This window comes from Bos javanicus, chromosome 11 (assembly GCF_032452875.1).
Source record: "Bos javanicus breed banteng chromosome 11, ARS-OSU_banteng_1.0, whole genome shotgun sequence".
In the NCBI taxonomy this organism is placed as follows: domain Eukaryota; kingdom Metazoa; phylum Chordata; class Mammalia; order Artiodactyla; family Bovidae; genus Bos; species Bos javanicus.
Genome location: NC_083878.1, coordinates 24,902,053 through 25,478,768, shown reverse-complemented (window position 1 = coordinate 25,478,768; position 576,716 = coordinate 24,902,053). Strand labels below are relative to the sequence as shown.

General features: G+C 44.7%; 4 protein-coding genes, 3 long non-coding RNA genes and 2 other non-coding genes across 19 annotated transcripts; 4 read left to right on the top strand and 5 right to left on the bottom strand.

Annotated features, from left to right (window-relative positions):
• Positions 1–40,994: 40,994 nt before the first annotated feature.
• Positions 40,995–46,807, bottom strand: LOC133256937 (uncharacterized). The gene is made up of 2 exons (XR_009739344.1): positions 45,670–46,807; positions 40,995–41,758 (listed from the first exon to the last, which is right to left on the bottom strand). It is a non-coding gene; the product is annotated as an uncharacterized LOC133256937 (long non-coding RNA).
• Positions 46,808–108,551: 61,744 nt separating this feature from the next.
• On the bottom strand, positions 108,552–133,650 carry LOC133256936 (uncharacterized). 2 transcript variants are annotated; one of them, XR_009739343.1, is made up of 3 exons: positions 132,663–133,650; positions 116,328–119,427; positions 108,552–108,732 (listed from the first exon to the last, which is right to left on the bottom strand). It is a non-coding gene; the product is annotated as an uncharacterized LOC133256936 (long non-coding RNA). The 2 variants fall into 2 exon arrangements; XR_009739342.1 differs by lacking the exon at positions 132,663–133,650 and adding an exon at positions 132,507–132,644.
• Positions 133,651–209,343: 75,693 nt separating this feature from the next.
• On the bottom strand, positions 209,344–209,436 carry TRNAI-UAU (transfer RNA isoleucine (anticodon UAU)). The gene is given in 2 exon segments: positions 209,344–209,379; positions 209,399–209,436. It is a non-coding gene; the product is annotated as a tRNA-Ile (tRNA).
• Positions 209,437–224,344: 14,908 nt separating this feature from the next.
• Positions 224,345–239,808, top strand: HAAO (3-hydroxyanthranilate 3,4-dioxygenase). 3 transcript variants are annotated; one of them, XM_061432198.1, is made up of 11 exons: positions 224,345–224,636; positions 225,405–225,566; positions 227,930–228,008; positions 233,099–233,182; positions 233,464–233,570; positions 236,226–236,315; positions 236,674–236,717; positions 237,002–237,147; positions 238,933–239,001; positions 239,191–239,273; positions 239,371–239,808. In XM_061432198.1, exons 1-11 carry the CDS (start codon positions 224,350–224,352, stop codon positions 239,447–239,449), a joined length of 1,230 nt encoding a protein of 409 aa, XP_061288182.1. In that variant the 5' UTR covers positions 224,345–224,349; the 3' UTR covers positions 239,450–239,808. The 3 variants fall into 3 exon arrangements, with proteins under 3 accessions (XP_061288182.1, XP_061288184.1, XP_061288183.1); XM_061432200.1 differs by having other exon boundaries at positions 224,520–224,594; positions 225,389–225,566; XM_061432199.1 differs by having other exon boundaries at positions 224,558–224,636; positions 225,389–225,566.
• A 90-nt stretch (positions 239,809–239,898) lies between these two features.
• Positions 239,899–243,934, top strand: OXER1 (oxoeicosanoid receptor 1). Its single transcript, XM_061432201.1, has one exon. The coding sequence runs from the start codon at positions 242,169–242,171 to the stop codon at positions 243,303–243,305; it is 1,137 nt and encodes a 378-aa protein (XP_061288185.1). The 5' UTR covers positions 239,899–242,168; the 3' UTR covers positions 243,306–243,934.
• Positions 243,935–250,301: 6,367 nt separating this feature from the next.
• MTA3 (metastasis associated 1 family member 3) lies at positions 250,302–463,041 on the bottom strand. 8 transcript variants are annotated; one of them, XR_009739340.1, is made up of 18 exons: positions 462,831–463,041; positions 411,184–411,251; positions 404,294–404,387; positions 363,705–363,831; positions 337,042–337,105; positions 334,710–334,827; positions 318,594–318,696; positions 315,314–315,413; positions 301,473–301,661; positions 289,228–289,302; positions 287,319–287,377; positions 282,556–282,680; positions 279,695–279,846; positions 278,434–278,656; positions 270,682–270,768; positions 267,731–267,877; positions 254,557–254,630; positions 250,302–253,807 (listed from the first exon to the last, which is right to left on the bottom strand). XR_009739340.1 is itself a non-coding variant. In XM_061432189.1 (17 exons), exons 1-17 carry the CDS (start codon positions 462,943–462,945, stop codon positions 253,782–253,784), a joined length of 1,872 nt encoding a protein of 623 aa, XP_061288173.1. In that variant the 5' UTR covers positions 462,946–463,041; the 3' UTR covers positions 250,302–253,781. The 8 variants fall into 8 exon arrangements, 7 of the variants coding, with proteins under 7 accessions (XP_061288173.1, XP_061288174.1, XP_061288175.1 ...); XM_061432189.1 differs by lacking the exon at positions 254,557–254,630; XM_061432190.1 differs by lacking the exon at positions 254,557–254,630 and having other exon boundaries at positions 282,556–282,677.
• On the bottom strand, positions 385,464–385,570 carry LOC133257923 (U6 spliceosomal RNA). The gene has a single exon (XR_009739771.1). It is a non-coding gene; the product is annotated as a U6 spliceosomal RNA (small nuclear RNA).
• A 1,364-nt stretch (positions 463,042–464,405) lies between the features above and the next one.
• On the top strand, positions 464,406–517,237 carry KCNG3 (potassium voltage-gated channel modifier subfamily G member 3). Its single transcript, XM_061432197.1, has 2 exons — positions 464,406–465,037; positions 516,364–517,237. The coding sequence occupies exons 1-2, from the start codon at positions 464,406–464,408 to the stop codon at positions 517,007–517,009; spliced, it is 1,278 nt and encodes a 425-aa protein (XP_061288181.1). The 3' UTR covers positions 517,010–517,237.
• Positions 517,238–523,740: 6,503 nt separating this feature from the next.
• Positions 523,741–531,484, top strand: LOC133256933 (uncharacterized). The gene is made up of 2 exons (XR_009739341.1): positions 523,741–529,179; positions 530,621–531,484. It is a non-coding gene; the product is annotated as an uncharacterized LOC133256933 (long non-coding RNA).
• Positions 531,485–576,716: the final 45,232 nt, after the last annotated feature.

Below are 576,716 nucleotides of genomic sequence, written 5' to 3'. Positions count from 1 at the left end.
TGCAGTGACCTGGGGAGTAGGAAAATTTCTTTGAAATTCCTTTGGAGGGGGGAGCCCTTGCCCTAGCCTTAGGAGCAGGGAGCAGCCTGCGTATTGGAGCTTGCGGGGCCTAAAGCTCTCCTGAAAGGTGATCACGTAACCTCCAGCAACTCTCCATCAAGTGCTCCCTGGTGCCTTCCATTCCACCATCGCACCTGGAAGAATGACCCACCTTTTAGTGTGGGGAAGCCCATTTTGATGATGTGAACTTGCGAAAACAGAACTGGAAAACTGTCCACCTTCCTTCCTACCTGCAGGGGAGCCAGATTGCTGGGAGGATTGCGAGCCTGCACCAAACCAGACCGAGAGGGTCTGGGCACAGGGAAGGCATTAGCACCCCCGCAGGGAGGACAGCACGGGCTCTGCCGTATGTGAGGGGCTGGACAGGAAACAGACCGGGCCAGACTGCAGGGAGAGACAGCAGTCCAGCTGCAGAGGGAGCTGAGTGAGTATCTTGCCCATCTGGGGCCACCTGACTCTCAGGGGGCGTTGCTGAGAGTGCCATTTCTAGGGGGGTTTAGGAGCATTGAGTAGGGATGATGTGCAAAGTGGAAGGAGACCTGTGTCTGAATCGGCACTCTGCCCCTGATGTGGGGACCACATCAGGCAAATGTCCTAATCTCTAGGAGTCCCATTTATAAAACAAGGATAGCATTGCACTGTGCACACGCATGTACACACACACACACACACTACCGTCACCAAGAACAACAACAAGTTTCCAGAAGAAAGACTTTTTTTGCTCAGGAAGTTCTTTGAAATGTGCTCTGTGAATCATTGGGAAAGACTCTGTTGATGGGAAAGATTGAGGGCAAGAGGAGAACGAGGCGACAAAGAATGAGATGGTTGGATGTCATCATCGACTCAATGGACATGAGTTGAAGCAAACTCTTGGAGGCAGTGAAGGGCAGGGAAGCCTGTCATGCTGCAGTCCATGGGACCGCAAAGAGTTGGACATGACTGAGCGACTGAGTGACTGAAGAACGACAACCTGTGAATCACCAAAAGGAGCTAGAAGTAGAAGCCATTTCCCAAATCTCATTGGTCTCAGAGCCCTTTCTGGAAAGATAAGCCTCTCTTGGAGTGAATGATCAGGGCATTCACTAGCTGGCTGGTGGCACAGCAGAATAACCTTAAGCCTAAACGTAAATGAATAAGTGAAACGTGACCTTACTCCAGAATTATGCAAACCTGGTGCGGCCCAGAGATTGCATTGCTTTAAAGCTCAGGTGATTCTTAGGAACACACAGGATTGAAGGATTGAGGTTCATGGAATCGGACTTGGTGGAGGACCCCTCATGGCTACCTCTCCCAGCCCCTACAGGCAGGCTGTTGTTAGAGAGAGGGCTCCCTCCCCCAGTCACATGTCTAGATGCCACCAGCTCCAGGCAGGGCTCCGTGGATGTTATGGCCTTGAATGGAGGCTCAGGCTCGTTGCCTCCCAGGAGCCCTCATGTCCCTCAGCCTCTGCTGCCTTTGGGGCACATCCAAGGCCATGGTAGCTGGGCTGCCGTCACATGCTCCCTGGCCCTGACTTTAGCAGCCCCACCAGTCTGGCAGAGCCGGGATTCCCCCTCGCAGGTCTGCCGTGCAGCTGGCTCAAGGCCCAGAATCTGTGGGCCTTCAGCTTCATTAAGATGCTGCCCCAACTCTGCCCTAGTTCAGATTTCAAAGCCCATGGCGTGCACCCCGAGGTTTCCCTGCTCCCTCTCTCACTCTGGAAACAGGTCTCAGTTTCTGGGGGCCCAAGAAGCATGGTGGGCTTGTCCCCTAGTGCTGACGGGTTGAGGTGGGAAAGAGCCTGGCAAGTCATGCAGCCATGGGGAGGGCCCGGGCTGGCCCTGCAGAAGAGGCCTTCTCTGAAGTTCACTGACATTCACTGGGGGTGTTTTCGAAATTTGTCTCTCTTCTTGAGGGTGCCTTTCTAGTACACATAGAGAGGTTGCCAGGGTACACGGTGGCCTGGTCTGGCTGCTGTTTTCTGGCAGCTCGTAGGGTTCAGCCCTAGGATTCTGACCCAGCCCCACACCACGGTGAAGGGAGGAAGTGCCTCCTCCTCCTGACTCCAGCCCAGCACCCCTGCTGAGGCCAGGAGGAGAAGCCAGGGTGCATGGCTGTACAGAACCTGTCTTGAGTTCTCCAGGCATTTCCTGAGCCCCGAGTCCCTGTCAGACCCACCTGGCCAGTGACGTGTCTGTGGGTACCACCAGGTGATGACAATGATTACACTTGGCTTCCTTGCCTTTGAGACTCCATGACACTTGTGGGTCTTCTCTCCCCAAACACCCACTTGTGCATGTGCCACAGCCAGCAGGAGATTCCTGGGGCAGGCACAGGTCTCTGACCCCCAGCGAGGGGCTCCTGCCCCAGAAGTAAGGGCCTGGCTCTGCTGCTCTTCTGTCACCTGTTCCTGGGGCCCCCGTGCTCCTCTGGACACAGGGCCTTTGCACCCCCGAGGCAGTGCTGCGGAGGATTAGCTGAGGGGAGCCTACAGGCTGGCGTGTTGCTGGCTGCCTGGGGGCTCCCCACCTGGAGTGAGATGAGTGTGGCTCACACAGGTCCCTTTACCGGCTGCTGTAAGACTTGGCAGCTAAGGTTCACTGCACCTGCTTCTCTGCGACATTTTCTTGGCTGCCATCTCCCAGGAACCCACCCACCAGTTCCCCACCTACAGCCAACCACTGACCCAGGGCATCATGGGCTGGGCCAGCGTAGTGCTATGTCATCTCTGGGGCTCCACAGGATCAAGCTGGAGCTGGAGGCCACATCTTTGCTTTACTGATCCCTGCCCCAGCCTGCTTCCCTCACAGCCCTGTCCCCAGGAGTGCTCTCCCAGTTAACTATTTTCACAGGGATTGTCATTTCAGGCTTTGCTTCTAGGACCCTAAGCTGAGGCTCAGGTGTGTCTATAGAACTCTGAGGACTCCTATCTCCAGATGCGTATGGGTTTGGGGCAAGGATGAAGCTGTCCTCAGCTGCGGGACTAAGAGCAGACAGAGGATGGAGGGGAAATGGGAGCCTGAGCTGGGGGCTCTAGTCGAAGCAGAGGAGCAAGGCCAGGATGAGGGCTGCTCAGCCTGTCTCTTCCCTTCCCTCGGCCTCCACCCTGAGCCTGGCCTATTATTAGTCCTGTCTTCTTGATGTGGTGACTGAGAACAGATAGTTCTTCTCTAGGCTTCAGTGTCCCAGGGAACCGAGGGCCTCTGCCAGACTAGCTCCCAGTCTCCTGCAGACACCCAGTCCCTTCTGCCTGGTGCGGGTGGTGGCGAGGGGCGTTGGCAGAAGCCCGACACTCCTCAGGAAAGAACCAGGGGAAATTGAGTACTGGCTCTTCCTGTGGCGGGGAGAGAGGGCTTAACAGGGTTGGAATGGCTGAAACAGCTGGCCTGGCCCACACAGCTGGCAGCTGAATTATGAGTTTGGGGAAGCAGTCTTCCTGTCAGCTTCCTTCCCCTTTCCCCCAGGAGGAAGAGGTCTCCTAACTTCCCTCTGTCCTGCTGACTCGGCGGCTCCCTCGTGAATGGGCAGGTGGACAGCTTCAGACACAAAGGCAGAAGGACAAGGCGGGCCTTTCAGGCACTGTCTGTCACTGGGGACTTCTCAGGGCTCGTCACGTCATGTCAGGTAGACTGGCCCTGATCTCAAAGAGGACAGGCCTTTGACGCTCAGGTCATTCTGAGCTCCTCCCCCACGCCCCTGCATGCAGCTGCCCGCCTGAACATCAGGGCATCCTTTAGGGATTGGGGAAGGGAAATCTGTAAGAGGTTCAGAGAGAGACCAATGCCCAGAGGAAGGGCTGAGGAGGAGGAAGCGCTCGAGGTTTCGCTCACCCGCTGATGTTCTCATGTCGGGGGGCCTGCATCAGCACTCCTGAGCCAGTGCAGCTGGCCCCACTGTGCTGCCGCCATGCTTCCTGTGCTCGGCCTGGGGGAGGTTAGCGAACACTCTGGCCATAGCAGGTGGAAAAAGAGTGGTGGCCCCGGGGCCCCAGCACCCGGCCCTGAGGGCTGTGACCATTGTGCTTTCGGCATGTTTATCCTAAACCTTCCTTCCTTTCACCGTCAGGAGCCAGAAAAGCCTTGGCATTGTGGGCTTTGGGGATGGGGCTGGGCACGTTCAAACAGGGAGGAACTGTGGGGTTTGTGAAAGCCTCTCAGCCAAGGGCACACACGATCAGTGCAAAGGGGAGAGGATGCACCCTCTCTGGGGACAGCTTAGCATGTGGGTCTTCAGCCCCAAAAGATGTACATACCTTCTGACTCAGAAATTCATTTCTAGGAGTCGATCCTAAGGAAATAATTATAAGTTCACACAAGGTGTATGTATCAGGACGCTTATCTCTGCCTGGTTTAGAGTTGATACGGGGCCATGAGGTTGGTACGTGCACATGGTGGAGAACTTGGCAGCCAGTTACACTGATGGATTATCAATAAAGCTGCCATGGGCACTCTGGTTCATGTCTTTTGGCAAGCATAAGCCTGCCTTTCATTGGGTATGTACCCAAGATGGAATTTCTGGGTCAGAGGATAGATGTGTGTGCAACTTGATGGTGCTAACCAGTAACTGTTCCAACCAACCCAGCCACCACTAGCGGCCCCCGTCTTCACCAGCACCCAGCATCATCAGCCTGTCTCACGTTGGCTTTTCTAGGAATATGTAAAGGTGTTGCTTTGTGGTTTTCATCTGCATTTCTAAATATATGTCAGCAGAAAAAGGCATAAACATACTGTGGTATACTTATAAGCTGAGAATTGGCACAGCGATGAATAAGAATAAACTACAGATTCATGTAACCACATGGATGAATCTCAAAAAAGAGGATGTTGAAAAACACAGAAGAGTATATATACTGTGTGAACCCATTTAGATGCAAATCCCAAACAGGCAAAACTATCTACAGTGATAGAGATCAGAAGCGTTGCCTATGGGGACAGAGAGGTATTGACCAGGAAAGAGATGAGGAAACCTTCTGGGCTGTTGGAAATATTCCTTATCTTGATCTCGGTTGTGGTTAAATGAATGATATATATGTAAAATATTTTATCAAATCAAATAACTTTGCATTTTCAATCTTTTTTTTTATTTTTGGCCGTGCTGTGTGGCATGTGGGATCTTCGCTCCCCAAATAAGGATCAAACCTGCATCCCCTGCAGGGGAAATGTGGAGTCTTAACCACTGGACTGCCAGGGAGGTCCCTATCTTTGCATTTTGTTGTATCTAACATTTACTTATATTGAAATTTAGAACAGTGTTTAAGCAAAAGAAGAGAAAAGAATGTTGATTAATCTGGAATTATGTTTAAGATATATTAAATACATAAAGCAGGTTGCAAAATTCTGTGGACGTTTGGGGGCGTTACTCATAAACTCTTCTTTGGTGGAAGTCTAGGGCATCTCATTTTAAATTAACATTAGATGTGGAGAAACTGAATAATGGTTTTTGGAAAGGATCCAAAATGCATAGGAAGTTAAAAAATTGGGAATAGAACTGCTATACGACCCAGTAATCCCACTGCTGGGCATATACTCTGAGGAAACCAGAATTGAAAGAGACACATGTACCTCAATGTTCATTGCAGCATTTTTTACAATAGCTAGGACATGGAAGCAACCTTGGATAAAGAAGTTGTGGTACATATACACAATGGAATATTACTCAATTATAAAAAGGAACGCATTTGAGTCAGTTCTAATGAGATGGATGAACCTGGAACCTATTGTACAGAGTGAAATAATTCAGAAAGAGAAAGACAAATCCTGTATGTTAACACATATATATGGAACTTAAAAAGATGGTACCAACGATTCTACATGCAGACAGCAAAAGGGACACAGACATAAAGAGCAGACTTTTGGACTCAATGGGAGAAGGTGAGCGTGTGATGATTTGAGAGAATAGCATTAAAACATAAATATTACCATATGTAAAATAGATGACCAAAGCAAGTTCCATGCATGAAGCAGGGCACTCAAAGCTGGTGCTCTGGGCCAACCTAGAGGGTTAGGGTGGGGAGGGAAATGGGAGAGGGTTCAGGAAGGGCGGGTGGGGACACATGAATGGGGGGGCCTATTCATGTTGATGAATGGCAAAAACCATCACAATATTGTAAAGTAATTATCCTCCAATTAAAATAAATAAAGTAAAATAAAAAAGAAAACAAACTACATAGAAAGCATTGTATAGGCATAAGAAATAACAATTAAAAAATTGAATGAGGCATGAAATTTCTGAGAATATAAAGAAATACTATGCTGTTAAAAAAGCAAGAAATTAACATGTATCACATGTTAATTATGATAATTATGTGATACATAATTAACATGTGTTTATGATTAAGTAAAGTACAGATTTCTTTCAAATTTCACATGTGTCCATTATTTGTTTTCATACCTTATTCAAGATTCCACATTGTATTTAGTTGCATTGAGCAACTTCAGCTGCAAACAACAAATTCTGATAAATTCTCCTTTCATTTTTATTCTGTTACAAATATTTTTTAGTTTTCCTGGTTATGGCTTCTTAGATACACTCTCCATTTTAAAGTGGACATTTAATTTTCACATACGGGGTTTTTAAAGTATCTTTGAAATTAATGTTTCATTTCAATGCAATGATCTCTGCAGTCACCTTCTGTGTTTTTTCAGACTTCTAACTTTCTTGAGGTTTTCAACACCTAAGTCAAAGATCGTGCTTGGTAAATGTCACAATGCACCTGAAAATATGTGGGTTATTTTCAAATATCTTTTAATATGATTTCTAACATATCAGGTTTCTAACATATTTCCACAGTGATAGGAGAACAGACTGTGTGATTTCAATACCTTTAGACCATGAAATTTTTGCCTTGTTTTATGTCCCTGGCTATGTTCCAGTGTCTCCTAGTTTATAGTCTATGGGAACTTGAATAGAATCTGTATCCTGCTGTTGTGTGAAAACTGTATAATCTTAATTATAACTCTTAACGTTGAACTGGTTCATGGTACTTTTTAGGTCTACTATATCCTTCTACCTTTCTGTATATTCATTCTATTAATTTTTGGGAGTTTGATGTTGAAATTCCAACTAAAAATCTTAATGTATTCTCTTAAAGAATAATTGTGGAATAATATATAATAGTGGAATAATATAGTGGAACTATATGTAACTTTGTTATGTATTTTCTGTAAATATGTTGTAATGCTTTCATAATTTAAAAAAATTAAAAAAAAATAATTTTACGTTGATGAGGAAACCCGAATTTTATAGCAGTCAGTACCACATTTTGAAGGACTGAAAACATATCCTGTGTCTGGTGGGCACAGCAGGAATATCTATAAATTATATAAAATGGAAGCAGATAAAGAGATTTGGAGTGTTTTTTTCCTTTCCTTTCTTATCTCTCCTCCTTCCTCCTCCTTCTTTCCTTCCTCATCTTCCACCAGTTCTGCCAGGAAGACTCCTGGTTCTCTCTTCTGTGCGTGCAAATCGTGGCAGCAGGAAGACACGTGTGACTTGAAATTCAGGTTGGGGCCTAGTCCTGATTCTGCCACTTCCAGGAAGGGCGACCTTGGGATGATCACTTGTCCTTCTGAGTCTCAGTTTCATCACCTGTAAAATGGGGAAAATAATGCCCGTCATGCTAGGTGGCTGGCAGGAGCAAGGGAGCAAATGACTGCAGACACTGATAAATCGCCGAAGAACTCTGACACCTCTAATGCAGAATTGTCATCGCCGGGGTGAAGGAAGCACAGAACAGACTGTCAGGTGAGGTGGTCCTGGGCTCCAGCACCTGACTTACCGTGTGGCCTCAGGCGTGGGGGTTAACGTTGACGCACCTTGATGAGTTTGTTTTTAAAGCATTGATGAAGACAGTGTCTCTAACACAGGGTTGCTCTAATGATCAGAGGTCATGTTCATAAAGTAAGTAGTGTAGTGAGAGCCTAGGTGGAAAAAACACACAGAAAACAAAACAACAGCAGACAGACAGCCACAGGCTGCTCCTGGGACATTGTTATTCTATTATCATTTCCCACACTGAAGCATCGGGCCCCTCAGGTTAGAAACATGGACTCTCCCTGAGGGTGGGAGCTCACAGCTCCCTGGGGCGTGGGAATGGTGGCCACCCTGTCACTTGGCTGGCCCCACCCTGGTCCTGCCTCTGCAATGATTCCACCTGTGTGGCTGAGCCTTGTTCGAATATGGCCGGGTCCCAAGAGAGAGGACAGTGCCCGTCAAGTGTTTCACTGAGGCCAAGGCTCCTGTAAGAACGTCCCCCAATGGCTCAGCTGGTAAAGAACCTAACTGCCAAAGCGGGAGACGCAAGAGACACAAGTTTGATCCCTGGTTCAGGAAGATGCCCTGGAGAAGGAAATGGCAACCCACTTCAGTATTTTTGCCTGAAAAATTCCGTGAACAGACTGTAGCCTGGTGGGCCAGTCCATGTAGTCCATGAGGTCTCAAAGAGCCAGACACGACAGAGTGCACATGCACACACACACACACACACACACAAGCCTCTTTTAGAGTCGAGAATGCCAGGAGTGTCTCTGAAACCTAAGCACAGAGCCTGAACCACACTCAGGGCCCTGGGAAGCCTGGTCCAGGAAAGGGGATCCACCATGGTCTCACCAACCCTGACTTGTCCATGAGGGTGGGGAAGGCTTGCCTCAGGAAACAGCCTCTTAGCCCAGTGGAGGGAGCACCTGGCCTCTCCTTTCTCTAGGAAGATTTCAAAGGGCAACCTCTGAAATGCTCCATATTCCCACATTTGATAGAGGGTCCCCTTTAAAGCTTCCACTCCCTCACTGTCCCCTTGTCTCACCCTGCCCCATCCCCATTTAACAAAATTTCCAAGCTGAAAGGACAGTGGAGCTGCTCTTTGTTCAGAAACCAGGGAGCTGAAAAGTCAAGGAACTCAGCCAAGGTCGCCCAGCTGGTCCTGGCTGAGGCTGGGGACCTAGAGCCCCTGGGTCCCCATCCAACATTTTTCCACCATGTGCGTCATGGGGCTGTTGTTGAGGCTGACCAGGGTGAGCTCTGGGCTGTGGGCTGTGGGGTCTAGAGAAGATACAGACAGTCCTTAAAGCCCTGGGTCTGAGCTGGGCTGGAATCAATAGGATCTGGGGTTTTCACCCTGGTAAGGGCAGAGTTTTTCCTGTTCTGCCTTTGGTTACTGCGTTTTCTTCCTTCATTGTTGGAAATCATTTCAGCCTCTCCCAGTGTTGGTTCTGCCCAAACTCCTGGTGGAGGTGGCCATTTCGTGTATGGATTGTACTTGGGTTGGGGTATCTGTGTGGGTGTGTGATGAGCACCCACGATGGCACATCTGTCTGTCAGGGTCAGTATCTGTCTGTCTGGGTGTGATATGATTCAAATGTTGAGGTTCACACTCCCTTAGCCTCTCCCACCCTCCCCCATAACCCCGCTGCTCTCAAAGCAGCTGTATCCCGCCCCCAGGGAAAGAATGTCCCTGGCAGCCTCAGTGCCCACCCCAGGCTGGAACGGCAGCACAGGTGGGGATGCTGTGTCCAGCTGGCCCCATCACAGGGCCTCCCGGGAGGAGAAGCCACCCCTCCAGTGTCCCCATCCGTGCTGCCTGCCACAGCTGTTGCCCTAAGAGACCGACTGCCCTGAAAGGAAGTGTCTGGAAGCTGGGCAGCCAGTCCACGGGAGCCCTCCTGTGTTCAGCCTGGGGCCTAGTCCAGGGAGTGGGTTTTCCCGGGAGCCCCTGGAGAGCAAGGGTTCCCCATGGTGCCCCACCAGCATCTAAAGTGTTCTGGGGTCTGGGGCCTGGCCAGGGAGCTTTCAGTGAGGATGAGCAGAAGTTCCCATGCTGGTCCTGGTTGTCTGGTTGTGGCCTCAGGAGGGACAGGCTGCCCCCTGGAGAGGAACTCTGTAGTTATCACGAGTCCCAGGCCCACTGCACTGAGGGGCTGGAACCCAGACAACATTCACTCACTCTCATGGCAACAGTGAGCAACCTGACCAGGGTTGTGAGAAAAGCCCAGAAACGCAGTTTTGGTGATTTTGAGCAAGGCACATGTGTCCTTTGGGAAAGGCAGGGTGACTCCTGTGACAGGTATTAAAGGGTGGGTGGGAACCCGGGGAAGGTGGGAAGGGCAGAGGAATGGCCATCAGTTAGGGCACTTCTGATTCCTTGGAGGGATCATACCTGGTGCCCAGATAAAAGTTGGTAGGTGTCAGTGTATGGACAAATGTCTGTTGTGAGGTGTGGCAATTCTGGGGAGAAACACTAGGCGAGCCTGGGTGGGTCAAGAAGGCCTCAGGGAGGAGAGAAGAGCACTTCAGGGGAACGACATCCATGAACCCTAGAAGGCCCTCTACTTCCCACCTGGACCTTGCAGGCCAGAGGCCCGGGGATGCAGGGCCAAGGGCACTGTATCTGAGAGAGCAGCGACACTCAGCTTCTACCAGCGAGGGGTGGACAGGGCTTAGATCAAGGAAACAGGGGCTCAGTGCATCCAGGGAGACCCAGCCTGGCCTCACCTCCCTCCGGCCCATCTCCTTCAGCCCCTGGGAAGGGCCCTGCCCCTCCGCCAGCCATACTTGTGGAGCACAGAGCTGAGCAGATTGAATGGTGCTGTGCGACCTCACATGAGTCACTCTGCCTCTTTGGGCCTCATTTTCCTCACCCATAAATCAAAGGGGTTGGAATCCGTGGCATCTCAAACGATTCCCAGGTAACCTGCCAGCCCTGACTAACCGGTAAGGCTTAGTGGAGGACTGTGCCACCAAGTCCAGGCTGGGAGGAACAGATGCTGTGATCCATTAGTGATGTCTGATGTGGCCTCCTGATTGGGGGTGGGGGGCGTGGTACCCATGCCTTCTACCTCCAGTCTTCATACATTCTAAAAGCAGGCAGGGGGTGAGGGGGTGGACCAACCTTCTGTGAAAAGAGGTGCTCCTGTCCTTGTGACAAATCTGTGTATTCTCCAGGGCCAAACATCTAGATGGGGAGCAGGTGTTGCCAAGCATCCATCTCTTGGCCTGGTATAAACACAGGAAGAGCCACAGTTTCATGAGGAAGAAGAGGGAGGGTAAACACCCCCACATCTGAGTTCTTGGTCCATTTGTTTTTTTGGCATTTTGAAAAATGTATGTCCAGCTGCATTTATTTATAGCTAATAAGAAGGAAAGTTTTGTTGTTGCTTTGTTGCTGAAACAGAAAAAAAAAATCCATAAAAATTGTAAAGAAAGAAAAGGAGAGTCCAAAAGAAGTTGATGAGTTACATAAATGAGTTTCATTGGATCTTGAGAACTTTAATTAGAAGACAGAATGTTTGTGAGATGCATGGGTATCTGTGGGTGTGTATATATGTATGAGTTGGTGAATGTTGTGCGTGTTTGTGAATGTATTGGATGTGTATAACGCATGTTGATGCACAGGGCATATTTGTGTAGCCTAAGTGTGGCGTGATCATGTGTGTGTACTTAGTGTGTGCTCTGCAGCAGGTATGCCTGTAGAGCATGGACATGGCTTGTGTTCCGAGTCAGCGGTGTGTGGGGTATGTACAGCATGCCTGTTGTATATAGTGGACAGCAGACTAAGTAGGTATAGTGTGTACTCGTGCAGGATATGTGTGCACCGTGTACGTTTGCATGACCTGTGACGTGTGCATTCTGGGTAGGCACATGGTGTCCTTGTTCAGAGTGGTGAAGCTTATATGTCCCATGATGCTCTGGCCTTTGAGCAGGTCCTGGCGATGACGTGAAGTATCATCAGAGCTTGAGAACAAAAAGCCCTGAGTCTTTTTTTAGGGTTGGCTCTTCCAAGAAGAAATCAGGAATTTCTGAGCTCTTCTTTCCACATCCTGTGAAGTCCAGACAGGCAGAAAAAGACTGGATCCAGTGGGCACCCAGCTGCCAGCTGGTGAAGGCTGATTAAAACCTTGCAGCTTGCTGTTTCCAAGAAACATTGCTCATCAAACTTTTCAGACCTTCCCACCACTTGACAAAGGTAGGAAATGTTCCCAGTGACTTTTTACTAGAAAGCTTAGCAATTTCTACGATGAATTTGGGGTATACCTTTTTTTGAAAAGTAGCTCCATGTTAAGGGAGAAGGTTGCCAGTGAGCTGGAGCTCCTAATCCAAGTGTTCACAGTAAGAATCATTCTCCTCCCCACCAGTCCACTGGAAGCCACAGAATGGGGGCAAATCTACGTCTTTTATCTGCCCTCAGGCAAGAGGTTGAGAGGATTTCCTTCTCCCAAGCCAGGGGGCAGCAGGGGGAGTGAAGGCTGCTTTGTGGCGTGCCTTTATAGAACTCTCGGCACCTTGTTGAAGCTCTGATTTGTCAGGAAGCGTTGTCCAGAGACTTCCCTGGTGGTCCAGTGGTTAAGAATCTGCCTTCCTATTCAGGGGACATGGGTTTGATCCTTGGTCCAGGAACTAAGATCCCACATGCTGCAGGGCAACGGTGATGGCCTGCTGCGACTACGGAGCCTGCACTCTTGAGCCTGAGCGACACAACTAGAGAGTCCGTGCACCATGACACCACGAAGGTCCCACAGAGCGCGTCACAACCAAGACAAATAAATAAATAAAATATAAAAAAGAATTGCAAGGCACTGAGCAAATGAGATTTGTTATTTAAAAAAAAAAAAAGAAGAAGGAAAAGCGTTTTCCATCACAGCCCTCCCTGCTACACAGGACTGTTGTGTGGGCCCAGAAGCCACAGTCGTGAATATTTTTGCCTGGTGGAAGGGACAGTCCCGAGGGGCAAGGTTGTTCCTGGCACGGGGCCTACCACCTAGTAGGTGTCCAGTAAATAGCCGTTGAATGAGTGAGAAGCCGGGAGGAACCATCCAAGAGAAACAGCCTGGTTTCCACCCACCGCCAAGCAGAGCTTCCAGGGCAAGGCTGGGGCGGACGTGCCTGCCTGTCCCGGTTGCTGGGTTTCCCCTTCGCTTTTCCTGTCCCTCTCCCCATAACTTCGGCTGGTTCCCACGCCCTTGCCCAGGGCCTTCGCTGTCATTGTTCCACTGTTATCAGGGCTCAGGTCCCTACCAGCCTTGCCCCTTTATTGGGCCAGGAAAAAGAGTGGGAGGAAGATTATGGAGAGGGGCAGCTTTAGGGATGGATGAAGAAAGGAATCAAATGCAGCTGATCAGTGCAGCCGCAGGGGAGGAAGCCACAGTTTAGGGAGGGATGGGGACATTCCCAAGGTTAGATGGAAAGGTAGAAGACTAGTCATGATCATTGTAACTATGGTAATAGTAGCGACTACTATCGATCCCTGGGTTGGGAAGATCCCCTGGAGAAGGGAATGGCTACCCACTCCAGTATTCTGGCCTGGAGAATTCCATGGACTGTATAGTCTGTCCATGGGGTCGCAAAGAGTCGGACACGACAGTGACTTTCACTTCACTTTCGCTATATAAAATAGTATACATACTGGGATGATACTTTTGAAAATTCGCAGGGGGCAGGGAGGGATTGGGCGATTGGGATTGACTCATACGCACTATCGATACTATGTCTAAACTAGACAGGGTTTCCCAGGTGGTGCTACTGGTAAAGAATCTGCCTGCCAATGCAGGAGACTCGGGTTTGATCCCTGGGTCGGAAAGATCCCCTGGAGGAAGAAATGGCATCCCACTCCAATAGTCTTGCCGGGAGAATCCTATGGACAGAGGAGGCTGGCGGGCTACAGTCCATGAGGTCACAAAGAGTCAGACACGACGGAGCATCTGATCAGACAGAACAGATAAAATAGATAACTAATGAGAACATATTGTATAGCACAGGGAACTCTACTTAATGCACTGTGGTGACCTGAATGGAAAGGAAACCCAAAAAAGAGGGGATGTATGTATATGTATGATTCGTTTTGCTGTGCAGTAGAAACTAACACAGTGTAAAGCAATGTCAAGCAACTGTGTGAGGCTGCGTGCTGTGAAGTTGGACAACTTCAGTCATGTCCAACTCTGTGGACACGACCAGGGACTGAACCCCTATCTCTCACATCTCCTGCATTGGCAGGCGGGTTCTTTACCACTAGTGCCAATGTACTCCAGTACAAATTAATTTTTAAAAAAAGATCACAAAAAATAATAAAATACTTGAGACTTCCCTGGCCATCCAATGGCTTTGATCCCTAGTCGGGGAGCTAAGATCCCACATGCCGCAGAGATGTGGCCAAAAGAAAAAGAAAAGAAAATATTAGTCTTTTCCCCCAATGTTTTCTTGCACCCGATAGCTTTGCCCGCTTTCTGTAGCTAGTTTGCTTTAAGGTCCACAGAGAGCATGTGTGTTCACATGGCACTTGGGATGATTGAAGGAGACCTAGAGAGGCTGCTGGGGGCTGGAATTGTCAGCCACGGGATACTTGGTGGGAAGCGGGATCTTGACCATTCCAGCACTTGTTGGCTCAGAGAATAGTCTAGGATTCGTGGGTTTTGAGTTTCAAAAGCCAGAATGTAGAACTTCTAAAATAAAAAGCATAATCACTGAAATTGCAGTGACTTTCTTGGTGGTCCAGTGGCTAAGACTCCAACCTCCCAATGCAGGGGTCCTGGGTTCGATCTCTAGTCAGGGGACTAGATCCTACATGTTCCAGTTAAGAGTTCACATGTTACAACTAAATATCCTGTAGGCTGCAATGAAGACACAGCACAGTCAAATAAATAAGTAAAAATAAATATGAAAAAAAGAAAGAAAGAAATTTCAAACTCAGTGGGAGAAACAGAGCTGGAGAAGGAAATCTCAGAATTCACCCAAAAATGCAGCACAAAGAAGTAAATAAGTAGAAAATAGGGAAGAACCAAACGTGTGGGGAATAGAATGAGATGGTCCGATCTGTGTCACACAGAATTTCACAAAGACAGATTGGAAAGAATGAAAGGCCATCTTCAGAGAGACAATGGCTGAGAAACCTCTAGGACTGAAGACAGATGTGAGTCTTCACACAGCAGAATCACACCAGGTTCTGGGCCATCATAATATAACTCCAGATCTCAAGGACAAGGCTTTTGGATCCCCTTGTTCCTGAAATCCCTCTCTTCTGACCTCCTCAACTCTAACCATTGGGCCTTGGCTTCTGCCTTGAACCTTAGACTGCTTCCATTCACCATTCTTTGGTGAGCAAATTTCTCCTCCTCCGTGAAACGGGGAGCTTCCTGAGGGTAGAGGTCCTTCTCTTAACCCCTGGTACTGAGGAAAGATGGCAAGAAACCTGGTCAGAGATCTGATCAGAGTCCTGGACAGATAACTCAACTCCTCCTGTCCCACTTTCTCTACTTCAGAAGTGGAATTAGAAATACTTGGTCAGAGAACTGTGAGGTTATACACTAGATGATTTCCTCAGACACTCTGCTCCTGTTCCGTTTAATCTATTGCTTTTTAAATTTCACTATTTTTATTTCCAGATTGCCTCCCTCCTTGCCCAGAGCATCTCTGCCTATGTCTTTCTCTTTCTTCACATACACATGTAGAATCATAAAACAATTGCTTTCAAACTTAGTTTTAGCTGCAGAACCCTTCTGCCCAATAAAATTGTATTGTTGGAAAACCGATTCAAGCAGAATATAGGACCTGCTGGTGAAACTGGGTTGGGATGGAGAACCAGCATCCAGCTGGCTCATTTCCCCCTTTGCCTTAGATCACCCCTGGGACACCTTGGCTGGAACAAAGTTAGAAAACCACCCCCCTGAAAAGCTTTATTAGAGCTTTCCCCAGAATGTGTTTCTGGGAACTCTTCTTTATAGTGTTTCATGAAAAAAAAAAAAAAGGTTTCCATGGTCAAATAAGCTGAAGAAACAGTGAATTAACTGAAGTTAATTGGGTGTCTTCAAGATTTTTTTTTGAGACTTTATTTTTTTTTAATTAAAAAATATTTATTTATTTATCTGGCTGCATTGCATCTTAGTTATGGCTCCAGTTGAGGTGTACAGCCTCAAGTAGCCCCGCACAGCATGTGGGATCTTAGTTCCTTGGCCAGGGATCAAACCCGTGTCCCTCGCACTGGAAGGCAGATTCTTAGCCACTGGACCACCAGGGAAGTCCCTTTTTGAGACTTTAACATTCACATTGTGCACTAGGAGTCTTTAAGAGGGTAGCTGATGTGCCAGGGTCTGTAAACCTATTTTACCAAGGATTACGCTTGTAGGCAGAACACACTAGAGAAATGTGTGAGAATAACAACCATAACAATAGGAATTTTTCCTACGTCTTCCCAAGAAGATCTAGTACAGGGTTAGACCCTGAAACAGGAGGAGAGGCAATAACCAGTCTGGGTTGAATTTATGCTTTAGTCTCCCCCATTCCCAGAATCTGAAAAGGCCTGTGGGAAGCCCAGTGATTTCCAGGCTTTCTTTTTCCTGCCTCAGCTCTGCAGCCACAAACGTGGCCCGGTGGGCGTGGACCCGGCCAGGTGCGATTCCATTGGTCAGTTCTTCTGACACCTCTGGCTGGGGCCCAGACTCTGTCTCAGGGCTCAGACTCTGTCTCAGGGCTGATTGGCCTTTGGCCCAGGCAAGAGGCCCCATTGCTCCAGCCTGGCCCGTGAGACCTCTGGGAGCCCTGGTTCTCACTTGCCTGTCCCTTTCCCGGCAGCCCAAGAGGCTCTCTAGGCTTCTCTTTCCTCTTCTTACTGGAGGGAAGAATTTCTGGAAATGCGGCTGGGTCAGTGACAATATAGCAGGATGCCCCCCCTCCCGCCCTGACCATGCCAACCTTGCCAGCAGACCTAGTGCCTCTCTGGGCTGGGGCCCACTGAGGTAACCTTCTCTGGCCTGTCAGCCTCTACAGAGGTAGGGGACAGCCAGCTGAGCCCAGCCCCTCCCTGGCTGCCCTTCCCCAAAAAAGAGGGGCAGAGAGGTGCCCTGGAGCCTCTCCCAGGGGGCCACACCCCATGGTGGTGGGTTTGTCGGATCTCCTCCTGCCCACCGTCTTTCCCTCTTTCTTTCTTACCTTGAATAGACAGTGAGGAGTGTGGCTGCCCCTGTCCCAGTAGCTGCCACGTAATAGTGATCAAGGCTGGGGGCTCCAGAGTGGGGTGTGGTGGTCCAAAAGGCAACTCAAGCATGTTAATACAATGTTTTAGGGCTTTGACAGACATTCATGCTGTAGAGCATTTAGTCCAGGCCTGATAAGGACCGTCTTCTGGGACTGGGGAGTGGGGTGGGGCGGGGGACACAGTTCATGAGCAGCTTCCCCAGCTTCAAGGCTAAGGATACACAAACTGAGTGAGACCCAGCCCTTGCTTTCAAGGAATTTCCTCTCTGGGTCACTCTGCCTCTCCCTGTCTTTCCTTCTTTTTTTTTTTCTGGTTCCTTTGGCTGGCTCTATCCCACCTTTCTCTCTGTTTCCGACTCCACATCTTCCTGATTCCCTGCCATGCCCTGTAAACCTGTTATGTTATTCCCAGGAAAGGTGAATGAATACTAGAAACTCAGCAGACCCCTTTCCACAGCTCCCTGGTGTGGCATCCCATCCGGGGCCTGGGGGTCTCAGGAAATCTTGGCCATTGACGCACACCTTGGGTCTGCGAGCTTACTTTGTTTATCTTCTCGGCGACTCTGTTACTATGGCTATAGCTACATCATCCAGCCATCCTTCCTGGGGGGAAGTTGGGCAGAAATTTTTGTATCTAAAAAAGTTGTTTTTGTCCCAGGGGAAGCAGCCACGGGGGGGAAAAAAAAAAAAAGAGGGGTTTTGTCTGCAGGCTGGACCTGGCTTTTCGTCACAAACTAATGGGGTTTCCGAAGAAGGGATTCAAAGAGGTACTTAATCCAGAGGAGGGAGCAAGGTCCTAGGGTATCTGTCCCTCCCTTAGACTGGTGGCTTAAAGATGCTGGGTTCCTTGAGGGCAGGAGCCCTGCCTCTGCCATCTGACTGGAGTGTAACAATACAGAGGCCCTGCCCCACACCACCCTCCTCCAGGTTTGAGTGGGCCCTGGATGTTGCCAAGACCAATGTTCCTTGGGCTCACTCGTCAGTTAACATTCATCTCTTCCCAGACTCATCTCTTCAACCATCACTGGACTACTCTGTCCCCTCTGCTCCTGGGCCCCAGAGTCTCTCAGGCCTTGGCTTTGGACTGCTGCTGCTGCTAAGTCGCTTCAGTCGTATCCAACTCCATGCGACCCCATAGACGGCAGCCCACCAGGCTTCCCCGTTCCTGGGATTCTCCAGGCAAGAACACTGGAGTGGGTTGCTATTTCCTTCTCCAATGCATCAAAGTGAAAAGTAAAAGGGAAGTTGCTCAGTCGTGTCTGACTCTTAGCGACCCCATGGACTGAAGCCTGCCAGGCTCCTTCATTCATGGGATTTTCCAGGCAAAAGAGTACTGGAGTGGGGTGCCTTTGACTTCTCCATGTGGACATCCACTGTAAATTTCTCAGCCTGGCCCTAGCCCTCCTGTCTCATCAACCCAGACTCCCTTGCCTGGAACCCCTTCAGCCTGGGTGCTCTCCAGCTCCCTTCCTATCCTCTATACAGACTGGACTGCTTCCCACCTCTGAGCCTTTGCTCAGGTCGTTCCCTGGACCTAGAGCTCCCTTCCCATCTCCCCACTGCCCGGTTTCACCATCTTTTGGGGCCCAGGACTGGTCCCACCTCCCAGCAGCCTGCCCGGAGTGCCCCACCCAATGCTGGCCTCTCCTCCCTTGCTGCAGTCCCTCCATGGCCAGATACTGGTCATTTTATGGAGACCGACACCTCGACGCTCAGCCAACGCCCCCTACCCTGATAGACACACACACACACACCCCCCCCAGCTGAGGGAGGAGGCCCAGGGCTGGCTGCACGATGATGGATGAGGCTGCAGTCACTCCCTTCTTTGCTGAGGCTGTGGTTAGATCTCCCCTTGAAGAAGCCTGATATTTTCCAGGAATTTCCTGAGGGGAGGGGCCCAAGCATTCTGGAATGAGAGCCAGCTGTGGGGTTGAGGCCTGGGGATGGAGAGGGGGTGCTCTGGGCTTCCTGGCTGAGTCAGCGACCATCCCCAGGTAATTTATGGGCTGAGTCAGGGCCTGGGGGAAGCAGGGGTGGATGTGGGGGTAGGGATGGGGAGGGTGGGGTGCCTTCTAGGAAGTCTGTTAAGGGGAGGGCAGTCTGACTGCTGAAAGTGAGGTTGGCCAGTCCAACTCAGACCTCCCCCCGCTCCCAGGTCCTGCTCTCCTGCCTGGAGCTGGCAGAGGCAGCAGCCAAGAAGGGGAGGGAACTGCAAGAGGATGGCCGGAGGCAGCAGAATGGGGAAGGCTCTGGCAGGCCCTGGGGACCCAAGAAAGCAGACAGGCCTCGGCTGGCAGGGAGCGGACGTGGGAAGGCCTCAGGGCTGAGATGGGGGTGAGGAGAGCTGCTGATTCTGGCACCCCAGTCTGAGAGCTGCTTATACTTCCTCCCTTCACTGCCTGACACTGACCCTGACCCCAACCCCATTCCCAGCAGGCTGGGCCAGCACTGACAAGCGGATCTGTCTTTTGACCCCCTTCTGCCGTGGACCTGCTGGGCCACAAGGGCTTGGCGGCATCCTCCTCTCTGAGCCTCAAGTTCTCACTTGGGCAGGATGGCCTGGCTCCTCTGAGCCCTGATGTGGAGCTGCTCAGCTACAGTCAGGGAGTCCAGTCCAATGGCGGTGGCCTGGAAAGCAAGACTAAGCTGGGCTTTGAAGGGAGGTGCGGCCTTGAAGGGTAGGAGGGCCAGCAGAGAGAGGCTGAGCCTGATTACCATCACCTCCAGGTTGGAGGAGTTGCGGGCAATGCGGGGCAGGTGCGTCCCCACACTCAGGAACACCCATACATCACAGTGTCCCAGGAAAAACCTGTTTCTGCCCACATCACCCAGCAAGGAGCTTGACTCAAGATGAGTCCTGATTTAAGCTCCTAGGAGGAGCTCCCTCCTGCTGACGAGGGTGGTGGAAGCATCCCCCAGGGCAAAGGGGCCCAGCTTTCCCATGTCATTCATGCACAGCTGTTGCATCATTGCACCTGCTGCAAAACCATCACAGTGGTTTCCCAGCAAGGGCATTGCTCTGCCGGGGCTCCACCATCCCCGGTCACATCATCTCAGAGAGGCCCCTGCACTGCTGACTTTGTTGCTTTGAGTGAGGCTTGGAATCCTCATGCCGGAGAGGAGTTCCTGTGAGGATGGTGGGTTTCATAAACCCTGGATTAGGATGGAAGATTTGAAGAATTTGGGAGATAGTGATATCCTGTAAAGATGTAGAAAGAATCTCATTTGTACATGACTGAATGAACTGTTTTTCTCAGTAAGACTGGCTAAGATGCGATCAAATCTGGACAGGAGTGTCCTGAACGCACATGAGGGTCAGTGGCAGAGCCTCCATCCCCATCCAGCTCTGTCCCCTGGCTGTTCTGTAGAGCGGGAACACTGGGTGGAAGTCTGTTGAAATTATTTGGGCAAGAGATAGATGCTAGAGCAGAACTAGTGAAAGGTGGCTGGGGTCTGGACTATGTTAGAATGCAGCTGACAGGACTCTTGAGGGACTGAACCCATGTTCTGAGAGAAGAGATTCAAGGTCAATTCCAAGGTTTTGACCTGAGCAACTGAGAGCATGGAGTTAACCATTAACTGAGAGAGAGAATGAGTTTTGTCGAACATTTAAACTGCTTCAGCTGTCGAAAATCAGGAATGGCTGGAAATGAGCAGGACGTCTATGGGGTCCCCCACCACCCACAGGGACCTCTGGCTCATCGCTCCACCCACTGCAGCCCTAGGTGGTCCCAAGAGCCCCTGTGGAGAAAGAAGGAGGCTCACCGTCTTGCCTCAGGGTGGGGGAAAGGCAGCAGCCAGAAGAGGTTTGCTCCCTGCCACCACCCCCCTCCACCCCCCCAGTCCTCCAGGCTGGCACAGGAGACCTGGGGCCCAGGTAGGGGGTGGCATTGGAACAGGAAGGGTGATGTGTGGGCCTCTGTCTGCAGACACCAACCTCTGGCCCACAGAGGCCCTTCCGCCTCAAACTGCTGCTTCCAGAGCCTCTGGAGGAAGTGTCCGCAGGAGTCTGGGGACGGTGCTTTGATTCTCCGGCCACAAACCCTGTAGGCCTGGCTGACAGAGGAGAGCCTGTGCACCCGGTCAGGCCAGCGCCTGGGGACGCACAGCCAGAGAGGCTGTGAGGGTGGCTTTGTGCGGCTCTCAGTTTGTCCCTGGCCAAGTCTCCCTGCCAGGAGAGGCCCATTTGGCTGCCAAAGCTCCTGAACTCAGGTTACCTGAGGAAGCAGCCGTGCAGCCCATCTGTTTGTCATTGCTTTCCCTGCCTTGGGCCTGCTTGACTCAGGGGCCAAATGCCCTGTCCCCCCACCATATCAACAGAGATGAGGGACAAGAAGCCAGCTCTGTGCAAAGAACCAGGAAGACCACCCTTTGTGCAAAAATGGGTTCCAGGGAATCTCTCCAGACCCACAAAGCCTGTTTTTCTGGGGGAGAGGCCCTGGACCCCACGTATTTACAGAGCTCCCCTGGTGTTCTGACAGGGTCAGGAACCCCATGCTCCCCATATTACGTGGAGAGACACCAAACTTGAAGAGAGTCAGAGATGTGACACGGGACAGGCAACAAGTAAGGGAACGTGACCTGATTGTCTGAACACAAGAGAATCCTGGATATTTGTGGGGTCTCATGGGGCCATTGGCAGAGTTTGAGCCTAAAACAAGGATAAAGCCCTAGAGAGGGGATGGCTGCACATGCTCAGACAGAGGCCGGAGCAGGATTCCAGAAGCCAGCACCAGAGAGGCCTCATGGAGGTGCCCCACACCCAGGAATGGGGATTCGGGAGATTCTGCTTCTCACGATGAATGCTTTGGGCACATGGCTCACAACCCAGCTCTGCCTCCGAAGAGTGGAATCCTCACTGCCAGCTCAGCTACATCAGTGATGTTTCCTGAGCCCCAGGTAGGGAGGCAGGATGTGGGAGGATGGAACTAGGGACGGGATGTTCTGGGGGTGAAGGAAAATGGGGCCCCCTCTGGCCTTCATGGGACGAGCCCTGGAGTTGGTCGCTCAGCACTCCATGGGTTGCTCCTCCTCCTGTGAACTCTTAACCTGGGTCTGGAGAAAGGTGATCTCTGACAGTGGAGGCTGGCCTGCCCAGAAATACATTAAATAAATGTGCTCTGCCCAGATTTTATCTCATCAGGATTCCAGAGCATAAGACAGATGGCCTCATGTCTGGCTTGGAGGTATAATTCACTCTCTCAGGTGAGCCCACAGCCTGGGGGTGTGTTTGGGAGAAGAGAGGAGGATGGCTTGAAGCTTGTGGAGTTTGCAGACTTGGGGGCTGGGTGGGCCCCAGAACTTGGCGCCAGACTGAGTGCACAGACTTCTAGAAACACCCAGCCTTCCCTGGGGCCTGCTCAGTGATGAAAACAAAACCTAGAGCCTTTAATTCAGGGAGTTTATTCCTGAGACTTTATTCTAGGGGCATACATATCATATGTGTGAAGACAGCTATAGGGTTGTTCTTCACTGTTATTTATAAGCTTGAAAAACTGGAGACAGCCTAAACAGCCAATGAGAGGGGATTGGTTAGATAAATTATGAACCATCCAAAAAGTAAAATGCCTTTGAAAGATGGTGCTGAGACTCCGCTGTTGGTCCAGTGGTTAAGACCATGGTTCCAATGCAGGGGCATGGGTTCAATCCCTGGTTGGGGAACTAAGATCTCACATGCTGGGTGGCCAATAAATAAATAAAATAAAAGTTGATGCCACAGAAGAACAGTTAATAACTCAGAGATAAATTTAAAGCATAGTAAGCAGAAAAACAAAAGGCTGATGAGTATAAAAATCAATCTGATTTAGAAACTATGTCAATTCATTCAAAATACTGGAAGGATACACACCAAAACAGTCTTTGGCTTCTTTTAGCAGAGCACAGCTAAGAAACCTGGGACAAGTTATACTAGAGTTAGTAAACCCTATAGGGGGACAACAGGAACAGAAACGCAGCACCTAGAGGACTATGAAGCCAACCAGGGGACGTCCTTCGTGGTCCAGTGGTTTCGACTTTGCACCTGCAGTGCAGGGCGCACACTGGGGAATTTAGATTCCACATGCTGTGGGGGGCTGCCAAAACCCACCCTCCCCCCAAAATCACCCAGGCTTCCTTGAGCAATGGTGTCAGGCTCCCCCCAGAGACTCCCAGGTCCTGCCCACCCTCTGAAGAGCCATGAGGGACAGAGGCCGTGAATCTCTGCAAAGTTTTTGGTGTCTCCCGTCAATGCATACTCATTAAATTGTATTAATGGGAACAAAAGTAACAGGGAACAGCAGAGCAGGGCTTTACCATATTTGCTGCACTTTCTGAGACCTATAGAAATTTCCGGGCTTTCGGGTGTACCCGCTCCACCCACCTAGTGTGACTGTGGCTGGAGGCTGAAGCTAGTGCTCCCTGGCTGGGTCTGGCTCCTTCTTCTGCCACACAGCTGCTCCTCTCAGCTTCTCAGAAGCATCCTGGAGCCCAGGGGGAACTGTGATCAGCTGAGCAAAGGGAGGCTGGGAGGGGTAGTTGTCCTGGGCTTGGTGGGCATTGCACTGCCTGTTCAGAGCCCCCTGGGGGCTCCCAGCACCTGGCATGGGGCACCACGCCCTCTTGTAAGTTCCTTCACAGAGAATTTCCTTCCAGTCCATCCTTGTGGCCTCTTGGGGAAGATACAGAATAGGGATTATGCTTTCCTTCTTCACACAGGGCATCCTAGTCTCAGAAGGGCAGAGAGGGCTTGTTTGAGGCTGGCAAGGTGTGAGAGGCAGGACAGGATCCAGAACTCCAAGACACAGCTTGAGTTCTCTCTCCACCATCCAGTGTTGCTAAAGCACAGGCCTATACAGGACACTTGACATCTGTTGTCATGAACCTTTGAGGTTAAGGGACTCTGCTGTGACAGCCTTCTCTGGGCTGGAAGACAAGGGAATGGAAGAGGGGCAGGGGCAGGGTTCTATCTCCCGGCCAGACTATGGGTAAGGAGCGTGTTCTAGAGTTCCATCTGTCCCATTGTTTTAGGTGCTGAGGGTCCAAGGTTGACCAAGCTATGACTCTTCTTCTAAGGGTTTCACAGTCCCTTGGGGCCAACAGATGGGCAGAGTTAACAAGCATATGGCAAGGAAATCCTGTCATTTGGGACAACTTGGGTCAACCTGGAGGGCATTATGCTAAGTGAAATCAAGCAGACCCAGAAAGACAAATACCGCATGATCTCACTCATATGTGAAAGTTTAAAAAGTCCAACTCACGGAAGCAGAGAGTAGAATGGAGGTTACCAGGGGCTGGGAGGTGGGAGAAATGGGGAGATGTTGATCAAAGGGTTCAAAGTTTCAGACACACAGTATGAATAAGTTCTGGAGATCTAATGTATAGTACTAGACTAGAGTTAATATCCCCTGGAGAAGGAAATGGCAACTCAACCCAGTATTCCTTCCTGGGAAATCCTACTGACAGAGGAGCCTGGGGGGGCTACAGTCCATGGGGTCGCAAAAGAATCAGACATGGCTTAGGGACTAAACCACCACTGCCATAGTTAGCATTATATTATATTAGAAACTTGAAATTTGCTAAAGGAGTAGCTCTTAATTGTTTTCACAAAGGAAAAAAAGGTACTACGTGAAGTAATATGTGTTGAGTGTCTTGGTTGTGGTAATCATTTCACAATGGACATGTATAGCAGAACATCGTGGGGCTTCCCCAGTAGTCCAGTGGTTGAGAATCCATCTTCCAATGCAGGAGACACAGGTTGGATCCCTGGTCAGAGAACTAAGATCCCACACACTCAGGGGAGCTAAGCCTGCATACTGACTGAAGTCCATGGGCTTTAGAGCCTGCGCAGTGCAACTAGAGAGAAGCAAAAAAATCACATTGTACACCTTTAAATATATGAAATTCTTACTTGTCAATTATATGTCAGTAAACCTGGATGAAAGGAAAGACGGGACAGAGGAAGGAAGGAATTAAAGAAAGAAAAATAAAATGCCTCTCTACTACACAGGTTTGTTGAGTGAAATGAATAAGACAATGTCAATAAAAGCTGGTCACACAATAGCCTATGAAAAATAAGTGCTCCTCAGGAACTTTCTGTTTAATTTTGCTGTGAACCCTAAAACTACTCTAAAAAAAAATAAAGATAAAAAAAAAACTTACTTAAGATAAGCATGTGGCATGGCAGACAGAGAAGACATCCTGGAGGAAGTGACATTTGAATAAACTGGTGAGCCAGTTTATTCAATTATAAACTGGACCTTGAATAAACTGGTGAGCCAGATTTCAACAGGTAGGGAAGGTGGAAAATGCTTTCGGATAGAGATAGTGGTTTGCTGAGGAGGGAGCAGGAAGACCACTATTACCAGCTGGCTACTGGGGTGTGGAGCACATGGCCTTGATTTTGGGATCATCACTGGAATGTGACACTCCGAGAAAGTAGAAAGTGAGCAGAAAGGCAGGTTGAGAAGAGAACCCTGGGACACACAGCCGTGTTGGAGGTGGGATAGAAGAGCACTAGGAAGGGCTGAGGAAGAGGACCCGAGAGGCAGAAGGACCACCAGGGGAGTGGGCTGATGCAAGATTTAAGAAAGAGCAAAGTGGAAAATATCAAACATCGCTAAGAGGGCCAGGGACAGCAGTGCTAAGAAGGGCCCAAGTGTTGGCAAGAGTTCGGTCCCAGGTGGGGACTGGGTGGTGGGGTGGACGGGGAAGAGGTCAGGAGGTGTACGTCTTTCTGTTTCTTAAAAAAGGTACTTATTTATTTAGCTGTCCTGGGTCTTATTACAGCGTAGGGGGTCTTTTTTAGTTGCAGCATGTGGGGTCTAGTTCCCTGACCAGGTTGAACCTAGGGCATCTATGCCTCAGGAGCACTTAGTCTTAGCCACTGGACCACCAGAGGGAAGCCTCAGCGTAGGACTTTCTGATTGCTATGTAACAAATCACTGCAAACTGAATGGCTGAAACAGTAAAGCTTCATCCTCTTACATTTCTAGAAGTCCAAAGCCCCAAATCAGTCTCACAGACTAAAGTCAAGTTGTCAGAGGGCTGGTTCCTCCCTGAGGCTCCAGGGAAGAACCCATCTCCTCGCCTTCTTCAGCCTCTAGTGGCCACCTGTATTCCTTGGTTTGTAGTCCCTTCCTCCATCTTCAAAGGGCATCACTCTAATCTCTGCTTCTGTCATCTCCTCACCTTCTACTCTTTGATCTGCCTCTCTCTTAAAGGACCCTTGTGATTACATTAGACCGATCAGAATAACCCATGATAATCTTCCCATCTCAAGATCCTTCATTTAATCACGCATGCACAGACCTATATGAGGGCAGATTCCAGGGACTGGGACACAAACACACTGTGGAATTGAAAGGCGTTATCCAGCTTCCCATTGTTCAGGTAGCAGGGGCTTAAGGTGGAGGAAGAAGAGGGAAGGGAGAAGGTAGGTGGAGACAATTCACTGGAAAACAAGTGAAAAAGGAAGGAGGGATGGGACAGAGTCATTCAGCGGAAGACCCAGCCTGGTTGGAGAGAAGTGGCTTTTAGGATTTTTCTTCCTGATCCTGTTGCGTCTCCTCTCCCTCCTTCCCAAAGCCTAACGGGAAAATTAGAAACATGACCCACGCTGTTGATTCCATAAGACACTGCTTCCGCTCATTCATTGTACCTACCCACCCAGGGGTCTTCCAAGCTACATGAGTTGAAATCTGCATTTTCTAAAGATTTACATTGTATTTCCAATAGCAGATTCTCCTTAATTAAAAAAAAGAAAAGCTGATTATATTATTAAATCTTCCAAGTTCAGATATTAATGTCCAGCTTAGAAATGTGACAATTTAATTCACTTTCCTCAATCTCCACATGCACTGAAAAATCCCCTCTGAAAAAGTTTTCTTGCTGTGCAACTGATTTTCCTTCTTCAGCTGACTTTACATGTAGCTTAATTTTTTCCCCAGCTTTTCTGAGATATAATTGACAAGGGATCTACATTTTTAAACCACAAGGAAAAAGAAACCCAGAGCTACCAAGAATAATATTTTATTGACTTGGAACACATTTTGGAATCTGTATTTTTAACCAACTAGGTGATTTTGATGATCAGACAGTTTTAGGTATGTGGGTTGTTTTTTTTTTTTCCCCTCCGCTTTCCTCTTTCTCTTCCCTTCAGTAAACTGTTTTTCAACTTTGTTTTTCAGTGAAAACCATTTCCTCCTCACCGTGGACTTGATCCAGAGGCTGCGCCCATCTCGCCCACGTCAACAGTCCTGTGTCCTTGGCGGAGGACAGTGCTCTCATTCTGGGCCTTTCCCTTCTTCCTCAGCCAAAGCCCAGTCCCTGCACCTCTGCGCAGCTAACAAACAGGCTGAGTTCCCCGCAGCAGGGAAGGCCCCCGTCGGCTGTCGTTCTCAGGGGTGAGGGGAACCCGACACTTTCTCTACATTTTCCCCAGCGCAGCCAGCTCTGTCCCAGGCCTTGGGGGTTCCAGGGTTGAGGCAGAATCCAGCCACCCCTAACCTACAGAGCCAAAACAGTCCTGAGTGAACCTGCAGAAATGTGAAAGCTGGGCATTTCTGGGCATTCCCAAGAACAGTCTTCCTGTGAGAGGGCATGAGTTGATTTGGGACAGAAGGCACTCGGTGGCCCAGGAAGGCCGCATTGGGCAGGGTTTGGGGGGAGCCTCGTGCTGAGTGGAAGTGGGTGGGTATATTTCCTTGGCTCACAGAGCCTCTCTGGTTGGGTGGGATCAGCTGCTCCAGCCAGGAGCCACCTGGCCCAGCTTTGGGAGATGTGGAGAATGGATTTCACAGTGGTTTAGATGGGGCCATGGCACTGAAACAGCTGCAGGAGGGGGCACAGCTGGCGCGGCCCCTACCCCTTCCTGCAGAGCTGCTCTGGAGGAAGGCCCCCTCCCCAGAGGGAGTGAGAGGGTCCCACTTGCTGTGGTTCCAGGGGCCATGAGATGGTACCGCTAAGCTAAACCCCTGATTTTGAGTGCACCAGTTGGCCTTTATTAAAATAAAACCCCATTGTCACTTATTCCAGTGGCTCCCAAACCTGGATAAACATCAGGATCACCCAGGATGTTTATTAGAAATTAAAAGATTGATAAAAATAATGAGTTTGGGAACCCATTCAAGACCTATCAAATCAGAAGCTCTTCAAGGAAGGCTGAGGCAGGAATTGGTATGAATCAGCTTAATCAGATTGCTTTAAAAAAAAACTTATTGCACTATAGTTGTTCTATGAAACTATAAATGATAAACTATAATGATGCTATGTTAGTTTCTGCTGTACAGCAAAATGAATCAATAGTATGCTTACATGTAGCCTTTCTTTTTTGGATTTCCTTCCCATTTACCTCACTACAGAGCACTGGGTAGAGTTCCCTGTGCTACACACAGGGTAGTTTCTCATTAATTATCTATTTTATACATAACATAGTATATATGTTAGCCCCTACCTCCCAATTCATCCCACCACCCCCTTGGTATCATGCTTTTTTGATTCCAGAAGTTTGAGCCCCTAGAATGAGACTGTGAAGAGGGAATGGTCAGGGTTCCGGATGAGACAGACTATTTAGAGGCACCATTTAGAGGCATATCTATGTGCCAGAGAATTGCAGACTTCAGTTAAATAGAACATGATCTTATGTAGTTGTCAAAACAAAGGTATGCCAGTGATCATCCCCATTTTGCTGACGACGACATGGGAGCTCAAAAAGGTCCCACGGCTCGGAAGAGGCAGAGTCAGAACTCAGTTCCTGATCTCGCTCTCAGCATCTCGGCCACAAAAAGGATAATGTGAAACCTGAGCACCAGCTTGGGACTTAGGGCAGCATTTGACCAAACTGTGGCATCGCCACTGAGGCTGGTTTTGGACTTCTGACTTCTGGAACTGTAACAGACTAGAGTTGCTTTGAGTCACTTGGCTCCTGGTGACATCCACTTGCCTAGAGTGGTCGAGCCTCTTCTGGGCCAGCAGGCTCACCTCAGTGGAATCCCCATCCCACTCTGGTTGGGGCTGGGCTGGGTGGTCAGGTGGGGCTTCCCTGGTGGTTCATATGGTAAAGAACCTGACTGCCAATGCAAGAGACACGGGTTCAGTCCCTCGGTTGGGAAGATCCTCTGGAGGAGGGCACGGCAACCCACTCCAGTATTCTTGCCTGAGAAATCCCATAGACAGAGGAGCCTGGCAGGCTACAGTCCATGGGGCCACAGAAGAGTCAGACGTGACTTAGAGACTAAAACAACAATAAGGAGTGCAGTTGAGGCCCTGAAGGGACCCAGACAGCATGGTTGGTGAGGTCCAGATCTCTGGGTGGTATGTGCACCCGCCTGTGTGTTAGAGAAGAGGGAAAGCACACCTTAGTGCACCAGGAATTTCTGGGCAGACGATCCACCTAAGCCATGTCAACATTTTTCTCTCCAGGAAAAAATAACTTAATCCCTATCAGAAAAGTCACAGTGTCACACGAACACACACGAACAAATTTGTGGGTCCTTGGGAGAAGCAAAATCCCCCTTCTGCTCCAGGCATCTTTAATTTTCACAGGGCTGGGAGCAACAGTTCAGAGGCTGGGGGAGCCATCAGCAGAGGACTATGGACACATTGTAACATCTGGATTTCCCCAAAGTTCTGGGGTCCTGTGGCCACCCCCATACTCGCCCCCACAGAGCTTCCCACTTTCACAAAATCTCTGGGAAATTTTGACACTTTTTTTTTTTTTTAAGCAGCAGAGAGCACTTGGAATTTCCAGCTTAATTCCAGTAGTGCTGACCCTGCTGGGGAGTTGGGCCTTACCAAGCACCCAGGAGGCCCGCCATCCCAGGGGACCCCCCCAGCACTGGCCTATGCCATGGTGCGTGTCCCCCTTCCTCTACTCCCAGTCATGCGGTTGGGCTTTTCTGTGGGGAGCTGGAGAGAGCCCATGTGCGGTGGTTTTCTCATGTGTGGAGAGGGCAGGGTAGTGGGTGGGCCTGACCTGGTGGGCTGGAGCCCAAAGCACCTCGTGGGCAGGGAGTGGGGGCTGTGACGGGAAAGGAACGAAGTAGTGAGAAGCGCCCTGGGAGTGTGGACGGGGCCAGAGGCTGGATCCAGAGCTGCGAGGGGAAGGGTAGGCGAGAGGGGGATTCAGGGAACCCAGGGGTCAGTCTGAACAGAGATCATAGCTGGTGCCTGGCCAGGAGCTGCTGGGAGAGCAGGCAGAAAGGTAAGGCCCTGTACCAGCCAGCACACCCTGGTTCTTGGTGCTCAGTCAAGATGTCAGGACAATATGGCTCCTCGGCAGGAGTGAGGGTCCCACTCAGTGCTTCAGCATAACCTCAGGAGGATTAAGAATGTCCGCCCCGGGAAATCCCTGGTGACTCAGTGGTTAGGACTCGGCCCTTTGACTGTCAGAGCCTGGGTTCAATCCCTGGTTGGGGAACTAAGGTCCCGTAAGCCATGGATGCACCCTCTCCCAAAAAATGTCACCCCCTTTCACCAGCATGTCTGTGATTGTCCTGGTTAGCAGACAGAATAATGCCTCCCCACCAAGGTGTCCACATTTAATGCCCAGAACCTGTAAATATGTTAGCTCACAGGCAAAGGACTTAGCAGACGTGATCAGGTTAAGGATCTTGAAATGAGGAAATTGTCCTAGATTATCTGGGAGGGTCCAGTGTGATCACAAGGGTCCTCCCAGAAGGTCAAAGTAATAGAAAAAGGCAGTGTGACGGGGCCACAAGGCAATGCATGCAGGTGGCTTCTAGAATCTGGAAAAGGCAAGGAGATGGTTTCCCTGGAAGCCTCGAGAAGGCACACAGCATTGCTAATACCTGGACTTGAGCCTGGTGAGGCTGATTTTGGACTCCAACCTCCAGTAACGCAAAAGAAATTTGTGTTGTTTTAAACTGCTAAGTTTGTGGTGATCTGTTACAGCGGCAATAGAAAACACTGTGTGGTAGGCGTCACACTCTGCCCCATTCCCTTCCACCAGTGCCTTTTCAACGTGACCCTGGGTGAGGGAAGGATCCCACCTGTCTCCCCCATGGCCCTGGCTGGGCACCGGCACAGACCACCATGAGGAAGCCAGGAGGGGCTGCTGCCCACCAGCCAGGGCCTCCAGCTGGTAGGACCCCAGACTCCTAGGCCAAGACCTTGGTCCCCCGGCCACTGCCTTCCTCACCTGTGGATGAAGCATCCAGGGCCCTGTTGTTTTCTCTGACCCTCTACCTTCCCCCAACTCTCTGGGGCACTGCTCCCCACTCCCAACAAGGAGAACAACATTTTCAAGCTGCAAAAGAGGGAGCCAGAAAAGACACACAGACACACACACACACACACACACACACACACACAGAGTTCTGGAAAACTTGTTTCCTGGGAAGTAGATGTCAGCTGCACCTGCTGTAAACAGGATTTTAACAAACAAACTCAGGAACTGCGCTGAGCGAGGGCAGGAGGCGGCCCGGCTGGGTCAGCGCCCTTGCCCCTAGAAAGCCGAGATTCCACTGCATACCTTCTCACTATTTTTTCCTCTCTCCTCACAAAACCCAGCATAGATCATTGTTGTTGTTCAGTCACTCAGTCACGTCCGACTCTGCGACCCAAGGACAGTAGCACGCCATGCTTCCCTGTCCATCACTATCTCCCAGAGCTTGCTCAAATTCATGTCCAGTGAGTCAGTGATGCCATCCAACCATCACATCCCCTGTCACCCCCTTCTCCTCCTGCCTTCAATCTTTTCCATCATCAGGGTCTTTTCCAATGAGTCAGCTCTTCGCATCAGGTGGCCAAAACTTTGGAGCTTTAGCTTCAGCATCAGTCCTTCCAATGAATATTCAAGAGTTGATTTCCTTTAGGATTAACTGGCTTGATCTCCTTGCTAATCCAAGAGACTCTCAAGAGTCTTCGCCAGCATCACAGTTTGAAAGCATCAATTCTTTGGCACTCAGCCTTCCTTATGGTCCAGCTGTCACATCCATACGTGACTACTGGAGAAACCATAGCTTTGACTAGACAGACTTGTGTCAGCCAAGTGATGTCTCTGCTTTTTAATACGCTGTCTAGGTGTGTCATAGCTTTTCTTGGAGCAAGCGTCTTTTAATTACATAGATACTTAGGCACAAATCACAAGGCACCCACATGTACACAAACATACACAGGGACACAAGTAGTACCGGTGCATACAAGAAGGAAACAGGCAAATACACATGTACCAACACACAAACAGGCCGTGTGCCCGAGTCCCGACAGACGTGGACAGGCCCACACATACAGATCCTGTACACACTGCACAGACCCACACGGGGGGCACACACACATAGACATACACCTGTGACAAGTAAAGACCCCCCGTGCAGATGGACACCTAGACACCTGTGGGCGGGGAGGACCATCCAGTATTTCACACACTCCCTGCAGGGAGGGAGGCGGGGCGTCCTGCTCTGGAGGACTCTGCTCTGGAGCCCTCTGCTGGCGATGCTAGGAGTAGGCTGCCAGGCCCTCTTTGGCCCTGGAACTGAAGGAGGCCTGGACTAGGGGTTCCGAGGGCAGGGCGATGAGGTGAGAAAGGGGATCAACTAGAGCCAACTCCTGAGCCCTCAGCATCCTGTCTCCACTTGGTCCAAAGGACTTTCTGCAGCCTTGACTCGAGGGCTGAAGGAGAGATTTCTCCTGCAAAATTTCCTCTTGGACCCCAGCCTCTTTTTGTTAGACTCCAGGCCTGCCTCGTCCTTTCAGTGGGCATAACAAGGTGGCCATGTGCAGAGGAAGAGATCCTGGCCTGGCAGTATACATATTCCCCTCTCTCCAGGACAAGTCGTCTTCCCCTCCGACACTCCAGGAGCCCAAGCTGGCTCCACCCTACTCCTTCCACCCAACTTGAGCCATCTTGCAGAGGCGGATCCCTGACTCTCCTCGTTGCAGCTGCCTGTTCAGCGGTAAAGAATTCACCTGCAAGGCAGGAGACGCAGGAGACACAGGAGACTCAGGTTCGGTCCCTGGGTCAGGAAGATCCCCTGGAGGAGGACATGGCACCCCTCTCTAGTACTTTTGCCTGGAGAATCCCATGGACAGAAGAGAATCCCATGCGGGCTACAGTCCACAGGGTCACAAAGAGTCAGACATCACTGAAGCAACTTAGCACGCACGCACTTTCAAACCTCTACTTCCTGTACCTCCTCAGAGGAATCACCCCCCTGCTCTCATCACCTTTCTCTTTCCATTTTCTCCTGGGGCCGAGGGGGAGGAAATGAAGAAGATTTGGGCTTTGGAATGAGACGGACGAAGCTGAATTCAGATCTCATCTCAAAGGTGGGATTCACTCACCAGCTATGGGCCTCTTGGGCAGCTAACATAATTGCCCTCAGCCTGGGTTTCACCAGGTAGAATGGAGATCATGTTACTTATACGGCAGGGTGAGAACATTCTCAGTGCCAGCACCAGAGCTGGTGTAGGGGGCAAGCCAGTCAGGCAGCTGCTTGGGCACCATCTTTACAAGGTGCTCAGGCATCACTGGAAATTTGAGGAGATGAAGAAAATCATGGAACACTTTTAAGAGTCAGTTGGATGTTCTGCTTTAATAAGCTACTAGCAGTGGGGTTGTTGTTTAGTCGCTCAGTCTGTTTGACTATTTGCGACCCCATAGACTGCAGCACGCCAGGCTTCCCTGTCCCCCACTATCTCCCAGAGCTTGCTCAAACTCAGGTCCATGGAGTCGATGATAGCATCCAACCATCTCATCCTCTGTCGCCCCCTTCTCCTCCTGCCTCCAGTCTTTCCCAGCATCAGCAGTGGGGTGGGGGAAACCAAAAGAACAGGCCAGAATAATAGTTGATCTCTAAGCTGTTTCATGGAGAAGGAAATGGCAACCCACTCCAGTGCTCTTGCCTGGAGAATCCCAGGGATGGGGGAGCCTGGCGGGCTGCCGTCTATGGGGTCGCACGGAGTCGGACACAACTGAAGCGACTTACTAGTAGTAGTAGTAGTAAGCTGTTTCATAAGGAGCGTGGGGCAAGGTCTCAAGTTTTTGTGTGTCTAATTGCAGCAGGTGAGTTCACAGTCAGAGCTGAACTGCTCAGAGGAGATGGAGTGTTGCCAGCACGGATCCTCTCCTCTGTCTGCTCTCTCCTTTCTCCAAGCAAAGATTAGTTCCACTACAGTAAAGCTGAACTCATAGTAAAAGAATGCCAGTTTGATGGGGCACAAAATGATTAGGCTCTGTTGGGAATCCACATGCTTCCCCACTGGGCCCTTCCTGACACATGGACGGTGCTTAATAGATGTTAGTTGGGTCTGTCTCTCCAGTGCATGGCCCTAACCCTTCTCCCCAGACCCCTCCACTCAGCCCAGCCCTTCCTGCATCCTCTCTGCCCGGTCTTCGGGTCTACAGCATCACTTGGTTCTTCACCATACCTTCTCCTCCACCAGCCTTAGCACACTGGCCCCGCCCATCCTGCAAGCCTCAAGAGTTCTAGCAGATTTCTATTTCTTGGGAAATCAGACAGTTCTTTATCCTTTTTGAAACAACAAAAAGCCTTCACCATCTTGCCCGGGAAAGTATCTCTTTATCTTAAATGTCTAGGCAGGCAGTCCATCCCTGCTTACCAGTGAGCAATATTTCAAAACTTGGTTTCTGGGAAGTGGGTTAGGGCTCCAGACAATGAGCCAAGAGAAAAAACCGAGGGCTCAGCATTATGAATGGGGCTCAGGTTTCCAGGTTGAGCCATAAATGCTCATTTAACGCATCTCAAAGCTGAGTGTCACACGCCCACACGGGGGAAGAAAGAAAAACCCTACTGTTGCAAGACCTGGAAGTAGAAATGGAAAATGTGCATCCAGAAAAGTCTGTTTACTTTTTTCTTGAAAGCGGGTGCTTGAGGGAAAGGAGGTTTCCTAATAGAAGTATGAGGTGATGGGTGGGGCGCTCTGAAGGAAACTTCCAGGTGCATTTCAAGGGCTTTGAAGGCTGAAAGCTTTTGTTCTTCTTCATTCTGATAGATCTTTCTAGAATCCAGTCTGCCTTTCTTTTGATGCAGGAGAAGTCCTGGCTCGATCCTGACAAGCAGTCAGCCAGGATTGTTTGAGCTGAAAGAATAAACTCGGGAAAGGAACTCCTGAGGTAACTGGGGTTGGGCTGTTAGAAAGGAGATGAAGGAAGAGGATTCAAGGGTGTGAAATCTGAGTTTTAAAGATGCCCTGAGGGGAATCCCTGGCAGTCCAGTGGTTAGGATTCCGTACTGTCGTTGCTGAGGGCCCAGGTTTAATCCCTGGTTGGGGAACTAAGATCCTGCAAGCTGTGTGGTGTGTCCAAAAAAAAAAAGTCCTGAGGAAGAATGACGTGAACTGAACTGAGTGTGGAAGAAGAGACGAAGAACAAAAATAGAGAGAAGATACTTCTCTAGTGGGCCGGTGGCTAAGACTCTGCACTCCCAATGAAGGGGGCCTGGGCTTGATCCCTGGTCAAAGAACTAGATCTCATGCAAACTAAGAGTTTGCATGCTGCAATGAAGACCTGATGCAGCCTAATAAAGTAATGAATACTGGAAAAAAAAAAAAAACACAGAAAAAAGGCAGATTATGGTACATATGTGACCCTCCCTTCAACTGCAAAAGAAACAAAAGCAGGTGGGAAATGGACAGTTCCATAGCTGGCCATCAGGGGACACCACAGGCCCAGGACAGCTTGGTTGCAATCCAGGGGGCTCCGGAGGCCCCAAGGGACGAGGGGAGTCACAGGTTTGGAAGTACAGGGAGTTCTCAGATTCTATCTCGTTCTGACTGAGTTGGAGAGAGATATGCATGCACATTGCCTTCCTTCTCCAGCCCCCACCCCATCTCCTCTGAGGGCTTTATGCTGATATAGGAGGCCTGGGAGCTAGGTGAAGTGGTGATGGATGGTGCCCAGAGGGAGGGGAGCCAGGGGCTGAGGGTGAGTGAAGAGAAGAGGAAGAGGGGGCTCAGGAATGCCTTGGACAGAACCCTGATAGCATGAGGGGACAGAAAACAATGAGTGTTTGTTAAAAGTCCGCCCCCACTCACAGGTCCTGACATAGGCAAGCCCAGAGGGGAATCAAGCCGCCCCACCTATGGGGCTGCCCACAGATGCAGGTGATTCAGAGTTTAGGTTCGGCTGATAACAGCCCTGGATAAGCTGAAAATGCGCCCTTTGTGAGGGTGGCCCCTCCTTGGGCCCCCCTTCTCACTGCTGGACTGGCTATACCAGGAGAGCTGCCTTGCAGGAAACAGAACTGACTGGAAAAAAATGCAAAGAAATGGAAGATTTCTGTGCAGTGAGATGCCGAGTGAGAGCTTCACGCGGCCTCAGACCAAATGTGCAGGAGACTCGGTTCTCGTCCTTTTGGCTAAGATCAAGTGAAATGTGCAGGAGGAAGCTGCCCTTGTCTGGAGCCTGTGTTCTTTTCCTCCAGGTCTGCAGTCTCAGCTGGGTCCCACCCTGTCACCCCCACCCAAAGCCCCCCGAACTCCCCCAGGAGAAAGCATCACTTTCAGTACTAAGTCAGGACTCTGGGCTCCAAATGGCCAAAACTGAGCTTGAATCGGCTTGGTGAAAAGGGACCACTGACTTAACTGGTTCAATCAGGGCAAGGGTGGAGCTCACCCCGCTGGGACTGGTGGCACCCCATCTTCTGCAGACAGGCTTTGCCCTGCTTTGGCAGGAAAAATGACCATGGTCAGTTCAGGGTTACCGTCTCACAGTTTTACGATCAGAAAGGAAATTGTACCATCGGCTACTTGGTTAGGGAAAAGTCCTGAGGAAGTGTTCTCATTGGCTTACCTTGAGTCACGCACTCAGTTCTGGACCAATGGCCGTGAGCAGAGGGGTGCATCACTGTGGTTTTCCGGACTGAGTCACTTGCCCAACCCTGTAGGAATGAGGTGCAGGCCAGACACATACAATACAAGAACCTCCTTGCTGTGCACTTGGGGTCTCATGATCCAGAGCTGCTACTTGCCCCACAAGAACAATTTCCCCTTTTCTCTAACAGAACAAAAGGTGCTTACTGGATGCATGGCTGCTGAGAATAAAAACTACATTCCCCAGTTTCCCTTGCTCACATCAATGGGATGAACTTCTGGATGGGAAGCAGCCCCTCTGGATCCTCTTTCCCCTACTCTGTGCAGTCTGGAAGTCTATGTGATGATGATCTTTGGATCCTATGGATGAGAACAGGACCATAGAGATGGCACGATAGCAAGTCAGTTAGAAAAGCCTGAATCCCTGTTGTCATTTTGGCCCCAGTTTAGACACCTCTCTTGTTAGGGTGTGTTAGTCACTCAGTCATGCCCAACTCTTTGCATCCCCATGGGCTGTAGTCTTTGTCCACGGGATTCTCCAGGCAAGAATACTGGAGTGGGTAACCATTCCTTCTTCCCGACCCAGGGATAGAACCCTGGTCTCCCGCATTGCAGGCAGGTTCTTTACCATCTGAGCCACCGGAGTTTAAGCTAGTCCTATTTGGGGCTTCTGCTGATGGCGCTAGTGGTAAAGAATCCGCCTGACAAGGCAGGAGATGCAAGAGATGCAGGTTCAATCCCTGGTTCAGGAAGATCCCCTGGAGAAGGAAATGGCAACTCACTCTAGTATTCTTGTCTGGAAAATCTCATGGACAGAGGAGCCTGGCAGGCTATAGTCCAAAGATCACAAAGAGTTGACCACGACTGAGTGACTGAGCACAATACTACATCTTAAATAATAAATCTTGGGGCCTTCTATTGGTTCCCACTGCTGTGAGCTGAAAATGCCATCTCTTGCATCTGGGCCAAATTTGTTCTCTGACTATGTACGCTGCTGCTGCTGCTGCTAAGTCGCTTCAGTCGTGTCCGACTCTGTGCGACCCCAGAGATGGCAGCCCACCAGGCTCCCCCGTCCCTGGGATTCTCCAGGCAAGAGCACTGGAGTGGGTTGCTATTTCCTTCTCCAATGCATGAAAGTGAAAAACGAAAGTGAAGTCGCTCAGTTGTGTCTGACTCCTAGCGACCCCATGGACTGCAGCCCACCAGGCCCCTCTGTCCATGGGATTTTCCAGGCAAGAGTATTGGAGTGGGGCGCCATCGCCTTCTCCCTGACTATGTATACTTTCATCCAAATCCAGAAAAGTCTTCCCTATAACCAACCCTTCATTCGCCGAGAATATGACCGGACACGACTGAAGTGACTTAGCAGCAGCAGCAGCAACCTAAAAGATGATTTTCGTGTCTCCCCTACACCCTGACTCCATCTCACTGGGCATGTTCCAAAGTGTTTCATATGTGGGTTAGACCAGACTCTGTCCAGGGCTCCTCTAGAGTGGAGACCATGCTCCCTTATCAGACTAGGATTCCTGGATGCTGGAGCAGTGGAGAAGTATAAAGCCCCAGGCCCCTTCGCGCCCCACCCCAGGGTACTAGCTAAAGCCCTCTCTTTAGGGTAAGGGCAGCACACAGATGGCCCATCTGCCCCTGAGGCAGAGACTGGGGGCACTGAGTTACTGAACTGGGCAGTGGGGCACTCAGAAGAAACTGCTAGTTCTTGCCTCTTCTGCTGCCACCTTGGGGTGTTCCAACCCCAGGCTCCTACCCAGATCCTGTGGTCCATGGCCCTCAGGGAGGGAAGAGAAAGCACCAGCAGGGTAGGGCCTGGCTTCCTGGGATGGAGGAGAGGCCGTGGCTGGGTCCTGTGTGAGGTCAGTGTAGGAGAGGGGGCACAAACAATAATCCAAGGACTTTGTGTCTAATAATCCCAGACTCTTGCTCCAAGCTTTCATAGTTGAAGAGGAATAACTGAGTTAAACCCAGGTGAGAAATTCAGAAGGAAACCTTGCCTAAGACCGTAGAAATACAGTCTGGGCTGGGCTGGACTCTTCCTTTCTGTCCTGATGTTGTTGAAAAACAATGGCTGGCAGGCTGCATCTTTTTTAGCACCATCCTTGGCTCAGTGGAAACAGTGTCAGACTTTATTTTTGGGGGCTCCAAAATCATTGCAGATGGTGATTGCGCCATGAAATTAAAAGACACTTACTCCTTGGAAGGAAAGTTATGACCAACCTAGATAGCATATTCAAAAGCAGAGATATTACTTTGCCAACAAAGGTCCATCTAGTCAAGGCTATGGTTTTTCCAGTGGTCATGTATGGATGTGAGAGTTGGACTGTGAAGAAAGCTAAGCACCGAAGAATTGATGCTTTTGAACTGTGGTGTTGGAGAAGACTCTTGAGAGTCCCCTGGCCTGCAAGGAGATCCAACCAGTCCATTCTGAAGGAGATCAGTCCTGGGTGTTCATTGGAAGGACTGATGCTGAAGCTGAAACTCCAGTACTTTGGCCACCTCATGCAAAGAGTTGACTCATTGGAAAAGACTCTGATGCTGGGAGGGATTGGGGGCAGGAGGAGAAGGGGGCGACAGAGGATGAGATGGCTGGATGGCATCACTGACTTGATGGACATGAGTTTGAGTGAACTCTGGGAGTTGGTGATGGACAGGGAGGCCTGGCATGCTGCGATTCATGGGGTCTCAGAGTTGGACACAACTGAGCAACTGAACTGAACTTGGCTGCCAAGAGGCTGGCTTCACTTCATCTTCTTTCCCTCCAAACTCATCCCTTAGAGGGGCCTCCCTAAGAGCCAAGAGGTTGTCTCTAATCTCAGACTGGAGTCAGAAGACTTCTCATAGAGCAAGTTGGACGAACCCCAGGCACTGGGAGCTGGTAGGCCCCACCTGAACAGACAGGAAGGTGACACTGGGTGTCCAGGATCTCTGGGCCTCCTCTAACCAAGGCAGTTCTCTGCACTGGCTTCCCCTGACTCTCTGGCTCCCCTTCACATGAGGTTCATCAGCCCCGAGGGACACACAGGGCTGGTGACACAGCGGCGTGGGAGCGAGATGCTGAGCGATGACCCTTGCACATGTTTGCCACGGCCAGGAGCAGGCAGCGCTCCTAGCCGATGAGAGACGGCCAAGGCTGGCCATCCATCCACGAGGTCCAGGGCCACCTGCCCTCCCACGCCTGCTTGGCTTCCTCGCCTGCCTCGCTGAGCCCCGAGATGCAGGCCTGCTTCCCCACCATCAGCCCTTCTCCTGCTCTCACGATACACCGCAGGCAGTGCTCTCTGCTACACCTTCAGCCTCTTCTCAGAGTGTGTCCTACTCCTGGGCCTGAGCTACCACCTCCCTGCCACCCTTGGGAGTGGAGGCTGTTGAGTCTCACATTCTCTGCACCTCAGAGCTGAAAGGCGCAGCTTGTCCTTATTACTCCTCAGGATCATTTCCAGCCGTTCCTCCCAGCCTTCTATAAAGCCCTGACTCAGACACTGCTGCTTCTGGCTCTGCCATCCTCCTCCCTTGTTCCGGGCACCTCCCAGCCTCTCAGGCCTGCTCCCTCCCCCACTGAAGACCCCCATTCGAACCGCCTCATCTTCTCCTCTGTCCCCCTCCTGCCACCATCCTAGACAAATAGAATGGCCCGTATCCACACTCTGACCTCTTGCTTCTGTCACCTACATCTCCAATTATCCCCACCTTAGCTATCATTGCCTCATTTGTCCTTGAAGATCTTACAGCCGCCAAAGCCTCATCACTTCTGAAGTCGGAAATTCTCATCCCCTCACTCTTCATCCATCCGTCACCTCCAAGCCTTCCTGCTCCCCAATCCAGGTGCCCCTGCCACAGCTCTCCGGCCTCACAGAACACTCTGGTCCACTGATTCCTTCTCTTTCTCTCTATCCATCAGCCCCTTCCTTTCTTCACTTCTTTCCCTTCTCAGCTTAGAGCCCATGGTTTATAAACTGTGAGATATTCTCATAATGGACCATCATTCGCTGTTTTTGTTGCTCAGTTGCTGTCGCATCTGACTCTTTGCGACCCCATGGACTGCAGCACGCCAGGCTCTTCTGCCTTCCACTGTCTCTGGGAATTTGCTTAAATCCATGTCCATTGAGTCGGTGGTGCTATGGACTATCATAGAGCAGGTTAAATAAATGAGCCACAGCAAAGTAAAATAACATGAATAAATCTTAGCAATATACAATTAGATAAAAAATGTACATCCTCGAAGATTGTGGGGGAAAATGGTATTCTTTTAATTAGGTTATAAACAATTAATATAAAATACATAAATTTTGGAAATATACATAGGTACCATAAAACTACACGAAAAGGATGCCAAGGGCATGTGGTACATAGACTTGAAGATGGTAGTTACTGCGGATGAGGGAGGCAGGGGATGCGATAGGAGGAGGAATCATAGGGAAAGATGTGGGTCATTGTCAAGGCTCCGGTTTGGCTGGTGGTTTTGCAGGTGCCTATCACATCACTACAAACAACTAATTAAATAAAAATAAAGAATTCATCGATCAACGATGAGTGAATCAGGGAACAAATGATATGCGGAGGAGTCCAACAAATACAAAATTTCATGGGTTATAACAGCATCACTCCCTTGCAACTATATTGAGTCTCCCTCATCTTCCCACCACTAAATTCACAAATATTCCTATGTTTGCATTATCACAATGGAAGACAGATCCAAGTTTATTCAGAGAAAGGAAGATTCTATCTCTTGTTTCCTGAATCCCATTCCTTCTCATCTTCTCAAGGACCTTGTTCCTTCGGTTATCTGCCCACTCTTTCCTCATCAATCCCTCCCTCTTTAATGGGTTATTTTCATGAGCACACAACATGCTCTAGTCTCTCTCAACTTAAAAACAGATAAACTGGGGATTCCCTGGCGGTCCAGTGGTTAGGATCCGTTCTTTCACTGCTGTGGCCCGGGTTCAATCTCTGGTCAGGGAACTGAGATCCTGCAAGTCATGAGGCATAGCTGGGAAAAAAAAAAGGAAAAACAGATAAACTCTCTGATTAGTTAGGATAACGCTAGGCTGCTGTAACACAGAAACCCCAAGAGTAGAAATCAAAAGTAGAAGTTTGACTCTTGCCTGTAAAGCCTGGGAAGGCAATTTAGGAGTAATATGGTAGCTTCTTCCATCTGCTGGTTTGCCATCTTTCACTTGCAGCTTCTCTCTGAGATTTATGCCCCAGCCCTTGCCAGCACTTCATTCTCCCAGCCAGATAAAAAGGGGAAAAGAGGAAGAAGGTATGCCTACTTCCTTTGAAGGGCACTGCCTGCCAGCTGCATACATTGTAACTACTCACATGATGTTGCTCTCAGGGGTGGTCAAAACACACACCTAGTTGCAAAGGAACTTAGGAAATACATTCTTTGCTTGGGCAGCAAAGTGTCAGATTCCATCCCTATTGAAGAAGAGGAGAATGGCTGTCCAGGGAAGGCTAGTGATCTCTGCCATAGTCTGTACCTCTGACGACCTAAATAAACGCACATTCTTCTCATACTTGCAACATACTCATCCCCTTCTCAAGCCTAAACACACAAGGTTTCATCCATCAGTGCAAGCAGCTCCAAGCCCAGGTGTTCCTGACAATTGTCAGACCTTTATATGAAGTTCACATATAGGTCTGGGGACATAAAAACTGAAAAATAAGTTATTTGCCCCCTAATCTTTACCAACCAGCAACACATACACATATACAATAGGAATGGGATGTGTTGTGCTGTACTTAGTCGCTCAGTCGCGTCAGACTCTTTGCGACCCCATGGTCTGTAGCCCGCCAGGCTCCTCTGTCCATGGGGATTCTCCAGGCAAGAATACTGGCGTGGGTTGCTGTGCCCTCCTCCAGGGAATCTTCTCCAGGTCTCCCGCATGCCAGGCGGATTCTTTATTGTTTGAGCCATCAGGGAGGCCCATGAATACTAGAGTGGGTAGCCTATCCCTTCTCCAGGGGATCTTCCCAACCCAGTAATCGAACTGGGTCTCCTGCATTGCAGGCAGACTCTTTACCAGCTGAGCTACTGGGGAAGCCCAGGAATGGGATATACACAGTTAAATTTGCCATTTGAATGAGAGAAACACAGAAAACGCAGAGCAGGACTATAGCAGTTAGCAGATGCAGATCTAACTGGGCAAGAATTCCAAAGGTTCCCTTCCTCAGAGAGGAGAATGTTCTAAAAACCTCAGACTCTTGGCTCCACCCTCTGGGCCATCTTTCTTTGTCTACAAGGCTCCTCCGGGGCCATATCTGAAGAGGGCATTGGAGGATATAACCTTTTGGGTTTTTCACAGCCTGTTACCCACTGCTGCAGGTTTGGGAACTCACAGCTTGCTTTACAAGTTGAGCCATCCTAGAGTTTGTACTGGCCAGCCCTGTAGGCTTTTGCCAATTAATTTCCCTCAGAAACTTAGCATAATGTACAAAAATTAAATATAAAAAATAATCCAATTGCAATCATATAGAAAAGGATTAAATAGGAATAAATCCAACAACAGAAGTTCCCGGGTTGTACATTGAAAACTATAAAACATCATTAAAAAAAATTAAAGAATAACTAAATAAGTGGAAATCATCCCATGTCTGTGGATTGGAATATTTAATATTGTTCAGATGGTAATACTCTCCCAAATGGCCTTACAGATTCAATGAAATCCCTGTTAAAATTTCAACTGCTTTTTTCTTTTTTTGCAGAAATGGAAAATGTATTTTAAGACGCATACAAAATTGCAAGGGACCCAGAGTAGCCAAGACAGCCTTGAAAAAGAAGAACAAAGTTGGAAAACTCATACCACCTTATTTCACAACTTACTGCAAAACTATAGTAATTAACACAGTATGGTACTGGGATAGGGACTGACATAAACCAGTGGAACAGAATCAAGACTCTGGACTAGGAGACTTTTACAGATGGTGAAAAAGGAGGTTCTTTTGGAGGTAATGAAAGTGTTCTAGGATGAGGTTGTGGTGACAGTTGTACAACTCCATGAATACACTAAAAACCACAGAATTGTCTACTTTTAAAGGGTGAGTTTTATCATATATGAATTATACCTCATAAAACTATTTTAAAAAAAACCAGCATAATTAGAGTCTATTTATTTCTAATCTGTCTCATAAGCAAGTAGCCCAGTGAAAAAAGCTGTGTAGACATAATTCTTAAGCCGGAAGACACACGTGTGCATATTTATTTCCCAGCCTCTATCCTCTGTCTGTTTCACCCTCTCTTATTTGTTTATTTTTGGCTGTGTTGGCTCTTTGTTGCCCACGGGCTTTCTCTACTTGTGATGTGTGGGTTTCTCGTTGCAGTGGCTTCCCTTGTTACGGAGCAGGGGCTCTAGGGTGAACGGGTTTCGGTAGCTGTGGTACAATGACGGTACGTGGGACCCTCCTGAACCAGGGACTGAGCCCATCTTCCCTATATTGGTGGGAAGCCTTCAAACCACTGGACCACCAGGGAAGTCCTTCCTACCTTCTCTTAACTTCACAATATTTCATGCGGTTACTTAACCTGGCAGGTCTGGGTGGAAAGGCAACACCCTTAATCTGCTCTGGGCTGTTGAACTGACTCCCACTGTCTGGCAGGCTGTTCTTAATGGGAACTGATTGGGAATGGCTTGGGCCACAGTCTTATCTCCTGGGAAAGCTGCCTCTTCAGGGCCCCTTCACATCACTTCCTCAGTTTGGGGTACACAAGCAGTTGACTTTCTCAGCATGCGGAGGTTCCAAACACTAGATTATTCTTAGTCAACTTATGATACTGGCCCCAGACACGAAGAATCTCCATAAACAGGGCTCTGTTTATTTTCACCTCTGCTTGCAAACTGCTGTCTCTGCTGAGTTTCTCTCTCTTCCAGGACCTTGCTTAATGTGGGGAGAACACTATACCCACCAACATTTGCACCTTTTCTAACCACTTCCTCCAGAACTAGAGGCTCAGTAGGCATGTGAACTGTCTTCCAAGATATCAGAGGAGATACTGTTACCAACTGTTTTGCATAGCACGGGTCACCAGCCTTCCAACCTGATATACCTGCTCACTGTCTGACAATGGCACAATGCCTCATATTTAAATTTTTGCCACATCTAACATTCTGCTTCTGGATATCAAATTCTATGTTAATCAGAGTATGGTTTAGACTGCTGTAACAAAGACCTCAAACTACATTAGCTTAAACAAAATAGAAGGTCGGTTTTTCTTTTTTTTTTTGCTTGTTTTTCTATCACATACCTTGATGGTTCAGGGCCGATACTGGGGTTTAGTGGTTTTCGAGAACTCAAGTTTCTTGTACCTTTTTACTTCACTATTTGCAACATGCTGCTTCCAGAACACAGTCTAAGACAGCTTCTGTCAGGGGTTGGATTACTCGGGAAACGAGCTCTGAGATAGATGTGCAGCCAGATGTCCTATTGGGGAGTGGACTCTCATTGTGGGTGGCGGCAGAGGGGTGGTGGTGATGCAGGTAAAACAGGGCAAAGGGCAGAGCCGAACTATGATGCAGTCATAACAGAGGACTCAGCCAGTCCCGGAGGAGCCCGGGAGCTGGGGTGACCTTCAAAGTTATCTCAATTAAGGCGAGGAGCTGGGCTTGTTACTTCACTAGTTATTGGATATAGGCCCCCTTTAACACCCCCCAGGAAGGAAACATAAAAAGCCGTTTCTGGGGGCAGATTCAGTTGAACTGTGAGTGAACAATACTCTCGGCAGATGGTGGAAGGGAGCTTCGGTTTTACATGGGGCATCAGGCAGTGTCTACTGGAGTCCAGGGCTACCACGTCCATGAGAGCTACTCCTGCAGTTCTCACCATCCAGTGGGAAATGGAAAGCCCCCACAGGACCTCCACCCACACCCCTTTAACCTGATCTAGTCCCACAGTCGCACCTACCTGGAGGGTAGAAACTTGAGAAAGAAAGCAAAGGTGAATGTTGGAGTCCCGTGTCCTTTGATTCCGTCACGTCCATCTCTAGCCAAGGTCTCATTTGTCTGTCCCTCCTCAGAACCTGACTTCCTCCACGCCTGCATGTCTTTGTTCCAGAAGGCCCACCTGACACCTCTAGGATGTGGTGTTAGCTTTATTGGATTGTCTCTTTCAGTCACATGGAGAAGTATTCAAACTAGCTCCTAGGGGGAAAAAGATTTTCTGAGGTCAGGTATTGGATCAAAGAGAGGATCTAGCTTCAGGTAGGGATGGACCCAGAGGTTCAAATGGTGTTGCCAGAGCTTAGTCTGTCTCCATTTCCTGATCAGAGTTTCCTCTGTGTGGGTTTTATTCTCTGGCTGAACAATGCCACTGGCAGCACTAGCTGTACCTTTCCTTATAGCTTGCAAACTCAGAGAAGAGCGCAGTCCTCCCTTCCTCAGTGTCCCCCACGTGTGCTTGCCCCAACAACCATCTCCGTGTCCAGGGTGAGTGCTCTGATTGGGCAGCCCGAACCACGCCCTTCTGTGTCTCTGTATGCTTGTGGAAGTGAGGCTGTGAATGTGACAACTCAACCAGAAACACTTGCTGGAGTAGGGGGATAGGCAGGAGGCTTTCACTGCAGCAAAGGCGGGTAGGGATGCCAATGCTGTCATCTCCTGGGCATCTCAAGCTTAACATGCCTACAGCTGAACTCTTGGTTCCCCTCCCAGCCCCAAATATGTGCTATCCCACTTTTCCCATATTGTAAATGGCATCTCTGTCAATCTAGCAGCTTGAGCTAGAGAACTAGGAGCCATGCTTATACCTTCTTCCCATGTCACCCTGCATCCGAGCCCCCAACAGACCGATTCTACCGCCCTGATGCTCTTGAATTGGTCCTTCCCTCCATTTTTTCCATCGCCAGCATGATACCAGGCCTTCATCACCTCTTCCTGTGTTATTCTGATGGGCTCCCCTGTCTCTGCGTGCTCACTTTCTCTTATTGTTGGTTGTTAATGGCAAACAGAGCCATCCTCTCAAAACCTGCAAACGAAACTTAATACGACGTGGTGACGAGGGGTCTACTGGAAACAAATGGTCCCAGTGCAAAGAAACCAGTTCTTCTTTTGCACTGGGGAAGTCCCAGATGAGACCTCACTGTCACTCATCACAGCACTTGCCACCTGGAGACTTGTTCGGTATCCATTTTTCTCTCCCGAACAGGAAGTTTGGGGAGGGCCAGGGTCTTTTCAGTCCCATAGTGCACTGTGTCCCAGGCACTGTTCCAAGCTCACAGCCCAGGGGGGAGGGGGTGCCTGGTGAGCCAGGATGGTGTTTTTGGGGTGAGTGGGAGGGGTCCTTAGAGTTAACTGCTCCCCCCACCACATCTTAGAGCTTTCGGAGAGGTCAGAGTCTTGGGAACAGCTGAGTTGCCCTCCAAGCTCCTTCTGTGGCAGAAGACCCAGACAGAAGGAAGAAAATGGAAAGAGAGGCTGGCCCTATGGAGGGGGAGAGCCCAAGAAAGAAGGCAGGATAAAGCTGAAGATAACAAGGGCAAGCAGAATGAGAGAGGTGGAGGAGTGCAGAGAAAGGGAGACTAAGAACAGCACGCAGTAGGCTGGAGGTGAGGGGATGCACAGGAAAGAGAAAACATTCTTTGTGACTGGACTGGAGTAGGGGGGTCCCCCAGCACACTGATTCTGAGGTGTGGGAAGCTGAGACCGCCTGCCTTGTGCTGTGGTTTTCCTAGTCAGTCCAAGACCCCTGGGAGAAGAGTGGAGGACACCCAGCCAGAGGCTCCCCAGACAGGAGAGCCACGGTACATGGTGACAATCCCCAGAACTCTCACTGGGGTACAATGTACAGCAGTGGCCCAAGCCCAGCAATGCTCTATCAGGACATGCAATTACAGGGCTTGGGTTACACCCCCAACGCTGGCAAGCGCTCCGCGGCAGGAGATAAGAAGGTGGCATCCGGAAGGGCTGTGTGTGTGCTGAATTGCAGGCTCACAGCACACCCCCAAGGCCGGCTCACAAGGCCTCCATTGTTGGGGGCTGGCTCTCAGCCCATCGCCAGCCAGATAGGAGCTGCTGTTCTAACAAGGCAAGAAAAGCACACCCCAAGTTTGTCCAGATGCCGTTACCCCATCCTTATCAGGTGGAGGGAAGGGAGTTAGCAAAGCTAATGTTGATTCAGAGAGAAAAAGGAAGGGCCATATTAACAATCATGGCACAAGTGAATTCTGGCAGCAGGGGCAAGGATCATGAGTGCTAGTCTGGGGGGTTTATAATGAGCAGCTGGAGGCAGGGGTGGGAGTGTCCAGTGGGCAGGGGAGGAAGTCCTGCAGTGTGCCCAGCCCTGTGCTGGGGACAGAAGCTAAGCAGGTATGTTCTGTTGCTTAGGACTTGATGTCTAGTTAGGAAAACAGGGTTCATTTCTTCACCCAAGATAATCAAGGGTTCAGCATGTGCACGTTCTGTTTGTAGGTGCTGTGGGTTCCCAGGCTGGTGTTCTAGAGGAATGTACCCAAAAATAAAGTGGCCTGAGGACTCGCGCTTAGGGGAGCATGGGGAGCATGTGAGCAGGTCAGACAGAGGGAAAGGGGCTCTGAGTCGGCAGCTCAGGAAAGGGACCGAGGGCTGGGCCTGGGCTGGGGGCTGAGGGAGCAGAGGAGATTGTTGCCAGGAGGCCTGGTGTGAACCCCACTTCCTTCCTCTGCTGCCTGATTCTAGGCAGGGAAACTTGTCTCAGTGAATCAGTTTCTTCTTCTGTAAAATGGGGACAAGAGAAACTACCCAAAGGAATTAATACTGAGATTGGAAAGAGAACACAGGTAAGCACAGTGGTAAATCACGGCAGGCTCTTGGTCATTCAGATTCATAAAGGTGAGAGAGACACGGCCACCAACTGCAGGGGGCTGACCGTCAAAAAGGGAGGTGAGACGGGGGAAGAGGGGGTGGACCCAGGCCAGCGTGCTGGGCTAGAACTGGGTTAGCTGGTGAGGAGTGGGCAAGGGAGGCTGAGGACAGGAAAAGCAGGAGTGAAGAAATGACATCCCAAGGGAGCCCAGCCCTTTGGGGTGGGGGGCATTCACATACCATCTTCCCCTCCGTTTCCCGACCCCTCAGGAACACAGAGTGAGCGCTCCAAAGACGGCCACTCAATGGCGTCACCATTTAAAAACTGCTGTGCCCTTTGGGTACTCTTTAAAATACAGATTTGGAGGGGAAGAAAGCACTTCAAAGATGAAAAGTGGCTAGAAAATGCCAGTTTATAGAATCTGCTGCCTTTAGCATAGTGAGCAAAGAAGTCCATTCAATGCTTCAGAGGCCAAACTCTGGTCTTGGTTGCTTGAGGGACTTTGGGTAATTTATTTAACCTCTCTATGCTTTTGGTTCCTCATCAGTAAAATGAGTATCATTATAATAATACATTCTTCATACTACTCTTGTGAAAATTAGATGCATAAATAAAACCAAAGCTAAAAAAAAAAAAAAAAAAAAAGCCCGTTCGATGAAGACTGAACCTGATTAAGAGGAAAGGGAATGGGCTGCGTGGAAAGTTGGTTTCTGGGGGAAACCCGCTGATTAGAAGTGGAGAGGGGCACTCATGTCACGTGCTGGCAGGAGTTTGAGACAAAGCCGCTGTGGGTAGATAAGGCATGGGAGGCACAGAGAGGCTTATTTGTCCACTCGGGCTGCCATAACAAAGCACTGGAGGTGGGTGTTTTCAACAACAGATATTCATTTCTCATAGTTTTGGAGGCTGAAAGTTCAAGGTGAAGGTGCCAGCTGATTTGCCGCCTAGGGAGAGCTCTCCTCGTGGCTTGTAAGATGGCTGCCTTCTCTCCGCGTCTTTCCCCTGTGGCCAGGGCGTCAGTATATGAATGGGGGGATGGTGGTAACACAAACATTTAGTCCACAATAGAGATCTTCTTTAGTGTTCAAAGCAGAGGCAAGAGAAAGTGAGTGTGAGTCAGTCTCTCAGTCGTGTCTGACTCTTTGGGACCCCGTGGACTGCAGCCCGCCAGGCTCTTCAGTCCATGGAATTTCTGGGTTGCCATTCCCTTCTCCAAAGAGAAGGTTCAGTCCTGACCCAGGGATCAAACCTGGGTCTCCAGCATGGCAGGCTGATTCTTTACCATCTGAGCCACCAGGGAAGCCCAGAAAACAAGGTTTTCCCTGGGATTAGCAGAACAGATGACAGATTTAGGCCTCTGCTTGGGGCAGTCAGTGATGACAGCACCAGAAGAGCTACAGATGGCCCATTACTCCCTGGGAGTACTGAGAACACATCCCAGAGAAATTCCTAAATTGGAATAAGGAAAACAGTTTCTGCAGTCATTTGTGACCAGCAGAAATTTAATGATGAAAATACCTGACTGTCCCCAGATATGGGTCGTTCTTTAAATCTTAACCACTGGTGAATAACAAGTCCTGATGATTCTTAGTTTACAAAAGTTTGTAAACACAGGAAATCTCACTGGGATATTGAAAGAGTGTGATGTTCCATCTCTTAATTATGAATACGTTAGAAAATCTTAACAGGTTGATTCACATTAGATAAATGCCTCTGCTCTTATTATTCATGTGTGAATAGCAGGTGTGGTGCTTGGAGGAAAAGAAAAATAAACCTCTACAGAGTCAATTATGTGCCTGCTATTTTGCTTGCATCATCTCATTTAATCCTCCTAACGATTCTGCAAGTTTAGCATTATCCCCATTAATTTGTTGGCTTGCTTGTTTTAAGGTAAAATTAGGTGGAGTTTCCCCCATTCTACAAAGAGGGAAACTTAGGCTCAGAGAGATTAAGTAACTCAGTGGAGATTAACCAGTGAGTAAGTGACAGATTGGGCTTCCCAAATGGCTTAGTTTTAAGGAATCTATCTGCCATGCAGGAGACGCGGGTTCAATATCTGGGTCAAGAAGATCCCCTGAGGAAGGAAATGGCACTCCAGTATTCTTGCCTGAGAAATCCCTTGGACAGAGGAGCCTGGTGGGCAAGAGTCCATGGGGTTGCAAAAGAGTCAGACATGCTTTGTGACTAAACAACAAAAGGACAGGGTCAGAATTCGAACTTGAGTGTTTCTAAAACTCATGCTTGTGTTTTTCACATTCTTTGCTGCCCTAGTCCTGCAAACTGAAACCAACGAAACAGTAACAGATGTCCTGCGCTCAGGCACCCAGCCACTTCACCCAGCTGTACGTGCTCACACGCATGCACATTCAGGTCTGTGTCTGGTCATAAACCTCCCCCCTCACATCCAACCATGGGTCGGCTACCAAGTCAACTGGGGAGTCGTACAGTGGAAGGGAGGGTGTCGTGGTGGTTCACAAGGTCAATGTGACACCTGCCATTTCCTCTTCTGAGTGCCGAGCACTCAAACTGCTTTTATAGAAGGCGGAGGCGATGCACACAGTTTGAGTTTCCTCCGTCTCTGTCTGCCCAGTCTTGTATGCCAGCCTTGACTAGTGCTCCTCCAGATGCCTGCAGTCCTGTCCCAGTTGATTCCACCCAGGAGAGGGGGCCCCCAACTGTGGGGCCTCCTGTACCAATGCTCAGAATCGCACCCCGTCTTTCCTGTCCCCGTGCTCACTGGAGCTTCCTCATCCTTGAGTTTTTAAGACTCCCTGTGGACTGAATGTCTGTGTGCCACCAAAGTTCGTATGTCAAAATCCTAACCGCAACATGATGGTATTAGGAGGTGAGGCCTTTGGAGGAGATTAAGCCATAAGGGTAGAACCCTGGTGAATGAGATTGGTGCCCTTATAAAAGAGACCCCAGAGAGCTCCCTCACCCTTCCCATCATGTAAGCACACAGCAGAAAGACGGCCATTTGGAAGCAGGTGGAAGCAGGCTCTCACCGGGCATCAAACCTGCTGGTGCACTGACCTTGGACTTCCCACCTCCAGAACTGTGAGAAGTGAATTTCTGTTGTTTATAAGTCACCCAGTCTGTGGTGTACTGTTATGGCAGCCTGAACAGACTAAGCAAGTCTTAGTGAAGTGCCCCTCCTCCCAGAAGCCTTCCCTGCCCTCCCAAGACCACCAGTGTTGCTGCAAACAGGATGTAGAAGAGAATTAATTGCATAGCAATGAATGCTATAATTAAAAATAGTTGCAATATAACTATAATATATAACTAATATGTTAATATATAACTAATGCAGGCAGATTCTTTACCGACTGAGCTATGGAGGAAGCCCAATGTATATAAAATATAACTAGGGCTTCCCTGGTGGCTCAGATGGTAAAGAATCCACCTGCAATGTGGGAGACCTGGGTTCAATCCCTGGGTTGGGAAGATTCCCTGGAGGAAGGCATGGCAACCCACTCTAGTATTCTTGCCTGGAGAATCCCCAAGGACAGAGGACCCTGGCGGGCTACAGTCCATGAGGTCACAAAGAGTCGGGCACAACTGAGCCCAGCACAGTAACGTAACTGACATAGTGATATATAATTTCTTTTCTGTTAGTATGGACTTTCTTTCCTGGGTCACCCATGGCACCCTGAAATTCCCCTGTAAGAGCCCCAGTCCTCCTTGTGGTAGGGCTGTGTGTGCTTGTCAACCTCCCCTGCTACACTGAATCTCCCCTGCTACACTGGGTCTTTCTTCACTGTATCTTCCAAACACAGCTCTTGGTAGGTGCTCAGCTAGGTCCTCACTAACTTGCTAATTTTATTTGCAAATAAAAATTCAGAACACCCAGTTAGATTTAAATAAGCAACGAATAACAATAATAATGAATAAAAATACCGCATGATTGTGTCTGGTAACCCTGTGCTCAATAAGTGTTTATTGTATTCCTCACTGTGTGAATGAGCAAAAAGCACAGAGAAAGAAAAAGGCATTGTATTCGGAAGAAAGCAAGAAACTTCAGTTTTGGGACTTCCCTGGTGGTTCAATGGCTGGGACTCTGAGCTCCCAATGCAGGGGGCCCACGTTCAATCCCTGGTCAGGGGGCTAGATCCTGCATGCCACAACTAAAGATCCCACATGACGCAACTAAGATCTGGTGCAGCCATATAAATACATATTTTTTAAAAAATAAAATACAACCAAACAAGAAACTTCAGTTTGCCTGGAACCTAGCACTGGTGCAAGTCTGTCACAGAGTGAAATGAGAGGAGCCCAGCACACCCGTGCTTAGAGCCGCGCTTGCACCTAGAGAGCACTCCCAGGCACAGGGCCAGACTGAATGTACACCTCGGGGTGGGGTGGGGTGGGGTTGCATGCTGGAAAAAGTAATGAAGATGTCAGATCAGAAATGGAGAGCGTGATGATGGCAGTGGCTATGGTCATGGAGGCATGTCAAGGAGTGAAGCGACCAGCAGGCTGCAGCCCCCAGACCCTCACAATTCAGAGTCACAGAGCGACCATGTCCCCATTTGATGAGGAATCGAAACTCTCCTCCCAGACATTTTAGGGAATCTGTGCCCACCTTGAGCAGGACAAGAGCAAAGCCCAATTCTCCTCTCCCTGCCCAAAGAGTAGAAGAGGTCCCCGGTTCCCCTGAGGTTACTGAAGCAGGAGTTACATCTCCCCCTGCTTAGCCTGGGGTTCCCCACGAGCTCCTCATGTGGAACCTGGTCTCTTGGGGAGTCTCCCTAACCCTCTGCAACCGGTGGCTGGGCTCCCAGGCCCCAGGCTAATGGGGGAGGGGTTGTGGGGAGAGGGAGGAAATAGGCCCCTTTTGTCCCCCCGGGCCTGGCAGCACAATGGGAGCCTGTGTCATGCCAGCTGCTCTAGGCGGCTCTGACTCTGATGGACACCAGCCTTGGGGGAGCACACAGCCTGGGGGACCCCGTCTGTTTCATGTCCCTCCGAGTGGGACCTGTGGACAGGCTGCCTGTGCCCGAAGGATGACCCGTGTCTGGGGGTGCTGGCTGTCCCTAGGGATGCACATACATGTATTCATGCCGGAAGTTCTGACGGAGGGCAGGTAAGTGTGTGTGCTTGTGTGTCTGCCTATGACACACATGTGCCTGGGGCTGTCTGGGCGAGTCTGCAAGTACATACGCACATGGGTCTGTGATTGTGTGTTGAGGACAGGCAATGCTGCTGAGCACATTGGGGCACACTTGCCTAGGTCTTCCCCATTGTCAAAATAGGGAGCCTCCCCCATGCACCAGGCCAAGAAGGGCAGAACTGGCTGTGAAGCATCTCTGGGAAAGAAGTACTGAAAGATGGGGGCTGAGACTGCCCAACTGAAAGTCGTGTTCTGCACACACATTCCCTGGGGCTCTAGGCTTGGCTGTCTCCTTCCCTTGGCCCCTCCCTGCCCCGGGCCTCTTCCTCCTGCGGCTTCCCTGCACCCTGGACCAACAGGGACCCTCATCTGGGATGGTGACCTTCAGCCAAGTAGCAGCTGGAAGGAAGCTCTTTGGGGTTCAGGATGTTCCTCCAAGGGCTGAGCTGCCTAGTTTGGCCTCGCCTCCCTCCCACTCCACCCCCCCAACAAATCAGAAAGCCCAGCCCACCCAGCTTGACCTTCCAACCTGGCTGGAATCAGGAAATGAGATTTCAACTCCATTCAACTAAATCCAGCAAATATTTACAGAGGAACCTCTAAGCACAAGGCTCTGTAAAGCTGGGAGCAGTAGGGAGAGGCTCTTTGCCCAGGGCCTGCCTCCCAGATGACTCCAGATTTAGGTCCCATCTTAAGGCTTTGCTCCCTACAAACACACACAGCTTCATCCTGCAGCCCAGGGGCCTGGTCCTCCCAATTGGTCATTGATGAAGGCTCTGCCTGGTGAGGGTGCACCCAGAGGCTCCCTGAGAAAATGCTCACAGTACTGATGGCCCCTTCCCACCTCTGGTGGGCGGGGGGCGGTGGGGGGGTGTGCTTCTCCCCACCCTCCAGGATCAAAGGCAACCAGGGGAATAGGCAGTAGAAGAGAGGTGGTCCCCTGCCCCTTTAGGAGATGGAACCAGGGACTGAGGAATGTGGGAACCTGGACTTTCCTTTTGATTAGAAGGAAAAGCTATTCCTCCCTACAGGGGGGCTTCCAGCCTACAGAGTCCAACACTCTCAGGAGATGCCCTGGAAATCTCTCCCTGTATCTTGGTGTCCAAAGTGAAATGTGCAGTACGATCCTTTGGGTGAAGCAAAAAATATTGAGTCAGGTTTTTTTAATCTAGAAACTTTAGACTTACCAAATATTTAATAAGTGGGTTGACACCTCCCTTCCTCAGTCCCAGTTTCATATTATTCTGAGTCCCGGAAGTTTCTCTGGGACTTCTGGGGGTGAGGGCTGTGTGGGGTGTTTGGGGGCACCCTCCCACTTTGGCTCCGTCAGTACGTGGCTTCATTGGATCCTAAACACTCCAGAATGTCACCAGTGCGGCTGGTTCTATAAAAACGAGGCCTTAGACAGAATATTTTCATACTTTGTCAAAAAGAGAGGTATAACACGAAACTCTTTCTGAACTTGCAGGTGTTCTAGGAATCAAACTGAAGGACAATTTGTGCATGTTTTAATTTTTACAGAAAAACAAGAGTATTCTAATCTCTAACCTTTTCTATGACGAGTGCTCATTGATAGTGTGTGACCTCAACCAATATTTCAGACAAAAACGAGTCCTTCCTGTCAACCTATAGGAAACATTTTAACAATGAGAGAGGAACATCTTTTCAAGTATGCTAAGGAGAGAGCATTTTGAAAATGGTCATTTGGAAGTGTTTCCATCGTAAGGTGATGTTATTCCTGAAAACTATGTAAATATGTCAACTATTAAAAATTCTATCTACACAGTTAAAGAAATAAGCTTGGACAATTTTCCAAACAAAGAGTGTAAGAAAATTTTGAATCAGTTTGCTAAAAATGTAAAAACAAAGCTTTCCAAGTATTTTGCAAATATAATAACCAGGAAAAGTGGAAATTTACTAGCTAAATGTCAAAGTAAATTGCACAATGGATGGATGGGAGTGAAGTACAAATACCATGATTTAATGGGTCCAGAATGATACATACCTTTTATTAGAGAACTATCTCTTATATCATAGCTGAAGGATATCAGCTATGGCCATTATGAATACCAAGACTAAAAATGTATAAACATTCACTTAGCAAATGATTCAGCAATCCTACTTTTACGTATTTCCTCAAGAGAAATGAAAAACATGTGCACACAAATACCAGAATGCCAATGTTTATTTGCTTTATTCACAAATTTTCTTTGTTCACAATTTATTCACAACAGTTTTATTCACAATTGCCCCAACTGGAAACAACCCACATGTCCATCAACTGTTAACTGGATAAGCAAATTGCGGTACGTCCACACAATGGAATACTCCTTAGCAATAAAAGGAACAAATGACTCATATACACAGCGTGGATGAAACTCAAAAGCAATATGCTAAGTGAAAGAAGCCAGACACAAAAGATCACATACTCTGATTCCAATTACATGACATGCTGGGGGAAAAGGCAAAAATACAGGGAAAGAAATCAGACTAGTGATTCCTAGGGGTTGGAAGAGGGGAGTGACTGAAAAAGTACATAAAAGAACCTTCAGGTGATGAAAATATTATACATCTTGACTGTGATGGTAGTTACAAGCTTCTATATACATGTCAAAACTCATCAAAACATACACTTGAAAAGTGAATTTTATCATACATAAATCATATTTTGATAAACCCAATGTTGAAAAAAGTGTTTAGCATATGTGCTCAGTCACTTCAGTTGTGTCCGACCCTGCTTAGCATATAATGCTACATAAACATTGAATAGAACAAATATTTTAAAGCATATATAGAAATATACAACCAAAGGGAATTGCCTGAGTCTCCATGGTTAGGACTCAGCATTTTCACTGCTGGGGCCCAGGTTCAGTTCCTGGTTGGGGAACTAAGATCCCACAAGTCATGTGGCCAAAAATAAATTAAATAAAAAATAAAATGAGGACTTAAAAAATAGAAGTATTACAACCAAAATATTATCAGGGATAATCTCTAAGTGGTAAATTATTGTGATCTTTACTTTTTAATTTTGTTTTCTGTTTATAAAAGTAAGCAGAAGTTTGAAAAATTGACTCTAACATTCAGATGGAAGTGCCAGGACCTAGAATCACCCAAACAACTTTCGAAAAATGAAGCTGGAAAACACTACCCGATTTCAAAACTTATTATAAGGTTACGGTAAATCAAGACAGTTTGATATTACTGGCATAAAGATAGACATCAATGGAACAGAATCAAGAGACCAGAAATAAACCTTTATACTTAAAAAAAACCCCAGCTTTATTGAGGTAAAATTGATCTATAAGTATTATCCTCTACTTACGTGGACAAGTGATTTTCAACAAAGGTACAAAGGCAAAGCAATGCAAAAAAGACGGTGTTTTCAAAAAATTCTGCTGATGCCCATGAGCAAAAAAGTAACCCTCTATCTACACTTTGCACCAGACACAAAATATAACTCAAAATGGCCATAGACTTAAGTGTAAAATTTAAAACAGTAAAACATCTAGAATAAAACCTTTACGACCATGGAGTAGGCAAAAATTTCTTAGCTATAGCACCAAAAGCATGACCCATAGAAGAGTAAATTGATCCGTTGGACTTTATCCAAATTTATCCAAACAGACACTATTAAGAGAATGAAGAGAGGGACCATAGGCTTGGAGAAAGTATTTGCAAATCATGTATCTGATAAAAGACTTGGATCCAGAATATATAAAGAACTCTCAGAAAGGAATAGTAAGAAAACAACCTAATCAATAACAGATAAAGCACTTGAGATACCACTAAAAACCTATTGGAAAGGCTAAAATAGATTGACCCTCTCAAGTTTTCGCATGGATATAGATTGGCCCTATCGAGTTTTGGCATGGATATGGAGGAACTGGAACTTGACACATATCTGGTGAAAATGTAAAATGGTACAACCACCAACCACATTGGAAAACTTCTTGGCAGTTTCTTAAAAAGTTAAACATACACATCTCATGATCCAGCCATTCTACTCCTAGATTTACCCAGAGAAATGAAAGCATATTTTTCTACAAAGACTTATTCATGAATGCACATAGTAGCTTTATTTGTAATAACCAAATACTGGAAACAGCGAAGGTCCATCTTCAGGTGGTTGGATACACAAACCGTGGTATATCTGTACAATGGAATATTACTCGGTATTAAAAAAAAAACCAACTATTTATATGTTATGTAACATAGATGTGTCTCAAAAATAATTACGCTGAGAGAAAGAAGTCAGACTACAAAGAGTTCACATGGACTTTCCAGGTGGTCCAGTGGATAAAAATCCAGCCGCCAAAGCAGGCCACACAGATTCAATCCCTGGTCCGTGAAGATTTCACATGCTGAGGGGCAACTGAACCCATGAGCCACAACTACAGAGCCCGTGCCCTGGAGCCCATGCTCTGGAATGAGAGAAGCCGCCGCAATAAGAAGCCTGCACACCGCAACTGGAGAGTAGCCCCTGCTCGCCACAACCAGAGAAAGCCTGCACAGCAACAAAGACCCAGTACAGCCAAAAAAAAAAATTTAAAAAAAAGAGTACATCTGGCATGATAACATTTATATAAAATTCTAGAACATTAAACAAAAAGCAAATTGGTGATTGCCTGGGAATGGGTAGATGAGGGAGGGGTGGAAGAATTACACAGGAGGAAACTTTTAGGGTGATGGAAATGTTCATTTTCTTGATGGTGGTGATGACTTCAAGAGTGTCTAAAAATGTCAAAACTTACCACATTGTACACTTAAAGTATGTGTGCTTCACTATAGGTCAATTATATTTCAATAAGGCTATTAAAAATAAACAGATTACTTTTCTAACACAATAAAATTCTTAAAGGACAGCAATAAGAGACTCAAGTCATTGTATTATATTATACACATCTTTTTGTGGTTAGTTACTGTGTGGCCCTGCTTAATTATTCATATACTGTTTAGAAATTTTGTAATGTAGAGATTATGGGTATACCATTATGACTCCTGGGGTTTGGGTTTTGTGGTCAGTTCTATAAAAATCTGTATATCAGGCCCATGGCCAGGAACATAATCCTCTTTAATAACATTGTTTCTGTGGGAAAATTGAAATTGACTTGCAATACATTTTCATAGTTCCTTCCCTTTGCCCCCAGGCTCTCTCTTCTCAAATCCACCTTACACACAGTTGCCAGACTTATTTTTTAAAAAAAATAGATCATGTTACTTCCCTGTTAAACCCCTCAGTTTAGGTCAGTCATTCAGTCATGTCCTACTCTTTGCAACCCCATGAACTGCAGCATGCCAGACCTCCCTGTCCATGACCAACTCTCAGAGCTTGCTCAAACTCATGTCCACTGAGTCCGTGATGCCATCCAACCATCTCATCCTCTGTCATCCCCTTCTTCTCCTACCTTCAATCTTTCCCAGCATCAGGGTGTTTCCCAATGAGTCAATTCTTCACATCTGGTGGCCACAATATTGGAGCTTCAGCATCAGTCCTTCCAATGAATATTCAGGACTGATTTCCTTTAGGATTGACTGGTTTGATCTCCTTGAAGTCTAAGGGACCCTCAAGAGTCTTCTCCAACACCACAGTTCAAAAGCATCAGTTCTTTGGCTCTCAGCTTTCTTTATGGTCCAACTCTCACATCCATACATGACCACTGGAAAAACCATAGCTCTGACTAGACGGACCTTCGTTGGCAAAGTAATGTCTCTGCTTTTTAATATGCAGTCTAGGTTTGTCATAGTTTAAACCCCTCAGTGGTTCCAAACGGTAAACTCTCAGCTCCACAGCATGTCATTCAAGGTCCTTCCTAACTGGCTCCATCTATGTCACCAGTCCCATCTCTCAGAACTGCCTCTGTGTTTATGCATCTGGACCAGGCGCTTTCACCATTTTGAGCCTGGCCTCATGCTGTCCAGCTGTCAGTATGGGCTTCCCTTTCACTTCACTTGTGCATCTAGAAAGCTCTCTCATCATTTAAGATGCATTTCACATATCACCCCCTCCTGGGAGCCTTCCCAGATTTCCCTAGAACAAAATTTATCTTTCATTTCACTCTCCTTAGCACCTTACACATACATCTGCTAGAACATTTATTCTATTGTATTGCAGTAATTAAGGTTCATCTGTATTACTTAGGTTAGCAGCTAAGATGCTATAACAAAAACAAAACCCCCAAATGCCGGTGGTTTGAGCAAGTTCCTTTCTGTCTCACTTATAAGTCCCACCAGCATGCTGGCTCAGCTCCACAACATTGAGAACACTGGCTCCTTCTATCTTGTTGCTCCACCATCCTTAGCGTTTTGCATTCATATGCATAGACCAACATACATGACTCTCCGATACATCTACCTTCTGGCCAACAGGACAGAGAAAGGGGATGGAGAGACTGTCTCCTGCCTTTCTTTGAAATGATCCACAACTCATACCATCACTGTATTCACATCCTTCTGGCCACATAAGGCTGCGGAGGGATCAAGGAAATGCAGTTTTATTCACTTGCTTCACTACACATCAGGTGTTATATTATTAGACAGGCAAGGGCAAATGGATCTTGGAGCAAATTGGCACTTGGCCACAGTCCACACCTTTAGCCATCTTACTGTCTGTGATCGCTCTTTACACACGTAACACTGTCTTCCAAGACAAGGAACTTCAAACGCCAGGCCATCTTGCACCCAACACCTCTGTCAGATCTGGAGATGGTTACCTGTGGTCTGGAGACCAACACACTTGAAAGACACATCTGCCCCCCACCCTCCTCCAACAGACAGTGATGGAACAAGAACCGCACACCGCATTTTTAAAACAATTCTTAGGCGGAAAATAAAACAATGGGAACTACACAGATGGCCCCAGTCCACAGCAATTACCAAGCCATGCTAGTCAGATGTTATAAAGACTCCTTGTCCTTCTGTTTTCTAGAAGTAACTCTTTTGTCCACTGTCCTCTTTGGCTCCTGGCTTTGCCCTCTGGGAGACTCTGGTCACCACCCTCCACAACCACATCTGAAGTGGGCATCGAAGAATATGCCTCTTTCAGGCTCCTGGACTTATTTGCTTCCAGTCAGTTCCGTGGGCAGGTAACTCAGCCAAAGGTCTTGTCCTGACAGAGTTTGTCAGGCTGAAAACTGGTTGTATTTTTTTAGTGGCTTCCGTGCTCTGCCCAGACCCCTCTCTCAGCTTCATGGCTGCTATCTTCAGGCCATCTGAGACAATAGACCAGGGTGGAAAGGGAACACCCTTAATCTGATCTTGGCTGCTCAGCTGGCTCCCGTAGTCTGGCAGAGACTTCTCACCTGGGAAAGCTTGAGAAAGACTCAGTCTTAACTCCTACCAAGGCTGTGCAGAGCCAACTTTGGTCACGCCTTCTATCTGGGGTACAGAAGCACTTAGTGTTGACAACTCTTCGACATTCCAAGTTTCCAGACTCTCAGTCAACTTAGATGCAGGCAGCAGGCACGGTGCCCCCTCAGCAGAACCGCGTTCCCTTCTGTCTCTGCTTGCAAACTGGCTGAGTCTAATCTGAGCTCATCTCCCCTTTCTAGGAATCTGCTGAATGCAGCAAGAAGCAGTCAGGACCCCCAGTTCTCAAGTTCTCCTAGTGTTGAAGGCTCAGAGAGCATGGGATCTTCCTGTCAAGGTACTGACCACAGATAACAGTTTACTAAATTTTCTGCCAGAGCCTAACAAGGGTCACCAACTTTCCAGTCTGCATATCTGTGTCCATCCCACCTGACTGTGTAGCGAGTGCCACACATGTGAGTAATTTTTATGACAGTCCTCTACTGCCAGGTAGTCTTAAATCACACACGGCAAAGATTTTGGTGACTGTAACTGGGAAACCAAATATGATAGCAGCTTCAACAAGATGGAAGTTGCTTTCTCTCTCATGAGAGAATCCAAGCTGGTCTGATGGTTCTGCTCTGTGACATGAGGACTCTGGATTTCTTTTGCCTTGCTGCATCCCTGTCCCAGGAGGATGTTGCCATCCCTGTGGTCCCGCAGAGTTCACTCCCAATTTTCCACTCCAGGGAATAGGAAAGGGGAAAGGGGCTGGGGAATGTGCATTTCAGAATTTGAACACACCGCTCTTGTTCACCTCCCTTTGGCCGTATGGCTATACTTAGTTGCAAGGAAGACCATGAAAGGCACTCTTTACTCTGGATGGCCATGTACCCAGATGAAAACTCGGGTGTTCTATCACAGAGAGAAGGGGAGGGAGTGATGTAGTGCAGGGGTCCCCAACTTCTGGGATCTAATACCTGATGATCTGAGGTGAAGAGCTGATGTAATAATAATAGAAATAAAGTACACAATAAGTGTAATACACCTGAATCACCCTACACCATCGTCTCACCCCTGGGCCATGGAAAAATTTTCTTCCACGAAACTAGCTCTGGTGCCAAAAAGCTTGGGAACCACTGATGTAGGGAACATTAGTCATGTCCATCACAGCCTGTCTCCTCTTGAGAGAACTCTTTGAAGGGCAGAGACCTGTCTCACCAACATCATCCTAGGCACAGCCAAGGGCCCAGCACAGGGTCAGTGACTACACATATTCAACATCAATTTCCCAGACCATAACCCGATCCCATGATGGCAGACCTCTGGGACATGATCATGATTAAAAGGCATCTTTGCTGATGTGTATACAGTCTTGAATTAGGATTCAGAATAAATATTTTGCCCTCTACCAAAGAAGAGGCATCTTCACCGGTGTAACCTGGATGCCCCTAAGCTGCATGTTTTCGAGTTCTCCAGCCCTGTGGAGTCACATCCCGTGCCCAGAGGGCTTCCTGAGGTGGGTGGTTTGTTTCTCCCACTGCAGCGTGCCCCTCCAAGGGCATTGCTCCTCATCGAGGTCCTTAGCTCTGTGCCAGGAGTCCCCATTCAGAACCGCCTCTTTCTAAGCTGGTGCCAGTCTCCTCCTTCCTCCTTCCCAACCTACCAGGAACCCAAGGCTCAAGGGTGTAGCAGATGTTTAAACATATTTAGGAATAATGGACAGTGATTTTAGCATCATGTGGAAAGCACTTCAAATTCAAGGTCACATACTACTCTTTCAGGACGTGTCGATCTTTCCCTGCCCCAGGGAACTTCCCCTTGGCAGAATTCCTCTGTTGGGCCCCACTCTGCCCTACAGCACATTTTTCAAGCCTTCTCTCAACATCCAACATCTCTCTGTTCTCACTTGTTTCGGGGTTCCTTGAGTGCTCCCAGGAACAGCCCTCACAGAGTCAAAACTTCCCCCCCTTGCTTCAGCTCAGCCACACCCACTCCACGCTGTGCTCACTGGTACTCTGTTTTCTTTTTCTTTTTTTTTCTGTTTTCTAAATAAAGGTCCATCTCTGTTTCTCCAGGTAAAAGGACCATCAACCCAGAGGTGAATCATGGCCTTCTCTAGTAGAAGACAGAGGAGGCCACAATCCATCGGAACTTTAGTCATTTTATTTCCTCCACGCTCTACATACAAGATCTCATTCAACCCTCGAAACCCCTCTGCGAGGAGAGGTGAGACACTCGAGGTCCAGAGGTGTTAAGCCACAGTCCAAGGCCACACAGCAGGTGATAGAGGCAGGGTGGGCCCACACACTGGGCTCCAATGGCCCAGCCTGGGAAGCAGCCGGCATCGCCGTCTCGGGTCACCCTGTGCGCTCTGTGACACGAGTCACATCTCTGCCATGGACGGCTCCCAGGGGACAGTGCTTACTCTTTCTCGCAGATGCCTAGCCAGGCTGGGGCCACGGCAGCCTCGTGCAGGCCCGCCTGTCCTGCCACCAGAATGGGATGGTCACTGTGAGGAAAGCCACTGTGCACAGGGCAGACTGCCTGGGATACTCTCGCAGGAGGTGCCCCACGCAACAGTCCCCTAAACACACCCATTCATTCTCCAGTCAGGCTCCCTGATGCCCCGTCCCCGCCCACTGGCAGGGACAGGTCAGTTCCCACTGGGTGGGGGAGTGGGGGCAACAGGTGGGAGGAGGAGGGCAGGGGAGGAGTGGGGGTGGGGGCTGAATTGAATAGCTGCTTTCTTCTCAGAGGTTCCCCCCACCCCCAGTGGTCACTGATTAACCCTCCAGACCAGATAACCCCTGTATAGGAGGAAAAAAAATGTGTGTTTATCTTGGGTCATAAAACATCAATATTGACTTCTCACAGGTGAAGCCAAAGGGGAAGAGGAGGTGGGGTTGAGGAGGGGGTGAGACTTGTCACCCCTCCCTCTCGAGGCCTGAGACACACTTGCCTGACACCCAGGGGCCAGCCTACCTGATCTCCTTCCCTGAGGAGAAAATTGGGTATTAAGGCTGCAGCAGCTAAAGAAGCTGGATCCCACCCCCTTCCACCTCAGAGTCATCCCTGCCTTTGCACAACCGCCCCCAATTATTCTCCACTCTGCTGCTCAGGAGGCCTTTTCCCCTGCCTGTCCCCCTCCCCCATCCCGACCCAAGCAGATAAGAGAGCGATCCAGGTCGTGGGTTGGATCTGCTGTTTCCCAACTCTGCGACGTGGACAGGGGATCGCCTTGAGGCCCGGTTTCCTCAGCTGTCACATGGGGTAGTCACAGCACCCGGCTCACAGGGTTCCTTAGGGTGACTGACCAAGGTCACCTCTAAGAAGCACTTGGAGCTGGTGCTGCTGTGAACAGCATCACTTCCCCACCTTGTTCTCTCTTTGCTCTCCTCTCCCCTCCCTCCTGTAGCTTGAAGTAACCAACACCACAGACCTTCCTCCTTGCCCTCGGCTGAGGCCTCCCTGACATGGCTATGGGGTGGACAGTGCCGGACTCACTCAGGACCAGAGACCACGGATGGTCTGACCAAGGCTGTGGGTCTGTAACCCTCTTCCCTCTGGCCCAGAAGGAGTCAACGTAAACATTCTCTCTGGCTGGGCATTTTTCATCAAAGGGCCTGAGGAAGGGGCCTGTGGCCACACGATGTTTGGGAGGGGGCTGCCAGCTCTAAGAGTGTGGCTCTGTCCTCCTCACGGAACCCTACACCTGCATCCCGGGTCTTCTCTCCAGCCTTCATCCCCTTTCTGAAAGGTGCTCCTCCTGCCTCTCTTGATCCTTCCAGCCTGGTCTGGGCCCTTTCTGCCCCTCACTTCATTCTGGGCTCCGGAAGCAGTGCGGGAGGCATCGGGCTTCTTTGATCCTCACCCAAGGCCAGGATTCTCTCCTCCCTGGCCCCAGGTGAGTCTCACCTGATGATGTGGGAGGCCAAGGCCCCAGCCCCGAGTGCCCTTCATCCAGGTGGCCGGAGGGGCCCTGTCCCTGGGCACCTGGTCAATTATTAACACTAAGCAAACGCAGGCCGGTGGGCCCCTCGGCAGGGTCAGGACCAGACAAAGGCCCTGCTGTCTCCCTGAGCTGCCATCTTGGTGGGGGGTTGCTGGCTGGCCAGTCACCCCACAGTGGCAACACCCTGCCTCCAGCAGGGCGCTGGAGTGGCTGCCTCTCTGCAAGGAATTGGGTGGAGATAGGCCCTGGAAGAAGAGGAGGAGGGGGTGGGGTTTGGCCACAAGCCTGTTTTTAAGCCTCGGCTCCATATTTGTGGGTAAGACTAGGATGGGGGCTGGGGAAGCAAGGGCCTGCCTCGGGGCTCCCCAGGTAGGCTGCTTCTGCAGCATGTGCCACGGGGCTGCTCTCTGCCCCCTCCTCTCCCCCTTCATCCCCTCATCTTCCTTCATTTGGAAATGTGCCGAGTGTCTTCTATGTGTCAGAAGTGTCCCCCATCTCTCCCCATCCCCCCAAATTTCTGCTCCTTCCCAATGCCTTTGCTTGTACTCTTCCATAATCTGGGAAACCCTTCTTCTTTCTCCCTCTGAATCTCTTCCTCCCCCAAGAAGTCCTCCTTGCTCACCTAATCCCATTGCCCTGGCTCCCTCACACTGAAGCTCTCATCTCACTGGGCCTGGGGCCCCTCTCCAGCTGTACCGTAAGGTCCTTAGGGGCTAGGAGCCAAGACTCCCCTTCCCCCACCACAGGCAATGAGCACATTAGCAGCTTTAACAGCAATGCCTCCCTCAGCCACAAATCAAGCAACAAGTTACTTTCTTGCAGAAGAGCTACTCGGGAGACAACTTTTACATCTGTCAGAAGATTCCAGATGCACAGCAGGTTCCAGAGTCAGCCTTGCCAGCCCAGACCCTTCAGCTGACTCCCTTTGGTCTTTCTGCCACGGGCATCCTAGCTCCCGGGTCCCATTGCCCTCTGGGCGCCACCCCCCCAATTCCATGCATCTCCAGCACCAGTTGATATCCATTCTGCCACAAAGGAGCTGCCCCACCCCAGGGAAGGAAGAAGTAGGGAGAGACGGAGGGGTTCTTCAGGTTTCCCTTCTTGGCTAAAGACCTAGAGAATAGGAGGTATAGGACTGGTCATCAGCGGGAGGTTCCCCATACTGAAAGCTGACGTAATGTATTTTGTCCTTCATTCATTCAGAGCAAATGCTCTCTCTACCCCGCCTCTCCTGCCGCTATTAAATGTTCCTGGTAACTCCCTCCCTTAGTTAGGGGTACTGAGCACCTCCTGAGGACATAAGATGTGACCAGCCCTAGGGGGAGCCACTCAGGGAAGACCCCATGGTGACATTCCCATTGGCAGATGTCTCTCCCCTGGCTGGGTCTAGAGTTCCCATATCCTGTGATGACGCCTCCAAGTGAACCAGCTCACAAACAGTGACCCTAGCTGAAGGCAGAAATGGAGGGGAGAGGGACAGAGGGGAGGGGCAGGAAGAGGCTGGGAATGAAACCCAGACAATGGGGAGGAGTGAGTGGAGAAGGTAGGCGCAAGGAGAGTAGCAGGCCCTCTGGGAGGGAGACAGGACTGGGGTGCGCCCCTCGACCCCTCTCCAGCAACCCCCGAGTGGCTCCTGGCCCCTCCCACTCCCAAGCAGGGATTGCTGGCCACTCCTTAGGCCCCTCGGTCACCAATTCCAGCACGATGGCGCCATCTGCTGTGAGGAGTGAGCAGCACAGCTTACTCCATTAAGGAGTTTGAGAATTTGGGGTGAGGGTAACTCCTATCTCAGGCTTTCCAGGTGGCTCAGTGGTAAGGAATCCATCTGCCAGTGCAGAAGCCACAGGAGATGGGAGTTCGATCCCTGGGTGGGAAAGATTTCCTGGAGGAAGAAATGGCAACCCACTCCAGGGTTCTTGCCTGGAGAATTTCATGGACAAAGGAGCCTGGCAGGCTACAGTCCATAGGGTCACAAAGAGTCAGACACGACTAGGCGACTAAGCATGCAACTCCCATCTCATGAATCTCAGGGATCGCAGCCTCTGTTCTGGGATCTGGGAAATAGCCTTCAGTGTGGGGTTATCTCCCATGACCCCCAGACACCTCTCAGACGGCCAGATTCTTTCTCCTCGCTTTCCAGGTCCCCACAGATAGGGCTGGAACCCTGCCACACCTCTCCCCTTTGGCTTGACCTCTCCTGACTCTCTGACCCCAGTAGAGTGTCTCCTTTCCTCTGGCTGTCCTGTGGTTACAGCTCCCAAGTGGCTTCCCCACCCCAACTTTTCCCAACTCACAGTTCCTCACCACCTTTCAGCTAAAGTCTGGGTTGGATCAAACTGAGCATGCCCTCTGCCCCCAGAGAGGAAGGCAGCGGGCTGGGGGGCAGGGGGGTTGGCTGGGTCAGTGTCAGGGCTGGGCCCAACCCTGGAGATCTTCGCTGGCCTTAATGCACTACTCCGAGATGAGCTGAGACAGCTCAGTCTGTGGTCCTGGCTGTTGCTCAATCTATAGGCAGGGCTGGGGGCTCTTCAGCCTTCTAAAGGCCTCTTGGGCTCCTTCTCTCCTTCCCTCCCCCTGCTTCTTCTCCCGCACCCATAGCCTCCTGGACTCTCCCTCTCCAGATCCTCATCCTTACTGCCAGGACAATCTTTTCAAACTTCCAAGTGATCCCTTCATGTTGTTCAGTCGCTCAGTCGTGTCCTATTCTCTGCGACTCCATGGACTGCAGCACGCCAGGATCCCTTCATGCCTCTGCTTAAATTCCTTCTTAATCTCCCTGTTGTCTTCTGGAAGAAACCCAAACCGCCCCACCAGGCAGGCAGGGCCACACGCCCTCTGGCCCCTCCAGCTTCATCTCTCCACAGCCTTCCATTCGTCCTGCCATGGCCCTGCCAGGGGCGCCTTGTGGTCTGCCGCACCTGGGCCTGTGAGCGCTTCCCTAGCCTAGAACACCTTCCCTTTGCTTGGCTCACTCCTCCCCTTCATGAAGCAGCTCAGACCTCACCTCCCGTGAGAAGCCTTTCCTGACAGTTCCCCAACCCCCCCTAAGAAGGTGAGCTCCTCATATATTACACAAACAACCCTCAACCTCACCTAGGACGGGGACCTGGTCTTTGTAGCAGGTAGATATGCAGGAATGAATGGATGGATGAACAAATGAACACACCTATGGCCAGGGGTGACAGCCAGGAAAATGGCATGCTGACCACCGGAGGACCATGTGACCCTCTGGGTTTTCTGCCCTCCCCCACCCGCTGAGCCCTGTCCCTCACTTGACAATCCCCTTCCTTGTGTCACTTCTAAGCCCTTCAGGGTCCCTACCCGACCTCACCCCCAGAAACCCCCTGGCAGCCTCTCTCTAGTCTCAGAGTGCCCTCCTCCACATACTCTTGGTTGTCCAGTAAGCAAGAATCAGCCCCGCACTCAGCCAGGCCTCTGCAGTACCAGGCCTCCTTCCACAGGGAGTAGTTACTGGGATCAGGACCAGGAGGCAGGGTGTCTCTGCCGTTCCCAGGAAGCCTCCTGCTGCCTGACTGGGCAGCTCACTTGATCCTCGGAAAGCCCACATCACTTCCCTTGGACCTCAGACATCATGTTTTGCGAAAGGGAAATTTCATCTATTCTGCGATGCCATACCATTTTTGAGAGCAAGGACCACATGGGAAAGTGAGACTTCTAAGGCAAGGTTGTCATAAAAAGACATTGTTCTTTCAGATGACTTACTCTGGAGGAAGCCACCATCATGTCATGAGGACATCCAAGCAGCCCTAGAAAGGGATCCATGAGGTGAAGAACTGAGAGCCTCTGCCAACAGCCAGCACCAGCTCGTCAGGTGGATCTTAGAATCACGTCCTCCAGCCCCAGTCAAGCCTTCAGATGACCACAGCCTAGGCCAACATCCCGACTGTAACTTCATGAGAGATCCTGAGCCAGAAACCCCCTGCTAAACTGCTTCCAAGTTTCTAATCCCCAGGTTGCATGAATCTCAGCTAAATTTTGGACTAATTTATTATAGAGTGATAGATAATTAATAGAGATTTGACAATTTTATGATTCTCAACTCCTGGCCACAAGGAAACACACAGTGAGCTTCAAGGAAAGGGCTGATGACTAGAACTGAAAGTCCACAGCTGCCCCAGCACACGTGTACAGACATGATTACTGCAGAGCTGAGTCACACGTACCTACCCAGATGGGTCAAACCAGAATCATTCTTCATTTTTCTCGTACTCTTTTCATCTTGATCTGATCATTCCTACTATTGACAAGCAGGGGGGAAAAGAAAAGAAGAAGCAAAAAAAAAAGAGAAAACCTTTAAATTGCTCCTTAGACATATCTCCATTTCCATACATTTAGCTTGGTCTCTTTTGTATAAAATTGCTGAGTTTCCCAAGATTTTCTCATCCCTTCCCCTTCTCCTAGCCAAGATAATTTCCTGGTGCAGGGAGATGTTTATGGACCTCATGGTGGTGGGAAGAGGGAGTTGAAGTTCTAAGTGGAGTCCTCTGCATTTTTATACACACACACAGGTGGGACAGGACTGGAGCCTCCTGGTCCCTGGGGCTCACTGGTAGGGGTGAGGCTGGAGAGGAGTGATGCTGAAGCATGTGGTCCCTGCTCTGGGCTGGTGGTACAGATCTTGCCTCTGTGGTCCCCGGGACTTAGGACCACCTGGGCTCATTCTTCCTACCCACTCCAGAACAAGCAGTGTGCCATGAAGCTGTCTCCCAGACGACTTTCCCCAGCCATTTCAAACCACCTCCTGGGTGGCATACTATTGCTTTGGTGGCATCTAGAATCACTGCTTTGCACAGGGAGTGTCACTAAAGTTTCCTCCCCTGCTGCAATCTGAGTCAAGCCCTACCCACCCCTCGAAGCAGGATTTTCCCTCAGACCTAACGGGTTTCTCCCACACAAGCCTCTGAGGTTGAAGGATGGTGCTGCTTTTTTTGGATTCCCCTTTCCTGGTCCCATTGCTGTTAGCAGCAGCTTCTCTGCAGCCTGTCTGCGTCAACCTTGCTTGAAGCCTTGTTTCGAAGCCCCCTCCACTGGGCAATAAGCTTCATCAGGGAGGGCTACAGGGAAACAGGAATCATGAGAAAATGAAAACACATCACTTTACATATCTGCATGCAGGGATCCATAGACACCAATACCAAGATGTCCATCTACTCAGGGCGCTATGGCAGACACCCTGGGGTGAGTGGGACCAGTTCAGGGACTTCTCAGTGTTACCCCAGGAGCCCCACCCCACCCTGATCCTTTGTCTTCCCTCTCAAGACTGTTTTTTTTTCTCCCCATCTCTCAAAGGCCTTGGGAGGGAGGCAAAGAGGAGGGAACTATAGATCTTCCTAAGGATAAAAACTTGGAGGTGCCCATCTAGCTGGTGGATTTCCATGGCTTAAATGCCTCCTGCCCCTTGAGGCCTCTGGACGCAGTCCCCTCCACTGGGCTCCAGACCCCTCCATCGGCTGCTCCGAGACTCCACTCTCTGATCTCTCAGCGGCTCTTCCAACTCAGCCTGTCCCAAACTGACTCGTCCTCTTCCTTAAGCTACCTGCTCCTCTTTCCCCAAACCCACACGCGTCTGGTCCTCTCTGCTCCCTAAACAGCTCCCCTCTTTCCCTCTCTCTCCCACTGCACTGAGTCAGCCCTCAAGTTCCGCTTCCCATCTGGGTCTCCTCTCTCCACCTCCCTCCCAGCCCTTCATGGTGACTGCAGGACTATTCTTAGGGCAAGTTGGGTCTTAAGCCCTCAAGCTTAAACTCTTTCCCGAACTTCCCAGTGATCACAGGACAGGGTTTGGCAGGGCGGCACGCTGCGCCCTAATCCAGCCTACCCTGACCCTTCTGCTCTGATGTTTATGAGCAGCTTCACAGGTACCCAGACAGGCCTGGCTCTCTCTTTGACTTGCCTGTCACACGTGTTGTTGGAATGCTCACTCCCTTGAGTGCCTGCTGAACTGCTCATTTTTCAAGATCCTGCTTGAGTCACATCCCCTGGGAAGGCATCTTGAGTCAGAGTTAATCACGCCCTTCTTCTGTTACCATGGAACGTTATTCACGTTTCCCCTTGGGTGCCCCTCCCATCCTCCACCATGCAGCCTGGCCACAGCACAACCACCTCCCACCTGGACTGACTGTTCCAAGTGTCTCCTGACTCAGCCCCCTGCCCTTGCCCTCGCCTCTTCCAGGCTACTGTGGACACAACAGTCCAAGTGGTCCTCTGGAAAAACCAGTCAATAAACATCTCCCGGCTCAAAACTCTCCAGTGCCTCCCATCTCACTCACCATAAAAGCTAAAACCCTAGAGTGGCCTCTGAGATCTCCTGGCCTGGTCTTCCTTAACTTTGGACCTCCATCCCTGCTCCCCTTTCCCTCCCCGCCCCAGAAACACTGGCTTTCTTGTTGCTCCTGAACACTTGAGGCCCTCTCCTGCCCCTGGGCCTTTGCACATCCCCCAGAAACCCACTCTCATCTCCCCTATCAGATCAAGTCTTGGTTCCGGTCTCACCTTCTCAGGGAAGCCCACCCTCCCAGGCCTGTGAACACGGCAACCAGCCTCTGGCTCCCAATCCCCCCTTATCTGCTCCATTTTCCTTTTTTACAGCACGTTGAAGAACTGATGCTTCCGAACTGTGGTGCTGGAGAAGACTCTTGAGGGTCCCTTGGACTGCAAGGAGATCAAACCAGTCAATCCTAAAGGAAATCAACCCTGAATACTCATTGGAAGGACTGATGCTGAAGCTGAAGCTTCAGTACTTTGGCCACCTGATGCGAAGAGCCACCCCTTTGGAACAGACCCTGAGGTTGGAGAAGATTGAAAGCAGGAAGAGAAGGGGACGACAGAGGACAAGACGGTTGAATGGCAGCATCGACTTAATGAACATGAGTTTGAGCAAATTCTGGGAGATAGTGAAGGACAGGGAAGCCTGGAGTGCTGCAGTCCATGGGGTCACAAAGAGTCACACATGACTTAGCGAATGAACAACAATGATAGCACTTTTCACCTTCTAAACTTATTAGTTAACTTATTTTTTAAAAAGTTTTATAGCCTGTCTCCCCTTCCAAAACTATCTGGTTTGTTTACTCATAGATCCAATGAACCTAGAGTATTGCTGAAACATGGTATACACTCAATAATAAATGCATGAATCAGTTAACCAAAGCTATTTATTGGTGGGCTTCCTCAGTAGGCAGTGAGGCCCTAGAGATGGAATCCATGCTCAGCCACCTCTGGACCCTCAGGGCTTAGCCCACTGCCCTGGCCACAGTGGTTGGACAAGAACCACTTATTGAATAAATGGATAGCTGTTTGGAGGGATGAATAAACTAGGCCCTGCCCTTTTGGCTGAGGGAGAAAAGCAGGGACCTGAGCCCTCCACACAAACGCCCAGTTTTTCCTGGGCTCCTCCTGTACCCTGATCTCCCGCATCTTCCCAGAGGGTCCTGCCTCAGCCCTTTCCCCTCAGGCCCAGGCCTCACTGGCTGTTTGTTTAGAAGGAGTTGATAAGTTTACCTCCACCCAGGTAAGGCTGTCTGAATACTGTCTAAGATTGGGTGCTTTCCTAGAAAGGTGATACATTGCAACCAGAGACAATCCCTTAAGCCAGAGGATTGGAGCAAAGCGGTCAAACACCAGGTGTTTCAGGCTGTAAAAGGCTTCCGGGGCCTGGGCCGTGGCTCAAACTGGGGCAGCGGGGTGGAGGCCGCTGTGGCCTCTGTACAGGGTGCCTTGACCTTCCTGGGTGTCCTCCTGAGGACCGGACTTGTGCAGGGCTCAGCCCTGAGCTGAGGAGCAAGAAGGCCGCTGCCGAGGCCCCCCTCCGCACTCCCCGCCCCTCCAGTCTCACGCTCCTCCTACTATCTCAGGGGTACCGAGGAGGTAAGGGGTGGGGGTAAGACTTGGCGCCCCACCCCCCAGGCCTGGGATGGACCCCCGACGATGTGGGCCTTGGGGGTTTCCGGCTGTTTTTGTAGCCACAATCACGTGTTCCTTCGTGTAACCTGAGCCTCCAACACGGCATGAGCCTGCACCCCAGCTCCCGACCCACATCTGCTTCTCATTTCCGCCCCAGGAAAATGGCCCAATTTCCATGAGTCGCTGGCCCAAGCCCAGGCTGGAGCCTCTCAGCGGCCAGCCCCACCCAGCTGGGTTCCATTACTGGGGAGCGGGGTAGAGGCTGAGAGAACATTAGAGGCAGTGGGTGTGTCATGGAGCTGGCGGGAGTCGGGGGCAGGAGGCCAGAGTGCTTGGGGTGGTTCTGTCAAGACTTCGCAGTGTGTCCTTGGGGGAGTCCCCAGCCTCTCTGAGCCTGTTTTCTCATGAATAACACATGTGTTACTCTACTGATGGACATCTTATGGGGACTTGGGGGACCAGGGTGATTCTTTAGGATGGAAATAATGGAATTTTCCCCAAAGCCAAACTGAGAATAGATTGGCCTGGAAACAGAACCAATGGAGCTGGTGCATGTCAGGAAGCTGCTGAGGACCCAGAGCCACTTCCCTACCTGCTTGGGCCCCACCCTGGGCAGTTTGATGGGGTTTGGGCCTGAGTCCTCGTCCAGGCTAATCCCAGCTCTCAGTTCTTGGTCTACCAGCATTTATTAAGCACCTAGGATGTGTCAGGCCCTGGGTGGGCAGGGGTCGGGAGACCAAAGTGATGAATACAACTTAAGCTTTTTGTCAAGGAACTTAGAAGTAAATAAATACAGTCCAACACAGCAGAGTGCGGGGGATATGAATGGAATGAGGCCAGAGGCTGGAAGTAACACGTTCTATTTTAGTTGTGCAGTGGAGATCCTTGACTTTTAAGATGTTCTTGATTTTTTTTTCTAATAAAATCTACAGCAAACTCCATCCTCCCTCCAACAAAGACCAGGACCTTAGAAAGTGCCCTCCAGACACCTCCCACCCTTCACATTCTGTGAAGAGAATCCCAAATCGGTTCTCTCTGTGGGAGCTTGTCAGGGACTCCACAAAGGGAGGTCCCACCTCCCACACCACCTCCCCTCCAGGCCTCTGGTGTCAGCTTGCTACCCTCACCCTGCACGGGCCATGCCCCACCATACCCCCTGCTTCCTGGTCAGGGGGCAGAGCCTGAGCTGGAAGCCGCAGAGGGCTGGTGGAGGCAGAGAAGGGTGATAGCACGAGACCCTTGGCTTTGCCCCACGTGCCTAGCCACTAGCAGCAGGACAAGAGTACCTCGTGCAACTTCGGGGGACATTGTGGGGTCCTCACCCCACCCATGGGCTTCCCTGGTAGCTCAGACAGTAAAGAACCTTCTTGCAATTCAGAAGACCAGGGTTCAGTCCCTGGGTTGGGAAAACCCCCTGGAGAAGGGAATGGCTACCCACTCCAGTGTTTTTGCCTGGAGAATTCCATGGACAGAGGAGGCTGGTGGGCTACAGTCCCTGGGGTCACACAGTTAGACACGACTGAGCAACTTTCATCTCACCCACAGGCCCCTGAACTAAACCACCATCTTGGAGCCCATTTTGTAGATGAGGACTCTGAGGAATAGAGAGGCTCAGTAACTTGCTCAAGAACAAATTGGTTGGTCTGGAACCTCATCTCTCTGACCCCAGGGTCTGTGATCTTTGCGCCAGCTTGGCACTACTCTGAACTGAGAAACCCAGTTCTGTCACTCACCAGGAATGTGACCTTGGGCAAGTCTTCAAAGTCTCGCTTTTCAAAATATGCTTTTTAAAAAAAAAAAAATCAGCTTTATTGAGGGATAATTTACACACAATAAACACACAGATTAAGTGTGTTTGACTCACCTGAGCTTGATGACTCTGGATGGATGTACACATGCCTGTCACAAACCACACAATCAAGATACAGAACATTTCCCTCCCTGCAGGAAGCCCCTCCTTCTGTAAAAGGGGCAAATGAGAGTACCTGTCTCCTGGCATGTCAGGAAAGGCAAATGAGGTGATACTGGCAAGATACTCAGCAAGGCTCCAGGCGTGAAGTAAGTACTCCGTCAACATGCATCACTTTTACGACTGCGTCTTGCCTCCACGGTGCCCCCTTGAGGCTGGGGCAGGGATGGAGGCAGGTGCAGCAATGGTGTCTCTGAAGCCTTCTCCTCCCCATTGTGAAGGCATCAGCCCATCTAACAGAAGACTTGGGATAGACTCAAAACCTCTGTCTTCCTCCAGGAGCCCCGAGGGGCTGAGTGCAGAGAAATGGGCCAGCTCCTGCCCTCAGGTTGGCCCAGAACATAGGTCCTCTGTTCTGAGACCTTCCCACGTCTGTCTCCAGCATTGGAGGCAGGGCCAGCTCCATGAGTTGGCAAGCCATCAGTCACTCAGGACTCCATGCTCAGAAACCCTGTACTTGGTTTAATGTTCTGATGTCACCTTCTTGCAATCTTCAATAATTCTGAACAAGGGACCTTGAGTATTTATTTTACACTGGGCCCTGCAAATTAAGTAGCAGGTGATGATGGTGGTGAAGGTAGGGTGAGCTGGCTGGTTTCCTCCCTAGAGAAGCTGGTGCCATCCCTCTCTATGCATGCACACACACACACACACACACAGTCATCACATGCAGTCACATATACTCATTCAGCACTTTCTCCATCCCTTCTCTGTCACTCCCCACAGATGGGCAACAGGAAGGCCTGGGTCACACTGAGCCCTCAGCCACCAGGAGGCACCCACGCAATCTGGCAGCCTGCTCGGCCTGGAAACCCCCTTGGGGACAGCTCCTGCTCATAGGGCCTGCTGGCCAGGCCACCCGAATTCCCATCCTCTGACGGTCCTCTCCAGCCGCCTCCTCCCAACTCTGCAGCCCAAGTGTGAAACCACAGCTGGGCGCCTGCCAAGGGGGCTTGGGTTTCATCACACTCGACTTCCCACACCTCGGCCAGAGGCCAAGGTCTGATGGGGCTGCTGGCCTGAGGCCTGGCCTTGAAGGCAGAGTAGGGGTAGGGGATGGCCCCCAGTGCCCCCCCGGCTTCCTGTGTATCCTAGAGGACCCCCTCTCTCAGTCCAGAGTTTCCCCTCCATGCAGTGGGACGAGATTTGGTAGGAATGGAGCACTTGCCAAGGGTGAGGGGAAGGCAGAAATTAGAGACGAAGGCATTGAGAGAGAGTCTAGAACGTCACTGTCCAGTACAGTGGCCACCACGAGCTCATGTGGCTATTCGAATTTAAATTAATCTACGTGAAAGCCAATTTAAATTTCATTTCCTCAGCCACCCTAGCCACATTTCAAGCACTCAACAGCGATGTGTGGCTTGCGGCTGCCATCTTGGACAGCTCAGACACAGGACATTTTCATCGACACAGTGAGACACATCTGCCAGTGGGGGAAAATCAAGGTGCAGGGGATGCTGGGAGCTTACTGACCCTGGGGGTGGGAGGGCCAAGGGCCATGAGGGGGACACTTTTGAGAAATGCTCTCGGTGACTTCAAGAGTGAGGAGATGGACATGCCATAGAGGGGAGTCAGGAATCAACCTCCAAGGGGCACAGAAACTCTGAAGGCAGCTTCAGCTCGTCACCCTGACTGAGTGACCAGAGGCCCCAAAGAAGAAGGTGGCGGCCAGAGCAGGTGTCCTTCCTAGCAAAGGGCTCCCAGAGCCATCTCCTAGTGAGAAATGTCATCACTCCCTCCTGCCTCACCTCTAGACTCAGGGCACACCTTTGCACGCTCTAGAATAAAGTTCTCAAACTTTAGCCTGCCTCGGAATCACCTGGAAGCTTGCTAAACCACAGCTAACTAAGTGAAAACTCGAAACACATATACTTTTACTTCGTTTAGGAGTCAACGTTGAAATACAGATATTTGGGTTGTGTTCGTCTGAGGGTTCACTCGCATTTGGCTGTCTGGGTAAATCATTGAGAGGTATTGGACTGGCTTAATCTGGGCACATTTTATAAGCTATAAATGGATCAGCAGAGGGTGATGTGGCGATTTCAGAAGAGACTGGAGGGGGCAGGAAAGAAAGGGAAGGGAAAGGGAGGAAGGAGGGAGTGGGGGCTGGGGGGAGTACTCTTTGTGTTCCCCTACTGAAGTCGCTACCTCATCTCCTCACAATGCCCTAAGAAGTTGGCTCTGAGAGGTTACACAAGGCCCCCCACCCCACCCCCAGCAGACACAGGGTCACTCAGGAATCAGGCTGTACTTCGCGTCTTCCTCCCCTCTCTCCAGCTCTGACTCTTTTCGAATGAAATAAGCCTGGGAAGCAGGGAAGGCTCAGGGCTGTGAATACATTTTCTTGTTTTCTGGGCTTATTCGACTTTGACAGGAAGCTTGGCTGAGTGCAGGCATCAGAGCCCTTGCTCTCAATGGTGCTTTTAAGGCATGTCTCACCCAGAATGTAAAGAGTCGCCATCAAAAATACCAGCAGGCCTTGATGGCCCACTCAGTCCCTGAGGCCCAAGCCCACCTGCCCTCCTCCACCGCCCACCCCTAGCCTGAATCCCCCTCCACACGTCTGGGGAGGGTAGAGAACAACAGATCCTGGGTTGGGAAACCAAGGCTGAGGTTCCCAGCCCAAAAGCTGGCCTCTCATTTCAGGAGGACTATTTTCAGCATTGGGGAAACTATACTCGTAGAACCAGCTTTGAAGACTCTAGAATGACCCTCATTCACAGGTGAGGGCATAGAGGCCCCTCTGGAAAACTTTTGAACGTCTTCTTCCCCGGACCCTTCCCTCTCCAAGTGGTAAAGTCTCACCTCCTCCTTTGCGATCACCCATTCCACCCACAGTATGTCCCCACAGCATAACCACCCTTTGGATGGCTGCTCTTATATTTGGGTAAAACCTCAGACTGTCTCTTCCACTCTCTCCACAACTGCCCAGTGAGGAGGGCAGGGTCCCATTTTATAGATGGCCGAAGGGGTAAAGCAACCACATGGCTGATCACCTGGAGGACTGCCCGTGCCTCCTCCTGATCACAGGGGCAGGCTTTGGCAGCCCGCCACCTCCACTCCCTTCCAAAACACCTCCTGTCTCCTCACCAAGGCCCAGGAGCACCGTTGATTTAGCATTTCCTGCCCTTCTGACAATCAGTGTGCACAAAACAGGCTTTATTTAAACCACTTTTGGAGGGCATCTCTTCTACCCCTTCCTCTGGCTTCAATAAGCCGCTAATCTGAAGCAGGATAAATCATTGGCATTTAACAACCTGATTACAAACATGTTCCTGGTTCCTGTCCCTGCCCTGATGGGAAGCTCATTTCTCAAAGGGTTAATTAACAGCCTTCACACAGGCCGCATTTAGCAACGAGTACAAAGCCACACACATAAATAACGTCTCGAGCGGAAGACGAGGGTGCAGATGGCTTGTGACTTTGCCGTCCAGAGTTTTTAAACCGGTGTGAACCAGGTCCTGTCGGGACCCGGGGCCGTGAGTCAGGGTCAGGCTTCGAGGTGGGCCAGGCCAGAGACACTGGTGGCCAACTCTGTGCTCTGTTGAAAGAAAGTCTTAAAGCAAAACAGAGCACTGAGCCAAGATGTGGTGGGGGGGGGGGGGCGGGGAGAGAGGGCGGGCCTGGGGTGGGGAATGGGCCTGCTGACTGACCCGGATGGACAGCAGCCAGGGAGGAACCAAACCAGAGACCCAGAGTCCTTCACGGGGCGCTGGGTTTACCAAGGGGGCCTCCACCCAGAGAGTATACCCTGAGGCACAGAGCCCCTTGCAGACCCTGCAGCCGGGGATGCCAAGAGTGCCCAGGCTAGGTCAGAGGAACTGTATGGGGCTGGGAAGAAGGCAGAGAGAAGGACAGCCCTAAGGAAGCCGGGAAAGTTCTGGAAGTGGTACAGAGGCATCAGCAGTTTTCTGCCCCCTTCATGGGTAAGCTCTGTTCCTCTGCAAAGCCTTCAACTCCCAAGAGGAGGTACGCAGGACTCACCCGCCCACCATGACGGGGACACATCTCAGATTTTATCAGGGACAACTTTACAGAAACACTGTTGCAAGCAACCTGAAGCCAAAACAGAAGGACACAAATGCCAAGAAACAGAAGGAACGATGTAAATATACGCTGGACATCAATGGAAATGAGAAACCAGAAAAGGCAGAGAAAAGAGGAGATCAGAATGCAAGCCTTCCACATTCTGTCTCTTCCCGTTTTCTGTGTTTCCCTGGTTCCTTATGTTCATCTTCTCAGCCTTTAAATAGATCCCATCCCTCAGCTTTCAGAGTCCCCCCACCATCCTCACCAAACACTCTCCTCCTGGGAGCAGGAGGTGCCATCTGGGGAGGCAGATAGGGAGCACCCAAAGGCGGTCCGTTGGAGGTAAGGGCGCCCCCTGAGTGGCAGAGAAGAGCCCCATCTCAGTGGCAACCTGGCTGCCAGTCCTGACCCAGGGCTGAACCTGCCAGGCTCAGGCCAGGGGCTGCCTTCCCGTGCCAGGCTTAGCGCCCTGAGGGTGAGGGAGCAGAGAAAGAGATGGGGGCCAGGTCACACTGGCCGAACAGAGGGGCTCTGTGTCCAGGAGAGGCTGCCTCTCCCTGAGTAATTTTCCAGGGTTTGCCCTTCCCTCACAGAGCTCACACGGGGGCTGCCATCCTCCAGAGGGTTATTCTAGGCCAGTCACCTGTTCGGTGACCCTACCTGCTTTGATTTCGAATCCCCCTCACTCATCCGGCTTTGCTTCTCAAAGTCCCCACACCCATCTCCAGGATATGATACCCCTGAACCCCAAGACACCCAACCCACCCGCTCCAGGCCCAGCTCTCGGGTCGTTCTGAGAAGTCCCAAAGGCGCCATTGTTGCTGGGCTGAGGCCAGCATTTCTGTTTTCTCAGAAGGATCAAAGCCGCGTCCCAACCCTGCCAGGAGGAAGCAGTTGTGACTCGTGCAAATATCTGCAGTCCATTTGGGATTTTACTGTGGTGAGAAATAAATACACAGCCATCTGCAGATGATGGAAATATGACTTAAGTAACTTTTTGGTCGAGGCTATTGGGCCAGAGCCCAGATGGAAATAAGACCTTGTATCTCAGTCTCCACTGCACACTTGAAAAAAAAAGGAAAAAGCAGAGGGGAAGGGGGAAAAAAAAAGTTGATGAAAGCTGAAGCTCAAAATGGAGTGTGCTCTATTACTTGGCCTGAGAAGGGAAAAATAAACACCAAACAGCTCCTCCATTCAAGTGTGTGTTATCTGGCTCATCCTCGCTGAGAATTCCCTCTCCTCCCTCCTTTGCCCAGGAATTACCGCGCCTACAAACAGCCCCCACGCCCACCCCTAACCCAGGGCAGGCAGACAATGGGCCAGAAAACCAGGCTGGACCAAGACCTCTCCCTGCAGCCCCCAGAGGCCGTAAGATTGAGAAACACAAGGCTATTTTTAAAGTCCTATTTGTCTACCCACGTCGGCTCTGCGAGCCTGAGAAATGGTATCATTTGTGGGAGGTGGCACTGATTTCTTTTTTAACTTGCTCAAAGGCACGTTTTTGCAAATTTGAGAAAAGCCAAAAAGGTAACAGTTTGCAAGGGTGACCTCTCCCCTGGCTTGCCCTCCTGCCCTGCAGAAAGGACTCAGGTGTATGTGGGAACGCAGCCCCCTGCGGCTGTGCCCTGGTCTGCGGCAGGCACAGGCCCCCAGATCCAGGCCCAAGGAAGTGGAGTGAAAGATCTGGACATACAGGAGAGCTGGCGAAAGAGGAAGGAGCAAGGGAGCAAGAGAGAGGTGGGACCCGAGCGCGGTGGGGCACTCCGTCTGTGGCACAGCTCTGCTCTGGGAGGCCCCATTTGATGGAGGGGATAAACAACCACCTGCCCTGGAGAGAGAAAAGGGTAACAGGTCACACACAGAGGAAACGGCTTCTCAATACCATCCAGCCCCCTAAGTCTGTGCACAGATGCTTCAAGCAGCTGGTGTGTCTGGGGGCCAAGAGGGTGCTTCCAGGTGGGTCTACCAGGCTGAGGCGGACCTTGGACTCTGGGCTGCAAAGATCCAATGGCAATAATGAGAGCCTCTCTGTTCTTGAGATCTCTAAAGGTTTTTTTCCTGTGAGGACACAACCCCACCAAGGCTTCAGAGGCCTCCCCACTACCCACTGCCAGGACCAAGAGATGGAGAAAGATGGATGGATGACGAGAAAGAAAGAGATTTCTCCGTCTGCAGTGAGACGGAGAAGAAGAGGAAGCAGAAGCATAAAGATGCAGAGATGGGAAGATATAAATTGAGGAAGACTGAGGAGATTTGTCTCTGTCGATCCCCTACCCCAGCTCATATCGCTGATGCTGGATGGAAGGGGGACTGTTCACGAGGACCACAACAGAGGGACATGCTCTGTGGACCATTTCCTTTCTCCAACGGGTCCATGGCCCATAGCCTTGAGATATGGTAAGCACGAAGTCTCCAGCTGCTGCCTGAACACCATGAGAAGCTGCTGTCCCCGCTCCTTCCCCGCCCGGGGACACAGCTCAGTCCACGCTCACTCAGATTTCTCCTGTGTGCACTGGCTGCACAGCCTTGAACGGTTCTCTGGTTCTCTTCGTTTCTCAGTCCTCTCACACACAAAAAGGAGATAGTACCTTCCTCCCTGGGGCGTTTCGAGTATTACTTGACATAGCATGTACGTGCGTGTGTGTAAATGCTTCACACAGACTTGGCACACACTGAGGGCCTGATACATGGCAGCCTTAATGCATGTAGCCTGTGGTCCATAAATGGTGGGTATTGTTGCTGGTGTTCCCAGGAGACGGGCGGGGCTGGGAGAGTGCTGGAGGCAGGATGGGGAGGCAGAGGAGTCTAGGGAGAGGGGGCCAGAGGAAGGTGATGCAGAATGCGCGGAACCATATGTTCCAAAGCTGGATGTACCCAGAGATCACCCTGACCCATCTGTGGCACCCCTAGTGCTGACCCTAACATGGACCCCATGCAGGGTCCGAGACTAGGAGAGCCGGGCTCCCCTGCTGCATGTCCCTGGTTCCACGGCTGCCTAGGCTGGGACCACTGGTCAGCCTCCCATCAAACCCTAAGCCCCCCCACCCCCACCCTGGGGATGTCTTCCCTTTGGTGGTTTGGAACACGCAGCGCCAAGAGGAGCAGAACAGCAGCCAGATGGGCCAGCAGGCGACTCGAGGCCTACCCCGGCCCTCAGTGCATCAGGGAAGAGCAAGAAACCAAGCAGAGTCGGTCATCCTGGCTGAACCGTCTCATGTGAAAAGGCTCCCAGCACCCCTGCATCACTGGATGGAGTCTGAGCCTTCTGTCCCAGGAAGGGACAGAGTCTGATCCTTCAAGAAGCCCAGTTCTGGGGAGGGGACAGAACATCATCCCTCATTACAGCCTTCAAGAAGCACCCCCATTCCCCACCTAAGCTGACCCAGAGCCTGCTCTGCCTCCCCAGCTGCCGTGTGGGGACACAGGCACAGCCCCCACCTCCCTCCCAGAGAGGGACCCCAGCAGCAACACTTTCCCCATCTCAGAAGGGAAGTAGAGGATGGGGAATCAGACTGTGCAGGCTGCCGGGAGGAAGTCCTGAGACCTGAGTTGTCATCCTGGCTCGATCCCTTTGCAAAAGTCACTCATCCTCTCAGAGCTTCATGTTCCTCCTCCAGAAAATGGGAATAATAATCTTTACATGTTGGGGAGACAATAGCACATATCTAAGCACTTACATAACACTCCAACCCGTTCCTTTCGTGGGTGGGGAATTAGAGCAATTGGGTGTGTGTTCGTTGGCAACCTAAAGACTTCGGCTTTCAGCAGGGCTGGATGTTTGCATTGAAACTTCTCACTGGGAGGCAGATAAAATCAAGAGGCTGGTCCTTCCAGAACCTTGAGGGTGCGTGGCGGATGAAAGCGCTACTTCTGGAACAAGATGGCATGTCCCCTGACTAGGTTAACTCTCTATACCTCAATTTGCTCATCTGTAAACGGGGATGATAAGAGCTCCCCAGGCATTTGGTTAGAGGTAATGCTAAAGCTGAAACTCCAGTACTTTGGCCACCTCATGCGAAGATTTGACTCATTGGAAAAGACTCTGATGCTGGGAGGGATTGGGGGCAGGAGGAGAAGGGGACGATGGAGGATGAGATGGCTGGATGGCATCACTGACTCGATGGACATGAGTCTGAGTGAACTCCGGGAGTTGGTGATGGACAGGGAGGCCTGGCGTGCTGCGATTCATGGGGTCGCAAAGAGTCAGACACGACTGAGCGACTGAACTGAACTGAACTGAACTGAGGATTACATAAAGCAGTCCACCTGGATCCTTCAGCACAGCACCTGTCAGCAGCAAATACTCAGGGCAGGTGGTCAGTTATGGTAAAGGCACACAACAGAGACACCACCTAGGAACTGATGGGGAGAGACCGCCAAGATGCATGTTGAGTAGAAAGCATGGCGTGTAAGATGCTACCATCTGGGCAGGGAGTGAGGAAATCAGACCACGTGCCCGATTTGCTTGGATTTACGGAAGGGTATCCTAGCCTAAGGATCTTCCCTAGTGGCCAGACTATAAAGAATCCGCCTGTAATGCAGGAGACCTAGGTTCAATCCCTGGGTCAGGAAGATCCCCTGGATAAGGAAATGGTTAACCACCCCCCACCCCCACCCCATCCAGTATCCTTGCCTGGAGAATCCCATGGACAGAGGAGCCTGGCGGGCTACAGTCCATAGGGTTGCAAGAGTCGAACATGACTTGGCGAATAAACCACTACCACCATCCTGGAAGGATACCTAAGAAACTAATCAACGGGGTTACTTGTGTTGGGAGAATGAAAGGGGATGGAGTGGGGCAGCAGGCCTTTGGACTATACACATCTTCATGCGATTCTGATCCATCACCCATGTGAGCGAATTACCTATTACAAAATACTTTCAGTTAACGTAAACGCGTGAGCTACTTATACTATTATTCTGTCTGAGCTTCAGTTTCTTCCCTAAATGAGGAAGGTGCTCTGTGCCTCATCCGCCTGACTAGGGTTTCATAGGGATTCAAAGAGAAAGTGAATTCACAAGTGCCCTGAGAAAGACTGGGATGAGGAGGAGGAAGGGGAGGAAGTGGAAGAAGGAGGGCAGGGATGGGACGCGCCCAGTGGGAGAATCACTGAGCCGTTGTCCCAGGAGCTGAGCCACGCCAGCTGGACACATTTTGCTCTGGCCTCAGCCTTTGGCCTCGTTCCTCAAACACCCATGGTTTAAATGGGGCCCCTCGTCCTGCCAAACATTTCAGGGGAGGTGGATGCAGGTGGGTGGGGGCCAAGGGTAGGACTCATGGGCACCTGCATATGACCCTTGACCACTGGCCAGAGTGTTGGGAGCAGGAAGGGGCGCTGGGAGTGGAGTTGTGAGATGGATGAGACATTGCAAAAGGAAACGCAAGATTCTGCCCAGCAATGGCTCAGAGAGACCTGACCTTGCCAAGGGTGTGGCTTGTGTGAAAGGAGATGGAGAGAGTCATCTCATTTATCATCACCCCCAACAGTTCTGTCATGGATTCGATTACCATCCAGATGAGGAAACTGAGGCTCAGAATTTCGGGTGTGTTTATAGTCACAGCCACGAAGTAGCTCAGATCCAGACGCAGGCAGCGCCCCTCCATTTCAGTACCGCTCCACCCTAGCTGGTAACCCAGACACGCTGGCCACTTTCTAGGTGACCCCATTATAGCAACAGAACAAAAATCACTAGAGCTTAGCTCAGAAATGGCAGCAGCAGCATTGTCGGTGGCTGAAGTGTCCCCGCTCCAGGAGGTTTCCACACCCATTAGATACCCAGAGCCTGCAGGTAGAGCCTGGGAAGGGCCAGACTTGGGAATCCCTCAGGACCCCATGCCCCTGAAATTTCAGGGGCACGAGGCTGGGAGAATGAAAGTGCTTTTCATGGAATCCCAACAGGAAACCCACGAGAACATTCCTGCCCTGAGGATTCCAACAGGAAAACCACGAGAACATTCCTGCTCGTGGGATTCCAACAGGAAAACCAAAAGAACATTTCTCCTTGTGGGGTTCCAGTTGGGAGTCAGAGTCCATGTTCCCTGCTTAACAGGCTGGCCAGTGGGTGGAGGGGTGGAGGGGAAGACTTGCCTGCCCTCACCAGAGGTCCCCAGCCCCTCAGACACACTCAAAGATTCCTCTGGCCTCTCTGGGATGGAGTGGGCCATTTGAGAACTGGCCTGCCTGGCTCCCAGTCCTCCTGTCTTTGCTCCAAGTGGCTGACCTATTACCCAGGTTCCATGCAGAACATATGGGCCTGTGTTCCTCCAAGGGTCTTTGTAATTAGGGTGAGGGCTTGTGAGCATGTAGAAAACTTATCTTAAATTTAACTGCCTCTTGAGGTGCCTCAGTCAACAGTGGGGTGCACTTGAAGAAATCTGGGACACAGCTGATTCTGCCCACCATCCTCCAAATAGCTATTGTGTCCCACCATCAGGACCCGCCTAAAACTACATGCTGAGAGGGGTCCTGAGGACAGGTTCTTGGCCCCAAGAAATTCCTATTGTAGTGGAGAAGCTGGGAGGCAATCCAACAGGAAGTGCTTCTAGAGTGCTGAAAGAGAAATGACCGCTAACCCCAGGCGTTATCAAAGCAAACCCTGTTCGTGGAGTACCTATCATGTGTCAGGCACTGTCTTGGGCTTCAAGGCAGAGTGACAAAGCTCCTCCTCCCAAAAAACCATTGCCTGATGGGAGAGATCAACAAATAAATGACTGCCTCACAGTGGGAGGAGAGTTAAAATCAAGGTTTGCTCAGGATGCAGAGAAGAAGGGAAGGCTTCCTGGAGGAAGTGATACTCTAGCACGCTGAGGAGTTCAGCTGGAAGTGCAGTGGGACTTTAGGGGTGGGACTGGGAGGTGGTGGGGTTTGACATAAACCTCAGTAACCATGGTTAGGATTTGGGTTATAGAACAGTGATAAGACCTTAATAAAGGCAGGGACGGGGCACGGAAGAGTAGGTTTTGGACATAGGACAGCAGATGCAGACATCAGTGGGGTGGATCTGAAGGGGAGAGCTGGGAAGGACGGAGGTCCCAGAGAGCTGGAAGAGCTGTGGGTCAAGATGGGACATGTTCCTTCACTCAGTGAAGGAGAGAGTCAGTGAATGTGGGCAGAGGAGAGGGTTGCCCTCAGGAAGATGGGAGGGAATCCAGACTTTGAAGGGGCTGCAGAGCACTGGGAGGGAAGAGTGTGACATTTGGAAAATGAAAGAAATCCTGAGTGAGATCCCAGGGCCTTTTCATCTGCAACCATCCAGACACCCCAGCCCCACGTCATGGAGTGGAACATTATGTTCCATACGAAGCCTCAGGGCTGATCCAAGCAGGCTGGCAGTGACGCGGAGCAGCTGAGGCCAAGGCAGAAGGGAATGGGTCCCTCAAGCCATCCAGCCAGCCACCAGGAGAAGTGGTGGCTGGAGAATCAGAGGCAACGGCAGGGATACACATGGCAGTGTCAAATTGTGGGGCCAAGAGCTGAAACCCACAACCAGGGTCAGGGTGGGGGAAGGACAGATCTGCCTCCAGAAGGAAGGAGGAGCCTGTGGGCCTGAACTAAGTGGAAGAGGGTCAGGGGGGCAGGAGGGAGGGGCCATGGTGGGCAACATCTAAAGCAGTGGTGTGCCAGAGCAGACTTCACGGGCTTCAAGAGCGGATCGTTAAATGCCAGTAAACTCGCAAAAAATTTGTTTCAATGTTGGCAAAATCAGCCACAAAGCAGGTGTACCATGGAAATGGGAAAATGCTATTACCAACCCGGGCACCATTTTTTCCTTTCTCAGAGAGATGGCTGAGACCTGGGCCCGCGAGCCCAGGGTCTGGCCTTTCTCCACCATGCAGTTTTGTGCTGCTGTGGCCTCACTTGCAAATGACAGTTCTCAGCCCTGCCGGGGCAGGAGTGGGGGTGGTCATCTAAACAAGCACAGCTGGATGATGCTCTTTAGGCAAAAGCATTACAGAGAGCATCACAAATGGCTTTCCTAGCCTCTCCCTGCATGTCTGATCTAAATTTAGGTCCTTTTAGTCTATGCTGAATCCCAGCCACAGCCTTTCCTTCCTTCCTGCAGGCTCTTTGGAGATGGCCATAAGGAAGGCCCTGCTGGAAGGCGGCTGACCTTTGTTGTTTCACCTGCGAGTTTGGATGTGGCTTTTGGGCCAAAGTCCCCCCAAACCTCCCCTGTGCCTCCTCCAACTACCCCTTCCCTCATGCTCAGAAACTTGCAGTGGCTCCCTAATCCTCTCCTGATGTTCCAGACGCCCCACCCCTGCCTAAGGCCATCCCCTTTTGGATCCACGATGATGACACCACTCTTTGCTCGATGTCCTTCCACATCAGGACACCTCAGGCATGTCCCTACCCTCTCCAGGGCTTATCTGTGCTCTAAGGATGATGTCTATAATAGACCCTGTGTGATTTTTCTGTAGGTAATAGAAACTGACCAACAGGGACATCAACCATAACAGAGTTTCCTACCAAGAAGTCTAGAGGTGGGTAGTTATCTAGCTGGTTTGGAAACTTCAAGATGCCAGTGCTCTGGATCAGGGTCCAAATGGTCTCCCTCATGGTTGCAAAATGGCTGCCACAGCTCCATATATCACATCTTCAGACTTCCTCCAATGTCTGGATGTAGGGTGATAGTAAAAGTGGAAAGAGCTGTCTTGTGTGCTTTCCTTATTTGATCAGGGATGAAAAATCTTTCTCAGAAGCTTTTCTATCACGATTCCCCACAACTCCCAGCAATTTTTTCCTAGATCTTGTTAGCCAGAACTGAGAATGTCCTTTAGATGGCCAACAAACATGGTGTTTAGAGAGTATCTGAAGATCAGACACAATGGCCATGAATGTATTACCTGTTGTTAGGAGAGCGCACCACCTCCCAGACTCCTGCTCTGTCTCCTGACTGGTCACCCTGAGGCTGTAGAGGCATCCTCTTCCCTAGGGGTTACTCTTCACCCTGAAACAACAGTGCGTGAATAGGCTTGAGTCCAATTAAGTGCAATTGCATTGATGATTCCAAGAGCAGAAAGAAGGTCTGAGTCTTGTCACAGACAATCTGCAAATCTGTATTGGCCTCCCTGTATGTCCAGCCCAGGGGAGGCCAGAGCCTGTCCCTTGTACACTAATCATCTGGGTAATCTTGCCTGAAAATGAGAGTTACATGGAAAAACTTTTTAAAGTCTCCTTGCTCAAAAAAACTCAAAACCCCAGTCTAATCATGAGAGAAGCTAACAGACAAGTTTGATATCCCTGACAAGTTTTCCTGTCAAGGTTCTCAGAAGCAAGGACAGGCAGAGAAAATGCCATGTCCCTGAGTGGACATGATAACGCAATGTAATATGGTATCCTGGATGGGCTCCTGGGATGGAAAAAGAACATTAGATTAACTAAAGGGGGCCTTGAATATAGCATGGACTTCAGTTAGTAATAATCTTAATCTATCAACACTTGTTCATTAATTTTAACAAGGTACCACACTAATGCATGATGCTAGCACTAGAGAAACTATGCAGGGTATATACAGGATATATAGGAACTCTTTTTACCATATGTTCAGTTTTGATATAAATCTAAATTGGTCTAAAAAATAAAGTGTAATATATATATATATATATATATATATATATATATATATATATATATCTCCAGGCCTGCACTGCAGACCAATGACATCAAACCACGGATAGGGGAGCTTCAGGGCCGCCCCGTTCAGGTTTCAGCTCCCTCATTTTCTTAGCATCTCTTGGATTCCCTGCCAGTGACTGTCTTCCCTTCCACTCCTTCCCAGCAAATGGCACAGCAACCTGATCTCCAGGCTTTTCCCTCCCTGGCACAACTCTGGGACTAACCCTGGGCTCCTACCTGGCTCTTCCCCCAGAGAGTCTCCAGCAGGAATCAAGTTCCCAGGTAGGAATCACAGTGAGGGGCAGAGACTCATGTTAGGCATGCTGGCTGCTTCTGGAGGCAGGTCCCCTGTTTTTGCCCAAACTTCATTCGATGAGAATGAAGAGGAATATGGTTACACAGGAAGTGTCTGAAAGCTGAGGGAGAAAGCTGCATCTCTTGGAGATCTAAAGTCAGAGTTTATACAGAATAGAGTTAGGAGAACTGCAAATTTTGCATAAGATTCTTCCCGAAGAATGTTGACAATTTAGAGGAATAAGCTATGAACACAGGTTTTGGGGCCAGACACATTTCAAATTCGAGTTCTGCTGCTTATTAGCTGAGTGATGTTTACATCAATCAGGATAGGCTGTTATGCTACAAGAACAAATAACCCCAAAATGGCAGTGGTTTAAAGCAACAAAGTTCTGCTCAGGGACACAAAGCCTGTTGCACGTCTGGGTGGCTCTGTGCAGCTGCTCTCCATGTGAAGACCCTGTGGTGTGCCTCCAGACTGACACAGCCTTCCCCACTCACCACGGAGCAGGCAGAGAAATGGGGGTCAGGCACCAGTGATTCACTGCTGCCACGGAAAGGGACCCATATCATTCTATTCATATGAAAGTCAAATTACCTCATCTAACTTCAAGAGGACCAGGAAGCACCATCCTCCCATGTTCCGGGAAGGAGAAGGGAACTCAGTGCTGGTGAGTAATAATAATGTTTTCCACAACTTCGCGCTAGTGGTAAAGAACCCTCTGGCCAATGCAGGAGACACAAGAGATGTGGGTTCAATCCCTGGGTCAAGAAGATCCCCTGAAGGAGGGCATGGCAACCAACTCCAGTATTCTTGCCTGGAGAATCCCATGGACTGAGGAGACTGGCAGGCTACATAGTCCATAGGGTCACAAAGAGCTGGACACGACTGAAGCGACTTAGCAGGCAGGCAGGACACAATTTCAAGTACTTTAACCTGTTTCCACATCAATCTGCTCACCTGTAAAATGGAGACAATGATATTTTCCATAGAAGGTTGTTGTGGGGATTGAATAAGGTCTTCAGGCTAGCCCTTCCAAGTATGCAGTCCTCATGAAAAACTGATTGGCTCGGGATGGACACACCTCAGTGACGCCAATCAGAAGTTTCTTTTGTAATTAAAACATTTTTATATTACTTTGAATTTATTTATTTAAATATTGGTTTTTGTTGCACTGTACAGTATGTGGGATCTTAGTTCCCTGACCAGGGATTGAACCCATGCTCCTTGCAGTAGAATTGTGGAGTCTTAACCACTGGACCTCCAAGGAAGTCCCCAGAGTTTTGCTTAAGATTTCTTTATGGAAGCTGGAGAGACTTTATCTTCCTCTGAGATACTGAGTGATGAGATCAAGACGGTTTGTAGCTCTCATACATAATGAGCAATTGGTTTTTGTCTTGATAGAAAATAAATTACAGAAACTATGAGAGTCCCTGAACTCCATTTAACCTAAGACTAAGTGGCAACCCACTCCAGTACTCTTGGCCTGGAAGATCCCATGGACAGGGGAGCCTGGTGGGCTGCAGTCCATGGGGTCTCTGGGAGTCGGACACGACTGAGCGACTTCACTTTCACTTTTCACTTTCATGCATTGGAGAAGGAAATGGCAACCCACTCCAGTGTTCTTGCCTGGAGAATCCCAGGGACGGGGGAGCCTGGTGGGCTGCCGTCCATGGGGTCGCACAGAGTCGGACACGACTGAGCGACTTAGCAGCAGCAGCAGCAAGTAGCACCTAAGGAGGCTTCCTAGAGCAACTCCCACATTGACTAAAAAATACCATTTATTCCCACAGAATTGATGAGATTCAGTTCAATGGATTCATGGAACCCAGTGATTTCCCTGCATAATTTGTAACAATTTATAATTAAATACATGGAGATCCATTTAAGGTAAAAGAAACATTGCTTTTTTAATTTCCCCAAATAAATTACATCTAGCTAAAATCTGCCTTTGTCATGATGATAGGCAGTGGATAAAGAAAGTTGTATTGAATAGAAGGACCCCAGGCTAAGCCTGGCGCATGAAGATGGACGGCAGAGGCTTAATCGTCAATGCATGGTTGTCCCTATTGTTACCCACATGGTCCATGCACAGGGGGTAACTTGACTCTGAGGAAGACCTGGCCTGGGGACCTTTCTCAAGGTTTCTGAGCCTCAGCACCTGGGGTTCAGTTTCCCAAGGCACAGAACAGCCCCTCCTCTGCCCAGGGCCACACCTCAGCAATTCTTGGGGGCTGATCTCTGGGCTTCATGCCCCATAGAACCCCCAACACTTCTCCTCTGCAGTCCAAGAAGGCCCACACTTCCTACAGGCCATGCACCTCCTGGCCCTCTGGACATCCGCCCTGTTTAACCACCTGATGGGCACAGGCCCTCCAAATCACAGGGCAGCCCACCCCAGCCTGACAACTTCTCCATTTGGCCGGAAACACAGACCAAAGACTGTTATTTCCCTCCTGCTGATAAGGAAAGCTCAAACCTCAAGAACTCAAAAGCCGGGCTTTCCAGAAGGGTAAAGGAAAAGGCACACACTCCTTCTTTTATCCTGATAAGCCAGCAATCTGAAAAGTAGAAAAATTAGACCCCATTTCTTGACAGTTTGTTCTGTTGCTTTATATTGGCATCAGGCCCAACTGCCAAATATATTCATATTAGGTTGGTACAAAAGTAACTGCAGGTTTTGCATTGTTGAAATTTGCCATTTGGTATTAGAACACATTCTTAAATAAATGTGGTTATGCTATACAGCTTTTTAACGTGCACTTCTGGCTTTATGTATTTTTGTTAATGACTTATTAGTGCTATTTATTTTAGACTATGGAAATGATGTTAGACAAAAAGCAAATTCAAGTGATTTTCTTATTTGAGTTCAAAATGGATCATAAAGCAGCAGAGACAACTCATAACATCAACAATGCATTTGGCCTGGGAACTGCTAACGAACATACAGTGCGGTGGTGGTTAAAGAAATTTTGCAAAGGAGACAAGAGCTTTGAGGATGAGGAGTGTAGTGGCTGGACATGGGAAGTCGACTACAACCAACTGAGGGCAATCATCAAAGATGATCCTCTTACAGCTACTGGAGAAGCTGCCAAAGAACTCGGTGTTGACCATTCTACAGTCTTTCAGCATTTGAAGCAAACTGGAAAGTTGAAAAAGCTTGATAAGTGGGAGCTTCCTGAGCTAACCAAAAAAAACCCAAAAAATCATCACTTTCAAGTATTGTCTTCTCTTATTCTATGAAACAACAATGAACCATTTCAGAATCGGATTGTGACATGTAAAGAAAAGTGGATTGTATACAACAACCAGTGATGACCAACTCAATGGTTAGACCAAGGAGAAGCTTCAAAGCACCTCTCAAAGCCGAACTCGCATCAGAAAAAGGTCATGGTCACTGTTTGGCGGTCTGCTGCCGGTCTGATCCACTGGAGCTTTCTGAATCCTGGTGACACCATTACATCTGAGAAGTGTGCTCAGCGAGTCGATGAGACGCACTGAAAACCGCAAGACCCGCAGCAGGTCAACAGAAAGGGCCCAGTTCTTCTTGCTCCATGACAAGCCCGACAGCACACTCCACAACCAATGCTTCACACGTCGGACAAATCTGGCTGGAAAGTTTCGCCTCATCTGCCATATTCACCTGAACACTCACCAACTATCACTCATTTCTTCAAGCATCTCGACAACTTTTTTGCAGGGAAAACACTTCCACAACTAGCCAGAGGCAGAAAATGCTTGCCAAGAATTCACTGAGTCCCGAAGCACAGGTTTTTATGCTACAGGAATAAGCAAACGTATTTCTCATTGGCAAAAATGTGTTGATTGTAATGATTCCTATTTTGATTAATAAAGGTGTGGTGGAGCCTAGTCATAATGACTTAAAATTCATGGTCCAAAACCATAATTATGTTTGCACCTACCTAGTAATATATGGGGACAGGAGGTCCTAACAACTCACGTCTAATCTGCTCACAATTTATCCCAGTTTCTGGCTCACAACATAAGCTGTAGGTCTCAATATGTATTGGCTCAATAATTACTTATTAATCACAACTCTTTGAGTGCTAAGGAATAGAAATTCAAACGTCATCAACTTTTTTTAGAAAAAAAGTCATTGGCTCTTGTAACTGGGAAAACTGCAAGCAGGCCTGGCTTCTGGGAAGATTGGAAGGATGTAGAACTGGATCTTCTCTCCAGCCCCCTGGCCTCCTTTCCTCAATGTGCTGGTTTCATTTTGCCAACAGCTTCTTCCTTGTGTCCTTGGGCAATGGCTCCAGTAGCTTCAGGCCCGCATCATTCAGTATCTCTTCATAACAGGATCCCAGTGGAGGAGAGACTCTTTTTCCAGCATGCAAAGCCCAAATCTTAAGTGAGACTCTGATCGCACTATATATCTACCCCTGAACCAATCACGTGGCCAAAAGGATGGTATACCCGATGCCCACTCTGGATGGTGGTGAAGAGGCTCCGTAAGAAACAGCTTCACCAAGAAGAGGAGTAGCTCCTCTAATGAAAATGGGAGCTAGGACCTAGAAAAGAGAGGAGGGTGCTGCACAGGCAGGCAGAAACAGCAGGCATCCCCATGCATAGTGTTGGGAACTAAAGCAGGTCGGACATGTATTCAGTTAGGTTCAGTCATGACAAGTGTTATCACTTAGGGTGAGTTAGCTGCTGTAACAACCTCCAAATCTCAACGGCTTAACATATCAGACTCACTCGTGTTACAGTCCAAAGCAGGGTGTTGGGGCGCTCTTCACGCAGTCATCTGAGGACCCTTGTTTTACTGCCTTTCTTATTCTCCAGGGCTCTGGAGTCCTGTGCTCCCAGATGCACAGATGGGAAAAAGAGGAGTACACAGAAGGTCATACAGGAAGTTTTCAGGGATTATGGCCAGAATTAGTGCATATCACTGGTCCAATTTCCATTGGCCAGAACTTGGTAACCACATATAGTAATAGCAAGGTTGGCTGGAAAATGTTCTCAGGAAAAAAAGATACACAGCAGTTGATGAGTTCATAGTCTCTGCTAAGTTGAGAGAGGGCCCCTCACAGGCCGAGCTGGCGTTTGGGAAGACGTGGGGGCAGCAAGGAAGGTGGGATAGGCTTGGAACTGAAGGCTGCCAGCCTCTGCCCTCCAGACTTTTTAAACTTGGGAAGGTCACTCTCCCTCTCTGAGTCGCAGTCTCCCCACCCCACCCCCACTATCTGTCAAGTATAGCCCGCTTTATAACACTTCCCATGCAAATACTCTTTTGCTTCTATGATTCACCCCCTACCTAAAGCCTCCATACCATTTCCAAGCTCCAGGTTTCTATGGTCTATAACTTCTGATCTCCCCTTCATAAGACCCCCCCATCTAAGCTCTTCTTTGCCCCTTTTTTGCTTTATTTTTGTCTATAGCACCTATTATCACTCGATATACCAAATGTTTTGCTCATCCATTCATTCTCTCCCTGCACAAGAATATAAGCTCCAAGAGGGCACAGCTTTTGTATTCAGTTCATTGCTGTATCCCAGATATCTAGAAAGTGCTTGGCATTCGTAAGAACTCAGTAAATATGTGTTGAATGAATGAATGAATGAAATGTAAAACCTTTCTCAGAAGAGAAATTGCCTAAAATTCCTAGCAGAGTAACACTGCCATCTGGTGCCAGACATTTGAATTGCAGGCACAAAACCAGATGGGTGAGGGGTGGGGTGGACAGAATCCAGAGACAATCCTTGTTAAATCAACCCTACTTCGTTGCTTTAACATTATGGTCTGACTTTGGTGTTCAGATGACTCAACAGACCTGTAGGGTCTGATTTTCTGTCCCGTGTGTGCTTCCCTGCTGATCACTGCATGTGACCTCATTAACCATGCATAACGTGTTCAGATGTACGAGGCGCTCAATGCTTGCTCTGACACTGCTAAACTCTATAAACCTATGCGCAATGCTAACTCTCCAGAAGATGAAATGTCAGAAAAAGACCCCAGTCCTGAGAGAGGATGAGAGAATATACATGGCGAGAAGAGTAGGAAGGACCAAAGCAAGAAGGAAAACCCATTGGGAAGAGCCAGAACACTAGACCCTACCACAAACCTGACCTTGAATTCACTTTGGTTTCTCATTTGTGAGGTGATGGTGATGCACTAGATGGGCTCTAGCCCAGCCCTAAAGTCCTTGAGAAGGAACAGAGGGTCATGGGTGCCTCCAATTTCTGGAGTTACCATCTAGAAAGAGAGCTTAGTGGTTTATCCACTGGTCAGAAGCTAATGGCCTCAGCTGGGGGTCTCCTCGTTACTAGGCTCTTGTCCCAGCAAATCTTAGCGCCTAGAGTCAGGGGAGGAACATTGATCAGTGAGAACCCTCCCCCCATTCCTCCCCCACAGAGTGTCATTGAGATGTAAGCCTAGCCACCTTATGACACTGGAGCATCTAGATGCTCGGGACAATTCAGGGACCCCCAAGAGACCCTTTCTTCTCCTCCCTCCATCCTCCTCCTCCTCTGCTTCACCTACCATCACCAAAGACTCTTCCCCTCTTGGCTGGTCGAGGGTCCCTGCTCTACTTACCGCTTTCTCTCTGTGTCTGTGCTCTGCTTCTGCTGCCCCTTCCACTTGGAAACGCCTCCTATCCTAGGAGCGCCCAGCTAATGGAATAATGGACAGACATTCATTGTCAGTTCAGCATCACCACCATCCCACCTTATGGCACTGAGAGGCTAAGAACTACAATGCCCAGGATTCCCTTGATTGTATGGTTCCATCTTGGAAATGCTAAGGAGACTCTCTGGTCAAATATTTGTCATATTTATAAGAACATCGGAAGCCATGATTAAATCTACATACAGATCAAGAGTTTTTATGAAACTTTAGCAGCCAAACTCACGTCCTATAAATGTAAAATACACACTATATTTTGAAGACTTTGTACCCTTAAAATGTAAAGTATCTCATTAGTAATGTTTATATTGTGTCTATGTATTTTTGATGTATTGAGTTAAATAAAACACTAATTTTGCCTGTTTCTTTGTTCATGTCATTACCGAAAAATTTTAAATTACATATACAGTTAATATTATACTTCTATTTGGAAGAACTAGTTTAAACTGTGTGGAAAATGGATGGGAAACAAGCACACAAAACACTCCGTAGATGCATGAGACAATGAACCACAGCACGGTGCTGAATGTGGGTTAGTGCCACACAGGAGATGCAGACGTCGAGAGTAAAGACCTCAGAGAAGAAAAAGAGGTCCCTGAGGGCCCCACGATAGGGAAGGGAGGTGCTGAAGGCAGGACTGAACCACAGCCTGAAGTATAGGGAGGATGTGAACAGGGTGAGTGTGTCGAGGTCATTCCAGGCAGTGGAATCAACCTGCTAGGGTAGGTATAACTCAGGGGCGGCAAAATGCAAAGGCCTTGGGGGGTCTCAAGCAAATGTGAAGGAAGGGTCATTGTTTCGACCTGTTTTCAGTCACCCTTCCATTCATTCCACCCTGTAGCTAGAGTGCTGGGGAGGGAGAGAGGCATGCAGGAAGGTCCTAAGTAGGACAGGATGCCATTGCCTAGGCACCTAAAGGGCTTTTGAACACCAGGTCACAGTGCAAACTCAAACCCAGATCCAAACACCTCCTCTGGCTTTGTCTAGAGTGGGCTCCCCAAGGGACCACGTTTTCCGGGGGTGGTGGGGGCAGGGGTGGGGTGCTCTACCCTGGCCCTAACCGCAGGGGCTCTCTGCCTCTCTTCTCCAGCCCCATCCCAAGCAGGCTCCTGGGGTGGGTCAGAGGGGAAACACACGCTCCAGTCTGAGATGAACGCGATCCACCTAGGCAGCATGGAGTTTGGTAGAATGAGGCCGTGGGGACAGGAAACGTGAAGCCCATGGCTTAAAGATGCTTGCACTTGCATTTTGTAGAATTTCTGGCACAGCTGTCTCTGGTCAGCAGTAGGATCTTTCTCAGAAAAGCTGGGACCTCTGTGGTCCAGGCCTGGTCCTGTGGGACTGGCCACCGGGAGCTGGGGGCTGGCCTGGAACTGAGTCCAAGTTGGATGTTGAGTCATTTCAGGAAGGGCCGGCTGTCATGTCCAGCCCAGACCAGAAGGCAGGCCCAGACACTGGACCCAGGGGAGCGTCAAGGCCAGCCAGACCAGAGTGGGCTCCAGAGCGCCCACTGCAGGACAGCCAAAAGCAGGTGGCACAGGGGCCTCAGAAAGCCCCTGATCCCCAAACCAGAAAGCGCACTGCCTTGGAGAGGCCTCCTGGTCAGGAGATCTTTGAAAACAGGAGGACTTTTCCACCACTGCTTCAAGGGACCTTCATGCTTGATTCCTGAAAGAGGAAACCCTAGCAGCTTGATAAATCCTTCCTATGCACCTACTACCCAACAATGAATCAGGCCCCATGGGGGAAACGAGAGGAAAAGTAGAGAAACTTTAGATCTCAGGGCAGAAAGAGCCTTAAGAGGTCACTTTAAAATGGCTTTACGGGGATTTCCTTGGTGTTCCAGTGCGTAAGACTCTACGCTCCCAATGCAGGGGACCCGGGTCTGATCCCTGGTCTGGGAACCAGATCCCGCATGTCCCCACAAAGATCGAAGATCCAGATTGCCTCAAATAAAACCTGGCATAGTCAAATAAATACAAAGTTTTGTAATGCCTTCCCAAAGTAGAAATTCCTACAACAGTATCCAGGGAAGTTCCATGTAGCTTTGGTGCTCTGAGAGCAAACCATTTTAACAAAATTCAAACAGAAGTTCTCCAGCCCCAAAATATCTGCTGCCTAAAATCTCACTATGAAATTATCATTTAGGATTGGTGGGGTTGGGGGACTACGTTTTTCATTCTTAATTTTCATCCTTCAAGATGAACATTTCCTTGCTGAGATAATGTGAGGTTCCTAACAGGACATAAGACGGTGACAATCAAGTAACAGGCAGATAAGAATGGGATAAAGACAAACTCTACTATTGTCTTGCCGTCAGTTAGCCAGTTCTGGCGACCAGTTATGTCCACAAAAATGCTATGGCCCTTTGTGTTTGTGGCTCAACAAGTGTTAAGGATCCAGGCCACCCTCGATATTCGGCTGTACCCCATTATCCAATGTGTCATTCAGCTCCAGCCGGCTCTTCCCCTTCTTCATCCTCATTATCATCTTCCTCACCACACTTTCAGAATATACAGCGTGTGCCAGAAACCACCCTAATCACTCTTCAAATATCAATTCATGGAACCCTCACAATAAACTCATTACCACAATATTACGTTTACTCCTGTTTTGAAAAGTGAAAGTCGCTCAGTCGTGTCCAACTCTTTGCGACCCCATGGGTATAGTCCATGGAATTCTCCAGGCCAGAATACTGGAGTGGGTGGCCTTTCCCTTCTCCAGGGGATCTTCCCAACCCAGGGATCAAACCTAGGTCTCCCAAACTGCAGGTGGATTCTTTACCACTGCAACATAAACTGTGGCACAAAAAGGTTTAAATAACTTGCCCAAGGTCACATGGGTTGAGGTGGCAGGGCTAGGGTTTCGATTCAGTTTGGTTCCAGAGTCCAGTTACTAGGAAGGTGCTAAGAAGGGGATTTCCTGCCCTTCAATGACATTTTGGCCAGATCTTAAGTCACATGGCTCTGTTCAACTGCAAGGGAGGCTGGGAAATGTAGCCTTTATTCAGAGCAGCAAAAACTGGGAGTTCTTTTACTAAGAAGGCTTCCCTGGTGGCTCAAATGGTAACGAGTCTGCCTGGAATGTGGGAAGCTGGGGTTCAATCCCTGGGTCGGGAAGACACCCTGGAGAAGGGAATGGCTACCCACTCTAGTATTCCTGCCTGGAGAACTCCATGGCCAGAGGAGGTCTCAAAGAGCCAGACGAGACTAGCACTTCCGCTTTCTTTTGACTAAGAAAGACAGGGGAACATAAACTGGGGACCAATTTGCCATTGGTAGTATGGATCCCTGTAAATTCATCCCCTCTCTCATAGTGGAGCAGCCCCAGCAATAATCCTGCATAACATGACCTCTCCCCCTGCCCTTCTCCAAGAGAGGCTGGTTGATCTCCTGAACGGAGAGCAAGAGAGACTCCATCTTTCTGTATTGGACAGCCCTTCCAGGGTGGTGGGCAGCAGATTTCAGCAAGGTTTTCAAGGCTACAGTCTACAAAGAATATGCTTAAGTGAATGTTTGCACAGAGCATGTTGCCCAAATTATATTTCTGGCTGCCACTGCCAGGGCCCAAGGTGCCGCAGCAGCTCTTGGGTGCTATAAGAGCTACCATATGCCTGTGATGGCAATTCCTTTGTTTGCTCCAGTGGATTTCTGACAATTGCCATCAAAGAATTCTCACTCCACAGGCAGGCAAGTGTGGCGACTGCCAACAGCAGTGTCAACACAAATGCTATGGAAGTATGAAGATTTGGCCCTGCAGGATCAGACGAGGCTTCATAATCTAGGTTATTACTGCTGACACATAGAGTGTGGACCACGTGCCATACACTCTTCCATGTTACACTTAGTCTCACTTAATCTTCAAATATCCAATGGGGCAGGTATTACTATTACTACCCTCATTTACAGATGAGTAACCAAGGCACAGAGGATTAAGTAACCAAAAGGCCAAATAATAAAAGTAGTAGAACTGGATTTTGCACCTGGTCAGCCTGACTCCACCTTCTCTGTTCTACCATTTAAGTTTGGGTGCTTGATGCCTAGGTTAGGTTTTGGCTTTTTTTTTTTTTTTTTAATATTCACTTATTTGGCTGCAGCAGGTCTTATCTGTGGCATGGGGGATCTAGTTCCCCAACCAGGGATTGAACCCAGGCCCCCTGCACTGGGAGCTCGGAGTCACTGCCACTGGATCACCACGGAAATCCTCTAGGCCGGGTCTTAAACAAAGGGTAGGATTGTGATGGGCAGAGGCAGGCCTGTTCATGCCAAGCAGAAGGCACCTAGAGCCACATTATGGAGTCAGCAAGAGTAAGCTGATTTGGGGAGCCTGGAGCAGTTGGGACACACGGGTTCTACCAAGCAAGAGTGAGGAACCAGGCTAGGAAGCAGGGTTGGGAGTCCATTCAAGATGGGTGGGATTGTGAACCTATGCTAATGATTTTTGAGGGTGTTCTGGAAGTACTGGGGAGCCATCTAGAGTGTTGATGGTGGACGTAGGACACTCCACGCCCGGCTTGGGGATGACTGCTCAGGAGCTCTGTGACTGGAAGTGAGGAAGATTCAGGAGGTTCTCGAAAAAAAAAAAAAAAAAGATTCAGTCCATGGGATTTCAAGAAGGATGAAGAAGGGAAGATGGAGATGTGACCTCTAGGGTCTAGAAACAGGACTTGCAGCCGCCTGGGAGAAAAGGGAGATGGAAGTGCCAAAGGCAGTTCCAGAGAGATTCTGGGCCTGTTGGGCTGGGCTTTGATGGGGACAAGGGGAGGATGAATTCAGGCTTCATGAATTCAAATGCATGAATTTGAGGTGCCTATGGCAGCAGTCCCCAACTTTTCTGACACCAGGGGATTGTTTTATGGGAGACAATTTTTCAAGATGATTCAAGATCATTACATTTATTGTGCTCTTTATTTCTATTATTATTACATCAGCTTCATGTTAGATCATCAGGCATTAAATCCCAGAGGCTGGGGACTCCTGGCCTGAGGGCCACTCTCATGGATAATCTTACAGGCAGACCTGGAGAGAACTTAGGAATGGGGACATAGCTTTGAAGTCATACACGGAGCACGATTCTTTAAGCTGTGGGCACCCGCAGGAGGGAGACCCTTGACTAGGACCTGGAGGGAGGCAATTGAATAAGGAATCAAAAGGAGCTAGAAGCAGCAGGTCGATGGTCTGAGGACAGGAAAGCATGTGCCCTCCAAGCTTTGAACAGGCTCTCCAGGAGGAAGGCAGGACCCTCAGTGCCCAGTGCGGTGGGGTAGGAGGGCGGGAGGTGGCCCAGAGCCAAGGCCCCCGCTGGGGGCCCGGCTCCAGCTCCCTGCAGGCCCGGCCCTGTCAGAGCTCCTGCCAGCCTTCCTGTTGCCCTGGAAATGGCTCCAGCACTGGGGCTCTACTGAGTCCAATCATTCAGATTTATGATGGAAAATGGCCCCGGGGACTGGGGCAATTCACTGTTCACAAACGAATTCCAACTTGTCCATGAAAGTGCCTCATTCCAGTCCCAACACCCAGGCATGTTCACACCTCTGGTGAGGAGGCCGGCCTGCCGGGATGGTTAGCGTGTGGGCTGGGCTCTGTGCAGAGCAGCGCTGCCTCTGAAGAAGGCTGGGACAGCCTTCACAGCCCGGCCTCTTCCCCCAAAGCATGACGAGGGGCGGGGGTCGAGGAGGGCGGGGTTGGAGGACAGGAACCACTGAGCCGTCTGCCCTCTTCTTACACCTGTATCCTTCCCGGAGGAAGAGTGCTCCGTCTGTTGTTCCTCCTCGCCCCAGCCTCCATTCTCATTTGGAATGTCTCCAGGAAATGGCGGAAAGCAGCAAGAGCCCAGCTCCAGGGGAAAGCACCCGCTTACAGTCGAACCTCTAAACTGACCAGGCTGGGGTGCAGGCCGAGCCAACAGGCTCTGGAGGGCCTGAGGCAAGAGGGCAGGGTGCCCCCATCTCCTTGAGCCTCTTGTGGGCAAATGGGCAGCCGAGGGTCTCCTCCTCAGATTTACATTCTGTTTCGTTGTCTCTTCTCTCCTCTCTCATTATAACCCATTTCCCCAGCCATGTCATCTTTACCGTCTATACAAATATGGAAGCAATTGACCAATTTTGAAACAAAGCAGAATTTTTCACGTTCTTGCCTGATTTTCACCTCTCTGGACTGCTGACTTCCTCTACCCTCGGCTCAGTCCCAGGCAGGCTTATTTTCTCTGTTGTGCTTTTTTTTTTTTTTGGAAGATTGGGATTGGCGCCAGGACGAAGAAATAGACTGGGGATTTGACTGTTTCCATCGAAATTCCTGCCTTCCACCCCTTCGCTGGAATCCACACTGGGCGAGAAGGCACTTCTCATAGGGGCACGTCACCCTCCTGCCTGCCAGCCCTCCACCTTTGTACCCATCCCCCAGGTGTGTGTGTGTGGGTGGAGGGGGGGCGGGCGGGGGGTACTGTGAGAGGGAGCTGCAGGAGGGGGCTTCATCCCGAGGTAGTTGCCAAGTCAGATAAAAGAAGGATCAGATGTGTCTCGCTTGTCCTCACACCCCCTCATGCCCTGGAACAAAGGTCCTTCACCCCTGGGGTGAATGCTAAAATCCCTCATCAGTCCCAACCCGGACCCCAGGTGGGTCCCAGGAACAGAGGGGTTGGTGACAGGGGCTTATAATGGGCAGGAGACCCAGCTCCTGCCCCAAGAAGATTTTTCAACATGCAGCTAAAGAGATGAGATTGACAAATGTGAACCATTTAGAAACAGAGTAAGATGTAGGATTTTAAAAGCTGAGGTTCTAGGGACAAGTCCTACCATTGTTTGCAAGGACGTGGTGGGCTCCAGATAGGGCCCCAGAGGGTTTGAGAATGGGGTAGGCCTACACTGCTGCCGTAGAGAGGAGTGGATGAGCAAGGGCATCTTGAGGAGGAAGGCAATCAGGTATGGCCACCCCCACAGAGCTCCCAAGCACCCAGTCATGAGACCGTGTCTTGAAACAGTGGCCAATCATGACCTGCTATCGCTGAGGTGGGCCAGCTCCTTTCAGAGCCACTCGGAGAGGCTGAGGTTTGGGTTTTGTTTGGGGAGAAGCTTAAACCTCAAGGAGGTTTCTAACCAGACACTTTGACTTACCTACCCATGAGCCCCTCATTGTGGTAGAGGCCCAGGAATGCCCAGGGGGTGGGGACTAAAGGAAGACTGGGTGGTACCAGCACCAAGGGCCCTCTGGTGTGCTGGAGTGGGGACAGGTGACATGAGCTTTCTTGGCTGGAGGAGGACAAGGAGTTAAGTGGAGTCAGTGATCTCTGGGGAGCGGAAGACAGCCCAGCAAATCCTGAGTCTCGGACAATTGCAGGAAAAATCCCAACCTCACTTCAAGGGATCCCAGAGGCCCTAGCATCCCTGATTAAAGAACTCGAGTCTTCTTCTAGCACCCCACTGCCATCCCATCAGCAGCACAAAGGGCAACCAAGAAGGCTTGCTCCTGATGCTCTGATCTCTCCCGAGCTGAGGCCAGAGCCCCTAGAACCACTCCCAGCTGCACCCCGTCCAGCCCCACTCCACAAGCCTGCAAGGGTAGGGGAGGAAACCGAGAGCGTGCCACCCAAGATAAAGCTTTCCGTCCAATTTTGTGGTTCAGCCGAAGTCATGTTCTTAATTGTCCAAATAAACAGTTTTCAGCCTGGAGGCCAGAACACACCAAAACATGCCACTTCCATTTCTAGCACCAACTGGGTGCTACGGGCACAAAACCATTTTCTAAGTCACAGCCAGCACTAAACAGTGCCCAGTGGGCCATGGTCGCCAGCAGGGAGGGCTGGTTACCAGCTGTGTGACCCTAGGCTTAAGGACTGACGCAAGGCAGTTCTGGGCAGAAGGTCTGCTGAGAGGGAGGTTAGAACCCTGCCCTCCCAGCTGCACCATCACTTCCCGCTGACCTGGCTGAAGATGCTTCGTCCCTAACATCTGTAAAACGGGAGAGGAGGGCTAGCATCACGGTTCTCAAAGAGTGTCCCCTTTCGCACCATCACCCCTTGAGAACTTGTTAGCAATACAAATCCTCAAAACCGCCCCCTACCGAATCAGAATCTCTCCGCAGGACCCAGAATCTCTCCGCAGGACCCAGAAACAAGCCTTGCAGGTGATTCGGATGCCAGCTAAATTGTTGTTGTTTAGTTGCTCAGTTGTGTCCAACTCTTTGAGATCCCATGAACTGTCAAGCTCCTCTGTCAATGGGATTTCCCAGGCAAGAATATTGGAGTGAGTTGTCTTTTCCTTCTCCGGGGGATCTTCCTGACCCAGGGATCAAACCCATGTTTCCTACATTGGCAGGTGGATTTTTTACCACTGAGTCACCAGGGAAGCCCAGCTAAAGTCAGGAGAGCTACATATTTCTGTCCAGCTCTAGTATCTAATCAAATGTGTTTCTTTTACCCAAAAGACCTACTTACTCCCCAGGTTATGTTATACCCTTGAAAGAAGGACCAGCTCTTCCCTTGAGAGAGACTGAGTGCTCAGTCTTGTCCCCATTTCCAGCCTGGTATGAAGTTGGCCTCACCAGAGCTCTGAGCTCTGCCTAAACTCAGATCTTGTACCTACTGTGCTCTGGGATCTGGCCTGGGCTCAGGACTCTGGATTCTGGATGTGGCCTGAGATATAATGGGCCAGAAGAGCCAAGTTCAGGGAACCCCAGTGGCTGTCACAAAATCTCATTTCCAAACAAACTTCCAGGTCAGCTCCACCAGAAGATTTGGAGAAGGCAAAGAGCTAAATGGAAGACTATGCTAGCTCTAGGGATCATAGGCATTATAATGAGAAACAAATTTTATTTCATTGTCCCCAGCCTTTACTCAGAACTCCAAGGAGCGTCTCCCAATCCCTCTGCAAGGGATTTCTAAATGCAAACAAGACCTCTAGGTCATGCAGGGTATGAAGAGGCATCCCTCCTGGCTTAGATCCAAGCCCTAGATCTGTCCACAGGAACACTGTCAGATGTCTGACTGTCCCAGCAGGGTGGCCTCAGCTGAGTGGTCTTTAGGAGCTGGTTTCCTGGGAAACACCAGCTCTGGAACTGGCGTTGGCCAGCTCCCCACCTTACTGAAACTGCAGGGCAAGCCCAAGTCCAGGAGGGCCAGGGGCCCAGCCTAGCCTAGAATGTAGGGGGATCCTGGAAGCTGGACCCGGAAACAGAGGGTGCAGTGAATGGGGACAGGAATCTGAGACAGGTGCTGGACAGACCACAGACTATCAAGGCCCAGTAGGCCCCCTCAATCCCTCTAGTCCAGGGGGAGTTCTGGGGGAGGGGCTGCTCTCTGGTGAAGATGAGGAGAGGTTGGCAAAGCCAGACACTTGGTCTAATTGGTAATACCTTCCTCCTTAGGCCCTGGGCCACTGAACCATAGGGCCCATTTTTACAGAAACAAACACGATGAGTTCTTAGCACTCAGGGAAGAGGCAAAGCTGGGAGAGGGAGGCGGTGGGCCCGACTGACACATCTGTCACTAATCACAGGGAAAGGCTCAGACCAAAACTCATTTTGGACCCAGAGCCTCTGGGCCTGTTTTGGGAAAGTTGACTAATCCCATAATCCTGCCCATCAGGCAATTTTTCTGCCTGGCTTCCAAGCAGGGAGTGGGAGAGAGCCCTGGGGGCAACTGGCCCTCTGAGGAGTGTATTCTCTTAAAGGGGAAACCCTCCTGAGTGAGGTTTTGTTTGCTCCACAGGGGACTCTGGTGCAGGTGTGTCTGTAGTTGGGCCTGATGGCAGTGCCAGTCCTGGGGGAGGTCAGCCCTTGATGCAAGGGACAAGGAAAGGGCACAGGGGGCCCTGCAGGACCACGCTGCTTCTCTGGGTCTGCTACTCAGACGTGGGCCGGGACAGGCAGCTCAGCCAGGCCAGGAAACTGTTACAAAGGCCGATTCTCAGCCCCCCTGAACCTGCAGCCCTGGTCCTGGAGTGGACACTGTCCTCCCTGGGCCAGGCCACGTGGCGGGTGGAAATGGCCCAGCCCCTCCTCCAAGAACTGCTGTCTCCTCAGCCCTGACAACTCAGCTTGTGTACAGCCCCAGTGCTGGGGAGACCCTGTTCAGGACAGAGACACTCAAGGCAGCGATCTGGCACCAACGCAGGCTCTGCTGACTTGCGTGTACACACATGCACACACACTACTCCACCCCATAGTGAACCCAGCAACCAACCCAGCAGTACACAAATGATACTATTCTAGACCAGAGCCTCCTCAAGTCACAAAAGAACGAAGCTGCAGGTTGTGTGCAAACTAGATTTGTCCTTTTAATCCTATTTTCTCTTCATCTGACATGATCACTTCAGAGATATATTCACTTGGCAATGGGAGGGGTGGTGGAGGCGGGGTGGGGGGGGGTGGCGGCGTGCAGAGATGAAAATATAGATTTTTAAAATCACACTTGAAAGGGAAGGAACCCTTTCCAGATCATACACACAAAAGAAAATAGTAGTCTCACGGTCAAACCTCACAAGTACCGCTCAGGATGACCTCTGCTACAGCAAAACCCCAAACTATTTTCTACCTGGTCTGTGTCCTCCAGAAAGGTGTGGGAAAGGAGAGGCCTCTCCTAGGATACTTTTCTGATAAACTGCTCATACTCCAGTGTTCTTGCCTGGAGAATCCCATGAACAGAGGAGCCTGATGGGCTATACAGTCCATGGGGTCGCAAGAGTCGGACATGACTGAGTGCCTAAGCACAGCACAGCTTTGCTCATAGTCAACTCCTTCCGGCGAGTGTCCCAGAGTGACCCCACAACACCCCCAGCCCATCACATGTGGGTCTCTCACAGAGTGAGCAGGAATGAGCGCCCAGCTGGCAATAAGCATGCACTGTCTCTTTAAGAGCACAGCCTGAGAGTTTATTTACCAGGAGGTTTGTTTGGGTCTCAGTGGGAGGAAAGGAAAAAGATAAAAGTGGGTTGGGATACTAGAAAGACAAAAGACAGAAAAAAAAAAAAAAAGCCAGAATGCAGAGAGATCAAGATTATAAAAACTAGGTCTAGAGGGAAAATTTATTTTTGCAACAAAGATTCCAGTCCCCCAGGGACTGTTTCCACTGAACAACTTAATCACCAAATGTGTTGGCTAGTCAAACAAAATCCATTGAGTGAGGCTGACCTGGTCACTCAGGTCCACCTACCCAACTCAGGCTTTAGGCCCAGGCCCCGGCACTGCAGCTTCCTGGGGTGGGTTAGACTGGGGTTGGTAGGAGGGCACGGTAGGGGTAGTCTGGAGACAAACCCAGCAGATGGGCCTGTGGGAAAGAAAAGCTCCCAACCTGGGCTCTGGGTATGGGTTCTGGGGCACCCAGGAGCTCTGTAACTGTTCCCATCTTTGTGTGCTGGACATGTGCACTCCTGGGAACCCACAACTTTTACAGCATCTCACGGGCTCCCTTGATGTTTGGGAGCAGCAGGAGGAGACCAGTTGGGGCTGAACCAAGTCCCCTGTGATGTGAGGTAGGCCACTGGGAGCCCCTGTTTTAAGCTGTGCCAGTGAATCTGTTTCCCTAGGAGTTGCGGAGCCACTGTGGGTGATCAGGTGGAAAAGTGGTAAAATGAGACCTGTCGCTCCAGGTAAAAAAGAGGGAAACGCTGAGTTGACTTAAGGCTTTCCTGGTGGCTCAGGTGGTAAAGAATGCACCTGTAATGCAGGAGACCTGCGTTCAATCTCTGGGTCGGGAAGATCCCCTGGAGAAGGGCATGGCAACCCGCTTCAGTACTCTTGCCTGGGGAATTCCACGGACAGAGGATCTTGGTGGGCTACAGTCCATGGGGTCAAAAAGAGTCGGACACAACTGAGCGACTAACACTTTGCCAGAGTCCAGAGTCCAACGACAGTTGACACTGAGTGAGCTTGTGGGACAGGGAGAACCCTGTATGTTTGGCCCCAGTCTTTGATGAGACCTTCTGGGTATGAAGTAAGCCTATCCACAAACAGGCTGGACACACAGCACACGGAGTACTCTTCCTCGCCCAGCCCTCCTGGACAGCAGGCTCCCTGCAGAAACAGATCTGCCCATGCTGGCTCTTTGAGGCCATGCCTCTGCAGAGAAGACAGCTGAGAGCTGCCGGTCATGCTGAGGACACTGTCTAGCCCCGCTTGGACAGGAAGAGGCCACCAGGTCCTTCTCAGGGGACAGCTGGGGTCGGATGTTCCTGGAGCAGGTTCCCAGGATTTTTCTTCATGTCATATTCCATGGACTGGGGAACAGCCTCTAAATGGGATTATCCCATCAAGGCTGCTTTAAACTCTAGCTGTGCCAGCTCCAGAGCACACCCTGTCTCCTGGCAGTGGGGATAAGAAGGGGGGCAGTATGGGGCAGAGACTGTGTCACCCCTAGGTCATGGGGCTGGGCAGTCAACACCTCCGCCCCTTCACACCCTTCACACCCCCCAAAGACCGTGCATCCCTCGAGTCCTGGCCCTGGAATGTCAGGGTACCTCTCTCCCCACTGCCATGTATCCCAGGAAAAACTCCCTAGTTAGGGAAAAGTTTGCAATTCCCATTCACCAGGAGACTAGGTAATATACTTGCCTCAAAAACTCAAAGTGTTTGATTTCTCCTGGGGAAACCAAGGGGCGTTTGCTTAAAGGTTATGAGACTGTGCTTCTTGGGAGAAGGGGCTGTACCACCTCTCCCCCTCCACCACAGTGCCCTTCACCGCTGATGCCAAGTACACGGGCCACTTACTACATGCATGTTGGTTAAAAGGATGAGAAGATGGACAGATGGACAGGCTATATCCAGCCTTCCATTTTGAGCTCCCCATGCTAGCCAGTTCAGAGCGAAGAGGCCAAAAGGGAGTGGAGCTGTCAGAGGGAGGCAGGGGGCCCTCAGGTGGGTGCCCCGGTGGAGAGAAAGAACAAAAGTAAAGGTTTGATTGGTCAGATCAAAAAAGCCCTGCAGGGCCTGGGAGGAACTGGGCTGAAGCGTCCTCTCACTTGGAACCTGCCGCAGGCTCCCATTCTCCGGCCCAGCGTTCACCGTGCCCCTGTCAAGCTGCCTCTTGTTAAATAAACCTGCCTTTGTGTGTGTGTGTCCTGGAGGAGAGAGAACTGACTGGGGGAGGGGAGGAGGTTCTGTCTGTGAAAATAGACCTCCTGAATGCTTTTAAGGGCCTGCAGTTTGGATGAGTAAATATTTTCCCTTTCAGATGAAAGGTGCAATCATCGCTGTTTTTTAATTACTTTAATTAGAAAAGATTGCCTTAATCTTTTACTTATCTGTACTATTGTGGGAACTGCCAGAAAATGAAGTGCAGGGAAAACAGGTGGAGTCTGACCTTTGCTCTGAGCATCTTGAATTTCTTCTAGGCTGGTAATTAAGAAGAATCAGGGGAAGTTCCTTGCAGAATCTAGGAAACGCAAACACACACACAATCGTGGATACAGGGGAATGTTGGCTCGCTCTCTCACTCACACACACACACAGGCACACTCTCACACACGTGTGTGTACACGAGTGGAAGGGAAAACGAACCCCAACGGGGCAGACCAGAAAGTTCCGACTTTGAGAGCAGCGTTCCAGCTCCAAGCCTTGGCTTAATGAGTTTCCCAGGGTGGCCTAAAATGATTAATTAAGCAGACAGCTTCTCGCCCCTTCCTCAGACAACGGAAACCCAGTAACGGTCTGTGTGGGGAGGGAGTGGCAGGGGCCCCCTGACTCCAGGGGTGGTTGGGGACGTGGTGTAAGAGCCAGGAGCCCCAGATAAGGGACGATATCAACGTCCTGTAACTGCCACCAAGGCTCCCTCTGCCCAAGCCCCAGTTCAGGGGCTTCCCTCTGCTCCTGGCCCCTGGCCTCCTGTCCTGTGTCCAGGCATGGCCCAGGCCCAGGGGGACCCTTGGCAAGATGGCAGATTGGAAGCAGTTGTCTCTGGCCTCCCTCCCTCGCTCTGCCTATTTCTATCATGCGGTATTACTGGGCTCCCAGCTGAACACTGAGGAGGGATTCTGGAGTCTACCTGGGTGTCTTGACCCACAGGCGTGGAGCATGAGGGGAATAGAAAGAGGAGAAGAGGGTGGGAGGGCTCCACGGGGGCTTCCCTCTCAGATCACCCATGTAGGGAGATCCTACTCTGTCCTTCAGAGTTGTCAGGGGCTCCCAGAGCTCAGCATTAGCCATTCATTGCCTCGGCGAACACGCACTGAGCTCGCCCAGTGTCAGGATACAGGGGTAAGCAGTGGGATGAAATGCAGACTCCCAGGCCCCAGCCACTGGGATCCAGATTTCACTGCCTGAAGGGGGTCCTGGGATGCAGGTGATGCTTGCCTGTAAGCAGAGCTCAGCATTCAGGTGTCCAGCGCCACCTCTGTCCTCTGAATCTATAACCTGGACGGGCTGCCTCCAAAACACTACAGGTATTTCTCTTGGAAGGTGCCCCAAGGATTCAGCTGTGGAGCTGTCCTCTTTCCACAGACAAGGGCATGGCCTTCCTTCCCAGACAGTCACACCCCCTGGGGACTGGGACAAGACCAGGACAAAGGCTTCGCTGGCATAAGGAACACCCAGCTGGGCCTTTGCAGTCTGCCCTTGTAAACAGACCACGAGAGGGGACAGGGGCTCGAAGCAGGCCCAGACCCAGCCAGCCTGCAGGGTGGGAGGAGACGGAGGTGGAGGTGTGCCTCGTGAGAGCCAGGAACAATGTTTTCCTTTTGAAAACGCTCGGGGTGCTTGGGCTGGATTTCCAGCCTTGTGTTTACAGCATCTGCAGCCGCGTCCATGACCGCGTCTGTCTGTACCTGTGCCTTGCTCGCCAGGTGTGTGTGTCTGTGCGTTTGCGTGTTCTATCTGAGTGTCTAATCACACCTGTGGGCGTCGGTCCTTCTGTGTCTGGAGGAGGCTTTCTGAGAACAAATGGCTCTGGTTTCCACTTGTGTGAGCTCTTCCACCTCAAAACATGGCAAAAATAAACCTCGCTGAAAAAGCTTTAACAACATTTTTTTTTCCTTGTCCCTGGCACAGCCAATAGCACCAGCGGGTCTCCACGGTCAATTTAGGAAGCTTGGGAAAACACTGCTTGTAATTAAAAGTCTAAAAGGGCCTCAATTAGGGCAGTGTTTGCCCTGCCAGACCCGTTCCCAAACCCCACTCAGCAGCATTCCTCTCCTGGCTGGAAAAAGCCTTTGATTCGCACCAAATGTTCAGTGGCCACACGGGACCGGGCCTTGGCACTGCCTCCCCTGCCAGCTGCTTAGGGTGCAGGCAGGCCTCCACCCCAAGGCTGCGAACTGAGATCCTCGCTCTTCCCACCCTCTGACTCCCCAGCCCCTCCGTCATCCTGAGCTCCTGAGGTCTGGAGGTGCAGACCTCCTGGAGATGGGGAAACCCAGGCCACACCAGCACCCACGCCCCATCTGGGGTGTCAGTGCTTGCTTGAAGAATTCAAAGCCGACAGTCAGGGCTATCTGAGGAGGAGGCAGCTGCGGTCAACGTGGAGAGTGGTGGTGTTGGGGTCCAAGGAACACCCCAGTGCCTCTTCTTACTTGGCAGAAACCCCCTCCATCTGAGCAGAAGGCAGCCTTGAGCTACAGTCACCTCAGGAAACACAGCCAGAGGGCTCCCAAAGATTCTTCCAGAACCAGAGAACACAGGGCCTGGCTAGGAGGGTCAGGAAGTAGCACAAGCCTCTGACCTCTAGAGTCCCTAAGGATTAAAGATAAGGCTCTCCTTTTGGGGGTGGGGCAGCCAAAGGCAAAAACCTGGCAGCCTAGGGTGTTGCCTCCTCCCTGGGGAAGGGTCAGTCGCTCAGCTGGGTGGGTGGGAAACAGAAGCGCTGAGTCAGCTCAGGAGCAAGCCTCCTTCCCCGCCAGGACACACACACACACACACACTCAGGCCACAAGTGTGCCCTCAACGTCCCAGATCACAGACACCTACACAAACTCACATTCCTGCACAGGCTCCTACTGACACCCACTCAGAGTCACAGACACAGCGAAAGTCGGACACACAGACAGTGGAAAAACGGCCAGAAGGCCCCAGGCAAAACCAAGCTGCCTCCGGAGGTTCCCGAGTCCTTGACAGCCCCCTAGGCAGCTCTTTCGAGAGCAAAGAATCACTGTGTAGGAGACGGTCTGTGATGCAATGCCAAGGTGGGGTCCTCAACCCCACTGGCCACGCCCTAGGGGGTGGGGTAGGAGCATTTGGGGTAACCTTGAAGAGGGCAGCCTGGGCGTCCACCTCAGCTCTGCTCATGCCCCAGAGGGCAGGCCTGGACCCAGAGACGGGGAATGGCAGGGGAAGGGTTACAGGCTAACCAGAAAAAACAATTACTAACGGGAAAGGCAGCACATTCCAGCCCTGCTTAGCGGGCCGCCAGGGCCGTGGGTGGTTCTTGGATTATGCATTTCCTTGAAAACAAAAAGGAAAGTTCAGGGCAGTTCAGCTGTGCCCTGAATCTCACTCTGGGGCCTTTGTCTCCAGTCCCCACATAGCCTGCGTGCCCGCACACACGCACACCATCCCAGCAGCCCAGCCAAAAGTCCACTGGGAAAGTGGGAACATTAATACCACTGAAAGCTTGCAAGAAAAGTAGGGAAAGATTGGAACTGAACCAAGAAAGGGGGAAAGGGTAGGGAGTGGGAGCCCTAGAGAATTCTTGTCACCCAGAAGTCTCCATTCTGTGGGTCTGAGGTCATGGGGAACGTTTGTTGATTCACTCAGCAAACCTATCTGGAGCCCCTGCCTTGATCCAAACACGATGCCGGGCACTGGGTTCGTTCTTGAGGGTTCTTGGTCTTCTATTCTCCCCACGGTGGTCTCTTGCCCTTGTTTCTGTGCTAGGTCCCAGCACTCTCATCTATGAAATCTGGTCTCCTGATAGCTTCTGATGATGGAATTCAGACTGAGAAGTGGGCAGCTGAGAAGGCTGAGAGGAGACTCTCCAAAGGCGGTTTAAAAGGAGGATAAAGACGGTGGTGCCTCCCTGTGGAAGAACAGAGGGGCAGCCATCTTGCCACAAACATCGGAACAGATTCAAATGGCTGCTGAGTCTGACTGGACATGTCTTTCTTCCCATTCCTCACCAAGCCTGTGAGCAGGCAGCTTCCCCACCACAAAAGGGGAAACTGAGGTGTGAAGAGGGATGAAGGCCCTCACTCAAGTCACTGCAAAGGCTGCCTCCCCTGGGGTCTTTCTTTCCTCGGTTCTCTGAGCGGCATCTTTGAGGTCGCAGCTTAAAAGCTGTCCCTCAGAGACGGCCTGTCTGAGCGCTGAAAAGGTCTGCACTGTATTGTCTCTCCGTTCCCTTCCCTTCGTGCACATGATTTCATGTGTGTTTATCTGAGGTCTGTCTTTCTGGTCAGACTCTCACCTCCCAGAGGGAAGGGCTTGAGACTGTTTCGTTCACCATGTATATCCCAGCTCCTGGGATAGTGCTGAGCACACCGTAGATGCTTGGTAAATGTTTGTGGAATGAATAAAGAAATGAGCAGCGACATAGCTTGGGTAGATGGAACCAGTCAACTTCCCAGCCTCCTGTCAGATTTGTGTTGCTCTCCTTCATGGAGAAGACTCAAGAGAAGATTCTTTTAAGAGTTCCTTGGACTACAAGATCAAACCAGTCAGTCCTAAAGAAAATCAACCCTGAATATTCATTGGACGGACTGATGCTGAAGCTCCAAAAGTTTGGCCACCTGATGCGAACAGCTGATTCATTGGAAAAGACCCTGATGCTGGGAAAGATTGAGAGCAGGAGGAGAAGGGGAAAACAGAGGGTGAGATGGTTGGATGGCATCACTGACTCAATGGACATGAGTTTGAGCAAGCTCCAGGAGATGGTGAAGGACAGGAAGGCCTGGTGTACTGCAGTCCATGAGGTCGCAAAGAGTCAGACTTGACTGAGTGACTGAACAACGACGACCTCCATGGAACTCCCTCCAGAATGACATGGTGAGCAGGAAGCCAAGAGCCTCTCCATTCCAGCCCTGGGCTAGATGTAAAACAGCCCAAACTTAAAAAAATTAAATCATACTCTGTAGCTGGGCTGCTTATTACTTCTGCAAGGCCCAGATGCCTGGTATACAGAGTGTCTTGGGGGCCTGTACAGTTGGGACCTGGCCTAGAAAGAGGGCAGGGGGCGCTGGCCTATGTGTTCCACCCAGACATATTCATTCACTCCTCTGCTCCATGGGCACTGACCAGGCGCTGAGCTGGGGTCTCACATGGTGCCTGCCCTCATGCTACACCCAGGCTTTCCAGAAAGATGATCAAAGAAAAATTGTGGTGAATCGTGCTCAGTGGCCACAGCTCTACTGGAGATATCAGGAACAATATTTCAAGGTGGTCAGGCGTGGGCTGAGAGATGGGCTGACCAGCATGGATGTGCCAGAGATGGGGAACCACATGTGCCAAGGCACAGAGGGAAAGGAGCACCTCCGTGGGCCTGGGTCAGGCCAGGAGTTCACTGGGCCTGGCTCAGAAAGTTCAGGGAGGAGAGTTGCTGGAGGAAGGATGCGCTGGGTCACTGGGGGCAAGGTCCGCTGACCAGAGGGGGCCAGGGCTTTTTAAAAGGGAAAAGACACAGGCAGCTTTGCATTTTAGAAAACTCACGCTACCAGAAATTTGCAAAAGCCTTGATGGGACATAAGAGTGGACATTTGGGAGTCTGTGCCTGCACCCCAGTGAGCACTGATGGCTGGGACCTGGGGCTGCGGGGTTAGATGTGAGAGAGCCATGTGATGAACAGACATGAGGGGGCGAAGGCAGGGTGCTGCCGAGGGTAACCTCAGGGTTCTGGTCTGCTCAGCTGAATGAAGGGGGCAGGCAGGAAATCAGGGGGAGAGGACGCTGGGTTAGCCCTAGCCATGTATCTGGAGGCTGTTAGGGATGTGAGTCTGGAGGGGAAGGAAGGCGCTGGCCTGGAGCTCTGGAGTTGTCCGAACCCAGCCAGACGGTGTGTTGCCTGGGAAGAGAACAAAGCAGTAAGGTAGAGCTGACTGAGAGAAGAGGGCTAAAGGCAGAGCTGCCCCTGCCTCTCAGCCAAACCAAATCCTCACATCTGAGAGCCACTTCCTATTTGCCCATGCCACCCTATGTGTGAGAGAGAGCACGCAGCAAAGATGGGAGGGAGAAAGAGAGCTTGCACCCAGCCTGAGGTGAAGGCCTGAGATGGGGAGAAAAAGTGCAGAGGTAGAAGGGGCCACGTCCCAGAACTGTAGGGGTCCCCCAGACCAAGGCCAAGACTCAGTGGCCCACTGAGGTCCTGGGAGCCAGAGGCTTAGAATGACCTCCCTCTATTGGGGGTTGGGGGTAGGGAACAGACCCCAGCCCACTCAGATGCAGTGGCCAGATGCTACGGGGGCAGCCCTTTTTCAGGGGGCTGTTAGCCCAGGGACTGCTTGGTCCAACCTGGGGAACTGGATCTGGATCTCTTCTTTCTTTCCACATGGAATCTCCAGAGGCCAGGCACAGAGGGACAGGAAGTACCTGTCCGGAAACAAGAACCTTGAGTTGGGAAGCGTTTTCCACTCCCTGTCCTTTCGTGGTGTCAAAGAGAAGATTTTCTCTCTTTGCATTTAATAGGCAGCAGGCTGGTTTGTCCTAAGCAAGGAGGCCAAGGACCTCAGGGTCCCATCATCAGCCCTCAGATCTCTCCCTGAGTCACTGCATAGATGTCAGGCGAGGCCTACCACCCCAGCTTGCCTCCCACCCCTCCCCCTCCTCCCAGATGCCAATGCAGTCCCACCCTTTACCTGGTCTCCCCTGTTTGGCCAGGCACTGCTGGAAGAAGGTCCAGAGGACAGGGTTATAAGGAACCATGGGTAGCTGAATGGCCAGCTGACCGCCCTTAGCTCTCCTAATGATGGCAATGTGGCTAGCTGCTAGGGGTCCACCCTGTCCCACAAGCCTGTGCCCAGCCAGCCTCAGATGCCAGTGGATGGCCAATCTCTTTGGTACCCTTGACCAACCCAGTCCATCTCTCCCTCATTTCCGTTTCTGATATTCCACCCTGCTCCCCACTCCTCAGCCTGTGTGTGTGTGTGTGTGTGTGTGTGTGTGTGTGTGTGTGTGTATGGGGTGCAGGGAGTGCCCCAAGCCTCTATTCTGGCCAATGAGATCTGCCCATCGAGGTGGAAATCATTGCAATAATTAACAAGCCTCCTTGGTGGCGCTGGTTGGGGTGGAGAGGCGAGGAGACAACTAGAGCCTGCTTAATGGGCCCACCAGCCCCCACCCCAACCCCGACAAAGGCCAATGCTCCCCAAGCCATTCTTGGGGCCAGGACAGAGAACTAGCCCCTGTCCTGTGGAGGTGTCACAGGCCTGGGATCCGGCACGTTCCCTAGGGCAAGAGAAATGGAGGCGTAAGGGGCCCAGTGCGGAGGGCCAACTCCCAGCCCAGAAATGAGTCTAGCTAGGGAGGTGGGTGCCCCACAAAGGCCCCCGGGGCCTCCCGAGTCACTTCCATCCCTATCAAAGCACTGGTCTCTCACCCAAGACTCTCCCCTGGACAACTGGGTGGGAGGACCTTGAAGGAAGGAGCTGGAGATGGGAAACCAGCTGACCCCCTTCCTGTTTCCTCTGGAGCCACTCTGTCCGCATCTCAGGGCTCCAGGTGTGGCCTGTTTCCTCCTTTTTAAGGCTCCAGCAGCAGATTTCAAAAGCATGAGCTCCCCACTCCCACCCCAACTGCCTCCTTCCAGAGGTGGAATTAAGCACCGGAGAGGCATCTTCAAAACCTTGTCGTTACCATGAGACTGGCACCAAGGTGTTGTGGGCTCTGCCATCTACCACCCCAAGCAGGACTTTGGGCTGCATCAGAAGAAAGGGGAGGGGGCAGTAAATATTTAATGCTTTGGACTGAGGTAAGCTAAAGTGAGGTTTTTCCCAGTGGTTCGGTGGTAAAGAATCCACCTGCAATGCAGTAGCCACAAGAGATGTGGGTTCAATCCCTGAGTCAGGAAGATCCCCTGGAGCAGGGCATGGCAACGCACTCCAGTATTCTTACCTGGAGAATCCCATGGACAGAGGAGCCTGGTGAGCTACAGTCCATGGGGTCTCAAAGAGTTGGACACGACTGAAGCGACTTAGCACACACGCACACACACACAGCTAAAGCAATGTGTGCAACAGTGTTCCTCTGGCTCTGCTGGTGTGCTGCCTCAGTTTCCTTGTCTGCAAAACAAGGATTGAGGATGAGATTTGTGGGTTTCAAACTCTGCTGTCAGAGCTCAAGCATTCTACAGGAAAGAATCAGGGCCTTAGTAACTCCTGTTTTATCAGTTACACAACTGGGCTTTATCCCTAAGATTTCATTTGCAGAACTAGCTCACAGCTGAGAAATGTTTTATCACTTCTGGGCCAAGCGATGCTTGTGTCGATCTCAGCTTAAAGCTTCCAGGGACAGGCAGCACCTCATCCACTGCAGGAAGATGCCTGGAGAGAGACGATGGACCCCAGAAGGATGAACCAAAGGGATTTACTCCGCAAACCTTAGGTTGGGAACAACACTGGACACACAAATACATATATATGGCCAGGACACAGAAAGATGGGACTGGCCATGGGAAGTAGGCTCAGGAGAGTCTGGGCAGACCCAGAGGGAGAATATGTACCCAGGCTCACTCATATATGTTGCTTATGTGCACACACACACACCACACACACACACACACGCACCACACAGTTGACCTTTGGAGCCCTGCCTCCATGGCAAGGCGCCACCTGCAGAAATATCCTTCTGTCTCCCTCTGAACCCCGCCCCACTCCCACTTACCTCCTTTTGGACTCCAAGCTGACCTCGCTGAGCTCTGTCTGGAGAAGAGGAAAATGTCTCTATCTGTTTTTCAAATATTTGGGGCTTGCTAAAGACCAACACATTTTTTTTTCAAGTCTGTATAATTTGAGGGCAATTTGATCCATATGTTTCTGATTCCTTTGCACTTAAATCATCAAAATATTGATTTTTAAGAGCCATTTGATGTCTAAGGAACCTTTTTAATGAGCTTTTAAAGCTCTTTAAACCCAGAGACTGGAGCCGGTGCCAGGGTCCAGGCTGGCTGCTGGATGGCCAAGGCCCCTCCCCGGGGTCAGGATCACTTGGAGCTGAGACTCACTCCCCCACTGCAGGCCTCACCTCTGCCTGGCCTCACTGCCTCCACTAGCACTGGCGGGGGGTCCCAACCCAGCTTCTTGCTATTCCTGACAGGGGGCCTCTTGTCACAGATCACAGTCCCCTTTCCTCAATGCTCGCTTAAGGCACAAACTAAGAGCAGCGAACGGGATCCTTAATTGTTAAAGCCTGCGTCATATTTTGCTGTAGAACTATGCTACAATTTATGTAACCACTCCCCACTGGAGAACATGCAGGTCATTTCCAATCGTGCACCTTAGTGCACATTTCTGATTATTAACTTCGGCTGTGTTTCTAGAAATGAAAACACTGAGTCAAAGAGACAGCACACCCTCAATGCTCTCTCCACACGTGCTGCCACGCCATTTTTCCAAAAGATGACACCAATTTTTACACATCCACACATCTCCCCTCCTGCACTCTTGAGAGGAACATTCATTTCTATTCAAACAATGCTGTCGCATTTGAGCAAAGAGAAGCCCTCTTACACAGCACAGACAGGAGGAGGTTCTAAAGCCAGAGGCCTGCACTGGAATTCCACTTCTGCTATTTACTAATTGGAAGGGTGACTTACTCTGTCTGCGCCTGTTTTCCCATCTATAATTTGGGGATAATAATGGCACCACCACATGTTTATCATGGGGACTAAATGACATCACATACATACACATAAATGACTTAGTGGCTGATGCACAGTTGGTGGTCAATTAATGATGCCTAATATTATTACTATCCTTTAGCTAGTCCAGTCGGACACGAATGAAGCGACTTAGCAGCAGCTAGTCCTTCAACCCAGCATGCCCTTCTCTTTCTCACCTTTTTGATGCCCTTTCCCCCTGCAACCCACCTTTTTGATGCACCCACTACCCAGGGCCTTACTTATCTCTACACTTAGCTAAGTTCCATTTCATTTCAAATCAGTTCAATTCCATCCCCCAAATTCTGGCATTTGTGCAAGCCAGTGTCCAGGGAGCTGGGCAGACACATAAAATAGATCATCTCTAAGGTCCAGGCCAGGATGTGTTCTTTGAGAACTAGAGTGGCGCCCACCCCAGCACACACCACATGCCTTTGTGTCCATAAGGTTATTATGGAAGAAACTACATAGGGTTCTCCATCACAAATTACTTGTGTGTGCATGTGCATGCATGTTCTTATGCACACATGCGTTTTCATGTGTGTGTTGCTGTGGGCATGTGTGTAGTGTTTGTGTGTGTGTGCATGTATGCTCAAAGTTTAAGTTCCTGAGGTGCAAAGACAATACAGTGAGCTGCCTCTGACACATCCACAGATCTTATACAAGGCAAGTTACAAACCTCGGACAATTATAGCTTATACAATTCAAGGAACACATGAATGAATGAATGAACAAAGGAATGGACAGAAAACCCTAAACTTCCACTTAGGCTGAGGATCTGGGAAGAGGGTTTGACTAGGGTCAGAAGTTCTGCACTTGAAACGCAATAGGCCCTGTGTGACACGGCGGGCCCTGCCCCTGCCGTTCCTCAGTGTTCATCCCCCAGAGTGAAGGGATTGGATTAGATGACCTCTGAGGTTCTTTCCAGCTCCAAGGACATGCTGAAGCCCCTCTTCCCCAACAGGGCCCTGTTCCCAATAGCCCACCCGCCTCAGTCCCTCCAGACGCAGACCTCATCAGATCCATGAAGGCCCCAGTCCCATTTGGGGTGGGCCTCGCTTGGGGAGGGCCTTTTGCTCCCCTGCCTCATGGGGCTCAAGGCTATTTTGTCTAAATTCTCCAGGAACAGAGGAAAAGCACAGAGGCTTTTGCTAAAGCCCGGTGGGCAGGTCTCTTTGAGGACAGGGATTAAGTTTGTGTCTGTTGATCTCCCCTCCGGTCGACTCCGCTGTCTGCAAACCAGCTTCGGATTCTCTGGGCTTTATCCTCCGTCATATGGTTCCACTCCCCTCACATTACCCTGGTGGTGCCATTTCCAGCCATCCCTTCAGAGCGCCTCTGCAAAAAAGAATAGATCCCCAAAGAACCAAGCAAATTTTGGTCCATGCTGGTTCTAAATGAAGGCCTTCTTCCTTCAACAATTGCAATTTGGAAAAGAAACAAGACCCTCCTGTCTCCCCAGCCTGGGGCAACTCTGTCAGACCTCACACCAGACCTAAAAGACTATCTCCACTGGCGATGGGAGGTCAGCCTCAAGGGGCCCCGGCTTGCCTTCATCCCAGCCCAGGACATTTTAGGCTCTAATGGAGCTGCTGGTGATGGGCTGGTGGGCTGACCCCTACCGGATTATCTGAATTTGGAAGGGTCACTCAGGGGTCAGCAAGTCTGGGAGAGCCGATCCTAACTTCACAATGAAGAGGTAGCCACAAGGGTCTCTGTCTCTGAGTGACCCCTTCTGTCTCAGAATTGCCTGTCTGCTCAGGGAAAGGGGCCTGATGCCTCTTAAGGGTCTTACTCCCCACAACTCTCAACCCTAGATATCAGTGTGGGGCTATAACGTGCTATTTCTAACACGGCAACAGGGATATGAGCTTTATGTAAATAGTAGAGGATGTTTTTGAATAATTTATGTGATATTTTTAATTCAAGTTTTAAAAATCCTAATGTTCCCAAAACAGAGGAAACACTGATGCTGCAATATTCAAACTGAACAATCTTTTGCTTTTAAAGATAAAGACTTAGAGTTCTTAACCAATTGCAGTAATCTCAGGAAACTCATTTAAAAACACGACTGAGCTGTGTGGCTTTCAGGATCTCAGTTCCCTGACCAGGGATTAAACCAGGCCCATACGAGTGAAAGCATGGAGTCCCAACCACTGGAGCGCCAGGCAATTCCCAGAAAACCTGTTTTTAATGATCTTGATTCTGACTCATTTTATTTAAAATACATGATTTGTATGCCCCTCTTTTGTACGTAATCACACTCACAAACAGCAAACACACTTGCTCTGTGATTCTGGGACAGGTTCTGCAGTATCTCTGGGCCTCAGTTTTCTTTGGTCTCAGTTTACTAATTTATAAAATAAATACAATTTACAAAATAAAAAACTAGATAACTATGTCCCAGGTCCCTTCCAACTCTTGAATTCTATGATAGCAAGAAAATTCTGAGCATATGAACTAACTGGAGCAGCTTTATAGCAAGGAGACTATTTCGCCCTGGATAATCTTCAGAGCATTCCCCTAGCCATGGGCCATGGATAGGGCAGAGCTGGCTGAACTAATGAAGGAATACTGCTCATGTTTTCAAGAAACACCTCTGTGAGCTAACCAAGGGTAACACCACCTCTGCCTTGCTCACTGCTGTGCTCCTGTCACCTAGCACAGGGTTCTGTACATAATAGCTGTCCCGAATGGTTGTTCAATAAACAAAGGAATTAATTAACTAATTCATTAAGGCATGCATGCTGGGCCTCTCCCTGGATTTGTATAGCTCTTTTCCTCAAAAAATTCAAAAGTTTTTCGTCAGAAGAACATCTAAAACATGACTTTTTTTCCAGAGGATTCTAGACCAGATATTAAATGTGTAAGATAATAAAACAAATCCAACGCAATTCCTATGAAAAGCCTTCTATCCCAAATATAACCTGAGATGACACAAGCAAACTGAGTCTTATTGACCCACTGCACTGAGGTAGAATGTGTAGACAGACTCCTGAAACAATGTCTTCTTAGAAGTGAGGCCATGGTTTTCATTGTGGGTATCAGAAGTGGAACCACTATTTGGACTGATTATTTTCTTAAGGCAAAGGTCGTCTCAAGTAAGGCAAGGTGATGAGTGAAGAACAAAGTGCTACGGAAATCCAGACAGGCCATGGTGATAACTGCATAATTGATGGGAGAAGGGTACTGGTTCTTATCCTGCAGACCCTTCGCTTTATGGCCATTCTCTGTCCAAACCAAAAGGTCAGCCACAAAAGCAGCCTCTACATCACTGTCAGGATGCCAGGTGACGTTATCATCACAGAAGTAACAGCTGGGAGTGGGATGAATCTGGCCTCCCTGTTCCACTCGCCAGGTGATGAGCTGTTGAAACATATGATGTGATTTTATTTGTACACCTACAGTCAAGATTCCAGAGAGTCTACCCTTGGCAACCACCATGGACATGAAGACGAAAAGGGTGTTTAGGCTTTGTGGAATCCTACGTTACTGAAACCAGGTTAAAAATCACGTCCTAGAATCCATTTGAGTTTATCAGAAACGTGGCCATCTCCTTCAGTTTCAAATAGGTTGTTATATCTAGTCAAGTAATATTTATCCAGGTGTAACCCAAAATGTTGACAATGGTACTGATAACTCCCTGGTTAGCTAACAGAAAATATAAGATCATTTGTCCATTTCCATTGGGCCAAAGAATTTCAAAATTTGGTGCTGAAGAAGACTCAGACAGTCCCTTGGACAGCAAGGAGATCAAACCATTCAGTCCTAAAGGAAACCCGGAATATTCATTTGAAGGACTGATGCTGAAGCTCCAATACTTTGGCCACCTGATGCAAACAACCGACTCCTTGGAAAAGACCCTGATGCTGGGAAAGACTGAAGGCGGGAGAAGGGGACAACAGAGGATGAGATGGTTGGATGGCATCACTGACTAAATAGACATGAGTTTGAGCAAACTCTGGGAGACAGTGAGGGACAGGGAAGCCTGGTGTGCTGCAGTCCATGGGGTGACAAAGAGTCAAACACGACTGAGTAACTGCACAACAACAAAAAAATAATACATTTCTGTCTTCCACTGATATATCCCTCATTATAGAAATCACCGTTTGGATGGTGCACAGAAAAAGTGAATCAATATTTCCTCCAGGTAATTTTCTAGAATTACCTGGTGTGTCTTACCATTTTGTAAGTTATGTGACTTCATTTTGTTAGTTCCCTGAGGCATGCTTCAGTGAGACAAATTCCATAGAGGGTGTTGGGGTCTTAAAGATCCCAACAAATGTTTAGATACCTAAACATTTCTAAGAAGTTAAGGCCGGATTTGTACACACACACACACACACACACACACACACAAGTTGTCCTCTACTGGGGCACAGACTCTATTGAGGGTGTAGATGTCTAATGATAAAGTTGGATAATCTCTTGATATCTCTATGGATAGCACCAAAATAAGAATAACAGCAACAGTAAACATGATAGTGACCACAGACATTTTCTCAATATAACTTAGGCAATGGAGAAACAGTCATACTATCAGCAAACTTGTTGCCACAAAAGAGGAAAGTAAAAAGAAATAGGCAAAAGTGAAAAAGGCAGAGTGTTAGACAAAGGAGAGTGTGTTAATTTGTGACTCTAGGCATCTGTGCAATATTATTCTGAAGATGTGGAAGCACGTCCATCTCATGCTTTCATCTGCTTAATATGAAGGTCTGAGGATAGTCTTTCCCGATTTTCAGAAATTCTTAATAGAGTCTCCTTTGGAAGATATGCTTTGGAGGGAGTCTTAAGCATCCTCACTGGGAAATTACTGTTTGAGATGGCCCTCCAGTTGCCAAGGATGATCTGTTTCTTTAATTGGGAAGCATCCATCCAAAAATCAAATCCCTGGAATTCTACTGTTCTTGTAGGTTGTTAGCAGTAACTGCTAATGTCTTTTTTCATCAGTGTCCAAGGGCTACATTTCTATAATGTTTCTTCCAAAAACCAAGTTTTTATTTGTGTGGGCATGGAGTAGGAGGATGTTAATAGTAAAACTGGCCTATGATATGGAGCCCTTGCAGTATTTGGCTATTGAAGCTCCTAACAGGGTACTGTGAAAAATTCTGAAAGAGATGGGAATACCAGACCACCTGACCTGCCTCTTGAGAAACCTATATGCAGGTCAGGAAGCAACAGGTAGAACTGGACATGGAACAACAGACTGGTTCCAAATAGGAAAAGGAGTACGTCAAGGCTGTATATTGTCACCCTGCTTATTTAACTTATATACAGAGTACATCATGAGAAATGCTGGACTGGAAGAAACACAAACTGGAATCAAGATTGCCGGGAGAAATATCAATAACCTCACATATGCAAATGACACCACCCTTATGGCAGAAAGTGAAGAGGAACTAAAAAGCCTCTTGATGAAAATGAAAGAGGAGAGTGAAAAAGTTGGCTTAAAGCTCAACATTCAGAAAACGAAGATCATGGCATCTGGTCCCATCACTTCATGGGAAATAGATGGAGAAACAGTGGAAACAGTGTCAGACTTTATTTTTGGGGGCTCCAAAATCACTGCAGATGGTGATTGCAGCCATGAAATCAAAAGATGCTTAGTCCTTGGAAGGAAAGTTATGACCAACCTAGATAGCATACTGAAAAGCAGAGACATTATTTTGCCAACAAAGGTCCGTCTAGTCAAGGCTATGGTTTTTCCAGTGGTCATGTATGGATGTGAGAGTTGGACTGTGAAGAAAGCTGAGTGCCGAAGAATTGATGCTTTTGAACTGTGGTGTTGGAGAAGACTCTTGAGAGTCCCCTGGACTGCAAGGAGATCCAACCAGTCCATTCTAAAGGAGATCAGCCCTGGGTGTTCTTTGGAAGGAATGATGCTAAAGCTGAAACTCCAGTACTTTGGCCACCTCATGTGAAGAGTTGACTCATTGGAAAAGACTCTGATGCTGGGAGGGATTGGGGGCAGGAGGAAAAGGGGACGACAGAGGATGAGATGGCTGGATGGCATCACTGACTTGATGGACATGAGTTTGAGTGAACTCCGGGAGTTAGTGATGGACAGGGAGGCCTGGCGTGCTGCAATTCATGGGGTCGCAAAGAGTCGGACATGACTGAACAACTGAACTGAACTGAACAGGGTAGTGTCTAAGATTGCAGGTAATAATTGGAGGTAATATTCCTAGACATTACCAGCTCATGAGGAGGCCTGTTACCAGCTCATGAGGAGACAGTTGATGTACTCTCAAAGGAGCTGACCAGTCTTAGGATCAGTGATTAGGACTCTGCCCAGTGGTTAGTTTTGCTGGTCAGGGCCTGAGTTCGATCCTACAAGCTGTCCAGTGTGGCCAAAAAAAAAAAAAAAAATTCCTAATTCAAAGAAGTTGAAAGGCCAAGGTCAGGACTTTGAACCAGGGAAATTCAGCTGTTTCTGAAAGCTGGGCTAAGTTTAATTTGAAAATTCCATTCACCCTTTCTACTTTGCCTGAAGTTTGGGGGTGGTGAGGAATTTGGGGTAAGCAGTAATGTCTTCTTATAGAACTCTTTGATGATCATCTCAGGAATACAGGGTAGGGGGGAGGTCCTCATCACTAGAGCATCAGATGGGGACCCCTCTAGTAGGAAACACAAAATTGAATGGTTCATTCTGATGCTCTTCAACAAGGAAAGGTTTCAACAAATCTGGAAACAAACATGCTCCCAAAGCCAAAAACAAACAAAAACAGCAGAACATATTCATACTCCATTAAAAGGGATAATTGTATTACATTCATTGGGAGGTTTTCAAATGGGCCTTGAGGTCTTGATTCCCAGGCATGCCCCACCTTTACTGTTTTGCCAAGATTATGTTGTTGGCAGCTGAGGTATGCACTAGAGCAGGGTTCAATAAACTATAGCCCGCAGGCCAATTCTAGCCCATGGATTTTTTTTTTTTTTTTTGTAAATAAGTTTTTGCTGGAACACAATCATGCCTATTTGTTTATGTACCGTCTATCACTGCTTTTGCACCCCAACGGCAGAGCTGAAGAGTTGCCACAGACTCTGTGTCCCACAGAGCCTAAAACATTGACTGTTCGGCCCCATACAGAAAAAGTTTATTGATTGCTGGTCTAAGGTACCATTATGATGGGCCGTTTGGGTCATATTGTAAGTTCCCCAACCTGGCCACTTTAATTCCAGGCTGTTCTTGGAGAGGTTGTGCCATTTTGTAAAATATGTACAAGAACCTGGGTTAAAATGAAAATCCTACAAAGAGTGGGCCTTCAGCCTTGTGGAGAAGTAACTTGGACTGAGATGACCCCACGTAAGTTAGTAACAGTTGGCCAAGAGTCACTTCTACACCTCCCATCTTGGGCTCCCAACCAGAGTGTAACTATCTTCAGCTGCATTCTTCAGCAGAAGGGGTTTTGGAGATTTTGTCTCCCAAATCTACCCTCTGGGACACAAAGTCAGGATGGAGGAAAATGGAGACTGTAGCATTCTGAGATGGGCAGCCAAGCTATAGTTCATCCTCTTAAAGGTCACCAACCAAGCAAAGCCTTAAACTTGTTCACCCGTGGGACTAGTTTTGGCTGTGGACTCATTGGGACTCATCTGCTGACAATTCTATGGCCATTCTCTCCCCTTACAGACAAATAAAGTTTATGACAAAGCAGTACAAGACAGGGGTGAGATTAGAGGGCTTTCTAAATTGTTAGATGTTATCAACGGAAAACCACTGCTCAATTAGAAAAAGTTGTGATAAAGTAAAACTGACTTTCATTGATCTAGAGCAGCAATACTACACTGACAGTTCTTAAATAACATTTTGTTAGGAGAAATGAATGCATTTTATTTTACTCCTCTTTGCGGGGTTGCAGAAGTTCTTACAGCAGGATATCAGACTAGGACATGCTTAGATTGGCTAGTTTCCTAAGGCAAGGATCAGTATATAAAAGGCAAAGTTCTAATTTAAAAAAGGAAGCCTTGTACTAGTCACCAGGCTTTCTGCTGTTGTTACTGCACAACCGATGGGCACTTCTGGTTCTCACTCCCAGTCATTCTGTGGTGATGATGGCCATCACTTATTGAACCAGACAATGTAGATGATTTATCCTTGTGTACCCTGTACCAGGGGCTTCCCTGGTGGCTCAGATAGTAAGGAATCTGCCTGCAATGCGGGAGACTTGGGTTCAATCCCTGGGTTGGGAAGATCCCCTGGAGGAGAGCATGGCAACCCACTCCAGTATTCTTGCCTGGAGAATCCCCACCGACAGAGGAGCCTGGCGGGCTATAGTCCATGGGGTCGCAAAGAGTCAGACACAACTGAGCATGCACAGATTCTAAATGCATATTATGCTTAAAACTAAGAGCTTAAAAAAGATGAAGGTGACTTCTCTGGGTTCCAGTGATTAAGACTCCACACCTCCACTGTAGGGGGCATGGATTCGATCCCTGATTAGGGAATTAAGATTCCATAAGCCACACAGCATGACTAAACAAACAACAACAACAAAAAAAAAACAAACAAACCCCAAAAAATGATGAAGGTGTATAGCATCTTCTTTCTGTCCCACTCCATCCATCGCCACCCAATAAAGTCTATTTTCAAGGGGAAGGAGTTACGAATCCAGAGGGCCTGTGTCTGAAATGCCATACTGCTGCTGCTGCTGCTGCTGCTGCGCCGCTTCAGTCGTGTCCGACTCTGTGCGACCCCATAGACGGCAGCCAACCAGGCTTCCCTCCCTGGGATTCTCCAGGCAAGAACACTGGAGTGGGTTGCCATTTCCTTCTCCAATGCATGAAAGTGAAAAGTGAAAGTGAAGTCGCTCAGTCGTGTCCGACCCTTAGCGACCCCATGAACTGCAGCCTACCAGGCTTCTCCATCCATGGGATTTTCTAGGCCAAAGTACTGGAGTGGGGTGCCATTGCCATACTACTGGTCCCTAAGACAGAGGTTCCCAGGTTCTGAATACCCCACCCAGCCTTGCACATACTGCAATGCACACTTTGGTCTTGCATCATGAAAGTAACAGACTGGAAATAAAGAGGTTTTAGAACCAGATAGACCCCAGCACTGCTACTTAATGACTGTGGGGCATTGGGCAAGTCCCTTCATCTCTCCAAGCTCCTATTCCCTTATCTTCAAACAGAAAAGTAGCACATGCTGTTTGTTGTCTACCCCTAAAATCATTCCTTCCTGCCTCTTTCTTCCCATTACCACTGAGTGACTTCTTAGCCTCTCAAGTTGCTAGATTGTGTGTGGCCCTTCAAAATGGGAGGACACTTGTGTTCGTGGCTGGCACACTGTTGTCCTGACTCCGGACAACTGGAAGGAGAAAGAGGCCCTGGGTGGTCTCTCCTGAGGGGCTTGAGAGGTTCAACTCTTTCCATTAGGACTGAGAGATGAGAGAGCTTTTTCCAGGCTGCAGGGCAAGTCCCAAAGGGGGTCAGGCCTATTGGATCCAACTGCTGGTTGTTCATTAGTGCCTTCCCATATCATTTTCAATAAATATTCATTCAATGCCTACGAATGCCAGGGACACCACTGTGTGCTGGGGACGCAGTGGTAAACAAGACAGACAGGATCCTTGCCTATCAAATGGCCACAGCGGTTCAAATGACCACAGACTTTCCAGCTTCCCAACTTCCTAAATCACTGTGAGCATAATTGTGAGCATATTTCCACCTCTGCATTTTGAAATCCATCCATAACCCAAGGACTCTCCCAGGGCCCCGGGCTTGAGGTTGCTCAAGATGAACTGTTTTGCAGGAAAGTGAATATTTATTGAGCATCTTCCACGTGTAAGACTTGGGTCTATAAACATGAGGCCTGTTTTCACCTCAGGGAGCTTAATTCTGGGGTGGTTGCTGCTGCTAAGTCGCTTCAGTCGTGTCCGACTCTGTGCAACCCCATAGATGGCAGCCCACCAGGCTCCCCCGTCCCTGGGATTCTCCAGGCAAGAACACTGGAGTGGTTGCCATTTCCTTCTCCAGTGCATGAAAGTGAAAAGTAAAAGTGAAGTTGCTCAGTCATGTCTGACTCTTCGCGACCCATGGACTGAAGCCTACCAGGCTCCTCCGCCCATGGGATTCTCCAGGCAAGAGTACTGGAGTGGGGTGCCATTGTTGGTATAGGACAAATATTTGATCTGAGTAACACAAGTTATCATGCCTGAAGGAACCATAGGGAAAGTCCAGAGCAGCTGAGTCAGTTTTGGGGATGAGGTGACCCTAAAGGTGGTAGGATTCGATCAGGCAGAAAAGGATAGGAGATGGCCCACGAGAATAACTTAAGGGGCAATGTCCAAATGGGGGAAAGGCAAGCTGAGGATGGGGACGGGAAATGAATTGGCCCAAAGACCTGGTTTGCAGCCTGAGAGAAGACCTTAAATACGAAGCCGAAGAATTTGGACTGCATCCTATGGGCAAAGGGACATTTCAGGTCAGGAAGGTGCGCTGCGAAACGATTACTTTGACATCTGTGAGGGAGATGATTAAGAGGGTGGAGACCCTGGAAGCAGCAAATTGAGGCCTGAGCAGCTTTGGACCTTTCAGAGAGGGGCTCACACCCTCTGGGTTTTATTTCTGGCTCAGTCATTCTGCTAGGATTGTGCAAATCCTGCTGTGGAAGACTACTGGTTGCCTCCCAATATCCACTTCCCTCTCTCACCTTTCTAACAAAATCTTGAGTTTGTCTGGGGCAGCAAAATCTCTTGTTAAAAATGTTCAGCTCCTCCAAATCTAGCTAAACATGTCCATACTCCTGGCCAATGAGGCATAGAAAGAATTTACAGTGAGGCTTCTGGAAAGGTTTTGTTTTCTTGATAAAAAGACATTGATCTGGCCAGTACAAATTTTTTCTTTACCCACTTCTTCCAGCCTGGAACTCAGTTATGATGTCTGGAAGTGGTAGAGTCATTAATGACCATGAGGATAAAAGCTCTAAATGAAGGATGGCAGAGAAGGAAGATAGCAGGAGTCTTGACTCTTAATGACTCTCTTGAATAGCTGTATCACTCTGAATTGCCTATCTCCAGATTTCCTATTACATAAGAAAAATAACTGTTTAATTTGTTGAAGGTTTATTTTAAGCAGCCAAACTTATTTCCTAACTGGTATACGTGGCTAACCCTGAATGCCTCACTTTCTCCTTTTCAGTCTCACAGCCTGGCGCAGAAATGGATTACCCGTCTGCCATGTGCTTTTCAGGAGCTGCCCACAACTGAAGAGGCCCTCGGTCTATGTTGCCCCCTTGGTCCCAACTCTCTCAGCCATGCAGGGCCTCCCTAGCTTGCCCAGATCCTTCAGAGACCAGAAGGCAAGGCCAGCTGGGACAACCCCAGGAGACCAGATCTCCAGCTGGGAATCCAAACCAAGAGCCCTAGACCGAAAGTCAGAAGTCCTCGGATGCTGGACCACCTCTACGACTAATCAGGACATGACCGTGACCCCATCACTGCCAATTCCCTTGGGCCTCAGTCACTTTGTCTTTGGAATGTGGGGGCTGAGTTAGGTCAAAGTTTTCGAAGTACACATCATTAATTTGCATTTAACTGTAAATAATAGAGAGCTTCCCAGGCAGGGCTACTGGTAAAGAACCTGCCTCCAATGCAGGAGACACGTTTCGATCCCTGGGTCAGGAAGATCCCCTGGTGGAGGTCGTGGCAACCCACTCCAGTATTCTTGCCAGGAGAATCCCATGGACAGAGGAGCCTGATGTGCTACAGTCCATACGGTCACAAAGACTCAGACACAACAGAAGCAATTTAGCACATACACAAAAACTTATAAAAGCAAGCAAAGAAACAACAAAAATCAAAAACCAAAAGGTAGTGCATTCCATCAGGCTTAAACAATAAAGTTATCATCTGATAAAGTCCAAAGACAGGACCACTTATGTTTGGTATGGTCAGCTGCCCACCAATGTCATCAGGCTCCCTGCAGTTCTCTGTGGATTAGCTCTGTCCTTGAATTGGCTTCCTTCAGGGCCACCGGATGGCTACCGCAGTACCAGACATCACGACCAGGCACTCCCCTAGCCAAGAATGAAGAGGAATGTATTTCTTGTGTTTGATTTTTAGGAGCAAGAAGCTTTTCCCACAGGGCCCTATCAGACCTCATGGGTCAAAAGTGTCTCTTTCCAACCAGTCACTGAAAAGGAAAGGGGCATGGCCATCTGATCTGAATGTATTCTGGAGAGCAACCATGACCAGGACAGAAAGGAAGCCCTCTTTTCTGAAAAAAAAAAAAAAAAAGACATGACCCCGTGACACAGAGCAGATAAAAGTTGAGTCCCTTGGACTGAAGTTAGCGGTGGGGAGAAGGCTGGCTCCCCTTGCTACTGTCCTCAGACTCCCAGTCCTGGAGCTGAAGCTCCTAACACCAGTTTGAAAGCCACTGGGCTTGATCTCATAGGGAGCTTTCCATTCCAACACCCTATGTGTGTTTGCTTCTAAAATTAATGGCTCTGGCAGAATGAGGTCAATATGAGAGGGAAAACTACCCATATCCCCTGAGGTCACCCTGAGGACGGACAGTCAAAGAGCCTGGGGGGCTTCTAGCCTGGTTACAGCTAGGAAAACTGTACACATTTTTCTATACATTCACCATAGCGACCCATGTTCATACAATCTGTTCCTCTTTGAGGGCACACACAGTCTTACCCAGTCTGAGAAGCTGTCCAGTAAGTAGTGTAAGGCCCAGATGGCTCCACACTAGAATCACAGGTGGGGAAACCGAGGCACCAGACAAGGAGGTCTTGGCTCCCAAAGCCAGGGTCTGGAAGAGCCTAGCTAGAACCATATACTGCCAATTCGGCCTAAGGATGAGTAACGTTCCTGGGAAACTGGGAATACCAGGAAAAAGACACAGGTCTGATGGCTCCTGATCACAGGCTTGCTGGCAGGGTGCCTTAGGTCCCTCAATCTCTCTGCTCCCCACTCCCCTCATCTATAGAATGCACCACTTCAGGGTCACTGGGAGGACTTGGGGGAGTCCTGTGAAGGGTTGTTTAAAAGAGCTGTGGGGTCTTCCGGCCTGAGACTGCAGACAGCTAGGGGAGGACCTGCTCTGTTTCCCTCCTCCAGACTGTACGTGAAGGAAGACTGGTCCCGAACCCCAGACTGCCGCCCCGCGCCTGGCCACCGCCTCCTCCCGGAGGCCCTGGCAGTCTCTGGTCCAGCCCCTCCCCCACTCCCTAGGGGCAGGCGGCTGCTAATGGCCCTCCCCACAAGCTGCTTCATTAAGGATTTGTTCTGTGAGCTGCAATCAAAATAAACAGACCAGCCTGAAAGCCAGGGAACTAAAAACCAATTAAGAGGGAATGGAGATGGAAGGGAGGGGGGGTGGGCAGGAGGGGAAAAGAGGCCGGGGCTTTCCAAAGACTCAGTTCCCATGGCAGCCAGCTTCCAAAATAGTCTGGGAATGAAAAATAATGAAAACCACAGTGGAGAGAAAAGCGATCCTGGCAGGAGAGTCCTGACCTCGGGATTGGCTAAATCCCCTTTCTCCTGGCTCCCAGAGGGCGGCTTGGTGGGTCAGAACACCGGTGACCCTTCCTTCCCCCACCCACCCTCAAGGTTGTGAGTGGTGCAAACCCTCTGCGGGGCTTGCCGCCAAGGCCCCAGCGTGAAGGAGCCCATGCCCTGCTTTCCGCATGGGGAAACCATGATGGAGAAATGGGGCAGGGTAGGAACAAGACTGAAAAGGGAAGTTCAGAGCACCATGAAGTCCGCCAGCCTGGTTTCAGAGGGCTTCCTGGAGGAAGTGACATTCAGACTGAGATCTGAAGTAAGAGCTGGCCATGAAATGAAGAGCCGGAAGAGCACCTCCGGAAGAGAGAAGGGGAATCCCAAAGGCTTGGGAGTGGAGGAGCAGGAGGAAGACCAGAAGTCTGGTGGGGCTGATAAATATTGAGTTAGGTGTGCTGTGTGCCAAGCTGAGTGCTGTTTTATGCCCTGAAACCTGAGAGGCAAGAACCCCGGCAGGCTAGGACTCCCAGGTGTTATGGAAAGGCAGTGGAGCCAGGACCCCACCCACATCTGCAGATGTTACACATACCTGCTTGCCCTCTGCCTGAGCCGGGCCTCCCAGGGAGCCCCCCCCAGCCCCCGCCATGACCTGCCCCCCACCCCAACCTGGGTGACAGGGGAGCCCAGCCTGGCGTTTCTAGCATCATCTCCTAATGATATCTCCAAGGAGGCCCCACAGCCCACCAGGACGCATCACCAGAGGCATCGCCGTTTAACCATCTCCAGACCCCCTTGTGGTCTGGTTTCTGTTTCACTGGTGAGGCAACAGGAAAGCTGAGATCCTATTAAGCTAACTTGCAGATGCCAAAAAGGAATAACGGCCAAAATTAAATTAACCCTTTCACTCTCCCTCGTCCACCCTCGCTTCCTGAGCCACAGAAATAAGAGCCCTGAACGTATTACCATCAAGGGATGCAACACCTCAGCCTCAGGGGGCGGGTTTCCAGATCCAGAGGGGACACCTGGCCTCCCCAGCAGCTCTGACGGGTCGGGAGCCTGTTCTGCAGGGGCCTAAGCAGCATGGTGATGACCGGCAGTGCCCTGCCCACCAGCACTTACTCACTGGAAGGCCTCCTAGTCGGGAAGCAGGACAGGAAGAGGTGAGGTGAAGGCTGCGGGGTCCAGTGGCAGCTTGTAGGCTCTGACTTCTCAGTCTCTTTCGAAGAAGCCAAGCCGGCGCCAAGTGGGAGCCCAGTGCAAACGGGATGCATCTGAGAAGGTGAAGCACAGCCACCCGCTCCCAACTCAGAGTCCTCTGAAGTCTCTAAGCAGAACAAGGGGAACATGGGCCAAAGAACTGAATGTCCGGAAAGCTAGCCTTGAGCAGGGTCCCTGTCCTGTCCTCATGATGAATGAAGCAGAGATTTTGTAATCAGAGCCCCCCAGGTATCAACCCTAGTCCCATCATCTGGTAGCTGTGCGATCCCGGGCAAATTACTCCTCTCTGAGCCTCAGTCTCCTCAACAGTAAATGGGGACAATAACACTGACCCCAGAGGGAGGGCCTCTGGAAGGGTGACAAAGGTCCCAGAGTGCCCAGTGCAAGCCGGGCAGGAGTAAGAATTCACTAGTATTCTTTCCCCCTCCCAGGCTTCAGCAGCATCAGTTGTATTAATAAAATGGGGTTCCAGCTCTCCCGGGTTAAGTGTGCAAAACACTTGGAAAACTGCAAAGGCCTATGGATTCGTGCAAAGGACGTCTGTTTGAAGAAGATGCTGAGTTACTCCTTTCCAGCCTCCACTACCCTCAGCATTTCTCTCATCTGACACCTGCCGTAAGGCCTTCCCTACCCTGCACGGACTCTTCCTGGGTGGGCTTGCGGAGTCTCTGTCAAATTAACAGAGTTAAATGGACATTTATGGGGCAAATCTGAGAAACTCACAGCAAGTATAAAAAACTGGAATTATGATGCACCCCCGCTCCCTGGGTCCCCCACTTACTGTTCTTCTTAAATTGGGTTATGGTTGCTTTCCAACGTTGTGTTAGTTTCTCCAGTACAAAAAAGTGATTCAGCTATATGTGTACATACATCCCCTCCCTCTTGGCCTCCTTCTCACCCCCCACCCTATCCATCTAGGTCACCACAGAGCACTGAGCTGAGCTCCCCGAGCTATATACAGTAGGTTCCCCCTAGATATCTATTTTATAGTTGAAGGAAATGAGGCCCAGGCACAGAAGGTGACCTTCTTGAAGTCAGGGATGGTAAGTGCCTGGGTTTGGAACCCCAGGGCTGTCCCACTCCGAGGCCAGTGCTCCTGCCAAACCCATAGCCCTGGTTCATCAGCCTAAGGGGCTGAACAGGGTCAGCATGAAGAGCCTCCTGAGACCTGGGGTAGGTCCCTCCTCCTGTGGGTGCTGAGAGTGGTCACCCCTCCACACCGGGAGACAAAAGGAGCCCACATGTGATGGGAAGAGCAGCCTGCCCAGGAGGCGGTGACACTCAGACCCGGGTTGGAATCTGTGCTCAGCTGTGCAAACTTGCACAGCCCTCCACTTCCCTGGACATCTCAGCAGCACATCCGTAAATCCAGGAAGAATGCTCGCCCCATCTCACGGGCTGTCAGGAGATTAGAATGAGATGACTGACAGGTGTTGAAAACCAGCAAACCCTGTTGTCATTCGTAATTAGCACACTCGGTATTTGTTTGTGTTTCTAAGCAGCAGATTCGCTAAGTAGGTTAAACAGTGTCTCACTCCCCAGTCCTTGGGCCTCCCCATCCTGTTCACACTATCCTGCTTTGTGCACCAACAGGGAGAAGGTGAACCCATGTCGGCGTCAGAATATCTTCGGTGAAGAGTTACTGAGCATCGGAAGTTCATCTCACATGCTGTCTGTGCTAGCCCTGAGACAGACAAGAGAAGCAAGGGTGGCAGGTATTTCCTCCTTTTGACTCTCATAAGTGAATAAGCAGACATATTAGATCAATGCCCACCTGACACGTTTGTGGGGCACTTACACGTGTGTCAGGCACGGCACTCACCTTTACAGACAGAATCGTAGGAGCACCGCATCACAGCTCTTGAGATGGCGCAGTGACTGACTTATTTCTTCCCTTCTTTCCTCCTTTCCTTCCTTCTGGCCCTCGGATTTCTGCCTTTGATTCCCAAAGCCATATTTCCAGGCAGTCCCAGGGCCGTCAGAGGAGGAGCACTGCTGGCCTCAGGGTCTCTGTCGTGGGCAGGCAGTAAGGGCCCAGCCAACTGAGGGGACTGAGGGGACACGGCCCAGTCAGAGCAGCAAAGAGAACAGAGCAAGGGCAGAGATCTTGGGCTCAGAGAAGGCATTTGCTTGGAGATTTGGGGCATCAGCTAGAGCAGGGAAGCCCTTCTGCCGGGATGTCCAAGAGGGAATGTTTCCCAACCAGCCCCCCAGGTTGACACCTCGAAAGCTAACGCCCGAGGCTCCCACAGCAAGACCCAGGGCATCACAGGCGCACAGTCAAGGAACATCAAATCAAACTAACCAGGCAGTCAGATGAAATGCACCTTCCTCCCACATCTAAGGAAAGCAGGGAAGCCCCCAGACAGGTAGGCAGGGTCTTGAGGAAGAAGCAGGGAGTGAGAGAGCCCAGAGCAGCTGAGAGGGGATCTCTGGCCCTGGGAAGCTAGATTCAGGGACTGGGGAGAAGTCCCTCATCCTGGGCTCTAGGTGGCTGCACTCCCGTGTCCCTGGGGGCCACAGAGAGATACGCCCAGCCACTAGGCTCAAAGTCCTGTGCTTTTCATGGATCATCCATTCAGCCCTCACAGCCAAGTCCATGAGGTAGGAATCATCATACCCAGTTTAAATTAAAGAACCTGCGGCTTAGAGAGGTTGAATAACTCACTCTGAGTCACAGCATCCTAGTCAGGGTCATCTGGCCACAAAGAACCTACGCACTTACTGTTTGACAGGATACAATTATTAATCAGTGATTGCTTCAGGCCTCCCAACCAGCGCTGTCCTGCTAAGGGGGCCCCGGCTGGCCCACTTCTTGGACTCTCTTTCCCACCTTTGAAGACATCTTTGCCAAGAAAGGTGGTTCTCTGGGCCTTTGACAAGCAGAATTAGAAGTAAAAGGACAAGGGAGAGAAATATCCAAGAGGCACTGATAGCTCTAAGGTGGAGGTCTGGGGAGAGGAGAAAGCTATGCCCTGGGGAGGCACAGAAGCAGACAGAGAAACAGACAAGTGGGCTCAGGAGTATCGACTTTCGTGACTGAGAAATCTAAGGATGGAACTGAAGTTCTAATGACATCATATTTGGCTTCTCTGTTCTCTTGAACCAGCACCACTGAGACTGGATCCCATGAATCACAGATGTGGGAGCGATTCAGTTGTAAGGAGACAGGAGAAAAGAGAACTGAGATGGAGGCAAGGTGGAGCCCAGCTTCCCCTCCCAGCATCTCTGTTTTCCTCTGTGTGGTGGTCTTCTCTGTGAACGCACTCGTTTACTATCGTTCACTTTTAGTTTCTGCTCCGATTCGACTCTGGTGAGCACACAGCCCACCGTGGGCCGCCTGCCTCATCTCCTCATTCCTTCTCTAGAATGATGCCAGTTCTGTTTGAGTTCCCACTGTGAACAGTCTCATAATACTCATGTTTCCTGGTTCAAAAGCCATTTTCCCACAATTAGGTCTCTTTTTGGAGGTTTCGTTTATCTTTAAAAAGCTTAACCTTAAGCCATTCCTGCTCAAAGCTAGGGCCTGTGAATCGCTAGAACTGTATGTTGACACTTCAAGAATTCACAAATAAAAATGATTTATTGAAGAGTCTCAACTTAGTAGGAAATAAGCACAAAAACAGTTCTATATGTTTTTTCTTCCCCTATCTATACTATGACAAGTTCCTTTGCTCATTGGTTAAAGGTTCCTGTAACTGTAACTTGCTGCTAAGTCGCTTCAGTTGTGTCCGACTCTGTGCAACCCCATAGACGGCAGTCCACCAGGCTCCCCAATCCCTGGGATTCTCCAGGCAAGAACACTGGAGTGGGCTGCCATTTCCTTCTCCAATGACTATAACTTAGTCCAACCCATTCATTTCAGTCTCCTTGAGTTCCCAGGACGTGCTGGTTCTGTTCATCAAGACCCACTTCTGTCACTGGTCTGCTTCTTCTCTTCCCTTTCCCAGGAGAGGCCAGAGCTGTAGCCACAGTTACTTGTGATGGAAAAGGGATGTGAACTGGTCTCCAAACACTTTCCCCCACCTCCTCCTAGGTTGAGGTCATCGGGTGTTTGGGACAAAAAGGAAGGAGAGGGGACATAACTTCTAAGTCAGGCTGAAATCCTCTCCAGGTTGGTTGTCTCTGCTAATTATTTAGTGAAGCTGAATGACCTCCGTGCCCCCGATGCGGCAGGCATCCTCGCGCTGGCCCTCTCATGGGATGCACATCTGGGCTCTTCAGAAGGCCCTGCAAGAAGCAAAGGGCCATTTGTTGCTGGTACTTCTCACTCAACAGACAAGCTGCTGGTGGGGTGGGGAGGGTAGGAAGGAGGGGTTGGGGAAGGGGGAGGAAGTAGAAGGAAGGGAGAAAGGGGAAGGCAGGAGTGGGTAACAGGAAAGAACTCAAGTCCAGGTGTCTTATCTGGCATCCACTAAACCCACCGGAAACTCAGGACCCCAAAAGCGGGAGAGCGGCTGCTCCTTCTCCACTCTACCAGCTCTCTCATATCCTCCTCTCTCCTATTCATGGCACACAGGAGCACACCAGAAAGTCCCTTCTCTCATTTCGTGAGCCCCTTCAAAATATAAAAAGGCTTTTACAAGGAAAAATTAATATAACATTGTAAATCAACTATACTTCAGTTGAAAAAAAAGAACGGATCTCTTGGTATCTACCTTCTTTGGCTTTAAGGGAGAAAGGACTCCTTTTCCCTCTCCAACAAAAAGGAAAGAATAGCCTCTCTTTCTCTCTCTTTTTTTATATTTATTTATTTATTTGGAAAAGGAAATGGCAACCCACTCCAGTATTCTTTCCTGGAGAATTCCATGGACAGAGGAGCCCAGCAGGCTACAATCCATGGACTCAAAAGAGTCAGACACGACTTAGTGACCAAACCACCACCACCACGATTTATTTGGCTGTGTTGTGTCTTAGTTGTGGCACGTGGGCTTGTGCCCTGAGGCATGTGGGATCTTAATTCCCTTACCAGGGATCGAACACGAGTTCAAACATGCCTGCACTGCAAGACAGATTCTTAACCACTGGACCACCGCGGAAGTCCCAAGAATAACCTCTCTTAGGACAGCTGCGTACTCCCCCACAGGATACCAACATCCAGCTTTCTCCCAGTCTTCTTCTATCGATCAAGGGGGTGGGACTTCCATCCAGGGGCCCAGGCAACTGCAGGCAGTTCCATTTGTACAAGGCGAACGTGCCTGCATCCAGGAAGTGGCACATGAGACGAGACTGCCAACCAAGTGTGCAGAGCAGATGGCTCTACCCAAGGAGGTATGTGCTGAATCCCGTTGGCATTGTAAACTGGCAGGCCAATTATTTGTTTCTGTCTGGACAGAATGTGCCTTCGTGAGGGGCTGTGGATAACTGTGATCACATGAAACTGTCAGACAAGCTCATCTGGACAACCTAGGGGCAGGTCAGAGTGAATTATCGTGGTTCCCAGTACTTTTGAAGAAAGGCAGCTTTACGTCTTTTAAGTACAGTAATGGAAACCAGGTGTGACCAGGAGCGGTCCTTGGGGAACTGCTTCAAGAACCAGCTAAGAATGAGTTGTAGCTAGCAAAGTGGTCTTTAAACGTGAATGATGTGATTTCAAATGTCTTGTTTGAATGTCTCTCCTAATATGGTTTTCTCACTGTCTTATAGTACTTCCATGAAGAAAGGTTGGCTAAGCAAAGGTTAACTACTTCCAAGCAACATCCAAATTATTCCAAATCTCAGATGACCACCTTCCCACAAAGATGTTTGCCTGAGTTGGCAGCTCAGGGGGAAGCTTGTGTTTCACAGCAGGAAGAGGAGTTTAGCCAAAATTTCCACATGAGACAACCAAGAGCCCAGCCCTAACCCATTTCAGAGTAAGTACCTCCAGACTTAGGTGCTCAGTAATATGGGGTGAACTTAGCTGAGTTGAAATATCAAGGGGAGAGAGAGGGAAAGCTGAAAGCTCCTCTATAGGACCAGACCTGTACCACATTTTAAAAAAAGGCATTGAAATGATGAATCATTCAATTCAGTGAATACAGTGTATCTGATTCCTTTGGGGCAGGGTGGGGGGATGCTCTGATAAACAAGCCATGGTCCATGTCCTCCAGGAAAATTGAGTCTTGTAGTTGAGAAGGGACATTCAGACTAACAATGGCACAAGGCAAAGTAAAGGAAATGCAACAGGTCAAAAATAAACAGCATGCCACAGTGGGGCAGGAGAACCTCAAGAGGCCCTAGGAAGCAACCTTTTGAGGTCAACTTTAAGCTAAATTAAATATATTTATCAGATCAGATCAGTCACTCAGTTGTGTCCGACTCTTTTGACCCCATGAATCGCAGCACGCCAGGCCTCCCTGTTCATCACCAACTCCCGGAGTTCACTCAGACTCATGTCCATCGAGTTAGTGATGCCATCCAGCCATCTCATCCTCTGTCGTCCCCTTCTCCTCCTGCCCCCAATCCCTCCTAGCATCAGGGTCTTTTCCAATGAGTCAACTCTTCGCATATATACACACACTAATAATATACACATAAATGAGCACAATTATTTGAAGACTAGTTTGGCAATGTATCCTGTGGTTGAGAATATGCATTCCATCACCCAGCAATTACACATCTAGATGGATATGGTAGAAAATTCTCCCCCATGAACTAGAGGTAACACAGACACTCTATGCCACGTTCTATGTCGTATCAAAAACCTAGAAATGACCTAAATGTCCACTATTGGATAAAAAGATAAATAAATGAAGGTACCTTCACATAATGGAATACTATACAGAGGTTGAAGTAAATGCTCCAGAGATTCATGTGCCAACATGGAACAATCTAGAAAATTTTGTTCAAAGCATTTAAGGGTATCTCTGGCCAATCATTAGTTAGTCACTGGCTGATCCAGCAGAGACTTCAATGGCTACACATATAGGAAATACGGCTTTTACAGAGTTAGTCCAGCAGAGTCACTAAGCAAGCCAAAAGCAACAGCAAACCCTTCAAGGAGAGGAGAATCTGATTTCCAGACTTGCCGTATTAGATCATCTATGCCTATATACATCATAGCCAAATTGACAAAAGACAAGAAGAGAATCTTGAACACAGCAAGAGAAAAAACAAACTCATCGTATACAAGAGACTGTCAATCAAGAATTCTCTATCCAGCAGGACTATCCTTCAGAAATGAAGGAGAAATTAAGATACTCCCAGATAAACAAAACAGCAGAAGTCACAAAAAAATGTACATGAGCCAACCTAGCCAGAGATTAAGTTGGATGTTTTTAATCTAGCTATCTGCTATTTACAAGAGACACACTAAAATATATGGACCCAGAAAGTGTGAAGTAAATGGATAATTCAAAATATACCAGAAACAATAATTACTAAAAGAAAGCTGGTATAGCAATATCAATATCAAATAAAATAGATTTTAAGGGAAAAGCATCATTAGGAATAAAGAGGATCAGTGCATAATAATGAAAGGAAATTTACTAGGAAGATATAAAATTTTTTAATGTGTAGGCACCTAATAACATGACTTCAAAATATGTGAAGTTTAACAGAACTACCAAAAGAAATCAACATTTCCACAATCATAGCAGATGTCTCTATAACTGCAAGGGCAGAGACACTATTAGCAGTGGTTTAAATTAACACTCTTAGTCTAATGGACAAATATAGAACAGTTCACTCAGTCATTATATTATTCATTTTTTTATGGATCATTTAGAAAGACTGAAAATTTCTAGAAATTAGAAATTGATAGCAAGAAATAATTTTTAAGACATTATTCTATAAACTGATATATTCCTAAATAGCTCATGTTAAAAAAGAAATTATAATGGAAATGACCCTAACAATAATTAAAATAACATTTCTACATTTCTTGATACAATTACAGGGATGTTAGAGAGATTATGGCTTAGGTAAGAGAAGTAAAGCCTACAACTTCGAGTTAATTGTCCAGCTCAAGTTAGGGAGGAGGGATACAATAAAGTAAACCCAAATAATGTAGAAGGAAAGAAATATTAAAGATGAGGACAGAGATTAATGAAATAGAAAATGGGCATAAGCAAGCATCAATAAAACCAAAAACCTGCTTCTCTGAAAAGACTGATAAAGCAGACAAATCTCTGGCAAAGCTGATCTGTGTAAAAATAGTGACAAAAATAGGTACATATGAGCACTCTGGTGCAGCCAAGTGGCCACACCAACCATGAGACCCCATCTCCAGGACGTTACGTATTTCCTATTAAAATAGCTTCCTATCTTGTTTAAGTCATTGTCACTTTGAGTATCTGTTCCTTGCAATCAAACCTACTCCTAACCAACACAGAGGGCTGGTTCAGCCCTGAGCTGGCTCTGGGTATATCAACAAGGCTAGGCGGGAAGGAGGATGGTGAGATAGTGAGTTGGACCAGTACCATGGGTGATTAGGCAAAGCAGAGGTGGCAGGTGAGGCTGTAGCTAAGTTGGATTAAGGTGGTAGCTGTGACAGTGGCTGACAGGTGGTAACCACAGTATGTGGCAGACTGCCATGACTGCTTCCAGCAGCCCCCTGGCTTCCCAGGTGGGCTTATCCCAGGGTTGACTCTTCAGGCCCAGACCCAATGGACAGGTCTGGTCCCTCTGGGACAGGGGCCATGTACCATACTTTTATTTGCAAGTCCCAGGAAGTAGGACTCAAACTGGCTTGAACAATAAAGACAATGTGTTCATTCATTTGCCTGCATGCTCAGTCACTTCAGTCGTGTCCAACTGTTTGCTACCCTATGGACTGTATCTCACCAGGCTCCTCTCTCCATGTGATTCTCCAGGAAAGAATACTAGAGTGGGTTACCACACCCTCCTCCAAGGAATCTTCCCGACCTAGGGAGAGAACCCACCTCTCTTACCTCTCCTGCATTGGCAGGTGGCTTCTTTACCACTAGCACCACCTGGAAGGCTCACTCACTCATTTAGCTTAGTTTAATTCAATAGCTCAAACTACAGTTTCAAAGATCTACCATGTTGGCGCCACATGGCCCCATGCTATCCACTGTCCAACAATTCCAGATTCTTCATGGGTGAGAGAAAAATAGCTTCAGCAGTTCCAGACATCCAGTCCATACCCCATACTATCCAGGGAGAAAGAGCTCCTTTTCCAGAAACTCCCTTAAAGACTAGTGATTAGTGCTCTCTCATTGGACAAAATTAGGTCACGTGCTGTTTCTGAACCAATCAACTTGCTGCTTGACTTCAGCCTATCACGATCTACCACTGGAGCTGCTACTGAGTTAAATTGTGTGACTTGGACAATTTACTGAGCCTTGTTCTCCTCATGTATAATACAGGATGTTAATAATACCTAGTGTTTTGAGACAGTATAAACAAAATCAAAATTTAGCACAGTGCCTGACATTCTCTGCATTTGATCAATGATAGCCACCAATAGCTATTAGCACTAATTCTAAAAACTAGGGCTCCATTCTCAAACCTGGAGTATGAAAGCTGGACTGGGGCTTTCAGTTTGAAACTAATATCAGTCTGGGGCCTGTTCCTGAGAAGAGGGAGTGATACCAACATTAAACTGGACCCCCAGCCCTAGGAGGTAAACTGAGGCAGTATGCCCATGGTTCAGCTGAAAGCACAGGGGTCCAGAGAGATCCACGCTCCCCCTAACCCTCAGCAATCCCAAGAATAAAGAGACAGAGGTGATTCTGCCCAAACATGACTTTCCTCTCATTCTGTGACCTCCCCAGGGATCATTCGGGCCCCTGGGGCAGGGCTGTCCATTAAATGGCCACATTCGATGTAAGAGGAGCAGAAAGGCTGCAGAGCGCCACTCTGGCTCAGCTCACGGTGGGCGATGGGGTCATATGCCCTGACAGGCCTTTACCCAGGGAGAAAAATCTTTCTAATAGCCCAGAAGAATGCCCTAATCTGACATCTCGTTTAGCAGATTATTGGGCCCGGCTTTGATCTCTACTGGGCATAATGAGTGCGCCTCTGGGGCCAATCAGCAGTCATTAATTAGCAGAGCGGCCTGCAGCTGGGCCTGCCCAGGAATGGGGTCCTCAGCCTGCGAATTGGGAGTTGAGGGTGATGTTTGTGAGCAAGTCAGGCCCAGACTGAAGCTACGGGATAGATCAGGGTCACCGGGATCAGCCCCCGAGGTCTCTCTGGGAAAGTGCTCTAATCTGGGCCTTCCCATGACACATGTGGCACACCAGGGACCAGGCATGGCTCCCATTTGGCAGGACATCACCCGACAGTGCGAGCAGAGAACCGACTGGGCACACGGCTCACGGGGTGTGACATCGCGACACAGCGCACCACAGTGTGCAAGGCACGTAGCAGAAACCACCCGGCTCTTCATCTAGCCCTCTCGTGGAAGGGCAGACTCTGCCTCTATGACTGATTGACTCTTGACCACCATTTCTGTCTCTTCTTGGGTCCCTAGCAACCACCTATTTGGGCTTTTGGGACCCTGGGAGATGATGGTCAAAAGATAGTTTTTGAGTCCTATGGTTTCATCATCTCTAAGAGCCGTGGTACTCAGCCTTGCAGTCCTGTATTAGGGTTGGGGTTGCAGCAAAGCTGTGACCAGCAACACAGATGAGGAGGGCCTGGGGGAGTGCAGAGTGGGTACACATGATGTAGACTTAGCATAGCAAGAGCTGGATTCATATGCCATTCTCTGCCATTCACTAAACAGCCATGTGACCTTCCGCTAAGTACTCTTAGCTCCTCTGAATTTCATCCTTCGTGTCAGGACAAGGTTATCTTTCCACACCGTGATTGCACTTAGCTTTTATATAACACCAAAACACAGAATTACTTAATATATGTATTTTAAGGGTTCAGAATTATTAATAAATTTTAAAATCAAACTAAACATTAAACTCAATCTCAAAAATTAATAAACAGAGGACTTCCCTGGTGGTCCAGTGGTTGGGTGTCCACCTGTCAATTCAGGGGACATTCAATCCCTGGTCCAGGAAGATCCCACATATTGTGGGGCAACTAAGCCCATGCACCACAACTCTAGAACTACTCAACATTCTACAGCCCGTGCTCCACAACGAGAGAATCCCCCATAATAAGAAACCTGAGCCCTGAAACTAGCATGGTCCCCACCCACCACAACTAGAGAAAGCCTGCCCACAGCAACATAGACCCAGCACAGCCAAAAATAAAGTTTAAAAAATTTTAAATTAATTAAACAGATAAAACATTAAGCAAAACATTCATTTATAGACATACAAACATTAAGTGAGTGTGAAAGTCTCTCAGTCGCATCCAACTCTTTGCGACCCCATGGACTGCAGCCTGCCAGGCCCCTCTGTCCATGGAATTCTCCAGGCAAACACTAAACTTGATATTAATTCAGAACAAATCATTAGGAGACAAACATTTTAAAATAATTATTCAAGTAGTTATTCATGTGAATTACTATTCAAAGGATAACAAGAAATGTAATTAACTCTGAAATTAAATACTATCTGATCTTTTTAATACAATCTGGAGAAAAATTAAGGTGTCATTGTTAAGTCAAGTGCATTTGTGTGCAAATTTTTCTCATTGCTGTGAAAGCTATTTCTGACTCTATACCATTCAGGGGAACAAATGCGGAGAGAGTTATAAACTAACACCAAATTCTTTTGATACCATCATGGTGGGGAGAAAAAAAATCTCTTAATATATTTTTAATTTATTAATAGCTTTTTAAGCTTTTTTCTGGCAGAAGTGGGCAGAGACTGAGACCTTTCTATTGATAGTAAGCATTCCTTTCTGTTTAACAAAAGCCTCCTTTACTCTCATTGGGTATAGACGGTGATCCCACACCATCCGTGGGTTGTATCTACTTCTACTTCTTGTAGAACTAGAGCTTCAGAAGAAGCTTGCTGTGTTGATGAGTGTTTTCTCTCTCCTCTTGAGAATTTTGGAAATGTAAAAAAGAAAAAAGCTTTCTAAATGAGTGTCCCTTTGTTCTAGTTGGAATTTTAATGTAGTATAGAACTCTCTGGGTGGTTTCAAGACAAATCACTCTGATTTTAGATTTTTTAAAAAAATATAAACTAATAGTATTGCACTAAAAAATGGGGGACTTCCCAGGTGGTCCCTAAGACTCTGCAGTCCTAATGCAGTAGCCTGGGGTTCAATCCCTGGTCAGGGAACTAGATCCCACATGCCACAGCTAAGACCCAGTGCAGTCAGTTTTTTTTTAATTGGTATGTGATGCATTAAAAACCTAGAGAGAGGCTAATAGAAACTGACTTTGAAATGGCTTGTTCCAAATAGGTCGTTTCCAAATCTTTTCTGTCAGGATGCTGTATTGAGGGACTTAAGTATGGAAAACTAACAAAAGCAGAGTCCTTGAACCAAGTGAACACTAGGGCTGAGAGTCCTCCTTTCTTCCCTCGCACGCCCTCTACACACACTTACACATTAGCATGGCCGTGGGGGTGACAAGCCAAGATGCCCCAGTGGACAGTAGCCCAACATTTTTAGTGGTCTCTAGACCTTTAGGCGCTTTCCCACCCTTGAACCTCGGTGGGGCTGGCATGGCTTGTCTCACCCACTCCAGGCACATGACTGCTGCCATCTTTTCAATGTCTCACAGCCCTTCCTGGTTTCTGGGGTTTGGGTTCAGGTTGACGAGAATTGCTAGTTTTCTCATCATCCTCATCACCTAATCCCTTCCTCCTCCCTCTGTCATTGTCATCCCATCCATCACCCCTCACCCACCGCCCACAGCCTTCCAGTTCCTCAGTGGCACAGACAGCCCTAAGAGGACACATCTGTGGACATGCACACACAGAGACATCCCGTCTACAAGTCTGCTAAGGGCCTCCTGGAACTCATGACTTAGAGAAAAGACAAGGACCTGGCAGCCCTGCCTGGCTCCCTCCATCTGCCCTCCTATATATATTTACTTATTCAACTCATTCTTTTGATGAAAGTTTATGAAGCAGCCGTCTGTACCAGTTGCTGTGCTGGGTTCTGGGATTACAGTGGTGAGAGACACAAACAAGGGTCCTGTCCTCACAGAGCTTACAGTCTACACAGGGAGATGAACATTAAAGAAACAATCATTCAATAGAAATACTTGGCTACAATGGTGTAGGAATGTCTTCCACCCTCTGGTCCTCCTGCACTGTCTGCAGATGCACACAGAGAGATCTAAGGATCTTTAGAGTCCCAGCTCACTCAGCTCCTACATTCAGGAGGTTTTGCCAGTCTGAGGGGTCTTGCAAAGAAGCCCAGCTGTCCCAGCAGGTCCTCCTGGGCCACAGGGAAGATGTGAGCAGTGGCCAAGTCCACTAGGTTCCCTCCGCAGCCCTGGCTCCTGACTCGGGGCATCCTTGGGGGTGGGGCAGGGAGCAGGGGTTCTCAAGGCAACTTCCTGTCCCTCAGCCCATCCCCACAGGCATGTCAGCAGCACCAAAATGGATTCAAGTTTTGTGGGGCCTGAAACTTACACAACTTAAAGGGCCATTTTTAAGAAACCAAACACAAAATACAAAAGTTGGTTAAAAAGTGAATATTTCTTTAAAATACTTCTCATTCTTTTCTAGAAGCCTCATTACTCATTCATTTTTTAAAAAGCTGACAAAGGGACTTCCCTGACGGTCCAGAGGTTAAGACTCTGTACTTCTAATGCAGGGAGCACAGGTTTGATCCCTGGTTGGGGAACTAAGGTTGGTCATAGCTTTTCTTCCAAGGAGCAAATCTTTTAAAGCTATGACCAACCTAGACAGCATATTAAAAAGCAGAGACATTACTTTGCCCACAAAGGTCTGTTTAGTCAAAGTGGTGGTTTTTCCAGTAGTCATGTATGGATGTAAGAGGTGGACTATAAAGAAAGCTGAGTGCTGAAGAATTGATGCTTTGAACTGCGGTGTTGGAGAAGACTCTTGGGAGTTCCTTGGACTGCAAGGATATCAAACCAGTCAATCCTAAAGGAAATCGACCCTGAATATTCATTGGAAGGACTGATGCTGAAGCTGAAATGCCAATACTTCGGCCACTTGATGCGAAGAGTTGACTCAATTGAAAAGACCCTGATGCTGGGAAAGATTGAAGGCGGGAGGAAAAGGGGATGACAGAGGATGAGAGGGTTGGATTGCATCACCAACTTGATGGACATGAGTTTGAGCAAGCTCTAGGAGCTGCTGATGGACAGGGAAGCCTGGCGTGCTGCAGTCCATGGGGGTTGCAGAGGGTTGGACACGACTGAGCTACTGAACTGAACTGAGGAACTAAGACCCCACATGCTGCACGGTGCAGCCAAAAAAACAACAACTAAATACAGGTTGACAAATACACACACACAAAATAAAAATAATATTTTAATAAATTTGCTCACGGATGTACCCTTGTCATCCTGTACATTTTGGGCTGCATCTTCTCTTTGAGTGCCTCATCATATGGCAATGATATCATAATATCATTTTTAAAAAAACATAAACATTTTTAATATTTATTTGTATTTATTCATTTGGCTGCACCAGTACTTAGTTGAGGCACGTGGAATCTTTTAGTTGCAGCATGCAGGATCTAGCTCCCTGACCAGAGATCAAACCCAAGCCCCCTGCATTGGGAGCTCACAGTCGTAGCCACGGGTCCACCAGGGAACTCCCTATAACATCATTTTCCTTGGAGAGCATTGAAGAGTCTTTCCACTAACATCATTGATCAAACTACATACTTTGTTACTCAGAAGTTAGAAATCTTTATTTCAGCTTCTTGACCAACCTCATGTGAATTTTTAGAACTGTTGTCTGTTGGGTAAATCCTTGACAAGTTTCCCATGTAAGCTGTAAGATGAAAAGAACTTTCCACAGGCTAGCTTCTGGCTCCTTACGCTTCAAATCTTGTTTGTCTAGTGCTTCCCACAGCCTCCCACACTGCAAGCCATAGGACACATTCTCACTGCCTCATACCAGGTGAGTCAACAGCATGGGAAGTAGGTGAATTCCTGGAAACCATCCCCCCCCAGTAACTGTAAGGAGACATGGAAGTAGCGGGAGCCACACTCATGAAACACCATGTATGTATCCTGCATCCCATACAAGCACTTGCCCGTTCACCCACACTAAATGCATCGCCAACACAAGCTTCCCTCGTGTGGATCCCAAAAACGCCTACAATGACTCCAATACCACCTGACAGGAGGGGAAATGTGACACAGGGCAAGTCAGGGGGAAGAGAAACAGCAGCCTTCAATGATTGTGGTCCAAGTAACGTACTTTTGCAAGTTTTTACAAAAACACGAGCCCTTGTGAAAGCATCACCAGGAACCACAAGTGAGGGGCCCAGGAAGACTCTGCAAAGGGGGGGTGGTGGGGGCAGACCTTGGAGATGAAAGAGGTGAGAATGAGGGTAATTACCGAGGCGGGGCCTAGGCTGCGGCTGCTGGCACGATTATCTTAACAAGTTAAATTAGCCCCAGATAAACCTGTACCAAATAAACCTGGGCTGCTTGTGCCTGGAGCCTCCAGGAAGAAGGAGGACTTCAAAGTCCCAAGGCCAGGTCATCAGAGGTGGCTGTGTCCCCCAGGCCCCCAGGGCCTGTTCATGGGCTGCAGGCCAAAACACCGCCTGACTCTCACACTCACATGCCCAGCGCCCAGCTCACACAGGGGCCCCACACAGGCTCCTGAACCCAGGTACATACACCACTGCCGCCCCTTCCCCAAAACCTCAGCTGACGGAACACACACATTGCTGAGAGCCATTCCCAAATCCAGGACTAGGGTCCCCTCAGGCATCCCTCTGGGGGTGGGATGGGGCAGGTGAGAGAAGGGAGAAGGTCCTTTCTTCTCATTCTCCACTCACAGGGTAGGAATCAGTAGTGAGCACTAGCTGCTACCTTTTTTTTTAAACTTCATTGAGGAACAACTGACACATAATTGTATTTATTTAAAGTGCACAATGTGATGATTTAATATACATATACATGTGGCATGATTATTAAGGTCAAGATAATTAACATATCCACCGCCTCACATTTAACACAGTTAACTCGTGTGTGTGTGTATGGTAAGAATGTTTAAGATCTACTCTCTGAAACGTTCATGTCTTTAATACCATATTATTAACTATAGCCACCAGGCTGTATGTTAGATCCTTAGAACTTACTCTTCTTACAACTGAAAGTTTGTTCTCTTTGACCTACATCACCCCATTTTCCCCTCTCCCCAACAGAATGGCAGCCACCATTCTCCTCTTACTTCTATAAAATCTGCCTTTCTTCTTTAACACCTATTTCAGCACCAGGGTCCAAGGTTCTGTAGACTTGGAATGCTCTCCTGCCCTCTCTCTCTTCAGTCCACATATCTCTTCAATCCAAGGGGCAGGGACCAGACGGTGGACAAGATGCTGATTCTGTGGTTCAGAGCAGAGTTACGTACTGAGCCCCAGATCAAGCCAACCACACGTGATTCAGGCTGGAGAGAAGGGTGATGTCACACACTGGCCTCAGCCTCCACCCCAGGACAAGTGGGAAATGATGGGGGTGACAGGTATGGAGCCTCCTGGGGCTGAAGGGTTGGCCAAAGTCCTGGCTTGCTTCCCTCTATGGCCCAGAGATCTGCCCCATAGCCCTGGTTTAAGGGCTCCAGGGCACCACAAAGCCCCAGGTTCTGCCAAGGAGTTTGGCTGATCAGCAAAGGGTCTTCAAAGAATACCAAATTGGGTCAAGATTCCTAGGTTCAAATTCCAGGTCTCAGGAGTTTGGGGAGAGTGAGGGGGTTGATAATAGCCACAAAGTTCCTTGGATGGTTGGGTGAGGGGATTCCTCATGCTGAGTAACAAGAGCCATGAGCAGGCAGATCGGTCAGAATTAGCTGGGAGTGGGCCAGGTCTTTGAGGCTCTTCCGCTCAGGAAAACCCTGTTCTCCATCCTCAGCCAAAGGGGGAAGGAAAACAGGAAACACATGTTCTGTAGGGGAGGCTGAGCACCCAGCCCCGAGACGCCCACAGGCAGGACTGCCCCCTGGATGAGAGTTTCCCAGCCCCACCTGAGGACCCAGTCCTGACCAGCCTTCAGGGAGAAACACACCCTTCAAGCGTATACAAAGAGCCTAGAGCCACTAGGCCAACATCTGTGTTCTCACTCACAAACTCCTGTGCAGCCTTGGCCCAGGAACTCAGCTGCTCCGGTCCTTTCCTTTTTTCCCTTATCCAATAGAAGTGATTGTCCTGCCTGCCTTTCTGCCTTGCCTGCCTAGCTGGCTTTTGCAATGACAAAGCACCACACACATGGGAATACTGTTGGGAATCCCAGAGGGCTTCTTCCCTACCTATGCGTCAAGCCTCAGCCTCCAGGAAGCCTTCCCTGATTGCCCCAAAGGGAAGACCTGACCTGCTCACCTGATCGATCCCCTCCAGCCTTCACCGTTTTCCCCTCTTTGAGGGCCCTGACACATACTCTGCATCAGATGAAAGTACTGATATCTGATCATCCTATGCTTAAAATCATGAGCAACTTGAAGCCCAGCCAGCCCTGTTATCCTTCGTGTCCTCCCCAGGAGCCAGCAGGCATGTAAGACGCCCTGACTGGAGACACCAGGCCTAGGTGAGATAATAAGTCATCCCCGCCCTCCATCCCATCCATACCTCTCCCCCTTGATCCGGTCTTGACCACCAGGGACTTGGGGTTTTACCAGCACAGTAATCAGTGCATCCAGGGAGAGCAGCCCTGAAAACCCCGGGGGATCGCTGTGAGCCCTCTCCCATCTTCCTTTGTCCAGGACAGGAGGCGCCTCAGAAAACATCTGCCCAGACCCTCCTCAGACCCATGCTGCAGGCCTGGTCATGGCACTCCGTGTCTCTAAAGGCCAGAGCCTGGTGCCGTTCGCAGGACTTTGAGAGGAGGAGGCTGCCTGAGAGTGAGGCCACAGTGTGAGCATGCAGTGTCTCTTCCTGGGTCATTCCCTAGCCAGTGTCCATGTGCGTTCCCTCTGCTCCTTTTCAGGAGCCCCCTCAGAAACTGGCCTGGCCATAGTGACCGGCAGATGGCTTGGGGAAGAGTAGGGGGCCAGGAGGTCAGGTAGCTGAGTGAGCCCCATGCCCCCCCAGACAGAGGGAGCCGGCAGAGATGCTGCTGCAAACCGAGCTCTCCCTCACACCATTCAGTCCCTCATCTCCCAGCCTCTCTTGCATCCTGGGGGCTCCCATGGCTGGTTCTCATCGCAAGGTGAGGTGGTTAAAAAAACTGCCTTCTCTACTTCTTCCCTTTCTGCCTGCTCAATGCAGAGAACCCCACAGTCATAAGGGAGTGGGGAGCCATTGATGCCAAGAGCATGGATCCTTGAATCACCTCATAGAAGGCCTCCTGCTTGGCCAGGAACACCCCTGTTCAATGGTTATGAGGCAGAATTAAAGTCTGTCATGCTCAGCTATTGACATTCGGGGATTCCCTTGTGGCTCAGCTGGTAAAGAATCTGCCTACAATGCAGGAGACCTGGGTTTGATCCCTGGGTTGGGAAGATCCCTGGAGAAGGGAACGGCTACCCACTCCCATATTCTGGCCTGGAGAATTCCATGGACTCTACAATCTATAGGGTTGCAAAGAGTCAGACGTGACTGAGTGACTTTCACTTTTCATCAACAAACATTATCCTAATTCAGTTGCCTTAGAGGAGCAAAATTGCAAGGAAAAAATGAGCTTGACACCCCAGATATGTCTACCTCGACCCCATTTAGGAGTAGGAATGTGACTTGAGCCCATCTCGTTAGTCACGTCCATCAGTTTGGCTCCAGTGGAAGGAGATGCTTTGAGCTCAAACAACTAAGGGCAGAACTTCCCAGTACTCATTCATCTCCTGGCTCCCTGTCATCAATCCGGCCTCTCTCCACCCCTGCCAGTCCCAGGCCCTCCAATCTGGCATCCTGACTGGACCCTCCCTGGATTCCGGCCTCTGGTGTTGTGTCCTGGCTCCTACGAGGTCCACACACTCACCTTGGAGTCTCTCCAAGATCACAGTTTCTACACTTACTTGGTGCCCCTTCCTTCTTCGGAGGCTGCTGGGCAAGTCCAGAGGCTGGGTCAGGCCCAGAGGCTATAGCAGGCTCCTGATATAGCAAACGCCTCTTCCCTAAGGGCTTTCTGTTCCTTGTCCTAACCAGTCTTCACAAAAAGCCTGTGAGGTAGCTAGACCCCAAGCCCACCATCCTGATTCTGCACTAGGGTGTTATTATTCCCATTTTACATATGAGAAAACCAAGGCATGACATGGTAAGTCACTCATTCAAGAGCACACGGAAACAGTAGAACTAGGGTTAGAATCCAGGTCATCTCGACTCTGGAACCCACATTCTGACTTCACCAAAGGCCAAACCCAGCCCCTTGGGTTGGTGGTGTGAGGTGGCCCTGGGACATCCTGCAGAATCTTCCTGGAGAAGGTGGCATTTGGGGACAAGTTACACAAGCTCACTGAGCCTGGTTTTCCTTTCAAGGTTCTGCCAGTTGTTCAGGTGTGTGTGGGTGTGTGTGTGTGTGTGTGTGTGTGTGTGTGTGTGTGAAACCTACATAGGCTTGGACATGGAGTTACAACAAGGAAGCGCTTTAGAGTAGTGCTGGCCGATAGAAATAGACTTGTGTGACACAAGTCACAGGTGCAGGCCACAGATATCATTTCAAAATCTCTAGTTGCTACGTTAGAAAAGGAACAAGAAACAAGAAATTAACTTTAATAAATTACTTTATCTGCTGTAGAAGTAATGTTGTCTCTTCAATATGTAATTGATGTGGAAAATAATGAACGAGCACTCTTCCGTGCCAAGCCTTCCAAGTCCAGTGTGTATCTCCATGATTAACACCCCTCCGCTCAGTCTAGCTGCATCTCAAGCAGTCTAGGGCTGCAGGTGGTTGGTGGCCGCCATCATGGACAGAACAGCTCTGAAGAAGGGCTGGGCTTGGGACGTCGAGCGACCCTGGGAATGAGGCTCTAGAATATGGTGGGCCTCCCAGACCCTGAAGGGCACACGTGCTTAGGCCTGGCTTAGCAGAGAGCAGCAAGAAGCCACAAGGCAGTAACTCCTGCATAAACACAAACCGCTGCGTGTTAGGATTCAGGGAAAGCAGTGGATGGTTTTCATTTGCTGCAAAGTCGGCATGTGTTTGTACTTTCCTATTTACAGTAGGCCCTCTACGGAGGCTTGTAAACAACTCCAGGAGCCCAGCGCTCCATGCAGCAGTTCTGTGTTCTCTGATGACCCCCAGCCCCCAGGTTACAAGCAAACGCAGATTAAATCCCGAGTGTTTTCATGATCGAGGAGCCCGGTCTATGAAATGTGACGAGGCAGAAATCTGAGCAAAAAGCCAGGTCAGGAAATCGTTGCCAGCTGTGGTACGTGTGATCCTGGGAGGGGACCCCAAAAGGAAGCCCTGAGTCCTGCCCTGTGTCATCTGGGGTCCGTGTCTAGCCCTGGAGGTATAGCCCAAGAGAGAAATTTTTCAAAACTTGAGTCCACAGAATGAGCGTGAAATTATCTGCCAGAATCAGAGGCAACCAGGCCTGTGTGCTCATAAGTTTCCCTCACTGACAAGGGCCCATGCCCAGAAGGGCCTCACACTTGGTTTAATGCTCTGCTGTCGCCATCTTGAAATTTTTATTAGTTTTGGAACCAGGGTATTTTCATTTTGCACTGGGCCCACAAATTGTGGAGCTGGTCCTGAATGGAGGCCACTGCAGGAAACAAGGAGCCCCTTCTGCCGAGGTCCCCTGCTGGGGAGGGGCTCAGCATTCTCGTGACCTTTCCAGGAACCAGTCCCCTGGTCCAGCCCCTTCAACTGTGCATGGGGAGACCATCTGGAGGAAGCGCAGAGCCGGCCTGACAAGGGCTGCCTGAGACCGCCCTGGAGAACAGCACCAGGATGTTGTGTATTTTCCAAAGTTCGATTCACAATGGTCTCTTTTCATTTAAAGAAAATACCGCAACCATTTCCTAGCAAAGGTTAAGTCTTTACACTTAAAAAAAAAAAAATGTTTTTTAACCTGCCAAGGAATGTGCTTTTTTAAGCTTGTTTCCTGCTCTTCCTGAAGTTAAGGTTCCCTCCCCCTGCTCACAGGGAGAGCTCTGGGGTCCTATGAGAGTGGTGAGCGACTGGATGGTGACTGCCCCCTAAAGCAGGTCAGGGACGTGGCAGAGGTGTGTGGAGCCGGTGCTGGGTGGCCATCCCCTGATCTACCAGAGCCAATCAGGACAGGAGCCCTGATGCCTCAAATCCATCAAAGCCTCTTGTTGTAGAATCTGTATAATCTGTATTAAAGTCTCCTTTCTCACTGTGGATATCAATTAGTTTCTCTCTCTCTCTCATTAATTTGACCAGAAGTTTTGCTAATTTTACTGGCCTTTTCAGAAGATTGACTTTGTGGGTTCTTTCTACTTTTTGCTTGTTTTAAATTTCATTAGTTTACGCTCACACCTTCATTATTTCTGTCATCCTACTTTCTTTGGATTCAATTTGTCTTGGGCTTAGTTTTTCTAACTTCTTGAGCTAGATATTTAAACAGTTGATTTTCCACCTTTCTTTTCTAATATAAGCATGTGAAGCTATGACTCTCCTCCTAAGTCTGGCTTTAATTGCACCCTACGTTTTGCAGTGTAGTCTGTTTATTGCCATTCAGTTCAAAATTCTTTCTAATTTTTATTGTGATTTCTTCTTTCTGGACCATCAGTTACATGGAAAAATATTGTTTAATTTGCAAACATGATTTTCTAATTGTTTTTTCTGTTGCTAGTTTTAAGCTTAATTACAACGTAGTCAGTGACTATATTCATTTCAGTTCTTGGAAGCTTGTTGAGATCTGTGTTATGGCCTCACATAGGGTCAATATCACATGGGGCACTTTTGTAAATGTCCCGTCTGCACTTGTAAAGACTGTATATTTGAAGTTGTTGGAACCTGTGTTCTATGTACATCAATTAATTCAGGTTTGTTAATGATATTATTCAAATCTCCTGTATCCATACTGGGCTGGATTTATACACCTCTCACTAAAGGAGTCTTTCACATATATGATTGTGGATTTTCTATTTCTCCTTTTAGTTCCATCATTTTTGCTTTCTTTGCTTTGAGGTAATATTATTAGATTCATACACTTTACAATTGTTTTAGCTTCCTGGTTAATTGAACCTTGTATTATTATAAGTGTCACTAACTCTAGCATTTTTTTTTTTTAATTTGCTTAAAATCTATTTCATTTGATGGGGCATCCCTGGTGGCTCAGTGGTAAAGAATCTGCCTGCCAATGCAGGAGACGTGGGGTTCAATCCCTGGGTCAGGAAGATCCCCTGGAGAAGGAAATGGCAGCCCATTCCAGTATTCTTGCCTGGGAAACAACAACACCCCAACTTTCTTTGTATATTTTATCATTTTTCTTCCAATCTTTCTGTATACTTGTATTTGAAACCTTCCCCTTATAAGCAGGATATAGTTGTGCTTCTTTTGTTACTTGCTCTGACAATTACACATGTTAAATGGAGTACTGTCATATTGGGTTTATCTACCACCTTGTTTGCTTCATACTCCTGCTTTATACTCATCCTGCCTGTCCTGTGGTCCTTTCTTTTGGATTGATTCAGTGTTTTTATAGTGCCATTTTGACTCACTCTTTTGACAATAATACACTTTGCAGTGTTGGCCTTTTTTTTTTTTCATGTGCTGTGGTTGCAACATCTATCTGTGACTAATCAAATTCTGATACCAATAAGTATTCCTACCACTTCCTGGACAATGCAGTGACCTCAGAGTGCTTTAACTCTACCGTCATCCTCCAGCAGATGCTATTACTATATGTTATTTCAGACGTTTTAATTCCCTACACATTTAAAACCCCACAAGTTATCACTGTTGTTGTAAATATAGTCAATATTCATTTACATTCACACACGTATTTACATTTTTCTATTGTTCTTCCTTCTTGCATCTCTCAGATTACATTTATTTTCCATCTGCCTGAAGAACACCCTTTAGTATTTCCTTTGGTGCAGGTCAGTTGGTGATGAGATTTAGCAAGTGTTGCTTTCTAAAAATATATACATGTATATAATACAACATTTATTTATTTGGGTCCCAGTTGTGGCATACGGGTTTCTCTAGTTGTGGCACTCAGGCTCAGTAGTCATGGCACATGGGCTTAGCTGCCCTGCGGCATGGGGGATCTTAGTTCCCCGACCAGGGATTGAACCTGTGTCTCTAGCACTGGAAGGTGGATTTCTAGCCACTGGATCACCAGGGAAGTCCCTAAAAGCTTATTTTTTCCTCTTTATTTTGGAAGGATATCTGTGCTTCATAGACTTCTGCTTGGTAGTTATTCTCTTTCAGGGCTTTGAAGATATTTTTTTGTCTTTGGCTTCCATTGTTTCGTTTGAGAAGCCAGTCATCAGTCTTCTGTGTCTTTTTCTCTCTGCCTGCTTTTAAGATCGTATCTTTGTTGTTTTGCCCTTCAGCATACAGTCAAGGTCCCTGGAAGGGGTGAGAAGAAATCTGGGAGGTGGGTTGGGAGGCCTGCTTCTCTGACCTTGGACCCTTCATACAAGCCAAAGGAAGCCCTAAGAGATTCACCATGTACCTGCCGGCCCTAGGATGGTGGTCCCCAGAACTTGGGTCTTCCCCGAGGAGGGTCTTGGGTTTGCTCACTTAAAAGCAGGCTAACTCCAGGGTTGTATAGAAGAAGATGGAGAAAAGGAGAGGGTAGGGGAAGGGCAGATGCCACCTGAGTCATTTAAAACCAACCACCATGATGAGATTAGGATCTTGACACCTAAACCCCAAAGCCAATGCGCTAGAAATTCAGCCTGAGGGCAGTGATTTTTGCCCCTCAAACAAAATCCCCTTACTACATGATCAGCCTTCCTGGATTCTCACTGGAAATCCTATACCCAGCCTTTATAACACACATTAGGAGACAAGCCTGTAGCATCTAATTTCACCACATGCTGGGCTTTGGGGTGAGTATGTTGCAGTAAGACATGTGGGTATGTATACACACAGATGATAGTGAATAGCCATATGGTAATGAGTTGAGAAAATATTTTTGTTGTAAAGGAGAGGAAAAGCCCGTGATATCATCAGAAACTGTGCCTTTGCCATCCTTTCAAAACCCAAGGCTGACAGTAGAATGACACCAACCACAGCAGCGGCAGGAAGAAGGCTCCTGGTACAGCTGGATTCTTTAGCAAACGCACACTCGCTGAGGGTCCCATCCACCACTTTCGGTCTCCAGACAAGCCTCTGCTACAGCAAACAGCAAAGAAATACAGCTATGAAACCATGCCTCCCAGATGGTGCATGCTAGGTCTATCCCTGGGAAATCAGAGAAACTAGGAGTCCCTAGGCTCCCGAAGAGGAAAGGGATCAGCTTGCCTGCAGCACGTGGAACCGAAAATGATCTGACACAAAAGGAGCAGAAGAAAGATACTGCCTGAAACCTGGGCCAGAACATGGACTGCAACACTCCTTTCTCAACCCCTCCTTGAGGAGGGATTGGAAACTAATGTCAGACACATACCTTACATTGTCTGCAATTGCTGTGGGTATGGCAACCTGTTTAGAAAACCATATACGTTCCATCCACACTATAGCTTAAGTTTTCTCAACAAACCTCTTTTGCTGCCATTACGAAATTGTAAGTAAAGTCCCCTTTTCCCCAGACATGGTTTAGGAGACACAGGTGGGCCCACCTAACCATCTAAGGTGAAGATCCTGGGTCTGCAATGGGAAGCCATGTTGGCAGCCACCACCTCAGGGCAGAGGGCCTGGCCCTGGCCTATACTCATCTGGGGTTGCCCAGCTGTGCCACATATATGTGGGCTACAGGTTCTGTTTCTCCTCTTAAACCAGGCTTTCCTTGTTTCTAGAAAAAGATAAACACACCCTGAAAACTCAACTGCCGATCATTAAAGGGGGAAAAAGCCCCACAGGATTCTGAACTCCATTTTGCAAATGGCCAGAAAGATGTCGGTTGAAATGAACAATTATTTCTGGTTTAGAGGGCAGGCCACATTTGTCTGGCTTGTACAGGCCATTCCAGTGCTCACAGGACGTGATAGCCAGGCCTGGAAGAGCTGGGCTCCTCTCCTCCCTGCTCCGTCTCTCGAGGAAGTTCAGGGTCCCCCACCTCAGAGCGCTACCTGCACCAGCCTCTGAACACAAGACAAATGCCTTCCAGTCCTATCCCCGGGGCTCTTGCAGGGCAGCGAGGACTCTAAAAGGCCCCCAACCGAGCCCAGACCTCCAGCAACTTCCTCTCCTCTTGGCCCCAAAGAGCAGGAGAGCAGCCCAGGGGAAGCAGAAATGAACTGTTGGTTTTTCTGCAACTGCTTTGATTTTTTTTGTTTTTCCAAGAAGAAAACATTCAGCCCCGATCCCGGGGGAGGCAGAGAGGACAGAAACTGAAGGCTATTTCTGATCCTCTGCCTTCCCCAAAGGAAGGGTGTGAACAGCATAGAAAGAGTCCAGCCCCGGCTTCCTGGAATGGAGCCCTTGGGCAGCCTCTGCAGTCTGCAACGAGGCTTCAATCACTTTATGTCATTTGGGAGCCTCACAGTAACCCCCCTGGGAGAGTAGAAAAGGGTTGTTATTCCCACTTGATGAGTGAGGAAACCGAGGCTCTGGGGAGGTAACTAACCTTCAAGAAAGAGATGAAGTTTGGGTCCTGAGACGGGAACTCTGCAACCCTCCGGCCTTGTCCACCACCTGCAGCTCTCTGGACTTACCCCTTCTGGAGCCCTGTGCCCTGCAGGCTAGCATCCCAGAAAAGGCCTCACTTAGAGGGAAAGGAATGACTAATTCCCTGTCGCAGCTCTGCCACCATCTGACTGTGTAGCTCTAGATATGTCCCTGAGCCCTCTGGGCCCTAATCTCTGTCTTCATCTGCAAAAACGATGTTAATAATCCTCTCTTTGTCTGCCTCAATCACGTGATGGGAGGATCGAATAAGGCACCCTATGTGAAATGGCTTTGCAAACTCTAGCATATTATACCAATAGCTGGGCTGACGAATATTACCTTCATGATAGGAGTGAGCAGAAAGGTTCCTGGCCTCAAATTATCTCCCTCTCCTCCATGGATGGGCAGTCCAGCTTCTGGTGAGTCTTTTTCCTCTTTTATCCACCTAGGAAGGCACACACACCTCTAACCATTATCGATCATGAGTTACTTGGAGTAAGCAAGTTTATCAGCCGCTCAGGGAAAGTCTACAACAGAGGGCGTCCAGCGCCTGCCTTGATGAAAACCACAGGATGCATCACACAGAAAATGGTCAACATGGTGTCTCCAGGCCTGGGGAGCTCCTTTTTTGGTTTTGCACTTGGAGGGTTCCGAGAGAGGGGTGAACTGAGAACAGGAAAGAGCTCTTCTCCTCAACAACCACCCCCTCACCCCCAATTCACACACCCCACACAGGCCTCAGCCTGGGCAGGCAGTGTTCCTGGGATCAGGGCCTCCTCCCTGAGCACCCAACCCCCAATAAGGTCACTCTAGGGGTGCAGGGCAGTTTTTTTTTTCCTGGGGGCCCAGTTGGGAGCAAGGAGACCTAGCCCATCCCCCAGGTGCTCCCATTCCTGGCCTCCATCTGCCTGGGGACAGAAGCCAGTCACACTCATCCTTGCGCCCATTCTGGACTGCACCCTTTTCTCCTGCAACTGTCGGGGGTGGCCCAGGCCCACTACAGACAAGAGCAGCGGATGGTGGGGCTGGTCTCCCACTTGAGTCACTATGCCCTCATTTCTCTGTGCCCCTGTCCCTCCTCCAGGAACCTGCCCTTACTTCCCAAAGTCCCCAGTGCCTTCCTGCAGCCCTGGAGGTGCTAGTGGTCACAAGGGACTCATTATACTGAGCTCTTTTCTGCTTAATGTGGGGGGACCTTCCCCAAATCAATGCTCAGCCCAAAGGTATAGGGTTCTACCAGTGGGAGGTCAGGCACCTTCAAAGCAGGGTGAGGGTGAAGTGGTGGAAGGAGGCCTTCGCACTCCCCTCACATCAGCTGAGTGTGGCCAGCTGCACCTGCTGTAACGTCATCCCAGCCCGGTGACCCCAGCACCTGAGAACTGAACATTCTGCAGCCTGTAAATTAATAACACAGGGCTGAGGGAGAATGTGCCAGAAGGGTTGGGGGAGGGGTGTCCCCACTCCTTTAGACTAGGATGGATGCATGCCACACCTTGTCAGATGACCCCTCCCTAATTCACAGCTCATTCACCCAGAATCATCCACCAGGACCCCGCCAAGCCCCACCCACCTGAAAGAGGAAGAAATAAAAGAAGGCAAGGGTGAGGAAACCATTTTATAGCTCTTTAATAACTGTTTTGCTAGGTTCTGTTTATTCTGTTCAAAGTAGGTTATAAAGATATTCTGTAATTAAGGAAAGAAAAAAACAGCAACAACAGGAAAGTCCTTTTAGAAACAGGTTTGAGGTAAAGAACAGGTTGATCCTAACAGCTTGGGGGTGGGTAGGGTAGGGGGGATATCTCCCGCAGTGAGAGACATCTGTGAATGTGTGTGTGCTCACCAGAGGCAGAGAATGGCAAGGCCGAGAGGATACAGAGCCCCGGGCCTGAGGGCAGCTCTCTGTCCTGCACCTTCAGCGCTGTAGCATGAAGACAAAGAGTTACTCACACCAAGGTCAACCAATGGCACACAGCTTTTCTCTCCAGGGATCTGGTCTCCACAAATTCTTCACCCCACAGCTTGTCCAGCCCTGCAAAACGGAGCCCAGATCTGTGACCCCAGCTGTTCTCTCAGCCTCTGCAGGAAAACTCCCAAGTCTTTCAGTTTCCATCGCTCTCCCCAAGACACCAAGGCGAGGCGAAAGGACTGTGGGATCGCTGCTGATAGGAACGCATGTTGATGGAAAAGCAACCTAGTCCTGTGGTAGAGTCTATTCTTATCCTCAACTCCTCTCTCTCCCTTCCTAAAAGAGGATGATACACCCATACTCAGGCAGCAACTTCCATGGAAGGACCATCCTTCCCCACACCACTGATAATGGCCACCATGTGACTCACCTTGACCAGGGGCACATGAGGGAAGATGACCTGTGCCATGCCCAAGCAGATGCGTTAAGAGCCAAAGTTGGATAAAAAAAGAAAAGAAGATATGTGGGGCAGAGACCAGCCAACCGCAACCACTAACAAGTAATATGAATACAAAGTAAATTGCTGTGTTTTAAGACATGGAGATGTGAGGCTGTTTGTTACTGAGGCCTCACACAGCTGACTGATACAAGCCTTGTCCTCCTTTAAATCCTCCAATTGAAATACCTCTGGCCCCCTTGGCTGAAGTCCATGGCCAGAAAATCCTACTCTGCTTTCTTTGTCTTGGGTAGAGTCCTCACCTCACCCATGATTCCCCTAAGGTCTAACTATGACTCTCATCCAATGCCCAGCACAGGCGCTCAGCTATAGGACACTCTATTCTTGTTGCCACAACCCCTCTTGTAATCCTCCCAATCACACTCTCAGCTAATTTCCAACCTTCTTTGGGCTCACAAGGATATTCCAGAGCCCATCCACCCAGCACAGATGCCAGGGCAGCTGGAGAAAGTTGCCCTCAGGCTCTCCCTCTGCCTAACCACACTGGGCCTCCACATTTAATCTGATGTGGCCACCCACAGCTTGGTGCAGGAGGCAGACCTCCTCTAACCCCTCAGGAGGCAGAGTAATGCCCCTCTACCCTGAGCATCCCCTCAGCCAGACCAAAGTTCGGCCAGAGTAGAAGAAATCAGAGCACACCTCTCACCCGCTGCTTCACTCTTGCAAAACTTCCTCCATAATCCCTGGGCTTGGAAGGAGTGGCCCTCAACTTCCTCTTTGTCCTCACCTGAGCCTTCCCCACCTGGGGAGAGATAAACTCTGTTATCTGATCCATCAAGCCCAACCTGAATATGCTAAAGGAGGATCTGTTAGCCATCCTTCTATTTCCACAAAGCCTGGATTTCCACACCATTGTCTCAATAATGAGGTCAAGAAAGCCAGTTTGGGCCCCAAAGATGACCTTCTCTATGGCAGTGTCTGATGGTTCATATTCTGAGGTGAAAGCTGCAGGAAAATATGACTGAAAGAGTAATATTTAAAAGAAACCCATTTTTGTACTGTGTGTTTTTACCAAAAAAAAAAAAATTTTTTTAAGAAATCAGTTCAAACTCAATATATTTTGCCAATTACTTTTCCCCTTTACATCACCTAGACCCATTTGCAGAGGAGATAAGAAGTAAGGTCCATATATCTAAATTCCATTTCTCTTAAATGTTGCTCCTGTTTTCTCCTTCTTTGAGATTCTTCAAGCTATTACTGTCCACATTCTTCTGGGAAGGGCACCGACACTTCACCACCCCCTGTCCTGCAGGGTTAGTGGTTAAGAGTGGCCCTAGCCAAATCACATGACTCTCTGGTCCCAACAAAATCCCCGAGAGTTTCCTTGCCACAGACACACAAAACTCAAGAGACCTGACATTTACACTAACATGCTTTGTGTCGTTCAGGCATTGGGTTGGCTGCATAGAACAGAAAACCCAAATTAACAGTGGCTTAAACAAAACAGGACTCATTTTTCTCTCAGATAATGAGAAGATCAAAGACTGGAAATTCAGGACAGTCTAGCACCCCCACTGTGGTGTCCAGGTCGCAGGCTCTTTCCAGCTTTCTCTGTGACTAGAATATGACTTCTATATTCCTGATCACAAAGTGGCTGCTGGAGTCACCACCATTACCCCTACCCTGCAGGCAAGAGGGAGGGTTAAGAACTCTTTAAGGAGCCCCTTTCCCCTTTAACTATATGTTGCTTCTATCTCATTGTTCAACACTGCTTATGTGGCTACCCCTAGCGTCAAAAGAGGCTGGAAAATGTAGTATTTTAGCTGGGCTAATTGCCAACTCCCCAAAGAGTCCAGATGCTATATAATAAGGAAGAAAAGAAAAGGGTAGAGTTGGTCAGGAACTGGCAGCCTGTCACTCATTTCTAATGCCAATGTTCCATTGAGAGGTTCTGAGGCTAGCGTATCATTTGTGTCTCCTTCCTGCCCCCTCAGATGATAAACCTCTTTGCAAACAGAGACAAATGTTTTTCTTTTTTAGGACTGTCTCTTCCCCAACTCCAACTTTGCAGTCCTATTGTCCAGCTCAATAAATGCAAATTAAAAAAAAAAAAGATTCACTATTAACCCTATGTGCCTTGCAGCATTTCCCATTACTCACTTGAGTCACCATTCTTTTGTCATTTCACATTTCCTAGGTGTATGGAGTAACCCCTGAACTCAGTTGTAGACTCCTAAGAGTCTGGAAGTGCCCAGTCCATAGACCTTCATGCTAAGAGTGCTTTCAAGAACTGTGAAACTACGGGACCTGGGTTTTAGTGGTTATCTGTAACCACAGCAATTGTAATTTGATCTCTTTGCGATGCGTTAGAGTTTACACAAGCTCCTTCAGCCTCATCATTGCATAGGTCTTTTAAGTGAGTTGGATTGTTATAATTATGCTTTCTTTACAGATGATGAAACGGAGGCTAAGTGAAGGTACACGACATGCCCAAGGGCATGCAGTGGGTATTTAGTCTAGAACTTAAGTGGAGGGCTTTTGACTTCAAGTCTGGAACTTTTCCATCAAACTTTAGGCCTTAATTCCCTCATTTTCAAAATGAAGAAATTAATTTTGGTGATTCCTCATGTACTGCTGTCCAACAGAAATAAAATATGAACCACGTATGTAATTTTACACTTTCTAGTATCTTTTAAAAGTAAAAAGAAATGAGGGAATTAATTTTAACAATTAAATTTTTATTTAATCCAAAATATTATAATTTCATTATGAAATCATGACAAAGATTATTAACTAGGTATTTAACATTCCTTTTTTTTTTTGGTACCTTCACTTTTTTAGTCTTTGAAATTCAATGTGTTTATTACACTATCAGCACATCTGAGTTCAGACTAACATTTCAGGTGCTCAAAAGTCACACATGTTATTCAACAGTTCAACTCTAATGTTTGAAGGGTAAATTTAAATTTAAGCTCTGAAATTTCATATCTCATTACCAGTAATTTTAGAAATTATCTAAAAATAATTATTTTCTATGCATTCTTGCAATAAAGAACTGTGTCTCCAGCAACCTTGTTAGGGGCTGGTGGGGAGAAGGCGCTGCTTAAATTCATTACAAAGCACTACTGCCATCTGGTGTCAGTTTACTGAATCGCAAGCAAATTCCTAAATGCTTTTCAAAGCATGGTCTACATACCGAATCTGATTTACCATGGAAGCCTCTTAAAAATGCACTTCGCTGGACCCCACTGACTCAGAATCTCCAGGACAGATCCCAAACGCCACATGCACACTGAAACTTGAGGATCATTGATCTAAAGAACATGCCTACTTAATGCAACCACAGAAAATTCAGTGGCAACAAAAGTCAGAGGAGAGACTTGTTTTTCCATGCTGCCGCCCTTATATTTTGAAGACCACTGCTTTCTCTTTGTAGTCTGCTGGATTCTAAGGAGTTGAGTTGTTTCTAAATAGAAAAACAACACCCCACTCACCCAACACACACATAAAGTTAATAAGAATCCATAATCTAATCACTTTAAAAAGACTTAAAGAAAGAAGTTTATACGACACCCCCCCTCTTTCATGCAACCCAGATATATATTCACAGCTCAAGGCTGCAGCACACGAGCTAGCCCCTGCCGTTCCTCTTACCCGTGCTCCCCTCACATCCTGTGATCCAGCTCAAGATCCTCTCCTCCTTCAGACTTTGCAAACGCTGTTCCCTCATCTGGAACAGCAGTTCCCATCCCCCCCCCCCCCCACCACTGCCCCCATCTCAATGACAACTCAGCCCTCCGATTCAGCCTGGGTGGACATCACCTACTGAGGAGCCCCCTGGGCTAGATAACCCCCACTTTTCCTCCTAGAGTTTCCTGCACAGTTATTGTCTGCTATGTCTGACTTCCCCACAGGACTGTTAGTTGTTAGAGGATGAGGATGTGTCTCTTTTCTCTGTTTCTCCACAACTAGGAAAAAAAATCTGCCACAAAGCAACATCTAAAACGATTTGCTGAGTAAATAAATGTTTTCTAAGGCAACAAGTAATTAGTCTGATGTTTAAAACGATAACCGTGGTGCTAATGGGGCTTCCCAGGCGGCGCCAGTGTAAAGAACCCATCTGCCAATGCAGGAGATGTCAGAGAAGACCCCCTGGAGAGGGCACGGCAGCCCATTCCTTGCCTGCAGAATCCCATGGACAGAGGAGCCTGGCAGGCTATAGTCCATAGGGTTGCAAAGAGTCAGACACGACTGAAGCAACTTGGTACACACAAAATGTGTCAGAAGAGACTAACGAGGTGGGCCTCCCTCAGTAAATGTATTTCACAGGTGCCTTCTGAAAGCATTGTGTGATCAGCAATCATGGTGGGACTTGGGGCCTACAACTAACCGAGCAGGAGCCTAGGAGGGGGCATGGACACCCAGGAGTCAGTGAGGCAGGGAGGGGCATGGGGGGAGGCAGGAACAGAGCAACCTGGGAATGTCCTCACCGCCTCCCAGGAAGGGAGCCATTTCCCCAGAGGACAGGCCTGTCACATCTCGCCCAGCTAATCTGACAGAAGCCAGCTGCAGCACTGGCTGGGCCTGCCCCCGGGAAGGCGTGCTCGGGCTGGGAACCACATGCCGTTGTTCTGCCCCCAGGGACAGGGGCACCGAAGGAGGGTAATTGACTTGTCTCCCAAATTTATTTATTAATTCCTAGCTGCACCATTTGATGTGGTTTCCAAGAGGCACGCCGTTGCAATCTGCCCCTCCCTCCGCCTCCCCCCGCTCCCCCCACCTCCCCTTGAGCCTTAACTACATATCGTCCCCCAGGGAGGCGGGTGGGGCTCAAAGCCAGCCCCACAGGGAAGACTGCATGCAGGAAGGGGCTGGAAAGGGTGCTCACCATGGAGGGGGCTCACAGCCCCCAGCTCAGGCTTCTGAGTCAGTTCAAGAAGCCAGCGGGACAGCATGCTCAGGAGGCCTGGGTGGGATGAGCCAGGGTACACATGGGGACAAGTCTCACTTTTCTGCTTCAAATTCCCAGCTACAAAAAGAAGGAAACAGTGACTGCTGATGGCCCTTCACAAAGCTGTGTGACAAAATCGAATGTGACAAAAACAGGAAAGTGCTCTTGCAAGTGAAGGGCACCCAGAACCAGCAGAAACTCAGACATGGTGGTGTTCACGCGGGCAGAGGTGTGGTTCTCCAAGACCCGGGTCTACACCACTGAGGTGTCCTGCTTTATGCTTTCTCCATTTCCCATGTTTCCTACAATTAGCATATGAGTTCTATAATCAGGGAAACACCAGAATAAACAAGAGCTGGTGAGCTTATGGACCAGAGAGGTCACACGTGCCTAAACTTGCCTCCTGCAGGAGGTAGGCCCTTGTGGCTAAGCCCAACAAGGAGGGTGGTTACAGTGTGGAAGGAGAAAGGGGGTCCTCCCCCCACCTCTGCTGAGCCAGGAAGGAGCTCCCACGTGGAGGGGGAGGGTGGAGACTTCAGGGTAAGGTTGCTTTCTTTGGTGAATGTAGCCACAGACCCCAGCCAGAGGGCATGGGAGTCAGGCCCCCACAATTCCCCACTACTGACCCACCTTCAGCCTTTGTAGTATCATCACAGGCGACCTCTATGTAGCTAGTGTCCTGGGGGCTGGGTGGCTCTCAGTTCCCTGACCCTCTCCAAGGAGAGACTCCATCCCCTTCCAAGATGGAGAAGGGACTAACAGCCCAAGACGAGGGAGCTGACTGCAGAGGTCAGGCACCCTTGACGCTCTTCACAGCCCTAGGACCCTGGCATTGTGTGTGTGTGTGTGTGTGTGTGTGTGTGAGTATGTGCAGCCCAAGTAGGGTTATGGCTGAGGATGCAGGCTGGGTCCAGCATACCCTTGTCCCAAGGAGGCAGGAATGGCTTCTCCAGAGCACACATTCCCATCCGAGGCCCCAGGCCAGCTGCCCTGGCCCTCCACCACAGCCTGTGACTCCTCCGCTCACTCTCGTCGACCCTCTGGAAAAGGAGAAATGTTCAGAGGTCTCAAATCGGGCAGCAAGCCAGGGGCCTGGCAGTCCTCAAACTGACAAGACATAGATGCGCATGCCAAGGTGCCTGCCCTTGGTAATTCCAGGAGAACAGGCCCAAACCCTGTCATTCACACTTGCCCTACCCTGCTTCACCTCTCAGCACTGGCTTCTGCTGAACAGTTCAGAGTGCAAAGAGCATCCTGCCCCACATTCTCAGCCCCACCACTTCTACATGGACAGGCTCAAACCCTGGAATCCACCCCTTTCCTTCACTCCCCTGCCAAAAACCCACTTGCACAAGGCAAGTGTGTGTGGAGCAAACCCCACTGAAGGTGGGGTGATGGAGGGCTTAATGATCCCCTGTGGCTCTGTAAACGCCTCCCTGCTTTTTACATTTCCCAGTCTTATCCCCTCAAACCTGCCTGCCTTTATAGAAATGAATTCTTTTCACTTTGTTTCACAGATGATTTTTTCCCCCTCCATCCTAACTCTGCTCCCTGCTAATCTTTCCACTACAAAAGACCCACCGTCCTGCTCAGTGAAACCCTGGGCTGGGTCCCCTCCCTGAGGCCCTGCTCCTCAGCACCATGGAAACATTAGCAGAAACTCTGAATCTGTTATCTTTCTCTCCCTTCGTCCCTCACCTCTTCACATACATCCAGACTTCACAAGCTACTCCTGGAAAGGAAGAGGTCAACTTTCAAACCTAGTACATTCCAGGGCCCAGACCACGGAATCCTGTCTCCTTGCCTCCACCTCAGGTGCCAGATTTTAGGGACACCAAAATACTCAGTAGGCAAGTCAACTCATATTTTAATGCAATACTTTTTATTTATTTATTTGGCTGAACTGGGTCTTAGTTGCGGCATGTGGGATCTAGCTCCCTGACCAGGGATCAAACACAGGCCCCGGATTGGGAACTCAGAGTCTTAGCCTCTGGGCCACCAGGGAAGTCTCTTAATACAACACTTTTAAAAACGAAAACCAATGCAAACTATCCATGATGGATGAATGAAATACCAGATTTTTCAGTAAAGACAGACTCAGCATTACTAATTTTTCCTTTTGCTTCAGACCGCAACACGACAGAGCCCAGCACTGCGTAGACTCTACGTCAGGATTAGACCATCACAGCCAGGAAGGAGCTCCTCAGTGTGCCAAGAGGATGATGGAGCAGGCAGCTCAGAGTGGATTTAAGGAGACTCTACAACCAGCCAGATGAGGTTTTGCAGAGGCCCGAGCTGTCTATATAGCGGCACCCATGAAGCCCCAAAGCAGCTGGAACCTGGAAAAGCCAACTGGCCAGATGAGGGCTATACACTCCAGCTCCCTGGGGAGGGAGAGGCAGAGGGGCAAGGGATCAGAAATGAGGCTGAAGAAGGGGACAGGGAAAGAGAGAAGCAGGAAGCATGGTGGGCAGCCTCCTCTCCTCCCCACAGCACCTCCGGCCTGCTCAGACCTGCCTGCGTAACTTGGGCGGGGCTGGGCCTGATAAGACACTAACTGCTCCTGTCAAACACCAATGCCACCTCCATCTCCCCCAGGGCCACCAGGATACCTCCAGGAATGAACACCTGGCTCCAGAGACCCCTTTACAGATGGGTGGGCACCAAAGGCTGGGCAGGCCAGGGGCCCAGGGGAGCCTGACCTAGGAGCCTCAGAGTCTGGCCCACATGGTAGGCCAGGGCCCAGGACTCTAGGACCCTGAGGCTCCTACACACACAGGGATCCCATCACCACACCTTCAAGAAAGGTTCACTTTCCCATCTTGGAAAAATTCAAACCAGCTCACAACTCTGCCTCTTGAAGGCTGAAATCATCTTCATCTCCAGAAGGGAAGCCTTATCTGCTCAACCAGACCAGGGAGAGAGTGGACTCCTGCCCCCATCACTCCAGGACCTTCCCAAGGACAGGCATTCCCCCCACCTCCAGGCCAGGGTAGTGTCCAGGATGTTCTCGATGCTTTACTTCATAATTTACAGGAAGCATGAGGCTCAGAATGGCTGAAGAAGGCTGTATTCCTCCTTTAGGGAATAGCAGGGAGGAACAGGGTGGTGTCACGGCCCCAGCCCGACGACGTACCACCAAGCCTGCCCTGCGTGGGTGGGGTACGGTCAGGGACAGTTGAGCCGGTGTCTACCCACTGAGGAGGCCAGGCAGTCCTGCCCTAGTTGATGCAGACCTCTGCTGAGGACAGCTTTAGTTGCTGTTTCTGGAATTCTATCTGCCCCAGGGGTCTGCACGGAGCCTACATTCACACTTATTCACTCAACAAACAGAGGCGCCCGCCAGGCGCTAGACGCCCGGCTCATTCGGGCCAGGCTGGGTACACTCAGGCTGTTGTAGACCTACAATCCTGGGCTGGCCGGCGCCCCACACCCCCTGCAAAGGCTGGATGGAGCTCACCCTCATGTCCATACCTGGGCTGGGCCACACTGACATTCCCTTGGCCTTGTTCATGCCCAAGGTCCCCCTTGGTCTCCTGCCTCCGTCTGCCCTGGGGTGACACCTGTCCCCCAGTGACAGATGCCTCTCTTGGCTGTAGGTGGTTGAGACACCCACAGACCCACTGCAAGGGTCAGGGTCACGATGGGCAGGTGCTGAAGGAGGGGCCGGGGCCTGGGTTGGGTCAGGGCCTGGCCTCCGTCTCCCAGACCCACTGGCCTGTGGGGAGGCGCTGTTCCTAGCTGACAGTATTCTTGAGTCAGGGGAATCCAAACGCAGAAACGTGGTCTGAAGAGTGTCTGAGGGTCAGAAATATGAAGTGGATTCAGTTCTTCCACATCTGACCCCACCCATGACCCCAGGCTTCCTTACTCCAAATACCCCCACCTCTTGTCCCCTCTGCTCACAGCCTCCACCCCCACCTAGCGTGTGGCCTGATCGTCCGGCCAGTCTTTCGGCAGGCCACTCCCCCCTCAGGAATCTTCACTAGATCCTGATGGCCTAAGGATGAACTCCAGCTGGCTTTCAAAGCGCTCTATGGACAGGAGTAGCAACTCCCTCTTCTCTCTTCCCAAACCCCTCCGGAAACAGTCTCAGCACTGTCACTCCATGAAGGCCTTGCCCTTTTCCATCTCTGCATCTTTCACAAAGCCCTCCCCTCCTCCTGAAGGGCCTCTTTCTGAGTTTTCCCCACCCTTCAGGGCCCAGCTAAACCCCCATCCTGAGAAGCCTGCCCTGATGAGCACAGTCTCCAGGGCCAGTCCTCTGCCGCTTCTCTGTATCCTATGCATTCCCCGAGCCCTGGGTTCTGCAAGCCTCTCTCAGCCCTAGTGTACCCCAGCCGCACAAGATTGTGTGACCTTCTGTCCCTGGAAGGTGTGTCCCTGGCCTCCTCCAAAGGCAGCCACTGTGGCCCAGGCTCCACGCTCCCAGTCAGGCTGCGGCCTGCTCTGCTGGGCGGCAACCACACACATTCCTTCAGAATTAAACAAGGTCTTACTGGCTCCAGGCTCCACAGCACAACATGGATCCTGTTTGCCTTTGGAAGTAGCTTTTCGCCCTCCCCAGGCAGTGAGGCCTCTGGGTTCCAAAGGCCAAGTTCTTTTGTCTCTGGGGGTAGAGATCTCAACAGCCACAAAGGAGGGGGCAGGGCTCCACGTGGGGCCATTTGGAAACCTGAATCCAGACCTAAGACTCTCTCCTCGGCTGCTGAATGCCCGGTACTCACTGTGCCATTCATCTGGAGAGAATGCTCATGTGCAAGCACACACTGACACACACAAATGCACAAGTGTATGTAGGCACACGCGTGCACAGACACAAGCATGCAGGTAAACACATGTGCACAGACATAAACACACACAAACACACACATGAGCAAGCACATGGTCTCAGACCCAGACATACATGTTGCCACATACGCACACACATGCATGTATGTACACATATGCACAGACAGGAATACACATGTAAACACAAAGAGATGTGTGCACACACACATACACTTACATACAGACCCGCATTTGGTAGTGCTGCTGGTGGGTGAGGGGGCCCAGCTACCTCTGAGAGGCCTGAATCTCTGGCAAAAAGCCCATCCCTCCCCTCCCCAGAATAAGTCAGAAAGGGCCAAAACCCGATCTGAAGCGTGGCCAGATCATTTTTCACTGCTTTCTTCCAAACAACCTCAGCCCCCAGAGACACTTCTCAGCAAAGACAAAATGAAAGTATCCCAGTCACCCTGCCCCCATCTGCGGCCGAGTGTAGGGAATGAAACAGATCAGGGATGGAGGAAAGGACTGGACGGGCCGGATGCCACACATCTCTGGACTCCGGGAACACACTGGCTGCAGTGGCCCCTGCCTGCCCACTGGAGAGCAACAAGGGGAAGGCTCTCATTGTCACTTAGGACAGATCTGCTCGACACTTGGGTGCCACCTGCCTGCCCATCCTGGAACTGAGAATGTGGGGGTCCTGCCTCCTAGAACAGAGGGAGGGGGCAGAACCAGAGGAGTAGCTGGGAGAAGCTCTCACCCACGATTCCGAAACCCAGCAGGGCCAGGGCGCCAGGCAAGTAAACACGGCAGCGGTGACGCGTGTGGTTTAGGCTCTGACGGCGCAGAACCAAGCAAGCGGCCTCACTCACAGCCAGGGGGCAGCAAGGGGAAGGGTCAGACGGGCCTGGGTTCCAATCTTGCTCTGCTGTCAGCTGGCCTTTGGACTTAGGGAGGGCCACCTGACCTTGGCCTGCTTGCTTTGCCGTTTTGTGACTCAAGAATGACAGCAGCCGCCTCTCAGAGGGGCTGTGGGGCAGCGGAGGGAGGACCGCAGCACAGGGAGGATGCAGCACAGGGAGGACTACAGCACAGGGAGGACTGCAGCACAGGGAGGACTGCAGCACAGCACTGGTTTAAATCTGCATTATATTGAGTCAGATCTTTGGCATTTGGGGAGCTGAAAACTCAGCCTGGAGAGGCTGCAGGTGAATGGCGGTCTCTGGGTTGTAGATGTGGGTCATGTGGTTGAGAAATTTCACCCCCTTTACTCTCCCCTCCACAGGCCTAGGTCTCAGAAGCCCCCAGGGGCCCACAGTGGACCTGGCAGAGAGGACAGACAAGCCAGGAGGACGCCACTGTGCTCCTGGTTCACAGCACTCTGCCAAGGGCTGCAGGTCACCTCGGGGAGGAAAGGGAGCACTCTGTTCCCTGAGCGCCACCCCCCACCGCCCCCACCCCACCAGCCGTCCCAGCCCCCACTGGTTCACACTGGCACTTCCATGACTCTGGGCTTCCCTGACTCCTCCCTTTCTTCCTTTTCTTCTCCCAGCCTCCCCTGCAAAAGCCAGTCCCTGAATGGAGATGCCAGGAATCAGATGCCATGTGCATGGGGCAATGAGATGTGCAGAAAGAGCTCTCTAGCAGAGGTGGGTGGGTTGTTCCAGCATCTTCTGGGGCAGTGAGGAGGATTGGGTGCTCATGCCAGCTTTGGCCATGGGGCTTCCAGTCATGACGTTCCTGGATGGTCAGAACAGGGACAATTCAAGACCAACCCTCACATTTCCCTCTGTAGACTGAACAGGCTTTAAGAGTAGTTTCTGTCATTGTTAGAAAGAATACGGTCATTACAAGACCAGGAGAAGCCATTGCCACATGATCAGCCCACGCTAAAAGGTTATTGGAGTCACATGATTCCCTCACACATACTCAACTTAGTCCATGAAAGTATGACAATCACACGACCCTGCTCAGACTCAGTCAACATGGCTAACCAAGGTCTCCAAGCCAGTCTTGAGTTCTGGGCAATCATGTGGCCCAGCCACTGTCAATCCCAAAATATTGTGACTATGTAGAAAAAGGTATTTTTTCTTTCAGGATGCTTTAATGCCATTAGTCAGGAAATTATCATAATATACTTTAGGGTTAGAACAAGCACCACATGCCATAAGAAATACACAAACTGTCCAACTTTGGAGTCAATAAAATTATTATAACAAAATGAAAAAGAATTCCAAATAATAAAACTGTCTGTGCTATGAACTGAGCCCCTTAGGTGTGGTGCGCTTGTGTAATCCTATGGCAGCCCCACCTCTGGCCTCCATCACCCTGTCAAGAGCTGAATTGTGCCCCAAATTCTTATGCTGAAGCCCTAATCCCAGAACCTGAGAATGTAACTGTTTTTTAAATTTAGGGCCTTTAAAGAGATGATTAAGTGAAACTGAGGCTCCTAGGGTTCGCTCCAATCCAATCTGACTGGTGAACTTCTAAGAGGAGATCTAGGCACACAGAGGGACACCAGGGGTGCCTGCTCTTGGAAGAGGCCACAAGACAGGTGGCCACCCGCAAGACAAGGAGAGAGGCCTCGAGGAAATACAACTTGCCAACAACTCGCTCTTGGACTTTCAGCCTCTAGAACCATGAGAAAATACATTTCTGTTGTTTAAGCCACCCAGTCGGTGGTGTTTTGTTACAGCAGCCTGAGTTGGCTAACACATCCTCTTCTCCTGTCCCCAGGACAAAATCAGGGCTTCCCTCAAAGTAACCCCTGAGATGGGGGAGCCATCCGATAGCCCCGATAACGCAGACTGGCACGCCCTGTCCTGTGCGCCAAAGCATCATGCCCTCACCATGCACAGGCCCCAAGGCAGATCCCACACCGTCGGCTACAGTCTCAACAATCCCAGTGCACACTGATCTGGAAATGCCACCCTTCAATACCATACAAAGGTACCGAGAAGGATCTGCCTGTGGTCCTGTGTAGAGAACTCAGGCTGCCCTCTGCTCTACCAAGCAGGCCATGCACCAAGCCCTCTGTTCAGCAGCACCCAAGCCCCCATGATGGAAGAAGAGGCCTGGGGAGACTGCGGCTGAGGAAAGCCATAGCCACCTCACCTCCACCCATGCAGCGGAAGTGTCCTGGAGAAGAGAGTGGTTGCCGTCCCCACAGGGACAGTGTGGAGGCTTCATGGCAGCCATCGGGGTCAACGTGTCTCAGGTCCAGGGCCTCGGGTCCACGATTCTTTGAGGGATCCCCCAAATGTTTTCATCTCTTTTAAAACCAGGAATAGAAAAACAAACATAATAATGAATTCAGCCCCGATTATATTCACCTTTATACCAGCACAGTCTGAATATTACTTATTTAAAATTAAGCATAATTTTAAGTTTTTTTATGGAGAAAGTATCTCAGAAAAGCATAGAAGCTCTGGGCACAGCGGGTGTTGAATGCCAGGGTCTGAACTGGTGTAGGACTTGCTGCCTGTCTTTGTTTTCTACTGCTCTGCTAACAAGTCGGCCTTTCCGGGTGGTGCTGGTGATAAAGAACCTGCCTGCCAAGGAAGGAGACTTAAGAAACACAGGTTCGATGCTTGGGTCAGGAAGATCCCCTGGAAGAAGGCAGGGCAATGGAGGAGAGCAAGGCAATACAAGAGGGCACTCCAGTATTCTTGCCTGGAGAATCCCATGGACAGAGGAGCCTTCTAGAGGCTGCCACCACTGCTTGATCAGGCTTCCCTCATAGCTGAGTTGGTAAGAATCTGCCTACAATGTAGGAGACCTGGGTTCAACCCCAGGGTTGGGAAGATCTCCTGGAGAAGGGATAGGCTACCCACTCCTGTATTCTGGCCTGGAGAATTCCATGGACTGTATAGCCCAGGGGGTCGCAAAGAGTTGGACACAACTGAGTGACTTTCACTTAACTACTTAACTTAACCACTGCTTGATTCCAGGGTCTCTTCCTCCATTTCCAAGCCAGCAGCAGTGGGCTGAGTCCCCACACATAATCACTCTGAATGTTCTGCCCCCTCTTCCACCTCTGAAGACCCTATAATCACATTGCCCTTCCCCCAGATAATCCAGAATGATCCCCAATCTCAAGATCCTTAGCTTAGTCACACCTGCTGTGTAAGAGAACATATTCACAGGTTCCAGGGATGGCACACACATATCGTTGAGGGCCAGGATTGTGCCTACCATAGGCTTCGTAGTATGGCAATCATCAAGTATAACTGATCATATCCTGTTATGGAGGAAGGGGCCACGAAGGCAGAAGTACATAGGCTTACAGAAGTCATTGTGTGGCGGGTGTTGAGGGTTGGGGTCTGCACTAGTGTGGGACTTGCTGCCTCTCTCCTTCGCAAGGGTCTAAAATGTAAGCCCCTTCAGGACAGGCTGCCCCCAGCAGGTTCCAGAAGCTCACTGTCCCTCCCCAAAGCAGGTCCAACAACACCCATCCTCACATCCACGTAGTCAAACCCACGCTGGAGGCCACTGGGCAAAGCAAGAGTGGTCAGGGCAGACAGGGGGACGGGACTCGAGCCAGGGCAACACGGGGCTCAGCCTGGGGGGCGGCAGCCGCACCCGATCTCCCCTGTGCACTGGAGCGAGGCTGGCCAGCAGGTCCACTCAAAGGCTCTGTATGCAGCACACAACTCCTTCCATCCACGTTCGAATCAGCCCATCCGGCTGCACTCAGCTGGTTGCAATTGCAGCCCCACTGGGCTGGGGTTTCACTTTTAACACTGATTTATGGAAAACACAAGGTTGCCTGAAATTCATTCAAATTCCTCCTCCATGAAGCAATGGCTCTGTGAGGAAGGGAAGGGCTCTGGCACCCTAACGTGGGGTAGGGGAAGTGGGGGTGGGGACCATCCACAAACCTGGAGTTCCTCCCAGAAGGAAGAACCCCTAAGGAGCAGAGCCACCCTGCAGGGCTGGGAAAAGGCCTCCTTGGAGAAGTGATGTAGTCACGCAGTGGAATTCTACACCGCATAGGAAATAAGCAAGCCACAGTCACACATGTCCGCATGCTGGAATCCCTAAACATATTGAGAGGCAAAAATTGATTGCACAAGAATACATATTAGAATGACATTATTTATACAGAGTTTCAAAGCATACAAAACAACTCTGTAAATACTTTCAGATAACATGCAAATGCAGTAAAAAAGTTGAAGAAATTTGTGATGCCAAATGCGCTTTCCAGGTGGGGCTAGTGGTAAAGAATCTGCCTGCCAATGCAGGATATATAAGAGACAAGGTTCGATCCCTGGATGGGGGAGATTCCCTGGAGGAGGGCATGGCAATCCACTCCAGTATTCTTGCCTGGAGAATCTCCTTGGACAGAGAGGAGCCTGGCGGGCTCCAGTCCATAGGGTCACAAAGACTGGACACGACTGAAGTGACTTAGCACACACACAATTATTTCCTGGGGAGGAGGGGAGTGCAGTGGAAGGAAGGTGCGTTTGGGAGGTGCTCACAGAGGCCTTCAACTGCGTTTGTAATTGTATTTCTGAAACCAGTATGTGTCTACATAGGTGTGCATTAGCTCACCATCCATTCGGGTATTTTCAGGAGAATGAGGCCGGTGGAGGATGAAAGAAAATTTTCCAGCTTCACATCCAGTGAACCGTAGATCCAGAGTCCCTGAGGAGCTCTCCCGGTGACTCAGTGACTCTCAGAGCAACACCTGTGGAGGGTGAGACGCACCCACAGCCAGACCTGGGGCCCTGCTTTCAGGCCTGCATTGCTCACAGATGAGGGCGGGCGGGGCGGGAGACGCACTCAGGAGAGACCTCTAGCTGCCCCAGAGCAGGCCTCAGGCAGTGGGGTGATAGCAGCTACTTGAAGTCCCCACTGTGCTCGAGGCCTGGGGTAAGGGCTGCTGCCTGGGGCCCCAGAGCACCGCTGTCACCCTACAGAACGATTCTCCCAGACAGCCCAACCCTCACACCCCTGGACTCTCCCCTCCCTCCACGCAGGCCTCCTAGGAAAAGCTGGGGTCCATATAACTGTTCCAGCCCAGAACCCAGGCCTGGGCCACAGGTGCAGCTGCAAACCGCAAGACCACCCAGAGGGCCCAGGGCAGGGTCATCTCCCGCTCCTGCTCCTCCCAGAACCAGGAGACAGGGCCTGGCCTGCTTCTACCTGCCTCCAGCAGCAGAACTGGCGACCGAGCGTGTCCTGGCTGAAGGCTCACCCCCACCCCCCAGAGCCCAGCTGTTCCCTGTGATGTCACCAGAGAGTTGCATTTTGAAGCGTTAAACATTCAGAGACACGAAAGGACTCGGGCAAGTGGTCACTGTGGGGCAGTTCTGGGGGAGGGGCGGAGGGCCAGGCTGTAGCCGATGCTGTAGGAGATGCCCTCAGCCTGTCACTGTGGGGCAGTTCTGGGGGAGGGGCAGAGGGCCAGGCTGTAGCCGACGCTGTAGGAGATGCCCTCAGCCTGCAGCACCCTTGCTCCCAGGACTAAGTCCCAGAAAGAGTGGGCCCGTGCTCAGAGCTCTCTCGCCTGCCTCATTCTGTGCCTGTGGTGGCCTGCTGCTTGCTGCCGGGGAGCCGGTCTTGCTCACGTATTCAACAAACACATTCTAAGCACCTGTGGTGTGCCTTGCACCTTGCTGGGGAGTCGGCGGTGAAGGAACAGCTCCTCCATGCCCTGAAAGACGCGTCAGGTGGAGCAATGGCAGCAGAGTCATTTCAGAGGACCCGGAGGCTAGATGAAGGCTGCAGACCAACGAGACAGACACATCGATAGACAAAGGACTAATACCTAGGAGGTGACATCACTGCCCAAGTCACAGGCTAATAAAGTGCAGAGCTGAGGCCCAAGCTCTTTCCCTGCCCTTTGATGATCCCAGAAGCTTCAGAGGCCCTGGAGCCAACGTGAGTGTCCCTCCCAAGTTTGGTGGTCACTGCCAGGCTGTCCCTGGGGACCCGGTTTGAGCCCGAGAACACTTTCTGGGACAAGACTGGGGCTCTGGGCCTTGCTCCATGCTCCCCCACCCCAGTGGCCACACACAGAGTGAAGCAGAAATGTCCCATCTCAGGCCAAAGGCCACCCTCTCCCTTTCTTCCAACCTAAGAACATGGGGCAAAACCTAGAGATGCCTAGCTCTTCCCCACAAACCCAGTGATTCTCCAGTATTCCCCCTCTCTGGAGAAGGTATCACATCCTCCCACTGCAAAAACCAGAACCCAGGAAGCCATCTTTGACATCCGTCACCTGCATGGATAAGGCTTCCTGACCCAGGGTGGCCACTCCCCGTCCTCCGTGCTCCAGGCTCCCTAGAGGAGCTCCCTCAGGACAATGCCCAGCGGAAGAACAGGGCTCTGCGTCCGTCTGGAGGCCAAGCAAACCTATGCTACCCCAGGACAGTGTAGGCAACACATCAGCTCTCAGGAAACAGGCTGTGTGCAGCCTTCAGCAAGGGGCGTGAGCCTTCACGGCACCTGACGCCGGGATTCCCCAGTGAGCTCAGGGCTGAGGCCTGGATGTCTCGGCGTACATCCCGAACACCCACAGCGCAATATCCTCAGCGTTTCACACCAGCAGAGGGGCAACCGAGCCATGACCGGCCAGCAGATGTGTTTTGCTTGGCCCACACCATGTTTTAAGTTGGATTTTGTTGCCAACACGTAACATTAGAAGAGTCCACATAGTAGTCCAGATGTGAAAATAGAAGAACTGGCTTCACTGGGATGCCATTCCAAAATTGCAACCCTTTCCTGCTGTGAAGGGGCCACCCCTTGGACAGAGTATGTGCTCCAAGGAGCTTCAGGGCCACCCCTCCTCACAGATCCCCAAGCCTGGGTCCCGCCCCTCCTCTCCTTTCACCCCCTCCAGGGTCCGTGTGGGCAGTGAGGCTTGTGAATCCTCATTTTAGGACATGAGAACATTCTGTTGCTGGGATATTATGGCTCCCTGATCCATATGTTCGGCGGGATGGTGCTTTCCATGGTCTGCAGCAGCCAAAGTGGGAGGTGAGCCGCCTGGTTAGGAAAGAGAGCGAGCCTGGGTGGGGGGCAACCCTAAAGGCCACAGCGAGAAAGGATAGCTTTGCCACAGGCTTCAGTCAAGCAGGGAGTTGAGGCTGGTGAGCCTGACGTTCGGAGAGCTGTGCTGGTTAGAGCCGGCGTTTCTCTCCTTGGATTCTTCTCCTTTTTATTTTTTCTTGGAGTGTAGTCGCTCTACAATGTTGTGTTAGTTTCTGCTGCACAGCAAAGTACAGCAGAAACTAACCAGTGAATCAGCTACATGTGTACACATATCCCCTCTTTTTTGGATATCCTTCCCATTTAGGTCACCACAGGGCACTGAGTAGGGTTCCCTGTGCTACACAGTAGGTTGTCATAAGTTTATCTATTTTATGCATGTGTGCTGTGTGCTAAGCCGCTTCAGGCGTGTCTGACTCTGTGCAACCCCATGGACTGTAGCCTGTCAGGCCCCTCTTGCCATGGGATGCTCCAGGCAAGCATACTGGAGCAGGTTGCCATGCCCTCCTCCAGGGGGTCTTCCTGACCCAGGGGTCGAACCAGCATCTCCTGCACTCCAGGTGGATTCTTTATTGAATTTTACACACAGCAGTGTACATATGTCATTCCATCCCTCACTCCATCTCCCCCACCCCACCCTGGAATCCATGTGCCCATTCTCTACATCTGTGTCTGTGTTTCTTCTTAGATTCTAAAGTAAGCCTCCTTCCAGAGTACAAGATCACCTCCTCAGTGCTTCTGCCCCCACCCCCAAATTCAAAGCTCTCCACTTCTCCCTAGTCCCCCCAGCCCAGGGAAGCAAGAGACTTACAACCCAGGTGACGCCTGAGCCTGCCCCAGAGGTTCCCCAGACAGAGGTGACTGAGAGCCTTGCTCACCACTAAGGGACCACTACCAGCTTAGGAGTGAATTTAACTGCAAGAAGAAGTTTAAAATCCCAGGGTGACCAGAAGGAGGGACAGAAGCAGAAACAGGAAGAAGCGAAGGGTCTGAGGGCAGGTCTGAGGAGCCAAGGGAACACACACAGGTAGGGCATGAAGATGGGGCAGGGAGACCTGCTCTGAGAACAGGACATTCATTCCACAGAGACACTGAGCTCAAAAGGGAAAACCTGATTTTTCAGATGCCTTCCCTACTGTCCTACCCTCACGTGTATCCAATCTTAACTCAGTTACTGGAAACCAGAGTCCAGACTTGACTGACATCCTTCTGCTTCTCGCCTTCCTCCTCTGTGCACACACCCCGGCCAAGACAAAGAGCAGGCCCTGAAGTCAAGTTCGCTCAGGTCACAGGGAGACAAAGGGATGACCATGAATGCCACCTGGCCAGAGAAACCATGAGACAAATGGACAGCTTCCCCTGACCACCCCAGTTCACAGCCAGGACGTGGATGCCAGACAAAATCACCACTGGAACAGCCCAGGCTCACAAAAACAAGCCTTCAGGCAAAGCACAATTGTCCGTTTCTTTATGTTTACATAAATATCAGCTGACTTATCATTCGGCAGGCACCAGAGATTTAATGAAGACTTACTGGAGGAAAACTGAAGAGGGAAGAACTCCAAACTGTTAACCTAATATTTTCCTGCAGATCTGGACAAGGCAGCCAAGATTGGTCTGAGCTGTGAGAAGACATCTGTTTCAGGTGATGAGTGAAAAGCTTCTTCAGGCATGTAGTCTTAGAACCACTGTCCTCATATGCCATTACTATTGCTGGGACACTTAGGTATGACATGAAAGGCATCTGCCATCAGGGCCACCCCCTCCATGCCAACTGGCTGTGGGCATCCAGGAGACTTCCCAGGAGTGGGAGGGGTCTACATGGAGTCTTCTGGACTCTCCAGCCCAACCCAGACTGGTTCACTGACTGACCAAGGTCAGAGTGACAAACACTGGGAGGAGATTGAGGACCACAGAGTCCACCAGGTCCTTCCCCAGCCCAAAGCACCTCTCTCCCCTTCTGGCAGACCCTAAGCACTCAGTGGTGCTGAGGGCCCCTGACCCCCCCTCTGGTGACCCCACCCTCATGGAGACGTGCCTGTCCCAACCTCCCCCTACTGGCTGGTGCCTTTTCCCAGAGACCTGCTTGCGCAGCAGGCAATGGCTTCTCAAGCTCCCTCCTTCCTGACAGCGCCCCCCAGACAAGCCCGCAGAGCATCCTTTTCATGCTGAAGGCTTTCTGCCAATACTGGAGGGAAACAGAGTGGGAATGACAAAATTTACAACCACGGGAAGGGATGCCTGGGCCTTCCTCCACAGTTTATAGTTACAGTCCTTGGCCGGCCAGCGGTAATGTTCCTTTTGCCCTGAAGCCAGTCATCCTCCCTTTTAACCTTCGACCCCCTCTCCTCCTTCCTCAAACCTCCTCCTCCAGGCATCTTAACTGCCAACAACTCACTTTCCCAACTTTGATTTATCTCCACCACAGGGAATGCAAAGTTAGATCCAGCCCCACCCCCAAGGCCTTTTCAAAAAGGAACGCAAACACACCCAGCAGAACTCAGATTCAGAGGTAAACACTCAGAGCCACTCAGTCCGAGACAGACAAGGGCACAAAGACACACAGCCACGTGCTCAGAGACAAAGCATGTGTCCATGCCAGATCCCCTGCACTCCCTCACACTCAGGACAGACCCACAGACACAGTCAGGCACGTACACCAGAAGCCTGCCTTGCCTTGAGATCATTTGGAATATCTTTTGAGGAAAAACACTTTGCTCCAAAGAAGGGCTCCTACAGGGCTTTTTTCCCCCCCAGAGCTGCTAGATAAATTGCTTTTGTGCAAAAATAAACACAAGTGAACTGCATTAGCTGAGCGAGTGACACATTAGTTACAGATGCGGGGCCTGTCAGAACATTGAGGGAACAGCTTTTATTGGGGAAGGGCTGAGAGACTCATAAAGAACCGGTTGGCAATCTCACATAAACATTTGCGCATTCATATAAACACCGCCTACCACAAGCACTGGCCTGGCAGCCAGCAAGGCGTGCAACAGCCCTCTCCCCTGTCCTCAGAGTAAAACCCAGCGGGAAGATGGGGGAAGGGTCACAAGCGCCTTCCCTCCCATAGTCCCAGCTCCTGGACTCACTGCTTGCACTCTGGTGGGGGCAGGGAAGGATGCCAGCTCCATCCTAAATGCCTCCAGAGATGGAGGGTTGAGGCCCAGCCACAGCAGACAACAGCTCTGCTTTCCTCCCTCTACACAGAATAGAACGGAACAGGGGATGTTATTGCAACTGGGGGGCTGCCTTATTAAGTAAAATAAGAAAAAAATAAGATTTAGAAAAGGCAGAGGAGCCAGAGATCAAATTGCCAACATCTGCTGGATCACCGAAAAAGCAAGAGAGTTCCAGAAAAACATCTACTTCTGCTTTATTGACCATGCCAAAGCCTTTGACTGTGTGGATCACAACTGTGGAAAATTCTTAAAGGGATGGGAATACCAGACCACCTGACCTGCCTCCTGAGAAATCTGTATGCAGGCCAAGAAACAACAGTTAGAACTGGACATGGAACAGCAGACTGGTTCCAAATAGGAAAAGGAGTACCTCAAGGCTGTATATTGTCACCCTACTTATTTAACTTCTATGCAGAGTACATCATGCAAAATGCTGGGCTGAATGAAGCACAAACTAGAATCAAGATTGCTGGGAGAAATATCAATAACCTCAGATATGCAGATGACACCACCCTAATGGCAGAAAGCGAAGAAGAACTGAAGAGCCTCTTGATGAAAGTGAGAGAGGAGAGTGAAAAAGTTGGCTTAAAACTCAATATTCAGAAAACTAAGATCATGGCATCTGGTCCCATCATTTCATGGCAAATAAATGGGGAAACAATGGAAACAGTGAGAGACTTTATTTTGGGGGGCTCCAAAATCACTGCAGATGGTGATTGCAGCCATGAAATTAAAAGACGCTTGCTCTTTGGAAGAAAAGCTATGACCAACCTAGACAGCATATTAAAAAACAGAGACATTACTTTGCAAACAAAGGTCCATCTAGTCAAGGCGATGGTTTTTTCAGTAGTCATGTATAGATGTGAGAGTTGGACCATAAAGAAAGCTGAGCACTGAAGAATTGATGCTTTTGAACTGTGGTGTTGGAGAAGACTCTTGAAAGTCCCTTGGACTGCAAGGAGATCCAACCAGTCCATCCTAAAGGAAATCAGTCCTGAATATTCATTGGAAGGACTGATGCTAAAGCTGAAACTCCAATACTTTGGCCACCTGATGCGGAAGAACTGACTCATTTGAAAAGATCTTGATGCTGGGAAAGATTGAAGGCAGAAGGAGCAGGGGACGACAGAGGATGAGATGGTTGGATGTCATCACTGAGTCTTGGACATGAGTTTGAGCAAGCTCTGGGAGTTGGTGATGGACAGGGAAGCCTGGAGTGCTGCAGTTCATGGGGTCACAAAGGGTCAGACATGACTGAGCAACTGAACCGAACTAAGGAATTTACAAAGAAAATGCCTCCTGGATGCAACTCTAGTGGGTCCCATTGTAATCAGGGAGAAAGTGAAATGAGGGCAGGGCCACTCTCCATCCAAGGACAAAGTCAGCAGAAGGTGGCACAGACTCGTCTATCCATGAGGACTTCCCTTGGCTCCCATTGGGAATACCCTTGCCTTGGGCCCTGGGGGTCTCTCCTCTGAGTCGACCACCTCAGAGCCACATGGAGCTGATCCCATAAAGAAGGCAAAACAGGCTATCAGAGCTGACATGAGTTGTCATCTCTCCTTCTCCCATGGTTCCTGCCCATCCAACGTGCTACCCTCACATGCCTCACCTGTCCCAAGCAAAATCTGCTCTCTAGAAAACACCTGGTGTACTTACTTGCCTGGAGGTATGAGTAAGAATTGATGCAAAGAACTGACTCCTTTGGAAAAGACCCTGATGCTGGGAAAGGTTGAAGGCAGGAGAAGGGGACGACAGAGGATGAGATGGTTGGATGGCATCATTGACTCGATGGACATGAGTTTGAGCAAACTCTGGGAGTTGGTGATGGACAGGAAAGCCTGGTGTGCTGCAGTCCATGGGGTCACAGAGTCGGACACGACTGAGCAACTGAACTGAACCTAACTGATGAGTAATCGTCAATGGCTGTGTTTCATTCTTACCCCTCACCCTCCACTCTGCCACAAATGCTTAAGGCAAAGGGACAACATATGAAATGTTAGGATTTAAAGCAAATGGCTAAAGCTCAACATTTTTGTTAAATTTTTGAATTAGCCAAGAAGGGAGAAGAGTTGGGATCTTTTCAGGAAAGAGGAAGAGAATGCTCATTGGCCCCAAAATCACATCACGATGACTGGCTTCAAAATCAGCTCCATCCACCCACAGCTCAGTAACTTTCCACGGGTCCTCTACCTCCCACCGTATAAAAGGCCAACATCCTTGGACTGAGTGGCCTTCTTCTTTATTTGTCATATATGATGTACTCTCACCCCACCCTTCAGCCTGATCTCCCTCCCTGGCCCTCAGGCACTCTGGGATCCAGCCCAACTGGATTCATTCCTCTCCTCTTCATCCACGTGTTACAATTTTGCTCTTTCCCTTACATCAACCCCTCTTCCAAAAAGGCTTTTCTTTCCAGTTCTTGGGATGTAGATCCAACCCATCCTTCCAGCTTCAATTCAAAAGCTACTTCATCTCTCCCTCCTTTGAACTCTAAGAGTTTGTAGGTACCTTATTGTTGACTTTCCTTCTTGTTCTAAGTTAATTGTACACCTGGCCATTCTGCATGGAGATTTTTAAAAAATATTTATTTGGCTGCCCCGGATGTTAGTTTCGGCACTCGGGATCTTAGTTGTAGCATGTGAGATCTTAGTTCCCGGACCTGGGATCAAACCCCAGCCCCCTGCATTGGGAGTGTGGAGTCTTAACTACTGCACTCCCTGGGGAGTCCTTCCCTGGAGATTTCTAAATCTCAGGTTTCTGTCATATTAATTTCCCAGGTCTCCCTCTGTCCCAAACCCTAGCCAATGCCTGGGAGACAGTAGGCGTGCTGCATCCCTGAAGGATGACCATGAAGGATGCTGTCTGGATTCATGGTCGTGACAGTGGTGGAGATGTGGTGGTGGGGTGGGACGAGGGAGATGGCAGCCGTGATGGAGACGGGCCAACAAGTCCCCCCCTGGGGAGTCCCCCTTTGGGCTTTCATGTTGCCGTTCCATAACAAACAGAGCTGTTGTTGCTTCAGAAGAGAAATTAGGATGCCAGGCAGGTACAGACAGCCAAGCAACCATAGCTCTATTGAGTCAATCTCAGCTGTCTAGGCTGTTTCTTCCTGTCAACAAGTGGAATACTTTATGAGAAAATACAAAGCACAGCCCTAGATAGAAATATTGAAGGCTCTTCGGCCAGGACATCCCTCAGGAGGGAACACAATGTAGCCATAATTTATTGTATTCGATATTTTTGCTTCCAATCTTATTTTTATAGACATTATTTCATAGGCTGCAGCTTAAACACAGATGGAAAAGATTCTGGCTTTGTAATGAGAGAAGGTTTACGGCACACCAGCCCACTGCTCTGTGTTTGTGTGTGAGGAAACGCACATTATCATCATGTCCTTAGGTGAGGCAGGGAGATGCCTTTATTATGTGTTTGGACTTTGATCCAACAAATTCTACCTTCATCTGTCCCCTTGGCCAGGGCCTCCGGATGCTCCCAAGGGGAGGAAGTGACAACCACCACAGCAGGCATGGGAGGAGGGATGGACCAGCCTTTGAAATGCATTCCCAGCTCTGACTGAATCTGCCAAGGCTTAGGGCTTCTATGGGCCTTGACCCAGGGATAAGGCCTAGACCCCAAAGGACAGAGTTGAAAGAACGTGAACACTGGTGTTATGTATATGATTGTGTTGTGTGATTTGCACTGTCTTTGGTGGGGGAAGGTTTAGAAAACCAAGCTCATACGGCCTGTAATGCCTTATGAGCACTCCCCCCTCCGCAATATATCACAGGTACGTTCACGGCAACAAACATTCTTAAAAACACAATTTGACTTATGATGTTCGTAGTCTGGATGTACTATGGTTCGATGGGTAGAGAAGAGAGAGGAAGCACAGGAGAGGAGGGGAGGGAGGGCTATGGAGAGATCTAAGGAGGAAAAAGGAGAAAAGAAGAGGGAAGAGAAGAAGTGGGGGAAGACACACCACACCGAGCAGAGCAGGGGGTCAGGAATGTCCTGGCCCGAAGTGCGGCCCCCACAGGTTACCAGACTCACTGCTGGCAGGAAGCCGGCCTAATGGAGCTTGGGCAGGCAGCCTGGAAGCTGTGCCATCCCGTTCCTCCTTTCTTTCCTCCCAGGGTTTTCAGCAGACGCTGAGGAACCTTGGGAGTGTGGGTCAGGAAACACTGAGGGCTTTGGGCTGATGGGGGAGACTGGAGGAAGGGGCAGCGGCTACATTCAGCACGGAGGGTCAGTGGAAAGGGAATGGGGGCGGGGAGGGCTGGGGAGGGACCCTCTAGAGCCTTGGGAAGAGTAAGGCTTCGGCCAGGCTTCTAGGGGAGTCCATGAGAAGAAGAGCTGTGTGAAGTGCTATGAGCCCTCACACGGCTGCTCCACCCACGGGGTCTCTATCCAGAGAGCCTGTCAGTAGAACTCTGGGGTGGGGAATGACCCCCTCATTATCTGGAAGAAATGGTATCTTTCGTGTCTATTGTACAGATGTTTCTATGGGGCACAACTGCACTGGCAGTTGGGGGAGCCGTCCTTGGAGGACCCCTGAGTATTCAAATAGGCCAGAGGAAATGGTAATCCCCACCCAGAAAGCCTTCTGCCTTCACTGGGCTCAGTCATTCCTGCCCTACTAGTGACTGTCACACCTGCCGCAGGGGCTTGGCCAGAGATGGAGAGCTTTGAAACAGGAGTGGGTGAAGAATCTGCTTCAGGCAGCCACCGGCTTCACGAAGATAGTGCCTACTACCTGGGCTGCTTGAGAAATCTGGCCCAGGTGCCCAGCACAATAGACCAAGAAACCGAATTTCGCAAACGGTTATAAGCAGGTGTGGAAGGCATGTTGCCTTTTGGAGGCCTTCTGTCCTTGGCAGGGGACCACCTTCGCATCCCCCACCCTCTAACTCCAGGAGTGATGGGAGTCATCACTCCCAGGGCTCCCCAATCCCCACCCTTAAAAACAACATGGGCGCACTGTATCTCTGCTCTGGGACTCCCCAGGTGTGGGAGCTGACATGGTCTCTTTTTGCTTAAGCGTGTTTGAACTGGTCTTTGGTCACTTGCAACTGACAATGTCTCAACTGACACCCCAGGCTAATGACTGACTATGAGACATATTTCAAACTAAAGAACTAAATCAGAGTAAGAATGAGTCTTTCAAGGGTCAGAGTTCTGCAGAACTTCAGGAGAGAGGCAGGGCCCTGCCAGACCGGTGCAGGACAGCTGGAAGCAGCAATCACCCACACACACACATACACACACACACACACACACAATTACAGAACATGCAGATGACCTGCCCCTGGGATCCCCTGCTCAGCACTTGCACAGGTGACCTCTAACCCTGGACACCCACTCTCCTGGGTATCACTATTCAGGCCCCACAGAAATGCTTCTCTACATCATTCAGATTAAGTCCTTGACTCAAAGGAGACTGTGTCTAAATGCTAAACATGTGGGTTGTGCTGCTCCTGACATCAGAGATGGACGCTGCTCTTGAGTACAGGGAGGACTGGATGGTCGAAACACTTAGGTAAGAGAAGAGACACATTGATTTATCAAATCCTTCCTCTCAGAGCAAGAATGCAACAGAGGTAGCACATCCCAACAGCATCAAACATGCATTTTCTTGCTTCACTTTGTGGTTCCAGAGGTCGTAAATTAATACAGCAGTTGTTACCATTGTAAATGGCCGCTGAGGAACACTTTCCAATATAAATAATTCATATTTCTCCTACATTTGTACATATGCAGGTCAAGATGTAACATGCATGCAGTGTGATACTGATTCTTTACGTTGGCAACTAGACAGACATGGTACAACCCTACAACTGTGAATGATTATATTTTCATAAAAATATCCACTAGATTTAACTAAAATTTCAAAATCTTTATTAAAATTCAGCTATAAATATTTCATTAAAAATTTTGCACATATTAGATAAAATGTAATAGCTATACTATTAGTTATATTTGCCTTTTAATTTTAATAGATAAATGAATATTAGAAAAAAGTAAAACTTACACAAAAAGGCATTTGAAGTTTTGCTCTCTTTCAAGTTAATTTGCATTTTTTATTAAAATATCTGTAATTTTTCTTTTACATTTGTTATCTGTTGTGTATAACCAATCCTAAAACTTAGTAGCTTAAAATAAATTCTTTTTCTCTCCTGCAGTTCTGTGAACTGACTGGCTAAGGGGTCACTTGGAAAGGGGGTGTCTCTTGTATGGGTGCAAATGGTGACAAGGTCTAAAGTCCAGTGCAGCTTCAGCCAGACCGTAAGACCAAGATGGCAGCATCTTTACTCCCACATCAGCTGGGATGGCTGGAACAAGTGCAGTCTGGTTGACTATGTACTTTCTCCTGTGACCTGTCCACATGGCTAGCGTGGCCTCATTGGAACATGACAGTCTCAGAGGAGTCAGACTTCCTACAAGATGGCTGGTTTATCCCAGAATGAGCATCCTAAGAGACCCAGGCAGAAGCCCAATTCCTGTGACCTGTCCTCAGAAATCACGCAACATCACTGTTACTGCTTTTTACTGGCAAAAAGTGAGTCACAGGGACAGCCTCGATTCAAGGCAGAGGACTGCACAAGGTCATGAAGACTGGAGATGTGGGTCACTGGGGCTAGTCTCGAAGACTAGCTACCACAGTCTGCCCTCTGGCCCCCAGTAAGTCACATCCCTCACACTCACTGTCTAAGACCCCCAGTGTCTCTTCCATGAATGAGACTCATGAGGCTTAGGCTCCAAAGCCAGGACCTTGACAGGTCCGCTGTGGAGGAGGCCCCTCGGGTGTGGGTGCTTAGGGACCCTTCCTTGTGATTTGAGGATCTGTGAACTAAAGAGACAAGTTATCCATCTCCCCTAACCCAAAACACAAAAGGAGGTCAGCACAGGACAACTGCAATAGACATTCATTCAAAAAAGGAGGAGAAAATTGCACAGCTGTTGCTGCTGCTAAGTCGCTTCAGTCGTGTCCAACTCTGTGTGACCCCATAGACAGCAGCCCACCAGGCTCCGACGTCCCTGGGATTCTCCAGGCAAGAACACTGGAGTGGGTTGCCATTTCCTTCTCCAATGCATGAAAGTGAAAAGTGAAAGTGAAGTCGCTCAGTCGTGTCCAACTCTTCACAACCCCATGGACTGGAGCCTACCAGGCTCCTCCGTCCATGGGATTTTCCAGGCAAGAGTACTGGAATGGGGTGCCATTGCCTTCTCTGAAAGTTGCACAGAGCAGTTCGCAAATCAAGCCAGTTCATTGATTAGGGCCTGGTCCTGCACTCTGGGACCCTCCACTCTCTGAGTTATCCTTCCTTTTCCAAAAGAAATAGTCGGTGTTTGCAACTGATTTCTCAGCCTGCATACTGACCATAAAAAAAGGACTCTTCGGGACTTCCATGGTGGACCAGTAGTTAAGGCTCTACCCTTCCAATGTAGGGGACGTGGGTTCAATCTCTGGTGGGGGAACTAAGATCCCACATGCCATGTGGCATGGCCAAAAATATTTAACTTTTAAAAATTTTTTTAAAAAGGTCTCTCCATTTGGAACTCTCTGTGTCCCTTTTAATCCAAGCTGAAAAAATTCTATTAAACATCTGTGCCTTTATATATCAAATTATAATCTAATCCTTTAAACAAAAATGTGAAAGTGTTAGTTGCTCAGTCATGTCCGACTCTTTGCAACCCCATGGATTGTAGCCCACCAGATTCCTTTGTCCACGGAATTATCCAGGCAAGAATACCGGAGTGGGTAGCCATTCACTTCTCCAGGGGATCTTCCCAACTCAGGGATCGAACCTGGGTCTCCAGCAATGCAGGCAGATTCTTTACCATTGAGCCACCAGAGAAGCCCCCTTTAGACAAAAGGCACACCCCAATAATCTCCAAAAAAGAGCCCTTCCTATCTTAAGCCACCTGTGAGGTTGCTGTGGGATTTTTAGTGCTGTTCTTCAACACAGAAGACCTAAGAGGTAGATCCTTGGCATTCTTAGAGGTCCTTTTGTCTACCCAAAGGGTCTAAAGGCACGCCCTTCCATATTTCTAAAGGGTTTTACAGCCGTAACTGTGACTCTGCCTGAGATCACATTTTACAGTCAGCACCCTGTACGTTCTCTCTGCTCTGAGACTGCTTCTTGCTGTTCTAGCCTTTTGCTGGCTGGAATGATAGACCTGGCTCCTTAGACTTCCTCTATTCTGCCCCAAAGCTCCCTGGGTTCATCCCTACCTTTTCCCGTTTTCAGAGTCAGCTAGAAGAAGCCAATGGGCACTTTCAACCTTCTGCGCTTTCAATCTTCTGCCTGGAAATTGCTTCTTAGGTACCCTTTCTTTTTTCCCCCATTCTCATGTAAGCCTTCTGAGTGACTATCTTGAAAGTCGCTCAGTTGTGTCTGACTCTTTGCAACCCCATGGACTATACAGTCCACAGAATTCTCCAGGCCAGAATACTGGAGTATGTAGCCTTTCCCTTCTCCAGGGGATCTTCCCAACCCAGGGATCAAACCCAGGTCTCCCACATAGCAGGTGGATTCTTTACCAGCTGAGCCACAAGAGAAGCCCAAGAATACTGGAGTGGGTAGCCTATCCCTTCTCCAGTGGATCTTCCTGACCCAGGAATCAAACTGGTGTCTCCTGCATTGCAGGTGGATTCTTTACCAACTGAGCTATCAGGGAAGCCCAACAGACTATCTTAGGTCCCCTCTTCTGCAATCTCCAATAACAATTTCTTTACTGTTCCAAGCTTTTAGGAACTCCTCAGCACTCTTCAGCTTCTGCTCTCTGATGGTCTCAAAGTTAACCACAGGCTTTAGGGGTTTTGTTACATCACTCGGTTGCAGCACTGAGGTGGCCAGTCTCCAAAGAAGGCCTCTGGTATGGTCCTCCCACACTGAATCTGACCTGTGACCTGTGACTCATGCTAACATGTGGAATGCACTGGATACACATTGCATAAGTTTTGGATATAGTCTTTAAGGGGACTGGCAGTTTCCTCTTCCTCTTTTTTGAAATATTCCCTTCTGGGAGTCCTGAGCTGCCATCTGGGAAATCCAGCCACCCTATAGGAGAAGTCACATGGAGAGAGAGAGGCCCTGATGGGGATGAGACTCTCAGAACTGTCTAGGGGAGCAGCTAGGGATGAAGGCTGATCCTTCCACTGGAGATCCAGACTCACAGCTCTGGTGTGGAGGGGGCACTGCCTGGGTTTGGGTCCTCATTCTGTCCCTTTCTAACCTGGAGGCCTTCAGCAAACTGCTTAATCCTTTTGTACCAGTCTCCTAATGTATAAAAAATGGAGATGATGATGATGATGAAAAAGATGATGAAGATGATGATAGTTGTTGGAGGATTAAATGAGTAGTGGGTAAAGTGCTAAGAACAGAGCCTGGCTCACAGGAAGTGCCTATGTCAACATTTGCCAATAGAGGAACAAGAGCCAGGCTTGGGCAAATGCAGAGAAATTGAGACCATCACCCAGGGCCAGTATCCTGCACTCACAAAGGACAAGGGGATGGGGAGAGGCCACGGGTCCTGAGATCTCAGGCAAGGCTAAAACTTGATTTAGCTTCTGGAGATAAAGGCAAGTCTGGCCTCCTCCCCAAAACCATGTTAATGGCCACCCCCCCCCCCACACACACACACATAGCAGGACTTGTGAGCCCAACATTCACTAAGCAGGTACCAAGATCAGAGTCATATGAAAGTCCAGTCCTTGGGAACAAACGCTATCATGTTAAGTCAGTTACTCAGGAAACTAGGCCGTTCTGCAAGGTTCGGCACGCACGTGGTGGGGATTCCACGCCGTGTGACGTGTCTTGTGGAAGTACATCTGCCTGTGTGTAGGAGTTATCTTCACATCTGCAGGAAAGCCTGTGATGGGCCCTGGGTGTCTGTGAGAAAAACAACACAATAGCCTGTGGTTACCTGTGTAGGCTCTGAGGTCAGACTGCCTGGGCTCAAATCCCAAGTTTACCAATTATTAATATTAGCTTTGTGACCTTGAGCTGTGACCTCTATGTGACTCAATTCACCCATCTGTTAATTGGGATTAGTAACAATACCTACTTCATTGTTGTCATCCTCTTGTATAGCATTAGAACAATGCCTGGAGTGTAGGAACTTTCTAGTCGTCTATAACTGCCATGCATAACTGTATATCACGTCTTACAGATACAGGTTCAAGTACTTCTACAAAAAGGCTTAAGGGTGTCTGTATGTCTTTGGGTATGAGAATATACACATCTAGGTGAATGTGTCTCTTTGTATTTCCTTACGAACGAGACCTTTCTGCAAGTCCAGTGATAATTATGGTTGGCGTTCATTTTGTGCTTACTGTGTCAGGCATTACCCCCGAGAGTTCTACAGGTATTCACGTGGAAACACACGTGAATGTGCACAGCCGAGCACTTTTGCAGACACATGTTGGTAAATACCTACAAGTGTGGCTTGTTAGCCTTGCCTGGTGAGACCTCCTCCTGAGTGAGCTGGTGAGGGATGAAGACTCCCACCAGCGCCTGCCTGCCCACAGCATTTGAGTTGGGGGCAGAAAATCACACCCACCACTCACCCCCTATCCCAGGCTCCTAGTTAGCTTGAATTTTATTTTCTTTCCTCTAATAGGAGAGGGTGAAGGAGGAGTCTGGAGAGAGGCCCACCAATCACAGCCTTCCTTTCATCCTACGCCTGCCTTGGTCTTGCCTTGGCCCCAGGGAGCTCAGAAAGGATTCCCGCTGGGCTGAGCCATCTTTTCACACTGTGTGCTGTTTTTTTTTTTTTTTTTTTTCTTTTTTTTGCTGAGTGGCATCTACTTCTGACTCACTGTGCATCCTCCCTAAAAGGACAGAGTCTAACACGAGCAAGATAGTGAATTATCCCCGTGGAGAAAGCCTTCACATTTTACCTGTTACGTTTCCTTTGGGTCCATTATCCAATCTTTGTAACATTTCAAGCATAAAAGGATATTTGAAAATCTATGAATGTGTTTTTCTTTCTCGCCTTTATAAATACATGACCTTCATCTTCCTTGGCCCGAGGCATCCTCTCTGCCTGAGAAGAGATGAACATGGAGACAGAAAGCACGAAAGAAAAATGCTGTAATGTTTGGCCTCTGACCTGCAAAATATGATTATGTGGTAAGTCAAAAGTCTTCTAAGCCATGCTACGCTCTTGAGAGCATATTTTCTGGATGCCTTTGTTTCTCTTCTTGGGTGTGATCACCGCATTTTATGTAAGGGATGCCCGGGGAAGAGGAGGAAGTCCCATCTGCTTTGCTCAATAGAGGGGCCCTGGTGATGACCCTGCCTGTCTCCCAGGCTGCTCTGAACCTACCTGCCTCTGTCTCCAACACCAAGGCTCCGGGTAAGGCAGAGGAGCCTGGGAAGCCAGCTTCACAGGCCAGCCTCAGTTCCCACAGGCCTAGCTACCAAGCTGTGAGCCTGCAGGTCACTCAGGGTCACGGCCACTCAACAATGAGATGCCACAGGAAGGGAGGGGGCACCACTGGGTCAGTGGGAGGCCCTGTGGGAGGCAGCCAGGGGCACCACAGGGGCTCTGGCCAGACAAGCAAGACCAGACCATGAGTTACAAACTCAGCAGGGACAAGCTACCTTGCCTGGAAACCAAAGGACACCACACCCCAGGATCCCAACACGTGGCTGCTGCCAGCTGTCACATAAGCTGCCCCATCTGTCCACACACCTCCACCTTGTATCGGTGGGAGAAACTTAGGAAGTGTTCAGTTTGAAAACAACACTTTCTCTAAGCAAAATGAAAATCACTTAACAGAACAGGCTAAATTCTCAGGTCCCAGGACGTTTAAATCAAGTGGGACATTTCATTGTTTTTCTCATGCTTATCAGATAGGAGTTGGGGGAAAGGCCAGATTAGTTATACAATAAATAAAGAAATGACTTTTTACTCTGCACAGACAAATTAAAGTGTGAGTGAAATTTTCAACCCTACTACACACACACACACAAATAAAGGACCTTCCCCGTTCCCACTTAAGTGCCAGCTGGCCTGTGCAACTAAAGACCATGACCCAGGCAGAGAAGTCCTGGCCTCCTCCAGGTGGGGTGGGACGGGTTGTGGCAGAAGGGTCCCTTCACCCCAAGTGCCCACATTAACCTCCTTGGACTTACACACAACGGGACTCAGCCCCCTGCCCTCTCTGTGCTTTTTGGAGAGAAAGAGCAAGGTTTTAATTCTCCTTCCAGGCCCTTCCCATCCTGGGCATTTGGGCTCCCGGACCTGGCCGCTGTCTCAGAGGCTGTTCCTATCCCTCCCGCTTCCTCTGGAAGGTGGGAATGGGGGCTGTGAATTGAGTAAGGTCCAAGGTCCGGCCCGCCGGGACAAAGAGCACACACCAGAGGAGTGATGCTGCCACCTGCTGGAGCCCAGAGAGACAGCCCAGCTGGGGAGCCCCGGTCCACGGACTTGGGGTGGGCCCCCGCAGAACCTTGCCCTCCAATGATTCTTTCCTTTTTCCAGAACTATATCTCACTTACTCCTCCATTTGGTCATCTGGTTTGCTAGTTGGAGCAATGTCAGTCATCCCATTTTATGGGTGAGGAAACTGATACCCAAGAAAGAGCAGAATGATCTCTGACATCACAAGACTTGAGGATGGGTTGACGGCAACATTTGATCTCCAGCTACCCAGCCAAGAGCTGTGTCCCCAGCTCAGTGCTCAGACCAGGCTGTCCTGGGAAACAAGAAGAGCCCCCTTAGGAACAAGGTTGATTGGGCCACCGCAACATCCAGGGAAAGGGTGTAAGGGAAGGGGGCGTGTACATGTCCCTGCTGAGACGAAAGCAGCAGGTAGTAATAACGACCCTGGAGTAGCTTAGTGCCTGATATATGTCTACCGCGATCCATTTCTTAAGGACTCACACACATGATCACACAAATCATTTCAGGCACTCTGGCACCATCTTCTGAAATGCCACAGGAGCAGGATGGCTACTAGGACCAATGCCTGTCCTGATTAACTGGGCTCCTCCAATTAATCTCAGAGGGCCCACCCACCTGCATGGCCCCTGTTCAGAGTTCTCAGTTTCATGGCCTCCCTGGTTCCCCAGTCCTCAAGATCTGGAAACCAGCCCTGCATTGCTGCTGGTGCACAGGACTCCCCAAGTCTCAGAGTGTCCACCAGAGTACCCACACTTGGCTCTGCTATGCCTGAGGACACTTGCATCTCAGACTAGCTGACTAGGGTGCCCAGACTGTGGCCAGAGTTGGCGCGGCCATGTCCCAGGTCCTCCCCACGGCAGGGCCAATTCCCCCAGGCCCTCTGCCCCAGCAAGGAGGACGCTGGCCCCTCTCAGTCTTTGTCCTGCCGTGAGTAACTGCCAAGTAGGGAGACTGTTTGGTTCAGAGGCAGGGCTGGAGTCTGAGCCCAAATGGCCTTGAAAGGCACCACCCTCAGGTAGCCACACCAGCCCTCGGCTCCATCTCAAAACCACAGCACTAATTGAAATTTCTCTGAAGTGGCTGAGAGGGCAAATTATGAAGCCACAAAAGCACAACTGAAGAAAAAGAATGGGGAGCGGATATCAGGATGGGCAATGACTTTCCCCGCAAAGAAAAGCTGATACAGGGAAAGACGTGACTTAATAAAAAGCTGAAACTTCTGTACACCCAAAAATCTCAAAAGGTAAGCAGGACTCAGGGGAAGAGTTTTCCATACCCTTAACACATTTTTCCACCTATGTCTTTTAACATCCATGCTGCCTTTTTGTTGGAAACATTAGATTGGGCTTTTATCTATTAAACAGAAGTTTACTTATTTTGAACCCTTTGAATTTTGAAACTTTGAGTATATTACCTAATGACTAAAAAAAAAAAAAGATGGCATCTTAAATATAAATCCAACAAAATATTTTCATTGAGTCTACATGAACAGCTGATGAATGAAAATTTAATAAAACATTCCTGGTGGTCCAGTAGTTAGGACTCCACGCTTTCACTTCTGGGGTTTGGGTTTAATCCCTGGTCAGGGAACTAAGATCCCACACGCCGTGCAGCCATCCAAAAATAAAAATCCTAAGGGATTTCCGCCCCAGCCCCCAGCTCAGACAACAGGGAATGGCAGAACTGCACAAGTGATTAAGCTTGTCTCCAGCAGCCCACCCCCTGCTTTCTGCTCCCCTGTCCCACTTCTAAGCACCCCTCTTTCCCAAAGACCCCAGTACCTTCCCTCCCTCTTCCCCACCCTCACAATCTGCTCTCAGAGCGGCTTTGCTAAACTGACGCAGGCTGGGGGACTGAGGAGGGTGGGGACTGACAGGCTGCCCACTTGGGAAAGCATTAAGGAGCGGAAGGAAAGCTGGAGCCATTGAGTTCAGACATTATTTTCTGTTCTGACATCGACCCTCCTGCCCAGTCCCACAGCTAAGCAGCTGTGCTTGTGCTCATTCGCTCAGTCATGTCCAGTTCTTTGCACACTTTGGATTGTAGCCCGCCAGGCTCTTCTGTCCATGGGATTTTTCAGGCGAGAATACTGGAGTGGGTTGCCATTTCCTAAGCAGCTGATACATAGCAAAACCTAGCTTTCTGGCACTGGTGTGGGCTTTGAAGAAGAATTAAAAGTTTGTCCCAGTGATGTTGTCTTTTGATGCGACGAAGGCCTGAGCCCTGGGCCAGAGCCTTGGATGAGTCCTTACATAGGACACAGGTGATAACAGATCAGCTCGCGGGGCCAGCATCCTAGGAGCCGGTTTCCCAAATGGCAGGGGCAGCCAGAAGACAGTTGGGACCTTTTGTGTGGCCTGGCTACAGCAGGGGGCTGACAGGCAGATGACCGGGGGTCATCCCTGCCCCCAGCCCGGGGCTTCACTGGACAGAACAGTCTGTAGCAGGAGAAAAGTATCTTTTCTCTGCCCAAGCCCTACCCCCTGCACCCACCATGGCGGAGCAAGTTCACTTTCCCAATGTATTTTGTGCACACTGGGAGGTGATTTGGGCCAGTGTCCCATTAGTCCCCGGAGACAGTCCCTGCCTCTCCTCCTGACAGCTGCACTCAACTGACACCCTCATAGCCATGACCCTGCACTGGTCCAAGCCTTCTCCTCTCCAGACCTCCTGACCCTCCCTCCCCTCTCTTCTTGGCCTGCCAGAGTCCAGGAAAGGCAGAAACCTCTGGACAGGCCCCAGGTTGCCCAACAGGCTGCAGATAAAACAAAGCTCAGTTGGCTGGTCCCGCTCAAAGTGCCACTACTAGGGGGAGCCCTCTACCACAGAGCCACAGCGCCACCTGGTGGTAGAGGGCCATCGGCGCAGCTAGGTCAGGGCCAGCCCAGACACCTCTTGGGTGCCTCTTCCTTTTCAGTCTAGTCCCTGTGGGTCTTCCCTAGATCCCAGGAGAGCCCCATCCTGAGAGCTGATGGATGACTGTCAAGCTGAGGTCCCAGCCACTTCTCTCTCTCTCTCACACGCACACAACCCCATCCCCCCCCCCATATACATAGCAAAACACAAGGAAAGGGCCTGGGCTTCTGCGTCAGGCAACTGAATCACTCTCATCTCCACTGGCTGGAATATGTCTGAGCTCAATCACGTAACTTCACAAGCCTCAGTGTCCTGCCTCTAAAATGGGAGCGATAAAAAGGCTGCTGAGGAATAGATAATAAAGGCCCTACAGCAGTGGCTGGATTATTCCAAGTTTTCAAAAAATAGTGGTTTCCTTTCCTGTCTGTTTGGGCTCAGTGCCTAGGAAACCTAGACTTACCCACAGGTGGGGCCAAGGAGACAGCCAACACCCAAGTCTAGGACGGGAAACGTTTCTATCTCAGCTCCTTCAAGAAGCCATTCCAAGCAATCCCACCGACTGCCACTGCCTCTCTCCGAACACCTTCAGTTGAGGGTGACTGACCCACCGTGTTTCCCAGGGACTGAGGGATTTTCAGGAAAGAGACCTTAGGTGCTAAAACTGGGGTGTCCCAGGCCAGCATGGATGCATTGGTCACCTAGCGCTTACCTCTTCACACAGTCCATTCTAGGGCTTCACAGAATCATGGGCTATCGCCCAGGAATCTGCATTGTAACATCCCCAAAGTGATTCTCATAAACACCAAGTTGGACTTCTCTGGCAGTCCAGCGGTTAAGACTCTGTGCTCCCAATGCAGGGGGTGTGCGTTTGATCCCTGGTCAGAGAGCTAAGATCCCACGTGCCCAGCTAGTGGCCAAAAAAGAAAGAAAGAAAGGGGTAATGGACTTATAATAGACCGAAGGAGGGAGAAATCCAAGTCCTTGGTTATTCTAAACACCAAGTCACTGTCCGCACCTGCTCTGTGTTTTTTCGTCAGCTTCTGGTGGGAACGCTACTCTTCAGCTAGACGGGAAGCCACCTGAGGCACGGCACACACTCAGTGACACCTTGGAAAGACTGCAGAGAACTGTGTGAAAACCAGGCTCCAGACCTGAATCTGCAAAGTAAACTAGCAGCAACAAGAGCATGTTCTCTATGCAACTTGAGAGTTTACACCCATGTATTGCCCCTCTACTATCTTCCATTCATTCATTCATTCATTCATTAATCGAGTACCTATTAGCTCAGCACAGGGGGAATTAATATCCTAATGGCAGGAAATAAGCAATTGCCACTTCACAAAATAATTTTTAAAGATTTATTTGATGTGGACCATTTTTAAAGTCTTTATTGAATTTGTTACAATATTGCAGCTGTTTCATGTTTTACTTTTTTGACTGCAAGGCATGTAGGATCTTTAGCTCCCCAACCAGGGATTGAACCTGCACGCCTTGCACTGGAAGCCAAAGTCTCAACCACTGGACTGCCAAGGAAGAAAGTCCCTAAACACAGTAATTTTAGATAGTAGTGAATTCAAAGGCACCCCTGAGGAGGTGATACCTGACTGAGCTCTGCAGGTTATACAGCCAGCTCCCTGAGATTTGGGTGAAGGTGTTCCAGCAGAAGGAATGGCTGCTACAAAGGCTCTGAGGTACAAACAAGGGACAGAAAGACTCTATGGCTGGAGCGCAGGAAGCGGGGTCAGAGTGCTAGGAACTGAGGCTGGAGAAGCAGGCAGGGTCTGATAAAAACAGCTGGGGCCTTTTGGACCACTGTAGGCCTATGTATCTTGTTCTGCAGGCACTGGAAAGCCATCGATGGTTTTAAGCGAGGAAATGACAGGATCTGATTTGTGTAATGAAAGGCCCATTTGGGCTTCAGTGTGGAGAAGAGACAGGAGAAGGCTAAGAGGTAAAGACAGTGAGTCAGTTAAGAAGCTACTGCAGAGTCCAAGCAGGAGACAATAGAAACTGTGGATAGAGGGGAAGGCAGGGCCCAGTATATCGAGAGGAGGGAGATTTGGGACTTGCTGATGGGTTAGATCTAGAGGGAGCAAAAGGGGATGATGAAGGCTACCACCGAAGCTTTTCACTTAGAATCCAGATGAATGGACGAAAGGACCATTTGTGGGATGGGAAAGACTAGGAGAGAAGCAGGTTTGGGAGGGAAAAAAAAACCAAGTGTTGTGCTTTGGATGAGTCATTCAAGTAGAGGCGGCAAGTGTGCTGGTAGCAGGGACTGGGCTCTGTGCAAAGGCACAGGGGAGTATCTATGAACTTCATCCCCAGGCCAGTTTAAGAGCTTGAATGCTTGGATGCTGCCATTTCCTTCAGAAAGGAATTCTTATTAAGAAATTTGAAAAACCAGCCATCGATATAAAATAATGTTTTGTACATAACATCAATAATAATTACACGAGTCAAAATCCCTTTTGGTTACAAGTGAGAAACCCAATCTAACCAGCCATCGCAAAGGGGTACTTTTTTAGCTTGAACACTCAAACCACGGAAAGAGAACTGATGAAGCTAGTCTTCAGAATCAGAGACTCAAACATTAGCAGACCTCTTCTTTTATTATTACTATTTATTTTTATTTTTGGCTGCACCGGGTCTTTGTGGCTTCACGTAGGCTTTCTCTGGTTGCGGCGAGCAGGGGCTACTCCTCATTGTGGTGCACGGGCTTCTCGCTGTGGTGACTCTATTGTTGCAGAGCACAGGCTCTAGGTGCTCAGGCTTCAGTAGTTGCAGTGTGCAGGCTCGAAGGTGTCTGGGCTCAGCAATCACGGCTCATGAGCCCTAGAGTGTGGGCTCAGTAGTTGAGGTGCGTGGGCATAGTTGCTCTATGGCCTGTGGGATCTTCTCAGACCAGGAGTCAAACCCACTTCCTGCATTGGCAGGCAGATTCTTATCCCCTATTCCATCCCTGGTCGGGGAACTATGATCCTATGTGTTTTGCAGCCAAAAACCAAAACATGAAACAGAAGCAATATTAAACTTAATAAAGACTTTTTAAAAAAGACTGAATATGTCTGCTGCTGCTGCTAAGTCGCTTCAGTCGTGTCCGACTGTGCGACCCCATAGACAGCAGCCCACCAGGCTCCCCCGTCCCTGGGATTTTCCAGGCAAGAACACTGGAGTGGGTTGCCATTTCCTTCTCCAATGCATGAAAGTGAAGAGTGAAAGTGAAGTCGCTCAGTCGTGTCCAACTCTAGCGACCCCATGGACTGCAGCCTACCAGGCTCCTCCATCCAAGGGATTTTCCAGGCAAAAGTACTACAGTGGGGTGCCATTGCCTTCTCTGAATATTTGAAAGCAAGTCATATATCCCTCTTCAGCCTGCTCTTCTCTGGGAGCCATATTCCTTGGAGTCTCAATTCTGGTCATCACTGATGGCTTATTGTTATGGGAAATAAGAGGAACATCTAGTCCCTTGGATCATTAAGGTCAGGAGTTGTCAAGGGCTCCATGGGAAAAGGCAGGGAGCCAACAGAGGGGGAAAGATCCTCACCCCACCAGGCTTTCCCTCAGGATGAACCCTACCCCACCCACCTGCCAAGGGGTTCTGTTCCCAAAGGGCCCGCCAACCAACAGGGAACATAGAAACACTTAAAGAGAATTCAGTTTTACAGTTTACACTAAAAAGCAAAAAACAGATAGCAGAAGATTAATAAATTTAGAATAAAAAGTTGAAAGAAGGCTAAGCGGAAATGAATGCAAAGACCAGATATGAAAGGAAGGGTGGGTAATGAAAGTTAGAGAAGGAAATCTGCTCATTAACCAGAGTATTTAAAAGAATGAAACAGTTAAGACAGAACAAATTTTTAAAGATAAGAAAAATTAGGAAATATGAAGATAATAAAATAACTGGCTAAATAAAATGATTTTTCAAATGACTGAATATTATAAAACTAAAAGACTCAACAGAGATGGGTTAAGCTGAAGGCAGCAGGGCAGAGTCTAAGGGTCAGAAGGTGGAATCTTGTAGACTTTTTTAAGCCTGGGTTCTCTCCAGGGCAGCTCTGTGAGGTGAGGTCCTCAGCCAGCCATGCCTATGTCAGGGCCTCCAGTAAATTCCACTGCCTTAAATAACCACCGGGAAAAGGCATTAAGTGGTGTCTCCCCTGGAACTGGAACTGGAGGACATGAAAATGCCCCCTATAGCATCACTTGGCCCAGGTCCTTCAAGCATTGCTCTTATGATGTGAATTCTAGTGGCCTCATACACATGGATCATCATATCATAAACGCTCTTTAAAGATAATTTTTCATATATAATTTTATATATATATTATGCTTAGTTGCTTAGTCGTATCCAGCTTTTTGCGACCCTTTGGACTGTAGCCCACCAGGTTCCTATGTATGTTATATATAATATATGTATGATATTACATTTTATACATACTATAAATTACTATATATAAAATTAAATATAATCATACATATTTATATTTTATAGCTATCCAGTCCTCAGACCAGCAATCCCACATATAGAATCTATCTCAAAGATAAAATAGCAAAATATTCAAAACTTTGTAAACTTCATTGCAGCATCATCTACAAAACCAGGAGACTGAAAACATCCAACTGTTCATGAGTAGAGGACGAGCTGAATAAACAATGCTACATCCACAGGGACAGAATACTATGCGCTGTGATAAGGAATGAGGAAGAGTCCATTTTACAGCTTTGAAATAATCAGAATATACTACCTGTGGAATCAGCAATGAATATAAGGGCTTTTGAAAAAGAAGGAGAGGAAGTAGAATACAAACACAGATGTGTCTTTGCTTATGTTTTTTAAGAATAAATAATGGAAAGATATATCAAGAAAGCAATTTTTAAATTATCACCTATACAAAAAAACAAAGAGGAAAACAGGATTAGGGGACAAGGTTTAGACTTCTTGGAGTAAACCTTGTTTTATAGTTTTGAGTTTAGAAGCATGTAAATATTTTAGATAAATTAAAACAGAGGAGGACATATGTATACCTGTGGCTGATTCATGGTGATGTGTGGCAGAAACTAACACAATATTGTAAAGCAATTATCCTCCAATCAAAAATTTTTAAAAAAGAGATTCCTAAAAATGTAAAACAAACTCAATCAAAAGGTATTTACTGAGTATCAAGTTGATAGCATAGCCACAGAGAAAAATTACTTTAAACACAATACTTCAAACACTGTATTTTGCATATTCTTTTTAATTTAATTTTTTTGGCCATACCAAGTAGCATGTGAGAACTTAGTTCCCCAACTGGGGACTGAACTCAAGCCGCTACAGTGGAAGTGCAGGATCTTAACCACTGGACCACCGGGGCAGTCCCAAAACACTGTATTTTGAATATGAACTAAGGACAAAAGAAATCACAAAGGAACCTTAAACTGTAAGCAATAATCTTATTATGAGAAATAACATATAATATTACTTTTAAACTATTATGAGGTATGATATAGCAAATAAATAATTATGTAAGAGTTGTAAAGAACTAGTATTTTTAGAGCAAGAGAAAAGCAATACAAATATAAAATCAAAGTGTATAAATTCTGTAATTTACATTTGAATTGGAAATATCACTATAAACTCGAGCTTTATTTTTCTCTCTTTTTTAAAAATATTTATTTATTTATCTGGGCTGCACCAGGTCTCAGCTGGATCTTCACGCAGGATCTTCGATCTTCATTGCAGCAAGTGGGATATTTAGTTGTGGCAGGCAGGATCTACAGTTGTGGTAAGTGGGATCTAGTTCCCTGAGTAAGGGTCAAACCCAGGCCCCCTGCATTAGGAGGGTGGAGTCTTAGCCACTGGACCACCAGGGAAGTCCCTATTTTTCTCTCTTTAAAAAAATATGCATGTCCTAGTTCTGTCTATTGGAAAGGCTTGAAAATATGACAACCACAGAGTAGCAGTAAGGAACTCTAGCACACAGATTGTGCTCACCTAAATAACATTTCCCACCAAAAAGAACCAGGCTCTTAGGAGAAATGGCCAATTCCAGGATTGAGAGAAGACAAGTACAAAATGCACTTTGAAATATCTTGTTATGCCAGAAACATATCCTATCTCAGATTTAAGATTATGTCAAAAAGACCTAGGAGCCAACTTAATGGGACTTACCCTGGCCAAATATGGGACAAATTAAGCATCAACAATGGTAACAGGGTCAGTCATAGAATATAGGGTCAGGTAACAGAATCAAGAGTACACAACAATTGTAAACATTTATAAGGCCAGTAACAGAGCCTCCAACAACATGAAGAAGGAAAAGATGGAACTAAATGGTGAAACAAGAAAATCTATCATTGCAGCGGTTATTTTCATGCCCTCCTCTCACTAATAGCTAGAACAAGTAGGCAGAAAAATCAAAGATACAGAAGGTTTGCAGACTCTATAACCAATTTGATATAACTGATATTGACAGAGCATGCTGCCCAACAGCAGCACAGTCCACACTCTCTTCAAGTGCACCAGAATCAGATGAAAATCAGGAAAGCAACAGAAAAAAAATCTATGAAACAAAAAACTAGATATGTGAAAGATAAATAAAAGTGGAAAACATCTTCTGAGTTTGATCAGGACAAAAAAAACCCACAAATGATCAGTATCAGAAGTTAGAGGGGACATCACTACAGACTCTAAAAAGAAGTGAATATTATGAATAACTTTAAGTCAATAAATTTAACAAATGTAATGAAAAAGACAAAATTTTCTGAAAGACACAAAATGCCAAAACTCATTTAAGAATAAATAAATAAATAACCTGCATAGCCTCCATATTTATCTTACAAAAAAAAAAAAAAAAACCACTGAATTTGTAGGGTTTAAAAAAATTTTTCCTACAAAGAAAACTGCAGGCCCACAGTACTTTACTAGTGAATTCTGCCAAATATTTAAGGAAGAAATAATACAACATTACAACACTGAAAACTATAAAACATTGTTTAAAGAAATTAAAGGCCTAAATAAGTGAAGATATAAATCTTATTTATGGAATCAGAAGGTTCAACATTGTTAAGGAGGCAATTCTCACTGAACAGATTTGTAGAAATCCCAGGATATTTTCATACAAATTGGCAAACTAACCCTAATGTGTGTATATATAGTGTTATGTGTTGATGACTATAATCATATAAATATATATAACTTTATATGTGGTATGTATGTATTTGTATGATTACAGTAACCAATACATGACACCACACTGACATATAGCTCAATAAGATAGAATTAAGTCCAGCAAAAGACCAGCACAATTATGATCAATTCATTCTTGACAATCTGTGAAGTCAAGTCAATCAGGAAAAGGTGTGCTTTTCAACAAATGGTGCCAGAATTGGATATCCATACACAAAAAAAGAAAAATTTAGACCTCTACTCACATCATACACAAAAGTGAACTCCTAAAGGTAAGAGCTAAAATATAGAGTACAATCTTGGTGACTCTGGGTTAAGCAAAAATTTCTTAGCTATAACACCAAAAGTATCATCCATAATTGAAAAAATGGATAAATTGAACTTCATCAAAATTTAAAAGTCTGGTTTTCAAGAGACACCATTTAGAACAACAAAACTCAAACCACAACTGAGAGAAATTATTTACAAAACATATACACAACAAAGGAATTATATCTAGAATATTCAAAAAGTCTTATAACTCAATAATAAAAACATGAATAACTCAATAAAAAACAGGCCAAAGATTTTAAAAGATAATTCACCAAAGAAGATAACTGAATATTTAACAAGCACTAGAAAAGCTACTCAATATCATTAATGCAGTTCATTGTATGTCAAACATACCTTTTTTAAAAAGCTGTGAAATAAAAAAACTAATTGGTCACCTATGGGAATTGTTAGAGCATCAATACATTTTTCTAAAGATTAGTAGAAAAAGGAAGAGTCCAGCAATATTATTTAACCTTTTCTATGTGAATTGTGCTTTAGGAAAACCAAATAGTCTATGGAAAAAAAGGTTTTTTGTTTTTTTTTAAGTAGCAGTCACAAATAAAGAGGGAATAATAGAATTAGAAACCATTATTGAGTAATCCTTAATACAAAAATAAACCTAGACAGAGCATCAGCAGCTGCTAAAATCATTAGGTTAGAGGCTGATGTGGCATTTCGTAATGCATGGACCAGGCTGACCACACCTGAAATCATGAGCAAAAGCAGAACAACCAGCCATTATGTACTTTCCCTCTTGTGATACAATAGTATATAGTGCCACCTATAATCTTTTTTTTTAATTGAATCTTAATATTACCAAGCTTCTAGATCTAAATGTCAGGGGGATTGAAGAACTTTTGAAACGAGGCCTTGTTATTCAATTAGCCAAATTCTGTGGGAAATTCTATAAATCAACAAACAAATATCAGGGAATTCCCTGGTAGCCCAGTGGTTAAGAACCCAGGCTTCCACTACAGGGGACACAGATTCGATCCTTGGTGGGACAACTAAGATCCTACATGCTGCAGGGCCAATAATTAAAAATAAAATAAATAAACATCATAAAAGAGAATGGGTAATTAGTATAAATGAAAAAAGAGAGAGAGATTTAGATATTTAAGATATATTGATCAAATTTAGTGTGTGGACCTTGCTTGGCTCTTGATTCAAATAAACCAATGGTAAAAATATCTTTCAGAGCTAAGTGCAGACATTTGAACGCAGACAAGGTGTTAGATGATGTAGGGGCGCTATTATCAACCTTGTTTGGTGTAATAATGATACTGTGGTTATGCTCTTTTAAAAAGTGGCTACCTGTTGGGTATACATACTGAGGTATTTACAAGTCAAATTAAACTATAGCTGGGATTTCCTTTAAAATATTTTGGTGACTATGGTAGGGGAAAATGTTGTGAGAATGAGATAAATGACAATTCTCAAAAGTAGTGATGGATGGATATATATTAAATATATATATATATTCTCTACTTTTAAATACACTATTTTTTCTACTTTGGATATGTTTGAAATTTTTCATAATAAAGAACTGGGGATTTTGTTTGTTGAATTTTAAATAGGTTGTGTTCACATAGGTTATAGCCATCAGGGTGAGTTCAACATGAGTATTCCCTATCTTTACCCACACACTCAATGACTGTGGGTCACAAATGAGAGGAATGAGTCAGTGGTGAAGAAAACAGCAAAGCAAGTGAAGTGGGCAGAACAGTGGCAGCTGGTACCCACCTCTGTGTTTGGGATGAGTGGGGAGTTGTAGGACCGTGACAAACGGAAGATCACAAACATGCTCATCCAAAGGGGAGGAAAATGTTGCCATGTGGGAATAAGGGCTTGAGATGGACAAGTCTTCTAATTTTTCATTGAAAACTTGAAATCTAGGCATTGCAGTAAAACCTCCGAATGTACAGGCAAATGATTTTAATTTTTTCAACACTTTACAAGTCAGCGCTAGAAATCCAAATAAAACCTGTCTGGAGGCTAGATTTGTTCCACACACTGCTGTTTTATGATCTCTGACACCACACCATGTAATGCATTATGTAGTAATGCATTAATAATCGGATGACATTCTCAGCAGTTGAATCACAAGGCCAGGACGACTGAGGTTGTGCATATCCGATATGCCCAGATTCTTTATATGCAAACAGCTGTTAAGCCAGGCACTGACCACAGTGAACTCTGAACTGAACACAGGCTTACAATTATCTCTATCAAACTGCATCTTGTCACTTGTCAGAACATTTGTCTCTTATTCTACCTTCAAATTCTACTGAATTTGCACTCCCTTCCAGCTCTTTGTATCACACACAATTTTAATTAGCCTGTTCAAAGCCATCTACAAAGTTAATGTCAACCTGTGTGTATAGTTCAGTGGAGTTCAATGGGTGGGTCAGGCTTCCCTCCGGCTAGACATCTACAGATATTCAGCTATAACTTCACCCTGCCTTCTGAGTTTATCCACCTCATATTTATCCATCTTCCTCCCTACATACAGGTCTAATCCACTAGTTTTGTGGTGATAGGAATGCCACCTCCTTATACCTGTATATGTAGTACTTTATGGTTTTTATATCATGTTTCCATAATTTTCTGACTCGATCTTTATCACCCTTCACAACCTAAAAACCTATCAACCTCACAGTAAGACACTGACCTACAAATCTGCCAGTGGTCTATTTGTTTGTTTGTAATCCACTAATAATCTATCTGGTGATTTCTAGCTTAAATAGAGCAAAGACAACTAATTTAGCTTCTTACCTTCCCACTTCACCGCCTCACCAGAAAAAGAGTTCCCCAAACCACCATCATTCCAGCAATAACCTGTAGGGACAGAAACAATATTTAAGAGGAAGAATGTTCTAACCGTTAAGAGTTGACAGAAAGTGGAATGCATCACCTTGAGAAGAAATGACATGCTGATGCTAAAACTTTTCAAATAGTAGCTGGGATTTTGTAGAAGGGATTCCCAATGTGGACAGGGGGTTGGGCAGAATGACCTTTCATTTGTTTCTGTCCACGTGGGGGGCCCAGTCCATGCTCAACTCTTAGCTGACCTCTTGGAAATATCTGACCAGTTCTTGCAATGATAACCTCTAAAAGTTAAAAATTATACACTTGGCAAATGTGACTGTTTTTACGCTTTGTACATTTTAACATTAATTTCCTTCTTAAAAATTTTTCAGCAAATGTTTTTAAAATGCCAGCCTTTTCTCTATTCAAAACTGGAAAGAATCCATACAATGGAATATTATCCAGCCATAAATTAAAAAAAAAAAAAAAAAGAAAGTACTGATACAAGGTAGAACAGGATGAATCTTGGAAAACATTGAAAGAAGCCAGTCACACATTATGATTCCATTATGATTCCATTCATATGAAGGTCCAGAAACGGGGAAATGTAGAGACAGAAAGTAAATTAGTGATTATTTAGGGGTGGGGTGGGGTCATAGCTGAAGGATACACGATTTCCTACTGAGTTGATAAGAATGTTTTAAAATTGACTGTGGTGATTGATGGTTGCACCTATCTGTGAAAGTACTAAAATCCACTGAACTGCAAACTAAGTGCGTGAATGGTAGGGTATATGAGTTATATCTCGATAAAGCTATTTAAAAAATAATAAGCCAATTTTTTGTGGCGGGGTGGCGGGATAGATATTTGTTTCCAGGTTGGCTAGATTTCTAAAGGGGAGCGCTCACCATCTGCAGAGGATGAGCCTGTGAGCGAAAGCGTCTGGTCCAGCCAGGTTAGGTGACTGGGCGGACTTTGTCACATTCCAGGTGGTGTGGGGCTCCCCTTTCGGAACCGGGGGCTGGGGTTAGTAGCCGAGGAGACAGAGCTCCGCCCACTTTCTCAGAGCTTTCTAGGTCTTTCTTCTCAGCACCCTGGTAGTATTTCCATCCCAGGAGTTTACTAGCACACTTCATAAAAACAGCTGAAACCACGCTTAGAGAACGCGTCCGGGAGGCCTCTCAACCCAGCTACTCTTGTTCCCCACTTTGCCCCACCTCCCGGGGATGTGGGGCGCCCCCCGCCCACCCATCCGCTAGCAAAGCGGGCCCCATGCCTCAGGGGTGCGTTCACGTGCTGGAACATTCCAAATCCAGCTGGCAGATTTCCTGCTTCCCGGGCGTACTTCTGAACTTGGGGTGTGCGGCGGGCAGGAAAGGATATCCCTAGAAAACGTCTGTTCTCCCGCCTGCCAGCGAATTCCACCCCTCCTGACTGACACCGGGGAGAAGGGGCACAAATGGGGAGGAAAACGCCCAGGCACTTTTCCCAAACTCCGCAGATCCGCCCAGGGAGGCCTGGAGGCCTGGGGAGGGGAGAAGGGCCCGCCGCCTAGAGGCTCTGAAGATCCGAGGGAGGGGGCGACGACTAGTTAGTAGTAGTTAAAAAGGAGGACAGCGACCGCTCCTGCTCTGGGCTTCGCGGGAGTGGTCGCTCGGCTCCCGCCCCGCCACCCAACGCGCACCCCGCCGCTCCTGGTCCTGGGTAAGGGGCAGCGGCCGGGAACCGGCTCCGGGAACTCGGGCAAGCCCCGTAGAGAGGGCGCCGGAATTTTCGATGACGAGACCCAGGTAGGGCCCCATCACCGGTGCAGCGCCCCTGTGGTCCACATCCCCGGTATCGGGATCCGGGATTGGATGCCGTTAAAGGAAATGCCTAGGGAGAGGGAGCAGCAGGTAAACGTCCGGGTTCGGGCAGCTGGATGGTTCGCAGGGGCAACAAGTAGCTTGGAAAGCGAGTAAGAGGAGCGGATACGAGCGGCTTCCTGCCTGCAGCGGAGCAGAAGACGCACGCAGGGTAGTCAGAGACAGGAACTGAGGATTGTAAAGAGAGTTTGATTCGTTTCTTTGAGCACGGAGGTAAAAGTGGGGAACGTGCGGGTATCCAAAAGGGTCATGCTCCAGGTGAGGCTCGAACTCACAACCTCGGCATTGCTCTGCATGTACTGCTGTATAAGTACCGCGCGCTAACCGATTGCGCCACTGGAGCTCCGCTTACCCCGCCTCGCGATGGCTCTATCAGGGTTTACTCAGGCCCCGTGCGGGCCTCTGCGGAGCATGCGCGCCTTCGGCTCGCGGCACGGCGGGAACTAGCCGGGGCCCAGAGACCCCGCAGCTTCCGGTCCGGCAGCTCCGGGCCAAGTGAAGGCGGGGAGGCTGCGGAAGTCTCCGTCTGGAATGGCGGGGTCGTTTGGCAGGGCCGTGGAAAGAGCTCAGCCCGCCTCCCTGAGCAGCGCGGGAGGAGGAGCCCTGGCCGCTGCGGTCTTAAAGCCACCTCCGCGTCCTTGGTGTGGAGCTTCGCCTGCCGGGAGCAGACCCCGCGAGGAGCCGGTCTCACACGGGAGACAGGCTGCGGCCGGTGGGCGGGCCTTGTTGCGAGGGATGGAGCGGGGCGGCCTGGGCTCCGGGGCCGTAGATGTCCCGGACGACTGTCCCTGCCCCGTGCTCCAGCCTGCCTGGTGAGCAGGAAGACCCCACCCCCTAACCTGCGCTCCCTGGAAGTCGGTGGGAGCCGGGAAACGCGCGAACGAGCGAAGTCGGCAACCGCCGGTTGAGGCTCCAGAGTGCCGGGGCCGAAGTGGCCTTCGAGCTTCCAACACGGGACTGGGCGGGGATTTTACCGTCAGTCCCTTGTTGTGTCCCGAAGGCTTTCTACTGCCCCCTACTCTGTTCTGAGTGGGGTGCTCGGGCACTCAGGCTGAAGAAGTGTCCCCGAAATCGTATCAAGCCACTGGCGTTCCGGGGACACGATGATAGCCCGAGTCTTCAAGAGGCTGCAGGCTAGGGTCCCACGTCTTTTGTTGGGCCATACAATGTATGTTTTGTTTAAAGCGAGTTCCTAATATGTAAAATCAAGAGGTCTCATACAAATATCTGGATATCCATTTCTTTTTTGAAAGCGGAAAGTGTAAACCATACCCAGGATTGAATTATGACTGTCCCGCCCCCTATGCACTTCGTCTTTGTGGGCCCCTTTCTGCATAAAAAAAAATAATAAAATTTTAAAAATTATGTTTTGCTGCTATAAAACACAAATATAATCCAGGCTGTATTTATCGTTACATTTATTATATTTTTTCTGATCTCAAAATTTTTTTAATGTAAACATTCTGGAGAGTTCTAGGCACTGTGTCTGTTATCCTCGATAGATAACTCTAGTGGGGACCTCTGGGAGTTTATCAGCAGCCTCCTCCACTAAGTCCCCCGACCCCTTCCCTCTCGGATTCCTTTCATAGATTGTCTCCTGCGCCTCTGTTGGCATGTTGGTCACCCTGTTTGATGATCTCTGCTTTCCTGGGAGAGCCAGGACAACAAACAAGAGAACACTATGTCAATAAATTTCAGAACCATCACGAGCAAGGGATGGGGGCAGAATAATGATCATGCATAATCACCGTGATGAAGGGAAGGTAAGTGTTAAGTTGCTCAGTCTTGTCGGACTCTTTGCGACTCTATGGACGGGCTCACCAGACTCTTCTGTCTTTGGGATTCTTCAGGCAGGAATACTGGAGCCGGTTGCCATTTCCTCCTCCAGGAGATCTTCCCAACCCAGGGATTGAACCCCTACATTGCCGGCGGGAACCTTTACCGTCTGAGCCGCCAGGGAAGCTCAATCACCTTGATGGTGATGACTGTCATTAACAGGTTGTGTTTGGGTGATGAAGTCAAGAGTAGGACTGTAGAAAAGCCTTGAAATTGGAGCAGAAGAGACTGGAATGATCAGGCAAAGGCCGAGGTGACAGACACAGGCTCTGTGTAAGGGAGGGGCCTCTGAAGGGGGTGTTTTCAGGAAGGTCAATGCTTTGTGCACACTGTGTTATGCACCCAGGGAAAGGAGAGGAGTAAGCCTCTCCAGATGGTTTGTGAACGATGGGAGATACGCATCCAGAGCTCAGGAAGGATGGTCAACACCCCTGCAAGATCCCTTCAGGTACCAGGCTGATGGTGGAGGCAGAGCTGTTTACAAAATGCCAGGATTAGGGCTCCTTGGAGCCCACTCTGCCGGGTCCTTGGTAAATCAAGGACAGCAGAGAGTGAGCCTTTGAAATAAGTCCCTCCTAAAACACGGAACAAACTCTAAAGGTAAAGGCATAATTTGCCCACAGGTGGGAATAATTTTTCCCCTAAATTGAAAGGGGTTAATTTCCTGAAAGACAAGAAAATAAGTTATGGACTCAAACACAGCATCTTCTCAGATCCAGTAGCATTTGCAGAGTCTGCTCGTCCTTGCTCCTAGCTCCTCAGGTGGAATATTTCTGGTGAACTATAAGGAGCAAAGATAGCCCCTGGTGGTCCAACTTCCCTTTTCACGCTTCACTTTCAGATCTTGTAATGGTTCAAGCAGATACTGCTTTGTATGACACCCTTTACAGTTTTGGTTCAGCAGATATTAACTGACTGTATTGCACAGGAACGGAAGGCAACACCTAATACAGCCTTTTAGAACTAAAATAGTTTAATCCCCAAGGAAATTGGGGCTCTAACGGAGGAAGCTGGTGAGGGCAGTGCTAAACCTAGAGAGGGTAGTGTCAGAACCTCTGCTACTGGAGAGAGTTTTCAGCAAGAACGAGTATCCTGAGACCTTCAAACCACTTAACCTCAGACACACCCATCCTGAAGAGCACTGAGCTAAGAGGCTGAGTCTGGCCCTCCCTGGCTGTGCGACTTTAAGTAAATCTCTTACCCTTTCTGGGCCTCAGTTTCCTCATTTGTAAACTATGAGATCTAAACCAGAGTTTTCTATCCTATCTTGACTGGAGAATTCCTTTTACCATGTATACTCTTGACAACAGCTTGTGCTGATTTAATCATATAATAATTTGTGTGATGTGTAACAAAGAAGTGATTCTTAAAACTTATTTTAGATATAGGTATGATATTAAAATAAACTTGAGTAATATCCCTAGTATCATAAGACTAGTTTCGACTTCCCATTTACCATGTAATGCAAAATGTTTGATTTACTTTAATTATGTAAGAGAAAAGCATGCTTTGTTAACAGTCTTTAAAAGAGCATATACTGGTCTTAGGACAAATGTATATTAAAATGTATGAAATGTAATGACTCATTGTAGCATCAAAAATAGACACAAACTGCTTTCCTAAATGAATGTTTAGAATTTATGCTTTTTGCACTTTAAAAACTGGTTTATTTTTATTACTTTCATGCTTTTTGTGTCTAAATGATAAGCTAAAACAGAAGGGTTCCGGCTGCTATGTGTAAGCACCATTCTGCAAATAACATGAAGTGGGTATGGCTGGTCTTTATTCCTAATAATGAAAGACCAAATTGGATATAATGATCACTGTATTTTGTCTTCTTGGTTTTTGCCTCTGACATACAAGATAAACATTTTGATTAGCCGAATGCAATTTGCACATCAAGTAAATGAAGATCATCTTGAACTAGATTTGTAGAATTTTCATTTTATGGTCTTCTTTTACTTTATTTCAGCAAACTTTTTATATTTTAAGCCAGCATTCCATTATGGTTGTATATGAAGCAATATATGATTTTAGATAGGTGCTGCAGAGGAGTCAAAACTCACCACTTAGGACCCACGACTGTGGCTGAATCGTAAACACACGTCTGGTATTCAGGGACCACTGCAGGAGCTGGTCAGCAGGCACCAGGTGTTCCCAGAGTGATTTCACGTTCATGGGGCAAGAGGTGGACTAAAGAATTCTTTTATTATTTTTCTAAGTAGAAATAGAGAAGATGCTCTATCACCTGTAACAGTGAGAACCATCTTGAATGTCTTTCAGAACTTCTAGAATTTGGCAGTATCTAAAATCCTTTCCAATCCTAATAGTCCATGATCCTTACCAGCACCACATGGAGAAATGATCCTTTATTTGTCCTTTGGAGGAGAAAGATGTGTCGGTCTTATGGCCCAAGCTCTAGGGAAGTGTGATACAGATTTGAACCAATTACATACAGGAGAGGAACATGATAATTTGGGGAAATACAGATTCCCTTGACTCTGGATTGCAGCTGAAATGACATGGTGAGAACCTGTCAGAGGAGAAAAACATTTAAAGACTGATGGCATTTCAGTGTTAGAAAGAGTATGGGGAAATGGACACTGTTCAGTCTTTTTGTTTTTTTAAGACAGTTAAGCAGAATCTATCAAATACATGTCCTTTGACCCAGCAGTTCCACTTCCAGGAATCTCTGCCATAGAGACATTCAAACATGGGAACAAGTATACCATATTTCATCAACTCTAAGTTGCCGTATCCTATAAAATGTACCGTGACTTTATGTGATGTTAAAGAAAAGATGCTGCCATTTTAACAACACTGCTTTCGTGTCAGACTTTTTATTTTGTACGTATTAAAAGAGCTCTTTTAGACAAACCCAGACGTACATTTTAAAATCATATATCACTCTTGAGAACTATTGCTTTCGGCTCAGCTCTTCAGCCTCTTAGTTTCTCCCACCTACAAACCAAACAGTGCTCCATGGAGCAAAGCAGCTCGGGCTGCACTTCTTCCTGAATCGACCCCGCCACACCTGGGCTGTCTTCAAGCAGATTTGTGTGTCTGTATCTATTGTGTTTCTAACTATTACCAGTGGGAATAGTTTGACAGAAAATAGTATGTAAAGAGTTCGTATGACCACATTTTTATCCTCCAAACAGGGACATTTCTTAGAGTGAAAGGGGGCGCTGTAATAACATCAGCGTGACTGGTGACTGCAGCCAACCACTAGGAGCACAGGGCTGTCCTAACCATAGGCTGCTGTGTACTGCCTGTTGCTAATTCGTGCCTGACTCTTGACAACCCCATGGACTGTAGCCCACCAGGCTCGTCTGTCCATGGGATTTCCCAGGCAAGGATACTGGAGTGGATTGCCATTTCCTTCTCCAGAGGATCTTCCCGACCCAGGGATCAAACCTGCATCTCCTGCTTGGCAGGCAGATTCTTTACCACTGAGCTGCTGCTGCTGCTAAGTTGCTTCAGTTGTGTCTGACTCTGTGCGACCCCATAGGCGGCAGCCCACCAGGCTCCCCCGTCCCTGGGATTCTCCAGGCAAGAACACTGGAGTGGGTTGCCATTGCCTTCTCCAATGCATGAAAGTGAAAAGTGAAAGTGAAGTCGCTCAGTCGTGTCCGACTCTTCTCGACCCCGTGGACTGCAGCCCACCAGGCTCCTCCATCCATGGGATTTTCCAGGCAAGAGTACTGGAGTGGGGTGCCATTGCCTGAGCTACCAGGCTATAAACACATAAAACACAAATAGGAAGGATTCCCTATTACATGTCGTTTAATTATGAGAACGTAAACAGGGTGTGTGTCAGTTGTTAACTTAGTGCTTCTCTGCTCCAAACACACCATCTCTGCCCTGTAGTCTCACCAGCCACTGTTGTGACCCATCAATGGATGGAAGGTGCCAGAAGAACGCTGAAGGGCCTTCTCTTCCTCCTTCCAGCGCGTTTCTAGCTTCTCCAGCACAGCTGCCAGTGGGCGGCTTCCAGTCAGATTTTGCCATCCTCCCAGCACAGCTTCCTGCTTGCCAACCCCAGCCTGCAGCGCCTCGGCAAACTTCCCTGCCATCCAGTGAGCCCCCACCACTCACCCACCAGAGAGTTCCAAGCCTCAGCCTCGGTGGAGAGGGAGGGCCCTTTCCAAGTTTATCCTTCCGTGGGTTTTCTCTCTTATCTCTGGAGGTAGAGGCTGCTCCCTTTCTCCATTATTCCTGTATCCTTTAGGATTCCTTTTATCCCGCTTAGTAGTTAACAGCTCTTTATATTGAATTTTCCCTGTTCAAATGACTGCGTCCTGAGTGGGTTCTGGCTGGATCCTAATTATTTCTTTCACTTGTCATATGAGAACAAAATTTTTCAAAGAATATGGAGAACATGGGGGCAGGTCAGTTAAAAAAATAACAACACACAGTGCTTACCATACGCCAGGCGGTGTTTAAGAACTTAATAGCTTATCAACCAATTTAATCCTCATGCCAATCCTATGACATAAGTAGTAGTATTTTATTTTACAGATGAGGAAACTGAGGCACAGTGAGGTTACCTTAGTAAGTGGTAAAACAAGAATTGTATCACTCAGGTGTCCATACCGTCAGCACTCTACAGAGTACAGTGCTCACTGTGCCTTGGAGAAAGAGTCCCATGAGGGGATCACCCTCAAGAGAGGTACCGATCAGGGCTCACAGAGTCATGGCATGATGGTGGCCAAAGGGTTCTAACTAGAGATATGGGAAAGACCAGGTAAAGCTAGGAGCACTAGAGGTGAAAACTGGGATCCAGGTATGCTGGGGCACCCAAATAAATGCCCCCCCCAAGCCCTCCTGCCGAGAAGACGAGGAGTTCCTCTGGCAGTTCTGGCAACAGTTGAAGCCAGACCTACTGGACCAGGTACAGGATGTCAGGTCTTAGAAGCTAAGCACAGATAATGATGGGGGGCGGGGAGTCTTCCCTTTGAGAGGAGGAAGGGAGAGTCTTAGCAGAGGCAGCTGTGGAACTCTGGGGTTTCAGAACCATTCAGGGATATCCTTAGGTCAAAATTTTGGAGTTTAAGTAGGAAAATCCACCCTGTGAAGTTGAAAAAAGGTAAGGAACTGGGGTAAAACCACCTTTGTGCATATCTCTGTTTAGCCACCAATTGATTGAGTGGCTTCAGTAATATTTCTTTACATGTAAACACCACAGTTGGTTAGCCATTCTCCTATTAATGGACATCTTGGGTTATTTCCTGTTTGGAGCTATTATAAACAAACCTGCTGGGAACACTCTTTTACAAGTCCTTTTCTTTTCTTTTCAGTAAATACAGGAGTGAGATTGCTGGGTCCGAAGATAGATTTTTTGTTTTGTTATTTGGAGGATAATTGCTTTATAATGCTGTGTTGACTTCTGCCATACAACAACATGAGTCAGCCATAGTATACACATGTCCCCTCCCTCTTGAGCCTCCCTCCCACCCCTCGAGCTCTTCACAGAGCACCCGGCTGAACTCCCAGTGAAAGTGAAGTCGCTCAGTCGTGTCCGACACTTTGCGATCCCATGGACAGTAGCCCACCAGGCTCCGAGATCCATGGGATTTTCTAGGCAAGAATACTGGAGTGGGCTGCCATTTCCTTCTCCAGGGGATCTTCCCAACCCAGGGATCGAACTTGGGTCTTCTGCATTGCAGACAGATGCTTTACCGTCTGAGCCACTAGAGTGATCCACTAGAGTGAACTCCCAGTACTATACAGCAACTCCCCACTATCTGCTTTATACATGGTAGTGTAAACTCTCAGTTCATCCCACCCTCTCCTTGCCTCCCTCTTCCACAAGTTCATTCTCTATGCATCTCTATTCCTGCAAATAGGTTCATCAGTATCATTTTTCTGTAAGGTAGATTTTCGTATAGTTTTTTAAAGCATTTTTTAATCATGGTAAAATATACATAACGTAAAATTTGCCATTTTAAACGTTTTAAGTGCACAATTCAGGGAGTTCCCAGGTGGTGCAGTGGTTAGGACTCAGCGCTTTCCCAGCTGTGGTTCAATCCCTAGGGATTGAAGCCGTGCGGTGCAGCCAAAAAGAAAAGTGTACAATTTGATGGCATTAAGTACATTTATATTGTTGTGCAGCTATTACCACTGTCCATCTCCAGAACTTTTTCACCATCCCAAACTGAAAATTGATACCAATGAAACAGTAAACTTTCCATCCCCCTTCCCTCAGCTCCTAATAACCTTTATTGTACTCTGTCTTTACAAGTTTCACTATTCTGATCGGTGCTGCTGCTAAATTGCTTAAGTCGTGTCCAACTCTTTGCAACCCCATGGACTATAGCCTGCCAGGCTCCTCTGTCTATAGGATTCTCCAGGCTATTCTAGGTGCCTCGTATAAGTGGAGGAGACGGCGATGGCACCCCACTCCAGTACTCTTGCCTGGAAAATCCCATGGGTGGAGGAGCCTGGTAGGCTGCAGTCCATGGGGTCGCGAAGAGTCAGGCACGACTGAACGACTTCACTTTCATGCATTGGGGAAGGCAATGGAAACCCACTCCAGTGTTCTTGCCTGGAGAATCCCAGGGACGGGGGAGCCTGGTGGGCTGCCGTCTATGGGGTCGCACAGAGTCGGACATGACTGAAGCGACTTAGCAGCAGCAGCATATAAGTGGAATCATACGCCATTTATCCTGTTGTGTCTGGCTTACTTCAGTTAACATAAAGTTTTCAAGGTTTATCCATGTTGTAGCATGTGTTAAAATTTCATTCTTTTTCCATTGTATAGATATATCACAGTTTGTTTATCCATTCATCAGTCAATAGACAGTCAGATTTCCTCCATCTTTGGGTTATTGTGAATCTTGCTGCTATGAAAGTGGGTACACAAATACCTGCTCAAGGTCCTGCCTTCACTTCTTTTGGATATTATTGACAAATATTTCCTATTTTTGTGGTTTGCCTTTTCAGTCTCTTGATAGTGTCCTTTGATGCACAAAAGTGTTTAATTTTGGGGGGCATTCTAATTGCTCTGCATACGTGTCAACACTTAGCATTGGCAATCTTTTTAATTTTAGCCATTCTATTGGGTGTGTAATAGTATTTCATTGTAGATTTAATTTGTATATCCCTGACGACTAATGGTATAGAGCATTTTGAAATGCTTATTGGATATTGTGAATCTTTATGAAATGTTTGTTCACATCTTTCACCCATCATTTTGTTGTTTTTGTTTTGTTTTTGTCCTTTTTTGTTTTGGAGGTTTTGATCATTTTTTAAATTAAGTTATAGGAGTGGCTAATATTTCTGTTTCCTCTTCTGTAGGTAGTAAGTATTAATTCCTTCATGACACCTGGGCTGCAAGAAATGCCAAGTTCAGCTACTGTCCACAGTGTCCTGGACTCATAAGAGCCCACATATTTCTACTCCTGTCCAAGGCTTGAGATCCATACTTGGAAGAATTAGGGAGATGCCACAGGATGTTGGGGAATGGGGGAAGAGGGCAGAGGGAGTGTCTAACACAGAGTGATTTGAAAGGAGGCATTCTCTGTGGCTCCTGGCAAAGAGGGAAAAGAAGACCATGTGGAGAATATCATCTCCACAGGAGGAGGGAGGGAGGAAAGGGAGCAGGGAGAGCTCACTGGCTCTCAGTCAGAAGAAGGAAATGTAGCAGCTATATAAGCCAAACTTAAATCTCATAGCAGAGCTGGCCAGTGAATGTCTCCCCAAAGACTTTCCGTCTTTGAGGTGACAAGGAGACATCAACTTCCTTCTAATAAAATTTACTTCCTAATAAAACCAGCTGGTAAAGCATTAATGGAGTTTGCAGAATCCCAGCCCCTGTATTTTAACGCAGAGTATAGAAAGTGAATTTGGGGCTGAGAGACAATAACTGGTTAATACATTCAGTTCAGTTCAGTTCCGTGAGCACGCCAGGGCTCCCTGTCCATCACCAACTCCCGGAGTTCACTCAAACTCATGTCCATCGAATTGGTGATGCCACTCAGCCATCTCATCCTCTGTTGTCCCCTTCTCCTCCTGCCCCAAATCCCTCCCAGCATCAGAGTCTTTTCCAATGAGTCAACTCTTCGAATGAGGTGGCCAAAGTACTGGAGTTTCAGCTTCAGCATCAGTCCTTCCAATGAACACCCAGGACTGATCTCCTTTAGGATGGACTTGTTGGATCTCCTTGCAGTCCAAGGGACTCTCAAGAGTCTTCTCCAACACCACAGTTCAAAAGCATCAATTCTTCAGTGCTCAGCTTTCTTCACAGTCCAACTCTCACATCCATACATGACCACTGGAAAAACCATAGCCTTGACTAGACGGACCTTTGCTGGCAACGTAATATCTCTGCTTTTCAATATACTATCTAGGTTGGTCATAACTTTCTTTCCAAGGAGTAAGCGTCTTTTAATTTCATAGCTCCAATGACCATCTGAGTGATTTTGTACCACAAAAAATAAAGTCTGACATTGTTTCCATTGTTTCCCCGTCTATTTCCCATGAAGTGATGGGACCAGATGCCATGATCTTCGTTTTCTGAATGTTGAGCTTTAAGCCAACTTTTTCGCTCTCCTCTTTCACTTTCATCAAGAGGCTTTTTAGTTCCTCTTCACTTTCTGCCATAAGGGTGGTGTCATCTGCATATCTGAGGTTATTGATATTTCTCCTGGCAATCTTGATTCCAGCTTGTGTTTCTTCCAGCCCAGCGTTTCTCATGATGTACTCTGCATATAAGTTAAATAAGCAGGGTGACAATATACAGCCTTGATGTACTCTTTTCCTGATTTGGAACCAGTCTGTTGTTCCATGTCCAGTTCTAACTGTTGCTTCCTGACCTGCACACAAATTTCTCAAGAAGCAGGTCAGGTGGTCTGGTATTCCCATCTCTTTCAGAATTTTCCACAGTTTATTATGATCCACACAGTCAAAGGCTTTGGCATAGTCAATAAAGCAGAAATAGATGTTTTTCTGGAACTCTTGCTTTTTTGATGATCCAGTGGATGTTGGCAGTTTGATTTCTGATTCCTCTGCCTTTTCTAAAACCAGCTTGAACATCTGGAAGTTCATGGTTCATGTATTGCTGAAGCCTGGCTTGGAGAATTTTGAGCATTACTTTACTAGCGTGTGAGATGAGTGCAATTGTGCGGTACTTTGAGCATTCTTTGGCATTGCCTTTCTTTGGGATTGGAATGAAAACTGACCTTTTCCAGTCGTGTGGCCACTGCTGAGTTTTCCAAATTTGCTGGCATATTGAGTGCAGCACTTTCACAGCATCATCTTTCAGGATTTGAAATAGGTCAACTGGAATTCCATTACCTCTACTAGCTTTGTTTGTAGTGATGCTTTCTAAGGCCCACTTGACTTCACATTCCAGGATGTCTGGCTCTAGGTCAGTGATCACACCATCGTGATTATCTGGGTCGTGAAGCTCTTTTTTGAACAGTTTTTCTGTGTATTCTTGCCACCTCTTCTTAATATCTTCTGCTTCTGTCAGGTCCATACCATTTCTGTCCTTTATTGAGCCCATCTTTGCATGAAATGTTCCCTTGGTATCTCTAATTTTCTTGAAGAGATCTTTCCCATTCTGTTGTTTCCCTCTATTTCTTTGCATTGATCGCTGAGGAAGGCTTTCTTATCTCTCTCTGCTATTCTTTGAAACTGCATATCTAACTATTGCCTGTATGAAACTTTTAAATAAGAATCTAAAATATCAGCATAGAAGTTGCCAGTAGGGAATTCCAGCAGGGAGTTAAATCTTGTCCATATTCCTTTGTTCTTGTCTTGATCTAGGGGTGGATACAGATGCTTGTTAACAGTACATGTTAGAAATTACAAGTTTCCATTCATGCATGTTTAGAGAATAACTACTATGGGACTTTCCTGGCAGTCCAGCAGTTAAGCCTCTTCACTTCCAATGCAGGGGACACAGGTTTGATCCTGATTGGGGAACTAAGTTCCCACATGCCTTGCAGCATGGCCAAAAAAAAAGTTTTTTCAACTAAGAATAAATACTAGACACATTGGAATAGAAGGTAGAGGGGGCAACGGGTCAGAAAACAGTAAAATTCAAGAGTAGCAGACATGGTTCACTACCTTCCGAGCATCATTTCCTGCCTCTAGGTCATGAGCCAGAGTCTTGTGTGACTACCCCACCCCTCCCATATGGGCACAGACTTTGAGGGAAGCCAACTCTGCTTCCAGCTTCAAGTACAAATTTTAGTTTCTATAAATCAGTCAGAACATCCCTCTTCTCACTCCAGGAATTGGTTCAGGTTGGGGTATGTGAACCTTTATTGCCAGTAAATACACCTGGTTCTCACTTGCGGGCAATGTCCCCCACCCCACAGGCATTTGGCAATGTCTGGAGACTTTTTTGTTTGTCCCAGCTGGGGACAAGATACTGGCGTCTAGTTGGGAGATGCCATAAATATGCCAAACGTCCTAAATGCAAAGGACAGCCCCCCACAACAACTTTCCACCCCAAATGTCAATGGTGCCAAGGTTGAAAACCCCTTCTTTAAAGGAAAAACTGTGGCTGGTTTACATCTCTTGACCCCCTGGGGGCAAACCCTGGGAAGAAGCCATGCTGCAGATAGCAGATCTGAGGAATGGAAAAAGACAGAGTCTATGACACCACTAGGTCACAGGCTCATTCTGCCTCTGGGTATCCAGTCACAAAAGTTTAACTGTCTCATGGTTAAGCCACTGTTTAACTGGGATCCCTATTATTTGCACCCATGAGCACCTTGATAAATTAGGAAACAGATTATTTGCGTAACACAAAAGGTTAGGCTAATAGAAACATTTATAACTACATTCTAAGCAGAGAATACACATTCACAAAAATTGACCATAGACTAAGCTGCAAAGGAAAATTTAACACATCCCCCATCCCCAAATAATACATAGACCATCTTCAGTCACCACAATGCGATAAAATTAAAAATTACAAACAAAATGATAACTGAACAAAACACAACAAAAACCCCTCAAACCAATCATGTAACTAAAAAATGTAAACACACTTGTCAATAATACAAGAAAAAGAGACAGCAGGACCAGAACCCAGATTTCCAAATAACTAGTACAATTCATGATTTAGCCCTCATGTTTGTTCTTAAACATTTGCTGAATTATATGAAAGGGAGGGAAAGTGGGAGAAAGAGACAGATCAAGGTGAGCTCAGATAGGATCAGCTGGAGAAAAAACTTCTGTTCATTAAGAGATTGAAGAGATCAGACTGTTAGCAGCAGTCAGACTCAGTAAAGCCTAGAAGCGTCTACTGATTTTAGTGACCTGGGCAGGCAGCTGCCATCCAGGGGAGACGAAAGCCAGGCACCAGCAACCAGGAGAGGCTCTGATGAGCTCTGGTCCTAAGGCAGAGATGGCTTCTCACACCATGATGCAATGAACTTCTGTGTGCAGAGGGGAGAGATGGCTGCTGTGAGCAGGTAAGGTCCAGAAACTAGAAGGAACTCATTGATCAGTAGCTGGAAGCAGTCCAGATGACCGTGACCAAACAATGCCAGAACACGCAGATAAAATTTGAATTGTTGAAATTCAAATAAAATGAAAATCAATAAAAATTGATTTTCTGAACATTGGATCAAATGGTACCCAACACCCAAGCTAGGAGGCTTGCCAATTGAATTGACATGGTGTTTTATCTATGCAGCACAAACTAAATGGCATATTTGACAGAAACCATGTGGCAAATTATCTAGCCTGTATTTAAGGTTCATCTGGGTGGTTTAGACCTCAAACAATCAATCGTAGCCTCAATTATCCGTGTTGTTTGACTAGTTAGGTTAAAATGAGAGTATGTTTCTGTTTTGTTAATAAGTTCATTTGTATGTCTTTTTTTAGATTCCACATACAAGTGATATCATATGATATTTCTCTTCGTCTGACTTACTTCACTCAGTATGACAATCTCTAAATTCATATAAGTCCCTGCATTATTTTATTCTTTTAATGGCTGAGGAATATTCCATTGTATGTATGTACCACTTCTTCTTTATCCATTCTTCTGTCGGTGAACATTTAGGTTGCTTCCATGTCTTGGCTATTGTAAACAGTGCTGCAGTGAACATTGGGGTGCATGTATCCCTGCAAACCATATTTTTCTCCAGACACATGCCCAGGAGTAGAACTGCAAGATTGTATGGTAGCTCTATCTTCAGTTTCTTAAGGGACCTCCATACTGTTCTCCTCAGTGGCTGTACCAATTTATATTCCCTCCAACAGTGCAGAAGGGTTCCCTTCTCTCCACACCCTCTTCAGCATTTATTATTTGTGGTGGTTTTGATGATAGTCATTCTGACTAGTATGAGGTGATATCTCGTAGTTTTTATTTGCATTTCTCTAATAATTAGCGATGTTAAACATCTTTTCATGTGCCTCTTGGCCATCTGTATGTCTTCTTTAGAAAAGCATCTATTTAGGTCTTTTGCCCATTTATTGGGTTGTTTTTTTGATGATATTAAGCTGTTTGTAAATTTTGTAGATGGTTACCAGGGGCAGGGGAAGGGTGGTGGGGAGGGATAGTTAGGAAGTTTGGGATTGGCAGGTACACAGTGCTATATTTGAAACGGATAACCAAGGTGAACCTACTGCATAGCACATGTAAGTTTGCTCAGTGTTATGTGGCAGCCTGGATGGGAGGGAAATTTGGAGGAGAATGGATACATGTATATGTATGGCTGAGTCCCTTTGCTGTTTACCTAAAACCATCACATTATTAATTGGCTATACCCCAATACAAAACAAAGAGGTTTTAAAAAATATTATATAACAAATGGGAAAAGAACTTGAAAAAGAATAGATGTATGTTTATGTAAAACTGAATCACTTTGCTGTACACCTGAAACTAAAATAACATTGTTTGTCAACTATACTCCCATATAAAATAAAAAGTTTAAAAACTAAGATGCAGGATAACTGTCATTGTTTTCCTTGAACTACATACCAGAACATCTGTGGAGCTGAAGTCATGGAGTTTTTTGGGTTTTGTTTCCCCTTTTAGTGGGAATTCATTCATGCCTTTATCCACGCACCCACCCACCCTTCCATTTAACAAACATCCAAAGCAAACAGCACACATCCTAGATCCTTGGCGTTTCACGCATAATTGTCTACATCTCCTCTGCTTACTTGTAGATGAGAAAGATAAAGAAGGTGGTTTGAGTTATTTTGGTGCCAAACAAAATTCTAGAAAGAAACACTCAGCAAAAAAAAAAAAAAAGTTCTAAATAAATAAAAAGAAAAAGGAGGGAGAAAGGGAAGGGGGTGCGTGGAGAGGAAACAGGAGGGTCCCAGCGGGGGAGGGCAGGAATCTTGTTTGATACCTGTCGGGGTTTTTATTTGCACCAGGAGCGCGGAGACTGAGGACGCGAAGAAAACCCGCCCACCCTACGTAGCAGGGAGGGGCCAAGATGGGATGCGGGACAGGAGTCGAAGGAGTTTCGAATTTCTTAAACTCTCCAGTCTAGATTCAGGTGTCAGCTCTGTTCCTTTCCGCTCGGCCACCACCACCTCCCCTCCCGGCCCTCTTCCAACACGCGCAGTCTTCCCAAGAATTCTGAGTCTGGAAGAAAGAGAGGAAAGCAGGGGTCCAATTGGCCTTCCCCGCCTCCGCACTCACACAGGCAAGCATCGCGTCTCCGCCCGCTGGCGAGGATCCAGGTTAGCGGCTCTCACCCCAGGCTGGAATCATCAGCGCCTTAGGTTTGTCCGCCCTCCCCACCTCACCTCAGATTCCCGGTCCCAGTGCCCGGTTCTGCATCTGTGAAACTCCTTGTAAACTGTGGTGTGACTTGAGTATGCCCCAAGACACGAAAGGAGCTCAGAACAGCGCCAGGCACCCTGTCGGCGCTCTGCCTGCCACCTGCGAGCGTAGGTGAGGGGCGGGCCCCCAAGCCCGGCCTGGCGGGTCCCTGTCTAGCATCACGGTCTCCCAGCACTGCGCCCCCCGCCTGTCCTCTGTCCTGTCTCCAACCAGTCACTGACAGAGCCGAGCAAATGGCACCCAACACATCTGCGGGCTCTGGCCTGATCTCTGTCCTAGTGACCGGACAGGGGACTAGCATCAATCGGGGCCTACGGTGGCCGCTGTGCAACCCCGGCATTCCCAGTCTACAGATGAGGAAACTGAGGCCTCAATCCAGTGTCAGCAACCCAGTGATCAGGCGCTTGGGTTTCCAAACCCGCCTTCTCCTCCTTACAGGATTTCTTTGGGGGTCTCCCTGGGTCCCAGGCGGAAAGTCTGGGGACAAGGGGCCAGGAAGGTTCTGGATCCCGTGTCCTAAGCCTGGATCGGGCGCTCCACTCTCACGCGGGTGGGCAGGGAGCCCGGGATGTGGCGAGGGGCCCAGCGGGGCGGCACCGAGCGCGAGGTAGGGGGTGGGGGGCGTTCCCAGACCAAAGTCCGAGAGGGGCCACAAAGAGGCCCGTTTGTTGCCCCGCCCTTTGACCCTCAGGATGCTTATTAACCAGGCGGCCAATAGGTGGCTGGGCAGAGGCGCGGCCCTTCGACAGAGCGGAGGACACGGCTCTGGAGTGCGGCTCCCGGGAGACCATGGAGCGCCCAGTGAGAGTGAAGGCGTGGGTGGAGGAGAACCCGGGCTCCTTCCTGCCCCCGGTCTGCAACAAGCTCCTGTGAGTCCCAGCATGCCCTAACCCTCCTGCCCTCTGTTCTCACCTCCCCGCCATCCTCCAACTGCTCCCCTCAACCTCCGGGTTCCTCCGCCCAGAAGCTTACAGAAGGGGGATTCCATCCTCGTGGTGATCACAGGAAGATGAGGACGGACTGTTCCGGGTTTCCCCACCCTCCTCTGTTCCTCTTTCTGGTGACTGCGTGGAGACGACGTGCCTTGTCGTCTGAGGAAGCTGGGTGACCTACCGAGATTAGAGAGATGCAGGTGCTAAGTGGTAGCCCTGCCTTCCAGGGCTGAGAAACAGCGCTCCAACCCCCGCTGCCTCTCAGAAATTGGGGGGCAGGGAGGTTGATACCCCAGAATTATAGTAGAACCGAGGCCTGGGAACCACCCAGTATTACACCCCTACTGGGCCCAGGAGGCTGCAGGCAGAGGGTGAAGTCAGGGTCAGCTCCTGGGGCAGGCTCTCTGGTGCTCTTCCTGGCCCCCTCTGCAGCTGGGCGCACACAGGCTCCCACCAGGCCTCCCCAGCCACCTCTGCCCCCAGCACCCAACAGGGCTGACCCTGGTCCAGCAGTCTTCCTCCAGCTGAGGTCTCAGGCCCTCCCTGTGGCCTCTTCACCTCCTTCCCCTTCAGTCACTTGGGGTGTGGGGCCTTCTGTGCTCCCCAGCTCCAGGGTCACAGTCTTGTGTTTGCTGGGTCCACAGAACATCAACAAGGTAGCTTTTCAAACCATCCACCTCCAATCACTAACACCTTGACTAGTTGGAGACTACCAGGTGTTTTCACATCATCTCATGTAATTCTCCCAGGAGCCCTATGAAGTGGGATTTTTTTCTTAATATTTATTTATTTGGCTGTGCTGGGTCTTAGTTACAGCCCTTGAGATCTGTGGCAGGCAGGATCTTTAGTTGTGGCATTCAATATCTAGTTCCCTGACCAGAGGTCGAACCCAGGCCCCTGCCCTGGGAGCATGGAGTCTTAGCCACAAGGGAAGTCCTAGTCCAGGGTGGGGGATCTTAACAAGGAACTTTCCCAATGTCACGAAGCTAGCGTGGGGCGCGATGCAAGCCCGTGCAAGAGTTTGACTCCAAAGTCCACCCTGGTGTGACTGTGCAATACTGCAGTAACAGTCAACATCCCCCACCCCCAAACCTTGTCTCCTCTAGTACTTTTGTCACACGCCCAACTCTCTCCTCCACTTCATCTCTATCCATAGTCTCACCTCAGCCCTCCACCTCCTCCCCCTCATGGTGACTCACATTCATCCGCTCCTCTCCAGCCCCACGCCGCTGCTGTGGTTCCACCCTCATCACCCTGGGCACTTCCAGGCTGCAGCAGCCTCCAGGCCCGTACCGCGCTCTCCAGCACTGCCCTGATATTAGTAACCACAAAGTGCAGGTCCTCCCTTCACTCATTCAGCAGATGTGCACATGTGAGCACCAACCACATGCCAGGCACAGTTCTGGACCCCAGAGATACACAGGAAGAAACTGGCGGAAGCCCCTTCCTGGTGGAGTAGACATTCTGGTGGGAGGAGGCAGCCAATACATAGAAACAGACAAGGGGTGCAGGTAGGCAGGCAGGCAGACATGGTGAGCCACAGAGCAGAACGAAGGGGAAAGCCCACTGGGGCTGCTGTGTCCCCTCGTGCTGTGAGGGAGACGCTGCTCCGAGCTTCTCCTTGATCCTGGAGGTTTGGCTGCAGTCTTTGCATTCCTTGTCTTCTGCAGCATCCCTCCGCTCTCTGCCTTTATCTTCACATGGCATCCTCCTCATAAGTGTGACTGTGTCTAAATCTTCCAGTCTTCCAGACACCAGTCATATTAGGTTAGAGCACTCCCCACCCCATGCCTGATCTCATCATAGCTTAACAATTACACCTGCAATGACCCTAGTTCCCAATTAGGTCATATTCTGCGGTACTGGGGTTAGGATTTCAACATATGAATGAATATAAGACAGAGGAAACATAGGAAGCTGCTGGAAGGTTGCTTTTATTTATCTGGCTGCAACAGATCTTAGTTGCTTCATGTGGGATCTAGTTCCCTCACCAGGGATTGAACCCAGACCCCCTGCATTGGGAGCGTGGAGTCTTAGCCACTGGATCATCAGGCAAGTCCTGAGGCTTGAGGGTTTTGAGCAGAGGAAGGACATGGGCACACACACAGTCACAGACACACACACACAGACCCTTGGATGCACACGCAGATGAAAACGGAGACTCTCAGGGACAGTGACACAGAAATAGCCCTCTCTCTCTCCCAAGTGTGGGCCTCCTCCAGAACCCCTACAGGCCCCTGCAACCCTCCTGTCCTCTCCCACGAGCCAGTTCAGGACCTCACCCCCCTCATCCATTGCAGGCACCAGAAGCAGCTCAAAATCATGTTCGTGGGGGGTCCCAACACCAGGAAGGACTACCACATCGAGGAGGGTGAGGAGGTAGGCCTGCGGACTGCCCCCTCCCCTGACCCAGCCCTGAGGGAGGGTCACTTCCCCTGCCAGGACCAGGGCCTGTGGATGGGGGGGAGGGGGCAGACGACTGGTGGGTGAGGGGGGCACAACTGAAACCATGGTGAGAAACTGCTGCTTGGAAGTTGTGGGCACCAGCGACACCCTTGACAGCTCCATCCTCGAAGGAGTCCTGCTGGGGAAGCCACAGGAAAGAGCCCAGGCTTTGCGGGTGTGAGAGGCTCCAGCTGTTGGGCATCAGCCCCCGGACACAGGGGGCATCCATGGTCCAAGGGGATGCCCAAGTCCCCTCACCCCCAAACCTGAATAATACAAGACTGGCCTCCAAAATGGGACCCAGATGCTGAGGGCGACCTGGGCGCTCCATTCTGGTCCCAGGAGCCAAGTTCTCTGGGAAGGGTTAGGACTGGGAGGCGCCCCTCCTTATCTAGAGGGCACAAGGCGCATCAGTTGCTGGGAGCTATTTGATGAAGGGATGGGCAGGTGGGAGGGGGGATTTGTACTGAATACCCTTTGGTGCCTTGAATTTTGTGCTGTGTTTCTGAGTAAGCAAAAGTAAATCAAAAGTAAAAAGATGGATCCCCTTAAGAGACACAGATGGGTTCCCAGCTCTCAGAATCTCTGGTGGCAAAGGATCGTCATGGTCGGGGGGCGCCTATCTTCCCGGAGGACCTGCTGCTAGGGTTCAAGGTCCAGGGTTCAGCTTACTCACCAGACTCCACCCCACCCACTCTGGTGGACGAATGTCCACTTAGGGGTCCAAACCAAGCCCTGACTGCTGGCTTGCTAGCTGGTGAGGAGGGATGACCTGAGCAGGTGTCTCACTCTGGAGGGACACTCAGGTGGCTGGGAGGAATTTGGCTAGAGGTTGTTTTGATGGCTTGGTTCCACCTCAGGTGAGGGAGAGTGCCAGCCACAGGTTAAACCCTGGAAGCCACAGGACTGAGTGTCAGTGCGTTTGCTGTCACTGCCTGTCCTCACCCAGCTGGAACAAAGGAGACTCCAGGGGCCAGGCCTCTTCCCAGTGAGGGAAGGGAAGCCGCTGAGCTCAATTTTCCTCCTGGCTGAGCTCAGGCCTCTGCCTTTCAGGTGCCCAGGCTTCACCCACCACACACGTTCCACTTAGCCCATCCCTTCCCTTGGGGTGAACAGGTGCAAGAGAGCCTGGGCTGGGAGTCAGGTGGACCTGGAGTCTGCCTCTTACCAACCATGTGATTTGGATGGGCTTCCCTGGTAGCTCAGTTGGTAAAGAACCCACCTGCAATGCAGGAGACCCCGGTTTGATTCCTGGGTTGAGAAGATCCCCTGGAGAAGGGAAAGGCTACCCACTCCAGTATTCTGGCCTGGAGAATTCCATGGACTGTATAGACCATGGGCTCACAAAGAGTCAGACATGACTGAGCGACTTTCACTTTGACTTTCTTTCACCTCCCATCACCAGGAGGCTTCTCTGGTGGTAGAGTGATAAAGAATCCACCTGCCAATGTAGGAACTGCAGGTTTGATCAAACCCAAGGAGACTTGGGTTTGATCCCTGGGTCAGGAAGATCCCTGGAGTAGGAAATGGCAATCCACTCCAGTATTCTTGCCTGGGAAATCCCATGGACAGAGGAGCCTGGCGGACTACAGTCTACAGGGTCAGAGTCAGGCACGTCTGAGCATACACGCACACCGCCTCTCTGAGCCTGCAGGAGTTTCCTTGCAGCTGATGGGGGACATCAGCCCTGCCTGGTGGAAGGATGCAGTGTGTATAGGGTATGTGCACAGAGCCTGGCACAGAGTGGAGGTGCCTGGGTTCTCGGCACCCTCAGCCCCTCTCTGGCCCCGCCTGCCTGTAAGGCCTTTCCAGGCTGTGCAGGCCAGATTTGATTCAGCAGCTGCTTGAGCCGGTACAGTTAATCTTCTAGTTAGCCCCAGGCCCCAAACATCATTTACTTCCAAATAGAGCATCATTCCTTTTGGATTGCCCGTGGCTGTTTGGGATTTTTTGCTGTTCAGGATCTGCACCTCTGCTGATGAGGCCTGTCCCTCATCATAGGTTGTGGTGTTGTTCAGTTGCTCAGTCGTGTCTAACTCTTTTGTGATCCCATGGATTGTAGCCCACCAGGCTCCTCTGTCCGTAGAATTTCCTAGGCAAAAATACTGGAGTGGGTTGCCATTTCCTTCTCCAGGGGGTCTTCCCAACCCAAGGATCGAACCCGAGTCTCCTGCATTGGCACGTGGATTCTTTACTGCTGAGCCACCAGGGAACACCCCCCACCTACCCACCACCGCCCACCCACCACCACCACCCACCCACCCATCACAGTGCAGGCCTCTAAAATTCCACTTCCTTTCTATGTTTTTGTTTAATGGCCACTAATACCTTGTATCCTGCCAGAAAGAGCTTGACTTTGGCCCAACCATCACTCCAACCCCACCCCCCCACTCCTGTTTTCCCTGATATTTGCAGGGCCTTCTTGCCTGGAAAATCCCATGGACGGAGGAGGCTGGTAGGCTCCAGTCCATGGGGTCGCTAAAGTCGGACACGACTGAGCGACTTCACTTTCACTTTTCACTTTCATGCATTGGAGAAGGAAATGGCAACCCACTCCAGTGTTCTTGCCTGGAGAATCCCAGGACGGGGGAGCCTGGTGGGCTGCCGTCTCTGGGGTCGCACAGAGTCGGACACGACTGAAGCGACTTAGCAGCAGCAGCAGCAGCAAGGGCTACGGCCCTCTCCCTAGTATTCTCTAGGCCCTTCCTCCTCTCCCTCCAACCATGAAAGGACATCCCCCAACATACATACACATAGAGGTTTTCTCCTAACTGAGGGAGTTTGGGGGAGTTTGCAGAATTGTTCCCTAAGAGAGACTGATAGGTTTTTTCTTATTTGTTTTAAATAACTTGCATGAATTATATTAAATAATAAAAGATTGTTTACTGTAGAAAATGTGCAGAATACAGAAAAGACAAATGTAAATATGTACGTCATTCATAATCCCCCCACTCACGGGAGCACCGTGAGCACAGCCTGGTTTATACATGCATTATACACTATGTAATTAGAATTCTCAGACATGACTTTGTCTAAACAACAATAAATAGAATCCTGCTGAGTGTCATTTTGAATCTTGCTTTAACTGGATAACTTTAGCATTTTTCCATTTTACTGACAGTTATGCAAAAACGTAGCTTTTAATGGCTGCATAATGTTCCATATTTTGTCTCCATCATAAAATAATGCGATTTCCCCTATTGTTATTATTAGCATTAGTTTTGCTATTCTTTCCATCACTAATATTAATAGCTAGAGATTACTGAATGCTAACTATGTATTGTCTATCTTTGTATACAGCATCCTGGGCAACATTCTGAGTAGATACTATCATTTTATAGAAAAATTAATGGAGGCATAGAAAGACTAACTGAATTGGCCAAAGGCACATGGTGACTGGCTGAGCTGAGGACCAGGTGATGCCTTAAACTCCCACACACTGGGATAAAACAGCCATGTATGTCCACCACGAGGCAGGTGCATTTCTGACTCACTGAAGCCACTTTTCTAGAGATGGAATGACTATGTCAAGTTCCCAGTTTCAGCATGAAAGGTCTGGCGTCCCAGAAACCCTTATAGAGGCACGAGCTGTGAAGGCTCTTTCTGCCCTTTGCCAAATTGCCCTTCAGGGGCATTGTGTCAGCTTGCCTGTGTGTCAGACTGTAAAGCCACATTTCTCTAGTTTTCCTGAGCCCACTTGATTTCTCTTAGTAGACTCTAGGACAAGAACCTCTATCTCCTCTAACTCCTTACATGATAATAGTAATTGTTATTATTAATAACAACCCTTCAACTATTTGGCTGGGGTTTTTAACACCCATGCAATGTGTGACTGGTAGAGAGAAAATATGTCTTCCTCCTCCTCTTCCCAGTGCCATGGGTGGTCTCAGTAAACACATTAATTAGGGACTTAGGGTGCAAGAGGCCAAGTGCAATAGGAGCCCTGCAGCACCACCGTGCTGCACCCCAGGGAGACAGCAGGAAATGAGGGCTTCCATCCTCAAAGCCCCCGCCACCCCCATTCATCCCAGCTCCCAGCACTGAGCCCAACATTTCCATAGCCAGCCGATCTCCAGAGGGGTTTGGAGCAGCCCACCTCCTTTCCAGGGCCTCACTGTGGCCCGAGGAGCCAGCACTGGCTCCAGAGCCACACTCAGGTCCACACAGCTGCTCCAGGACTGACTGTGTAAAACCTGGGACAAGTCACTTCACTCTCTGGGCCTTTCTTTTTCTTTTTAGCAGAATGGGGCTAACGATATTTTTGGAGGTTGTTATAAAGAGTTCTGATAATGTTCAGGCATACCTCAGAGATAGTGCAGGCTCGGTTCCAGACCACTGAAAGAGAGCAAATATTTCAATAAAGTGAGCCATGTGAATTTTTTGGTTTCCCATCGCATGTAAATATTTATACTATGCTGTAGTCTATTACTTGAATGGGGTGCCATTGCCTTCTCCATGTAGTCTATTAAGTGTGCAACTGTATTATGTCTAAAAAAACAATATATATATATACCTTAATTTAGAAATAATACTGTTGGGAAAATGGTAGCAATAGATTTGCTCAGTGCAGGGTTGTCACAAACCTTCAATTTGTTAAAAAAAGAAAAAGGCAATATCTGGGAAATGCAATAAAGCACAGCACAATAAAACAAGGTCTGTCAGTCACGTGCTAGCCCAGCCCCTGCGACACAGTGCAGGGGCGGTTCTCCTTACCTGGGTAATGGGTCCCTAAATTATCCAGTGGGCATCTCAGCCAGCCTCCTGCCCCCAAGCCAGACACCACCTGTGGTGTCCTGGGTACCTTGGTCATCACTTTAACGTCAGAGTATTACCCTCATGTGTCCCCAGCACGTTTATCTACGGGCTGTGTCAGGGGAAGCTGGGGCCTCAGGCAGGAGTGACCAAGCTGCTCATAAACTCTAAGGCTTTCGGCAAGTTTCTCAGGTTTTCTGGGCAGAACTCAGGCCAAAGACCCGGAAGAGGGAGTGGGGAGGTCAGAGCCTGTCCGCTGTCCTGTCTCACAGGTATTTTACCAGCTGGAGGGGGACATGCTTCTCCGAGTCCTGGAGCGAGGGAAACACCGGGATGTGGTCATTCGTCAGGGAGAGGTGAGGCTGGGTCCTGGAACAGGAGCCCACGGTGCCCACTCTCCTGTCTTTGGTGGAGTCTTGTCTTCCCAGCCTTTCCTGCCCTCCTCCCTGCCCGACCTGCCTCAGCCCCATCCTCAGGCCCTTCCTCATGCCCATCGCAGCCCAGCCTGACATCCTCTCTGGCTCCTGGGGTGGGGTCTGGCCCGGACAGTGGTCAGCTGGGGAGACCCGGGGCGCGCAACACTGAGGTCTCCGTGGGGGACCATAAACTTGCTGGCACCTTGTTCCCACCCGTGCAGATCTTCCTGCTGCCTGCTGGGGTCCCCCACTCGCCGCAGAGGTTTGCCAACACAGTGGGGCTGGTGATTGAGCGGAGGCGGCTGAAAACAGAACTAGATGGGCTCAGGTAAATGGGTCAGATCTGGGGGTCTGGGGCAGAGTTAGAGGGGCAAGCAGCAGGGGAAAGGATCCTAGACAGACCCAAGAAACCCACTCAACCACCACTGAGAGGGTGGTAGCAATGGAGATCCTGCATTTGCTGGCAGATGGGGAGGGATTTGGGTAGGTAGCAGGGTGGGTCTGATGATGCAGGGGAGGGTGTATTCTCTGTGACCCCCTGGGAGCCCATTAACCTTATGGCCAGGCCCAGAACAAGTGGGATCTCAGTTCCCTGACCAGGGATCAAAGCTGCACCCCCTGCATTGGAAGCACAGAGTCTTAAACATTGGATGCCCAGGGAAGTCCCAGAACCCATGCTTTCCCCACTGAGGTCTGCTGGGGAAGGGCCAGGGGCGGGATGCCAAAATCATACTCCAGGGCAGCCTGGAACACTGCTGCTTCTCCCAGCCTCCAGTTCCAGAGTTTAGTCAGTCTCCATTAGTGCGGCCTTCTGCTTGTTTCTCTACCCCAGCTCATTCCACACCCAGCGCTGACATTTGTATAACATTTACTAACTGTCGGGCACCACTTTCTGTTTATTCCTTTAATCCTCACAATGATCCTATCACCTTATCCGGTGGGTACTGTTATCATCTGTACTCTACAGATGAAGAAATCGAGCCCAGGGAAGTTGAGCTTGCTAGAAAGTGGCCAGACTGGAGCTGTAGAGAAATAGAGAGTTTGGGCCAGGACAGAAAAGAGGGCAATGTGAGTCAGAACCTGGAAGGGGATGAACGTGGGTGCAGAGACGGGCACTCTGTTTCTACAGCTGAGTTCACATCTGGGTCCAATCAGTTATCTGCTTAATATCCTCTGAAAGGAGGACTAAACCTGTGGCTCATTATTCCAAAAGCTAAGCGATTTTTAAGCTATTTTTTTTAACTAAGAAAATTAAAATTTCCCAACAAGCTACTGAAATCAGGATGCTTTGCTCCACATCTTCTGTTATAAAGGACATTTTAAAAAAATTTTCCCTTTTTAAAAAAAAAAAAAAAAAAATTTTCCCTTTTTTATAATTATCAAAGTCTTACAGGTTTACCCTTGAAATCTGGAAAAGTACAAGAAAGCAAAATGAACAAAATTAAAATCACTTGTCAGGAAAAGGGTAAATTTTATATTATGTGAATGATATCTCAATAAAACAAAAATAAAGAGAAAATACACAGAAAAAAAGTCTTCCCACCAATGAAACCTAACAAAGCACTTTCTGTCTCTTTTTTCCATGCATATCTGTTCCTTACAACATTGTAGTTTTATTGCAAGTATGGGTTTGAGTTTTGCTTTTCTTTACATTAAAAAAAAAATGAGTACTTCTCATACTATTAAATGCTTTGCAAAAACCGCAGTTAATGACCGCATGCAAACCTACTGCAGAATAGTCTTGGAAAGAAATAGCTGCCTGGCCTTAAATATGAAAATAAAATTTTCAGTGGGGCTTTATATAGGGAGTCTTTAGTAATGGAGAAGACAGCATCTTTGGGAACATTTTTACAGCAAAGTCAATAACAGATTTTTTCTGCTTTTGACCTTTAATAAAAGCCAGGGGCTCAACATTAAAATGCCACTCTGAAGGCAATTCCTGGAGGGCATTGAGGTCCAGTTATGAGGCTTTCTGGTAGCCAGCTCATTCCCAGGATAGATCTTAGGGTGTCAGGTGGGGTGGATGCACTGTGTCTATAAACCGTTGTCTGTAAGCAGAACCACTTCTCTTTTTGGGAGGAGCTTAAGAGCAGAGCTGGCCTGGTCCTGGGAGCTAAGTTTGGGGATTAGGCATTCAGTCAGTAGATACACTGCCTACACAGGGTCCTGCGGCCCAGCCCCAGTCTGCCTGATACTCCTCAGGCCGGTGGAGTTGCCTGCCAAGCTGGGTGGGCTTCAGGGAGTCTTGTGTGCACACTCAAGTCGCTCAGTTGAGTCCATGGGTTTTGTGGGGTCTTTGTGGCCCTGTGGATTGTAGCCTGCCAGGCTCCTCTGCCCATGGGGTTCTCCAGGCACAGGGAGCCTGCTAGAGACATATGGTCCTTCCTCCGGAGAAGAGACACAGCACTTTGCTCTAGTTCTCAAAGGCATCCATGACCCCAAAAGGAGAAGGACCCCTCCCATCTGGGGGGCATCTGTGGCATGCTGGATCCTTGAGGTTTCATGTGCTCTGACCTAGACTGCCAGCAGGCCGGTGGGAATCCAGCTGCAGGGCCAGAATCGGACTCAGCCTCAGCTTCTTCTTTTGGAAAAACACTTGTCACTGACGCTCTCTAGGCTTCTAGGACTGTCTCCGGTCCTGTTTCGGCCACTGACAGGTTGTGTGATCCCTGCCAAGTTGCGCAGTTTCCCCCTGAACCTCAGAGCTCTATCTGCTTGGTAAATGGTCATGTTTGGCGAACCAGGAAGAGCTATGGGAGTGGGATGGATAACAGCCCTCCCACGCTGGGGCCACACGGGGCCTCCAGGGAGAGCCGGGTGTGGGTGGGCGCATCGGCCACTAGGTCGCGCTAACAGGATGCAGCAGGTGGTCAGCTCGGCGGAGCCAGCCAGGCCCAGTCGTCCACGAGTAGAGCCAGGCCTCAGGGATGCTGCCCTGCGACGCCCAGGTGAAGAGCTGGGTGCCTGTCCTTTGTTCTGGCAGGTACTACGTAGGGGACACCACGGACGTCCTGTTTGAGAAGTGGTTCTACTGCGAGGACCTCGGCACGCAGTTGGCCCCCATCATCCAGGAGTGAGCCCCCAGCCCCTGCCCCTTGCTCTCCTGAGGTCCTGTGCTTTGGCTGGGGGCAAGCAGACCCAGCCCAGCACGGATCTGGGGGAGCATCCACCAGCCTGGAGTAATGATGCCCAGGATTTAGGGACAAAGTCTGCCCCTCCCAGGATGGTAGGGCCCCAGACTAGAAAGCCCCCTGCGGAGTGGAGGCTGGGAAAGGAGTGTGGATATACAGCGGATCATGTGAGGGCGCCATGCGTGTGTGTGGGCTCCTGCACCTCGGAGTGTATGTGTGTGCGTGGGTGTGTACGTGTATGTGTGTGTGCGTGCACACATATGTCTTTAGCCCCCTCCTCCTCCCACTTTGTCCCTGCAGGTTCTTCAGCTCTGAGCAGTACAGAACGGGAAAGCCCAACCCTGGTGAGGCCCCTGGGAACCATCTTTCTTTCTCTCACTCCCCCGACCTTTCCCAGGGAAGGGTGGGTCCTGGCCCCGGTACCACACAGTCTCCTTTTGAGTACTCTGCCCTGTACTCAAGGCACAAGAAGATGGCATGAAATATACCCCCACATGGCTACTTGGTGCCTGGGCTGGAGACAGAGCCCATTCCAGTGACTGGGAGCTGGGACCCCTGGGAACCCGGCCTGCTGGGACTGGGTGGGTGGAGCCAGAGGACACTGACCACATCTATGCCGTGGGTACAGACCAGCTGCTCAAGGAACCACCATTCCCCCTGAGCACACGATCCGTCATGGAGCCCATGTGCCTGGAGGCCTGGCTGGATGGCCACTGCAAAGAGCTGCAGGCGGGCACACCCCTCAGCTTGTTTGGGGACACCTATGAGAGCCAGGTAATGCAGCCTTGGGTCACCCAGGGAGTCAGCCCAGCAGCCCTGGGTGATGGGAACTAATCAATCACACATGGACACAGACACACTCATACACACACATACACTCACAGGCTAGTTGTGGACACAAGCATAGGCCTTCTTGTTTCCTCCCTGACTCTGAGAATGATGGCTTTGCTGTGAGTGGAAGCCCATGGAGGCTACATGGTCCCCAACAATCTTTCTTTGCCTACAGAGTAGGGATTAGGGGGTTGCCCCATCCATTGAGGGATTTGTGGGAGTCTGGGGTCATGCCCCTGCCAGGACTTCTGGGCCTTTGGCCAATCATAGCCTTGGGAGCCAGGAGGGAGAGAGATATTTGGGGGCGAGGATTAGGTGGAGAGTTGCAGAGACCCAAAGCCGGTCTCCTTTCATTCAACATTTACTGAGTGTCTATTATGTTTTAGGCTTTAGTAGGAAAATAAGATAGAGTCATTCCCTCAGAGTGTGTATGGTCTGATAAATGGACAAGTTCATTAACGATTGCCATGATTATGTGATATATTCTGTGGTAGAAAAGCTACAGGAAGTCATAGGATGATAAAGAAGGAACCAGGCTGTGAGGGAAGACAGCTTCCTGGAGGAGGTGATGTATAAGCTGAATTTTAAACCTATTGTAGGAGTTTGCAAAAGGAAGAAAGGGAGATGGAGAGTGCATTCCAGGTGAAGGAGAAGCCTGAGTAAAGGCATGGAGGCTTGAAACAGGTTGGCACTGCAGATAGCTGAGTCTGGGGAACCAGGAGAAGAGAGTAGGGGCAGAAGGCACAATTGCCAGATGGCCAGAGTAGCAGGCAGTGCCCATGTGCTAGCAGCCCTCCTGGGCTGGGCAAGGCGCAAGGACTATGCTAGAGACAAGAGAATTTCATCCAAGTGTGGAAGCAGTATGGCTGATCAGACTAGAGTGGTGGTTCAGAAAGCTCACTGTAGCCTGTGTGAGGACCAGATCAGCAGGGCAGGTGTGGAACGAGGAGACCTGCCAGGAAGCTTACGTTTGCTCGTGCTTTGCAGTTGGTCACTGTCACATCCCTGGGAGTGTGCATTAGACACCCCTGTGGAGGGACGCCCACTGGATGCAGACCTGCCCCAGGAGGCCTGGCCAGCCCAGCCCCGAGCTCACACAGGGCCCTGTGAGCCACCATGCCCCACCAAGCCCCTCCCACCCCGTTCTCTCGCCCCGTCCTCCTCCCTGCTTCAATTCACTCCAGCAAATATCTACTGAGGCCCACTCGGGGCTGATAGGAGCATGGCCCACACAGCGGTTGTGGGCTTCCAAGATGACACCGGTCCGAGAGGCTCAGCCTCCCTCTCCCTCTTGCTCATCCCCTCCCAGCTCCCTCCACCTCCTTAGGTCAGACTCCTGGCATCACATAGAGGAAGGGAGGAGGGCATCCTCTGGGGCTCTGCCCTGTGCCACGTTCACACACATGCCTAGTGTGTCCCTGGCAGGCGTGCCTCCGTAGGGGTCAGCAGTAGTTGTGTCGAGTGTCAGAAGGAGCAGATGTGCATGTGCGTGTGAAGGGCAGGCATGTATGACCCCAATAGCAGGTGGCTGGGACGGGATGGGGGTGGGAGGACCTGTGGCCTGGGCAGCCTTCCTCTCTAAGACCAGGCCTCTGCTCTGCATACGGAGAGGCTGCGTTGTGGGCCCCACCCCTGGCCCACACAGGGCTGGTGTCTGGGGGCCAGGCTCAAAGCCCTCTCCTACGTGGGGCAGGACACACCAGAAAGACCCGTGTCACTTCCCACCAGGTGATGGTCCACGGACAGGGCAGCAGCGAAGGCCTGAGACGGGACGTGGACGTGTGGCTGTGGCAGCTGGCAAGTGGGGGCTGGGGAGAGGGTGGCACGCCTCCTGCCTACATCTGGTGACCGGGCTGCTCTGGGGCCTTGGATGCCCCCAGTATGGACCAGTGCCCAGGGCCTCCTTATCAAGGCTGACTCAGGGATGCTTGGACGGGCGTTGTGGCCCAACAGGCTCCATTTACTTCTCCTACTCCTCCTTCCCAGGAGGGCTCCTCAGTGGTGACGATGGAAGGACAGCGCCTGAGCCTGACCCTTGATGACAGCCTCCTGGTGCCAGCTGGGACTCTGTAAGTCCCCGGGGAGGACTGACCCCCTGCCGTGGACCTGGCCTCCTTTCCCTGGGGTCCCAGCCTTATCTGACCCTGCCCACCTGTATCTCCACAGGTATGGCTGGGAGCGAGGGCAAGGCTCCGTGGCCCTGTCTGTGACCCAGGATCCCGCCTGCAAGAAGTCCCTGGGATGACTGATCCTCCCACTGTGGGCCCAGAGCACCCACCCTGGCCAAATAACTCTCCCAGCCCCACTGTTTCTATGTACACTACTGCTCACTCACTGTCCCCTGGACTGGGTCCTGGACACGATCATCATCCCTTCTCCTCCTGTCCTCTCAGCTAGGCTGCCAGGTTCCTGGGGGCCGCAGCTCCCCTTCTGCCCTAACAGCCCTCAGCCCACTGCCCTGCGTGGTTCTGCTGGGTGGACTGCTGCTGGGGGCTGGCCCCTCACCGCCCTCCATCCACAGGCTCAGTGCAGCTCTTGCCTGCCGCCAAGAAGCCCTCAATAAAGGCTTGCTGGCCGCCAAGTGCCTGCGGGCCTGCACACACATGGCCTGTGGTCTCTGTCAGACACTGAGTGCTCCCATGACTGTGTGTGTGGGGATCTGGGCACCAGCTGACCACAGGCGTGTGGAAGGTCTGGGATCGAGCCCCCTGCATGTTTAGAGAAGTACTCGTGCTGCGCGTGCCCCTCCATGCGTGCCCCTGTGCCTGTCCTGGGGGCACAGCTGAAGTCTCTCTGCCTCTTTCTCACTTATTCTTTTTACATAACTTTAAGAAATAGCATCTGTTGAGGTTTTCTCCCCAATAACAGAAATGATTTGTACTCATTGTAGAAAATGTAGAAATACATAAAAACACAAAATCCCCTGGGTGGAGTTAACCACGGTTAATGCATGAAGATTGTGACGAGCCTCAGAGGGGCTTGGTGGTAGGGGGAGGGCCACCTGGACCCATCCCCCTGCTCCGCCCTCAGTGTACAGGCCCCCGTGGGGCCCAGGAGTTTGGGAGTTGAGGATGCAGCAGTGGGTCGAGATGAATCATGGAAGCTGCAGCAGGAGATTGGGGTTCAGTGTCCTGGGGCTTCAAGAAGAAGTCGACGAGGGGTCGCTCGCGGGGGGAACTGAAGCTGTGTCTGGACCAAACAGGTCCCTGGATAGAGTCTAGGCTTCCTCCAGAAAACCTGGGTCTGAACCCTGCCTCCCTATCCCTGCCTGCCAGCTCACAGCTTGGATCCCCTCCACTGACAAACCAGCAAAGGAGACCCTGACTTTGCTGAAAGGCCCTGAGGGGTGTCCAGACCTTCACCCACCACCCCTCTAGAGGACTTCTTTCCTGCCACCACTCTAGGGCAGTGACACGCTCCTCTGTACAGGAGCTGAGGAGGGAACATCAATGTCCCAGGAGGCCCCCCCAGGCAGTGTGCCCAGATGGCCACAAGAAGGGCCCCCCAGTTCCAAGGATGTGTCTAATCCAAGACAGAAAATCATGAAAACTAGGTCCCCTGTTTTTCTGACCACCAACTCTGTGCCAGGGGATTTGCCAGAAGTTTTTACAGAAATGACCTCATTGAATCCTTATAATTGTCCAAGAAGGTGGTGGCACCACATTTTACAGTTGAGGCTTAGACAGCTTTGGAAGGCAGGCAGCTCTGTTTCCAACTCAGGCTTGTCTGCATTCAAAGCTCAGGCTGGTGGTCCCACCATCCTACACCCTATCTGCCCTCAGCCTTGGCCAGTGGGAGCCCAGGGAAGGGGAGAGGCTTGAGGGGGGTGTCTGGGGAGAGGAGCCAGCGTCCACTGTTTGAAACCCCAAGACTGACTGAGCTGGCAGCATGGGGCATCCTGCTGACCACAGCCATTTGGCACAGGGGCAGCGGGGCGGGGGGAGGGGGCCAGATCATGGAGCCTGGACCCACAGCCTTTCTTGGTGCTGTCTCATGTTACCCCATCCCTGCCTACAGGTCTGGACCCATGGACTCATGGGAACACCACGCAGTGGGAGAGCAGGATTTAGACCTTGTCTGAAACCAGCCCTAACCTCCTGCTCCCCTCTCTGCAGTGAATACTGGGTGATGGCCCGCCAAGTGGGATGAACAGTGGCAGGGCAACTCGAGGATTCTCAGGATTGTTCTGTTTGTGGGAGAAGCCCCCAGGTCCCCAGGGCATGGCAGTAAAACTTGGCAGGGGAGCCCTCTGCGCATGGGATGTACTTCATCATGGATGTGGAGCTGGGACCATCACAGACTCTAAACTGTCAGGAATCTGAGAATCAGGACAGCAGGCTGTTCCCACTAGGCAGTGAGCGCAACAGTCAAGGTGTCAACTGGACCCCCGTCTCCTTCTCCCAGGACATGTTGTTGGCTCCACAGTCCTTGCTGCCAGAGTTGGTGGGGGCAGGGAGCCACCCAGTCTGTATCTGTGATGGGAGTGGAGTGGGGGCCCAGGGTGGCCTGCATGGTCTCCAGAGCTGTGAGTTGTCAGGACCAGCTGCTGCCTTCAGGCAAGCAAATGTCTGACCACTCAGGGCTGTAAACACACTCCCCAGCCACACCCCAGCTGGCCTTCCTCCTGCTTCAGGGTTCCTCTGGGCCTCCACTCACCCTGCTGAGCCCTCATCCTGGTGTGCCAGAGGCAATGCGGATTCCAGTCTGAGGCTGGGCTAGGAGACCCCACAGGCTGGCCACTCTCTACTCTGGGGAGGTGGAGAGGGAGGGAGAGCAGCAGGGTTCCTCTTCACCTGCAAATAGGAACACAGGGTGTTTCTTGGCGGCTGCAAGGATGATGATGAAACCCCCAGGATATTGAGTCATTGTGCTGGCCAGCTGATAGCGAGCACTGACCCCCGCGCAATTGCACAGGGGTCAGAGAGCTGGAGAAACGTCTCTCAGGTCCATGGCCCAAGCAGCCCATGGGATTTCCTAACCTGAGCCATCCCTCTCCCCTTCCTTCTCTCTCTCCCTCCTGGCTCCCTCTCTCCCTCCCTCCCTCTCCCTCCTCGTCCTCTCCCTCTGCCCTGACCACTGCCTTGGGGTCACCTGGAGAGGCCGCTGCTTCTTGCCACCCGGCCTCCTCCCCCATAGTGTCTGCCCTCCTGGCGCCAGTCTTGGGCATGGAGTTTGTCCTGGGCCTGGTGGGGAACAGCCTGGCCTTCTTCATCTTCTGCTTGCGCACGCGGCCCTGGACGTCCAACACCGTGTTCCTGGTCAGCCTGGTGGTCGCCGACTTCCTCCTGATCCTCAACCTGCCCCTTCGCGTGGATTACTACTTCTTCCACGAGATCTGGCGCTTTGGGGACACCGCCTGCAAAGTCAACCTGTTCATGATCGCCACCAACCGCACGGCCAGCGTGGTCTTCCTCACGGCCGTGGCGCTCAACCGCTACTTGAAGGTGGCGTGGCCACACCATGCGCTGAGCAGGGCCTCAGCTGGGGGCGCTGCCCGCGTGGCCGGGGGTCTCTGGGGGGCACTCCTGCTCCTCAACGGGCACCTGCTCCTGACCACCCACTCCAGCCGGTCCTGCCTCAGTTACCAGCTGGGCACGAGACCCTCGGCCTCACTCAGCTGGCACCAGGCCCTGTTCGTGGTGGAATTCTTCCTGCCGCTGGCGCTCATCCTCTTTGCCATCGTGAGCATCACGCGCACCATCCGCCGCCGCGGCCTGGACGGGCAGCCGGGCCCGCGGAGGGCCGTGCGCGTCCTCGCCGCCGTGGTGGGCGTCTACACCGTCTGCTTCCTGCCTAGCGTGGCCTTCGGCGTCGCTTCCGTCGTGGCCTTCCGCCTGCGTGCCTGCCACGCCCTGGATATCTGCTCGCAGCTCTTCCACGGCTCCCTGGCCTTCACCTACCTCAACAGCGTGCTAGACCCCGTGCTCTACTGTTTCTCCAGCCCCAGCTTCTTCCGCCAGGGGCGGGCCCTGCTGGGCCTCACCCAGGGCTGGCAAGGCTCAGACAGCGACAAGAGCACCTACCGTGCCTGGCGCAGGGCGCGCTCTGGGAAGGTGGCGGCCACAGGGAAGCTGCAGGTGGACGTCTCAGAGGAGGACTGACCAGGAAGGCCCCTCCCAGAACTGGGGCTCTGCTGCGGGTGCCTTGGGACGAAGGAATGCCTGGCTCTGGGCTGGAGGGCCAGGGTTCGTCCTTGGACGGTTGCCAGCAAGGGTCCCTCAACCAGCCAGACAAAGGACCTCTGCAGGAGCCAGGTGGGTGGCAGGGAGAGAATAGGGTCTGGGCTTGGAGTCATGTGTCTGATGTTGTGGGTATGATGTTCCGACAGCACGGAGCACCATGGCAGGTGGAAACAGCCAGGGACTGTCAACTCAGCAGAAGGCCACAGCTGCCTTGTCCCAGGTCAGAGCCAGGGAACTGTGAGAGCAGAAGTCTTGTTTTAGAAATTTTGTTGTGACTCAGTTGCCAGGTCATGTCCAACTGTTTGCAACCCCATGGACTGCAGCACAGCAGGCTTCCCTGTTCTTCACTATCTCCTGGAGTTTGCTCAAACTCATGTGCATTGAGTCAGTGATGCCATCCAACCATCTCATCCTCTGTCACTCTCTTCTCCTATTGCCATCATTCTTTCCTAGCATCAGGGTCTTTTCCAAAATTGGACAGCTGTTTTTCTATGATCTCCAATTGGCTTTTTTTTCAATACTAATAAACTTCCTTTTGAAAAATGCAAGCCTATCTCAACTGATCTAAGGAAAACCAGTAAGTATCTGCAGATTCATCTGGCATCAGGAGGGTTCAAGAGTTCCCCAAGATGAAGGGACACTCTGGGGACAGAGTGGAGAAGCTGTCCAGGGCACCATCCTTCCACAGGAATCCTGGAGCCCCATGTGTCCTTAAAGTCAGAACACTCCCTGGGAGAGGTCCTCAGGCTCCCAGGATGGGTGGCCCACCTGGAGCCCTAGGAGGCCCTCCACCTCCCACCCCCCTACCCCACGCCTGCTCTCCTCTGGGACGATGTGGGGATCTTCAGCCTGGGAGGTTATCATCTCCACCCAGGTCAGGCTCCTGGACCCCCTCCCCTGGCTTTCCTTAGCCCCAAGTACCCTTCCCTGGCCCTGGAACCTGTGGTGGCTGCTACCCACCTGGACAGGAAGGGGCCTCCGGTCACCAGAGCCAGCTCACCGCCCTCCCCCAGGACCAGAGCCATCTAGCCCACCTCTCCTCCTTCCGGTTCTCTTCCACATGCCTGTGTCAGCGTCTGAGACCACCTGGGCTAACCCATCTGTTGACCTGGGGCTCTGCAGGCACAGGTGCGTACCTGGCGTGAATTAAGGGTTTCTTTTAGGGGGTGGCCACGTGTAGTGGTTTTCCCTACTGTCCACAGTGGAAGTCATTGGGGATGCATGGCTTTCAAGGCTTCCGAAGGGCTATTCAGAGGTCACTAAAGCCCCAAATATGCCCCTCCTGAACCCTATGCGTCCCCAGCCCTAGCCATCTCAGGAGAATGAACATCTGCCCCCAATACACACACCCTCTCCCCACCGAGGGGGACAGAAGGGCCTAGGATGGGTTCCCTACTCATCACCCCAGTCACGGACCCCGGCCCTCAGATACAGGGTCTGACAATGGGGGCAAGCCCCCTCTCCCCACCTGTTTTCATCCTCTCAGCCCAGCCCTCTGTTATCATGGACAGGGATGCCGTTCCCCAGTTAGAAGTCCTCAAGAGTGGTGGCCAGGCCCAGGAGAGTCACCCATGTCCCAGGAGGGAGGCACATGGATGCCATGTGGATGTTGTGGTGGGAGATAGAACGTGTCAGGCAGGGGGAGATGGCCTGGGGGACAAGTTGGGTGGGTATTAAAACCCACCTCCCACTGTGTCTCCATCCACTTTTCCCGTTCCTGAAAACTCACCAACTACTGTCAGAACCCCACAGAGCTACTGAGAACCCAAACCAAGTGATGGAAAGGCTGTGCCACCTGGGTCCCTCCAAGGGGCTCCTCGGGCATCTCTGCCCTACATGGACCCTGCTCCATTCCTCTGCTCTGCTGTTGCCTCTCACTGTAGAGACACCCTCTGCTGCCATGGGAAGGAGCTGGCCAACCTTGGCCTGAGATTCATCATTTCTGTCAGACCAAATGCTCCTGGAGTCTGGGATTTAAGCACTTTCTCGTGAAGGCCCCACCTCCAGGGGGTCTAACATATACTGTGCTCTGAGTGAACACCCGGCACCTTCCTTCTGGTACCATCTCTCCCCACATTTGCACCTGTCTGGTTGCTGAGCAGCTCTAGTGGCCAGCAGGGCTCCCTGTGCCCCCCTTTCCTTGGCCCTCCCTTCCCTGGACCCTTCCCCTCAGCACCGCCATGTCCCCTTGCCCCTCAGGAGCTGGGCTCACTCGCCTGACTTCATGTAAGAGAAATGACTTGATGGTCCCTGTAGCCTGTCACTGCCGTCTCTTCCCCTCGAAGAGGCCCAGGTAGATGCTGATCACAGGGTTTGGGCCCACAACCCCGAATCTGCCCTGGATCCTCCCTGCCCCTCACCTTGAAGTTGATAACTACTCTCCCCACTGACAAGGAGCTCTCTAAAGGGGGTCTGGGTGTCCCCACAAGAGGCAGAAGCGGGGCTTCGGGCTTCTTTCACAGTCTCCCTGCATGGAAGGACCCCTTGGTCCTAACTTGGTCCCAACCCACAGTAAACCCCTCTTCCGGACTTGGTTCTCCATCTGTGAAATGGGAACAGTGATCCTGGCCCTTGCTTAACTCCAGGGGTTGGAGATGGAAACACCCCATTTGCTGAGCACTGAATAAGGACTAGAGTTATTATGGGGGTGAAGGGAAGGGAAGGAGGGTAAGAAAGGATGGGAGAGGATGGGGAGAGAGCAAACTGTTGAAGGGCAGGGTTTTCTACAGATGGGAGAGTAGCCGCCATGGTGGTATAAGGTAGGCTGGAGACAGGCTGAGTAAAGACCCTATTTCCTACATTTGGGTTCTAAGCAGCATTTTGGTCCCTCGGGGTGGACTGCACTTTTTAGTGTACATGTTAGGCAGCACATCTCTCTCCTCTTTCTCATATGACCTGCTGACACCTTCAGGGATGAAGAAATGGCTTCCATGACTTTACCCCAGGGACTCATGTGCAGGGGGCAGGCAGGCATGATGGGGCTGACAGGCCTGAAGCCACTAGTCAAGCATTTGCTAGGCACACACCATGGCCCAGACCCTCAGCCACAAAGGCAGATGATACGCTGCCAGGCCAAGCCTGGGAGAGACAGACCTGTGGACGGATCAGAGACAATCCAAGCCAGTGGGCTCTCAAGGAAGTAACACGCAGATGACAGCACGACAGCACAGGGCAGGGGTGGGAGTGCTGGGAGTGAGGGGTGCGTGTGAGCTGAACGTGGAGGATGAGGAAAGGAGCAAAGGAAACACATCCATGGCAGAGCGAAGGGCGTGAACAAGGGCACGGAGCTGCGAGAAGAGCCGGTGGGCATGGGGAGGGTGAGGAGAGCAATGAGCCAAGGGAGCAGGAAGCCTAGGGACGGAGTTAGGAGACAGCAGGAGAGGCGGGCTGGGCCCTGCAAGCTCAGGACAATCCAGCAGGAAAGCAAGTGTGTGCGAGGTTTTCAAGAAGTTGACGATGATCAGCCTTGCTGCTTTTTCTTTTTTGGCTGGGTCTTTTTCTAGTTGCACTTGGGCTTTTTCTAGTTGCAGCGAGCATGGGGCTATCCTCTAGTTCCGGTGCACAGACTTATTGCAGTGGCTTCTCTTGTGGAGCATGGGCTCTAGGGCATGTGGGCTCAGTAGTTATAGCTCACGGGCTTAGTTGCTCGCAGGATTTTGGAATCTTCCTGGACTAGGGATCGAACCTGTGTCTCCTGCATTGGTGGGTGAATTCTTAACCCACTGAACCACCAGGGAAGCCCCAGTCTTACATTTTGATCAGTTACTCTGCTAACAGTGTGGACAGGCTGGTGAGCGGTAAGGGAAGACAAGCCAAGTAGGAAACGGTCTGTGTTCCAAGCAAGGGCAGCGGCAGACAGCACACGGGTGCAGAGGCACAGCCCAGGTCGGGAAGAGAGGCGACTGGATGGCGGGTGGAAAGTGCACACTGAGGAAACGGGCCGCAGTAGGTTCAGAGGAGGAGATACAGGTAAGACAAGTTGGAGGAGCTTGGAGGACCTGCAGGCAAATAAGTACAGCAGCATGTTTAGGGCTGGGAACAGCATTTCAGACTCTTACTGATGGGAGCCGACCTCCTACAGGGAATGGATGAAGTCACCTGGAGAAGAGTGAAGAGGACCAAGAACCATCCTTTAAAAAAAAAATCCCCAGAAGTAAAGGACACACAAAGGAAGACCTGGTGAAATGCTCAGAAGAAACCTTTAAATAGGAAGAAAATCAGGAATGCAGCAATTAAAAAAAGAGCGTGAAGTGAAAAAAAAACTTAAAAGGAATACACTAGAGCCATCTTTTATGAGGGTAAAAGCCAAACATAAAATACCCAGACAGGCTGCAAAGTACCTCAGTATTTTCAAAATTCCTAATTGCATGCTGAAGAAAGCTGATGTGAGAACCAACACGTGTGTCTGACACTGTCTGGTCAAGTTTCCTGTGCTGACACCCTGGATTAACACAGCATGGTCTGTGCTATTAAAAATAGCTTTTTGAGAAGTGATAGGTTATCGTCTGCATAAAATTTAATTATATGCAAAATGTTCCATATTGATTATGGATTCATACATATGTAGTCATTGTATAAAATCATACACTGGGAAAGTGCTTTCTTCTAAAATGGAGGGACATGGAAAGGCGGTATGCAGGGGACTACTATTCTGAAATTTTATCTTTGTAAAAAATCCTGGGAAATGACTCTAAGTAATATCTGAATGTGGCTCAGTGTTGCTCTGGGTAGAGAATAAAGGAGTGAGTGTAATGAAGAGTAACAAAGACAAGTAATATGATGACAACCACGTCGAGTGCTCAAGAAAGCTCAAAGAGGGGGACCGCAAGACGGGCTGGATGTGGCAATTAGGAGGTCCCTGGTGACCTTTTAGTGGCAATCTCAGTGGGTGGCTGGGGTGGGCCAGAATGGGGAAGCGATCAAGGACTGTACTGTGTTGAGGAATTAATGAGACTTCAAGGAATGGAGACAAGTCTTTCCTCTTTAAACAAGTTGGCTAGTAAAGGGAGATAAGACGAGCTTCAGGCGAAGCTGAGAGAGGACCTGTGGTGGTTTGCCTGTTTTGTCCTGTTGACTGGATGGGGAAGTTTAAGCGGCCTGAGAAGGGAGAGAGGGTGAAGATGAGGGCAGCAGGGAGAAGATGATGACAGAGCAATAACAAACACTGTCCCAGGCCCCATGCGAAGCACTTTACACACACTAGTTAGTTCTGTGAGGTACATACTATGATCCCGTCTTACAGACGAATGAACTGAGGCACAGACAGGTTGAGTAACTTGCCCAAGGTCATCCAGTAAGTAAGTGGCAATCTGGCCTGAGTCAGGACACTCTACTGCAGGCCTCTACAGAGGGGGGGTGGGGCAGGAAACGATCCAACATGTGGGTGCCAGGAGGGTTCTCCAGAGGCCGGAGGGCACCTCCACGGGCTGGCGGAAGGTCCTGCAGTGAGGGGAACACAGGTGAAGGGACGCCTAGAAGACTTGGCTCTCAAGGGGGCGAGAGCTTCAGGGGCAACCAAGGGTTAGAACCGCTGGTTCTGGGAATAAGAAAACAAGCTCCCAAAGGACATATAAATGGGCCGGCTCAGCAAGCAGCGCAGAGAGGCCTGGTGAGGGGCGCTCACACCTCTGGGGTGGTCCCTGCAGGCTAAGTGGTTCCCTCCAGTGACCCCCTGCCATTAGTCCAGGAGCAAGAGCAGAACAAATGGAAACCTCTTAAGAAGTTTGACTATAAAAACCCAGTCCTGGCAATGGATCTTAAGGCTGGTACCCCTTGAAAGACAGGGCACACATGACTCTCTATTGGTGAGCTTCCAGAAAGAGGGAGACACTCGAGTCAGGATTAAATCTTAATAAAAAGACACCAAGAACCAGGGCATTAGGGATTTCACAGAGACGGGGCTGCCAGCTTGCACTCTGAGGGCCCCTCTGCTTCCACAGAGCCTGCCCTGCCGCATCCGGCCTCGCTGAGCCTTCTCTTGGGACTTCTGCAAGGACTGGCAGCGCCCTGCCTCCTCTACAACCTTTTCCAGGGTCCTGTAACCTTGCACATGGATGTCTTGCTTCTCTAGTGAAACTCTTGAAGGAATTCAGTGTCTCTCTCTTTTTTTTTACATCTCTCTCAAATCTCAGCAAACAAGGGTTGCAAACAGGCACACTTCACAAACACAGGCTGGAGGCGTCCCAGGGAGCCTACAGTGATGGCCCAGGACAGCCAGAGGCAGAGTCTACACCGCAGTCAAAAAGGTTTGAACCAGTAAAAACTCAACAGAGTAATTTCTACCAGGCTGGTTTCACACTTGGGGGCCTGAGAAACACTGAAGGATGCTGGGCATTCAGACAGGCTCCCGATGCCTTTCAGGTCAACTCAGACATGTTGGTTTCCAGCTCTCAGAGCTGAGGAGGGTGGGATGTAGAAGAGGGCACTGGGCTTCATCTGTGTCACCTGCAGCTCCTGCACCCACCTCACTGGCACGGGAGCCTTCCTGTCAACCCCTGGATGGAGTACAGCACACTCCCTCAGCTCACCGTGGGAGCGGCCCCGCGCTCGCTCCCGCCACCTGGCTCCAGCACAGCAGTGCGAAAGGGATTGATGGAGAGAGGTCTGCCTGAGGTTTCTCCTACCTCCAGGCCTAGGGGACACAGGGTCAAAGCCACCTCTGGCACAGCTCGGCCTCAGGAAACCGCCCTGTCCTAAGGCTGTGGCTTACAAGAGAGCAGAATAAAGTGCCAACCTTGGGGAAAGGCCTCTGAGCACCTCCATGTAGCTGGGGCGGGGATGTCAGACTAATGGGCCTGGCCCCAGAGCCACACAGGGGAGGAAGCACCTAGGGCTGGGGGCCGGCGGGGTCCTGCCCCTGTGCCCAGCCTTACAGCTGAGCCACTGTCCCAGCAAAGGGCGGCATAAAACCAGGCAGAATTTCCAGAAGTTTATTGGAAACAGGATACAAATTGATCAGTGGATGACATCTACTTACAGACAGACCACTCTGTAATAGCACACGCTGAATGAATTATCCTGGGGAAACACGCATGACCACTGATGCGTGGTCTGGGTGGGTGTTCTCCAGCAGGGAAACCAGAGACTGGGGGAAGAGGAATGGGCCGGGGTGGACAGAAAACTGGGACACAGCCTCCCTGAGGGGACAGGCGAGGTGGGGCTGCTAAATGAGTAAATTCCCCCAAAGGAGAAATGGGATAATGTTATGAATAAACCCCCTCCCCGACCTCCTCAAAGCACTTTCCTCCCAAGCAGAGTGACAGAGAACCTACAGAAACCCACCAGGGCAGCTACCTCCACCTCCACTCACCGGGGTCTTAGGACAGCATGGGGAATCCACAGTGGGATTGGACGTGACAGAGAATGGACCAGGGCCACGCATGTCCTGGGACTGCTTGCCCTCTGACCCACCACTCGCCTTCCCCTGCTCTGCTCTGGGGACTGACTGCAGTTGGCCTGTCCCCAGCTCCCAGATCAGCTGGCTTCCAGCTGCATTTAGCTAACGCAGAAATCTGGAAGGCATGGAGAAGGACGCCAGGCTATTTGTGCTCCCGCTTTGCCTGGGGTGGGGTGTGGGGGATATGTTTCTGGCAGGGCCCAGGTCTCCTCATGGCTTCAGCTCCCACCACATAGGCCCTCTGCAGACCCAGGCTCCACCCAGTGGCCTGACCCCCAGGATCTGGTCCCACCAGCTCTGTGGTTCCCTTTTTCCGGTTACCCCTCAGTGGCATCTTGGGTCTTCTTATTTCTCAGTTAAACAATTTCCTGGATTAAAACCCCTCTGTTTTAAATATATAGACTTTTCTGGTTTTCTTGGTTGGATGCTGACTTATAGAAACCAGGCTGTGGACAAGGCAGAATCATGAAAGGCAAGCTAGAAAGCAGTTGTGTCCTCTCCTGCACCACCTCGGGGTGGGCGGGCGATGACGGGGGAGGAGGACGATGACTCTCGGGCTTCAGCATCCTTGTGTCCTTATCCGAGGACACAGCAGCCCTGGGCACGTCTGCTGGGAAACATGTAGACGGGCGTTGCATGTCAGCCCACAAGCTCGCTGCTCACAGTGCTGACAGGCCACTGACACCCACAACGGTGACACTGGCTCCAAGAAAAGGGGGGTGGCTGGGAAAGCCTCGCGGCACCAACTGCTCCTTCGGCAGAGACAGATACTAGAGGCTCCTTGGCATCCATCCTCCAGTCCCTGAAGGTTCAGTGCTGGGAGACTTTCCCGAGATGAAGTGGGCGCCTAAGATCTTAGCCAGCAACCTTCCTACAGGAGGGCGGGGCTGCGGAACAAGGAGTTTTCACCACACAGTGAAGGGAGAGCTGTCGGGGTGCACCTGTCCCACAGCGAAGCATGAACTGGAGCTGGCCTGGGCCTCCCTGTTCTTCCTGCAGCCCTGGCCTGGCCCCGGTCTCCAAAGCTCCTCGCCTGGGGAAGGAGGGCCTCTCCCCAACAAGCTGGCAGCAGTCACGGGCAGCTAATGGCTCCTTTAACCACAAGTCATGGCTCCATGTGGGTCAGGAGAGGACAGGGAAAAGGTAAAGGAATCATTCCACGATCTGTATCTATCGCACAGCAAATCCAGGGCAGGGCATGGGGATACAGCTTGGTTGAGTCTCTTTCTTTAGAGGATGTGGCACGTGGCTGGTGAGGCAAGAGCTGGCTGCCTTCTCTCTCCCTGGGGCTTTACAGAAGGAGCTTCCCTGTGGGACCCTGAGGGCAATGTCTGCCCCCCTACCCGGCTCACTGAGACCCACCCATGGGGCCCCAAGCCAAAACCTGGAACAGCTCCAAGAGTTGGCAGTGGTGAGAATGTCCCCGGGGTCATCCCTCAAACACTAAGATGAGAACCAACCCCTCCTGGGGAGAGAAGCCACAGTGCCTGCGAGACTGGAAAAGGAAAAGGCAGCTCGTGCTTCGAGTGTCACCCTCAGTCATCACGCATCACATCCTCTGCTGAGCTGAGCCCAGCCTGCGACGACCAGATATCTGGAGCGTCATGGTCATTTTAGGGAAACCTCACTCTGCCTGGATGGCAGGGGGCACTCAGCTCACTTGGAGCCACTCTGTCCTGCAAGCAGCTGGCCGTTTGACCTGCTGTCAGCCACCCAGCTGTCTCCCGGCCGCAGGCTCCAGGCACCACAGGGAGGCCACACTCCCACTGGCTTTCATGCTGTTGTGACCCTGTGCCCTGCAGCCTGTCCCTGCAAACAAAGGCAGGGAAGCAGCAGACTCACATCTGCTCGGGGAGCAAACAGGGCATTAAGGTTTTCCTGTCCCCACAGCTGTGTACACAGAGTGGCAGAGTGGCCCACCTGTGACGCCAGCAGGGCCTGTACCAGGGCAGACAGCAGAAACAGACAGGTCTCCTGGGGCCTAGGCACAGGTGCTCACAGAAACGGCTGGGTTGCCAGGGTGGCGGAGGCAGGGCTTCCACACAGACTCACCTGCAAACACAGCTCTCTCACTTCACCTTACAGGCCACACAGACCCCACCTGCTTAAAATTAACCTGGATGAATGAGAGTCCTAGAAGGAGCAACCCGGCTGCAGCAGCTGGTTTGGCTGTGAAGGAACAGGGCAGGACATGACGGCTGGTCACCATGATACACACGCTCAGCTCACGTTTTACCTGCTCTCACTGGGCTGCCTGCGACTAAGCAGAACCAAGAGAACGCCAGCCTCTTTCCAACAACAAAGCACGGATGATATAAAGAGTCCATAGGCTTCCCAAAGACGATTTGCTTATCTTTTGTCAGAACCACAGGTAATTCTGTACCTGGGAGGGATGAAGGCAGGGGGACAAATACAGGATGCAGGGGGTGAAGGACAAAATTCCCCACTAAAAAAACGGGGAATGAAGCCTACTGAGAAAAAGCCGAGGGACAGTGACAGCTGGGATGGGGGGAACATCCTGAACTACATCAGCATTGGCACATTTCTTAAGAAAAATCCACTTAGAAACATGCCGTATCCCTCAAGTCCACACTGACACAGCCGGCGACAGAGCAAAGCTGGCACATGCAGGGTTGCAGCGGCTCTGAGCCTGCAGCAGCCCCACTGCCCCGGAGCCGCGGTGCCCGGGGTTCAGGGTGCCGGAGAAGGAGGTCTCGGAGTAGCTCCCCCAGCCCCTCAATTCCCCAGGCAGGTCCCGTTCTGGGGCAGCGAGGTCTCTGGAGGAAAGCAAGGGGACACTGATTCACAAGAGGAGACGCAGCTTCGGGGACGCGTGCTCCTGCAGTCTCTTCCCCGGCCTGGTCCAGGCTCTGTGGGGTGCAGGCGGAGGTCTCCCCCGGGATACGCTGGGAATGGGGCTGCCTCCTTCCCAGGCATGGCTATGGACATCAGCGGGACAGTGTAGCAAGTCTTGGATTATAGGATTAAACAGCAATAGCTCAGTCTGACACGCAGCATGTGAGTTCTGGAAAAGGAAAGAAACAGGGTCGAAGTTAGACAGGTGCTGATGGCAGAGGCAAGGGGAGAGGAAGGACGGATCAGACCTCCCACCACCATCATCACAGCCTTCAAGGAAAGGAGGCTGGGCACTGATTCAATGTTGTTGAAGAGTGGACCAAAGGAAAGTTCAACTGAGGCCACGAAAATCTGAGTGACACTGAGGTATCTTGAAAGCTGGAGTTGGGAAGGGCAGGTGCAGTGGTCACCAGCCAGGCAGGCAAGTGCTGACACGCATACCGGAGCAACATCGTGGAACCTCTCTGACTGGACGCTAGGGAATGGGGAACCAACAGGCCTACAGGAGGCATGCCCTGATCTCAGGTAACCATAATCAATCATACGATGTAGGCACTCGGAAGCTAGGGACATGTTTTTCCATAGGAGGGGAGTGACCCCAAACACCCAGTGTCACAATGTCCCTCCTTCCCCCTCAAACCTTCAACTCTCCTGTTCCAGAGCTGCGCATCTAGAGATTCTCAAGAGAAACAAGGGAAAGAGAAGCAGTGCCGGGCAACTACATTGTCACCATCTGGTGTCACACAGTGGCTTGTGCAAACTTTTGCTTGTTTACTAGCTAAGCGGCTAGGAGGGAACTGGGGGGTGCCTGCTGAGACGGGATCAGGGGCTCGGGCCAAGGCAGGGCCTGGATACTCTCTCTCGTCACACGCTCTGCAACCGGGAGGGGACATGCGGTTAGGGGACAGGGACGCTCACCTTCACAGCCTCCCGCCATCCTGAGGAAGGGCTGCAGGATAGAGCAGAGCTGCGCCTTCACTTCATGAGCCTTTCTAGAATGGGGAGATATATGCACACAGCCTGGTATTGGAGAGGGCTCAGCAAGTATGTGTCCAATCAAAACCCAGCCAGTTCAGTTCAGGACTGGGCTAACCTGCTTTGTTCCCTAGGTTATGGAAGAAGCTTTCACCAGAACCTTGTGAGGGTAAGCAAGGTTAGGAGCTTGCTCAAGGCTGCACGGTGAGTAAGTTGAGGAGTCAGGATTTGAACTCAGATCTTCTTAATTTAGGTAGAGTTTTTCCTGCTATTCTAAGCTGCCCCATTCTCCATCCATCCCAGTGAGAGCACACAGCTCTCTTCAGTGTCTAAATTACGGGTTATGTGTGTGTCAGTATCGCCAGTATTTCTCAGAAGCCTCTCTCCTTTTGTGTGTGTGGGGAGAGGTGAGGGGGACCACTCTGCCATTCATTTATCCACCCACCTATGGAATTAAGCCATCTGCCAGAAGAGTCACTTGTAAATAGTTTCCAAAGTTTCTGGCCTACCATGATAAATTGTGCTTTCTTCTATTTGAGCTAAACTTACCTGCTCCACGTTTGAGAGCAACCCTCTCATCCCACCAGCTCAGGATCTGGCATCCAGGTTCACACCTGCTTTCTCCATACTGGCCATGGTTTAAGCTGAGATATGTCACCTCTTGCATTCTGGGCTGAAGCATCCCAGTGCTTACACCTGCGCTTGTAATACCAAAATGTTTCCCTGCTCAAAGCTTCCTCAGCCCCACTGCATTTCCCAAAGCAGGGAACCAGAGCCATGTGAAGGGTCCCAGATACACAGGGCCCCAGAAAGAGATCTATGCCCATTCTCAGGTCTCCTTCCTAGATGATGTAGCCCAGATCATTTTGGTTTACACTTATAAGTAAATTATGATATGCATCAATCTACATTTGCTACTTCTGTCTATACTAACTCTGATTTATAAGCACTTATTATTTTTTTACAAAATTTTCCCTTTTGCTTTGACTATTCATAAGTACTTAAAGGGCTTCCCTGGTGACTCAAATGGTAAAGCATCTACCTGCAAAGCAGGAGACCCGGGTTCGATCCCTGGGTTGGGAAGATCTGCTGGAGAAGGGAATGGCAACCACTCCAGTATTCTTGCCTGGTAAATTCCATGGACAGAGGAACCTAGTGGACTACAGTCCAGAGAGTCGTAAAGAGTTAGACACAACTGAGCAATTAACACACACACAAACACACACACAAAGTATTTAAAGTCCCTGGACTTGGAGGTTCTTTACTGTAACCAGCTGCTGTGATATAAACAATCTTTTTTTTTTTTTTTTAAGGTTTCCAGCTACCAGTATCTGAGTTAATTTCTTCCCCTTCTGAAACCCAGAGGAGAAACCACCATCAGAATTCTAGAGTCTGGAAAACAGATAAACAAGTGATAACAGCCCATGCATTCAAGAAAGCCAAACCTGAAGCTGGCAGTGTGAAAAGCTGCGAGCCCAGTATGCACAAAACAGCTCAGGAATGGATACCAGACACCTCGAGGGGGGTGGGGGAGGGGAGACTGCAGCAGAGATCAGTTGAAGGCTGAGGTTGCTGGACTCCTAGAAGTGCTCCTGACTCCACACCTCTCGGCAGCTGCCCACCTCCCACAAGTCTGGATAGTTATTCTCTAAAGAGGACCAAATAGGGGGTTGCAGGCCTAGGGAACATAAGGCGCCAAGTGGGGCTGCCAGTCCCGAAACTGAGGGCTCACGTGAGTGTATATCCACTGAATGGTAAGACCTCCAGCCTTCTTCCCCTTGAGCTCCCAGAAAGCAGGTAGCCAAAACTTTATCCTCTGAAAAAGAGACTATGCTGTGGTCTGAATGTTTGTGTCCCCACAAAATTCATATGTTGAAGTCCTAAAGCCCAATATGACGGCATCAGAATTCCGAACCTTTGGGAAGTGCTTAGGTCATGAGGGTATAACCCTTGTGAATGGGACTGCGGTCTGTGCTCAGTCGTGTCCGACTCTTTGCAACCCCATGGACTGTAGCCCGCCAGGCTCCTCTGCTCATGGAACTTTCCAGGCAAGAATACTGTAACGGGGGACTTTCCTGGCGGTCCAGTGGTTAAGACTTTGCCTTCCAGTGCAGGGGGTGCAGGTTCGATCCCTGGTTAGGGAGCCAAGATCCCACATGCCTTGCAGCCAAAAAACAAACAGAAACAATATTGTAACAAATTCAATAAAGACTTAAAAAAAAAAGAAGAATGCTGTAATAGGGTGCCATTTCCTACTCAAGGGGATCTTCCCGACCCAGGGATAAAACCTCTGTGTCTCCTGCATTGGCAGATGAATTCTGTGCCACTAACACCTCCTAGGAAGCTCATGAGTGGGATTAATGTTCTTATAAAAGAGACCCTACATGCTCCCTAGTTCCTTTCATCATGTGATGACACAGCAAGAAGACAGCAGTCTGCAACCCAGAACAGGCCCTTCATCAGAAGCCAATTATGCTGGCACCCTGCTCATGGACTTCCCTGCCTTTAGAACTGTAACACATTTCTGTTGTTTACAGTACGCATCTGTAGTATTTTGTTACAGGAGCCTGAATGGACTAAGATAGATGCAAAGCATCTTCTCTGGGAAATCTGCCCAGCCCACAGAAAAGACCTGAGGATACTGACCCTCGGGCCACTCAACAAACAGCCTGGTCTGATGTCCTTTCTGCGAGGTGCACTGAAGGTTGAAGTACAGAGCTTTCATCTGACTTTAGTTTCCTACTCTTAAACACTATTACACAACCAAAGGTCACCAGGAAGAAACCTCTAACACAAACGTTAGAGACCAAAACAGAGAAAAATGCAAATTGGAAGAAACGGATTATTCATGGAGAAGAAAACTCAAGAAACAGAAACCACTATCATTAATATCCTCAAACAGGTAAGGAAAGATACAGTGTCCACAAGACACAAACAGTATATTATTTCAAAATAAATTAAGAGAACCAACAGAGTTGGCAGGGAGCCTGGAGAAGGACTGAAGAGTTCTGCTTCCTATTGTTGTTGTTCAGTCATTCAATTGTGTCCAACACTTTGCGACCCCTTGAACTACAGCACGCCAGGCTTCCCTGTCCTTCACCATCTCCCGGAGCTTGCTCAAATTCATGTCCATTGAATCAGTGATGCCATCCAACCATCTCATCCTCTGTTGTCCCCTTCTCCTCCTGCCCTCAATCTTTCCCAGCATCAGGGTCTTTCCCAATGAGTCAGTTCTTCACATCAAAGTAGTGTGAGCCAAAGTAGTGGAGGTGGCCAAAGTAGTGGAGCTTCAGCTTCAGCATCAGTCCTTCCAAAGAATATTCAAGGTTGATTTCCTTCAGGATTGACTGGTTTGATCTCCTTGCTGTCTAAGAGACTCTCAAAAGTCATCTCCAGCACCACAGTTGAAAAGCTCAACTCTTCTGCTTCCTATAATGGTGGGCTAATTTATCTTGGGTTAACCCTCCAGCCAAAAACAGTGATAAATTCTATATAAAATATAAAAACAAGTGTTTGAAGATAGTGGAGAGCAACCAAAATCAAGCATAAACTGGAAGAGAGATGACTTGAAAAAAGGCAAGACTAGGGGAGATTCACTGTTAACAGTACCCCTGTGAGCAGTTCCATGCCATACAGAGGGATATGGTTCCAGCAGAAAGCTGCAGTCTGACTGAGCTGAGGAATCAGGGACAGATTGGAGTTCAAGGCTGCCAATACAGCTGGAAATTGAGGGAAGAAATTCTAAAAGGAAGGACACAGGTAAGGGGGAGTCCCCAGATGAACATACACACTCCTCTCAAATCACTGGCCGATTTCGGAACTGCTCACAGACAAAATGAGACTCCCAGGAGCCCACCGGAGAACATCAGCTGAAACGTTAAAAAAGGCTAAGCAACAACCTCAGCAGCTGTCCAGTGCTGGGAAGACAGAGTTCAGAATTCAAATTCTACCAAGCTAGAAGGACAGGGCAAACAACTTGGTCTTTCCACTGAAATCTCATGGAACTAGGAGCATAACTGAAATAGACAAGCCCTAATAAAGCCAGGTGGCACTAGTGGTAAAGAACCCCAATGGCACCCCACTCCAGTACTCTTGCCTGGAAAATCCCATGGATGGAGGAGCCTGGTGGGCTGCAGTCCATGGGGTCGCGAAGAGTCAGACACGACTAGGTGACTTCACTTTCACTTTTCACTTTCATGCATTGGAGAAGGAAATGGCAACCCACTCCAGTGTTCTTGCCTGGAGAATCCCAGGGATGGGGGAGCCTGGTAGGCTACCGTCTATGGGGTCACACAGAGTCGGACACGACTGAAGTGACTTAGCATAGCATCAAATTTAATTGCTTGTTAGAACATACCTTAAAACTCTACAGAAAAAAAAAAAAAAAAAAAAAACAACTCCATTGAGGAAAATAACAGAATCCTGAGTCTCCACAACTTGTCATCCACACTGACCAGAATTCATTAAAAACCGTTAGACCTGGGAAACGGGCAAATACCCATAATCAAAAGAAAAAAACAGTCAGTAGAAGATGATTAATGGATGATTCAGATGTTAGAATTAGCAGATATGGACTTAAAATATTTACTATAAGTATGTTTTTAAAATACATTGGAAAAGATGGATGTGTGGGGGACAATATGGTATATTTTAGTTGAAATATCAAAGACCTAAATGGGAATTCTAAAACTGAAAAATACAAAATATGAAATGAATAATTCATTGGATGGATTAACAGAAGACTCAGTACTGCTGAAAAAATAATCAGTGAACTTGTAGATCTCCAAACATTATTCAAACTGACAAATAAAGAGTAAATATTGCATGACTCCATTTAATAAAATTCTAGAAAATGTAACCTAATCTATGGTGCTAAAAAGCAGATCAGCAGCTGCCTGGGATGATGTGGGAGTGATAGGGAGGACAAGAGGGCCAATTATAAAGGAGTGCAAGAAAATTTTTGAGGGTGACAGGCAAGTTTATTATCTTGATTATGATGATGGCTCCTGGTGTGTGTGTGTGTGTATGTTAAACTTATCAAGTTGAATATTTTAAATATGTATAACTTACTGAATGTCAATCATGCCTCAGTAAAGCTGTTTTTAAATTAAATGATAATGGAAAATAGCTTTATAGGGTATTTAAAATATGTGCTAGAACAACCTGTGCTGACTTTAGAGATGCGATAAGAATCATTATATTCTGAGTTTACTAAAACTAGAAAAATTTTCTAGTTTCAGTTTTTTAATTCATTTAAAAAACTAAAAACAAGAGAAAAAGAAAACTGGTACATTCGTTTTAATATCAGACAAAATAGAGGAATATTAACAGAAGTAAAAAGGATCATTTCCTACTGATTAAAAAGGTCAAAAAGACATAAAAAAGTCCAACAACATATATATCCAATAACAATTTCAAAATTACATGAAGTAAAAATTGGCAACTTTTAGGGAGAAATTAGACAAGCCTGGTTGGAATATAAAGTAGGGTAAAGCAGTACTCTGCAGAAAGTAAACAGACACAGGGGAAGAAAACTGGAGGAAAACAAGAAGAAAATTAGAAAGCAATGTAGGAGGTCCAGTCTCCAGTATCTTGATCCTTTTTTCTGCTGTCTGGTCCCAGATACCTTAAATGTAACCGCCCTGTTTCCCCAGGACTCGCTCATGGCCTTGGTCAACAACTGGCCCCAAAGAGCTCCTGTAGGCACTCAGTGAAGCTGCAATCGGACCATCGTGGGAAGGGTCTTTGCACACATCTTCTTAGGGAGCTCACCTAACAAAGCTGCCTCCAAGCCTGTTCCTCAGTTTTACATTAATGACTTTTCGTATTCATGTATATGTAAATAGTTGCGGATAAAAATAAATATTTGGTTGAGGGAGGAAAATGCTATACATTATAACTCAGATGTTTTCTGAGCTTAAAGAGTGCTCAGTCATCTGGAAGGGAAAACAAGAAACACTGAACGAAAATAAGGAGCAAGGCTGGGGAGCTTAACAAGAACCCAGTGGGAGGCTCCCAGGCAAGGAGGCTGTGACTCATCTTCTGGAGTCATTGCCCTGGGAGCTGTGCAGATTCAGAAGACTTCTCCTCACTTCTTCACTGGGATCTGAAGAGACTGGGCAGGGGATGCCTAAATCGGCTGTTGGGCTTCACTTTCCTGGGGCATCAAGATCTAATGCTGACGTTCCGCTGGCTTTCTTAAAGCCAGCATCGAGGAGCCGTGGACTGCTCTTCAGGTGAATGAGTCCACTCTTTTCTGAGGAAGATTCGCTTCTCAGGGATGAAGCTCCCTCCCTCTGCTGACTTCTTCCCTCTCCTTTCCCAAGCATCTACCATTACCCCCTCAAAATAGGGACTCAGTTTTTCAGTCAGGGGTTTACTTCCTTTCTCAGAGGTTCCCCCTCTACGTCACTGAGGATGGGCGCTCACAGGGATAGGCTGGTTACAAAGGTTTCCTTGCATGACCCCTGAAGGTAAACAGACTTCCTGAGGGAGCCAGAGCTGGTTCTCACGGCCGTCGGCCTCTGAGTAACTACCAAGGACTTGTGTCTCTCTTCTAAAATCTCCATATTGCTGGTGGTGGTGTAGTTGTTAAGTCGTGTCTGACTCTTGTGACCCCATGGGCTGTAGCCTGCCAAGCTCCTCTGTCCATAAGATTCTCCAGGCAAGAATACTACAGTGGGTTGCCATTTCCTTCTCCAGGGGATCTTGCCAACCCAGGAATCGAACCAGGGTCTCCTGCATTGCAGGCAGATTCTTTACTGACGGAGCTACGAGGGAAGCCCTCCATATTGCTGAGAGGATCTTAAACCTAGACCACTTATAGGCTCGCACACTAGCATTTTCCTCAGGGGCAGGACAGAAGAGTATTCTCTGGGAATACTGTGATATTTACTACTAAACCCAGCAATGGACCCTGAGGAGGCCAGTTTGCCATCCTTCCAGAATACGCCAAAACACCAAGGTACTGATTACTCACACCTAAGGTACTTGGGTCAGTCTTCCTTCAGAAGCCCTACTCCTACGTGAGAGAACATCCGTTACCCTCAGATAAAGCTTTAACTGTCCTGAAACTCTCCAGATACATTAGATAATCTTCTATACCTGCTTCACATTCAATAAACTCTGGGACCATAATAATCCATTATAAAAACTGAAGAAAAAAAGAAACTTGAAGGTACTTTAATATATTTAATCAGGTTTTAACATTATAGCTTGAGAACAGGAGACCAGAGGTGAGTCCAGGAGCACTCAATGTTCTTCCATAAAAAAAATATTTTAGAAGATTCGAAAAAAAATCATAGTCTTTTGAAATGACATAAAAATGTTTGACAGAAGGCAGCCCGGGCCTAAGCATGCCTAGGAGTGCCATCAGCTGCTCCTGGCAGTCTATTGGGATTTGTAAAGACAGCAGATGCAATCCCAGAGCTCTCTCACTGGTACAATGGCCTCACCTCCACCCATTTCCCAGGGTGGAAAGCAAACAGTTGGAACTCTTGAATCACTGATTTCAGAAATAAGTGATCCAAAGGACAGTCTTCACATACCAGATCATAGTATTAGACTTAGAGGCATCCCCATCAGATACCCCCTTCATTGTATAAAGACATTGAGAAATGCTATTAGTCAACGCAGCGAACACATAAGAAAGATAACAATCTGCAGTATACTCACAAACCTCAGGGGAAATAAGCCGGAAGAGAGCAGATTAAAAAAGAAGTTTATTATACAATTCATCAATTTCCTTGGCTCACATGCCCTGACTCTGTTCCATTGAAAACTCACCTCTCTTCTGAGCCTGCTGCTTTGGTTTTCCTGACACACTGAGTCCTGTTTCTGCAGTACCCCTGGGACAAAAGCCACGCCGTCTCAGAAGACGGTTAAGAGCACCTCTAGCTGATGCTCCCTTGGTCTGCATGACTACACAGCTGAAGCTGTTCTCAAAGCTCCCCATGTGATACAGATGGAGACGCAGGAGGAAGCCCCTTGTGCCTGTGCGGTGCGATGGAAGCTCTGCTGATATACCGAAACACAAACATCTGACACTAGGTAGGGAGCGGTCCCGGGGCATCTCTTTAGGGGGTCAGGAAATACCTGTACAGTCCTTCTGGAGTCTTTCCTGACTCAGCCTTCACTCTGAAAAAGATTTCACTGTCTCAGGATGACGCTGTTCCACCCCCTTTGCTGTAGGGTCTCTAATCACAGGAACCTACAGGAAGCTAGATGAGCCCTCTTTATAAACTTAATTTTATCTTTAATACTTTTCTAAATAACTTAAACAAGGGCAGTTTTTCTTTATAAATACTGGCCCTGTCTATGTGCAAATATACACTGGAACATATCCATTTACCTTTAAGCAAATATCCAAGAGTCATTGTTTTGAGAATCATACCTTTAGGTAAGAAATGAACGCAGTTATAAGGAAAGCATTGACATTATTCATATACAATTCACATATGACTATAAAAACTTTGGTAACTTAACAGTTTTCAAAATAAAACAATAATGGCCCTTCTTTAGAGGAGGAGATGAAATCTTAATAATGTTATGTGTGCGTGCTCAGTCGTGCCCAACTCTTTTGCCACCCCATGGTCTGTAACCCACCAGGCTCCCCTGTCCAGGTGATTTCCCAGGCAAGATACTGGCGTGGGTTACTATTTCCTACTCCAGGGTAACACTTAATGAACACTCACTATGTGTCAGAGTCGATACCAGAAATATAATTGAAACACATCTCACCTTTAGGTGATTGTGGGTTTTTCTCTATTTCTTTTTTCTCCCCTCTCTCTGACACTAACATAGCTTCTATCCCCTAAGTTCCAGAAAAAGGAGGGAGCAGCATACAGGCAGAGGAGCTGTGCAGAGGCAAGAGCTGGAGCTGACGGCTGTGCTTATAGTTCAGTCTGAGCAAAGAAAAATGCCCTCTATGTTCCTCTCTGTGTTTACAAATACAAACCCAGCTTTGATACACACAAAAAAAACCAGAAAACATCTCCCAGGTACATGGTGTACTCAACACACAGATCAGGGATCCTTATTCACCCAGTGGAAACAATCTTAGATTTGGAGTTTAAAATCTCATTTCTGCTAATTGCTAGCAGGGTGACTTTGGGCAAATCCCTTTACCTCTTTGAACTTGGGTTTTTTTATTATTAAAATGAGGGTTATAACATCTACCTCATAAAGTGTTTGGAAGACCAAGTGGTATAAAGTAGGTGAAATTTTTTAATCATTATAACAATTAGTTAAGGCAAATGAAATCTATATTTTACAGAAGAGAAGAAAAAAATAGTTATGGAAACCAAATGATTTACCCAAAGCCACACAGGAAATTATCAGAGAAGTTAGCAATTCATCCCATCTCACTCCAAACAGTCAGATGTTCTTTTTTCCGTGGCAGAGACAAATCCCATTTCCCCTGCTGCCCTCCCTTTGGGGCTCCCAGACATGGAAAGTAATGCCTCTTCTATCCCCACTGGTCTTAGGGCCTTCTGTTCTTACAGACACTGGAGTTACCCAAGTCAGCCAAATGTGGTAGGCGTTTGGCTTGCTGGCAAGAAGACTGTCATCTCTAAGTCAGAAAAGGGGGCAGGATTTGGAAAGCACCCTGATGGCATGTGGCCACCACTGGAACTACAGCCTGACAACAAAGACTAATATAAAGCGACATTGATATGGATCTGGGTAGGTCTGTACTGACTCCAAAATGTGAGGCTTTTTATGTGTGCAGGTTTTGTTTTTACCCTTAGAATCTAAGTTCCATTAGGACAATCACAGAGGTCTGTGGGTGGCTGGGTACCATGGGTTAAGAAGATGCAGAGTGCTGACTCCCAGGCCCTAGTCACACCAGGGCCTTTAACAGGCCAAGGCCAGGTGAAAGACAGTGACTTTCAGAAGATAAGAAGAAGCTGCCCACTCTTTTTTTTTTTTTTTTTTTAATGTCAGGTAAAAAAGTGTCATGAGTTTGAGCAAGCTTTTGGAGTTGGTGATGGACAGGGAAGCCTGGTGTGCTGCAGTCCATGGGGTTGCAAAAAGTTGGACACGATTGAGCGACTGAACTGAAAAAACTGTCTACCAGCAGGAATTCAGAGACTCTTCCCACCATGAAGAACCTCCTACTGAAGGTGGAGGCCGAGCAAAGGGAGCAAAAAGCAGAAGGAAGAAGCAGACAGGAAGCCCCAGGGCTGAGAGACCTGGCTGGATGTCTCAGTACAATCAGGTTTTGCTTCCAGCTGGACTGGTTCTGTCCACCAGCACCCTGTCTGGTGTGCTCATCTGTCTGACATGCTGATAATTACATAGCAGTGCTAATTGATGGTATTATTGAATCACACACAGTAAGACTCTTCCATGAATTTGTGCCTATCAATTCCAGTGTATAATGGTATTAACTCTCCCATGAAAATTCACTATTAGCCTAAGATTTTTATCTAGTACTTTGAGTTCATCTTGGAAACTCAGGTTAGTCCCTGTCTTATATCCTAAAGAAGTAAGAAATAGACCCATTATCCCAAGGAAAAGGTCCACTGAGAATACAAAAATGGGGACATTTTCTAAAGTATGTACTTCTGTTACCCTCTTGCCTCGCAGCTACACATCCATCTACTTGAACTCAGCTTTGTGATGCTGGGTTGAGTTGGGACTGCAAATGCTCTTCTCCTGTGCCATTCAGATCCCTGTTACACCAGTGCAGGGTCTAGAGGGCACCTGCAAGGCTGGGCAAGAGACTCGCTTCTCCTTGTTCCTGTTGGGAGCAGTGTGTTTCAGGTCCCAGTTTCACTTCACACTCCCGGGAGCAGCCTCATTGCACTTGCTGAGAGATGCCAGCACCAGCAGGGCAGTGCTCTTTCCTCAAGGGTCTGGGTCCCAGCTCCTTGGGCCTCTAGCTGTGATGACCCCGACTTCTCCACTTGTCCCCCAGCTCTCGTGATGGTGGCTGTTTCCTCTCCCCACCCCACTGTCCAACAGTGTTCCCTATTCACCCATTCTGTCCTTCAACATCTATCATGTTGATTTCTCATATTAAATGAGCTGTTACAATAACTTATGTCGTCCCTACTTTGCTAATACAGCACATTTGAGAGCCACAACTTCATTTATAACAGTGGATAAAAGAGCAGACTCTGAAATTAGTCACACCTAAATAGGAACCCCAGCCCATTTATGCAACTTTGGTCACTTTGGAAAATTTAATTCACCCCTCCAGGTCTCATTTTTTCTCAATCACTTTCATTTATTCAACTAACATTAATTGATCACCTGCTAAGTTCCAGGCACTATGCCAGGCAGCAGAGATACCATGGTATGCAAAACAGTCAAGACCTCTGACCTGGAACCTTCTGTCAACTGCATCAGATGAGATAATGCAGGTAAGGCACAGGTAATCAGCCTTCCTCTCTGTACTAGGACAGGGAAGCAGAGGCAAATGGGTCTCGAGAAAAGTGCAACGGCTACGTTTCCTCTGAAACTGAGACAAGTGTCTTTTCCTTAACAAGGTTGAAGGGCTCGAGCAACATAACCCCAGGGATTCACTGGGCGCTCTTGTCTGTGCCTCCTGTTCAGAGCAGAGAATCAATGCCCTCACAACAGTACCCATTCAGAAGGAAATGGGACAAATGACCCTAAACAGGGAACACTACATGGTGGCACTTTCTAGAAATTCCAAAGAGACAAGGTCCTGTGATACAAGGGAAGAACAAAAGGAGCCACAATGCAGGGGCAGGACTGGGGCCCAGAATGACCGTCACCATGGGGCACGAGTGCAGAAAGACACTAAAAAGCCACTGTTCCAACATCAGTCACAGCAGGACTCTTTTTACCATACAGAATATATAACCATAAAATAAACAAGAACTTACTTTCTGCAGTAGGACTACATACCTAGACTGTCCAGGGAGGTGATAAGATGGAAAAGAAAGATTCTTGATTCCATTTAAGGTTGAATCTAAAGGTCCCATGCTGCAGGCAAGGAAAAGTTGGAATGCAATCCCGTCTCCACATTTTGACACAATCCTTCCTTGGACCTCTGCTGACTAGACATCGGGCATATTGAGGAGGCAAGGATGGCTGATGTTCTCATTAACAAGGAAGTATTTCTGCAAGACTATTATGCAGCTAAATTCTCGAAAGCCATATCTGCAGCACATTGATACCCTATAAATGCAAACTAAACTCGTCACCCTCAATTTTTGATTCATCGTGACATCACTATGACCATCGAAAGTCATGCAGAAGGAAAACAACCGTGGGAAATTATTACCAGAAGGTCTCCTCCACATCCTTGCTCTAGGGCCTCAGTATAAATAACTTACTGCCATTGACAGAATTTAGAGTCCCACAAGGCATGAAAAGCCTGGAGTTTTATTCATAAATAAATGCCAACATTTAAACAATCAAGACAGCTTCAAACTCTAGGACTATTGAAATGAACAATATGTACTGCCCAGATGATTTATAATGCTTGTGTTTACAGTCCAAATGGGATGATAATTCAATTCCACCTGAAGAGTCATTATATGGCCAAGCCCAGGAGAAGTACTTTGGATAAGAGGTGATATTTCTCAGTTTTCCCATTTCAAACAAATTATTATTTCTGTATTTAGGACATCACCTAGGTAATTCTTTTCATGACTTATAGTACTCTTGAGCAATTAAGAAAATTTATAAGGTGAACGAAGTCAGGGACAAATGCCAAATTCAAAATGATCCGCAGAACACCGAAGAACCCCCCAGAGAGCACTGCTGTCTCAGACACGAGGCAAAATAATCCCTTCTGCTCAAGAAAACAGAGGTGAGCAGTGAGAATGCATCACAGCAAGAGCATTATTATCCAGCAGAGGCAACCTGCTAAATGCAGACTTCGTTTCCAAACCGGCCTCCTAACAGGAAATGGGAGCAAAAAGGTCCCTTCTGAGAAGATGGAGAAATAGCAGTTGGCAAAATGTCTTCACTGTGGTACACGGCAGCCTTCCCTTATATCCCCCTTTCCGCACAGTCCAACCAGAGGGAAGAAGAACCTGTTATGCATTCATGCACGTGGCAGCCGACACTAGAGCAGTCAAGGGCAGAGAGGCCCTGGCCTATGGGATTAGCCCCCAGAATTCCTGGGCTTACATACCATCCAGGCCATTGTGATGACTGTAGTTTCTTTTCCCCAAAATGCTCAGAGACGTGTGATTCGGGGTGGCTAGCATCCGCTTGGTGGTTGGGGTTTGCAGGCTTGGTGTAGATCGAATTACATTAGGTTTCTTCGAAGGATGGATCTCTGACAGGGGGAAGAAAGGTTTCTCAACTCAGAACATGGTATTAAAAATCTGTGTGCACTTACCACTGGCTAACAGGCACACATCTTATTTCTTAATGAGCTGAGAGCCAGTTCCTTACGAACCAGCCTGTTTTCCCAAGGACTTGCATAATGAATCAACTTCAAGTGCTGTTACATGGCCTTGTTTATCAAAAGGGAGCTGGTTCTGCCCCTGCTAGCTGAAGCTCTGAGCTTCATGTTGTGAGTAGAAGAAGGGAAAAAAAAAAAAAAAAAAGCCACTTCAGAAGGTCACTTAAACACAAGATTTACTAAGGGAATAAGGCATCTGACTCTTGAAGGAATTAGAAATTCAAAGTCTATCTGGAGAGGCAGCCTCAAAGAAAACTACCTCTGCACTCCATCACACTAGGAACAAGGCATGCAGCACATCTGGTGTGTGGCAGCTTTCTGAGAAAACAGGATTCCTCCTCTGGCTCTGCAACCAGAATACAGGACCAGGGTCAGTCACTCCAGGGTCAGTCAGTGACACCGAACTTCCAATACTAGTGTTAAGAAGTAGCAGAAGGAAAGCTTTGACAGAGGATATATCACAAAACTGTAGGGTATATGTGGTGCATGTGTGTTTACGTGAAGTACACTGCTGTCAGTCACACAGCCCTGCACTACTTAATACTTTCTGGGTCAAGTAGATGGACATAAATTGCAACACTGCAGAAACTGGATTTAAGGACCTCCGTCTAACACTAAAACCAGGCGACCTCTTCTCTAAAGCTGAACCTGCTCACTGATCCTGAGTTACCACCCAGCATGCCAACCATGCACAAGCCACCCCGTCTTCCCAGGCGAGGGCCAGGATATCAGCCTCATGTACTGAAATTTAGGAAGAGCTCCACTGTCTTTACCTGTATGCCTTCCTCACTAGTGGAGGATTTTTGAGGGAAAGGCCGTATTCAAAGGCCATGTTCATCTTAGTGTTCCCTAAATAACTTAGTGTAAGTGTCTTGCACATAGTAAATACTCAGAAATGTGTTCTGTAGGGAAGTGCTTCAGTTAGTAAGGACAGCCCTGCTGTGGGTTTGTCTGGTAGAGACAGAGACCAGTTTGCCCATAGGAAGAACATATAATTACCTATGGAAATGCTAATATGCAATGTCATAGTTTATTTCTTATGATCATCTTATGATCAGATACTTTGCTTTGCAAGGTGGGAGAGGCTTCTAGGATTACACCCTGCAAGGGAACATAGTTAGAAAACTTCACAGACTAGATCACCACGAGTTAGGTCATACCTGTGATAACCATGTGATATTTTAGGGGGATATCAAAGCAAGTCTTTAGGCCCCGAAGGAATAAAATAGGAAATAAGGTGGCAAAGTAACATCAAAGAGGAAGCTGTGCACTCTGACTCTTAGGATGATCTGATACGGACCAGATAATATACTAAGTTTAAGGCTACACTTTGATTTTTAAAAGACTGGACCTCTTAAGTCTGGACACTTCGTAAGTATAAATCTTTCTGACAAAATAATAAAGTTCAATGCAACTCTGAGCACATACTTCAATTTTACTGAGAAGATGAAAAAGCAAGAATATTAGAAGCATAAAAACATAGCTCCTAGGTATAATAGGAACCATTTTTGAAACCACTATTTCACAAATTATTTATCTTAAAACTCTGCCAAAAAAAAGTTATTTCTTGGTAATGTTACATTATTAATTATTATATTTCAAGATATAAATGGAACTACCATATTTTGTGACTTTCAAGTTAAATAACAGGATAAAAACCAGAAAGCAATACTAATGCTCCCCTCTCAAGTAACCTTAATCGGCACAACAAAACTATAAATATTGTTTAAAGGTGGTTTAAACACCAGTTTTATCTCTTTTTATTTAAAAAAAAGTACATGAATCTTTCTCTGTTTAAGGGAAGGGGTGAGGTGGGTTTGCAAACAGTGGAAGATTTGTATCAAAATATTAAAAATATTCATCTTTGGGACTTCCCTGGCGGTCCAGTGGCTAAGACTTCACCTTCCAATGCAGGGGGTGCAGGTTCAATCCCTGGTTGGGGAGCTAAGATGTCACATGCCTCGGAGACAAAAAACCCGAAACATGAAACAGAATATATTGTAACAAATTCAATAAAGACTTTAAAAATGGTCCCCATCAAAAAATCTTTAAAAAAAAATTCACCCTTAATCATTCCCTGACAGTCCAGTAGTTAGGACTCAGCATTTTCATTGTCTTGGGCCTGGATTCAATCCCTGGTCAGTAAAATAAGACCCTGCAAGCCATGTGATGCAGCCAAAAAAAAAAAAAGAATATTCATCCTTAATTTTATAATAACTTGGGATGGTGACAGATGGTAATTAGAATTATCATGGTGATCATCCTATAATGTGTATAAATGCCAAATCATTCGTGTGGTACACCTTAAACTAATATAACATTGTAAGTCAATTATACTTCAATTAAAAAAAAAGAATATTCCTCCTCTAATAATTCAGTGATTCTCATTTTCCTCTTCTTGCTTAATCTGTATTTATATACATAAATACACATTACATTTTTATTCAATTATATTTTTAGGAAAAGTAAACCCATCTCTAACTCTGTATTATGTTCTCTGTGTGTTTTGGTAATCAAACATTTCTCAAATAAAATAAACTGACTATTCATATGAAGGTATCCAATTTCAGCTACTTGAAAGGCTTACATTTAATACAGGTATGTCAATTTTGAGTAGCCGGTGATAAGGTACAGATACTGCTCTCCAAGCTTTTCTTCTATTAAAAAATACCCACCTAAATACCCAATGATACATGCCAAAGGCTTCCTAGTGCTTTTGCTTTTCAGTGGACTTCCAGATAGATCCGCATGTCTGTCTGCATCTGAGGAGAAAGAAACACGGAGACAACCAGTGAGGCTGATTTCTCTGCCTGTGCTTCACACACCACAGAAATAAAAGGTGCAAGTGGAGAACAGCACCAAAAAATCCACCAGTTTCCTTCATAATTTTCTTTGGGGTTTAAGAATAAACTGGTTCCAGTTCTGGTTCCAGATTACTAAATGGGGTTTTACCTGGGGACCACTTGCTTTAAAGTCCCTTATGAAACAACTAACACATCTCACAAGCCCATGCTTTCTTTCCGTGTTCACACACCTGTAAATAGTGGAAATATGCTTCCTGTCTAGCCACGCCATTTCTATATTATAGTAGAAAAGCTTCCGTAAGATATGAGGTGTGATCAGTCCTAATGTAAGATAAATCTGGCATGGAAGACAAAAATGATGGCTGACAAAGGCAACAGACGTGATCAGCCCTGACCTCGATGGAATGAGTCTCTATGGAGGAGTCTTCATCTATCTCGATTAACTTTCAGTTCCATTAGATGAGCCTCCCCCAAGTAAAAATGGGCCACTTGATTTTATCACTAGTTTTCTGTCCTGCGTATCCTCTTATGATGTCATTAGCACTGAGACTGACAAGGTTTCCTGTGTGCGGACAGGTATTTCATCCAATAGTCAGAACAGCAAAATACTGTAATGGATATTTGTTCATAAAGTTCACATCACAGTCATTTCAGAGAAAAATAAAGCACACAACACAAACACTCTTTTTTAATTAGCTGTCATTAGGATGAAGAATAGATGTGAAAGATGGCTGCATCTCATACAAGTTAAGTTACAGAGTTTGAAGTGACCAAGAAACGAGTATTGAAACGTTTTTTAAATTTGCAGCTGTTGTCATAAAGCTTAACAGAGTAGCTTCAGCAGATATGACTCTGCCATGTTTATGCCTTTTGTCAAAAATGTCCCTATAGATTTTCTGTGATGGAGACCACATTTCTAGGCCTATACACAGGATCCACAGGGATTCTCCGCACAATTAGTGTTAAAATGTATAATTCAATCTGGAACTTCAAATAATTTAGAATTAAAAATTAACTTTTTCATAAGCTCTAACCCTCTCATCAAGGAAATTCTTCTCCAATAACTACTGAACAGAAAAAGGTGGGAAAGTAGCATTTAAAAATATTGAAATAGACAAAGCACATAACGCACAGCCTGGAATCCGAATATGTATCCCAAGCACTGGCTAATTACTATGCAACCACTGACAACTATAAACGGTCCGATTTCTTCTCCTCCTACTCAGCTGATTTCCTTTGAGGAAAAATAAAATAAAATTACGAAGCTATGAAGCTTTTCACCTGTTGTTGAAAAATAGTGACGTTGCAGGCAGGAATATAAGAAGCATATTTTGGAGGAGTGATCTAAACGCTAACATGCAGCCCAAGCCCTGCAGGGATTGGACACATGTCACATCGCTATGAATTAACAGTAAGAATTCTTTCCTAGTGTTACTAATTCATTAAGAATTCAAGTTCTACTTAGGAAGAGGACATGAGAAAAATATTCTATTAATAAAGTTTCAATGAATCATCTTAGTATTTCCTCAATGTTTTGGACAAAAACCATTACTGTATTGTTAGTAATAAGATTAACTTCGCTCTTTACTGCAGTTTCTAAGGCCCAGAGGAAAACTGCCAAAGTGACTCCAAGCGATAAACTCCCACATGACTGTCACCTTGACAATAATCGAAAAAACCCATCAAGAGTTACCAACACAATACCCAAAGACCATTTCACTTTATATTAATCTGCTTTTAATTTCTCACTAAATTAGTAGGATTAATTATGCAGTGTTCTAAGTGGCAATTTACAGAGCACTTGAGTGGGAGATCAAAGCTCTTTAGAAGGATCCATCTTTCATCAATCATTATAAAGGTAGTAGTTGGTGGCAAGAAAATCAGTCTCAACCATGAATAAATCAAGATAAAAAGTGGGTGCTAAGACTATTTAACATAGAAACTGCAACCATTAAGCGATTATACTGAATACCAACAGAAAAGAGAAAAAGCTTCTGTCTGGAGGGAGTGATCATAAACAAAGACAATCAGGGCCACACTTGAGCTGGTTAAAAAAAATTGTGATTTGTACTCAAGACCAGGCCAGTGGAACCTTGTTCTCAAGTTATTCACCTAACTCTATCTAAAGATGATTAATTAGTATGTATTAAAAGCGCACAGGGAAAGAATGCAAACTGAGAAATGCCCAAAGAAACCAGAAAGAATCAAAATCCAGCCAGAGCGAGAACATCCTCATCTCTCTCGAAACACTTGACCAAGTATGAGGCGTATTTCCGTGGCTTCTGGAAGGCCGAGCTCTACTTCCTTGAGGTAAACTTGGAGAAAAGTTGCCCATTTTTGGGCAATGCACGGCTATCTTTCTAAGATGTTGTGGAAATATTAGAGGGGAAAATAGAAAGCTTGCAAAAAGTACATACTGAATTAAAATTCACAATACTATCTCACATGAAAGTCGCTCAGTCGTGTCCGACTCTGCGACTGCATGGACTATACAGTCCATGGAATGCTCCAGGCCAGAAGACTGGAGCGGGTAGCCTTTCTCTTCTTCAGGGGATCTTCCCAACCCAGGGATCGAACCCAGGTCTCCCGCATGGGCTTCAAAATTGCTATCATAGTAAAACCATTTATAGAATTTTCTTATAAGAAAATTTTCTTATAAAGGCATTTCAAACAAGACACAAAACCAATGTGCCATTAAAAAAAAAAGAAAAGATTCAACTACTTAAAAAAATACAAAACAAAACCTGCTTGGCCAATACAGATTCAACAAAATCAAGGACAAAACAAGGGAAATACTGGGTTGGCCAAAAAGTTTGTTTGGGTTCTGCCGTATGGGGAAACTTGAACAAAGTTTTTGGTCAACCCAATATTTGAATTGCAGATCAAGAGCTAACTACCTTAAAATACAATAAGTTCCCACAAGCTGGTATGATTTTTAACAGAAAACAGGCCAGGGCAAAAACAGCTGATGAAAAAGGAAATACAAACTGTTTTCAAACATATGCAAAATGTTTTACCTTATTCAAAATGAGAAATGCAAGCTGATGTAACTTACATGTCACTTACCAACTAGTTAAGGGTTTCAGAGATCAATAACACTGCTGGCAAGATTCTAGAGAAACAGGCACTCGGTAGACACTGGTGGGAGAGTAAACCATAGTTTTTCTAAGGGCAACTGGGCAGTGACTATCAAAATTCAAAATGAAAGTTGCTTGACCCAGATGTTTTACTGTTAGGGATCATATGGGATTGCAAAGAGTTGGACATGACTGAGCGCCTTAGCACGCATGCACACACACACCTGTAAGGTACATATATCACTCTTAAAAGGTATCTATATAAGAATATTTGTTGCAGGATTACTTATAATAGTGACTGGAAACAACCTAAAGTGTTTTAAAATAAGGGAACTGGCTCAAGTACAAAATACAGACTATTATGCAGCTGATAAAAGAAGAGGCAGCTCTCAATGAATTGGTATGAAATGGCCTCCAAGATCCATCAAGTAAAAAAGGCAAGGTACAGAGCAATGTAGACATTAACATCTGTACAAAAACAAAGAAGACACCTAGTTTGTTAGAGATACACATGTCATCTCTGGATACGTGAGACACTGATGACAACGGTTAGCTCTAAAAAAGGTATGAACGCAAATGGTGTTGATTTGGCCTAAGACTTGTAGCCATTTTTCTTCCTTTAGAAAAATTTAAAAACATCCATTCGAAGACAAGTTTTTACTAAAATAACAGACTATCAAAATAAATAAGCCAGAACTGTTCTCTCTTAAAGTTAGAACTTAAAATTTCAAAAACTTTATATATTAATAGTAACTTTTGCTGAGAAACCTCTAGAAAACTCAAAATATATATAACAAATTTCTTCTGAATATGGGCCCCTGGAATACATCTGAAATTGAATTAGCATGTTCAGAGAAAAAGGGCTCCAGGTTCCCCTTTGAAGACATTCATTCTGGGGAATGGTTCTGTCATTAAAGTTCAGTGTATTATCAACTCAAAAACTACTTAATTATTCATGTAAGCTACAGAGGGGGCACCTAAGTCATTTGGATCCACTTCTCTAGGAACTTCTGCTTCATCTATTGAATGCTAACATATTGCTCGTATTTAACCCCAGTCTCTGTATCCTAAGTCTCAGATAGAAACCATGTGCTCATCAGGTGTTGGGTGATTTTACAGATTTTTGACAAGTTATCCAGTAAACTCAGTGGTGATGTCTGATAACAGTAACAAAGGAGGAACACCATCATCGTTACATCATGGCATTTTTTTAATGAGGGGAGGGGTGTCAAGAGGGAGAAGAGACAGGCTATCGAAACCTGATGCTGTGTTACAACCATGCAGTCGGTCTGCGAATCTTGTCAAGGACATCATACTTTTCTTTCTCAAGTGTTTTGGTTTTGGGTCCTGCAATCCACTTGTATTAAGCACTATTTACATGGTAGAACTGGTTCAGGCTCTGTACTTACATTAGTAATTTTTAGCATGGACTTACATAATCACATATAAAGGTATATTATTAAAATAAATAGGTATTTTGGGGTTTGGAACTGTGAATCATTTTATATCTATATCTATAAAACACATGTTGGTTATACCATATGTTTATTTCAGGTTACAAATTTTTTAAAATAGGAAATATATTCCCATGACTCAAAATTGAAAAAGTTTAGAAAGATGAACAGTAGTAAGTTTCCTTCCCACCGCTTTCCCTCAGCCTCCCAGTTTTCCTTTCTGAGGACAATACTCTTACATTTTCCTTGAGATACTTTATGGACATGCAAACAAAGATTCACCTACTCACTCTACTGTATTCTTTGACACCCATTTCTTAATGAAAATAAAGGTCAGAGAGTGCTGCTGTTAACAACAAAAATCCCTCTACACAAGAATTAGCTTGTGAAAACTCAAAGGTATGACTATGCTCTCCCTCATGTAATTGAGAATTTATCTATTCGGCTCCCCACTTCTTCACTTACACCATCTGTCATCCCATAAACTCTGGCTATGATACTGCTGTAGTGGTGCTGCCAAGGCCAGAAGCCACAGGCATCAACTTCTGCAGTTCTTACAAGAGGAAGAATCTCAAGTTCACAGGGAAAACGATTTTCCTTTTCCAATATTATGAAGAATTATACTAAACATATAAATTGGAGCTCTTGATCCATCAATACCTTTAGAATTATTAACTTTCACCTGATCTGAAAGTGCATTCATACTGCATCATAGTGACTTAACTTTTATGGGGAGGGACAGGGTCACCACTACCTTTGAGAAACCAAGGAAAGCTTATATATAAAAAAAAAAAAATAACATAGCTTTACCCTCCCTCTGGACCACAAACATGGTTGTGTACAGACATCAGGTTATTAACACCTAATCTTACTAACAAGCCAAGATCAAAGAAATCTGCTAAACAGGTTGTAACAAGGTACACATATGAGAAGATGATGCAAGAAGCAATCAGATGCTAGGAAGAATTCATCAGCTGCTTGCTGGTTGCGGGGACCAGGACTGAGAACATGGCTGGTGAAACTTTTACATTTTAAGTTGCAAGGTAAAATTATTCTGAGAATCTGATTCTATAAACTTGATCAATGAAGCTAACTACAAAATAAAATATGCCCCTTGAATCTCATCACAGCAAACGCCTCTTTTATTATGATCATCATCATTATGATAGCTACATTTGTAGCTAGCAAGACTGAATAGCAAGACTGAATGTGTTGAAAATGTGAGTAATAAAATGATGTGTTATATACCAATACATATGGTATATAATTATGAAATGGAAGCCAAACTGGACAAATAGAATGCTCAACCACAAATTCAGACACTAGCTTGTAAAAATTAAATGTTTTTCAGAAAATTCACCCAAAAGACTTTAAAATTCATTTATAGCTTGTTAAATCTTCTAATTTGTTATGAAACACTGAATTTCCAGAATATTATATAACTGTAAAGGATTTGTGGGAAACTGAGAAGTTTACAAATTGGCAATATTGGAAATATAATACAGGTAATTTAATCTTGCCCCTTTTTAGTGGCACGGCCTTTCAACTGCAACAAATCAAAATGAGGTGACAGAAAAAAACATACTTCACTGAAGAATCATCAAAATAAAGACAATTTGCAAATTAACTGAGAAATTAACAGAAGCTTAATCAGAAAAAGCTTCCTCAGAAGTCAATTAAGTTGGTGATGGTTTCTTTTCCATTCATAGAAACAAAGATGATCCTGGAGCCTGGCCAATTTTAATGGAAGAATTTCATTCATTTTCTTTCTTGTAACATTTTTTATTCCTTATATTTAAGAAATTATTTATAAAAAATATGTCTTTTAAATCAGCTAAGCAGTTTAGGTAGATATAAATATTTTCTAGTTTCTTAAAATGGTAAGAAAATGATAACGTAAATCCATGATCTCAGCAACACTAGCACAAAAGTAGCATGAAACGTCAGTACATATGCCTACGTTCTCAAACACACGAGTCTCGTGCGGCTAGGTTTGCCCTCCATGGGATGCAGAGACTACTCCCAATTTCTACTCTCTACCAAGCACTCTTGTTCTTTTAAAGCTTTTACCTGTATGTTTTAAAGCCTTTCAACTATTCTGCTGAAAATTATCTTCAGGAACAAAAACCACTTTTCAACCATCACTCCTTTTACAGATACCTTCTTTAAATCAAAATGGAATGCCTCATAATAATACATTTTTCATGATAAAGTATCTACAGAATTTCTTTAAGATTTCCCATCTATTAAGCCACACAGCAAGTTTTCTTATCCCACAGGGGAAAAAGCTTGCATGGCTCTAACATGCTAACCAGGAATGTAACTAAAAGTAACAAGGCTAGAATCAGAGCTCACAGACAAATTATGGACACGTTTAGGGGTACGTGGTAATATGAGAACAACCTGCAATTCACTGGAACATATGACATTTGTTCTAACAACAACACACATAAGCAAGACTGAATGTGCTAAAAATGTGAGTAATAAAATGATGTGTTACATATTAATACATATGGTATATAATTATGAAATGGAAGCCAAACTGGACAAATAGAATGCTCAACCACAAATTCAGACACTAGCTTGTAAAAATTAAATGTTTTTCAGAAAATTCACCCAAAAGACTTTAAAATTCATTTATAGCTTGTTAAATCTTCTAATTTGTTATGAAACACTGAATTTCCAGAATATTATATAACTGTAAAGGGTTTTTTGGAAACTGAGAAGTTTATAAAGACGTACAATTTCTCATTAGTGCAAATTGGCAAGCTTTATTCTACGTTAGGGGTAAAGGTGCTTCCCCAATAAGGGCTTTTAGGCAACTCCATCACAAAACCCCACTGGGTAGGATCACCTCCCATCTATCTTTTGCTGAGCACTACTTTCTCACAAAGACTGCAGAAGTTTCAATGTTTCCTTTTCAGGTTGGCGTGATACAAATGGCAGCAGACAAAACAATGTTAAAAAAAAAAAACAAAAGGCTGCACACAAGAACTTATGTTTATTGCAAACAAAAATAAAAACAGAGAGAGGGAAGAGAGAAGATGGTCAGAAGCACAACATATAAGGTTAAGAATTTAAAAGCATCTTACATTCTGCCCTAATGGCAGCATAATTAATAGGAACAAACGGCCGTCTTGCTGCCTGCCGCAGCCGGAGGGTATTTTTGCAGACCTGCCGAGCAAATTTTGTGAAATATGTAGTGTGAAGGAAGAAAGCTTGACGGGTCTTCACTGCAGACTTCGGGCTCCCAGTGTTTCGGACTGGCATCCCCTGCATGGCCTGGCGAGACATATGACTTCTAACTCGCGGGTCCTGTAAATCAGACACCAACAGATGTGTGAAGACCAGAATGTGTCACATACATACTCCTTGCACTCTGCTCAAAGAAAAGGGCAAGTTTTACGTCTTTCACTGAAGAATATATGACTTACTACAGGGGGAGAGAGTTTTGAAGTGTGTCCTTTGGAGTAGGAGGTGGGGACTAGAGAAGGAACCTGGTGGAAGTGGGTGTGTGTGATCCTACTCTTTTTCCTCCTAAACTGACCTTAGCAATCCCAAATCATATTCACAACAGTCAGAAATCGCCAGGAGTAACATTATTATTATTTTAATATTGAAGTGTTAGTCGCTCAGTTGTGTCCAACTCCTTGTGACCCCACGGACTAGCCCACCAGGCTCCTCTGGCCATGGAATGCTCCAGGCAAGAATACTGGAGTGGGTAGCCATTCCCTTCTCCAGGGGATCTTCCTGACCCAGGAAGTGAACCCAGGTCTCCTGCATTACAGTGGATTCATTACCATCAGGGAAGTCCAAAATATTGAAGTGAGGGTCCTTAAATCTTGCTAGTTCTCAATAGGTAAATACCTATTATCTGCCATCTATGAGAATTTTACCAAATCATATTTAAACTGTTGTTCACCCCAAGATTGAGTCCATGCTTTCCTGTTTTACCTATGATAGCTCAGGAACAGGAAGAATGCTCAATTTGTATTTATCACTTTATGCAATAAAGCATATTTTCAACATGCTAAAGGTTGCAAACTGTTTCCAAAAAAGCCATTAAAACCAATATTTAACTTGTAGGCTCTCTTCTCATGCTAACATGTCCCACACACATTGTTCTTCTTCTGTCTGAATAATCAATCTCTCAAGACCAATATTTTGAATACCTGAAAAAACTGGATTTGTCCCTGCCCCTCTCTCCACACCTACCCTAAACATTCCAGTACCATGCTTAGCTTTAATAGCTTTGTTTAAGTTTGCCTGTACTCTACTTCTGTTTGTGAGGCGTGATTCAGGTGCTGAAAAACATGACATTTCTCAACACTAAAAAGACCACTGCTTGTGTACCTCGGTGGCTGGGCTAGGAGGTAACTTCTCCTCTTCCGACTGGGTGGGCATCTTCAGGCCTCCGTATTTTTTCCAATAGAGCCAACAGGTTGCACATAACCTACACTGCATATTAGGTGGGCCCCAAGAATACCACTGATGAGACTGTGTAGCTAAAGATGGAGGAAAAAATATGTAAAATAAGAATGTGATATAACTTGTAACAGCAATACATATACAGATAAACATTTGAAAAATAGTCCAAAGCCATCTTTAGTTTACAATCTTATTTTTCTTCTCCCAGTTTACCCAGCAAACAGGAACGTCTGATACATGCATGTATTTTTCAAGTCAGAATTCATTCAGCCATTTATTTCTCTATATATCAAATGCCTGTGACCCTTATTAAGTGCCCTCTATTACACATTATGCTGCTGAAGGAATTTTTGTTGGTTCATTAAAAACATCCTCTATTGTGTACATTTCTGGAGGTAAGTTATCAGGAAGGTATTAAACTAAATCCTGGTTTCCAAACCTTTGGTTCAGAAACTAGCTCCAGGTTTAAGGTGCTTAGAGGAACTCCCACAGATAAAGGTAGAAGTTGGACAGAAGTAGGTTATCTGTTTTTCATTCCTTTCTTTTAATCAATAGATAAAATAATTATTTCACTTTTTCTCTCTTTAGAAATGGAATCCGTTTCAAGACTTTAAGTCCCTATCAAGTGAGCACGTGCAGCAGAGATCACAGCACGCTTACAACCTGAGAGCTCAGCTGATTTATTCCTGAGCTGAACACTACAGACCTGTGTTATTTTGCTCTGAAGTTTAAATCACTGCCATATAACAATTTAAGTATTCCCACAATGGATCTGAAGTTTAAGACAGAAAACACTGAATAGAATCTGCCCTTGACCTGCAACGTTGCCTTCATCAGGTTAACATGTTCAAACACCACATCAGGGTTATCAACTGACACTTCACAAGACAATGTCAAAAAGGGACGATATAGTGACCACTATAGTCATACTGCTTCTTATGAACCCCACCATGTGTTATTCTGGGGGGACTCCTGGCAAACACTAACCTAAAAATGTTTCCTCTTGTAATTTAAAACCAAATAGTCAAATAAGTCAAGCTGAGTTTTTTTAAACACAAATTTTAAGAATTCTAAATATTAGTCATGGACTTATTTTGGATTCTGAATATAAAATTTCACTTGTATTTAAATACGTATTTTTATCCAAATTAATCATGACATGTCATTTTATTTTATTTATTTATTTTTTGACATGTCATTTTAATATGTCAACAAATGCCTTTCTCTTTATACAATTAACTAAATTCAATTAAAGACTGACAAATAGAAAACACCAAATTCTTCCTATAAAGATAAATTTGGTACATATATTATATTGAAATATAATTATAATAGATAATTTAATACATGGACCTCAAAGATTATAAAATTAAAACTGCTTGTCACGCACATATAAAAATGGTGGAATAATTATTTAAAGGGATATGTGAGACTACATATAAGATGAAAGGGGGTTTGTAAAGCAAAAATAAGACACATTAAGCCACTAGCATTTCTTTAGGAGTCTTTCTACTTTCGCTTAAATATAAATGAAGTTCAAAAATCTAAGATTTCTCCCAATGCCAAAAGAGCTACACAATCCATGTAAAATTTTGACCAAAAGAATCTAATTTTCCACAAAGTGTTTCCCTTTGCGCTCTCATGGTACAAAAAAATGGTTAGGAATGTGTTGTTTCTATGAAGACAGCAAGCTGTCCGGCTCACACCTTTCTTGGTTGTAGGAAAGATAATTACGCGATTTGGCTTTAAAAGCCTTTCCTAATGCTGGAGCCTGGCATGGGGCATGGAGCAGAGTTAAAAACGCCCCTCATGCCTGTGGCCTCAGTGCAGCGGCTACTCTCTCCCTAGGGAGCTGCTGAGAGACAAGAACTGGGCGCCAAGTAGATGTTGTCCTTCCCTCTTCCACGCCAGGCTGCTCTGACCGGAAGGACATATGGATGATTTTTAGTCAATATTGTGTCCTTCCTTCTTCCACACCAAGCTGCTCTGACTGGAAGGACATATGGATGATTGTGTCACCATAGCCCCGTTTAAGAGACTATATTGTTGTTCAAGGTTTTAAAGAAATATAAAAAATGTATCTGGGACCTCCATGACAGTCCAGTGGTTAAGACTCAGCATCACCACTGCAGAGGACATGGCTTCAACCCCTGGTCAGGGAACTAAGATTCCACATGCAGAGAGGTGCAGCCAAAAAAGAAAAAGTATCGACCACTTAACAGTTCATCTCACCACCTCAATTTAACATTCAAGGCAAATATAATGCTGCAGGCATCAGGTAGTTTTTTTTAACAAGGATAAAGACTGATAAATACACTGGGGCCCTGAGACCAAGAGTATCATAAAGCAGCATCTCCCAAGCCAGTGCTCTAAGGGAACTGGTCTGAGGACTATAAATAGCAGTTTCTAGCAGTAAGTCCTTCCTACAAAGTTATGTGGAGCCTTTAATTTGTCAAAATATACCGAGAAACACCAAAACGTATATTGGCATATTTCATGGGACCATGGTTTGCACAAAGCTAGCAACAGGTCTGAATGCAGCTTAGCCCGCACTGCTGTGGAATACTCAACAAACCCAGAACACCACAGAAGCACATCAGAGGAACCTAACACCTAAACTGAGCGTCCAAGCGGAAGGTAAGGATGGGCATCTATTCACTCTGAGGCTACCTTATCCTGCTCTCCATGCAAGGCTGACTCCCACACCTCCCACCAGATGCTGCCAGCACAGTCCCTGGGGGAGTAGGGGGTGGAGTGGGGAATAAGCCCTGCTGGAGAAAACTCACCGTAGCAGCTCTCACAGGCTCGCCCGAGGAGAGGGTTTTGTGGCTGGAATGTGGTTCCCACAGCTCCATTCACAGCACCAGGTTTGCCATTGCTGGTGGATATTTGGTTGGGATTTGGTTTGCTGCTTTCAATGAAATATAAAGTGAAGTGATAAAAATGACTTGTGTAACAAGGTAGAAGGCTCTACATTTCATTACTGATTTATCTTAACCACACATAAACATGTGAATGTTTGATGAAGAAGAAATTTAAATGAACCCAAACCATTTATCTTTACAAACCGAGGCTATGTAAAAACCAATCTCATAAGCATGACACTCACAAAATAAGTAGTCATATCTCTTCCTCATCCAGACATAATTTCCTTAGGATACTGTTTGAAATTTTGGAAAATGCAAGTTATTAAATATTACTTATCATGACAAAATAATTTCTGGATTAAATAAATTAGGCAGTGTGCAGTGTTTAGGGAAAACCACTGCCCATTCCTGCCACTAGAGTGACAGCTGCTGACCCTACGCATTGGCTCTCGAGGGAACTGCACAAAAGCTGCATGTCAACAGTGACACTGTGGATACCAGCTGGGCTTACTGGGAGAGGTAAACGCATTTCAGGAGACTGTGACCACTCATCATTTCTATTATGCTTGAATTTTTATGAACATGATTACAGAGCACTTGAAATTAGAAAAACCAATATACGTATCCAAGGCATTTCTTTTTAAGAGGAAAAAGGTAACATCTATCAGATTTTCAGAAGCCATAATTCCTCAGAATCATGTAGCCTGGACTGTTTTGGTATGTACTGTGCCAACATGGTTCGCTTTTTCCCATCTGGGGTAGCCTAACTGCCCTGCGTATCAGTCACGCCCAAGAACACTGTCCACCTAGGTGTACACACTATGTCCTCAAGTACAGTCTTAATTCACCTAACATATATTTATTCAGGATCCAGTAAAGAAAAGTGCTGACATCAAGCAACTTTCATTCTAGAGGTGCTTTCATGTCTATATGCTGGGCAGAAAATAAACAAAATAAATTAGCAAATTATTTGTTAGTAATGAATGCTGAATGACTACATGTAGACTATATATATTCCTATGGCCAGTGAAGTAAAGAGAGTTCACAACTATTAAGAAAGACATTTGAAGTTTCAGCAGAGAGTAGACTCATGAGTTTCCTTTCTGCTCTTTCTCATTCCCACACTTACATTTACCAGTGAAAGCCTAATACGTAAACTTGACCTGAGGACAAATTAAGATTTCTTTCTGCCAGTGATACTATAACTCTTAAGTGAAACTAACCTCTGTGTGCACTGAAAGCTCTATTCTATAAACAGGGCTATTATTTATTCTTATCTGTGCCAGCAATGTATTTTGAAGACAAATTGGAACCACACAAAAAGTATTTCTCCTCTATAGATTTCAGTTGGAAACATGCAAAATTAAAAGTGGTGATTAACAATGACTAAGATTTCCAAGGGTATGTAAAAATCTACTATACATAGATAGAAATGATACCCCTTGAAGTCAAATGGCTGATAATGTCAATTTCAGAAGACTTTCTCTAAATATGAAAATATGTGACATTTAACACAGGGCCAAATATATATGTGTTAAAAGACAGCTAATACAAATTTACAGTTGAGCAGCCTGAAAAAAGCCAGAGAGTAAACACAACTTCAGTTGTTCAAATGAATCTAGAATGTTATGTGGCTGAATAAACGACTGACTTTAATTATAATAATCACAAAACGAAAATGAGTATGCAAAGGTGGAATATAGACAGGTCAACCACTACACATACACTTTTCAAAACCAAGAACCTATAGATTAATTCTCAGGGGACAAATCGTTGATGCTAATGTGACAATTTTAATAAAGTTTTAAAAGCTGCATTATATGAAGCTGCCCTTCCTTTTAGCTAATGCCCAAATCCTTCCTCCCTTCCTTTGTGCTCCAGACTCCAGCCCTCCTGCCCTCTTGAGAACTTTGTACACTTGATTCTCTTTCCTGGACCCAAATTTACCATGGAAACATATCTCTCCTATTAAAAAAAAAACAAAAACTCCATTACTCCATCCAGACTCAACCCTCAACACCAGGAACTTGCCTTTTCAGCCAATTCTCTTGAGAGCTGCCAATCTTCACTGTCACCAACCACCTCCATCTTGCTACTTTCCCTGGCTATTTTTCACTAGCATTTGACGCTGTTAACCTCTTTCCCTCCTTGAAAGATACCCCTCTCTCGGGCTGTGTGATAAGGCACTCACGTGGCTATTCTTTTTTCGGCTATCATACTCTATCTGATATAGAAATACTAGATTTCCTCAAGTTTGGTCCAAGGCTCTAATTTCTTATTACTCTAAGAAATCTGTAGTTTTAAGAACAATATTCCATGCAAATGAAGCTCAAATTTGGACCTCTAGCCCAGAACTTTCTTCTGAGTTTAAGAACAATATATCTGACAACATACTCAACACCTCTTTTTGAAGAAAGCAAACTCAAAATGACCCAACCTGGTTCTCTGCTGCAGCTTCTCATCATGGTGAACAGCACAGCAATCCACCTAATTAAGCTAGCCAGAAACCTGGGATTCAACATCTCCCCTCCACCCCTCCATACAAGTCAATCACCTCCAAGTAGCATGCACTGTCCAGGCCACAGGTCTAGGTCAAGTTGTTATCATCTTTCTTCTCCAAGAACTTCATAAATGGTGTCCTTACAGCCACTCCCCTGACTCCCCAAACCACTTTCCAAAATACAGCCAGTCATCTTAAAGCGCATACAAATCTGATCATGACACGTCCTTGTTTCAAATCCAACTCCAGTGTTCATCAGAGGGCTACCCCTGGCCCCTGCCCACCATACTGGCCTCTCGTGGCTCACCACTCTCTTCATATCAGCCACACTGCCTTTCTCTCTGCTCCTTAACTATATTCTGCCCCTTCCCATCTCATGATTCCATCAGCCTGGAAAGCCCCCATCACCCAGTTAATCTCTTGCCTAGAGTTCACTCAAACTCACCTTCCACAAGGAATCTTCCCTGACAGCACCACCTGAGTGTGGTCCCCAGGATAAGCTCTCACACAAGCTCTTCTTCTCCACCACAGTACTCATCACACTGGGTGACTAGCTGTTTGGCCTCTGTCTCCCCCACACTAGAATGCAGGCTCCAGAAGACCACCTGTCTTCCTAACTGATCCATCTCTAGTACTGAACAGAGTGCTTCGCATACAGGAGACTGTCAGGTTCAAACAAGCAAGAGTAAAGAACAACTCTCGGTCCTGTGGTTAGGACTCTGCTTTCACTACTGCAGTGCGGACTCCTGTCGGATCCCTGGTGTGTGACAAGCCATGTGGTACGGTCAAAATCCAACTCAATCTACAATCTGTTCTAAAATAATATTTCAGAGTTGATTGGGAAATTGTTCAAAGAACTCAGATTCTTATCCAACTCAACAATACAGATTCATAACTTCTATTTACATATATGATTTACAGAACATGGCTGTTCTGTAAACACTTTATTTACAAAAACTGGTGGCAGGTGAGATTTGACCCACAGACTAGTCTTCAACTTAGATCAAGACTCCAAAGTCAATGCAAAACTGAATAGAAACAATTAGCTGTGGTATTTGGTGAATACTAGCTACTTTTCCTGTAATCTGACAGCACTGCAAAGTATAGGAATGCTGGTATGCTTGCTTTTAAAAATCTAAGACACATGAATCACAACACTGTTTTCTTTGGGGAGTTTGTCTTTTATAGATTAGTCAAGTAAAACATATAATTCTCTAACATATTAGAAACTACTCTGCAGAAAGGACATTATAGCTCTGAATAAAAATTATGGACCTTATAAATTACATGTTATCTACCTTGAGAAAAAAGACTAATAAGAAATAAAACAATTCATTTTCTATGAGGCCTACTGTGTATTAAAATATGTATTAATGTTTTGAAATTCAGTAAAGAAAAGACTAGGTATACAGTAACTGTACTGAACTCAAAAGAGTGAAAAGGTTTGAATCAGTACATAGAATTTTGTAGTGAATTTCATTTTAATCCCCAAAGAAACTAGGATAGCACTATATACATGGTGCTCAATAAACTAAATCTGCTTGAACAAATAAACTGTCAAACTTATGACCTCAAAAAAAAAAAAAAAGGATAATTCATTTAAAATGTAGCAAATGAAAACTGGCATTCACTTTAATATACAATAATTCCTAAACCCAGAGGATAATGATAGAATGCTAGGCATCTGAAACAATCAAGACCTATTCATTATTTATCCAATATTTACAAAGTTTGGTTCTAATTACATTCCCTAACTTCCCCCAAACAATGTAAAATCCTCCATAAAATAAAAACATTCCTCAAAAGGGTAATGCACATTACCCAAATAAAATACATTATACAATACAGAAGTCTCAAAAGTTGCTAGCTTTCTGAAACACATTTGCTTCAAATAATATTTTCATAGGTTAGTTTTCTAATACTTTCCCTGAAGCTTTGATGGCATTTTTGCTCTGGTCCTTTTGTTAGTCAACCTGGGGATTCCCCAACGAGCCATTTTTTTTTTCCTAAAATAAAATCACTGCAGTGGCATTATAATGGAAAGCAAATTGTGCTTTGTAGCGGAAGAAAATAAGATACATAAAGAAATTCAAATCTGGCTGAAGATGACAAAAATGTAAATATTTTGTTTTGGATAGAATTACTACCGTGGCAAATATTTTATAGGACTTCCATTACTTACTAAGTTGGGATATACACTTGTTTCAGTTTACTCTCAGCTTCTGCTGCCTTTAGACGTTTCTAATTGAAAAGATAGATGAAATATTTTACACACAATGTCAAAATAATTATTACCACTTCATCTGTCTTAAAAAATTCACAAGAAAATAAAACATGAAAATATAATTCAAAAACTCTTTTTAAGATGAGTTTTTCTTTCATGCACATGTTCTTAAACTGCAGAAATTTGTAAGAAAAATCACTAGATTCTGAGGTACAGAACAGGTATTAAATAAACATTTTAGACACAAATTTTAAAAATAATGTAATGAGCAACTCCATTTCCCATTCCTCTAGGAGCAGATAAATCAAACTTATAAGTAACCATTTTTACTTTTCACATTTAGTTTCTATTTTATTTCTTTTTTGCCTTTCTGGAAGGGATAAAAAACAAACAATGATCTTTGCTTTTAGAAAATTACTCAGAGATGATTACTTTCCAAAGTCTATGCAAAAGAAAGAGACAGTAACTAAGTCCAATTAAATAAGCATCTACCCTCAGAATCTTGGGAGGTGTGCAGTAAACTTTAAGCTTGATTGAACTCACGTCAGATTTTTAGGTGCCAATTAGGAGTCAAATGCAGGGAAAGGCATGGTGAAAAGATTATATAATCAAAGCCAGAGACTGATCAACACAACAGTAAATGCAAACAGAGAAAGAAAATAATGTATGGTGGATATTCAAAATTACGACAAATCAGAACACAAGGGAAGCCTCCATTTTCTCAATGAGAAGGAAATAAAAAAATTTGAGGCAACTTAAAACTTTTAAATAAGGAGTTGAAATTCTTGGAAATAATTTAATTCAAACACATTTCAACCATCCTCAATGCCATCATTGCCACCATCTCTAGAAACTCTTTTCACTTTGAATGACACAGATTTCCAGAGCACATGGTCCTCACATCTACCTAAGCAGATCCTGGGGGTAGGGTGGGGGGTGTGCATGCAAACTTTATTTGGAAAGTCAACAACAGATGAGAAGATGGCAGACAAATGTTCTAGAGAACCATCTTACTTGGTTTTGGATGCTAGTTTGAAATAAGCATTTTCTGAATTATATATGATGATAACACTGGACATTTTTCAACAAGCCATGGGTATCTGCTCACTATTCACAACCTCAACAACTCACTAGGGTAATTTTTTTAGTGATCCTTTAAACTGTATTTTTACAGCATGTAACACTTGCCATTGGGTGATCATATACTTAGGGAAAAAAATGCCTGTTAAATTTATTTGCCCCTTTGTCTCTACCAGTTCTGACACGGATCTAGAAGAATATAATATACTAGGTCACCTGAGGAAAATATACTTTTCCTCCAAAAGTAGTAATTGAGAGAATTACCTCAATTTGGGACATCTGGGGAAGATTTAAAAAATAAGTTAATCTCTGCTTTTAGAGATAATTTTTTGGGGGAAGTTCTGTATTTATGTACAGTAAACTTTAAATAGTAAAGACATTAAACTAGCAAAGACTAACTGCTACACTTAAGGTCAAACACTTGATATAATCACACAAATGTCCAGGAGGTTTTAGAAGAACTCTTACACATCTGAAGTCATTTCCATCAACTATACCAACAAAGAGATGAAGCACCAGGCACGTGCAAGGAAAATAAAACCTCTCTGGTGGATATTTCCCTGCAATCTTTTCAAAATATTTATCATAATGGAATCTAAAGTAAAGAAAATATTGAGACGAAAATCTTAAAATGATATGCTAAAGATATGAAATTACATAGTTTATAGTGGTCTAGAAAAGATAAAGCAAACAAAACAAACTTAAAACAAAGTATACTGCTAAGAAATATTAATGTGTAAATAGCTCATTTTAATGCAACTCTATTGGTAGCAACATGAAAAGTTACCTGCTGCACATATCTGTCAGTAGTTTTCCACATGTAATAATATTCAATGATGCTAGTCAGTGATTTCCAAGGGAGCTGAAAAAATATGTAACATGACAATGAAAACAAGCTACTGTAGGAACTATTTTCCTTTAAAACCACTTCGTAAAAATAATGAGGCAATGACCTACATGGGAGACACATCTAGTAGAAATGTGAGAAAACGGAAATTAATTCTGAGCAAAGGGTCCCCAAACAAGTTCTATTCAGCTAGAGATGATGACACAACACATTTCTCAGCCCCCATTTTTTTAAAATTATAAACCTTATGACTGATAACATTTCATAACTTAATCAGTTTTTCTCGAGCTATGGGTGGGGTTGAAGTATAATTTTTAGAATAGTATTCTGAAGTCTCGCCTGAGTTCTTTAACTTTCAAAGATGACACCCACAGCTAGGGGTCATTGGTCTGCAGCGTAGTACTTCTCACCTTTTCAAAAACTGCTCTACTTTAATCTATTTTGTTGTAAATAAAATGAAAACCTAAGTCTCCGAAAAACAGCCAAGTGTGGTACATATCAGAAAAGTAGGAAGCTTGTCTGCTATTTTCCATAATTATTCAAAAATCGCCAAATGAGCTTCTACTTATGATACCCAAGATAGAAGAAAATATTTAGTATGTCCCTCTGTAAAGGGAGATCTGTTATTCATTCAAGAAGCCAAGCAGGGCACTTCAAACAGAATGGTAACATTCAGTTGTCAGCTGTTGAGGCAGACTTACTGACGGGTGAGTCAGTGCCCTCTGCCTCTCATCGAGCTCGCTCTAAAGCACCACTGGCTTTAAACAGTTCTTCCCAGACCCCAGTGCAGCTAGGGGTCTGTTTGTGACCTACACGAACACCATTCATGACATTCCTGTCACCTCCATATTTAACTCACCTGTTTGGCCTGAAGAGAAAAATAAATGGAGTTTAGAAAAACGAAATTATTTTTAAGTTAAATTGGGTGGCACCTTCAACAAATGTGGTCTCCTTACAGTAACAGATTGGCACAGCTGGCATTTCAATTGCAGTTAAAGCAAATTTAATTTTCTCCAGTTTAACATAAAGCAATCTAATGGAGCTGAAAGGGTCTGAGGGGCAGTGTTAAGGAGCTGACTACAGCAAAACCCTAGGCATAGTCTCCTAGGGTTTTAAGCAAAGCAAGACTTCTTATCTCCTAGTTATTCTTTTGGGAAACAGCCCCTGGCATGCAGTTTACCTGGTAGTCTGAAAAAAGAAAACCAAGTGACCATGAAACCCAAGCTTCCTCATGAGCCAGATTTTATCTAAGTCATAAAGTCCTAATCAGCTGTGCTCAGCACCACCACGCTCTCATCAAGAAGTGTAGGTCATGTCTGTGTCTACTCCTGATGAAGTATTGTCTCTCCCTCAACCCTCACTCTGGCTTCATGGGAGTTCCCTACAGTATGCCAACTGAAGAGGAAAAAATCCAAATGCAACAGATGGCTCCGCATGATGCTGGCACCAACTGGAATCAGACTCTGTAGCATTTCAGCCCCAAGCAGGAGTGACTGAAGCACAGTGAAGAGGGGAGACCCTTGTGGAGGGCAGACCATTAGAGTAGACATCTGATGTTGTACTTTGAATTGAAAGAGAGATGGCCAGAGGTACTAATCTACATCCACCTGTGGACAACGGTCATTTCTTTGACACAACGATCAGGGACTTGAAAGGAACCAGATTAGAGGACTGGTTGTGATGAGGCTTGGAAAAGAGATCTGTGGGACAGACACTTGGAGGGGTCTGGCTGTGAGGATATTTGAGTCTCTGTGCTCACAAAGGTCCTCTGCACCGGAGGTTTCTCATTCATCTGGTGCTCATTCATCTCATCCATCATCGGCCAAGATGATTCCCTTCTATGGCTGCCAGCCAGCCTCTTTCCCTAGACACCCAATGACTGCTCAAAGGACACAAACAAAATAGACACACATGTGGAAGCCACCACAGGGATCTCTCTTATCAATTCTGATCTTCCTCCAAGTGTCTAACCTGAAAGGAACAAAGTACACAGGGCCTCCAGCATGGGACCATTCCCAGTAAAACGTCTGCTAGGTTAGACTCTCAGTATCCTAGAATAGCAGTTATCTGTTCTTCTTGAATGGACAATTATTCTAGATATGACTTCCCTTTTTTGTCTGAAATGCATTGGCTAGTAATACCATACACAGACTTACGAATGACTGATTTCCACACAACACTGCCTTTAACCCGGGACTCAGAACCTGCAGGAGTGAAGGTTTGGGTCACCCCACCAGCCTAGATGAACTCTGATCGTCTAAGATACTGTGTTGACCTTTCTTTCAAATAGCAGAGGGCGCGGGCGGCATCCAAACCTAGGTCTCTAGTCTTCCTAGAGATTTTATGAGAACTTAATATCCTATATGCCTTTTGGCTTAAATCAGATACAGTGAATTGTGTACTTAGCAACTAAGAAACCTAATATAACCAAAATATCTATCTTTTCTTCTAAACTGGGTGAGGTTGAGATTCCCTCACTTATAATCAAGAGTACTCTGATACAAAACTCTGTCAGGGGAGGCGGAGGGGGAGGTGTTCTATTTTGAATGACACCTAAGGCATTAGAAAGCGTTTCACAAAGGGAGAAAGGAAGACTAGAGAAACATCTATATGTCATTCCTTGCTCAGTGTAATTATTTTCCTTCTGCACCGACTTCCCTTTCTATTTTTATATAAGGTCTGTTGTTGGTGGTGTGTTTTTACCTTGATAATTCAATGCAGAAGTTACAAGTTATAAAGACAGGGCTGTGGCTAAAACCAGAAGAGGAATAAACATCAGAGATGGATGTTGTGCCATTAAATTTAAGCCTCCTCATTTAAGGAAACAGTACCATATTTTCTAATAATTCAGGGATAAATGGTGTTATTTGGTTGCTAAGTTGTGTTTGACTCTTTTGTGACCCCATGGACTGTTAGCCAGCATCTGTGCTGACCTTTCTTTCAAACAGCAGAGGGCATGGGCACATCCAAACCTAGGTCTCTAGTCTCCCAGAGACTTTATGAGAACTTAATATTCTATGCGCCTTTCGGCTTAAATTAGATGTAGTGAATTGTGTACTTAGCAACTAAGAATTCTAATATAACCAAAATACCTATCTTTTATTCTAAACTAGGTGAGGTTGAGTTTCCCTCACTTATAATCAAAAATACTCTAATACAAAACTCGGTAAAAAGTAGAGTGTTTTAAGAATAGAGCCGAGATACATGGCGCTTACTGACAGTCAGGGCAGAAGAGAATCAAGCAAGATAGGTGGGCAGAGGCAGCAGACATGATGGGGGGCTGGGGGGATTCCGGCTGGAGGGTCGCCGTTGTGAGGTCAGGTAGGTTTGTTGGCTTCAGAAGTCCTGGCTGTGAAGCATCGAAACATGGATCCCTGGCTCTTCTGGAGGTTAGCTTTCTGACAACCTTTAATAAATTTCTTCCTCCTCAAATGGCCTCACTCAAATGGAGTCTACTGTCTCTAATTATGACTTGCTATCCTTTCCAACTTCCTGCTAGTTCACTTTCTTATGCTACCAAGGCTAGAAATCCAAACATGGCATTTCTAAGAACCCCCTGTGATTCATTTCTGCCAGTCAGATGTATAAGACAAGTTCAGAAGTAAATTAAACAGGCACAGTATGGATGGTGCATAGCAAGGGATCCATCTTGCTGCAGCAAAAGCAAGAGGCAAAGAATTGTTCTAGACCCCATGACTCTGCCAGAGGTTTCCTGATCTCAAGATCGTGGCTACAGCAGTGTGACCCTGGCTCAGATGTTAACCCAGCAGCTTCTCGATTCCCTTAGAGGGCAGAGGTAACAGCTCACTTGGGGATCGTTTCTGTGGGATTATTTTGAGATCCAGCTTGAGCCTACTTCTCCAACCCTATCAATGATTTTAAGTATCTAATTTCTAAAATTAAACACCATTCAGTTTAAAACAGCTCTTATAATTTTGTTATCTGCAACTGAAGTTTAAATGATACAATAGCCAGGAAATACCCTTCAATGAAAAGAGTTTCTATGGCAAAGTTAAATTCCCAAGCCACTGTGAAGGGAGATAGGACTCGTTAAATATTTTTACTTTGGCAGCACATAAAAGAAACAAGTGGTGAACAAAACTAAAGGTAAGAACAATAAAAAACTTACCAAACTATTAAAGGTCAATAGAGGGCTAGAACAACCATTTAGCATCTGTGGAAGGGGAATTCAAACACATTTGCCACAGATCTCCATAAGCTGTTCATGAGAAAGAACCGAGCCAGAGCAGGAAACCCGAGAAACCCCTATTGGTGGCGGTGGAAATTTGAATCACACAAAGAAACGAGGAGGGGCAGAAATGGTGAATTTTTAAAAATAAGTAACAATAAGTAAATAAATATTGGGGGGATTAATCTCTTTTAAAAAACCACTGATTGACTAAAGCAAGAAACAGTAATAATTCACTGTGGAACTTAGAACACGGAATAAAATGTATGACAACAAAAGCACAAGACTGGAAAGAGGAACTGGAAGTGCACTGTTTGTGGTTCTTCCAATCTACGTAATCTAAGCAGTATTTATTTGAAGGTAAACTGTGGTACATTAAAGATATATATTGTAAACCACTAAACAAAAGTTTAATTAGTAAGCCAAGCCACTAGTAGAGATAAAATGGGAGTCATAAAAAAATCATTAAAAAAAGGAAAAGAACAATAGGACAAATGGAAAACTCACATTAAAATGATGGATTTAAACGGTTAATTATATTATTAACAAATTATATTAAAGGCAAGTGGTCTAACACTTGAAGTAAAAGGCAGAGATTGTTAGATTGGTTGGGGGGAAAAAGTAAAATGGATGAAAACAAAATATATCATGTAAACAACAAAGCTGGAATGGTTATATTAATAGGAGAAAAATCAGATTTTGCCACAAGGAATATTATCCCAGGGATAAAGAAGCATAATGTAAACAGTAAAAGGTCAATTCATCCCAAGAACATAACAATCCTAAATGTGTATGTGTGTAACAGAGAGTCAACAAATTTAAAGCAAAAACCTAATACAATTCATGTCAATGCATGGCAAAAACCACTACAATATTGTAAAGTAATTAGCCTCCAATTAAAATAAATAAATTTAAAAAATTAGAAAAATCTACAGCTCTATCTACAGGCTTTTAATACTACTCTCAACAAGTAATAGAACTCTCGAGAAGACTTGAACAACACTATTAATAAGCCTGACCCAAGTAACATTTATAGAATATTATACCTAACAGCAAAATACCTATTTTCAAGAGCACACGGTGCAGTCACCATATACTATATATACTACACACTACAAACAAACCATATACTAAGGCAGAGTTAATCAAATCTTCAAAATGTAGAGTTTGTGTCTGTGTTTAACAAAGTATGCTTTCTGAAAACAACAGAATTAAACTGGAATGCATAACCAAAAATATATATGGGGGGAAAAAACCCTACAAGTATGTGGAACTTACTTCTAAATAACCCATGGATCAAAAAGGAAACCATAAGGGAAACTGAAGAAATGAAACTGAACGTACACTTTATCAAACTTTCTAAGATGAAGCTAAATATAACAGTGCAGAGGGAACTGACACACCCCCTTTCTCCATCAGATATCGGGCAGAAAGAACTGGGACAGGGCAAGCCGGCTGCCCAGGGGTGGTGGTGTGGGTGTGCACAGTGGTGATCTGCTGCCACTGGCCAAGAGAGCCCCTTGCTTCCCAGATCCTTCACTCATACAAAGCAAAGCATCTGCCACCGGAGATGGACTAGAAACTGTCCCATCCCCTAGTCCCAGGCAACATGTAGCGGCCAGTGGAGGGGGACTGGAAATGTGCTCACATCCAAGAACCCCTGCTAACAAAAGGCTGCACAAGGCAGAGACTGGTTGCCACGAGAGAGCTGGAGAAAGAGCAGAACTGTTGTGGGAGCACCACCGCTGAAACACGGGCACAGGACTGGGCAGGAAAAGGACAGCGGAGAAAGCCCAAGCCCTTACCATGGACCACCAACACCACTCTACCACAGGGGGAAGGGCAAAAAGGCAGAGAAAGGCTCTACAGTGCAAGGCCTGCCAAGGACGGGACAGGCACACTGAAAAATTAAACTCTCTGCTTTCCAGGCCCCACATTACTAAGCTGCCTCAGTCGTGTCCAACTCTTTATGACCCTCTGGAATGTAGCCCGCCAGACTCCTCAGTCCCTGGGATTCTCCAGGCAAGAGTACTGGCGTGGGGTGCCATTTCTTTCTCCAGGGGATCCTCCTGACCCAGGGATCAAACCCATGTCTCTTATGTCTCCTACATTGGCAGGCGGGTTCTTTACCACTAGTGCCACCTGGGAAGCCCAGGACCCACATTAAGCACAAGTAAGACTTTGAAGTCTGTGGATATTCAGTTCACCCCCATTCAGCCTTCCAGTGAGGGAGAGACTAACCCTCAAACAGTGGAAGGTGGCCAGACATACAAACGTGACACCAGAGACAAATGAGACTGACAGCAGTTACTTACACTCACAGCCCAGGGGAAGAGGACACTGTACAAGATGAAGGGGAACAACTGGGACTGGAGAGCCCAGCAGGGGCTATGGAATGCAGTGCCATGTAACAAGAGGGTAAGATATGCCTGGTTCCAGAAGAAGGTTCCCACAGAAGGATGTGATTGGCTTGTGTCAATAATTCTGCCTGCTGGCAGGGAAATGAAACCCATTAGGTTGAAGGCTGGGGGTGGGGTGCCAGGTGCACTAGCCATATGAGGCGCATGAGCCACACGGCCCTCACCCTTTCCTGCTGGGTGGGGGACATATCTGGCAAGGAAGGGGAAATCCAGTTAAGCTTTTGGGGTCCTTTGGAGTTCAAAGACGGTACATGAAATATTAGGCCTTGCAGTACAGTAGTATACTGAAGGCAGCCAAATAGTAAGGAAATCCAAACCTAGGCAATAAGAGACTATATTAATATACTAAAGGATCTGGTTGAAAAGGTAGACAGTACACACGAATAGACAGGGAATTTATACAAAGACAAAAAGCATAAAAATAAAATGTGAATGTTAGGAATATACGGCACTGTATGTGAAGAATTCCTTTAACAAGTTTATCAGTATACTGGACATAGCCAAGAAAAGAATTAGTATACTAGAGGACAGATCAATACAAACTATACAAACTAACACAGAGACAGCAAAGCTCAGCTCTAGGAAGCTCAGTGAATTACGAGGACAGTGAGTACACAGAAAAGCCTACCCAGGGCACAGTGCAGCAGCAAACCCTGCTACGAACCCAAAGTGGAGAGACAGTCTTCCGCACAAGGGAAAAGAAACATTTACATACATAGGAACTTCTCATCAGATGCTATGTAAGTCAGATAGAGAGACATCTTCAGAATACTTAAAGAGAAAAAAAAATTAATATCTTTTCAAAAGGGACAGTACAGTTTTTCAAACAAAGTGGAAGTCAATTCTCGGTCAAACCTGAATTCACTGTCAGCCTAAAGTATACTACTAAATAAATGATTACATTAGAAGAAAAGTTTCAAAGTAATGACCTAAACTCCAAGCTTACCAAAAAAAAAAAAACAAAAAAAACTAGGAAAACACAAAGAACATAAGTCCAGAGCAAGCTGAAGGAAAGAAATAATAAACAGAAAATCAGAAATCAATGGAACAGAAAACAGAAAAATCAATCAAATCAAAAACTGGTTCTTTGCAAAGATCAATAAAATTGATAACCTTCCTGGCCAAACTAAAGATGAAAAAAGAAGAGCTAAATTACCAGTATCAGCAGTCTGAGAGGGGACATCATTACAAATCCATCCCACAGAACTTACAAGTATAATAAAATTATCAACAACTTTATGACAACAAACTAGACAAAATGGACAGGGAGAGAGAGACGCCGGCAAGAGAGAGGAGGATGCACCAGTCTTGGTACAATAAGTAGACAGTTATCAACAAGTCAAACTTGCCCTGGGAAAATACAAGACTCAAATAAGAACCTGCAACAATACAGTGTAGCTAAAAGTGGAGAATAACTGCACAGGAAGGATCACTGAGGAGATGGGAGTTCAGCTGAGACACCCGGAAATGGCCAAGAACAACAAAGGGTGGAGGACGTCAGCATAAGCCACACGGCGGATACCACTGCAGTCACCAGCAGCTTGCTCTGTAGAGAAGACTGACAGCCGTGGTCACTGAGGACTCAGCAGCCACTCAGCAGTGTGGAATGCGGGCAGCTTGCACACTAGAGGATTCTGTAGTGTTTGCTGGAGTGAACCTCAGCAGCCTCCTCTGCAGAGAAAGCTGGCACCTTCTGCCACCAAGGTCATAACCAAGAGCCACTGCTACTGCTAGCCTCCCAGGAGACATGCACACCCCAGGCCCCTGGCTCCTCCACATGAGCTCACATCCCATGCACCAGAGCACATGCTTCAGTCACTCTGTGAGCACACACACTCCACCCTCAGCTTCAGTGATGCAAGCATGCCCCCACCTCAGGCACCACTGCCACCACGGACGCCCTCCAAAGCCAGACTCAGAACCAAGAGGGAGCCCCTTGCCCGTGACATGCACTGTGGGAGAACGAGTGATCAGGAGGTCCCCAACAGCCCTCTCTGCTGCTGCAAACACCTTCACCCTTGGCTGCTGCAATCTTTACTGACATTGACACCTGCAATCTTCTGACTTCAGCTCATGGGGCTGAATGTGTACCTTCCCAGGAGCTGGAACTAATCCACACGGCTCACTGGTGCCCTTCTACCCCCTGCCCATTAAAACTAGTCTGTAAAGTCTGCTGTATGTGCTCAATCAAATGCACAGACATTAATACAAAGCTATGAGAAACATGAAAACTTAGAGTAACATGACATCCCCGAAGGAACAGTAATTTTCTAAGAAACTAACCCCAAAGAAATAGAGATCTAGGATTCCATGACCAAGAATTTAGAAGAACTGTTCTAAAGAAGTTGAGTGAGCTGTAAGAAAAATACAGATAGAAAATTCAATAAAATTAGAAAACAATGTACAAACAAAACAAGAAGTTCAACAGAAAGAAATCATTTGAGAAAAGCCAAACAAATTATAAAGCTGCAGAATACAATGAATTAAATGAAAAATACAACGATGATCATCAACAACAGACTCAATCAAGCAGAAAAATCTGTGAACTCAAAGACAGGTCATTAGAAATTATCCAGTCAGAGGAGGAAAAGATAAAAAAAAGAATGAAAAGAAATTTATTCCAATTATAAGAAAAAGAAGATCATATCAGAAATAAATGAAGAAGAAACAAAGAAATATCTATAAACTAAGAGCTAGTTTTCTGAAGAAAAAAAAAAGTAAAAAATAAAACAAAATCTACAAACCAGTGGCTAGACTAAGAAAAAACAAAGATTGAAACAAACAGAATCAGAAGTGAAAGACATTACAAATGACATCGCAGAAACATAAAAGGACCCTAAGTGACTGCTATGAACAACTACACCCCACCAAATTGTATAATCTAGGGAAAAATGACTAAATTCCTAGAAATATACAATCCAGACTGAATCACGAAGAAACAGAAAATGTGAACAGAAGACTGCATCAGTAATCAAAAATCTTCCAACAAAGAAAAGCCCAGAATCAGATGACTTCACCAAACATTTAAAGAAGAATTCATGCCAACACGTCTCCACATCCCCACCAGCATCTGTCATCTCTCATTTTAAAAAAATAATAGATAACAGATACAAGGCAACATCTCGTTGTGGTTTTGATTTGTACTGCTCTGATGATTAGTGATGTTGAACACCTTTTCACATACTTGCTTTTCACCGATGATGATGGTAGCTGGAGGCTTGTCATAAATGGCCTTTAAGTTCATATATTTCAAGTATAGGGCCGTGGAGGGGAGAGATAATAAGTTAACAACACTCAAGATGGGGTTAACAACTGCAAACTACTATATACAGAATGGATAAACAAGGTTCTATTGTATAGCACAGGCAATTATATTCAAAATATTCTGTGATAAACCATAAGGGGAAAGAATATTTTTAAATGTGTATATATATATAATAACAGAAAGTAAAATTGTAAATCAACTATATTTCAACAAAAAAATAAATAAAGCAAAGGCTACAGTGATTAAAAACAAACACCCAAAACTACAAAAAACTATTCAAAACTACACTAAACAAAAACCCTTTGAACAGGTAGGCTCCTGATGGTCTATCTTCTTTTAGGTTTTTGACATGCTCAGTTGCTTAATCGTATCAAACTTTTTGCAACCCCATGGACTGTTGGCCTCTGGCTCTTCTGTCCATAGGATTTTCCCGGCAAGAATACTGGAGTGTGTTGCCATGCCCTCCTCTGGTGAATTTTCCTGACCCAGAGATTGAACCACATCTCCTGCACTGCAGCAGGTTCTTTACCACTGAGTCATCAGGGAAACTCAAGGTTCTTGACACTGGTGGCTAATTCCAATCTCCAAAATACAACAATCCTAATGTGGACTGGCTCATTGACAAGCATTCTAACTACCTTCAGAAAAACTAATATACATAATGCAACAAATTTACAAGAGTTTTATTAGGTCATGAAGGTAACAAAAACCCATCTAACAGCATTATTGCTGTTATGCTCATTTCACACCATTATTTTACCTCCTATGAACGCCAGCTTCTATGTCCAAGTGTATTTCATGACGCTGCTGTTGAGCGTTATTTCCTAGTCCTGTACTAAGTGCCCGGGAGGACTGTCTACAAGTTTCACACCTCAGTGTATACCTGTCAATCTGCTATTCTCTCCTTTTAGGCATCAGGGGTCCAGCTGAAATGCCAGTTAACTCCCTGAAGAGACTCCTGAGTTGACGGGCACAACCAATAGCTCCCTTCCCACCACTTCCACAGTACTTGTCCTTACGGCTGAAAGAAATGATTACACTGTATTTTACTTGAGGGCTTATCTTTCGATCTCTTGATCACAACTACAAATCATTCTCTGAGGTAAGGTCCACACTGCATTTCTGATGCATGCCTAGTGTGTTGCAGGTGCTCAACAAACATTTGTTGAACTGAACTGAGTTCAGAATGATTACCAGGACACGAAATGAGCATGCCACACTCAATGCAGGGAAAAACACCTTCGCTTTGGTGCTTTTCAGATCTGAAGACTTTGTTCTTTAGGGGGTTTTGTTTTTGCAGTTTCTATTTAGTGGTGTAGTAACTGTATATTACATTAGTAACACTGCATTGCTGTGCTATTCTGGCCATCTGAAGCTAAATGCCACCAATGCATTTTAAATTCCCAGCTGCACACCCTATAAATTGAAACCATGACATATAACAATCTGGGTGTGAGTGAAGTTTTGCCAAAACAAATGCCAGTGACACTAACAGCTTTAATTATCATGTTTGGGATTTAATATATCAACTCATATTGATAAGTAAAAATTTCCTTCAGAATAATTTTAGAAAGATGCAACAACATAAAAGACAGGATACTGGCTCACATTATATACTTCATAGTCTATTATAAAGAGTCTACTTTCATAATTTTTAAAAAATGACTGCTATAGAAAGCTATTTATGAACTTCACAAATAGAAATTTTCCCATTTCAAAGAGACTGTAAGCTTAATTAAAAATAGCAATTCCATAAAGACAAAGAAAGTACACAATAGTAGACATAATTACCTAGTATTTAAAATGCAAGTAAGATCATGTACATTATCAGGAAGAATAAAGATTGAAAACCCAAAAAGCAAATCCTCCTGCTTTGCTTGGTAATGGTTGTTTCTATATTAGAGATGTGTATCAAATTCAGGCTCAATAATTAGTAAGATAACCAGAAAAATACCCAAGATCTAAAGGAGAACAACAAGCTTAAAAAGCAGAGATCAGAAGTATCTAGTTCAAATGGTCAGAAAAGCTGTGCATAAATTAAACCTGGAACTCAGAGAGAGGTGAAGAGGATGAATTCATACTGCCAAAGTTTATAACAAAAATCTGGGACTTCCCGATCCTGGGTCTTACAATTACTTCTCAGGACAAATGTCAATTTCTCTCTCCACAATACTGACCTGCATTCTATGCTGAGCAGACAAAAATTACTAAGTCACAGGCTTGCTAATGAATAGTTTAAGGTTTACCAAATTTTTAAGAGATAAAATATTCCCACTCCAACATTTTACTTAATTCACAATTTTCTACTTACAAAGTCTTGACGTATGTCATTGAAGTCTTTGCCATATTTTTCCAATGCCTCTTCAAATAAACTAGCTTCAGAGGCCGACCATTCTTCCATTTCATCTCTGCATAAAACAGGTCCCCCAAGTGGTACTAAGACACTAATTGCACTGCTCAAATCATAGCCGTGCCTATACAGTGTATCCATAGCATGAAACTAAAAAAATAAAGAAAATGGAGAGAAGAGATTAGCCAGAAAAGCAAATTTTCTTGATTATTTAAGAACAGAGATATTACAATGCATGATGGACTTAATTAACAACAATATACTTAGAATTTTTTAAGTAACATAATTAAGAAAAATTTAAACAACAGATTATTCAATTATCTAAGACATCATATACTGCTTTTAAGAAAATGATGATTTGTACCTTTTAAGATATGTATTTTTTTTTTAATGCATTCACTTCTTAGAGCAACAAATGGCTAGATCTTCTAACCATGAAGATCTAGGACCTCCAGGAATTAAAATGGGAACCCAGTACGTTTCACCATCCTTTTGGTTCAAGGTGCCAGCATCACTTCAGCTATCATATAAGGCTGGCACAACCTTCTTTGACAAGGGAAAAATACAGAGGATGTATCAGAGAGTGGGAAAAAATATTTTCAGGTTGGATTAAGAGAATGATATACTAGAAATGAGAGATGGAGGAAAAAACACCATGAAACTGAGAATGATGGTTAAGACAAAATTACACATCCGTGTTAAACAAAACAAACAAAATAACATATCCACGTAAAAATAGTAACTTGGTTGAAATTCTGTAAGACCAAAAACAAATGACCAGGCTTGCTTGAAAGAGCTACCTAGGCCAGCATGGATTTCATACACATTCCAAAGGTGAGTGACTGAAAAGCAATTAGAAAGGGAGGAAATATAAATTTGGGTAATATTGGTAAACTGGTTTTTTCCAAAAAGTGCCTTGGGTCTAGCTTATTTTAAAAAGATCCGTTCACAATATGCACACATATTTGCATGTGTAGGAGGAAAACTGCAGAACAGGACAGTCAGCTCTGTGTCTAGATAAGCATGTAGGTGTGGTGCAGACGTGGCTGGTGGTCAAATCCTTGCCAAGTGGGAGCTAGTTCTGTTTAAGCTTTCTAACATGTGAAAGCCATGTGTTACACCTTTTACACAAAGTATCTTCTGATAATTAACTAAAAATTTTATAAATGGGGATAGAGCCACATCTATGTTTTACTTTAGCCACCTGATGCGAAGAACCGACTCATTGGAAAAGACCCTAATGATGGGAAAGACTGAAAGCAGGAGGAGAAGGGGACGACAGAGGATGAGATGGTTGGATGGCATCACTGATGCAATGGACGTGAGTTTGAGTAGGCTCCGGGAGTTGGTGATGGACAGGGAGGCCTGGTGTGCTGAAGTCCATGGGGTCACAGAGAGTCGGTATAAAAGCATAAAGTAGGCTCAAATAGCAGCTAATATCTATTAAAGAGAAAAAAATTGGCTACAATATGACTAAAAAATACGTAACACTGTGATAACATTAGGTTGTTGAAAAGGGTATGGAATATGAATTTGTTGACAGAACAGGCAGAATTTAGGACATGATTAGGAACAGTAATTAACTGCTTTTACAAGGGTTAACATCTCCCCTCAAATCACTGTATTCCACAAAATAAAAACACGTAGAGATTTCATTATCAATTTCCTAGTTATTATCTCAGCTAAGAACCACACTGACCATGTGTAGTCTTTTGCTCTGTCACAATCACGAAATAATAACTTCAGCTTGCAAGTGAATTTCTTCTCAGTCTTCTGCAGCAGGGGTTACAAAAATATTGGAACTGATCTTGATTCTTCACTTGAGTTCTGCAAACTTCAAAATCAACTAAACTGCACCTTTCTAGATAACCTCTCAGTTGACAGATTCAGCAATTTAACTATACATACACTGTTAATTCACTCTTACACCATCCTTGAAAATAAAAAACTATTGTTTCTAGATAATTGATCTATGAAAATGCAAAGACAAATGTCATTTAGGGATCCCTTCAGTTAATAATATATTCCCATAAATGATTTTTAAAACTCCAAAATTTACAGTGCATAACTAAAAAAAAGTTACTGGTATTCAAAAATCAATAATTATACAAATTAACTGTGTTGCTGAGATTCCTCAGGAGGTACAAGTAATTTTTATAACACACAGGTGCTTTGAAACCAGAAGTCACAGAATTAAATGAGTTTCTCTCAGCTGATATTATACCAACCATTCAAAGCATGAATGGATTTCCAGTCTTTTTGTTCATGTTAGATGAATGAAAATGCCTTTCTTATAGGTACTTTTTAAAATGATGTTGGGCTAGTATCTAATAAAGCTTCAAAGTATGAAAAATATCCTAGCCTCTATAAATAACAGTAACCCAAATCCCAAGTGATCAGGTTGTTTTAAAGATTCTGTTCTTTACAATGTGTTTATATCTCTAAATACTGAAGCAAAGCTTTGCTTTTGAAGACTAGCTCCTGCCCTGTGTCACAAATCAACTGCAAAGAATGGGCTGGACTGAGGCTGACCATAGCAATGAAACCTCCAAGCCCACATTTACACCACAGCCCCGAGGAGAGTGCAGTTAATGATCACTATGCGAAGAAAATAAACATCCCACGAGACACAGGCACTGTGGAATGCCTAAGGAACAATTCTGTTAAAATAAATGACCAGAGAGGATCACAGAGGAAACCAGAGAGTCATATTATTTGCTCAGAGTCCACATTAATGCCATCCTTCTGACACACATAGAAGCTTCTTCAGAATGAACTTTTGTATAGTTTAATCCAACCCTAAAAAGCCAAGTAAAGCACAAAATATACTTTCTGAAACAGCGGAGACAATATCCAGTGAAGACTCACAGAAATAAGCTAAGAAAAGACATAAGAGCATGACATATAACCAATACCTTACTGTTCATCAGTTCAGATAAAACTCAAAGAGCTAGACATATAAGAGAACACACTGGCTGAGTCCATTTATGTGAATTTTGGGAAAAATAACAATTTATGGTGAAAGAAGTCAGAATAATGATTACCTGAGAAGAGGAGATCACTGACTTGGAAGGAGCATAAGGAATCCTTGTTCATCACCTAGATCTCAGTGGTGGTTATATGCATGTATATACATGTAAAAATTTATAAGCTGGGCATCTAAGTGTACTTAATATACTTTATTACATGTATATCTCAACTGAAAATAAGATAAAGAACTTAAAACTGAAAATCCTCTCTCCAGCTAAATACTTTGTGAAGACACCATCTTCTAAACAGAGATACAGATACACACAAATACAGATACAGAATCCATTCAAAACTAAATTTTAAAAATCATAACAGCTCAGCACAAGCTTTTCTCTCTGCCAAATAGTGGTGAAGGTGTTGTCACATTTCATCTCATTCAAAACAGATGGAGATGACAAACAGAAGTATTTTAGGATAAAGACTGACAATGAAATCTTGGCAGTGGAATTTTCATCTTTTGTTCATCAAACAGAATTACATTATGCTAAACTGGACTATTGTTCAGCAAATATTCACTCCCTCTGTGGGCCTCCAAGGGAGTGTATTCTTCCACTCCGTTGAGGTTGGGCCTAGCTATGTGACTTGTGTGGCCAACTGGATGTTACGCTGCGTGACATAACAGAGCCTTGACATGATTCGTGCATTTAGACTTGTGCTACTGATGTTTGCCAACAGAATACGAGAGAGATACAGAGCAGGACCCAACTTACAGCTTCATACCTGAATCAGCCCAGTACAGTTCAGCAGAACCCTAGATAATCTGTAGAGGGATGCACAAGATATTAATGCTTGTTGTTTATAAAGCAATGAAATTCTGGGCAGTTTAACCCATGTTTTTCCCTTTGGGGAATTAAGAGCTTATTCACCCAGTGCTAGCAGCAGTGTGAGCAGAGCAAACAGCCTACAGCTGCTGCTCCTCTTTGGAATGATCTCAATTTAAGAAAGATTCATCTCCCCCATCTCCCGGGGCAGCCTGCACCCAATGACGCAGGAGTGTACAGGCTGAGGCCTTCATTCACACAACATCAGAGCCTACCTTCTCCCTTTGTTCAATTCTGCCTCCCTCCCTTCTCTTCCACAGGTGTAGATCCCAACAGCGCTCCGTAATATATTTCCAGCATTCAAATCTCATTGCAGAATCTGTTTCTCAGGAACCCAACATGTAACATTTTGGCAATGACAAAATGATACCCATATATATTCAGTACTAACTACTGATTTGTTCAGTTAATAGTTTTACAAAAATCTTGTATGTGTAACTCCAGCACAATATACAGCATTCAGACTATCAAGTCTATTTTAAAATTAATGAGCATATGTTTTTTTCCAAGTAGAAATAGAAATTCTCATGACTAAACCTCAAACCATGATCAAGGCAAAATTTTTTATATGTAAGTAGTTATGCCATCCAATTAATTTTTGCTTCAGTGCACAGCCCTCAAAGGAAAAGCCTTCATTCATAATCAGATTTGTGGGGACCTGGTTGTCATTCATTCATATCTATCTATAAGACACCCAGAGACATGTTCTTCTGTGAACTCATACTTTCATTATTATCAAAAGAAAGCTCTAGGGGTGGCAGGCGATGGTAACCCCGTGGCCCTAATGTCACTTCCAAACTTACTTTGAGCATAACTGTGGGGTCTTCCCCCGGCTCTGATTCTAGACACAAACCAGACAAAGAATACAACTGTGTGGGGATACCGAAGAACACACAGCGCAGGCTAAGGTAATTCAGAAAGAGGAGGCGTGAGAGGCCAGCTTCCACACAGATCTGAGCTTTCACCTGGAGGGTATTTTCCAAATGGCTACTAAAGAGAACAGACCAAACAGAAAGTCAGCTTCGTACTAAGCTAAGGTGAAAATGGGCAAGACCACTTTCACCTCCGAGGGAGCAAAACCCTTGGATATTCCAGGTCTTTGTGAGAATTACAATATGTTAAAATAATTGGTATCATACATGTTCTCTGACCAGAAGCCCCAAAGCAATTAAGATAGATTTATGAACTGCATTTCCTTGGAAATTAACTCCCTATCAACTGCAAAATTATAAATTAGGAAATACTTAGAACCAAGTGATAATGAAAATACTACATATTAAAATATGAGAGATAGAGGGACATTTATAATCCTAATTACTAATAACAGAAGAGTAGATAAATGATATTAATGAGCTAAAAATTGGTCTTGTAAAGTTGGTATAGGAATATCAGGGTAAAGCCAAAGAAGAAGGAAGAAAATAATAAATAGAAAACAAATATAAAGAATATCAACTAACCGAAAATCTCATTCTTTCAGACAAGAAAAAGAATTTTCTGGCAAAACTATCAAGAAAAAAAATAAGAAATGTGACACATAAACAATAACAGGAATATTCCCAGGTGGCCCAGTGATTAGGATTCCAGGCTTTCACTGCAGAAGGCACGGTTTAATTTCTGGTCAGGAAACTAAGACCCCACAAGCTGCACAGCATGGCCAAAAAACAAACAAACAAAATTACTATGAAAGATTATGTTGCTAAATTTGAAAACCTAAGGAAAAACGGAAAATCTCCTGACGTAACTGACCAAAGGACTTAGAATAAAAACTTACTCTAATTATTAATCAAATTATAACCATATCCCAAATCGAGGGATATTCAAAGTAAATTGCCTATACTCTTCAAAATGCCATGGTCGCAAAAGATAAAAACAGTGAAGAACTGCTCAGGATTGAAGGTAATTAGAGATAAGACAACTAAATGCATTAAGTGATTCTCAAGTACATCTTGGATGAGAAAGAAAATTTTTTTCTCCTGACATTACTGAGACAACTAGCAAATCTGACTAAAGCCTTTAGTTTAGATAACAGTATTATAACAATGTTCATTTCCTGAGTCTGAAAACTGTACTGTGGTTAAGTGAGAAATGATCCTTGTTCTTTCAGGAAATACCTCCTCAAATACTGTGAAATAAAGGCACATCTATTCTGTAGGTAAGTAAGTAAGTAAGTAAGTAAGTAAGTGTTAGTCGCTCAGTCGTGCCTGACTCTTTGCGACCCCATGGACTGCAGCCCACCAGGCTCCTCTGTCCATGAGATTTTCTAGGTAAGGATACTGGAGTGGGTTGCCATTTCCTTCTCCAGGAGATCTTCCCAACCCAGGGATCGAACCCAGGTCTCCTGCACTAGAGGCAGATTCTTTACCGACTGAGCTACAAGGGAAGCCCACAGTTCATAAATAATATGAATATAGAGAAAGCATGATAAAAGAAACATGGTAAGTGTTAATATTGGGGAATCAGGGGTGAGGGGAGGACAGGAAGTCTTAGTACTATTTTTACATTATCTCAAAATACAAAAATAAAGTTTTAAGAAATATAACTGCAAGCCTTCACTAACACACACTTATAAATTCAAATCTCTTCAACACGAACCCTCCACAAAGAAGTCAAAACAATTTTCACTATATTTCCCCATAGTTCAATTGTGCAGTGATTTTCTAATGTTTCTTATATTAGTGTAAAATGCATGGGAGGAAAAGTCAAGTAAAAGGCAACATACACTGAAAACAATAAAACAAAACAAAAACAAATTTAAGCTCAAATTTAAAAGAAAGATGGATAAACAGATGCTTAACACAAGGACACAATTGCCCCCAAGACAGTTGGCAGTGTCTCTAAGGTCATTTTATATCATTTAAAAATTCTTACCTGCATTAGATCATCAGATGAAAAGAAAATGTGCTTAATGTAGTATTGCCTTAATGCTGTATTTAGAAGGAAGGAAAATTTCATGTTTTGTTTGTTTTACTGCAGTGGCAATCCATTAGTTCAAATTCTAATTTTAGTCTTGGATACATGGATACTCAGAAGTACTCATAAGTTTTAGCAAAATGAGTTTTAAAAATTATATGAATTCTCATTTAATAATGTAAGTTAATGCCTAAAATGTTCACTAGATTTATATATTGTACTGAGTACAATTTCTTTAAATGATGTAATGACTGTGATTTCCAAACCGATCTCACTTCCCAGTACCCTCAAAGCCCTAAATGAAGTGTCTGACGTGAACAGGAATCACAAACAGTGAAGTGCATGGTCAACAGCTGGCATTTTAACAGAGTATCTGAGGGATAAAACTATTATCGGTTAAATAAACTTTTTCTTATCAGAAAAATAAGTTATTTTTTCTAAGTTTTTCTTGATGGGAAAATTTTTTTTGTAAAAAGTATAGCTTGTTTTAAGCGGAAGGTCTTTAAACTATAAGTGATTTCTCTAACAATTATGTTAAAATGGTTAAAATGTATGGTTAATCACAGCCTAATGATCACATTCAAACTTGATAATCTACTACAATGATAGTAAATATGGCATGAAAAAAACCCTTTCAGTCAATAATGATATAAAATCAGAAGAAACTAAGACTCAACAAAGATGGGGAGAAGGAAATGCATCATTGTCATCATCAGCTCAAGAGTAACAACTAATATTTATTGAGCTCTCAGACACTGTTCTGAATGATCTACAAACATCATCCTGTTTAATCCTCAAGTTGATGCCACAAGGTAAGTCAGAGACAGGCTTTTCTGGAGACTGAAGGAGGACACGGAGGCACCGCCTGCTTTCCCTTCTAGTGAAGATGGGGCTGTGAGAGCCAGATGAGCTCAGTGTTTGTGAACATTACCTTAAATGAAGATACAGAAACTGCGGAACACAATCACTTCTGGAATACTGATGGAAGCTCAAAAAGACTTGTGACATAGCAATAAATGAGTGGCCTTCCACCCAATCTGGACAGTCAATGACACGGTGAGCTCTATGCCCCTCAAGAGAACCCAGGGGCCCAGGCCCAGGCCCAAGGTATACTCTGGCAAGCCAATGCAGTTCCATCAACTTCTATATGCTTGGATACATATATCAGCAACTAATAGGGGCATGTCTGCATATCCTCTTCTTGTCAATCTATAACCTCAGGGCAGAAAGATTTTATTATTACCATTGCTGAAGAGGAAGCTCAGACATAGTGAGGTTAAACAACTTGCACAAGGCTATATAGACCAAAAGCTATAGATCTAGAAGGAAAAAAACAAAGAATAAAAAAAGTACCTTCATTGTACACTCATGTTCATGGCAGCATTATTCACAATAGCCAAAAGGTAGAAGCAACTCAAGTTCCTACTAACAGATGAATGGATAAACAAAATGTAATATATACATACAATGGATTGTTATTCAGCCTTAAAAGGCAGAAATGCTGACATATACTACAACATGGATGAACTGTCTTGAAAATTGTTATGCTGAGCAAGCCACCAAAAGGTAAACATACGGTTCCACTTACATCAGGTACCCAAAGTAACCAACTTCAAAGAGATATAAAGTAGAATGGTGACTGCCAGCGCCTGGGGACTGTTTGAAGGATCTGGGTTTTTACCCTAAGTGCAATGAAAAGACACAAAAATAAATAAAAAGACACTATCTTATATAAGATAAGGGACAGCAAAATCAAAGTTGCATTTTTAAAAGATCAGAAATAATACCGAAATTAGAGATGTTCCAGCATGTGATTTTCTCCCTACTAAGTCAACCCTTTCTCAGAACCAGACTTTAGCATCAGGAAACCTAAGTTTCTAGGTTTATGTAAGTTATTTAACCATTATCTCTAATACAGTCCATCCTAAAAGATTTCTAAGGCCCCCTAAAATCAAAAAGCTTTGAGTCCTACTCTCCTACCTGTTTTGGCACTCAGAGTCCAGACAAGGGAGAAACCCGGTACTTCTGCAAATACCTATTCTCAGAGACAGAGGCTTTACTCCAGCAATGGCTGCCTAATAATGCACGTGGCACTTGGCCCTCCCGGCCACAAGCAGAAAGGAGCAGTCTAGAACGTCCACCAGCTATTACTTAACCAACCACCTCTTAGTCTACTTTGTTTCAAGGAATTTTGCATCCACAATGCAGGAGGAAAGGAGAATGAATGTAGGGATTGTTGTAAACTGTTTTTTTTTTTTTTCCTTTGCATATTATACTAAGTATATTTAACATTTTAGTGAAACGAAGGTGAAATCTATGAAGCCTCTGTGATGTCAATGTTTTAACAAACATAAATCTTATTATATGGCTTAGACTAGTAGGGTTTGAAATTCACAACCCAGCTATGTTTGTAACAGGTCTCAAAATAAGGAAGTTAGATCCAACAATCCTGCAGGCAGCACAATTACCTGCTCCCAAAATATTACTGGTGATTTGATAAACTGGCATAGACTGTCTTGGATAAGCAGATGTGTCAGCTGAGAGCTAACTGGAGTCCTCAGAGGACAAGTCACAGAGAAAACCACCTGAGCAGGGTGCCTAGGGCGCAGCAGCTCCACAGCCCTGCCCTTCTCCGTGCTCTCCAGATCCACAGTCTGGTCACCTGACAGAGAAAGGTACTAACCTGTGAACAATGAAAGCAAAATGAAAATCCAACTCTTCAAATTCAACTGAATGATGAAGCCATTGTCATTTAATGGCACAGAACAACTTAGCAACCTTTCGCACATTATTCTTGGAAACAATCTTCAAAACTCATATTATCAACATAATATTAACTTTAAACCACTGCCATTCATTTTCATAGAAATGCCTTAAGATCTTGTATTTTAGCATCAAAGTAGTAGGCCCAGATACCACTGGGCAAACAGGATTAAAGGTGAAGGCATGACCTGTGAAATAACAAGAGGCAGTAACTTCTCCCTGCTTTCAAGACTTCTAAAAGATGTCAATTTTATGCAACTGAAAGTAATTCAATCGCAACACAAGAACATACAGAAAGTCCAAGAGAAGTTGAAGCTAGACTAGGTAGAGCAGGAAACCAAGACACATAAATGTTGTAGACAAAAAGAACCAATCGTCAGTGTTGCCTGATCTGAGACAGACAACGATGATGTTTAAACTCAAGCTACTTTAACAAGAACAAACCAGAAGAGGTAATCTGATGGAGAGAACTCCTCAGAAGGAGTCAAGATCCAAATCCTGTCTCTGAAACTGGCTGTACAAACAAGCTGTATACAAACACAATTTCCTAAGCCTCTGAGCATGCTGATGCTTAAAAAAATTATAACACATAATTTAAGATAATAATATAATTAAAAAGTGACTCCAAAGTGCTAAATACTAAACAAAATGCAAACAGAAGAGACGGTAACAACTGGAGTGTGAAAGCACCTACCAGAAGGCACGTAACAGGCGAGTATTGAAACCACACACACACCATGCGTTTAAACTAAGATATAAAGATTGCATCCCCTTTAAAATGTTTCTTTTTACAACGGCCTTCAACTGAACAAAAACAAATACTGAATCCTGAAGACTGCCCTCTTCCCCAAGAAATTCATACCCTGTCCCACCAGTTACCAGCAGTGGGAAGCAGAGAGTCGCCGCAGCTGTGAGCCAAGAGCCCACACACCTGCTCTTCACCTGTCAGACTGAATTTAAGGCAAATCCCAGCCCCAGCTGTCTTATCACAAGAGCTCTGTCCCACCTCAGGAACTGGCTTTGTATTCTCACTCCTCAGTGTAGAGGGAATTTGCTGGATTACAACAGGGATAGCACCCTCTCCCCCTTAATAATCTGGGAACCATTATCTTATAAGAACACTGTCAAATCACAAGAGACTGACTACATAAGTAACAGTTTCTCTACACAAGGCAAAATCATGCAACATTAGAAAAAAAATTTGCAGATTTTATACGAAACAGTGTTATGTTATAGTGTTAGGAAAAACATGAGGGAGAGGGGAGGCAAAGTATAAAACGCTCTTTTTAAATGACTTCAACTCTATGTTAAAAACAAAGTCATGTGGAACTTATTATCAGGTATCAAAATTTAGTATAGTATGGTGCTTTCACAGGGACAAATAGGTCAATGAAACAAGAGACCAGATTAAGAATCCTAAGCATTTTTAGGATCAGGAAATAAGACAGAAGAGGCATTACAAAATTCTGAGGCAACAACAAATTCAATAGAAGATGCTGGAATAATTAATTTTCCATATGGAGAAAAAAATGAGACTGCTACCTCACTTCATTCTTAAAAATATAAACTCCAAATGTATTTGTCTTACATACAAAAAAAACTTCAAAACTATTAGAAAAAAAAGAATAATAATATAAGTGAAGAATGGACAAAGGATACATTAATCTAAAATACAAAAAAGAAAAAAATCTGAAGAGTCATTATGAAAACATGCTGCTGCTGCCAAGTCACTTCAGTCGTGTCCGACTCTGTGCGACCCCATAGACGGCAGCCCACCAGGCTCCCCGTCCCTGGGATTCTCCAGGCAAGAACACTGGAGTTGGTTGCCATTTCCTTCTCCAATGTGTGAAAGTGAAAACTGAAAGTGAAGTCGAAGCCTCATTAAGTACTCAGGGAAATATAAATTAAAATAAAATAGCATGAGATTAGTAAAAAATTTTAGTCTGAACATACCAAGTGTCCAGGCGTTGAAGACAACGTAAGGAAATGGAGGTAGAAAGAAGTACAGTCATTTACTGCTTAAAGGATTACAAATTTCTAGTATGGTGTATAGAATAATTTTGAGGCATGTGGTCAAACTGAAAATGAGCACTACCCTATGAATCACTATGAATAATTATTCTAATTCTAATTACAGCCTAGAAAGCTGGCACACATGCTCAGAAAGGACATGGGTTAGAATTCCCAATGCAGCATCATGGGTAATAGCAACGGGAAAATGCTTTTCAAGCACTCCAGATGTTCACTGATTGGTGAAAGAATACATATATAATATGGAGTAGTATTCTGTGAAAGTATACTACAAGGATTACCAACCAGTAAAAGTGAGTGAAGGAGGTACATATTTATTAACATGGCGCCATCTCATCAATAAACAAATAGCAAAATGTAACAAAGTAAATGTAAACACATGTAAGACAATGTTTATGTTGTTTTTGGAAACACCAATACATAGCACAACTAGAAAAACAGGACTAGATACACAGTACACTTGATATAGCAGCTGCCTCTTCTCAGGAGGCAGTGATGATCAGGGTCAGAAGTACAGACAGAGGATGGGGAATAAGATTAGGGAGAGAATATTAGAGATTTCATCAATAATATAGTGGTAGAATGACTCATTGGAAAAGACCCTGATGCTGGGAAGGACTGAAGACAGGAGGAGCAGGGGACGGCAAAGGATGAGATGGTTGGATGGCATCACCGACTCGATGGACTTAAGTTTGAGCAAGCTCCAGGAGCTGGTGATGGACAGGGAGGCCTGGCGGGCTGGGGTTGCAAAGACTGGGGTTGCAAAGACTCAGCACAACTGAGCGACTGAACTGACTGACAGTGGTGGAAAAACCGTTTATTCCAAAGAACTAAATAAAATACTAAAATCTGCTTTATGTGGCATTGCATGGTATTTTATTATTATTTTATCCTCTGTACTATTCTATAATTTGCTAGTATATTGTTTACAATGCATAGAAAGTGGCTGAAAGGAAACATAACAAAACGATAAGAATATTCTACTTTGGGTAATGAGGACAAAACTTTTTTTTTTTTTGGTTGCTGCTGTACTTTATTTTTGAATTTTTTCAGAATTGGGGAAAATTTTATATGTACAGATAGTGATTAGATTCCATGTAGTTCTGATTCATATAAACTCACACATATACTTTTGCATCTAAAAATGCTAAGCAACCAAAATACAAACCTATCTTGAAACCCCTAAATTTTCATAAAAAATAATGTAGAAACAAGATAATAAAACTCTTTTCTATAAATAGTATTCTAGTCTCTGAGAAAGGATAAAGAAAAAGGTTCCTTAAAGACTATAGACTATTAATGTTTACACCTCTAACTGTACAAAAACACAAGAAAGCTTTGTAAGAAACAAATTTGTCACACATTCTAGTACACGTTTTTATATTATCATGATAAATATTTTGTGTAAAACATTTGAAACTGGAGTATAACGAGAAAGTAATAAAACCTGTAATTGTACTCCTTCAGAAAACAAAATGCTAACTTTTATTATCTGTAACGAATATCAAACAACTTAACCTTGTCAAACCTCAGTTTTCCCATTTGTACTAATAACATGAGTATCATACCATGCCTATCTCAGAGGGAGTGGAAATCAATACAGTAAGGAAGTTCAAAAGGCAAAAATATGCAGGTCTGCTTTGCTGGAGGGTGCAGAGCAAGAAGCAAGTGCCAAGCTCTAGCCATAGCAAGCATCAGTGGTGTAATTAAACTGAATGTGGAAAGCCTCATTTGATCACCAAGGGAAGAAAGGAAACAGTCCTAAAAGATAGCAACCATAATATAATGAAATAATTTGGGAAAACAGAACTTTTTGCTAATGAACAGACAAAAGAAAAAAAAACTTTAAATACTGATACTAAATGGTCACTTTCACTTAAAAAAATTGTAAAGCACTACATGTGAGCTACAAACATTTATGTACATAGACATAGTACATCAAAAAAGCACAAAAGTCAAGACAGGTGGATCAAAATATTGAACTGTTTTCTCCAAAATGTTTTGTTTTGTTTTAAATCATTTTGTGCCCACTCAGTGAACAGTCATTCCTGCTTGTCTCAGTTCACAAACACAAGGGGGTGACTTAAAAATGAGACAGCCCAGTTAACTGACCAGCCAAGCCAATCCAACCTAACGGCAGGGCTCAGAGCCAGGAAGTTCTCTGGTCTATAACATTGCTGTATCAGCTGTTAAATTAAACAAGCAGCAGAAGAAATAATAAGCCCCAAATTTCAAACAGCATCTTACCAGGGTGATGTCTCGAGAAGCTGCAGCTGCACTCATATGCAAACTAGGTTGCCTTACAGAACTGCTACAATCAAGGGCTCGAGCAAATGTCCCAACAGCACTGGATAAAAGAGGAAAGGTTAAGGCACTGTTGTTCTTTTATCTTGAAAGAAAAAAAAATCTGGGTAGTAAATGAACAATTGTAATAGCCAAACAAGTTCTTTGATGTTTAAGAATCAAATATCAGATTAAAAAGTATCTTCTTTACAATTTAAGAAATGACAAGCCAATTCACTATACATATAGGTCATTATAATTAAGAAGTTTGTGTGGCATTAACAAGGGAAAGATCTATAGTGAAATTTCATGTAGTTAACAATTTGGTACACAACTGTGTTTCAAAAATGAGATATACATTAGATGCAGAGTTTGACTATTACTGTAAAGCAAGTTGTGACCACCTTTTTATCCCAAATGGTGAAAGTGGAGTAATGTTTTTCCCTTGAAATGAGATATCATCAACTGTAGCAACCTATTACAACTGCAGTTATATATTCCTTTAAGGAATATGTAACAGATTTCCATTTAAGGAAAGAAAAACAATTATCACAATACTGATTTAAATTTAATGATTTACAAGGCGTTCCCAAATATAGAGAACTCTAACTTCAAGAAATGAAACATGAAGAGAAGATTTCCTGCTTGTTGTCTACGCTTTAACATGTTAGCTGAGGAAGATTTTTTTTTTAAGGTTTTAATTAAAATATAAAACATGTGCAAAAAGTACACACTGTACCACTCTTTCGTTACCACAAAGTCAATGCATCCATGTCACCAGCACGCAGATCGAGACCCAGATCCTGACAGCACTCAGGTGACTCTTTGTGCTCCTTCCCAGTCACTGCGCTTCCCCAAGGGGAGCAAGCATCCCATATTCTAACGCCCAAGATGAGTTTTGCTCAACAGAGAACTTAAACAGAATCACGCACTGTGCACTCTTCATAACCAGCTTCTTTTGTTCAAAACCATGTTTGGGGGTTCACCTGTGTTGCCTGCTGTAGCTGTGTTCATTTGTCTTCCTTGCTATGGAGCATTACTTGGCATGGTGTCCCACCCCAACCCTACTGTTGATGAACATTTGTTTCCAGTCTGGGGCTACTATGGATAGTACCACTGCTGCCATCTGTATACATATCTTTTGGCACACAGATGTATGCATTTCTGCTGGGTATATATTTAGGACTGAAACTTTAGGGATGTGTGTGTTAGATGACAGCAAATAGTTTTCCAGAGCAGCTGTACCAACTTGCACCACAACCAATCGGATATGTGGGTACTGGTCGCCCCACCTCTTCACCAATGCTTGGCACTGGAATGTGCAGTGGTACTTAACTGGGTCTTAATTTGTACTTAGATTTTTAAAAAAAAAAAACAAAACTTGAAAAAGATACTGGGAGTATCTCCTTGGTGCCTCTCATGCTGGCTTCAAGAAAAAAGAAAACATGGCCCTTGGCAATCAGGAAAAGGAAAGAACAATGAATTTGAAACTGCAAAGCCTACTAAATAAACCAAAATCCAGGTAACCTGTCTGGAGACTCCAGGCCAGTGATTCCACCAATAATTCAGTCCCAAATCTTCAGTCTCATCTGTTTCACTGATTGGCTCCTCCCCAGCAATGTACACTAACCAAGTCTCTCCATCTAATCAGTTAGTGGCTAGGCTTCCAGGCTCTGGAGTCTGAATGCCTAGCCACCAATAAGTGCATAACTTCCATGGTGACCAACACTGTGAACAGTACAAAGGATGGCCAAGGGCTTCTGTCCTTTGCATTATGACAAACATTCAACAAAAAAACTAGAGAATATAATGGAGATGATTATAATCATGTCCAAATCTACCTCATTCTATTATTTTGCCATGTTTGAAGCAATAAGTATATACTGTACAGCACAGGGAAATACAGCCATTTCTCTGTAATAACTTTAGATGGAATATAATCTACAAAAATACTGAACCACTATGTTGTACACCTGAAACTAATATACTATTGTAAATCAAACATATTTCAATAAAATAAATAAATCAAAAACTAAGCTAAAACAGGTAATATTTTGCCACATCTGGTTCATTCTTTAAGGAAATAAATATTATAATTTCATTAGAGTCCCCATATACATTCCCAGAACTCATACATGCATACATAATATACATGTGCATACATAAGCCCATTAATGAAATAATAAGACATTGTTTGCATATTGTAAATTTTTTCTTTAAAGTCTTTATTGAATTTGTTACAATACTGCTTCTGATTTTTTGGTGACAGGCATATGGGATCTTAACTCGCCAACTAGGGTTTGAACCCATACCCCCTTCATTGGAAGGCAAAGTCTTAATTAACCACTGGACCACCAGGGAAGTCCCCACTGTAAACTTTTTTTTTATCAGTTGATCATACTTTTTCTTTATTCAATACTATTTTTGAGGTTTATCTCTGCTACATATAGCCCCATTTCATTCTTTTAATTAAATTCATTTTAATTGTTGTAAATACTCTATTACTAAATAAACCTCAATTCACTCATCAACTGCTTGCTGATGTGCTTTTAGGTTTTTTCCAATTTTTTTGCTATGACAATGCTATGATAATATCTTTTACTTGTTTTGCAGCAATTCCTTCAAGAACATTATTTACTTTTATAATTGAAAAAATAAAGCTAAACTTCTAAAAAACAAAACAAAAAAACTAGACTTCTATCCCATTCATTTTCTCAAGAAAAGGGGCAGGGGGCACACAAGACAGTTGGGGAGCCGGACTCAGAACTCACAGGAAAGCCTTACACCCAGCAACCGACCTTACTCACGTGTGGCTGCAATCAGAGGCGCACATGATTACTTACACCTGGATAGTCCCTCATGGGCTTAAAGGAGATCACTGCTTTAATTAAAGATACGGGATTTCAGCTGTTGAATTTCTTCTTTATAATTTTTTGTAGAGCTTAAATTTTTACAAGGAGCATTAATTTTCTTAATCAATAAAAATTAATCTATTTTCATTTTTAAAACAAAAACTAATGCCAATAAATCAATATTACTAAAATAAATAAATAAATCATAGTATTTAGGAAGTAATGTGATACATGTTAGGCTTTCTTACACAGAAGAATACAACCAATGGAAAAAAGTAGAACACAAACGAAAGGAAAACTCATAAATTTTCTATGAATTCTTTTATATTACACACGTGTGTGTGTGTGTGTGTGTGTGTGTGTGTATCTTGACTAAACAGTGCCATACTCACCGGGCTACAACTAAAAATTGGTCAATCTGTCGGTCTGTAAGTGGGCTATTTGGGTCCCAAACTTTCACTTCCAATTTTGACTGTTCTCTCTCATCTGATTCTCCTGTCCAAGAAGAAAGAAAACGGAGTCTTGTTACTCATAAGGCACATACACTGCCACACATGATTGATGACTGTGGTCACCACGACATTAAAACTGTAAGGTAAATGTTCATGGTTTGTGTACATTTCTTCAGATAGCAGACGTAGAACACTCTGTAAAGAGAATGTTGATAACACAACCAAACTAACCATGTGATGTCTTCACTTAGTCATCAACATGTCTTTCCTGAGTATCCTAAGCCTTGCTAAGGGAGATAGAGACAGAAAAGAAAGCTCTCTTGCAAGACACTCAAACAATGGTAAAACTTACTCATAAAGAACTATGACACAAACGAACAGGAATAGGTGTCACAGAGACACACACATGACTGCAAGATCCTGAAGAGGAGAGAAACATTTCAGGTCAGCTAGGGAATGATGTCATGCGCGAGGGGGCATTCCTGCTAAAAACTGAAGGGTGTGAATGCACTGGCAGGGGGAGAGAGCTGAAAGTAAATGAGAATAGGAACAAAGTCCTGGGGTTTTAAGATGTGGTAGAAAAGTAGCAAACTTTGTCAGGAATGCATGTATCAAAGGGAACGAGGACAGACAGCTGTAAGAAGTGGGTTATAAAAATACTACTGAAGATGCTGCACAGGTTTTCTGAATAGATGTCTGTTTGGAAGTATTATGAAGCCCTTGCCTTTTTAGCAGGAGAGTGTCAAAACGAGAGCCAAATTTCACATCTCACACTTAGCAATGGAGCAATTTGCTCTACAGAGATACGTGATACAGACAGAGAGACAAGGTACTGACAGGGACAATAAAGAGCCTGGAGAGAACATTTAGGGACATCAATGACAGACTGGTATAGCGGGAAGGTTTCCAGTCTTGAGAATTACTTAGTGTTGGCATTAACAGAAAAAAGGAAACAAGAGACTGAGGGAAAGACTGAGGCTAATACAAGATGCTTTGTTTTAGGAATGTGTCACAAGGAGACAGAACCATCACTCAAGATATCATGTTAGGACAAAGGATAGTAATGGACTGGACAGACAACTGGATTCTAATTTATAGCTATGAATTGTTTTGGTTTTGATCATAGCATGTTAATATCAAGCAGAGTGACTTGCACTGAATGACAGGCTCTGAGGCTGAACATCCCCTAGAGGCTGATGAATCCAGGCTATGGGCTTATAATGTGTTCCCTCTGGGGCTGGGAGGAAGCAGGAACTGAGGTTCAGGAGGAGAAAGAGGGATGGCAGAATCCGCCACCACACCATCTGCAGTCTCCTAATCACAGCCGCTGCTGTCAGGGGCAGGGAGTGGGGGCGGGCCTGTCCATCGCTCCCTTTTCAAAGGCAGGTAGGTAACCAAAAAGCAAACTGCCACCACCAACAAAAGAAGCACAGACAGACCAGAGTGAATACCAGTCCAAAGACATATAAGGTGTTTAAAAGGATTTTGGTTTTCATTATTTTTCCTTACAATGCATGCTGAGCCACAACATTTAACTGATTCATGTTAAAAAACCAGTTACAAACCCCAAAGTCTGTAAACATGAAACTTCTGAAAGAAAAATGATGCAATTTTACTTCCCTGTATCTTTAAGAAACATACTTTTAAGTAAGATGAACAGTAACAGTCAAAAAATATATATTAAATCTATATTTGTAATCTGTATTTTCAAATAATACAAAATGAAATGAAGATGATATTCAATATGAAGCCCCTTCTATTATATATTCCAAGATGTAAGGCTAATAAAACTGATCATTGACTTTTCAAATTCAAGTTAGTTAAATTGATAAACTTCAATCCTATCCATACATTTTGTAGCATACAGAATAAAGAGAATTCAGTATAAGAATTCTAAATAAATTTGCTATAAACAATAAGAAACCACTCGAGTGTCTTTCTACTAACAACTGAAACATACAATACCTGGGATGGAACAAAAATAACAAGAACAACAACAAAAATACACAATGTTCTGTTTAAAGGCACTCTAGACAATTCCCCATTTTGGATTCACCACATACCACATTTATATCAGTTTAATTCCTTTTCACAAGGGAAAATCTTTCAAGAAGCTCTAGAATCTGTATAACCAAATACTCAACAAACCTAACAGCAATCTGGAGAATGGTCTTGGGGAATGTACTATGAGCCAAAGACAGAACCAAGATGAGTTCTATGCTATGGCCATGTTCTTTCGAGTCACGGCAACAATCTCACTTTCCTCCTCCATTTATGATAATCTGGGCAATTCCAATCTGCTCTGGTCCCACATTCACCCATGAAGATCTCTCTAATCTGTGAATTCCTACAAACTGTATTTACCAACTAATTACATGATTACATACAGCATCCTATTTTTTGCTTCATATGCTCCTCTTCATAATTTTGAAAAAATATAGATTCAGCGATGATTTTAAATGTTCACTCTAACCCTTCAACTACAGTTTAAGATTTCTAGAAAGTAATGACAAACTACTTATTAAGAATGCCCCCAAAGAGCACAAAATGTTCTTCAAAGACAGGAGGAACTAAAGCTGTATGAAGATGGCATCTTACCCCTCCTTTGATGGACAATTAGATACATTCTTTATTCTAAATATAATTCATTTTCTCTACAAAAACCATCAGAATATATTATATTCAATTCAGAAACACAGATGCCATTTATTACTATTTTTATTAACGCTATAAAAGTTCTGGGCATTGTTTTAAGTTATGCGTCAAAGGAATAATAAGTTACAAGAAACAAATACTGTGTGATATAACTTCTATGTGCAATCTTAAAAGCCAAACTCGTAAATACAGAGTAGAATGGTGGTGATAGGGGGCTGGAAAGGGGGGTCGGGGGGAACAGGGAGATTTTGCTTCAGAAGACACTTACAACAGTAGGTAATGCACGGCATAGTGATTACAGACAGCAATACTTTTATTATCAACATAAACTTCAAAGTTGCTAAGAGCCTAGATCTTTCTTACCACCACAAAAAAGAAGTAATGATTATATGACACAATAGATAGCTAATGCTTTGGTGGTTATCAAACATATAAATGTAATCATATGAAAACATTAAACATACACTGTTATATGACAATTATATCTTAATAAAAATAGGTTTTAAAAATAAATTATAAGAAAAGTAAAATAAAAAAAAGAATATCTAAAACTGAATGGCATTCCAAAGAGAATGAAAACAAAAATGTAAAAAAATAAAATTAGATAAATAAATCACATATATTATGCCAACAAAAATATAAACACTAAGAAACAAAATTGAAAGTGGTGTTAGTGGTAAAGAACCTATCTGCCAATGCAGGAGATATTAGAGACATGGGTTCGAACCCTGGGTCCAGGAAACCAATTGGAGAAGGGAATGGCCCACTCTAGTATTCTTGTCTGGAGAATCCCATGGACAGGGGAGCCTGGTGGCTACAGTCCCTGAGGTCGCAAAAAGTTGGACATGACTGAAGCAACTTAGCACTCATGTTTATATAAAGAAATTACAAGGCTTTCAGAAAATATAAGATGACAAGTACAGAAGATTTCAAAATCTTCAGTTCAGTTCAGGTGCTCAATCGTGTTTCCCTCTTGGCGACCCCATGGACTCTAACACACTAGACTGCCCTGTCCATCACCAACTCCCAGAGCTTGCTCAAACTCATGTCCATCGAGTCAGTGATACCATCCAACCATCTCATCCTCTGTCCTCCCCTTCTCCTCCTGCTTTCAATCTTTCCCAGCATCCGGGTCTTTTCCAAGGAGTCGATTCTTCGCATCAGGTGACCAAAGTATTGGAGTTTCAGCCTCAGAATCAGTCCTTCCAATGAACATACAGGACTGATCTCCTTTAGGATTGACTGGTTGGATCTCCTTGCAGTCCAAAGGACTCTCAAAGAGTTTTCTCCAACACCACAGTTCAAAAGCATCAATTCTTCAGCACTCAGCTTTCTTTATAGTCCAACTCTTACATCCATACATGACTACTGGAAAAACCATGTCCTTGACTAGATGGACCTTTGTTGGCAAAGTAATGTCTCTGCTTTTGAATATGCTGTCTAGGTTGGTCATAGCTTTTCTTCCAAGGAGCAAGTGTCTTTTAATTTCATGGCTGCAGTCACCATGTACAGTGATTCTGGAACCCAAAAAAATAAAGTCTGACACTGTTTCCATTATTTCCCCATCTATTTCCCATGAAGTGATGGGACCAGATGCCATGATCTTCATTTTCTGAATGTTGAGTTTTAAGCCAGCTTTTCCACTCTCCTCTTTCACTTTCATCAAGAGGCTCTTTAGTTCTTCTTCACTTTCTGCCATAAGGGTGGTGTCATCTGCATATCTGAGATTATTGATATTTCTCTCGGCAATCTTGATCCCAGCTTGTGCCTCATCCAGCCTACCATTTTGCATGATGTACTCTGCATATAAGTTAAATAAGCAGGATGACAATATACAGACTTGACGTACTCCTTTCATGACTTGGAACCATTCTATTGTTCCATGTCCAGTTCTAACTGTTGCTTCTTGACCTGCATACACACTTCTCAAGAGGCAGGTAAGATGGTCTGGTATTCCCATCTCTTTAGGAATTTTCCACAGTTTATTGTGATCCACACACTCAAAAGCTTTGGCATAGTCAATAAAGCAGAAGTAGATGTTTTTCTGGAACTCTCTTGCTTTTTTGATGATCCAGCAGATGTTGGCGATTTGATCTCTGGTTCCTCTGTCTTTTCTAAATCCAGCTTAAACATCTGGAAGTTCCTGGTTCACATATTGCTGAAGCCTGGGTTGGAGAATTTTGAGCATTACTTTACTAGTGTGTGAGATGAGTACAATTATGTGGTAGTTTGAGCATTCTTTGGCATTGCCTTTCTTTGGGATTGGAATGAAAACTGACCTTTTCCAGTCCTGTGGCCACTGCTGAGTTTTCCAAATTTGCTGGCATATTGAGTGCAACACTTTCACAGCATCATCTTTAGGATCTGAAATAGCACAACTGAATTCCATTGCCTTCACTAGCTTTGTTCGTAGTGATGCTTCCTAAGGCCCATTTGACTTTGCATTCCAGGATGTCTGGCTCTAGGTGAGTGATCACACCATCGTGATTATCTTGGTCGTAAAGATCTTTTCTGTACAGTTCTTCTGTGTATTCTTGCCACGTCTTCTTAATATCATCTGCTTCTATTAGGTCCAGACCATTTCTGTCCTTTATTGTGCCCAACTTTGCATGAAATGTTCCCTTGGTATCTCTAATTTTTTTGAGGAGATCTCTAGTCTTTCCCATTCTACTGTTTTCCTATTTCTTTGTACCGATAACTGAGGAAGGCTTTCTTGTCTCTCCTCGCTATTCTTTGGAACTCTGCACTCAAATGGGTATATTTCCTTTTCTCCTTTGCCTTTTGCTTCTCTTCTTTTCTCAGCTATTTGTAAGGCCTCCTCAAAAAACCATTTGGCCTTTTTGCATTTCTTTTTCTTGGCGATGGTCTTGATCACTGCCTCCTATATAATATCATGAACCTTCGTCCATAGTTCTTCAGGCACTCTATCAGATCTAATCCCTTGAATCTATTTCTCACTTCCATTGTATAATCATAAGGGATTTGATTTAGGTCATACCTGAATGGTCTAGAGGTTTTCCATACTTCCTTCAATTTAAGTTTGATTTTGGCAATAAGGAGTTCATGATCTGAGCCACAGTCAGTTCCCGATCTTGTTTTTCCTGACTGTATAGAGCTTCTCCATCTTTGGCTGTAAATAATATAATCAATCTGATTTCGGTACTGAACCTCTGGTGATGTCCATGTGTAGAGTCCTCTCTTGTGTTGCTGGAAGAGGCTGTTTGCTATGACCGGTGTGTTCTCACCACATGACAAGATGGTGGAATAGAAGCACGTGCACTCATCTTCTCCTGCAAGAACTCCAAAATTACAACTTGCTGCTGAACAACCATCAACAGGAGAATGTTGGATCCCACCAAAAAAAGATACCCCATGTCCAAGGGCAAAAGAGAAGCCCCAGTAAAATGGTAGGAAGGGTGAAAGCACGTTTAGAATCAAAACCCCATACCTGCCAGAGACACTTGGAGGTTCAAACAAAACCTTGTGAGCACCAGGACCCAGAGACCCCACAGAGGCTGAGCCAGAACTGTGTTTGAGTGTCTCCTGTGGAGGTATGGGTCAGCAGTGGCCTGCTGCAGGCGCAGGGGCTCTGGTTGCAGGAGACCTGGTCACACAGCCCGTGGCATAAGCCCTCTTGGAGAAAGCCGCCATTAATCCCACCATAGCACTGCCAACAGCAGATGACCCACAAACTGCAAAACAGTAATACCAAAGACATTCTTGCACTGTTAAGAAAGTTCTAGGACCCACAACAGCTTCCCCAACCTGGGGATCTGGCAAAAGGACTGAGAACCCCCAGGTAATTTGACTTTGCAGTGGGATTTGATTACAGAACCTACACAGGACTGGGGAAACAGATTCTTTGAGAGTACAAACAAAACCTGGTGTGTACCAGGACCCAGGAGAAAGGAGCAGTGACCCCACAAGAGACTGACCCAGACTTGCCTGTGAGTGTCCCGGAGTCTCCAGGGGAGGTGTGGGTGGGAGGTGGCCTGCTGCAGGGTCAGGGGCATTGAGTGAGGGAGTTTGTGCATGGGACCTTTTGAGGGATTACCTCCACCATAGTTTTGTCTCAGATCAAACAACAGGGAGGAAACACAGCCTCACCCATCAACAGAAAACTGGATTAAAGATTTAATGAGCATGGCCCCACCCATCAGAACAAGACCCAGTTTCCCTCACAGTCAGTCTCTCCTAACAGGAAGTGTCCATAAGCCTTTTATCCTTATCAGTCAGAGGGCAGACAGAATGAAAACCACAATCACAGAAAATGAATCAAAGTGATCACATGGACCACAGCCTTGTCTAACTCAATGAAACTATGAGTCAAGCCATGTAGGGCCACCCAAGAGGGATGGGTCATGGTGGAGAGTTCTGACAACACATGCTCCACTGGAGAAGGGAATGTCAAACCACTTCAGTATTCTTGCCTCGAGAACCTCATGAACAGTATGAAAAGGAAAGAAGGTAGGACACTGAAAGATGAACTCCCCAGGTCAGTAGGTGCCCAGTATGCTATTGGAGATCAGTGGAGAAATAACTCCAGAAAGAATGAAGAGACAGAGTGAAGTTGCTCAGTCGTGTCTGATTCTTTGCAATCCCATGGACTGTAGCCTACCAGGCTCCTCCATCCATAGAATTTTCCAGGCAAGAGTACTGGAGTGGGTTGCCATTTCCTTCTTCAGGGGATATTCCCAACCTGGGGATCGAACCCAGGTCTCTTGCATTGCAGGCAGACACTTTACCATCTGAGCTACCAGGGAAGCCCAGAGGCAAAGCGAAAACAATGTCCAGTTGTGGATGTGATTGGTGATGGAAGTAAAGTCCGATGCTTTATATGTTCTGCTTTATATGCAGAACAATATTGCATAGGAACCTGGAATGTTAGGTCCATGAATCAAGATGGCAAGAGTGAACATCAATATTTTAAGAATCAGTGAACTAAAATGGACTGGAATGGGCAAACTTAAAATCTTAAGGCTATTGTTTTTGTACAAGTATTTCAACTTAAATTTAACAAATTTAAATTACTTTTGAAAGCCAATAAAATAATTCAAATATTAATCTCTACATACAAAGAATATTATCATTACTGGAAGAAATAATGAAAGATTATCTAAACTGGGTGGGATTATAATATACATTGACAGTAATCAAACCATATTGTATTGGCACAAAGATAGAATCAAAACCCACAGAAATAAACCAGATCATATAATTCATTATTTGAAATTTTAAATATTTTTGTAATTATGTCAATATTAACCAACATTTATTTTGTGCTTACTATGTCCCCATAACCCTTTACAATAGGGTTTCTCTGTAAATAGCATATTGGGGGAGGGGGGACCAATAACTGTTGGGTGGGTGTAATCCTGTGTATTAGAAGATATTCAGCCGCACCCCTGATCTCTGCTCACTAGATTCCAGTAGCATCTCCCCATCCTCCAGCTGTGACAACCAAAAATGGCTAAAATGTCTATAGACATCATTTCATGTCCCATGGAAGACAAAATTGTCCTGGGTTACAAATTAGTACTTTTATACAGTTGCAACCAATTATCTACCTGCACTACTTGTTATGGTCTGATGTTTTTCAGTTGATTAACATCCACCACACTACAGGAAATACATTCTGCAAAATTCAGTTCAGTTCAGTTGCTCAGTCATGTCCACCTCTTCGCAATCCCATGAATCGCAGCACGCCAGGCCTCTCTGTCCATCACCAACTCCCGGAGTTCACTCAGACTCACGTCCATCGAGTCAGTGATGCCATCCAGCCATCTCATCCTCTGTCGTCCCCTTCTCCTCCTGCCCCCAATCCCTCCCAGCAACAGAGTCTTTTCCAGTGAGTCAAATCTTCGCATGAGGTGGCCAAAGTACTGGAGTTTCAACTTCAGCCTCATTCCCTCCAAAGAAATCCCTGGGCTGATCTCCTAAATAATAGTACTTATGAAAAGATAGGACAAAACTTTAAAGACCTATGAACTTGGTAACCAGAGCTCTTAAAAAAAAAAAAAAAAAAGTAGCAATCATATAATAAAAATACCAAAACAGTTAAATCTCTACTGACATTTGTACTAATCACAAAGGTCAGTCAGTCCTTTATCTCCTTAAATCCTGGACTTCTACTTCCTCTACTGAGATGTAGGTCACTGTGTACAGTTTCAACAAAACTGAAAATAAAATCAAGAGTGCAGGTTTTTACAAAAATTGGGGAAAATATTTTTCATCCATCTGTAACTCCAAGATGACACATACACTTTCAACACAGTGAAAGCACCCCCGTCTTTGAGGCTACTACTTGCACTGGAGGATGGTACTTTAGCAGAATTTTCATCTTTTGTTTTTCTTAAACACGCTTCATCTGTGAGAACAACTGCTTGGAAAGGCCTCAGATAACTGACATAATTTCCACACTATACTGATACTTTTCTATTGACTGTATATGGGTTAATTCAAGTTTTAAGAGCATATAAGGACACATTCTAAATTCCCAAATACAGACGAGAGCTACTTACTTAGTAGCAGCAGGCAGCGGTGGCCCAGCAGAAGCAACTGGAGTAAGCAGCGGGCGCTGTGTTAAATGCTTTACAGGAGTTACTTCACTTTATCACCACAACACTCTGATGTGTTTTAGAAAAAGCAATGGGTACTTGGAAAGGTTAAATAATTCTCCCAAGGTTATTCAGCTAAAATATAGTGCAGCCAGATTTCACCCAAAATTGTGAATCCAAAGTCATTTTCCTTTAATAATTTAATGTTATAATACTTTTTAGTTTCTTTCTTAAAATTCCAGTGTTACAATACAACTAAATAATAATTCAAAACTTACTACATATGACATCTTTTTCTTTGGAAAATTCTTTAGCTATTTATTCAAACTCAATAAAGATTTTAAACCTTAAAAGCAACTTTTACCTTCGTTTGCAAGCTACATACTCATCTTCCCAGATCTTGTTAGACAGTGTTTGTTTCCAGAGTTTGTTAGACAGTGGGTAGCCATAAATGAATTTTTAAATTCTGAAGCCACAAAAAAGAAACATTCACCAGCAAGACAAATGGCACAACAATGTCTTAAAATTCACCAGGACACGTTCACAAAGAAAGCAAGCCTGTAAAATATTCTGGCATGGTGCTGATGCTTCCACCTCCTTAGGATATTAATTCAAGCTCTACATCCCATGCCAATGCATACTGGAATCTGGCCACTGGTCTAAACATATCCATTTAAGAGGAGCAAAAGGGTTATTAGTACGCACAGACCGTATCAAGCCCTAAATATCTGTTCTTAAAATGATGTTTTCTATTACTTGATTTCTCTGCAAATAGGTACTAGCTGTGAATCAGTTTCTGTGATGGCAATGTCTGTGTTTTTCAAATGTGTTTTAACTGACAATGTATCTATCTGCCACCCTAACTCCTTCTCCTCAGAAAATACATTAATTAGAAAAAGGAGGTTCTTAGGACTTTCTTGGTGGTCCACTGATTAGGAATCTGCCTTCCAATGCAGGGAATGCAGGTTCGATCCCCACCCTCAAGAACTTCAAATCCTCACTACGATATAATGTAGAATAAACTATTGCATTTTATATGTGATTTTATTTCCTTAAAAATTTTTTGTCTACTTTAAGCTAGGCAGATATGCTTTCCAATTACACAACTCTAACCAGCTTTATGCATCTGAGGGGCAATATCATATTTAAAAATCTTTCAGGTAGGTGGGAACTCATGAGATTTTGTGAGCTGATTTTTCTGCCCACTATAACCTTAAATACCCCAATTTTATTACTTGCTTCAGCATTTATCTTTACATGAGCAATACACAAAATTTTCTAGGCTTTCTATACACTTAGAACATAAGCATGTTCAGTGCTGAAGAGAGAATCAGACACTTGGAAAAAAAAAAAAGAAATTAGAGCATTCCCAGATGGTTAGGGGTTATTTAACTTATATGCAGAGTACATCATGAGAAACGTTGGACTGGAAGAAGCACAAGCTAGAATCAAGATTGCCGGGAGAAATATCAATAACCTCAGATATGCAGATGACACCACCCTTACAGCAGGAAGTGAAGAGGAACTCAAAAGCCTCTTGATGAAAGTGAAAGTGGAGAGTGAAAAAGTTGGCTTAAAGCTCAACATTCAGAAAACGAAGATCATGGCATCCGGTCCCATCACTTCATGGGAAATAGATGGGGAAACAGTGGAAACAGTGTCAGACTTTATTTTTGGGCTCCCAAATCACTGCAGATGGTGACTGCAACCATGAAATTAAAAGACGCTTACTCCTTGGAAGGAAAGTTATGACCAACCTAAATAGCATATTGAAAAGCAGAGACTTCACTTTGCCAACAAAGGTTCGTCTAGTCAAGGCTATGGTTTATCCTGTGGTCACGTATGGATGTGAGAGTTGGACTGTGAAGAAGGCTGAGCGCCGAAGAATTGATGCTTTTGAACTGTGGTGTTGGAGAAGACTCCTGAGAGTCCCTTGGACTGCAAGGAGATCCAACCAGTCCATTCTGAAGGAGATCAGCCCTGGGTGTTCTTTGGAAGGAATGATGCTAAAGCTGAAGCTCTAGTACTTTGGGCACCTTCTGCAAAGAGTTGACTCATTGGAAAAGACTCTGATGCTGGGAGGGATTGGGGGCAGGAGGAGAAGGGGACAACAGAGGATGAGATGGCTGGATGGCATCACGGACTCGATGGACGTGAGTTTGAGTGAACTCCAGGAGTTGTTGATGGACAGGGAGGCCTGGCGTGCTGCGATTCATGGGGTCGCAAAGAGTCAGACACGACTGAGCGACTGAACTGAACTGAGATGATTAGGATTTGGAGCTTTCACTGTCACGGCCCAGGTTCAGTCAATGGTCAGGGAACTGAGATGGCACAAGCCAAAGTGTGGCCAAAATGTTTTTAAATTAACTGATTAAAATAAAAAATTAAAATACTTCAATAAATATATATATACAAATTTTAAGATGAAATTAAAAATACAACATTGTAAATCAACTATACTTCATAAAATATATTCAAATTTTTTCTATAAAAAATGAGAGAAAAAGAGCTACACAATCAGTAGCTCATTCAGTACTACATTTTAAAAAGTCAAATAAGAGACAGGGTGCTCAGGCCTGGTGCACTGGGATGACCCTGAGGGATGGGATGGTGAGGGAGGTGCGAGCAGGGTTCAGGTTGGGGAACACATGTACACTCATGGCTGATTAATGTCAAAGTATGGCAAAAACCATCACAATATTGTAAAGTAATTAGCCTCCAATTAAAATTTTAAAAAAAAAGAAAAAAAAAGTCAAATAATAAAAATAGCACAAAAGATTACATGAACAATACAGTCTACATAGTTTTGAAAAGGGGAGAGATCAAAGTTCAGGGAAGAGTAACAAAGGGCTGCTGAGGGGGTGGAGAGTGTGGGCCAGGTGCTGCGGACACAATGCGTTAGGGGCACTCCTGGCTCTCGGTCTCTGTGGAGATGGACTTGCTGAACATCTCACAAAGGGCCATACATCTGTCCAAAACTCAAAGAACTGCACACAGAAGTGGGTGAAATGCACTACATATAAAGTATACCTTAACTGAAACAAGGAAAAAAAAATCTGTAAATGATTACTTGGAAGCCAATTGTCATTTTGTATAAAATTTCAGACACACCACCTTCAGTTCAGTTCAGTTGCTCAGTCCTGTCTGACTCTTTGCGACCCCATGAATCACAGCACGCCAGGCCTCCCTGTCCATCACCAACTCCCGGAATTCACTCAGACTCACGTCCATCGAGTCCATGATGCCATCCAGCCATCTCATCCTCTGTCGTCCCCTTCTCCTCCTGCTCCAAATCCCTCCCAGCATCAGTCTTTTTCCAATGAGTCAACTCTTCGCATGAGGTGGCCAAAGTATTGGAGTTTCAGCTTTAGCATCATTCCTTCCAAAGAACACCCAGGGCTGATCTCCTTCAGAATGGACTGGTTGGATCTCCTTGCAGTCCAAGGGACTCTCAGGAGTCTTCTCCAACACCACAGCTCAAAAGCATCAATTCTTCGGTGCTCAGCTGTCTTCACAGTCCAACTCTCACATCCATACATGACCACAGGAAAAACCATAGCCTTGACTAGACGGACCTTTGTTGGCAAAGTAAAGTCTCTGCTTTTCAATATGCTGTCTAGGTTGGTCATAACTTTCCTTTCAAGGAGTAAGCGTCTTTTAATTTCATGGCTGCTATCACCATCTGCAGTGATTTGGGAGCCCAAAAAAATAAAATCTGACACTGTTTCCACTGTTTCCCCATCTATTTCCCATGAAGTGCTGGGACCAGATGCCATGATCTTCGTTTTCTGAATGTTGAGCTTTAAGCCAACTTTTTCACTCTCCACTTTCACTTTCATCAAGAGGCTTTTGGGTTCCTCTTCACTTTCTGCCATAAGGGTGGTGTCATCTGCATATCTGAGGTTATTGATATTTCTCCCGGCAATCTTGATTCCAGCTTGTGTTTCTTCCAGTCCAGCGTTACTCATGATGTACTCTGCACACACCATTTTACAGCTTAGCAATTTCATTTCTGGGAACATGTTTTCCAGTTATATCCAGAGTACAAAATTATCCATTATCTAAAGGATACTCAATGCACTTTTGTAAAATTTAAAGATCAAATGCTTTCAAAAATAAAACAATAAAGTCTAAGATCAAACATTAAGGAGTATATAAATATCTGAAATTATTTTGGGAACACAAATTGATTTGTACAGATCAGAATGCCAATAAATGCAATCTCTCAGCCTATAATGGAGAAGGAAATGGCACTCCACTCCAGTAATCCTGCCTGGGAAACCCCATGGACAGAGAGGAGCCTGGTGGGCCATAGTCCAAGGGGTTGCCAAACAGCAGCAGCCTATACTAAACTACTTACCATCTCTTTAAAACACACACACACACACAAAACAAAACAAAACTTCTAAACACAGTTGAGTGCAAACATGGCAATCTGTTCTCAAAGCTTACTCATTACTGACTGACCTTTCCTGGTACTGAGTTCATAAAAATGCAGAAGTCTGCAACCTCGTGTTATCCACAGCCACCCATCTGCCCACCACGGACAATGATAACCCACCAACCACACTGGCTACTATGGTTCACAAACTCCACCTTGAGTTGATTTAACTTTTCTGCATATACTTCCTATTGGAAAGCATGGTAAAGAATGCAAATTATAAAAACTTTAGGAATAATTTCTAAACCTCTCTATGACAAAAATTCTAAATTTCTATATAACAAAAATAAATAAAACATTTAAATATAAAATCATTAAGATTTTTTAAGCGAGGAGGTAACAGGTGCAATACTCACAGACAAATACTTCTACATTTGTTTATCTTTAATATGCAAAATACTCTTGCCAATACATATAAATAACCAATAGAAAATACACAAGAAATTTACAGAATAGCTAAAAATAACTAAGGAAAGCATAATTTCAACTTTTAAAAATAATAATAAAAAAGCAACAACAAAAGAAAAGCTAATACAAAAATGTGACAAAATGGGGGTGCTAATAATCTATCAGTGAATGCATCTGATTTGCTCATACAAAAATTACAAAAATTTTTGAAGGGCAAAGTGGCATTTTTAATACTTCCAGGAAGCTATGCTTGAAAAATGTTTATGCAGCATAAGTATGTGTAAAGACTTTCTAGCAGTATCATTTGCTCAAAATATGCAGGGACTTCCCTGGTGCTCCAGTGGATAAGACTCTGCATTCCCAATGCAGGGGGCCGAAGAGTTCAATCCCTGGTCAAGGAACTAAGATCCCACATACTGCAACTAAGCCCTCGCACTTGAGTGCCCCTGCTCCCCAACTAGGAAAGCCTGAATACCACAATGAAGAGCCTGCACGCTGCAATGATGACCCAGTGCAGCCAAAGTAAATTTTTTAAAAATGTAAAGACCTAAATGTCTATCAACAGGGGTACTGGTAAAGGAAATAAATTATGCCACATCCAGGCAGAATTAAGAACTCTACAGTCACAAAAAGAATAAAGCACTCTTCTCGTTAGGAAAGATGCAAAAGATACACCATTAACTGAAAGAAGCAGTTGCAGAGTAACCTGCAACTTGCCACTGCACAAGGACCATTCCTGAATGGATTATGAGCCACTGCTGTTTCCAAAATAAAATATGGGTTTTGGCTTTTTATACTGTTCATGGGGTTCTCAAGGCAAGAATACTGCCATTCCCTTCTCCAGGGAACTATGTTTTGTCAACCTGCAGACATGAAATTAAATGACGCTTGCTCCTTGGAAGAAAAGTTATGACCAACCTAGACAGCCTATTAAAAAGGAGAGACATTACTTTGCCGACAAAAGTCCATCTAGTCAAAGCTATGGTTTTTCCAGCAGTCATGTATGGATTTAAGAGTTGGACCTTTAAGAAAGCTGAGCACTTCTGAACTGTGGTATTAGAGAAGACTCTTGAGAATCTGTTGAACAGCAAGGAGATCAAACTAGTCAATCCTAAAGGAAATCAATCCTGAATATTCATTGGAAGGACTGATGCTGAAGCTGAAGCTCTAATACTTTGGCCACCTGATGCAAAGAACTGACTCCTTAGAAAAGACTGATGCTGGGAAAGACTGAAGGCAGGAGGAGAAGGGGATAACAGAGGATGAGATGGTTGGATGGCATCACCAACTCAGTGGGCGTGAGTTTGAGCAAGCTCCAAGAGTTGGTGATGGACAGAGAAACCTGTGCAGTCTATGGGGCCACAAAGAGTCAGACACAACTGATTGACTAAACTGAACTGAAATACGGGTTTGGAATGAAGAAAAGGGTGTGGTGTTCATTTTCTTTATTACACTTTATTTTGTGTTTCATTTTTTAAATGTTAAGAATGTTTTACTTTTTCAAATCAGAAAATAAGGGTTTTAAGTATACAGTTATGACAGAAAAAAGAAAAATTAAGTCTTGCTAGGAAGATATGCTTTTAAAATGTAAAGTTTTGAATCTCTCTGGTCTACAAACTTCCCAGTTCAGCCAAAATCTCCACCAGAACTTAAGTGTTCACTAGATTCCATGGCTACCTCAGATAGATGATGTGAAGGCACACAAATCTCAAAGCATGAGTCTGTCACATTACAATACAAGTTCAACAACATTAACGCTCTTAAAGTTGTATTTAAAAGAAAAATACAGGTAGAAAACTCATGAAAATGTGAAATGAAAAATGAATAATTGATCAAATAAATGATTTTTCATTGCTGTTTGTTGTATTTCTAAAATTGGAAGAGGTCATTACTTTTAAACTTTGGCCTGAAAGTTGTTTTTTCCACCTGATGAAAATACTCAAGTTTCAAGGAAATTTGTTTTCACAGGATTTGAAACTCAAAAGAAAAACATACCTTCTAAGAGCATTTCTGGAATGTCTGCTTGATATCTAGGTCCCACTCTGATTTCACCTTTGTCAGCTAATAGTGTTTTCACTGAGGGATCATAGACCAATGAATAGAAAAAAGTATCCTGGAAAAAAAGATGACAGAAGACAGAAATATCGACATAAACGTAATTCCTTCTACTTTTTATAAAGCAATAAATCCAGTGTCATAATAATGAAACCATAAAAACTCCACAGAGCATAAAATTTCATTTTGGTGAATAAATTCATAAATCTTTAAGGAGAGCATAATGTTACTATCATCAGGTAAACAGTATAAAATTAAATTAAATGAAAACAAATAGCTTACAATTGAGGTGGATAATAAAGTGTTACTATTATTTGTTTAGTTAGTCTAACAGAAAACGATTAATTGCTCTAAAAGTTAAGCTAACGTCAAATAAAGACCACTGAAATCCAGTGGTCATTTTAAAGCTGTAAAGCCCACACCAAACACTAAGGGTGCCTTCATAGACGTGTGATACTCTTACTTTGACACTGCCCATCCCACATTTTATCAAAAATATTAAAATGCAGACACATTTCACATTAAAACTATAGAACTTAGTTTATATGCAGTTTACTAATGTGTCACACTATATACACTTAATTACAATTATCTGTTTAATTACAATTATCCATTAATTATAATTCTGCAGTTGTCCTTTAAATTCTAAAACATATGTCTATATGGGTAAGCATATAAACCTAACTATACATTCTATCATCACCAGCATACCCATCTAACTTTCCATGGTCACTTAAAAGAGCAAACACCCTACTTACTGGACCTAAAGGATAAAATGACCTATAGCCACCAGTCTTTAGCTGAATTCTGCATAACCACTAGAAATCATCTGAACCAGCAAAGTCTTGCCTTTTGCTCCCCCCGATCTCCCTGCCCCATGGATGTGAGGGTCATCTACTGCATGACTCTCCATATTAAACCCTGAAAGGGCCTATTAAAGAACAGTAGATTGATAAAGGACTGAGGTTAAAAAGCAAGAGGATAGGAAAAAAAAAATCCTAAAGACTTGGCAAATTTTCATCTACTACAATCCTTAGCAGATACAAATTGTTAACAAATTAGAAGGCAACAAATAGCATCTTTAAAAAACAAATCAGAGGATTTCCAAGTGGCCCAGTGGTGAGGCCTCTGCACTCCCACGCAGTGGCCTGGGCTCCATCCCTGGTCGGGCAACTAAGATCCCGCAAGCCAAGCCACGCAGACACAGTGCAGCAGTAAAAGTTCGCTCTTGGCGCGGCCAAACACAGTGTAATATACTAAAATATATTGGCTATTTCTTCTTTTTATTTCTGCTCCTGTGAACAAAAGATAATTTCTGAGCATCATCAATCCATAGTATCCATCATTCTGTTTGACAGACTGACAATAAACACTTCTTTTTCAAATTTCACAAGACTATTAGCCTTTTTTTCTGCTTTGAATACTTACTTTCCTTCTTATTAGGTTTCTGGTGCACAGTAGTTCTACATGTTTGCATCAGTCTTTTTCTGTAATTTTACTTCATTTGAGATAAGGGAGCAACACTTTCGAGCATAGAAAACTATTTTTTTTAAAAGAAAATATGTCCCTTTAATTTTGCTTTTTAAAATATATATGTAATGAAGATTCTGGGAAAACAAACACTATGAAATTATGCAGGTTAAATACTGAACCATCAATAAATAGTAAAGTATTTTCCCCACAACAAAATTGATAAAAGTCACATAAAACTGCAAAATGTAAAATAGTCTGCTTACGAGAATTTCCTCCCTTCAATGGCGTCCATGCTCTAATTCAATTTCATAAAAATGTTTATGACGTGTCTTGAAGGTTACAGAAAAATTTATTCTTAGGTGACAAAGTTTATTAGGATTCTAGTAAAGGAAGCAGACCACCAATGGTAAAATTTTATCTGCAAAGAGCCTAAAAGAAAAGCTATTTACTTCCAAAAAATTTTTTTTAAAAAGGGAAGAGGATCAAGTATTTTTATTTATTTCATAAAGCCCAAATTAGTTTGTCCCTCCAAAAAAGTTCTTTCACTACCAATTCAATCATTTGCTATACTTTACCAACTTTTCATTCTGAAGCAAAGATAGACCTAAGGAGTTTTTGCCAACTTTTATCTCAGTTAACCAGAGAAATGAAATTACCCGAATATATTCTAATCATTATACTTTTACCATAATATCGTTATCATTATGCAATAATTTGTTAGAAGAAGAAGTAATACAAATGTATAGGCTTTGTATGAAATAGAGAGGGAAAAACACACACAAGTATAATTGTGAATTACCTCTTTATCAAGATATGACAATACTGACTCTGTCTCATTCAGAAGGGCAACACTGCATTTCCCCCTGTTGAAAGAGAAAAAAAGTGAATAAATGCAAGAAAAGCCACTTTGCCTTCACAGAGATGATATACACAAAGTTAGGAACATTCAAAATGTAAAGGTAGTATTAAGAACTAGATGACATCAGGAACATCTAGACATGCATACACTTGGACTTATTCTACAACTTGGTGTTATGGAACCTAAAAAATAAGGCTGGAGACATTTGTTGAGAGGCTAACCTGGGGAAGGAACAGTGTTAGGTAGTAAATCCCTATAACATACAACATTTTATAGGTATTTCCTAACTCTTTAAGAAGAAAAGAAGAATACAATGTAATCTTCAGACAAAGTTAGTTTCCGAATCTGTAAAGAGTTAATATGAGGTAATTTTATACAAGGGATTTTTAAAGAAATCACCATGTAAACCAGTGCCTAAAATAACCTTCAAATTTTTATAGTAGCCACTGCATACAAGAACATAAAAATAATACACATTTACACCAGGATTACCTGATGTAACTATACCTTTATTGCTAACTTACCTTTATTGAAACTGCTCGAAAGACTAGTTAAAATTTAAACACGAGGAACTCCTATAGAGCAAGGGGCAAATAAAGATCGACACATTCATGGATCTTGAAGTCTCATGGCATTTACCTTTGATCATAGCTGGGTGTGTACTTGAAAATGAAATGCTGTTTAAAAAAGGCCTGTCTAGACCTGAGAAAAATTATGGTTATTCACGTAGTGGCATTTAATACCACTTTTAAAATTATCTTCCCAGTTTGAAAAATTCAGTATAGCTACTAATTTGACAGGAGAATTCTGAGAGACTATTCAAGTTACAGATATTGGTCAGGACTCACAAAATACTTTTAAAATGTCATAATATCACTTGGTTTTCTAAACAAAAATCATGACTTGCTCTCCACAAATTAACATGTAAAAACAAATGCATCAAATACACATTACATAGGAAGTTTGTTGTTGGATTACCAGAGTGAAATACAGTTCAAAGGAAAAAATTACCAAAAGCAAAACACGAATGCATAAGTCAAAAACTACACTAAGCATTTTGTAACTGTATATTCCTTAAACTTAAATTGAAAAAAAAATGTTTTCCTCTCATCAAAATATCTTTCTCTGTTAATCATCTTAGATTGATATCACTTCAAAAGGTTTGTCCTGTATATGAGACAGCAAAAGAGACACTGATATATAGAACAGTCTTTTGGACTCTGTGGGAAAGGGAGAGGGTGGGATGATTTGGGAGAATGGCATTGAAATACGTATAATATCATATATGGAACGAGTCGCCAGTCCAGGTTCAATGCACGATACTGGATGTTTGGGGCTGGTGCACTGGGACGACCCAGAGGGATGCTATGGGGAAGGAGGAGGGAGGAGGGTTCAGGATGGGGAACACATGTATACCTGTGGCAGATTCATTTCGATGTTTGGCAAAACCAATACAATATTGTAAAGTTTAAAAATAAAATAAAATTAAAAGAAAAAAAAAAGGTTTCTCTGAGAGCACGTGGTACTTCTACACTATCCTGTCAAATCCGTAATTCGGTTACTTCGAGTTATGAAGGTTTTCTGTTTTTCCAATGTATTTTATTCGTGCATAGTACTGAAGCAGAAAAAATAACACCATTATTTCAGTGAATATAACACTCAAAATCAATAATTACCTGATATGCTCATGCAAAGGACAGAATTACAAGGGGAACTGCTCTGCTGCTGTTAGCACATCTACGACTGCCATAGAAGAACTTCTATGACCCATGAATATGTGCTCACACATGCAAGAGTGCTTAAGGAACAGACGGGATTTCCAAAAATAGTTTCATTTACTTCTCTTGCTTCAGCAACAGCTGACAAAGCAATATTTCTAACATTTAATACTTATTCCACCTAGAAATCATAAAATCTTTTTAAGTTCTCTATAGTCAGGTTTAAAAAAAAATGGGGAGGAGCAGATGCTATAAATGTTATTTTAATAGGTATCACTTGAATTTTATAAGATAACAGACACTAAAAATTCATAAAAAGAATACAGCATAGAGGTGCCTCCATACTGTCTGAAATGATAAAAGATTTTTTTTTTTTAAAGAATTATTTATTTATGGCTACGCTGGGTCCTCAATGATGCATGCAGGCTTTCTCTAGCTGCAGTGAGCAGGGGCTACTCTCCAGTTGCAGTGTACCAGCTTCTCTTGTTGCGGCGCATGGGCTCTAGAGCACAGGTACACAGGCTTAGCTGCCCCGCGGCATGTAGAGTCTTCCTGGACCAGGGATCAAACCCCATGTCCCCTGCCTGCATTGGCAGGCAGACTCTTAACCACTGGACCCCCAGCAAAGTCCATGAAAAAAGATGTTAAACCGAATCACTAAACCGTTATTTTCATATTTACATCAGGAGGTAAGGAAACATTGGTTATACTGGTTTTAGAGGCCCAAGATGATTACAAAACCAATAAAAGGACAGCCATCCCAATCAATCTAAAATGTAAGATATTTTCAGAAGTACAGATTTTATGCAAAAAGGAAAGGATAATAGATGATTTTAACTTATAATTTTTCTTTAATGTACCTATACTGTACCTTTCCCATTAAAAACAAAAACGTGACACTTAACTTTCCATGTGCATATATTAACAGCTAACAAAGTAAGAGGCTGAGTCAGAGTTATTTTGTGAAGTAAACATGAACATGTAATTAACACGTGTACCACCACGCCAAGAGTTGTTGACAAAGTAGTTTCAAAAGAGACTTAAAGTGTTGGCTTCCGTTATGCTGAACAAATCTTGGCTCACAGGAAAAACATGATAAATTTTAAGCTAACTGCAAACTAAAGGAACTATTAACAAATTCTGAATATAGATAATGCAATTGTTTTACCCTGAACCTCAAGCAATGAACCTGTGTCTCTTGCACAGCACTTTAAACCATAAGGAATAAAGATATGAAAACATTAACAATATAAAACATAGGAAAGACTGTAACATTGAGAAAGATCACTCAAGGCCCATTCATACTGCTTTTCGACAGGAGCACACAATTTCTAGAGATAACATATTTTCCCACGTATCATTCAAAAAGTTTTTTTTTAGTATATTTTATTTCAAAATATATATATAAATATTATATTTCAGAAATGGCAGAGTACAGGGACAGAGAAAAATGTGATTATTACAACACAATACAGTCCCGTGTTTAATGGCAGGTACTGATCAGCCTGAAATCTGCTGTTTCCTTAACAAGATGCTAGCATAATCCCACAGGACTCAAAAACCTTATGTAAAATGTGCACCCAGGTTATTTTTCCTCTTATCAAAAGATGTTACCCATTTGTACAAGTGGAAAACAAGGAAGTTTAAATTAGCATCCATTTCCCCCACTATCTGAAGGCTTTCCTTCACTAACACACAGAAGTACAATGGTCCAGGACCTGGAAAAATGAAACTTTCTTAGTGTCGCACGAAGATAATTGAATTCAAATATCTTGGAAGGAATCCAAGCATCTATGTGGTTAACAAGCATGACCAGGTGATCCTTAGGCACACTGAACATGAATTTTAAACCTGCCTTGTTCACTGAAAGCCATTATTTCTTCATTAAAGAAAGGTATTTTTCCATTTAAAAAAAAGAAATCTTGCCATTTGCAAAAACATAGCTAGATCTAGAGGGTATGAAATAAATCAGACGAAGACAGACAAATAGCCATGTGATTTCTCACTTACATGTGGAATTTAAAAAACAAAAAAATAAAACAAAAGGAAAACAGACTCACAGAGAACAAACATGTGGTTGCCAGAGGGGAAGGAGTAGAGATGGGGGCGGGCAGTGGTGCATGGGGGCAAATAGGTGAAGGGGACTAAGAGGTACAAACATCCAATTAGAAAATAAATAAGTCATGGGAATGTAATAATATAGAGCATAAGGAATATGGTCAGTGATATTATAGTAACTTGGTATGGGGGACAGACAGTTTCTAGTCTTATTGTGATCATCTCGTAATGTATGCAAATGTCAAATCACTATGTAGTACACCTGAAACTAACATAATGCTGTATGTCGATTACATTTCACTTTTTAAAATATGCAAAGAAATAATTTGCTGTTGTGGTGGGGGGAAGACTCTCAACATTCTTAGCCATTAGGAAAATGCAAAATCAAAAACACAGTGAGATACAGTTCACAGAAAACCACAAAGATGGGCTAAAATGAAAAACAGACAATAACAAGTGTTGACATGGATTGGCAAAACTGGAACACTAACACTTTGCTGGTGAGGATACAAAACTGTGTAGTCACTTGAGAAAACAGTTTGGCAGCTCCTCAAAATATTAAACACACAGCTGCCATCTGATTCAGCAATTCCACACGTAAGTATAATACCATGAGAAAAGAAAACATACATCCACACAAAATCTCGTGCACAGACATTCACAGCGGCATTATTTACAACAGACAATAAGTAGAACAATCGAAATTTCCATCACCTGATGAACGAGCAAACAAAACGTGCAGTTCTAGCCCAAGTCCAAAGGCCTGAGACTCAAGAGTACTGCTGCTATGAGTCCCAGAGAGGAAGAAACCGCGGCCCCAGCTTCGTCAGTCAGAGGGAGAATTCTCTCTCCTACCTTTTTGCTCTTTTCAGACCCTCAACCGAATGGAAGAGGTTTCCCTCACACTGGGAAAGACAATCTGCTTTATTCAGTCTACTGATTCAAATAATCTCTTCTGGAAACACCCTCATGGACACACACAGGGTTTTTTACCAGACATCTGAGTATGACAGGAGCCCAGTCAAGTTGACCACTAATTTAACTACCACAATATCTCAATAAAGTCATTATTAAAAAATATATACATATTCTTCATAACTATCAAGGTCATGAAAAACAAGGAAAGACTGGGACATTCTACAGACCAGAGGAGATGATGAAGACATGATGCCTAAATGCAATGCCAGGGTAAATCTGGGAACAGCAAAAGGACGTCAGAGAAAGAGTGATTAATGTCTGGATACAGTCTGGAGTGTAGTAACACAGTAACATATCTGTGTGAATTTCTTAGTTTTGATGAAGATGGCATGATTAAATGAACTGTAAACATTAAGCAAGACCTGAGTGGAGAGCACATGGACGCTCTCTGTGCCATCCTGGGAGCTTTGTCTGCAAACCAGACAGTACCCCAAATCAAAAGGCTCACTTTCTAAGACTCCCTCCTTTCGAAAAAGTGGCATGTGTGTCACTGATCTTATGAGTCTGATATTAGCCACAAACTGAATTCTGAACATTTTTTCATATAAAGAATTACGCCTGGTTCTATGATTGAAATTCAGCAAATAGTTTTATACACCATTTAATCCACTAAACACAATGAACAAATTTTTTTTAAATGAAATTTTAAAATGCAAAATGCTTTCAGAAGATTATGTTTCTCAACAGCAGGAATGTAAGACAGGACAAAAGAAAAGATTCAAAATTCTGAGGGAAATTATTTCCAAACCAGAATTATATCCCTAAACAAATCATCAGTCAAGTGTGAAAAACATTTTCAGATAAGCAAGGACTAAAATGTTTTACATTTTAGAAGATTAATCAAAAGGAAAACGCAAAACAATTATTAATTCCAAGGAAAACAAAAGGTTGTACAAGAGACAATTATGTGAGGAACATTTATGTGCTCATAAAATACAGAGACATTAAGTTAAATAAAACTGTGATATGCTGGAAACACAAAAGGGAATGGAGAAGAGGAAGCAAAGAGACATTTTCAAAATTGAAAATGAATAGTGGCAGTGTAAGAGTAGTATAAACACGAAAGTCAGCGTTAGAGAAGTTGAAAATAACTGCACAATGGGAACCAGCCACATAACTGCCTGAGGTAATACTAGACAGCTGTATTAGTATATTTAAAGTGAAGGGGGAGGGTCCTAATTAGATCAAGTATATAAATTCATGTGTATACACACACACGTACATACACCAAGGGAGCAAGAGTTATGATGACATTAAATCAGGTTTTCTCAACCCTGGCAGCACCACTGGCTGAGTCAGTAGATGATAGAGGAGTCCTAAACCAGATGCAAACCCAAAACTGTCCAGACTCTGTCAAATGTTCCTTGGGAGACAAGAGTGCTCCTGGATGAGAACACAATATTGACTAATGGTTTTCTTAACTATATCTTACTAACAAATATTTAAGGACTGACTATATAAGCGAAAAAATATAATTTTATACAACTTTGGATTATTAAAAAGAGGAGAATAAAGGAAAAAGAAATCTGGACACTTTTAAGTATTCCTATTCAAATATATATTTTCTGTTGTTAATACTACTTTAACAGATGTTAACAAATAAAAGTTAAAGCAGGCCCCCAAGAAACAAAACAGAAAAGCTGAAACACCTCTGTGAGTAGGTAAGCTAGAAGAATGAAAAACCAAGAAACCAAGGCTGAGCTTAAGGTAACAGCTCAGTGGATTCTGTGAAGAAACACGACAAGCAGTGTTTTAGAAAGCCCCCTGTGTTTATGGCATGTGGAGAGAACCAAAGCAATAAGATATGAATCCCTGATACTGGAGATATGATAACAAACATGAAAGAAACTTTCAAAGAGAAATTCAAGGGAAAAAAATCCTCTCTTGGTGCCACTTTCCCTTTCATAACTAGGAGAAAGTGAAATGTTCAAAAGGCACTAGGAAGTTCCTCTTCTCCAAGACAAGATGACCAATAAACTGTTTTGATACTAAGAAAATCTCGTAAGCGTTTATTTGCACAACCATGTGGAACACCAGTACAAAATGTAGGCTATTCTGTGGTATACACCCAGTGCTTTTCTTCATTATCATTTTAGTTGCAAAAGAAAACACTTCAACCACCAAAGATTACATAGCATAAACACAACAGTTGAGAAAAAATGTGCTAAACATGTAGACTTAAAAATGTTAAATTATGGTATGATTTTTCTCGTTTTTCCTCTAGTCCTGCTTCTCCTAAAAGCCTAAACACACTAGGTAACTTCTTTATGCTACATTCATCTCTTAAGTAGCACTACTTATGGTCTCAGTAGCACTCTTTTGGCTAATTCAAATTTTGTTTACAGATACCAAGAAAGTCACAAAAATCTAACATCTTAAAATAAAAATACTGGCACAACAAAATGTAGAGAAAGAAAATTGCTTTTATTAGTTTCTTTAACATTAATAGTCAACTCTAGAGAGAGACTGCTAACTCACAGTGGAGTTCTATTTTATTATTTATACACTTTAAACTTAACATTACTAAAACAGGAGGGAAGGGGGCAGAGCACAACCTTTAAAAGAATGACAGAGCCCGAGGACACAACATGAACTGATTAGAACCAAACAAGCCCAAGATGGCAGACAGTCGAAGTCCACTAGACTCTGAGCCTCAGTATACTCTCACTGTAATACATGCATGCTTAGTCACTCAGCTGTGTTCAGCTTTTTGTGGTCCCATGGACAGCAGCCCACCAGGCTCCTCAGTCCATGGGGATTCTCCAGGCAAGAAAACTGGAGTAGGTTGCCATGCCCTCCTCCACAGGATCTTCCCAACCCAGGGATCAAACCTAGGTCTTCCACATTGCAAGCCAGATTCTTTACCAACTGAGCTACCAGGTAGCGAACTTAATGACACACCCACAGGCACCGTGACATTTCCAAAGTCGGCCATAAAGGTCAAAAAGTGCATGGTGGTGCAATTTCTGGAAACCCCTCAGTTCAGTCGCTCAGTCATGTCTGACTCTTTGTAACCCCATGAATCACAGCACGCCAGGCCTCCCTGTCCATCACCAACTCCTGGAGTTCACCCAAACTCACATCCATTGAGTCAGTGATGCCATCCAGCCATCTCATCCTCTGTCGTCCCCTTCTCCTCCTGCCACCAATCCCTCCCAGCATCAGAGTCCTTTCCAATGAGTCAACTCTTTGCATGAGGTGGCCAAACTACTGGAGTTTCAGCTTTAGCGTCAATCCTTCCAAAGAATACCCAGGGCTGATCTCCTTTAGGATGGACTAGTTGGATCTCCTTGCAGTCCAAGGGACTCTCAAGAGTCTTCTCCAACACCACAATTGAAAAGCATCAATTCTTTGGGGCTCAGTTTTCTTCACAGTCCAACTTTCACATCCATACATGACCACTGGAAAAACCATAGCCTTGACTAGATGGACCTTTGTTGGCAAAGTAAAGTCTCTGCTTTTGAATATGCCATCTAGGTTGGTCATAACTTTCCTTCCAAGGAGTAAGCGTCTTTTAATTTCATGGCCACAGTCACCATCTGCAGGGATTTTGGAGTCCCAAAAAATAAAGTCTGACACTGTTTCTACCATTTCCCCACCTATTTCCCATGAAGTGATGAGACCAGATGCCATGATCTTCGTTTTCTGAATGTTGAGCTTTAAGCCAACTTTTTCACTCTCCTCTTTCACTTTCATCAGTGGGCTTTTTAGTTCCTCTTCACTTTCTGCCATAAGGGTGGTGTCATCTGCATTATCTGAGGTTATTGATATTTCTCCCAGCAATCTTGATTCCAGCTTGTGCTTCTTCCAGCCCAGTGTTTCTCATGATGTACTCTGCATAGAAGTTAAATAAGCAGGGTGACAATATACAGCCTTGACATACTCCTTTTCCTATTTGGAACCAGTCTGTTGTTCCATGTCCAGTTCTAACTGTTACTTTCTGACCTGCATATAGGTTTCTCAAGAGGCAGGTCAGGTGGTCTGGTATTCCCATCTCTTTCAGAATTTTCCACAGTTTATTGTGATCCACACAGTCAAAGGCTTTGGCATAGTCAATAAAGCAGAAATAGATGTTTTTCTGGAACTCTCTTGCTTTTCTGATGGTCCAGCAGATGTTGGCAATTTGATCTCTGGTTCCTCTGCCTTTTTTAAAACCAGTTTGAACATCTGGAAATTCACGGTTCACGTATCGCTGAAGCCTGGCTTGGAAATCCCTACTCCTTGCCAAAATGGTTGGAATACTCCTCTCACTCATTAGCCTATGAAATATCCACCCCCCCGTCCCCCACGTATAAAAACTGACAAACCCATACTCTGTGCCTCTCTCGCCTTCTGAGATGGCTCACACCATGGAGTGCGTTTCTTTCTAAATAAATCCACTTCTTATCTATTACTTTGTCTCCCACTGAATTCTTTCTGCTATAAGACATCAAGAACTTCAGCTTCATTAAGCCTGATACAAGGTGTGTGATCTCATTAAAAGACGGTAAATTCAAATCCCAATCAGAGTTACGGTTTCATTACTACTTAATTATCAATAGACACAAGTCTGTAAAAATTTGTTTTCTCTGAAGATTTTAAAAAGGTCTCAATAGAGACATCATAAATTCACAAATTACAAATCCTTTCAGTTCAATTCCCCTGCTTTGACCAATATAGAAACATGAAGGAAGAAATACAAATACAAAAAATATAATTAAGACATTTTCTACTGTTTTACTTTGTAATTTAATTTGTACACAACCTCATAATTCAACATGTGAAATGACCTAGGCACAGATTTGCTCTTTGCAGTACTATTTGTAACAGTAAAAGACTAAAATGAAGCAAATATCCATCAATTATTGGATTACGAACAAAGTGAGTAAAGGTGATGGAATTCCAGCTGAGCTATTGCAAGTTCTAAAAGATGCCATGAAAGTGCTACACATTCAATATGCCAACAAAGATGGAAAACTCAGCAATGGGCACAGTAAAGGACAGAAATGGTATGGACCTAACAGAAAAGAAGATGTTTAAAAAAAAGGTGGCAAGAATACACAGAAGAACTATACAAAAAAGATCTTCATGACCCTGATAACCACAATGGTGCGATCACTGGACTAGAGCCAGACATCCTGGAGTCCAAAGTCAGGTGGGCCTTAGGAAGCATCATGACGAACAAAGTTAGTGGAGGTGATGGAATTCCAGCTGAGCTATTTCAGGTTCTAAAAGATGATGCTGTTAAAGTATTGTACTCAATATGCCAGAAAATTTCAAAAATTCAGCAGGGGCCACAGGACTGGAAAAGTTCAGCTTTCATTCCAATCCCAAAGAAAGGAAATGCCAAAGAATGTTCAAACTACCACACAACTGGACTCATCTCACATGCTAGCAAAGTAATGCGCAAAATTCCCCAAGTCAGGCTTCAACAGTATGTCAACCGAGAACGTCCAGATGTCCAAGCTGGATTTAGAAAAGGCAGAGGAACCAGAGATCAAATTGCCAAAATCCACTGGATCACAGAAGAAGCAAGAGAGTTCCAGAGAAACATCTACTTCTGCTTTACTGACTACGCCAAAGCCTTTAACTGTGTGGATCACAACAAACTGTGGAAAATTCTTAAAAGAAATGGGAACACCAGACCACTTTACCCGTCTCCTGCGAAACCTGTATGCAGGTCAAGAAGCAACAGTTAGAACTGGACATGGAACAACAGACAGGCTCCAAACTGGGAAAGGAGTACGTCAAGGCTACATATTGCTACCCTGCTTCAGTTCAGTCACTCAGTAGTGTCTGAATCTTTGCAACCCCATAGACTGCACAAGCTTCCCTGTCCATCACCAACTTATTTCCTTTAGGATTGACTGGTTGTATCTCCTTGCAGTCCAAAGGACTCTCAAGAGTCTTCTCCAACACCACAATTCAAAAGCATCAATTCTTTGGCGGTCAGCTTTATCACCCTGCTTATTCTTTACGTCACCCTACTTATTTAACTTATATGCAGAGTACATCATGAGAAATACCGGGCTAGATGAAGGAGATTCAACCAGTCAATCCTAAAGGAAATCAGTCCTGAGTATTCATTGGAAGGACTGATGCTGAAGCTAAAGCTCCAAAACTTTGGCCACCTGATGGGAAGAACTGACTCCCTAGAAAAGACCCGGATGCTGGGAAAGTTTGAAGGCGGGAGGAGAAGGGGCCTACAGAGGATGAGAGGGTTGGATGGCATCACCAACTCAATGAACATAAGTTTGAGTAAGCTCCAGGAGTTAGTGATGGACAGGGAAGCCTGGTGTGCTGCAGTCCATGGGGTCACAAAGAGTCGGACACTACTGAGTGACTAAACTGAACTAAAATGAAGCATAAGCAGGTATCAAGATTGCCAGGAGAAATATCAATAACTGTAGATATGCAGATGACACCAACCCTTATGAGAAAGAAAAGAGGCTAAAGAGCCTCTTGAAGAAAGTGAAAGATGAGAGTGCAAAAGCTGGCTTAAAAGTCAATATTCAAAAAACTAAGATCATGGCATCCGGTCCCATCACTTCATGGCAAATAGATGGGGAAACAATGGAAATAGTGACAGACTTTATTTTCTTGGGTTCCAAAATCACTGCAGATGGTGACTGCAGCAATGTTATTAAAAGACACTTGCTCCCTGGAAGAAAAGCTACAACCAACCTAATCAGCATATTAAAAAGCAGAGACATTACTTTGCCAACAAAGGTCCGTGTAGTCAAGGCTATGGTTTTTCCAGTAGTCATGTATGGATGTAAGATTTGGACCATAAAGAAAGCTGAGTGCTGAAGAATTGATGCTTTTGAAATGTGGTGTTGGAGAAGACTCTTGAGAGGCCCTTGGACTGCAAGCAGATCAAACCAGTCAATCCTAAAGGAAATCAATCCTGAATATTCATTAGAAGGACTGATGCTGAAGCTCCAATACTTTGGCCATCTGATGTGAAGAGTTGACTCATTAGAAAAAACCCTGATGCTGGGAAAAACTGAAGGCAGGAGGAGAAGGGGACAACAGAAGACAAGATGGTTGGATGGCCAACTCATTGGCCACGAATTTGAGCAAGCTCCCAGAGATGGTGAAGGACCGGGAAGCCTGGCATGCTGCAGGCCATAGGGTTGCAAAGAATCGGACACAGCTGAGCAACTGAACAACAAGAATAAGTTAGAAATATAAAACAGCTATTGGACTGAATGAGACACATCTTTATGACTTGACAAGCACAACATAACAATGTCATAATTTATTTCACTATCTACTTAAAGACGCTAACACATATACCTCATTGCTTCTATACACATTGTTTCTAGAAATAAACATAAGATTCTAGGAACATTTATGAGCTGGGGACTGTATAGAAGAGGAACATTTTATTATTTACCCCACATTTTTATTTCTGAACTATATACATTATGTATCCCTTCCCCTCAAAATGTTCAAGTTTATAAATGAGGGCCAAATCAGTTTTCCTTAATCCTGACAACAAATTCACTGCTTTTGGATCGTAGGTTAGTCCAAGCATTAATCCAAATTGGGTAACTATGCCCAATCTCAGTAATTCATAAATTCACCATGGCAATCTATTTCCATCAACCTCCATCTACTGAAACCAAGCATGGCTCAGTTTCCCTGAGGTTCCCTGAATCCTAAAGGACACATCCACATAGTAGCTAATCAGGGAAGGGAGGAAATGCAGAATCAGAAGAGGAGCAGTCAAGAAACAACAGTGCAACCCTGGATCCAGATTCCACCTTAAGGAATACATAGAATAATATTTTTGAGTATTTTTGAGTTCTTTTGTAGGAACCAAGGTCCCCCACACCCATGTGGAGGACGGCAACTTTAGGCTGAGTGCAAGATTCTTGGAGCACTGCTCTGGTGTCAGGGAATGTTTAACAGGAGGATTCCTACGTGCTGTTTCTCAAGGATTTTCTGTTTCTTATCAGTTCCTATTCCAGGAAAGAGTAGAGCTGCACTCAGGACTGAGATCATGAGAAACAGTATCTGCTTGGATTCCTTTCTGTAACTCCCTTCAGTGACTCTTTTCAGTGTCAGCGACCTTGTATGTATTAGACTATCCACATTGTGGCTATTGATAAAGTTTCATCCTGTGTAATAGCTGAGTAATCATCTTACGAAAGATATATACACCTGCATTTCTGCTAATAAAGCACCTTTGCTCCATCAGAGCTTGGGTCCCCGTGTCTTTCTTTCTTTCTCTCTCTCTCTCCCCCTCCCTCCAGCTCTCTCTTTCACTTTCTTATCATCGACTCTGGACCACCAGGTTCCAGTCCATGAAAGGACCCCAACACTGGTATCTCACCATCAACCACTCGGAAGAAAACCACTGTATGCCCTGCGGCCCTCACCCCAAATTTTGCTATAAAACTCCCCACAATCCACTGGGAAGTTCTGGGTTTTTTGAGCATGAGCCACGCTCATTATCCTTCCTTGGCCCTACAATAAACCTTTCACTGCTCCAAACTGGAACCTTTATTTGACCCCACTATTTTGGGTACACAAATTTTGTTTGGTAACACTACTAACTATAGTTTTACAGTCTTTGGAACATTTTTTTTCTTTTGTTTTTGTCTTTTGGCCATGCCACATGACGGATCTGAGTTTTCCGATCAGGGATCAAACTTACACCCTCTGTAGGAGAACCACTGGACCACCAGGGAAGTCCCCATATGATTTTATTTCTAAATAGATTCTTCATATAGCTAACTGTTTTCTGTTCATTAGTTTCTGATACGTATGACCACCTAGAGAAAAAGTCTACCTTCAAAAATTAACTACTCAAGGTAAAGCATGAACCAAAAGATTTTCAGATTACACCTCTTAAAATGGATGAAAACATTTTTTTTAATGTTGAATAACTCAGAGTCACAAAACATTTCCAAAACAATTTCATAACTAGTTTCACAAAGACATACAAGGAGATAAACTCCAATATTGCAAAGTATTTTTACTTGGAGTCTCACAATAATAATGAATAAATGACAGGCAAAGCCCAGGGGTTTATCTCCTTTTTTCTCAGATGCCTTTAAAACAATAGCAAGAGCATTAGAAACAAAAGAACCTAAAATCAGTACAATAAGAAGGTCATGAGCACATCAAAGATGTCAAAAAATTCTTGAAGATAGACAGGTAAGACAGACTGAGCACAGCAAACCAAAGCCCAGGATGAGCACTTTAATAGGAAAACACTAGAGATATTTTCACTAAGATCATAATAAGGCACAAATGCCCACTTAACATTATTACTATTAAACATAGCATTGGTCTATTTTACTTAATACAATCAGACAACAAACAACAATTGAGACAAGGTCCAAAACAGGCACAGTGACCTGATGCTAGGGAAAACGAAACGGATCTACCCAGCAGAGCCCTAAAGAAATTCCAGTCTTATCTAGGAAGCGAAGCGAAGTTGCTCAGTCCTGTCCGACTCTGCGACCCCATGGACTGTAGCCTACCAGGCTTCTCAGTCCATGGAATGTTCCAGGCAAGAGTACTGGAGTGGGTTGCCATTTCCTTCTCCATTATCTAGGAAAGGATCACCCAAAACACATCCAATCTCATCTGATCTCAGAAGCTACACAGGGTTGAACCTAGTTAATACCTGGACTGGACAGTGAACAAAGCGGGACTCTGCAGAGCTCCTGGGAACAGAAGCCTCTGAGTCCCCTGTTGCTTGTTTGAAGGAACAGACTCCAGCCTCCTTGACCTTCCCTGAGTTCCAAAGGGCAGATTCAAACAGTTGCTAATCAGTGAAGGAAGGGTATACACAGACAAGGGAGGCACAGTCAAGAAACAATAGCACAGTCTTGGGGCAGGGTCCTGGTTCCACCTCAAAGGATATAGGTAACAAATCACTTTTGAGCTCTTTACACAACTAAAATCCCCAAAATGGAAAATGCCAGCATTCTTCATTCCAGAGTAGACCATCTGCCTGCTAGGTTGCTTCAGTCACATGCAGCTCTTTGCGACCCTGGCCCTCCTCCAGGGGATCTTTCCAACCCAGGGATAGAAACTGTGTCTCCTGCACAGGCAGGCAGGTTCTTTACCACCTGGGAAGCCCCAGACCATCTGAGACCAGATTAAAGGAATCAGAGCAGCTCATCAAGAGACTATCTGAAACCAGATTAAAGGAATGTAGGCCCTGCTCCACATCCTAAACTTGTCAGCAATCCCATCCTTGGTCGGGTCCTGTCACTCAGTCATGTCCAACTCTTTGTGACCCCATGGACTGCAGCCTACCAGGCTCCTCCGTCCATGGGATTTTCCAGGCAAGAGTACTGGAGTGGGTTGCCACTTCCTTCTCCAGGGTATCTTCCCAATCCAGGAATCAAACCCAGGTCTCCTGCATTGCAGACAGACACTTTACCCTCTGAGCCATCAGGGAAGTCCTTGAACCACTGCCATGAAACCCCTCGTCAGATCCTTCCAGGATGGGACACACAGTTTTTGAAGGCAGGAGTCCCCTGTGTCCCCACTTTGCCTAGCAAAACAATAAGGCTATTCTTTTCTATCTTACCCAAAACTCTGTCTCCAAGATTCAACTTGGCATCAGTACACAGAGGCCAAGTTTTCAGCATCAAGACTGCCAGGAAATACTGTGGGCTTTTACAAAGAGAAAGAGAGACCAGAAAGGAAAATTACAGTCTTAAGAACAGAACCTGGAAAAGCCCATTATACAGCCTAACAGAAAGAAGTCTACCAGCAGCCTGTCCATATAAATGTGGCTCCTGTTTAGCCTCGCTATTCCCTTAGTTTTATGTAAGTATAGACAGCTATGAATCACCTAATATTTGCAAAAAGATTACAGAACAAAAGATAAATACAAAAAACTTTTTAAAAAAACCTGAAACTAGAGGAAACAGAGGTGACTTACACAACAAGGAGAAATTTGAAGATACAATCAGAATGTTTAAAAACATTTGTGAGGATAGTACATTCACAAAGCAAAAATAGGATGTAATGAAAAGGAACATGCAAAAGACAAAAGGATGAAAAATTTTAAAATGTTTCCAAAATTAAAACATCACCAGATAGAAGATAAAATTCAAAGATTTGGCTCAAAACAAAAAACAAATAAGCAAGTTTTTTAAAAAATAAAAAAACAAAACAACAAAACAAAAACAGGAGACAATCAATCTAGGAGGTCTAATGTAAAAACAATTAAACAAAAAAAACTTAACAATTTGATTAAACACCAGGCAGAGGAGATGAATCTCAAAAGAAGACATAAAGATGGTCAACAGGCACATGCAAAGATATTCAACATCACTAATTACTAGGCAAACACAAATCAAAACCACAATGAGGTATCACCTCACATATGCTAGAGCTAGAACTGCTATTATCAAAAAGGCAAAAAATAACAAGTGTTGACAAGAATGTGGAAAAAAGGGAACCCTCATGGAAGACTCAGGAAATGGCAACCCACTCCAGTGTTCTTGCCTGGAAAATCCCAGGGACAGTGGAGCCTGATGGGCTGCCGTCTATGGGGTTGCACAGAGTCGGACACGACTAAAGCGACTTAGCAGCAGCAGCAGCAGCAGCATGCACTGTTCATGGGATTTTGTGCAGCCACTATGGAAAATATTAACTGTTAATTGCTCATTCACATTCAACTCTTTGCAACCCCCATGGGCTGACTATAGCCTGCCAGGCTCCTCTGTCCATGGAATTTCAGGCAGAAATACTGGAGTGGGTAGCCATTCCCTTCTTCAGGGGATCTTCCAGACCCAGGGATCAAACCCAGATCTCCTGCATTGCAGGCAGAGTCTTTACCATTTTGGGTTGGTAAAAAAGTTCACTTATCCATAAGATGCTATGGAAAAACCTGAAAGAACTTTTGGGCCAACCCAATAGTATGTTGATTCGTCAAAGATTAACAATAGAATTACCATTTTATCAAGCTATTCCACTTCTGGGAATTCATCCACAGATTATAAAAACACTAATTTGAAAATATGTGTATTCCCCACTCCTTGTTCACTGCAGGATTATTTATAATAGCCAAAACATGGAAACACCTGAAGTGCTCATCACCAAATGAATGGATTAAAATGTATGATATATATGCAACAGAATATTAATCAGCCATAAGAAAGAAAGATAGTGCTAACTCGTGTCCAACTGTTGAGACCCTATGGACTGTGGCTCTCCAGCCTCCTCTATCCATGGGGTTCTCCAGGCAAGAATACTGGAGTGGGCTGCCATTTTCCTCTCCAGGGGATCTTCCTGACCCAGGAACAGAACCCAGGTGTCTAGTATTGCAGGCAGATTCTTTACCAATTGAGCTACGTGGGAAGACCAATCAGCCATAAAAAAAGATGAAATCTTGCCATTTGCAACAACATGGATGGATTTTGAAGGTACTGTGAAAGTGAAATACATTAGAGAAAGACATATACTGTAAGATTTCACTCATATGTGGAATCAAACAGATGAACAAAAAACAAAATAAAGGAACAAACCAAACACATAGACACAGAGAAAAGAAGAGTGGTTACCAGAGGGAAAGGGGCCCGGGGAGGCTGAAATGGGTAAAGGGAATCAACTGTATGGTAACAGAAATTAAATTTCAGTGGTAAGCGCATTAGTGCATAGTGAAGTAGAAATAGAATATTGTACATAGGAAACTTACATAATGTTAGATGCCATTGTTATCTCAAGAAAAAAGATAGTAATAATACAAAGGCTGTACTAAATTTTTAAAAAGGCCAAAACCACTGGCAAAGAGAAAAATATATATAAAATATTAGGGAAAAAAAGCTCAGCTATAAAGCCAGTTGTCTTCCAACTTAAATCATCTACCTCACCACCAGGGATTCCCTCATAGCTCAATTGGTAAGGAATCTGCATGTGTTGCAGGAGACCTGGGTTCGATTCCTAGGTTGGGAAGATCCCCTGGAGAAGGAATTGGCAACCCACTCCAGTATTCTTGCCTGGAGAATCCCATTGACAAAGGAGCCTGGCAGTTTCTATAGGGTTGCAACAGTCGGACACGACTTAGCGACTAAACCACCACAACCACCTCACCACCAAGGTCATCACTGAAACTGCAGAATACAATGGGTAAGAGAATTTTAAGCTTTAAATGAAGGGAAATTTGGGTAATATGCAGAGTGTGGAGAACCTATGCGATATAAACTACTTTCAATGACAATAGATATTTGAGGACAATGGGGTTAGTCATCTCCAAACCAAAATTCAATTCCAAGCCAAATTATGTACCACATATGTAGTACTAATCTATGAATTTCATTCCACAATAGCATACGAAGTTTAAAGAAATACGTAAAACAGAGATTGAGTCTGATAAAAGTTGATAGCCTCTGCTGTTGTTATACCAGAGAAGGCAATGGCACCCCACTCCAGTACTCATGCCTGGAAAATCCCATGGACGGAGGAGCCTGGTGGGCTGCAGTCCATGGGGTTGCTGAGGGTCCGACACGACTGAGCGACTTCACTTTCACTCTTCACTTTCATGCACTGGAGAAGGAAATGGCAACCCACTCCAGTGTTCTTGCCTGGAGAATCCCAGGGACGGGGGAGCCTGGTGGGCTGACGTCTATGGGATCGCACAGAGTCAGACACGACTGAAGGGACTTAGCAGCAGCGGCAGCAGCTGTTGTTATACACTAAAACATAAAACTAAAACTAAGAGTCATAACTAAAAGCACAGAAGCCTTCCAACTAGTATATGAAGAAGTAACAGTATAATTAGAATATCACTACTCCATACGAATTGTGATTAATGGAACTCCAGGTGTGTATATGTGGCAGTCACTCAGTCGTGTCTGAATCTTCACTGTCCCATGGACTGACTGTAGCCTGCCAGGTTCCTCTGTCCATGGGAATTCTCCAGTAAAGAATACTGGATTGGGTAGCCATTCCCTTCTCCAAAGCATCTTCCCAACTCAGGCATCGAACCTGGGTCTCCTGCACTGCAGGTGGATTCTTTACCCCTGAGCCACCAGGGAAGCCCACATTGCAATGGAGCTTTCATCAAATTATCAACTTGTGCTACATATGCAAGTCTGTTCTGGCTTTTCTATTCTACCCCACTGGTTTATTTCACAATCCACTTACCCATACTATCCTACATTAATTACTGTAGCTATGCTGCTGCTGCTGAGTCACTCCAGTTGTGTCCACCTCTGTGCGACCCCATAGATGGCAGCCTACCAGGCTCCCCCATCCCTGGGATTCTCCAGGCAAGAACACGAGTGGGTTGCCATTTCCTTCTCCAATGCATGAAAGTGAAGAGTGAAAGTGAAGTCGCTCAGTCGTGTCTGACTCCTTGCCACCACATGGACCTCAGCCCACCAGGCTCCTCCATCCATGGGATTTTCCAAGCAAAAGTACTGGAGTGGGTCGCCTTTGCCTTCTCCGACTGTAGCTATACAAGTGTCTTAATATCAAATGATATAAGCCTCTAAAATTTTTATTCTTAAAGACTGACTTTATCATGATTCTCAAACTTTTAGATCTCAAGATCTCTTCATATTTCTAAAATTATTGAGGACCTCAAAGAACTTCTTTGTGGGTTATATCTATCAATATTTACCTTAGATAGATATTAAAATTTAAAATTTAACATCAACTAATTTAAAATAAAATAAATATTACACATTAGCAAATATTTGCTATTAATTACTATATTTTCCCCTCCAAAATTAATGAGAACAGTGGCATTAATTTACAGTTGTACAAATCTCTTCAATGTCTGGCTTAACAGACAACTATGTTTTCACATGAGTGACTAGTTTACTTCATTTTCAAAAAACATCCACCAAATGGTCATGTCTTAAAAAAAAACATAGTCCATCTCTCAGTGGCTTTTTCAGGCAAACATGGTGTTCCATGACAAAGGTGGCTATTTAATAGTTCAGCTCATATTTCAAACAAGACCATGAGTTTTTTTCTCAAAATAACCATCACGCTTGCATATACAGCAAAAGTGATTCATGCATACTTCTCCTTTCAGTACATGGAACACTAAAAAGATGTGTGACCTCTTAATGTGCCCTGTATACTATACAATATTTAATATGTTGTGTACATTTTTCTTCAATTTTTTTTTAAAGGCATTACATACAGTACAGTGATAACTACAGTCCAGTTTGGTGACAATGACTTGATTCCGGTTGGCTTGGTGCCAGCAGTTAACCCACCATTGCTTTTGCACATCATTTTGTTTTGGCAAAATCAATGCAGGGAAAAGGTAAGTAACATCTTATTGTTGATATGAAAACAGTTTTGATCTCCCAAGGCCCCTCCTGAATGTGTATGGGGGGACACCCAGAAGAATACGAACCATGCTCTGAAATATTCTTGGTCCTTTCCATTACCACAGATTTTGGACTCAGCTTCTTAATTTACACACACACACACACACACACACAAACACACACACACAGGACCCTGCTAAGTTTTTCTTTGGAATTACATTGAATCTTTAGATCAACTTGGGAAAAACAGACATATTGTTACACATTTACTTTACTAAGTCTTTAATTCCTTTAGCAATACTCCATAGTTTCTATGTGGAGTTTTTATACATCTTTTCCTTTTCTTTTTCTTTTAAAGACATCCTTCTTATAATTTATTCCTAGGTGTTTGATATTGCTTGATGATATGATAAATCGTATCTTTTTAAACTTAGCTTTTAACTGACCTCTATTCACACCATATACATAAAACAGAGCTACTTCAAGAAAACAGAATATCTTCATGATCCTGAGAAATCTTTGCCCAGTCCAAGACAGTAACACTTGGACTGGTTCCTGAATGAGCATCAGTCTTTCTGAATGACAAAGTATTCTTTTTTTTGCGGGGGGGGGGGGGGTGGGGGTGGGGGGGGGGGGTGGCAGGGTGGTGCGAGGCACACTTATAGCAGTGAAAGCACCAACTCCTAACCACTGGACAGACAGGCAGTTGCCCAAAGTATTGTTACTCTCATTCTACTACTTCAGCTATATCAAACCTATCAGGCATGTCTGTTAATGTCTCAAGAATGGAATTTTTCCAGCCTTTATTTAACTGTCCTCCCCCTCTCCTCCTACTGTTCCATCATTCATTTTCCAACCATATTTCTCACATATTTAAAAACAAACCAACCTAGAAAGAGCAAAGATGACAATAGCAGCACTGAAGAATAAACACCACTTAACAAGGGAAGAAGCTGCACTTGGGGAGTGTAGCTCCTCTGCCATACAGTAAACTCCCAACAATGCACAGTCCAAGCCCAAAGAACGCACACAAGATAAGAAAAGAAAAACACACTGGAGACACACCAAAATGTCAGTGCGCTGGGTAGAGAGATTACAGGGGTTGGTGTCTGCATCTTTTTTCATGTTTTTATCCCCCCATTTCAACAGTAAATTATAATTCTTCCATTATCATAAAATAAACAATAAAAGTTTATTTTACAATTTTAATATGTAGTAATATTCAATTTTAATATGCAGTATTTTTCAAGAAACAGCAAAATGGGCATATTCATAATGTACTGTGATGGGAATGTGAATTGACACGATAATTGTCGAAGGAAACAGCATTTTGCAAAAAAATATTTGGAAAATGTACCCCTAAATCTATAGGTCAGATATCAAATGTAGCTAATATAACAGTAGCCAATGTTACCACTTTACTACTACTGCGGAAAGGGGGATAAAGAAGATTTTAATTTTTAGTAGATTCCTGCCTATTCTGTCTTCATTAAAACCAGCCAGATTGTCAGGCAGGGCATGGAGTTAAAATGAACACAAAACTGGCATTTTCCCTATCTAACAGACAAATTTTTAAGTACTACTTCTTTCATTATATGCCTAAAATGTTCTCACTTCAAAAAAGGTAGAAATATAGAAAAGCATAAATATGACAGTTGCTTGCATTTTCCGATAGTAAAATAATCCTGAAATCTATCAAATACCAAGTTCCTATTTACATTTATGATGCAGACTCATACTTAGGAATGAAAATCTCATTTATTTGCAACAAATATCTTTAAAATTCAGTACACACAACAATTCTTCAATGAACGTATCAGTATATATATTTCTACACCCTTTCCTAAGAGCCTCTGTTAGATAAAATCAAAAAGTGGAATTGTTCAGTCAAAGGATATTCACACATTAAAATTTTATTTCTCGGACTGTACTAACAGTTGAATATCTAAGAGTTATCTGTTTCCCTGTCCTCATCAACACTGGGTGTTAAGACAAGAACTTCAGTATCCCACCCCCCAAATACCTCTTATTGGCTAGAAATTCTTCCATTTCCCCCTTTCTCATGGTTGCTATATATGGCTTGTAAATTCATTTTGTTTGGTGACGAATAATATGTATACAGAATAGACTTCCTATGCTCAGCCTAGCCCTGCATATAAAAGCTCGATGTTCACTCTGAATATCTCACTTTCCCTCAGAGTCCTGAGCAAACTGGGATTCCATACATCAATCTTTAATTTTCACAAACAGAGAAAGGCACACAACCTAAAACTTCATTTAAGGTTAGGAGTACTTGAGAGAAGATTATTCTGTTGATGATTTTTATTTACTTAAAGGACAAAAATAAAATTAAATGAAAACTATGAAAACTTCAAAGTCTGACTGACTACTGGGTACTGTGTTCCACAGCAAGCAGGAGAAAGAAAAGAGATAATGAGTTTCTAGAGTCTTACACTCCAAGATGATGTCTGATGTGAAGAACCTAGACACATTACACATAAAACTCAAGATTTTTAACAGCTGCTTAACATACTTTTTTAACCGAGTTAAGAAAGCTCCTTATTTTGGAGGTGAGAATGCAGAAGCAACATAGCATTGCTTGAACCAAGAAAAGTTCATTATAAACTGTGGCTGTAGCCAGTCTTCTATGGCGCAATGATGGTGAGGATGGAGATAACCATAATCACATTCTGGAATCCCAAGCTAAAAATTGTTTAAGAGGAAAAAGAATGTAAGGTTTTCTCTGAAGCACCCTGTCATTAAGAGACAGCTTGACACTATGTGCATCTCTATCTTTAAGACCTACTGCGCTGTCCCGTGCTTAGTCACCAAGTCGTGTCTGTATCTGACTCTTCTTCGGGACCCCATGGATCTCAGCCCCCAGCCTGTTCTCCAGGCAAGAATTCTGGAGTGGGTTGCCATGCCCTCCTCCTGGGGATCTTCCCAACCCAGGGATCAAACTCAGGTCTCCCTCATTGGAGGCAGATTCTTTAACAACTGAGCCACCAGGGAAGCCCTGAAGACCTACTACTGACACTAAATTTAGGTTCTGTAAGAATTTCTCTGGATTTTGTCAAGGTTAAGCAATGAGGAAGGCAGGATCCTCACCAGTGATGCTCTGAGCAAGGGCCAGGTCTAACGACACAGATATAATGGTTGCTCTATCACTACTCACTGCTCATAACAAGACTTGGAGAAATCATCCAGTCCAAAAGCCCTTATGACAGGACACGGTGGAGCCAATAATCAACAGGTACCTAACAAAATCCTTTTAAGACACAATGAAGCATGACTTCAAAGGCTGTGACCCAGATCCCAAGGTTGGCAAGCAGGAAAGGATTAGTGCTAATTAAATATGACTAACTGGCTACCCTAGAGGCAGAGAAGTGGTATTAATCACTACATATACAATGCTGTAATTAGCTTTTAAAAAAAATAAGCTTTGTGCTTTCAAGGTAAGGAAAAAGTGACACTGGACCAAATGCAAGACACATCCACCAACTTAGACACTCAATCAAGTCGCTAGTTCCCAGTCACTATTTATATCTCTAACACTGTATAACAGTATAGTTTATATGCTTCACTCAGTTTTTAATGCAATTCTGACCATTCAACTTGAGTAAACAAAAAACATTATGTGAAAAAAGAAATAGGAAATTAAAGAGCCTATCTACCCAACAAGCTACTAAAATGTAGCTTTCTATCTCTGATACGCACATTACAAACTCATCATGAAGATCAAATAAAATACATGTAAAGCAAATGGAATAACACTTATCATAAAGGCTCAATAAATATTACAATTTTTAAAAGCCAAGTTCAATAAACATGGACTGTATATAACTGAACACAGTATTTTACACACACACACACCCCACACACACACACTATGATGGGTCTAGCTAGCATAAAAATACATTTTACAGTGCTTTATATAACCCATGCAGCATACAATGTATTATTAGTGACCTAAGGCACTATGCAGGAAGCACACTGTCTCTCGCCTTCACTCCCCAAATAACGTTCCAAAGGAATTCTCATGTTCAAACCCCACCTATCTCACAAACAAAAGGTGAATCGCTAACTCCACCCAGAACTGTCCTGGTCCTATTCATTCTCTTTCATTGAAATGAAAAGAAGTCCTGAAAAGTCGTCTCTTCCGGCCACTTTGGAAGTCTGTAGCATCTGGTAATGTTATAGATCACAAAAACTACAAAAGACCTTAGGAATGCCTCAGTCAGGTTTTCTCCTCTGTTCCACACAGCACCAAGGAGATTCTGGGCACTCGATAATGTCTCTGAGAATAAAAAGCCAGTATTCATCAAATTACCCCTCTTTGCTGCCAAAGAACAATGGGACTTCAGTAATTTTCTCCTGTTACAGCACAACAGATAGGGTATGACTTCAATATTAGCAAAATGTCAAGACCACTCCAAAGTGCACTTGCTCTACATCAACATGAGGGCTGGTTAGCACGGTGTCGTGCTCTGGCCAGAGACTGCCCCTAATTTCATTCAGCTGTTTGAAAATGAGAGCCAAAGGTGAGAAAACACTACAACCTCTCAACTCTGAGAACAAAAAAAATCCAAAAACAAATGCCTCTAATGTCTATATCTCTTCTTCATAATTCAAAAGAATGGCACAGGGTAAATTCCTTAAGTTTACAAGCTGGGGACCTTGTTATTTTTTAATCAAGCAGTTAGTGAGCTCCCTAACTGAGAATATATTCAGAAAATGTGTTCAACATGACTGAATGATCGTGTAGTCTATGTAATTTCCATGTTCAACAAAGGGATGTCTTGATAATTCCACTGTAATATACTCTCTCAGTCTTTGTGAAAGATGAAAAATACTTCACTAGTTTTTCCATTCCAAGCAATCTGTTAAAGGAAACCAACATTTCTTATAAACAGATTCCAAGCTATCAGGAGGGTAAATTAAAAATATACTTGTGTGTTTTGGATACATTTTTAAAACCATTTGTCAGATTCTCATTCTGGCAAGAGTCTTATGACTGGCCACATAACTTCTTGAGCTTAAAATGAATCTTTATATTCTAGCTTCTTCCAATTAAATGATAAATGCATATGGCTCTTCAGCATTTATTAGTTACCTGTATCTTTAAGAAAATTGTAAAATATGTATTCATGTTTCATCTCTTTCAGCAAAAAGTAACTTACTTTCCTATTTTTTGAAATACCCCTATTTTTAGGTTAAATGACTGTTCCCACATTATCTGGCCTGATTATCTTTTCTAACAAAGGACCCTAAGTCACACAGAACATATTAATACTAACTCTCACCAATCTAAGCACAGTGCTCCCTAAAAAAACTAAAAAAAAAGAAATTATATATGATGTTAACTATTGAGGAGGATCAAGCTCTCTGAAAAGATTTGGAAAAAAGAGATTCTAGTATCTTTTCATCTAGTATGTATCTAGTCATACATTTCCTGTCTTAGAAGATCTCTGCGTCCATTTCTGAAAAGAGAAGTACAAGATAAACAAAGGTCAGGGGAATTATGGAGTGTTGTGAAGACCAAACCAGAGTTTCAGGAATTCTCCAAACGTGTTTGAGCCCGAAGAAGACACTTAGATACAGTATCGACATTCAGGACTAAAGAGGAAGGGACAATTTTTTTAAATAAAGTTATTACGTTTTATTTCCATATATAAACAGCTTTAAAGACAAGCATAACTAGTGAAGGGCTGAATAAAAGAATAAAGATTGTGAACAAAAGTTGAAGAACTTCTTTAACACAAGGGGACAAAAACACCGCATCCCCCTACACCCACCGCCCTGGGCACAAGCTGCTCCCTGCCCACACCCATGCTCACCTGTTTCCTTTTACCTGAAAGATGCCCCCTAATCTCTCAAAGGCTGAGTAAATGCCAACTCCTTCTGAAGGTTTCCGACACTGAGAGTCAGTAACTGCCTGTTTTCTGAGTTCAAACATTCTGTTATACCTCTAAGATGCACCTACTGCAGACAACACTTAAAAAGACCTTCATCTATGCCTAAATCTTACCACCAGCAGATGAAAAGACCAACCACCATTCTCCCCAAATACAAACCAGGGACTGAATTTCACTTTTCATTCCATCAATGCCCAGAGCAGATGCAAGTGAGTGAGCAGTAAAGAATAGAAAGTTTTCATCCCAGAGGCCCTCCAAAATAAATAAATAAAAGGTCCTGTATCCTACAAAGTCAAGAGACACTTGTCTGGGAACCAGATCTTGGATTCTAGTTCTTGGACCCTAATAACTATATTTTTTTCTAGGAATCTGGAGAAGACCAGCATTTCCCAAAATGGTGTCTGCTGGACACTGTTCTGCAAGATGCTAATAGATAACTTAAATGATTGGAAAAGTCCAGATTAAAAAGCCAACATGGTTACCTGACTGCATAACATGTGCGGGGCTTTAAAATGCTAATATAAACTATAAATTTTCAAGATAAGACTACATAATGAAGCCCTTAGTGAACTGATTTGAGCAAGATTGTTGAGTTTGGAAAATGCTTCCCAAAGGTTGTTTTAGTTTTGTTTCTTTCAGTTGTCATAGTATTACTCAAAACATCAGACCAACTTCTAAACAGTTCTTACCTGATATGTGTTGCGGGCAGAGATTCGTATTGGCGCGACAAAAAGAGTTCCCTATGTTTCAACTGATGTTTCTGTTTATCGGTCAAGTCAGCCTCAACTGTTGTTTCAGATTCTTCCTCAATTTCTTCTACACAAATAAAATTCAAAAAAGGCATTATTACAAACTGTATTATCTATTTTGGTTATTAAGATAGACTGAATCAGGCTTTAATTCAATATTTTGTTCAAATTAATTTGATTTTAAACTTACACATTTAACTTGCAATATGAATTACAACCATAACATTTAGTTACCCAGGCCTCAAAGGAAGAACTCCAATTTTAAGATGGCAGATGAAACAATGCATATATCTTATGTATCTTTCTTCCCCCAAGAAATCACACCAAAATAGCAATGAAAATATACCAACATTTCAATGACAATAAAAAATGAAGCAACAATGGAAGATTCTCAACAATAACAGTTTTAGAAGATGGAAAGGAGATGTTAAAAAAAATAAACTACACACAGTCACAAGGAGGAAGTGACAATCTATGTGTGTACAGAAAGGGATGCTATGGAGAAGTGTAGCACAGAGCATGTACTGACTCAATCCTTGAAGCTACCAAGTATTGTGAGAAGGGAAAAGTGGGGTGAGATCAAAAAAGCAGGAGAAAAGCATCAAAAGTCTGTCTATAATACAATAACTGAATCCCAGAATACTCCATTTAAAAATAGTATAATCAGAAAACAAATAGTGTTAACACATTTCAAATTTGATAACACAAATAAAAAAAAAACTAATAGAAGAATTAGAAGACAACACTAATGAAATCTCCCCAAAATTAAGACAACTGAAAACCAATTAAAAAATTAAAGAAGAATTCATGTGGTCCAACATCCAACTAATAAAAGTTCCAGAAAGAAACAATAAAGAAAACAGACTCTCTCATGTCTTTTGTGTGTGTGTGGAGGGGGAGTGGTGCAGGGAGGGGAGAAGGGGGAGAAGGAAAGACTTACCACAGAAATGATTCAAGAAAATTTCCCCTTACTAAGTGTCCAGTAAGAATGAGTGTCCTGATTGAATTACCAGCATACTTAACTTTTTTCTTAAGTAATGCCATGAGAAGACTACCACCATTTACAGGAACGAAGTATAAGCACACCAAAGAAACCAGAATCTGCGTTGGAATCCCAGATGAACAGCAATACCGCATGCTAAGATGACAGAGCAACGCCATCCAAGAGGAGACATGACAGTCAACCTAGAACTACACGGTCAACTGTCAACTCTGAAAGCAGAGTAAGGTCAAACTTGCATTCACTGAACCAAGTTCACCTTTGAACAACATGAGCTTGAACTTAACGGGTCCACTTTTATCTAGACTTAAATACAATATACTGGAAATTTTCTGGAGATTTGCAACAATTGAAAATATTTACAGATGAACCCTGTAGCTTAGAAATATCAAGTAAGGACTTCCCTGGTGGCTCAGCGGTCAAGAATCCGCCTGCCAATGCAGGAAACACAGGTTCACTTGCTCCAAGAAAATCTCACACGCCACAGGGTAACTAAGCCCAAGTGTCACAACTACAGAGCCCACGCTCTACAACCAGGAAGCCCACAGGCCCTAGAACCTGTGCTCCACAAGAGAAGCCCCGCGAGGGCAGGGAAGCCCTGGCACCGCAGCTACAGAGTGGTCCCCACTTGCTGCACCTAGAGAAAGCCCTCGCATAGGAACAAAGAACTAGCCAAAAATAAACAATTAATTAAAGTAAATCAATCAATCAAGAAAATTAATAAAAGCGGTCATCAATTCATAAAACATGCAGATACTAGTCTAACCTTACACAGGCATGAGGTGAGTGATATTTAATAAAAATTAATACTATGTTAGTTTTCTTAGCATTTTACAACATTCCTTTCAAAGAATTACATTACCATTCATTATGCTACACTCGGAGAAGGAAATGGCACCCCACTCCAGTACTCTTGCCTGGAAAATCCCATGGACGGAGGAGCCTGGTAGGCTACAGTCCATGGGGTCGCTAAGAGTCGGACACGACTGACTGACTTCACTTTCATTTTTCACTTTCATGCATTGGAGAAGGAAATGGCAACCCACTTCAGTGCTCTTGCCTGGAGAATCCCAGGGACGGCGGAGCCTGGTGGGCTGACGTCTATGGGGTCGCACAGAGTCGGACATGACTGACTTGACTTAGCAGCAGCAGCAGGGGCCTCCCTGGTGGCTCAGACTGTAAAGAATCTGCCTGCAATGCAGAAGAACCAGGTTTGATCCCTGGGTCGAGAAGATTCCCTGGAGAAGGGAATGACTACCCACTCCAATATTCTTGCCTATGGACAGAGGAGCCTCGTGGCTACAAAGAGTCAGATACGACCGAGTGACTAACACTTATGCCTCTCTCCTGTATTTGGAAAAACTATTCATAAGCATATTATCACAGGTAAGTGATTTTTTTTTTTAATGCAACAATGTTTCCAATAGCGTACTTGCCCTAAGTATAGGCTAGGTTCCTGTGAAGCAGTCACAATCACAGGAAGCTACTATAAGGAATCATACTGCTGCTGCTTCATCATCAATGCATGTATTATTATACCCATAAATAAATATGAACTTCTCTACCATTTTTTTTCATTTCTGATGTCTAGTGTTAGGAATACAGACATCCATTGGATCATAGAAAAAGCAAGAGAATCCCAGGAAAAACATCTACTTCTCTTCATCGATTACTCTGAAGTCTTTGACTGTCTGGATCGCAATAAACTGTGGAAAATTCCTAAAGAGACGGGAATACCAGACCACCTTACCTGTCTCCTACAAAACCTGTATGCAGGTCAAGAATCAACAGTTAGAACCGGACATGGAACAATGGACTGGTTCCAAACTGGGAAAGGAATACGTCAAGGCTATATATTGTCACCCTGCTTATTGAACTTCTATGTAGATTACATCATGAGAAATGCTGGGATGAATGAAGCACAAGCTGGATTAAGATTACTGGGAGAAATATCAATAACCTCAGATATACAGATGACACCATCCTTATGGCAGAAAGCGAAGAGGAACTGAAGCGCCTCTTGAGAAAGTGAAAGAGGAGAGTGAAAAAGTTGGCTTAAAACTCAACATTCAAAAAACAAAGATGATGGCATCCAGTCCCATCACTTCACGGCAAATAGATGTGGAAACAATGAAACAGCGACAGACTGTATTTTCTTGGGTTCCATAATCACTATGGATGGTGACATGAGTTTGAGCAAACTCTGGGAGATGGTGATGCAGCCTGGGGTGCTGAAGTTTGGAACCACTCCGTTATTTCATGCCTGGTTCTAACTGTTGTTTCTTGACCTGCATACCGGTTTCGCAGGAGGCAGGTAAGATGGTCTGGTATTCCCGTCTCTTTAAGAATCTTCCAGTTTGTTGGGATCCATACGTGCAGAGGTTCAGATGCTCTGCAGCCTTCCCTGGACCAGACCAGACTGTGTATCTATGGGAACAGTACAGACTGTGTATCTACTGAGAACTCAGAGTCAAGGAAGCGGGGCTGGCTTCTCTCACAGGAAGTAAAGCCCAAGGTGTGGCCTCAGAGGCTTTAATTTTTGGACACTGACTGGCAAAACACGCACTAACAGCAACATATTTCTGCTCCTCACAACCTTTTCTTACAAATTCCTTACATAAGGATCCAGGACCGCAAGAAATTTTATCGTATGTGACCCTCTAGCTGTTGTTCTTTTAAATGGTATGAGGGCAACGACTAGACTAAGTATCAAATGTTTTCTACCCTCAAACGTTTAAAACTCTAAATTGAAAATGAACTTGCAAAAATTAAAAACTGATTTAGAAAAAGATCCACTGAGCTCAAAAACTGAATAATGTGATTTAAAATTCTTTGAATGTTCTTTATAATTAACTACTTAAATAGAAATGCAACACTAAAAGAGCCATTTACTTGCAAGTATAATAACATTTCACCAGTGGAGATCAATGAAGTTATCGCTGCACTGGCACTATTAGCACCAGCAAATATCACATACGAAATTATACTCTTCACCTAATTAGGACTTGATAAATTGTTGTTCCACAAAACACAGCTAACCGAATTCTAATGTATACCCTATAGGGCTAAAATAGCAGCAAGCTCTACAAATAATGGTAACAACAGCAAATCTTATTTTCTTGTACAATCTCTTGATATTGGGTGAAAAGGAATAAAATTTCTTAAGTTCAACCTAAGCAAACATAGAAATCACCAAAACAGCATCTAAAACTCATTTTCTCAAATTTACTAGTTAAATTTCATTTACATTTTTGTATATATTTATATTGGCTTCCGAACAAGAATGACTCCCATCCTTTAACATTCTAAAAACACTAAGCAAACCATAATGGCAAAAACTGACATTTAGACAACAAAAAATTTAAAAGATCAAATCTGATTATCATCAAAAAACCATGTCCATGGTAATACATTTATAATTTTTTAAAACCATTTACCAACCTTGATGGAATATCAAATTTGGTACCTTCTAAAAGTTATTAAAGTAGAAGTCCCACAATAAACAGTACAGCAGCAGAAGAGACTAATACCAGTTGGCAATGCTTCAGTGCAGTTTATTAGGCACTGAGGCACTAGGGTCATAAACTGCAGACAGAATACAGAAAGAAACCACACCAAGGGATTGTGTGAAGCTTTAACAAACAATAAATATAAATTTATTTATTTATAAAATAAGTATCACTGTACTTAACTGAGATCAACCCAGCAAGGGTCCTACAAATTTCAAAGCTTTAGACTGCAGGATGAGAAAGAATCCACGGCCCCAGAGCTCAGCAAGGCTAACTACACACACAGCCTGAAAGGGGCTAGGAAACGCTAGCAGAAACAATGCCCGGGAAGCAGGTGTCAGAGAAGAAATTAAACTAGCTGAGTAGTGAAGAAAGAGAGCATCCAGGTATGGGGTACAGATTAATCTCCACAGCAAAACTTTAGAGACTGGGCATGTGACACGTAACTGGGCCACAAGAGGCAACACACATTCAGGTACCTGAACAAAGAGGGTCGGAACCTAGGCGAGGAAAATGCCGGAGTCCAGCTCCAGCAGCCAGGGAATCAGGCTGAAGGGGTGTCCGCGAGTATCAATGCAGCCTCTCATTCATATTTCTTGCACTGCATATTTATTTCAAGCTTAAGATTCTCTTTTATACTTTTACAAAAGCATTAGGTCAGAGATTTGACATTTTCAGTTCCCCCTAACCCAGATTTGTTGTCTCCATAAATCACTGTTGCCCCTCAAAAGGAGTTCCTTCCTCAGCGATTCTCTTATCTACTTTTTCTCATGTGTCCTTGTGAATACACTGTAACTCATGCTAATGTCTGGGCTGCATACCACATTCCTCAGTTTATTTCTTATCTTTCTACGTCCTGTTTGCCCCTAGTATCCTAAATGCACTATTTCTTAGAAAGGGCTTCTAGCTAATAATATCTCTAAAGTCCCTAATTTCTATAAGCTATAGTAGAATATGCTAACACTACAACATTCCTTGAATCTTTAGCTTCTAACTATTTTAATTATTCCTTAGACCTCAATTCAGCAAACTCTTTTGCCATAAACATTTTCCTCACAAACAGGCTTCAGACAGCAATCCCTCCCATGGCCTCAAGCTGTGGCCTATGTGCTCATCCTGGAACACTCTTGTAAAAGTCCTTAAACAAATGTCAATGATTAACTTTATGAATTATTCTCTGAGCACAGCCGCAGAAGGCTTTGTGCCTTCTCATGGTCCTCTCAAGAGCAATAAGCACCTTAATATTCCTTTTCAGTCAACTCAGCCGAGGAGAGGAAAAGACAAGTCAGAATTACAAGTCCTAACTCCTTCATCCCGGGACCGTGCCTGTGGAATGAGGAGAGGGGTCTGGGTCCGTGCCTCCATTTTATCAGTAATGCCTAACGCGGCTCCCGACAGGAAAAGTCATTACTGATTCTCAGTTCTTTTCCTGAAAGGGCTTCCCTGATAGGTCAGTTGATAAAGAATCCGTCTGCAATGCAGGAGATCCCGGTTCAATTCCTGGGTTAGGAAGATCCCCTGGAGAAGGGATAAGCTACCCACTCCAGTATTTTGGGGTTTTCCTTGTGGCTCAGCTGGTAAAGAATCCGCCTGCAATGCAGGGGACCTGGGTTCGATCCCTATGTTGGGAAGATCCCCTGGAGAAGGGAAAGGCTACCTTCTCCAGTATTCTGGCCTGGAGAATTCCACGGACTGTATAGTCATGGGGTCACAAAGAGTTGGACACGCCTGAGTGACTTTCACTTTGTTTGCCTGAACTGGGTATTTTTCAGAACTAATCAAAATTATAATTTCTACATGCTAGTTAGGATGGGGGGTGTGGCGCGGGCAGGTAGGAGGAGAGTTTTCCACAGGTTATTCTCAAACAAACATCCTCAGGTCCCCATTTTAATGAACTATCAGCCCACAATGATGATGTGAGCTGGTACAGAACATACAGAAAAGCAGGTGGTTAAAATTTTGTCTAGAGACACATTTAAGAAGTACCAAAATGTTTGAAGGCATATTATTTGACTGAAAATAGCTCAGTATTGATGCAACTCAAGCCTGCCTGGCAAGAAAAAAAAAAAGAAGAGGCAAGTTGAATAAAATTAGAAGGATTTTTATGACAGTTGAGCTTTCAGGGAACTATGTGAATGAAGAGAAAGAAAAGATTTGGCAGGGACTTCCCTGGTAGCCCAGTGGCTAGGACTCCACACTTCCAATGCAGGGGACTTGGATTCAACCCCCGGTCAGGGAACTGGATCCCACATGCTGCAACTGGGAGCTTCTTCATATGCCTGTAACTAAAGATCCCACATATTAAAAAGCAGAGACATTACTTTGTCAACAAAGGTCCATCTAGTGAAGGCTATGGTTTTGCCAGTAATCATGTATGGATGTGAGAGTTGGACTATAAAGAAAGCTGAGTACTGAAGAATTGATGCTTTTGAACTGTGGTGTTGGAGAAGACTCTTGAGAGTCCCTTGGACTGCAAGGAGATCCAACCAGTCCATCCTAAAGGAAACCAGTCCTGAGTGTTCATTGGAAGGACTGATGTGTGAAGCTGAAACTCCAATATTTTGGCCAACTGATGTGAAGAGTTGACTCATTTGAAAAGACCCTGATGTTAGGAAAGATTGAAGGCAGGAGGAGAAAGGGACAACAGAGGATGAGATGGTTGGATGGCATCACCAACTCAATGGACATGAGTTTGGGTAAACTCCAGGAGTTGGTGATGGACAGGGAGGCCTGGTGTGCTGCGCTTCATGGGGTCGCAAAGAGTCGGACACGACTGAGTGACTGAACTGAAGTGAAAGATCCCACATGCCACAACTAAAGAAGGAAGATCCCAGGCAGCCAAATAAATATATAAATATTAAAGAAAGAAAGAAAAGATTTGGCAATCTAGAAGCAAATGATCAATAAACAAACATCAATGATAGTTTCATCAATAGCACTGAACAATTCAGACTGAAACTAAGAATATTTCATTTACAATAGCATCAAAAGGGAAAAAAAATAGGAATATATTTAACAAAAGACAAAACTCATACGCTAAAAATGACAAAACATTCTTACAAGAAATTTTAAAGACACCTAAATAAATGGAAAAACTATGTCCACATATTGGAGGATTTAATATGGTTAAGATGGCAATACTCCCTAAATTGATTTACAGATTCAGTGCAACCCCTACCAAAATTCCAATAGCCTTTTTCACAAAAATTGGCCAACTTATTCTAAAATTCATATGGACATAAGCAACCCTCAATAGCCATGAACAAATTTAGAAGGACTCACACTTTCAGATTTCAAAGCTTACTTCAAAGCTACAACCACTTCCCTAGTGGCCCTGTGGTTAAGACTCCATGCATCCCCTGAAGGGGGCAAGGGTTTGATCCCTGGCTGTATGTGTGTGTGCATACTCACTCAGTCGTGTCTGACTCTTTGTGACCCCACAGACAGTAGCCTGCCAAGCTCCTGTGTCCATGTGGATTCTCCAGGCAAGAACACTGGAGTGGGTTGCCAAGACCTCTTCCAGGGAACCTTCCCAACCCAGGGATCAAACCCAGGTTTCCCGCATGGCAGGCAGATTCTTTATCGTTTGAGCTACCAGGGAAACCCTGTTGGGGAACTAAAACCCTGCATGCAGTGTGGCCAAAAAACAAAAGATAAAAGCTATGACAAACAGGACTATGAGGTACTGACCTAAGAGCAGACATAGATTAATTAGAATATAACTGGCAGTACAGAAATAAGCCCAGTCTTCCTGTTAAATGATTTTGGACAAGAGTGCCAAGACAATTCATCAGGGGAATGAAGGTGAGTGTGTGCTCAGCTGCTCAGTCATGTCCAACTCTTTTTGACTCCACTGGACTCCAAAGAGTTGTGTCCAACTCTACACAACGAGTTGTGTCCAAGTCTACACAAAGAGTCATGTCCAACTCTTTGTGTAGTTCACCAGGCTCTTCTGTTCAGGGGATTTCCCAGGCAAGAATACTGGAGGGGTTGCCACTGCCTTCTCCAGGGGATCTTCCCAGGGAGCGAACCCATGTTTCCTACATTGGCAGGCAGATTCTTTACCATTGAGCCACCTGGAAAGCCCAGGGGAATGAATAGTCCTCTACGAATGGTGCTAACAACCAGACACCACATATAATGAATAGAGCTGGACTCTCACACCATTAATTCAAAATAGATCAAAGACCTAAATGTAAGAGCTAAAAATTTTATAAAATGCTTAGAATGAAACACAAGTGCAAATCTTCATGACCTTAGACTAAGCAATAGTTTCTTCATTCAGTTCAGTTCAGTCGCTCAGTCGTGTCTGACTCTTTGCGACCCAGCATGCCAGCCCTCCCTGTCCATCACCAACTCCCCCTAAATAAATCATAAGAAACCAAAGAAAAGACAGGTAAATTAGAATTAGTGTTAAAATTTTTGTGATTAAAAGGGTACTCTCAAGAAAGCAAAGAGACAACCCACAGAATGGGAGAAAATGTCTGCAAATCATGTAACTCATAAGGGTCTAGTACCCGGAATAAAGAACTCTCGTAACAATAAAAAGACAACTCAGTTAAATAATGGGCAAAGAATTTGAATAGACGTTTCTTCAAAAAGATACACAAAGAGCCAATTAGGACATGAAAAGATGTTTAACGTCATTAGCCACAAGGGAAGCGCAAATCAAAACCACCATGAGATTTTTCACGTCAACTAGAATGACTACAATCAAAAAGATAATGGGCAAAAATGTAGAGAAACTGTAACCTTTGTACATTATCCATGAGAATGTCAGATGCTGCAGCTGCACTGTAAAACAGCTCAATGCTTCCTCAGGTAGCTGAACAGAGTTACCGTGTAACCAAGCAATTCCTTTCCTAGGTATATGCCCAGGAGAACTGAAAACATGTCAACACAAACCTTGTATGTGAATGTTTATAGGAGCATTATTCCTAACTGCCAAAAAGTAGAAGCAACCCAAATGCCTGATAAATGGATAAATAAATGTAGGATATCCACACAATGGCATATTTATCACTCAGCCATAAAGAGGAAAGAAGCACTGATTCATGCTACAACATGCACTTTGAGACATTAAACTAAATGAAATATTACAAAAGAGAAAGACACCCAAGGTCACATATTACATGACACTACTGATATGAAAAATCCAGAACAGGCAAATAAAGAGAGACAGGAAGTAGACTGGTGGTTGACAGAGGATTAGTGGAAGAGGAACTAGAGCAGGGACTGCTAATGGGTATGGGGTTTCTTTCTGGAGTAATTTTTTTTTAAATGTCCTGGAATTAAATAATAGTTATAGTTGCATAAATTTGTGATTATACTAAAAATCACTGAATTGCACACTTTTTAGAGTGGTAAGTGGGGACTTCCCTGGTGGTCCAGAGGCTAAGACTCCAGGTTCCCAATGCAGAGGGCCCAGGTTCGATTCCTGGCCAGGGAACTGGATCTGGCATGACACAACTAACCATTCACGTACCACAACTAAAGATCCAGAGTGCTGCAACTGAGACCCAGTGCAGCCAAATAAATAAATAAAAATAAAATTTTTTTAAATTAAATAAATAAAAACAAAGTGATAAGTTATATATGGAATATGAATAATAGAGAACTAGCTAAACCTGGAAAAAAGGGCAGAAGGGAAATGAAATGCAAAAAGAACAATAAATTTCAGTATAGTTATGTAATGAATTTCTACCCAGCAGTTAAAAATGAATGCGTGAATCCACATACCAACGGACTGCAAAAATTTGATATTGAGCGAGAAAGCAATCTGTAGAGGAACACATATGTAAAATATCATTTTTTAAAAGGTAAAAACAATGCTCTAGATAAATACGTACTTATGTAAAAGTTATAAAGAGATGAATGGAAAAATATACACCAAAGATGAGATAGCAATCCACCTATGGGGGAAGCAGGAAGGCAATGGGGCTGGGAAGGGATGCCCACAGCACTAAAAGAATCTAAAGCAAATGTGTGCTACAAGAGAGGACAAAGTTGGCTGGCAGGTTCATAATTAGCACATTATTCTCTATTCTGCTTCCTAGAAACTTCAGTAAAAGTTGAATAAAAATTAAAAAATGAATAGGACTCAATAGAATGAAATCCGTAACTAAACTCTAATCCATGGTAAACTTTTTTTCTTAATGAGACAACCACTGTAGTTGATAATCATTTCATTACTTGTATTTCCTTCTCTACAACTTTCTATCGTCTTTCCAAAATACAAAATTCAAATGACATTCTGTATAACGTTAATTTCTGAAATATACACGTGATTACAAATATACAACTAACTTTTGGGTTTTGAAGATTAGAAAAGGAGAGGAGCAAAACAGAAAAGTGGCCTATTTTGGAGCTCAAAAACAGGAAAGCACCAAGAGTTTACTGCTTCTATAAAGAAATGCATGAGATAAACAGGGAGAGACTAGAAGTGGATGAAAAGTTAAGAGAAGAAAGAAAATTACATATAAAGTTGAAAAGAGTATAAAACACTAATTTTAAAACATTTTGGGGGAGTGCAGAATACCTATTCCAGCTGTTCTCAAGCTATTTAGTCTCAGAACTCCTTTATCTCTTCAGTCCTATCAAAGACTTCAAAAAAGTTTTGCTTACATGGGTTATATCTATCAATATTGTGTTAGAAATTAAAACAAAGAAACTTTTGAAAACACAGGAAATCACAAGCACATATTGAATTATCCTGAATGGTGATGTCATCAACTTGTCATACAAGTGCAAAAACTCTGCCACATACTTCTGAGAGAATCAGGAAGACCATCTAGTGACAACTTAGTATTATCATGAAAACTGTTTCCACCACATATACCCTGAAAGATATTCAGGAACAACTGACCTATCCAAAAGAAATACTAACTCAAAGTCTAACTTGAAAAGAGAAACATGAACTGGGTGAAACAAGGCTTTTTTACTTTACTGGGTTTAAGAAACCTGTCACAGAAATTTTATCTTCACATAGTGAGATACAATGACTCATAAGTTGTTTTATAGCAAGTTAGGATCCCATCAGAAATTTAAGCTATTTCTGCTTTACATTTATTTATTCAAAGAACACTGCATCTGGCAAAGGCTGCCCAATCTTATAACATATTCAAAGTCCATCTGGAATTTTATGCAGCCTTAAAATGCCACCATGCATTTTCACATTTGCTATCAATTTTAAAACGTAAGAAACAAAAGGATTTAGAAGTAACCAGAATTTCCAGAACCCCAGGCCCATCATCCTTTCCCATTCATTACAGACACAGCAGCCAGCATCTTCCTACAACACATTTCTTTGATTTTTAAGAAGTCTCATGGTTTATAAATCTTCTAATGATCTGCCCTGCCATATTTCACCTACTTCCCCCCAACAACCACACCCCAAGAGAAGAAAAAAAATTATTGATGTTCTTACCAATATGTTGTGGGGATATCTATGAGGAAGACATAAATGTCCTGCTCTAATAAAGATTTCAAATAAAAATATGCCAAGTGTGGCAAGTATTATAAGGTTATATAAGGTATTCCATAAATACAACAAAGGAAATTAACACAGCCAGTTGACCCTTCTCTGAAGAAACACAGTTTAAGCTGAGATCTGAAAGGTAAAAGGTGGTGGAATGAGTGGACCTCTGTCTTTTTTTTTTTTTTTTTTGACCTCTGTCTTTTTTGACTAGAGAACACAACCACTGGGTAAGGCCTCATCTGTACTTGGGTTTGGCTTGGACCTTGTGAATTTCCTGCTTTTACCTTCACATTCTGCTGCCTAAATATGCTGAGAGCCTCATTTAAGGTGACTGGAACTATCCTGGTTTTAAAACTAGAAGTCTGGGGCTTTCTGGTGGCTCAGTGGCTCAGCCTGCTGATACAGGAGACACAGGTTCGATCCCTGGCCTCGTGGCACCTAAGTCCGTGCACCATAGTTACTGAGCTGTGCTCTAGAGCCTGGGAACAGTAACTACTGAAGACTGTGCACCCTAGAATTCTTGCATCGCAGCAAGAGGCTACTGCAGCGAGAGGCCCGCACACAGGAACTGAGAGCAGCCCCCACTCAATACAGCTACAGAAAAGCCCACGCAGCAACAAAGACCCAGCACAGTCATAAATAAATAGAATTTTAAAGTGAAAGTCGCTCAGTTGTTCTGATTCTGTGAGCCCCCTGGACTATATAGTGCATGGAATCCTCCAGGCCAGAATCCTGGAATGGGCAGCCGTTCCCTTCTCCAGGGGATCTACCCAACCCAGGGATCGAACCCGAGTCTCCCACACTGCAGGTGGATTCTTTACCACCTGAGCCACCAAAAAACAACACTAAACTCCTACATTCAGAGAATCGCTCAGTCTCAGGCAAACCAGGAGAATTGGTTACTTCAGCTCTCATATTACTTAACCTAAGTATTATGCTTTGGCCTCCTAAAAGAAAACCTGCTGTCCCATAACAGCTAAACTTTGAAAGACTGAAAATGCCAAGTCTCTTCAAGAAAATAGCCCAAGAATTCACATACAAAGTGAAAAACTGGTTCAACCACTGTGGAAATTTGTTTGCAATATACTACTAAAGTGTACTTACACCTGCCCCACAAACCAAGAATCCTAATCCTCAGTGTTTACCCAAGTGGAATGAGACCTTAAGTACACCAAAAGAATGTTCATAGCAGTTTTATTCACAGGAGCCAATATAGGAAACCACCTGATGTCCATCAGCGTGAGGATGAATACTACTGGACCCAAACAAAGAACAAGTGATACAAGCAATAACATAGACGGATCCCACAGACACAGCGCTGAGTGAAAAAAAAGTCAAGCAAAAAGAGTAAATACCATAGGTACTTCATTGGGATGAAGTCAAAATCGGAGACCAGGCAAAGCTAAACAGACATCAGAGAAGTGGTTATCTGAGGAGGAAGAGGGTGCCAATGAACACAAAGGAATCTGCTGAGGTATGAGAAAGTCTTCTATCTTGATCTGAGTGGTAATAATAGAAATGTATACATCTGCGAAAATGTATTGACCTGCGCACTTTACATGTTATACTGTATTTTACACCTTGACTTTTTAAATATTTTTTTAGAAAACTAGGATCTTTCTTTCTAGACAATGTAATAGGGACCCTCCTCTCCAAAACAACCAAATTTTACAAATCTTGGGTTTGTTTTTTCCCTTACAAATTTCCTTCCCCAAAGCAAAACTTAATAATATACATGAAGCATCAGGCCACTGGCACATCAGGCAATGAAGAACAGTAAACCCTGAGACAGGAAGCAAACAAGGTGAGCCCTAACACTGGCCCTATTTATTGCCTTGGCAGAGTTTCCTGGCAACAGAGAAGGCAGGGAAACTGAGGCAGAGCCTGGGTGACTCCCAGATGAGGAGACAAAGGTGAGAGACGAGGGAGACATGGTTCAGAAGATGAGAGCACTGGAGTGAGAAAACCTGGAGATCACAGCCAGTAATTCTCAAGCATAGAACCCATCAGTGAATGCAAGTGAGGAAACAGCCGTAAACTAGGGAAACAATCAGCGGAACAGTGCCCTGTGCTCACACTGAGCCACAAACAGTGCTTCTTTTTCAACAACTACACTAGTAAAACTCATAATTCACGGTGTGTTGGGTAGGGTACACAGAAAGGTCTTGCTTAAGTAATAGGGAACAAATGAGCACTGACTGCTCTGTACCCACTTAACAAATATACATTAAGTCATAAAGTCAACAACCAAAAGGACCAAACTGTTTCCAAGTAACTTAAGTGCATCACAGAACAAAGCTCAAGAAGATTTACAGGAACATAAAAAATCCTGTAACATAAAAATTACAGGACACAAGAAGGTAAAATTTACATATCCATTAGGAGGCCTAAAATTAAAAAGACTGACCTCATGAAGTGTTGGCAAAGATGTGACGAAACCGTAACTCCCCCACATTGCAGATGAGCGTGTAAAACAGTAGATTCACCTTGGCAAAGAGTTTGCAGTTTCTTTTTTTTTTTTAAGTTCTACCAGTTAACTGCTAACAACCATCTCCTTCCACCCTCATGCATGCATGCTCAGTCATGTAACCCCATGGCTACTCCATCTCTTCTAAGGGATTCCTGCCCACAGTAGTAGATATAATGCTCATCTGAGTTAAATTCACCCATTACAGTCCATTTTAGTTCGTTGATTCCTAGAATGTTGACGTTCACTCTTGCCATCTCCTGTTTGACCACTTCCAATTTGCCTTGATTCATGGACCTAGCCATGAAGAGATACCCTACGTGCAAGGTAAGAGAAACCCAAGTAAGACAGTAGGTGTTGCGAGAGGGCATCAGGGGCAGACACACTGAAATCACAGACAACTAGTCAATCTGATCACACGGACCACAGCCTTGTCTAACTCAATGAAACTAAGCCATGCCCGTGGGGCCATCCAAGACGGGCAGGTCATGGTGGAGAGATCTGACAGAATGTGGTCCACTGGAGAAGGGAATGGCAAACCACTTCAGTATTCTTACCTTGAGAACCCCATGAACGGTATGAAAAGGCAAAATGATAGGATACTGAAAGAGGAACTCCTCAGGGTGGTAGGTGCCCAATATGCTACTGGAGATCAGTGGAGAAACAACTCCAGAAAGAATGAAGGGATGGAGCCAAAGCAAAAACAGTACCCTGTTGTGGATGTGACTGGTGATAGAAGCAAGGTCTGATGCTGTAAAGAGCAATATTGCATAGGAACCTGGAATGTCAGATCCATGAATCAAGGCAAATTGGAAGTGGTCAAACAGGAGATGGCAAGACTGAACGTTGACATTCTAAGAATCAGCGAACTAAAATGGACTGGAATGGGTGAATTTAACTCAGATGACCATTTAACTCAGTTTGGGATTAGCAGATGCAAACTATTATCTATAGCTGGATAAACAACAAGGTCCTACTAACCCAAGGGATTGTAGCCCTCCAGGTTCGTCTGTCCTTGGAATTCTCCAGGCAAGAATACTGGATCCCTTAGAAGAAATGGAGTAGCCATTATAGTCAACAAAAGAGTCTGAAATGCAGTACTTGGATGCAATCTCAAAAACGACAGAATGATCTCTGTTTGTATTCAAGGCAAACAATTCAATATCATGGTGATCCAAGCCTATGCCCCGAGTAACGCGGAAGAAGCTGAAGTTGAATGGTTCTGTGAAAACATACAAAACCTTTTAGAACTAACACCCAAAAAAGATGTCCTTTTTATTATAGGGGACTGAAATGCAAAAGTAGGAAGTTAAGAAACACCTGGGGTAACAGGCAAATTTGGCCTTGGAATACGGAATGAAGCAGGGCAGAGGCTGATAGAGTTTTGCCAAGAGAATGCACTGGTCATAGCAAACACCCTATTCCAACAACACAAGAGAAGACCCTACACATGGACATCACCAGCTGGTCAACATCGAAATCAGACTGATTATATTCTTTGTAGCCAAAGATGGAGAAGCTCTATACAGTCAGCAAAAACAAGACCAGGAGCTGACTGTGGCTCAGACCATGAACTCCTTATTGCCAAATTCAGACTTACATTGAAGAAAGTAGGGAAAACCACTAGACCATTCAGGTATGAGCTAAATCAAATCCCTTATGATCATACAGTGGAAGTGTGAAATAGATTTAAGGGACTAGATCTAATAGACAGACTGCCTGATGAACTATGGACGGAGGTTCGTGACATTGTACAGGAGACAGGGATCAAGACCATCCCCATGGAAAAGAAATGCAAAAAGGCAAAATGGCTGTCTGGGGAGGCCTTACAAATAGCTGTGAAAAGAAGAAAAGTGAAAAGCAAAGGAGAAAAGGAAAGATATAAGCATTTGAATGCAGAGTTCCAAAGAATAGCAAGGAGAGATAAGAAAGCCTTCCTCAGAAATCAATGCAAAGAAATAGAGGAAAACAACAGAATGGGAAAGACGAGAGATCTCTTCAAGAAAATTAGAGATACCAAGGGAACATTTCATGCAAAGATGGGCTCGATAAAGGACAGAAATGGTATGGACGTAACAGAAGCAGAAGATGTTAAGAAGAGTGGCAAAAAAACACAGAAGGACTGTACAAAAAAGATCTTCATGACCCAGATAATCATGATGGTGTGATCACTCACTTAGAGCCACACATCCTGGAATGTGAAGTCCAGTGGGCCTTAGAAAGCATCACTACAAACAAAGCTAGTGGAGGTGATGGAATTCCAGTTGAGCTACTTCAAATCCTGAAAGATGATGCTGTGAAAGTACTGCACTCAATATGCCAGCAAATTTGGAAAACTCAGCAGTGGCCACAGACCTGGAAAAGGTCAGTTTTCATTCCAATCCCAAAGAAAGGCAATGCCAAAGAATGCTCAAACTACCACACAATTGCACTTATCTCACATGCTAGTAAAGTAATGCTCAAAATTCTCCAAGCCAGGCTTCAGCAATACGTGAACCGTGAACTTCCAGATGTTCAAGCTGGTTTTAAAAAAGGCAGAGGAACCAGAAATCAAATTGCCAACATCAGCTAGATCATTGAAAAAGCAATAGAGTTCCAGAAAAACATCTATTTCTGCTTTATTGACTATGCCAAAGCCTTTGACTGTGTGGATCACAATAAACTGCGAAAAATTCTGAAAGAGATGGGAATACCAGACCACCTGAACTGCCTCTTGGGAAACCTGTATGCAGGTCAGGAAGCAACAGTTAGAACTGGACATGGAACAACAGACTGGTTCCAAATAGGAAAAGGAGTACGTCAAGGCTGTGTATTGTCACCCTGCTTATTTAACTTCTATGCAGAGTACACCATGAGAAACGCAGGGCTAGAAGAAGCACAAGCTGGAATCAAGATTGCTGGGAGAAATATCAATAACCTCAGATATGCAGATGACACCACCCTTATGGCAGAAAGTGAAGAGGAACTGAAAAGCCTCTTGATGAAAGTGAAAGAGGAGAGTGAAAAAGCTGGCTTAAAGCTCAACATTAGAAAATGAAGATCATGGCATCTGGTCCCATCACTTCATGGGAAATCGATAGGGAAATACTAGAAACAGTGCCAGACTTTATTTTTTTGGGCACCAAAATCACTGCAGATGGTGATTACAGCCATGAAATTAAAAGATGCTTACTCCTCAAAAGGAAAGTTATGACCAACCTAGATAGCATGTTAAAAAGCAGAGATATTACTTTGCCAACAAAGGTCCGTCTAATCAAGGCTATGGTTTTTCCAGTGGTCATGTAGGGATGTGAGAGTTGGACTGTGAAGAAAGCTGAGCGCCCAAGAATTGATGCTTTTGAACTGTGGTGTTGGAGAAGACTCTAGAGAGTCCCTTGGACTGCAAGGAGATCAAACCAGTCCATTCTAAAGGAGATCAGTCCTGGGTGTTCATTGGAAAGACTGATGCTAAAGCTGAAACTGCAGTACTTTGGCCACTTCATGCGAAGATTTGACTCACTGGAAGACTCTGATGCTGGGAGGGATTGGGCACAGGAGGAGAAGGGGCTGACAGAGGATGAGATGGTTGGATGGCATCACCGACTCGATGGACATGAATTTGAGTGCACTCCGGGAGTTGGTGATGGACAGGGAGGCCTGGCGTGCTGCGATTCATGGGGTCACAAAGAGTCGGACACGACTGAGGGACTGAACTGAACTGATGGACCTAACACTCCAGGTTCCTACGCAATATTGCTCTTTACAGCATCGGACGTTGCTTCTATCACCAGTCACATCCACAACTGGGTGTTGTTTTTGCTCTGGCTCTATCCCTTCAATCTTTCTGGAGTTACTTCTCCACTGATTTCCAGTAGCATACTGGGCACCTACGGACCTGGGGAGTTCATCTTTCAGTGTCCTATCTTTTTGCTTTTTCGGAATACTACTCAACAATAAAAAGTAAGAAACCACTAATCCATGTATTCATGGATTAGAAGACTCAGTATTAAAAAGTTATCAATTCTCCCCCTAGTAGATGTAACGAAATCCCAAGCAAAATCCCAGCAGACCTTTTTATTTTTGTAAAAACTGACAAGCTGATTCTAAAATTTAAATAAAAATGTAGAGGATCTAGAACAGCCAAAACAAGTTTAAAAAAGAACAAATCAAAGTTAGAGGGCTAATATTACTTGATTTCAAGTAGTAGTAGAAAGATACAATAATCCAAAGTCCGCTGATGGTGAAAATGGCAACAAGAGCAACAAATGGATGAAAGGAGCAGAAGAGAAAGGATAGAAATAGATGCGCATATTTAAAGCCAACTGATGTGACAGAGGCACAAAAGCAATACAATGGTGAAAACATAGTCTTTTCAACAAGCAGGGCTGAAACAACTGAAAACAGATGCAGCGCCCCCAAAAGGACCTAAGCATGGGCACCTTGCACCGAAACACGAAGATTAACTACAATTGATCACAAACTTATAGTTAAACAGAAACCTATGAAACTTCCATAAGAAAATATAAGAAAGGACAAAGTGATAGCAAAGTATGAAAATAAACTGATTCATACTTTCTGGAAGGCTCCTCAGGAACATGTTAAAAATCTTAAGAATTGTACATACACTCTGATCTAATCATTCCACCAAGTAAAGAAGACAAAACAGATAACTTCATGAAACTGTATTTGTTAGACCAGTCACACACATTTTTTTTACTCCATTTTCCTGTAAACTACTAAATAATCTAAAAGAATTCTGTAACGGCACATGTTATTTAACATTGTGAATTATGTGATATGTGAATTACCAGTGTAAGAAATATGAGCCACCACACACTATAGGATAAGCCTTTTCAAAACTTTAAATAGTCTGGAAACCAAGTGTCAGAAAATTTATAGTCTAGCATGGACAACGGAGAAGGCAATGGCACCCCACTCCAGTACTCTTGCCTGGAAAATCCCATGGATGGAGGGGCCTGGTAGGCTGCAGTCGATGGGGTCGCTAAGAGTCGGACACGACTGAGCGACTTCACTTTCACTTTTCACTTTCATGCACTGGAGAAGGAAATGGCAACCCACTCCAGTGTTCTTGCCTGGAGAATCCCAGGGACGGGGAGCCTGGTGGGCTGCCGTCTATGCGGTCGCACAGAGTCGGACACGACTGAAGCGACCTAGCAGCAGCAGCAGCATGGACAAACTAGAAACAAGAATCAATCAGGATACAGGATTACATCTACATTTCTTACAGACATTTTCTGCAGGATATCTCTTCCTGGAAGCCTTTCACTAATGAGTTTCATAATCTCTAAAACTTTCATCTAATCTAGTCATCCTTTCCGGTCCTATATATAGTGAAAGTGGGGTGACTCAGTCGTGTCCAACTCTTTGCAACCCCATGGACTGTAGCCTGCCAGGTTACTCCATCTATGGGATAGTCCAGGCAAGGATACTGGAGTGGGTTGCGATTTCCTTCTCCAGGGGATCTTCCCGACCCAGGGATTGAACCCGGATCTCCTGCCTGCACAGGCAGACTCTTTATCATCTGAGCCACCAGGGAATCTGGTGGCTACTTATAGTATTATAAGTATATAAGTATAGTATATACTTATAGTATATAAGTATTACCTACTTATAGTAATTTATATAAAAAGATATACAATCCTAAGCAAGTTAAAAAGTCTGTTAAAATAGGGAAGAATATGGAAAACATTTCTCCAACTGTATAGAATACTGAGTAATCTGAAAACAATATCAAAAGAACAAATGGATTTGCTGCTTGAACTATGAAAACTCAGTAAGAGTCAACCATATTACACCTTAAAGGCAAAAACAATTATTAAAAAAAAAAAAGGAAATAAAATATTTTGTTATCTCAAGAGATGTCTATCACCATAACCTTCAATAATTTACTGCCAAGTTCAAATTATTTCCTCTCAGGAATTGCAGTTTCACCTGCATGAATTATGGATACTCTTGCTGCTGCTGCTAAGTCGCTTCAGTCTTGTCCGACTCTGTGCGACCCCACAGACGGCAGCCCACCAGGCTCCCCCGTCCCTGGGATTCTCCAGGCAAGAACACTGGAGTGAGTTGCCATTTCCTTCTCCAATGCAGGAAAGTGAAAAGTGAAAGTGAAGTCGCTCAGTCGTGTCCGACTCTTAGCGACTCCATGGACTGCAGCCTACCAGGCTCCTCCATCCACGGGATTTTCCAGGCAAGAGTACTGGAGTGGGGTGCCATCGCCTTTATGTAAAGCAAGTTTGGCTAACCAATGTAAAAATATCCATGTAGCTTTAAAGATTATTTTAAGTTTTATACACTGGGTTGAAGCCAGAAGGAACAAAAGACAAAGCCAAGGGATCTTGGGGAAAAAACCGTGTTAAGAGAGATGATTTTATAAACATAATTATGGGAATTCCCAGGTGGTCCAGTGGTTAAGACTCCACATTTCCATTGTACAGAGCACAGGTTCAATCCTTGGTCAGGGAATCAAGATCCTGCATGTCATGAGGCACAACCATAATAATAATTTATGCCAAGAAGCTGGTTAGAACCAAGATAGGCAAAGAAGGTGGTTAGAACCAAGATAATGTATCAGATGACATGTGAAGCTATACCAGGGGTCAAAGTCCTTCCTGGGAAACTCCCCTCTACCACAGCATTTTCTATACTGCAGTAAAACAGCTTCTGTCTGTAACCCACAGGACTAAAGGCTATCTGAGAGCAGGGACAGTGTCTGGTCACTATAAATATTCAGAGTGCCCAGAACAGCCACCTGCTCAAACTGAGATGCTCAGTGAATTATTTAATTAATAAAGAATAAGATATTAGAAGGTGCACAGCCCACTGAAAAATAACCGGATTTGGAATTTCCAGTTCTAGTTATAGAATGTTGCCACTTGATACATTATTCTGAATGAGGTATACTAACCATGGTGATAATAACCCTTATCCACCAACATCACTATCATCCATCTTAATACCACTGTAGTAAATATTCAGATTTTCTCAACCTCCTTCCGTCCCTTTGGAAGATCAGAAAGCTTAAAATAAGTTCCCAGCTTCCTATGCACCCCAAGTTGTGCATGGGAACTGGTAAGATATATGGGAGGCTATGAGACAGGGGCCATCTTCTTGAGACTCTTAGCCATTAGCAAAGTTGAGAAGGTGAGGCTTTTTATGAGGCAAAGTCCATTCTCCAAGTTCCTAGACATCAAGAATGCAGCAGGCATCAACTTCTTGATAAGACTTCTTCTTTTTTTTTTTTTTTTAAAATATGGAACACTTCACGAATTTGCGTGTCATCCTTGCGCAGGGGCCATGCTAATCTTCTCTGTATCATCCCAATTTTAGTATATGTGCTGCCGAAGTGGGCACTTGATAAGACTTCTAAAACCTTGGACGAGGCTTTAGGAGACCATTTTCCAACTTCCTGGCTATGTTGTCATTGTTTAGTTGCTAAGACACGCCTGACTCTATGAGACCCCATGGATGGTAGCCTACCCAGCTCCTCTGTCCATGGAATTCTCCAGGCCAAGAACAGTAGAGTGGGTTGACATTTCCTTCTCCAGGGGATTTTCCTGACCCAGGGATCGAACCTGTGTCTCCTGCACTGGCAGCCAGATTCTTTATCAATGAGCCACCAGAGAAGTCCCATTCTAAATAAAGGGCAATATATAAAGATAAAAGCCTAGTAGAAATAGACGTAGCAGTAGAAGTTACAGAATTCAATATATATACTTCAGTGGAAAGATTTTTCTTTAAAGATAACCTGTAGAAAATTTTAGATTAGCTACTCTAGCTACTCTGACTACAAAAATGATATTCCTTCAACCAGTCATATGAAAATATAAAACATGAAGTCTATATCCTTCCAGCCCACAAACTAAGCTAACCCAAGGCTTTTAAAGAAGCTTAAGAGTATCTATTGGATATTATCGGAATAGCCTCATTTAATTACTGGAATGCCTCATTTAATAATCAATAAGCAACGTGACATCAATTTTAAAGTATTAATATAGTACTTGCTTTAAAAAGATAATAGCAGCCATTAACATTCAAGGTAACAGATCAAAAAGAAAATGTGTATCATAAAACATAATTAACTTGCCAAACAATATACCTCTGTAATATTTACAGTTGATAATAATCTGGTTAATGAGACACAAACTTGCCGTTATTGCTAATTGTAAAATGTCATTTACAAAATAAAAAACACTATAAAACAGCAAGAGAAAAATGTCCCTATGAACGAATGTTTATTACTTTTAAGGCAGTGACAAAAAATAGATCTTTGTGCCAACTCCAGTCAACCAGTAGTAGCTGCCTGGATAAGACTGAGAAGGTTCTCCAGGGACGGATGGAGTTAGGACTCAGTGTCTCAGATTAGCCACACTTGGACGTGGAGAGTACTGGGACCTCTCTAGCAGCCTAGTAGTTAAGACTCCACACTTTCATGGCAAGGGCGTGGGTTCAATTCCTGGTTGGGGAACTAAGATCCCACATGCCAGGCAGCATGGCCAAATTTTTTTTTTTTTTTTAATGAGAGTGTAAGGCTGAGGTCTATGCTTCTACATACTTCACAGTCTAAGACCTATGGGCTATGTACTCATATCGTGAAACTACACAAGAATATACCACAGACATCTAGAAGTCAAATATGTTTAGCCTTATTATTGCTAATAACATTTGTGGTCAAAGCACAAAAACTGGAAACAAGAAAAGAATACCAGGACAGTTTTCTGTTATTGCTGTATTTTCCCTTCTCTCTTCCAACAGTATTGCTCTTGGAAGTATCTACTGATAGATACACAAACAATTAAAAAGACTTCATTTTCTCCAACCCCTGAATGGTAATCAAAAAATACACCACTCCTGGGACTTCCCTGGTGTTCCAGTAGTTGAACTCCACACTTCCAATACAGGGATCCCGGGTTTGGTGGGGGAGAGAGGGAACAGTGTATATATACACTGTATATTTAAGACCCCACACAGTGTGTTGCAGCCCGAAAGAAAGAACAAAAAAACACTTCTGTGAAAACAGTCCCAAGGAAGGATGGGCGGGAGGAGTCTGTAAAAAATGCTGAAGTCCTTAGTCTATCACAGCAAGGCTCTGAGTGTTACCCAGGAATCTATCTTAGAATTTAGGAGATGGTTGCCTTGGGGACACACAGTACTCATTTATTAAAATTGGAAAAACGAGACTTTCTAACAGAAAGTGTGATTTAGCTGCCTGGTTTTTGTCAATAAGGACTGGCTTTGCCATTAAAGTTTTACTGGTAGTCATTTTCCACTGAATAAATGAAATCCACAGCTCCAACAATCTGATGAAAATATATTTAAATACAGATCATATTATGCTCTATTCATCAATTTACGTTATATATTTAAACACATAAGTACAAACACAGTGTGTGTGTGTGTGCTCAGTTATTAGATCCAAACATTTTATCAGAGTAAAATTTAAAATGCAAAGGTATATTCAAATGAACATTATTTCAACTTCCCCAAACTTTTCTGACATACTGGTTTAAATAAGGTTCCTATATGATGGTTAGTTTTGTGTGTCAAATTGCCTAGGCTATAGTCCCTAGCTATTTAAATTCTAACTAGGTGTTGCTGTGAAAGTATTATGTAGATATGATTAACATCAGCTGAATCTGAGTAAAGGCGATTCTCCTCAATAACCTGGGTGGGTTTCATTCAATCAAATGAAAGGTCTCAGGAGTAAAACTCAGATTTCCTTAAGAAAAAATTTCACCTGGCCAGCCCCACAATCATTTAAGTTAATTACTGGCAACAAATCTCTTTATATATTTATATAAACCAGCTGGAGATTACGTTTATGTGTATAGGATATTATATATTTATATATGTAAAATCCCCAACTAGTTGTTTATCTGGTAGATGCTAAGTGATAAAATCTACATAGGTCAAAGAGTAAGAAATATAATTAACAGTCATTTGTTAGGTCTTGGTAAAGCCTTTTTATTCTGCTTCTCAGAAAATGAGATTGTGAATAACTGATGACTGGTTAACAAACCTCTTCCAACTCTGCTGGTTTCAAATTCTCTGCTTTTGACAAGACTGAAGGAGGACATAATTGAATTGTCAGCTGCTAAATCATTAAAAATAACTTTTAATGCAAAACCACTATATGATTTTTCACATACAGCTCAGAAGAACAAAGAGACTCTGAGGGCAGGGATTTCTGCTTGTTCAATGCTTATCATCCGAGCTTAGAAGAGTGTCCATAACGTAGGAGGAGCTCAAAATATATTTGATAAGTGAATAAATGAGCAAAGAGCTACCATTCTCATCTATTTAGATGAAATAAATTTGTCAGAACCAACATTTATAAACATAAAAATCAGGAACAAAATACCAAACCTCTCATTCTAGCAATGCAAGGATTCCTTAACTGAATGAGGTAAGAGGAAGCCCCACCCATCTTGATTTCCAATGAAAATGTACTTTTGTGTTTAGTAATTATGAACATTTAAATTATGAACAATTACATTTTTAGTAATTATTTGTACTATAATTATAATAAGTCCAAAAGAAATTAAGACTCTGAGTCTTACAAACTCAAGACATACAAAGTATTTTAAATTTAAATTAATGTAAAATTTTTGTTCCAGAAAACAGTATGATGATAAACAAAACTTTCAAGCATAAAATACATTAGGCTAAAATTCTGCAGAGAAAGCAAAGTGGAAATGAACTTAAGGAGACAAATGGATCACATAAAATTTCAAACTGTTTAAGAGCTTGTTCATGCTGTTTTTTTAACCTGTGACAGTGGGCAAATTGTTTTTTTTTTTGGCCATGTGGATGGTGGGATCTTAGTTCTGTGACAAGGGGTCAAACCCAGGCCCCCAGCAGTGGAAGCAGGAAGTCCTTACCAGGGAATTCCCTAGTCATTCATTTTTAAATGTCACTATCTGCAACACACCAGATACTTTATCTCTGCAACTATTTAAATTTTTTGATGAAAAATTTTATATGTCAACTTTCAAATGTATTAAGAAAATAAAACTTTTTAAAATTATTAAGGGAAATTCTAAAGCAAAAAATATAAAAGCCACTGTACTATACAATCATTTCCGTAAAAAGGAAAAAGTTGGGGGAAAATATGTGTATACACATACAAATGATTTCCTTCTATAAACACTGATTTTCTGTGGAAAAGACACTAGAAACTAGGAATAATGGTGTTCTGTGAGGGAGAACTGGGTCTTCGGAGACCTGATATGGGGAGTTTTTGCATTGAATATACTTTTGTCTTTTTTTTTTTTTAAAGATTTCTTTATTTTTGGTTGTGCTGGGTCTTCGTTGCTGTGCGTGAGCTTTCTCTAGTTGCGGTGCACGGGTTTCTCATTGTGGAGGCTTCTCTTGTTGCGGAGCACGGGCTCTTGGGTTCAGGGGCTTCAACAGCTGAGGCATGTGGGCTCAACCGCTCTGGTGCATGGGCTTAGCTGCTCCATGCCATGTGGGACGCTCCCAGAGGAGGGATCAAACCCTTGCCTCCTGCATCAGCAGGTGAATCTCAACCACTGGACCACCAGGGAAGCCCCACTTTTGTACTTTTTAATTGTTGATTCATAATCAAATATTACCTTTCTAAACGCAAAAAGTTTTAACAAGTAAAACAAATAAAAATGTGAGGAAAACTGTAAGACTACAAATAGGATGAATACCTCCCTGACAAATAGACAAAGTGATAAAACCAACAGAAGGAAGGAGAAAACAAACATACACATCGAGGAATTAAAATGTAACTACAAGTAAAAGGATTAAATGTCCTTACTGAAGTTCAAGATTCTCAGAACAAGTGTAAAAAGATGAAAAACAAAACAAACAAAAACCCAGCTTTATGTGGTTTAAAAAGCTCAATACTCTTTAAAAAACAAAACCCGAGAGAATAGGTAATGTATATTACCATATGTAAAATTGATGACTAGTGCAAGTTCGATGCACAAAGCGGGGCACTCAATAGCTGGTGCTCTGGGACAACCCAGAGGGATGGAGTGGGGAGGGAGGTGGGAGGGGGCTTCAGGATGGCGGCGGGGGAGGAGGGGGGAGACACGTGCACCCCTGGTTGATTCGTGTCAATGTGTGGCAGGGGCCACCACAATCTTGTGAAGTGAAAGTGAAGTCGCTCAGTCGTGTCCAACTCTTTGCGACCCCATGGACTGTAGTCTACCAGGCTTCTCTGTCCATGGGATTTTCCAGGCAAGAGTACTGGAGTGGGTTGCCATTTCCTTCTCCAGGGGATCTTCCTGACCCAGGGATCGAACCCAGATCTCCTGCATTGCAGGCAGACGGTTTACCCTTTGAGCCACCAGGGAAGCCCTTGTCCTTCAATTAAAATAAATAAATTAATTAAAAATAATAATAATTAAAAATTTTAAACCTAAAAATTAAAAATAAAAAAATGTATAAACTAGACAAATGCTAGTAACAACAAAAATGGGAACAGCAATAACATTAGAAAAGGGAATTTCCTGGCAGTCCAGTAATTAAGACTCTGCACTTCAACTGCTGGGGGCCTGAGTTTGATCCCTGGTCAGGGAACTAAGATCTCAGTGCACATAGCCAAAATAATAACAGAAAAAAAAAATGGAATTCAAAGTAAAAAGCATTAGAGAAAGATATTTTCTATTATATTTAAAAAGAATCCATCTCAAGACCAAACTTTTTAAGCACCTTGCATCTTTACTTCAAGACCAAAATCTATTAGAAATGCAAGGAGAAATGGACCAATAAAATTAACAGAAATAATTAACATTAGTAATCAATAGATCAGACAAACTAAGCCTATTCATATAAATAAATATTAGGTTAAAAAAGATGTATTTACAAACAAAGTATGTGCTGAGATTTGAGTTGGGGTCTGAGGTGGACAAAGCAGGGTGTCAATGAAATAAGCTTATGTTGATTAACTGTTGAAGACAAGTGATGATTAAATGCAGGTTCATTGTGCTCTTCTACATTTGTTTGAAAAATTCAGACAACTCAGAAGTGAATAATAAAGCATTACATAGCAAAACCTAGAGGAAATGACCACAGGTTCTCAAAGAAAATCTGTATGTAACCTTAAAAGCATTTACCAGAAAACAAGACAAATCTTTTTACTTTCCTGCTTTTATTCTTCTCCCAGTATATGACAGAAGCACCTTGCTAAGTTCCATACAAAGTCCTACTGGGATTTTGATTGGGATTTCCTTAAACTAACAGATTAACTTGGGGAAAAATTAATATTTAAAAAACCAGCTTCTGATTTTGTAACTTCTACATTTTCCCCTATTTCATTCATTTTTGCTTTTATATTTAACTCCTTTTTTTGCATTTATTTTTCAATTCTACCTTGAATGCCTGGCTTTAATAGTTATTTTTAGTCATTTTATTCAAGGGTTGCTTTGAAGGCTTTAAATTTTCTTATGACTCTGGCCTCAACCCAGAGGTTTCTAAGATTACTATTTTTATTGTCATTCTTTTTGGAATCATTCACAATTGCAGGTTTTATTTCTCCTTCAACACAAAGGCATACATAAACATGTTTCTTAAATTACCAAACCGGATTGTAACATAGCTTATTTTCCTTTTATTGTTACTTCTATTTTTTTACTTCCTTGCCTTTGAACAGAATATTATTTGTGAGGAATTCCCTGGCGGTCCAGTGGTTAGGACTCAGCTCTTTCACTGCTAAGAGTGCAGGTTCGATTCCTAGTTGAGGAAATAAGATCCCACAAGTAGAGGGTGTGGGAACAATTTTTTTGTGTGTAGTTCCTGCTTTTCACTATTTGTTAAGGTTTTCTTTAGGCATCTTTTGTATATGAGTGTTATGAATTACCAGTCTGTCTCTTACCAAGAGAATTTATGCCATTTACATATTTTGTCACTGATGTGTTTGGACTCATTCTGGTCCTCTTATGTTACTTTATTGTTCTCTTTCTTTATTCTGTTGAGTGGGGGCCTATTTAGGACCATTTTAACCTCATCTGGGCTTCCCTGATAGCTCAGTTGGTAAAAGATCCACTGGAGAAGGGACAGGCTACTCACCCCAGTATTCTTGGGGTTCCCTTGTGGCTCAGCTGGTAAAGAATCCGCCTACACTGCAGAAGACCTGGGTTCCATCTCTGGTTTGGGAAGCTTCCCTGGAGAAGGGAAAGGCTACCCACTCCAGTATTCTGGCCTGGAGAATTCCATGGACTGTATAGTCCATGGCGTCGCAAAGAGTCAGACAAGACTGAGTGCCTTTCACTTTAACCTCATCTATTAATCTAGTAATGTAGATGAAGTATTGTAAAATCAAGTGATTTTTCTTTTATCAAATGATTTTAACATCTATTTATTTGGCTGCATTGAGATTTAGTTGCAGCACTCAAGATCCTCACTGATGCACGTGGGATCTTCATGGGCTTCTCTCTAGTTGCGGCGGCTGGGCTTAGTTGCCCCACAGCATGTGGGATCCCAGTTCTCCAACCAGGGATCAGGTCCACATCTCCCACTTTAGAAGAGGGATTCTTAACCACTGGACCATCAGGGAAGTTCCTCAAATGATTTATCTGCATCTTTCCATTGGTTATCCTTAAAAGTCATAACTAATATGAACTTCATCAAAATTTTCTCAAAACTTTCTAAAAAAAGTTTTAGAAAGCTTTTACTTCTTCCCTGTTCTCAAAATGTCAGAATTTCGGAAGACTTTTATTTCTCTTTGCGATTTCTAATGTTTGAACAGTCTGGAATTTTATTCCTAAATTACTGATTTATATAATACTTATATGTTGAAAAATACCTTTATGTGGCAATTCATAGTTATTGAATTCTCAACTTTAAAAAACTTGCTCTTCTAGTATGTACTGAAGAAATCTGATCCTCATTCCTTCATTGATAACTTTCTCTATAAAAACTTTAGGATCCTCAATTTTTCTTCAGTGTTCTAAAATGAAGTATCTTTCATCCATTGAATCTAAAGATTCTTGCCCTTCTTCTCTTGGGAGGTGTGCTACTTTTTCTCTCATTTATTTTAATTACTTAAATCTAGTACTATTTATTATTCATTCACTATTTTATTTCAATAAGCATTTCAATTTCTCAAAACATTTCCTTATTTGGAATATTCTTTATAACTGTTTTTGTTTTACAAGGTTAATGTGTACATGAATACCATGTACACATACATATATTGAAATTCACACATTAATTTTATAAAACTTTATATTTGTTTCAAAGCTAGAGTTATATCCTACAAATTCATCTAAACTACTTAATTCAATTATATATTGTGCCATCTGTCCATGATGATACACACAAATCTATGTATTCATTTAAATGGCTACAAGGCACTCCAGAATATAAACAAAGTTGATTTATTACTTAGTTCAATATCTTACTGCTGGACACTTATGCTTCTCTCTTTTGTTGTTGCTGTTGTTATTATCAAGGCACACTTCTTTGGGCACTTGTCTATGATTAGTATGCAATGATAAAAACACTGAGCTTTAATTTGCCAGGTACTGCCAAATTCTCTTTTACCTTCTAGGTCAAGACAGTATCAATCCTAGCTGAATATAAATAATTTTAACTTTTTTACTGTTTGCAACTTTAATCTTTAATTTGGGGGAATTAGGGAAAACATTAAGAGTTTTTTGTTGTTTAATTTGTACATACTGAGTAACTTCCATGGTCCCAGTATTATGGTGAACATCAGTCAACAATGAGCTACAGCTTTTGTTTTATGAAAACGTGTTTAGTGCCATGGTTCCACCCCATAACCCAAGGACTCCTTTGGAAAGGGCGAAGTAGGTGGACAGCACTGCCACAGTGGGAGCAGTATTAACATTTCACAGACAGAAGACAAGGATGTTAGATATCCCATAGACATATAGGAATACAGCAAAGCACAGTCCATGATTCACATGACTTTGAAATGTCCGTCTGGACATTTTCTTTTTTTTTTGACATTTTAAAAAATATTTATTTATTTAGCCACGCTGGGTCTTAGCTGCAACAGGGAGAATCTTTTTTAGTTGTGGCATATGTAATTTTTATTTGTGGCATACAAACTCTTAGTTGCAGCCTGTGGGATCTAGTTCCCCAAGCAGGGATCAAACCCAGGTCCCCTGCACTGAGAGCTCAAAGTCTTAGGCGCTGGACCACCATGGAAGTTCCCCTGTGTGAATTTATGTAAGTGAAAAACATGATTCTGTAATCTGAGACTAGAGCAAATTCCATTTTATGTATGTGCTTATTCACTCAGTCATGTCCAACTCTTTGAAACCCCATGGACTGTAACCCACCACGCACCTCTGTCCATGGGGATTTTTCTCTAGGCAAGAATACTGGAGTGGGTTGTTATGCCGTCCTGCAGGGGATCTTCCCAACCCAGGTACCAAACCCACATCTGCCACAGTGCAGGCAGATTCTTTACCCTCTAAGCTAAAGGGAATATATGAAAACACAAAATATTTGAGGTATGGTTTTAATATAACTTACTTTTCCAGCAATGAAGCCGTCACGTAAAAAGAGGAAAGACTGTATTTCGTTTTGTTCAGAGCACACCAATAGCATCATTTTGAAAAATTTCAGCAAATATTAGAGTTCCTAGTACAAAATATCAATCTAATTTATAACTGCTGCATTGCTAGTAATTCTGTACAAACATTTCACAATTTCATTGTATCTTCCACGACTGTCATGCCTCAGCATTCAAACATACTAAAATACAGTATATATGATCCTACTATATTATAAAATATTCTTAGTACAAATTTTTTCTCTTTTTAAAGTTTAGAACATAATACTGAGTTTTAGTTTTCTTTTTACATTATATGTATAAGTTTTATGATCAATAAATTTCACTACAGAATAATAAAGAGGGCATTTTTTTCTGATGTGCTCAGCGTGGCCAAAAATCATTTGTAAGGAAGGAGTAAGGCACAGGGGCAAGATCTCTTCATTTAATCATTCTGTCAAAAGAAAGTGAAGTTTACTTAAAGAAAACTAATAATTCATTAAATACTTTTAGTAGGCAGTCATAAGCTTAGACATTGATTTTAAGCTGTCACTGAAAATACGCCATAACAGGAAAACCTATTATGAGCCTGTTCCAGTTACATCACTTATTGTTGAGTTACAAATCACCCCAAAACTTAATGGCACAAAACAACCATTTTCCTTCCCTCACATGTTCAGTGGGTGACAAATTCAGACAGGGCCCAAGCACAGAACTCTTGTCTTTGTTCACAGTGACTGGGACCTCCACACGAACTCAAATGGCTGGGGCTAGATCAGCTGGTGGCTCCTCCAGGCATGTGTGTGGCACCTGGGCTCAGACGGTCAACCATGGGACCTACAAATGGCCTCTCCTTTGTAGTCTATACGATGCAGACTCCATGGACTGACAGAATAATGGCTGAGTTCCAGCAGACATATCCTGAGAGCAAGCATTACAAGAAAACCAAGTAGAAGCTGCATGGCCTTCTATGACCTAGCCTTGAGAGGTACACAGCATTACTTCTACAACCTCATCCAGATCTAAGGGGAGAAGACATGGACTCCACCTATCAATGGAAGGAATGTCAAAGAAGCTAAGGACCATATTTTAAAACCACCACAGATTATTTTCAGCCAACTAAGATGCTAAATCAAAACAACTGGTAGCCTGGCTGTTCTTTAAATCTGTTCCCCTGTTAAATTCAAAGATACAAACACTTTTGGAGCAACTATAATGAACAAGACCCATGAACGCTGGAAAGATAACCAAAACCATGGTTTCAACGTTAAAAAACTTAACACTAAGCACTCAGAATGCACAAACTGTGTGCTAAGGCCAGGAAAGAAAGTTGGAAAGGACAGAACTCATGTATTCAAAACATCCAGTTTTGGTACTATGATGTAACAATCAATTGTGATTACTGGCTCTAAATCTTTTAAAAAGAGGTGTCAACTTTTTAATAAAATCCCATTTTAGTCCCCAAATTCTGTAAGACATTACACATTCTACATCTTTTTAATAACTCTGAATCATATATTTCATGAATCTTAAAAAACAAAGTTCCCAATACGCCCTCTGACACCAAAACATTTTGTAAGAGCATATGACTCAGACTAGGTGGTGATTAGAACTGGGTATAGAAGTCACCTCACCTTTCACCTTCAACACATCCTTACTGCCTAACAAAATCATATCCCATAGCGTCTTATTATTTAAAATATTAAGATTAATGTCAACTCTGCTTTCTGACTCTACTTATAATAACACAAAAGTGTCAGAAACATCAGTAAGTTGATAAACTTTATGAACAGGACTTAAAGTAGGCAGGATTCTCTCCAACAGCTAATTGTGGTTTTACAAATCTGAGTAAGAATAAAATCTTCCCATCTTCCTTCCTTTTCTCCTTCCACAAAGCTCCACACACGTGGGTGCTGGAGTGGAAAAGTAGTGGCGAACAGAACAAGCACTAGAGAGCAAAAGAACTATCCTTATTTGAGCTATTTTTCCCTGTCCCAACTTCAGCCCAGAGTGAGTGACACAACTGAAAAGTTGGGAAGAAAACTCTAAGGAAGGAAGAGAGCTGCAAGTACGGAAAACACTTCACCCTTTTGCCTGTCAGGTTAAAAAGGAAAGTGACACAAAGTTTAATTTTCTAAAGCTTTACATTTTAAGAAACACAATACATAATAAGAATATGTCAAAAACATCTAAAATAAGTGAAAGAGTATGGATGAAATTCTTCATTTTCAAAGAATCCACCAGTCCTGAGAACCAGATCCATACCAAAATGGTATCACTCATTTAATGAGAAATTCCATTTCTTCTAGATTAAAGGAACAACCGCTGCTTTTAAAACTCAAAACTACATATGCCAGCTTCCAGTGAAATTACCTTAGAAAAGAAGAATCAGCAACAAGTACTCAAGGAGGATTTCTTTTGATTCTGAAGAATACACCACAAAATAGCACATTCTGTTAAATGTACAACAACCTAGGAACAGCACCACCCTCTCTAAGATCCATCCTTAAGGCTCAGATTGTGGTCTCCAAGGCCATTTCCAAGTAAAAGCAATCAGGACTCTGGAGACAAAGGTTCGGGGCAAGAAGCATAAAAGATGACTCCAGGACAAACCAAAATAAGCCCCACTAGCTAAAGATAAGACAACCTGAGTGTCAATGAAGACAATTGATAATAAATATCAAATATGGACAAACGCACTCATGATGAAACTAAAAAAGTAAACTGGTGATCTTTGGAGAATGCCAGGAACCACTTTGTCCTGTGTGTTTAGTTGCTCAGTCGTGTCCAACTCTTTGCAACCCCATGGACTGTAGCCCACCAGACCCCTCAGTCCACAGGGATTCTCCAGGCATGAATACTGGAGTGGGCTGCCATGCCCTCCTCCAGGGGATCTTCCCAACCCAGGAATCGAATCTGGTCTCCTGCACTGCAAGTGGATTCTTTACCAGCTGAGCTACCAGGGAAGCCCAGGAACCACTTTACTATTTTTGAAAACTGGTAACTAAAAAGGGCAAAAACCTCATCAAGCATTTAAACTACCTTTCTTATAAGATCTAAACCAGAAGAACAACCTGATAGTTGACAGAGGGAATATTGCTCTTTATAGAAATATTCCACCCAATACATGAGGGAATGATAGTTTAAAACACATAATTTTTACAGCCTTGATAAATAAATGAATTAAAGTAATCATCAATCGGTCAATGATTTCAGTTCAGCTCAGTTCAGTCGCTCAGTGGTATCCGACTCTTTGCGACCACATGAATCGCAGCACGCCAGGCCTCCCTGTCCATCACCAACTCCCGGAGTTCACTCAGACTCACGTCCATCGAGTCAGTGATGCCATCCAGCCATCTCATCCTCTGTCGTCCCCTTCTCCTCCTGCCCCCAATCCCACCCAGCATCAGGGTCTTTTCCAATGAGTCAACTCTTCCCATGAGGTAGCAAAAGTATTACAGTTTCAGCTTTAGCATCAGTCCTTCCAAGAAACAACCAGGACTGATCTCCTTTAGAATGGACTGGTTGGATCTCCTTGCAGTCCAAGGGACTCTCAAGAGTCTTCTCCAACACCACAGTTCAAAAGCATCAATTCTTGGGCACTCAGCCTTCTTCACAGTCCAACTTTCACATCCATACATGACCACTGGAAAAACCATAGCCTTGACTAGATGGACCTGTGTTGGCAAAGTAATGTCTTTGCTTTTTAATATGCTATCTAGGTTAGTCATAACTTTCCTTCCAAGGAGTAAGCGTCTTTTAATTTCATGGCTGCAGTCACCATCTGCAGTGATTTTGGTACCCAAAAAAATAAAGTCTGGCACTGTTTCTACTATTTCCCCATCGATTTCCCATGAAGTGATGGGACCATATGCCATGATCTTTGTTTTCTGAATGTTGAGCTTTAAGCCAACTTTTTCACTCTCCTCTTTCACTTTCATCAAGAGGCTCTTTAGTTCCTCTTCACTTTCTGCCATAAGGGTGGTGTCATCTGCATATCTGAGGTTATTGATATTTTTCCTGGCAGTCTTGATTCCAGCTTGTGCTTCTTCCAGCCCAGCATTTCTCATGATGTACTCTGCATATAAGTTAAATAAGCAGGGTGACAATGTACAGCCTTGACGTACTCCTTTTCCTGTTTGGAACCAGTCTGTTGTTCCATGTCCAGTTCTAACTGTTGCTTCCTGACCTGCATATAGGTTTCTCAAGACGCAGTTCAGGTGATCTGGTATTCCCATCTCTTTCAGAATTTTCTACAGTTTTTATATCTCCACAAAAAAAACAAAATTAAAATTTCTTCATTTTTTGTTATAAAAGGCATTGGTAGGAAACTTTACAAAATCTGAGTAAGTTCATATATCATCATGCTGGTGTTAGGAAAGGGAATGTCCTCATTCTTAGAAGATACACACTGAGGTTAACTTTAGGGGTTAGGGGAAATATACCAATTTATTTTCAGACAATTCAAATATATTAATATGTACAGAGAATTAATGGGCTTCCTTGGTGGCTCAGTGGTAAAGAGTCCACCTGCCAATGCAGGAGGCACAGGTTCAATCCCTGGGTCAGGAAGATCCCCTGGAGAAAGAAATGGCAACCCACCCCAGTATTCTTGCCTAGGAAATCCCATGGACAGAGGAGCCTGGTGGACTACAGTCCATGGGGTCGCAAAGAGTCAGATATGACTTAGTGGCTAAACAATAAACAAGATAGAATAATGGAATAAATATAACAAAATTGTTAACGTCTGGAGAATCTGAGTGAAGGGCATACGGAATTCCTGATAATGTTTTTAATAGATTTTTTTGTAAATCTTAGATTATTTCAAAGTAAAATGTTATTAAAAAGAGACAGGCAACAATGTATTATAGACCTCATAAGAGAAGTACACAATGCTCCCCATGAAGTGATCTTTTACCCCCACCCCCATGGGGTCGCTAGGAGTCGGACACGACTGAGCGACTTCACTTTCACTTTTCACTTCCATGCATTGGAGAAGGAAATGGCAACCCACTCCAGTGTTCTTGCCTGGAGAATCCCAGGGATGGGGGAGCCTGGTGGGCTGCTGTCTATGGGGTCGCACAGAGTCAGACACGACTGAAGCGACTTAGCAGCAGCAGCAGCCATTCCACAAAGAAAAAAAAACAACCCTAGATTTTTGACCCTCTAGAATCTGGATCTAACTATCCACGTACAGCGAAACAAAGTAAAGGACACAACAGAGATGCAGTCAACAAACTCCCAGGCAAAGACAACTCAGCAGGATGAACCACCTGGTATCTTCAACAAAATACTGAGATAGAATATGAAATAATATGTATCTATAGATTAAAAGATTTAAGGATGTCCCCATAAAAACTTGTACAGAAATGTTCATAACAGAATCATTCATAATTACCAGAAAGGAAACAATACAAATGCCCATCAACTGGTGACTAGATAAACAAAATGTAGTACATCCACCCAATACGATATCACTTAGCTATAAACAGGTATGAAGTAATTCATACTATAAAATGGAAGAAACTTGAAAACATTATGCTAAGTAAAAAGCCAGACACAAAAAAAAACACAAACTATATGATTCCATTTATAAGAAATGTCCAGAAAAAGGCAACTCTATACAGACAGAAAGTACATCAGCGGTTGCCAGGGATTGACAGAAAGGGAGAATAGGGAGTAACTGGCTTCTTTTTGGGGGTGATGGAAATGTGAAATTAGCAGTGGTGATGGCTATAAAGCGTTGAGAAAACCACTAAATTGTGCAATTTAAAAGCTTGTATTTTATGCTATATGAAGTATTTATCAATTATTAAAATGGATGAGAAAAAAAAAACTTAAGAGTCTTACCAACCAATCACCTTATTCGGATCCTAATGTAAACAAATTATAAAAATGAAAAAATACTGTAAAAGAAAAAACCAACTAGGTATTTGAGGATACCAATGTTTACAGAATCCTAAATGATCAATGGATGTTAAAACAAATGCACTGATGTTGGGCCAGAAACAAGATATTTACGTAGTTGCCAGATGAAGTGAAGTGAAGTGAAAGTCGCTCAGTCACATCCGACTCCGTGATCCCATGGACTATACAGTACATGGAATTCTCCAGGTCAGAATACTGGAGTGGGTAGCCTTTCCCTTCTCCAGAGGATCTTCCCAACCCAGGGATCAAACCCAGGTCTCTGGCACTGCAGGCAGGTTCTTTACCAGCTGAGCCATAATGGAAGCCCAAGAATACTGGAGTCGGTAGCCTATCCCTTCTCCAGCAGATCTTCCTGACCCAGGAATCAAACTGGGGTTTCCTGCATTGTAGGCGAACTCTTTACCAACTGAGCTACCAGGGAAGCCCAATTGCCAGGTACCTCCCCCAAAATAACTTACTGGATACAAAGGAATGCCACCTTAACCAAGTAATCAAACCTAATATCACCATTATGGATCGAGGACACATCACTACAGCATCCCTACCAAAAAAATACATAACCTAAATCTAATTATGAGGACACATTACACAAACACAAACTGAACCATATTCAACAAAATAACTGACCTACTTTCTTCAAAAATGTTAAGGTCAAAAAACACAGAGACTGAGGAACTAGTTCCATTATCAAGGATACACAACAATAAAACACAGTGTGTGACTCTGGATTTTATCCTAGACTAAGGTAAAAACGCATAGCTACTCATAACACTGTTGAGACATGAAATCTGAATAAGGACTGTGAATGAAGTAATAGTTTTGTTGTAAATACTAGGTTTCCTGAGACCTTTACACTAAACTGTGGTTATGTAAAAGAATTCTAGTACATTTAGGAAAAACACTCTAAAGTATCCACTTACTCTCAAATGGTTCAGGAAATATATATATATATATATAAAAAGAATGATAAAATGTTAATTGCTGGATCTGGGTCAAGAGCATCCTGAAGCTCCTTGTATATTCTTGGCATTTCCTGAAAGTCTGGATGAGGCTGTATCTTTTAGAAATATATTCTGAAATATATACAGATAAAAAAGTAAGATTTCTCTGATGAGCCTCAAACTAATGGGACAAGTAAGGGTCTAGATGAATTCATTGGTCATGTATTAATAACTGTTAAAGCAGAATAATGGAAAACATCATGTGTATTAAATCTGTACTTTTATGTTTGAAATTTTCTGCAATAAAAAGTTTTTAAAGAAGTTCACAATGAAAAAAAAAAAGTTCACAATGAAGTGGAAAAACTAAGATTCAGGAAAATTAAGTGGCATCCACATCCAGGTCTCTGTTTTTTCATATGACATTTTCTCCATTAATCCCTCCTTAAAAACCTCTTTATAAAGCATGAACTATTCAGGCAATTTTTATTCTCTTCATGTGAAGGTTTAGTCAATATCGAAACAAAAGTAAGTTGATACCTCTAACTCTATTGTACATGGATATACAGTTAACTTTGAGAATAAAAATCAATAAATAATGGAAGAAGACAGGTAAATGTAGATAGAAGTAATCCATCCAAACAGATGATCTACAAATCACTAAGGGGGAAAAACCGACATTTATTAAGCACCCATTATAAGTCATTCCTTGAGTCATCACATCATTGCTGGCATAATTTTTCCCTTAGCCTTTAATTTTTTTCCTTAAAGTATGCCATTTTAGATTTTTTTTTTTTTTTTAAATATTTGGCCATGCCATATGGCTGTGGGATCTTAGTCCCCACCAGGGATCGAAACTAGGCCATCAGTAATGAAAGCGCGGAGTCCTAACCACTGTACTGCCGGGGAATTCCCTCCTTTAATTTTTTCTTAACTGTGATAAAAATATAACTCAAAATGAGGTGATTTTTTTTCAACCTCATTTTACAAATCAGGAAAATGCAGATGAATGAGAAGTTAAGAATTTTTGCCAAGGCAGGCAGCAAGTAACCAACCAGAACCTGAACCCAGGTCTTGCTTTAATCTGCATGACTACTACTATGTAGTTTGACTGATTCTTAATTTTCTTAGATTTTCATTTCTATGAGCCAATATAAAGAGCCTAATCAATTCTGAAAAACCTGATTTTCTATTTACAAGCCTAAAATAGACAGCTCCAAAAGGCAGCCATGCTGAGACCCACACAAGCGGTCAGCGGACTCCCTGACAATCTTGACACCTCACTACCTTTGCAATGACAAATTACATTAGAAGCCAAACTAAATCCAAAAGTACATCAGTGAGACAGTTTATGTTTCTTAACGTTATGTTATAAATGGTGAATAAAATCCAAATAGTTTTGCATGCTTTAATGCCATGTTGAATTTCTAGATTTCAGCTACAGATAAATAACTGATTAATACATCATTTTAAAAAGTAATACTCTGATCTCATACATGAGGAACAAATACAACTGCCCTGCATCTGTCAAAATATAATTTGTAAATACTACAGAATAATCCATATCATAATTAACACTTTCTCTACAAAAATGGAAAGAAATTTTTAAAAAATATATAAAACTAAAAAATAAATAAATAAAAATAAAAATATATAAAACTACAGCAGAAAATATAGTAGGAATTTAACTTACAGACAACCAAACTGCTTGGTTAAATTGGCAACACAGTGGGGAAATCTCAGGCAGACAGAGAACCAACCTGTCTGCACAACAGCCTCCTTTCCGCCATTACCAAAACACTTCACAAGCTTGAGGATCCCCAAGACCAGAGTCTGACACATCACAGTATTAAACTGAAAAATACACATACATATAGAGAAGGGAATGGCAACCCACTCCAGTATTCTTGCCTGGAGAATCCCATGGACAAAGCAGCCTGATGGGCTACAGTCCATGAGGTTGCAGAGTCAGACATGACTGAGCGACTAACACACGCACATACCTGACCTCATTACATGTTTTGTAGGACGAAAATGGCTTTTAAGACAAAGTACTTAAACTACTTTACTTCTTTTTTAAAATTTAAATCACTTTTTTATTGATCCTTTGTTGCTTTAAAAAAAAAGGGGGTGGGGTGCTAGGATGTGTCAAAGCTGTTGACCAGGAGGAAAGAGCACACAATGACAATTAAACTGCAAAGAAATACTCAGAGTTGCTACCTTCAAGAATTTTCCATTATCTATCACCTTGCACTTCTTTCTTTAGCAAACTTTTTTTCCCACACATACCTACTACTACAAACATATAATAAAACTCAGAATTTTACAAACTGTAAATATAACCAAGCTGTTTCAGAGAGGAGGGGAAAAAGTCCTCCAAAATACCAGTGAAGTATTAATTTCCTCATATTCAAAACTTCAAACCACCGTGAAAAACGGGAGATGACAAAACACTGCCCTGATTGTCTGCTAAAGCCTATTTACAAAGACTTCTATTTCAACCTTTTGACTAATTAATAAATATATGTTGCATCCTAAAAATATACATACTAAAACCAAGAGCCACCCAAAAAACCTACTCCCATCTAAACTAAGAGGAAAACAAATGGGAAACTAAAAAGTTATAGGTAACACAGTATTTTTCCTAATATCACAAAAAAAAAGAGACTCAAAACACATTTTAAGTTTTTTCCAAGAAAAAGGCAATTAACTTACTAGCATGCTTGTCTGCAAGCATTATAAGCGTGTTGGAAATATCTCGTCGTCTATAAAAGCACACTACTTTTGCTTCCACGTTGCCAGTTGCAGTCTAAGAAATAAGAAAAATAAAAGTCATCTGGACTGAATATTAGACTCAAGTAGTTTATAAAACAAAACTAGAGACAGCACAATTATAAGATCACTCTCACTTACTATGCCAACCATAGCTACAGGATAGAGAGCTAAAAAATTCAAATAAGGACTAGCAACATTTGTAAAAGTTCCAAGTGAAACTGAAATGTCAAACATAAAATAACTCACTGGCATCAATTAAACTAAAGTGATCAGACAGCTTTAATGACTAAAGCCAGACATAGTTAACTCTGATTAGCCTTAAGAAACTAATCCCCCAAATTTAAAAAGCCACTATGTAACTTAAAACATTTAAATATAAGTCCTCCAAACCCTCTCCCAGAGGCACAGACTAAGTGCAAAGTCATCCAGTCCCTCCTCCTAAACACCCCCACGTTCGACGGATGGTGATACTCTGCAGGTACAGGGCAGGCCAACAGATGAGGTGGACCAGAGAGCTTGGGAAAGCATTCTCAGCTCAAGGGAATCTATGAACCCATAATGCTCAATATTCTTGGTAGAACTTGGTCTACCTTCACATACGAAAGTATTAAAAGCCTTGAGTTATGAACACTGAAGCGCTTATTTCTTTTTGACTACAGTCTAGAATGCAATCAATATTCAGTTAGGCTGTAATTTACTGCAGCTGGGGTCCAGGCTCCCACCCTCCTATTCTTTATGAATTCTGAGAGCTTTCAAGGTCAATCGTTCACTACAAAGTTCACTGTAAAAACACATAGATTACAATAAAACGCTCTTGTGACTTCCAATTTCAAACAAATTTGAGAACAAATTTTCAGAATTTCTCTGGGCTTACTGATATACTCAGACACAAAGAAATAAGAATATGTATGTGCTGCAGTAAATGTGTCAATTTTATGAAGTTCAGCAGCAGTATTCTAGAGTGAAGAATAGTCTTGTAGAAATATTGCCCCTTAAAATTGAAATCATATTAAATCCTAACCAAAGTGCTTCTATAATTCACAATATTGTGATCAAATACATCCTCCAGAAGCAATGATCCCACAGTCTGCCAAATAAACAGGCCAATATTTCAATATAAATAAAATCTATCAATGACTTCAATTACCCATGCTTTATCATTTTTTCTCTTCTTGAGACAAAAGCATATTAAAAACCTAAAGCAAGAGTTTTAAGATATACATGTTTTTTTCTGCCTCACTGATGAGTTCCTTCAACAAGGATACTCTATAAAGCCAATTAAATTCTTATTTAAACCCGCTTGTGGTAGACAGGCATAGTTCAAAACAAATATTGTCTCCTGAATCATGTACACACTTGGCTATTAGGCAGTTTACAGCTACAGTATTCCTCTTCTCTATTATACGCACATGTGCATGCGTGTACACACACACACACACCCTTCAAGTATTCCTCTAAAGTTGAACTACTGAAAGTGCAGTCTAAGGTCCAGTACACAACTGTTACTGTGTAACAGAAATTAGAACAGAAATTAAGTGTATTATAGTATTTGAGAGTTAATTTCCTATCTCTTGAATCTAATAACAAAAAATGGGGCCTGCATTTTTATAAGCCTACTTTAAATTTCATTTTTCTACTCTCATTTAAATTTTACCAAAGCAGCCTAAGATATTGAAGATTTTTAAAACTCCTCCACCACAGATAATTTAAGAAGCACAGCTCTGAAGACCAAGGCTAAAAGCTGTGTGTATACACAGTCACCAAAGCTCTTTTGCCCCCTTCTTGTGCCTCACTCAGCATGTGCTAAGCACTGGGGACGCCCACCCTCTGCACAGTGCCCACCCTCATGGAGCCTCCACTCCAGCAGAGATGCCTGTTCACGTGTCACCTCCTCTCCAACCTTCCAAAGCCCAGCGGGCATCATGTCCCTAGCCCAGAAACCTTCACCGGTTCCCCATAACTTAAGTATAAAAGTAGAATATTCCTGACAAATTACCAACACTATTTTCCTTTACTCCTTTCTTTTCCCCTCCAGGCTCCATTTCTTATTCCTGGAGGCAGGAAGGAAGGAAAAAGCAGAAAAAGTTTTTTCCTAGGGAAAAAGCAGAAAAAGTTTCAAGGAGGAGGAAAGGGGTACAGGGTCCTTAGTTGGCTAGAAAAGAAGAAAAGTCCAATAGGTGGAGCCTGGAGGACAGAGTAGTCTAAGAAAAAAGAAAGACCTGCACAAACCCCCAGGTGGGAAAAGTGGAGACAGGTATAAAGAACATACAATGAACAGCAATGTACTATGTCCTTTTCTCCACTTAGGTTGCAGCCTCTTAAATCTCCATTCTGTCAAACATGGTTAGAAAAACATCCTCCAGCAATAAGGGGCTTTGAGTCCACCTCATACTCATGTCCATTTCTATTCTCAACTTAAGAAAGTAAAAAACAAAATAACCAAACACTTTCCAACATGGAAAGTCCACAGTCTGTTTCAACTAGAACAAATGGAAAGGAACTTTCTTTTCCCAATTTCTCTCCTTATTCCCAACAAATCCTAAACGTCAGAAGGGGCCTTAATTTGGGTTCCATCAAAAGGGCTTTGAGGGGATCCCCTGAAATTATCTGTAAAATCTTACATGTGCAAATATAGATTGGGATGGGGGACAAGATTAGAGGCTCAAAGAAGTTAGTGGCTCCCTTCTCCCCACCAAAAATAAAAAGACCCTAAACATTAAAATAAATCTCAGGGCAAGCTGGATGGCTAACAAAATACACAAAATATGAAGATACACACAAATTATACATAATACACCCAAAAAATATATCCATAGCAAATAACATCAAATTTACCCACAAGCATAATTTCCAAAACTTCCTGAGACTGAACCTTCATTATTACAGGCACAAAGCTTTCTTTCAACATGTGTGCAGACTGAATCTTTAGAAGAGCAACACCCAAACTAGAGTGACTAAATAAAATTTTCCCAAAAGCTGTTTTCTATTTTAACTTTATAGTCTTCCTCCAAAAGATCATCACCAGTCTATCTGAGTATAACTTAGAGAAGAGGAAATGAGGGAATATAAGATAACAATGTTGAACTGTTTTCATCAACCCATTATTTAGTTTTGCAACTGAAAGTTCTGGTTGGGGGGGAACAACTGAGACAAAAATCTATTCTTTAATTCAAAAAGAGAAAATACTTAGTTCTGCTTTTTAACTGACAAGTAACATTTCAAATAAGATTTTTTAAAAAAGGAACTTTCAACCTATAAAAGTGAATTTTGTATAAAAATAGTGACAAACCCTTATCCTAAGAATTTTGTTAAAAAAAAAATTATATTTCTTTCTCTTTTTTTTCCTTTGGTCATGCTGTACAGCTTGCAGGATCTTAAGTTCCCGGAGCAGGGACTGAACCTGGGGCCCAGCAGGGAAAGCACCAAGTTTTAACCACTGGACCACCAGAGAATCCTAAAACACATTCTACCTAATTAGAAGAAAGTTAATAAAATAGGTTAATGTTCTTTCTCTTAGTTTATCAATTAGAATGTATCAAGCATTCTTAAATTCATTATTTGGATTTTTCCAATCATGTTAAATTGCCCCACTTGGCCAACTTGATCTCTGAGCCACTCGGGGTATTTCTGGAACTCTTATGGCCCCGATGCCAAGACTACCTCCTTCTCATCCTTTAAGCTTCAATTTCAATGTCCTTAAAGTCCAATCCCTATTCCAAGGAAGCAATCTGTTATTCTGTCAAGACTCTTGCTTATTTCCTTTGTAGAAATTAACACCGTTTATAATAATTTTCTTTATACCTGTTCATTCATCTTCTTCTGTGTCTCCCTCATGAGAACGTAGACCTGTGTGGGCCTACACACTACGTACACCAAAGACTACGTCCATAGCAAAGACTATGCCCATATTGGTCGCTGCAGTATCTCTAAGCCTAGCATGGTACCTGCTATATAATAAAAACTCAAGAAATATTTAATGAATTACTTAAAATGAAATCTCTGTTTCACACCTCTTCAGAAATAAAGATCCTATGTAAATATCTAATAATTAACTAGTCAATCACAGTTCCTTTTAATCAATACTCCATCCACTCAGATTGCCATTCTCTGAAATTATAGAGAATCTCATCTTTCACAATTCGGTGACCCCTAGTCCCCTAAAGACTGTTAGTATATTAATGACTTCCTGTGAAAGCAGAGGGATAGGGAGAAGGTGAGGATGTGGAGGAGGGGAGGGACTTTCAAAGTAAACAGTAATATAATGATGGAGTCGGAAATAATCCAGGTTCTAGCTAAATGTGTAACCCAAACATTTAAGTTACTTAACCACAGGGTGCTTCCCAACAATCCATGATGCATCTGCTTTAAAAGTTTAAGGTACTGTGAGGCTCAAAAGGTGACAAACTTGAATCCCTAGATTATACGCTTCCAGAGCACCATGCTCTGATGTTTGTAAATTTAGCGCAGATGCAATTTTCCTTCTGCTTGTGGAATTATTTGGCTGATGTCCATCTTCACTACTAGACCTATCTCGTTCATTCTTCAGTTCCTAAAAGTGGTGTCTAAAAGTACCTGGCAGGTAGCAGGCTCTTAGAAATATTTGTAAAATGAATGAACCAAAGTACTTGTAACCAGTAAAGCCATGTACAAGTATTAACATCAGACATCTGAGAAATTCACTAATTCAAGAAATATTTACTGAATGCCTTAACTATGTGCCAGCCAGTATTCTAAAGCACTTAGGATCCATTAGTGAATAGAAAAGATCACTACACAGCTAGGGCTTTCATTCTAGTTTGCAAAATCAGGCAATGAAAATACAGGGACACCTCATTTTACTGCACTTGGGCTCACTCAACTTCACAGATACTGTGTTTCTTTACAAACTGATGGGTCAAGCAAGTCTATCAGTGCCATTTTTCCAACAGCATTTGTTCATTTAGTGTCTGTCACATTTTGGTAAATCTTGCAACATTTCAAACTTTTTTATTATTATGACCCATTTGTAATGGTGACCTTTAATATATGTTATGAGTCACTAAAGACTCAGATGACAGCTAGCATTTCTTTTAGCAGGAAAGTATTTCTCAATGAGGCACGCACAACTTTTTCTTTTTTTTGGCTGCACTGGGTCTCGGTCGCTGCACGTGGCGATCTTTAGCTGTAGCATGAGAACTCTTAGCACATCATTTTATACACATAAAAGACTACAGTATGGTATAAACCGAACTTTTATATGTACTGGGAAACTACAAAATTCATGTCACTTGCTTTACTGCAATATCTGCCTTACTGCAGTGGTCTGAACTGAACCCACAATATCTCGAGGCATGTCTATAAACACATAAAGTATATTTGATGGTGATAAATGATATGGAGGAAAAAGCAAGGCACAGGGAACTGGAAACAACAAGACAGTACTAAGGTGAGTGCCTATGAGAAAGAGCCGAGATGGCCCAGTGGTTAGGACTCTTTTCACTGCCAAGGCCTTGGATTCAATCCCCAATCCGGTACTAAGATCCCACAACACGCACACAGCGTGGCCATAAAAAAACAATATTAGTCAAGAAAGAGTTTACTCCACTTAGAGCCAAATGAACAAAGCAAGGAGCAGCCAGAGAATACCAATCTCACAGGCCAATATTTTTCTTTGAATCCTAGTTAACTTTCTAAATAAACTGATACCGTAAACAGGGTGGAATTGCCTAAATTCTTTATTAAGCCTTTTATTTAAAATTTTTTTTTTTTAATTTTTAGCGGCACTGCGTGGCTTACAGGATCTTTCCTCCCAGACCAGGGATGGAACCTGGGCTGTGGCAGTGAAAGCGCTGAGCCCGAACCACTAGAATACAAAGGAATTTCCTGGAATTGCCTAAATTCTTATACCTTACATCAATAACATAAAAGAGAAGCACTTCGGGAAGACATCTCAACAGTTTCCACCCACAGACTGACCTAACCCTGCAGCCATTTGCTTCATTTGGTGGTTGGTGGTCTCAAATTCTACAGAAGTTTTTAAAATGCAACATCGCCAGGGTATCCCCAAAAGTAAACCAGGATGTCCAAGCTCATAAGTCAAGCATGCCCTTGGCCAGACCGGGCTTCCAGGGACTCAGAACTGGACCAGTCTCCAGATGGTATTTTGGGAGACAAGTATAAGCTAGACAGCCCCCAAACATTTTGATCACAAGAATCCTCACCAGCTACACAGGTAACTCTCAAAACCATCAGAAATTTATGGTCAGGTCGCTTATGACTATTCAAGTGCCTCCGATGTAAAAGCTGAACTATTGCCAACAGTCATTAAGCTGCTGCTGTCCTGGACACCCTCGATCATGGACAAAACAATGGGTAAGTTTTATTTATTCTGGCCTACAGTACCAAAAAAGCCACTTTATAATTATACCAATACTGTATTCTTATTAGTTAGCCTAGTCTAGAATTTTACAAATTCCCTTAAATATTATATTTCCTAACTTCTTCCTTCTCAAGCTGAAAGAGTAAAAAATTAATTCACTAAAAAGGGAGAAACACAAATTATGACTTCAAATATAAAAAGAGACTGAGTTACTGGAGTGGCCTGCTCGGAGAAACTCCAAGCAATTTAAAGAAATCTGCAGATGTTACATATTCAATATCAATATTTAATATCAGAGGTAATTCTAAAAAGCGAAATATTCAGAATCCTGCATAACTCTCTAATCTGGAATCCATACTTTCAAAGAGTCTGGAACTGCAAGTAAAATCACCTCTTATGCCCTTTACCCACTTATCCTTCAGTGGGAATCAAATATTTCTTAATATTAGAATTAAGAACACTCAGTGTATACCTTATTGAGTTCTTCTATCCTTCTGATGAGGTACGGATTGCTTGAGGAATTCTCAAAGTACACATAATCTGTAAGTAAAGGAAGTACAGAGCTTAATCTTTTCAACAGAAAGTTCACATGTGCCAATCTGTGACTTTTTATATTAGGTAATTCACATTCAAAATGAAGCACGCCCATAATTCATTCCCTGGTAAAAGCAAACTTAGTAATGCAAACTTAATATATTCCCTCATGTGCCTACCATTCACAGATCCTTATTTTCCTGGCATTTTCACTTCCATTAATGTTTTACTCAAGTTCTCCTTGAATGTGGAGACTCTTGTCCCACATGTGTCAAATTTTTAATAATAAACAAAAAGACACCTCTTATCATTTAGTCAGGGCTGACTAAACACGTGTCTTTCATACTGTAACTGCTTCCACATCTTTTCACTCCAATCCATTCGCCCTGGAGTATGCTTCTCACATAAAACTATTGACCTAAGACAAGTTCAGAGCATCTTGAAAGGCTTCACAGCCCAAAGTACATTTCAATCACCAACTTGAAAAAAAAAAATCAGGTGAGCAGAGCAGAAGCACACGACCAACTTTTTCACAGCTCCATCTAAGAGGATGGGGGCGGGGAGAACGGAGACAGGTCACTTTTTGAGAGACAGAGCTCTCTGGAGGTGATATCGGTTTTTTTTAATACCTCATTTACCAAATTTAATCTAGACTCCTTTAGGGTCTTGTTATAATGATTGCTGCAGCCTGTCAACAAAAAGGATAAAAATTTTCAAATGTGGTTTTTCCTGTCATCTAATAGGCTCACTGGAAACTCCCCACTGTGTGTTTATTTGAGAGGCTGGGCTGTATTGTCTATCTTAGTGGCTCTTTCCCTTCTCCCTTCTACAAAGTGGCCTCATTTAGCCAGGCCATTCCCACCACCATCCATCAAGAAGCTCGGCTAATGAGCAGAAGAGCACGTCTCACACACAAACACGCCACTTATCTGAATTATTATTTCACCAGGAAAGAGACAGGAGGGCGTCGTGAGTAGGGAGAAAGTTTGTTTGACCTTATTTCTCTCTTCTGCAGAAGGCTGGGAAGGAGGCAGACAGTAGAGCGAACGTCCAGGCAGAGCTCAACTCCCCAGACCAGGCTGCGGTGCCCTGGCCCCTCTAAGCCCCATTATTGTGGGAGAGGGGAGCGGGGCGGGGAGGAACCGGACAAGAAACCGAAGGGAGAGTGACGACGGAGAGGTGTAGGGCCCTGTCCCCGCAAACAGGCCTATCCAGCTGTGCCCCTGGCTGGGCCCCCATCGCCCCCACCCACACCCCCAAGGAAGGGGAGGCATAGAGGAGGGGGGCGAATGTCCCTCTACCCTCTCCACACCCCCAATGCCTAGATGCCACGCGAGGATAAACCACCCTCTTAAGGGGCTTGACGGCCCCCACCCCCATGTGGGTTTCATGGGTGGGGGGTGGGGGTGGGGGTGCGTGATAATTCATACCCTCAAGTACAGGCTTGGCCCTAAAACCTTGGGCGGGGCGCGGGGGGTGTGGATGGGCCCCGGTCCCTTCGCGGACCACGGTGGGGGAGGGGGGAGGGGCGGGGGGTGGGCAGCCCCGGCCCCCACCGCAGGCCCCCAGCCGCCTGCGCCCTCAGCCCGGGCGCCCGTGGCTGCCAGCCGTTAGGGTGAACTCGCCCCGACCCCCCCACTCCCGGGGCCCGCTCCCAGACGGGCCGGGTCGGGCCGAGCCTTCCTACCTCCGACCCGGTACATGTTGGCCGCCATGTCCGCCCGCCCGCCCGCGGAGCCCGAGCCGAGCCCCGCCCGCCGCTGCCGCCGCCGCCGCCGCCGCCTCAGCCTCGGCCGCCGCCGACTCCTCGCCGCGGGGGGGGGAGGGAAGGGAGGGAACAAGGGGAGGGGGAAGTGAAGGGGAGGGGACGCCCAGGGGTGGGGGCAGGTGCCCGCCCCCAGCGCAGGGCTAGGGAGGGCCGAGTTGTCCTGCCAGGGGAGGCCGGAGCGCTTGGGACCAGCAGGGAATTGGGGGGCGGGTTGCGGCTTGGGGGGACCTTGCTGGAAGTGGAGGGTCCTAGGGCAGGGGTCCTGGCCCAGGCCGAGGCCTGCCGCCCCAGCCAGCGTACCCAGGCACCTGCCCACCCCGAGACTGGGCTTCCTCTCCCCGCCTCTGTCCCTGGAGACCTCCAGGCTGTGTGACCTCCAGCACGTGAGCACCAGTCTGGATGCAAACACTTGGATGCAAATAAGTGCTCGCAGCAGGGCGCCTTCCTTCTGGTGAGGTTAAGGCAACCGGCCTGGAGCCGGAAGGCCCTGGAGCCAAGGGGATGCCAAGTGCTTGCAGCTTCTCAGGGCAGAGACCTAGAGGATGGCGGAACTAGGAAAACTGACCCCCTTCCAACTCCACCCTAACTGCACTGGCGTGTCAATCCGCGTTCACCCCAAAACCAGGATGAACAGAACCCACTTCCCCACACCTGGAGGCCTTGCCTCTAGACAGGCCCTATATGCAGTGCAGCCAGGCTGGGAGAAGAGACCATTAGAGGAGGGGGGCTTCCTTTGCCGTTAGGGGAACAGGGCTCACAGTTCATTGTCACCACAACTCCTCAAAGGACGAGATGGTGCCAGTCAGCTTGCTGATGATGGACTGTTAACTGGTTATGTGCCTAATGCTTTTAAAGTTATTATTTTCCCAGGCAAATTCTCTAGACAACCCCTGTTTTCTCAGCCTTCAGACCCTCACAGAAACAAAGAGCCAAATTGAGTTGAATCTGAGCTGGTTGTCCCCTAAATGAACACAAACAGCTTTCTTTAGGGAAGCCAATCCATTCCGAACTACTCCCAGATATTGTTGGGTAATAAACATGAAGAGGATCCCTAACTGTTGTGGGTTGTTTGGAGTTTCTGGTGGCTTTACAACCTTGTGTTGACTCTGGTTTGGCGTCTGTGGATGAGAAGTGTCCCCAGAAAAGAAGGCTGTGTTCTGCTTTGTCTGGTGATGGCATTTGTGATTGTCATTATCACAAATTGAGGTGAAAATAGTTCTCTGGCTAGCTAATGGAAAGCAAGAAATAAAATATAAAGCACTTTAATAAAAAAATATAAAGCATCTTTGGCTGAATTACCTTGATTGACTGTGTAACTCAAGTTTCTTCAAGTATAAAATGGGGACACACTAATTGCACCTCACAGGTGGGGTAAGGAACAGTTGTGATTATATCTTAAAATGCTTTGTAAACCATTCAGCAAAGAGCACTATGCAAATAACAGGTGTCTGCTGCTTTTTTTTTAAACTCAAGCAAGTTTCAGATTCCCAAAGGTTTTACGCTGTGAGTCAAATTGTGATCTCACGTCAACTCTTTTGACCTAGAGAAAAAATAAAGCTGTTCTGTTATGCACACTGCATAGCTGTTATTTATCATAATCCCTTTACTGGAGATTCCACAGAAAACATATTGTGACATCACTGACATCACTCTCTCCATTTCTGAGCTGACACGTAAATAGGCTGCATAATTTAGCTGGAGTTAAACTATAAACTGGCAGCAGTGTTGGGATAATTCAGCCCTTTCCTTTGCCCTAGAATTCTCTAAACCAGGAAGATTGTCTCCAAGTGGAAAGGCCACCTGGAAACCATAAACTGCAAGGGAACAATAGGTCACAAGCTCTATTAAAAGGTTTTCTCATTATTTTTAAATAAGTAAGCAGTTTCTCCCCTTCAAAATATCTCTGTATTTCTGATAGTTCCTTGCCTGCCTGTCTCATTTCCCCAGCTTTGTGCACCTTACCAGATACTAACCACACTAAATGGGCAAAAAGTGCCAAGAAAACATCTTCCATCCATACTGATCTCCTTAGGAATAGCCTTATCCAGAAGCCCCAACCCACCCCATTCCCCCATGAAGGGCCTCAGAAATTTGGGGGATTGGAATTAGTTGGAAGTAATGATGGTGGCAGAACCCAGGCTCTTTCCTTCCTCTAGATTCTGTGTGTATAACCTCTTGCATCTCTAGCTCCTGGGCCAGTGTCTTCTACATAATAGGTGCTCAGTATCTGGAAGAACAAGTGCCCATGAATGATGGACTTAACATAGTTAGAGAACCAGGTGCAGAGTTGAATGCAGGGACTTTTGTCTATGAAACTTTTATACTTCCAAATAACAAAGAAGTATGCATATAAAGGAGTTCAGCAAATGTTTGTACGTAGAAGAAAAAAAAAAAAACATACAAAGAAGGGTGGAAAAGCCATAGCTTCAAAGAAACCAAAGCACTTCTACCTCCTCAGGCTGCATGGTTCAGATCACAAACTTGTCACCAAACTTCACTCCTAGCTTGGCTGTTAGACTTTAAAAGTTGCTTGACCCCTCTGATCCTCAAGTTCTACAAATCATGACTAGCTACTGACACCTAATTCTAACATTTGTACTAAAAAGTGAAATATACAAAGTTTGGGGCATGTGTTAAGCTTTATACTTATTAGGTGCTGTCTCTCTATTCCAGTCATCCTCATTACTAAAATAGAGGGGTCTCTCAGATTGTGCCAGAAACTCCAGGAAAAGTCCAGCCTCTCCATGGGTAAAATTTCCTGGCATGACTGCTGTGATTAAAGAATCATGATAAGGGATTGCCAAAAGGCCCAGAATGTTCTCTGTGTCAGTCCCCAGAGTCCCACAGCTTAGCTGAAAAAGTGGATGCTGCAAGGAAGCTATAGATAAGACAGAGTGTTGGTTTTTGCTTCAACATCAGGATGGAGTTTTTATATATGAAAAAAAAAAAAAAAACCCAGATAGGGCTGTCCAGAGTCTGGGAGCTTTGTGATATTGAACTCAAGAAAGGAGCCTGAAAAAGAAAGGAGCCTGGGGGTCTAGAATGTAATTAATCTGGAACCAGATAACAGGCTTTAGATAAAGTACCATAGCTTGTCCTTTGTGCTTTCTTTGATCTGTTTCTCTCTCTCTTTTTTTTTTCCTTTCTTTTCTTTCATTAACTTATGTTGTTATTTAGCAAAATTCTATTGGAAAAATGCCAATCTGTCTCAGCTATTCCAAGGTGGTCCCGGGTTGTACCAGAAGATGACTATTCCAAGAGAAAGCAAGAATCAAAGCAATTGAGCCCCTAAGGGAAAGAAAACCAGAGTCAGAGTTTCCTAGCTTCTCCAGTCTTGGCGCCTTCTCTTCCACTGATCCTCTGGGCTAAAAACAAGAAAGTGAAGTCGCTCAGTCGTGTCCAACTCTTTGCGACCCGTGGACTGTAGCCCACCAAGCTCCTCCATCCATGGGATTCTCCAGGCAAGAATACTGGAGTGGGTTGCCATTTCCTTAGGGGATCTTCCTGACCCAGGGATTGAACCCAGGTCTACCCACATTGCAGGCAGATGCTTTAACCTCTGCGCCACCAGGGAAGCCCTTAAATACAAGAATACAGTCTCTCAGAAAACCTCCTATAGAGACACAGAACTTCAGATCCAAGTACTACATCAAAGATTTCAAGGGAGGAAAGGAAGCCAGGTTGAAAGAAGGGGGAGGAGGCAGGAGAGGGGGGTGAAAGGGGTGGCCTTACAGACGTCTCCTGCCACCTACAGATACCCAGGCGTTATGGGACTTTTCCCTGGGCTTCCAGAGAAGGGAGGACTGGAACTCGGCCCTACCAGAAATCAGACCAGACCAGAAGCAGAATTCGAGTTCTCTGCCAAGAGGAGGTGATCAGTCTCCAATCCTCAGCTCAGGCTGAGGGCCCTTCGTCCAGATTCCTGCATCCAGGACCAGGGGACTAGAAAAACAGGGAAGGATAAGAAGCGTTAAGGAGAGGAAAGAGAAAGGGAAGGGGAGAGAGGTCAATAAAGTCTCTTGTTCCTTACCTGGTCAGGGCACTCTGGCCAGTTGTCCACGTCAGGAGGAGACCAGGGACAAAAGGGTCCCAGTTGCGGCCACTGGGTCTACCCAGGGCCAATCTCAGAAAGTCTTGACTTTTGAAAGTGTGTATTTTAGGAGTCTATGGTGCTCTCGCTCTCATGCTCTCAAAGGAGAGCAAGCTCAGCCATTTGGTGGCATCCACAAAGAGGTTCCTTCTCTAGATTCAACATTGCCTCCAGGTCCTAGAAAAGGTACTGGAAATCACAAGGGGGATAGGAATGAGCCTTTAGAAGGGTACCCTAAATGATTTAAGTGTGTTTTTGTTTTGTGAGATATTTTGTTTTTTTTAACCTATGGAGCGCTAGAGTGCTGTGGATTTGAATGGGAGATGGCAACAGCATATGCTGTGGGGTCAGGAAGTAGAATCCTAAAAGGCAATGGAAAGTGTTGAGGGATACAACAGGGAACCTTTGTAGGAATGACTCAGACCACAGCAAAAAAGATCTTTGGCCACCTAATGAAAAGATCCTACTGATTGGAAAAGACTCTGATGATGGGAAGGATTGAGGGCAGGAGGAGAAGAGGGCGACAGAGGATGAGAAGATTGGATGGCATCACCGACTCAATGGACATGAGTTTGAGCAACTCCAGGGATGGTAGAGGACAGGGAAGCCTGGCGTGCTGCAGTCCATGGGGTCTCAAAGAGTCAGACAGGACTCAGTGACTGAACAACAACAAGAGCCAAGAGTGTGGATTGGAATTGGAGATGGTGGAGAGTACAGGTTGGTGAAAAGGGCTGCTGACTAGGGTAAGAGGTCACGGGGTATGAGAGATATGGATTGGTTTGAGAGAAACTCAGAGGTGTGAGAGATACAGGATCTGGTGCCTTGGGGGAGACTTGAAGTAAAAAGATAACAACTGGGTGGAAAGAGGTGTGATTCAGTGAGCAGACAGTATGGGAGGGGAGGCAAGTTGGGGGAAGAGGGATGGTTGACGGGTTCAATTTTAGAAAAGTTGTGTTCCAGGTGCCTTTGGAAACATGCAGGATGTTTCCTCATTAGAAAAGAAGTGGATGAACAGACCCAGAGTTTGAGAGGGCTAGAAATACCCTCTTCTATGTCACCATCAGCTCAGAGCCCGGTCTGTCTTGTCTGAGGGGTAAGCCAAACCCTGGCCCCAGGGGAAGAAGCAGGTTCCCTGAATCCTTCAGCTTGGGAGAAAACAGGTTTAGCCAGTCTCGGTCCAGGAGATCAGAGTCCAGGTCCAAATGTGCAATAGGCAGGGTGTGGGCAGAGGGCCACGCAAGTCACCAGGACAGATGGTGAAGACAAGGGGGCATGCCCCAGGGCTGACCTGCCACAGGCAAAATTCTCAGCTAGGGAAAGAGAAGTCTGCTCTCGGGGTGAAAAAAGCAGCTGGGGTGGGAGGGTGGGAATGGGGGAAGAAAAGAACAGGAGGAAAAGGGAAAGGACACAGCCTGAAACACAAATCTGTCTATTCCTACCTCACCCTCTTGCCTCTAAGATGGTATAGAGGGTTACACAGTGGTCCCCCCAAATATATGTCTACCTGGAACCAGAACCTACGAATGTGACCTTATTTCCAGATGAAATTAATGGTCTGGAGATAAGATCATCCTGAATTAGGGTTGCCCCTATATCCAACAACAAGTGTCCTTGTGTGAAACAGAAGAAGAGAGGGAACAGAATGAAGAGAAGGCATGGAAAGGTGGAGGCCAAGATGAGTGTTATGAGCTACAAGCCAAAACAATGCCAAAGACTGCTGGCAGCCACCATATACTGGGGGAGAAGCATGGAGTAGATTCTCCATCAAAGCCCCCAGGAGGAATCAAGTTAGCTGGCACCTTCATTTCTGGCTTCTGGCCTTCAGAACTATGAGACAATATATTACTGTTGTTTGAAGCCACCCAAGTTGTGGTAATTAGTTACAGCAGCCCTAGGAAACTCATACAGATGGTAACCACCCCTTGATTTTAAGTAAACATAGATTCAGCCAGAAAAAACTGAGCATTATATGCAGAGACTAAGGGACATGGAAGCTGAATAAAAGAATAAAAGAGGGGGCTTTTCTGGTGGCTCAGTGGTAAAGAATCCACCTGCCAGTGCAGGAGACACAGGTTCCATTCCCAAGAAACCAGGAGAATTCCACACGCCATGGACCAACTAAGCCCGTGTGCCACAAATATTAAGCCTGTGCTCTAGAGCCCGAGAGCCACAACTACTGAGCCCCGTGTGCCCAAGAGCCAGTACTTTGCAACCAGGGAGGCCACCGCAAAGGGAAACCTGAACGCCATGGCTAGGGAGTGGCTCCCACTTGCCACAACTAGAGAGAAGCCTGTGCAGTAACAAAGACCCAAAACACTAAAATATAAGTAAATAAAATAAAATTTTAAATATTTTTTTAAAAGATAGAGTTACACAGAGAGAAGGGGCCCAACACCACTCCACTTAAGTCCTGCTCAAGTCCTTTAGATACGGTTGGCTTAGTGCTAACAGAAAAGAACATCCAGATGCTATGCCCTTCAGCTGTCAGTGGAATAATCCTCCTCCCCTTCCATTTTTCCTTCCCCGGCACACCTGTAGAGTATCACACATTCCCATAAGCAATAGCAGATTACCAAGAAGGTAACACACACATTCACTCCTCCATTCCTTTGTCAGGAAGCGCTCTGGCTCCTCAGATCCCAATCAATGCTTCTAGGGTGGGGAGTAGAGTAGGGGCTTTCAAGAATATAATCTTGTCTTCAAAAATGCCCTTCTCATTCACCAAATAAGTAATGAGCGCTGTTAAAGGCATTAAGGACACACCAGTGAAGGAGATAGACAGAACACAGAAGAATGACCAAATATAATAAATCCGTCAATAGATGTGCTAGTACACAATGATAAACGCACTACAAAAAGTAAATCAGGATAGGGAAACCAAAAATGATGATGGTGGTCAGAGAAGACTTCTTGGATGTAAGAACTCAAAAGAGACCTAATGATAGAATGGAGTGAGCTACTGGGACATGTGGGGAGCAACATGCCAGGACAAGGGAAGAGCAAACGCAAATTCCACAAAGCAAGACTCAGCCTGACCTGATTGTGACCCAGGAAGACCCGTGTGGGTAGGAGATGAGGTCAGGGAAGTGAGCAGCGTCCATCCATGTAGAGCCTGGAAGGCCCTGGTAAAGTGTTTGAATTTTGTTCTAAGCATACTGGGAAGGCTTTTGAGAAATGGAATATTTCCTGCCATATCAGTAAGCAAAGGATGTCACGGTCATCAGCAATGGCAGCCACCACGGAAGGTAAGCTCGTGAACCCTGAGGGAACTCAGGAAGGAAAGAATACCTGCCATCTATCTAGCAGCCACCAGACTGCAGGCCCTCCCTAAGGTGAACGCTGAAAACCACAGGACACTGGCCCCAGATCGCTGAGGTACATATCAAAGGAATGATTTCAGTGAGCCCAGACTCCCGCATCCTCCCATACAGAGAAAAGCACTAAACTCCTTAACTTGGGATATCTGGTTTTCTTTAATTAACCATACTGTTTTGATGTTCAGACTATCTGCCCTTTGTTGCAACACTTCTATATAACAACCAGGCTCCTCCTTCCGCCTCCTCAGAGTTTTCTCAGGGTCACTGGAGATGCTGTCTCCTGGGCCTGAAGTCCTAAATGTTCCCCTGAAGAAAGCCTAACTCGCAACTTTTATGTTATGAATATTTTTTAAGTCAACTATTTCAACACAGGAGTGACAGGAATCTGATCGACGTTTTTAAAAGATCACCTGGAACATGAAGAACACAAAATAGAAAGGGGCCAGTCTTGACTTCCAATTCAGAAAAGCATGACTGGGGACTTCCCTGGCAGTCCAGCGGTTACCACTCTGCACTTCCACTGCAGGGGGCACGGGTTAATCCCTGGTCAAGGAACTAAGATCCCACAGCTTCAAAATGAACAAACAAACAAAAAAAGCAAAGCAGCATGACTGTGTTCTCTGGAGGCATCAAACCTCCTCTGAGCACTAGGGATTCAAAACTCACCAATCTGAAGTTTATGTGAGGGAAAACCAAACTTCCTTCTGTATTTCATTTGATGTAATAGTGAAAAAGACCCCTTCCAACTCAAACTGGGGTTCTTAGACCTGTGCCAATTAATGGCTGTGAGAGAAATGACCATATACACTGGCTACCTTTTTAAATCCTCTTCCAAATCATACTGGACAGCATCCAGTCATGTAGACTGTAGTTAGTTCCCCTCATACCTGATACCATCACTGAGGTTTTCCTAGGCCGTTCTCCTTTCAGCTGAACTCCATCTGGGTCACAGGGAGCATGTGAATTCCATGAATATGAGCCACTTACTGCATCTTAAATAAAGTGTCTTGGTTATAAGTGATGCCATATATAAAATATCATGATTAAAACAAAGCCTTCTGAAAGTTTATACACACACACACACACACACACACACACACACACACACACAAACCCACACTCCACTGTGGAGAGTGGAAACACAGAGACTTGTTTCGAGGCTAACATACTTCAATACAGAGGTAGGGAGCTAGGAAAAAAGTTTGAGAAGCCCAGGTTCCAGGACCCATGTGATGAACAGTGGGGTCCAATGGTGATAAACCAGAGTAACCAGTCGATCACTGCATCTGACAGTATGGTGGTCTTCAGAGACCAACTCCCTTGCTGTCTTCTCTTTTGGTAGTTCCTGACTGTCCAAATCCTAGGCAGTTGGAAACAAATTAGTAGGGTCTGGCCTTAGATATTCTACAGCGTGGATGGCTCCAAAGAGCAGAGAAGGGGCTCATGAATCCCCCAGACTGAAGGATGATACTATAATTTGCTCTTTCATCAGTGCCGTTTATCTTTATCCGTATTGGTAGCTGCTGCCCTTTCTACGAGAGACTGAGGGAAGTTTATTTGCAGTCTTGATTTCAAAAAGGACAGAAAATGCTGGAGGGCTCAAAGTGAGACTTTGAACTCCTGGATAAATAAATGGTTGTTTATGTTTCCTTTTATCTCTGTGAAGTTTTGGAGGATAAACCATGAGTAGTTCAGAGCTTCTTTTACAAAGCCAGGCCAGGACCATATTATTAGTGGCAACTAATGCTTTTGAACTGTGGTGTTGGAGAAGACTCTTGAGAGTCCCTTGGACTGCAAGGAGATCCAACCAGTCCATTCTGAAGGAGATCAGCCCTGGGTGTTCTTTGGAAGGAATGATGCTAAAGCTGAAATTCCAGTACTTTGGCCACCTCATGCGAAGAGTTGACTCATTGGAAAAGACTCTGATGCTGGGAGGGATTGGGAGCAAGAGGAGAAGGGAACGACAGAGGATGAGATGGCTGGATGGCATCACAGAGTCGATGGACGTGAGTCTCAGTGAACTCCGGGATGTGGTGATGGACAGGGAGGCCTGGCGTGCTGCAATTCATGGGGTCGCAAAGAGTCGGACATGACTGAGTGACTGACCTGATCTGAATGCAATGTTTCCCATTTAATTGAACTCAATCAGAGCATTGAAGACTTGGCTTCAATTAGAGGGTACCTGGAGGCAGCTTAACCTTTTTGAAGTTTTGGTAAAGGTTGCCCAAAAACGGTCCAGTCAAATCCCATCACTGGTTGCTTTCTGCAAGAGGAGATGAAATGTCCATCCCTGGAAGTCCTAACTCCCTTCCACCCTCCCATAGGCTTCTGATTTGGTGGGTGAAATTTGGACTGTGTTCATGGAATAGAGGGTGTAGAGGGTGGGGCTCTCCTCCCAGTTAGGAGTCAGAATTCTGGAAGTGAAGGGGAGAGCGAAGGTTCCAGCATTTCACTGAGTCTTCTTCCTGCGTCCTTAAACCCGGCTGCCTCCTTCTGTCGGGTGTCCCCAGTCTTCTCCACATTCACACAGAACCGAGGCTGGACCCTTTCTATTGGTGGCCTGAAGTCTTTCAGCAGGTAAGAGCAACTTCAAAGGCAGAGAGTCTCAGGACTGTGTGACTGTGGTGTTCCCACGTCTTCCCACTTGTCCAACTCTCCCCATCAACACACACCTTTGCACACCCCCATAAAGTCCCTCAGATCTGGGCTGGAGTGGGGACTGCTTGCCCATCACAGTCATTGCCTCCAGAAGGAGATTTGAGGTGAAGCCTTCAAAGTTCCATACCGACTTCTCCATGGTAGCCAGCTTCTCCTAAAGCAACTGCAGCCGAGGGCAGGCCCCGAGTCGTGAGGGATGGAGCAATTCCCAGCCAGTGGCATGTTGCTGGGATCTGATGCATTATTTATGATGCTGGTGTCAGCGTGGCTCCCAGGCACCAGGGGAAATGGAAAAGGCACTTGGGCCTGTGCTGATGAAACTAAATATTTAAACAGGAATCATGAGTTGAGGTAAAATCCATTTTTCTTCAGTAAAGCAGAAAGGGCCACAAATAACTTCAAGGTTGAGCACTTGGTAAATACCAGATCATAGGGGAAGGCTGGGGGCTCCCGGTCCATGGCTTTCATCTACTCTCAGATCCCAGTTCCTCTCCAGGGCAGATGTAAAGGGTTGGCAAGGCACTTCGGAGTTGAAGGAGGAAAGGGGAGTTGGAGGAGCAGAGGAATTGATTCAGAGTCATGGTCACCCTATTACGGCTCTGTGGGAATGAAATTTGGAGACACTATAACAAGGTCCAACCGGACGCATTCCTCTGTGTCCTTTTTGTCCATTTCCCTGTTTCCTGAGATCTGGTCTACCCCATCTGCCCAGCTGATCCCACTCACCTTCTGATTAGCTGGAAGAAGGATGATGGGATGCTGGGCAACCGTGAACCAACCCTCTTGTCTTGATTCTTCTTATCTCACCTGAGACAGTCCCAGTTAGGAAGCCACCCTCCACCCACTGCACACAAACCCAGAGGACACCCTATACAGAAAGGAACACGGGGGAGTAGGGCCCTCCATTAAAAAAAATTTTTTTGGCTACACTGGGTCTTAGTTGCAGCATGCTGGAGCTTGAGTTTCAGCATAGAAACTCCTAGTTGAGGCATGTGGGATATAGTTGCATAAATAGGGATCAAACCCTGGCCTCCTGCATTGAGAGCACAAAGTCTTAGCCACTGAACCACAAGGGAAGTCCTAGGGCCCTTCATTTTTGATATACAGAAATCTCCAACTATGAGGAAAGACAAGGTCTCCAAAGGTAATTTCCTGGTGGAAAGAAATAGTTGTGGTTTGGCCTGGCTTCTTCTGCTGGGTTTTCCCCTCTTGGTGGGATCCTTCAATTGCATTTCCACAGCAGTCACTGTTCCTGGTCCCCAGGGATGTGCTTTTTCCCAGTCCCTGCATGAACAAACACCTTTTTCTTCCTTTCGTCTAAAGACAGCTGAGACAGGCTGACATTTTCAAAATTAACTTTTATAAGAACTTAGGAAATAAAAGGAAGTAATTGCAAAAAGTACAAAGACAGAAGTTCAATTCAGTTCAACGTTTATTGAGATCCTGTGTTTAGCTGATACTCTGGATTATCTTAATAGATGAAATGGATTTCTGATCCTCAAGGAATTCACTGTCCAATGGAAGAAGCAAGCAATTCGAGTATGATGGGTTGTAATCTAATAAAATAAAAGCCATAATTGCTCAGAGTTGGTAGCAATTAATATGCCCTGCTGTAAGGGCAGGGCTGGTCAGAGAAGACTTTGAGAGAAGGTGCTATTTCATCTGAAGCATCAGTGAAAAATAAAATCTTTGCCTGGTAAAGAGTCAGAAAGGACATTCCAGACAGAGGGAGGAATATGTAGAAAGTACACGGAGGACATATGAGAATCAACTGGAAACTTGGTTCAAAGCCAGATTGCAAAGGCCTTACATGTCAGGCTAAGAAGTTTGACCTAATCCTATAGGACCTAGAGGCAATGGGACCCTAACACATTTACATTTATATTAAGTTAGAAGGACAATAGTGGCTAAAGTTGAATAAACAGCTTTTTTTTTTTTTAATTTTTGGCCACACCACTGGACTTGGAGGATCTTAGTTCCCGGACCGAAGGTTCCCCAAACCTGTGCTACCTGCAGTGGAAGCGAGAGAGTCCTAACCGTTGGACCGCCAGGGAATTCCCAATAAGTTTTCATTTTAGCTTTTGTTAGAGTTTCCTGTGAGTTAGTTTAGCATAAACACAAAAAGTTTCTGGGCCTCCAGAGCTGAAAATAGAGATGGGCAGTCGTGTTCCCTGTAAAACTTATCTTTAAATGCAACAGAGAGAAGTGTTTTAAGAGACAAAGAGTAAATTAGAGCTCATTGTCTGAGTTCCTTGATTTAAAAAATACCTTTGTTATTATGGACTGAATAATCTTTGTCCCTACAAAAGTCCTATGTTGAAATCGTAACCACAGTGTGATGGTGTTAGGAGGTGGGGGCTCTCAGGAAGATACTTAGGTCACAAGAGTGGAGTCTTCATGAATGGCATTATAGAAGAGACCCCCGAGAGCTCTCTAGCCCTCTGCCTGCCGTGTGAGACTACAAGTCTGCAATGCAGAAGCGGGTCCACACCAGACCCTGGTCTTCCTGGCACCCTGATCTCAGGCTTCCAGCCTCCACAACTGTGGGCGATAAGCTTCAGTCGTTTATAAGCTTCCAGTCTATGGTGTTCAGTTATAGCAGCACACACTGTGTATAAAAATTTGGGGGCAGTGGGAGAGGAGTTGGATATAACGATGCCAAAACTTACCTATGGAGGGAGAGAGAAAGAGGGGCTTCCCTGGTGGCTTGGCAGTAAACTGCCTGCCAATGCAGGACACTCGGGTTCTGTCTCTGGGTCAGGAAGGTCCCATATGCCCTGGGGCAATGAAGCCCATGGGTCACAACTGTTGAGCCCACATGCCACAGCTACTGACATCCATGCATCCCAGAGGCCAGGCTCAGCAACAGGAAAAGCCACCACAATGAGAAGCCCCAGCGCTGCAATGAGGAGTAGCCCCTGCTTGCCACAACTAGAGAAAAGCCCCCTCACAGCAACAAAGACTCAGAACAATCAATCAATCAATAAATTGTTTTAAAAAGAAAGAAAATGTGGGAAGGTGAAAACGACTCAAATATGAGGAGAAATGGTACTATTGCTTGAGGACCCTTCCTATGTGTTGGCTCCCACTTCAAAAATCCCAGCTGTCTAATGTCTTAGGGGTCATGGACTACGAAGTCCCCGATGCCCTCGAGAATTCTTGTCAGGGAGAAGCAGATGAAGGTTTGGGGGCTCCTGTGAGAAATGATTATTTAGGTTGAAGAACTGGAGAGAGGTGATTATTCAGGCCTGTAAGACTTTCAACGACAGGAACTTGGAGATTTTTAGAAACCAGGAATCATGCAAATTTGAGAAATGTAAAGACTGAGTCCTCCCAGGCCTTTGGAAAATTAACTGAAGAGATAACAGATGGCAAATTATAACAGTTTTTTAAAAAGTAAATATTAAGCAACTTGAAAAGAAATGTTGGCTAAGCACTGACCAGAATTTATACTAGTCCCAAGGATATGGCCCTGTGTTCCCTCGGCCATCTCTCTCCGGGCACTAAAGATAAAAGAATTTGCACCTCCAAGGTACAGGCACTCTAATCCTCTTTCCTGAATCGGGTATAGAAACACACATTTTAACATTGATTTGTTCACAGAGACAAGGTTGGACATTTCCAAAATAATTTAAATGCCTAAAAAATTTAGTAAAATACCCACCCCCCCTCCACCACCACCAAAAAAGAAAGCTAAGAAATGTATTAAGTGAAAAAAAGCAGGCTAGATTAAAATACGTATGATACAATTGCATTTTTGTTGTTGTTTAGTCATTAGATTATGTCTAACTCTTTTGCAACCCCATGGACTATAGCCTGCTAGGCTCCTCTGTCCATGGGATTTCCCAGGCAAGAATTCTGGAGTGGGTTGCCATTTCCTTCTTCAGGGGATCTTCCCTACCCAGGGATTGAACCCTGGTCTCCTGCATTGGCAGGCGGATTCTTTACCACTGACCCAGCAGAGAAGCCCACAGTTGCACTTAGGAAAAACAAAAAATTAGATATATATAGATGCTGAAGCTAAAACTCCAGTACTTTGGCCACCTCATGTGAAGAGTTGACTCATTGGAAAAGACTCTGATGCTGGGAGGGATTGGGGGCAGGAGGAGAAGGGGACAACAGAGGATGAGATGGCTGAATGGCATCACCGGCTCAATGGATGTGAGTTTGGGTGAACTCTGGGAGTTGGTGATGGACAGGGAGGCCTGGTGCACTGCAATTCACGGGGTCGCAAAGAGTCGGACACAACTGAGCAACTGAACTGAACTGAGTACAAATGTGGAAAACTCAGCAGTGGCCACAGGACTGGAAAAAGTCAGTTTTCATTCCAATCCCAAAGAAAGGCAATGCCAAAGAACACTCAAACTACCACACAATTGCACTCATCTCACACGCTAGTAAAGTAATACTCAAAATTCTCCAAGCCAGGCTTTAGCAATACGTGAACTGTGAACTTCCAGATGTTCAAGCTGGTTTTGGAAAAGGCAGAGGAACCAGAGATCAAATTGCCAACATGCGCTGGATCATCGAAAAAGCAAGAATTCCAGAAAAACATCTATTGACTATGCCAAAGCCTTTGACTGTGTGGATCACAATCAACTGTGGAAAATTCTGAAAGAGATGGGCATACCAGACCACCTGACCTGCCTCTTGAGAAACCTGTATGCAGGTCAGGAAGCAACAGTTAGAACTGGACATGGAACAACAGACTGGTTCCAAGTAGGAAAAGGAGTACATCAAGGCTGTATATTGTCACCCTGTTTATGTACATCATGAGAAGTGCTGGGCTGGAAGAAGCACAAGCTGGAATCAAGATTACTGGGAGAAATATCAATAACCTCAGATATGCAGATGACACCACCGTTATGGCAGAAAGTGAAGAGGAACTAAAGAGCCTCTTGATGAAAGTGAAAGAGGAGAGTGAAAAAGTTGGCTTAAAGCTCAACATTCAGAAAACGAAGATCATGGCATCTGGTCCCATCACTTCATGGAAACAGATGGAGAAACAGTGGAAACAGTGTCAGACTTTATTTTTTTGGGTACCAAAATCACTGCAGATGGTGATTACAGCCATGAATTTAAAAGATGCTTACTCCTTGGAAGGAAAGTTATGACCAACCTAGATAGCATATTCAAAAACAGAGACATTACTTTGCCAACAAAGTTCTGTCTAGTCAAGGCTATGGTTTTTCCAGTGGTCATGTATGGATGTGAAAGTTGGATTGTGAAGAAAGCTGAGTGCCGAAGAATTGATGCATTTGAACTGTGGTGCTGGAGAAGACTCCTCGGACTTGAGAGTCCCTCGGACTGCAAGGAGATCCAACCAGTCCATTCTAAAGGAGATCAGTCCTGGGTATTCATTGGAAAGACTGATGCTAAAGCTGAAACTCCCAATACTTTGGCCACCTGATGGGAAGAGTTGACTGATTGGAAAATACTCTGATGTTGGGAGGGATTGGGGGCAGGAGGAGAAGGGGACGACAGAGGATGAGATGGCTGGATGGCATCACTGACTCGATGGACATGAGTTTGAGTAAACTCCGGGAGTTGGTGATGGAGAGGGAGGCCCGGAGTGCTGCAATTCATGGGGTCGCAAAGAGTCGGACGCGACTGAACTGAACTGAACTGAACTGAGTGTAAATATATAGACACATAAATGTATAGAAGATTGGATAGAAGATCTGCAACTAACAGTAGTTACATCTGGGGACAGAGAGTGGGAGGCATGTGAAAAACAACTCAAATTGTCATCTGTGTACTTCCATACTGTTAGAAGTATATTACAATGTGAATGCAGAACATTTTCATCAAAAACATTTTTTTTTTTTAGTTCTACAAGTTTATTGCTACCAACCCATCTCCCTCCACCCTCATGCATGCATGCTCAGTCATGTAACCCCATGGACTGCAGCCCTCCAGGCTCCTCTGTCCATGGACTTTTCTAAGCAAGAACACTGGGCTGGGTTGCTATTTCCTTCTCCAGGCATCAAAAACATTTTTAATTTTATTTATTTTTTATGATATATTTTTTAGCTTCAGGATCTTAATTCCCTGACAAGGGATCAAACCCATGCCCCGTGCATTGGAAGCATGGGTTCTTAACCACTGGACTGCCAGTGAATGTACTCCCAAATACAGTTTGTTTAAATTAATGAAAAATTTTAAAAAGCAAAGGCATAGACAGAAGATTACAGAGTAACACTTTCTGAAGACAAGTTGATTATTCACTTCTCTTGGGTATCCAGCCTGCACCCCTATTCCTTGCATCAAATCAAGTTTCATTTATTTTCCTTAAATTAACTTAGTTTACACAAGCAAACAAACAAAAAATCCAACAACAAACAGAAAAACAATAAAAACTACTATAACTAAGATGATACCAGTTCATGAGTACCTGTGCACACTGGGCTAGGATGAAACTATTATTCTGCGGAGACCACAGGGAACCACTGAAAGATTTTAAGCAAAGATGTGTGCCAGGCATTTTAAAAATATGTCTCAGAACCAGGAAAGGAAGACCTATCTGAGAAGGACCAGACTGAAGCAAGGAGTCCAGTTACAAAAAGCTTTTTCAATAATCCAAGTGAAAGATGGTTTAAAGACAGGCTTATTCATATTCTGCCCTAAACTTGCTGATTGACTTAGATTCACTTGCATTCTGAATTATTTATTAATTTACACAAGAGACAGAAGGGAAGAATAACTGAATCCCTATAATGGTTTTAAGAACTCACAGTATCCTATCAAGGTATGGGTGTGCATAAAAGTAACCTTCTCTGGTTCTTCATTCTCTCCACATTCGAGTCTAGACTCCTCGGCACAATATTCAAGTCTAGCCCTTTGCAACCTGGCTTAACTCTTCCTTCTTGGTCTTACATCCTCCTCTTCTCCTCGTGTATTCCACCAACTTGGAGCTACCCTCAGCTGCTTGAGCAGAGCAACATTCAGTCTTGGCCTTAGCTTCTGTATCTGTGTTTCCATGACCTGACCTTCCTTCCTTCCTTCTATTCTCCTGGGAAAACTACTTAACTTAAACATAAGTGTCTCCCTAGAGCACTAACACCACCAACACACCGCTCTGTTATGACCTCGTGGTTATTTGGGCCTGTTCCATCACTGCACCAATAGACTCCAATGGCTGATTATCAGAAGCACAAGGCAGTTTGTTTCTTGTTGTTGTGCTTTTAAATTTATTTTATTAAAGTATAGTTAATTTATGATGTTGTGTTAATTTCTGCTGTACAGCAAAGTGACAAAGTTATACATATCAGTTCAGTTCAGTTGCTCAGTTGTGTCTGACTCTTTGTGATGTTATACATATATATACATTCTTTTTCACATTCTTTTCCATTATGGTTTATTACAAAATATTGAACATAGTTGCCTGTGCTATACAGTAGGATCTTGTTTATAATAGTTTGCATCTTCTAATCCCCAGTTTCTAATCCATCCCTCACTCACCTCCCTCCCTCTTGGCAACCAGGAATCTGTTCTCCATGTCTGTGAGTCTGTTCCTCTTCTATAGATAAATTCATTTGTGTCATAGTTTAGATTCCACATTTAAGTAGTATTATATGGTATTAGTCTTTCTGACTTACTTCACTTAGTATGCAAATCTCTAGGTCCATCCATATTGCTGAAACTGGCATTACTTCATTCTTTTTTTACAGCTGCGTAGTATTCCAGTGTCCATTTATCTGTCCATGGGCATTTAGGTTGTTTCATGTCTTGGCTATTGTGAAAAGCACTGCTATGAACAAAGGGGTGCATGTATCTTTTTGAATTAGAGTTTTGTCTAGATATATGCCTGAGGAGTAGGAATTGATGGATCATATGGCAACGCTGTTTTTAGTTTTATGAGGAGCCTCCCTACCGTGTTCCATGGTGGTTGCACTATTTTACATTCCCTCCAACAATGTACGAGGTTTCCCTTTTCTTCACACCTCTCCAGCATTTGTTATTTGCAGATTCTTTAATGATGGCCATTTTGACTGATGTTTTTCACTAGACTTCCATAGCCCACCCAGAACTACAAAATCTGATTCTTTGGGGGAGGAGCCAGAGAATCTGTATTTTTTTTTTTTTACAGTCCTCCATTGACTGTAGTCATCACCAAGAAGAGTGTGTGTGTGGGGTGGGGGGCGGAATGGGGGGTCCTCCATAGCTCATAAAACTGTCGACTGAAAGAAATGCACAAACTAAAAGTTGAAAATTATGTCTAATTTGGTGGACAAAACTTAAGCCCAGAATGCAGCCTCTCAGTGGACGGAACACGACATTGTGAAGCCTCCCAGACTGACCCCACTGGCTCCCATATCACCTTGTTCCAACTTGTGTACAGCTCTTGCCATGGGATCCACATGACATGTGTCCCATTCTGCTTATTCTGTCCCATATACTTATTTGTCTACATGCCCCTCCCAGATCACATTTCTGTCTCCAGCCTTTTTGTTTTCTTCTTTCCTTTTTTTTTCCCCTAACTATTTTGCTAGATGGCTCCACAGATGCCTTCTCACTTGTTTCCCGTCCAAATGTGAGCCTTTGACAGCAGGGAACCCATCAGGTACCACAGATTCCATGTACTTGGATGTTTGGGGAAGATTTGCAATATGCAAAAGGAATAAAAGCAGGAAAAAATTTCTAGCATGCAGTACATGTGAGTTATTTTCAAGTTTCTTTGGTTTGACTAGGAAAAAAAACCTGATCAACAATCTGGTTAGCAGGCTGGACTGTTGGTAGAAGCCACCCCTAGAGTTGATTACATGCATATGTGTTCTGATGTGTCCCACTCTTAGGCAGGAAGACAGAGGAGTGCTAGAGCATTCTGGGCCCCGGACTGCCAAAGACTTCGACCCAGAGTGGGGCCAGGCCACACCCTCCACTAATCTCCTCATAGCCTTTGTTTGAGTGAAGCCACTGATGAATGAAGCCTATCACAATGGAGGCAAGCAAAGTGCCCTCCCATTACCATTTACATTGAAGCGCCCAAAGCAATCTCCAGGCGCCTCTATTGTCTTTGCTATTAGTTGAAGTTAATTTTTTCTTTTGTGTTTTTTATTAAGGCCCTTCTCTCCCTCCCTTCCCCCAACCAGGCTATCTACAGAATGAATTTCCAAAACACCCTAGAGGAAATGGCTTCTTTTAAGTACTACTATTATCACTGTGATTAGCATTATACTGAGCCCTACTTGCACATCTTGGAATCTTGCTGGGGATGCAAGTTCAAGATTTCCTGCTTTAAAGAATTTAAAAAACCAGAATTTCCAGTTTGAGAGTACTTCCCAAGGCATAGAAGCCTCAGGCAGAAAGCTGGGTCTGGGACCTCAACCTCGCCCACCTCTGACTTGGGGGAGCTGGACCCTCTGGGCCCCCAATTTCCTATCTGTAAGTTCTCTGCCTTGGATTCCGTACTTCTGAGGATCATGCAATCTATGGAAAACGGTTTATCAACTTCGCGTGCGTGTGTGTGTGCTAAATTGCTTCAGTCGTGTCCAGCTCTTTGCGACCCCATGGACTGTAGCCCGCCAGGCTGCTCCAGGGATTCTCCAGGCAAGAATACTGGAGTGGGTTGCCAGGCCCTCCTCCAGGGGATCTTCCTGACCCCTGATCACATGCGTGGGGAGACCCCGTTGGTTTTAGAGTCCAGTGCCTTGACCACTCAGCCATCACTGCTCTTAACAACTTTAAACCCTCTGAAAAAATCTGCCAAGCACCAAGCACAAAACCACAAGCTTGACACATTTTATCTAATGAGGGAGGAATTATATTACACTCTTATCTTACATGTAGGAAGCTGGATTTCTCCTTGACACTCCTCCCCAGGAATGAGTGTTCCCTTTGCCCCTCCATTTTTTATTAACTCCAATTCATTGATTCTGTCTGGGAACCCTCTCTCGCCTCTTCATCCCAGAAACTTGTCCTTCAAAGTCCTAGTTCTCATCTCACCCAGAGCATTTCTCTTTGAAATTAAGGACAAAGACTTGCATTTTCTTAGGTTCCCTGTGCCTCTCCAGAGGGATCTCTTTGTCCTGCAAATCTCTTCAAGCCTCCTCTAATATGCGCCACTGCCTTTTATAAAGTTTAGCTGGGCTAGAACAATCACCATTCACTTGCCTCCATCCCCCACTACACACACACTGCTACTCTAACAAAAGATGCTACACTCTGAAAACTCCCTTATGTTGCTTGCACCTTAGTATCTGATGCTGATCATCTCCCCTTTGACTCCACCTGGTAATTCCTACTCTGGCCTTACAAGTACTTCTTGCCCATAGGCTAATGGTTGCTCCTCCTCTGGGTCCCTTAGCATTAGTGCATAGCTCCATGATGGCACATTACATGTCTGTTCATTACTCTGGAATACATTGGGTTGGCCAAAAAGTTAATTTGCGTTGTTCCATAATCGTGCGAAAAACCCAATCTTTTTGGCCAACCCAATATATTCTGGTATCTAGGTTGGAAAATACTTATTTTGGGAAGGATGAGAAATTGACATTAATAGGGTATAAGGAGTAGGTGAGATATGATGCCTGGCGCATATAGTAGATGAAGCTGGATAAGCAGAAGCTTTCCAGGTGGCTCAGTGGTAAAGAACCCGCCTGCCAATGCAGGAGACATGGGTTTGATCCCTAGGTTGAGAAGATCCCCTGGAGAGGAAAATGGCAACCCACTCCAGTATTCTACCCTGGAAAATCCCATGGATAGAGGAGCCTGGTAGGCTACAGTCCATGGTATAATAGGAGGGAAAGGAGAAGGGCACAATTTTATAGCCCAAGGATATCACATAAACCCATTGAAATCAAATGGGTCCAAGATGGCATAAAAGTCGACTTCCACTGGACCTTGATCTTCAATCAGCAAGCTAAATGACATACCCAGAAGCGCCATGACAGTTCCAGTCAGTTCAGTTCAGTCACTCAGTCGAGTTCGACTCTTTGCAACGCCATGGACTGCAGCACACCAGGCCTCCCTGTCCATCACAAACTCCCAGAGTCTACTCAAACTCATGCCGATTGAGTTGGTGATGCCATCCAACCATCTCATCCTCTGTCCTCCCCTTCTCCTCCCGCCTTCAATCTTTCCCAGCATCAAGGTCTTTTCAAATGAGTCAGCTCTTCACATCAGGTGGCCAAATATTGGAGTTTCAGGCTCAGCATCAGTCCTTCCAATGAATATTCAGGATTGATCTCCTTTAGGATGGGCTGGTTGGATCTCCTTGCTGTCCAAGGGACTCTCAAGAGTCTTCTCCAACACCACAGTTCAAAAGCATCAATTCTAAAAAAAAAAAAAAAAAGGCATCAATTCTTCGGCGCTCAGCTTTCTTTATAGTCCAACTTTCACATCCATACATGACCACTGGAAAAACCATAGCCTTGACTAGACAGACCTTTGTTGGCAAAGTAATGTCTCTGCTTTTTAATATGCTGTCTAGGTTGGTCATAGCTTTTCTTCCAAGGAGTAAGTGTCTTTTAATTTCATGGCTGCAGTCACCATCTGCAGTGATTTTGGAGCCCCCCAAAATAAAGTCTGTCACTGTTTCCACTGTTTCCCCATCTATTTCCCATGAAGTGATAAGACCAGATGCCATGATCTTCATTTTCTGAATGTTGAGCTTAAAGCCAACTTTTTCACTCTCCTCTTTCACTTTCATCCAGAGGCTTTTTAGTTCCTCTTCACTTTCTGCCATAAGGGTGGTGTCATCTGCATATCTGAGGTTATTGATATTTCTCCCAGAAATCTTGATTCCAGCTTGTGCTTCATCCAGCCCAGTGTTTCTCAATATTTACTCTACATATAGGTTAAATAAGCACACTAACAATATACAGCCTTGACATACTCCTACACTTGATTTTAGCCAAAAGGCCGTAAAGCAATGACATACTCCTTTTCCTACTTGGAACCAGTCTGTTGTTCCATGTCCAGTTCTAACTGTTGCTTCCTGAACTGCATACAGATTTCTCAAGAGGCAGGTCAGGTGGTCTGGTATGCCCATCTCTTTCAGAATTTTCCACAGTTTCTTGTGATCCACACAGTCAGAGGCTTTGGCATAGTCAATAATGCAGAAATAGATGTTTTTCTGGAACTTTCTTCCTTTTTCCACGATCCAGCAGATGTTGGCAATTTGATCTCTGGTTCCTCTGCCTTTTCTAAAACCAGCTTGAATATTTGGAATTTCACAGTTCACGTATTGCTGAAGCCTAGCTTGGAGAATTTTGAGCATTACTTTACTAGTGTGTGAGATGAGTGCAATTGTGTGGTGGTTTGAGCATTCTTTGGCATTGCCTTTCCTTGGGATTGGAATGAAAACTGACTTTTTCTAGTCATGTGGCCACTGCTGAGTTTTCCAAATTTGCTGGCATATTGAGTGAGCACTTTCACAGCATCATCTTTCAGGATTTGAAATAGTTCTATTGGAATTCCATCACCTCCACTAGCTTTGTTCGTAGTGATGTTCGTAAGGCCCACTTGACTTCACATTCCAGGATGTCTGGCTCTAGGTCAGTGATCACACCATCGTGATTACCTGGGTCGTGAGGATCTTTTTTGTACAATTCTTCTGTGTATTCTTGCCACCTCTTCTTAATATTTTCTGCTTCTGTTACGCCCATACCATTTCTGTCCTTTTTTGAGCCCATCTTTGCATGAAATGTTCCCTTTGTATCTCTGATTTTCTTAAAGAGATCTCTAGTCTTTCCCATTCAGTTGTTTTCCTCTATTTCTTTGCATGGATTTCTGAAGGAGGCTTTCTTATCTCTTCTTGCTATTCTTTGGAACTCGGCATTCAAATGGGTATATCTTTCCTTTTTTCATGACAGTTCCAAGGCACTGCCAAAAGACCAAGGAGTGGGCGTGGGCTGTGGCCCAATTCCTGGAGGCGGCCCAATTCCTGGAACTCTCCACCCTTTTCCCAAAAGAATTGGAATAATTCTACTTGTTAGCATATGAAATTACCCAGCTTAAAAAAAAAAAAAAAAGAAATTACCCAGCTCATAAAAGCTAACCATGCCACATTTCGCGGCAGCCATACTCACCCTCTGTGATCTCTACCTGTGGAGTGTACTTCTCTCTGAATCTAAAGAAATCCATTTCTTGTCTATCACTTTGTCTCTCACTGAATTCTTTCTGCGATGAGACATCAAGAACCTGAGCTCCATTAGGTCCTGAAACCAGGTCCTGTGGGTTTTGACTGGGTTCAAGTGCCAGCTGCATGGGTTCAAACCCCAATCTGAGATAAATAGTTTCAAAGGTTTGCAAAGAGTTGGACATGACTGAGCAACTAAGGGCGCATACACAGAGAAAATCTTAAGAGCCTTGATTTTTAAGAAACTTTGGGTTTCACTCTGTAAGTGATCGTGTTTTTAGGAAGGGGGCAACAATGCTCATGTTTTTAATGACATGCACTGGAGCACAGAGAGGGAGAGAAAGTAAGAAAGTTAATGAAAAGGCCATGGCAACTGTCCAGACAAGATATAAGAGTGCTTAACTAAAGGGAGAAGTTCTGAGGTTGGATAAAGGGACAGATGGAGAGGATACAGGAAGGTTTCTAGCTTGGCAGTAGTTATTATACAAGAAATGCTGCTGAGAGACTCCCCTGGCAGCCCAAAACAGTGATTAAGAATCTTTACATCCACTGCAAGGGGCATAGGTTTGATCCCTGGTCAGGGAACTAAGATCCGGCCTGCAGTGTAATGTTGAAGGGGACAAAGTACAAACTTGAAGAGAATGACACAGCCAAGGGACATGACATAAACTGATTAGAACCAATTAGTCCAACAAGGTCAACGTCCACCAGATCTTGAGCCTCTGTATGTGTTCATTGTAACACGTCAGCAAATTAAGTGACACACCTACAGGCGCCATGACAGTTCCAAGGCTGACCATCAAAGACCAAAAAGTGTATGGTGGCCCAACTCCTGGAAATCTCCACCCCTTCCCCCAAATAGTTGGAATAAACTTCCCATTCATTGAAGTGAAGTCGCTCAGTCATGTCTGACTCTGTGACCTCATGGACTGTAGCCTACCACGCTCCTCCGTCCATGGGATTTTCCAGGCAAGAGTACTGGAGTGGGGTGCCATTGCCTTCTCCAGGGGATCTTCCCACTCATTAGCCTTTGAAATTACCCAGCCCATAAAAGCTAACCACACCACATTTCAAGGCTACTCTCTCTTCTGAGATGACCCACTCTACTCTGTCTGTAGAGTGTGTTTCTCTCTAAATAAATCCACTTTTTACCTATCACTTTGTCTCTCACTGAATTCTTTCTGCAATGTTATTGTTGTTGGTCGCTCAGTGTCTGACTCTTTGTGACCCCATGGACTGCAGCACACCAGGCTTCCCTGTCTATCACCATTTCCCGGAGCTTGCTCAAATTCATGTCCATTGAGTCAGTGATGCTATCCAACCGTCTCATCCTCTGTTGTCCCCTTCTCTTCCTGCTTTAAATCTTTCCCAGCATCAGGGTCTTTTCTAATGAGTCAGCTCTTCGCATCAGGTGGCCAAAATATTGGAGCTTCAGTTTCAGCATCAGTCCTTCCAATGAATATTCAGGATTGATTTCCTTTTAGGATGGACTGGTTGGATCTCCTTGCAGTCCAAGGGACTCTCAAGAGTCTTCTCCAACACCACAGTTTGAAAGCATCAATTCTTCAGTGCTCAGCTTTCTTTATGGCCCAACTCTCACATCCATAGATGACTATTGGAAAAAGCATAGCTTTGACTATATGGACCTTTGTTGGCAAAGTAATGTCTCTGCTTTTTAATATGCTGCCTAGGTTTATCATATTTTTTCTGTGATGAGACATCAAGAACCTCAGCTTCATTAAGTCCTGTAACCTGGTGTGTGATCTCAGTTGGAAGACTAAGAAAAAGTCAGTGCCATCGAGTGCTTGGTTTGGTAATGTGGTAAGAGAAAATTTGTGGAGAAAGACAGTTTTGTTTTGGTCATAATGAATTTGGAATATTTGTAGCTGCAAGTGGAAATTATACCTAGAGCTAAGTTTTAGAGGTGAGGGCTATGGTTTAGATTCGTGAGTCTTTTCTATGGAGATGACACTTAAAAACCATAGAAATGGAGAGGATCACTGAAGGGTAAATTGTCAAGAGAGATAAGAATCTAGCATTCTTTTACCCATGTCTCTTATTATTATGTCACAAATCCATAAATCAAATGACATTAGTTAATACACTAAGAAGTCACTTTAAGGACAGCATGGCAGATCTTAGTTCCCCGACCAAGGATGGAACCTACTCACCCTGCATTGTGATTGTGGAGTTTTAACCACAGGATTGCCAGGGAAGAAGGACAGCACACCATGGCGTTAAAGATCTTGATGGTCTTATGACCAAGCTGTTTTCTGTTGTTGCTGTCATCTCTGGGACCTGGAGTTCTAGAGGCTTCCCTGGTGGCTCAGAGGTTAAAGCATCTGCTTGCAATGTGGGAGACCTGGGTTCGATCCCTGGGTTGGGAAGATCCCCTGGAGAAGGAAATGGCAACCCACTCTAGTATTCTTGCCTGGAGAATCCCATGGACGGAGGAGCCTGGTGGGCTACAGTCCACGGGGTCGCAAAGAGTCGGGCATGACTGAGTGACTTCACTTCACTTCAATCTCTGTGAGCCCTAAACAAACCCTTATGCTGATTAAAGAACTAGAGGCTCAAGGTCAGGTATCAGTTGGTCATCAAATACTGCTGTTGCCATGAAGTTAGGCAAGAAATGCACAGTGGTCCTTGGTATTCGGGACTATTCTCTTCACACTTGGAGATCTATAACAGGAAGTTCTCTGGTAGATTCTAACAATGTAAGCCCAAGCTTGTATTCTCTGAGGACTTACCCACACTCCCAGCCTCCACACAGAGCTGGGACCAGGGTCATGTTTATCACTTGAGACTCTGTTCCCCTGACCACAGCTGACTGGAATAGAAGACTCCTGATTCAAGTGTGACAGTTACTCAAGAACCTGTGGGTGAGGTAAGTACTTGGGAGTCTGTGTACTTGATCCAGGAGTATATACACATTTTGGAATAGTGGGTGGGTGGCAATTATTTTCCCCATGAACACAGAGAAAGATCATGTGCAGAGAAAGCAGAAAAAAGGCAGGAGTCATCAGTATAGCCCAAAAAAAGAGAGAAAGAAAGAAAGGAAGGAACACAGAGAAAAATGCCTGCTTTGGCATTTCAGAGCCCCCTATTTTCAAATTTCAATCCCTCCTAAGCCCAGTTTCTTAAAGGCATGAATTCTGAATTCTGTCTTCCTTTCTGCCTAAGTTGATCTGAACAGGCTTCTGTAATTTACAAGCAAGGAGGCCTCATTAGTTGATAGCAGCCAACTGGGTAAGAGCCTCAATAGGAGGAGTGGCTGGAATAGATGTTACTGAGAAGACTTGGGAAATATCTAAATCCTATCAAGAGTCTGAAGTATATCCTTAGGACTGAAATGGATTTAGTGAAAGCTGTAACCTAATCAACTGTTAACAGGACTGAAGAGAGGCTACCTAAGGACACGGGAGCCTAGTGCAAAATGAGTGCTTTGCGGTGTTTACTGAACGACTAAAACTTAAGGGCAAACATCCAACTGCGGGACAAAGTCACAACAAAGGGAAACGAATTTTTCTACCTATACCATTTTTACCCCTCATTTAAGATTTCTACAAAGCTAACACATAATATTGGCTTTAATGAGCATTGTTTTGTCCATCCACAAGTGGACTTCCTTTATCAGACTTAACCCCTGATGACTAGATAAGGCATGTGATGTACACCAGAGCCTTCCCCTAGCAGTTTTTTTTTTTTTAACTTCTAGCCAGAGAAAGGGAGGCTGATATGACAGACAAATTTCCACTTGAACAGAAGAAGCCATTCTTCATTGGGAAGCAAAGATGCAGACAATGCAGAGAGACAGTGACACTTGAGTATCTGATTCCAGTTGCCTCTGAAGCCAGCTGCCTCTACCCCTCTCATAATTTGGTTACATGAACCAATAAAGCCTCTGATTGGGACACCTGTCCTCTGGTCAAACACGGGCCGTGAAGGACCACTCTAAATTCCTAATCACCCAGTCCGCACCAAGGCAGAATTGCCTTAGAGATAGTCTACAACCTTTCTCTGTACACAGACTTGATTTACTCTATGCCCTCTTTATTGTATGAGGCCCCAGGGAAGGTCTTTGGAGGGTCAATACTCCTGCGGCTTATTTCTTATCTACATGTCCATGTCAAAAGTTCCAGGACTTAAAAGGACTCTGGGTCCTTTAAGAGAGATGCATATCATCAACATGTACCCAAAAGGTACAAACGTATTGCTTAGACCAACATTTTTCTCTTCCTTCGTAGTTGCAGAACCCTGATTTTATTCAAGGCAGCAAATCACCTATCTAAAAGGCATTATCCATCCTCTCTTGGAGGTAAATGTACCATGTGACCAAATTCTGGCCAATGAAATACAAATAGAAGTGTTGTACAGTACTGGGAGTCTCCCTTTCATGTATTTATTTAGGCTGCGCTGGGTCTTCGTTGCTGTACGTGGCTTTTTCTAGTTGCCGCGAGCAGGGACCATTCTCTAGTTGAGGTGCATGGGCTTCTCATTGCAGAGCATAGGCCTCTGGAGTTGTGGCTTGAAGCCTCGGTAGTCCTGAGGTACATGGAATCTTCCTGGACCAGGGATTGAACCAGTGTCCCCTGCATTGGCAGGCGGATTCCCAGCCACTAGATCACCAGGGAAGTCCCACTAAACTACTAATAAGCAGAGACGAAGCCTTGGGACTCCAGGAGAGAATTTTGATGTTTCATTTATCAAGTAGTTATCTTGAATCATGATAGCTCTAATGATAGCTCCACCGCCACCCAGGACCTGGGTTCTTTCTACCTTGCTGTTCACCTTCATTAGCTCATTGTCTCAAGGTCCAAGACGGCTGTTAGAATTTCATGCAACACTTCCAGTTGTACATAATAGACACAGTTTTTAAAAAGTGTATAAGCAAGATAAAAGTGCATAAGTTGGTATTTCTCTCAATTTTTTTTTCTTTAAGAGAAAGTTCTGGGACTTCTCTGACAGTCCAGTGGTTAAGATTCCTCGCTTCCACTGCAAGGGGCACAGGTTTGATTTTTGGTCCAGGAAATAAGATGCCACATGTTATGGGACAGCAGCAGCAGCAGCAGCAAGCCCATATTCCACAGAAAAAGAGCCCTTGTGCTGCAACAAAGACCCAGCTTGGCCAAAATTTAAAAAAAACAACTGTTTATCTAAAAAAGGCAAAACAAAACAATTGAAAATGGTTGAGATACAAGAAGGCAGATGATCAGAGAAGGTAGGTGATTTTCCTAAGATCACACAGCTAACCATAGGTGAAGCCAGTATTCAAATCACCAGGTCTATCACCAGGTCTATCTACTAAAGCTAAACTCCTTTTACAAGAAAACTAGATAATTTCTTTGGCTGGCTGTAAAGATATGGGCTGCTTAAGGAAATGAGAGAGAGAAAGGGGTGAAGGGAGAGAGAAGAGAGAGATGTGGGACTGTTGAGAGAGCCCAAGAGTCATGGGAGTGTGGAGAGAGCCCAAGCCCATGGACGGATGGATCTTTAACATGTACTGATAGTAGTTGGACACTGCAAACTTTCTCTGAGAAAGCAACTGGCACTAACAAGCAGGAGGAAGTCTTGGGACTCCACGAGAGAATTTTGACATTTATCAAGATATGGCACTTTTTCTAAGAAAAAGAAAAATGGTTTGAAATACGTAAGATTTAACTTCCAAGGAACATACTTTCTCTGGGCTCTTCCAGCTTGTATAATCTCTGTCTACCTACTACACCTTGGAGGTCAAGAGGACTTATGCCTTAAAGCATTCATAGCTGCATATGAACATGGTCTCAGGATCACATCCAGTCATTCTCCTCTCAGTCTGAACATTAAAACACTTGTTTTCGGTAAAGAAGGGAAGGAAGGAAGAAAGGGAGTGAGAAAGAGAAGAGAGGAAGTGGGGGAAGGAAGGGACAGATGGAATGACTAACAGGAGACATAGTTACGCAGGTCTCCTTTGTATGCTTCCAACACACTAAGCATGTTGCTGCCTCGGGGCCTTTGCACTTCTTCCCTGTTCTCCAGAAGTCCTCACACCTTACTCCTTTCCTTCACTGAGGTTTCTGCTAAAAGCAGAGGCCCTCCTTGACCACCCTATCTAAAAGGGTGCCTACCACTGTGATCCTGCTTTTTCTTCACAGCACTCATCAGCAACTAATGTATTGGATGCTTACTTAAAGAAAATTATTACTAAATTTTATTTCACAGTTATAAGGAGCCATTCTGGGTCTTCGTGGCTACGTGGGCTTTTCTCTACTTGTGGTGCTCAGGCTTCTCATTGTGCTGGCTTCTCTCGCTGCAGAGCATGGACTCCAGGGTGCACAGGTTTCAGTAGCTGTGGCATGTGGACTCAGTAGCTGCAGCTCCCGGCTCTAGAACACAGGCTCAGTAGCTGTGGCACATGGGCTTAGCTGCTCTGCGGCATGTTGGGATATTCCCAGACCAGGGATCGAATCTGTGTCTCCTGCATTGGCAGGTGGATTCTTTACCACTGAGCCACCAGAGAAGCCCTGGCAGGTACTGTGTATATTTACTCTTTTTTTTTTTTTTTTTTGGTTGCACTCATGGTTTATAGGATCTTAGTTCTTCGACCAGGGATTGAACCCAGGCCCTGGAAGTGAATTGCGAAGTCCTAACCAATGGACCCCCAGGGAATTCCCTGTTACTTCCTTTTTAATGTATCATGTCCTTTTCTCCACTCGAATATAAACTCCCAAGCTACAGAGACTTCATTTTGTTATACTTTCAGATAATAGAACAGCCCCTAGCACATAGAAATTTCTCTATAAACGTTACATAGAAGAATAAACAAAATGAACAACTCATAGTCCAGACATAATGGGGGTTTGGAAATAAATTCTAGCACAGGCCATCTTCCAGGGTGCCCAGAGATGAGGGTGAACGTGGCTATCATTTGTCTGGATTCACAGAGCAAAGCACAATGAGTATTGGTAGGTCCAAGAGACAATGCATGGAATGTATCCCTCATCTTGGCAGGACCCTGGAGGCCTCCAGAGAAGTGTGGGACACAGGCAGAGCCATGAATCCTGGCCTCACCCAGAAGGGCAAACAACCAGCTATGGGACTTGGCAGCCACTCCTGCAACTGCCTTTCTCTGGGGCTGTGTCTGGGTGAAGGAGCTCCTGGGTATCAGACTGGTGTTCGTTCTGGGCAATGATTTCTAGGTCTGGATGGAGTTATCTGCCTGTGGACTTTTCAGGGGGCATTTGGAGTCCTGGGTACTCAGGTTACCTGGGAAAACATGGATTGACATGGCACTTTGCAAAGGAGAGGTTAAATGTAGAAGTAACTGGACTCCATGCACCTGCCAGGCCTCACCCTCAAGAGACCCAAAAGGGCTTGCTGCTGCTGCTAAGTCACTTCAGTCGTGTCCGACTCTGTGTGACCCCAGAGACCGCAGCCCACTAGGCTCCCCCGTCCCTGGGATTCTCCAGGCAAGACACTGGAGTGGGTTGCCATTTCCTTCTCCAATGCATGAAAGTGAAAAGTGAAAGTGAAGTCGCTCAGTCGTGTCCGACTCTTAGCGACCTCATGGACTGCACCCTACCAGGCTCCTCCGTCCATGGGATTTTTCCAGGCAAGAATGCTGGAGTGGGGTGCCATTGCCTTCTCCGCAAAAGGGCTTAGGCTTTGATAATTCAATTGTATGTCATAGAGTATTGGGGCCTTGAGGTTAAAAGTTGGCTTTTAGCTCCGGTAGGTGACTTTACTGCAAGTACCTCTTTCTTTTTTTTTCAAATAATAACACCCCTCCCATTTTTTTTTCTCTTCCACCAATTTTAAGGCCTCAGTGCTTACAGATTCTGAGAGAATGTAGCACCACTGCAAGACTGGAGGCATCTATCTCTAGTATAAATTGTGGATCAGGGTCTTTGGGCATAGACTTAGGGATGAAGAGGGTCTTCAGTTCAGTTCAGTTTAGTTCAGTCACTCAGTCATGTCTGACTCTGCGACCCCATGAATCGCAGCACGCCAACCAACTCCTGGAGTTCACCTAAACTCAAGTCCATCGAGTTGGTGATGCCATCCAGCCATCTCATCCTGTCGTCCCCTTTTCCTCCTGCCCCTAATCCCTCTCAGCATCAGGGTCTTTTCCAATGAGTCAACTCTTTGCATGAGGTGGCCAAAGTATTGGAGTTTCAGCCTCAGCATCAGTCCTTCCAATGAACACCCAGACCTGGTCTCCTTTAGGATGGACTGGTTGGATATCCTTGCAGTCCAAGGGACTCTCAAGAGTCTTCTCCAACACCACAGTCCAAAAGCATCAATTCTTTGGCACTCAGCTTTCTTCACAGTCCAACTCTCACATCCATACATGACCACTGGAAAAACCATAGCCTTGACTAGACGGACGTTTCTTGGCAAAGTAACGTCTCTGCTTTTCAATATGCTATTTAGGTTGGTCATAACTTTTCTTCCAAGGAGTAAGCGTCTTTTAATTTCATGGCTGTAACCACCATCTGCAGTGATTTTGGAGCCCCCCAAAAAAGTCTGACACTGTTTCCACTGTTTCTCCATCTATTTTCCATGAAGTGATAAGACCAGATGCCATGATCTTCGTTTTCTGAATGTTGAGCTTTAAGCTAACTTTTTCACTCTCCTCTTTCACTTTCATCAAGAGGCTCTTTAGTTCCTCTTCACTTTCTGTCATAAGGGTGGTGTCATCTGCATATCCGAGGTTATTGATATTTCTCCCAGCAATCTTGAGTCCAGTTTGTGCTTCTTCCAGCCCAGCATTTCTCATGATGTACTCTGCATAGAAGTTAAATAAGCAGGGTGACAATATACAGCCTTGACGTACTCCTTTTCCTATTTGGAACCATGTTGTTCCATGTTCCATGTCGAGTTCTAACTGTTGCTTCCTGAACTGCATGTAGCTTTCTCAAGAGGCAGGTCAGGTGCTCTGGTATTCCCATCTCTTGAAGAATTTTCCACAGTTGATTGTGATCCACACAGTCAAAGGCTTTGGCATAGTCAATAAAGCAGAAATAGATGTTATTCTGGAACTCTCTTGCTTTTTCCATGATCCAGCGCATGTTGGCAATTTGACCTCTGGTTCCTCTGCCTTTTCTAAAACCTGCTTGAACATCTGGAAGTTCATGGTTCATGTATTGCTGAAGCCTGGCTTGGAGAATTTTGAGCATTACTTTACTAGTGTGTGAGATGAGTGCAATTGTGTAGCGGTTTGAGGATTCTTTGGCATTGCCTTTCTTTGGGGTTGGAATGAAAACTGACCTTTTCCAGTCCTGTGGCCTCTGCTGAGTTTTCCAAATTTGCTGGCATATTGAGTGCAGCACTTTCACAGCATCATCTTTCAGGATTTGAAATAGCTCTACTGGCATTCCATCACCTCCACTAGCTTTGTTTGTAGTGATGCTTTCTAAGGCCCACTTGACTTCACATTCCAGCATGTCTGGCTCTGGGTGAGTGATCACACTATTGTGATTATTTGGGTCGTGAGGATCTTTTTTGTACAGTTCTTCTGTGTATTCTTGCCACCTCTTCTTAATATCTTCTGCTTCTGTTACGTCCATACCATTTCTGTCCTTTATTGAGCCCATCTTTGCATGAAATGTTGCCTTGGTATCTCTAATTCTCTTGACGAGATCTCTCGTCTTTCTCATTCTGTTGTTTTCCTCTATTTCTTTGCATTGATCGCTGAGGAAGGCTTTCTTATCTTTCCTTGCTATTCTTTGGAACTCTGCATTCATATGGGCATATTTTTCCTTTTCTCCTTTGCTTTTCGCTTTTCTTCTTTTCACAGCTATTTGTAAGGCCTCCCCAGACAGCCATTTTGCTTTTTTGCATTTATTTTCCATGGGGATGGTCTTGATCCCTGTCTCCTGTACAATGTCACGAACCTCCGTCCATAGTTCATCAGGCAGTCTGTCTATCAGATCTAGTCCCTTAAATCTATTTCTCACTTCCACTGTATAATCATAAGGGATTTGATTTAGGTCATACCTGAATGGTCTAGTGGTTTTCCCTACTTTCTTCAATGTAAATCTGAATTTGGCAATAAGGAGTTCATGATCTGAGCCACAGTCAGCTTCCAGTCTTAAACTTCCCCCAAATGATGGTTGCAACCATTCTGGGTGAATAGAAAGCTTTCCACCCACACCCACCCCCCTCCAGAAGACCAATCAAAGGGAAGTTGTAGGAAATAGAGGAATTAGATCAGAGATATAGTCCACCAAACCCAGGAACTGTTCTGTGTCTTTGATGCCCTGCAGAGATTCCAATCTAGAACCATGATCACTTTCACTAGAGTCAGCATGCTCTGATTAAGGAAGTACCTTAGGCTGGCCACCTGAGGTCATGATAACACCGAATCTCTGTTAATGGAGAGGTGCTTGTATTAGTTTTGGGAGTGGGGGTTTCTAATGACTACTCAAAAGAGAATCCCCAAATTCAGTTGCTTAAAGAGCAAAGAAGCTGATTTCCCTCTTATATAACATCAGAGATGATATGTGCAGAACAGCAGGTAACTCTGCTTTTTTCTTTTTTTGTAGGTAACTCTGCTTCTTGAGGTCATTTAGGGGCCAGGTTCTTCCCTCCTGTGGCTCTCCATCCACTATGTCTTACCTTATCTCCCTGGTTGAAGTGAGGTTTTTGTCTTCAAAGGAGCTTCTGCCTTCACCTGGCTGTGCTTGGACCAGAGGGATGAACGGAAGCTCTATCCAGTCTCTATTTTACCACTAAGATCACATCATGGCTTCGCGCCCTTTCCTAATTTGCCTTGTCCAGATTCCAGCAGCAGGGAGGGAAGATAAATCCCTGTGTCAGCCCACATCCTTTTTTTTTTTTTTTCTTTTTTGGTCACACTGCTTGGCTTGCAGGTTCCCTGAACAGGTCCTGAACTGCTCCCAAACCGCTCCCACAATGAGAGCGTGCAGTCCTAACTAGTGTACTACCAGGGAATTATTCTCCACCCCCACCCCACCCTCTTTTTTTTAAAAAAACATTTAGCATTTTGAGGCCATGTTCAAGGAATATAGATTGAACAATGCACCCCTTTAGGAGAAAGATTGATTAAAAGATAATCTTTGTATCCTCAAATTCCTGGAATCTAGCACGGTAACTACACATAAATGGTGCATATGTTGAACTTTGTGTTAATTAAGTTTCTTTTGGTTGCAAGAAAATATTATAGAGTTTAGTGCAAGGCTTCTTTAGAATTGAAATAAAGGAGCTAAGTAATCAAGTCTTGGAAAGAATAGGAACTAGCATAGCTTCAGAGACCTCGGCAGCTAGAGGTCATGGACACATTCTCTAGGGCAATAGTCTGGATTCAGCTCCCCAAGCCATCAGGCTTGATATTGATTCATTGAATGCTCCAGATTTGCAGGCAGGAGAACGTGACTGTTCCAGGCTGGACCAGCTGCCAACCCCTATCAGCGAGCCCCAGCCAGGAATAGGGAGAAGAGACATGTACATGACCCCAGGGTGCCACCTAGGTATCGGATCTGTTTCCAGGGAAAGGAAAACTGTCACATGGATTATTATCCAAATATCTGACCACATCCTGGTTCAGGAAGCCTTAGAAGCTTCAGTTTGTTAAGTGCTGATGCCCAGCAGGGGCGATGCAGCAGCCATTGAGTAGGACAGGTTGGTTATTCAAAGTAGCTGAGCCTTGCAGGTGGTTTTGAGAATATGTATAAGTTTGGAACACACAATGGGCAGCGGTCATCTTGGTTGAGTCCCGGCTTGCCACTTTTATGCTTTACAACTTTCCCAGGAGGCTTTGGGAGGCACTCTGAAGGTTTGATAAACTCCCACCGTAAGTGTGGTCTATAGGCTTCTGGAGGAGTTTCTGCCTTCACTGGCTGTGCTTAGACCAGAGGGATGAGTGGAGGCTCAGTCCAGTCTCTGTTTCACCAGTAAGACCACACAATGGCTTTCTGCCCTTTTCTAAGCCAGAAGCAGGGGACCTCTAGCTCTGGTTGCCTAGGTATCTTATTCCAGAGGGGCTGACCACTCCTTCCTGAAAGTGGGTGCCAAGAACATTATTCCAGAGCAGGCACAATACCAAGAGCCACAGCTCACCGGCCCCGACCCTCCCAGTGATGCACAGTGTTCTGACTCTGTACTCTTGTAACAAACTGGACACACAAGTGTCTTATATCTGTACAGGGTAGTCCTTATGGTCCTATTGCATGCTGGAGTTAGGAAGGAAGCTAGCTGTAACTAGCTCCACCTACCTCCTCAAGTGGGTTTAAGAACAGGAAAAATACTCTGTTGGCCTCCATTACTCAGCTGGAAAGAGTACCACATTATCTATTGGTATAGGGAACTTGGACAGCTAGACTTGGCTGCCTTAGAAGGAATCGGGTGCAATTATCTGGCAACTAGCCAGCCTAGACAAAAGGCTTCACCAGTCTGACAAAAGGCTTCACAAACTGGTTTGAATAAATGAGAAAAGGGTTCCACCTGCTCTTGAGCTTCATTCTTCTGTGCGCCCTGGGTGCATGGCCCTTTGTAATGATATCTGGTGCCATTGGGCTCTACTCAATTTGGTAGTACAAGGCTCTGGAAAGGTTCTGGTTATCTATTACTGTGTAACAAATTAGTAATCCTAAAATTTAGTAACCCAAAATAACAGCTATTATCTCAGTTTTTGCTTTTTGGCCATGCCACACGGCTTGAGGAATCTTAGTTCCCTGACCAAGGACTGAACCTGGGCCACCGCAATAAAAAGACTGAGTCCTAACTGCCGGACCACCAGGGAATCCCCAATTATTTCAGTTTCTGTGGTCAGGAATGTGGCCATGGCTTAGCTGGGTGCCTATGTATGGTCCAGAGTCTTTCACAAGGCTGCCGGCAGTTTGCTGGCTGAGGCTGCAGTCATTATGAGGTCCTACAAGGGGTAGGATCTGCCTTCAAGCTCACTCACATGGCTGCTGACAGACCTCAGGTCCTCTCTGTTGGCTACAGACATCAGTTGCCAAAGCTAGGAGCTGAGATGTCTGGGTGGAGAGGCCAGGCAGAAGAGGAACCCAAGAATGAGGCTAAGCCAATAATAGAGGTGGCTTGAGATGGTAAAAAGTACAAAGGATTCGATGAGGCATGGAAGGATCAGCTTTGGGAAGCCTGTTTATAACATACAGATGTTCTCTCTCTTTTCTTAAATATATATATATTTTTAATGTGGACCATTTTTAAAGTGTTTATTGAATTTGTTACAACAACGCTACTGTTCTGTGTTTTAGCTTTTTGGCAACGAGGTATGTGGGGTCTTAGCTCCTCGACCAGGGATTGAGCCTGCACTCCCTGCATTGGAAGGTGAAGTCTCAACCACTGGACCATTAGGGAAGTACCACACAGATGTTCTCTTATGCTTACGGGTCAGAATCTTGAGGCATGAGGCTGTGCAGAACAGAGGCAGGTGGGTGGTGGTACAGTTACACATGATGGAAATAATGAGAGTCACTGATTTGTTCTGGGATAAGCTGATTTGTAGTGCTATGGAACTTCCAGAAGGAGATGTTCTCTGGATAATTGAAAAAGGATGGAAGATCTAAAGAGAGCCCGCATATGTAGAGTTGGGAACACAGCCTTGCGGGCAGAGGAGAAGCAGCAGCCATCAAGGTAAGCTGAGGAACAGTCAGATCCTTGGACAACTACAACCAGAAGGGTCTTAGACACTTAACTTCACCCTTTGAGATCTGTCTTGAACCTGCTACCCTGATTTGTGTCTACATTTCTTTTGAGTTCCACTGTGTTTTTTTAAAATAATAAACTTTACTTTTAGAACAGTTTTAGATTTACAGAAAAATTGAGACAGAAGTACAGAAAGTTTCCATATACCCACACTCAGTCCCTCCTATAATGACTAACTTACACCAGGCTGCTACATTTGTTATTGTTAATGAATCAATACAATGCATTGACTATCAGTCCATAGCTTATTCAGGTTTCTTTACTGTTTTAACCTAATGTCCTTTTTTCTGTCCCTGGATCCCATCCAGGGTACCACAGTACACTTAGTTGTCTTGTCTTCTTAAGTTCTTCTGGATATGACAGTTTCTCAGACTTGCCTTGTTTTTAGTGACCTTGACAGTTTTGAGGAATACTAGTCAGGTATTTTTAGAATGTCCCTGTATTGGGATTTGTCTGATGTTTTCCTCATGATTAGACTGAGGCTGTTAGTTTTGGGGAGAAAGACCATAGAAGTGAAGTTCTATTTTCATCAACCTAATATCGTCCATGATGTTGCTCTTGATCACCCGGCTGAAGTTGTTTGCCAGTTTCTTCCACCTACAGTTACTCTTTATTCCCACCTTTCTATACTGCATTCATTGGACAGCTGGCACTATGAGCAACCTACACTTAGGAAGCAAGAAGTTACCCTCTACCTCCTTTGCGGGTGGAGCACCTACACAAATTATTTAGGATTATTCTGCATGGGAGATATGTCTTTTCTCCCTATTTATTTATTTAATCAATCATTTGTTTATATTAGTATGGTCTATGGCAACCCATTCCAGTACTTTTGCCTAGAAAATCCCATGGACGGAGGAGCCTGGTGCAGGCTACTGTCCGTGGGGTCGCAAAGAGTCGGACACGACTGAGAGATTTCAGTTCACTTCATGGATATTTATTGCATACTTTGGGTTATAATCCAGTATTACTTCATATTTTTTAATCAAATTGTTCTACCTCTGGCCATCGGAAGCTCTTTCAGTTTACTTTTCTGCTGCTTTTACATAGCACCATCTTTGTGATAGCCGTTTTAGTTTTGGGCTGTGCCAGATCTTCCCCGACCACATGGAACTTGTGCCTCTTTGCAGTGGGGGCTCGGAGTCTTAATCACTGGATCATCAGAGAAGTCCTTTGTGATTTTTAATACTTCCTTACTTTCTGGCAATTTATTGTGTGTATTTTCTGCCCAAGCCCTACAGTCAGCCATTTCTTCAAGGAGTCCTGATTCATGTTATTGGAGAATGGTATTAGAAACTAAGACTTCGGTACTGGGTGGGTTCAACTGTATTTTCGTCCTTCATTATTTCCTGACTTAAAGCGTACTATATGCATAAGCCTACTTTTGTTTCCATTTTGGCTTCTAATTTCTTCATATACTTTGCTACCCACTGTCTCATTTGCTTTCTCTCTACATTTTATTTATTTAAAAAAATTTGGCTTTCCCATGCCGCTTTTGAAATCTTAGTTTCTCGAACAAGGATTGCACTGAATCCTAACCACTGGACCACCAGAGAATTCCCATCTCTCTACATTTTAAAGCTGTTTAAATGGGCTTTGGCTAGACTGATGTCCATGAAGAAGACTGAAGATTAGACTCTTCAATCACAATAACCGTTTCAAGTCTAGATATAAGACCTCATAGCCATTTTCTTCCTTCCTAATGTAAAGGTATTGCCATTTTGTAAATAAAACGATAACATTTTCCTTGAGTTTGTAAACCTGTAAAAATGAGAATTTTATAAAACCTTTGTTGGAGAAGGAGAGAGGGAGTCATGTAGACACCTAGAGAGCTGGGTTGGGTGTGACTCAACCAGAAAAGGCTTGAGTTTCACAAACATACATCCATTCTCTGTGCTTAATGAAAAGCCTGGACTGAAAGAAAGGGGAGCAGTATTTATGGTGTTTTTAATAATTTATCTTTGCTGCTGCCACCCTGAAAGCATGGCCAAAAATTCCTCTCCCTTCAGTTTAACATAGACTGAACTTTTACAGAGAGTTTCTCAAAATACACACACACATACATACAGATGAAAAAGTATAGATTTTTTACAAACAGTATAGAAATAGTGAGCTGAGTACAATTTTCTTATCCTAAGATAGGCATAATTTGCCCAATTGTCATTACTGCAGACCTGGGGTTCTTCAAGCTTTCACTTCCTCCTCTCAGTCTGAGGTGCAGCAAAGAGGGCCAGGGTTGCTGGGTCTGAGGGGAGTCTGGCACCCTTCCAGGGCCTTCCTGGGCATGGGTCCCCATTTGCCTCTTGGACCAGCTTGGGATATCTGGCCCTCTCAGGTTCTCCTAATTCCCAGCTCACTGACTCCAGGAGTCATCAATCATCTGGGCTTCAAGTCAGCTGGGTCTAATTTTTTAAATGTCCCTTCGGGTGGCCCTCTCCCTCTGCCCTGAAAGTTCTACCCTTTTCTCTATCCTATGTAGCTATCCAAAGAATACTTGTGAAGGTCCTGATAAGCCTGCTTATGCTCTTCCTTAGGCTGAATCTCTTGCTAGCTTTAAGTGTAGTGTCACGACTGGCCACTTGGCCTCTGGAGGCCATTGCCTTCTTTTTTAAAATATACTTTTAAAATGTTTTTATTTATTTTTGGTTGTGCTGGGTCTTTGTTGCACACGGGTTTTCTCTAGTTGCAGTGCACAGGTTTCTCGTGCAGCAGCATGGGCTCTGGGGCACGTGGGCTTCAGTAGTTGTGGCAGGTGGGTTCCTGGGCTAGAGAGCACAGGCTCAATAGTTGTGATTCGTGGGCCTAGTTGCTCCATGGCATGTGCGATCTTCCCAGATCAGGGCTCGAACCTTTGTCTACTGCACTGGCAGGTGGATTTTTTTTTTTTTTTTTTACCACTGAGCCTCCAGGGAAGCCCCTGGAGACCCCTGCCTTCTTAATTGAGAGTTCATCCCTTTTCCGTCATGCCGTCGCTGCTCTTTTCTTCCCGTGCCTTCCAGAGGTTCTCTCAGGAAGGTTCTTTTTTGAGCTTCTGAAATGCTCAGTTTTAATGATACTTGTTAAACCAAGAAGATTGACCTACTCATGTTCAATGACTACAAATCCTTTCTTAGTCAAGTTCTGAATAGGGACCACGTATTCCAAATAGTTTTCATTTTATCCCTTACAATCCTCCCAATCCCAATGGGCTTTTGCAGTATAAATCACTATAGTTTAACATCTAAAAAACACTTTAAACATCTGACAAGGTGCTTGCTAAGGCAGAGATAAAATGGCATATCCACTGAAAGGGTAGCTGAAAACACTAGCCTCTCCTACGTGCCCAGCTGATTATGTAGCAGGTGAGAAGCGAAGGTAGAATAAACAGTATTCTGGGGGGATCTCATGGTGACTGAGTCATATAATGTGGCAAAATTACTTGTATAATTGACATTTTTACAGTCTGGGAGAATTGTGTGGCACGATTAAAACTAGAGTTTTCTGGGACTTCCCTGGTGGTCCAGTGGTTAAGAAGCCATCTTTCAATGCAGGTGACCAGGGTTTGATCCCTGGTTGGGGAACTGAGATCCCACATGCCTCGGAGCAATTAAGCCCTTAAACAATTAAGCTCATGTGGTGCATCTAGAGAGCCTGCGTGCCACAACTAGAGAGTCTGCGTGCCACAAAAATGAAAGATCCCACACGATGCCATGAAGATCCTGAGTGCTGCCACTAAGACCTGATGCAGTCAAATAAATTACACACAAACAAAATACTAGAGTTTTCTTAAGGGTCCTATAAGTAAGGGGATGTCTCAATAGTGTGAATAATGTTTAATTTTCATGGAATATAAATGTCAACCTTGAGTTGGTTACTAGGGTGAAAGTACAATGAACTATAAATTGAAAGCCTTGACTAATGTTGATTCATTGGAAGTTGTATTCACAACTTCTCCCTTTCCATAGTACCTGTCAGTATTGAGATAGACCAGTAGTTCAGGCACTGACATTGTCAAAGTTAAAGGCACTCTCTATCTAGAGAAAAGAATGCCTTGTCATCATCAAAGGAAACATGGTAAACCTATTTTCTTCTTTCTTTGTAGATTTATGTGGACATTTGCTCTGCTGCCATTGTTCTTGCAGTTTCATCCATCACAATAGAAGCTAGTGAAAGGGTATAAAAAGCTCCTCGGTGTCTTTTGTCACAAAGATTTTTATTTGTGATTACTTTGCTCTGAAAAGGAAAAATCCTCCTTGCAAGATCTAAGGTACTAGCAAATCTTAAGCAGAGGGCAAGTTTCCTTGCAGGCAGAGGAAGGTCCTGTGGGGACAAGGTCCGAGGCTGCACGTCCACACAAGTACATGGAGTTAAAGCTGACACTTATTTCAGCATTTTTTTGCTGAGCCATAGGCTCTTTCTCTGACCGGGGCCTAAGACAGGCTTATACCAACCTAATTGCTTCGGCTTCAAACCTCCTTTTAAAACTGCAAATCTTCCAGATTTCAATACCTTTTAGCTTTCCACTAGGAGCGTTGTTGTTTTTTTTTTTTTTTTGCCAACCTGTGAGAACATGTATCTCAGGGAAAACTGAGGCAAATGCCTGAGGTTTTTGCCATAGCAGGGTAATGGGATCACACACACCAGAATTGGACTATTTTATCTCCAGTTAAAAACTGGAGAAAAATAGTCTGTATTTTAAATCCTGTACCTTGGAGAAAAATGCAATTGCTGTTGAAGAGTATATCAATTATTAAGTGCGGAACCAATGCTATTTTGGTTGCATCTACAATGAGAAGATCATTTCCAGGAATATCATACGTTTCGCTTCAGTCAACCCCAGCCCCAATCTTTCCTCTGAGGCAGAAATAACAGCACTGAGCATAGAGAGGGAGGGAGGTTGGATTGTGGGGCAGGGAATAGATTGTTACAGGGACAGAAGGCTAAGAACAGCAGGTGTTTTGGAAAGCTGACTCCTAAACCAGTTATTAATAATTTTGGTTCATTAATGTTGATAAATGTAGCTCTCCTCCTTGTAGAATGGATAGAACACAGCAGGGAACTTTCCATTCATTTTGAAAATGTCTTTGATTTTTCCTGTGAGTAGAATCCTCTCTCAGGCTGTATGAATATGCCCTGTGATGCGACAGGGGGTAGAGTGCGGGAATCCCTTGCTTTCTACTCGGCCCTCCCACCTCCTTTCCCTCTAGGCTCAAGACCTGCTTTGCTGAGAAGCTTCATCTCCTGATCCTTAGCACCCAATCAGGCAGTTAGGTCTCTAGATGTCCATCTACCACCAGGACAGCAGCCTTTTAAATTTCTTTCCAAGTTTCCTATAGTCTGTGAACCAAGACACACAGAACCGCCTAGATCCACATCCAATTCTTTCTGGACAGTTTATTTTTTTGGAAACAATTTTATTGAGATAGAATTCACAGTGAGCCCAATTAAAGTGTTTAATGCAATGGCAGACAGTTCTTTGCTTGCAGACCTTGCTCTGCTTACACATTCTTTCCTTCCTCTAAAGAGAAGTATGGGTGGATGGTGGAACCCAGATATGACTGGAGCTGATTCTAAGAACTTTTCTAACTAAAGCACCTGCTGGGTAAGGTATATAGGGACACCCAGTGACTCAAGGTTAGGGCTGGCTAAGTCAGCAGGGTTTCTGCAGGAATCTGGCATATGCTGTGGTCCAAGGGGAGAGCAGCACCAAGATCTCTGCCAGGATGCCAACCATTTAACAAAATTGAAGTGGTTTTTCAGAAAGAGCCTGGATTTCTCAAGTTGGTCAACTCCAGCCTCACTATATGCATATACAGATACTGCCAGTTCAGCGCTCAGAGAACACTTATTTTAATCAATAGTAATGGTCATTCATTCCTTCACTCAACAAATAGTTATTGAGCTCCAATAAGGAGACTGGCACTGTTGCAGGAGCTGGGGACACCACTGTTAACTAGACCCACAGTCCCTGCTCTCAAAAGGGGTGAGCAGAGTCTGGTAGAGTGACAGATGACAGACAGGAAACACGTGGATGAGCAAAGTGATTTTTTTAAAAAAGTAATAAGGGAGTAAAAAAATAGGTTGAGGGGATTTCCTGGCGGTCCAGTGGTTAGGATTTTATGCTTCCACTCTTGGGGCCCTGGGTTCAGTCCCTGATCAGGGAACTAAGATCTTGCAAGCCATGCGGGATCTGGCCAAAAATAAAATAAAAAAAGAATCTTAAACAATATATAGGTTGATATGCTAGAATGGTGGTCAGAGAAGGCTTCTCTGAGGAAATGACATTTGAACTGACACTGGATTGACAAGAAGGCACAGGCCACATAATTCGCTGGAGTAGGATGTCCAGGCTGAGGGAATTGGGGCATGGCCCCAGACGTAACTGAGCAGAGGCGGAGGCAGGACACAGCAAAGATGGGCCCAACGAAAAAGAAAGCACTTGGTAACAGACTATGTGCTGAGATTTCATTTCTTCGTTTAACTGCTTAAAAAAACAATTGAAAACATAATACTCTCAGTGGGGGCTTCCCTGGTGGCACAGTGGATAAGAATCCACCTGCCAACGCAGAGGACATGGATTCGATCTCTGGTCTGGGAAGATTCCACATGCCTTGGAGCTACTGAGCCCCAGATCTAGAACCCAAGAGCTGCAACTACTGAAACCCGTGCAGAGCCTGTGCTCTGCAACAAGAAAAGCCAAGCAATGAGAAACCCTTGCACCCCAATAAGAGTAGCGCCCGCTACTAGAGAAAGCTCGCGTGTAGCAACAGAGACCCAGCGAAACCAAAAAATTAGCAAATAAAAAAAAATCCTTTCACTGGGCTAAAAAAGAAAAAAGACAGTGGGTTTACAATAACCAATAACCAGCAGGTCTCATTTCTACCTAATTTTTTCCCAGTCTTTTAACCAAGAAACAACCGCTCATATTGTATTTTATGTATCCTTTCAGAAATATTATAATGTATATACAAACACATCCATATCTATATGTCTTTAATATAAAGAGGGAATAATTTAGTTGCCAGTTTAGGAGCTAGGCTTTTTTGTTTAGCAATGTGGCTTAGAATTGATTCTGAGTCTATATGAATAACAGTATTAAGTTCATGCTGCTGCTGCTAAGTCGCTTCAGTCGTGTCCGACTCTGTGCGACCCCATAGATGGCAGCCCACCAGGCTCCCCCGTGCCTGGGATTCTCCAGGTGAGAACACTGGAGTGGGTTGCCATTTCCTTCTCCAATGCAGGAAAGTGAAAAATGAAAGTGAAGTCGCTCAGTCGTGTCCGACTGTTAGCGACCCCATGGACTGCAGCCTACCAGGCTCCTCCGTCCATGGGATTCTCCAGGCAAGAGTACTGGAGTGGGGTGCCATTGCTCATGAATATGCCACTTATTTAAATAACCAAGGACATTGAGGCTGTTTCTAAACTTTTGCTATTGTAAACAATGCAGGGATCCTTGCCTGTATGTCTTTGTGAAATATGTGACTATATATGTAGGTTACGGAGAAGGCAATGGCACCCCACTCCAGTACTCTTGCCTGGAAAATCCACGGACAGAGGAGCCTGGTAGGCTGCAGTCCATGGGGTCGCTAACAGTCAGACACGACTGAGCGACTTCACTTTCACTTTTCTCTTTCATGCATTGGAGAAGGAAATGGCAACCCACTCCAGCATTCTTGCCTGGAGAATCCCAGGGACAGGGGAGCCTGGTGAGCTGCCGTCTATGGGGTCACACAGAGTTGGACATGACTGAAGTGACTTAGCATAGCATAGCATAGCATACGCAGGTTAAACTCCTAGTGTTAAAATTGCTGGATCACTAGGTGCGTGCATTTAAAATTTTAACAGATGTGGTCAAATGTACCAAGTTTTTTTTATACTCTGGAGAAACTGAAGGGATTCTTCATGACATATATTGTGAAAGAGTGCATTCAGGTCTAGTCTGAAGGAGTAACTGTCAACATTCACAAATAAGCTTAAATGAAGCTCAAGGTTTCAAAAAAATTTCTTAACTTTTTTTATTATGGAAAATTTCAAATAAATACAAAAAGGGAGACTAATAGACTGAGCCCTATCACCCAGCTTCAACAGTCAACTCATGGCCAATCTTATTTCATCTATGCTCCCAATCCGCTTGCCCCTGCCCTTGGTTATTATTTTGAAGCAAATAGCAGGCATTGTATCATCTCTCCCTTAAATATTTCAGGATATGAAAGTGACTTATTGAAGTCTAGTTATTTTGTAGAATGACCCACATTCAAGATTTGTCAGATAGCTCCCTCTGGTATCACCTAACTTGTTCTTCCCTTCCCAGGGGTGTCTGACGCTGGGTAGAGAGCAGAGTTGGTGATGAGCCAGCATGGGAGGCAAGACAGCCTGTAGAGACTTTGGGTTTCATTCCTGGGTCTGGTACTTACTAGGAGCTGTGGATCCTTGAGCTAGTCTAACTTCATGAAGCCTCATTTCCTTATCTGGAAAATGAGAGTAATAGTAAAAGTATTTTTGTGGAAAGCTGAGCTAGTGGTGGCAAGCAGAAAGAGCTCTTGGTCACAGTAAGACGTAAGAGACTTGAGGACTTCCCGGTGGTCCAGTGGTTAAGAATCCACCTTGCAATGCAGGGGACACAGGTTTGATTTTTGGCCTGGGAGCTAAGACCCCACATGCTGCAGGACAACTAAGCCCAAGCGTCACAACTACTGAGCCTACGTGCCAAAACTAGAGACCGTACGCAGTAACAAACAGCCCGTGGGCCACAGTGAAGAGCCAGAGCAGCCGAAAAAAAGAAAAAGAAGCAAGAGACCTGGAGTGATGGTGGGCAGAAGGGCCATCACATCCTAAAGTAACGTAGCAACAGAATGGGTGTGAGGGTTCAGTTTAGTTCGGTTCAGGTGCTCAGTCATGTCTGACTCTTTGTGACTCCATGGACTGTAGCCTACTGGGCTCTTCCATCCATGGAATTTTCTAGGTAAGAGTCCTGGAGTGGTTCGCCATTTCCTTCTCCAGGGGATCTTCCCGACCCAGGGATCAAACCCGGGTCTCCAGCATTGCAGGCAGACGCTTCACCATCTGAGCCACAATAGGCCACCCCAAAATGTGTCACTTTGGCATAAAGATTATTTTGAGTACTTAAAAATTCAGGTACAAAAAGGGTGCTCTGACCCTCCCCCTTTTCTTTCTAAAAGCAGGAGATAAAACTGCCATTTGAAAGATTGTCTTCCATATACCAGGAGGAAAGTACCATTCTTATCATCAAGGACAGAAGCTGAAGCTGAGAGAATTCTGTATAAATGTACTTTGTTAAGATAATTCTTATCTTCCTTTAGCCTTGCCATATATTTTAGTTACTTTTCTATCATTGCCTCTCTGTTCAACCTCATATAAAAGCATTTAGGTTCTGCCACCTCTGTGGGTCTTCATTTCCTTCTGGTGTTGATGTAAAATTTATAATAAGTAAATTTGCATGGTTTTCTCCTGTTAATCTGTCTTTATGTCAATCTAATTCTCAAGCTCAGTCAAAAACCCTGAGAGGGTAGAGGTAAAATTTTGCCTCCCACAAATGATTACACAGTGACTTTCTCAAGGCTGGACATTTAAAGAAGATAGTGTTCCTTTTGCTTGCATGAGAGCACAAAGTGTCATGGAGCAGAGAAAAAGGCAAGGACTTTGGTGTGGGACGGGGGTGAAACATCCCTTGGTGGCTTTTCATCTTTAAGAACAGGGTCTGTGTGGTGGGACAGTTCTGAGGGCAGTTTATTGAAAGCTGTGGCTTTCCCTTCTACAAGGGTAACTGTGCATAGTGGATGAAATCATAAGTGTCTTCCCCTTACATAAAATGAGAGACACTGGAAGGTTATGTGAAAGTGCTCAGTCTTGACTCTTTGCAACCCCATGGAATTCTCCAGGCCAGAATACTGGAGTGGGTAGCCTTTCCCTCCTCCAGGGGATGTTCCCAACCCAGGGATAGAACCGGGGTCTCCTGCATTGCAGGAGGATTCTTTACCAGCTGAGCTACTGGGGAAGCCTGTGGAAGGTTATGTTTCCATTAAAAGAGCTGACTGTTTAAAGGATCCACTGTAGATGCTGAGAAATAAAATGGTGTAAACACAACCCCCTGAAAATAGAAATGAATGGCAGAGCCAGGGCTCTTTTTTTTTTTTTTTTTTTTGAGTCAGGGCTTTTTAAGGCACAGTTGCTTAAGTAAGCTGCAAGGACCAGTGGTGCCCACAGGACATTTATAAAGCTTTGGGCAGGGTGTTGGGAGCCCTTTCTGTGTGACTTCCCCCAAAACTCGTATTACTTTCACTTTCCAGATGAGGAAATGAAGCTTCAAGAGGTGAGACCTGCTCAAGGACTCTGAACACAGCCAGTTGTGCAGTGCAAGGAGGAATTCATGTTCAGTCTAGACTCAGCAGTGGGTCACAACTTTTCACTGAAATGTTGATTGGGTTACTTTTTGTGATTGGTCACATTTTTAGATGAATCAATTCACTTGTCTGATCTGTGGAAGTGTGAAAGTGTTAACTGTTCAGCCATGTCCCACTCCTTGCAATTCCATGGACTGTAGCCCGCCAGGTTCCTCTGTCCATGGAATTTTCCAGGCAAGAATACTGGACTGGGTTGCCATTTCCTTATCCAGGGAATCTTCCCAATCCAGGAATTGAACCCAGGTCTCCTGCACTTCAAGCAGATTCTTTACTGTCTGACCCACTAGGGAAGCCCCTATCTGATTTGTATTTAATTATAATCCAGGAATGAAAATGAGCATGACCTGCTTGGGCTGGTAGAGGCATACACAAAGTGAGATTTTTTTTTCCCCAGTGTCATGCACAGAGGCATATACCACTCTTGCATCATTTCATTTCATACCACCCCTTTGACGGAGCCATGTTATTGCCATTGTAAGAATGAGAAAATGGAGCCTTAAAGTCAGGGAATTTGTTCCAGGTCACTTAGCAAAAAAGTTGTGCAGCCAGGATATGAATCTAGAGATGGTCCTAAGAACCAGTGTGGACTTTATTTCCAGGCCAGTTTGTAATTGTAGAGATCCTTAGCCACTTTTGATTCTTGAACTGGGGAATGACTTGATGAAAATGAAGAAAAGGAAGAGCTGTTCAGTGGCATGATACAGGATTCACAGATGGAGGGAAGAACTGGAGTGCAGAGATCAGACAGGAAGTTGTGGCAGGCATGCAGGCCCTGGAGACGGAGGGTTTAGGGTTTGGAACTAGAAAACCTGGCTCCAGCCGTGTCTCCACCGGGATGCTGCTGGTGGGGAACCTTGGGCAAATTATAGCCACATCTCTGAAGCCTTGTTCCTCCTCCCCAAAAAAGGGGCTTATAAATTGACACAAGAAAATCCCTTTCAAACTTTAAAATTCTGCCTGATACCTGATGCAGTCTAAAGATTTACATATGAAGACCCTAAATATCATCTAGAATCCAGAGAAGAATATAAATGCAATAATTCTCAACAACAATGACGATATCAATTCTTAACATATTTTTTCAAGTACAGAGGAATAAAGTTGTTTTTAAGAATGCTTTTTAAACCAGATTATATTGAGACAAGCCAATCATTTCTGCATCTTGTTGTTTTCTTTGTTTAAGAAAATGACTTGGGTTATTGTTGCTGCAGTAGCAGTTGACGATATTAAAATCAAATAAGATATTACTCTTGAAACAAATGAAGTGATTTAAACCTATCTAAGATATTTCATAAAAATATACCTAGGAGACACAAATTATACTGTCATCAAATTAATTGGTTTTCTAAGCTCAAATGTAATTTAAAATATGATATTTCCTCGACTGGTCCTATCAACAGACTTTAAAGGGATTTTAGAGAACATAGGAAATAAATATAGTACTGTTGAAGCAAATAATCAACAAAATAGTTGTTCTGTGTTCTGCTGCCTGTACAGCTTCTAAAAAGTATTTTTAACGACTCCCTCAGGAATCGGCTCTTGCTGGTGTGAAGCCAGGCTCTTCACTCCACTAGCAGCAGCAAACTTTTCTTCATCCTCATATTCTAGAACAAATCCATTTCCAAGCTGTACTGAGTCCTTAGTCTCAGTGTTTCTCAGAAATGAACCCTTCCGTATCTACAGAGATACAGGGGTGGGGTTCCCATTTCTTGGCTGCAGAAGTGCCTCCTCCTTAGGATAACCTAAGGGGCAAATGACTCTTCCTGAGATCAAGTCAGTTCTGTTCTTAAAACCTTCAGGGATCCCATTAGCTTCCTGGATGAAAGCTGACTTCTGTAGTGGAGATCCCCATGCTTTCAGCCAAGCAATGCGTTAGCTTTCTTTCAGGCTTTAATCCTCCACACCTGTGATTTTGCTATTAGACATGCTCTGCTCTTTCTCTCTACCAGTTCATGGCCATCACTTCTTTTGATTCTGTCTTGAAACATTTCCTTCAGGATGTTTTTCTAGTTTAGTAGCAGCTTAACAAGTAAACAACTCCCATTTTTGAGTTTTTAGTCACATTAAATGCTTTTAAGATAAATTATCAAGTCTAGATATAAAAAATTTAGAGATTTTCATTCTTTAAGAAATCACCCAACAAGGAACTATATTCAATATCTTGAAAATACTTTTAATGGAAAAAATCGGAAAATTTATATATACAATGTCTCTATATATTTATCTCTATATATCTGAATCACTTCGCTGTACGCCTGGAACATTGAAAATCAACTATGTTTCAATTTTAAAAAAAAAAAAAAAAAGGGCACAAAAAAACCAGCCAGAGTGATTTTACTTTGTGAGCACTCCAATTTTTAGGTGTCTGCGTTTTCGCTAAGAATCCACACTAGAATCAGAGAGCAAAATGACTCTTTCTGGTGACCTCTAGTGGGCACTAGATAACTCTACACAATTATGAAAAGTGAAGGGCAAAGTAAAACCCTTCCCAGCTAGGTGTACTCCGAAGTCAGATCACCACATCCCACCTCATCCCACCACACTCTTAATTTTTCTTCCAGTATGTTTTGCATTTAACAGTTTGCCTTACAACTCACCTGTTTCGCCTCTGGCGGGTACTGCGCGAGCAGGGCTGCCTGTGCCGGATGTCGTGTAAATTGCTTGAAGCAGTTTAAAATAATCCCTGCCCAGTGGAGCCCACTCCCAGGGCATCGAACAGTGCCCAGGGAAGTACCCTCCGCAGAGCCTGAAAGGGCTCTTCAAGCTCGAGGGCCGGTGCTGCAGCCGGCTCGGAGGTGCACAGGAGAAATTAAGACATTATGAAAAGGAGAATGCAGACGAAGGTCGGGCAAAATTCTGTTCTTGTCAGTGGCAAGACAATTCTCCCCAGACATTCATCCCACTCTACAAGGAGCGTCACGAGGGGGTCCAGGGGCGCTAGGCTTAGGCGCTCTCTTAGGACAGGCAACCCAGAAAGCGGGGGCTGGAGCCGCTCCTCCGAGAGAGGCGGCACCGAAGCTGGGTGCTGGGATGTGTGGCCGCCTTCGGAGCACGCGGTACGTGGGTCTCCGCGCCGGGAGAGGAAGGAACAAAGTCGGCAAGAAAAGAATTGCTGGGGTGCCTTCTCTTGAGAAATCCTGTGGGGCGGTCTCAGAAACCTAGCTGGGCTCCGGAGAGTTTCTGGAAAAAGCTCTCCCAGAGCCGTCTGTCCCCGCCCCTCAAATCCTGCACCCCAGTCCTCACTCTTCCTTACCCTCCTGCAGCCTCCTTTGGGGGGGGGGCCGTTAAAAGGGCCCTTGGGGACTCCCCAAGTCATCCCGATGGTCCGGGGAGGGACGCGGTCACTGAGACCCCCAGGCTCGGGGCTTTTCTACCCCTTCCACTCGGGGCTCCAAGCTCGGCGCATCCCTGCTCTGCGGACCCCTCCCGGCCACTGCAGGCGAGAGCGGAGGGGGAGGACGGCGTCACGAGGCGGGGAGCCCGAGGTCCAGGGCGGGGCGCCGGGGAATCCCAGCCTGAGCGAGGTGCGGGCTCGGGTGGGAAGAGGAGGGCGGCGCGCGGAGGGAGGTGAGCGGAGCGGAGCCAGGAGGCAAGGAGGGGTAACCGCGAGGAGGCCCCGCCCCCGCCTAGCGGGGCCGGCTCTCTGCCGCCTCCGAACCCGCTCACTTTGCCTCTTGCTTCTGGACGGCGGTGGGGCGCTTGCCGGAGCCGCGGCCAGAGGGAGCGCCAGGGACCCGGAGCCATCCAGCGCCCTCGCTTCCTCTCGGCGCGCACGCCCCCGGGGAGGGGGGGAACAGCGCCGCCGCCTTGAAAGGGCACCCCGGCCTCGGAGGGAGCATCCCCCAGGCGCGAGGGGCGGCGGCGCTGGCAGCCTCTTTCTCGGCCAGTGGGGCGCAGCGCTGGCGCCTGAGGGGGACTCCCCGGCCACCTGCAGGGACCGCCGTGCGGAGGGAGCGTCGCTAGCAGCCGCGCTGGGCTGCCGAGAAGGCTAGAGCCAGGGGCCCCCGGGTCAGCGAAGGGTAGCAGCGCAGCCCGGAGGGAGAGCCTGCCGGACAGCCCGCGGGCCCCGACGGCGCGCTCCCCCGTCCGCCAACCGCAGGCAGGCCCCGCGCGGCGGCCGGAAGGGGCGGCGGCGGCGCCCTCGGGCTTCGGGGGCTTCGGGGCAGCCAGCCATGACCTTCGGGCGCAGCGGGGCGGCCTCGGTGGTGCTGAACGTGGGCGGCGCCCGGTACTCGCTGTCCCGGGAGCTGCTGAAGGACTTCCCGCTGCGGCGCGTGAGCCGGCTGCACGGCTGCCGCTCGGAGCGCGACGTGCTGGAGGTGTGCGACGACTATGACCACGAGCGCAACGAGTACTTCTTCGACCGGCACTCGGAGGCCTTCGGCTTCATCCTTCTCTACGTCCGCGGCCACGGCAAGCTGCGCTTCGCGCCGCGGATGTGCGAACTCTCCTTCTACAATGAGATGATCTATTGGGGCCTGGAGGGCGCGCACCTAGAGTACTGCTGCCAGCGCCGCCTCGACGACCGCATGTCCGATACCTACACCTTCTACACCGCCGAAGAGCCGGGCGCGCTGGGCCGGGACGAGGCGCGACCGGGCGGTGCCGAGGCCGCCCCTTCCCGGCGCTGGCTGGAGCGCATGCGGCGGACCTTCGAGGAGCCCACGTCGTCGCTGGCCGCGCAGATCCTGGCCAGCGTGTCGGTGGTGTTCGTGATCGTGTCCATGGTGGTGCTGTGCGCCAGCACACTGCCCGACTGGCGCGCCGCGGCGGCCGACAACCGCAGCCTGGATGACCGGAGCAGGTACTCCGCCGGCCCTGGGAGGGAGCCCTCCGGGTAGGATGCACTGCTTCTCTGCCCGTTGCGTCCGTCCTGTCGCGTCTGTCCGTCCCGTCCGTCGGTCCAGTCTCCGTCTTGTTTACCTCTGGGAGGCCGAGCTCAGTTGGGTTCTGGGCCCAGCGAGGCCCCAGGCGCGGTCAGCCACGGGGTTGGGTTGGCCCTCACTACCGCCCGCCCCTTCCCCCAGCTCTAGCCGGCTCTAGTCTGTACACTAGACGCCTCTCTTGAGGGCGAATCGCCAGCCTTGGGGAGGGGCAGATAGAGATGACAAGCCTCTCTCATCTTTGTAGTTTACTTTCGAGCAAATAGGAACCGGTTAATTAGATTTCTCTGAACTTCTGTTGTTAGTATTCAAGAATTTAACCTTGGGCTAAGAGCAGTTCGAATTATTTGCTAATTTTTGATGGTGTTTGAAAAAAGGAAGCCTTGTTATCATGGAGTGTGGTCGGCTGTACACTGCCCACGCGTACACGCTGCATAAAATATTGTAATGGAATTGTGATAAAGAAGATTAATATAGCGATAGATCCTAAATAATGGATGTCTGTGCCCTTTTCTCTCTTCTTTTCCTATCAAATACGGAGTTAGTAAGGCACCTGTCCACCATTTGCTGCCAATGTGACTTCTAGAAGATCTTCAGGCTGGGGAGGAGAAAAAAAAAGAAGGAAACTGCCCTAACTTCAGAAACAGTATTACAGTATTTAGTGGTTTTTCTTTTCACTTTACTAGGATGAAAGAAAAATATTTTGATCTTTTCCTTCGATGGTGCTTACTTTTCAGTAGTGATAACATATTTCTGTTTTTAGTACTGGAGAGTTTATTTTGCATGTTTGGTGGGAGGAATAAACAGGAAAGTTGGACTTTCAAGGGAGAGAGCCTCTTTGGGCACAAACACATCATTGTATTATGTGTTTTACCTTAGATTCTAATTTAAAATTCCCCTTCCATTCATTTAAAAAATTCAGTTGCTTGCCTGATAGTCTTTTCCTCATAGACATGTGCATGGTTCCAGTGGTACTATGTGCCTGATACTGGAGTGTGTTACTTCCACATAATACTCTTCCTTTGGAGAGTAAAGATTTTTATTTAATTCTCAGACACAAAACTCTCTGGGACGATGGAGACCATTACTGATAAGCTGCCTTGGCAAAAAATCCAAGATATATACTTTGAAAGGAGATTCATTAGGAAACGCATTTTGTTTATTAGGTTCTGAGTTTTTTGATTTACAGGAAAGAATTATTTATTTGGTACTGCATCAGTACAATGAAATTAATTTATGTATCTAAATACATCAAAAACCCTTGATTCTTTTAGAGGGCCATAGGAAAATGAGCCATAAATGATTGGCCTTGAAATTATTCACTAGTAATTGTAGAATTCTAAGGTTAGTGAAAGTTCAAGGTACATCAGCAAAGGAAATAGGACAAATGAGTTATTAGTACAAATATTGAACGGAATTGGCTAAGTCACTATATAAGCAAAAACAGCGAAATGACTTGAGTAATAATTTTGGGAGGAGAGAGGGCATTTGGGGAGGAGAGGAGTGAAGTCTGGAGATCATTAAGGTAAGGCATTTGGAAAGAAATGAGAGACATGAATAATAATTTCAGGGGGAGAAAGAGAAAGAAACCAAAAAGGGAAGAGACAGATGGAAAAGAGGAAGACTGCAAAAGAAGTGAAGGAGGAAGATAAATGTTTAATTTGTGTATATGCATTTTATGTATGTATATAATTATTCAAGTCAGAACTGTTTCCTAGATACGCAGATATTTCAGGCAGAAACAATGTTTTTCTTGGCTTAATGGCCCAGTTTTAAGCTTTACTCTGAGTGTAGGTATGTGAAAACCATTATCTGTAATCCCAAACAGATAAACTGAAAGATGACTGAGTTACTTGAGGCTGAACAAAGCAGAGGGAGCTTCCCACAGGCCTCCTCTAACAGAGAGCTAAGGTGGTACTTTGAGAACAATGTCTCAAATCCTGTTTGCTTGTGGTTACTGAAATTAGTCTTTTTGTCTGAAACATCATTCTGATCATTTGACCAAATTTGGCACCTGCCAGATAAGGTCAAAACCTTTCTTGGCCAAAAGAGAAGGTTCTTACCTTTTATTTTGTTCTGTTTGGCTGCACCAAGTGGCTTATGAAATTTTAGTTTCCCAATGAGGGATTCAGTTCAGTCACTCAGTCGTGTCTGACTCTTTGCAGCACGCCAGGCCTCCCTGTCCATCACCAACTCCAGGAGTTCAGTCAAACTCAAGTCCATCGAGTCGGTGATGCCATCCAGCCATCTCATCCTCTGTCATCCCCTTCTCCTCCTGCCCCCAATCCCTCCTAGCATCAGAGTCTTTTCCAATGAGTCAACTCTTCACATGAGGTGGCCAAAGTACCGGAGTTTCAGCTTTAGCATCATTCCTTCCAGAGAACACCCAGGGCTGACCTCCTTTAGAATGGACTGGTTGGATCTCCTTGCAGTCCAAGGGACTCTCAAGAGTCTTCTCCAATACCACAGTTCAAAAGCATCAGTTCTTTGGCACTCAGCTTTCTTCACAGTCCAACTCTCGCATCCATATATGACCACTGGAAAAACCATAGCCTTGACTAGTCGGACCTTTGTTGGCAAACTAATGTCTCTGCTTTTGAATATGCTGTCTAGGTTTGAATAGTGAGAATGCAGAGTCCTAACCACTGGACTGCCTGGGAATTCCCCAAGGCTCTTTAACATTTAATCACAATCTGCCTTTGTTAATTTACCCATTGTAATTTGGAAGCATCTTTTGAGTATCTGCTGTGTTTAAGGTGCTATTGGTATTCCAAATATTGCAGCTTTCTTTTTGGTGAGGAAAAAGTGTCAGGTTGTTAATGTAGGATCAGAGGCACAATTGATCAACAGCTGAGATGTTTTGAGAACATCTTCAAGGTGAGAGAGGATGGAAACAAGCCATCTTTGGAAGGGTGCTGAGGTTGTGCACTGCCCAACACTGGTGAAAGGTATCATTTATATAAACTACAGTGTTCGAAACCTGTGCAACCATGTGTACCCCATGTGGGAGCAAAATAAGGAGACTTTTCCATCTAATAGGGACATCCAGGGCCTAGGCATAATGTTTACATATTACATTTGTGCTGTGCTGTGCTGTGTCGCTCAGTCGGGTCTAACTGTTTGTGACCCCATGGATGTAGCCCACCAGGCTCCTCTGTCCATGGGGATTCTCCAGGCAAGAATACTGGAGTAGGGTTGCCATGCCCTCCTCCAAGAAATCTTCCCAACCCAGTCATCGAACCTAGGTCTCCCGCATTGCAGGCAGATTCTTTACCGTCTGAGCTCCAGGGAAGCCCATGAATACTGGAGTGGGTAGCCTATCCCTTCTCCAGGATATTTTCCCAATCAGGAATCGAACTGGGGTCTCCTGCATTGCAGGTGGATTCTTTACCAGCTGAGATACCAGGGAAGCCAATATTATGTTTAGGGAGTGTGAATTCAGTGATGGAGAGAGAGAGAGAGAGAAGTGGGCAGTGAGTGCAGTGTTAGAAGGCCTGGAATGAGAGGGAGAATAATTTTATTCTGCAGGCAGTGGTTAACTGTTGGCAGGTTCAGGGTGAGTGGATCATGCATATAAAGTCACAAATGCCATGAATTGTGTACTGAAAGTTGGAGATGGTGGAGGGTGGAAACAGAAAGATGAGTTTGGAGATTTTTGCAAAGGGAGGGAATAAGAACTTGGATGGCTTTGAGGTGGTGAGAATGGAGATAAAATGACAACTCTGGGAGAATTAGGAAGAAACAAAGTAAATCCAGGGCATCGGGAGGATACAGGCTCAGGGACTGAGTAAGTGGATTTCCAGGAGCTTGGGGAGCACTCTCTGCCACCTGCAGGCTCCATTTGTCCAGACCAGTCTACTCACGTGTTCCTGAACCACCTGGGCATCCCTTACTGTGCAGTCAGTCCCTTGCCTATTGAAATTGGATCATTCATCAAGCCCAAATCAGAGTCTATTTCCCTTTTGAAACCTTTCCTGACTGCCTTAGTATATATGATGGTTCTTCTTGAGTTTATTGAGGCATTGCTTCCTCGTGCAACTTATTTGGCAGCTGTAATATCCTTCCTAGCATGGTAGTTATTTTTTCATATGAACATGTCTTAGCTCCCAAACTAGATGAGATGCAAAGCCCTAGAAGGCATCTAAAGTCTTTTATACTATTTATTATGATAGCATCTTTTAGAAGAAATTATTATTCAGGGACAGTAAATATCTGTTGTTTATCTTGTGTTTTAAAGTAGAAACTTCCAGGAGTATATCTTCTCTTGCATAGTTGGAGGAGCTGTGGGGAGCATTCAGGCTGAGGCATTCAGGTGGTGGAACTCTTAATTAAGAAAGATGAGATCCTGTGCTAGAATGAGAAAAAAAGCCTAAGTCAAGGAATAATTATTTATCAAGTACTTATTGTGCAAAAAGAAAAAGGATGAGAATATATCTTTAATAAGAAGATTTTTCTGAAGTTTTGAAATACCACACAATCTATTTGCAAGAAATCTTGAGATGTCTTCCAAATCAATGATGTGAAAACTTTTTATATATGAATATGCTCCTTTTAAATTGCTTTTTTAAGGGGGTGGTTAAAAATCATAGAAATAATAGTTTAAAGTTCAGAAGCTACACAAGCAAGCGTTTCTCCATTTTCCAGACATGGAGTTCTTTTCCCTAAATGTAACCAAAGTTATAGCAGTGTGTGTGTCATAGAAGAGATATTCCCTGTATTTACAAGCATATCATATATATTTCCTGCAGAAGGAAATGGTAACCCACTCCAGGATTTTTGCCTAGAGAATTCTATGGACAGAGGAGCCTGGTGAGCTGCAGTCCATGGGGTGGCAAAGAGTCGAATGTCGACTGAGCAACTAACACATATATATTTAAAACAAACAAAAAAAACAGTGTGAGAACAGTATCATGACCTGCTTTTTTAACTCACCAACATGTCATGGAGATTGTTCTGTATCGGTCTATAAAGAGCTGCCTGGTTTTTTATGGAGCTGCGTGACATTCCATTGTATGAATGTTCTAGAAATTTTCGACTCTTAATATTGTTCCTTGTCTGTAGGAAATGCTGTAGTGAATATCCTTGTACATGTACATTATTTTGCTTTCATGAAAGAATATCCACAGGATAAATTCCTGAAAGTTGTCATTGGGTCCAACGGCATTTACACTTGTTTTTTTTTTTATTATATGCGTGTGTGTATATATATATATATATATATATTTAGTTTTTATTTAAACATAATTGCTGTACAATGTTGTATTAGTTTTAGGTGTTTAGCAAAGTGATTCATTTGTATATTTAGATTTAGATTCTTTTCCATTATAGCTTATTACAGGATGTTGAATGTAGTTTCTTATGCTATACAGTAGGTCCTTGTTGGTACTCCATATTTTGTACTTTGTCATTTTCATAGAAATTCCAAACTGCTCTAAGAAAAGGTTGTATCAGTTTATACCATCCAGCAATGTGTGAGAGACCATGTTTCTTCAGACTCTGCAAAGTGTTATACTTTTGATCTTTACCATGCTGGGAAGTCAAGAGATATCTGGAGTAACAGGCAAGTTTGGCCTTGGAGTACAAAATGAAGCAGGTCAAAGGCTAACAGAGTTTTGCCAAGAGAATGCACTGGTCATAGTAAACAACCTCTTCCAACAACACAAGAACTGACTCTACACATGGACATCAACAGAGGGTCAATACCGAAATCAAATTGATTAAATTCTTTGCAGCCAAAGATGGAGAGGCTCTATGCAGTCAGCAAAAACAAGACTGGAACTGACTCTGGCTCAGTTCATGAACTCCTTATTGCCAAATTCAGACTTAAACTGAAGAAAGTAGGGGAACCACTGGACCATTCAGGTATGACCTAAATCAAATCCCTTATGATTATACAGTGGAAGAAACAAATAAATTCAAGGAATTAGGTCTGATAGAGTGCCTGAAGAACTGTGGACAGAGGTTCATGACATCATGCAGGAGGCAGTGATCAAGACCATCGTCAAGAAAAAGAAATGCAAAAAGGCAAAATGGTTGTCTGAGGAGGCCTTACAAATAGCTGAGAAATGAAGAGAAGCTAAAGGCAAAGGAGAAAAGGAAAGCTATACCTTTTTGAATGCAGACTTCCAAAGAATAGCAAGGAGATAAGAAGGCCTTCCATAGTGATCAGTGCAAAGAAATAGAGAAAACAATAGAATGGGAAAGACTAGAGATCTCATCAAGAAAATTAGAGACAACAAGGGAACATTTCATGCAAAGATGGGCACAATAAAGGACAGAAATGGTATGGACCTAAGAAGGTCAGAAGATATTAAGAAGAGGTGGCAAGAATACACAGAAGAAATATACAAAAAGATCTTCATGACCCAGATAACCATGATGGTGTGATCACTGGACTAGAGTCAGACATCCTGGAATGTGAAGTCAAGTGAGCCTTAGGAAGCATCACTATGAACAAAGCTAGTGGAGGTGATGGAATTCCAGCTGAGCTATTTCAAATCCTAAAAGATGATGCTGTGAAAGTGCTCACTCAATATGCCAGCAAATTTGAAAAACTCAAAAGTGGCCACACAACTGGAAAAGGTCAGTTTTCATTCCAATCCCAAAGAAAGGCAGTGCCAAAGAATGCTCAAACTACTGCACAATTGCACTCATCTCACACGCTAGCAAAGTAATGCTCAAAATTCTCCAAGCCAAGCTTCAACAGTTCAATTCAGTCGCTCAGTCGTGTCCGACTCTTTGTGACCCCATGAACCGCAGCATGCCAGGCCTCCCTGTCCATCACCAACTCCCGGAGTTTACCCATACTCACGTCCATTGAGTTGGTGATGCCATCTAACCATCTCATCCTCTGTTGTCCCCTTCTCCTCCTGCCGCCAATCCCTCCCAGCATCAGAGTCTTTTCCAATGAGTCAACTCTTCGCATGAGGTAGCCAAAATACTGGAGTTTCAGCTTCACCGTCAATCCTTCCAATGAACACCCAGGACTGATTTCCTTTAGGATGGACTGGGTGGATCTCCTTGCAGTCCAAGGGACTCTCAAGAGTCTTCTCCAACACCACAGTTCAAAAGCATCAATTCTTTGGTGCTCAGCTTTCTTTATAGTCCAACTCTCACATCCATACTTGACTACTGGAAAAACTATAGCCTTAACTAGACGGACCTTTGTTGACAAAGTAATGTGTCTGCTTTTTAATATGCTGTCTAGGTTGGTCATAGCTTTTCTTCCAAGGAGTAAGCATCTTTTAATTTCATGGCTGCAGTCACCATCTGAAGTGATTTGGAGTCCCAAAAAATAAAGTCAGCCACTGTTTCCATTGTTTTCCCATCTATTTCCCATGAAGTGATGGGACCAGATGTCATGATCTTCATTTTCTGAATGTTGAGCTTTAAGCCAACTTTTTCACTCTCCTCTTTCACTTTCACCAAGAGACTTTTCAGTTCCTCTTCACTTTCTGCCATAAGGGTGGTGTCATCTGCGTATCTGAGGTTATTGATATTTCTCCCAGCAATCTTAATTCCAGTTTGTGCTTCCTTCAGCGCAGTGTTTCTCATGATGTACTCTGCATGTAAGTTAAATAAGGAGGGTGACAATATACAGCCTTGACACACTACTTTGGTATGTGAACCAAAAACTTCAGAGACTCACGTCCATCCAGTCGGTGATGCCATCCAGCCATCTCATCCTCTGTCATCCCCTTCTCCTCTTGCCCCCAATCCCTCCCAGCATCAGTCTTTTCCAATGAGTCAACTCTTCGCATGAGGTGGCCAAAGTACTGGAGTTTCAGCTTCAGCATCATTCCTTCCAAAGAAATCCCAGGGCTGATCTCCTTCAGAATGGACTGGTTGGATCTCCTTGCAGTCCAAGGGACTCTCAAGAGTCTTTTCCAATACCACAGTTCAAAAGCATCAATTCTTCGGCGCTCATGACTTCATGGCAAATAGATGCGGAAACAATGGAAACAGTGACAGACTTTATTTTCTTGGCCTCCAAAATCATTGCAGATGGTGACTGCAGCCTTGAAATTAAAAGACACCTGGTGCTTGGAAGAAAAGCTATGACCAACCTAGACGGCACATTAAAAAGCAGAGACATTACTTTGCTGACAAAGGTCTACCTAGTCAAAGCTATGGTTTTTCAAGTAGGCATGTATGGATGTGAGAGTTGGACCATAAAGAAAACTGAGCACCAAAGCATTATGCTTTTGAACTATGGTGTTGGAGAAGACTCTTGAGAGTCTCTTGGACTGCAAGGAGATCAAACTAGTCAATCCTAAAGGAAATCAGTCCTGAATATTGATTGGAAGGGCTGATGCTGAAGCTAAAGCTCTAATACTTTGTCCACCTCATGCAAAGAACTGACTCATTAGAAAAGACCCTGATGCTGGGAAAGTTTGAAGGACAGAGGAGAAGGGGACAACAGAGGATGAGATGGTTGGATGGCATCACTGACCCAATGGACATGTGTTTGAGCAAGCTCCAGGGGTTGGTGATGGACAGGGAAGTATGATGTGCTGCAGTCCATGGGTTTGCAAAGAGTCGGACATGATTGAGTGACTGATCTGAACTGGTGCTGGGAGGTGAAAAATGGTGTCTAGTAGTTTGATTTGTTTTGGCCTTGAGTAAAAAATGTGCATCTATTTAGGAGTTACTTATCTTACTTTTCAGTGAGCTGTGTGTACCATTTGCTCATTTTGTCAATGACTTTCTTAGTTGGAAGATTTTGAAAAAGAATTAAGAAATTAGCTCTTTGTTAATGATATGAGTAGAAAACATTTTGTTCTCTAGGACACCATTCAAAGAAAATCACAGTCTTGGAACATAGTAGCTGTACTTTTAGTATCTATTTGAGAGAATACATAATGACTAAAAAATAATTGTGAATTCTAACCATTCATCAACCCTTTCTTGAGTCCTGTGACCGTGCGGGGCACTGTAGATACTGAGGTACAAAAAGACAGGGTTTCTGCTCTCATGAAGCTGGAGGACTAGTGGAGGTAGTGGGAAAGGAGACAGCCAGCAGAGTCAGCAGATAAGTAAGAATTTCAGGGAGTGAAAGAAAATCAGAGTACAGAATGCATCAGCAGTGCTCCTTCATTCGCAAAGGACGTGAGGAGGTGACCTGAGTTAAGACTTGAATTATAGGAAAGATCCAGCCTTGGCAAAGGGAGGGCAGTGTTCTGGATGGCAGAAATAGCACATCCAGAGGCTCTGAGATGACGGTGAACTTGGCGAGTTTCCAGAACAGAAAAGAAAGACCATGTGGGCTAGTTCTTAGTCCAAGAGCGAGAGAGAGATAGATGAGATTTGAGGGGAGGCAGTGCCCTCTCAGGCAAGTCTTAGGTGCCCTGGGAAAGAGTTTGGATTTCAATTCACATGTGACAGCAAAGCTTTTGGAAGGTTTCAAAGCAGAGGAAAGATATGATCTGATGTATTTTGTTTTTAATATGCAATGTAAATGCTTTTATTTAAACTTTTTATTTATTTATTTCGGCTGGGTCTTCGTTGCTGTCTGGGCTTTTTTCTAGTTGCCAAGAGCAGGGGCCACTCTCGGTTGCGGTGGACCGGCCTCTCCTTGCGGTGGCTTCTCGTTGTGGAGCACAGGCTGTGGGCGCAGAGGCCTCAGTGGGTGTGGCAATGGGCTTAGTTGCTCCAAAGCATGTGGGATCTTCCCAGACTAAGGGTTGAACTCGGGTTTCCTGCATTGGCAGGTGGATTCTCAACCTCTAGACTACCAGGGAAGTCCTGACACCACTTACCACTGGATGGATGGACTTTTAAGGGGCAAGCGGAGATGCAGCAGGATGTGGCAGGCAAGGGAATAGGCGTTTGATCTAGGGCAGTAGCAGTGGTGAAAAAAGTGAGAGTGATCAGATTTGGGTAAATCCGTGGGTTTTTATTAGGTTACTAATGATGACTCATCTGCCAGTACTAGGAAGGTCTATGAGATGTATATTGAGTGAAGCAGTGGCAGTGCCCACAGACATGGAGGTCGCTCTTGCTTACCTGCCTTGGCCCACGTGTGGTGAGCCGGGAATCCAACACTTCTCTCCAAGGATCTGCTTCCCACTTTGGAGTATTGTGAGGAGCAGGCTCTGGAAAACAGATCACCTGAGGGTCAGTGGGAAAGGGATCATGGACTATTTTTCTTTCTGTAGAACAAAAACCATCTCATGGAGAGGACTGTCTGTTCTGTTAAAGGTGTTTGGTGAACACTTTCCCCACTTTCCTTAGTGAACAATTCTGGTAAGTAAGTCATCTTAGAGTGGATGATGTTCTTAATGTTTTATCTGACTTATAAGACACACAACAGATTTTTCAGGCAGTTTGCCTTCCAGTAACATCTGAGTATCATTTCAACACTGCTGAAGGCGACTAATGTTCTTTTTAGCATTTTAACGTAAAGACATAGTCATTTTTTCATATTATGAAGCAGTGCTTGCTATTTCATAAAAAGATGCTGTTGTTAGTCAGAACTTCTAAAAGATGGACCAGATAAGAAAAAGCTATCCCTTTTACTTTTTGTTTCCTCAGTCAGTCTCAGCAAAGGTATTCTCTTTTGAGTTTTAAGTCTCTTTAGCATGCAAAGTCTTGCTGTAATTTTAATGTGCTCTTTAGAAATTATTTCTAAAAGTTGCTTTGTGTTGTGAGAATTTGGGGAGATGTAAAGATGTTTGAATTTCTTGAGGTGTTATTTTAAGCCCAGGTTTTAAAAATGAAATAAAAATGAAACAGCAGGTAATGGAAATTTTAAAATCAATTGTATTATTTCTATTGCCTTTTAGGTCAATATTATATAAATACAGTAGGTTTTAAAGCACTTGAAAAATAAAAAGCAGTATTTGAAACTGTAGATGAAAGTCTCACTGCTTTTACTTTGCAGATAAGGAGGATATTTTCAGAAGCCAGTAATTAATAGATCTTTGATAGGATTGAACATAACCCAGAACCTCAGTTAAAGTCTGTTCTTTCACAGTGGACTGTTTCTTTTAGTATGTATACAGGGTTTTTCTATCTGCTACCAATTTTAGAATTCAGTGGAAACTTCCTTTTGCCATTGTGCGCTTAGTCACTCACTCGTGTCCGACTCTTTGCGACCCCATGGACTGTAGCCCGCCAGGCTCCTCTGTCTGTGGGGATTCTCCAGGCAAGAATACTGGAGTGGGTTGTCGTGCCTTCCTCCAGGGCATCTTCCCAGCCCAGGGATCAAACCCAGGTTTCCCGAATTGCAGGCAGATTCTTTACCGCCTGAGTCACCAGGTAAGACCCCTTTTGTCAATACCTTTTCTTTAATCAAAGTGCTTTCTTTCTCCCTTTTGGTAAGCAAGTTATTTCAAACTTTTTTTTTTCAATGAAAACTTTACTCACGTGCCCCTTTCTCCTCCATCCTATTACCCAGTTTCTTTGTATTATTCCAGAAATCTTCTTTGCGTATGTAAACATAGATACACACTCATGTATATGTGTATATCAGTACACGTGTACACATATGTGTGCTAGTGTTCTCAGTTGTGTCTGACTCTTTGCAACTCCATGGACTGTAGCCATTAGGCTTCTTTCTGCATGGAATTCTCCAGGCAAGAATACTGGAGTGGGTTGCCATTTCCTCCTCTAGGAGATCTTCCTGACCTAGGAATTGAATCTGAGTCTCCTGCGTCACCTGCATTGCAGACAGATTCTTTATCCCGTGAGCCATTGAGGAGGCCCGTACACATATGGATGCATATAAATTATATGCACATATTACACAGGTGTCTTTTTAAATTTATAACTGCAATCATTCTATAATCTTCTTTAGTGATTTGCTTTTTTCACTTAATATCTAGAAACTGTTTTCCACGTCAGTTAATGTAAATCTTCATCCTTTTTAAAGTCTGTGCAATATTCCATTGTATAGATGCCACAATTCATTTAACAAGTGTCTGTCCTGTCAATTACAGTAATGGCTGTAATAGCCAGTATTTACAGAATATCTGTGCTGGTCCTTTAAGTTTTTACAATTATTTTATAATTTAAGTCTCATAGTAACCCTACTAGGTAGCACCGTTGTTACCCCCCGGTTTAGGACCGAGACTTAGAAAAATTAAGTAGTATGTCAGACTTACACAGCAGGTAAGTTGTGGCCTGGCATCTGATCCCCAGGTCCCTGCTCTACTCTCCTGTGGAATGGTTAGTTCGACTCTGATTTTTCAAAAATGCAAACAGTGATGCAGAACATAGTCTTTTTCATGTTTCTTTGCAAATTGGTGTCTGTGTATATGTTGGATAAATTCCAAAGTGGAAATACAGCTGGGTTAAAAGGATTGGATTGTGTTTAAAAAAATTGCTTTGATGGATATTTCCAAATTTTTGTCTAAAACGTGAATTTTATTCATCACTGCTCTTTGTTAATCATCACTATTGTAATGATAATTATATCATTCTTTACCATCTGAGCCACCAGGGAAGCCCATGAAAATGTTTGTCACTCAGTCCAACTCTTTGCAACCCCATGGACTGTAGCCCGTGCTAGGTTCCTATGTCTATGTGGAATTCTCCAGGCAAGAATACTGGAGTACTGGCTTGCCATTCCCTTCTCCAGGGGATCTTCCCAACCCAGGGATTGAACCCCGGTAGAGTCCCTTGGACTGCAAGGAGATCCAACCACTCCATTCTAAAGGAGATCAGCCCTGGGATTTCTTTGGAAGGAATGATGCTAAAGCTGAAACTCCAGTACTTTGGCCACCTCATGCAAAGAGTTGACTCATTGGAAAAGACTCTGATGCTGGGAGGAATTGGGGGCAGGAGGAAAAGGGGACAACAGAGGATGAGATGGCTGGATGGCATCACTGACTCGATGGACGTGAGTTTGAGTGAACTCTGGGAGTTGTGATGGACAGGGAGGCCTGGCGTGCTGCGATTCATGGGGTCGCAAAGAGTTGGACACAACTGAGCGACTGAAATGAACTGAACTGATTCTCATTGCAGGCAGATTCTTTATCGTCTGCGCCACCAGGGAAGCCTGTATTATAATGATAATGCAGTTAATAATATTTTAATAGCAAACATTTAGGAATACTCTTTTTTAAACAAGCATTATTTAGATATAATTCACATGCTATAGAAATCATTATTTAGAGTGCACAATTCAGTGACATTTAGTATATTCACAGAGTTGTACAGTCATCTTCATCCATACTGTTTATTTTTTTTATTTGACAGTGAAAAGTGAAGCCACTCAGTCATCTCTAACTCTTTGCGACCCCATGGACTATAGCCTACTAGGTTCCTCTGTCCATGGGATTTTCCAGGCAAGAATACTGGGGTGGGTTGCCATTTCCTTCTCCAGGAGATCTTCCCAACCCAGGGATTGAACTCAGGTCTCCTGCATTGTAGGCAGATGCTTTACCGTCTGAGCCACCAGGGAAATCCAGTACTTTGTCTTATTTGCAGAGTGCCAGATTTAGGGTCTTCACTGTGGCATGCAGGATCTTTAGCTGTAGCATGTCAAATCTTAGTTGTGGCATGTGGGATCTAGTTCCCCAACCAGGGATTGAACCTGGGCCCTCTGCATTGGGACTGGGGAGTCTTAGCCATTGGACCACCAGGGAAGTTCTCATTCGTACTGTTTTAAAAATTATGTTTTGGTGGTGTGTTTGAAGGAGTATGCAGTGTGTTAGAAAGCTGGAGCTCATGAATGGCTACTAAAGGGACCCAGGCATTTTGGCTGAGCAGGTGAATCAAACAAAGCAACAAGCAAAACCTTTGTGTTTGAATTAATTCATTCATTCACAAACTGGTGGGTTCTGTTTGAGTTTTGGCATAGTTGTGTATCTTTAAATGATTTTCTTACCTTTTAAGTAGCAAGGACTCGTCAGCTTCTGACTGTATTGGCAAAGGGAAGTGTGTAATTGAGGCAATCACCCTGACTTTCTCAGGTTAAAAAAAATGTCATAAGGAAAAGGCTATGGTAGAAAGAATCCAGGATTCAGGGTCAGGAGGTCACTGGGCCTAGTTAAATGGGGCTTTCACACAGAAGGGTCTAAGGTAAGAATAAAGATGGAGCCTTCAGTGAGGAGCTAAACTAAGAATTATCTTTCCCTGTCTTAGGTCCCTTCTCACTGTCTGTGCTTTCTAGAGGTTGCTTGCATGAGATTCTCTGAGAACACATAGAACACTTTAAGACACATAGTTCAATACCTTGCACATGGGTAGGCACTAAATATATATTTTAAAATGAATTATACATGCAAAAGAGTCATGTAAACACAACAGCGTTTTCAGTTTTCAAAGGAATGTGTATATTTGTATATTGTCTTTAACCTGTAAGCAGGTTATATTTTAAGAGATAAAACTGCAGATTGGTTTTATGGTTCTCCAGTCATTTATTTGTTAAATTCAACAAACATTTATTGAGCAACTGCAATGTATGTAGGGCTGTTCTAGGTGCTAGGAATACAGCAGTAAACAAAACAGAGAGTCGGGCTTCCCTGATGGTGCAGTGGTTAAAAATCCGTGTCTTGTAATGCAGGGAACACTAGTTCTATCCCTGGTCTGGGACAGTTCCACATGCCGCAGGGCAGCTAAGCCTGTGCACCACAGCTATTGAGCCCACACTCAAGAGCCTGAGAGCTGCAACTCCCGAAGCCCACATGCTCTAGAGCCCGTGCTCAGCAACAAGAGAAAGCCCACGCACAACACTGAAGACCCATTGCAGCCAAAAATAAAAACCAAACAAGAAAAGAGAAAGTCTCTGTCCTCCAGAACCATCTATTCTACTGAATAAATATATAGCAGATGGTTCTAAGTACTATGAAGAAATAAAGCAGGGTAATGGGTTTATAGAATGAGTCATGGTCAGGAAAAGCTTCTCTGATAAGGTGATGAATGTCTGAACAAGGACCAAGAAGGATATAGGAGAAAGCTATGTAGATAGCTGAGCAAGAAAGTTTCAAGCAGTATAGCACAGTAATTACAAACCCCTGATGGGTCTGCAAGGGAGCAGAGTGGTAGGGAATTGAGAGTGAAGGACTATAGATGTTGTAGAGCTTTATAGATGCACCAACTAAGAGAATTTATTTTTGATAGTCTTATTTTTTTCAGTCAGCATGAATTCACATTAAAAAAATCTTTTATTTATTTATTTATTCATTTTATTTTTGGTTGCCTTGGGTTTTCCTTGCTCCAGTAGGCTTTCTCTGGTTGCAGCGAGTGGGAGCTACTCTCTCATTGCAGTGGCTTCTCCTGTTGCTGAGCATGGGCTTTAGGTGCGCGAGCTTCAGTAGTGTGGTTCATGGGCTTAGTTGCTCCTCAGCATGTGGCATCTTCTGGGACCAGGAATTGAACCCGTGTCCTCTGCATTGGCTTGTGGATTTTTATCCGATGTTCCACCAAGGAAGTCGCGAAAGGTAGATTCTTAACCGCTGGACCACCAGGGAAGCCCAATAGTCTTCTTTTATAAAAGAGAAAATGGTAAAGACTTTGGATTTGTATCTGAATGTGGGATTTTAAGCAGAAGATGTAATTTGACTTAATTTTAAAAGATCACTCTGGCATCGGTGGAGGACAGATTCTAGGGATTAATGGTGGAGCCAGTGAGGCCAATTTGGACCACATCTCACTTCAGCTCTCAAAGGGCTGCCTTGAGTCCTGGGTCCAGGGTGCTAATGGCTGTGTTGATCCAGGCTGTGGTGTCAGGGTTTTCTTTCCCATTTTCTGGGTAAAGAGGATGTTGTAATTGGCCAAGCTTGCCTCTGACATCATTGGATGACAGGGGTCTCTACTGTGCCCCACCCAGATCTTCTTTTGCAGGACTGGTGATAGCATGGAGACAGCTCAGTTCAGGCCCACCTCCTGTTTTTGTACAGCCCCTGAGCTAAGAATGGTTTTTACATATTTAAATGGTGGGGGGAAAAAAATCAAAGGAAGAATACTGTTTTGTGACTCTTGGAAATTACCTGACATTCAAATTTCAGTGTCCATAAATAGAGTTTTACTGGAGCACAGCCCCCATTGTTTCCATATCGTCTATGGCAGCTTTCCTGCTACTTGGGCAGAGTTGAGTAGCTGCAGCAGAGACCATACAACCTGCAAAACGTAGAACATTTACTGTCTGGCTCTTGACAGAAGAAGTTTGCCAACTCTTGTTCTAGAATGGTCGTGTCAAGGGTTTGGGCCTGTCCAGCAGGGCGCCTTCAGACATGTTCCTTCTTTCAACCTAAATTTCTGTTATCAACCCTCTCAAGTCAGGCCCCAACAGGAATGCTCCTGCCTGGTGTCATTTGACTCAGGAACAAGACTGCATTCAGTTCAGAAGCAAAGGGAAGCTTTATTTGCTGATCAAAGAGTTGAGAGCTGGGAGCTTAAGCTCTAGAGCACCTGCTCTCTCAGAAAGGCTGGCTGGGAGGCTGCTTAATAGAGATCTGGACAGCAGGGAGGGGTGGGGGTGGAGTTCTTGCAAGGCTGACTCAGATGCCCTGGTCAGGGTGCCGGATTGCAGTGCCTGCTGGGAGCAGTGTCTTTGCACACGGCCCACTGCCACTGCCGCCATATTGAATTGAGGGCTGTGTGCAGCTTCTGCACACGGTCCAAGCAGCTGAGGTGTGGGCACAGTCATGTCGTGCCAGGAATTCTGGTCTGAGGTGCCTGTGTCAAGGCTGTAGCACATGACACCCCGTGAGCAAGTGTAAACCAGACTAAGCACAAAGGAAAGGAGAAAAAGGTTAGCCTTTATTGCCTAGATTCTATTTTTATTCCTTGGGAATTGTTACTGGGCTTTGCTTGTGACCATTGTCTCCTTGTAAAACAAAGATAGCGATCATACCTATGACTGATCCTTGTCTTCTAACCAGCCTGATGCCAGATGCTGCCCTTGCATGTCAGCAGTGCCCACCCTGACTCTCAGATGGTTCTGTTTTCCCAAAAGACTTCCCCTGTGTGTGTGCTCAGTCGCTTCAGTCGTGCCCGACTTTTTGTGACCCCATGGACTGTAGCCCACCAGGCTCCTCTGTCCATGGGAATCTCTAGGCAAGAATACTGGAGTGGGTTACCATTCTCTCCTCCGGGGATCTTCTTGACAAGGATTGAACCCTTGTCTCCTGCATTGCAGGCAGATTCTTTATCGCTGAGCCACGGGAAAAGCCCCGGACTTCCCCCTCCCAGAGCTTTTTGTTCAGTCATAGGAATTCTGGTAGAGCAGGGGATTTTATTAGTATTTATGGTTGGTGTGGGAAATCAAGTATTTATAAGTTAGGGGCTGTCAGATTTAGCTTTACTGATTTACTCTGAATTGGTAAACATGGGAGGTGGCTAGAGATGGGACTGCTGCTGCTGCTAAGTCACTTCAGTCGTTTTCGACTCTGTGCGACCCCATAGATGGCAGCCCACCAGGCTCCCCCGTCCCTGGGATTCTCCAGGCAAGAACACTGGAGTGGGTTGCCATTTCCTTCTCCAATGCGTGAAAGTGAAAAGTGAAAGTGAAGTTTCTCAGTCGTGTCCAACTCCTCGAGACCCCATGGACTGCAGCCCACCAGGCTCCTCCGTCCACGGGATTTTCCAGGCAAGAGTACTGGAGTGGGGTGCCATTGCCTTCTCCGAGAGATGGGACAGATGATCAAAATAGGGATTTGTGAGACAGGCGGGGCCTATTAAATCAGGACTGCATTTTTGTAACATAATAAAGTTCATGATTTTATAGGGAATAAAATGGGAAGTACATTTTTAAAAAGGAAGTGAGTCATATTTATTAATATACCATACAACTTCGTGGCTGTTGAGAAGGCCCTTGCCCTCCTCATAGTGGGGGGAAGAGCCAGAGAGTCGCTGATGGATGGTGAGCAGGTGAGGCGGTGCTGCTGTAGCAGCCAGCAGAGCTGGTGTAGCCTGGGGTGTTGCAGAAGGGCTTCTGCTGTAGCAGCATTTAGGTCTACACCGTACTCCCCGAATGCCAGGCACAAGAACGCAGTGGGAGTGGGGGTGGCACCAGGCTGTGGTTGTATTCTCCACTGTGCACTCACAGTTGATAAAAAAGTTTTACCTCAATTTGTCAAGAACGTCCTTGACAGTAGTCAAAATTATTAATTTTATTGCACCTTGACTCTTAAGTGTATGGGAAGTCGCAGAGAGCACTTCCCCTGCCTCCTGAAACAGTGTGGCTGTTGGAGGGAAAGGACTTAAACATTTAAACAAGTTGTAAGCTGAACCGGTGGCTTTTTTCATGAAACATCCATTTTTATTTGAAAGAATGACTGACTAACCAGGGTCATTGGGATTTGAGTGTGTAGCAGACCTTTTCTTACACAGGAACAAGATGAGTTTATCACATCAAGGAAAGCAGTAGACAGTACTTGGTACTTAGGCTGCATCACTCACTTGTGTCTGACTCTACAGCTCTAAGAACTATAGCCTGCCAGGGTCTTCTGTCCCAGACAAGAATACTGGAGTGGGTTGCCATTTCCTACTCCAGGGGATCTTCCCGACCGAGGGATCAAAAACCGCATCATGCTTGTTGCCAATATTAAAATTAGAGCTTTCAAGTAAAAATTAGACATTTGGAAAACTTGAATCTGCCTCTGTGTGCTTGCCAGCCTCCAAGTAACTTATCAACTTTCCTGGTGAGATTGGTGGTAATATTAGTACATGTGATTTTGAAAAATACTGTAGAGTGAAATGTGTTAGCATTTGGAAGAGCTGCATAATTCAGTAACCAGTACCTCCTAAATGACCAATGCCAGACGGCACACAACCATGTATGGGCAAAAGATATATTCTGAGTGTCAGAGGAAGCACTGGGTTTTAATATAACTGAATAATATACTGAATAAGTTCAGTCATGTCAGTTTCCACATTGCAGCTAACCTTTAAGAAACTACCACTTTTTGAGTTTTGGTGTAGTATCAAAGAATATCCACAGTGTTGGTTAAAGCTATTAAAGTACTCTTCCCTTTTCTAACTGTCTTTCTGAGGTTAAGTTCTCTTCATATATAGTTTAAAACAACATAGCACAACATATGTATTTTTAAAATGATTTATTGATTTGGCTGTGCTGGGTCTTCGCTGCTCTTCCGGGCTTTCTGTAGTTGCGGCAAGCGGGGGCTACTCTTCGTTGCAGCGCGCGGGCTGCTCACTGTGGCGGCTTCTCTTGTTTCAGAGCGGGGGCTCTAGGCCCCATGGGTTTCAGTAGTTGCAGCGACCGTAGCATAATATGCTGATTGCAGAAATAGATTTGGGAATTCAGCTATCCTATATTAAGCCAGACATTATAGTAATCAGGTTTGCAGAAAGCTAAAGCAATGTCACTTTATTCACTCCCTATTTGCTTTTGGAAAAAAAGCTTTATTTAAAAAAATTAAAATGTCATTTATATGTAATGGATTTGTTGTTTTAATTAAACTAATAACTAAATAGTTTTAAAAATTCCTAGTTTTAATATCCAGTATGGTGCATGTTGATAGAGATAACCTAAAGAAACAAAAGCTCTTTGGGGTCCTCAGTAATTTTTAAGTGTTTAAGGGGTCCTGAGGCCAAAAAGTTTGAGAGCCACAATTTTAAAAGCATGAATTTCTAAGTTCTCAACTTCAGTGTGTGTACTTTTTTCTTGAAATTTTTCTATTTTTTGATGTGGACCATTTTTAAAGTCTTTATTAAATTGGTTGCAGTATTGCTTCTGTGTTATGTTTTGGGTGTCTTTTGTTTTTTGACTGCAAAGTATGTAGGATCTTAGCTACCCGAGCAGGAATCAAATGCATATCCCCTGCCTTGGAAGGTGGAGTCTTAACCACTGGATGGCCAGGGAAGTCCCCAGTCTGTGCAGTCTTATAAACCAATCTGCCTGAGATCATCCCTGTGCTGAAGGCAGCATTCTCCTTTCATAGTTCCTGCTCCCATTTCACAAATGGAGAGCATTCCCTTTTTAGCCCTGAATCTTATTGAATAAGGTACATTGTCTCAGTGTAAAAAACCTATGGATGCCAATGAAAGAGAGCACTGCAGACATTTTTCTTTTCTTTTTTATTATGTAAGTTTCTGGTGGACAGCATTATAAATCTGTATCCAGTACAGAGTGATCACCACAGAAGTCTACATCCATCACCAGACAGTTGACCTCCTCACCTGTTTCACCCACCCCCCAGCAAAAGATTTTTCTTTTAATGACCTTACCTCTGCTGTTTTCTGAGAAAGGCATATGGCAGTAAAGCAAAGATGACATTGGTAAGAAACACCTAGGGAATGAGTCAGGTTCATGAGAAGGTATCCAGAAGTACCTTATTTCATCCGGGCAACAGACCCCTGGCAATACTCTTCTTCCGTCCCTACTCCCCCCTCTCTCTTTCTCTTTCTCTCTTCCTTTCTCTCTTTCCTTATCATTCCCTTTCTCTCTTCCTTCGGTTTCTCTCCTTATTCACTCCTCCTCTCTCTGCCTTTCTTTCCCTTTCTGTCTTAGAATTCAAAAGTGAGAAGCTTGTCATAGGGAAGTGTATTTACACATCATTTGAATTGAAAAATAAATCACTCTGTTCCTTAAGAAACTACATCTGATTTGAATGATTGAATCTGCAAAGTCAACCCTCACTCTCAAAACAATTATATGGTGGGCATTTTTCATAAACTAAGCTAAGTGTGTGGTCCCAGTGTTTTGATGAAAACATACTTAAATCACATAAGGTAAAAATATTTAATAACAAAGTTGTATTGACAAAGACGTATTGAAATATTTTAATATTCCAGCCCTCTCTAATATTACCAGATTTAGAACTGGTGCCTCAAAGTAGCAGAGTAACCAGTGTCTTTAATAGTCACTGGATAAGTCTTGGTTTAAGTGCTTTTTTATGTAGTATCTTCCAGGAAGTAAGAAAGTGAATGATTCTAATGATGGACAACAAATTCGATTAAAAGTTAGATGGTTGTTAATTTTTTTGCTTTTAACAAATTTGAAGAACATAATTGGTTTCACAGCAGATAAATCATTAAGAATATTTTTCCAGTTGTTAATTTTATAAATATCATACAATAGGAAAGTTGCAAGAAAAATACAGTGAACTGTCTTACATCTTTCACCTAGATTCACCAGTTGTGAACATCGTGCCTCATTTATTCTATCATCGTTATGACTGTGCTTCCTTTGTTCTATTTAGGAACCTGTCTATAATCATTATTATTTTGCTAAAAAAGTTGCAAGTTGGTTACAAACATCTTGACACTTCATCTCTAAACACTGAAGCATGTATCATTCCAAAACAAGGATATTTTCCCATCTAACAATACAGTGATCACACTTAGGACATTATTTAACACTGATATTTTTAGGGACCTTAGGCCAGTTGTTTTGTAGTTATCTCTTAATTTGGACTCACCTGATGGTGTTATCATAATTGTATTCAAGTCAAACCTGCTCTGTACAAATACAGCATAGGTATAAAAATAATTTTTGATAATAGGTGGTTATAGATGGAACTATGGAGAAGGGAATGGCAAACCACTTCAGTATTCTTGCCTTGAGAACCCCATGAACAGTACAAAAAGGCAAAATGATAGGATACTGAAAGAGGAACTCCCCAGGTCAGTAGGTGCCCAATATGCTACTGGAGATCAGTGGAGAAATAACTCCAGAAAGAATGAAGGGATGGAGCCAAAGCAAAAACAATACCCAGCTGTGGATGTGACTGGTGATAGAAGCAAGGTCCGATGCTGTAAAGAGCAATATTGCATAGGAACCTGGAATGTCAGGTCCATGAATCAAGGCAAATTGAAAGTGGTCAAATGAGATGGCAAGAGTGAACGTCGACATTCTAGGAATCAACAAACTGAAATGGACTGGAATGGGTGAATTTAACTCAGATGACCATTATATCTACTACTGCGGGCAGGAATCCTCAGAAGAAATGGAGTAGCCATCATGGTCAACAAAAGAGTCCGAAATGCAGTACTTGGATGCAATCTCAAAAACGACAGAATGTCTGTGTTCGTTTCCAAGGCAAACCATTCAATATCACAGTAATCCAAGTCTATGCCCCAACCAGTAACGCTGAAGAAGCTGAAGTTGAACGGTTCTATGAAGACCTACAAGACCTTTTACAACTAACACCCAAAAAAGATGTCCTTTTCATTATAGGGGACTGGAATGCAAAAGTAGGAAGTCAAGAAACTCCTGGAATAACAGGCAAATTTGGCCTTGGACTACGGAATGAAGCAGGGCAAAGACTAATAGAGTTTTGCCAAGAAAATGCACTGATCATAACAAACACCCTCTTCCAACAACACAAGAGAAGACTCTACACATGGACATCACCAAATGGTCAACACCGAAATCAGATTGATTATATTTTTTGCAGCCAAAGATGGAGAAGCTCTATATAGTCAACAAAAACAAGACCAGGAGCTGACTGTGGCTCAGATCATGAACTCCTTATTGCCAAATTCAGACTTAAATTGAAGAAAGTAGGGAAAACCACTAGACCATACAGGTATGACCTAAGTCAAATCCCTTATGATTATACAGTGGAAGTGAGAAATAGATTTAAGGGCCTAGATCTGATAGATAGAGTGCCTGATGAACTATGGAAGGAGGTTCATGACATTGTACAGGAGACAGGGATCAAGACCATCCCCGTGGAAAAGAAATGCAAAAAGGCAAAATGGCTGGGGAGGCCTTACAAATAGCTGTGAAAAGAAGACAAGCAAAAAGCAAAGGAGCAAAGGAAAGATATAAGCATCTGAATGCAGAGTTCCAAAGAAGAGCACGAAGAGATAAGACAGCCTTCTTCAGCGATCAATGCAAAGAAATAGAGGAAAACAACAGAATGGGAAAGACTAGAGATCTCTTCAAGAAAATTAGAGATACCAAGGGAACATTTCCTGCAAAGATGGGCTCAATAAAGGACAGAAATGAAAAAAAAAAAAAAAGGACAGAAATGGTATGGACCTAACAGAAGCAGAAGATATTAAGAAGAGATGGCAAGAATACACAGAAGAACTGTACAAAAAAGATCTTCATGACCCAGATAATCACGATGGTGTGATCACTGACCTAGAGCCAGACATCCTGGAATGTGAAGTCAAGTGGGCCTTAGAAAGCATCACTACGAACAAAGCTAGTGGAAGTGATGGAATTCCAGTTGAGCTATTCCAAATCCTGAAAGACGATGCTGTGAAAGTGCTGCACTCAATATGCCAGCAAATTTGGAAAACTCAGCAGTGGCCACACGACTAGAAAAGGTCAGTTTTCATTCCAATCCCAAAGAAAGGCAATGCCAAAGAATGCTCAAACTACCACACAATTGCACTCATCTCACACGCTAGTAAAGTAATGCTCAAAATTCTCCAAGCCAGGCTTCAGCAACATGTGAACCGTGAACTTCCTGATGTTCAAGCTGGTTTTAGAAAAGGCAGAGGAACCAGAGATCAAATTGCCAACATCTGCTGGATCATGGAAAAAGCAAGAGAGTTCCAGAAAAACATCTATTTCTGCTTTATTGACTATGTCAAAGCCTTTGACTGTGTGGATCACAATCAACTGTGGAAAATTCTTCAAGAGATGGGAATACCAGACCACCTGACCTGCCTCTTGAGAAATCTGTATGCAGGTCAGGAAGCAACAGTTAGAACTGGACATGGAACAACAGACTGGTTCCAAATAGGAAAAGGAGTATGTCAAGGCTATATATTGTCACCCTGCTTATTTAACTTATATGCAGAGTACATCATGAGAAACACTGGACTGGAAGAAACACAAGCTGGAATCAAGATTGCTGGGAGAAATATCGATAATCTCAGATATGCAGATGACACCACCCTTATGGCAGAAAGTGAAGAGGAACTAAAAAGCCTCTTGATGAAAGTGAAAGAGGAGAGTGAAAAAGTTGGCTTAAAGCTCAACATTCAGAAAACGAAGATCATGGCATCCGGTCCCATCACTTCATGGGAAATAGATGGGGAAACAGTGGAAACGGTGTCAGACTTTATTTTCTTGGGCTCCAAAATCACTGCAGATGGTAACTGCAGCCATGAAATTAAAAGATGCTTACTCCTTGGAAGGAAAGTTATGACCAACCTAGATAGCATATTCAAAAGCAGAGACATTACTTAGCCAACAAAGGTCTGTCTAGTCAAGGCTATGGTTTTTCCTGTGGTCATGTATGGATGTGAGAGTTGGACTGTGAAGAAGGCTGAGCGCTGAAGAATTGATGCTTTTGAACTGTGGTGTTGGAGAAGACTCTTGCGAGTCCCTTGGACTGCAAGGAGATCCAACCAGTCCATTCTAAAGGAGATCAGCCCTGGGATTTCTTTGGAAGGAATGATGCTATAGCTGAAACTCCAGTACTTTGGCCACCTCATGCGAAGAGTTGACTCATTGGAAAAGACTCTGATGCTGGGAGGGATTAGCGGCAGGAGGAGAAGGGGACGACAGAGGATGAGATGGCTGGATGGCATCACTGACTCGATGGACGTGAGTCTGGGTGAACTCCGGGAGTTGGTGATGGACAGGGAGGCCTGGCGTGCTGCGATTCATGGGGTCGCAAAGAGTCAAACATGACTGAGCTACTGACCTGAACTGACTGGGAAGAGGGAAAATTAACTTTGATACAGCTCATTCCATTTCTGTTTAAGTAAATAAGGGTTTTCAGCCTTTTTATTTGTGAAAACAAAAATAGGAATAGATCGTCGTTCTACCGGAAAGAAATATTCATTTATTAATATGGATGTAAAATATCCAAGTACTAAAAAGACATGACATGGGCTTCCCTTGTTGCTTAGATGGTAAAGAGTCTGCCTGCAATGTGGGAGACCTGGGTTCAATCCCTGGGTTGGGAAGATCCCCTGGAGAAGGACATGGCAACCCATTCCAGTACTCTTGCCTGGAGAATTCCACGGACAGAGGAGCCTGGTGGGCTGCCGTCTAAGGGGCTGCAAAGAGTCAGACACAACTGAGTGGCTGACTTTCACTTTCACTTTCAAAAAGACATGAACTAATGGAAAGGAAAAAAAAAACCTATCAGTTTAATTAATAGATGAGTTTCAATAAAATTGTATTTTTTGCTTAATTATATAGTGTATTTCCTAATAACTCAATTAAAAAAGGACATTTGCAGGTTATAGTCACAATTAAGAAAATTAAGATATAAGCACATTTTTTATTGTCGCAGAGAAGTATGAAAGGATGTTTAAATTTTTTCAAGCATTAAACGCCTTACATTAGAGCAATAATATGTGGGAGAAGTGGAGTGGAAGTCCCAAGTTTTGTGAAAAAAAGTAAAATGTATAATTTCTATTAAAAAGTTTGTTAGTGTTTTTTATTTTTCATGAGAGTTGGTGGATTGTATAGTACATGGATTCATTACTCTAAAAAAGTGATGGAAGTTTCATTTTTTAAAATGTCAGCATTTAAGAATATGTATGCTTTGCAATTATTTTAACTTAAAAATGGTCTCAAGTGTCAAAATGAAAATGTCAGAGAGGAAAGCATAGTTTTTCAGGGGTCATGTAAGCAAAAAGTACTGTGTTCTCGTGTGCTAGAGGCAGGTGAGAACTGCTGGTTTGGTTTGGGGCACTGCATGCTCCATGTCAGTAAGTTGAAATAGTGTCATGAAGCGTCAGGAGATGAGGATGGTCAAGAAAGGGTGTCAGCTTGGGCAGCAGCTTGCTGAGTGTCAAGTAGCTTGACCTTTGCAGTAAGGGGAAATATATGCCAAGGAGGCGTTTAAACCCTAAATAATGAGATGGAAACACCTGGAAGACAGCACTGAGCTCCTGGCTTGTATAAATGCCTCTTCATGGGCTAGTTCATGACGGTTTCATCTCCCCCTTTGTTCATTTCCTTACAGTATGTTCATCTGTGATGACTAAGGATGTGGTTGCATGATGAGATGCGTAATACTTCTTTGAAGGAAAACAAATGTTTCTGGTTTTGTCGCCTTGGGTCCTTTAGAAACTCGTTGAAGCTGTATAGCTTGTCTGTATGTCATTTTGGGAGCAACTTTACATCTGTGCCTATTTCCTTGCGTATGACATGAGCTTCCCTGGTGCTCAGTGGTAAAGAATCCGCCTGCCAATGCAGTAGGTCCAGGTTTGATCCCAGGGTCAGGAAGATCCCCTGGAGAAGGAAATGGCCACTCACACCAGTACTCTTGCCTGGAAAATCTTGTGGACAGAGGAGTCTGGCAGGCTACAGTCCATGGGGTTGCAAGAGTTGGACATGACTTAGCTACTAAACCACCACCACCACCACCACCACCAGGGAGGTCCCTGTAATTATTTTTACATATGTCATTTAAAAACAAGTAAGTGAAAGAGCAGAATTTTTCAGTTTCTATAAAGATAAATTTTACTAGTTAACAGTACATTCTACAATGGGCTTTTAAAACAAATTGTTGCCATTTTTTATTTAATCTGTATAATTTATTTAAATGTTGGATGTTGTTGCTTTAACGTTTTTACTGCAAACGCTCTAAGGAATTTTTTTTAACCTAGGAGATTACTGAAAATAAAGCAAAATTTAAGCATTTCTTAAAAATACAGAATTCTTTATGCCAATCAAAATGTGTTTTCTTTGAATACAATTATCCAAAACCTAAAAAGCAGAACAAATCAATCTGTGAAATAAAAGAAACACATGTTTTACAAAGGCAGAAGAGAAAATTATGCATAAAACCATCATAAAGTCTTTCAGGCATATAAAAAAGTATAGATTGTAGTACAGCGAACACCTGTGTACTGACCACCCAACTTAAGAAATAAAATATAAAAAATACAGTTGAAGTCTACTGGGTGCTATTTCCCCATTGAAATCCCTTCCTTTCCCACAGACAGAGCCTCTTTCCTGACTTTGGTGTTACTGTTCTATGCATTTTAAAACACTTTTAATATACACTTGTGTATACATGTTTGTATTTACCCATAAAATATAGGGTTGCTCGGCATATTTAAAACCATTTTGATATACTTGATCTTAGCCAAAAGGCCGAGAAGTGATAAAACTCTTTTTATAAACAGTATCATTAGTTAAATCTGTTTCTTGCCATTTTAGCTTTATGTTTCTTGAGATGTGGGTATGTTGGTATCTGTGGGTGTAGCCCTTTCATCTTAACTGTAATGTAGTGAGTTCTGTCAGTGGAAACTTTGCCATTATCGTAGTGCTAGATGAAGTTTTGTTCACGTTCCAGTGCACGTATAGGAGAATGTCATTACCCTATCTACAGAGGACTGGGGTTGCTGTATTGAAAGGTAAACATCTCTCTCCTAGATGTTGCTAATAGTCCTCCAGTGTAGTTGTACTGAGTTATTCTTTCATCAATAGTGAATGAGTCCTATTGCTCAATCTGTGCTATTTCTACATGTTGTCAGACTTTACCACTTTGGAAATCTTGTTGGTGTGAAATAATATCTCATGTTATGTTCTTTTAAAATCAATTTTATTGAGGTGTCATGCCTCCCTGGTGGCTCAGTGGTAAAGAATCCCTGTGCCAGTGCAGGAGACTCAGGTTCGATCCCTGGATTGGAAAGATCCCCTGGAGAAGGAAATGACAACCCACTCCAGTATTCTTGCCTGGGAAATTCCACGGACAGAGCAGCCTGGCGGGCTATACCATGGGGTCTCTAAAGAGTTGAACACAGCTTAGAGATTGAACATGAGCACTGAGGTATAGTTTACATAAAATGAAATGCACCCATTTTTAAGTATACAGTTTGACATTTGACAAATGTATATATGTGTGATTCCAATCCCAGTCAGGATATAGAATATTTCTTTCACTCAAAATTTTCCCTTGGCCTTATTGCCATAGGCAGTGATTGCCATAGGCAGTTTTGCCTGTTCTAGAATTTCACATGACTAGAGTTGTGGGGCATGTATTCTTATGTCTGGCTTCTTTTCATGAGCATAATGTTTGCAAAAATTCATCCATATATTATTTGTAGCAGTAGTTTACCTTAAAAATTTTTTTATTCCTTTTTTTTTTTTTTAGTGTTAGTCGCTCAGTTATGTCCGACTCTTTGCGACCCTGTGGACTGTAGCCTGCCAGTCTCCTCTGTCCATGGTATTCTCCAGGCAAAAATACTGGAGTGGGTAGCCACTCCCTTCTCCAGGGCATCTTCCCCACCCAGGGATTGAACCTGGTCTCCTGCATTGCAGGCAGATTCTTTACCAATTGAACCACCAGGGAAGCCCTTCCCTTTCTTTTAAAGAAATTTTTGGCATGCCGCACAGCTTGCAGGATCTTAGTTCCCCGATCAGGAATCCAACCTGCACACCCTGTGTTGGCAGCTCAAAGTCTTAACCACTGGACAAGCAGAAGAAGTTCTAAAAAATTTTTTAGATATAATTCACATAATAAAGTTAACCATTTTAAAGTGTATAGTTCGGTTATTTTTACTATATTCATGTTATTGTTCAATTTACAATCTTGCTACTGTTCCAGAACATTTGGTCACCCCAAAAGAAACCTCCTACCTGTTAGCAGTTCCCTCTCCTACTATCCCCTGACGACCCCTAGTGTACTTTATGTTTCTGTGGAGTTGCCTATCCTAGACACGTCATGGAAAGACCCTTTTGTGTCTGGTCTTTACTTGGTTTAATGTTGTCAGGGTTCAGCCATGTAGCACGTGGCATTAGTACCTCATTCCTCTTTACAACCCAATAATCTGTTGTACGGTTATACCTCATTTTGTTTATCTGTTTATCAGTTGATAGACATTTGGATTATGTCCACCATTATGAATAATGCTGCTGTGAACATTCATGTGTACAAGTTTTTGTGTGAACATATGTTTGTGTTTCTTTCAAGTAGACATTTAGGAATGGTCATATGGTAGTTCTGTGTTTAACTTTTTGGGGAAAGCCCGTTTGTTTTTATAGTATTCCTTTATATGAGTATACCACGTTTTCTTGTCAGTTTACCACTTGATGGGCATTTGCACTGCTTTTTGTTTTTAGTAATAAACATTCATGTGCAAGTTTCTTGTGGACCTTTTTTTTCACTCTTCGACAAATATGTAGAAGTAGAATTGCTGGATCACAGGATAGATGTCAGTCAGTTCAGTCCCTCAGTCGTGTCCGACTCTTTGCGACCCCCTGGACTGCAGCACGCCAGGCCTCCCTGTCCATCACCAACTCCCGGAGTTTACTCAGACTCATGTCCACTGAGTCAGTGATGCCATCCAACCATCGCATCCTCTGTCATCCCCTTCTCCTCCTGCCTTCAATCTTTCCCAGCATCAGGGTCTTTTCAGATGAATCAGCATTTTGCGTAAGGAGGCCAAACTATTGGAGTTTCAGCTTCAACATCAGTCCTTCCAGTGAATATTCAGGATTGATTTCCTTTAGGATGAACTGGTTGGATCTCCTGGCAGTGTCCGAGGGACTCTCAAGAGTCTTCTCCAACAGCATCAATTCTTCAGCACTCAGCTTTCTTTATAGTCAAACCTTCACATCCATACATGACCACTGGAAAACCATAGCCTTGACTAGATGGACCTTTGTTGGCAAAGTAATGTCTCTGCTTTTTAATAAGCTGTCCAGGTTAGTCATAACTTTTCTTCCAAGGAGTAAGCATCTTTTAATTTCATGGCTGCAGTTACCATCTGCAGTGATTTTGGAGTCCAAAAAATAAAATCTGTCACTGTTTCCACTGTTTCCCCATCTATTTCCATGAAGTGATGGGACCAGATGCCATGATCTTCGTTTTCTGAATGTTGAGCTTTAAGCCAACTTTTTCACTCTCCTCTTTCACTTTCATCAAGAGGCTCTTCAGTTCTTCTTCACTTTCTGCCCATAAGGGTGGTGTCACGTGCACATCTGAGGTTATTGATATTTCTCCTGGCAATCTTGATTCCAGCCTGTGCTTCATCCACCCTGATATTTCACATGATGTACTCTGCATAGAAGTTAAATAAGCAGGGTAACAATATACAGCCTTGACATACTCCTTTTCCTATTTGGAACCAGTCTGTTATTCCATGTCCAGTTCTAACTGTTGCTTCCTGACCTGCATACAGATTTCTCAAGAGGCAGGTCAGGTGGTCTGGTATTCCCATCTCTTGAAGAATTTTCCACAGTTGATTGTGATCCACACAGTCAAAGGCTTTGACATAGTCAATAAAGCAGAAATAGATGCTTTTCTGGAACTCTCTTGCTTTTTTAATGATCCAGCAGATGTTGACAATTTGACCTCTGGTTCCTCTGCCTTTTCTAAAACCAGCTTGAACATCAGGAACTTCACGGTTCACATATTGCTGAAGCCTGGCTTGGAGAATTTTGAGCATTACTTTACTAGCGTGTGAGATGAGTGCAATTGTGTGGTAGTTTGAGCATTCTTTGGCATTGCCTTTCTTTGGGATTGGAATGAAAACTGACCTTTTCCAGTTGTGTGGCCACTGCTGAGTTTTCCAAATTTGCTGGCATATTGAGTGCAGCACTTTCACAGCATCATCTTTCAGGATTTGAAAGAGCTCAACTGGGATTCCATCACCTCCACTAGCTTTGTTCGTAGTGATGCTTTCTAAGGCCCACTTGACTTCACATTCCAGGATGTCTGACTCTAGGTCAGTGATCACACCATCGTGGTTATCTGGGTCGTGAAGATCTTTTTTGTACAGTTCTTCTGTGTATTCTTGCCACCTCTTCTTAATATCTTCTGCTTCTGTTAGGTCCATACCATTTCTGTCCTTTATTGAGCCCATCTTTGCATGAAATGTTCTCTTAGTATCTCTGATTTTCTTGAAGAGATCTCTAGTCTTTCCCATTCTATTGTTTTCCTCTCTTTCTTTGCACTGATTACTGAAGGAGGCTTTCTTATCTCTCCTTGCTATTCTTTGGAACTCTGCATTCAAATGGGTATATCTTTCCTTTTCTCCTTTGCTTTTTGCGTCTCTTCATTTCTCAGCTATTTGTAAGACCTCCTCAGACAGCCATTTTGCTTTTTTGCATTTCTTTTTCTTGGGGATGGTCTTGATCCCCGTCTCCCGTACAGTGTCATGAACCTCCTTCCATAGTTTATCAGGCACTCTATCTATCAGTCTAGTCCCTTAAATCTATTTCTCACTTCCACTGTATAATCATAAGGGATTTGATTTAGGTCATACCTGAATGGTCTAGTGGTTTACCCTGCTGCTGCTAAGTCGCTTCAGTTGTGTCCGACTCTGTGCGACCCCAGAGACGGCAGCCTACCAGGCTCCCCCGTCCCTGGGATTCTCCAGGCAAGAATAGTGGAGTGGGTTGCCATTTCCTTCTCCAATGCATGAAAGTGAAAAGTGAAAGTGAAGTCGCTCAGTCATGTCCGACTGGCAGCGACCCCATGGACTGCAGCCCACCAGGCTCCTCCGTCCATGGGATTTTGCAGGCAAGAGTACTGGAGTGGGGTGCCATTGCCTTACCCTACTTTGTTCAATTTAAGTCTGAATTTGGCAATAAGGAGTTCATGATCTGAGCCACAGTCAGCTCCTGGTCTTGTTTTTGTTGACTGTATAGAGCTTCTCCATCTTTGGTTGCAAAGAATATAATCAATCTGATTTTGGTGTTGACCATCTCGTGATGTCCATGTGTAGAGTCTTCTCTTGTGTTGTTGGAAGAGGGTGTTTGCTGTGACCAGTGCATTCCCTCGGCAAAACTCTATTAGCCTTTGCCCTGCTTCATTCTGTACTCTGAGTCCAAATTGGCCTGTTACTCCAGGCGTTTCTTCACTTCCTACTTTTGCATTCTAGTCCCCTATAATGAAAAGGCCATCTTTTTTGGGTGTTGGTTCTAAAAGATCTTGTGGGTTTTCATAGAACCGTTCAGCGTCAACTTCTTCAGCATTACTGGTTGGGGCATAGAGTTGGCTTACCATGATATTGAATGGTTTTCCTTGGAAACGAACAGAGATCATTCTGTCCTTTTTGAGATTGCATCCAGATACTGCATTTTGGACTCTTTTGTTGACCATGATGGCTACTCCATTTCTTCTGAGGGATTCCTGCCCACAGTAGTAGATGTAATGGTCATCTGAGTTAAATTCACCCATTCCAGTCAATTTCAGTTCTCTGATTCCTAAAATGTCAACGTTTCACTCTTGCCATCTCCTATTTGATCACTTCCAATTTGCCTTGAATCATGAACTTAACATTCTAGGTTCCTATGCATATTGCTCTTTACACCATTGGACCTTGCTTCCATCACCAGTCATATCCACAACTGGGTGTTGTTTTTGCTTTGGCTCTGTCTCTTCATTCTTCCTGGAGTTATTTCTCTGCTGATCTCCAGTAGCATATTGGGCACCTACCAACCTGGGGAATTCATCTTTCAGAGTCTTATCTTTTTGTCTTCATACTGTTCATGGGGTTCTCAAGGCAAGAATACTGAAGGATAGATGTATGTTTAATTTTATCTATGTATGTATGTATTTTGGCTGCACTATGTGGCTTGTGGGATGGTTTCTGTGACTGTGGATCGAACCTGGGCCTTGGTAGTGAAACCACCAAATCCTAACCACTAGGCCACCAGGGAACTCCCATGTTTGATTTTGAAGATACTGACAAACTGTTTTCCAACATGGTTGTACTGTTTTACCCTCCCACTAGAGGTGTGTAAGAGTTCCAGGTGCGTTCTGCTCTCACTAAAACGAGGTATTGTCAGTCTCTAGTTTTGGGTGTTCTAGGAGACCATATATCTCATTGTGATTAACTTGCATTTTCTGATTACAAGTGAAGTTGAGCATCTTTTCATATAATTTTTGCCATAAGAATTTTCTCTTTGTGAACTGTATGTTTGTATCCTTTGCTCATTTTTTCTGTAATGATTAACTGTTTATCTTGGGTACTGATATCTGTCAATTATGTGCATTGCAGATGTCTTTTTCCTGATTGTGGCTTGCCTTTTGACTTTGTTTAAAGTGTTTTTTGGGGTATAGTGTTTTTTCCTCAGTGGCTCAGCAGTAACAAATCCACAAGCAATGCAGGAACCACAGGAGACTCTTGTTTTGATCCCTGGATGGGAAAGATACCCTGGAGGAGGGCATGGCAACCCACTCCAGTATTCTTGCCTGGAGAATCCCCATGGACAGAGGAGCCTGGTGGGCTACAGTCCGTGGGGCTGCAAAAAGTGGGACATAACTGAAGTGATTTAGCACACAGAGATACATCATGTTTTTTGGTGTACACAATTTGTATATTTTCCCATAGACAAATTTATCAATATATTCCTTATGGTTTGTATTTTTTTTAATTACTGTTATTTAAGAAGGCATCTTGTATCTCTAAAATCTTAAGGATTCTTTTATATTCTTTTATTATACTGTCTTAAAATTTTAAAATATATTTGTAAAGATTTTGCTCAACTTTTATTTTCCAAATTTGGTATTTAATCTACCAAAAATTATTTTTTGGAGGTTTTTAATTTATTTATGTATTTCATTTTTGGCTGTGGGTCTTTGCTGCTCTGGGTGAGCTTTATGTAGTTGCTGAGAATGGGGACTACTCTCCGGTTGCGGTGCCCAGGCTTCTCACAGTGGTGGCTTCTCTTGTAGCGGATCACAGGCTCTGGGCGCGTGGACTTGAGTAGCTATGGCACAGGAGCTTGTTAGTTGTGGCTTGAGGGCCCTGGAGCATGCAGGCTTCAGTAGGTGTGGTGCATGGGCTGAGTTTTTGGCAGCATGTGGAATGTTCCCAGACCAGGGATCATACCCATGTCCCCTGCATTGGCAGGTGGATTCCTATCCACTGTACCACCAGGGAAGTCTCTACTTAAAATGATTTTGGTACAAGGAATCTAATTTTATTTTTTCATATGGATGAGAGCTTCCTCAGTACTATAGAATAGTCCAGTATTTACTCCATGGACCTGGAGGGCCTCATCTGCCACGTATCTAGTCTCTGTGAGTACCTGGACCTACTTCTGAGGTCAAATTACTGTTTTTGCCACCTTTTTTTCCTTGCTGAGCATTGCCAGGGGCAAGGTTTTTGGTTTTTATTAATCTTTTCTTTGAACCAGTTTTTGGGTTCATTTTTTTTTGGTATCTTTGTGTTCTTATTATTTGTAGTATATTTTTATCTTTATTATTTTCTTGATTCTTTGTTTTTTTTCCCTTCTCCCCTTTAATCATTCTGTTTCAAAATCACATAAAATTTGTTTTAATAAATGCACACTTCAGGACACTGTTAACTCATTGACTGTGTTGTATGTTCTGGCACATCAGAAATTCATGTAGGGCTTTGGGGACACTGCCACACCTTTTCCCAGGGAGGTTGTACCCTTTATCCCCCCGACCCCCTGCCCACAACATATGAGGGTTTCTATCGTTCCACATCCTCACCAGTATTTGGTGTTGCCAGCCTTGTTATTCTGTTGCGTGTATATCTCTTTGTAGTTGTTTGTTTATTTTTGGCTGTGCTGGGTCTGCGTTGCTGTGCAGGCTGTTCTCTCGTTGCGGTATATGGACTTCTTATTGCAGGGGGTCTCTTGCTGCAGAGCACAGGCTTCAGTGGTTGCAGCGTGTAGGCTCAGTAGTTGTGCTCACTGGCTCTGGAGCACAGACTCAGTAGTTGTGGCGCATGAGCTTCAGTACTCCACGGCACGTGGGATCTTCTTGGGCCAGAGATCGAACCTGTGTCTCTTCCATTGGCAGTCAGATTCTTTATCACTGAGCCACCAGGGAAGCCCTCATTGTGGTTTTAATTTTCATCTCCCTGATGATGAGAGTGCTGATCATCTTTTATATTTTATTTTATTAGGTGAAGTGTTTGTCCAAATTACCTTTTAAAAAAAAATAAGAAGAAGATGGGCTTTTTGTCTTTATTAATGAGTCTTAGGAGTTCTTTTTACATTGCGGATACCAGTCCTTTGTCAGATAAATGTTTGCTTGTTTGCTTTTAAATTTTCTTTATTTATTTTTGGCTGTGCTGAGGCTTCGTAGCGACTCGGGCTTTTCTCTAGGTGTGGCTAGCAGGGGCTACTCTCTGATTGTAGTGCATTGGAGTCTGATTGTGGTGGCTTCTTTTGTTAAGGCTCCAGGCTCTAGAGCACAGGCTCAGTAGTTGTAGGTCAGGGGCTTAGTTGCTCCGAGGCATGTGGGATCCTCCCAAATCAGGGATCCAACGTGTGTCTGCATTGGTGGGCAGGTTACTTGCCACTGAGCCACTAGGGAAGCCCCAGATAAATGTTTTATGACAATTTTTGCCTATTCTCTGGCTTGCCTATTTGGTTTCAGTGTATTAAAGTTTCAGATTTTGATGAAGTGTAGTTTATCAATTTTTTTTTCCATGCTCAGTGAAATAAGTCAAACAGAGAAAGACAAATACCCTATGATCTCACTTATATGTAGAATTAAACAAACCAAAATGAAAAAAGACTCATAGATACAGAGAACAAATTGGTGGTTGCCTGGGCCTGTTTGGGGTGGGGGTAGGGAAAGTGAAATAGATGAAGGGTATTAAGAGGTACAAACATCTAGTTAGAAAATAAATAAGACACTGAGGTATATTATGTGGTATATTAATTATAGCACATAAGAAATATGGTCAATAATTTTGTACAGGGACAGATGGTTACTAGACTTACCATGGCAATCATTTGATAATGTATACAGATATCAAATCACTATGCAGTGCATCTGAAACTAACATAGTATTTGTTAACTATATTTCAATTAAAAAAAGATAAAATGCTATTAAATAAAAGAATTAGAGGAGGGAATGACTTAGGCTTAGCAGAGGGAGGGTCCTATACTAGCATACTAGTTTACACTAGTATATACGGGATGGATAAATAACAAGGTCCTACTTAGAGCACAGGGAACCGTATTCAATATCCTGTGATAAATCATAATGGAAAAGAATATTTAAAATGTAAGAATACAAGAGAAACTAGAAAAGACAGGAAAAATTGGTATCAGTTTTTATAAGAGGATCATGTCTAAAGAGGAGGATGGTCTCTTGATATCCTTTCTTTTTTAAAAAAAATCCTTTTAGTAATGAATTACCAATGAAATAAACAGAAAGTAGTAGAACCCATCTGGTAGTTATATATGGATTGGGAACAGATTAATTCTTGCAATGAGTTGATCTTCTTGTATCATTATTTAGATGAATTTGTGTCTCTCTGGAGCGGAGATGAAGGTGCTGGGGGAGGTTATGTACCTGCAGGATGAAGGGGATCCTCCTGGAGTGGAGAATGCTGGTGGGTAGGTGTTGGTGGGTCTGAGTCATCTCATCTCTGGGAAATTTTTTAGTAATGAGAACAGAACCACAGGTTTTGGGTCTCCCTACTTGTTATGTGTATTTTCATCTAGAACATGGTGGTTTACTGAAAACACATTCATCAGCATCTGGTGAAGAAAAGCTGTCCTGGTGTCCCTGACTTTGAGAGCATCTGGTGAGATACAGACAGAAACGTGGATGGTTTCTTCAGAGTCAGCCCAGAGCCAGGTCCTCGATTAGAGGGTAATGAACACAAATAGTAATGCATGTGGTGGGGGTGGTTAAGTTGCTAAGTCATGTCCGACTCCTTGCGACCCCATGGACTATAGCGCACCAGGCTCCTCTGTCCATGGAGTTCTCTAGGCAAGAATACTGGAGTGGGTAGCCTTTCCCTTCTGTAGGGGATCTTCCCGACCCAGATTTCGAATCCGTGTTTCCTGCGTTGCAGGCGGTCTCCTGCATTAAAGGTGGATTTTTTTTTTTTTTTTTTTTTTACTGACTGAGCCACCAGGGAAGCCCTACAGCAATGCATGGTATTGATGAAATGCTTTTCATAATTTGGTTCTGGAAGATGATCTGTCATTTCATCTGTTAGGAAAATCGAGAGACTTGTTCAGAGTGGCCATCTCTTGTAATAGGATTTTGTTGGGTGGTTTTTCTTCACTTGCCTTTTAGTATAGGGGTGGGCCAGGTTCCGTCTGACCCGCACGTCTCCAGGGTGGTGATGAAGGTCTGCTGAGTCCTCGGCGTCTGCTGACATCCTTGCACCTGCAGTGCTCATAGCCAGTCAGTGGCAGGGTCTTGTTGAAGGCTTCTGTCACCTTTCCCCCATCATTTTATTTAATTTCATTGTATTCCCATCATCTGCCAGTTTGGGCCTTCCCTTTCTCTTGCCTGTGTCTAGTCTCCTCACTGTCTACAGCCTCCAGTCGTTTCATAAACTCCTGCCCGACATGTATTCCCACAGTGCACTTGGCCTCTTCCCAGCTCCTGAGCCTGGCAATGTGCCCAGCACATAGTAACCTCTTAAGAAATGCTTATTCAATGAATGAACCCACCTGTTGCCAGATCTTTAACGGGTTCCCTTTGCCTTTAAAGCTGTAACTTTGAAAATCTATCAGCTTTGCCATAAGGCTTCCAGCCCTTAATCCTGCAATCACCCCTCTTTCCACTGCACATCTCACTCGGCAGCCCAGTGAGGCCCCTGTTCTCTGCTCTCTGAGGCTTTTCTGCGCCTGTGACTTTTCTGACCTGGCCCCTCCTCTCCTTATTCTACCATCACTGCTTGGTTTCTGGCCTTTTTTTTGTTTTTGCATATTTTAGTAATTCCATAGCCAGATCTCCTGTTTTCAGTCTCCTCCCCAGCAGATATGTCCCTGCTGTAGTCCCATCCCCTCAGCCAGGGCACTGACTTAGCTTGGAACTTGTTTTCATATCTGTACAATAGGAATAATGCAATAGTCATGACCAACTTGTGGGCCCTGAAGGTAATAATGTATCCTTAAAAGTTATTTAAAAGGCTTTCCTGGTGGCTCACTGGTAAAGAATTACCTGCCAGTGCAGGAGACACAGTTTTGATCCCTGGTCTGGAAAGATCCCATGTGCTGTGGAGCAGCGAAGCCCACGCGCCACAACTACTGAAGCCCATGTGCCTAGAGCCCGTGCTCTACAAGAGAAGCCGCTGCAGTGAAAAGGCTGCGCACCGCAACTAGAGAATAGGCCCCCGACTGCTGCAACTAGAGAAAGAGCCCATGCAGCAACGAAGACCCAGCACAGCCAAAAATGAAAATAAATAAATAAATAAAAGAATAAAAGTTTAAGAAAGTTATTTAAAGAATCACATAATTAATACTTGAATACGTTCTAATTGTGAAAAATTCAGCTATTCATAGATGTTTATGGCAAAAAAATGGATTCGTACTTTATAGTAATTTACCTGCCAGTCGTCCTCTTTCTCTTGGACTAACCACTGTTAACAATTTGATAACCTGGCTCCTTTCCATATATGCTTATGACATGGTATATTGAAATTACCAGCCTCATAGGAGTCATTTCAGTAAATGGTACCCATGATTATTAACATCAAATAAACTTCAGGGTTTAATTTACCTTTCTGTCTTTATTACCTGCCTTGGACTTTTTTTTTTTTTTAATGTAATTGCTTTCATTGCTCCTGGTTTATCAGCACCTTCCTGCCTTTGCTTGTGCTGGTCTTTCCATGACAGATTAAATCGCCACTTTCTTGAAGAAGTTTTCCATAATCCCCCAGATGAAGGAAAACTTAACTTTCTTCTGAACTTAATGCATGTTGATTACAGCATTTATCACTCTTCATTTTACATTTGAGTTTCTACAGGCAAGGTTGTTGTTGGGGAGGGTATATCTTACCTTTCACTAAGATGTTTTTTAGGTTAAATTCGGCCTTCTTTTTGTTGTTGCTGTTTAAAATTATTTATTTGGCTGTGCTGGGTCTTAGTTGAGGCACTCGGGATGTTTGATCTTCTCTGTAGCATGTGGGATATTTTAGTTTTGGCATGCAAACTCTTAGTTGCAGCATGTGAGACCTAGTTCCATGAGCGGGGATCGAACTTGGGCCCCCTGCATTGGGAGCTTAGAGTCTTAGCCACTGTAGGGAAGCCCCTGTTTTGTTGTTTTTAAAGAAACTTTTTATTTTGAAATCCTTTTATACTCACAAGAAGTTGCAAAAGTAATACTGAGAGCTCCAGTGTACCCTTCACCCAGCTTCCTCCAGTGATGACACCTTGCATAACTATAATTAAGTTATATGTATAAGTCACCTTTCTAGACCTCTCGGGGGCTCTTTGGCTTCTGGCATACAGTAGGAATTCACAAACTTCACTGTGTGATGAATGAATTAACGTGCTCCACCGGCTTAGAAGCACATCCAAGTAACAGATTGTCACTCCATCCTTACTCCAGGACATTGCATCCCCCATCGTAGGAGACTCAGATGAAGCCTTGGACATTCCTTGCCTCCCTTTGTGGAAGCTTGCTGACCCATCAGACAGGGAGGACAATAAAGGGTTCTGGGATGTATGCTCATGTGTGTGTGTATGCTAAGTCGCTTCAGTTGTGTCCAACTCTTTGTGACCCTATGGACTGATTCTGCCAAGCTCCTCTGTCTGTTGCATTCTCCAGGCAAGATACTGGAGTGGGTTGCCATGCCCTCCTCCAGGGGATTTTCCCAACCCAGGGATCGAACCTGCATCTCCTGCTTTGCAGGCAGATTCTTTACGATCTGAGCCATCAGGGAAGCCCAGTAGAATAGTAGCGACCCCTTAAAAACTCCAAAGGGGAGTCCAGTCCTCTGTAGCCAATCCCCAGTGGTAGAAGACTGACCTTTCTGTTTATCCTTGTTTTTATCCTACCACATGTCCTAAAGATGCCATCCAAACACAGGCATTAGTAAGCAAAGTAATACAAAGTGAGGAACATAAAATAACAAGTGTACATTAATTACAACCATAAGGAAATGCATAAATCCCAGCCAGGATTCAATGTATTACATAACCAATGAGTATATATTATTAATCTGCCATTAATTAGCTGTGTGGCATGAGCAAGTAACTTATCTTTGCTTCAGTTTCCTCATTTATAGGTGGGGAAAAATAAAACCTATTGCATTCAGTTGTGAGAATTAAGTGAATTAGTATGTGTAAATTTACAGAAAAATGCTTGGTACTTTAAGTATTTAATGTATTCTCATTATTGATCTAGAGTAGAAGGATAAACATGTATGAGTGGATTTTTTTTTGTAAGGTAATTAAAGTACATAAGAAAAAAATCAGGTGGTTTTTTTTTTTTTTAATTGATCTTTTTCTCCCATTGGACTTGTGGCAAAAACTCTTATAAGGACATGAAAAAGACTGTAGAGAATGTAGTGGATGGTGATGTGCAATTCGTTGGAAATTTTTGTTATACCAGGTATCATCAGACAGTACAGACCTGTTGGAAATGTGATTGGAAATGCCTCATATGTTTCAGTCTGAAAGCTTGGGGTAGGAAGGGTGCAACTTTTCTTTCTGTGCCTCTCTTGGGAGTGTGCTGCTTGATTCAAGTCACTGGTAACTCCATCATAGTGCTTGCTCTTCTAGTTGGGCATACTTTTTCATTTTTCTTTAAAATTTTTTCTTAATTGGAAAAATAATATGGGCACATGGTAAATCATTTAACATTACCAAAGGTAATAAAATAAAAAATGAGTTTCCATCCTGCCCCAGGCTCCCTCTCTGGAGGCAGCAGCCAACAGTTTCTTAAGTATCCTTCTAGTACATGTATGCACACATACACACACAATTAGAGCATAATATATGCACTGTTCTGCACCTGTATGTCATGAAGCCTGCTTCACATCAAATCACAGTAATGCACCTCACCACATTCCTTTTTGTGGCTACATGGCATAAGGTAGAGTTGTTAAATTCCCAATGTCAATTTCCTATGATTCAACCTGATGACTTCGGGAAATACATTTATATAATGAGTCTCCAATGGATAGATGTTTGTTTGTTTTTTTATCCTTGGGTATTACAAACAGTGAGTCTCATTGTACATATTCTTTTGTAAATATGAGAGTGTGTTTGTAAGATAAATTCCTTGAGTGGGTGGCTGGGTCTCATGTGCAGTATAAAGCTTGACGCAGCCTGGCAATTGCTCTTTTAAGAGGTTTTTACCACTTTATGCTACAGCCAGCAGTGTATAAAAATATAAGCAGAATTCTTGGGAGAAGAGAAAATGAAAAGATGAAACATTCATCCTTGCCTTCTCTTTGCACTCAGGAAAATACTGAAGTGATCTCCTTTTGAGTATGAAGGGAAGACTATGAGTCCAGAGATGGTTTGTAATAGTGACAATTATAGACACAATTTACTAAGCTTTTACTATTATTTCATATTAATTCAGTTCCTTTTTTTTGATGTTTATTATTTAAAAAATTTTATCGGTCTATTTATTTGGCTGTGTCTTAGTTGTGGCACACCAGGGTCTTCTGTTGTGGTGCAAGGACTCTCTAGTTGTGATGCATGGGCTTGGTGGCTCCATGACATGTGGGATTTTCATTCCTGGACCAGGGATGGAACCCACATACCTTGCATTGCAAGGCAGATTCTTAACCACTGGACCACTGGACAAGGGAAGTCCCTAATTCCTTTAATCCTTAAGACAACCTGAGAGATAGGTCCTCCTGGCATTCTCATCATTTAATCATTGAGGAAAATTTAGGAAGAGAGATTGAACAGTGTATCCATGGTTTCACAGCATGTTATTAGTGGAGAAGGGTTACTTGCTTCAAGATTCCCCTATCTTTGGACAAACTCTGAAGTTGGTGAAGGACAGGGAAGCCTGGAGTGCTGCAGTTCATGGGGTCGCAAAGAGTGAGACACGACTGAGCAACTGAACATCAACATCACCGTCTTTGGACATCCTTGGTGGTCTAGCAGCTAAGACTCCATGCTTCTAGTGCAGGAGGCCCAGGTTCTATCTCTGGTCAGGGAACTAGATCCCACATGCTGCAACTAAAGATCTCGTATGCTGCAACAAAGACCCGGTACAACCAAAAATAAATATTTTTAAAAATCTTCCTTTGTTGGACAGTTTCATGTTCATATTTTTATTTCGTGTAAAAAATGATCTCAGTCTATTATCATTTATCTTATATTTGTTTGTCAACATGTATGTGCCTTTCAGTTCAGTTCAGTCGCTCAGTCGTGTCTGACTCTTTGCGACCCCATGAACCGCAGCATGCCAAGCCTCCCTGTCCATCACCAACTCCTGGAGTTCACTGAGACTCACGTCCATCGAGTCAGTGATGCCATCCAGCCATCTCATCCTCTGTCATCCCCTTCTCCTCTTGCCCCCAACCCCTCCCGGCATCAGAGTCTTTTCCAATGAGTCAAGTCTTAGCATGGGAGTTTCAGCTTTAGCATCATTCCTTCCAAAGAAATCCTAGGGTTGATCTCCTTCAGAATGGACTAGGTTGGATCTCCTTGCAGTCCAAGGGACTCTCAAGAGTCTTCTCCAACACCACAGTTCAAAGGCATCAATTCTTCGGCAGTCAGCCTTCTTCACAGTCCAACTCTCATATCCATACATGACTACTGGGAAAACCATAGCTTTGACTAGACGTTTCCTTTAAGGGACTTATATTTCATTTTTCCCCACCAAAACTATAAACTTGAATCCTAAAATTCTATTTCATTTGAAAAGAAACAGCTATTGAGGTTTGAAATAATAAATCATTTTTTATGCTATATTCTTAATCACTGTGACATTGTACTTGCTTTTAAATATGATTTTATTATAATTACATATGTATACTTATGTATATAGTGTTTATATAACGTACATATACAATAAATATTGCAGATGTTTTCTGTTCTTTTGTATATTTGTGTCATTCATTTAACTTTTTCAAGTCACATATTTACTAAAAATATTCAATCTTCGATTTTTTTATATATTGAAGTGAAGTGAAAGTTGTTCATTCATGTCCAGCTCTTGGCAACCCCATGGTCTTTACAGTCCATGGAATTTCTCCAGGCCAGAATACTGGAGTGGGTAGCCTTTCCCTTCTCCAGGGGGATCTTCCCAACCTAGGGATAGAACCCAGGTCTCCTGTATTGCAGGCGGATTTTTTACCAGCTGAGCCACAAGGGAAGCCCCTTTATATTTTAGCTTTCTTAATTGTCTCTGTAATATTGAATTTTAATCAGGTTCTGGCTGGAGCGAATGACGGGCACAATCACCTTAAATCCTTCTGCAGTAAGGCAGAATGTAAGTCACTGCTTTAATGGCAGCATCAGCACCATTGTTTTAGTTTGACCCAGTGGGTAGCATGGGCACATGGTCTAAGAGTCTGAATTAAGGCTCCAGTTCCTTTGAGAGCATGGGTTTAAATCCCACTGCCTTCTCTCCTTTTTCTTTTTTTATCATGGTAAAAAATACATAATATAAAATTTACCATCTTGCATATCTGAAACTGTGTTAAGAACCAGAAGAGTGAAAACTGCTGCTCTAATACATAAACCATAGAGACTAAGAGATTGACATATATCGTTTAACATTAATAATGAACATTGTTATAAAAGTCATTAGCACCTTCAAATGTTTCTTAGTGCTTCAAAGCCTAGTAGATCCATGTTTTATTTCCTGTGCCACTGCTGCTGCTGCTAAATCACTTCAGTCGTGTTCGACTCTGTGCGACCCCGTAGACGGCAGCCCATCAGGCTCCCCCGTCCCTGGGATTCTCCAGGCAAGAACACTGGAGTGGGTTGCCATTTCCTTCTCCAATGCATGAAAGTGAAAAGTGAAAGTGAAGTTGCTCAGTTGTGTCCGACTCTTCGCAACCCCATGGACTTCGGCCTACCAGGCTCCTCCGTCCATGGGATTTTCCAGACAAGAGTACCGGAGTGGGTGCCATCGCCTTCTCCGTCCTGCCACTGCCATTTCTTAATTGTGTGATCTTGGAAAAGCTGTTTAACTTTTCAGCCTCAGTTTTGTCATTGGTAATATGGAGGTGTTAGGAGGAATACCCATTAAACAACAATTTCTCTTTTTCCTTTTCCCTCAGCCCCTGGTAACCACCACTCTACTTTTAAATTTGACTACTTTATATACCTCATATAGGTGAAAGTGAAAGTCCCTCAGTCACATCCGACCCTTTGCAACCCCATGGACTATACAGTCCTTGAAATTCTCAAGGCCAGAATACTGGAGTGGGTAGCCTTTCCCTTCTCCAGGATATCTTCCCAACCCAAGGATTGAACCCAGGTCTCCCTCATTGCAGGTGGATTCTTTAGGAGCTGAGCCACAGTGAAGCCCAAGAACACTAGAGTGGGTAGCCTATCCCTTCTCCAGCAGATCTTCCCATCCCAGGAATTGAACAGGGTCTCCTGCATTGCAGGTGGATTCTTTACCAGCTGAGCTATCAGGGAGCCCATGTAGGTAGAATCATACAGTGTTTGTCTTTGTGAGTGTGTGATGACTTTCTTTCACTTAGTATAATATCCTGAACCCTCATCCATTTTTTAGCATGTGACAGGATTTTCTTCCTTTGTAAAGCTGAATAATATTCCATTGTAAGACTATGACACATTCTGTTTATTGATTCCTTCGTCAGTGGACGTTTGGGTTGCTTCCACCTGTTGACTATTGCGAATTGTGCTTCTGAGAACACAGGTCTTCCACATCCTGCTTTCAGTTCTTTTGGGTATATACCCAGAAATGGGATTGCTGGATCATATGGAAGTTCTATTTTTAATTTTTTGAGGAACTTTGGTACTGTTTTCCGTAACTGCTGCACTATTTTGGAGTCCTAACAATAGTACACAGAGATTTCAATTTCACCACATACTCATCGATACTTGTTTTCTGTTTCTAATAGTAGGCATCCTAAAGGATGTGAGATGGTATCTTCTGATGATCTTGATGACTTGATGACTTTGATGATTTCATTTCTCAGATGATTAGTGACATAGAGCATCTTTTCAAATGCTTGTTGGCCATTTGTGTATCATCTTTGAGAAATGTCTATGCAGATCCTTTGCTCATTTTTAAGTCGGATTGTTTGATTTTTTTGTTGTTGAGTTGTAGGGGTTTGATATATATTCTGGATGTTAATCTCTCATCAGATACATGATTTGCAAATATTTTCTCTTCTGTAGCTTGCCTTTTCACTCAGTTGTGTTTGTTGATGCACAGAAGCTTTTAAGTTTGAGGCAAGTCTCATTTGTCTCTCTTTATTTTTGTTGTTTGTTCTTTCTGTGTCATGTCCAAGAAATCATGGCCAAGTCAAATGTTATGAAGCGTTCCCTCTATGTTTTCTAATACGAATTAAAAAAAATTATCTTAGGTCTTACATTTAGCTTTAATTCATGTTGAGTTAACTTTTATACTTGGTGTAAGACAAGGGTCCAACTGAATTCAGCACCATTTTTGATGGCAGACTTCAGTTATCTTATAAAGCTTCCAGAAGAAGCCATTCTTGTCCTTCAAGTTCTGTCAAGGCCACTTATATTGTACTGGGCAAAAAGCTGTTTAACACTTGTTATGTGTCTGATGAACGTGGGAAGTAAGGGCAGGAGATACAAAGATGAATAAGGCAGGGAACTCTCAGGTGATGTGAATGCTCTATATCTTAATAGGAGTTTTGGTTATAGAAGTCATGCATTTGTCAAACCTCAGTTAATATGCACTCAAGGTTTGTGTGCTCCATTGCATGTAAAGTTCAAATCAAAAGAAAAAAATGAAACAGATATTGAACTCTGGCTAATAATATGCACTCTGAAGCTTTTAGATGGAAATGCATTGATGTCTGGATTTACTTTATTTTTAAATTAATTATTTTTGGCTCATCTGGATCTTCATTGCTTTTTAAAAATAATTTTATTTATTTATTATTTTTGGCTGTTCTGGGTCTTCCTTGCTATGCGGCTTTTCTCTAGTTGCAGTGCTTCTGATTGTGATAGCTTCTCTTGTTGCAGGGCCCAGGCTCTAGGGCAGACAGGCTTCAGTAGTTGCGGCTCCCGGCCTCTAGGACACAGGCTCAATAGTTGTGGTGCAGGGGCTTAGCCGCCCCTCAGCATGTGGGATCTTCCTGGACCAGGGATTGAGCCCATGCCTCCTGCAATGCCAGGCAGATTCTTATCCACTGTGCCAGCAAGGAAGTCCTGGATTTACTTTAAAATGCATCCCTCCCAAAAGATAGATTAATACCTGGATAAAGGGGTGAATAGGTGAAAAGCAAGTATATTTAAAATATTAATGAATTTGTTCCATGTTTGAAATTTTTCAAAATAGAATAATGAGGGGAAAAAGATGAGAAGATAGCACCCAGAGGGAGGCGGAGGTTCACCTCACACGACATAGTTAATGGTCTCTTGTGTCCTGTCCTGGTCTCTTGCAGGCAAGAGGGCGCCGGGTAGAACTAAAAGCATTTGTTCTCCTGTGGAGCCTGTTTGTAAACCTCTGAGTCATTGCCATAAGTGCCTTCTATTATGAGGGATCAGTTAGGGGAATTAGAATGACTGGTGATTGCCAGCAAGCTTTGAGGTCGTCCAGTGCCTACAGAAAGGAATACATTTTTCATCGTAATTTAGTATACAATTATATATAACTGAAGCAAAAGTTTTATACTTTGATGCACTCTAATATTTCTGTTTAATTTCCAAAAAAAAAAAAGACCTCTGTCAATTTTGATCCATTATGGGTTAAGAACCAGCAGTGTGAAAAATCTGCTTTAATACATCAACCATGGAGATGAAGAGATTGACATATATCATTTAATATTAACAGTGAACATTGCCATAAAATTATAAGCGTGTTCAGGTGTTCCTTAGTGCTTCAAAGCCCAGTAGATCTGGGTTTCATTACCTGTGCCACAGCAATTTCTTCATTATGTGATCTTGAAGAGATGTTTAACTTTCAGCCTCAGTTTTGTCGTCTGTAAAATGGAGGTATTAGGGGAAATACACACGCCCTAGAGGTCTTGAAAAAGGTTAAATGAGATGATGTCTGCCCAGTTGAGAAGCCTGAATAAGTGGGAACTGTATTTTAGGCTGTAAATTCATTAGCTTCTATATCGGTGGGCCTCAAAAGAAATCAGAATGGGCTTTGCGGCGTCTGGTATCCTTCAGTATCTTCTGTTCTTTTTTTCCAACTTGTTTTTTGTACAAGTAGCCCACGGAGTACCCAGTCGCTGGCTGTAATGCTCGGTAACACAGCACTCAAGTTTTCCATCAGTTGCTGGAGGTGGCTTTGGTGACAGTGCCATTTGGAAACATAGGGAGGTTTGGCAGGCTCCCTAGTGTTTGTTGTTGGAGAATGCTTTGGCATAATCCTTGGTGAAAGAGGGATGCCTGGGGTTTCTCACTGATTCATCCCTTTTGCGTGGAATTCTGTATAAACTGTGTCTGACTTGGGGGGTGGGGCAGGAGGAGCCCAGTGGGCCTCATTACAGATGACTTTATCTCTTTGAAATTTCCTTACTGAAAGATTATTTTGCATCATTTGGATTTCCTCCTTTTAAATCTGAACAATTTGGCTGCTAGTGGAAGTAATTAGCTGAAAATGTTCTGGTGTTTTTGGCACAATTAGTATTTTTACTCTTCTTAATTTAATCGAATCTTAGGATTTTATTGCTGGGAGAGCCCTTAGAAGATCAGAGTGAGAACAGCAGCAGGGCTCTCTGCATCAGGTCCAGAGCTCTTGTTCATGTCTGGCTGGAGAGGAGACATCGTACTTTAGCTGGGGAACGGGAAAGACCCGCAGCTGATCTAAGAAAATTATTATTATGGTTGCTTTGTGCTTTTGCAATCCCTTTTGAGTGCATATATTATTACTTACTGAATTTACCAGTTTATTACCTTGGATAGGCTTCCGTGGTGGCTCAGTGGTAAAGACTCCATCTGCTAATGCAGGAGACGCAAGTTTAAACCCTGGGTCGGGAAGATCCCCTGGAGGAAGAAATGCAACCCACTCCAGTATTCTTGCCTGGGAAATCCCATGGACAGAGAGGATCCTGGTGGGCTACAGTCCTTGGAGTTGCAAAAGAGTCAAACATGACTAGCAACTAAACAACATCAACAACAAACAGCCAACTTAGAAATCTTGGTGACTTAACACAACAGAGATGTATTGCTTGCTCACATTACCATATCCAATCAGAGTCAGGATGGGGAATGTCTGTCTTTCTCTGCACATATACGCAGGGACTTGGGCTGATAGAGACCATACCATCTTGGAGCCTCTTAGGACACATGGTTTTCAGGTTGCCATGGCAGGGAAGAAAATTCCCACCTACTCTTCATTGCCGCTGCCCTGAACTGTAGTCATTTTGCTCACAGCTCATTGATCAGAACTGGTCACATGACCCTGCCTAACTGCAAAGGGCTAGAGGTATGGGGGAATGCATGGAGTATTTGATGAGCATTGTCAGAGAGAAGGGATGCATGCTATTATGTTTATAAAAACTGCATATTGAAAAAACTCAGCCTCTTGTTTTCTAGATCTACCGAGTTTCATTACCATCCCAGTTTTCTAAGCCTCGGGGCTCATAGAAGCCATTATGGCAGTAGCTTTTATTGATAGTCTAATGGGGACAGAGAAGCTGCTGCCAGCCACCAATTAATGGGGTCTATGTGCCAAGCCGCAGGTAATAGAGAAACAGGGACAGCTGTGATTTCATCGGCTGACCTCCCTCACCAGGCAGTAGGTTGGATTACTTTTACTGCGGACTTCATCTTTCTGGTTGGTTTGTGTGTAGGCTGAAAAATAATCCCTTCTCCACAAAAAAAGGCAGGTCCTAATTGCTGGCAGCCAGTTTACACTGTGCATGCTAAGTCACTTCAGTCGTGTCTGACTTTGCGACCCTATGGACTGTAGCCCGTGAGGCTCCTCTGTCCAGGTGATTCTCCAGGCAAGAATAGTGGAGTGGGTTGCCGTGCCCTCCTCCAGGGGATCTTCCCAACCCAGGGATTGAACCTGTGTCTGTTATGTCTACCTGCATTAGCAGGCAGGTTCTTCACCACTAGCGCCACCTGGGTAGCCCCTGGTGGATATTGCCTTATATATCAAAAGGAATCATGCAGATACGATTACATTAAGAACTTTGAGATGGGAGTGTGTCTTGGGTTGTCCCAGAGGTTCTAAATGCTATCAGATGTATCTTTACATGGTGTATCCTTACACATGTATCCTTTACACGGTGGAAGCAGAGGGAGACTTAACACAGTGGCCACAGAGGCAGAGATAGGAGTGATGTGGCTCCAGGCCAAGGGATGCCAACCAGGAGCTGGAGGAGGTGAGGAATGGATTCTACCCTGGAGCCTCCGGAGGGAGTGGGTCCTCCTCACCCTTGATTTTGGCTTGATGATAATGATTTGGCACTTCCGACCTCTGGATTTGTGAAAAAGTAGATTTCTCTAGTCTCAAGCCACCAAGTTTTTACAGTAGCCTCAAGAAATTAATACACTTAGGTTTCCGCTTTCTTGGTGGTCAATGGCTCTTGCCCTTCTAACCACGGCCCTGAGGAATCGGGACTGAGATGAACACTGGGGAATTGAGTGCTGGGGGAATAGGGCACTCTATAATTTTTTTAACCTTTGAAATTTAAACCATGTGAATGTATCACCTATTCAATAAATAAATAAAATTAATCTCTGTGTCTCTGGGAACCACTGTAAATAGATTGTTGTTGTTCAGTGGCTAAGTTGTATCTGATGGTTTGTGACCCCATGGATTACAGCGGGGCTTCCTTGTCCTTCACCATCTCCTAGAGTTTGCTCAAACTCACATCCATTGAGTCAGTGATGCCATCCAACCGTCTCATCCTCTATCGCCCCCTTCTCCTCCTGCCCTTAGTCTTTCCCAGCATCTGTAGTAGGGGAACATGGTTCACTTTATTTATTAATCTCAATGAGTAACATCCAGTGCAGTTTGTGTTCTGTGCAATGCACCGTGGGTAATTCTTTTCAAATTGTCACCCCACAAACCTTACCATCCCACCCGCTTTATTTTCTTCTCTCTCCATTGTACCTCTCAGGTTTGGGTCTAGGTCAGTAGCAAGACTGAATTAAGTGGGAAAAAATGAATGATGGTATAATGATTACTATGTCTTAAAGTAAATAAGTATTTGTTTACTTATTGGGCTGCGTTGAATCTTAGTTACAGCACCCAGGATCTTTCGTCACGGCGTGTGGACTCTCTAGTTGTGATGCGGGCTCAGTTGCTCTGAGGCATGTGAGATCTTAGTTCCCCAAGCAGGAATCAAACCTGCGTCCGCTGCATTGGAAGACAAATTCTTAACCAACTGCACCACCAGGGAAGTCTCAATTATAACTTTGAATTTTAAAATGTAATTTAATTAATAATCACTTTAGCCTTACCTCTCACTCTTTATCAGGGCTTCCTAACCAGTATTCTGAGGCAAGACTGGTTGGCTTCCACTTCAGAAATGCTACCCCTGATGCCAGTATGCTCTATTAATTACATGCTTTTCTGTGTGTGCAGTAATGTGAAAAGGTTGGTAAATACTGATCTAGGTAAAATGTGCGGAGAAGGCAATGGCACCCCACTCCAGTACTCTTGCCTGGAAAATCCCATGGAAGGAGGAGCCTGGTAAGCTGCAGTCCATGGGGTCGTGAAGAGTCGTACACGACTTTGAGACTTCACTTCCACTTTTCACTTTCATGCATTGGAGAAGGAAATGGCAACCCACTCCAGTGTTCTTGCCTGGAGAATCCCAGGGACGGGGAGCCTGGTGGGCTGCCGTCTATGGGGTCGCACAGAGTCGGACAGTACTGAAGCGACTTAGCAGCAGCAGCAGCAGGTAAAATGTGACCTTATACTTAAAAAAATACATGATGCATGAAAACAGCTATGGAAGACAAACAAGCAAACTTGTTGGGTCGTTGGGAAAATTCTAGTGATTATTTTGCTCCATTGTAGGAATCTTCAGCCTTTTTTCCACTGTGACACTCGTGATAAGGATGGTCATGATCTGGTGCTCTCCTGGTGAAGGCACTGGCATTCCTGCAAAGCTTTTAGAAGCAGGCTCAGATTCAGTGTCTCCCACATAAGCCTGTAGAGAAAAAGAAATAACAGTAACATTTTAGGAAATAATCTTGAGTTCACTCTTATTTACCAAGAAATAAATCATCAAAAACTTGGGTATGTCCTCCGTCTGTAGGAACCATGTCCTTCTGATTCACCTAATAACTTACATCGCACTAGAGAACCACTATCCTCATGGAATAACATTTCATATTGTGGCAAGCTGAGTATAAGTTAATTTCAGGCCACCATGTAAGAGATAGATTTTTCTACAGTATTAGTGATAAGCAAACAAATTTTTTAATGGTGTTACATGCTGTATATTAATAAGAACTTCATCAAGTTCAGTTTTCATTTGTTGAACTATTTGTTGTTCTGTTGCATCCTGGTGGGTCTGATGATGTTGGTGATGCTGTCTGTTCTTTTATGTTTTCTGGAAAAGTAACTAAATTAGTATGTTAGTGTAGTACTATCTGAAGAAATCTAAGAGCTATTAAAATGCTTAAAAATAAAATGATCAATTCTTCTTTTGTTCTCTTGACAGGATAATTGAAGCTATCTGCATAGGTTGGTTCACTGCGGAGTGCATCGTGAGGTTCATCGTCTCCAAAAACAAGTGTGAGTTTGTCAAGAGACCTCTGAACATCATTGATTTACTGGCAATCACACCGTATTACATCTCCGTGTTAATGACCGTATTTACAGGCGAGAACTCTCAACTCCAGAGGGCTGGAGTCACCTTGCGGGTGCTTAGAATGATGAGGATTTTTTGGGTGATTAAGCTGGCCCGTCACTTCATTGGTCTTCAGACACTTGGTTTGACTCTCAAACGATGCTACCGAGAGATGGTTATGTTACTTGTCTTCATTTGTGTTGCCATGGCAATCTTTAGTGCACTTTCTCAGCTTCTTGAACATGGGTTGGACCTGGAAACATCCAACAAGGACTTCGCCAGCATCCCCGCTGCCTGCTGGTGGGTGATTATCTCTATGACTACAGTTGGCTATGGAGATATGTATCCTATCACAGTGCCTGGAAGAATTCTTGGAGGAGTTTGTGTTGTCAGTGGAATTGTTCTGTTGGCGCTACCTATCACTTTTATCTACCATAGCTTCGTGCAGTGTTATCATGAGCTCAAGTTTAGATCAGCTAGATATAGTAGGAGCCTCTCCACTGAGTTCCTAAATTAATGCGTTGCAAAGCAGTTCTTGCATACACTTCATTTGATCTAGTTGACGCCACTTCATATTTATGTGTTTCTTGCTGGGTGAGCACTGCAGTGGTCCTGTCATCACCTTGGTAGAGTAAAAATTGTCCTTCCCAGCTGAAGGGATAAAAGAATTTACTTATTATGGAGTAAAGAAGATTGAGACTGCAAAGGAAAGGGAATGTGTCCTAGAATAAATTTTAAGATCTTATTTAGACTTGTCTCTTCCCTGCCTTGAACAATTACACTTTTTGTGTTTGTTTTAAAGTATATTATTTGAACATTTTAAAACTGAAAGCTACTATTTTCCAAATGCTCTTCCATCTTGTGAATACAGAAGAAGCTTGGAAGTTACAGTGTTTTTTGTTGGAGAGTAACATTTTCATTTCTAAATGTTTTATAATCTCTTATATCAATGTCAGAAGTATCCTGGAAACATATGTCACATGCAGGAACTGTTTAACAAATACTTTGAAAATTTGGCCAAATTTTAAAATGTAGAGTGGAGCTAGTAGATACAAGCAAGAATAGTATTTGAAAAACTTCTCTGGCATATTTCTCAATTATCTGACTTATTTTTGTTCTTATTCTCCTTATCATACCATAGTATAATATGGTATGACATCATACCTTATCATACCATAATATGATATGGAAGCTTGAGTATGTTCTTCTTTTCCATTTTGGATTTCTTTTTTCTCTGGTGAAATGACTTAAAAGAGTGTTGTATTGTTTCACATTTTATTGGAGTTCGTTTTATTTGAAATCATTGCTGTTACTAGATGTTAATAGTCCTAACATTCAGATGTCCAAATAAGATTTCCAACATTAAAATAATAGAAATAGTTTGATATTGCAACCCATATTTATCTTCTTCTGCTCTTAATGTTTTTTTTTTTTTTAACTAAACACCATGTGTTTAATAAGACTTAAGATGAAAGGATATTTATGTAACCATTTTATACCAAAGTCATACTTAGATGTTGTCACTGGATTGTCTTAAAAAAGAAATGAAACATTTTCTTACTCTGGGTTGCTGTGTAGCTAAGCCAATTTTAAACCAGCTAAAAGCAATGAATACATCAGTATTTGAGTTGATCTTCACCATTGGCAATTATAGCTATGCCAAATTTCTTGTAACAACATTGAGTAATATGCCACACTAATCTGGCTAGGTTATTAGGACTAGACAATGTAAACTGATGATGTTAACAATCTGAACTAGAATTTTGCTTTGTTAACCAGTTGCCATAAAGCCAGCAATATATAAACACAAAAAACTAAAGTCATTGATTCATGAATAATTTAATATTATACATTGTAATTTAGTGGGGAGGGAGAGGGAGCAGAGGAGATGGAAAGGGGATATATTTATCAAGGAAAGGCTTACCAGAATGTTCATTAAGGGAATATTAGCCATCATCTAGTTTAAACCTTAAGTAGTACAGGTAGAAAACCAGGGCAAGAGAGGATGTGATTGTGAAGGAGTTAGGATTAAAACCTGAACCTTTGAGAACCTAGTCCAGCAGCTTATTTTTTAACACACCCCTGGGTTTTAAGAAAAGCCTTGAGAAGCCACTCTCCTTTGCTGTTGCCACGGTTGAGGTAATAATAGCAAAACCATTCCTTTTCCCTGACTTCCTTTCCTGAGTTTAGGTGATGTTTTGGTCATTAAGACTCTCATCCTAGGACTTCCCTGGTGTTCTAGTGATTAAGACTCTGAGCTGCCACTGTAGGGGGCGTGGGTTCAATCCCTGGTCGGGGAACTAAGATCCCACGTGCCCCACAGTGTGACCAAAAAGCAAACAAACAAAAACCCCGAAAACAGGACTCTTGCCTCATCTTGCCTACTATCGCACACTGGTATGTTACTTATTACATACTCAAATTCGTTTGTTTATTGTATTTTTTTGTTTATTGTATTTGTTTATTGTCTATTCATTGTACTCCAATATATTTAAAATAGATAGCATGGATTTCTTACCTATTTTGATGAAAGCTTTGTCATTTATGCAAGTAATAGCCAAGTGATAGCATCCCCATATTCCTAATAAGACAGCCGTCCATTTTGCTGGCACTGGGAACTCCTCATGAGAATATGTCTTATCTCCCCAAGTCAGGTTTAACTATCCTGAAGGCCTGGATCCCCTCTCTCGCACACACCTTCATGTCCCCACAGCATTTGTGATAGACTTGGGCACAAACTGTTGACTGATTTGGGAAGAGAAACTACGTTCAGAAGAGGCAGGGGGAAACCTATGCCTGGAAGTGTGTGTGCGAAGCCACCTGTGTGAATACACAAGCAGACTTTGAGGCTGCCCTGAAGTAACTAGTAAGAAATCTCTTGGTGATGTCAGACTTTTCATAGGACCAGTTCTCATGAAGGAGCATGTTAGAGAAATGCTAGTGAAGGTCCAGCCACCACTGTACTTTAGATGCTGCTGAGACCTGGTAGACTGGTTCATTCATGACTGAAAAACGTATATATCATGGATATTGTAGGTTTTTCGGATTGAAGGCATTTTCTTATAAGCTTCCCTGGTGTTATTGCCTTAAAAAATAGTAACTGAGTAACACTTCTTTCATAGTTGTACTTTCAGAGATTCCTCATCACTCAATCTTCATGGTAGAAATGCTTTCGTTAAGACCTGTATTAGTCCCAGTAAGTCAGATATTATCTTAAATTAGAATGCCCGAGGAGGAAAGAGCAAGTCCAAATGTTTGTTCTCATTTTATCACCCCTGAGCTTTTGTGACTTGATCTTACATATAACTTATTTTGTTATCCTCTGAAGTGGGATTCTTCAGGATTAAAGTTCCAAAGTTAGGGAACATATTTGAAAGTGAACATACTCTAACAAATCAAGATCTTATCTTTTTTCTTTTATGACTCTATTGTTATTGCTGGTAGCTGTAGTTGCCTTTACTTTTCTATAGGGTTTTATAGTTACTTGTAAAACTTGTTTCTAAGTTCTTACTTTCTTAAAAATGTGGAAATGTATTCTTTCATAGTGGCTATCAGTAAGTCAAAATAATGTGTTCTGTTTTTAAACTTTTGTCCAGATGTCCTAGGTCTCCAGTGATTTGGGAGGAGGAGAAATGGGGTTAAGTTGGATGTGGATATTGAAAGAATTTTCTCTGTTGCCTTGGTATTTTCTAGAAGCAGCTTATTTTTCCTCTTTGCTATAGAAATGAAAATTAAAAAAACTAAAAACTCCTAGCTCTGTTTTACTATTAAAGCTTATATAGCTCCAAATTTAATAAATTTAATGCATAGCTTCACAAAATAGTCCCAGTGCCCTCTGACCCTACATAAGTGTACACTTATGGTATGCAATATACATTCCAATCAAACCTGGTATAAATATTTCATAGGGTTGTAATAAATGACAACTAAAGGGCCCTGGAGGCCTTCTGGTTTACCTTGCCTCTTTCTACATCCTTCATTCTATCCAAATGTTTGCAACTTTGCTCCCAGTGGGTTGTGATTTAGCCATCATCACCCATAGGGAGCCCAGCTAGCCCTGGTTTGGCTGGAACTTCCTTGGTTTTAGCACTAACTGTACTCCCATCCTGAGAAATCTCTTAGTCTCAGGTGATCTGGTACAGTTGGTCACCCTAGTGTCAGATCAGGCCTCAGAAACCTGATTTTCAGACTTTTTGATTCAGAACCCTTTGGACTTACTTTTTTTTTTTTTTCTTGTAACATCAGAAAGCATGAAGGATTTCTCTTAAAAATGTTTTGGGGTCCTTTTTGTAGGTCACATAAAAATCAGATGTTGCTTTTAGGTGCCCTGTATGTCAGGAAGGAAGACTTGGAACAAGTGTATAAGGAACTCAGATTTTCAATACAGTTTTTAAATTGCAAAACTTCACAGTTGTGCACTTACTCACATGTAAGCAAATAAGTGCAGTTATTTCATAGTTTATCATTGCATTATTTAGAAGGGCCAGGTTGAGAAATGTCAGAGCTGAAGAGGAAGTAACATGGGTTGAAGCGTTAATGGAATGTTCTGGAAGAATTCCACTTTGGTCAGAGAAGGTTTCATACACTTCTCTGTTTGTTCAGCATGCTTTCATATGGTGTTTTGCTTCCTGCTTTTCCAGACCCATCTGTACTTGGAGGACTGGGCATGTCAGTTCTGCCCCTGTAAGTAAACTAGTAATTTGCTGCCCCATGCTGTTGAGCCTGCCACAGACTTGTGAAATGCCACCCACAAGCATGACTACATTGTTCCATTCTGTCATTAACTTTTATTTTGCCTTTACCAATTCCACACTTATACCTAAACTTTGGGATTTTTGCAGTTCTCCCAGACATTCCTCAGCTACTGAGATTTTGAAGTGGTATTGTGGTGGTGGTTTGGTCACTAGGTCATGTCCGACTCTTGCGACCCCATGGAATTTTCCAGGCACAAATACTCAACTGGGTTGCCATTTCCTTCTTCAGTGGGTCTTCCTGGCTCAGGGATCGAACCTGAGTCTCCTATTTGACAGGTGGTCTCCACATTGCCAAATAAATGAAGGAAAAATATGCATAGCTATGGCCACACACACACTTCTCTTGTATCAGAGTTGAGGATTTAAACTCAAATACTGCTCTCCATTAAGGAATTCACATTCTCTTGTCCTCTGCATTGTCATTTTTACTGCTGAGCCTCCAGGGAAGCTCGCAGACATTCCTAATAAGCACTTGAACTTTTGGTTATTGGTGCGGCTCAATCCTCAGTTTATTATTTGTTAAGGAATTGAATTGGATAATCTACATTTATGCTACCAGTTCAGTTCAGTCGTTCAGTTCAGTCGCTCAGTCTATGCGACCACATGGACTGTAGCAACACCAGGTTTCTTCATCACCAACTCTTGGAGTTTATTCAAACTCATGTCCATTGAGTTGGTGATGCCATCCAACTATCTTATCCTAATTTTGAACAAATTAATATTACATAGCTTTGGTGAGAATCCTTTGGTTTATATTTTAAAATATCAACACTATCCCAATATACATTTAGTGGATGAAAGCCAGAGGGAATATATATTATTTGGAGTTCACCTACCAGGACTAAGTAATGCTATGTCATTTATGTCTGGAATAGTATTTTTGTTTAATTTATACAACATTGCATTGAAACTGAAACTAAAATTTCCCATGACTTTAGACTTTATCCCTTCTAGACTTCAATTATTTTGATCATTTTGAAATAATTCTATAGTTCTGCCAATGACTGAGTAGAGGCCATTTGTGGTGTGTATTGTTATAAAGTGTTTTTTTGTTCTGTTTTTCTTTTTCACTAAAGAAGTGTAAATAATGACAGGTGTTTTTGCAGTATTAAAATACAGTGATTAGTTCAACTTAACATACGGCTGTTTAACTGTGTGTTATAAGTTTTATCTTGCAGGTCCATTGAATTTCCATGCTTTCTTTCCTTCTCTACAATGCAGAGTACATGAGACTTTGATTTCCTTAGTAGAGAGCAGTATTTGAATTTAAATCCTCAACTCTGATATACGAGAAGTGTGTGTGTGGGCCCATAACTATGCATATTTTTCCTTTCATTTCTTTTAGCCATAGCCACTCTTTCATATGAAATGTTTGAAAGTAAAATGCAAAATCATGAAATCAATATAATGCTTAGCTTTCAGGTCCATGTGAAAGGCTGTTTATTTTTTATTCATCAGACAGAAGTGGAAAGTTTAGATTTTTTTGCTTTGAGATAAACTGCCTAAATTCTTACCTGTATTTTTACTGATTCAATAATCTTTACCATTGGAAGGGTTTTTTTGTTGTTGTTTTGTTTTGTTTTTTATAAAAAATAAGTAATTCAAATTATGTAATAGTATAGTTTTAAAATTATAATAATGGGTCATGGTTCCCTTCTTGAAAACTTCGGCTTACATAAGAATCACTTTTAATTAGCTCTTCCAATCAACTCAGTTTAAAAAGATCAGAAAGAAATTGAACATATGTATGTTTGTGTCTTTTTCTTAAATACAGTTTTATTAATGCACTTTTCTGTGCTCCAGTGCATGGCAGAGATGGGAACATTGTAGCATGCAACAAATAATTAGGTGCATCCACTTTTTATAATAAGTAGGTTTCCAAACATTAGTATGAAAAGAAGTTTGTAAACTTCATCATATTTCATATACATAATAATGGATGTGTACAGGAATTCAAGTAGGGAATTCTTTTAACCTGTGAGTCATCTTTCTAGTGTGTTACTATCTCCTGATTTATGTGTTTTTCAGATTTGACTTTTTATATATGTAAGAATGAGGTCTCTTATGAAGAGCATACTTGCATGGGGATCAGACTCAGATCAAATTATTGACTAGCAGCTATGTATGAAATCAGATTTGAGGAATTATAGCATTTGACTTAATGAGAATTTTTGTCAGCTAATAGAAGGATGTGATTTCCTGATCCCCTAAAAAGTTTTCTGAGAGGTAGCTGGAGATGAAAGGATGAATACCTTCTTTTTATTATTTGTTCTAAATCTTTTCTGCCTTTCCCTTTCTCAGTTTAGTAATTCACTTCCTATTCTGTTTAAAACCACACAAGTGAGGTTAAGCATGTCTTCACCATGCCAAGGGGCAAGCAAGGGGCTGGAAAGAAGAATGAGAAGTAGTTATAGGACATTTGACTAAATTGATCGATGCATTGTTAACATTGTGGTTTTGTTGATAAACTTTAGGCAATTTGGGAAGGTAGGCAATTTGGGAAGGTTCAGTTCAGTTCAGTCGCTCAGTCGTATCCGGCTCTTTGCGACCCCATGAATTGCAGCATGCCAGGCCTCAGGGGAGTTAAAAAGTGGAACTAAATAAATATAAGGTGGTATTAACAATGTGTGTGGTTTTTTGTTTTTTACAACTGGAGATATAATTCACATACCATAAAATTTATCATTTTTAAAGTATGTAGTTTTTCGAATAGTCACAGAGCTATGTAACCATCACTACCAAATGTTCTAATTCTAGAACGTTTTCTTTTTCATTTTTGGCTGCACTGAATCTTCGCCGCTGCGCGTGGGCTTTCTCTGGTTGCGGTGAGCGGGAGCCACTCTCTAATTGTGCTGCGCAGGCTGCTCACTGTGGTGGCTTCTCCGGTTGTGGGACATGGGCTCCAGGGCACATGGGCTTCAGAAGCTGTGGGACACGGGCTCAGTGGTTGTGGTGCACGGGTTTACCCTGTGGCTTATGAAATCTTCCTGGTCCAGGGATCAAACCCGTGTCCCCTGTATTGGCAGGCGAGTTCTAATCCACTGTGCCACCAGGGATATCCTAACACATTTTCATGTACCCCCTACTCTTTTGCAGTAACTCCTCACTCCTCCCTTACCCATCTCCTGACAACCGCTGATCTGCTTTCTGTCTCTAGGGCTTTGCCTATTCTGGACATTTCGTATAAATGGAAACGTGGCCTTTGTATCTGTCTTTTTTCGCTTAGCATAATGTTTCGAAGTCCATCTATATCGTAGCATGGATCAGTACTTCATTCTTTTTATTGTGGAATAATTTTCTATTGTATGAATGTACTACATTTTGATTATCCTTTTCTCATTTAATGGACATTTGTGTTATTTTTACTTTTTGACTGTTGTGAACAATGCTATTATGAACATTCATGTACAAGTTTTGTGTTAACGGTATGTTTTTCATTTTCTTGGTATATACCCAGGATGAGATTCCTGGGTCATATGATAAGTGAACGTTGCTCAGTCATGTTCAACTCTTTGCAGCCCCATGGACTATACAGTCCATGGAATTCTCCAGGCCAGAATACTGGAGTGGGTAGCCTTTCTCTTCTCCAGGGGATCTTCCCAACCCAGGGACCAAGGTACTAACATCATGTTTAACTTTTTGAGGAGCTCTCATACTGTTTTTTAAAGCAAGTGAACTATTTAATATTCCCACTAGCAATATATGAAGGTTCCGTTCTCTCCAACAGTTATTTTCCTTGTTCTTCTTTTCTGTTTTTAAAATAGCAGCATCCTAGTGTGCGTATGAGTTGGTATCTCACTGTGATTTTGATATGCATCTTCCTAATAGCTAATGGTGTGGAGCATCTTTTCATGTGCTTATTGATTATTTATCTACCCTCTAGGGAGAAAGGTCTAGTCAAACCCTTTACCCATTAAAAAAATTTTTTTTTAATTGTTGACTTTTAAGAGTTCTTTATATATTCTGAATATTGAACTTTATCAGATACATGATTTGCAGATATTTTCTCTCAGACTAAAGAGTTGTCTTTTCATTTTCTTAATAATATCATTTGCAGTACACAGTTTTAACTTTCAGTGTAGTCCAGTTTTATTTTTTCTCTTGTCTTTTATGCTTTTGGTATTGTATCTTAAGGAACTCAAGGTAATGAAGATTTACTCTTATGTTTCAAAATTTTTATAGTATTAGCTGTTAGTTTCAGGTCTCTGGTCCATTTCGAGTACGGACCATTTTTATGTATGGTCCATTTTTATGTATGGTATGAGATAGGGGTCCAACTTCATTCTTTTGGAGGTGGATATGAAGTTGTCCCTGTATCATTTGATGAAAAGACCGTTCTTTCCACCATTGAGTGGTATTGGCATACTTCTCAAAAACTGGATAACCATAGATTTGTGGGTTTATGGATTCTCGGTGCTTTCCCAGTGATCTACATGTCTGTTCTTATGCCAAAAACACACAGAAGACTAGCTTTGGAGTAAGTTTAGAAGACAGGAAATATGAATTCCTCTTCTTCTACAAGGTTGTTTTGGCTATCTGGGTTCCTCCCATTTTCATATGAACTTTAGAATCAACGTATCCGTTTCTGCAAAAAAGGCAGTTGGACGTTTGATAAAGATTGCATGGAATCTGTAGATCAATTAGGGGAGTTTTTCCATCCTAACAATATTAAGCTTTTCAATCCATGGTCATAAGGTGTCTTTCCATTTACTTAAGTGTTCTTTAATTTCTTCCAGTGTTTTATGGTTTTCACTGTACAAGTCTTGTGCTGCTTTGATTTAATCTATTCTTAAGTGTTTATTCTTTTTGATGCTATTATAAATGGAATTGTGTTCTGAATTTCTTTTTCAGATTGTTCATTGCTAGTGTATAGAAATACAACTGATTTTTGTATACTTATATGTTATTACCTTGCTAAACTTATTAGTTTTGGTTTTTTTATTGTTTTTATATTGTTTATATATATATAAAAGATAATGTTATCCGCAATGAGAGAGAATTTAACTTTATACTTCCTTTTTTTCTTTCTCTTGCCTAATTACCCTGGCTAGAACTTCTAGTACAATGTCAAATAGCAGATGTGAGAATGGACATCCTTTTCTTTTTCTTGACCTTAGAGGGAAATCATCAGTCTTATACCATTAAGCATAATGTTAGTATTCCCGTGATCAGGTTGAGGAACTTGTATTCCTAGTTTCTTAAGGGTTGTTTTTTTTTTTTTTTCACAAAAGGGTGTTGGATTCTAACAATGTGTTTTAATGAAGAAATAGACAGATTTTGTTGTGAATTGAGTTGTTGTACTGCCTGTGTCAGGAAATTGAAGTGAGTTCCTAAATCTACAAGATGCTAATCAGGTTGAAGCCATAGCAGTGCTTGTTGATGGTTTTTACAGTTTGTCAATTGATATACATTTAATGGTTTCTAAGGCTGTTTAACCGATTCTCCTCATTAACCCAAGTTAATTTGAGTTTGTGTTCACTTGCCTGAAGATATAGAGACATACAGACACAAGAGATAATTTGTTTCTGTTGGCTGGTTTAATTTAATGCCTTTTTATTACGTGACATTTTGCTTCTCAGACTTGGAAGTTATAGGAGTACTAGGAGAATGCCAGAGGGTGTTGATAAAGGCAGCTCCATCTCCCTGAACAGTCAGGGTTAGACCCCTTGCAATTTTCTTCTTCTACCTGTTTTGAGGATACCGTCCTAGTGTGTTTAAATCTACATCTTTTCATAGTTCTTACAGGAAATGCAAATATCCCTGAATTACTGGGATGGGGAGGAAACCATCTAAAAAGCAACACTTGATAGTTAATTAACCTGCAGTACTGCTGTAGGAAAGTTGTTATTATTATTAGTCCTTTTTTTGTGGGTAGCAGGAGTTTTGTCTGATTTATGGGGTACACAGGGATGACCGTCAGCTGCCTTCACCCGGGCAGATGCCCTTTGAAAAAAGTCTCTTGTTGTGCTCAGAAGACCTATTCTGAGGGTCCTTTATACAAAGACTAAGCCCAGATTTTTAAATATAATCCCTTGCCATCCTTATAATCATTTTGTAATTCCTCTAGGAAATTATGTTAGGAAAATAATTGGAGAAAAGTTCAGCGTATTTGTAAGCAGCACTTCCCCAAATGGTTTGGAAGCTCACTTGGCAAGGTCGAGTTTTCAAGTCTGACTATTTTTTACTGAATTTTTTTTCATGAGTAATGTTGCTAATGTAGTATTTGACTAAATACTACATAATAGTATAATAAGTTCTCTTATACATATGCCCCAAAGACTTTTGGTTAATGTCTACATTTTTAATAAATCTCATGAATGTGCTGGGTGAATATTAATAATCTTCAATGGAAATGTGAATATCAAACCTAATGGAGCTATGATCCAAGATTTTGGGCACGCTACATCTGTAATGTTACATGTTTACTAAAGATGTCTGGGAAAAAAAGGTTTCAACGAGAGGTCTACTTTCCTACAAATGTATTCAGTACTACTCTTAACTATTATTAGAAATAGTAGGGTTTCCAATTACTACTCATCGAATGCTTGAATAATAGCCACAATTCCTAAAATACATAGAGTAGTGAAAATTATGGCAATTTTTCACAAGAAATGATGTACTAATGTTTTATAATTCTTTTATTTTTGCTTAGTACTTTTATTAAGCATTCTGAAAATAAATCTCTGACCCTTGTTGGTCATCCTAAGAAACAAAATTTGCTAAGAGAGGGAAAAAAGTATAACTGGCAGTATATACAGGGAATGTAGACTCCAGAGGCAGGAGTTGTGTGTGCATGCTGAGTCGCTTCAGTCATGTTTGACTCTTTGCGACCCCATGGACTATAGCTCAACAGGCTCCTCTGTCCCTGGGGATTCTCCAGGCAAGAATATTGGAGTGGGTTGCCATGCCCTCCTCCAGGGGATCTTCCTGATCCAGGGATCGAACCTGTGTCTTCTGAATTGCAGGTGGATTCTTTACCCACTGAACCACCTGGGAAGTCCTAGGTAGGGGTTATTAATTGTAAAGATGCAACAGCAGCCGCCTGATGGAGTGTGGCCATTCTGATGTCTCTCCTACCTCTCAGGGTTGGCATCACTCTCAGCAGAGTGGCATCTGTGCATCTCTCCCCTCCACGTGTTCATTTCCACTGACTGATCCTCTTCTTTTTTCCCTGTTCAAATTCCAGAGTAGAATTAGCTTAGCCTTATCATCACCCAGTTTGGAGAGTGGTTTTCCAGGCTTGGGGAAAGCAGTCTTTCTAGGTGGGGGATATTGCTGAGGGCAGGGCAGTTTCCCTGAGACATGCCATTATACAGTTTGCAGAGCCACTGCGCTGAACCACACCCTGGGCCAGCCCTGGGCCAACATGTTTATGGTATTTTGCTGATTGGATGTGATGAACAGGCAGGAGCAAATACTTAGTGATTGGTCTTGTCTCAGGTATTCGAAGGAAAAAGCTCAGCCAAAATTCCAAGTGCAGTTGTGATCAGCCACAGGTACAGGAGTGAGGATGGACCTGGGGGCAGGAGTAGTGGCTGGTTAAGGTGTTAAGACACCTCCTGTGAGCAACACAGGAGGGCCCAGTGGAGCAGTCAGCAGTGGGCTGAAGAGGGAGTGGGACTGAAAAAACGAAGTGGCAGGTTTATGGCTGTCTTTAAAAGTGCAAGTGTTCGAAGTTGGTGGTATGTTGGGTTAATTACTAAATAAGAGGGTTTCTAGATTCCTTCACACAAAGGAGCACTTAACTTGATATTTATTCTTACCACTCCTTTCCCCCACCCTCTGCTATTAACCAATGTCAGGACATTTTTTCAAAGCAACTGAGTTCGGTGCCAGTGAAAAGTCGAGGGTGCTTTGTGCCTGTTCCTGTAGGAATCAGCAGGAGGCTCCACAGCCAGCTGATGACTGACATCACTGTGGATGTGGAATTCAGGTTGTGAATCTTTCCCGTTACTCTGTGTGTACCTGTTTTGATGGAAGCTTCTGTTTTTCCATCCACAGTCTTAAATTCCTTTATTTATGTGCCATCAAGAATGAGGTTACCAATGTTTTGCTTCAATTTTCCAAATTTGGGGTGTTATTTGTCATTATTGTTATTATTTATTCAGTTACATAGTCTAATTTTTTTGAATCCCATTTTTGTTTCTTATTTTGGCCTAATTTGTAAATTTAACACGCAGTTTCTGTTGAACTTTCCTTTAGAACAGTATCTTTGAGCGTTTAATTAAATTATTAGGTGAAAATAAGTAGAATATTTTTTTCTCTTAATATCACTTGGACTTTGACAGAGGACATGAGTGCTCTGTCAGACCTAAAAAACACTTTACCTTGTCATTAACTTACCTTTGTATTTAGGCATAATGAATACCGCAATTTGCATTTTAAGGAAAACATTTTAATGTGAATACAGTTAGTAATAAGATTTTTTCAGTGAATGTCATTGCATCAGACTACTCAGTAATTAAAAATACTTAGAGACTGTAAGTTTTTGGACTAGAGCAGAAATCTGGGGTATATTTTTTCCACTTTATGTACTATCAGTGGATCACTTTTTTGCTTTTAGTGTCCCAGACTGATGGCTTACGTGTTAATGCACCAAATGGCCTATGACTTATATTTGTATTATCTCTCGTTTTATACAGCCATTGACTGGAAATATCCAAAGATAAACTGTTACACTGTTTCTAACTTGAAAGTAAAGAATAGATCTCCTTTTGTAAAGGTCACAGAATGTAGAATTTTAAAAATATTCATACCAAGTTAAGGATTATATTTCATTTATTTCTGTAAAGGTAAATGTATGTCTGTTTTGCCCTAAACACTGTCATACAGATTCAGTCATTTTTATATCACAGTAGTTCAGCTTTATGTTAAAAAATGATAGGAAATGTTTTCATTTGATGTACTTTAAAATTTGCTTTTTGCCCAAGTTTAATTTTGCTCAGTAAACTCATCCTTCATGAGACCAAGTCCTTTCTCTTTAGTTCAGAATAGCTTGAATTTTGATGCATATCTTTGCTATTTTCAGACCAAGTTGAAGTAGCCTTATATCAAAGGTAGCCTTATGTAGAGAGCCTTATTGGGAAGAGTTTAGAGTATTTAATTTCTAGTATTTTTTTCCCCTAGAATTCAGAATCTTGGGTATTTCTGGACATATAAGAACTTGGAGAAGAATTCTGAATTCTCTATTTGGTTCTTGGTAAAATATGTTAAGCACATTGAAAATGTCTTTAGACTTTCTGACATTTGTATTTATGTTAAGTAAAGTTATACCTCAGTTTTTCTGTTGAATTTTGTACTGTCATATGATAAAGTTCGCCAATGAATAAACTGCTGTGTATATATGTGATAAAGACATTTGCCTTAAAATACAGCACTCCTGTTTTGCAAACAGTCTGCCATCAAGTCGTCTTTCCAGTTATTCATATTTCTGTGTGCCTGGTGAATGGTGGCCTGATCAAGTCCATGGAAGTAAGAAAGAAGATGAATACTTTTTCACTGTTAATAATCTAAACCTGGATTTAAAAAATACCTTGGACACATAAAAATTTTATAGACAAAATACTGAGTGTAGTGTGATGTTTATTGCTAAAGATAGCAAATGACTGAACAGGTAAATTGTCTGTTGGTTTTAACCATTATTTTCATCAACCCTATTCTCAATGAGAGTAGTGATTCAAAGATGTGTGAATGTCCTTTCTACCACGTGGTCTATACCTCTGCTGGGTATTCATAACTACTGCTAAGTCTCATCGCTAACGGCCGTTGCCTGTATCATGGAGGGACAGATGTACTGCCAACCAATAGGCAGGGTAATCTGGATAGTAAAGTTTGTGTCATAGTTTGGGATTTGAGGTAATAATTTTATTATTTAGTATCTCTTTCAGGAGTGATGGTTTAAATGGATGTCACTTTTATCTTCTAATAAAAAGGTTCTTAAATTCAGCTCAATTTATGTGGCATAATTTTGTTTTCTACTTTAATTTGGAATTAGTAAAGTATGCACTCATATGGATCATAGCTTTTCTTATTCAGCTCCATGACTTACATATTTATGTCAGATCTTTAATAGTATCTATAAATGTTCATCAACTATTTAATTAGTAGTTTCTTCAGTCCCTAAGGAAATATTTTATTAATAACTTTGTTATGGTATACATATGTTATATGTACATCTGAAAAAAAACCTGTACAGCTTGACCATTTGATAGTTAATAAATTTTGACTTTGAGAACCACCTACAGTTGATACTAAATTGTTCCTATCTGTTGCCGTTGACATCATTGATTAATTTAATTCATTCTTGGTAGACTTATTTCCCTTTTGTTTTGAACCCAAACTTCACTTTGCAATAAACTAATGGTGGATGAAGCACAAAAGGTGTCTCCTGACTGTGACAACGTTTCTTACTGTTGTGAGGCTTTGACTCAGTCATTAGATCTTCCCCAGCTTGCTTTCACATTCTCTCTTTCTCCCCTCCCCTTTTTTCTCTTTCTCCCTTTTAACTGCACCTCTGTATGGTAAGAACATCAATGCTCTACATGAGGTAAGTGTCCAGGCAATGATGATGGGTACCTATAGGCACCTAATATGTGTTGAGTTGAATAAAAAGCCTTGGAGGCTATACCTTATAAATGCGGTACTTGTTTAGAGTATGTTCTCAGGGGTCCAGATTGCTGCCAGATCCTTTCAGTTTTCCTAATGAAAGGCTGTGTGACCCTCCCCACCTCCCCTTCCCACCCCAGGTCTCTCTGTGTGATCCCTGCTCACACCCCACACTCCCATTCTTGACATTCTTGTACTCCAGTGGCTCCTCTGATTTGGGTGCTGCTCTAGCCCCACTGATAGAAGCCCCTTGCTCTGGTACCGCCCCAACGGCCTGGCGGAGTCATCCCAGGATGGATGCCAGTGGTGCCTCAGGCCAGGATTTCCTGAGGGCAGAGTCCTGCTTGTCCGACTGTCTCAGCAGGTTCTAGGAACAGGCTTAATTGTGAAGATCACCGCTCCAGGACTTGCAAGGGCACAGAAGTAGGTACCTTCCTGAACAGCTGTTGAGCCTGGTTCAAACACTTCATTTCAGCGTCTCTGCTGACCGAGCATGGAAGACAGTCTAGTCAGCCCGAGTGCTGAGGTGAGGTTTCCTTTGTTTCATTGCTGTTAAAGTTATTGCTTCAAGAACTGGGCATCAACTATTAAAACAGTGGGGATCATGAGAAATTTGTCGATAATTGCATTTGAGATAGGAATCCATTTGTCAGGTAACACTTATGTGTTGTTAATCAGAGTGATGACTTCTAAGCCACAGGGTTCGCTTCTCAACTGAGTTTTTATGTTTTATTTTTGGAATTAATCAGGTTTTGTTTTCTCTTGAGGGAAAACAATAGCAAATGTCAGACTGAACATTGAATGGTTGACTTATTTCTCACAAATTTAAAAAGTTAGAAGCCAGTGTATGTGGTTGAAAGTTTTGATATCTGAGAAGATAATGTTTCAGAAGAATTTTCAGAGTTTTTTTTTCTTCCCTATCTTTCACTGATGTCTCAATTTGACAAGGTAATGGATTTAGCACTCAGAAGTTCCATCATTTTTATCCTCTTTACATCTTAGAATCTGTGAATGTTACCTCTTCATTTGTGTTACACTGCGAATACAGTGAGGGTCTGATGAATTTTTGGCCAAAAATGGGTTTTGGCACTCGACTGCTAGAGCAGTGTAACCTTTTCAAGGCCAAGGAATTTATGTGTATGTGGGTGGTCCTTCTGTCTGCTGAAAATGTTGAAGTGTTTCTGTTTTGCTCAGTTTGAAGAATTTGTGGAGCTTGAGGTCTTGAGCCAGAGCAGTCTGAGGAAAGAGGAACTTAAGCAGCAAGTTCTTTTATTGAAACTTTTATGGTGGGAGCGATTGGACACATCTCAAGAATGAACTGATTTGTTAAAAAAAAGTTTAAAAATAATCCACATGCTAGAAAATATGGAAAACAGGAAGAGAAGAAATAAGCACATGACTCCCCGTCCATATAACAAGTTACTGTCATTTCTTGGCTTTATTTTCTTCTTTTTGCCTCATTTCTTTCTGCTCTGCTCTACACATACATCTGGAAGATGTGCCCCATCCTTGAGGAGCTCCCAGTGGGGAAGGTGACCAGTAATAAAACATTAAAGAGATCTAGGGGTAGGGTAAAGGGTATGAAACGGCTGCTGTGGATCCTGCAAGATGTTCACCTTAGGAGTCTAGAAAGGCTTCCTGGAGGAATGATACTTAAATTCAGCTTGGGGAGACAGGTCCTTAAGGATTTGCAGCCCTTAGAGCAGGGGTCCCCAGCTTCCAGGATCTAATGCCCGGTGGTGAAGCTGATATAATAATGATAGAAATAAAGTGCACAATAAGTGCACTTGAAATATCCTGAAACCATCCCCCTCCCCCCAACCCCTGGTCCATGGAAAAATTGTCTTCCAGTCCCTGGTGCCAGAAAGGTTGGGGACCGCTGATTTGGGGGTTTAGAATGCACCAAAGCAAAAAATTGTTCCAGCCATTTCACTCAGTCAGCCATTGCACAGAGGAGTGTGTGAGGAGTGTAGTTGGGTGGGCAGACGCCAGATTAGGAAAGGCCTTATGTTTTAGCCAAGGAGGTGAGCTTTACCCTACAGTCACAGATCCACTGGAGGACATGTCAGGGGAGTGACACGGCAAGGATCGTCCTTGATGAGGATCGCTCTGTCTGGTAAGTTAGTGGTGGAGAGAGACTGGGGACAGTAGGGCCAGTTAGAAAACTGCTATGTTCATCCTCCAGGCAGGAGGGAGTGATGAGAGAGGACCCAGCAGCAAAGTTGAAAGACGCAGAGAAATAATGAGTGGCTCTCACTGGGAATTCTCATTGGGAATACCGGAAGTAACCTGGATTCGACTCCAGGAGACTGCCCAACATGGCAAGAGGAGGGAAGGACGTTGAGCAGCCCAGCAGGGAGATGGGGCTGTTAAACGACTCCCAGCAGTCAGGTGAGCAGAAAATGGAAAAGTAGTCATTGGATTCAGCAACTTGGAGCTCCAGGTGGCTCAGCTGAAGTTTAACACTAGGTCTTCTCACATCGAATCCTCACTTTATATATAGATTGCCCCATGGTCGTGAGGGGATCTCTGTTACCACGGACCAGCAGCCTGGGCTCTTAGGAGCTGAGCTGGCTTTGAAATCACTTCTGGAATTGAGCCCTGAAGCACATGATTGCTGTCTGGTCTTCTTAGTGCTGTCGCTGGTTAATTGTGATTAGTTGTTTATGCTACTGCTGCTGTGTCCGACAAACCCAGTATGTGAACTCAATGGGAAATCTTCCTTCTAGTCAAAGGGCTGAAAGTTCAAGTTGTATTGAGAAGATGCAAATAGCTGGACACTGAAGCCAGGCTTTCCAACTCTGGCTAAGCAAACCTTTGATCAAAGTTTCCATTTCCCTGAGTCTAACCTTTTCCAAGATATTAGGAAGCACCATTTGAACTTTATTCTAATCATCTGGGAAATCAAGCACTTGAGAGCTGTGAGGAGCAGTGTTAACACAGTTTGAACAGTGGAAGTCACAGTAGCATTTTCAGTTAAAAACTAAGGGCAGTTCCACAAGGGTATTTTACTACAAATGATGTAGCTGAAACTGAGTATGTTCTTAATCACACTTAGACTCAGGGAGTGTGGTACTGTAATAAGCTTCAGCTTTGTTCAAAAGGGATTAAAAATTACTAATAATCTTTAATGATGATGAGCCATAAAATCTGATCCAGAAGAATAAAAGGAAAAAAGTGATAGTGTTACGTGCAAGTCTCATCTAGTGATATACAGTTTCCCGCAGTGTGATTTTAATATTTAATGAATGCTCTTTTTCATTTATGGAGGTTCTGTGGCCGACCGACTAGTGGAACCACCCTGAGCTTTTACTGATAATTTTTAAAAACACATTTGCAGTGATTTGTTATGTCTCTTGTTCTTTCCCCCTTCTGATCAAAAGGAACTATTTTTAAAACTCGTACTGGTTTTTAAAATTGCATAAAAATTATTGTAGCTAATTTTGGAATATAAAAAATTTGTAATATAAATAATTTTGGAATATAAGAAATAGAGTAAAAGTTTCCTCTTTCCATATTGAACCCAGCACTCACCAACTGATGGGTTTTTGTGCAATATTTCAGGTCTTTTTCTATTATAGTGTGTTTTTGGCTACTACTGGATCAAAAAAGCACAGTGACAATAGCCATAAAGATGAGACACAGTTCAAATGTCCATCAACAGATAAATGGATAAACAAAATATGGGGTATACACACAGACACACACAAAAGGAATACTGCTACTGCTGCTGCAAAGTCGATTCAGTCGTGTCCGACTCTGTGCGACCCCATAGATGGCAGCCCACCACGCTCCCCTGTCCCTGGGATTCTCCAGGCAAGAACACTGGAGTGGGTTGCCATTTCCTCCTCCAATGCATGAAAGTGAAAAGTGAAAGTGAAGTCGCTCAGTCATGTCTGACTCTTAGCGACCCCATGGACTGCAGCCCACCAGGCTCCTCCATCCATGGGATTTTCCAGGCAAGAGTACTGGAGTGGGGTGCCACTGCCTTTACTGAGCCTTAAAAAGGAATGAAATTCTGGGACTTCTCTAGCAGTCCAGTGTTAAGACTTCACCTTCCAATGCAGGAAATGCAGGTTTGATCCCTGCTGGAGTAACTAAGATCCCACGTGCCTTGTGGCCAAATATAACAGAACATAAAACAGAGGCAACATTTTAACAAGTTCAATAAAGACATTAAAAACCATCCACATCCAAAAAACAAAAAAATCTAAAAAAAGAAAAGGGAACAAAATTCTGATATATGCTACAAAATGGATAAGCATTGAAAATATACTAAGAGAGGTAAGCCTGATGCCAAAGGAAACATATATTGTGTGGTTTCACTTATGTGAGGTACCTGGAGCACACCAGTTCTTAGAGACAGAAAATAGAATCAAGGTTACCAGAAGCTGGGGGTGAAAGAATGGGAAATTATTGTTTAATGGGTGTAGAGTTTCTATTTGGAATAATGAAAATGTTCTGAAAATGAATAGTGGTGATGACTGCGTGGTATTCTGAAGATACTTAATGCCATTGAATTGTACACTTTAAAATGGTTAAAATGGTCAATTTTACGTATATTTTACTATGATAAAAAGAAAAGCACAATGACTGTGTAGGGTTTGGATCTACTCTAAACACTTGGAAGTTTTATAAAATATACAAAATATTTAAAAAATGCAGTTGTACTTGACAGCTTGAAGTTTGTATCAGACACCTTGGACTAAGTTATGCAGTGATAACCAACAACCCCCAAATTTTCATTTCTTACAGTTGCAAAGGCTTGTTTTTTGTTCACGTTACATGTCTTGTGCAGATTGACCATGATTCTGTGCCATATCCTCTTCATTTCAGCATCCAGGATGAAGGCGTGGTCTCTACCTGGGTTGTTGCTGTTCTTGTGTCGGAGGACAAAGAGAAGACGCTGGAAGCGCTCAGACTCTTGGAGTGTCTGCTCAGAAGTGTCACACTTCATCTTAATCCACATTTTTTATTGACAAAGCTGGTCACATGACCCAGCCTGACATTCTTGGGTTAAGAAAATATAATCCTCCTACAGTGAGGGGCAGTGAGTAATTGGGAGCAGCAATACAATTACCTTAGGGTTGTAACCAGAAATATGATGTTTGTCTGTGGTCATGGGAGGAAGGGAAGGCATCTATACATAAGAGACCTCACTGAAGTGGTGAAGGGTCTGGAATCACACTGTCTGAACGGGACAAGAGCCCTGAGCCTCAGTGTGAGGTCTAACCCCACATCCAGCCCACAGATCTCCGCTGTTCTGCTCTTGTATGTACACATGTGATTGGGCAAAGCTAAGCTATATCCAGAACTCCAGCTGTCACAGTCTGGGAAAGGTGACTGATTGATTGATTTTGCCTTTCAGTCCCAGTAATTGAGAGGGGAACAGAGAATTAGGTGGGAATGAATGTCAAGTGACAATTGACTATATCAAGCACAATTACCTACTGCTGCTGCTAAGTCGCTGCAGTCGTGTCCAACTCTGTGCCACCCCATAGACGGCAGCCCACCAGGCCCCGCCGTCCCTGGGATTCTCCAGGCAAGAACACTGGAGTGGGTTGCCATTTCCTCCTCCAATGCATGAAAGTGAAAAGTGAAAGTGAAGTCGCTCAGTCGTGTTTGACTCTTAGCGACCCCCATGGACTGCAGCCTACCAGGCTCCTCCGTCCATGGCAGGAGGAGCATTTTCATTTCCTCCGTCCATTTTCTAGGCAAGAGTACTGGAGTGGGTTGCCATTGCCTTCTTCGACAATTACCTAAGAATCCACCTAATAAATGTGTAAGATCTTTCTGAAGAAAAGTTTAAACTATTGCTGAAGGAGACTGTGGGAGACCTGAATGAATGAAAAACATTCCATGTTCTTGGATCAGAAGGCATAATATCGCACTTAATTATAAAAGTGATGCAGGAGCAATAAAAAATGCTAACTCTTCTTTAAAAGTGGAAATGCTGATGCTATGATTCATATGAAATAGGAACAGTGTGGAAAACTGAAAGTCGATTAGTGAATGGGAAATAGCCCTTCCAGATCTTAAAGCACACAAACTCTCAAAAACGAAGTGCATTGATGAAGACAAAGCAATGAAACTGAATAAATTTTTTTAAAGGATTACAGTACATAAGAATATGTTTGTTAAAAGGACTATCCCAAATCAATGGGAAAAAAATTACCATATGGAAAAAAAAAGTTGAATCCCTATCACAAAGCATGCACCAGAAAAGCTCCAAATAGATAATGATTAAAGAGAAATGTACAACACAAAACCATAAAAGTAGAAGGAAACATAAAAGATTTCCTTCATAACTGAAATGAAGAAAGTCTGGCTTTGACCATAAAGTTCTACATAGGGGGGGAAAAAAAGGGAATGGGGGAAGAAAAGGAAGAAGCCACCATAGTAAGCAAATCAAAGTCAAAAGACAAATGAGAAATAAAGGAAAACAATGACAACAAAACCCTATGAAATACACAAAATACCAAACACTGAAGGATGCAGATAAAGCAGTGTATTTAGGAGGAAGATTGAAAACATTGTTTAGGGTTCAGCTTAAGGCTAGAGAACAAAAAGACTAGACACTGAACCCAACAAATACAGAAAAGACGGAAGAATAAAGGTAAAAGCTTGGATTGATTAAATAAGTGAACTCGCTCAGTCGTGTCCGACTCTTTGCGACCCCATGGACTGTAGCCCACCAGGCTCCTCCCTCCATGGGATTCTCCAGGTAAGAGTACTGGAGTGGGTTGCCGTTTCCTTCTCCAATTAAATAAACAAGAGATCCATAAAACCCAAAGCAGGAGTTTGTTTGTTTTTTAAATAGGCAGCTATCTAGCAAACCAGTTGAGAAAAGAGAGAAAGGAGGCAGGGATAAACAATCTTAGGTTAATAGAGTGCACATAACTACACATACAGTAGAGATTTTTTTAAATCACAAGAAGATGGATTAGATATAGTTGATTGGCAGTTGGCAGTTATTTCCACCTCCTTCGAGTGTGTGTTCCTGACTACAGAGGCCGGAAAGACGAAAACAGCATTTCAAGGAGCTTTCTAGATGAAAGTTAGATTTTGCCAGTAGCTGCTCTTGTGTAAGATTTGGTTGGCAGAAGAGAAGCTGTAGTCATGATCCTTTTGACTGCCTTCTTTGGCTGCCAGACAAATCTGGGGAGTGCAGGATTCAGCTTTGAAGATGTTGGTAGGTGTATGCCCTTGCAGAACATGGAGTCAGCGTGGCTTCCCAATTCTGGCTTGCAGCCATTGCTATGCGTTCCTGAATTCACCTGTCCTTATGCAGCCTCTGGCTCCCCATCTTCCTGATGGTGGCAGAGCTGGCAGTTTCTCTGGAGGGTCAGTTCTAGACTGTTCTGGGGAGTCATTTCTGGGGGGCCCACCCAGAGCTCACTCCTCCAGCCCTGTTTCAACAATTTTGTAAGCACCTGGTTCGTTGTATTAAATCAGTGCTTCCTGTTCCTTGCACAGATACAATGGATGAACAGCATACTATCAACAATTCTGTGCCAAGAAATTTGAAAACTTAAGTGAATGGATAACTTCCCAGAAAATATAAATTACTGAAATGAACCCACGAAAATGAAAACCTGAATAGACGATAATAATAAAACTGAAAAGATAATCAAAACTGCCAGTTCCTCTCCCACCTCATACAAAGCTACTAGGCCTCAACAGTTTTATGGGCCAGTTTTCCAACTAAAGATAACCCTTATATATCATGTAGATTGTTCTGGAAAGAGGAAAAATAGGGAGTTACTCAACTCACTTTGTGAATATTGTATATAACCTTGGTACCAAGACTGGATAAGGAGAGGACAAGAAAAGAAAATTAAAGTTCAATCTCAAGAACATAAATGCAAAAATTCTAATTAAATTAGCACATTAAATCCAGTATTATATTTAAAAAAATCATTATGATCATGCAGGGTTTATTTCAGGTTATTAGAAAATAAATTAATTCACTATATTACATTAACAGAAGACTTGGTGCCAATTTTAAATACAGTTGTATTTAAGATGTTGCATTTTCCACTTACAGTACAGTGCTCATGATTTGCAATGCTGTTGGGTTGGCCAAAAATTTAGTTTGAGCTTTTCCATAGCATAACTTTCTGGCCAACCCAATACTTCCTTTCCCTATGAATGTAATCCATATTCAAGTATCAAGAATGTCCTATTATTTTTTTCCAGATCTACTGAGATATAATTGACATACATCACTATATGAGTTTCAAGTGTACAGTATTAAGGTTTGATTTACATATATTGTGTAGTGAGTACTACAATAAATTTAGTTAACACCCATCTCATAAATACAATGAAAAGAAAAGGAAAAAAAAGTGACTTGTAATGATGGTACTTGGGATTTTACTCTCCTAATAGCTTTTCTGTGTAGGGAAGCTTATGGCAGTGGAAACCTTTATTATCATGCTGCACATTACACCCCTAGTACATACTTATAATTCGAAGCTTGTGCCTTTTGAGGGGCTTCCCAGGTAGCTTAGTGGTAAAGAACCTGCCTGCCAATGTAGGAGACTCGGGTTGAATACCTGGGTTGGGAAGATCCCCTGGAGGAGGAAATAGGAACCCACTCCAGTGTTCTTGCCGGGGAAATCCCCAGACAAGAGGCGCCTGGTGGGCTACGGTCCATGGGGTCGCAAAGAGTCGGACACAAATGAGTGACTGACATGCACACACAGTTCCTTTTGACTACTTTCCTCCAGTGCCTCCTTCCCCATCCTTTGCATCTGGTCTGATAACCACAAATCTGGTCTCTTTTTCTATGATTTTAAAAAATAGATCCCACATATATGAGTCTGCCTGCAATGCGGGAGATCTGGGTTCAGTCCCTGGGTCAGGGAGATCCCCTGGAGAAGGAAATGGCAACCCACTCCAATATTCTTGCCTGGAGAATCCCATGGACAGAGGAACCTAGTGGCTACAGACCGTGGAGTCACAAAGAGTTGGACACAACTGAGTGAGTTTCCCTTTCCACACATAAGTGGAATCATTCAGTACTTGTCTTTGTCTGACGTATTTTACTTAGTACTGATATAATACCCTCAGGGTCCATCCGTACTGTTGCAAATGAAGAATGCCCAGTTATTTGCTATAGCAGTTCAACTTTAAAGGTATCATAGAATTGGCTACAGTTTGGGTCCCTTGATGTTTTGTGTGCAACAGTGCTCAATCCACGCCCAGATTTCCTTAATCAACCTTGTTTATGATGGACCCAGGGAAGGCAGCACCCGGTGGCACAGCTCCACCACCAGGGAAGCCCCCAGCCGTTCCTCCTGGCATAGCCTCCTGTGCTCCATACAGCTTCATAGTAAAGGGGGTTGCAGACTTTCTCCAGCTCCTTCTGCCAATGTTCACATTCTTCCTTCTCCGCAGTCTGGTTCTTAGCAAGCCGGTTGGTGATTTCATTATACTTGTCAAGAGTCTCCTGTTTGTCCTCATCATTGATCTTGCCTTGAAGTTTTTCGTCTTCAACAGTTGCTTTCATGTTGAATGCACAGGACTCAAGCAAATTCTTGGAAGACACCTTGTCCCGTTGCTTATCTTTAGCTTTGTACTTTCCAGCTTCCTGGACCATATGCTCATTGTCTTCCTTATGGAGAAACACCATATGATTTAAGTAGATTCAGAAAAGGCATTTGCAAGATTCAACACCCATTCACTACATTTCTTGGCAAACTAGGCATCACAGGGGCCTTCTTAGCTTGATAAACCAAAAGCCCACAGCAAATGTCATTCTCAGTGGTTAAACTTTAGAAGCAATTCCACTGAAGTCAGAAACATGACAAGGACGCCTGTGCTCATTACTAGTACCCAGCACTGTGCTAGTGGTCCCAGTCACACAATATGACAGAGAACTGAGAAACCAGGAACGTAGCAGAACTAATAAGGGTGTTTTCGAGGTGACTGAATTCAAGATCAACATAAAGCAGTAACATTTCTTTGCATGAAAAATAACCAATTAAAACATGTAAAAAAAAATAAGAGAGAGGGAGAAAGACATATTCGCAAGATAAATAAGATACTTAAACATGAGTTGCAAATTCCTATTAAGAAACTATGTAAATATATTTCAAGGACACACAAGAACTGAATAAATCATGTTTATGGAAGAGAAGACAGTAATCTCAAAATGGCATTTCTGACCAAGTTGATCTATAAATTCAATGAGATGATAACAAAAATTCCTAATAGATTTTTTTAATGGCCCTTTGACAAACATTTCTTAAATTCATATAAAAGATAAATAGCAATGACAATCCAAATCCAACTCTGAAAAAGAAAAAATAAGCACCAGAAGTCAAAGCAGTTTATGTCTAACATAATTACCATGCTGGATATCAGTGCAAGAATAGACAGATCAGTGGAACAGAACAGAAAGCCTATACACAGAGAGTACAAGCGCTGGGAGGTCTTTGGTATATTGTAGGTGTGGTCTGACTAATCAGTGGAGAAGGGTGGATGTTTGATAAATGGCAGAAGGTAAAGAAAAAATTTTAAAGATATGAACAAATCCCTATCCCAAACCATACATCAATGTGAATCAACTGTAAGTATGCATATATCCCCTCCCTCTTGAGGCTCCACCCCATCATTTATTGACGACCTACTGTGTGCCGTGGGCCCTGGGCTGAGAGCTCCATTCATGAATCTCCTTTAATCTTCAGGACAGGGCTGATTTAAAGCTCTGAGCACTGTAAACAAAACTTTCAAGCTATTAGAAAGTCAGTATTTCTTTAAAAAACACAAAAGGAAAAAGTAAATTTAACATCAAAATGTAAAATCTGTACATTATTTGTACATCTTTGGAGCCCTGGATCTAGTGCACGTCCCAGTGGAAGCAGGCTAGTGTAAGCAGGACTCCACAGGGTCTGTTCTGTTGGTCCTGGGTCTTTAGAACAAGTTCCCTCTCCTGTCCCCAGGGCACATGGAAACCTTTCTCTCTCCACCTCCCATCTTTGTACGCAAGTCACAATTTCTTGTCATCTTATGATTCCCCTCACTTACACAGCAGAGGGGATATACCTACTGTTGCCAATTGTATTGTTTCAAGGCCATTTCAGAATAATAACAAGCTTACATGTGTCAAAAATACCCACTGCTTTAAATTGTAATGGGCTTTCCTTTGGAAGCAGCTGTTATATTTCTCAGATTGTTTTTCTGTGTTCTTGGTCTCCAAAGGATTGGCTTCTGTTGGAAGATTGTTTATTGAATTTGGAAGGTTATGACAATTACAAAAGTCATTCTGAGTCTTCCATAATATGTGTCTGAAAAACTCATCCTTGAACTTAGATTCGTCACAGGTGGTAGAGCCAAATCCCTAATCCCAGAGCATTTCCTGGGGGGGGGGGCTAGCCTCTCACCTCTGGCCAGAGGAGGAGACGGATGCTCAGAAGATCAGGCTAAGCAAAACAAAGGTCACCTGCATAATGGAAGCAGCGTGGCAAAGAGCACTGATCTCAGGGTCCAGCTCCGACGTGTTCTTATCTCGCCTTGACTTTAAAGACAGCGTCTGCCTGTTAGAGCTGTGGGAATTAAAGGACAGGATATGCATGAGAGTGAATGTAGACTCTGAAAGGGCCATAGATATGCAAGGTTTTCTAATATATAGCACAGTGGGCCACATCTTAAAAACAGATATTCTCTTTTTCCATTATCAAATGAATTCAGATTCATAAAAGAGCTTTGAAAATACAAGCAAGTACAAAGTCCCACTATTCATAACAACCGCATAACACCAATGTCTGACCTTCGGTCATTGTTCTCTCAAAGGCTTTGGGCTTCTTTTTTCATACTGGTGTAAAGCGGCTGTGTTGTCCCCTTTATATCTAACATCACAAGACTTTCTCAGAACATTTCAGTCTTTGTAGACCTATATTTTTCTTTTGAATTTTTTAATTATGTAAACCATAACTCCAAAGTTGAAACTATAGATGTTTTGTATGAAAGCGTCCATCCTTTTTGTCCTCTGACTCCATTCTCTCCTTCTCCCTATAGATAACCACTTTTTAATTTGTGTATGATTTGTCTTTTCATGATTCATATATGATTGTATTTTCCCTTCTTCCCAGATGAAAAACAACATAGTATTTATCCTGCGCCTTTGCTTTTTTCGTTGAACAGTGAATCCTGGAGATATCTAACATCAGTAATCAGAGTTTTTCCTCATTGCTTTTAATGGCTGCTCCGAACTCCATTGAGTGGCTGTATTTTAGTTCATTCAATCTGTTCTTTAAACAGCAGACACTTAGATTCTTTTATTTTGTGCTATTACAAATAACGCCCCAATGAATGACCTATGTGAATATAATTTTGGTTATAGAATGTGCCTAACCTCACCTGTCCATCAGCTGTCAAAACAGTTGAAACCCCATCCTCTCTCCTGCTGCTCTGAATTCTCTCTGCCACCTTGGAAATCAAACCTCCTCGATCCCAGCCTCAATCTCCCCTGCTCTGAGCTTGAGTATTGGGCACGGGCTCTCCAAGGTTAGCGTCTTGACATTCCCCCTGGTCTCAGGTTGGTTCTCCCTAGCTGTCACTGCCCTCCCTGGACCCAGATACTGTGAAATGCCTGAGGAACCATCTACCCGCTCACCTCAACCTTGCTTCCTTCCAGAGGGGTTTGAAGAGGTTATACCACTGTTTGTTTTGTCATTCCCTGATTGTTTTTTTGCTTGGATGGTTTTACTTTTATTACGAAAATTTCAAACTCAAGAAAGGAGAAGGAATTAAACAATGAAAATCCAATACTTTCCATTACTTACATTAAACAATTGTTAATGTTTTGCCATATTTGACTCATCTGTATGTATTTTCCTGAACTATTTTAAAGACAATAATAGACATCATGGTGATGCTCCATATCTAAATACTTACCGGCCTACAATCCAAGAAATAAAGACATTCTCTACAATAACACCCTTATCACGCCTACCAATAATAAGTAATTTTAAAAAGTAAACTAATTCCCTAGTTTGTAATATTTAGTCCATATTCAGCTTTCTCTGGTTGTTCTAAAAATTATCTTCTATAACTTATTTTTTAAACCAAGAGTCAAACAAGTACCATAGATTGCATTTGGTTGCTTTATATCTCTTTTTTATTTAGAGCAGGTCTCCTTCATGCCTTTTTATTTTTCATCAGATTGACTTGGTGAAGAGAGCTGATCAGTTATCTTGTGATGTGCCTCACAGCCGGGATTTGTCTGATGGTTTGCTTGTGCTGTCATTGACCTTTTCCCCGGTATTCCCTTTCTTTCTTTCCTTTTTTCTTTTTAACTTTTGTTCATCCAGCAAGGTCTCTGCTAGTTTGTTTTGTTCTCTTTCCCATGAGAAGTTTTCCTCTACTGATTCCAACTGGAATCCCTTCAAATGGTTGATTGTTTACTTACTATGGGTGCCGTCCTTATTGCCGTCCTATCCTTAGACAACCTCTGATGGTCAGAAAGTCTCATTCCGCAAGAAGAGGTGTCTAATTTCCTGCCTGGAGGGGGTACACCTGGAAGCCAGTAGGGGAAAGAGTTTGGGGGCTTTCAACACTGGTCACACAGATATCCTTCAATCCCCCTGTGTTCAGACTGAAAACATGACACTGGGCATTTCTCAGACAGAGCTCCTCTATTCTCTTCTGAGGATAAACCTCCAGTTTTCTGCTGGGCAAAGGCGAGATTGCCACCTGGAAGAGCGGACCTGGGAGTCTAACTGCTTCTTACACAACCTTTCCATCAGTCTTTCTGCTTTTGTTTCCACCTTCCCCCTTGCTGCCCATAGTACCTGCTGCTGCTGGCAACCGCTTAGCCTTAGGGGTGCACCGGAAAAGGAATTGTGTTTTTGTTTTTTCCTGCCTACTGGCTTATAATTTCGTTTTCTTCGAATTGCTCAAATCATTTACCATTTTTCCATCTGCTTTCTGGTTTCCAGAATATTTTTGCTATTGTCTCCTCTCCTTTTCTCTCTGTCCTTATGGGTTTGTATCCTTTACAAGCTCAAAGACTGATGCTTTAGAGGAGTGTGAGGAGGGAGCAGGAGTAATAATACATGTATGTACCCACCAGCTTTATCCCTTCTTTCATTTAGAAAAATGCTTCGATTGGTTTGATGAACATGTTGGTTGAGAAAGACCTGTGTCTGGCCATAGCAGGGCCCCTAGACATTCAGATACAGTTGAGAACAGTGTCAGAGGAAAGCCAAATTGCCCAGGATTACACTGAGGAAAATTTTGAATTTCTGGAGAGAAGTGGGAAAGTGAAAGGTGTGAGAAGGGTACAGGTTTGAGACAGGTCAAGGGAGAGAGATAAGAGCTAAAATGATACAGGTAAGTTAGCGCGTGAAGAGAGAGAGATAACGGATGAAAATTTCCCTGTGGGAGGGGCTTACTGGGGAGCCTTGGAAGGCAGACCTGATACCAATTTCAGGTTGTCTGCTGGGCTGTGATGTGACGGAGACCATTTCCTCTCCCTACATATAGTCTAATCTATTTTTTTCATGGTTTCTAGCTGCATGTTATCACCGGGAATAAAGAGCACATTTCCCAGCTTCCCTTGCAGCAACTCACAGTCATGTGACCCAGTTCTAGCTAATAAGATGTAATCAGAAGTGTGACCAAGTTCAGACCAATAAATATAAGTGCTAGGTTGGAATCCCAAGAGAGAGAATTAAAGGGGAGCTCCTTCAGCTGGGTAAATTTCTTTTTGCCCATCTGCCTTTCTTCCAGATTGCAATGTACATGCAGTGGCTGGAACTCCAGCAGTGATCTCCTGTTCTAGGGTAATTTGAGGAGGGAACAGGAAGACAAGAGTCTGGGTCTAACAATACCATGAAACTGCTAGACCGGCTCTGCACTGCTTACCTCTGGACTTTTGCTTTTTAAATGTAAAAGAGAAATACAATTCTTTGGGGTTTTTCCCTAGTGTTATAATAATCACTTATCATGTGACAAGTAGTGTTCTAAATGCTTGGTTTATATACTAATCTAATCTTTATACTGCCAACCCTGTGAGGTAGGTACTATAATTATCTCTGTTTTACAGATAACAGTGAGGCACAGAGAGATTAACTTGCCTAAAGTCACAACTAGTGAAGACTAGTAACTGGGCAGTCTGGGCTTGTAAGCATTGTGTTATACTGCTTGCTAAATCATTTCAATTGTTGTTCGACTCTGTGAGCCCATGGACTGTAGCACGCCAGGCTCCTCTGTCCATGGGGTTCTCCAGGTAAGAATACTGGAGTGGGTTGCCATTTCCTTCTCCAGGGGATCTTCCCAACCCAGGGATCGAACCCATGTCTCTTGTGTCTCCTGTACTTGCAGGCATGTTCTTAATCACTAGTGCCACCGGGGAAGCCTGTTATACTGTATAATTGTGGCCAAACTCAATCCTCACTAATACAGTTGTGCAATACCAGCCCAGAATCTGCCATCCACCACAGTCATGTATTCTTGGTGAATTTTCAGTATTCCAGGTGAGTGAGTTACAAGGCCCAACCATCCCCAATCCCCCCAAGTCACTTGCCCCCTGACATTGATGTGAAGAAAAGAGATCCTATAGTTTCAGTTTATGACCAGCAGTGTGAAAGCAAAGGTCCAAGGAGAAGCAGAGACTGCAGGAGGGAACCGGGTGACCTGGGAGGGTGGGGCGATATGGGCTGCAGTGTGGACCGAGAGCGGTTTTCCTCAGGGAAGTCCCTGATGGTCCAGTGGTTAGGACTCCACGCTTCTGCTGCTGGAGGTACAGGTTCCAACCCTGGTCAGGGAACTAAGATCCCACATGCCTTTGAGATGTAGCCAGTAAAAAGAGCAGATTTCCCCAAATATGTTAGAGGAAGGTGGCAGAGAGAGATGCTTGCATTCACACCTGTAAAGCATTGCTAACATTTAGCTTCATTTCCTCAGGACTGATTTCCAGGCATGGGCTTTGGTACATCTTGACTTCATTTGAATCAAATCGATGAAATAATTCTTTAGCCAATTTCAGATGCTCTATTTGTTATAAATATAACAATCCCCACAGATTCTGCTATACCCTGGTAAGTAAAATTAGGGGCCAAATTTTAAGATACTAAAATAAGAGCACTGGCGCCATACGACCATTTTTATTGATTGAATCAATAAAAGAGACATAAAATGTTCAAAAGAGAGACGAGTATTCGCTAGACATCACTTCTTTGATGAATAAGGATGCCCGAAGGTACAGACTTCTCAAGAAGCTGTAGTGAGAAATTTGTGCAGTTCTCTCTCTGAAACTTCCAGTACCCTGGGACATAAGTTCCAGTCCAAACTGATAGTAAATAGGCCAACTTCAAGGACACCTCTGCAATCTAGCAGGTGCTTGGGGCAGAGCTTGAGCTCATGTTAATTAGTTGCAAGTCGTGGGGGCTGAGCCAGGTAGGTGCCAGTTTGTCCTGAGTTGTCAGGCAGCTCTCAGGGGCTTGTCTCCTGGTCACAGAAGTGTGGGGAGTGGAGGGGGATGGGTTCCTGGAGGGACTCCATGAGGAGGCTGAAGGATCAATAATACCACCTTAGACACTGTCTTCTGATTTACCCCCTCATTCTTAATAAAGACATGGATTATAATGAGACCAATGGGCCCAGCATTTGGAAAGCAAATCTGGCCTGCAGAGCCACATCCTGACAGAGCTGCCCTGGGAGGAAGCAAGTCACAGAAGCACTCACCAGAAGAGTCCTTCTAGAAGATTCCCCAGGAGAATCCCCGAGTTCGACCCACAGCACTTTCCCTCGGAGGGAGGGAGATGGCAATGACCCGAGGGAAATCAGAAGCCAGAGCTGACTGGCCTGCAGAAACAAATGGGTGTTCCCAAGGAATCTTGCTGAAGGGTCCAAATTGGACTGTCAGATAAAATGAGAGAAAATGAAAATATGAGTGAATCAATCATGGCTTCAGGCATATTTGGAGCGAGGATGATAACTCAGGTTGTGAATGCTGGGCTGAGAATTGGTCTAATAGTTCACTAAATATTTGTTAGGTTTTTGAGTCACCTCCGAGAAACAGGTTTTCCTAAGGAGAGAACAGACTCTCAAATAGACAGTTCTGAGAAAGGCACAGAACTGCTCTGCAGATCAAAACGGCCATATTCAGAGGGGTCTGATAAACACCAGCAGCCTTTTCCTCTCAGCTTTTCTTTTCTTCCTCTTGATCATTCATGTGTTTCATGACTTCTTGTTCCTTCATTCGCTTTTATCCCTGGAGACAAGGTTGTGGAGAAATCAGGGATATATCCAAGGACAGGATGTTAAGGGTACCATCCTTGTTCTGCATTAAAGAGAGAACATTGTAGAGCCGCAGAAAATGAAGCCAATCGTTCACCTAGGACGGCTCAGAATAGATCATTTCCCAGACTCTGCACCCACCATTTGTAAGCGAATCCAGAGATTTTCTACAGGAGCTTAAAAGATTTTATTCCTAATCTATTTTTTTCCCCCTAGAGCTTTGGAAATATGGCTCTGTAATTTAATGATTACAGGAGATGAGCAAAAGAATGAACTAAATAAGAGAGCACCAGCTTGCTTTGTAATGAAGGGCCAAACTTTCCAAATATAGAGCAGAATCCAATTGTGGTGCTGTTGTTTATGTTTCCTGAATAGCACTGATATGAGAGACCCTTTGGGAACGCACGCATGTCCTCTCCCACACAAGGAGCCTTCCCTTTGGCTCTTTAGAAAGTTTGGGGAGCTAATCTCACTGCCTGGTACCATAGTAACTTGGCTGATGGAACCACATAGGCTGGAAGAAGTCAAATCCCAAAACAATGAACAATAACCACTCGTTAGCATTAGAGATGGCATGTCCCCAAAACGTCAGAGGACTTTTCTGTGGGTGATAAAGAGTAAGATTTAAAAAGTGATGACCACACAAAGCACAGTGTGGTGGCCTGGACTGAATCCTGAATCATAAGAGGACTGGTCTGAAAAACTAGCAAAATGTGAATAAAGTCTGCTGCTCAGTTAATAGTAATGTACTAGAGTTAATGCCTTAGTTTTTTTAAAAAATTAACTTATTTCAATTGGAGGCTAATTACTTTACAATATTGTAGTGGTTTTGCCATACATTGACATGAATCAGCCATGGGTATACATGTGTCCCCCATCCTGAACCCCCTCCCACCTCCCTCCCTATCCCATCCCTCAGGGTCATCCCAGTGCACCAGCCCTGAGCACCCTGTCTCATGCCTCAGACCTGGACTGGTGATCTGTTTCACATATGATAATATACATGTTTCAATGCTGTTCTCTGAAATCATCCCACCCTCGCCTTCTCCCACAGCTTCCAAAAGACTGTTCTTTACATCTGTGTCTCTTTTGCTGTCTCACATATAGGGTCATCGTTACCATCTTTCTAAATTCCATATATATGCATTAGTATACTGTATTGGTGTTTTTCTTTCTGACTTACTTCACTCTGTATAATAGGCTCCAGTTTCATCCACCTCATTAGAACTGATTCAAATGCATTCTTTTTAATGGCTGAGTTTTGATGAATGCACCATGATTGAGTAATACGTGAAGATTAGGAGAATCTGGGTAAAGAGCGTATAGACCGCTCTCTGTACTCTGGACTATTCTTGCACCTTTTCTGTAGATATAAATTTATTCCCAAATAAAAAGCCTTAAAAAAAAGGTAAAGTCAGATTTTCGTTTGTTACTAGTGGGAGTATAAAGGGGTACAAATGTTGTGATACTTCTCATCAAAGGATTTTAGAAGTGTGCATGCCCACTGACCTGTGGTTTCACTCCCTAAAATTTGTCCTAAGGAAATAGTCAAGGATGTTCAGCCCAGTACTCGCTGTAATTGGCAAAGTTGGCTGCAAACTCCAAGGCCAAAATTAAGGACGATAGGAACAATGATGTAGCCACTCTGAGGGATTTATGCAGTCACTTAAAGTAATGTTGGAGAAGTCAATTTGATGACATGAAAAGACTAGCACCGTGCATGGTTGAGTAGAAAAAGTACTCTGCGTGGTATGGTCTCATTTTTAAAAATCTATGTGCTTTGAAGAGTGGAAGACGCTATACCAAAGTATAAAGAGTGGTCTTCTCTAGGTGAGTGAGATTGTGGGTGCTATTGGCTGAACTGTGTCCCCCTCGATTCATATGTTGAAGCTCTAATTCCTAACTAAACTGTATTCAGGTGTGGGCTTTTAGGAGCTAATTAAGGTTAAATGAAGTCATAAGCGTGGAGTCCTAATTCTGTCAGATTGGTGGCCTTACAAGAAGAAGAATAGAGAAATCTCTCTCTCCCATGCACATACATCTAGGAAGGCCATTTGAGCTCACAGCTCTCACCAGAACCAATCACGCTGACACCCTGACCTCAGCATTCTACCCTCCAGACCTATGAGAAAATAAATGTCTATCATATAAGCCACCCAGTCTATGGCACTTTGTTATGGCAGCCCAAGCTGAGACAGTGGGTATTCTAAATTTTCTTGTTTTTACTCTGCTGCATCTCTGTAGTGAATATGAGTCACTTTATTACTTGAAGAACAATAAATGTGAAATTTTTATGCTTAGGGTTTCACTTTACAGTTGACAGAAAGAAACACTACTTCTTGGGTCTCCTTCAGGAATAGTCTTTGAAGGGATAGTAGTCACCCAGAGATCATTTCCTTCATGGAGTCAAACTGGTGTCAGGCTCCTTAGGCTCCATGTCCTCAGGAAGGGGGTGGACTCCTTCATCCCTGCCATAGTTTATACATCCCTGGTATAATTTATAGTTCAGCTTGTACAGTGACTTATACTTTAAAATGCACATCAACACATATTACCTTTGTCAGATCTTTGCTGACAAAGATCTATATAGTCAGAGCTATGGTTTTTCCAGTAGTCATGTACGGATGTGAGAGTTGGACCGTAAAGAAGGCTGAGCACTGAAGAACTGATGCCTTCAAATTGTGGTGCTGGAGAAGACTCTTGAGAGTCCCTTGGACAGCAAGGAGACCAAACGAGTCAATCCTAAAGGAAATCAACCCTGAATATTCACTGGAAGGACTGATGCTGAAGCTGAAGCTACAATACTTGGGCCACCTGATGCGAAAAGCCGACTCACTGGAAAATACCCTGATGCTGGGAAAGAAGAGGGAAGGAGAAAGGGGGTGAGTGACTGAGGCTGAGATGGTTGGATGGCATCACTGACTCAGTGGACATGAATCTGAGCAAACTCTGGGAGATAGTGAAGGACAGGAAGCCTGGCGTGCTGCAGTTCATGGGATTGCAAAGAGTTGGACACGGCTTAGTGACTGAACAAAAACATACAGTAACTTAGTTGACTGCCATAGCAGTAAGCAAGGCATATAATATCGTTCCTCATGAGTGAAGTTTGGGAAGGTTACATGACTTGCCCAAGGTCACCTGCCTAGTGGTAACGGAAGTGGAACAAGGACAGGGCCTCTTGCCTCCAAGATCATTGCCTGTCTCTGCTATCAGTTACTGCCTGTCTAGCTCTTCCTTTTGCAGCAGTCCTGGGCCATCTCAGGAGTAGGATTCAGAGAACTAGCTCAGTCCTCCAGAGTCCTCCCCATCCCCAGGGAAATTCTGGTCCTCATTATTTCATGTTGGAAATGGAATGATGTTACATTCTACCACTTTCATGCCAAGCATGAGCTATTTCTGGGTTGTACATTTTCCAGAACCTCAAAGGCTGTGCAGCCTCTGAGTGTCTCGAGCAGCCAACCTGGATTTATCCTGTGCATCCACCTGGTTGCAAAGTGAAGCCTGGATCCTCGGCCCCAGAAGGAAGGTGGCGTCTACTGAAAATGGCTTTGCAGGAGAGGGAAAAGTCAGGATCTGTTAGTGTTGGAATCTGGCTCGATATCTATTTATGTATTTGTTCTACATTGGCAAATAGAAGCGTGGATAAATATCTTTAAATCCTCTTAGGGATTTTGCAGATTTTGCATTAGTGAGTGAGAGCAGTTGCAGACATTGGCACTCTGCTAGATTTCTTAATGTTCAGAAGTCAAGTAAAAATTTTGATGACTAAATGGAAAAGCAGGAAGTTTATGTTGGCATGGGGATTGCTATTGCTCTCTTTGACTATAGAACCTGATCAGTTTACTTATTAAGTAGGAAACTATAAAGAACATTGTAGTACATGTGCATTCAACCGACATATCAGCACTTGAAATGTGCAAGGCATTGTGCTAGGCTTATAGGAAAAAAAAGCTGCATTAAAAAAATACCACCTGTTCTCAAGGTACATTCCGTCCACTGGGGAGACAGACACCTACGCACATCACTGTTACCCAAGGCAGTTATGATTTCAATCCCAGAAGGTGGTTGGAAATGCCGGGGGAATCATTTTTAATTATTTTTAAGTTTAATTGTCTACTTCATTTTACATTAAAAAAATTTTACATTAAAATTTTTTTATTTATTTATTTTTGACTGTGCTAGGTCTTCATTGCTGCCTGGGATTTTTCTCTACTTGTGGCAAGTGGGGACCGCTCTCCAGTTGCAGTGCATGGGTTTCTCATTGTGGTGGCTTCTCTTCTTTCAGAGCAGGCTGTAGGGCTCACGGGCTTCAGTAATTGCAGCTCCTGGGCTCCAGAGCACAGGCTCAATAGTTGTGACATATGGGCTTTGTTGCTCCGCAGCATGTGGGATCTTCCCAGATCAAGAATTTGAACCCGTGTCTCCTGCATCGGTAGGTGGAGTGTTTATCAGTGAGCCACCAGGGAAGCCCTATTTTACATTTTAAATGGAAGTATAGTTGATTTATCGGAGAAGGCAATGGCACCCGACTCCAGTACTCTTGCCTGGAAAATCCATGGACGGAGGAGCCTGGTGGGCTGCAGTCCATGGGGTCGCTAAGAGTCGGGCACGACTGAAGCGACTTAGCAGCAGCAGTATAGTTGATTTATAATGTTTTAGTTTCTGCTATGCAGCAAAGTGACTCAGTTATACATATATACGCATTCTTTTTTGCATTATTTCCCGTTACGGTTTATCCCAGCACATTGAATGTAGTTCCCTGTGTTATGCAGTGGGACCTTGTTGTCTATCCATTTGTTTGTTTTTAGATTCCACATATGAGTGAGATCATACGGTATTTGTCTTTCTCTGACTTACTCATGTAGTATAATACCCTCAACATTCATCCATGTTGTTGCAATGGCAAGATTTCTTATTTAATGGCTGAATATGATTCCATCGTGTATATGTGTATATCTAACAGTTTATCCGTTTGATGGACACTGTGTTGTTCCCCTATCTTGGCTACTATAGATAATGCTACTATGAACATGGGTGTGCACATATCTTTTCAAGTTAATGTTTTCATTTTCTTGTGCTAATTACCCAGAAGTGGGATTGCTGGATCATATGGCAGTTGTGCTTTTAATTTTTTGAGGAATCTCCATACTGTGTTCCATTATGACTCCATCAATTTATTTTCCCACCAACAGTGCATGGGGGTTCCCCTTTCTCCTCATCCTTGGCAACACTTGTTATTTCCCATTTCTTTGATAATAGCCATTCTAACAGGTGTGGGGTGATATCTCATTGTGGATTTGATTTGCATTTCCCCAATAATTAGTGATGTGGAGCACCTTTTCATGTATCTGCATGTCTTCTTTGGAAAAATGTCTGTTCAGATCTTCTGCCCATGTTTTAACTGGATTGTTTTGCCATTGGGTTAAATGAGTTCTTTGCATATTTTTGGATATTAACCCTTTACCAGCTACATGATTTCCAGATATTTTTTTCCCATTAGGTAGGTTACATTTTCATTTATTGCTGGTTTCCTTTGCCATGTACAAGCTTTTTAGCTTGATATAGTCTCATTTGTTTTTGCTCTTGTTGCCTTTATTTCTGTTGTCAAATCCCCAAAATCATTACCAAGACAGGTGTTAAGGAGGTTATTGCCTGTGTTTCTTCTGGAGTTTTATAGTTTCAGGTGAGGGGTATTATTTTAATTATCACAATCACTAGAGGTCATCATATGGGCAGATCCAGAGATGCTGAGTGTCCTGCAGTCTTGAGAAGGGTTCCATATAACAAACAACTGTCTGGCTCAAAAGGCTGAGAGTGCCTTGAGTGAGGATCTGGAAAAAGAACAAGCCCAGGACTAGGTGGAGAGGCCAAAGCTTCTGGGGAGAGGACACTTACAGGTGGTGGGGTTCTGACAGGTGCTGATGGGCACAGGGCTATCTTATGTGGAGGGACAAGGTAAGCCAAGGCCAAGAACACACCAGGGTATGCCTTCTCAGAATGACAAGTAGTTCATGGTTTGGGGAGTAGAAATAAGACTGAAAATATATGATAGGTCATGAAGTGCCATGCTAAGAAATCTGGATTTTATTTTCTGGGGGGTGAGTGGGTTCTGGAAAGAAGTTCATGAAGGAGACAGGAACAAGAGCAATATTGTGCTTAGGAACGTTGAATCAGGTGTGGTGTGTGGATGGGGTGGGGAAGTCACTCCACCACTTCTGGGGTCTGTGGCTCTGGGCAGTTGTACGTCTCCTGTCCTGGCTGGGTTTTCTCCTCTGCAATATACCCAGCATGCGAATTGTCCTAAGGCCTAATTAAATAGACACCATGTATGGGAAGCACCCAGCACAAGCCCAGTAAATGGTGGTTGTTATTGCTTGTGGTTGGGGGCTCATTGGTTCCTGCCTCTACCACTACCAGCTACTAGCCGGTGAAGCTGACCATAGATATGCAAATTGATGCTTCTTGGCTCACAGGTGTGTGAGGGGTTATGGGAGGGACCGTTCTGGTCTTTTCCCCTTGACCTTCCTTCCCACTGGGGAACAAGGAGAGGCCAAGCTGGAGTCCACACCCATCCCTGTCTCCCAATGGGCCATCAGGATGGAGCACTCAGAGTGGGACAAACCTCAGAGTCAACTTGCTGAGCACTCTCAACTCCAGAAGACGAAATTCAGACTGGAGGGGGATGGGCCTGGTGTCACACAGTGGGGCAGTGTGATCAGAGCTGGAACAGACCCAGATGTTTGAATCCCAGTCCCTGCCTCCCTGCACTCTCCCATGGGTGAGGAGAGAGGGAAAGCTTGGGCGTGGCCCCTCCCTACTCTACACTTGTGTCTGGAAGGCCAGAAGGGCCTAAACGGCAAGGTGGATGTGGGGTGGGGGTTAGTGAGGGGTCTTGAGTCAGAGGAAGCAAGAACATGAGAGGCAGGCCCTCTCCTCTGAGACTCCCCATGGCTCCCGGTTGTTAGAGTCAGGTTCAGGCTCCCCAGTGTGGCCTCCAAGACCACTCCCCCCTCCACCCCCAATGGCCTGCAGCCACAGACACAGCCCATCTCTCCCTGCTCCTCTGCACATACCACTGGGTTTCCTTGAAGCTCTCCTGCACTTGGCTGCATCCTTTTCCAGGTCACCTTCTTTCCCCTGCTGAAATCCTGCGCCTTTCTCACTCAGATGCTCAGCCTCCGTGAAGCCTCCCCCGACCCTGCCTCGGGAAGAGCGCCCTCTGCTGCCTCGGTGTTCAGCCTTGCGTCACAGCCAGTTGACCGGCACCTACCATTGTCTCTGGGGCCATTCGTTCCTTGAGGGTAAGGACTACGTCTTCCATCAGCATCTTTAAGCGGGCGACACTCGTGACATTCCTTTTAGCATCCGCAGGGCCAGCCTCAGCACCTTGCATATCATCGGTCATGATAAATACATCTTCCCTGGGATTACATTCTTCTCTCCTCCTGTGTCTGAAGCTTAGTAACTGAAGCAAGTCTTTGTTGAATTGATTTGAAGAGGGATTGAGGAAAGACTAGCATGAGAGAAGCATTTGTTTCTCCAATTACTTACAAGAAATAGCCCAGGCCTGAAGTTATAAATGACACATGGGCCCCGCTGATGGTTCATGTGTCCCAGCTTCCTGCAGCGGCAGTAGCAGCCTTGCTAATGACCACACTCCAGAAACTGGTGAGGCTGGCGCCCTGCAGAGCTGGGGGGAGGCAGGTGGGCAGGAGAGAGGAAGGGAAGCTGGAGCATTGTGACAAACACTTCCAGCATTTCCTCTCATAAAGCCAGTAATAGAATCATTAATGCTGGTTTTTAATTTCGACAGTCATTTTCACCTGAGCAATTCTAGGGTTTATTGACCAGTAAGCTCCTGGCTTGGGAGGTTGCTCTAATAACTTTATTTTTGCAAAATGAAAGAAAACAGCCCCAAAGAACTAGGTGATGTTTGGACAACTGTATGTTCAGAGTCAAACCAAAACTGGAAAAGCAACTCCCCACCTCCCGGTTACAGCAAACCCACATCGCTGCTGTGGTCTGGAAGTCTTGGAGTTGTCTGTGTAGTTGAGAACTAAGAAACACTGTGCTGTGCCCTGTAGCAAATTCTCAGGCCTTTGCACTTCCCCAGGGCTGTCCGGAGAGAGTCCCTGAGGAGGAAGAGTCTAGGAGGGCGGCAAACTGACCTGCAGGGGAACTCTGTGTGTGGTCCTCACCCCAAGGTGTCAGGCCTGCGAGCACTTGGGTGGGGCTCCCATTGCGGGAGGGGGTGGGGGGTGGAGGCACAGTCCATTTCTAGCCCTTTGCTGGTTTCCCTTGTACCACCAGCTTGGCCGGCTTCTGAAACCCCGAGATAGTGCAAGCTTGGGTGGCAGGCCTGTTTATCTGACCAATTGGCTCTGTGCTGGAGGAAAGAAATGGGCTTAGGTCACAGAAGCTGTCTTGGGTCACCAAGATGTGACCAGAGACCCGAGAACGGGCTGGAGGCTGGGGAAGGGATGTGGGTATAGCTTCTAGTCTTCCTTCTCTAAGGGCAGGTGCATGGCAGTGACAGACCCATTGAAGCTTACCTTTATAGAGGTTTTTTTGTTTTTATCCTGGCTGCACTATGTGACATGCGGAATCTTAGTTCCCCAACCAGAGATCAAATTCGTACTCCCTGAATTGGAAGCTCGGAGTCTTAACCACTGGACTGCCTGGGAAGTCCTTGAAATTGGCCTTTAATACCATCTCTTGATTTCCAGGCCAAACTGGCCTCTTCCACTTGCAAAGCTTACCACAGACTGCAGCTGCATAGCTCAAGGCTGTTGGAAAAAGTCATTTGTTCTTAAAAAATAAAAATCCTTTTTTTGAAGAACTGCTGTGCATCCCACCACCCAGCGCGTGTGTCATGGAACAAACACGGGTCTTTTGGGCTCTGTTTCAGGCCATTAACTTAATGGCTCTGGTTCTTGGAAGCTGTGCTGAGGACAAGAGTCACCCTGTTACATAAACATATTCATCTGGCAAAAAAACATGTGTTGTTGTTTTCAGTAATGGTTGTTTGAAGTTAATGTGTGTGTGTTTTTTTTCCCTCTTTATTATTGTGAATATTACTTGGGCTTCTATGGAAAAATGGTAACAACTCCAAGAAACTCAAAGAACAACAGAATTTCCTTTCCTCCCAATCAGATTGGGTAATATAATCATCTTGCACAAGTTGAGGACTGGTACCCAGCCATCACTGCTGAGAAGATAATTAGGAGATAATGTCAGTGGCAGAGAAAGTTGTCAGAGCAGAGTGGTCTCCTGCCGCTCTCAGAGTGCTGAGTGTAGATGCCAGGAGGGTGGGGGGAGCCAAATCCTTAGTGGAAGAAAATCTGGAGGAAGAGCCAACCATTCTTTTGTAGTAATATTCTGCCCATGGCATTTTGTACCAAATGCCCATCTAGCCCCCTCCCTTGAATTGCCTTACATGGATATGCGCAGAGCGGGGCATTACTGGTTATTACAATGCACAGCTAAGAAAAGGAGGCAGGTAATTGAATCTAACTCACTAAAGAGGCAATTTGTGCTGTAGCTTAACTTCTAGATGCTAAATATTTTGCACTTAGTGCTCATCCCCTGAAAACTGAATGCCAATTGTTTTTGAAAGATAGATTGCACAGTGAATGGGCAGAATGGTGGGCAGTCAGGGAACAATTGGCAGGGGACCTCAGGCCCAGGTTCCAACCTGTGTTAGTGGGGTGGCCTGATCCCCTGGCCCACAGCAAGAGGGACACAGGCTTGACAGGGACCAGGGCCTGTGAAGCAGTCTTTGCGATGAGACTCTAGGTCCAAATTTAGATTTGCCAAAGTAAACAAAAATGCAACCGTCCTTCCACTGCGTAGAGCATTCTGGAATGTGTGTGTGTGTGTGTGTGTGTGTGTGAGAGAGAGAGAGAGAGAGAGATGCTTAGTTATGGAAGCGCTGTGTTCCTTAAGGTTTTAGAGAGAGTATGATCCATGTCTTTCTAAACTTGGGCACTCATCAGCTGCAGCAGAGGGCAGTTGGCTCTGACTCCAGTGCCTCCCTGGTGTGGGTGGGGGAATTATTTGCTCCCTTTCGTCTGTCTGTTTCCTGCCCACCCTTATGTGTTCCATTTCAGAGGTGGTCAGACAGTTTACTCCTCCTGGGAAAGGTAATTCACATCTAACCTTGGATTGAGTACTTAGTGCAGTCCCTGGCCCATAGGAGTTCCTTTACAACAATTTATGGGGTGAGTAAGTGAAAAAAAGTTTCTCATATTCCCTTTCTTTATCTTCAAGAAACTAGACAGGAGGACTTCCCTGTTTGTCCAGTGGTTTAGACTCCGTGCTTCCACTGCAGGGGACACAGGTTCTCTCCCTGGTCAGGGAAGTAGGATCCCGCAAGCCATGCTGTGTGGCCAAGAAAGAGAAAGAAACTAGACAGGAAGGGGGTCTTCAGGGCCTTTAAGCTGTGATGCTTCTGGTTTGATTCATGAAACCCTTATCCCCCCACACCCAGGTGTCCTTGGGGAGAGCTGTCATTCTGATTTGAGCCTGAGAGTGACCACAGGGACTTCTGGTAGGGACTGGCTCTTTCGTCACCATGGACCCCAAGGGGACCCACAGAGCCTGGCAGTTCACTCAAGCTCTTCATACTCAGAAGGTCCTGTCACTGATGACAGCTAGTGGTTTGGTTTTTTTTTTTTTTTGGTGGCCTTTTCCTTCATAGCCCAACACTCCAAAATCAAGGAGTGAATGCAGATATTCACACAGACAATTCCCAGGGTAGGGTATTGTCTAAAAACCATCAGATAAAACCAAAATTAATTATAGCAAGAAAATACAAGAAAAAGTTTATCCTAACAAAATGAACTCGATGAATTTATAATTACTGATATTTATTTTCTTTTCAGAAGAGTCAATGGATGATCAGAGATGGACTCTGAGGAAGTATAATGGGAAACTGATAAATGTATAAAGATTGTGGCTAGTGAGGATGGTGAGAGAAAGAGAATTTTAAAGTCAGAAATGCTAGAGGAATGTTTTCTGTGCATATGTATCAGACTAGGAGAATCAAGATAGCAGCTGCCTTGGAGGCTGAAAGCTGCTCACTCTCAAAGACCTAAGTGTAGAGTAGTATCTTGAGGGGATGGAGAATATATATTTTCTATAATATTTTTCACAAAAGGAAATATTCCTCTTTTAAAATTTTTATTTATTTATTGAAAAAAATTGTTAATTGACATGTAGTTGATTTACAATGATGTGGTAACTACTGCTGTGATGATTCAGTTATGCAAGTATACACATCCTTTTTCATATTCTTTCCCAGTGTGGGTTATCAGAGGATGTTGAATATATTTCTTTGTGCTTTACAGTAGGACCTTGTTAACCCATTCTATATATGATTGCTTACACCTGCTCACCCCAACCTTCCACTCCATTTCTCCCTGAACCCTCTTCCGTTTGGCAACCCCCAATCGGTTCTCTATGTCTGTGGTTCTGTTTCATAGGTAGGTTCATTAGTGTTGTGTTTAGGTCCCACATATAAGTGATGTCATACGGTATTTGTCTTTCTCTTTAGGACTTACTTCATTTAGTATGATAATCTCTAGTTCCATCCATGCTGCTACAAATGGCATTATTTTGTTCCTTTTTATGGCTGAGTAGTATTCCATTGTATATATGCACCACATCTTCTTTATCCGTTCATCTGTCAATGGATATTTAGGTTGATTTCCGGGTCGTGGCTGTTGTGAACAGTGCTGCTATGAACATAGGGTGCGTATATCATTTTGAGTTATAGTTTCATCTGGATATATGCACAGGGATGGAATTGCTGGATCATATGGTAATTCTGTTTTTAGTTTTTTGTGGAACCTCTATACTGTTTTCCCTAGTGGCTGTATCAACTGATTAATGCATCCCACCAACAGTGTAGGAGGGTTCTGTTTTCTCTACTTCCTCTTCCTCTTCCTATTTGTAGACTTAAAAAACAAACTTTTAAATTTATATTGTAGTCTTTTTAATGATGGCTATTCTGACTGGTGTGGAAATATTCCTCTTTTAGATAAAGTTTCATAAACTTTAAAAATATTACAAAAGTAAATAAAATCAAAGGTGAACATCCATATAATCTCACCTTATAGTAATAATCACGTTGAACAGACAACATTTGTCCTGCCATATCCCTTCAGGGCTCCCTTCAGGGTCACCCCTAAGCAGTTCTCATGCATAGCCCCAGCAAGGGCAGTGAATGCTCCTGTGGATGCATTTCTGTGGGGGCAATTCTGAGGGGCCCCCAGGAGGTCGGCCCTCGACGCCCACGGCACCCATCAACACACTCTCACATGGCTTTAATCCTTTGCAGTCTTACTGCGCTGCTCCTTCTCAGCGCTTCTCAATCAAGTGCTTGCACAAGTCCTTGCTTCAGGATGTGCTTGGGGAGCCCTACCACACTCATACGCACCTCTCAGATTTACACTACCTGCACCCAGGACCCAGGGAGGGGCTATGATTTGGGGTGCTCCTGCCCTTCCACCTCACTCTTTTCTCTCGAGCCTCTCTGCTCTGCTCCTGTTGCTGCTCAGAAATCTAGCCCAGAGCCCATCTCTCTTCCCAGCGAGTCACATTCTCACCTAATACACCTCTTGTTGTTTATTTCCATAATATAAATACGTTGTTAAAGGAACACCTTAATTTACAATTCAATACGTATTCAATCAGCATTTGCTCAAGCACTGTGAGTCAATCATCACTGTGTCAAGCACAGGGCAGACTTGAGATGAATAGCTGTTGCCTGTATCCTCGGAGCAGGGGAGGAGGGAGACAGCGACAGACCTTTGTGAAATAGTTACAATATAGATGCAGATGGGGAAGGAAGTTGTTTTTGGAGTTAGGAACTCAGAATGCCTTTTGCCATAAAAACAATGGTTGTCAGGCAGGTGTAACAGGTTGAATAATGGCTCCCTGAAGATGTCCGTATTCTAATCCCTAGAACCTGTGAATATGTTACTTCATATGGTAAATGAGACTGCAGATGTGATTAGAGTATCACTCTTGAGATGGAGAGATTTATCCTGGATTGGCCAAGTGGGCCCCATGTAACTCGTAAGCAAGAGGCAGAAATGTCAGTCTCAGAGATTTAGACTTAGTCTCACAGACTTGGGTGGGGAAGGATGGGAGGAAAGGTTAATCAGGGAGTTTGGGATGGACATGTACACACTGCTATATTTAAAAGAGATAGCCAAAAAGGACCTACTGTATAGCACAAGGAACTCTGCTCAATGTTATGTGGCATCCCGGATGGAGGGAGAGTTTGGAGGAGAATGGATACTATGTATACGGATGGCTGAGTCCCTTTGCTGTCCACCTGAACTATCGTAACATTGTTAATTGGCTATGAAAGTGAAAGTTGCTCAGTTGTGTCAACTCTTTGTGACTCCATGGACGATGAAATTCTCCAGGCCAGAATACTGGAGTGGGTAGCCTTTCCCTTCTCCAAGGGATCTTCCCAACCCAGGGATTGAACCCAGGTCTCCCGCATTGTGGGTGGATTCTTTACCAGCTGAGCTACAAGGGAAGCCCAAGAATATTGGAATGGGTAGCCTATCCCTTCTCCAGCAGATCTTCCTGACCCAGGAATCGAACCGGGATCTCCTGCATTGCAGGCAAATTCTTTACCAACTGACCTATGAGGGAATCCCCTAAATTGGCTATACACCAATACAAAATAAAAAGTTTAATAATAAAGAGAAAAAGAAAAGTCAGAGTTAGAGAGGGGTTTAAAGATGCCTTGCTGTTAGCTTTAAAGAGAAAGGAAGGGACCATGAACACAGGAATGAAGTCATCCTTGAGAATCTGGAAAAGGAATCAGTCCTGCCACCAACAATGTCTTCAGTTCAGTGAAACTAATTTTGGGCTTCTGGCCTCCAGAATTATAAGAGAGTAAATCTGTGTTGTTTGAAAACACTGAAGTTGTGGTCATTTTCTACAGCAGCAATAGGAAACGAATACATCAGGTTAATAAAAATCTGTTACTAGATAAAAATACAGCAGTCTGCATGCATGCTAAGTCGCTTCAGTCATGTCTGACTCTTCTCAACCCCATGGACCACAAGGCTCCTGTGTTCATGGGATTCTCCACGTTCCCATACCCTCCTCCAAGGGATCTTCCAGATCCAGAGATTGAACTCACGTCTCCTGCAGCTCCCATATCGCAGGCAGTTTTTTTACTGCTGAGCCCTGGGGAAGCCCTCAAAAACATAGCATACGTAGTTCAATTTGAATTTCAGATAAACAATGAATAATTTTAAAAAATGGTTTTGGATAAAAGTATGTCCCATGCAATACTTGGAACATACTTATACAGAAAAATTATTTTTTATTTCTGAACTTCAAGTTTAACAGTGTTTCATATTACCATTTGTTAAACCTGGCAACCCTACCAGTAGCTGAATTGGGCAATGGCCCCATCAAGGGTGACCCTGAGTCCCAGGCCTCCTAAGACCCTCCTTAGGTTACTAGTCACTTGGAAATGGAGCCCTTCTGATCCACCATTACGGCGTGTCCTGGTCCTCTAAGCCCAGCCACAGAGCAGCCCTGAGGACGAGAAAAGGGAGGTCTGGATGATGAGCAATGGCCCCCAGAGGCACAGCTGTGGCAAACACAGGTCCTTCCTGGGTCAGCCCTGGTGGTGATTTAGTCACTAAATCGTGTCTGACTCTTTGTGACCTTAAGGACTGTAGCCTGCCAGGCTCCTCTTTCCATGGGATTTTCCAGGCAAGAATGCTGGAGTGGGTTGCCATTTCCTTCTCCAGGGGATCTTCCTGACCCAGGGATTGAACCTACATTGCCTGCATTGCAAGCAAAGTGTTTACCACTGAGCCCCCAGGGAAGGCCATAACATCATTATATTAATATTTTAATATTTTGGTAAAAATAAGTATCTTCTCATCTATATCTCATCAAATTCTTTAATGAACATGTATTACTTTTGAAGTCAAGGCAAAAACATTACTATATTTCCTGTCTAATCATTTGAGTTTTCCTGAACTTGTGCCTCATTTCCTGCCAAGCAGCATCCTTTAGTGCCCGCACAGCCCTGGCTCGTTTCATCTTAAGCCTCGCACCACGCTGTTACCAGGGCCTGGAGTGCTGACTCCTTCCTCAACACACCCATTTAACTCTCCTCATCCTTCGAGGTCAGCTCAGGACCCACTCATCACTGCTGCAACACCTCCAGGGGAGGCTTCCAAACTATGGCAGACTCTGGGCAATCTCATCTCAAAAAGTACCTAGATCACATCCACACACACACACTTTCACACAATTGTTAGGCCCACTGTGGTATCCTCACTGTGTCTGGTGTGAGCGGCAACAAGACTGTAAAGGTCGTGAAAACAGGCGTAGATCTTCCTCCTCTGTGGTCTGAGCTTTGGTCTCCTAGCTGACCCTAGGGCAGGCGGAGCCATAGAGCTCTTTCTGTCATGCCTTTGCCAAGTAGAATGCAACAGAGCTCTAGAAGGGTTTCAGTTCAAATGTTTATGGATTGTAGCTCTTGGTCTGTGTTCCTTGAAACAAATAACTTATGAAATTCAACATAAATGCAAATGTTACCAAGGTTGTTTTTTAAAAATATTTTTCTTTTTTACAAAAGCAACACATTATAGAAATATTGAGAAACACAGAAAAACACAAAAGTAGGACACCTGTAATTTCACATACACACACCTCCATCCTCCCTTCTCATGGAACATATGAAGTAAATTAGAAAAAAGTTCTTTCCACTGTCCCAGAGCTCAACCCTGTGAATTAATGATTTGACGCAAAGCAGATGCATTTTGTTTATATGTTTATACTAAATGTAATATATCTCCATATTCACCTGTCCATCTATCTATCTATCATCTTGATAGAAATACAAGCTTGTTTGGTGCCCAGAACCCAGGGAGTTTCTGCTATGCTCTCTCCTTTGTATTTGCTATCAAAAAGCTCTGTGGAACACGAAAGCATGCTCAACATCACTAGTCATTTTGATTTAATGCAAATCAAAACCACAACGGAATACAACTTCATGCTAATTAGGATGGCTATTAAGAAGAAAACACCAGAAAATGAGCGTTGGTGAGGATGTGGAGTAATTGCAACCCTGTGCATTGCTGGTGGGATTGTAAGATGGTGCAGTCGCAGTGGAAAACAATAGGATGATGCCTCAAGAAATTAAATGGAATTACCACATGATCCAGTAATTCCACTTCTGGGTATATACTCAAAAAAATTGGAAGCCAAGTGTTGAAGAGACGTTTGTACACCCTTGTTCACAGCAGCATTATTCCTAATAACCAAAAGACAGGAGTGTCCACTTACGGATGAATGGATGGGTTAAATGATATATACATACAATGGAATTATTATTCGGCCTTAAAAAGGAAGGACATTTTGATACAGGCTACAGCATGGATGAGCCTTGAAGACATTATTCTAAGTAAAATAAACCAGTCACAAAGTACAAATATGGTACAATTCCTCTCATACGAGGTTCTTAGAGTAGTCAAGCTCTTAGTGACAGAAAGTAGAAAGGCGGCTGCCAAGCGGAATGGGAAATTATTGTTTAATGATTGCACAGTTTCAGTTGGGGAAGGTGAACAAGTTCCAGAGGACAGTGGTGATGGCTGTCCAATGATGTGAATGTATATTTAATGCCATAGAACTGTACACTTAAAAATGGTTAAAACGCTAAAATTTATGTTGAGTATATTTTACCCTCTCTGTTTTCTCTCCCGCACCCCCATGGCCACACACAAAGCTTTGTGAAGAAGTCAAGGGTGGTCTGTTCCACAAAGAAGTGCAACTGTTCTAGTAATAAAACCTACCACTTTGCAGCCATCAGTTTGTGCCAGGTACTTAAGTATGCAGTTTACATGCATTCTTTTTTTTTCTTCTCTCAATAACCCCGAGGGAGGTACTACTATTATCTTCATTGTACAGAGCAGGAAACTGAGGCATGAAAAGGTCTCAGTGACTAGTGCCAAGTCTCCAGCTAAGAAGGTACAGTCAGGACTGGGACCGAGGGTGGTAGGCTGCAGAGTCTGATCACAATACGCCCTCTTTCTGCTTCCTGCCCGCCTGCCTGCGTGCTCAGTTGCTCAGTCATGTCTGACTCTTTGCGGCCCCATGGACTGTAGCCTGTCAGGTTTCTCTGTCCAGTGGGATTTCCCAGGTACGAATACAGGAGTGAGCTTCCCTATTTCAGAGGATCTTCCTGACCCAGGGATCCAGCCTGCGTCTCCTGTATTGGCAAGCTGGTCCTTTACTCCTGCACCTCTTGGGAAGCCCACACCCTCTTTCTAGTAAAAGACAGATCTATCTCCCAAATAGGCCATCAGTTCAGTTCAGTTCAGTCGCTCAATCGTGTCCGACTCTTTGCGACCCCATGAATCGCAGCACGCCAGGCCTCCCTGTCCATCAGCTCCCGGAGTTCACTCAAACACGTCCATCGAGTCGGTGATGCCATCCAGCCATCTCATCCTCTGTCGTCCCCTTCTCCTCCTGCCCCCAATCCCTCCCAGCATCAGAGGCTTTTCCAATGAGTCAACTCTTCGCATGAGGTGGCCAAAGGACTGGAGTTTCAGCTTTAGCATCATTCCTTCCAAAGAAATCCCAGGGCTGATCTCCTTCAGAATGGACTGGTTGGATCTCCTTGCAGTCCAAGGGACTCTCAAGAGTCTTCTCCAACACCACAGTTCAAAAGCATCAATTCTTCAGCGCTCAGCTTTCTTCACAGTCCCACTGTCACATCCATACATGACCACAGGAAAAACCATAGCCTTGACTAGACAGACCTTTGTTGGCAAAGTAATGTCTCTGCTTTTGAATATGCTATCTAGGTTGGTCATAACTTTCCTTCCAAGGAGTAAGTGTCTTTTAATTTCATGGCTTAACTCTTGCTAAATGCAGATTATGAATGCAGGTTATAAAAAAGTGAGCACAGTGGAGTCTTGCACTCGTGTGTGTGTGTACTCAGTTGAGCACAGTGGAGTCTTACATTCATGGGAAGTGGATAAATCCCATGCATCTGGACCAGTTGAGGGTTCCTGGTCCCCTCGCAGGGAATTTTCGGGAAGCGATGACTCTGGTTCCCTGAACTTTTCACAGGACACAGTATTACTACTGCTGTCCCACTTCTCCCCTGCACTTCACCCCCCACTTTCCTTAGAACCCACTGCCTTTATGACATGAAAAATGTACTATAATGAGTCTACTGGCTAATTAATTAAAAGGGAAAAAATCCCAATCTTCAAATATGAAATGATTAATTACATAAGCATTAACACCTCTGCACACCCAGAACGGCATGTCTTCAATTTAAATCTTTTCCAGCACATTATTTTCTGCTGACATGTGTGTTTTCTGCCCATATAAGTCCGATTTCTCATCCACCCCAGTCCATTTCACAGCAAATGGCCCCAAATAGTGTTTATCCTGCTCATTAGGAGCTTGTATCAATTAAGCAGGCCTGGCCGAGCTGCCGCTCAGGTCTGCATCTCTGGGGCTGGCCCGTCTGGGCTCTTCCCACCTGACAGCTGGCTGGGACATCCCGCTCTTGGCCAGACGGGACTCCTGCCACTAAGGGGCCTTGGTGCTTTTCACAAGACCAGGGCAGGGCTCTGACATCAGGCAGTGCTGTCGTGTGGTGCTTGCACTTTATGGAATTTTAAAAGCTTACTGTCTGGCTCAGATATGAGGCTCCAAGCTGTGGGCTGACTGTTTTCTTTCAGTTGTTTGTTTTGAACCAGAAGAGCCTCCACCCCAACGCCCCACTCCCCACCACACCCCTTCTGCCAAGCCCGTGCCTTGCTTGAGATGTCTTTGTTGCACCTCACTCACACTTGACCTCTGTCTCTTGCAAGGGGCAAAGCCTGGGCTTCTGGGTCTGCTCCCAAAGGATTGCTAGGGGCTTGGATAGCAGCTGTCCTGCCTCTTCCCTGGTGCCTGCTGTCTGTGTGCAGAGGCCACATCCCCTCTTGGGATTTGCCCAGGCCCAGGGGTACCACTCAAACCCACTGATGAGAGCTGGCTGCTGAACAACAATCAGTACAGTGAAACATTCCTTGGAGGAATAAGTTGTCATTTCCTAGTGGAAATGCCGAAAGGCAGTGAATTCCTGCATGGAGTGGTTTTCTAATTCAGAGTGGGGAATCTGACCTGTCATTAGCAATAGAACTTGCTTGTGCTTCTGACTAAAATTCATAACATGACGTTAGAAACTTAGAGACAAAGCTCTGTGGGGCTGGGAGATGGCAGTATTAATGGTGGGCGCATGCTGAGAAGGACACTTCTATTTTCCAGAAGTATCAAATGGTATTTTTTTCCCATCGAAACTGAACGAGAAGCTATTACGGTTCAACATTTAGACAGGCATTAAAGCACATTTTCAATACAAGTTGAAATTATGTTTTTACTCCCGTGGCCTAAATTCATTAGCAAATGAGTTAGATTTCCTTCTTTGGGGGCTTGGACAAACAAGGAAGTTTTTTTTTTTTCAATTGAAATATAGTTGACAGGGAGGTTGTTCTTCTGTCTTCTTTCTGTTCCCCAACTTGAACCCCTAAGCCTGTGCCTGTCTTACACCACAGCCACTAGCAGTGTGTGTCTATCCAAATTAAAATCAAAAGGTTGTAAAAGTACAAATGAAGTTCTTCAGGTGCATTAGCCACCTCTTAAGTGCTCGATAGCCATTCCTGGCCAGCCCAGACAAAGAACATTACCATCACTACCCAGTGTTCTATTGGGCTGCTAATCTATCTTCATTATTAAAGATAGCATTTTTGTACCCTATACGTAATTTAAATAATAAGTCAGCAAAATACTCTTTTTCCCCCGCTAAATCTCTTCCTTTCCAAGCCCCACCACGTGCACAGATCCCACCACCCTAATGTGCCGGCTTCATGGCTCCATGAAGTTGTTTCTTTTTCACCTGGCCCCCTTTTTCCCCCTATTTTTGGGCCATGCCTTGTGGTATGTGGGGTCTTGGTTCCCCCACCAGAGATTGAACCCATGTCCCCTGCAGCAGAAGCTTGGTGTCTTCACCACTGGACCTCCAGGAACATCCCATGTGGCCCCGCCTAGAAATGAAAACATCTCCATGATTTTCTAAATCCTAGGTCTGCCAGCCCAGGAGAGCTGTCCTGTCCAATGGTCTCAGACCAGCATCTGTTCATCCCTTAGTCAATTGCCTCACTGTGTCAGGGCTACTGTTGCTGTCCCACTTTCGAATGCCCCTGCAGACCCCAAGATCCCCATAATCAGCCTGATTATATTTTCCCTGGGGGCCGTCCTTTAATTGGTGGGACTGTGTCAAAAGTGGTGAAAACTTTACCTCAGGCAGGAATTCAGGCAGAACTCCACTTGTGCCCATGAGGTCCTGCTGAATGGCTTATGGACCTCCAGTTGTCCACGCGGGTTACACGTGGCTTCACCAAGGGAATTTACCAGAAAGTGATTTCTTCACTGCAATCACTGTAAAAGCAGGTTTGATCTTTTTGGCTTTGTTTTTAATTCTGAAGCACAAAATCATCACCAAGAGTAGCTGTTCTTGCATTATTAACTTAGAATCCTAGCAGCCTGTTCACCCTGAAGCTTGCAGGATAAATGGCACTTTTACACCCCACCAGAAATTAAGTGCTAGTTGGCTGACAGCTCTACAGCTTTCTGGGAAAAATCTGTGACCACTGCTCTCCATCTCTAATTTGATCAGTTCCTGGAGAGGGGCCAGCTGGGGATGGACAACCCCCAGCATTTCCAGGCCTGCTGGCCTGGCTAGCATTCCTGTGGCTAAGATGTTGTCTGGGACACTGAACGTTGGCTGGACAGGGTCTCAGCTCAAGAGACAAACCTCTGCGGAGCCTCAGGGAGAGACTGATTAGAGAGCCCATGGAACCTAGAGAGCTCTTTGGGTTTTCTGCAGGGCCTGCCTTGGCCTTGCTGCCCCATCTGTATCCATTTCTGGGCCAGGGGAGGGTTGCCCCTATCGGTTTGTGTTGTGGATAATCTGAAAAGCTCTCCTCTAGCTGAGAGTCCTCTGGAAATTCAGCCCCATTAGCCTATTGCAAAGCATTAATGCGCTATTGTTTCTGAAAGAATCCTTGCAGTGAGAGCCGGCAAAGGAGAAATTATTACTGAACTAAGTTATTAGATCCATTCCACAAAACATTTTTTAAAACCCAAGATAGTTTTCCTAAGAGAAAACGTAATGCGATTGCTTTATGCACCTGATGCCACCGTTCTCTGCCTCTAGCAGCAAGCCTGCTGCCAAAAACAAGGGACCTCACAGTGATGGGCCACAGAGCACGGGACTGGGGCAGGCCCCAGGCAGGACAATGGCCGAGACGCCAAAGACAACAAGAGAAGAGACAATGAAATGAGATCCACCCGGATGGTAAACACAGCACCAGAGTTCAGCGAACACACGCACTCCCTCGAGGGTGGGGGTGTAGGGGGGAGCTGCTGGCAGGTCTCTCTAGAGATGGATAGAAACTTCAGGGGGGTTAGGAAGACAGGGCACTGACTGGGATTGTTATCACCATGCTAAGTCTGAGAGGTACCCTTTGTTGTGTGCTGGGTGCCAGGATTGGGGAAGGGGCGTGTCAGAGAAAAAGATTCATAGGATCTGGCAAAAGCTTGCTCCATCCTGTCTGCCCAGTAACAACCATAACTGCTACAGTTTAATGAGTGCTTACTGTGTTCTTGGAGAAGGAAATGGCAACCCACTCCAGTGTTCCTGCCTGGAGAATCCCATGGACAGAGGAGCCATGGGGTTGCAAAGAGTCGGACACGACTGAGCAAATAAACCACCACCACCCCTGTGTTCTAGGCATGCAGTCCTCACAAGTTAGATACAATGCCCATTTTATAGACAGACAGAGGCACAGTGAAGTTGAGTGAAGAATCTTGTGGCAGGGGAATAAACCTTCAATTAAACCCTGCTGATAATTAGCATCACAGGACTTGCAGTTCACTGGGCTAAGGAGATCCTCCTTGCACAATGATGGAGAAATGAAAAGTGATTTTTATGATTTGGGACAGTTGTTATGAGCTTGGGAAATAACATGCAGTATTCAAATTCAGTTGTTATCTGTGTTATTCATAATGCTAAATCACTTATTTTGACTGAGTAAATGGAATTGGTTGAGAGAGACATTGAATGGAACCTATTCTTTAAATTTGCGGAGATTTTCGTAATACTCTCTACGTTTCTTTTTAGTGAGTGTGGGAGAGCTGGGGACCGGGAGGAAGGTGGGGAATTCAAAATCAAACATAGAAAAGATTCTCCATAAAAAAAGAAAACACATCTAGAGATGATTGCTCCATAAACAAAACATGAGTGCACACAGCAATTTCATGTTCTCATTCCACCCACTCGGTTGTTCTTAATGATTCAAGAACAGAACTGCCTGGGCAGATTTACAGGCTCTACGTTTCTGACATCCGTGCCTGAAACAAGGCTGTGTCTGTTTGCAGAGTGCTTGCTTCTGCTTTGGGAGAAAACATAAACACCTTGATTCAATTTTTCCCTTTATTATGATTTAAATGAAAGTCGATGCGGTTAGTTTGCATCTGTGGGCTGTTGGGACCAAGAATAGGTATCAAGAAAGGACAAGATAGCCTTGAAGGCGGGATTGAATGAGACGTGAAGATCACACAACTGTAGGCCAACAATCATGTCTTCTTCCGGTTCACCCCGCTGTTAGAAAGCCAACTTCGGCTGGAAACCGTTGGGTTTTTGGATTGGTGCTTTGGCAAATTCCTCTACTGGGTCGGAAGGCAGGGGTGTGGCTGGGAGTCCCAGGCTCAGGGCCCTGGGCCTCTTGACTCAGGCTTTCTGAGTTTCTCAACTGGAGTTTGCGGAATGTTATGCTGTTTCTGGCTCCTCTTCTTTTAAGGGGGAAATCGGCTTTCCTTGGGCTTCCCAGGTGGCTCAGTGGTAAAGAATCCGCCTGCCGATGCAGGAGACACAGGTTTGATCCCTGGGTTGGGAAGATACCTTGGAGAAGGAAATGGCAACTCACTCCAGTATTCCTGCTGGGAAAATTCCATGGACCGAGAGGAGCCTGGTGGGCTATAGTCCATGGGGTAGCAAAGAGTTGGACATGACTGAGCCACTGAGCACTGGTTTTTCATTAGACATTTTCCTCAGATTTATAACTTTCTCCTACTTTTCCCACCTGTGGCCTTGCTTCCCAGACCATCATGGTGACAGTCAGAGGCCTATCCATTTCCTTCCTGGCCCTCCTCTCCAAGTCTATGTGGAATCCTGGAATTACCTGGCATGCTGTCCCAGGTAGCAGTGAACACAGGTTGGTATTTTTGCTACTTAATAACACACTGATACCCCTGTGATTTAGAACCTTCATTTCACCTCTGAGACTCAGAGTAAGAAAGTAACCTTCCCAAGGTAACTGAGCTTATCTGGAGAAAGAGCTGGGATTTAAACCTATGTGGGCTTCCCTGGTAGCTCAGGTGGTAAAGAATCTGCCTGCCAATGCATGAGACCCAGGTTCAGTCCCTGGGTTTGGAAGATCCCCTGGAGGAAGGCATGGCAACCCACTCCAGTGTTCTTGCCTGGAGAATCCCATGGACAGAGGAACCTGGTAGCGTACAGTCCATGGGGTCACAAAGAGTCAGACACGATGGAACGACTAACACTAAGACTGGTATTATAGCCCATGTACTCGTCATCCTCCTCAGAAGGTGATCTGAAGTCAGGGTTTTGGGTTTCATGCACATCTCCACTATGTGAGAATCTGAGGTGGAAGGGGAGGCAAGTAAAATTATGGATTTGGCATTTGATTTTAATGCAGATGCTGAAAAGTTGGCTATATTTTCATGGGACACCTGACTTCTCTCTTTGGCCTTCAAACTTTAAAGATAGATCTTGTGTCTTTGGGGGCTGTTTTCATACTGGGTTCCACCTGACAGCTCTAGTCTGATTTCCCATGGCCTTTGCTATTCTTGGGGAAAGGAGAAAGGAAGAGGGGAAAACAAAAGAGAGAAGGGAGTGGCGGCTAAAGACTGGGAAAGATTTTTAGCTTAGTTTTTATTATAACCAAGTAACTTTACCAAACACTAAATCCAGTACACTTAAAATTCTAATACTTTATATCATGCAAAATAAATTTTTTTGGCTTGTATTGATTGGTGATTACAGATCCACTTTTAGTATTTTTACTCAATATTATTTCCTACATAGGCTTTCATATATTTATAAAGTTTCTTTTAACTTTTTAAGCACATATCATCTTTTTTAAAAATCTGTTTATTTATTATTGGTTGTGCTGGGTCTTCACTGCTGTGTGTGGGCTTTCTCTAGTTAAGTGGGGGCTGCTCTTCATTGCCATGCACGAGCTTCTCATTCATCACATACCATCTTATTTAATCCCTGCATTGTTGGTTGGTTGGTTTAATTGCTCAGTTATGTCCAACTTTTTGTGATCCTATGGACTGTAGCCTGCCACGCTCCTCTGTCCGTGGGATTTCCCAGGCAAGAATACTGGAGTGGGTTGCCATTTCTTTCTCCAGGGCATCTTCCTGACCCAGGGCTTGAACCTGTGTCTCGTGCCTGGCAGGTGGATTCTTTACCACTGAGCCACCTGGGAATCCTTGTATACACCCTATTAATCTGAAATTTTCATTCTCTGGCCAGGAGAGGTTAAGGAATTAGCCTGAGATTGCAAATCTAGTGCAGGGCTGGGAACTGGATATATTGGTTTCAGTGGCTATGGAGCATCCCATGTTTTGATACTGGATAGAGTCAGATTTCTCTGAAGACAAAAAGTTCCACTATTTCAAAAGAAAATAACCAATCAACATTCATCTTCTTGAGACCAAGGTATATGGTTCCTAATCTCCTTTTCTGCTTGGTCACCAGCTTTCATGTAATCAGGGCACTTATGTTAACAATCTGGCATGGTTGCTCATTTCTCAAGGCAGTGTGTGGAGATGAAGTCCCTCTTCCTTTCTTCCTCCTTCCTTCCTTCTTCCCTTTCCTTCTTTTCTCCAGCAGCTGTGTGAAGAACTACTATAGTGTTAACTCTTATTTGTTTATTCACTCATTCATTCTTTTCCCCAAAAGCTTTGTGGAGAAGAAGCACTATACTATTAACTCTAATGATCAGAATGGCCCTTGAGTGACGGTTCTTGTGGCTTAATACTTTTGGGGATTGTTGCTCGATAGGTTCCTCACATCTACATAAGGGATGATTAAAGAATATTCTTAATGAATTGGTAGCTTAGGGTAGAAGTACATGGAAACATTTAAAAATTCTAGTTTTTTCACCATTTGGTAATTTTGTATTCTTAATCAGTGTATGTATGGACTTAAAAGAATCACACATGCCCACTGTAAAATATTCCAATACTGTAGACACATTTCAGGTAGACAGTGAGAATCTCCAGTCATTAGGGACCACCCTCTGACCTCAACCTGGAGAAGACCCACTGCTAACCTTTTCATTCTATGTATAAGACAACATTACATATTCTATATTTTTATAGATGATGTTCATGTAAATTTGCATGAATCTTGTTCTGGATCTCAACTTTTTTCTATGCATAATTAAGTGTATTTAAGATGATTTAAAATAAATTATGAGTCATACCTCAGCCTTTCTTCACCAGCGAAATGAAATGTGATGTGTCAAAATTGAGTTAAATCCATAATCTCTGTGGATGTGCTTTTGACTTGCACATAAGGAAAATCATGCAGGCAAAAGTGAGGCAGCTTCACACACCATATTGACATTCAACAAGGAGAAGGTCAGAGCAGGAGTTGATGTTAGTATGTTCATCCCAAACTGCAATAAAGCTGTCTCAGCAACTGTAATCCCAGCTGCTGCTCCCCGCTTTTGGGTAAGAAATGCACCATTCAGACCTTCAGCTCCTTTGCTATGAAAATACCATGGTTTAACAAAGGTTTAATTGTTTCTCAACCATACTGATATAATCTAGATTTCACGTTTCAAAGACAAACATAAAATTGCCATACCAGATAGGGCTTTACTTGACAAAAAGACTTAAGAGATGACAGCTGAGATTTCTAATTCTGCCACATGAAAAGTACTGAATAATTGCACCAATGGTGTTATCGTTTTGAAAATCATAAAGTACATGTAGCTTTCCATTTTGTTTTCCAGTATTTTACCGGGGATGTTTTCCAGTATTTTACTGGGGATGTTTTCCTTGGGGATATCACTAGTGGTTTTAAATGCTAGGAAAATGTTTTCCCTCTACCTTCTTTTTTGCCAAAGAGAGGGTGGACTATTATAGTCTGTTTTCCACCAGGGAAACCTCCTTAGAATGGGCGAAATCTGCGTCCACAAACGTGCTTCCCCAGGTTAGAGAGGTCCTACAGTTTGCAGGTTTGGCAGCAAAGAAACAGTGAAGTGGGGGAAAGCAGGGCCTTCTGCAGGTCCTTATTTGAGAGAGACCCTCTCCATGATAAATCATCCTGGAACAGATGCTCATCAGTCATATTTCTGCTCCCAAGTGGTGACACCAGAGCCAGGTGATATATGAACCCTTCTAAAGACAAGGAAGGAATGAAAGAATCAGCAAGTGGAGGCCACAGTGACCTCAACAACTACAGGGCTTACATACTTTAACTCTGGCAGACCCACTCAGTGTCAAATTTTTACAAGTCAGTTCTGAAAAAATTGGGGACTTCCCTGGCAGTCCAGTGGTGAAAGACTCTGCTTCCCAATGCAGGGGGCATGGGTTTGATCCCTGGTCAGGGAACTAAGATTCCACATGTCTTGGAATGCAGCCAAAAACTGAAGTGGGGGGGGGGAACACAACAGAAAGAAAGAAAACAATTCTGAGAAAATTGAAAAAATTAAGAACTATTTCACAAGGATGCATTTCTATCTAACATTCAGTACAACCAATTTAAAATTTATATTGGTCTTCCATGCATTCCTGAGGGCTTTGACAGAGTGACCAGCCAGAGGCCATTAGCACACAGCCTTCACAAATGGAGAGGCAGCAGCATTCTGACTCACTGGGAGCCAGACTGGCATTTGCACTCACTCAGATCATTTGACAATTAACAGGCTTCTCTGCACTAGGAATTGTGGTCACTTCCCTTCAGAATAGGATCTAGGAAACAACCTGAAGGGATCATGGTCTAAAGAAAGATGATGCTTTGATGTTGGGTGGGATTATGCAAATAAGAATGAGAATAGGTGCCTTAGTGCTGTCAGAGTGTGCTGCGTTTTATTTGGGAAATGAGACAAAATCTTCCTATGATCAGCCACTCCATGTGACATCCCAACCCACACTCTGCTACTGACATTTTATCTCCCACTGAACAGCCCGGCTGTTGTAACATTTTCAGGAGTCTTAATTTATGTCTTGCAGAATCTAAAATCAGATGGCAGGAACTTTAAGAAAATAATCAGTGTTGACAGGCACCTTTATACTTCAAGAAGCTGGTACACCTTAGTGCTGCTAAAAGCTGGGGGATGTTCTCTACCTTTTTCTTCCAAAATATGTCTAGAAGACAGTTAGGTTAGAGCTAGGGAGCTGTCCCAAATCATTAAATTTCTCTTCTCAGTCTAAACTCTATGAAAGACCTTTCTTTCCACCCAG

Coding starts and splice junctions, on each gene's coding strand:
- HAAO (XM_061432198.1), top strand. CDS start 224,350: ATGCGGGACAGGAGTCGAAGGAGTTTCGAATTTCTTAAACTCTCCAGT. Junction 224,637..225,404: donor TGGAATCATCAGCGCCTTAG/GTTTGTCCGCCC, acceptor CTTATTAACCAG/GCGGCCAATAGGTGGCTGGG. Junction 225,567..227,929: donor CCGGTCTGCAACAAGCTCCT/GTGAGTCCCAGC, acceptor CATCCATTGCAG/GCACCAGAAGCAGCTCAAAA.
- OXER1 (XM_061432201.1), top strand. CDS start 242,169: ATGGGATTTCCTAACCTGAGCCATCCCTCTCCCCTTCCTTCTCTCTCT.
- MTA3 (XM_061432189.1), bottom strand. CDS start 462,945: ATGCCCTGGGAGTGGGCTCCACTGGGCAGGGATTATTTTAAACTGCTT. Junction 334,828..337,041: donor TGTCATATCTTGATAAAGAG/GTAATTCACAAT, acceptor CTTTTTTTCCAG/GATACTTTTTTCTATTCATT. Junction 279,847..282,555: donor AGCCTGTGAGAGCTGCTACG/GTGAGTTTTCTC, acceptor CTCCATCTTTAG/CTACACAGTCTCATCAGTGG.
- KCNG3 (XM_061432197.1), top strand. CDS start 464,406: ATGACCTTCGGGCGCAGCGGGGCGGCCTCGGTGGTGCTGAACGTGGGC. Junction 465,038..516,363: donor AGCCTGGATGACCGGAGCAG/GTACTCCGCCGG, acceptor TTCTCTTGACAG/GATAATTGAAGCTATCTGCA.